This window comes from Hetaerina americana, unplaced genomic scaffold (assembly GCF_022747635.1).
Source record: "Hetaerina americana unplaced genomic scaffold, ioHetAmer1.1.p SCAF_2, whole genome shotgun sequence".
Lineage (NCBI taxonomy): Eukaryota > Metazoa > Arthropoda > Insecta > Odonata > Calopterygidae > Hetaerina > Hetaerina americana.
The window spans coordinates 97,362,368-97,799,788 of record NW_027286763.1 but is presented as its reverse complement, the minus strand read 5'-3'; the positions used below and the strand labels follow the sequence as shown (position 1 = coordinate 97,799,788).

The 437,421-nt window shown below is 39.4% G+C and overlaps 4 protein-coding genes and 2 non-coding genes across 12 annotated transcripts; 5 read left to right on the top strand and 1 right to left on the bottom strand.

Moving 5' to 3' along the window:
- Positions 1-216: 216 nt before the first annotated feature.
- On the top strand, positions 217-338,111 carry plx (PTB_TBC1D1_like and TBC domain-containing protein plx). Of its 4 annotated transcripts, XM_071585845.1 has the most exons (21): positions 217-486; positions 10,077-10,403; positions 306,191-306,340; positions 308,393-309,130; positions 310,036-310,277; positions 313,803-313,911; positions 314,605-314,730; positions 314,997-315,111; positions 315,837-315,980; positions 316,239-316,488; positions 317,512-317,680; positions 321,835-322,172; positions 322,292-322,443; positions 324,803-324,955; positions 325,122-325,283; positions 325,987-326,151; positions 326,335-326,486; positions 331,416-331,668; positions 333,218-333,387; positions 334,944-335,090; positions 336,323-338,111. In XM_071585845.1, the coding sequence occupies exons 1-21, from the start codon at positions 274-276 to the stop codon at positions 337,106-337,108; spliced, it is 5,061 nt and encodes a 1,686-aa protein (XP_071441946.1). In that variant the 5' UTR covers positions 217-273; the 3' UTR covers positions 337,109-338,111. The 4 variants fall into 4 exon arrangements, with proteins under 4 accessions (XP_071441946.1, XP_071441949.1, XP_071441947.1 ...); XM_071585848.1 differs by lacking the exons at positions 217-486; positions 10,077-10,403 and adding an exon at positions 184,111-185,140; XM_071585846.1 differs by lacking the exons at positions 217-486; positions 10,077-10,403 and adding an exon at positions 184,111-186,418.
- Positions 82,249-82,320, bottom strand: TRNAD-GUC (transfer RNA aspartic acid (anticodon GUC)). Its single transcript has one exon. It is a non-coding gene; the product is annotated as a tRNA-Asp (tRNA).
- On the top strand, positions 115,640-115,711 carry TRNAE-UUC (transfer RNA glutamic acid (anticodon UUC)). The gene has a single exon. It is a non-coding gene; the product is annotated as a tRNA-Glu (tRNA).
- Positions 338,112-356,863: 18,752 nt separating the features above from the next.
- On the top strand, positions 356,864-382,237 carry LOC139688338 (uncharacterized). Its single transcript, XM_071585844.1, has 8 exons — positions 356,864-357,520; positions 357,677-357,765; positions 364,076-364,169; positions 364,316-364,450; positions 369,517-369,620; positions 373,492-373,663; positions 374,382-375,006; positions 381,335-382,237. The coding sequence occupies exons 1-8, from the start codon at positions 357,343-357,345 to the stop codon at positions 382,086-382,088; spliced, it is 2,151 nt and encodes a 716-aa protein (XP_071441945.1). The 5' UTR covers positions 356,864-357,342; the 3' UTR covers positions 382,089-382,237.
- A 7,428-nt stretch (positions 382,238-389,665) lies between these two features.
- Positions 389,666-395,895, top strand: LOC139688337 (heterogeneous nuclear ribonucleoprotein A1, A2/B1 homolog). 3 transcript variants are annotated; one of them, XM_071585843.1, is made up of 9 exons: positions 389,666-389,773; positions 389,883-390,118; positions 390,199-390,319; positions 390,481-390,691; positions 393,745-393,987; positions 394,738-394,860; positions 394,946-395,056; positions 395,179-395,262; positions 395,355-395,895. In XM_071585843.1, exons 1-8 carry the CDS (start codon positions 389,759-389,761, stop codon positions 395,235-395,237), a joined length of 1,119 nt encoding a protein of 372 aa, XP_071441944.1. In that variant the 5' UTR covers positions 389,666-389,758; the 3' UTR covers positions 395,238-395,262; positions 395,355-395,895. The 3 variants fall into 3 exon arrangements, with proteins under 3 accessions (XP_071441944.1, XP_071441943.1, XP_071441942.1); XM_071585842.1 differs by having other exon boundaries at positions 394,732-394,860; XM_071585841.1 differs by having other exon boundaries at positions 394,723-394,860.
- Positions 395,896-396,851: 956 nt separating this feature from the next.
- Positions 396,852-433,546, top strand: LOC139688336 (anoctamin-1-like). Of its 2 annotated transcripts, none has more exons than XM_071585839.1 (16): positions 396,852-397,182; positions 399,874-400,006; positions 401,039-401,163; positions 404,156-404,316; positions 404,474-404,642; positions 404,852-405,084; positions 406,859-407,019; positions 407,582-407,814; positions 408,363-408,515; positions 411,341-411,544; positions 413,237-413,334; positions 415,761-415,933; positions 417,235-417,440; positions 418,825-419,003; positions 424,247-424,352; positions 426,610-433,546. In XM_071585839.1, exons 1-16 carry the CDS (start codon positions 396,979-396,981, stop codon positions 426,895-426,897), a joined length of 2,826 nt encoding a protein of 941 aa, XP_071441940.1. In that variant the 5' UTR covers positions 396,852-396,978; the 3' UTR covers positions 426,898-433,546. The 2 variants fall into 2 exon arrangements, with proteins under 2 accessions (XP_071441940.1, XP_071441941.1); XM_071585840.1 differs by lacking the exon at positions 396,852-397,182 and adding an exon at positions 397,227-397,355.
- The last annotated feature ends 3,875 nt before the right edge of the window (positions 433,547-437,421 follow it).

The window sequence follows — 437,421 nt, the reverse complement described above, 5'->3', positions numbered from 1 at the left end:
TTACTTTTCTTCCCTCATCTATCGTACCTAAAGCACTAATGTTATGTTTACATTTATGTTTCAGGGACATCTGTTTGAAATCAGTTGGATTATGAAAAAAATATCGTGAAGATTAATGAAAATGGTCCCTAGTGCTGATGAGAGGTGACAGTGATTCGGTTTTAACTGTATAATCTTTTTATTTCCTGGAGCACTCACGTTAACCTTTGAATTTGTGTCAGCTGTCATCTATTGCACCTAGTACATTTATATTTCGCCACACCTGTTATTAAAATGCATTCCAACGAGTCAACTGGTAAACACTATAGTGGAGTGTCTGTGTTACCTTTTGGTAGCAGTCGGGAAAGAAGACATACTCATGCTCATTCGAGGACCAAGTGGTATCAAGCCGAATACATGGGATTCACCGCAATGGATCGCCGATTCTCTAGTCCCATGTTGCCTTGGGTCATAGCCGAGATTCGCCGACGGGGTATGAAAGAAAAGGTTAGTCCATCAAAAATATTCCATGTTTTAGGACTTTTGGTATTCGTTCAACCGGAAAATTCTGCCATAATTCGTGAATGTACAATTTCACTTTCGGACTTAGTAATTTAAGTATACCCCCCCCCAAACCGATCTTGTATGTGTTCACTAAGTTCTCTGCTTCCCGGTGGCATCATTAAGAAATTCATTTGGTATTTCTGTTTTGCCCGAAATTTAGTTAAATATATACGGACATAATTGTTTTACACTCCGAACGCTAAAGTATTGCATTCATGATAATACGAGGGTCATCCGGAAAGTAGTACCCGTTCGTGAAATAAAGACACAAAAGTAAATATTAACAAACATAAAAAATTTTATTTGAAAGAGGATACTTTAAACTACTTCTCAACATAATCTCCAAGCAAATTAAGGCATTTGTCATAACGTGTGACAAGTTTCTGTATTCCTGCTGCATAGTCCTTCGCCGCCAGCTCATTGAGATACGCGAGGGACCCATCTTGCACAAATTTTTGCATAATGCAGATGGTGTTTAACAATTTCATGAACAATTGTTCGAGAAACATTGGGAAAATGCTCACAGATGTCATCAATTGTGACGCGCCGATCGTTCCTCACGAATTCGTCAACTGAGCTCACCAGTTGGTCTGTAATGACAGACGGTCTCTCCGAACGCTCATCGTCGTGTGTGTTCCCCCTCCCCATGTTGAAGTTGCGACACCACCGCCGAACAGACGACTCGTCCATTACATTGTCTCCATACACCTCCTTTAATTGGCGATGAATATCACATGGGCGAACGTTTCTTGCATTGAGGAATTTAATCACTGCCCTCACTTCACAACTGGCGGCGTTCTCAATTTTTTTAAACATTGTAAACAATCACAGAAACAACACAGGCAATGCTAGCGTCACGCAACTTGGCTCAGAGAAGGCAGACGAGCCACTGAAGCTATCTGACCTCGTCCAGCGGCTACTCGCGTCGTCAGCACTTCATGCGGCACGAACGGGTACTACTTTCCGGATGACCCTCGTAGTTCGGAAGCAATTCTTCATTTATTTATCTTTACTCTAATATGAAACTCACCAACGGTTATCTAGCCTCGGATATGTAGCCTCTATTGTCATATTCTATATCAGTAATATTAATCGGAAGATTTTCTTTTATGTCAACTTTCCACTATTTCAGTGAAAGACGTGTTAAAATGACGCGAATAAAAAAATATTTTGAGCTAGTCATTATGTTAAAATACGCCCAAATTTAAAAAAGTAGGATTTTGGTATATTTCATGTTTTTTCAGAAAAAGCCATATTTATTACTTTTTTCATTTGTTTGTTCATTTGTTGTTTCTTTTCTGCATCCAATGCTCACGGTTAATATCGGCGACTTGAGTAGTGTGATTTCACTTGTGACAGGTGGTTCGTCGGACAGGTCTTACCTGGCTAAGCTAATACTTCTCTGAAATATCAATGTTTTTACACTTTCCTGTTTATTTCTAACAGGCTGGTAGTTTACTCTAATTCTTTGCTAAATTGGGAACGGAATCCAGTTGCGAGGCACTTTTTAACGAGAAAGTTATTTTTCTATCATCTTCACACTTTTGATAATCCTTTTTACCCGGCGCCAAGACAATGTCATTTCGCAATTCCCGAGTCTTAACCACACTAATTCCAGCACAATCATCACCCAGGGCTCTCCCGACGGCTTGAAGCTTAATGTTTGTTGAAACTATTGACCGGCAAAGTTTTCGTTATCTACCAAGAGTTCATTCGTGTTTACATGTGCTTCTCCAACGTATTGCTATCGGGACATTTGTTCCATCATTTCGAACTACGAGCCTTTCTTGAACGTCCATTGCGTGCGCAGTTGGGGAATTGATGCCCGACAGTTTTTTCTTTTTGTTCCGGTTGTTTGTTTGATCCCATACCTATGAGAAGAACTCTGTTCTTACGGAAGTGATTGAAACCGCTGCAAAGATAACGAATAAAATGTCCTGCCTCCCAAATCCTGGTAAAAAAATTGTGTTGGATAATTAAGATTACTTAATGTCGTATTCCGTTCTACATTCGCAGCCTGGCGGAAATCTCCGCCGCCAGCATAATATACTTGCTTGCCTTGGCAATGTGGTGTATTACTTATGTTTTTCACTTGAGAATTTAATATGAATTTCTTGTGGCTCATAGGTGAAGGGCATACTATTGAGGATAACAGTTGTGCACTAGTGCCTCTCAATGCCCAATCATGTAATTGCTGTCATTATTCTTGATTGATAGTATCCACATCAATTAGTGGAAAATTTATGATAGTCCATAAAATACATACCCTTCGCTAGTTCGTCCTCACGACCTAAACTTTTTTCTGTGAATTATTTTCTTTTTCTGATACCATCTCCATTTTCCTCCTTATTGTCCGAAAGGTCTTCCTTTCCGCTTACCTAATATTCCCCTTCTATCATAGCATTCATATGAATGGCACTGAGGTTTCGATGGCGGTAATAGAATGCTGGGTAATGATAAGGAAAAACGTATATATGTTGCATAGTGCTTTGGAAATTCAAATTTCTTGGGGCATCCAATGATTTTGGAATAATTTGTGGTAGATTATCCTTGTTCCGTGCATTTTTATTTGGTTTTTTAAAATTTCACAAATTAACTCTTTCCTCTAGCGCATTTGCCTTCACCTAGGGTATTGTGTTCTCTCTTTATCCACATCCCAAAAGCTTACGCTCATTCATTCCTCAAAGATCAGTTGTAGCAACCGTCACCGCTCCTCTTCGTATTTCAAATTTTAAAAAATATTTTCTCTGCATTGGGTTTCAGTCATTTTCCTACCTCGGCAGTTAACTAGTTAAGACAAGTGGGCTGGAAGTGCTAATTCTTTAGATTTTTGGTTTGAGAAGAAATCCCGAGTACACTGTTCACATTCAGGTGCATTCTTTGACTGTTTTTCATCTTTGTGAAATGACGCTCGTATTGTGCATCATTGTGTCTGTTCTTTTTGTCATCTCTCCGTTGTTTTCATTCATTCATTGTGTGCTGTAATTGAAGAATCTCTTCTAGTGCTCGGGAAGTCAATATCGCCGTAGAGGTGGTTTGATCTGGCAATCAAAATCCTGAATATATGTGATAGATTTATTACAAATGTCATTGTGTGTGCGGTATTTCGTCATAACATCTTGTTCCTTAAAAGTAACCAAAATTTTTAAGTGTAAGAGGACGCCTCGGTCGCTTAACTGGCTGAAGCAAACAAGGGATCCAGGTTCGAATCTCAGGTCAAGGCGAGTGATTTTTGCATTTCAAAATTGTTGAATTGAAATACTGGCTTTATTTCATGATCAATCGCATTTAATTTTTGATTCATAAATTTAGGAAAAGTGATTCACTACTTGCATTTAAAATATGCATGAGTGAATTAATTCTTTGCTTCTAAAAAAACTTCCCAACTTCCACTTTCCGCCAGTGGTCGTGTGCTTATTGAAACCTGTTCATTTTGCTACCTCATTGAGTTCAGCGTTCTGTTCTGGCGAGATTGCATTGTTACAACGACGCAAGGGAAGCGGAATGAAAGTACAAATAATTCTGGGAACAGGGATCATGATTCTTTTGCTTGACTTCTTTGTGAACCTTAAAATTTTCTGCCAAACTTTCGTTGCTCCTACATCGCTTTATCTGCAATCATCTATTCTCATTGATTTTTTTATCAGTTGTAGTTATAGCAGTCTCTAGTATTCAATTATCCTTGCTTTTATGTTTGTTCTATAGATTCTAATATAACAGTTTTATCTATATATGTTATTACGACAATGCTTTCATGTCCTAAATTATTTGAATCACATACAATGACCCAGTAATAGTTTCGCGTCAAAATAATTCTATTTCCTATTTCATAAGTGATATTTGCGAGTATGCATCTTGGCGAGACATTTTCATTGGCAGCAGTGATCATGCAGCTGGATTTTTTAGATCAAAATTTTTTCTAAATTTTATTGGGTATAATGAATTATTATTGTATTACTATAGGTAATATGCTGGTTAAGATGCAAATTGATGGACAACTACAAAAACTCGTAAATGGACACAAGCTACAAAATTTCCCTTCTCTCTCTTAAAAAAACAACCTAATGTACTAATCTATAATAAACTCCTCTGCAACACCGGTATCCATAATCCCCTCACCCTTCATGCCGTCAAACATCCCTTTTTTATTCCTGCCGATACCTCGCTGGCCTAATATTCTCCCCTCTATCCCAGTCTTCAACATCCCATCGCCGAGCAATATGCTTTGCATTCACTTTTTCTGCCTCCTTATGATTTCTCCCAACAATCACATCTCCTTTCCAATCATACCTATAACTTCCTCATTTGTTTTTCTTTCTGTTCACTTCACCTTCTCCATCCTTCTCCACATCCACATTTCAAAAGACTCCAATCTATGCCTATCATCTTGCTTCATTGACCATGTTTCTGCGCAATACATAACTACACTCCATATCAAAGTTTCAACGAGCCATTTCTTAACATCGTTCCTCAATGTCCCCGTCATCAACTCCCTCTTCCTTGTGGAAGCTTCTTTTCCCAACGGAATTCTTCTCCTTGCCAGTTTGTCCCAACTACAGTGACCATTTTGGTCCAAAACATTCCCGAGATACGTTAACGGTTCCACCGGCTCACGTTTTGGGCATAATCCTTAATTATACGGCTAAAACATTTAAACCCTCGCCAATTCCGGTTTATACGGCCGAGTTTTAGATTAAAATTAATATTATCACACTTGAATAGACATGAAATCGGTCGTTAATTTTGTGAGCAGAATTTAAACTATTTTCTAATCGGATATTTGTCAACATCGAGCAGACTTGTGCCTATAAAAATTTGGACCAGTGACGAATAATCCATTCGCAGTAACTTGGGGATCGAACATAATAATCACCTTTGTCATGGGGTTTGCATTTTCTTAACCCGAAGTTCCTTCACTTGTTACATATAGGTTCCCAGTCCCAACCCCAGTGGCGAAAGAAGACCTGTCAGTGTATAAATCATGGTAGGGGACATCTCCTGGCTGAGTCGCCCCGGGGATTGAAATATGGAAAGAATCACACTCTTGTTCTCAGCTCATCCTCATTAGCAATGTTAAGCGTACCTATTTGGTCTCATTGGAGTCATTGCTATAATTATTTCTCGATTTAAATATTAGTTTGACGAATAACCTTGCAATTTGCATTAATTATTCAATTAGGTTTTGCAAATGATGGTGCTAATGTTTTTATAAATGTTAAGCCCCAAAGGCCAAAGTTGAATGTTATGCACACCGTCGTAAGTGAGACCCCTTCTCGATTCCAGCCTAATTATTTCACTGGGTAGGCAATTTCTCGCTCGTGCGTATCCAATAATTATATTTGCAAGAGAAGCTATGTGTATTTCGTATAAAAAGTATCGGGAAAATTTTCGGAAAAATAGATTTATTCCAGATATTGCCACAGTATCTCGAAGTTCTTCAAATTACATCACTTGAGCGTCGACAATCTTTTGCCAGTGGCTTTTCCCCGACTCGAAGGTTCCCTGGAAAGCGGGTCCCGGAAGGTCCTGAAGGTTACGCGGGCAAGCTTCTTAGGCGGCACTAAGGTCCCATGGTGGTGTCCTTTGAGGGAGGAAAACTGTTACCGATACTTTTTATACAAACCTTTTATAGCACTAAGTAATCAAAGACCGATGCAGCTCATTTTCATGAGTGAAAGTCTTTTGGAAGCTCTTAGTAGTCCCCCTAGTCAAATATCACGAGTAAATTTTTGACATAGACGACTCAAATGAGTATCCCAGAACTGTGAGGCGACTAACTAATAAGAGACTTTAGTTAAGCGCGTGTAGAGGATGATAAACCGAGCAGGTCCGGAGATATAATCGTGTTAATAGCCTTTCTTCGTGAAGAAAATGGCATTAGACTGCAGTTGCTTGAATACAACATTAGCCCTTACCCCAGGGCCGGTTCTTAGGCCAATGGCGCATTAGAAACTCAATTGTTCCTGTGTGAGGTTATCATATTCGGGGGCGTGGAAGTTATAGGCTAGGAAATTTTTTCTGGACTTACGGGAGAGCAATCTAGTCCCAGGTCTGAAAGCATGGGTGTAATCTCCTGCTCTTCTATGCATGTCTGGCTTCCCTAAATGGATCTGGGATCACGATTCGTTTTAAAATATTCATTTACTACTTACTGTTAACCTATTCACTTTGCTCGCTTCAAACTATATCGCTCACTATGCAATGTACTTCACCACGTAAAGTTGCCTTTCCGACGGCCCGCGATACTATTTCACATCCAGGTGCGTTTCCGAAATGCAGCATAAGCATCTTCTATCCTCGGTTACTCCTTTCTTCACATACTCAAAGTTTCCGTGAGGCCGCGTGCTGTGACGAAACGTATTATTTTCTCACATCTTCCCCTCTAACCTAATGTTCGCCCTTCTATCATAGCCCTCAAGGCCCTTCTGCCACAATTCCGCCTAACCCCTCTATGTTTCCTCTAAACGATACTCTCCTTCGTCTCGTCTTGTATGGACTTGCTTCTCCCTTTGCAGGGTACACTCCATTTTGCCATTTTTTAGTTGGTTTTCCCTTTTAATTTCATTTTATTTTCATCTTTATCCAACCTAAAATTTAAAAATTATTGTAAGCTCTATCCATCCTCTCCACTTGAAGAAAGGATTCTTTTGCACCAAACGACAAATTAGCTTTACCGAACGTTACATATTAAAAGACTTAGTATCAAAGACATTACTAACCTCCTGAAAGTCTTCGCCAATTTTCTATCGATTTCCACTGGAAAATGTAACTGCTTCCTTTGGTTGCCATAGATATGGCGACATTTTTCTATGGAATATTTGCGTAGATATCCAATAGGGATAACTGTGTATATTAAATTCCTAATTCACTGCATATTCATCGCTAAGCCCTTAAAATTGCCAAGCAGGGGAAGATATTTTTTTTTTCTGTTAAACGCATAAATTACAAGATTGGAATTTTGACACTATGCGGGATTACAGTTTAGCCGCGATATCCGTTCGGAATCCTCCCACTTCTCTACCTTTGAGCGCTACCCTCACGCATCAGAATTGATCGCCGGCTTTAATTTGACAAGTAGAGATTGGGAGGAGGGAGATTTGATTTTTAATAGGTTTCTTTAATAGTGTGAAGCAAAATATATCGGCAGTACCGAACTTAAGACATAATTAACTCAGTAGTAGATGCCCTAGTGTGCATCCCAGTTTTTAAGGGCTACAAGACGTAAATAAGTTGATATTAAAAATTAGGATCATGGAGCAAGTCATCACCATCACAGTAATTAACTCGAAAGTTGGTGGTGATTGGTGAGGGTAGTGCCTTATGGCGTGTGTGAAATTCACACTTCATCGTTAACGGGATCAGTTTTATTTGTCTCCCAGAAGTTTCAGTTGATAGATCGTCTCAGATTTTGGATGTGGATGTTCTGAGGCTTCGGGCAGGACACTCGACGGAAATTGAAGCCGGGACCTTATGGCCTTTAGCCTAACACTTGCCGACTGAGCTCCTCACGCCCTCGTGCATTGCAAGTTTCCGACGTTATTTCATATTTTTCATGTCTTTCTCTTAGAACATAGGAATCGGCACCTAGCATCCTCAAAGGGTAGAAACTAGAACCGATATGCGTTGAAACCTGACCGCCATTGCTTTCTCCGATGTATTTTTATTTTATTAAAAAAAATATCGGATACTTTTAACTTTTATTTACACCTCCTCCGAATCCACTAATTTAGAACTAAACGAATACATTTTCCACCTCCGGGATTAGTTTAGTGTATTTAATCATCAATAGTTAACAATCCTAAGATTTTTTTGCAGATATTCGCACTCACTTTCTTTCAAGGCAGTCTATTCATTTCGGCACTACTTATTATATGTTGCGTCATTTTCTGTTGAGAATCGTATTTTTATTTTGGTATTAGTTTTAAAAGTCTTGAATGTTCATTGAAATTCTCCGTTTACCACAAATGAAATATTATCATGTGATCCATGGAGAATGTGACCAGTTGAAATGTAGAGTAGTTTTCCTGTTCAAATTGCTTTTTAGTTTTTTTTCTGCTTTCCCTGTCATTGGTAAAATTAGTGCATGGTCGCTTTCGGAACACCTTCCCATCACCGTCTATGAAATTATATTTCACACTACATGTAAAAGAAGTGTGTTCGTAAATGTCATGGGGCATAGCCGTGCCTTTGGGGTCACGTCCCCATGCTGAATTCCACCTCCCTCTCCCCATTCATCTTGCGAATGGAATTCTGAGCGGTGGGGGTCTTAGTTATGGCGAGATGTGTGTGAGTGGTGTTGGACTTACCTGCTAAGGAAACCGGCTCGAACTCGACTGGCAGAAATAGGAACGGTGAGATGGGGAGGATTGTCTCTCTGCATTTATCCAGAATGGTCCACTCTTACTTTTTCCCCTCCCTTACTTGCCTTTCTCTTATGTTATAGAGTCCCTTACGGAAGAAAGGCTGTATTTCTTAAAACTTGGCTCTTTTTTTAGTATGGCATGCAGTCTCTACCCTCTTGTGCCTTTTGGATACAAGGAGTACCCATTCCGACAGGGCGTGTAAAGTTGCACACACTTGCAATTTCATTTTGACCAACCCGGGATTCCAAAACAAGGAAATTGCCACGGATTCATATCTCACGGTCGGTTAGCCATCCAGTCCAATCAGTTTAGCCAGTTGGCTTAATAATCAGTATTCACTTATCTCCCTTTGATTTTCATCCACTTGCGTTTTCTTGAGGATGGTCCCGTTGTCTCAGGTGCATAAAGTATCTGGATAAACTTTCGCTTACCACCATTTTCTCCCGGAACCGAACAGGCGACATACAAACAACATCAAAATGCACGAGGTGTGATCTTAGAATCAGATGCATGGCACGTTTCCAGATTAAACAGGTCGACACTGCAGGTGTAATGCATTACAAGATTACCGCCAGCAATCGGATTATAGTACGACTGTAACATACACCTATCCCAACCGCAGCCCTGATCTTGGAAGCATTATAAGGAAACAACACGCTATTGGAATTCTTGTGAATGTGATATGCCGCTTAATTTGGCAATGATGATGCGCCAAATATTTGGAGTTTGAGCCTTTGAAGCTCCTTATTAAATTAAATCACTAAGGGATTGGCAGGAATAAGAGAATCACTGAATAAGGATCTGATGAGATAAAATAAAAATCTCGTAATTTTTCTACCCTTCAATTAATCAGGGTCGACAACATAATTTATTACGACATATTGTGTATTATATCCTAGCTCTGATAATAATAATTCACCTTTCGGTAGCATATGCTCTTCCACAACCTACCTTAACCGTTAGAACGCCGATAATAATAACAATGTTAGCGTTGATAATATTAAATGCAATAAACATAGGCTGTTATCATGGTGCGTATTTTAGTGGAAATGATTTTTTGTCATGTTTGGAATTTTTAGTCTACGACTAATTTGCATGAATCAAGTGGCAGCAATTACGTTCAGTCGGTGATGGGCGATAATCTCATCCGCAATCCTTTCTCCCCCGCAGGTGTGGCTGTCCGTGCAGGAGGGTTGCGTCCGCGTGGTGGACGAGGGGACCCTCCGCCCTGTTTTCCGCCACCCCCTTGTGGCCATCACGAGGATCGCCTTCGTCCCTGACCCCCGTCGTCCCTCACAGCCCTGCCACCCGGCCTCCGCCCCTTCCACGCCAACCACACCCCTCCTCCACGCCCCCACGCTTACCACCTCGCCCTCCTTCTCCGGGGGCGGCGCGTCGCTGGACTCGGGGGGACGCCGGTGCTTCTTCTACCTCGTCAGGGACCCCATGGAGAACCTGCTCTCGTGCTACCTCTACAAGGCAGCAGATTCGGCCACGGTGAGTGCGCCCACGCCCTACTCCTCTCCAGTCAGTCCCCTTTCTTCGCTTCACCTACGCCCCAAGTCGAAGGCTGGTCAGCTGAGCGGGGCTTGTATGTTGGCCGTAGAGTGGGCGCAGTTGTACGACTTGTGAAACGCGGAGAGGTGCGCTTTCTCTGCGGTGCAGTACCAAAATATCTCTCCCTTCTAATGGTAGTTCTCCATAATCCTGCCTCTAATTCTTGGAGAATACTTTCTTAAAGCCTCATGGCAATTTAATTGGCACCTGCATAATCGGTGGTGGGTCCGCATGATAGCTTACGGGGCTTCGGCATGGTCGGTAAGAGTTTTCCGGAAAATTGATTCACGATGCAGAGGCATAATGATGTTGTTTTTGGGGGAATTGAAGCGGGAGTGTGGCGGGAAAAGGCGTGCGATAATGTGAAATGATTGGTGTTTTGATTTTTGATGGTCGGGGGACTTTTGGAGAGTTGAAATGGCTAGTATTTTAGGAGAGACAGGTATTGATCTCTCGGTTGCAAGGTTTGTTCGGTGATTTGTAAAAAAATATTTGTAAATGATAATAAAACGCTTAAAACATTCGATCCGTGAGCATTATTTTAGGTAGACTACGATTGATAATTAAGGCCATCAAAAATATTTGATTTGCTATCCTCTACATGCCTGGCAATATTTTTCTCAAAGTTGGGTTCTTTGACCGAGGCATGTGGCGTCGTTTATCCGCCTTATCAGAAAAGCGTTGCGGGCATGGGTTGCGTGTATCCCTGTGTATTGGGATTCGAAACAGCTTTCAAATGGCGAGTGTTTGCCAATTTTTCCTAAGCATCTGATGTTGATGTTTATTTCCAGGGAAATAGGGATAGTGCTGGAAGACACACATCATTTTCCTAATATATCCATGAATCTTTTGCTAGGAATTTTATACAGAGTTATTCGTTAAGCAGTGGCTTCGGACCAGGATTTGAAAAACCCCCGAGTATTATTATTATGTAAATATCGTTGCAATTTGGTAAGATCCTGATGGCAACGGTCAAGCCTGATCAACGGTCAGTCTTGCAAAAAATATACATTCATACGCAAGTATATGATTGTAGTTGTATTTTCTATTGTTTTCTAAGAAGTATCATTTTCGAAATATTTTTTGTTGGTAATTTTCGATTTCCCGGTTGTTTTATTGAAAAACCACTTCACTGTTGTCAAGCGAAATAGCTTGTCGAGGGTGCTATGTAATAGCTTTCGGTGCCAGTGCACTGTGTGGTCATCGCGGCAGCAATGGTGTGCGCACGTTCTTCGCATGGGAGCGTTCCGAAGACTTGTCCTTCCACTTTTCCTTCGGCCGTAATGGAGGCAATAGGAGAAAGTTCTTAACTACGGGCATTACCGTTTCCCCACGCAAGAAAGAATGCAGCGAGCGGAACAGCCAATGAACGAAGAGTACACTGGCGGGGAACATTTATGAAAACGCTTGCAGGTTTTTCAACGTGGACATTGCAAGTTAGCCAGTTTGTTATTAAAAACTAATTCTACTTTAATTTCTAATTGTCACGTGAAATATCCTTCTCCATTCAGTAATCCATCAATCAAGTTGTCACCAGCATTGCCAACCGGTGGGAATGCCGAGAACTCTTCCTCCAAAATCCGAGATACTTCAAATTGCCATCAATTTCCTACTGTTGCCCTGCACCTAATTGAGGAAACCGAATCCACACATTTGCCGTTTAATGTAGGAATGTTAAAAGTTTTCCTAGTGTTTTGCGAAATGGATCAAGTTTGTCACGGGGGGGGGGGTGAAAATTGGACGCTGATGGTTATTCTCTGGCAAAATTTGATGTCTCGAAACGGTTTTGCTCATCAAGATTGAGCAAACTGAAGTCATTTCGCGAATGTAATTTATTTATAAGTTCTCTGAATTTGATTTTGCCTAATTATGGCAAAATAATTGCGTGTATGTAACTTGAATTACTGGAGACGATCAAACGATGGGTTAACCAATCGTTATTTTTTTTAAATGAATGTTTTTGTGGGTTGGTATTGATATTTTTCTCCAAAATCGATTATGCATAATGGTTTCTACAGACAAAAAAGTTGGGCTTGTAGCAGCATGACGTGAATCGGGAATATTTATATACGAAACTGTTTTCTAGGAAATGAATAGGTTTATACGAGTAGTAGTACTAAAAATATACCCACCGCCGTGTTACATAATTCACGGCTGTGAAATTTGAAATATATAAATTGAGATAAAAATATTAAAAAATATTTGGTGAATATAGACGTTGAGAGTATTTGGCAGACGATAGATAAAAATTACGCTATTAGAGCGCAATTGCAAGTGATGTTGGCTCGATGCGGTGAAGTGTACGAATAGCAAACTCAAGGAAGTACATCAAGAACGCTTGAATGTGAGGTTGAGGATATTTGGAAGGCCTGAGAATAGTTTAATAGGGCAAATGAATGACCAGATGAGTAGGAAAGGATCGATTTGATGATTTCTCATGGATGATGCCCTCCTCTATGTCACAAGCTTTATCAATGTTCATCTTCTGTTGCGACATTAATGCAATTCACGACCTTCGTTAAATTCACGCCGGTTCGCGATGTCTCCTTGCTTTTTAATTTTTCACTTTGGTCTCTCCCCATCTTTCTTCCTCGACGGATTTCCGCTCGTGTTTGGTGATTGTTTTGACGCGCCAGATCCGACACATTTCGCATTTCGGGCCTGGGTGTTTGGGAGGGAAAAGGCAATCTTTTCACAGGCGGAGTGTTATCGCGGAGGGTGGTGGAGATGTAGGAGCGGGGTGGGGGGGAGGGTTACTTCCTCTATGTGCGAATGCAGTCGTTGGTGAGCTGCGTCGTCCCGGATTCCAAGGTTGAATACGAAATGGCCGATGTCTCATCATCATCTCACCGCTTCTCCCTCTCCCGTTGATGTCCCCGGTTAGAAACTATACTCGACGATTGGGGGGGGGGGGGAGAGGAATGGTTTGAATGGAGATTTGGCAACGCCGCTGCGGCCCACCGTTTCGAAGTTGACGCATTTTTCGTGGCGATGGCCGTGACCGAACGTAAATGTTTTGGAATGCCTCTTCCTCTGGATTGCGCGTACCTTCAGCGTTCGGCCTCTTATCGGGTTCGCGGTTTTATTTACTTGTATTAATGGGGGGAGCAATTATACCGTTAACCTATAGGGTTAACCGGTCTAGCCTGTCGTTCTTGCAGCATGTGCAAGCAAATGCTGTCTTTCGTTCAGCCGCTCTTGTTTACATTTCATCGTTGTTTTCTTTGCCCTGGATTTGTAAAATGAATAATTACATAAATATTGCGCTCATGCTATTATCCTCGTTTGCTTTTGCAGATTTTAATGATTGTGTTAGAGTTTCAAGGTAAATGTGTAATATTTATTTTATTTGCCTTTTTCCTAGTGTTGATTTTAATCTCAACTGAGTAGGTATTGTGTGGACCTTAAGGGTCATTTGGTGTCTTCTTAGGTTCTCCAACGCCTGAGATCATATCGCACCTTGAATTCCTCGAGAGGAAGTTCTTTATATGGCAACTCATCATCCATATCCGGACTGGGATTCGTGATCTCATTTATTTATTTTGTGTGTGTTTGTGTATTTATCTGTGGAAGCCAGACGACGCCGAAGATAGGCATGATTGTATGACATCTGTTACCTGTTGTTCTTTATTACCAGATAATTTCTTTTTCTCTGTCTGAATGTTTTGCCCGCAAAAAATATTCGCATTCAAGTTAATGTGGATTCATGAAGTAATCAATGATACTGTACAGCTTCTAGCATAAACAATAAGATTAAAGAAAAATAAGATAAGTTAAAAAGGTTTTTGCATGAATGTATACGCCACTACGGTTGTAGGTTTGCATACATATTTTAATTTTGCATGTGGTTTTGTTCTCTTTTACGGGTGGTGACCTAACACTCCCCGTCACACGCCCTTGCAGCGGCTTGCGGGTTATTATGTAAATGTAGATAGGAAGCATCATCGGGTAAATGTTAAAAATGCAATAATTGTGGACAACGGAATCGTGAAGGAGTCTTTAGGTATGGCCAAGTTGTACTTAATTACTTCATCTTAAAAAAAGTTGCATTGTGAGCATATCATTGGTTAAGTTATTGTCGTATTTCAAAATATGCTGGCATCTAAATTTTACTTTTCTTATAAATAAGAGTCAGGTAATAAATGGTTGAAAATTTTAGAGAATTATTTTATTTTTGATGGATGAAATCATTCTCTTAACCACTATGACATGCACGGGGCATAGTGTTTTCTGCGTGATCTCTTTCTCCGTTATATGGAATCTCCCGAGGCTTAAGAGTAACGTCAGGAAAGCTTTATGTAGATGTACCTCATTTTGCTTGTAATAAAAGAACGATTACCTCCTTTTGAGAATGAAAGTTTAAGAGAATGTCAGCGATTATTTAATTTTATATACACCCGTGTTAAAATGTCTGTGAAAATTTTGAATTGAATTTAAGAACTTCTTTAATCATTTTCCTTGTGAGATATCGCTGCTTGAGTTTATAGTAAAGTATACAGGTATGCGCCTGTATGAGCGCGATTGCGTACCTGTACTTGTTATGCTCTTATATGGGCTTAAGGTGCACAAATTTTTTTGCCACATTGCGCCGTCCTTGGTTGTTCACGATCTTGCAAAATCTTTGATAGTTGTTGCGTCTCAATGATATTGGGTCACTATGTTTCTTAACTATGAATCTTAGTTCTGATAACTTCTATTTTTCTAATTACCTTGTTTAAAATCCTACCTGAAGATATTTAGCATACCTTCCCGGCCAATCTCGATGTCGTTATCTCGTTTGCTACCTATCCGGATGAGGAGTTAGTAAAATTTTACATTCCTTATTTTTCTTCCATGCTCCCCAAGTTCTGTCGGTTGATTAACTAATCTATGAAGGTGGTTCATGACAATCTGATTATCACCAATGCGACTACGAGAAATTAAGCATCCCTCGTAGATTCGAAAGTGAACCTGAACCAATGCGGCGACTTGGAACTTGGAAGGGCGTATTCGGATCGGACCACACAGGCCCAATTAGCAGTACTCACTCTCGGTAACATAACTTCATTTCGTCTGCACTTGGACGCTCCCCGCTTATTTCGAAACGGATAGCGTCAGCAAATATCATTTTCTCCTTTTTCGCCGGCCTTCTCCGCCGATGGAAGGTGTTCACGGAGGAAATATGGGATGTTATGATGTCGGAGAGGGGGAATCGCTGTGTTAGCTCACTCGAAGAGGCTCTGTTGGGTTGGTAATGAGTAGCGTGGAGGAGTGTGGTAAAAGGGAGATGAGGAATGAGGCACCGGAACAGGGAAAGTGATGCGTGGTTCGAGTTAGCACCACCTTGATTTCGCGTCGTTCATTTTAGTGCCCACTCTTTCACTGATTCACTGCTTATCGCGAGTCATCCGCACCTCACTCTGAGAGCTCCGTATTCTTTTTAAACGATAATAATGCGATCCGGGAGAGGAATACCTGATGTCAATGTATTGAAGTATTTAGTTTTTAGCTTATAATCTATTATTTATTTTTGTTCAGAAGAAAGTTCCCATTAAAATGGCTAGGATTGGCGTATCTGTGTCACAGGGAAAACCGGTGCCATATCATTTCTCAAATAATCTATATTTTCACGAGACTGGCGGGGAAAGTACCATTGAGTTACATGGTAATGACAACCCTTCTTTGACAACCTGAAATAAGCATTGGAGTCTTTTGAAGCCAAAAAAGTTTTATTTCAAATTTCCAATTGTTACTGATCTAGTGGAGATAAATTTAAATTAGTCGAATTTTCCGCTTCCTCTTACAACTGCTGTTTATATGCTGATTAAACGGTAAAGTTTAAACTTAGAGGCATCGTATGTATAACTGTTAATTGCAGTTATCCTCTGGATGAATGTCCAGCCACAACGAAAAATATTGGAATTTCATATGATGTAGCATAATATACCAAAATAGTATATGTCAATTTTTACGGCTTTTAGGATTTGTGATTTCGAATCTTGTCCTTTGGGACATTAAATTTCCTTATGATAAAAGGAGAAATCTAATTTAAATACGGTGCAGTACGTTCTTTAGTTGCTCTATGCGACCTTGGACGATCACATTAGCTTTTATCGGATGGAATTAGCTTTACGAACGGTTACCATTCTGAACGACATACTAATGACTGTTAAATAGATTGGCCAAGTATTATATGAGGAAGTATTCCTAAAATCTGATAAGAGGACAAATGTAAAACACATTATTACTCGGTACATGGTAGTGCTTGCACGTTGATGTTAGTTAAATATTTTGCTACTGATTTTGTTTTCGGTAGCTTACGTTTTTTGTAAAAGAGATTGTTGTTTCGTCACTTTCAACCGTCCAAGTTGAGCAACTCTGAACGTATCATTTTTTCTACATTATGGTTCTGACGATTTATAGTTCAGAAGCAAGCGATGGAGACGATCAACCAATATTTACTTTGAATTTTCAGATGTTAGAATATATGTATTTCTCTGATGGAATATTTCCACTCTGAGCTTCTCATTACTCGTATTACTGCTGATCGGAAGCTATGTTCAGTTTTAGTCGTCCTTGGGAAGCTCGTAATCGCCTGTGCTCCCCAAATTAATGGACATTTATTGCTTCACTCATTTCTTGCAGAATTAAAACTCAATAAAATAATTTCCTTTCCATAGAGTGGATAAAATCCAGAAGTTAGGAGCGCCCTCAGGAACGCCCTTTGTCGTCAAACACGGGTACTTATTGAACCGCCCTCGTATCTCTTCAATTTACTTTGCTCAACATAGCTATTCAAACTGCTATTGCTTTTATTGCGTTGAAGGCATTGCCAGTAATTTTGAACGAAGTTCTCCCCTTTGAGTACATTTCAAATGTACTCATGCCATCACAAATTTTTACAAAAGCATATTCTGGTTTAAACGGTTATTATAGAATTGAAATGGCGGAAAAATAGTCGTGATGCTTTTTGGCGTATTGGTGGTGGCATTTGTTTATGTTTAAAATTCCCTCCAATTCTGTGGAAAGAAAACCATTTTTATAAGTTTGCTACTAACAAAGTAAGGGACATAGAGCAACAAAATTCACTTAATTCAGCCAGTGTTTTTTTAATTTTTTGCACAAATTTTTAATCTAGTTTTACGAATGTGTTACCTGTAATGTAAGGTTACCTTCAAAGTGCAATTAATTCACCCGCATGCAAAGAAACGTCTCGTGCCTGGGATGTGAGAGGCGGGCACCTGCTCGTTAGAATTTTTAATGTTGGGGGGGGGGTATCCAATATGTTTACCTTCGATTAGGGCCACAGGTTTAGGAAACTGGCTCCCGGAAGCCCGAAGCGTTTCCAGATAGCTCCCCAAAGAACGATATTTCCCCAGCATTTTCCGTCAAAGCGCGAATCTCGGCTTGGGATCGCAATTTTGAAGGAAAATGGTCTCTCCTGGGATTGAGACGAACTCCATTCCCTTTTACTTACTTCATTCACACTTTCCCCGCCGTTCCCTGGCGCACTGTAACGCAAAGAGCTATCACAATGCCAACCTACATGTACTTTTATATCGTTTGCGTCTGCCGCTGCACCTCACCCGATACAACAGATTCTGGTGAGATTTTTATTTATTTTATTTTTATTTATTCAGTATTAGTCCGAAAACAGCACATTTTGGCCTTTACATCGAACTATTAACAACGATAACAATGGTCACATTTACAAACACCCAAGCCCTAGATGGAGGGAAACTCACCCAGGCGGGAATCGAACCCGCGACCCTTGGAATGGCAGACGAGGACGTTACCCCGCCGCCACCGGGGTCGGCAAAAAAAAGATGTAATGGAAGTTCGTCAATATGAGAAAAATAAAATCTGCCCTTTTCCACAGATTTATTTGTGACGTACAACGCGTTTTAGTTCATCGAACCAACCTCAACCGGCCTCTGTCCCTTCCATGTCTCCTTCCCGCTTAACCCTTCTGTATTCTTCCCTCCTTCCTACCGCCAGGACACCAGCTACCTGCCACCGTCCTCTTAAATGCTGACCACAAGTGCTTATCCCCCCCCTCTTTTAACCTCTCCATTTCTTTAGTTTCTCTGTTTCTTTGGGTTTTCCATATTTCCCCTCTTTGTCTTCGCATACCTTACTCCTCACTCTTCCCCCCCCTTCCTCAGACAGGTATAAATATGATGTATCACATGTTGAATCTTGTCTTGTACCTGAAAATGGTTCGATGAACTGAAGCGCGTTGTACGTTACAAATAAATCTATGGAAAAGTGCAAATTTTGTTTTTCTCCTAATATTCTTTGTTGTTAGTTGTGAGTGGATGGTACTGGCGTAATATTAGGGAAGTGTGTGCCCATTTTAAAATTTAGAGTAATTGTGACTTTTTATTTGGAAATTAATTCCACTTAACAAATATATTCCTCATTACTGAGCGTGCGTTGCGTCTTGCCAGGGGCTGTGCATACATTGGAACAATTTTCGAAGCCATAGTCGCATAGCATAAAGTCGTCGAAATGAAACAACTGCCATTATTTTCACCCTACTATATCAAGTGGATTGATTGGAACCATAAGTGGTAAAGAAGCCCACTTCTAATCGGAAGTGTTTATGACTGTTTTGACAATACAGAATGGGTAATAAATCTAATGCTGGACTAATGAGTCAGCGTGGTCTCTCGTCGTTCAAGCGATCCTTCAAAATATTCAAGCAGAGTTACCCTGAAGATGATTCTCTCTACTTAGGACCATTAAGCTACCCTGGATGATACAACTCCTTTGTAACTCGTAACTTTTTGTTTATTCTCAAGGTGTAAAATTCGGGTTTATTTTCAAATTTCCTCATAAAGTGATTTGTTTTCCTTTCCCTTTTCTTCTAAAAACTGCTGCTGTTCATTTTTGTCAATATGATATTTTAACCCTCAGTTCTTGTTATATAGAATTTTAGGAATACTTTTTCGTTGATCTTCATGTGTAATGTTTAACTTTGAATTTATTCTTTTGCCACTGCTGTATGTTTAATAATCATTATCCTACTTTTTATTCGATTACACTTGCGATTTTTCTCGTGCTAGATAGATTGATTAAACAATGGTCTTGTGTTTTAAAAAAATTAGTTTTCATGTGAAACTGTTCACTCCGTCGAGCATATCTCCTAGTCAGTTTTAAATTTTAATGACATGTAGTTGTCGACCATGGTCCGTTTCATATTTTTTCATGTCTTCTTTTAAGTTTCCATTTTCGTTCGAGATTGGCCATTTACGTGAAATGTTCGATGTAGATTGGCGCGTTTTTAACGCCTCGGAGTTCCGCGATTTTCGCCTCATTTTCATCTTGAGCTTTTTTTAACGTCAGCTGGAACTTAATGTTCTCTCCCCTCACCTCGTGATAACACATCCATCTGCGTCCAAATGTTACCGCGACTCCTTTGCACCTCCACGTAAGGCTTGCGTGTCGTCACATCAAGCCTTTCCATTTCATCTTACTCTTCCGACACGAGTCGGAAGCCTCGTAGAGGCGATACGACCTGCCCACTACTCCTCCCCCACGTGGAGGCCGCATTTTCGTTCTCGCTGAAAACCGTCATCATCTCGTTAACGGCCGCCCTCCCCCGCCGCCCCTGGTACTCGTTGATGCGCGAGCTTTAGGGCAGCCTTGGTGTGTCGCTCTCCCCTCCTCTATGCGTGTTGATACATTTTTCTTTCAAGGCCTCCTCGCTAATCATCCCTGCGAGCGTTTTCGTTTTGTCACTATCGGGTGTAACTACTAGTACAACAGGTAACTACAGCTTGTACATCCGTGGTGGTCATCGTACACCTTCGAATCCAGTTGATACTTGCTATTATTTTTTTCCGTCTTGAATCATCCGCTATTCTTGATTTGATTTCCTTAGCACAGGACATGCCTTTACTGATGACGCTTCCCAAATACCTGAAGTGTTCTGCTTGTTCGATTACTTCACCCTCCAATGTGATGATATTCCTTTCACCATTACCTCCTATAATGATTGTTGAAGTGACAATATTGACTTTTTAATGCCACACACTTTATTTAAAAAAATACGACTCAGGTTTCGACCTTGCGCGTCATAATCCCCTGATAGTGATGTTCAGCGTCGAAACCTGGGTCGTGTTTTTTTAAATAAAGTGTGTTGAATTATAAAGTCAATAATTTCATCTCAATATGTTATGCAAATGCCATAAATTTACGCCGGAGATAGCAAATACTATTATGACGCTCCTAATCTTTTTCAAGTGTACTAACATTCCATGTTCTTGGCCTATGTTGTTAAGTTTTAATAGCGTCTCTATGACTTTCCGGTTACTATCTGCTACCACAGCAATTAAATCAGCGAACCTGATGCGTGCGTCTATTTTACTTTCCATTCTCACTCCTCCTTCAAAGAAGTTGTTGGTTATTATTTTAAGCAGGTCTGTTATTATCTCTTCCATATATATATTAGTAGAAAAGAAGCTCACTAGTATATTTATACTAGTGAGTTTTCTTTTTTGTGTATTTCTGTGTTTTTGTCTGTGTGCACTTGTGCTAACTTTTGCACATGATATATATATATATATATATATATATATATATATATATATATATATATATATATATTAAATGGAGGCAGCATCCTTGTCTAACACCCCTTCCTATTCTATCTCGTCTGCCAATGGCATTTTATCCTTACTTTGACTTTCTGACTGAGATACAGGTCTTTTATCAGTCTTCTTTTCCTCCGATCGATCCCATAATTTTTCAGGATCACCATTGATTTGTCCCATCTAACTCTATGAAAATCTCTCTCTAAGTCAATTTATCCAACATACTTTTCTTGTTTTTTTCTCCGTTAATTCGCTAATTATTCTCAACAGACCTTTATTGCATCTCTTGTGCCTACACTTCGTCTGAATCTATATTGTTCTTCTCCCATCACGCGTTTCCCGTACAATCTTCTATTGATTGTTTTATAAACTGTTTTAGCCACATGTGATATCAGGGTTATTGTTCTTTGTTCCTCACACTTTGGCTAAACGAAGTTTTGCCATTGTACGAATGTTCACATAAGGGAATGCCTCTAGTGGGACAGTGACATGCACGTCTGAATAGGTGGATATTATTCTCATGTAAACGATTTCGGACACTACCAAACTGTGGGATATTATCTGCTTATTGTGTCACGTAAAACTCAAAGGCGAGCCGTAGCCACGAAAGTGGAATTATTTTATTACTGACTCTATAAAACATGATTGGGGTTTCCTCGCGGTTTTCGTTGATACAACAATCGTGTTCGTTACATTTATTTCGTATGTGAACGGATAAAGCTTCTATGATAAACACATTTTTTCTTTCGCCAAACGGCTAATTGAAATATGATAACTGCAGACCGCCAAAATTGCGAAATTTTCACTTGTCCCGAGAGAAAAGTAAAGTTCGAAGTGTTATCCCATCATTCATGCACGATCTTTTAAAAATGATATTGAATCACTCTGTACTTAATTGAGCGTCTAATAATGCGTTGGACAAAGCATAATTTTCACCTCTAAATAGTTATTACAATTTAACAAATATGCCATCAATTACTGGGGAAACCTGAAATGTGCACCTTTACGACTCGCTTATGCGAGAAAGTCAGTAGTATAAATACTGGTTTCACAGTCGGTTTTGTCGGAAGCGGGTGTCTGTGATGGTTGCAGCTGGGCATTGATCGCGTTCATATTTAGCAGATCTGCTCAGTGTATGTGTCCGTTGCCTGTGGACGTTTCTATGTTCGTGGAACTCCCGTTGCCTCAGTCGCACGGTTGAGGTCCCCCCTCCTTGCATTCTCGGTCTGGGGAATGCACGGGTGTATGACGCGATTTCCAAATTGGGTTCGAACGGGTCAGTAGCATATAACGTAATGTGCGCTTCCATTCCAGTGTGGCACTGCTGAGCAGTTTGCCCTTTTTTATTTTTTTTAAATCATCCTCTTAAAATATTCCATTTTGGCACGTGTGCCCTAAGTGGCACGCAGACCTGGGATGGCACTGCGGGCAATTCCATGGTCATCACTCGATGTTTGGTCGGCGAATCAGGAATTTATTACGAACATGATAGACGATTGACCCGTTTGGATTTTTGAGACCGCCACTTTCTTTTCGCCTATTCATTGATTCAAAACATTGATGTATTCAATCTTGATACCTAAATATTTCTTTTCAGCATCTTAAAAATAGCATGAAGATATTCAAATAATATTTTTATATATATGAAACTATTGTTTCAAAAAGAAAAGTTTCCAAAATTTCCCTGCCAAAATACAATGCTCAGGAACAATCAGGATGTTTTCTTGGTTGTATTTGTATTTTGTTAGAAACTCTAAATATCCTGGTTCCTTCCGTGGACCCCTGTACATCGGTGTGCGACTTTTGCATTTAATTAATTATATTTTTTAAAGTAAGATTAATTTTTTATTAATACATAGCAAAAACTCGTACTTGCGGTGATTATAATACCGTGCAATGGCTTTTTTGTTCGAGACCTAGGTCTAGGAATTAGACACATTCTAAGACATTTATTAATATATTTAAGTATAAAATCGTCATGATGCGGTGTTATAATTATATTGATAGGATAAGCAAAGCATCTCAGAGATATTTTCAAGGGTCTGGATATGATGCACTTGGTAGATTTCAGCTAGTTTTTCCGTATCGATTTATCTTGCGTCCTGATTACCCAAACTAGTCACTTTTGGGTCGAAACTATTTACAGTTAGTGTCTGTAGTTGTTGCGAATTACTTCAAAGCTTAAGTGGAAGTGGCATTGTATCTACACGAAATTGGCTCTACGTACACTCTTGGGTCCTGCGAATGCTTACTAGCTATTCCAAACAAATTGAGAATGAACCTCACTCTTAATTGTAGCATTTTGAATTTTCGTTACCTCTTCGCTGACCTTCGAGCACTCAAGACAAAGGGTAGGTTGGTCAGCATCCACGACCGTCGGAACGGAGGTAGGATGATGGGACGAGAACGTTCCCTTATTGTGGGTTAGGGTAAATTCGAGGGTCCTGGGGTTGATTAAGACGCCAACTCGGTCTTTAAATCATTCCTCATTTGACTGATGCGGGGAACGAACATCTTGTAGCCATTGCAACCAATTTCAAAGGGTGATTTTATCATTATGTATTAGTTAATAATAAATTATTAAGTCACCCACGCTTATAATGAATGTTACATGTAAATATATGTATTTTCTCATTGCAAATAGATTTTCCATGAACAATATGGCTACAGTTTCCTATTCCATCAAACAAGACGGATTGTTTTGTAGTGAAATATGATAATCTTGACTCGAAAAAGTATAAATTAATGGTTAAATGTTTCTCCCGTATATGTTTATCAGAGAAGTTATATGTTCTGTGTCCGTTTGAAAGCTTTAACATTTTCATAACTTCCTCGTTTTCCGTATCTTTTTGAAATTGATTTCCACGCACTCTGAATTAAAATGTTACGTACCTCTACCTATTAAATTTTCATCTGTTAATCATTCTCTCTTTCCCTGAATTTTGTAACTTGCCCAGGGATTTTTATATTTTTCAACTCTTTCTCATTATTTCACATGCTCTACATTTACTTTGCTCCCCATACTCTTCGTTGTTTGAGAAAGATTCTTTTGATGCTTGGTGAGCTCTTTCGTCATATTCTCGGGGAAAATATACCTTATTTGACGGATAAGGTGTTTAACCAGTGGTCACGAGGGCTTAGGACTACCGCATGTAATCTCGTAGAAGTTTCAAGATTTCCATTTCATTGCGCTTTCATGTCGCTGGATTTTTATCCAAATATTTTCAATGTCAATAGTTTTATGAATATTTGCCAGGGTTCGTCCGCGAGAAATCGATTCGCTCGCTCGCCAACGACTCGTAATCTAAATGGTCAGTATTTGTGTTGTTTTACCAGTGTATGTTGACTCAAACAAAACTTTCATGCCCCCCCCTCCCACCCCAGGGAGATCCGGCTGTTTTCCCACCATCCCCTCGTACTTCGTCCCCTGCTCCTGCCACAGCTTTGCATTGAGATGAATTCGCAAGCTTGGCACCTCCCCACGTGAAGCTCGACGACATTAGTTTAGTTTTTCAGGCTCTCTGGGGCTATGCATATTGGGTGCCCAGAGGAGCTGAACTCCTGTCCATCTCCGGTATAAAAATGTTCACATAATATTTCGATTAGGCCGTACGTATCCACTTCTCGTAAACTAGATACCACCTCAATGTTGTGTGGAACGTAATTTTCGGTCGCAAGCCAGTTAATAAAATAAGGCATAATATGAGTTCTGCTTCTATTTAGAGGGAGCTGAGTACTGTTTGTATGGTCGGCTGTCAAAAGGTCACATCTTCCTATTAGTTTCCCAGAATAGGTGGCAAAATTTAGCTAGGGCATATAGCTAGGACATACGGCGCAGTATGTTTGTATAACGGTATTTTTGTAAAACATAATATAAAATATAAAACTATAAACAGTAATCAACCCGAAGGTCGGTTTGGTAGGTGATGGCAGAGTTCACCCAGTACTAAGCCCGACGGCGTGTGAAATTCACACATTAGGGTAGGGGGGCCAGTTCCTTTCCCTGTGCCGGTTATGGTTTCCCAGGAAGATCTGGTACCCGAAAAATCAAATAGTTTGGGTAGAGCTGCAGGTGCCCAGAGACTTGCCTGGGAGTCGAACCCGGGACCATCCAGTCAGTAGTCCAACGCTCTACCCCCTGGACTACCGCGACCCATGATATAATATATGTGTTTATATATGCATTAAATGTTTATATTATTTACCCTATATGTGTGTGTGTAACAGTATTTATATATTGCGTGTCATGCATTTTTTCAACGGATATATTTATCACCTCAAACCTTCTAGATTCGTTCTTAACATTCTTTGCAGCCATGTTGATTACAAAGATGCATTGCAACAAACCCTCCCCATATACTACAACCTTGACATGGTGTGAGATGGGGTGGTGCAATGATGTAGTCACTGGTAGATCTATGCCAGATAGGTCAAAGGGTGGGAATCATATTATAAGTTGTCCTCGCAGCGTCCAGTGCGGCAGGCTTTTGAGTGATTGTGTCACCGTAAAAACTAGGAGGAAGGCAACGGAAAACACTTCTAACACGAAAACATCCCACGAAACAATGATGGGCATGAAGTATGAGCCCTGAAACTACTGCACTCAGTCCACTGGATAGTGTGTCGGTACACTTAGCCGTGTCGTATCCGGTTGCGGGAAGGCAGGATTTCCACGGTTATAATCACACGAAATCCTTGTAAAGCGAATCGATAGCAGCAGCGTAGGTGACGCAGAAAACGGGTAAACGAGTTAGAGTGGAGATTTGGATTATTAGGAATATGTGTAGAACAGGGAAATTAGAAAATACAAAGAGAGAAAAGGAGAGGGGCAATATAGAATTTCAGAGCTCTGAAAGATGAGATGAAAGGAAGACGAGAATCACTAGGGCAATAGTAATAGAATATCATACAGTGTATGGGAAGAGAGTCATCAAAGGGGTGGAAGTTGTGTTGAAATAAAAGGTAGGAAGAAACTTAGTAAACAATGATCAAACGACTGATAGAACGCCGATTAGGCGCCGGCCCCGGTGGTGGAGGGGTAGCGTCCGCGCCTGCCAACCCCAGGGTCGTGGGTTCGATTCCCGCTTAGGTGGATTTTCTATGTCGTGGATTTTCTATGTCTTGGGTATATATAATTGTCTTAAATGTCATGTCTCCGGGTTAGGTGGAAGAAGGGACTATTAGTCTCACTCTCGCCCAATTAAGTTGATGAATAAAATAAATAGAATATGAATAGTAGAAGTAAAAGCGAAACCAACGAAGTTGATCATTGCTCAGCTCCACATTTCAGCAAGCAAATATTGAGAGGAATGAATCCACATGGTATGCGATCAATTAGAGGAAATAAAGGCGGGTGTTTCTGATACAAAATATTTGATGGCGATGGGGTATTGGAAAGTGACGGTAGGCATAGGAAAAGATGGCAATGAGGCATGGCAGTACGGTTTAGGAACACGAAATGACCGAGGGGAGAGAGCGATAGAATTCTGTAGGGGACAGAGTTCAATCTTAACCAGCATTATGCCTTTCTCATCTTTTTCTCTCTCTGGAAAACAGTCCTGGGGAATTTTATTTTCACTCCAACTTCGAGCGTAAATGAAAGCTAATATAAAACAGGTAAAGTCAGTTTTAGTGGTAGTAACTTTGGCGCAAGGTAGCGTCATGTGATATTCAAGATTATTCCCTTAACTTTGTTACCAATGTGTGGTCCTCAGGACTACCAAAAGTATTATGTTTAATTTTCGGCAAATATAACGTTTTTTCACTCCCTTTTCATGCACCCTGCACGAAGACTTTCTTGTTTTAAAATATTATAAGTAGTATATAGTAGTATTATAGTAGTAGTATTATAGTGGAAAGCATTCATTGAGAAGAGGAAACTACTAGTACTACTACTACTTTTCAAAGAACATAAGATTGCAAACAAGGAAGCAGTTCGTCAAAATGTACGAGATGAGCATGTCACTCTACGGATCGGAGACATAGAATATTGGAAAAGTGGACCAACGAAGAATAGAAGCATCTGAAACATGGTGCTGGAGGAGAACGCTGAAGATTAAATGGACAGACAAAGTGAGGAACGATGAAGTATACAGAAGAGGAGAAGAGGTAAGGGCCATATGGAGAGCTCTATGGCAAAAAAGAACTAGATAGATTGGGTATACCTTGACGCACAATGTATTAGTTGTAAACATAATAGAAGGAAACATTGAAGTAAAGATCCCGCGAGGAAGGCCAAGGGACAAGTACATAGTGCAAATTAAAAAGGATGTAAAACAGGGTACCTATCAGTGGGTGAGGGAATTAACACTAAAAAGGGAAGAATGGAGGGCTGCAGTAAACTAATCTTAGGATTGATGATGATGATGTAGTCGTATGACGCACGCTGTCTGTTAGATCAGATTTCATCATTGGTCGGATCGTGTATATAAATGCATGTGTATCGTGAATCGTGTGCTAATTGGATGTGTGCATGGTATGTTACTGTAGTAAAGAAGTATTGAATTACGCCTGAACTACTGAAGAATTAGTTGTTAGACAGTCAAGTTATCCACAGGCTACGTAAAGTCGCCGTTCTATGATTGAAAATACTTCAGAAATGAGGATTAATGGAGCAATAAAAAAATCTAATTGGGATATGACAGACGGGAGCATTTGCCTTTAATATTTTCAAGGGGTTACTCAAAACGTGATATCTTTTGCAAGATGAGTTAGTTACAAATATTGTCCTATGGTTTTCTCTAAGAAATAACACCCCTTTCGTGGATTTCACCTTTGAGTCTCGGCTAATGAACTACATTAATTAACATTCCGTTTTCTTAGGGAAAAACCTCATTAGTAATTAGGGATATTTTTCCAAGCTCGGTTTTCTTGTAATGCACCAAGCCTCTTTCTATTGGTCAGTGAAGCTTTAGGTTGTAAGAAGTGTGTTGGAGATCTACAGTATGTATGTATATGGCTTTATTCGTGAGCGGAGGGACAGGAGTTCAGATCACGGGGACCTCGTTTCGCGAGTAAAGCGGGTAAAAGAATGTCCTTGTCCTCTTTGGAAGTCGAAGGCTTGACCTCGCCTACTTGACGGCCTATAAAACTCCTACCGCTCTCTATTCCTTCCAACTTACATTACTCGTTACTCTTTTCTAATCGTCCGAAAATCGGATTTGATGTGACACATTCATTATACATCGGTTGGTGTGCCCAAGGCTCTGTCGAGCTCTCTCCCCGTCTGATAGCGCTATATCCGAAGGTGTGCATGTGTTAGGCGTCGGGACAGAGTTGCGCTGTTTCGTCACAGTGTTATCGTCGTGTGACGTCGCCTTACGTCAGAGGTCGGCAACCTATTTCCCGTGGCGTGTCACAGGCAACTTCGAAGCTTAAGTCATAATATCCTTCGTTCTCGTCACCGTTTCTCGTTGGCATCCGATTTATTTCTCGAGATATTGTCCTAAATCTATTAAAGGAAATGTCTAAAAAAACTACGACGTTTCCAAGAGTCGAAATACCCATTGACCTTACCCGATACTTGATTGGTCAGTGTTCTTACACGATGTTAGTTATTGTGCATGAAACCGGGATACTTTCTGGCCTTGCATTTGTGAACATTTATGTTTTGATACATTTTACTTACACGCGGCTTAAATTGGTGTCATATAATGTTTTCTTTTTTCAGAAAATGGGTTTTAACTGGACTCGGAATGAGGAGTCGCAAATGCTTTTCTCATAATTAATTTTACATCATGAACTCGCTAGGATTGTGCGAATTCACATTTTTCCGGGTAGATTAGGTAACATCGTCTCGTCAGAATTTTTTGTCGCTGTCATTATTAATACTTTGCGAAAGGTACCTACAACTGCTGAAAATTCGCTTAAAATATTTCATCCGAATCCTTAACTGGACTTGGTTTACTTTTGTCCATTTAATGGAATGCATTAACTCTGATTCCGTCAGTACTAAAGATTAAAAGAGTGCAGGAAAATGAAGACGCTTGCCTTACTAGACGTATATTACCTAGAATATGGAAATAGGTCAAATTTTGTGGTGACATGGATCATTCGCGAAGGAAATGCAGCCTCGCCAAATTCTTCGTATTTCGTTATTTCATAGCGACTGTTAAAAGGATTAATATAATAAGTTTAGGGCCTTATTTGGCGTATAGTCATTTTAAAGATTCTAGTTTCCGTTAATCGATAACTTGGTCAAGAGTAGTCGTGTTCCCATTTGAGCTGCTAGCTGACTTAATGATATAAATGGATTTTTTCATGGCAATAAAATGTCACAATAATGGTTGACGAGAGTTCAGTTCTGGTTATCCTTGTACGATATGGATCGGTAATTTTTTCAACTATCTAGGGTGTCCCTTGATTTACTTCTGTCCATAAAAGTATTGATGTTTATGTTGTTATTCAAGTGTATTAATATGCAAACGTTTTTCAATATAAAAGTCATTGGCTTTGACTGGGATTCGAACCCGGATCCTTCGATATTCGGCCGCACGTTTTAGTCGATTCAACAACCGAGACGTCCTGTTATAATTAGGAACTTTATGTGATAATTTTTTTTTACGATATACCGTGCATGTAACCTAGACGCCTCGGTAGCTTAATTGGCTAAAGCTTTCGGCTTGGCTCGGCATGGTTTTTACACTTTGAAATTGCTGCATTGAAATGCATATTAGCGGATGACTCCGTTGAAGTTACTGTCGCGGCGTCCCCAGCAGTTCTTTGAATTTGGCATAAGAAGTGTATGTAATGGCTGTTGCGCCAAGATTGAAATGGTGGTAATTTAGGGTTTTTTTGATCGATTTATTTTTATTGATATCAGGTATCAATTGAATCTTCTGGAGTTACACCCAGAGTTCCAAGTTACCTCGCTTTATAATGTTCGACTTTGTAAGAATATCATTATAAAGTCAGAGTGCCGAAAATAAACATACAATCAATTCCAAAGAAACTGCGGGAGATGAGAGAGCTCCTTTTAACGGAGTCATCCGCTAATTTGCAAAAATTTCAGTGTAAAAATCATTTAAGGCGAATGATTTTTACACTCTGAAATTGTTGCATATAATCAATTAGTGGTACTTATGCATTAATTGCTCTCTAGGTACTATCTAGCATTCATTCACGCTTTGAGAATGCCTAATTACCTCTTGAATTATTCAGTCAACTGAGGCAGTTCTAAATTCGAGTTTCCAGTCGCTGTCTGGCGATCACATTGAAAGAAAAATCCATGACATTAAATTATGCCCAAATTCATTTTAGATATTTACCTAAATTATATAACTTTTTGTCAATTAATATATCAAGTTGATGTATAGATCTTGGTAATAAACGGAGCATTTTGATTTAGATTTCCAGTCACGATGGGAAATTCTACTGACGTTGCGTGGACCTCCAGTTCGTTTTATAATTTGATTAAACCGTTTCAAGGAAGTCCAAGTGCATCTGGCATTGCCTCACTTCCGAGGTGGTGGGGTTCGTTATTTGCCAATGCCAGGCCAACCTTGAATGCAAGCAGCCAAGTAATTTCCCCCCGGCAGCGTTTTATTTGTGAGTCTGGCTGCGTTTTCGCTCCCTACTCTTACCCTCAGGTGTGGTGGGGTTGGCGTCATGGAAGCTGAGAGAGAGGATGGCCTAGGGAATCGAGGCGTAGGTGAGGGATCGTTGGGAAAAAATTACGTGAGTTTGTTGGATTCGCGGGAGTGGGCATGCTCGGGTCCGTGCGCGGAAATTGGCTCCTGGTCAAGGTGCTTTCGGTGAAAATTTACTATCGCGAACGCCATAAAGCTCTCTCACCGCGTTATAAAGAGATATCTTTCATTCCGCGGGCGTCAAGCACTCGCGAGGCCGTCGCTGTTGTTCATCGTCTCTTTTCTATCAACCCCGGCCAAGTAGCGCTCCTGGCGGGATCTGCCGAAAATTGACAGCTGTTTTCCATTGGTAGAACGAACACCTTCGTACGTTTTTTTTCTTTAAAAAACGATGATCTTTACTTGTTCCTTACGTTTATGTGAAGGTTATCCGTTTGTGATAATTATTTACGCAAAAATTGCGTTAGTTATTATATTCTTAAGTGGACGCGCATTAGCTGAATTAGATTTAAGATGGTGAGTTAACTGATGGCAATTGAAGTCAGTAATTATTATTATGTTACGGAGGCTATGGCTGTCATAACGAAGTGTCCACAAGAAGGACAAATAAGTTGCTCAAAAATAAATTCCGGAGTATTTTAATTAATTTACCCCTGTTAAATCTAGCATTTTGTTTCCAATGTCTCGACCTCAAAGAATGATTGGGATTCGTTTTTCAAGGGAAAATCAATGATTCTGATACCATCATCTATAATTTGCCCAAGCCGCTTTACAAAATATTTTGGAAGCTTTATTTTTTCTGTGACGTTGGTTATTAGCGTGCGGGGTGCCTGAATTCTGAAGAAATGTATGACGTTCAGGTTGCGCCAGCGCGTAGTGGCTGGAAAGGGGTAACAGAGGGGGAAATGGAGAAATACTTGTCTTTGGCAAAAGTTCCGAGAAGCCTACACCTGATTTATGGTTCCAAAGCGTCCAACAGTTTTCAAATCGAGCGTAGAAAGTCGGACGTCACTCATCAATGAAGTATGAAGTGCTCCCGCAGCAACCACGTGGAGGTCGAAGTGCTGTGGAGAAATCATACGCGTAGCTTCGCCGGAATCGGTACCCGTTACCTCGGTGTGTGGAGTATTTACATTAGCCATGGCCCAGTTTAGATTACTGTTTTATCGCCTTTGGAGAAATTTCATGGCCGAGGTAATAATTTGGATGCTACATCGGGAATCCGTGAATTATTCGGTCATAGATCGCGGTCATTGGGATAGGAAGAGGACGGAAACGTCTGGGATTGGGCTCCGGCATTGCATACCGTCGATGGCAGACGGATGGTGTGGCGTCCCTTTCCCGCATAGTTAATGGTGCTGAGCCTTCATTGATTCTTCAATTAGGAATTCATTTTACGACGGCGGAGTGAATATGCGTCATACTCAATCGCATGCATGTTTTTATTCCGAGCGCGAGGGATGATCCGAGGAAAACGGAGGTGCGAGGAAACGGATGGCTTTGGGATTCGGCCAGAAGGGAGAGGGGTGAAAAATTATTCATAGTTAGCTTTTGTCACGCATAATTAACTATTCTGACTCATAGCAGATCGGCTTTGCTGTCCCAGGTTGAGCATTACTACTCTAGGCAGAGTACGCTGTAAACGTGGCAACTTGGTTCTTAAAGCATTATTTGCCTGAACCTGTGAATGAAAAAGGGGTGAGATTAAGATATGATTACTAGGAATAATTTAAAGGTTGCTAAAAACTGGTTTTATTAATTCAAAATGAAGACCTGAGATCGCAGCATAATTATTATTCTGGGAACTACAAGCGAAGATCTTTCCTATTCAGATGAGTACACATAGTACAAAGTATTTTATTTCCTGCCCACAATGAAGTTATTTTGTTTGAATTAATCAAAGTATGTAAAAATCACTCGGATTTTCCAAAAAGTTATAAAATTCATTTACGGTTATCTCCCTACAGGACGGCAAACAATGTCTTTTTCTAAACGGTCCTGTTATTTATCGAACTTGCCAAATATTTAAAAATTATGCGGCTAAGTTGTTTTCAAGAAATAAATATTTATTGATATTCTATGCAAAAATATTTAATTCGGATGACTACTTCCAAGTGGAAGGTATAGCCTTATATAGCCTTGTACAGAACCTTATACAAAGCGTTATTCTGAGAAATATGAAGTTAGTTGAAATTAAACAGAAACTGCATAACTTTTACATTAATGCTAGCATTTACATAAGTATGAAGTATCGTATAGCTAGCAAGTATATGCAGTAAGGTGTACAAGCTAACCTTCGTTATCTTCATATTCAAATTTTTGGCCTTGATTTTCCTGTTGTATTCGAGATTTTATTATCCTCCGAGTTTATCCTCTTTGAATCAAATCGTCCTCGGTCAAAATCTGGCTAGAGTAAAGGCGTGGAAAATTCAAATTAATGCCTCCACATTATCAAGTAATACCCGCAATGGAATAGTTATTTCTGCTTGCGCCCCACACCTTTGATTCCCAAGTACTACTCCTAATTTATATTGTCGTATCCAAAATGTTCTAATTAAATTGTTGCTATTTTGATGGTTTTTGATCGTATGTTTTAGTATTTTGCCCAGTTATTAGTTTTATATCCGGCTGCAAATAATAAACGTCAGTATTTATAAATTTTTCGGTTTCCTTGTTTTTTATTTCAACTCTCATTGTTAAGAACTCAGTTGGTACAATAAACCGCGATAGAACGATATTAGTATGTCGTAAAGACATGGGAAGGACGACCCGACTTTGGGTAAGAGTGAAGCCAGCAAGACACTCTGCGATCCTCAGCCGTTTATTAGAGGGGTCAGATTGGTAATGTTGACTCGATCAAGCACCGGAACGGGTAAGGCAGGGAACTTACAGGGGAAAGGAAGTATTCGGGCGGGAATCATCCGCAGACGTGCTGGCAGCCGACTGATGAACGCGGGGCTTCGTCGATGGTGGTGGCCTAGCGGGGAGTCCGATGTCGGTGGTCTAGCGGGGAGTCCCTCGGATACTCCGATGCGGCGGCGACCAACGGGCGAACACAGGGTCTCGGCAGCAGGTTATATCAGTAGACTGACCCTCTATCGCGTCGGTCCGGATCGCCTCCCTGGTCCTCTCTTTCTCCGCCCCCGCACCACACTCCCCCCCAAGCTGGTCCGCGCGCGGCGGCACCCCTCCCTAGGGCCTTCCCCGTGACGTTGGTCACTGGCCCGGTAGCCCCTCCTCCCACCTGGGATTCCCTCCCTGGAGGCGTAGGAAGGATCATTGCCCCCGAGGCCCTTTGGCGGTGCCCAAGAAACCGCTAGGGTTATAGAAACCCTTCCTACGACCTCGCCGAGGCTTTCCCGCTTTAGGTCTTCCGGGCCTTTCCCGTGACGTCAAAGAGTCCGTCGCCTATCACAGGCATTGTCTGGTCATGCCCCAAAAGCTTACAACGGCGAGAACAGAGCCCTCACCACATCACCCTCGCGGAAAAATAAACCCCCAGGTATTAGGGGTTGGCGCCAGCCCCTCTCTTTGCGGTCTGGGCACGACCCTGCTGTTTATAGGTGTCCAGGTGCCCGAAACCACACAACACGTGGCGGAGTAATAGGGAAGGGGGAAGGGAAGAGAGGGAGTTTGGTGCACTGACCTACCAACATTTCCAAAGGTTACAATACAATACAACTTACAAACAAATAAATAAGTACACTTGGTGAATTCAAGGCAGGTAGTTCACATAGCAAGATACGAAATTCTCATGGTTCATGAATGTTTAACACGAATGTCTGAAATCTATATACAATTCTAAATATTGTCTTAATAACTAAAAGAGGAAATTTTACATTTTCTTACATATAGGGATGCTTGTCGACTCTGAAAAATATCTTACACACTAAAACAGAATTTTTACATTTTCAGATATTTGACCAACCTTAAAAATGTCTTAATTATTGTAAACAGAATTTTTCACATCCCGACACTCAAATACTATTTCACGCCTTGAAAATGGACACCCTTATTAAATACAGAAATATCACCTTCGTTCACCCGTATTTCAATTCACAATCACAAAAAGGAAGAGGTCACCTTTTCGTTCACACGTTTTAAGTTCACATCACAGATCACTAAAACAGAAGTCACTTCATCGTTCCCGCAGTCTTGTCCTGCGCGGGGTCTTCCCTGAGATGCCCCGGGCGCGGTCGTAGGTTGTACCGGTGTCGGGGAAGGGAATGCTTCTCTAATTGGGCGGTCGACGTAGGCGTCTTCGGATCGTTAGGGTTTGGCGAAAGGGATGAGGGACAAGGTTCTTGCAGATCTGGGGTATGATGTGATATGTGGGTATCGTTCGCAGGTGTTCCCTCGAGGAACCTTGGTGGAGTACTGGGTACGGGATCTGGGGGTAAGGGAAGAATATTGCGCAGATGTGCAATGAATCTACGACCACTCTGGAGATTTTCGATGTCTAGCGTCACCGGGCTTCTCACTCTAGTGACTTTGTACGGCCCGATCCACCTGGATTCCAACTTCCTAGATTTTCCGGGGGATGGAGCCATATTCCGTAACAGGACTAACTGGCCTACAGAAATTGCTGGCAAGGACAAGCCTTCATTATGGCGAGTATATTCTTTGTTCTTATTTTGTCTATTAAACTCAGTTGCTTGTCCGTGCGCCACGCGTAAGCGTTGGATTAATTCACTAGGGTAATCGGACTCCGATTCGGCATGTGCTAGCGTCGGCGAGAGGACGTCATCCCAGGGCATCATTAACTCACGGCCGTATAGTAAGTATGCTGGAGAATAGCCAGTCATCCTATTTTTCGTGTTCCGGTAAACAAACAAAGCAAAATTTAGGTGTTCATCCCAGTCGCTGTGGTCTTGCTCCACGTAATGCGAAATTATGTTTGAAAATGACTGATGAGCTCGTTCTAGCCTCCCGTTAGCCGACGGGTTATAGGGGGAAGTGAATATAGCGGTTATCTTTAAAACCTGGCACACGTTTTTCATTAAATTGGATGTGAAATTCGCCCCTCTGTCCGTGAGAAGATACTGAGGAACGCCATGGCGACAAATGATATTTTCCGCAAACGCGCGGGCTATGGTTTTGGCTGATTGATCCGGTATCGCAACTGCTTCGGCGTATCGAGTGAAATGGTCCTGACAAGTTAAAATGTACCTATTTCCTCGATGAGATTTAGGAAGTGGGCCCACTATGTCAATCGCTACTTTTTCCCAAGGGCGAGTGGCTTCCGAAACCGGTTGCAATGGAATATGCTGGATCGGAGCCTTACGCTTTTTACATTCCAAGCAATTGTTTACATAGGTGCGTACGTCGGAGTAACAACCCTCCCAGAAGAAGTGTCTTCGTACGAGGTCTAGTGTTTTGTCAACGCCGCAGTGGCCGGCTAGCGGCGACTCATGGCACCGCTCTAAAATATGTTTCCTCATTGACTGTGGAGCGCATAAAACTAGAGATGGACCCAGGAGTTCAACAGTCACCTTATACAGAAGGCCACGCTCGTCGTAGAAATAATTTAAATCGTTCCGACGAGCAAGAACATGGAGGGCAACGAGCGATGGACAATCGGCTTGCTCTCTAAGTATTTTTTCTTTGTCCCAATTTATATTACAGTCACGGGCATCGAGAGAATTTACGTTGGTCGGTACCCTAGACAAGGCGTCGCTGTGAGATATTTCTTTCCCTCGGCGATACTTAACGTCGAAGGAATACTCGCTCAATTCCATTACCCATCTGGCGAGGCGCGGCTTCGGCTCCTTAAGTGACAATAACCATTTCAGAGGCTTGTGGTCAGTGCAGAGAGTAAAGCGTCGACCCAACAAGTACACACGAAATTTTTTTACCATCTCGACCACCGCCAAGCATTCTAATTCGGTGGCTGAATACGATTTTTGGGCTTTGTGTAATTGGCGGCTGGCGTACGCAACGGGATGTTCTCCATCCTCCAACTCCTGTGACAATATACCCCCTAGGGCGTAGCTGGACGCATCCGTGGTGAGAATAAACTGTTTGGAAAAGTCGGGGAATTTTAGAACAGGATGAGTTGCTAGGCAATTCCTTAAATGTTCGAAAGCACTTTGTTGCTCCTCTCCCCAAATAAAATGCACCTCCTTACGGATTAACTTCGTGAGAGCACTAGATATTTTGGCAAAATTAGGGATGAACTTTCTATAATATCCCGCGAGTCCAAGAAAAGATTGGACGGTTTTCACATTCGTCGGTGTCGGAAATGTTTGTAGACATTCAATCTTTTCGTCGTCCGGCTGTATTCCTTCTGCCGAAATGAAGTGTCCAACGAATTTGACTTTCTGTCGGAAAAAGTGGCATTTTTTTGGTTTGAGTTTTAAATTTGCGTTACGAAGCCTGCTAAATATTGCACTTAAGCCGGCGATGTGACCTTCCCACGCCTGATCATATCGCAAAATATCGTCTAAATAACAAATGCATCCTTTCAGGAGAAGCCCTTCCAGTACCTTCGTCATAAGGCGAGAAAACGTGGAGGGAGCGTTCGCCAGGCCAAAACTCATTCGATTACATTGGAAATGCCCGTCAGGTGTGCTGAAGGCTGTATATTCTTTACTCTGCTCGTGCATTTCTACTTGCCAATAACCACTGCACAAATCCATCGTGGAAAAATAGCGTGCGCCTCCTAAGTGATCAAATATTTCCTCTAGGTTAGGCAACGGGAATACTTCTTTTTTAGTAACGCTATTTAGCGCACGATAGTCTATGCAAGGACGGTACTGGATGGGCTCTCCGAGCGGCGATTTTTTCTTTACCAAAATAATTGGAGAGGACCAAGGGCTCGTTGATGGTGAAATTATGCCCTGTTCAAGCATCTCTGAAATGCAATTATTCAGAGTAGTCCGCTGTGAATGAGGAACGCGGTACGGTGGTTTCTTTACAGGTATTGCATTTCCCACATCGATCACGTGCTTGACCATATTTGTACAGCCTAAAGCATTTCTGCTGTGAACAAAAATATCAGAATAACTCGATATGAGTATCCTCAATGAATCTAAGGCTTCCGGTGGGACGTGACTGAAATCAAATAGTGTTAAAAATGGTTCTTCCGACTGTTCTTCAGGCCAAAATTCGTTCCCTTCACAAGAGAGTTCGTTTACGGTGGATGTTATTTCCTCTTCCACAAACGGTTCTGCTGGAATATTCGCCCCTTTATGGAAGATTAGATCATTAGCTTCGGGATTAACAAGTAATATGGGAGCGAGACCTTCATTCGAAACTTTAGCAACTACTGATAGCACGCTAGCATTCTCATTGCTCCCTCCAAGGAGAACATTTTTTCCGACCAACTTTTCGTTTCTAGCCCAAAATAACACGACTGACCTGGGGGGTACTCTAACGCTTTCCTCAATACAAAAATCCTCAAAGCCATTTTCAGCGCCCGGAAAATCTCTCTCTATTAATGACCGTGCGATATGCCCAGTGGCCGCATCCGAGACCAAACACACAGACTTAGGGGTCTCAAATGGCCTAGCGTATTCATCGCCTGTCTCCTCACTCTCTATTTCACCTTCCGTTGCAATGGTGGCTTTCCTTTCTGAATGCGTTTGGGTTCCCTTCCACTCGCGTGGGTTATCTTGCACCTCCACGTGCTTGGGAGAAAAATCGATCTTCTCGGATCTCTCAATGTTCCTTAAAATTCCCAAATCCAAGCAAGAAGCTGAATGCGGTTTGTAAATATCCTCTTGAGCCGTCAGCGACGGATTGTCGGAACTCAAAGGACACTGAAAATTGTCTTCTTTGATGGGCCCAGTACCTTTCGGGGAACCAACCTCCGAGTCAATCTCGAAATCTCCTGAAGGTGGGTCATCATCAAATGAAATTAAGTCAATGTCAACTCGTTTGGTGATGCTGGATGTCAATGGTATTTGGTGCTCCCTATTAACCGTTAATATTGAGAGGTCTAAATTTATGGTGCAGCTGTAAGTTACCATGAAATCTAACCCAAGAATTCCATCATAGGGCGTATTTCCTAGATCTATTATCAGGACATCATGAGGATATGCCTTACTGTCAATCACAAATGGGACGAAGCACTGACCGCTAACCGTTAAAGTATGTCCAGAAGCACTTTTAATGGGAGTGTAATACGGAACAAGTTCTAATTTTGTTGAGGCTAAATTCCGTCTATGAAAAATAGTGATTGCTGCACCGGTGTCCACGAGGAATTTATACCTTCGCCCAAGGATATTTATTTGTATTGTCATACCAGCCTCCGGTATCACGGACAAGATTAATGGGTCCCCGACCTCGTGGTCGGGGTTGGCCAGTTTCCCTGATTCTTTATGCTTTGGCAATCAATCGGGCGGTGCCCAGACTTGTGACACAGTCCACAAAGTAGTAGTGGGCATTCTCTTGAAATGTGCGTAGTTTCACCGCACTGAAAGCAACTTCGTGAATTAGCGAGGCATTGCCGGGAAATGTGTCCTAAGCGGCCGCACCTGTAGCACTTGCGTGGAGGTGGTGGGGAAAAGGGACGGCTGTTTGAATGCGTAGAGCGGTGATTCTCACGGGAAGAATATTTTGTGCCTGTGACAATAGAGTGGATATTCTCTGCTTGCTGGGCGAAAAGAGGATCAACTGATGAGCGACAGGCAGGGGAGAATGGGATTGGAAGGGTATGTGGGGGTGAGAGGTAATTAATTCGGGATTGAGGCAAGTAATGACTGGGAACGTCTGCCACTCTAACTGCATAATACCTGACATGCGCTTCCTCAATCCGTGCCAGTTCTTCAGCCTCTAAAATGGTCTTTGGGTTCCGTACGACAACAAATCTACCCAATTCTTCTCTTAGTCCCAGTAAAAACTGTGTCAAAAGCCTATGACTAAGAATGGAATTTGTGGAGTCTGATTTCGGATCAGGAAATGTTTCCTTTAACTGTCGCGAGAGTGTGCGTAGCCGGGTGGAAAAGTCGTTAACAGACTCGAGGGGGCGTTGTATACACGAGTTAAACATCCGTTCAATTGCAATTGGTGAAGTCCTTAAGGAGAATCTGCGCTTAAGATTTAATGAAAAATTTTGGAAACTGTCTAAGATGTGAGGGTTCGCCTCAACATATTCGGCTGCGGAGCCACTCAGCCTTAACCGTGCAATACATAGGGTTTGTACTTCCGTCCAGGCACTGATATGACTGACTATCTCCAAGCATTCTAAGAATTTACTAATGGAGGTATCATCGTCTCCATTAAAGTTTGGGACAAGATACGCCTGACTACCTATCGCGGCAGGCGGCTGGGGGAGGGTTGTACTAGCAGTTGGAATCCTCGGGTCAACGGACGGCACATCAGCTGATAATGTATTTACAAAGGGGTTGAAATTTGAACTCGGATCAGCTGAGTAGGAATATGGGATTTCGGGAGATACAGAAATAAAAGGATTGGTAGAATAAGAGAGGAAAGGATTGTACGAATACATGACTGTAGATAAATTATGTAACATTCAAAATGTAAGAAATAAATCAAATGAAAATGCACTAAGCCTTAAATATGGATACCGGCACAATGATCTGTTTAGGGGAACAGGGAGCGGATTCTTCCTCTTATACACCTGACACCAAATTATGTCGTAAAGACATGGGAAGGACGACCCGACTTTGGGTAAGAGTGAAGCCAGCAAGACACTCTGCGATCCTCAGCCGTTTATTAGAGGGGTCAGATTGGTAATGTTGACTCGATCAAGCACCGGAACGGGTAAGGCAGGGAACTTACAGGGGAAAGGAAGTATTCGGGCGGGAATCATCCGCAGACGTGCTGGCAGCCGACTGATGAACGCGGGGCTTCGTCGATGGTGGTGGCCTAGCGGGGAGTCCGATGTCGGTGGTCTAGCGGGGAGTCCCTCGGATACTCCGATGCGGCGGCGACCAACGGGCGAACACAGGGTCTCGGCAGCAGGTTATATCAGTAGACTGACCCTCTATCGCGTCGGTCCGGATCGCCTCCCTGGTCCTCTCTTTCTCCGCCCCCGCACCACACTCCCCCCCAAGCTGGTCCGCGCGCGGCGGCACCCCTCCCTAGGGCCTTCCCCGTGACGTTGGTCACTGGCCCGGTAGCCCCTCCTCCCACCTGGGATTCCCTCCCTGGAGGCGTAGGAAGGATCATTGCCCCCGAGGCCCTTTGGCGGTGCCCAAGAAACCGCTAGGGTTATAGAAACCCTTCCTACGACCTCGCCGAGGCTTTCCCGCTTTAGGTCTTCCGGGCCTTTCCCGTGACGTCAAAGAGTCCGTCGCCTATCACAGGCATTGTCTGGTCATGCCCCAAAAGCTTACAACGGCGAGAACAGAGCCCTCACCACAAGTAAATATGCTTGCGGAAACTCTTGGTCATTACTTAATCCTTTCATGATGTGTTTTATGGCATACCTATTTCTTCGTCTGTTCAGATATGAAAGTAACCTTTTTACGATCAAGAGTATTCCTAGTCTGTTCCAATACTTTTTTGCTAAGTTTTACCATAGTTAATCTTTGATTTTCTTATCGTTGAAATTATTTAGCATGAAATATTGCCACGATAAAGAAGCTCAGATGTAGGCAACCGCAGACCACGATGGCATCCAAGGTTTTCATTGAACCCGTGGACCAATTACATCCTTTCTTTATTGAACGCCACTCCGCTCCCCCGGACGTCCCTCCCCTGAACCCCGAGCCTGTGGTTCCCGGTCTCTGGATCGAAGGGTGTGGTGGAAGGGTAGATCAAGGATAATATTACCGACTCCAAAGATCCAGCAGCCGCGCCTTCTCTTCCACGGTCATTTTCCTCGAATAAAACTTGGTCTGCGATAATTTTTCGGTGTTTCATAATTAAATTAGTTGTTAGAATAACTCTGCGAAACAACGGGAGGATATTTATTCGACCCGGGTTTCGGTGATGATACTTAAGCAATGAAAACCCAATCGCACGAATCTCCTCCTGTGGTTCTGTAAAAGTTATTCCGGCAATAATTTCAGTCATTTACCCCGTCCCAAAGTTTCCAACTTCATTGCTTTCCTTTCTGTCCCCGTGGCGGATTCACCCGAACGAGGGATATTAGCATTTGTGTGTCAGGCTGTTAATTGAGAGGGTGTGAAGCCGTGATTCAGTTATCTCTATTGTGTTTGCGCACTCTGCATTTGTTGAACAAAAGATTGGCAATTTGAACGGCCTTTATAATTTTCTACCGCAACTGGGCAGCTGGGAGTGCTTAGACTTACATGATGTGGTTCATTGAATGACGGTATGTAATTAACATGTGCTATGTTAAGACGCATCTGTCATTTAGCGGCATTGAAGTCATGTATTCAAGTCATGGAAGTCATTTGGCGGTGTTACGCTTTAAATCCTCTTCGGTAAGAAAAAAATATGGTTTCCGTGATAAATATTTATCAGAGCACTGTAGGCGAAATCATTATGATTAAAAAGGGTAGAAGGTACGCCATCGGCCCATTTACAGCATTAATTCAATTGTGTATGGGATTAATATTACGGTGCGTGGTCCCCCTGGTAGATTGCGTATGGATCGCTTTTTTCCCTAACCTATTGCTCATAAAAATAGCACTGGATACAGCCGCACATCAAAATGGATATTAGGGCCAAGAAGAAATCGCCGAGAGTTACGCAGATTTGTAAAGTGGGCATGCTAATGTAGAGTATATATTTCTTTCGTAAAATACAAATGAAACAAAATAATCACGGCCAATGACGACCAAAGTATTCACCATAGTTAATTGTCGTCAGTTGTGTCTTGTCGCTTGTATTATTTTAGATTCGTATTGCCCGCCGCTTTAGTGATTTCGAGGAGCCGACTTAAGCTGGTCCAAGCGCATGGCGGTAATCTCAAGGTGATCAAATTAGACGCAAAGGCAAATACGTATTAATCAGTTATCTGAATACATCAGGTTTTCTGTGTGAGAGACTCAAGACCTCTCCGAACGCGCATGCTTTGAAGGACACTGATTGTATTATGACGGCGGAGAAAAATGCACAGCCTATACAAAAGCCAAGCGGTTGTGATTAAATGTGTATATTAAGTGAGGAAACTAAGAAGTGACGAAATGAAGGTAAACTTGCCCCTTTCGTTTTCCCTTTTACGACCGAGATTTACTTCAGAAAATCTAGCTACTCAGTAAAAATCATTCAGACTGACTGGTGGTAAGTAAATTCAGTTAGATTATTTCGGTGACTTTCTAACAAAATATTGTTTTTAAATATTACTGCTATCACTATAGCCTTACACAATATCGTCTCATTTTATCAAATTGCAAAATCGAATTCAGAAACGATTGGTGAAAAGATTTCTTAGGTACGCCTTCTGAATGAACGGTGCCAAGATGTTCTTCCTCCAACGCTCGAGAACGTCCCTGGCTTGAGACACATTTCACACCTCTTTTATGGCGCAACTACGAAAATCGCTTGCGACTCATTAACCTTGACTTCAAACTTTCATATTCGAGGCTTATAAATAAATTTGAAGGTTTTAATTCGTCGTCATTATTTTTTGTCATATATATTGCCTTACCCGAAGTCGGCTGTTCTATCTGCTAATCACTCCATGTATTCCTATTTCTATTTCAATTTTTCCATTACGTCTTTCATGTATCACATCCCAAGTGTTCTTATATATTTTCTCTCTCTCTCCCTCGCCTCTCATTCAGGAACTGTCTTCAGCGGGCAATCATGTCGCAAAAGATGTCATTTATCCATTATTATTTATGAAGTTCATCCCTTTGCCAAATCCGAAGTCTTCATAAACGTGTTTATTCATCCAATCTTCATAGAAATTCTTCATTAGTTGGCAGCATTTCCATTTTATCTCACAATTCCTGAGTACCACCACGTTTCTGTGGATTTCAATCCCCTCTTTCTGTTCTGTTACAAATGTCCATATGTCGTATTTTTTTTAACTCATCGTGTGTGTCTTGGTGAAATATTTTCTTACGGAGGGACATATTTTTCACTGTGAGAGGATTCTACTCCTTGTTGAAGAGTGCCTTGGCTTGTTCTATTTTACCACCACATCCTCTTTGTGCATTCAGTCGGTTTAGATAGTCCTTAAAAAATAGTAGAGATATCGTTAGAATCTGTTATCTATGATTTCATTTACTTCGTACTCGTTGTAAACGTTTCGAGGATAGGTGGAAGTGCTCATTCTCGCCTCATTTCTTCATTGTTGGTACTTTCCTTGTCACTCTCGTCTCCTTATTCATTCTAAGCCCCTTGAAGCGAACTGTGTATCTTCCACTATCAGTATAAGACAACTTCGAACCTCAATTGCTTCTAACTGATAAGTATTCTCTTCCAGTCGACAGTTTCTCCATGTCCACGAATTCTGCTTGTGTTTGAGGTTTTTTCCCCATCCTCTCCTTTTTAAGAAGTCAAAGCAAAAATTCCTTCTACTTCAGGGCTTTTGTGCCCCTACCTTTCGTAAATCCGACTTGGTCTTCGAGTAACAATTGCCCCGCTCTGCGTCCCGTACATGCGTATTGTTGTATGCAATTGTTTTCAAGATTTTCTACGCATTTGTCCTCAGACTGATGTTCCGGACTGTTCAGATTTATCTATTCCCTCCTTTTTGGAATAGGAAATGTTTCGTTTTCCTTAAAAATTTGTTTTAATGTCATTTATGTCTATAAATAACTGATAGCTTAGTGATTGAAGGCTTGAATAATTGGTCTGGGGTTTTCGCGTTCAAATACGTGTGATCCCAAAAGACATGTTTACATTTTAGTTATGTGATTATTTGGATAACAGAAGTTTGGCACTTTGAAGGTAACTGGTTCCCATAACATGAATATGAGGGTTTCACTCGCCTTAACTTTTAATTTGTTGTACCCGTACCTATCATATTGACCTCCTGGTTAAAGAATGTAGCTTGATGTTATCTGTATTAAAATTATAATTTATTTTTGATGCTCAACGGCTCGCGAAAGGTTTCATGAGTGAGTTGAGTGATGGGTGACAGTGGCAATTTGGTGTTATCTCAAGGCAATTGTCTTGACAAAGGAAGGGGTATGCATACAGTTAAAAGCTGAAAATATCTTACGTACATTGCATGAGGATATAGGTTTGCATCTTAAACGGTGTTTTACCCTATTGTTGCTATCCAGAATATCAGTGATTGCAAAGTAAAATTCATTCCGGAGAATTTAAAACGGTTGATTTATATATTCAGAAGGATTAGTTGTAAACAATATTGGCGACCATAAACATTCCATTAAATGGAGTTTCTTTGAAACGAAATCTGATTTTGTATTTTGGCAGTGAAATGGTATCGTTATGAGTTTTTCATATGAAAACTATTAAGGTAATAGATAACAAAATGTGATTTCGGTGTTCACTTAAATTATAGTCCAGATGATTTTTATCTCGTTTTTATATTTGCCATGCATTAAAATCCATGCAAAATATCCGGCAATTCAGTCGGGATGATTACATTCTCCATTTATCACTTCTGCGAATTCATCATCAGACAAGTGAACGTGAAACGATGTGTTCGTCCACACAGATAGGAAATTACTCGTTACTGAAAAAAAACTTCGTTGAGTGATTGATAAATTTAGTCACGCAAAGCTTTTTAACTCTTGAGTCGGAAATTCCTTCCTAGCATTATTTTAGCAGCTTAAAGTGTAAACCACCGTAATTTTGTGCATAAAAACTGGAAATTTAATGTAGATGATTACATATATTCATTCTCATTTACGCGTTAGTGTCATGAAATATATCCTTGGTGACCGGAAGTAATGTTTCCTTGGCCTCTCACGCAGGTATTGTTCTAATCTTGGGAAAACCTGTTAACTCCCTCGGTTTCTGTTTAGAGAGCTAAGACTACATCTCGAAATATAATGGAATTGGCCATTTGTTTGAGTGGATAATGATATTAGTATAAGGAAATTCGAAAACTCTAAAATATATTAGAAATTGAGTCACCGTTTAGAATAGCATTTTGAATTTGCTCCACGGGGAACTTCTTCATTTTATCCGCATTGACCTCATTTAATTATATTTTCCATCCCTTTGCCTCTTCGGCTCTATGATGTTCGGCCGGTTAAATTTCTGACCCTCAACTTCATTCATTTTCATAATTTGGATGTGTACGAATAAGAAATGTTCCCAAGTCATCTAAATCCTTGGGCCGAGGGTGAAATGCTAAAATATAAAGTTATCATTTACGTATGTTGTTTCAATAGTTAACACCTCATGGCTTCGGTCGACATCATTCGGTTGATGGGCAATAATGATAAGAGGGAAGCGAAAAGATTAACATTAAATAGTTGATAAAATTCTTCCTGTGAGATCTGAAAATAATTCGTAAATTCTTATCATCCTTGTCGAAGAAAAAATTGGATTCCCCCAATTCGATTAAAGATAAAGAGAATATTCTCTGTGAAATTCTTTGATACCTCCGAAGGGGACATATCTGCCACGAGGGTCGTGCAATGCACTTTAATATGTTATCTCGTACTATCTGGTCATTCTAACTCTGTGCCTTTCCTTCGACGCTCTTGGAGTAATTTTATAATATAGTATGACCCGCGCCTATTTCGCCTTTTCGTCTTCATACACTTCTACCTTACGGATTATCTCTTTTGCCGGACGCGAGATGCAGCAGACGCGGTTGGGCTGCTCCTCTTTGAGTCCAAGGCTCAACTCTTGGAGGAATGTCGCTATCGATTTTAACCTAATACTTTCTCATAACTAGGCGAACTATTTAATGTGTGATTGTGGCTCCATATCTTTTGGAGGCAGACTTAGAAACCACATGTGTGTGCATTTGATAACCCCTTGACATCCCAATGTTTAAATATTATACCCCATGCTCGACAATATCTCCCTAAGTTTATCCGGTTATTTCTGGTATATCTTTATTTGCAAAGTAAAAGGAAAATTTTCGAAGTATATTTGATTCTCTTCCTTTATAGAACATTGCTGAAGGTTGTACAAAATATGTATCGAGTGTTATAGCATTTAGTGGGTGTACAATTTAACCGACGATGCGACAACTCCAGCCTCTTCCTACAACCAGGGAATATATGCATCTGCGTGGCTACTTTGCTTTGTCAACTTACCTCTTTTATCTTTACTTTAAACCCTTGATAATCTTCTTAATTGATTCGCAGTGCTGCCATTCTTATTCCCACTGCGCCATCCTTCCTTCTTCTCCATATATATACATATATATATGGAGAAGAAGACACCCCCCCCCATACACACACATATATATACATATATAATATTTATATACTCGTGTATTTCCTCATCGTAAAAGTAATGCTCTCCAGCTTCCTTTAATACCAAGGCTTGTTTCTCCTATTGAACTCGTTCCGTACCGCATACTTTTATTGACTTTTCGCATGCCGACACGCTCCCTTCCGGGCCGTCACGCTTGGAAAAAATAAACACGTCCCGCCTTTTTTTTACATGCTTCCACTCCTCCCTTTCTTCATTTCCGAATGGGTTTCTAAGAATTACTCTTTAAGATTTAATTCATTTCTTCGCGTTTCTCTCCCGTAATCCGATCCCCAGTGTACTCTTCTCCCTCCGTCACGTCCCATTGAGTCATCCGTTTCCCTTTAAGTGTGCTCTTCCCTTTTTTCCCCTATCTTATGTTTCAAGGCGCTGGAAATATTTTATGAATTTTCGTCAGAGGTTTGGGGCACATTTATGTGAAGATGCCATGGGAAAGGATAATTTAATTTATCAAATAATACGTATTTTGAAAATACCCACCATGGATTGTGTGCCTCATTCCGAAAATGGAACACACGGATCGAGTTTATGAGAGTGGTGTCATTTCGGGTCTAAGGTTTCGGAACCCATGTCTTATTTTTTCAAATGTTTTTATGTAGTAGCGTAAAGCCTCTTGGTGGAATAAGGAATGGAAGTCAGAATTAAATATCAGCAAATGTATGGCATTGAAGTATTGGAAAAACAAGACCTAAATGATGAAATAAATGGAATCTATTTAAGCATATGATAACTAGCCAAATACTTGGGTGTTACACTTACATCTGGACTTTCATGGGATACCAACATTAGAAGAATATACGGGTCTTCCTTAAAGAGGCCAGGTTTCATTAAACGGGCTGAAGGAAAATGTAATTGGCAATTGATATAGAGGTGTTACTACGCTTTAGTTGGACACGTTTTGAATACGAGCAAGTATGTGAGATCCATGGGAGAAAACGTTAATTAAGGAATTGGAGAATGTTCAAATGAAATACGCTAGATTTGTTAAAATTGCTTCGAGCAGAGTGTAAGAATGGCGGGTGTGGAGGAACTAGGTTGGAAGCCTCTTTGATTCTCGATGGTAGCAGGTGAGACTTACATTAAACAAATTCCAAAGAAACTGCGGGAGATGCCGCAACAGTAACTTTTAACGGAGTCATCCGCTAATGTGCATTTTAATGCAACAATTTCAGAGCGTAAAAATCATTCGCCTTGACTGGGACTCGAACCCAGATCCCTCAATATCCGGTCGAGTGCTTTAGCCACTTAAGCTACCTAGGCGTCCTCTTAAACTCTGAAATTTTGGGGCTTTTAAAGGAACTAGATGTTATGACGAAATACCGTACATACAATGTCACATGCATTCGTAGTCGTGCGCGAGGCGCCACTGTCCACGAGGTTAAAAGCCAACTTTAAACACGTATGGTGTTTTCCCTTTGACAAATTCCAAAGAAACTGCGGGAGATGCCGCAACAGTAACTTTTAACGGAGTCATCCGCTAATGTGCATTTTAATGCAACAATTTCAGAGCGTAAAAATCATTCGCCTTGACTGGGACTCGAACCCAGATCCCTCAATATCCGGTCGAGTGCTTTAGCCACTTAAGCTACCTAGGCGTCCTCTTAAACTCTGAAATTTTGGGGCTTTTAAAGGAACTAGATGTTATGACGAAATACCGTACATACAATGTCACATGCATTCGTAGTCGTGCGCGAGGCGCCACTGTCCACGAGGTTAAAAGCCAACTTTAAACACGTATGGTGTTTTCCCTTTGACAAATTCCAAAGAAACTGCGGGAGATGCCGCAACAGTAACTTTTAACGGAGTCATCCGCTAATGTGCATTTTAATGCAACAATTTCAGAGCGTAAAAATCATTCGCCTTGACTGGGACTCGAACCCAGATCCCTCAATATCCGGTCGAGTGCTTTAGCCACTTAAGCTACCTAGGCGTCCTCTTAAACTCTGAAATTTTGGGGCTTTTAAAGGAACTAGATGTTATGACGAAATACCGTACATACAATGTCACATGCATTCGTAGTCGTGCGCGAGGCGCCACTGTCCACGAGGTTAAAAGCCAACTTTAAACACGTATGGTGTTTTCCCTTTGACAAATTCCAAAGAAACTGCGGGAGATGCCGCAACAGTAACTTTTAACGGAGTCATCCGCTAATGTGCATTTTAATGCAACAATTTCAGAGCGTAAAAATCATTCGCCTTGACTGGGACTCGAACCCAGATATTGAGGGATCTGGGTTCGAGTCCCAGTCAAGGCGAATGATTTTTACGCTCTGAAATTGTTGCATTAAAATGCACATTAGCGGATGACTCCGTTAAAAGTTACTGTTGCGGCATCTCCCGCAGTTTCTTTGGAATTTGTCAAAGGGAAAACACCATACGTGTTTAAAGTTGGCTTTTAACCTCGTGGACAGTGGCGCCTCGCGCACGACTACGAATGCATGTGACATTGTATGTACGGTATTTCGTCATAACATCTAGTTCCTTTAAAAGCCCCAAAATTTCAGAGTTTAAGAGGACGCCTAGGTAGCTTAAGTGGCTAAAGCACTCGACCGGATATTGAGGGATCTGGGTTCGAGTCCCAGTCAAGGCGAATGATTTTTACGCTCTGAAATTGTTGCATTAAAATGCACATTAGCGGATGACTCCGTTAAAAGTTACTGTTGCGGCATCTCCCGCAGTTTCTTTGGAATTTGTCAAAGGGAAAACACCATACGTGTTTAAAGTTGGCTTTTAACCTCGTGGACAGTGGCGCCTCGCGCACGACTACGAATGCATGTGACATTGTATGTACGGTATTTCGTCATAACATCTAGTTCCTTTAAAAGCCCCAAAATTTCAGAGTTTAAGAGGACGCCTAGGTAGCTTAAGTGGCTAAAGCACTCGACCGGATATTGAGGGATCTGGGTTCGAGTCCCAGTCAAGGCGAATGATTTTTACGCTCTGAAATTGTTGCATTAAAATGCACATTAGCGGATGACTCCGTTAAAAGTTACTGTTGCGGCATCTCCCGCAGTTTCTTTGGAATTTGTCAAAGGGAAAACACCATACGTGTTTAAAGTTGGCTTTTAACCTCGTGGACAGTGGCGCCTCGCGCACGACTACGAATGCATGTGACATTGTATGTACGGTATTTCGTCATAACATCTAGTTCCTTTAAAAGCCCCAAAATTTCAGAGTTTAAGAGGACGCCTAGGTAGCTTAAGTGGCTAAAGCACTCGACCGGATATTGAGGGATCTGGGTTCGAGTCCCAGTCAAGGCGAATGATTTTTACGCTCTGAAATTGTTGCATTAAAATGCACATTAGCGGATGACTCCGTTAAAAGTTACTGTTGCGGCATCTCCCGCAGTTTCTTTGGAATTTGTCAAAGGGAAAACACCATACGTGTTTAAAGTTGGCTTTTAACCTCGTGGACAGTGGCGCCTCGCGCACGACTACGAATGCATGTGACATTGTATGTACGGTATTTCGTCATAACATCTAGTTCCTTTAAAAGCCCCAAAATTTCAGAGTTTAAGAGGACGCCTAGGTAGCTTAAGTGGCTAAAGCACTCGACCGGATATTGAGGGATCTGGGTTCGAGTCCCAGTCAAGGCGAATGATTTTTACGCTCTGAAATTGTTACATTAAACTTTTATCAAGGCACAAGACACGTGGTCTTCTCGCGACACAGAGGGAAATATTGTGACTCCGAATTATATTATAAGATTCGACCGCCGGGATAAAATAAGAGATATAGATCCATTACAGACATATTCAAGTACTCGTTCTTCCCACGCACGATATGCAGTCATAACAAAATGGAACCCATGCACCAGAATATATTAGCTTTAAGACAAATTCAATGATTTATTGAAACACGCCAGTTATTGCATGCTTAATATAGGCATTGTGTGGGTGTATGTGCGCGATTATTTTGTATATTAAATAACATACTGTAATGCATGTTTTGCCGGGGCCTTAACACTCTCACCACACGCCCTTTCTGCGGCTTGCGAGCAATTGTATGGGTGTAGTGTTTCAAACTTTTTATTATTTTACGCAATGAGATACCAGGAGAACACGCGTGAAAGTATTTCATTCATCCATTTCCCTTGCCTAGGGCTTATCAATGGCTAATATTTTTGAATAACTATGGTAATGCGGGTATTACATTATTTCTCCAAACATTCTCTTTTGGTATAATTTGGTTCCAGGGAAACTATCCTAGAAATATGTATCCTATTCTTCTTTGAAAAGTTTCCTTGGTTAATTCAGTATTATCGGAAATACGGGTTCGATAACTGAAGTCACCTGATGCCCCACGCTACAGTTTTGTAAATTTGCATATTGCGAGCAAGGTGCCTTATGTTCTTTTCCTTGTGCCCTTTTTGTGGTTCCCCAGGAAGGAAGTGCCCGATTTCCAGAAGGTCACTGGGTTTCGGTAAATATCTATATCTACGCCTTACCATGCCAGCTGCTCCAAGGTCGTCGTGGCTGAGGGCATAATGAAGGTTTCCAGAAGTATTACTAGAATCTGTACTCGTGACCCTCTGGTCAATAGCCGAGTACTAACCACTAGGCTTTTCCGCCGCTTAATTTATTAATGTTGCTACTTTTACTGGTTTCTGCCGTGATCGGTGTGAGCATTTCTGGTATTATCGTGTCGACTTATCACTTTCTGCAACCCCAACCTCTCCCCCCACAAATCACGGACACCGTTCGGGTGTGACGTGGCCTACCCTTACCGAGTGACTGGCCTTCTCTTGAGTCCCTTTCCTTCATCCGTGCCTTTCTTTTATGGATGCCACTCACTCCATCCCTGTTGATCGATAACACTTAAAACTCGGCGTCACGAGGTCTCCTTAAATTATCCCCCTCTCTGCGCCTTTGAGCATCGGAATCATTTATATTCTTGTTCAAAAGTGGCTATTTCGGAAATCATTCGATTATTAGTTCACCGATGACATTCCGCAGTGGTAGGACAGAGTATTTATTTTGGGAATATGTTTATTGTATGGCAATGTAAAATTTCCTTCCGTGCAAGTTTTTGCCCGCGAAGCTTGCTCTGGTGTTGCCTTGGGAGTTTATATCACTCCTTTGTTTAGGAGTCCACTCCAGGGCTGACTAAAATTGATGAAAATGAGAAATGGGTAAAAATATGAGAGCGTTTCCTTGCACCGGGTCCTCCTGTTTTGTGTATATTTTTATGTATGGGGTATACTTTTCTTTATATTCTCCTTTTAATTGAACGACCTCAGTATCCAAGAAACGTTTTAACAGTGTGATTTTTTTCCAATTTTAACAAAATATATTTTAAATATGGTGAAGTACGATTTTTCATTTGACCACAATCAAATCAATGAGTTCTACTTAAGCCAAACCAGGAACCGTTTCATCTTCTTTAAAAATATGTGACCAACAACTGTACGAATCTCATTTCTGTCCATCATTTTATGCTGAGTTTTAGATTCAACGATTATTATGTTCATGACAGTAAGAAAGGAATTAGATGGATCAAGTTTTTGCAACGAAACATTTTTCCAATTAACGATTGAAACTACCCGATTACGCTCCTTTCTTGACTCGCAATCATTGCTTAAATAGTAGGGTACATCTACAACACTCATTATCTTTGATGATGATGTGACAAAATGGCCGAATGAATAAAAAGAAAGGTTTTTTGTCAGTCAAAATTATAGAGAAACAGCGAGATAAATTTTCTCGTGATAGCTTTGCCCATTAAAAAGACGGCCAAGCCTCATTATTTTTAAATCCCTGTGTTACAAAAACATTTATTATTTTCGGTTTGCCGAATGGTGTATCTATAAGCCTATAGTAAATATTAGAAGCCAATATGGTATTGAGGCATAGGATATGTCTACATCAGTCTGATTTTCTCACAGACATGTAGCATCCCTGTTGAAATTTGGGAGAAGACGTGATAAAGGAGGAGAATCTCTCTGTAAAAGGGAGAATGTGCTAATTTTTCTCTCTGACCTGTGTTGTGGCCGCGAACTATAAAAGGGAAAAACGAATCCTTGAATATGTATGTTTAATCTATCCTTATCTTATTTTGTTACTATTGTGTGGCAATTTCGTGCGAGGCTTGTATTATTCATTGGATGCCGTCAGGAAACTCACCATTGATTCCCCTGCATTCAGTTGGATATAGTATCGAGTCTTAGTATATCATGGGACGCCCATGGGTACAATTTTAGTAATTGCGTGCTTTGTGCTCTTCCATATCAGCTTTTCCATAAAATGGGAGGGTTTTCATTGTACTTTTTCCGCTCCTCGAATCATCTTTTCTGATATGGCATCTAAATGCTAGCCGCACGTTGTATTGTGAATATTGTGTGAATAACGATAGAATATAATAAATTAAACTGGGTGAAGCTGGAGTTAAAAATGCCTTTTATATATGTTCCTTCCATGCTTATCCAACTGAGGGTTTCACAAATGTCTCTTTGGGGTAGTGTGTGTCTTGGATCACAATTACAAAAGAACAGTACGTAAGAGAAAATAAGTAAGAGAGTCTTACGCGTCGCATCTATTCAATGTGTCCCGTGCTATGTCCTCCTTTGCCATGCGTGCCGCGGTCCTATTTCCCTGAAGACGAATGATTTTTTTCAGCAGCATTTCGATCCATGTTTCGGGGTTGGGTTGAGAGTCCTTGGAAAGAAAGTAAAACCCAAAGCCGTACACTTAATTTTTTTTTTTTTTTTGACACCAGGTGTTTCGCCTGCTAAGCAGGCCTCTTCAGAGAAGAATTAAGTGTACGGCTTTGGGTTTTACTTTCTTTCCATGCACTCGGCCGTAGTACGTTCTTTATCTATTTATTGAGAGTCCTTACTCAAGTACGGCAAATCCTTCGTCTGATTGGACGATTACTGTAGGCACCCCATAACCACCTTATTCGAGTTGGTACCTCGACTGACTACGCCGCGTCTTATACGCGCATATACCCATAACCGCAATACATGCATGGCTCTAATTGGCCAAATGTAGTAAGATTGGCAGTGATGCTACCTCTCAATCTTTAACATCTATACTTACTACGTCACCCATTTACGATAAGATCGCCTTAACTTAAAAAAAGGGCAGTGTTTGAATTATAAGATAAAACTGAAATCTGGATCTTCATTTAGAATTTTCGAAACCCTTTCTTGTAGCTTTACGTTTTTTCAGTTATTGTCATTCCTTTCGCGTGAGCGACATCGCTACACATCGGACAGCGCATTTCAAAAGAAACCGTCACAGTGTGTGACGACTTGCAAGCAATTTAATGAAATCGCGTCGCTGTTGAAAATGGCTCATCTCTTTTTGGGAAATTAAACTGCTCGCAGATTCTCGCCGTTTATGTAAATGAGTACTGTTTTTACGTTTCAGTCGCTTCAATTTCCTCTTTTATTTATTACTGTAGTGGGAAGCCTCGGCGCATTATTTTATGCCCCAGTTTTTCATACTCTTGGCTACAAGTACCCCTTACCAAGTTGAAAGAAGGGAGGGCCTTCGATCCGTCGTCGCGGAGCATTCAGCAGCGTTAGTCTCTCCTCTCGGATAGTCTGGATCTCCATGGATTTTATTTCAGCTTAACCTTCCGCCTCCCTGAAACTCTCGGTTGGATTGTGCACGTTTTTATCCAGATTAGTGGCGCGTGGGCGGTCTTTATTCCTCGCTGTCGATCCCTAGTGCTTGGTTTGTTGTCGCTGGTTTTATTTGCATCTTTGTGGTAGAACTTTTCTCTTTACGTATTTTATGGGAACACCAAAAACAACTAAATTACTTTTTACATGTTTTTAAATGATAAAAAATGAGATCGTGCCCCATAATCGCTTCATATAATTTCTGTTTCATGTTGTTTCTTGTTATTTATCGCGGCTCGAATTCATCTTGCTAGTCCACGTACTGATACGTGTGATCTTCCAAACCGGTTAGTCTCTCTCGCCTCTGGTGAGGCACTCAAAGGATGCGACACGGAATTCCCTAAATTCTGGGAAGTACACTCAGTTTGTAAATGGTACCTCCGCGATCCGTCTACTTCCATGCCAATCCTTTCGCTGAAATGAATGCCGGTGAAGCAGTGATTAGTAATACGTTTTCGTTGTCGAAATGAGGGAATATTTGTATTTGCGCGATGGAATATATCACTGTCCGGTCTTGGTGCATTTTCGTGTGTCAGAGACATGAAAGAAATTTTTTCATCCGGGTTCTGTTTCCGCGGTAAAAATTCATCCCTCCATCTATTTGCCTCCGCAGTAACTTATTTAAATCCACTGGACCAAAAATAAACATCCCGTGAGGATAGTTTCTAAAGCGTGCTGCTCTCAAGCGGCTGCCAGTCGAAATGCTTCTAGGAGCCTTTAGTTGGCATTCGCTTTATAACTGAGTCAGAAATGTGTTAACACGGAATCAGTGGTACCATTCCGATGAATTTGTTGCCAGTGTCATTAAGATTTGAAAGTATCTCGTCGTCACGGCGCATTTCCTTATTCAGATATACCAGTGCACATAGCAGGACGAAAATTAGTCTATTTTTCAAATGCATTTATGATTGAATGTCATTTAAATTGTATTATCTTTCCAAATGCTTTCTATTGTGTAATCGATTCCGTTATCCATGGCAGTAGAAACCGTTTCCGCTGCGGTCTCGTGAACGTGGAACGTTTTGGTCGTACTTACTCGTTCTTTTATCGTAAAATGTGTATCAAAGACGTTTTTTTTATCAAAATAGAATTTTTGTCTCTTGCGGTTTTCTCGTTATGAGATATTCAGGTGAAGATTAAGATCAAATTTTCATTTGAACAATGCCTCCCTTCAAATTTATCCCCGAATTTACATCGGAGAAGTGATTTGAAAAATTCTTAAATGATGGAAAGCAACGTAATCAAAAAGACTCGTCTTGGAGGGTGACACATAATTTCGTCATTGACACGAGTTTTGGTCGGTGTTCTTGAGAGATATCGTCCACCATTATTAATTTGGGAAGACGTGGTCATTGAAATCATCTGTTTGGAGTATCTACTCGTATCTGGAAACTGCTCTACATGACAAAATATAACAAAAAATTCACTGTAGCACGGAAAATTTTGGAAATTTTTGCTTTCGAGTAGAATGTTTTCGTTATTTTGGTAAAGCAATGGTTTTTTCAACTTGAAGCTATTTTGTAATTTTTTGTGGGATTTGTGACTACTTTGAGTAAACAGTACGGAGAATAGCCTTCACATTCTCTGTCCACCTGCAAGTCTACCTCCTTGATATGAATATAAATCTGCAGCACACGCTATGCACTCATGCCAGCAGGTTTTCTTTGTCTCGGACGAGACATTCGGTACAACGCCTAATGTCGTAACATTCTTCTCCAGTGACGATTGGCAAGGTGTTATTGAAGGGGTACACAATATCTGCAGGCAACACAGCCATGCGTCATAAAGCCAGCATGCAGTCATAGCGCGTAGTTTCCGACGTTAGTGGAAAATTCTTATGCGCAAGGGAAAATATTCCTTTTGTACTATTCTACACCTTATGAATCCGATCCAGGTTTCATCTTACTGAAGACCTTAATGATAGTTTCTGGCGTAATTTTATGGAATCAATTGATATTAGAAATGAAAAAATAGTAACCTTGTGATTCCACAGAAAATATATTTCGATGCCATACTATTTTATGGCCATGTACTTGCTCTGAATATGTTTATTTTTCAATTTTTCACGATCTCCCATGCCACTGATAGAACCCTACCGCTTGAAAAAGATTCCTTCATTTTTATTCCTTTCTGAAATTCTGATTAGTTTTATATTAGGATAATATTTTTATAATAATTGTATAATTTTTTTCTGTTCAAATCAGAATTTATGAGTACCTTGAAAAGGAAAAAAAGCTATGGTGGTTAAGCTATTTCCGTTTGGGATCATAATTAATAGTGAATTTAAGTGGTACAAGATTCAAAGAACTTCGATACCGATAAATGTTCTGCTGAGATGAGGATAGCAGTGAGTGCCTGTTTCCAATAGCGCGATATCTGCAACCCTTGCCGCTCTTCCATTTGCATAATTTATTTTTATTTGGTAGTCTTCTGTTAAAGGTGGATTTTGAATGGACATAAACTTCTCACCTTTAAATTTCTTATCCTCAACTAACAATTTACCGTCTGACAAACACCATCACATCACATACAAAATGTCACTCAAAATTCTCCGCATTCACCTTTCCTACCACGTATGAATTTTTCCCAGTATTCCTATGCACCCCCCCACCGTTTTCTTTTGGTTTCATTTCCGTCCATTTTACCTTTTCCCTCCTTCTCCACACCAAAATCTCGAAAGCAGTGTTGTGTGTATATATATATATAATCAAAAACGCGTCGAGCCTTTTTCAGTCATGTTGAACTTAACCGGCCCACTCTGTATAAGGTTTTGTTCTTCAGACTGATAACGAAAAGAGAGGAGAATGGTAATGACTTCAGCGAAATGGGTTGATTTTCCCCATGAACTATTTTATCGGCTTGAACTGATTTCGAAATACTTTGTGTGACGATAAATTGTGCTATCAAACGTTTTCCTACCCACCTATGTGAGCGCCCGGGAATATTGAAACTTACATTTTCCCCTTCTTTTTAAATCATAATTAATATTCTAAAAACAATAGAAATTCGTATTCTTAAATTGTCATATAAATCTTTTTTAATCTTTTTGAAGCTAAAAATTTATGCGAAAACTTATTTTAGAATTGTTTTCGGTGAATTAAAACCGCAAAAGAAACAACTAAAAGGTTTGTCAATCCTACCTTTGTCTCACTTACACTCCAAGTCACCTAGTGGAAAGGCCCCTGGTACCAGATCCGCCACATCTGTAAAAGAAGATATGGTTTTGATGTGTCAGATAATTAAGCCCAAATTCATCCTTAACTCTACTCCTAATCTAGGCCTAGAGATTTCCCGGGTGAATTTTGTGCGGAGTAAATCATGCACTTAGCGAATAGCTGACGGTGGTTGAGTAAATCTCCCAGATGTGAACACACGTCTGAGCTCACAAGTTCCCTACCCTCTCCTGCCCGCCACGGGAAGTTGCCGTGATGAAATTCGAGAATGCGTGGTTTGCGATTCCCGAGCTCTCCGACATGAGTGATCCCTCCTCCACCGTCGGGGGCTTGAGCTCACGCCCCCAGCTCATTATTGATGCGGCACAGGTGCCCGCTGACAGTTGGTGTTGGAACGTGGAGGCAATGGCGGGGGTGGAATCGGTGATGGGTGGAAATATCCGCGCGTCTGGTCTCTCGGCTTGACCACCCCCGTGAACGACCGCCCGACCGGTGGAGGCAGTCACCCTGCTGAATGCCCGGGGGAATGTGTTTGCATTTGATGTCGGATGGCCCTTCCTTCTTTGCCTTCCAGAATGTAAATTTGATTCTGGAGGGCTCAGGTTTGTTTTGATATTCTTTTTTTTTCATTCTGGCAACGCATCAATACCTACCAACTTGGGACCAAGATGTCATTCAGGCATCGGACCAGAAAACACATTGTGCGGAGCCACAATGAAGAAAACTTTAAAGAAATTTGTTTTCGATGAAACAACAGTGGAGATATATTCAAATGAAAAGATAAAATAGAAGTAATTTGTGAACACCCCTAGTTAGTTAGTTATTCCTAGTTAGTTAACACTCCTCTAGCATTTAGGGTCCATCGTGGAAAGATTTGCCTCCTGAATTAAAAGAATTTGAAATGAAAGGCTTTCAATCATGTTTCGTATGAGAATAATGCGTGACATAAGTATTGGAAAACCATTGAAGGGAAGCCTCTCGATAAAAGAAGCTTTAAACGCGTAACATTCAGAAGATTGCGAAGAATACATTTTAAATGCTCGTGCCGAGAGAATGATTAACGACATATTATCTTGGTGAAAGAGACTGCAATGAGAAGTTGAAGTAAAGAGTCGAGATAAATAGAAAAAAGTAATTCTCACGTCTCAATAACAATAATGCTAGGAATAAGAATGTCTTGTACTCGTAAGAAGCACTTGGGTGCTCTGAAGTATGCGATGTTGTGTTGTGGCAACGGCCTAACTCAACCGCCAGCAACGCGCGGGTAGCCCCCACATAATCACAAAATAGGGTTTTAACAAAAGCACAAAATAGTCTTCGAATTCGTCACCGTCCAACTCAAGTAGAAGGTCTATAGAGGGTAATTTGTATATTTCTGCGAGCATGGCCGTCGGAAGTATGTGTGAAAAAAATTAATGAGAGAAATGCATACAAGTAGTTTTAAATACCATTCAACGGATATATAACTCATTTGCGTACTTAATACCAGCAAGCACGGCTGTAATTAGGCAGTCAATGAAAATATAGAAGTTTTACTCTGCATTTTGTAATATAAAATATTGGTGTAATAAATAAGTATTTAACCTTTTGCCTTTTGCAATTATTAAAATATATGAGAACAACTTTTTCGGTCCCTCCTCGTAGAATATAGAGCTTTGATGTGCCTGATATTTTAGAATGAGTAGTATTTCGAAGGATTTTTTTTAACTTTTTGAGATGTTTTTACAGCTTAAACTATAAAATCAGCTCCTAATATCACAACACCATATTTACTGAGTAAACATCGAACCCCGGATTTATGGCTTGATTTATAAGTACCCTCCATGCTAGCCAGTCAGCTTTTCGTTGGCGAGCATTGTGATTTTAATTGATATTGTCGAATTCTTTGACGCACGTGGTGTTAATTTTTCTCATACCAATTATAAGTAACTTTTGTCGAGCCGAAGTTTTACGTTTAAGTTTTCGACGTACGACGCCATTCGAATTTTTCTCTCGTCTATCTTGCTTTAATTTGGAATTTTTTGAGCCATTGATTGCGTCGTAGTCAACCCGGGTCAATTTTGAAGCATTTTTCTGATAAAGCAATTTGAAGTGTTGTTAATTGAAGCCAATCTGACCATAAGGTCAGGGCATATTTATCCGATACTAATTTCTCTTAGGTCGACTGAGTGAACCTCTTAGTGAATTATTTTTTATTTTTTTTTGCTCGTCCTGTACTCACATTTACAAGTCTCGATTTTGAAGCATATGCAAGGGACGTGAGAGCGTCCCTCACTAATTGTAGTATTTTTCGTTAGACAAGTTAATCGTCCGTTTCATTTTCGTGGGAATGCGATCTCTATGAATTTCAATGAATACGAAGAGAGTGCGTTTTACACGCCCTTTAGCTTTCGTACATGCGTACGCTGCGAACCATGGCATACAACCTTGACTTTAGTGTTATATTTTGTACAATATTTGCATTTAGTCCTCATAAATTGAACTTTATGGATGTGCTGTGTAAAAAAAGTTATCTTTTTGTTGATCGACGTGTAGAAGATAGATTCCCGACTGCTTTGTCTCTTATGTTCGTTAGAAATGGACTAACCGAATTGACTTTCGGTCCTTGTCTCATTAGTGTGTCTACAGCATTGCACTGAAATAAAATGCCTGTCTTGAAAAAGTTGAAAAGTAGCAATGTGGAGATGGCGCTGTTAGATTTGGATTCCTAGAAAAAGTAAAACAGGAGCCCAATAATCGAATCTAAAATATCGTATTATTAGTTTTATATGACAGTCTACAGTTTAACATAGGTTTTAGATGGAATGAACACTCCATTCCTTAGCCACTCCTAACAGGATAAACAACAAGAATGACGTTGATGAGCCGGAAATTTAGGATAAAAACAAGACCAAGACGTGAAATTTGTAAAGACGGGGTTATCATTATTAGGTATTATACCGTTTAAGATAGGTGGACACAGACTAAACAACGATTCATTCCTTTGCCTCTCCTAACAAAACGAAACGTCACCCCTGACACTGCAATATTCCGTTTTTCAATTCCGTATACTTCCCTTCTTCCTTTTATCCGTTCAGAGTGGTTATCCTATTCCAGAATAAAATAAGAACAAAATCACCCTCCATACCAAAGGGTACACTAGTTTTTTCATAATCTCCTTTCTTAACTTAACGCTTTTCTCATTAATTTAAAACTTTGTGGGAAAGCTCCTTTGCGTAATGCAATTCTTCTTCTTATATCCATACTATTGTGACCATCTTGGTTCAAGACACTTCCAAGATACGTATATTGTACCACCTGCTATATTTTATTGCGATATCGGATGTTACAGGGATGGATTGATTGCTTAATTGGATCGCGGGCAGCGTGGAGAAACTAGATTTGTAAAACGTTTTTGTGATTAACTTAGTAGCCTATCCAAAATATTAGAGCAGCTAGGCTGGCTATCATTCTTTAAGTGAAGATTAAATTAAATATTAAATCTCTTGAATAAATTGGAAGTAAGTCTCTTAAGCTGTGATATTGTCCGTAAAATTAGAGAGATTCCGTGTGGAACAGATAGATTTAACTCGTCATTTTTATCCACGAACGATAAGGGATCATAATAACATTGTTCGATCGCGGTAGGGTCATAATCAGGTCAAAATTAGTCTGGTATATATTCACCCCCTGCCACACACCCTAGCGGTGGCTTGCAGGGTACTAAAATAACAATTAATAACTACAATTTTAACTCAATAGGCCGAATCTTTTTACTGTGCGAACTTTGAGGCTGGATGTGGACAATCTGTTTTACATTGTAGTCATTGTTGTGGTGAAACTGACGAAAAGCATGACCTCATCAGTATTGTACGGTGCGCACCGGCCACCAGAAGCCTCTGGTAATAAAATAAAGAACATCTGGCTGATATTTAGGCATTATTCCTGGGGGTTTGGACTTCGGTGTGCTGCCTTCCTCCGAGAAAGCATTTATGTTCAATCGAATGTGAACAGTCAACATTTTCTTTCAAAACGTTCGAGTCCGTTTTCGAAGATTTTATTCATAATGCATGGCCTCCACTTATCAGAAGAGGGCGTGGTAACCCAGGCGGTAGACCTCCAGCCTGGTGACCGGTAGGTCTGGGTTTGATTCTGGGTGACGCCTCTGGGCACCCTCAGCTGAGTGAGCACTAAGATGTGCGCATGATTCTTCGAGAACGAGGTCTTTCTGGGAATATATAGAAATATAATATTTATTTATATATATATATATATATATATATATATATATATATATATATATATATATATATATATATATATATATATATATATATAGGCGTCATATGGAACTGGCAGCCCTACCCTGATTTGTGAATTTTCACATGCCGTTGGGCTTAAAAACTGTTGGTATTTATTATGTGTGCTCTACCCTCACATATCAATCCAACTTTTGGATTGAATAATAAATTGGTGGCTGGGCATGACAAATTCTCGGAACCAAACGGGAATAAACGGAGATGCTATACACCCGCATTCATGTGACCTCTCTCGTACAATTCCTCTATTCCCGTGACTTGTCTATCAACTGTGAGTCTGCTAAATACGAGCCAGGAATATCGCACCTGGAATATAGATTCGTTTACGACGATATATTGAGTCGTAAGTTGTCTTCAATGTCTATGTACCAAGTTATGAGGAACTTTATGCATATTAAAAAACCATAAACATTGCAATCAATCCGAAGGACGGTTTGGTAGGTGATGGTAGAGTTCACTCAGTACTAAGCCCGACGGCGTGTGAAATTCACTCATCAGGGTTGAGGGGGGGTAGTTCCTTTCCCTGTTTCCCTGTGCCGGTTATGGTTTCCCAGGAAGATTTGGTACCCAAAAAATCACATAGCTTGGGTGGGGCTGCAGGTGCTCAGAGAGGCTTGCCCGGGAATCGAACCCTCTCATTAATACATATATATATATAATTATATATATATATGTATATATATATATATATATATATATATATATATATATATATATATATATATATATATGAGATTAATTCTGCTTATATTCACGGAAATAATTTTCAAGAACCATCGAATGCGCTTAATGCTCCCGTTGGCATGCTGCCAAGTCTCCGTGGGAAGTCATTGACGCCCTTAATTCGGAGGACATTAAAACGTGGGTATTCGGGTTAAAAGAAGCCAGCTGCTGTGAGGGCTCCTTCCACGTTCATTAGTGATAATTTGAACGTGCAAGGTCACTCGGTGAACGTAGGTTTCTCGTTAGTAGGAGGCACGAAAAGAAAGTTATCTTCACACACCACCGTACCTCAATGGATGAAAGTAGTCGTTTACAACATCGGTCGCGAGATGTTCTTAAAAAAATACCGAAATACGTAAATAGGAATTTTTCATTCGTGAATACATTTAGTGTCGTGCCACGTCGTGATCTTTGTGTACGTGTGCCAAATGATGTCACTTCACCAAATCGGCTAAATGCATTGTGCATCGAATGAAAAATCTTTCAGGTCGGAGGTATGATAAAATTGAATCATGGATTTCGTTTTGAAAATTTTTTCTTGGGCTGTTATTTGAAAGGAAAATCTTTCCTTTGAAACAGTTTAATTTCCATACTTATGATTCGTAGAATCTCAAATGATTAAATTTGTACCATCTGGTGCATTAATAGAAGTGCCTACATTAGGTAACAACACAAAAATGACACACTGAAGATGTCGTGAACGTGAAACGCGAAAACGTATCGAACAAAGCGAAGGGAAAGAACACGTTTTTATACTCTATGGAAGAGTATAGGAATCATAAAAGGCAGTGATAATAGTGGATATACAACACTTCAATTGCAAAGAGATGATTATATAATTTTTAATGATGGAAAATAAAAGTCTTTATTTAGCAATAATCTTAATGTAATTGAATTGTGAGTCATATTCCACGGATCAAGAAGCTATTTCAACCACGTGTCCAAGGGGCTCGTTCTTTCTCATGTCTTTAGCAGTTACTAGCAGGTCTTAATCTTTGGGTTAATTTAATTTTTTGTGGAACTATGATTATGAAAATTTGTGTAATTGTTGGTTACGCAGTCAGTTAATTATTATTTTTAGTTTGAGCAAAATATGACTTTAATCCGACAAAAAATCCTTATTTAGAAATGAATGATCGAATTAGAACGATATAATTAATCAGCTTTGAGGGTAATTAATTGATTTTGTAATTTTAATCCATCTTGTAATGCTATCCTTAGATTGATCCAACTCATTAATGTGGTCCTTAGATAATCCCCCCTTCTTGAGTGTTTGCGCGAATATAAACACATGGCGATAATTCACTCCTGAGGTTGGGATGAGACGTTAAGGAAAGGGTGTGTATCGCAGTTACAGCAGCAATACATTTCATCGTTCCTTCCTCCGAGAGATAAAAGGGTGAGAGGGCCCAAAGGGGGACGAGGTCGGAGAAAGATTTATTTGGCGCGCAGTAATTCTTCGAAAACTAAAGTCGTCCGCCTTAAAGGGTCTTTCATCAAAAAACCCCTTTTCCTTCCGCTAGCGTTTTTCTTCCTTTTCCGCCTCTTTCGCGTGCAACAAACTTTCTTCGCGATCCCTTACTGCCATATTCCGATGGGATCCTCCCTCTTTCCCGCTCATAATTTGGTTTACGAGCAGAAGAGTTTAATACCGATTCCATTCTCGTCGCCGCAAATGCTGGCAGAGTAAGTAGCGAGACGATTTCATCGTTTGGGGTCAAGGGTGACTTCGCGAAAAATCGCTCTTTTGAGCCGTGATTGGTATTTGAAAAAAAAGAGCATCTCTTTCATAATTGACGGTCCTCTTAGAAGATCGAATTAAAATAATGCCGACAGACATAGTAGGACGAGGAATCAGTCTCGTTTCGTGTTAGGGACTCTACCGTAAATTGAAACAAATTTGTGTGAATGAAATGCGGAAACTCATTCGTTTAATGAATGTTTAGCAAACAAGACCATGCACTCCGCTCATGAGAAAATTCACCCGTATGCAAACAAAATGTAAAATGTAAACATTACGGGAGTTCGCACCCGTAAAGGCAAATACTAAGCTCATTCACAGCATACAGGCAAACTTATGATGATCAACTTTTCGTTTACCTAAACATTGGTGTGCTGAACTTTTGTCTAATGGGATCGTTTGTTGTCGTAATGGTTTTTACTTCAATCCTGCTTCAAACATGAATTTTCTGTAAACTTATGAATAATTTTTGAGACTTAGATTTGATTTGTTAATGCACATATCATCGATCATTGAACCAGCTCAAACGAATCACCACAGATCTCGTACTTAATAAGTTTGAATCTGAAATTGAGAAATCTCAGCAGGTGTCCCAAGTGTCTTTACCGTTAACCGATCTTCTGCGTGTCATCCTTTCTTCCTCGAAAATTTATGCACGTGCAATCGGTGCATTTTTGATTTCTTGATATTTCTCGATGTTATGTTTTTCATGTATCGTCCTTAATGTTTCTTCCTCTATTCCTCCGATGCTTTTCTAGACTGATTTATCCAAGGCATTTAGTTTTTGTCGCGTTCACTTCCGAAGTTTACATTCACCCTATTTAGAAATAATGATTGTAAAAAAATCCTTTTTTTCATTTCGCCTCTTAACAGTTGCATTTTGTAATATGAAATTGGTATGGAGTCGTCGAATGTAACAAAAGGAAGCTAAAGTAGGTATTTTAATTCCAAAATAAATGCAGGGATAGTATTATGGTTTTTCAATATCAAATATAGATACTGTGAACAGGTAGCTAAAAAATGGAAAAAAAATATCGCCTTCCTGAGTTAAGTGACTTGAACACGTGATATGAAATTGAAATTTTGTTCATCATCCCACACCCAACGGAAATCCCAAGTGGTAAAGACTTGTGTCTGAGAATAAATATCTGTTCGTTCGCCCACTAGCGCTTCTCCAAATCCATCCTCCTCCAACCTTTCTGTAGCCGTCGCCCACTTCGCGCGGTATGCGCTCAGCCAACGCCCTCCGCCTGTATGTACTGAGAGACCACGCTACATTGACTAAGGCCGTCAACCTTCGCTTCGCTCTTTCACAATCACTTGAGCATATGGGTGGGTCTACGTGAGCCAGACATCAGCGAAACAATCTGTCTCTCTCGCCATGGATCTTGAAAACGTCGGATGAAACCAAAAAATGTTTTTATTCACTTTAATTTTGTGGACAAATTCACACTTTAATTGTACAAAGCAAACGTCTTCAGCGTCGAGAGTCGCCGGTTTCTACGAATTCCCCGTTTGTATCCTTTTTAAGGGAGCTGATACGCTTGTCAGAATTAAAAGTAAACTTATCGAAAGTTTAAAAAAAACCATAAACACAGTAATCAACCCGAAGGTCGGTTTGGTAGGTGATGGTAGAGTTCACCCAGTACTAAGCCCTACGGCGTGTGAAATTCACACATCACAGTTCACACACACAGGGTAGGCGGGCCAGTTCCTTTCCCTGTGCCGGTTATGGTTTCCCAGGAAGAATCTTCATCGTATATGATGAACAAAATATTAAGACAATCACTACAACGTACAATTACAGACAATCTTTATCATGTACCATAGTGATATGATCTTCATAATATACCATAATAGTATACATTAAAAATGTATATGTACATGAAATACTCGGCCTGGCCCTGCTAAGCCAGTCAGTTCTAGCTTGATAGCAGGTGCCACGTAAACAAAAATGAGAGCTTAAAGTTTTTGCATTTATAAGCTACATATATTGTGTCACGTTTCGTTCCAAGCATTTATCCATTCTGTATAATAGCCAGTCTTTTATTCTCCCTTTCCTAGCGTGTACTGACTGTAATATTCTTAACTCTTTAGGTATTTCATTAAAGATTAGAGGTACAGTAATCTCCAATTTTCTTCTACCTTGATTTGCATGAAGTTTTTATGTTATATACTTACGTAATGTTTTCCCTTAATGGTAATTCCTTTTTATTGAAATCAGGTGTTTTATATTTGTCATAAAAATAGTTTCCTATCGTGATGGGATATCTATACAGCATGTCTAGAGGCAGATTCCCAATTTTTGAAAGATAGTTCTTCCATCTAGAATATTTTTATTTTTTAATCTAGCCTCGGACATTTTCTCGAGGATTTTTTGCTGTTTATTTTTTAGTATAAAAATATTTGTAGATTTTTGTAATTTTAATTTAATTAATTATGGTAAATTATTGAAGTTCTACTGATTGTACTTAAGGTGATGTTGAGGCGGTAGTTGGAGACATCACGTTTGCAATTTAATTTATAAATAGTGACGTCATAAGTAGCTTTTAGGATATCCGGGACAGAGGTACCACTGAAAGACATATTAAGTAGAATGAAAAGAGATAAGATAGGGCAAAAAGACATTTTTTTAAATACGAGTAGAAGTAGAAAGGGAAATCAGGACCACAACCCAACATCAAGACTAATTTACAGACAATTTAATAGACCGTGGTATTACCGTTAATTTCAAAAGGAAAATTACAAGATAATAGGGCTCGAGGATAGCATTATTGAAATTAACATTGTCTTTCAAACATTTGTTTACATCTTATCTAGCAGGGAATTCCCATTCACCATTGAATAACTGGGGCTAGAAAAACCGTATATTTGTTGGCTATTATCAATCAGGGTCTACATCATCAAGGGAAATGCCATGGAATTCGATGAGTCAATCATGATCTCAGCTGACATATGATGTGAATAAATTACACTATTCAATACAAAATCTATGATCACTTTAAAATATTTTGCCCTTGTAATTGTAAAGCAAGCAAACTTGTGTATTTCTTCGATAAGGACCTGTTCGTATGTGTTATCATTTTTGTCCTCCGTTGTTGCCCAAAGATTTGAATCTTGACTTGGAAAAAAATTGAGTCACCATGTTACCACGTTGCCGGCCCCGGTAGCGGTGGGGTAACGTTCTCGCCAGTCAACTCAGAGGTCTCAGGTTCGATTCCTTCCTTGGTGGGTGTCCTTCACCTAGGGCTTATTTATTTGTATCTATTGTTACATATATATCATTGCTAAAAGACCAAAAAGTGCTGTATTCGGATTGACGTTAAATAAATAATGGAATGTCTTGAAGTGTACCTGTTATATCCGGCCATAGCTGTAGCTATCCGCGGTCCACCACTCATCCGTCCCGTTTTCCTTCCTGACTGATCTTCGCCAACACCCCTGACATGCAGGCAGGCCATTCCCTCTTTGCGCCGCCCCCTTCGCACTCCCCATGGAGAGTCGTCTCGATTGGAAGTTAAGAAAGGCGACCGGGGCGAAGTGGACGAGGAGGGGGAGCGGGGGTGTGGTGTGGGACGAATCGTCGTGTGTGCGCTTTTGCCAGTTAGCTTTGATAAAAAGCCCTCGGGGGTTTGACGTATAACACGCGGTCACGCTCCTCCCCCTGTCACCCCCGTCTCCTTGAATGGGACCTTGTGGGAAGTCGGTCGGAATTGGCACGAAATCGATTTCCTCGTCGAGTTTATGTTTTATTATATGTCCGTGGGTGGCATTGTGGAGTGGGGGACGAAAGAACTTCTATCCTTTTTGTGTGTGTGTTTCGTGTCCGACGCGCGTTTTCCGTTACCCTTCCTAGTAGAGAGGAAAGCATTTTCCTCGAGTGTTGTGTCGTGCCCTGGGAATGGGTCCCTCGCAAAGCCCCCTGGGGTGGGTGGGGGGGTTTGAAGTTCCTTGCACGTCGTCGTCGGCGGCACCATCACGGCGCCGCCGGGGATATCCTCGACATGAGTCTCTCTTTTATCTCTGATGGAGGGTGATGTCATGGGCAGTAATGCAGTAATTATAATCCAATATAATGGTCCTGAGTTATTTCATGGGACTTGTCTGTCACTTCGCCGCTTAACTTTAACGTTCCATGTCCACTTTCTAAAGGCATTCACCGGAGGAACGCGTCAAATTCAGTGCTTTAATTAGCTCCGTCGATAAAGGTTTAGAGCGGAGTGGATATTTATAAAAAAATGTCAGGGTTGATTTTTTTGTGCCGATGGAGAGTTAAAAATATCATATCTGCCCGGTTGCTTTTGTATATTCTTTTACTTTGGCCGACGATATTGACGTGTTTTTATCCCTAATTTTACTCGACTGTGAGAAAATTCTACGCCCACGTAATACACCGAAGCCATGGGGAAGATTGGCAGGGGATGTTATGAACACCAGCAATAAAAGGGAAATTGGATAAACATTGACCAGCAGTTCGAAAGACGAGATAGTCTTTTACTGCAAGAGCAGTAAAAACTTTCCTCTCAGTATCGGTACGATTACAATAACGATTTAACCTATAATTGACAACGGCAGCGACGTAAAGGATTCCGTTTTACCTGACCGTCATTTTTTTCCTATTATTTCCCAGTTTTACCTTTTATAACTTGATGTGTATTCGCAATCAATGTAAATGACTGTTAGATATTACCAAACTATATTTTACTGCCCATATCAGAAAGAAAATTAGTATTTAGGGCTTTGAACGGAAGGCATTTACAATGAAAATGCTTTAAATTAGAATCAAAGTAGTACATGAACGGTCTGTACGATTCATTTCATAAAGGTTTAAGGTTGTTATGATTGTCTGCGTGCGCATCCTTTGGCTTCAATTTTGTTGAGAATACTAGTTTCTTTTTGCTATATTTTGTCTATTGATCATAAGCTCCTAGATAACGTCAAGCTTTGAATATTCCAAGGTTAAGAGATAGAAACCTTGGTTTTCCGAGGAAAGGCTTCGTTATTTGAGCCTCTTAGAGATTACCAGACTCCCGACTGACGTAAAAGATAATTTTTCTAGCCAATACCACCTCTTTTGAGGGCAGTAATCTTCCTGATAGTGTTGTCAATGTAGTTTTAACCTTGCGAATGAGTGCATATTAGCTTGATCCCAAAATAAATCGTCAATCGAGTAGTTCCTACGAAATTTTCTTTCGCCTATACAAACGGATCGAATTTAGACTCTTTTAAATCGAATTTAGCGTGGTGCGCACGCCTCCCAGTGGTTATCGCCTCAATTTATGCGAATTGTGCGTTTATTTTTTCTTTCGTCCTCCGAACACCCCAATAGGTGACGACTTAGGCGAGAAAGGAGATCGAAGGTGCAGGCACACACTCCACCTTTGTGTGTTTGTTGTCTCTGCAACCAATGGTACGGGGTGCGGGAACATAACTTCCTTTTTTCAAAAGCAAAACCCCTTTAAAAAAGGAAGTCATGTTTCCGCATGCTGTTCTATTGCACCACTACCGCGGCAAATACGCATCGGTCAACTAAATATATAAATTCAATCTGCATTAATAATTTTCAAAATTATGTACTCTGAGAGGAATGATTAATAATCTGAGTGCATAAATATGAACATAGTAATACCGCAGTGACATACGGAATGACGAACTTGTGAAGTTTTCGAAAGCAGATATTTTTTCATCAGGCATGCTATCCTATGAAGCGTATTGAAGAATAACTAGGGCGGAGATTTTTCTTTCATTAATACGTTATTGGCAATTAGAAAAAGCACGCATTAAATATGTAAGGGTTTTTTCCGACTTCTGCACTAGTACGTAAGCTTCTCGAGAAAAAAATATTAATTGGCGAGCATTCGAGTAGGACAAACATAATCGGAGCGGAATGAGAATCATCGAGAATCACGTGATAAAGCGGCATCAAGTAAATTAATGAACGTACTGTTGGTGCGGAGGAGTATAAAATGACGCAAGCACGCACCAATGAGTGTTTTCTAAATATTTTTTCATTGAATAGAGCCATTTTGTAATGGCGCGTGTGGAAATAGTTCTTTCAATACGTCGACCGCAGAAATGTGGAAGGGGCATACGCATCAACCTAGTTCTTTTGACACGAAAACATGCGCTAGTCTACCAAATTGAGAAGGACGCTTTAATTCGCACCGCAGAAAACGTGATGAAAGATTCGTATTGTTCTCCCCCTCCTTGTGCATTATTCTTTGTGTACACTTTTACTTTTGTATCCATGATGTTTGTGACCCGGAAAAGGAAGATTCCGTTTCTGCGCAAAGTAACCTTGATACCCGGTTGCATTTTTCATATCGAATTCTGCTCGTTTCTCTTCGTTCGATTCAAAGAAGCTCTGCATTCAGTTCGGAATTCCGATGCCCCGCTGTTTTCTTTATTTAACTTGGCCGGGATCCAGAAATTGAGGAGTCAAGGAAAGACACTGTTACAGGAGGTTTAGTTATTGGCTATCCCACCCTTCATGCATTTTTTGCTTGTGGCTGACATTGCAGCGCCACCTTTCGTGTGACCTATTTTAATCAATTCATGTTTAGTATTAGCTGACGTCTTATTATATGAGCTCTTATCTTATAGCAACGTCCTATTAACAAGGTGATGATATTTTCATTGAATTGTTTCTTCTTAGGTTAGTGCATTCATTTTTAAAAGTTGCCGGGGAAAGACGAAAGCGTTACGCAAGTATTGCGTGAGATGCTATCTACTCCAAATAGAGCATCGCAAGTGAGACCCGAATGTTAAACAGTGGCGATAAAATTAATTCACTTTAGGGTCTGGATGGTTAATATCAAAAACCAAATGAAGCGTTCCTCTGCTCGATCTCTGAGACTGATAATCGGTTATTTCTTTCCGAATACAACCCAAGAGGTACTTTTTTCTATCGCAAGTCACGTCTACAACTTAAGAATGATACAGTAACAATCTTAGAAATTCATCTCAGTGATCATGTCTTATTTTCTTAAATGTAAATGAACGGTGATTACCTTTGCATGAAAAAAACTATATTTTTCCGTAATGCAAGTTACTTTTCTCATTATTTCGTGCAGAATCCTCAACATATGAATCTTTCATTGTAATGCGTAAATATCTATACATACCCCGGCCAGTTTTAAGTGATTATAATGCACTGCAAAATCTTTTCCGTGCTGAGAGTCGGGATGTCGCTCAGCATCGCTTCCTCCATTTTACGTGTCATTTACGGTCAGATTGTAAATGAAAAAAATAGGAGAGGAACTTAGGGCGTGTGTTGGTGCCTTACCTCGTGGGACAGTTCCTGTACAACTTGGACGGTAACGCACGAGTCGGGTGGCTCGTTTCCTTTCTCTGAGGAAATTCTCTTACTGCTAGAGGGGATTGTTTAGTCCCGGTGGGGGGAGAGGGAGGGAGATAGGAATCTGTGCCTTGCCCCTCTTCGAATCGAGTCGTCCTGTTCGGGGGAGAGGGTCCGCCGGGCAGGAGGGGATGGATAGTTGGTGGTGTTTTGCCACGGCACGAGCCGGCCGGTTCGGGGCGAGGTTTCTGGCAGTGCTCGCGTGTGTTTGCCCCGAGTGGGAGCGGAGGGCGGAAGGGATCCGGTCGCCGAATCTCTCCTCCGGAGGCGGCCAGGTTGCCCGTTAGAGGAGATAGAGAGAGCCCGGCGAGAGGAGGCGGTGCATGCGCTGTTCACGTGGCTTCAAAGGAGTGAGACGCTCGCGCGGCTATTTCTGGGCACCCTGATTCCATCCCTTTTGGCTCTTCTCGACCCTCACACTGTTGGGCCTCTTATGTCCCTTTTTGCCTTCCTTTCTCCTCTCCTTCATTCCTTCCTCCTCGGATCGCTCACTATCTCTTCCCCACCCCCTCGCCATTAGAATTTGTCCGAACGGTGGATGTAGGGGGGAAACAGAGGGAATTCATGAATGAAAAATGAAGTGTGTGAAATCTTCTCCTGCCTAATTAAATTCTTTAATTAGACAAAGGAAATGGAGACGATAGCAAACAACAAAATGGCTTTCTATGGTGAAAATCAAGCGTAACCTCCTAGTGACGGGAGGAAGAGAATAGATTTTTAAAAAATTGAATGCGAGCCCTGCGGTATCACCGCAAGCGGTGATGTTCTAGTTTCCGCAATGGTGGCAAAATGCTTTTTCTCTGTCTTGCATATTTTACAAAATGATGCAATTTTTGATTGCATGAAACTTTAATGACATAGTATGTATCCCTATGAAGCTTCAGCGGAATAGTCCATTGCATTATCGAATAACTGATGACATACCACAAAATGCAAGCATACACGAAGCGGAAAATTTATTTTATATTTTGTTTGGATTTGTTGTATAGAGTGGGGTAGAATCGAATCCCTAGTTTTAAAAAATCACTGAAGAGCGCGCAAGTGAATAAGCGGCGTGGGAGTAGTGGCGTTAGTTGGGGGAAACGATGCCATTTTCTGTAGTCACCATGCAGTGGTCTGGTGAGCATCGAGGCTTTGTCGTTGAAACATTCTTTAAGAAATATGATAGTGTGGTAGCGACGGGCACTGTGGTCCAGCGATGAAGCGCATTTTCACCTCTCTGGCTCAGTAAATAAGCAAAATTTTCGTCACTGGGCGACTGACAACCCAAGGAGCTCTTCATAGCCCCAACGTGACAGTTTGGTGCGCTGTATCCTCCATAGACATTATTGGGTCTTGATTTTTTTGAATCTCATGGTCCAACTGCTACAGTGAATGCTGTGCGCTATTGTGTGATGCTGGAGAACTTTTTACTCCCCAAAATGGAAGAGTATCGTGAGGAATATGACGCAGAGGCCTTTTGGTTTCAACAGGATGGTGCCACGGATCATACCGCTCATCGTTCGCGCCAAATCCTGCAAGAACAATGTACCGGCCGCCTGATCTCCTTTCGAGGGAATGCCCCATGGCCCCCTCGCTCCCCGGATTTGAGCCCATGTGATTTGGGGATAACTCAAAGCTGAGATTTTCAAAGTTTGGCTAAGGATCTCGGAAGCTCTTAAGGAGGCAATAACAGATGTCATCGCTGGAATAACGCAATATATGCTCAGAAGAGTTTTCTAAAACTTTTTTGAACGAATCAACATATGCTATATACATAAAAAAGCATGTATTCGCGTATATGCTTTTTAAACAGTCAAATCGAACTCACAGAACAAGTCCCTCGTTTTGACCTTGTCGGCAGAAAAGTGTGTGTCAAAACGCTGTGGCCGCACAGAAGCATGTTTATATTTTCTGGGAAATTATCATGCTTAAATCAATCGGATTTGTCATGAGCAAGCTCTTCATGAATTCATTAGTGTCAATATGAGGAATAGCGAGCACCAAAGGAACGATATCTGATATTTTTACTCTTCAACAATACCTGGCGGATAATTACCCCTTTTACCACCGTACCTCGACCCTTTCGGCTCGTTAGCATAAATACCCGCGCACCAATGTAGAGGAATGTCTCACCTGAAGGGGGAGGGAGGCGGGTGGCTCGCGAGTGGCTTTCTCTTAAGTCCCGCCGCGAAAATAACAGCAGTGGTGCTTGGGGCGCGTGTTGATTCCTCCGGACGAAAACGAACCATGCCAAGCCCCCTCGTCGCCTTCGACGTTTTGCGACGTCTTGAAAAGGTTTTTCTCTCAATTTGAATTCTCTCCGTTGTGTAATTGCATTTGGTCGGCGATTGTCTGTTAGTAATAGCTCATTAGCTCATGCGCCCTATTGTTATGAGACTTACCTTTTTTGTCATCCTCAGATGACTATCTAACCAAAAGAATCTTAATATTTAAGATTTTGTGAATTTCCGTTTTTCTCTGATGAGCCCGAAATTTGCACAACTACAGCCGATATATTTCAGTTCAATTGACCACCTCAATTCAGAGGAAGATTATACTGGAACATATTTTCCACTCTAAAAAGTATATTAACTCTATATAATGCGCTGTTTATGTACGGAATAAAAAATTACACTTAGTAATGGATATTGGAGGAGCGAGAGACAGTGAAGGTCATAATATTTCCATTGAGGGATAGGTGGGTAATTTGCTGGTGGTAAGATTTTCAGCCAAATCTTAACAAAGTACATTAATGTGTCCCATTGTTAAAGTATCTTTGCGACGGGCGGCGTACTTTTATTTAAGTGCTCTCCTCATGACACTCAAGTAGGGATGCGGGATACCTCTAATCTGCAACCGCCGAGATTAAAACCCGCGGTTTCGTGGTAGGAAGCTAGTACGCCAGCCGCCAAATCAATCGGATCTCTGGAGTTGAATAAAGTCTTCTGCTTTCACGGTCTTTCTCATGGCTTTTCATCGTATATATTGAGCGCATAAAGTGACTTGCATCTCGCTTTTGAGTATTCAAGAGCAGTACAATGGTTTAAATGTGAGGCCTTCAGGCTCACTTTAAAGTTGATCCGTGTAAATAAGACCCACTCTCAGAGAAAAATATTGGCCTCCAGGAATGTTATGATAACGTGCAACCAAATGCTTTCTGGAAGTAATATTTCAATAAAAAAAGTCAAATCAATACTTACTGGTGGTGGTGAAAGAGTGCATGCACTCTATGCAGGAGTTGAGCCGCAGTTCTTGGCTGTTCAGGTGAGTACCATGCCTACAAGACCTAAACAATAAGATTAATAATCTCACTTCATCGTTGACAAAAATCTTTGAGGCCCTTCGTTTTTTTCTTTCAAATACCGAAAAGAACTTCTTGACTTTCTGTCATATCGTTGCCCGATATACTAGTAATGATGGGAGTTTATTAGGGCGGACGGCAAGTCTTCTCGCAAAACGCATCGTCATTTCGGGGAAATAAATATTTACCATTAAGACCCTCGAGCAACTCACCCCGGATGCCTTTATTGTCCTTTGCGCTCGGAGGCTCGTTATTCCCTTAAAAATACTCGTCTGCGCTGAGCTCACAATGCCTGAATCAACCAATTTACTTGGAATAAGCCCTTAATACACCTCCCACAGAGTTCACTATATCTCACGATATTGTCTTACATTTGAAATCATTGCACATGGAGAATGAACGTTTTGCTTTGTGTTTTCATTGTTGTCCCATGCTCTGAGCCTGCTTAATTAAAAATAATGTGTCGTTTGTCGTCTTTTGTTTGTTTCCTTGCTTCGTTTAATTTTTTTAATTTCCATTCCGCTGGCGTCGTCATTATTAATTCTTCGGTGATTTACGTTGATGCAGTCAAGCATTTGAACGTGCTTTAAGCTCCGAACGTTATCTTTTGAACTTTGTCTGGGAATTTTTTCCAGGGTCCATTTATTTCATTTTAGGGAGGAAAGAATAAAATTTTTTTTAAATATTAATTTATTGATGAACATTCGTCGCGGTCAGTTGATATTTCATGTCCAAATTTATTTTGTCTTCATTGTAAACTAAGTTACTTTTCTATTGGGTACAATTGTCCCTGTGTTTGCTCTGAGAATGGATTAAGTAAGTTGCTAGTGTTTTTTAGAGGCAATGCATCCTGGGAGTACGTTTTTTTTTCAAATATACCATGTCATCATGCTTATTTGGTGTCTATTAACACATACCTGCTGTATATGTTTCTATAAGCCTTCTATATATTCCGGTAAAATATTGTAAACACTATAACACACAAAAGTGTAGAAGTTGGTATGTTATTTTTCTTGCTTTTATATAAAACGATTAAAATGCCAATATTTTGAATTTCGCTGAAATCTTAATTATGGTTTTTACTGTATTTTCAATTTTGTTGTTCGTACATTTAGCCTTGCGTATTAGAATTTGCATCGTGGAAAATGTTTCCCGGTGAGCAAAATACGTATTTTGTTCTCCGTGCAAAATTTCCTTGCAATGGAACGAATTTCTTCACGAATTATTTTGCTAATTTTTTTCCGAATCTTCAATTTGCAGAATGTCCGCTGAACATTGCGCGCAAAATGGGCTCAAAATTCAATTTCATTTCATTTTTTCCGTATCACGTTTTGCTGCATCAGAATCGTTTAAAAAGCTCCCCCCCCCTCCTCTACCCCATCTTTTCCTTGCTTTTGTTTATTACAATGGATCGCAATTCAAGCGAGTCGGACCCATATCCCTTCAGACATTTACGGCTAGTGGAGGAGGGCGGGCGGGCTTATTCCCCCGAAATGAAGTTTTCGGCGAACGAGGCCGTGAGTGTGCCTGACTGGCCATTGCCGTCCCACTGGTTTCGCCCTCCGCCGACGCAATAACATCACCCCAGCAGCCTTAATCCTCCCAGATCCTTCCCATCTCCCCTTCGTCTCCGTTGCCATTCATTTATGCGGGCTCTTCCGCACAGAGACACAAGCCGTATAGCGGGCCCTCACCTTATCTTTTTCCCCATCATCTCCCACCCGTCAGAATTACCGCCACCACTCCGCATCCTCCTCCTGACGTAATCCCGCCCGTGTTCCTTCCCGCGGCCATCCTCCGTCTTGAGAGATCACGCGGGCTAGGGGCGGTCAGTAGGCGCTCCTCGGGGACAACCCTCGTGCCTGATTAACCTCGCCTGTATGCGAGCAACTCCCCCTCCTCAACATGCCGCCAGCTCCGGAGCCAATCTGATTTCGGCGCGCATTATTTAAGCCCGTGAAATTCACCGCGGTGCGATTTTTTTCCTCGTTTCCTTCGGGCCGCGTCGTGGATGAGTGAAAAAAGTTTCACGGTGTGCTCGTCGTCGGCGATTTGACGGTTAATTGTGCATGTGCGAAACCTTGTCGCGTTCTTTCACAGCACTCTCGTTCTACAAGTTTTGAATTCACGTTCGCCAGAATCCGTGCATAGGGGAGAAATTCCCTGGATTCCGGTTTTCGTGTTGAATTAACCTTGTCTGCGAGATTGCTTTCGTTCCTTCAATTATTTGGGTGAATGGTAATTTAATTAAATGAATCAGTAAACCTTACAGGTTAAGGCTTCGCTTTGTGGAAGTTTTGTGTATCCCTACTTCAAATGAAAGAGAGACGTACTTTTCCGCAGAATACATGTATATTGCGCACGACGCGTTTCGTTTCACCGTGACACAGCATCATCAGGTACAGATTTGTAATGGGATACGTGTGGGGTGTAAATATAATGGATAAATTGAATTACGTTGGGACTCAAACGGAATTGTTTATTTCTTAGGAACCAGTAACTAATAGAAGGCAAAAATGTGGTTATTCTGAAAGAGGGGTGATCCAAGGGCACGCCGTACCCAATGAATTCTATGGAAAACTACGCCTCGTTTTCAATTGAAATATGGATTAAATAATAAAGAGAAGTAATTTTTTTCGCAGATAATTGTTTATTCCTAATTCATTAATGACTTAACAAGTGGTACATATGATAATCCGTAAGAAATATGGAATATGTTAATTGTCGTTTAATGTATTGCTTTTGTGGGAATTGAGGGGGATCGAGATGGTGCGGGGGCTAACGTACTGGCTTCCCACCCTGAGGGCGCGGGTTCAAATCCCGGCGGTGTTGAATATTTTTCAGAGGTATCTCGATTCCTACTTGAGGTGCTTTGTGGAGGGCACTTTGAGTGAGTACGCCGTCCGTCGGATGGGACGTTAAACTGCGGACCCCTTGGCGCCTTTCGTAAAGAGTAGGCTAATGCCGACGCCGGGTTTCTCTCCACCCTTCATCATTTCCTGTCCATCCCCTATGGCGCAAATGACCTTAGCTGTCGGTCGCCTCCCCTAAAAAACTACTACTTTTGTGGGAATTGAAAGGTATTGCTTGACCTAATGCGATGTAGCAGCAATACCTTTAGTGGTCTTGTTTTCATAAGAGTGAAGCAAGCGCCCGTAATTGGGAGGAGCACAGCGAGATAAGCTATCTAAAAGCGGAATGACATATATTCACGGTGGTGCTACATAGTGATCGCCAGGTTTTAGACTTAAAATATATATTCTGAAAAATACGTATCTCATTGAAATGAATTTTGAGGCTAGGCATTATAAAAATAAATAATGTTTATTATTTCTTCGTTATGGGTGGCGGTAGTCAACGGGTTGGACCACGGGCCCAGGAGGGCCCGGGTTCGATTCCTGGTAAAGCATCTTTGGGCTCCCTCAGCTTCACCCAAGCTGTGTGATTTCCTGCTGCCAGATCTTCCTGGGAAGCCATAGCCGGGAAACAGGGACCATAACAGGGAAAGGAACTGGCCCCCTGACCTGATGTATGAATTTCACCCGCCTTTGGGCTTAGTACTGGGTGAACTCTACCAATCACCTACCAAACCGTTATTTGGGTTGGTTACTTAGTTCATGGTTTTTATGCAGCAGCATAAATAAATAGTCTCAAGCGTAAATAATCTCAAGCACAATAAATAATCTCGTTACAGCATTTAAAAATAATCTCAAGAAATTATCTTCCAGCACATCTACAACAAGCATTCCTGAAAATATTCTTACTAGTTCTGAAAAGAAAATCAGCTGAGTTTAGTCCTCATGTAATTCAGAGACTTGACAGAGAAAAGGTCATAGTGCTGGTGATGCCCTTTCTTTTTCCTCTCGATCTCTCTAATTTTTATTTAATTCCCTAGATTAATATCTTCAAATACATGTTTTCGTAATTCCGCAGAATTTTTATTTTTCCTTCAATTATATGCAGTCTATATCAATTTGTTCGGGAAATTTTAATCTCTTTAGTGTAAGTAACCCTCGCCCAACATCGAAATTTGAGCTGTAGGTTTGTAGATATGAGTTAGTTTTCCATTTTTGAATTATGATGCATTTTGCAATAGTGATCCAGTCCACCTTTATCGAAACATTTATCGAGTTTCAGGGATGATACCTCGTAATTTGGATACCTTAAATTGATATGGAATAGCGTGCATGCGGTGTAGATCAGTCTTGAAAAGGGGGAGAGAGTTATTCCAGTGCCTCCCAAGAGTTGTGAGCGTTACATTCGTTGACTACTGTGCCGTAACGTAGTCGCTAACTGAGGTCCTCGGTACCTTGCCAACGAGCCTTATTTTCTCAAACACGTTTTTTTCCGATAACAATTTTGTTATGTGCCGTGAATGCTTGTGGTGCGCTCCAGGAGGGATCGGCACGTGACCCACTTCACAACGGTGGGATTTATCTGATGGGGGATCTCTCTTTGCTCTTTACTTTACAGGTCGTATATATTTCCTTTCATTGCGGGCCTCTTGTCTGCGTCGGAATGCTCCGAATCCGGTGTTTGAGGTAAAATATCATATATAATTCTCAAGCTGTCGCAGCAGAAAGAACTGGTTACCGTCTGTGCGCCTACTTTTTCGATGGCTATGTTCTAATTATTCTTATGTCATCGCAAATTTGCACATTCGGTGCACCATTTTTTTCAGGTATTTTTTGTTATTTCATTGATATTCTAAATACTTAGCTTTGCATTTTGACATTGAGAATTTTATTTTGACGATAATTCTATGAAATAATGGCTTGATTGTATTTGGCTTCATTCGTGAATATTTATGACATGTTGTACAGACTTCCCCGGCATCGCACTCGTTCCCTGACGGGGAAAAGCGTGAATGGGTTAAGGCCAATGTAACCATTTTTTGATGTGCGCGTTTTACTTTTTTTCAATTGTAGGCTGGATGGAGCACCTCGGAATTTGGAATATAGCTCTCCTCCATGTTCATATCTCCGATACGATCTCTAGGCTATACCTAATAGTTTGAAGAGTCTTTAATAAGCGGTATTGAGTTGAATGCTAAGAGCATTAATTGATTCGTAATTTTAAAATAAAAGGCCATGGAAACCTACACATATACTATATTACTCACTCTTATCTTTGAGACTGGCAGAGAGTACCTATAGAGTGCGATTTTGGCAGGAGAAAATGGATATTATTGGCAATCCACTTCCGTACCAAGTTATTTTTAGTGTTTCCTACGGCGATTGGAGTTTTTATTTAAATTTTCGTAATTTTTATCTTCCTATCAACGAGGCAAGTACATCCTGATTTAGGAGCCTACAGCAGCAGCTTCCTCTTATGTATCAAGTTTAATACTTGCGCTTACCGCTATTATGTTCCCATTAATTTGCAAATTTCCGCTGCAAATAAGTGACAATAAAACAAAATAAAAGAAAAATTGAAATGTTCGCTTTAAGTCTGCGTTTCTTTGAGCAGGAAAGACAGAAATATTGTAATCAAACTAATGGGCACCTAAGACGTTCATCGTTCTTTGTCGTGAATGTGCTCATGTCAAAATGTCATTATTTCGGAAGAATAATTACTATATTATTAAATGCCTGTAATTTTACATAGGTCATTATCTCGCAAACGGATAATAGTTTTTGTTTGAAATAACGAGACTTTAGCTCATCGCATTGTGTAAAAGGTTCTCGTTATCCCTCCTCTTTGCACGCCTAGAATTGCCAATTATGCGCTCGGAAGGTAGTAACCTAAAAAAAAGTTTAATAATGAGAACGCTGTAAATTTTCCGCGGCCATGAATAACCATTTCTCTTAAATCTTGTCGTCGCTTTGTTTATCCCCGTAATTAAAACCTCCCCGTAACATTTCTGGGCGACCGGGCGGAGGTCTTATCGTAAATTTCGTCCGGCGGCGATGTTTGCTGATGAGTCGTCGCCGTCTCCCCGTTTCCCTCTCGCATCCACTCGAGAATTTTCATTCCCCGGAATGAGATTAAAAAGACGCGCAATCTTCGGAGTACTCAAAGCGCCCCTGCCACCTCCGCCGCCTTCGGTTCTCTCCCGCGAAGAAACCCCTTTCTCAAAAGTTTCTCGGGCTCGCCTCAAGCATCTGCGGTATGCGCGCTTCCAGTTTCTTCTTCTCGAGCTTTCACCCTACCTACACCCTCCATTTTTTCTTCGTACTCCTCCGCGGTCTCACCCTTAAGGCTGCGTTCACCCGTTCGGGAATTTTCTTCATATTTTTCCTCCATCTAACGATCTCCTTGTGTGCGGAACGAACCAAGGCGGTTGATTTCTTTTTCCTTCTTTTTTTATCGTACGGAAGCTTTTGTTGCCCACCTTTTCCTCTTTGAATTAGCACTAGCGGGTCCTAGTCTCTTGAACATTAGAACTGGCATCCGCGTTACTCGCTCTTTTGACTTACCTAGTACGAGATCCCTCGATATGTATTGGCTTGTGAAGTTTAGTTCTACTCGTCATAAAAAAATATGATCCAACTACTTCACTGTTGTCGTACTTGATGTTTCAAGCATGAGGCCTCATTTATGTTGCTAGATTATCTCCGACTTAATGCAATAGATTATTTCATGGATACCTCAGCTTCCACTTATTGTCTCCCTGCCATAGAGTTTTCTAATATTCGTCTGCCGTTCGTTTTGTCCAGTTAAGAATCTTCTAATGATTTGGTTTCTACCTCGTTTGTGGTTGTACGGAACCCCGCCTTCGTATGTCTCCTTTGCCATTACAAGATTGTTTTCCCTTAAGTGTCTTCCTATTGCCTAACGAATTTCTCCCTTCTTTTGCAATATTTGTATCCATATATCAACTTTATTCTTCACAGACACGACATTTATTATGTTTCCGGTGTTTTCTCCTTACCCGTTGTACGTACAAATGCCGTTTGTTCGTATTTAAATTTCTATGTTTTTTGATTGTCTTCATAGTGTTTTGAGATTAATTGATAGTTTTGGCCTTGTCTCCTCTCAAACCTAATGTCAATTCTCTTATACCTTGGAAGGTCTGTATCACATCCTCTCTTTTTACGAGACAGTTCTTTGTTCTGGTAAATCTTATCCTTTTCTTAGCAATCATGCCTTCGTGAAAGTATAAATTTTAAAGTTACTGCAGTCGGAAAAACACTGAAAAATCTGGAATTAATTAGAAAAAAAATTCTCCCCGGCGGGGAATCGAACCCCGGTCTCCCGCGTGACAGGCGGGGATACTGACCACTATACTACCGAGGACTGCGAGGATGGGGGATTCTTCCATTCGTTTTCTTGGAACTAGGTGGAGTTATCACATCCTGATGTTCGTTTTTCCGTGCCCGTTATCGATCGTGCTGTTATCTTATCTAAGGGTCGTGGTCTTATTTTTAAACTGCGCTTGTGAGAAATATTTGTTTCGCTTCGTAGCATAAGTATTTTTGGATGTTGCATGTCGCCCTAAAATAAATATTAATTCCGCGCGAGAACCTCTCTTTCATTTTTTTTAGGGATTCATGGATAACGTAAAAGGAAAGCTTTTACCATATGCGTCAATAGTGGGAGTATTTGCTTCAGCCATTGATTCGTGTGGGTAGACAATTCCTGGTAATGAGAAGCCTTAAGCCGAAGCTTGAGAGAAAGAATTGTATCATTGTAATAAAACACATACTATATATCGCTAGTGGATTTGTGAGACTGATCCAGGTGGTCTTCAGTTATTCTCTTGTCGAAGTGCCCTACCGGTGCGCAGTCTTTCTTGTAATGGCACGATGTTTTTCTTCTAGGTCCATAGAAAGTCGTCCAAATCTCTATGGAAATCCTCGAGCCATTCCAGGAAAAGAACTTTACCCCTTGTATTTCTTCTGGTAAATGTCTCTGAAGACGCCAGTGATATGCAGTGATTGGGAACCATAATAATTATCATTTTAAAATTCCGTGATGAGAAGTGGGTGCCATAAACGATGTAGGTAACGAAAGGGACTTAAAAATTATTTTAATTTACTTGAACCTAATTATTACTGATTGGAGTTGAGTCAAAAACATTGATCACATTTAAATATCTGCAAGGATGAAAAACTGCCCGGTTATCACCGCGTAAGCAGTTTCTTCAATCAGTATTTTAGTGTATGATAGTTTTTTTACGAGGGAAAACACAAACTATCGGCGGCAAATTCCTTGTATACTTGCGGAACAGAATAAGTGCTGAGCACCTTGGGTTTACTGGAAAAAGCCGCATCCTAAGGGGTTGCAAAGGCGTCCGCTTCCCTCCCTTTATCCAAACCACTGTGCCTTCTGCAACGATCGTAGGCTTGCATCTAATTGTGTGGGACGGAATATGAAGGTAACCTGTATCGTGTGGAGCCAAGGGCATCGATGCATGTATTCAGTGACGGTAGGGGGGGAGGGAGAAATATCCTTCAATGTTATTGCATGTTACTGATTATGGATGGTGAATTACATAATGCATACATGTAATTTCTTGCCGTGATGTGGAGGAAATCGGATATGAGAGTGATTTTTCGGTCTCCGTTTGCGCGGTACCAACAGCACGGTATCATTTATTTACTTGCTGGCGAGTGATATTTTGTTTTAAATCAATATTCACTTTATTTATGATTACTGAACCTTAAATAGTCGCCAAAATAAGATTCGGCCGTTGCATGGATTGAATTGTTACAATAGATTTTTTCGGCTATTTTCGCTTAAATTACCCTGAAACCCTAATGGGCTACCTATTATGTGCTTGAGTAGACCACCAAAACTTTATGAATGAAGAAATAGTGATTATAATGCATCTAATATTTTCGTATTAATAAATTTGGTTCGAATTCATCGATAAAGTGAAATTCAAATTTAAAAACGCATTCATGAGATTAAAACTAATCCAGAAACTAATAATCATCCAAAGCAACGATTGACCATTATTGTATTATTAATTAATATTTTAATCTATTCAATCCAAATATGGATGAATTATCTTTTGAATGAGGGTTTTTCTAGAGGTGCGTGAATATTCACAGAAACTTCGACGGTTCAATGAATTTGCGATTGGCCATGGCTAATTATGGTTTCCCTATTATTTTATTCATTCATTTCATGCTCGCATTCCTGCCCGATCTCCATTTTCTGTAATTTTAACTGTCGGTAAACACGAATGCTCGGCTATATTAATTTTCAAAATGTTGTTTAACAATTTTTGTGGATAAACTAGCACACCAATGTGTAAGTTTGATGGGTTGCGTATCCACGAGGAAGAAGTTTTGAATCCTGGAATTTATTAAAAATTTTGCTCGTTACTCCGTTTTAGGGATTTCGGGCCTTCCTTCCCCTGATTCCTCAAGCCTGAAAATAAAATTAGGACGCACGCCCGTCAGAGGTCTCCAGTTAAGATATCGGCAGTAGAATGCACGGAATGGCGTCGTTATTTTAGGCTTGTCTCCTCAGCGACAAACTCGAGACAGTTTAAGACCTGTATCGCTTGTTTTCGAAAGCCTTTTATGAAATCCCTGTTGTCTCACCCTCTCGTCTTTAAAATATAGACGACCAACTTTTCGACCAAAACTTTTCCCACCTTGGAAACTCGGGCGAGGGAGACAGGGGGAGGAGGAGGCATCGGGACGGAAAGGCGGCAGTTTCCCTTTCAAATGGGGAGCCCTTGACAGCGTGTCCCATCCGTGAAGAAGAATAAAAGAGATGGGTTTCTTTCCATCCTGGAGGAGGGGGGCTCTTGTTTGAGACGTTCGGGAAGGAGGAGATAATAAAGGAGTGCAAGACCTTGCTAAGGCAGGTCGTGGAGTGGAAATGAAAGGTATTTGTGTATCTAGTCATTTGATTGTCAAGCATTCTCTTAATGTCTAACGGTGGAGACCACTTCAAATTTTTAATTTAAATCTATGCGCATAATATTCTTGCCGCAGTCTACAGTTCTGAGTTTATGCCTTACCAATTGCTGCCATTATAAATTCGCTTTGAACAGCTACATAACATCTGCTAACTTTTTAAAATTCGGTCATTCCCCAATTTTACTGCGCTCATTCAAAATCCAATACGAATCAAATACCATTCTCATCATGCGTATTTGTTTATTCATTCGACATTTAGCCAAAAACAGCTAGTGTTTGCCTTTTCCGTTGGACTACTTTATCGAGGTCAGTGAAAAACGCCCGAGAAGGAATGCTTTGCTGAGGTTGAAAACGAACTCCCGCCCTCCAGATTTGCAAGTGAGAACGTTGTCCCACCGAAGCCGACAAAATAGAGTGAAAAAAAAGCTTGCAGCGTGTTTTTTATATCGTATTACGGAAGGCGATAATATTGATGTATTTTTATGAACCATTCGCAAACTTAACTGCGATCCAAAGCGAGATTTTGCTTTTCTTTCACGACCTTCGCATCAAGTTTAGTACGTGAAAGATTCTGTTAATTCATCATTTTTCGGAGGATATATAACCCAATATCGAGTTCCAAGTCATACTCTTTATCAAAAATTTGATACGGGACCTTCGCACCCTTTCTTTTACCCACTCTATCAAGTCATTGTTAATGTGTAGTTAGGTTTTACAGCATACTGGCGGTTTCGGATGCAGAGCGTGCTAGATTGAAGTTTTCTCGTATACGCATGTAGTGCATTTCACATATTCTTCCGCTACCTAAGGTAGGGATTGAATCATATATTTATTATTTTATTAAACATGCATAAATGAAAATCGAAGGGACGGTAAGGAATTTTTGAGTGATTTGAGCGCTGAGATACCGACCATAGGGCCCGGGTTCATTTCCGGGTGACGCTTCTCAGTACCCTCACTTCCACCCAAGAACTCCCCCCCCCATCCCAGAGTTTTAATGTAACACGCTGTTGGGCTTAGTACTAGGTGATCTCCACCCTCACTTATCTAACCAAACTTCGGATTTAATGTAGCATCTCGACGATACTTTTGCAGATGGAATTACGTAACTCACGAATAAATATGACTATCACGACAGACTAAAAAGTGAATTGCACCCTAAATGAGCCTTTCATGAAATATTTTTTAGATAAAGAAAAATACTTCTAATTGATTTCCGTCTTAATTGACTGGCCGATCAAAACTTAGCGATGTCTCAGGTTGTAATCACATGGGTTGAGAAAATATTAGCTGTAGCATATTCTTAAATCTGTAAATTTAGGAATCCTCAAAGGAAGATATCAGGGTAGTTCTGAGGATTTTTTTACTGTAGCTGATTTTGCATATCGTTAAGGAAGCCCTTCAAACTAAAATGATTCAATGCTTCTATCCTTTATGGAGAACTTTCTGAATTTGATCTCTCCCTCTTTCCTTTAGAATTCAACTCATACATCATTTTTTCAAGTTTCGTTAGAATATTATATTTCAGTGGCAGAAAAAATGTTTTCCATTAATACGCCCAAGTTCCAGCGATACATCAGATCCTCAGTCAGTGTTGCTTTTCATTCCTTCATTATTGTTAACGTCTAAAATAAAGAATTGCCTTACAAAGAGGATCAGATGACCAATGGTAAATATCTACTTTAATTTACGCATGAAGTTTAAAAAATCAAAATATTTTAAATTTTGATTGTTGAAATAATTTTTTGGCCTAATACGTATTGAGGTTCCAACAACTTAAGTCTAGTTAAGAGGTTGGTTCGGTCATGTTACTAGTACTTATATTCAAGAGGTTGAAAGAAACAACTGTCCATACGGACGTAAAATATAAAAAGATTTTACGTGTCATCTGCAATGTAAGAATGACGCCATATTTTAATAGCAATTTGGAACAGCAATTCTGCTTGGGTCTTCCTTTATTAATCGTGAAATTTTTAGTGCTCAATTTTATTAGCTAAGTATAATATAAGCCCAAGTAATTATGATAAATTAACTCGTTAATTATGATATTTCTTTATTTGTGTATTGTTATGCTTATCGTTTTTGCGGTTGAATCTAGTTTTTCATTTTCTCCCGGTAAAATGTAAATATCCTATAATGCAAAATTCTCGGTTGATTTTTTTTTCATCCATAATAAAAGATGACTTGTGTGTGTGTGTATATATTCTTTGGACGGGTTACTTAGAATCGGTAGTGCCAGAAATTTATGATCTTGGAATAAGATGATTATCTGTCCGAATCTATTCCGTGGTTAACCATTTAAGGTAAGTGTTGCTCGCCGAATATTGACTTTGCGACTTGGCAACTTAACAGTTTTTCTTAAGCTTATGAATCATTCCTTTTAAATGATGTTAGTGGGAGATAAGCCAAGTGATTACAAATCGTTTCATGTGAAGGATATTTCGCCAGCACAGTTTGAAAGTGTGAAGATATTAAGCACGTGGCGTATTGAATTGGGCAAACATTTTTTTGATGAGGATATTAAACGAAGCGGCGATCGTTGTGATTATACATATGTATAGGATTTTGCTTAATATATACACGCCCACACATATTTGTGTGTTCGTCTTTCATATGTGTTCCTATCCCTTTAACTTATATCTTTATTCATATGTATGAATATATATAAACATAAATAATTAAAGCGAAGGAGCAGGATGGCGCTAGCCCACAAAAAACAGAGAAACACATACAAAGGGACAATCCTACTTATTCCAAATTTTCGGTGGCAAAACTACCTTCCTCTGGGGAGAGAAGGAAGTTTATACATATATATGTATACATACGTATGTATGTATATACTTCCGTATTAGATATACATATGTATACATGCATATGTATATCTAATACGGCCTTCTCCTAGGGTTATTCGTAGTAGTAGTAGTTTTGAGGGGAGGCGACCGACAGCTAAGGTCATTTGCGCCATAGGGGATGGATAGGAAAGGATGAAGGGTGGAGAGAAACCCGGCGTCGGCATTAGCCTACTCTTTACGAAAGGCGCCAAGGGGTCCACAGTTTAACGTCCCATCCGACGGACGGCGTACTCACTCAAAGTGCCCTCCACAAAGCACCTCAAGTAGGGATCGAGATACCTCTGAAAAATATTCAACACCGCCGGGATTTGAACCCGGGTTATTCGTTTATTCATGTGTATCCATATGTGTGTTTGTAGTATATATATATATATATATATATATATATATATATATATATATATATATATATATGTGTGTGTGTGTGTGTGTGTGTGTGTGTGTGTGTGTGTGTGTGTGTATATATATAATATTCATATAAAAAGTCAACCCTAAGGCCGGTTTGGTAGGTGATGGTGGAGTTCACTCAGTACTAAGCCCGACGGCGTGTGAAATTCACTCATCAGGGTAGGGGGGCCAGTTCCTTTCCCTGTGCCGGTTATGGTTTCCCAGGAAGATCTGGTACCCGAAAAATCACATAGCTTGGATGGTACCTTGAGATCGCTAGAGAGACTTGCCCGGAAATGGAACCCGGGCCCTCCGGTCGGTAATCCATCGTTCTTAAATGTGTGTGTATATATATATATATATATATATATATATATATATATATATATATATATAATGGGATGGCGCAATAGAACACAAAGAGAATAGCAACATTTAAAAGGACACTTACACGGTAAATTGTTCGAGCTTTCGGCTCTCTCAGAGACCTTCTTCAAGGCTCACTTGAAGAAGGCCTCTGAGAGGGCCGAAAGCTCGAACAATTTACCGTGTGAGTGTCCTTTTAAATGTTGCTATTCTATTTGTGTTCTATTGTGCCGCTCGTGTGAGTTTTTCCGTATAATCGTATACATATATTTTATATATATATATATATATATATATATATATATATATATATATATGTGTGTGTGTGTGTGTGTGTGTGATGTATAAAATTTAGCACTAGTGGACACAGACAAACACGCAGAAACACAAAAAAAGAAAAGAAACTCACCAAGTTTCGAATTTTCGGTGGTCGCAGCCACCTTCCTCAAGAAAGAGGGAGATAGAACTGAGTGGAATACGATGGCTGGAACTATGGATGAAAGGGGAAGGTGGGGAGAGGTTTCCGAAGGGAAGAGTTTGGAGGAGAAGCGTTAGGAGGGGGATATAAATGAACAAATATTGCCTTTTGCACCATTACAACGCCCCTGCTCACACATCGTTACTTGTGCGGGAATTTTTGGCCAAAAACAACACACTAATGATGCCTCAAACACCAGACCTGGCCCCCAGTGACTTTTTCTTGTTCCCGAAACTGAAGTGGGCCATGGAAGGAAGACTACGCTACCATTGACGAGATAAAGACTGCATCGAAGGAGGAGCTGAACAAGATCGCAAAAAAATGATTTTTTGAAGTCCTTCGAGGAAGGAAAAAACGTTGGAACAGGTGTATAATATCTAATGGGGATTGCTTTGAAGGGGACAAAATAGGTACTCATGGATAAATAAAGAAATTTTTGAAAATACACAAAATTCCTGATACTTTTTGAACATACCTCGTATACATAACACTTTTGTGAAAGTCTTACGGACGTGAATAATAATGTATAAAAGTTAGCTCTATTGGACACAGGAAAAAACACAGAAACGCACAAAATAGAAAAGAAACTCACAAGGTTAGAAACCTTGTGAGTTTTTTTTTCTATTTTATGTTTCTGTGTTTTTGTCTGTGTCCACTAGTCCTAACTTTTATACATTATATATATATATATATATATATATATATATATATATAACACATTAATTATGGAATATACTTTAAGGGAATTTTTTTGATAAATTAAGAGAGATTTAGTGGTTTTTAGGGCATAGAAGCCCTCGATTTATAAAGAAAGAAAACAAATGCCTTTGAGTTTTTACGAATTTATATTTAAAACTTTTACCGTTGCCATTTAAAAATAGTACTCCCCGTTTTTTGTAATGATACGAGACGAATAAATATATGAGGCGGATTATGCTTTGATTATTTTTTCTGAGTTAAATCTTCATGTAAACACATAATGTTCTGAAAAATAACTCTGCGGAGCATCTGTTGCTCGCGCCTGTGTGCGTCATCGAATTATATTTCCTCTTTCATGGATTTAAAAAAATTGATGAATTTGGATTTAAAAATATTTGTTCATAAAAAGATATATTGCTAGCCCCCCTCGAAAATGAACAGATGTAGAAGATGGCGCCAAGAACTGCAGTGGTCCACTTCTCCAAGAACTTGTCTCCAAGAACCGTTATTGCTTGTATTCAAGCGTTGATGTTCTATCGAAGTATTTTCAGTCCCTACAAAATGTATTACTGCCGATCGGAAGCTATCATCAGTTTTAATGTTCCTTGGGAGGCTCGTAATCGCCTGTGCACCCCAAATTAATGGACATTTATTGCTTCACTCATTTCTTGCAGAATTAAAACCCAATAAAATAATTTCCTTTACATAGAGTTGATAAAATCCAGAAGTTAGGAGGGTCCTTCCCATTCACCCGAGGTTTCCTGGTTGTTAAAAGCTGATTCCAAATTCGGATGTTGTGAACATGTATATTTCGGTATTCCTTAGAAGTTCTAAATAAAATATGCCTATTTTTTCTCCACTTAATAACGTAATGTAGACCGCGGCTTCTACGATTAAACGTCATTCTCAAGACTATGGAATAACATAAAGTTATGCAATAGACTGTATTTATAAGTTCGACGAAACGGGCTCTAAGCTTCATTAGTGCGAAAATGTTTCGCCATTATGTTATTTTTGTGAGGAATGTGGAAGAAGATCGCCAGGGAGACACTTGGTGAGGCGTGTTTTTTTGACCGACAGCCAATGTCATCATTCAGAAAATCTTGTGGGGCTGCGAAGGAAATTAGTGGGAATACATTTTTCATAGCTAAAAATGCAATATTACAATGCCTAGCAAGAAGTTTTTAAACCAGCTAGCTAATATGTTTAAGAGATGGTGATGAATAGTGTTCTGTTTTGTAAGTAGTAGGTATTTTCCAAAAATTATTTTGTTTATATAATCGCCTTTTTCGACTCGAAAGGCCCTATCCACCAAGAGCTAGTTCCTCCGGGACAGAAAGTTAACGGTAAGTTATTCGTGGAACTCCTCGGAAGGCTGCGGAAAAGAGTGAAATGCGTCAGGATTTCTTTGCCAACTGTAGGCTGCACTACGACAACGCGCCGACCAAAACTCCCAGAGTATACCTGGCCAAGCATGTGATGGCAACGCTGCCCGAACCTTCCTACAACTGCGATGTGGCACCGTCGAACTTCTTTTTGTTCCCAAGAATAAAAAGGAGATTAAAAGGCAACCATTTTGGAACGCTGGACGTCAAAGGTCGTTACGAAATGCCTGAATGAGGTTCCCGTCGACACCTATCAGGAAGGTTACCGAAACTGCCAGAGGTACTACTGGTGTTATTTTGAAAAATGTCAGTAATTTATGCTTTGATATGCAATGAATTTTTTTCCGGAAGTATTATATTTATTTTTGGGAATGACCCTGTATTATTATGTATCATTTATTATCGAATTTATTTCAAGTGACTTGAGGGTAGATGTGATATCACACATCTCAAATTTAGTTTGAAGAGTACATGACGGAAATGATGTTTCTCGAAGAATTGGTTAAGAAAATAGCTGTTGAAAGTTAATTTTCATGGATGGATGAGCTCTCTGATTGGTCACACCTTAAATTAAAATAGCGTACTTAGTGCGAAGAAATAGAAAAGCTAAAATTATTGGCATTAATGCCAGAATTATTCGTTCATATGTAATGTTTAGTTTTCCCTATTCACACTAGAAGGTATCTGTTTATGAAAGTGAAATAATCTGACATGATCTCTATCATTTTCCTTTATCGATCTTGTCTCAGATTCCAAATGCAAACTGGAAATAAGATGCAGTTTTCGCTTAATATTTCACCTTCTCATGTAAAAGTCAAATTTTTTAACCTTGGATTTTTCCACTTTACACGCTCACGCGTGTTCTCAACTGGTATTCATAGCATCTTCTGTATTAGTCTCAGCGCGAGTGCGTTTTGTTTTGGCAAAGGATTTCCGAACGGACGACTTTTTGCAAAGAAGTTTGGATATTTGTCTATTAACGGATTTACGAGTATCCATAATCACAGGTAAGAACTTCCCAGGGAGTGGTAGTCAATGTGCTGGTTACTGAAGAAGACGCAGCGAGTTGGGAGTGGGCGAGAGGCGTTGGGAGATGTAGCGAAGGACGGATGAATGGAAGTGGTGGATCGACGAGATTGATCGACGACGCGTCGGGAGGTGGAGGCGAACCCAAGGGTGAGCGGGGTGGGTTTTTTTAGAAAGGTTAAGGGCTAGGTCTGGGGAAAGTGTTGAGGGGTAGGAGGAAGCGTTTCGGCAGTTGGGAAATCGGATGAGGAGAGCGATGGAAGATGGTAGAATGGGAGAGGGATGTGTTCTTTGTATGAGACCGAAGCATAGGGGTGGCACGCAGGTTTTGAGGTGGGAACAGAGGGGAAGGCCTGAAAAATATATAAACGGAATTCTCCCCTTTGGCGAACCGGGTGGGGCGTGACATTCACGTGAATGGGGCGTGCTGCGGGGGGAGGGAGGTGGGTTGGAGGGGTTCCTCGTTCGTTTCCCTCCACCTCACCTTTTCGTCTCTCCTCCCCTCCCCCCCAGTTACCCTCCCTGTTCCTTATCCCTCTTTTTGGCCAGCTGCGGGCTCCGTCTTTAAGACCAGTCCCCTTTCCTACTCCTCCCCTTCCCGACTCTCCCGCCCCGTTCATTCCTCCCTATTTCGCTTCTCCATTTCCCCGTCTCCTCATCACTGTTTTTTTGTTCCCACCCTCCTTCGCGCTTTCTCTCCTTATCGCAAAGATCACTTTGATTCCCCTCCCCCCCTTCACTTCAATCTTCCGTCCCCGTACGTCACTTGAAATCTTCCGAGCATGTTCGGAAATGGGTTTAAGGGATAAGAGCGGGGAGTATAAGTTTCACAGTGATACTCTCCGTTGTTAATTTATTGCATTTTGCGGAGAATGCGAGAAAAAAATAATGATAGAGTCTATGGAAAATCCGACGCTCCGAAGAGTTTTGAAATCCACCAATGTGTCGATATATGTATATTTCTCTGGTTGGAAGCCATGAATGAAAGAATTTGCTCAGTCGTTGAGAATATCGAGTAATTTTACCAGTTAAAGTGATGGAAGGGATTTTGTGGAGAATTGCCTGTAAAATATGCGAAAAGTCATTAGGCGAGAGAGCGACGGGGGGAAACAATAAATCGTTAAAAGCGTCTCGTTCAAATTTCAAAATATAATCCCGAAGTAATTGTACCTACACTTCTCAGAGGCAAATGAGCTTTGCTATAAACTAATAGAGTTATTTTGATTTATTTTTTCTTCACAGCGGATCGAGACCTGATTTTTTTTCATCAGTTTTGAGGTAATTTAATCGTTGGTTCATTATGAATTCTTGCCCTTTTCCCGTCCCTGATTTGCTTTCCGTCTACCTTTATCGTAATAATTCCTAAGTATCGAGCTTGGAGATGTAACTGAATGAAGTGTAGCTGTAGCTCGACAGAAAGGTATGAGAAACTATGAAGTTCAGGGCTAGTCATCGGCTTTTACTATTACCTATCGTCTCATGAAGTGGTAATCTAGCACCCAAGATACTTTTTCTTTGTAATATGTACGCCTGCGTGAGAATTTACTGGCTACCGATTATTTTGTGTGGTGGTAATAATTTTGTGCCTAAAACTCATGCGAAGATATTATTATATATGTTCCAAGTCGAATAAATGTTTCAATTGATTTATTGTGCTTATTCCAAACGGCCAGTGTGGTATTATCGAAGTGTTGAACATACAGAGTAGGCCTAGCGGGCCATATAGAAAGGGCTCGATCTCGAAACGTAACTGCGAGTTTCTAAATCGAAGAATGGAAACTGTGTTTTAAGAGTTTACTCCTATTGTCCACCCTTTATACTTCTCCTGTACGATATTGCTTTAAATTTGATTGGAGTATGTGTAACTTTGTACTGTTTGGTGTAGTTTTACTCCGACCGTCGGTGCTCTTCAGGAATATTTCTCTAAAATTGTCAGTCATGCTTTTGATAATCTGTAATAATGTTCCGCATGTTGTTTAATAAGTCCTCCAAATCCACTCCCATGATCCCTCATAGCATTCTATTTTTTCTTACTCTCTCCCTCTCTCTACCCGTTCCATTTCTGTACTGGTTCGCCCACAGTCTCGTTTCTCTTCGAGTGTTATGTTTAAATACTATGCTGATGGCGCAGTTAACGTTGAAGTTGTTTTGAGGAAACGAATCGAGTGAATTTCTGACTGATTTGATACAGAAAACAAGTGTACAAGTCGTATACTTGGAAGACTTCTCGCTGTGTTACGCCGTACTCGACTCTATTAGGTGGGAAAAGAATCTCCAAACTGGTTAAACTGGAAGCAAAGTCCTCGCTTGATGTTCGGTAGATCTCGGTTTCATTTCCCGCTCACTGCAAGGTGCTGTTCGGTTATGGATTTTCCCGAGTTGAGTTTTACGGGTCGATATGACCTCAACCGTCCGAGTGCCTTAAAAATTTACTATACTAAGAAAGTTTTGACCCTGAAGGAATGTTATAAACTATTTACACCAGCCAATAGAGGTGAAATTTTCCGTATTTCACTACCCTCCACATTTATTTTACTTCATGAGGCATTTCGTGGAGAGTGCATGCATGCTGCATAACCTTTTTGATTGACACGTCGCATTTGAATAATGGAATTCGATGTTTTGCCAAAATATCTTTTTTCGCATTTCCTCGATAGCGCTTGGAGAAATACCAGAGTCTCTTTAGTCATGGCTAGAAATGGCTAATTAATACACTTCATTAAAAAAACCATTTTTTTTGTTCTGAAAATCTTATTCCTATTCTTAAAAATTCTTCATGAATATTTTTAATTACATGAATTTTTGTTCCGAATTAAGAAATCCATAGCAGGGATGATAATGTGATAGTCTGTCATTTTAAATACTTCTAAGATGCCTATTCGAGTGAAAAGGTCTCGGAATTAGTATTTTATGGAATGCCATAAGATGTTAATCAGACGAAGTTTTTAGGAGCCTGGAGGATTATGCCCAACTCCTGGGAAATTCAAGAGAGTTAGCAATCATCCACCCATCACTAATGGTACTGATGTCATCTGCACTCGGCTGTCTCCCGGTAAAAGCTCAAATCTAACGAGTTGTCAGTTGCGACAGTCACTGTTATCTTCTCTTAAATTTGTTGTCTCGTCCAGGAAACAATCCCACAATGCTAGTATTAATGAGATGTTTTTTTTATAAATCAGTAAATTCAGCGTTTGAAGATTCAACTTTGTGAAATCTCATTTCATATCGAACAAAACCTTGCGGGCTCAACGAAAATAATATTTTGCGGTGCTATCGGCTTCATTACCTAGGTGAAATTTTCAGATACGTGCAGATATCTTCAGAGGAGGAAGTATCTTTAGAATAGAATGCGTCTTCAAGTACAGTACGTAAGGTGTTCACTGATGTGCTGAAACCGGTCGTGCGTTGATAAATTATTTTCACGAAATCCAAAAAGTTTTATTCAAAATGAATAAAACCTGTGCACCTGATTTAATATCGAGTAACTTCGGTTTAAAGGCGTTTATCCTAATCTTGAATTGGTGCAGTTGAATACAGACGACATTTGAGGATATATTCGCATAATTCAAAAAGATTTGAAAATTTCGGCGAATTCATTTTAATTTTAAATGTTCATGCTGTGATGCTGGCACCGAAATAGTGCAAGTACACATGTAAATGATTGTATGTATGTGTATTATGAAAGTTGCGAGATTGAATTCGTTCACAGTATGAGATTCAACTTTTGGAGTTAAGAATTGCGATGGCCGCGTGTTTATTCATAACCCCGCGGCAAATACGTTCTTCTTCTTCAGGGGGGGCGCATTTTCTCATTGCCCTGCCTTTTCGGGGAATTTCCTGCCGTCGCATTTCCCCCTTCAGGAGTTCGCTCTCCTCCCACTGCCTCCCAGGATTTTCGCGTATGCATGCATCGTAGGTGCGGTACTCCTCACCGCGCGAATTCTCGATGTCAGCCTTTTGTTCCTCTCGTTGCTTGCTTGCTCTCTGCCGGAAAAAAAATCTTCGGAGATTTTTTTCTCTTGTTCGGACCTGCCGAGCTCGCTGTCTGGCCTCCACTCCTCCCGACTCTCCCCTCCCCCCTTCGCCTCCCGGGTTTCGCGAACCCTTTTCACGACTGCCAACTTTCTCTCTATGCTTTCGTGAAATATTCAATGTGTTCAATTGTTAACTTTTTCCTTCCCAAAAACCTTGGAAGATTCGAAAAGAGTGAGGGAACAATCAATTTATTAACTCCTCGCTAAAATTTCTCATAGTTCAAAGATTAACTAGGCTACCGCCTATGTGTCTTTCTGAGAAGCAGTTTCTCCTTTCCATTTAGCCAAGCTTAATTGTGATTGAACACGTATTTTCGTATTAATTTATGCATTTTATGCTTCTGATTGCAATGCCAGTCAAGCAAAAAATATCAAGTAAGCAAGCATTTAATTTATTATCAATCAATTGCCTCTCTTACCCTACGTAAAATGAACTTGGCCCTCTCTAGGATGACTTGCCAAATCGGCGGCCCGTCGCGGGGGAATTCGGACTTCCTCAGTCAAGTACCTTTCGTCAAGTGAGCATAAAAGTGAGTTAGCGGTTGGTCGAAAAAAGAGTTTAAAGGCGTTATCTGTTTATGGCCGTATTTTATTCCTTGCAATGCTTCATTCCAAAGTGAAATCAACAATAGTTTTCAAAAAGTAACCGTCGATGCTTGAACGTATTTACTATAAGCCGGTATTTACCGGTGGGTTGATCGTTGTAAAATGTAATTTTTCGAGGGTTTCACCAACATTATTGGTTGATTATAATCGTTCGAATAATTGCAACATATTGCCAGCTATAAAGTTAAAGCAATTTGGCTGTGACTGCGAAAACTGAATAGAAAAGTCTATTCACAGTTCAATATTAAATGAAATATATCATCATTATCAGTTCCAGTGTTTAACAACCATTAAAAAATCTGGTAGTAAGTGGTGTGTAGCTGCCCCACAAGCTATCTTGCCATACTCTTCATTCCCCAATACAGGGGAATGTATGTATGTATGCCCTGTATGTTCGTGGATGGAGTGTTTTATAGCCAGATGCCCTTAAAAAGCTCGCTTTTCCCTGGACTCCCTTTCTTCTGTTGCATATGAAAGACAGTTATTACCCCTGAATCTCTCGGAGCCCTGGTCTGAATGATTGCAATTGTGTGGTTAAACGTTTAGTGACAAAACGGGAGGAAGAAAATTAAGCAAATTCGTTAAGTGACAATAGGTGTAGAAAACATATACCTTTGGACGGAGTACGAAAGTGGTTCACCCCTCTTCCACAGCGGACGCAAAATGCTCGAGGGACCGAGAAAGCGTGGAAAATGTCCGGTGTTTTGACGTGCTGAAGTTGGCAGGGTTGATTGTGTGCCTTCTTTCCCTCTGGATCCGCGTGGATACTCCAAACTCGTCCTTGTCCATTTATTTTTTTTCCCCTTTTGTTTTTCACTTAGAGTGTTCGAGATGTGTTTTAATTACACGTCACGCAGTAGTGCCTCATTCATTTCCCATGTTGTTTAGTCGAGGACGTAGTTCCTGGATCCCCAGTTGAGTTCTTTTTTTAATCCACAAGCTGCTTAAGCGCGTATTTATCTCTAAAAAAAAGAAAGTGTGTTTCTTGCGTCGCGAATAATGGAAGGGAAAACTCAGGGAATTTCACTAACTCACGATGTTATGGTTGAAAAAAGAAAATGAGGGAACAGGTAAAGGGTCCTTTATCTATTTAATTTGCGAAAGGTTTTCGATGAATTGAGCTGAACCCTGCAGGAAAACTTGCGCCTATAATAAGCGACGCGTACGAACTTTTAACTAGCTAATAAATAAATAAAAGTGGCTAAATATGGGTCGCATAAGTTTCCACGTCGTGATTAGGGACGTAAAGTATTTCTATATTTCATTAATTTTTTATCAGTGGATGGGAGATATTCTCGGAATGCCGATCCCTTTTAACTTTCTAGTAAAGGACGTCACAAGCCATAATATGTGCTATTCTAAAGCTCTGGGTGGTTATTTTTTTATTGCTTTGGTCACCCAAGGCACATCATTAAGTTACAGGAAGGTGATAAATTGAAGGAAAGGGCCGACAAGCCGATTGCATCACCTCACCCTTCGATTTAAACGTGATAGTTGATTTGTGCGGGCGAGGCTCACCACGTACTAGCAATGATTCACACAACGGCTATGTGGTGCTCGAAATCAGGGTAGATAAGGGAGGAGAGTGTCTTTCCTTGAGTCGCCGGTAATATCTTCAAAGGTCCTGGGGATAATCCAGGTATTAGACATTGCGAGAAGGGCTGTGCAGCATCGGCTTTTCGATGCCGCGAAACGACATCAGTGCAATGTCTACCCCTCATAGGTATGTCGATATCGACGGTATGAGAGATCATGCCGTTGTTGCAGATGCCGAGGTTGACGTCAGTGGCGACGTCGATATTCATATTCTGTCGAAAAACAATGTTAAGACGGCATTCAGTGTCATGTCGACACTGTTAAATTTGTCGATCGTGTCGTCTGTTGAATCGGCCTGTTAAACCATCACAAAAGAAGAATCAATTAAAAAACTTGGAATGGTGTGTTACGTGCCGGAATTCAACCTGAAATGATTCCCACGGGTGAGATCGGGTGAGGAATAGTTATTTTTGAAACATATCAAATACCATAGTTTTTTTAAGCTTTCCTTTACACTTACCCTGGTTAGTGGACATTGTACATGATTATTGACGCTCGTGGAATATCTCGGTCCTTAGGCGTAATTCTCAAATGTGTCGTATTACTCCAAAAAATGCGGAGCCGTTTTGTTTCTTTCTCTTATTTGTGAAATGTTTCGTAATAGAAGATCTGCTCGTGTCCTCGTCGATGACCACATCAAATTCAACCTGATATCGATATCAAAAGTCGACATCAATAGCGCCCACGATATGACGAGGACACCTTAAGCCAGTGTCGACAGCAAAGTTAAAATATCGACACCCACTCGGCATATCGAAGCGTCGCTCAGCTCTAACTCGGAGTGAAACCTGGGCTTACCTGGGATTGTCCAAAATCATCACTCAGATTTGAACCCGACAGGATTCGGTCATTAGTCGAACCGTCTACTTCGTATGTCATCACCCAGCTTACGCCGCGTAAATAATGGTTTTCCTCTACCACAATTACGATCGCTGTTGAAGACTAAAGCACACTCAGGATAAATTAATCTTTTTAAGGAATAGGCTCGCATATTTTAAATTTTATATTATTTTTTTGAATCATCATTCCTGCGATCTAAGCATTGATCTCAATGTTGATTATTACTCTGTTGTAATTTATTCTTTCAATGTACACATTTTCGTTGACTTTATAGTTCTTCTCTTTATAACCAGTGTTTGAACTTTTGTCATACCATATTTCACACACTAATGAATCAGGTGTCAATGCATGATAACTTGGAGATACCCTTGCATAGTATTCTTATTGCCCAAAAATTTACACTAAATAAGGTTTGGCCCCTTTTGGTTTGCATTCATGAAAAAGGAATCTTTTTTCTCGACCTTTCTGCTAAAACATGATATTAGTGTAAAGAGTATTTTTCCGAAACCATATCATGTGTTTCGGTTCAGAGGAGGCATTAAATTTCCCATCGTGAAACAGTTATCTTGGCCCGTACAAATCAAAATCCACTTTTTTCAGTGAAATCAAAGCCCTCATCCCTTTTACCAAAATTTCAATGTTCAACTGTTGGGCATTAGATTGTGGTGAAAATTCCGAAAAAATCTAGTAAATATCTAAAATCAGGTTTTGATGATCGTCAAGGTGGAATTATCAACTTGATTAAATGTTCCAAGTTACCGCGTGTTAGATAACATGTTTTCCGTCGATGTGGCAATGTATACGCATGATCCATACTTGCATTACTTAATCTCAACTTCTCTGGTGTGTTAAATGGTGCTCGAATTGTTTGTATTGAGTATTGTTGGAAACAGTAGATTCATAAAGTGTCTATAGTGTTCGATGTTCGCGTGATTTTTTTTCCTTGTTGGTAGAAGCATTCGTTCCCACTGTTATGAGACCGTTGAACTTCAGCTGAATGGCACCACAGTTTTCTTCAACTTGAGCCAACCACGATTACACATATTGATTCCAAAAAAGTTACTTTATTCGTTCTTTTTTCTTTAAAAAAATTGTTGATTGTAGCGTTAGTTGATTACTATATCGACGAGTTTGGTTAAATCTCACCGATTCCTACGATACTTAAATGAAGACAGCCAAATTTAGGCAATTTTTGAGGGAATTTCTCTTCATTTACTCTTTGCCTTGTTTGCTTCATCCGTATATAATGTTATAAAGAAACTTTATGAGCGAATTACCGTTAGATTTAAAACTCGTAAACCAAGAGAAATATCTTTAGGGATTTTTAATGGCCCTGTATCTTCCAGCATTCACCAATGGATCCACCCTCCCCAAAAACATGATATACCCTCGCTCATCCCCGTTCAACTTTTTTGCCGTTACGATCGTGAATCTCCTCGAGCATTTATCTCTTCCCTACCCGAGTCTTTTCTTCCCTACCCGAGTCTTTCTCTTAATTTCCCATCCCATCACTAATGCAGGAGCCTTCTCGCTCCTATTGCTCACCTGCTGGCGTCACAACCTGATCCTCTATGTGGCCGACCCTTTATTCAAGAGCGCGATTCATTTCCGCCTCCCTCCCTAAACATCCGATTTTTACGCCCTCGTATATTTCATATTTCACTGCCGCCCTGCTTCTGTTCGGGAACGGAAATATCAAGAGTATCCCCTCCGGTTCTTTCCTCCGCTCGTGAAATTACGTACTTGTGGTTGTACTTGAAAACTCGACGTTCGAGATCGGGCGTCCTACGACGTTCGCGTCGCTTCTTTGCTCAACCTACTTTGCCCTGCGAATGCCCCCCAAGTCTGGATTTTAGGTTCTCGTCTACGATATGCTATTTGGTTCAAATTCAGGAGGATTCTGCAGCATTTGGCATTGCTGCCAAGTCAAAAATCGCAAGTTGTACAGGATATTAATCGATTTCGAATCATTTGCTGAGATTGCCGTCTCGTCGGCAAGTATTCCCGCGAACGTACCTGCACTCATTCTGCCGTCACCTGCTGCCAGATATCCTCTCCCTCTGCCTACTATGCGGTGACATTTTGTTTGATTTGCATATCCGGAGTCACTTGAGTTAACGATCATCGTAAAATTTCATGCCAATGGATTATACGTGCATAGTATATAGATCTGGAATCACACTCCGGTCATCATTCATTTTAATTATGCGCATAACGGCAAAGCGGTCATGGTAGCCTAGTGGTTAGAGCGTTCGTCTTCCGGGCGTGGTGCCCAGGTTCGCATCCGGGCGAATTGGACCATCCTGAGCATCATGGAAAACGATAGCGATGAACGAATTAGTACTTACTCGTAACATATCAAATCAGCCTTGGGAATGATTTCTATGTTTTGGGGTAAGGTGCAAGGAATAGTTTTACCATTTACAGTAATGAATAAGCTCGATAGCATGCAATGTCCCTTTCATTTCTTATGTGCCCTCGGTCCTCCTCATAGTCTGATCTGATAGCCGCTGGAGATAGTGGCAGTATTATCCCTCCATTTTAAACACAATTAAGTCCCATTGCAACAGTTACAGAGTGTAAAAATCATTCGCCTTGCCTGGGATTCGAACCCAGATCCCTCAATATCTGGTCGAGTGCTTTAGCCAGTTAAACTATCGAGGCGCCGCAGTTTCTTTGGAATTTCACAATTAAGTCCCCCAAAACGCAGCATTTCTGCCAAATTTGGAAATCGTGGAATTTTCATGAAATATACAGGTACATCTACATTACCCCGCAAGCAACGAACCGTGCATTGTTAGGGCAGCCGCCATTAATGAATAAATGTGCTCCCGGGCAGGGATCTCATGAAGCTGGGATTGAATAATTGAATTCCATCGTTAAACCGGGAAATGTGATAAATGAAAATTATTCGTACTTTCTCCGCTTCAATTCTTATTTTAATACTTACCGCAAATGCATGCATGCGCAAACGCAAATTTATATGTTCACTTAATCATCACATTTCATTTTTTGTTTGACAATCATAAACTCACGATTGCATTTTCCCAAGGCTTAAAGGCAAAATGTTTTGCACCTACCTACATTTTTTTACCAGACCAATGAATGTGTAAAATACAATTCAAAACTATGGCTGCAGGTGGTGAAACAATCCCGTGATACATTATTTTTTTCTGAAATACCATTTGAAGGGAAAAACATTTTCTTTCTTCATTGAGTCAAGAATGAAATTCGGACGTGTTAGATTTGATTAATATCATTAGTACATTTGGAATAAAATCGGGTTTGGAACAGAATTGTTTAGTTCGTTAATAATGTGGCAATTGTTATCACCCATTTTGAATGACTATTTTTCATTCCCGTTGCTCCGAGCGGAATGCAGCGTCTGTTTTCTTACCTTTGTTTTTGTGGTCGAATTTTGGGAACGTTGATGCATCGGCAACGTTTTTTCTCTTTAGAAGTAAGAGACTAGTGTCGATCGACAAGATGTTTTTTACTCCTCCTCTTGTTGCTGCCGTAAAACTCCCTTGAGCGTCTCATCTCCCGTATAATAAGACTGCTTTTTATTTGATAACCCCTCCATCATCTACATCGATATATCTTAGTCACATGGACGTTGACAAGCAACCAAACTTCCTGTTTCCTTGCTCCCTGGTGTATCCTCCCGCGTTTTTTGTCGCTTTCGTTCATCTTATCTTTCTTGCCTACGTGCCCATTCGGGGTTTTTATTTTTATCCTCGCCCTGTTTTTCGTTACGCGTGTGCATTTCCTTTAATTGTGTCCGTTAATAATGAAAATTAGCCACTCTTCTCATTACTTGGATTTCACAGTAAAGAATAAATTTCACGTTCTTATTGTTTCATTAAGTTCTCATCAGTTTCTGAATATATTTAATGAATTGGCTAGTTTTTTTTTGTTTTTCACATTACAAGTGAATAAGCTTTAGTTTTGACTCACGTTTGCGTAATAAAATTAGTTAACTGGATGTATCAGCCAGTAATGTATCCATAAAAAAGCTGCTCGAGTCGAAGTCTGTGCTGATAAAGATTCAAACCTGTCTTTAAGTGCGGGATGTTCCTCATTATGAGGTATTTTCACGGAGAAGAGAGATGAAGTGGTGATATGTATTCCAAAGATGGAATGCTGTCTTTGACCGGGACGGAAGAGGTCGCGAATTTTACAATACCAGACCATTTATTCAGCATTCGAAAAAAATATTAATCTCTTAATCATGGAAGGGCCTCTGGAACTTAGCCGTTGGAGTCCCATGCTGAGTAATTATTTTTAGATGACTGGTCGATCGAATGTGAGTGAGGAAAAACGGGGTGCGGAAGGGTGTTCGGGGGTCGTAAGGATAAAGCACGAAGGGTTCACTTCATTTATTCTGGTTAGCAAGAATGCAGTAGTGGGATTGTCTCGAAGACTTTTGACAGATATTCTTCAAGGAAGTTAAATTGCAGTCGAGGTTTGGCGTAAATGTCATTGGATAATTAAAATATAGTCATCGTTTCGCCTAATGTCCCTATAGAGACTACTTTATTCAGCAGACAAAGAATTTTCATTTCCAAAATCCGGAATCTGTCAAATCTGAAGATTTCAGAGATACATAGAAAGATAAGCGGTAGAGTTGCACATAATTTATGTCAACCTATTTTCGCCAAAAGTAGTTTTTTAACTTTAAAGTTGCTTAACTTAGTTGAATGTAAATAAAGCTTACTAAAATTCAAGTCTCCAGTATTAAAAAGTTGAACTCTTTTGAACGCAGTTCGATCACTTTTGGGTGATTTCCCTTCATATGGTTTTGGAGTAATTTAATAATTAGGTGCCCTGACGGTGGAAAGCCCTCCACAATAATCTCATAAGAAAATGCTCTTTCATTACTTTGTAATGTTTATCACCTAAGAATAAGCAGAAAATATGGTCTTAATTTATTTTGGTATCGAGCATTTACCATTTTTTCCCCGGTTAAAACCCAGTCATATCACAAGATTTATACTTCACTGAGAGGATTGCTGATGCTGCTCGGCAATGTCTTGTTTGGTAATTTTACGGCGCATATTTGCCGTAAATCATGATATATCCCGATCATTCGAATCCTTGTATATGGGGTTTTACTTCCTTAACTCAAAACCATTCAGTCCTTTACTTTTTTGCCAAATCATTTTCTGATCGCAATTTTTCACATTGGAGATTACTCCCCATTTGTCTTCTCCTCTCGGTATGATTTAGTTAAAATATATCTGCAGAAAAATTAACTACTGTTCCAGATTAGGCGAACATCTTGTTTCTATCCATGTGTGACCTATATACAAACTCATCCCCCTGCCGACTCTCTGCGTTTCTCGCATTTTTTCTGTTTGCCGTAAGTCTCGAAGCTCACGGTGATACTCCTTGCGGCATTCATAATTTTCCTCATCCCCGTAAAGGCCGTACCTTACGTTGAGAAGTCATCCTCACTCTGATGGTCCACCGGAATGGAAAGCATCTAAATATATTTTGGTCTAAAGTTGCGTACAAGTATATTCGTCCTCAGTACACATATAATATATTGTAGCGAGTGAGAATACAATACTTGTATTTAAATTATATTGTTTTGCTATTCATATTAGTATAAAATTATGTTGTGGTTTCCTTCTTTGAGTTGAAGTTAGTTTTCATTCATTGTTCTTATTGTCACAACAATTAGAAATCATTAATCGAGTCCTATCTCTCGACCATCTTAATGATTTAGTGTCTTCGATCCTGATATTTGGGCACGAGACGAGGAGAAAATAGAAGATAACCAACGGAAACATGCCTCATGCAAAACTCAGATAATGCCAGCAGAGCAGGCAGGCTCTGGGGACCCATTAAAATAAAAAAGGGCCACGGGTCTGGTAGATCTCCGACCCCGACCCTCTCAAACTGCCTCACTCCGTGTCTTCCACACCCCCCCCCCCCGCCTGTTCCTCCTCCCAGCCCTCCAATCCCCTCTACCCTTTTGACGCCCCCCCTCCTACTCTCGTCATCCTATCTGCACCGCCTCATCCATCCTTCAATGCCCTGGATCGTCTCACGGATACCCGTCCTCACATAAGCCCATCCTACGTGTGCGACGCTCCATATTATTTTTTTCTTGTGTGCCCTTCCCTTGCCATCCTCCGAGATCTTTCCTCACTCACTCCATCCCTTGCTCGGCACCGGAAACCCCTTCCCACACTCCTCCCTCGATCGGGTTATTTTTCTCTATCTTTCTTTCTTTTTCCTCTCGCAGACTCCTCTTGTATTATCCTCGCCTTCTTTTTCAACCCTTTCAGACACTCCCTACACATCTCTCAACCAGGGCTACCACCTTAAGCAATAGTTTAAAACAGGAGTCGCGGACTAAAATACCAGCATGTATTCGAGTTCGTGAGCGGTTGGGTTATTCACAATCATTTCCAAAGGTTTGCGGCCAGTTACCAACGCGCAATTGGGAAATTGTGAAATCTTTTAATTTGTTGGCATTCAATGGCCGGCAGGTACTTGTGCCACGATGGCTTAACCCGGCCTTGCGAGGCCTGAGTGCCTGGCAGCCATCGAATGCCAACATAGCGGACGCTTTTATTCGGAGTGCTGGATAAAAATGGATTTCCAATAGTTGAAAATGGTGATGGTAGGTGTATGTACTTATGTTACCAGTCGGATAAAGTACGCGCATATGTACATATTTATCCTTTACTTCGGTCTTTTTCGCTAACTTCTTCCATACTTCCATAACTTCTTGCCATAAACTTGCCTACTTCTTTCACCTCTTTCTCCTGTGTGCATTGTTCCATACAGTCGATTCTGTTCCTGAAACTTCTGGCATTCCTCGTGTTTAGAGCGACAACATCCACCCTTGATTTTATCAGGTTCCCTCTTTCTCTATGGCAGTTGTGGTCATGTCTTTTTTCCTCCATTTCCCCCTTCGGCATAATTCAGAATATCATTCCCTCCTTTCTAAGATGTGCAGTCTAACTCAAAACGCGAGTTCCAAGTAATACGCATATTCATAAAATGTTTTGGTGTCATTTATTTAACTTCACTGAATGTCGCAGAATAGATTAAAAACAAACTATAATTTTACGAATTGTATATTGTCTAAAAGACTTCGCACTTTGATAAATGGTGGTCCTAATTCCACCACCCAGAAATGCTATATAGTCCCCACAAAAGGGTGCATTTCCCCTTGTTGAGAACACCTGCTCTTAAGAGGAAGGGGCAGGCCTCACTTAACTCTTGTATTTGTTTAGCGACACCACTCTCGTGAATTCTCTCAACGTGATCGAACCGTAGTATAGCACGCGTTTCATGTATATCTATTACAGATTCATCCTATCTGCGCTCTTTTACGATCCACCCATTCCGAACCTTATCTCTCCTGTTTTTACGGCAAACACTCCTTCGCTTCCATACCCACCGCATTTACTCGGCATTGGTGCTCTTCCTGGCACATGGGTGAAGGATTTGTGAGATTATTTCATTTTCGACGTCAGCCCGTGGTAAAAATATTGCCAATAACCAATGCCCTTATGGCGAAGAGTATAAAACTGATGGGAGATACAAATCTTTGGAAACTCAGATCGTGAACCGATATTGGCTTGTCTCGTTTATATTGCATGCAGACGATAGATATAACGTATGGCCTCAAGTTTTTCAAATACGTTTCTCAACGGGATTCTTCGTAGGGATAAGTAACTCCATAGCGTGAACATAAGTTCAAAAATCAACTGAATCGGAGAGTTTTCGTTCGGAAGCATAAATTTCGAGGTAAGTTGGGGAAATTATAAAAGTTGGCGTGAAATCGGGAAATTCCGTTTAGTAATGACTCAAACCACAACTTATTAATGGTTAAAATAAATACTGGAAGAGCAGTGGCTCTATTTTACCCTTTCTCTCTCTTTATTCCGTTCTTATTTTCTATTTGGCCGGAGAAATACCTCGCTTTTTGGATTACCGAGCAGTTACATCAGGAAATGAGGAACTGTGGAAGATTCTGGCAAAAATGGAGAGGGTATTCACAGTATATGTGTAGCATGAAAGTATAGATGAAATCTAGTTGATGGTGATCAGAAGATACGGAAACTGGGGGAGAAGAGTGGGAAGAGGAGATGGAGAAATAGGGAATGTTAGGGAACATATAGATAAGTAGTGAAATTACAAGGGATCGGAATACAAAGGAGACTTGAAGTGGAATCCAACAATAAGGGAGCATTATGTATGAAGCAATGCGTATGGAGAAACGCTTTCTCTCCTCAAGAAGCATGAATCTAAGAATAAGGAAGTAATTATTGATAACTTACGTATGAAGTCTAGCGCTCTACGGATATGAAGCATGGAACATCCTAACGGAAGACCGGAAGAAAATCGAAGAATCCCAAACATGGTGCTACAGACGAAAGCCAAAAGCGAGATGGAATGAGCGAATGACAGATGAGGAGGTACTCAGGAGATTGGGAGAAAAGAGGGAAATATGGAAACATATAGTGTAGAGGAGGGCATCATCTATTGAACACTTACTAAAACACGAAGGGCTTCTCAACACGATAATATATCAGTACAGTGGTGGGAAAGAACAATAACGGAAGTCCTCGACAACAATGCATGGAGCAAATAATGGAAGATACTAAATAGAACTCGTACAGAAAACTAAAGGAAGGACTAAGAAATAGTCGGGAGTGGAGAGCTGTGACCAATTGCGGCAAACCAACCTTAAGGTTGAATACTTGGGAGAGATTTGGGCATTTTTTATGCATCATTTTGCATTCCACAAAGTAGCGCGAGTTAAAATGATTCTCATCCATTGCAGTGATTCAGAAATGGTAGCCGAAACCTGATTGGCTGGAAGTTAAATTGAGCGTGGACATATATTTTTTCGATGGGCTTACTTACTTGTGCCATCAAACTCGAGCAAATTTAGACTTACGAACTCTGCAAATATGAGTTATTTTTTCTCGCAGGTTTCTGTCGGCGCCATGACGTTTTCACCCGCGAAATGGTGGCGAATCTTGGTCTCCCCTATTTCCCTCATTTTCTCTTACCTCTCTCTCCCCACATCCACCCATCGGTCCATGGCGCTCGGTTCCGTGCTCAATCTTTGCGACATCCGCTCGAATCTTTCAGCTCTTCACGGGGTAGAAAATCACGTGCCCCCCACGGCTCTAGCCCCGATTCCTTTCTCTTCGCCCCCCTTGACCGCCACGACGATACCTTTTGTGTGGCGGCGGCTAAAAATGCCATTCAACCTGCGACTTCCTCCTCCTAAGCGCCCATCCTTATCCCTTATAAGGTGGGTTTCCCCCTGCCTCCGGCCGGACTCCTCCTTCTGCGGCCATATCTCCTGAATATCGGCGTAAGTATGTGCGTCTTCGCCGGAGTCATGGGGTCTCAATGGATTCGGGTGGGGCTGTATTGTCTGAGTTTTTATTTTTCGGGCTCCACTGCCATGGGAAGGAAGGATTTCCACCATCGCCGCCCTGATTTTTTCTGGAAATATTCGCCGAATGCATTCGTATTGACTGCCTATTATGTTGAAACACACGAGTTCTTGAATGAAATTTTTGTTAATTTTGCTCTCTGAGTCTGATTTATTTCAGAACTCCATTATTGTCTTAGTTCATTAATATTTATGTTATTCCTTGAGTAGATCCTTGCCCTATATTAGACGCCACTATAAACAGGAAATGTTGGAGTGGGTTCTTTTACTGTATATTTCGTTAGCTATGCTGGTTTTTATGATGCTTCCTTAAGAATCGGGCCTTCATATAGTATTCGAACATCATATAGCATTAAATTCTCGCGGTCACTTTTTAATTTTATGGTTCTGTCTTGAATTCAAGTGCTAATTGAGTTTAATGTCGTGATGTCTGATTGAATATATGATATGATAACTCTAAAAGTCCTCTTAACGGCATCTGTGTCCCTGTTAAGTGCCAAACGGAAACTTCAATTATTCGTACGGGAGGCAATAATTTTCATGTTTAATGTGATCATATATTCTTACATGGGAACCGTAATACGTACTAGATGATTAAGGCTTTATAAATTACTAAATTCTCTTTGCATCCAGGATTTGAAGTCGTTGGAAACAGAACAATTACGAATTATAAACCAAGGAGTAAAAACGCAAAGAGTTCAAAAGTTCAGGAATCGATTTCTGAAAGGTCCTGTGAAACATGGTCTACGATCCCATTCTATTATTCAAGAGATTTCAAGACAAAGCCTTCTCATTAAAACCGTTTCCGCGCCGATCCGATAACGTAGGAGGTAGCTTTCGAAGTGACGTTTTTATGTGAGGTGGGAGAGGATCATCGATGTATGAGGGAGCGTTTTAGTGTACCACAGACCGACTCCGAAGTCGTTGTGACTTTGAGGATGGCACAATAAAAATGGCAAGGACGTTCTTCTAGTCGGGAGCCTTTTAGATGAAAGATAATCATGCTCCCGTGCTCGTTTTAAAAGACCACGGCTTCTTACCTCACTGGTCGTCAACTTCCTCTTATCTTCACCGTAATCACTACAGCTCCAATATGACGATGCTTTGTAATCTGCGGGTTCTGTCGTTGGCTCTGCACTGTTTGTATGCACTTGATTTTTGGGCATTGAATTCATTGTCAATGTATTACTACTCTCTCCACTCGAATTTCGCAATCTCAACTTTCAGCTTTCGTGAGCATTTGCCAAGTCTTGAGTAGTAAATAGTCTTAATGTATGTTTAGCCTTTCGTTTCATTCTGACATTCATTTCTACCTTTATTCCTTGATAAAAATACTGCACGCGTCGTTCGCGTAATTCCCTCAACTTCTTCTGAAGTTTATTGCGTTCCACGCATCGATTTAATGACAGTTATGCCTCAGTATATGTCCAGTAGTTTTCGTCTTCTTTTCCTACGCGGGGACACCTCAGAACACACTGCTCGAAGGGGACCTACCTTTCCTCAAGAGTTTCGCACTCACATACCTTTCATGTCATTCCGTTCGGGGTAGAGAAGAGAAATCGTATTTTTGATATAGACTTAGAAAGCTAACCCTCTTATACTAATGTCTTCCATGCTGCGTTACACTTTAAAATTCATAAATTTCTTTCGTGCATGGTCCTCCTCTGTTGAGACTTCTACTATTCCCTGTCTTGAATGTCTTCAATCACATTCTCTAATGGTTTCCTTGGTTGACTCCTTTCTTTATGACGATTTTAGTCGTCTCTCATTTGTTTGTTATTTCGATTCCCATTTACTTCCTCAAAATGACCAAACAGCTGGGCATATTTATTTCATCCTCGTGTATTTTCAATGCATTCAAACAACGCGGCACCGTCCCAATTGATGAATGATCTTTATCTGTGAAATTGCAAAATAACTAAATAAGGAGAATTTTTATGTTGCGTCTTCCCCCCCCCCTCCAATTCCTCACAATCACGCCGAAATAAGCTGAAATCTATATTTTAACTATATTATTCTCTTTGAAATTACATTATATTTGCGTTCTAAAATTGTAGGGCATAATTCACTCTCGATTGACGCTGGGTTTTGTTTCATCCTTGAACGTAATGATTATTGTGTGGAGACGAGTATGGCAAGCCAGCAAGATTTTTACTACAAAAATTCTCCTTTTTATACAATTATAAATCGAACTTGGTTTAAGTTGCCCTTTCCATCCCATAGTTCAAGTATTTGCGGAATCAGGACCCTGCGGTGTCGTTATTTCGTAGACTCCTCTCACTCCTCGATTTGACTGCGACCAAGTAGGTTGTTGAATGGGCTATCGTAATAAATTTCCGTGAATGAGGTTTGCCCGTAATTTTGAAAAGCAAGCCAAAAATGCATCGTTTTCTCATCTGAAATCTCTCTCACTTAGATGAGTAAGCTCTTCCTTCTCGCATCCGTCATAAATCAGCGCTATTCAGCTTACTCCGGCAGTTCGGGATCAATGAACTTTGCTCGAAGTTTAGTAATTGACTCAAGATTTATATTTAGATTTTCGCTCAACAAAGAACATCCCTTTCATCATTGTTTGGGATTTATTAATTTCAAATTGATGAAAATACTTTCGCAACTTTTATTTTTGAATTATGAGTGTTGGCGTGAAAAAAAAGTTACTCGGGCCATTTTTAAACTCGAAATACGTACACCCTTTGATTTGAAATTTATACGTCATTTTTTTAAAGTTACAAAATTGAAATTAAAAAGATGTAATATTAAATTCAATTCCTATTCACAAACAATTGCCGTCCATGGCTGCTTGGAATGAAGGCAGGAGAAAAACAGCAGCATCCGTGGTGAATTCGGAAAATTCAACGTAAAACACAGTCTCACAATCTTTGGCGCAGAATACCATGTACTCGTTTTTTCTCTTTCTCCTTTAATCGAGGGTAGCCGCTGACAATTAATCTCCTATCCTCCCCAATATTACTGTCGACCAAATTTGGATGCTGCAAAGTAGGAGGTTTTTTATGGGATTTTTGCGATGCTTTCTTTGTCTTTGGGTCTTTGCAAATGCACACAGTCCACTCAAAATGAAAACGCGACGTGAGCGAATTGGAAGAATCTATATGTTTTGAATGATTATCGATCAGCGCTCTCTTCTAAAAGCAGATTTTCATACTCGAATTTTGCATTCCTTGCAATCGGAAGTAAACGCTTCGAGTGAAATTTTGAATGAACCTGTACAGTCTTCTTCGAAATTGCGCCAATATTCATTCTCAGTTGATTATTTTTAACCATTTTTTATCTGAAAATCAGATCTCAGAGGCAATTCGTTGAATATCCTTCTTTTTGGGAAAAATATGGCAATTCAAATTTCCGTCACCATAGGATAAATGAAGCCAATTAAAATTCATACACGTAGCATTCATGAAAACATACGGTGAAATCTGATATCTGTGCACCCGAAAGACATCATGTAGTGCATAATCTTAATGAGTCAAATATTTTGTTTCAGCAGACTGGGAGAGATGTTGTCAGTTGTTTATTGAAAGTAACGTTGTGGAACATACAGAATTTGTCCCAAAAATAAAGTGGAATAAAGCTGGGAAAAAATTTGGTTCAGTTCAAAGGCAAACTACTAAAATTCTTCAAAATAGCAGCCTTGTGCATCGACACGAGTCTGCCATTAGTGGTACGCTTCCTGGAAGGTGTCGACGGGAACCTCGTTCAGGCCTTTTAGACGTTGTCTAGCGTTCCAAAATGGTGCTAATCTCCTTTTTATTCTTGGAAACGAAAATAATTCTCCGACGGTGCCACATCGGGGTTGCAGGAAGTTTGGGACAGCGTGGCCACCTTGCGCTTGGCCAGGTACACGCTCACGAGGAAGGGGGTGTGGGAAACAAAAGGGGCAAGAGGATTTGTGGCAATCTTGATTCACCCAAAAGAATTCCGATGGATGTGATGATAATTGATATCAGCTTTCGATTAAATGGAAATGAGAACCTTGCCTATCCTTTAGTTAGAGGTTGTTTTAGTATTCCTCTGTCAGTTGTCTTAAAAATGTTCCCATTAATCCAGCATGATCGGTTCTGAATACTTTTGAACAACTCATGTTATGGATTTAAAAAGATCGATGGGACATAAAGTCGGACGGAAAACTTATGCCTATAAAAACTCTCGTGATATAATGTATTACATTTCTTCATTGAACATCCATTTTAATAAAGAACTTGGAGATTTCATGCAAGAATGAGGACACATTTTAACTTTCAATGACGTATGCATGGGGTTTCAAGTGATGTTGTCATTCAGGGGTCCTCTGGCACGCAAACGGTCATTTGTGAACAGTCTCTTTTGAATTTTCGAAGTGTTTTTTATGTATCTCTGAGGTTTCATTTCACTTAACACGGTCGATATTTTTATGCTTGACTTGATGTATGTCCTTGAATCTATGATAAAATTTACAGGTATGAATTATCGAGGAAAACCTTTTTTTTAACATCCTACGTCCAGCAATGCGACCTAAAGAGAAACAACTTGCTCTTCACCTACTTACGTTACAATGGAAATTGCAACGACGATGGGTTATGGTCCTGAATTTTGGAATTGAGTCTGTATTTGTTTAAGGAAAGAGGACGAACGGAAGGATATCAAAAACTAAATTGAGAAATCACTCGATGTCTGGCCTTATGGCATTTCACTCACTTTCGTTCAGTTCAAACGTTATCGTTTATACATTATTATTTTAATCAATAGTCAAAACTGTGTCTTATGTCATATTATTTTGCATAATCTTATTTTCTGCAATTGTCGACAGTATACGACATGGATTGTCGTATAGGTCTGGTTTCGCCTCATATTTTCAATAATTCCTATTAAACCTGACTGCATCCTTACCTTCATCCTTTGTCTTCACTCCTGGTAATGAGACGAGCCTCATGAAAGCGCATCACGGAGCTACAGCGGGCTCTCTCCCCAAATAGACGCGGCGGAAATACCCGATGGCGGCAGGCAACAGCTCATGGAAAAATTATTCGGAGAAGTGCACCGTTGCCATCGTACTCGGAGTAATATCTTCATTGCGCTGAAAATAGACTAGATGGAAAAAGGCACATGGCGGATACTCTATTAGAGGATCGTCAGTCGAGTGAGTCGGCCTCCATGGCCATTGGGCTACGTAAATGATGAACCACCGAAATTGTTTCGTATTTTTCGACTGCTTAACTTCTCGTCACTTGGGCGTAATGCTTTATTCGAATTTTATCTTGACCGAAGGGAAATCTCTAGGGTATGTTTTTTGCTCACCTGAATTTTCTTATGGGTTAATAATCAAACATCGTCACCCGAAATCTCATTATATGTACTTGTATCTTGTGAGAAGTATTGTGGTTTATGTCAGAATTTTTGTGTTTAATTTGAAATGATTTCGATTGTCTTGAAAATTCCTTTATTCCATGTTTAATCCCAAGTAGGTTTTTTTAATTTCCATGCTCTAATTTATCGTTTGTGGTCCATAGTGGAAGTAGTCGATTAGTGTCAATTAGAGGATAGCCAGTGGCGGATTTCATTCCTCCCTTCATCCTCCCACTAATGTAAGGATGAAGGTAGGGGAGAAACAGATGAATTCCACGGATTACCTACATACAGGTATACTAAGTGTCCGTTGCCACTGACGACGTAATCTCACGGCATCCATGATTCGTTGTGTTGGCTGGAGCAGTAATTGTGAGTCGTTGAGTGATTTCTGATTTTTCGTATTTTTGTATTAAACAGAAAATGTAAGAAATTCATTTCTCTCCAGTACTGAATAATTCAGAATGCGTACATTTAATATCCCAGTTAATTTAAGTAGAGTATTGGTTGTGTTTTGAACTGTTTCGTTCATTAGAGTGGTGCTGACTCCTTCGAATCCGTGCGAATTTCTTAAACGTCGTAGAAATTTGTTTGTAGCGGATTAATATAAAAAGTATGATATGTGATGGGTAGCGCTTTGGTAGATTGCGAGACCCTTGTGATTTGAAGTGTCATGTGTCACATTTTAGGGGAAATGTGGATGCAAAGATAAGGATTAATTCGGAGCTATCGCTTCCACCAATAGTTTGTATTGGATAGGCTTTTTAAAACGTAACATAATTGACACAATAATAATAAAAATAAAACTAACTTGACAGCATGACTGTGTTATCACGTATGCATATTTCAGGAACATATTTGCCATGTAGCATCGAAACACTTGTAGAAATCATTCTAGCGACCTGAAAAGGGATATAAATCCGAATGTTAGCAGCGCAATCTTAACTACGTAAACGAAATCATTTTTGGGACTGATTCCAACTGGGAGTGGCTTGATCCATTGTGACGGAGAATCCAGCCATGAAGGGAGGTAAGGGCGGAAGTTAATTTGGCTGATTTTGTCCTTCCGAAAAGAGCGATTCCGCGCAGAAGGGGACGTCACGGACAAGAATACGTTATTGTGAAAATGAAGATGCCACTACAGAGCCACGATTTTACTAACTGCTTCTCTCGATGGAATTGCCACTAAAATCGGACTTAAAAAATATCACAAATACCGGTGATAAAGGCAGAGAGAACTTGCCCTGGAAAATGAATTCTGCCGTGCTTTTCAGACTTAATTGTGAACAGCATTCGCAAGTCATTCCATTCCCTCAAATTTTCTTGATTATAATGGAGGAAATCGAAAGTTATCAGGTCAGTTTGAATGCCTGGTGCACTTAGCTCCCTCAGACACTTGCGCATTGTTTTAATGCGAGTGCTGAACTGGACATCCTTCAACAGCGTGCAATTTCGTCCCCGTAACTATCCCCAAAGGGCTTGGCAAATGACTGCTTTGGAACGCTCTCTCAAGCGAAGGAGATCGTGCGAGCCGAAAGCTGATGCAAAGGAATAAGCGCCCAGTAGATGCGACGCGGTTATGTTTTGTATTCACAAGACCTTAGCGGATTCAATATTCATGGAAATGCTCATAGTATCATCGTACGTACAAGCCGTTCGATTTAAGTTACATGGAAACTCAGCCTTTTGCATGTATCCCATGTGGTCTAGTGGCTAGGATATCTGGCTTTCACCCAGAAGGCCCGGGTTCGATTCCCGGCATGGGAACTTTTTTTTTCTTTTTTGGATGACTGCATAAGAGTGGGCAACCTTACATGTTACCATTTTAATTAATATTATATCGCATTTCTGTTTTTATTGCTCACATTTGGTGGATAAATATTTTCCGTGAATTGATTAAAGCTCTCTGGAGTGAAGTTAGGTGTGGCACAAGAGCAAATTTGAATATGTAAACGGGAAAATAGACATTTAGGAACAAAAGACGCCCGGAGTCTCGTTGTAGTTCCAATGAATTAAATCTGAATAAATTGCAAATATTACGAAAACATCGAATTTTTGGGATACACTAATTTATTCATCGCCATCCATCAGCATGATTAACATTAATTATCGTCTCCACGGCTTATGGAGATGCGAGCACTTTAGTTCATTCTTAAACATTTAAATGAAAGTTTTGCGTATTTCTAGAAAATGATCTACTCTTAGGGCCTAAAACATTTTTGTTTTTTCCTGATGATTGAACGCTTCCGAGTGCGACGTTGCTGCAATAAATATCCAAATAGTGTCAAGGTTCCAGAAATTCGAAAATTATATACTCAGAGATATATATGATATGACGTCTAATGATAGACATCATGCTTATTCTTGTTTTTGAAATGCGCTACGAACAGATAAGCCTGGAAAACCAAAATGAACGCTGGAGAATGCCTTTCTTTTCTTGCTAATGACTACTTCATCATTCGATTCACAACCCTCCATCTTTAACCACAACCACAAAATAATTGCTTTAAGCTCTGGTGTGCTTCGTTGCTTCTTTTGATAAAAAATAAAAAAAGGTTTCGTGTGGTATAATGTAATGCGGTGCCTCTTAAACATGAAAGTCCCTCCGCCTTGTTGCTTACTGTTTGTGTTTACATTTGAGGACTCCGAAATCCAGATTCTGTACGTATAGCTCCAAAATGCGTCGGCAGAATTTCGTTCAGTAAAGTGCATCTGATGGTATTTTCTCATCTGCGTTTCTTTTCGCCCGCAAAATATTTTTCCCTCTTAAATATGTTGCTACATTTTATTTGAAAAAATGCTACGAACAAAATTTAAGTACTTGCCATTGCGTTAAGTTTCGATTTCGAAGTAAGCCAAGGATGTTTTTAGCAGTTTATAAAAAGCGGTGCCTAATTATACCAAATTTACGGAAAGCAATTGAACAGAAGCAAAAGTAGGCGCCATCCAAGAGTATTTCACTCAAGTGGATTGATTGTCCGCAACCCGCCGTTCTACATTCATACATTTCGTATTTTACTCCGACTGCATCCTGTCCCTGTGGTTCTTACTTTTCCGTATGATGAGCCTTGCGGTTTTTTTCATTTTGCACCCACGTGTAAACTTTTTCGTCCATAATTTATCATTAATTAAAATAGAATTAGATCTTAATAAATTACATAGGATATAGTATTACCATTTCCAAAACAACATGTTATTCATATTAAAATGTAGTTTACCATATGACGCCTACACTTTAGTACATATGTACGCCTGCCATCATATGAAAATTTTTTCATTACCTGGTTGAAGAATTTTCTTTTAATGTATTTTTTTCGCATTTTATCATCTAATAACTCTTTTGTATAAACAAATTTTCCATGTATTTCGATGCTGAGATTTTTGTGTGATTGAGGTAATTGACCCTTTCTCAGTCCAGTTATTGTTACTTTTCTCTCGATTGTACTACTTTTAATCATGGGACACTAACCAAGTAGGAGCACTTGGTAGCTGTGATTAAGTCCGATAGCCATAATTGAGCCATTAGCATCGAACTATCTGAAGGAATCACAGTATCAGGGTTCCGGCGAAGTACTCCTAGTATATTAAAATATTTGTTTTGAACTCCTGGAGAATTCGGCTGATTTTCAATTCGCATTTGTTGAACACTGTCATAGAAATACACTTGAATCTCCATCTATCGGCCCGTATGATTCGTTAAGGAAACGACTTTAAATCTATATTACTGATGGATTTTCTGAGATACTACCTTGATCAAAAAGTTCCCGGAATAACCACCGTGTGGCGCTCCCATCGTTCCGATTTGAGTTCTGTTTTTTTGTTAAATTGGTACATCTGTTGTTGATATTCCCTTTAAATCTTAGTGTCATAACTTGACATTTGCAAAAGTTACGGTCGGTTTTCGGTATGTCCATCAGTGCTTCCTGCGATTTTTCCATTACTTCCTCTCAGCTGCTAAAACGCGTTCCCCGTAATGGTTTTTTAACTCGATTGAACAGAAAGAAGTCACAGGGAGCCAAATCAGGTGAATTCGGTGGCTGTTGGATGGTATTTGTTGCATTTTTCGACAAAAAATTACGAATAATGATAGCACTGTGCGACGGTGCGTTATCATGGTGCAAAATCCACGAGTTTTCTGCCCACATTTCTGGTCTCTTTCGGCGAATTGCTTCACGCAAACGTCTCATAACGCCCAAATAATACTCTTTGTTTACTGTCTGGCCTTCTGGCAAAAATTCATGATGCACTACACCGTTGTAATCCATAGTAGTAGTTTTAGGGGTTTGTAGGGTGCGTCGACAGCTATGGTCATTTTGCACCACTGTCATAACGTAAAACTTATGTTCCTTTTAAACTAGGAATAAGTAAACAAATAAATACGAATAAATATATAAATAAATAGAATAAACAAAAAAAAAGGAAAATGCTAAAATCAAAAGCATTACAATTATGAGCTCCAAAGCTAAAGCTGCCCCATTAAACCGGTTGACCTTAAAAAACTTAAGACTCGGTTAATAGACCCAGAGTCATCCCCTAAAATATTTTTTAAGTCTCCCCTTATCTTCAACATGTCTCTGGCCCTTTGGTATGTTGTGCATTCCGTCAGGATATGTTTTATCGTCAGGGGTTGGAAACACTCATTGCAGCGGGGCTGTTCTTTTACCTCCGCAAAGAGGTACGAATGAGTGAGGGCAGAGTGTCCTATTCTCAGGCGCGTAATCATGACCTCTTCCCTCCGAATTTTCCGGATGGAAGAGGACCATGGTGAAACGACCGGTTTTATTGCCCTGAGTTTATTATTTTGTAGAGACTGCCAAGTCTCCTTCCACTGATGCAGGACCGAGTTCCGCAAGGCAGCCTTTACGTCCTCCATTGGAACCAAGGTGGAGTCGGTCTCGGGTTTTCGAAGGGCATCCTTCGCTGCCTGGTCAGCTTTTTCGTTACCTCTTATGCCGACGTGACCAGGAGTCCATATAAAGGAGACCCTGTTCCCCTTTCTCTGAAGGGACAACAAGGTATAATGGATCTCCTGGACTATCGGGTGCACAGGTGCAAAGACCGATATAGATTTTAGGGCGCTCAACGAGTCTGTGCAGATGAGGAAAGAGCCATTGCTTTCTTTTATTTCTCCTAGGGCCGTCCTTATGGCTGACAGCTCGGCTGTGAAAATGCTGCAAGAAGTGTGCAGTTTTTTCCTCACGACTCCATGGTAGTGGGACACGACCGCATAGGCACATGCAGATTCTGACTTTGACCCGTCGGTGTAGACTGGGACAAAGTCAGAAAGTGAGCCGAGGACGGCACTGAAGAGCTGCTGGTATTCGGAATCGGTCGTCTTGGCTTTGCGGCGTGCACAGGCAATGAGTTTAATATCCGGCATTGGCGTTAACCAAGGCGGGTACTTAGCATAGGAGACGGGGCATACTTGAGGAAATATAAAATTTACCGCGTTAATAAAATCATTAAAACGAACGGCAAAGGGCCTAGTTGCCCTTCTCCGCCTGTTAAATAAGTCTAAAAACCGTTGGTTAAAAACTATGTTAAAACAAGGGTGGATTGTCTCTGATAAAATTTTACAGGCATAGTTGCCCATTAAAATCATCCTGCGGGTTTCCAACGGAGGCTCCCCTGCGTCTGCAAGTAAGCTTGGGACTGGGCTTGTTCTAAATGCCCCGGTGGCCAACCGTATCCCAGCATTGTGGACACATGTAAGTGGTCTCAAGTAAGACTCTCGTCCTGAGGAATACACTATGGAACCATAGTCCAGTTTGGATCGCACCAAGCCTCTGTACAATAAAAGCATGCTGGTGCGGTCTGCTCCCCAAGTGGAGTGAGTTAAAAACTTTAAAACGTTGAGGGTTTGGCGACACCTCTCACGTAACACGCGGATATGCTCCCGCCAGTTCAGCTTTTGGTCCAGGATCATGCCGAGAAAGCGGACGGACTCCACAAATGGAAGAATCCTACCCAACAGGGTTAGGGTCGGGGTAACGTGGTAACCGCGAAGACGGTGAAAGTGCACGCATTTCGTTTTCTCCATGGAGAAACGAAATCCGTTCTTTCGCGACCACTCTCCCAGTTTGTTTAGAGTCACCTGGGCTTGCCTGGAAGCGTTTGGCAGTCGTGTCGACCGGCAAAATATGGCTAGGTCGTCCACATAGAGCGATGCCATCACCGGGGCATTGATGCATTCCACCACGTCGTTGATGGCGATGGCAAATAACGTCACGCTCAGTACTGAACCCTGGGGTACTCCGTTCTCCTGTGTAAAAGATCGGGAAAAGTGCTTCCCAGTCCTTACTTTAAAAAGGCGGTTGGTTAAAAAATTTCTGATAAATAGGGCCATGTTGCCTCTAAATCCCCACTTGTGGAGCGTGTTGAGGATTCTCCATCGCCACACACTATCATAGGCCTTCTCCAGGTCGAAGAAGACTGCTATGACGTGTTGACGTTGGAGAAAGGCTTCCAAATACCCAAACATCGTCGTACTTGGCCAGTAGGCCAACTCGACGTCTGTACGCTTAGTACTCTTGTAATCCATGAAAACCGTCAGCATTGCCTTCTTTTTTGACTGAAAACGACGTGGTTTTTTTGGTCTCGGCTCATTTGGTGAACGCCATTCACTTGCCTGATGTCTGGATTGCGTGTCGTACTCATAAACCCACGTCTCGTCTCCAGTAATGATCCTTTTGATGAATGTGGGATCGGATTCAGCCTCGCAAATCATGTCTTTTGCGACGTCAACACGGTCTCTTTTTTGCATGAAATTGAGGTCTTTTGGCACCAACTTTGCTGCTACACGACGGAAACCCAAATCATTAACCACAATGTCTTGGGCGGATCCATAGGCAATGTTCAAGTCCTCCGCTATTTCTCTGATGGTTAATTTGCGGTTATTGACCAACATTTCTTTTACTTTATCAATTTTTTCACCGACTTTCGATGTCGATGGTCTGCCACTGCGTTCATCATCTTCGATTGACTCACGACCACTTCTGAACCGCTCGTGCCACTGGTAAACGACCGTTTTTTTTTAGAGAATCGTTGCCGAAACACTTTTCCAACATTTCCAACGTCCGTGCGCCACTAAATCCGTTTTTTACGCAAAATTTAATACAAGTTCGTTGTTGCAAATTTAAATCCATTTCTGAAATTGTAAAAAATCGCCAACACACACAGAGATAGATGTACTCTTGGCTACGTAACTTTTGCAAATGTCAAGTTATGACACTAAGATTTAAAGGGAATATCAACAACAGATGTACCAATTTAACAAAAAAAACAGAACTCAAATCGGAACGATTGGAGCGCCACACGGTGGTTATTCCGGGAACTTTTTGTTCAAGGTAGTATTTTGCCCATACGATGTAACCGGTTGGGCCACAACAGGTTTGTGAAATCTACGGAGCTTTTTCAACATTTGAATGTGCGATTTCATAAGGTTGACCCTGGAATCATTGAATTCATGCTGAACTATCTGTTCATGTGTCGCTTTTCGCTTGTTTTTTTACCCACTTCCGTTGCTTCGAAAGAATCACAACGCCGCATGTTCCTTGGCCCCAGGATGTGATGAAGTCTGTGAATGCTTACCGTTGTTCCATCCCTTTCAACATTCACGTGGTCCGCTCTTAAGTATCTCTCAGTTCATCCCTACGAGCGAGGGAAGGAAGAGATTTGTCCCTCTTGGGTGGGTGGAAAAGAGGTCGGCCGTCGTGAAAAGCTAAGAAAAAAATATTTAGGAACACTTAAAGTGTTCTGTCTCACTCCCCAGATGGACCGCCGCCTGCAGTCGTTTCTCCTTTCTGCGGGAGAGGCGAGTTTCCTTTGATCGCTTCCCTCCCACGGACATCGAAAAATCATTTCGTGCAGATCCCAGTCGTGACATACATAGATTCATGAAGTGCCGAACATTCATTCGTGACCGAGTTCCTCGTCCCATGGCCTCCTCATTCCACCGCGCAACTTCCGATGTACAAACCCTGTCCCATGATGCCGGGAGTAATATTCCGTCTAATTCGACCGCAGAGAGGCATTGGACTGCATTTAGGTCTGCGCAGTTTAACTGAAGATCGAAAAAGTTCGGTGGCAACGACTAGCAGAGTGACTTGAAATTGTTATGGTGTTTTCGTTCTACACATCTCCTTCGACTCGTTATAATCGATATCAACAATAAGTAAATTGCCCCATATTCAAGTTATATTTTAGTATTTCAATCCTAGGATTGGTTTACTGCAGCACATATATTTCCATTCTACTGTATGAGTGCAAGACAAGGCTGCATATTCTAGGGAGAATAATGTGATGGTTTCCCGTTGCTTTCCACATCGCAGTACTGCGGCCGATACCGTGCACTTCACTCTCGCCCTACCTCTGGTCTACCCCCGCCCCTATATATATATATATATATATATATATATATATATATATATATATATATATATATATATACAACGTAGATATATATATATATATATATACAACGTAGATATATATATATATATATATATATATATATATATATATATATATATATACACACGTAGATATATAAGACAGACAAAAATACAGAACACACAGACAAATAATACAGACAAAAACACAGAAACACACAAAAAAGAGACTCACTAAGTTTCGAATTTTCGGTAGTCGCAGCCACCTTCCTCAAGGAAGAGAGGGGACAGAACGCAGTCGTAATTACAATTGGCTGATCTATTCTTCGAATAAATAAGGGTTCTAATAATGCCCTCGGTGCCAGTGGTAAAGTCCAGTTCCTATCAATACTTTCCTAAAAACATTTGCCTCGTTGCTTTCTACATGTATGAAGGGACCACCGTCTTAGTTTTTCCGGCAAAACTGTTTCCCTTACTCGTTACTCTTTTTCTCGAGTGTGGCAGATCCTCTTTATTCTTAAACTTTGCCCTACCCATTATCAAGAAACTTTATTCCATACCTTTATTATCGATCCATCCGATAGATCGCAATTATTTTCCGCATATTTCACATTAGTGCTAACCACCGGTTAACACTTCTACATTCTTTTTCATTAGATCTTCCCGCAGTTATTCTAATCTAAGTTTCTCTGAGGCTGAGCCAAGCGAATTATTCTAAATCGTACATTTCATTTGAAGTTATGTATAACGAGTCATACATAAATATACAGGAGTACGGAAATTCCTTCAGATTCACTAGTGCTATAAAGGCTATATGTTGAATACAATTGCTTACATCGCCATCGCCTGGATTTTAAATGTCGAAGTTCGCTGTTAGAACTTGACGAGCTCAAAATTTGAAAGTTATTAACTTTTCAAGGTAAAAGTCGGACCCAAATTTAGATCGGTTTCCTCCTCGCAAAATTTCCGCAACCATGAAAACAAAATATGTATCACCTCCGAGAGATACTTGAGAAACGCGTGTTTCCTTCGGCAAGACTTGAAATATGATTACCGACCAGAAGAGAATAGCTTGGGAGGCTGCCTTCGGGGAACGCATTTATTCTGAGTGCCTGGCAGTAGCTGATCATTTAATGTTTTGGGTAATATTCCCATTAGGAAAATACGTATACCACTACTGTTTGATATCATCAAGTAATCTGTATACATAACCTGAAATCTGTTATTATAATTTGAATTAATTAGAATATCCGATTAATGTTAGAAAAATAAGTTCCGAGCTATCAACATAAAATATAAATTAGGTGGATTCGAAATTCAAAGGGTGCCAATCACTGATTTTACGGTATTTTCGACTTATTTCGACTTACCGATGGAGAAATATAATAAAACATTTAACACTCTTTGGACGGGTGTCAATACGAGAAATAAACTCATTTAGAGTAAAATTTTAATGATAATTGGGGCACCTGAGATTTCTTGAACATTAATATTTCTGAATTTTGTTGCAACACCGAGGGCATTATGATGGTATCAAATTATATTGGTGGATTTTACATGGTGTCTACAGATATGAACGTGTATGCGTACGTGTTCGAATGTTTTTTATCATAACAACCATATAATGAACAATCCTATTCCCCCCATATATATCGTTATCAAAGTACTGGGTGTAATAGTAATCGCTAGCGCAGGAAAAAGAACACACGGGTGTTTGGCGTTTTCCATCAGTTCCTTCACAAAAAGATTCTTTTTCCATTTCGAAACAAACATAACGAATTCCACGGCTTTAACGCCAACACGCTGTAACATAACTTGGAAGCGACAGCTCTCAGGAATGGTGAAGTAAAATGAAATACCGATAATTACCAATCGAGTCGACTGGCTCTCTTCATTTTATCAAAACTCTTTTTCATTCGTTCCTAAAACATGTGGCGTAGGATGAAAACATCTTTTAAGTTGCTATTTATATTTTATCTTGAACCTTCTTACCGAATTGGGACTGAAATGAAGTCAGTATGCTTTGTATATCTGTCGCAAAACTGTCCGCTCCACCCCGCTTCCGCATTCAAAATTAGCGTATTGTCACTGATATAAACCCTAAGAGGCACAAGTATTACCTCACAGAATATATTTCGCGCTTGTATCCCAACAAAGGATTTCATGGAATGAAGAATGATTCGATGAAAAATACGTTTTGATTGTTCTCTTCTAAACAACTTTTAAAGCCCTTTTTACTAGAATGTAGGTTCACCTATGGCTGTGTCACAGAAAAGTGACTGGAACGAAACAGAGTCTTTTAAAATGAAACCTTTTATTCGAAATGAATGTTTGGGATTAAAAGTAAGCTTGCGTTTGTGCTACTTACCGTATTCGTAACCCTAAAAATTACGATTAGTCAATGGAAAAATGGGACCACAGAGAAGTCCCGTGTTGATTAAGCTCATGATTTTATTGCGATACGGAGCTAATGTGAATTTATCGGAAGGTAACCGTTGGATGGAACCCAAATGCTTATTGCTGACACCTTTCCTTGGGCCTATTGTGATTCATTAGGCGATAGTCGTGAATGGCAAAGGTATTTTCCTAGTCACTTTCACCTCCCTTTCACTTCGTAAGCGATCAGTGGCGATCGCGCCGTAAGGAAATGGTGAAAGTCATTTTAATCGTCTTTGTCAACCTTAAATATGTTCCCAGCTGCTTTTATCGTTATTGCTTTCACTTATTAATCTCAAGAACCTAAGGAATTAGTACGAGTTTTCTTGTCAAAAATATTTTATGAGACAGTGGCAGCATCAGAATGATACCCCACTAGCCAGCAATGCTGACGAATTGTCTCTCAACTTAATCGAATGGAGAGAAGTCGTGCGATCTCGAGCTAGATGGTTAATTTTTCGTTATCTCATAGTATGGGTTAACCCCTAGGCAATTGACGGTATGATTCTGTGGTTCTTGACTGGATAGGAGGGAAGAAGAACCTTCTTCAAATAAATTTTGATTGGAAAAGAACATTAAGAAAATACTTCCATGTGCTGGCTTCGTTGGTGATTTGATGTTGGGACGGTGATGTCAGGTGTTTATTCTTATTCTTCTGATTGGTGAGTTTTAAAATATGGGTCATCATGAAATCAGAGAGAAATTTGAGTATTCTCCCCAACTTATGGGTTACTCGACGGGTAATTGTCACAGAAAGTCTCGCAGTTTTGGAACTCAAAAGGTATAATTAAGTCAAAGGTGCTCGAAGTGCTTACGATTGGTGAGAATCATAACTGCCGTGTAACTGTAATTAACCCGAACTCTTGCATAAGGGTTTAGTCAGTCATTCAACCTTAGCCATTTAGTACGGCTCGGTTCACATGGAGCTCGAGGTGGAGGCGTGAGATGGAATTTTGCCAAAGAAATAATATGTTTACTTATAGTAACCAGGTCAACCGTTCCTTGAAATGGCGTTAGGTTATCAATCTTTGTATTTGGACAGTTAGTTGTACTAATTAGCGAAAAAAACATTTTTCCCCTAATGAAGGATCTTAAACTGAACGAAAAGGAATTAAAGAGTTCAATAACACTAGGTGCCTAGGCGAAGTATTTTTACTGTGGACATTGAACCGAAGGCATACTTTCTAGCAATAATGGTTTATGTTAGTTATTTTTACGTTCTATTTTACGGAATCACCTCTAATATTTTCCTTTCTTTCAGCAGAGCATTATGACCTTTAATGCAAAATAGAAGGTCCATTCAATTCATATTATATTTGTATTGCCTATGTGTACAAAATATGGTATGCATATGGTGCATTTTTTATTCATGAAAATAATCCAATAAAACTCAACCATACAAGCTTGTCCGCATGTTTGATAATTCCTTATTTCGACCTTGCCAGAGAATGGGCGTCCATTTGGAATCCAACGCCTTTCTCTCATGCGCTCAGCAATGCTGTAACTACTTGGCTTGCTGGTAAACTAAAGGACGATCATCTGCAAGTATAACTGGTCTTACTTATTTTACACTGTCCATCATTCTTATCTCGCGTTCTTCCCATACTGCTTTTCTCGTTTTCTCCTCGTGTGCATTAAAACTCATGGGTGGCAATGGGCACCACCGTTGTAACCACTTTCATTACACTGCCCATCCCGAATTATCTAGCCGTCAAACGCACCTGCGCTGTCTAAGAAGTGTTCAGTTTGCGGATAAGTCACCTATCTGTCCAATTTTCTCCTATATAGTAATTTGAAGTATTCAGTAATTCTACCAATCGAATTCCTTCTCGAAATCTACAAAAAACCAATGAATTCTGGTTGTGCTCTTTGTTCCTTTATATTGGTGATCTCATTACTGCTACGACATCATTAGTGCCTTCTAAACTGAATTCTTTCCTGAAAACAAATTAATTATATCCTAAGCAATTATTTCCCCTCCTCTCCATCCCTTTATTGGTGATCTTATGCAATACCTTAGTACCATGCTAAATCAAACATTTTGTTCTCTGCTCAATAATCATTGCCTTATGCCATTGATGCCTTGTACTTTGTCGGGATAGGAACTAACAGTAATCTGACGAAATCTTCCGGCCTTGAATGCATGTTTTGCAGTTTTTATTATTGCTACTCCGTATATATAATCAAATTAAATTAGGTAATTATAGCGGCGATGCCAATTAGTGGATAATTATCCAAGCTTAGATGCCCTTCCACATTTTCAAGCTGCCCTGGGAAGGTAAAATACGATGTTTTCCATTTAAGAGTGAGTGTCGATCCTTATGGCGTAACATTTTTATCAAGTAAGCAAGTAATGAAAACTTCGTTGCAATTTTCCACAGTTAAAACTTTATTGCCGACCATGGTTTCGATACACTGTATCATCTTCAGGTGACCTGGAGATGATACAGTGTATCGAAACCATGGTCGGCAATAAAGTTTTAACTGTGGAAAATTGCAACGAAGTTTTCATTATGTCTCGATTCCACAATATCACGCCTGACTCTTCACTTTTCGTAAGTAAGCAAGTTTTGTTTAGAATGACTGCAGTTGCCATCCGTGGAGCATGAGCCGCATCGGGGAAGGAGGATGGCAGGAATACGTGTGCAACAGTCTTGGAGTCAAGAAATCTGCAGTATTTTGAATAAAAAAATTGTTCACGGCGTTTTGCGGCTAATCAGGTTTGATTACCACAAATGTCAAAGCAGCTATACAGTAAAAGCGGAAGGAGATTTTTCTAAGTTGCATTGGGGAAAAGCGGTACTTTTTTATTTCCCTAGTTTTTTTGTTTGAGAATATCCGTAACTTCCCTTTCTATTTGTTCATAATCCATGAGCAATTTAAAAGTCTCGGTGCTTAGTTAAAATCCCGAAGTCGTCCCCTTAATGGACGGAGCCGAATGAGGTTACCTCTTCCTGGCATTCGTTTCGCCGGAAAACGGCAGTTAGAAATCGCTTAACACAGGGAAAGTAAATTATCGTTTCCAACGTCTTCGGGACCAGTATGTCGGACGCTTAACACGAAAAGCTCTGTTATTCTCGAGGCAGTGAGCATAAGTTTTGTATTTTTTTATACTTCGTCCCCTCTTTCAATCGAGCTCAGAAATTATTGTTAGGTCGCCTTGTTTATCTGTTTCCGTTATCACGTTTTGTTCATTTCTTGATTTTAATACCACAGGTGTCTTTACGGGAGGTAGTTTTGGTTTATTGTTAAACAATGCCGCGTGCCTTATTGTGCATATCGCTTAAGCGGCATTGATTCTCCGAGTCGGAAGTTTCAAACGGCAGGGCGCGCTCACTTCCATTGGCCGGCGTCGGAGGAGTGTTAAGAGTCGTGGGGAAGCGGGGGGAGGAGGGCGACGCCCGAGAGACGCCCACCGCCCCCGCCCTCTCCCGACGCCCCTCATCCTCCCGCTTTTGTTTCCGAATCGATCGGCGACTCGCCGCGCGTAGCTCCGCTGATACCTCCTGCGTTGACATGAGCGCCTGATACAACGGATTCATTTGCGTTAACCACTGTGTCCTCTGGGTCAGAACGAGGAATACCTAAGGTTTTTATCGTGGGATAGGGAGAGGGATCTCCACCTGCTCGCCTGCCGGAAACGATCCCCGAGCCTCCCCGCTTTATGCGCAAAAAAATGCCCGACATTTTTTTCCCAAAATTAAAAAAAAAATCGTTGCCGCTCGAAATTCTCGCTCCCGTCTTCCATTTCCGAGTGTACCTCGCGCGCGGGAAAAATTTTCCGCCGTCTAAAATTCGGATGTAATATAGCCATTTGGAAGATTTTTTTTAATGTTTCAACGATAATTTCGTTTATTTAGACCTGAAAGTTTCTTGACGTCTCACCGCTAATGGAAGGTAGCAAGATATTTCTCTTGGTATTTTCGGGGGAAGTTCTTGTTTCTCAGGTCTTTAGGTCTTCGTTTTCGTCGTACTGAAAGTGTGTAACAATGTCCCACTGAATTTCCTTTGCTCTTCACGGTTCCTTCGTGAGGGAGATAAAATATTTCTTGGCTTCAAATCTGACTTTATGTTGAATCGACTCTGATGTTATTATAGAGAGTACTTTGATTGAACAAGTGACTTGTTACTCTTTAAAGTTAACCATGTTGGTAAAGCTGAGGAACGTATTTTTTGCACAATGAAAATCGGCCGTTGAGCACAATATTTTATTGAATTTTTATTCTACTATTGCACCAGTTACCCCGTCGTACATCATCGCATTAATACCTATGCGAGTCCATACGTATTTTATTATCATCAACTTTCAGTTTTGTAAAAAAAACGCTTTTTTTGTGTGTCCATTACTATTAAAAGCAGTTTGTCATTTTATTTTTGGGGACAAGACCCGAAGCAGTTGCTTTTAACTTTTATACGCATTATGTTACGTAGTTGACGCTGACAAGGCCACTCGTACATTTGTGTGGAGGACGAAATATTTTTCCAAATCCCCTTTCGATGGTCGACCGATTTTTAATGGTGGGACTGCCATTCCTTGCTTCATCCAATGTTTACGCGCAGTGCACACACGGGACGTCAACTTTCCGCAAGAGCGACTTCATATTCTTCTCCTTTCTACCGTCGACAAAAACGAACGTCAACTGCTGGGGATGTGAGGGAGACTCACTCACGATATCACTGAGCTTTCCTTTCCGCGATAAAACTCGCTTTTTGATCCCATTCTCTGAGCACGAAACGTGTATAGTGAAGAACTTGACTCTCGTTAATGCTATTGGTATTTCTCAGCTATTCATAGCCTCTTTGCGTCTTTCGCTCAGCTATTCAGTACAATCTGCCAAAGGGAGAACGAACGGGACCACATCATTTTTCCGGGAAGTGCAGGTGCATCCTGGAAAGGTTGAAGCAATGGGTACGGATATCCTTGCGAGAATTAAAAAATTGTATTTCATCGAATTATATCTTGTACCCGTGTTTTTATTGCATTTTTTACATCTACACAATGGCCCACCAGCCTAAGTAGATAGATTTAAGATGTCTTATTTTCCTCGAACGATAAGGGATCAGAATTACATCGTCTGACTGTAGGGGATAAACATTTTCGGGTCAAAATTAGTCTGGCGTGTATTTACCCCCTGCCACACACCCTTATAGTGGCTTGCAGGGTTACTAAAAAATACCAAAAATATAAGATAAGCCGCCATAGTGGGGTTTAACAGGGTCGTTAGGGCAGTCTTTTAAGTATAAATGAGCACTTATCCATAATTATAAACATATAATGTCGCAGACGCATAAACACACACGGTAGTGCACTTGAATACAGACATGTTATATTGGGCATGCTCGAATGAAGCTTCAATTGATTAAAAATGTAGCTGTGGTGACTTTTCATTTTGTTATCACTATGTACCATGCGAGACAAAAAGGAATACTTGAATCTGTCGGTGGTTGTTTTTTTTAAGTTGTGTTGAGAAGAATAATTTTTGGTCATATTTGAGGATTTTGATGAGCATCCAAGAGTATATTCTACTTTTAATCCTGGATTAGCTATTGCTCAAGATTGTACTAGAGTTAAGAACTCTGTAACCAGTCCTCATACTTAAGCTTGAATTGGAAGAGCTGCGCGATCGCATACTTTTCAAGATCAACCCGTTTCGTCTGTTAAAAGATTGCAGCCATCCTCATAATACCCCACCGGCGGCATATGTGTTTAATGCTTTTTACTTTGCATAAAGTCACATGTATAATCTTTATTCGTCTTTGCTTCTTCCCCGGTTGAAAAGCGGCACCTTGGGAATTAGCGATGCACATATTTCTCCCGCGTGCTAACAGGCTGTCTGAAGAATGTTATCTCGTATTGTTTGGTTCTAGCTTTTGACGAAGAACAATTCGTACTGTACAATTGTCGAGTAAATATGTGAAGGTACGCCACGAGCAAAACTTAACATTGTTCAGTTTACCCTTCAGTAAAATTATCCCTGGGCATAAGGATATTTCGAATCAGTGCTTCGATTGAATACCTAAGAGATGTCTTTCCTTATGTAATTTGAGCATGAGCATGTCCGATATCCTTATTTATATCACAATTCCGGGGGTTAGGTGGCAAATGAACTAAGAAGCTTCAATGTCACCCAGAAAATCAATACAGAAGGTATGTAACTTACTGGATGTATCTTATTTACATTGTATCTTCTAGGATTTCACGTATTGTTATCATAAATATTTGAACTGCCATTCTATGCTTTGGATAACTTTTATATTAGAAGCCATTTGTTTGATTTTAGCATTAATATTTTATGACGTATCTTCAGATTAGCCTGTATTTCATTATGCAACAAAATAAATAGTTCATTATTAAGCGATCGTCGCTTATTTACCGAAATTTTCATGGATTAACCAATGCATAGGTTGAAACCAAGCTCTTTGTGAAAAGTTCAAGATTAATATTGCAAATTGGTTATTTCATTTTTTTTAGGGTAATCTACCGGTTAAGGTAGGTTTTTGGATGGACACAACTACCAAACAAACATTTTATTACTCCGAACAAAACACAAAATCCATCATCCTACTTTATATCAGGTCCCTCTTCATCTCTGAGTACTTTCTTCCTCCCTTCATCCCGTCCAACATCCCTATCCTGTTCCTTCCCTTTCCTCTTTTGCCCAACATTCTCCCCTCTATCACCGTCTTCAACATCCTACTGCCGGTCAACACCCCGATTATTAATCGAGAGAAATATAGAACACAACCAGGAGGTATTTGCCTTTTTCGTAGATTTCGAAAAAGCTTTTGATAGAGTGAACTGGGAAAAACTAATGAGTATATTGCAGAAAATAGGAATAGATTGGAGGGAAATGAGGCTAATCCGCAACCTGTACATGTCTCAGACTGCTCAGGTGCGAGTGGGGAACGGGGAGTCCGGTTGGGCAGTGTTAGTAAGAGGTGTAAGGCAGGGTTGCCCATTATCCACGTTGCTGTTCAACCTGTATGCAGAGGAAATGATTAAAGAGGCATGGGGAGAACTCGAGGTAGGAATGAAAGTGGGCGGGGAATTCGTAAAATCAGTTAGGTTTGCTGATGACCAAGCTTTAGTTTGTCAGTCAGCCAAGGGGCTGCAAGCATTGCTGAGTGAATTGGAAATTCAGTGCGACAGGTATGACATGAGAATCAATATTAATAAAACAAAGGTTAATGCGATTTTCTAGAAAGAAAAAGGCCAAGCTTAACATTAAAATAGGAGGGAAAAAACTAGATCAGGTAGAACAGTTTACGTATCTCGGTAGTGTTTTGGACCAACACGGTCAAAGTAGTAGGGACGTAAGGAGAAGAATTGCGCTAGGCAAAGAGGCTTTCACAAGGAGGAGGGAGTGGATGACAGCGACGTTGAGTAAGGATATTAAGAAAAGACTCGTAAAAACTTTGATATTTCATATATATATATACAGGGTCGCACCCAAACGTGGTAGGACTGATTTTTTTTACAAGAATTTTATTGACGATATACTTACATCGACTTAATAATCTTCAAAGTATGCGGGGATTGAGATGGTGCGGGGGCTAACGTACTGGCTTCCCACCCTGAGGGCGCGGGTTCAAATCCCGGCGGTGTTGAATATTTTTCAGAGGTATCTCGATCCCTACTTGAGGTGCTTTGTGGAGGGCACTTTGAGTGAGTACGCCGTCCGTCGGATGGGACGTTAAACTGCGGACCCCTTGGCACCTTTCGTAAAGAGTAGGCTAATGCCGATGCCGGGTTTCTCTCCACCCTTCATCCTTTCCTGTCCATCCCCTATGGCGCCAATGACCTCAGCTGTCGGTCGCCTCCCCTCAAAACTACTACTACTTCAAAGTATGCTCCTTTAGCTGCTATACACTTAGTATAACGTTGCTCCCATTCCCCGTACGCCCGCTGGAAATTTTCTTTGGGGATGCCGTTGATGACCTTCGTCGAAGCCTCTTGAACGGCCTTTATCGAGTCAAAACGTCGTCCCTTGAGCTGTCTTTTCATCATGGGGAAGAAGAAAAAGTCCGGTGGTGCCAGATCGGGAGAATAGGGCGGGTGCGGCAACGTGGCAACGCCGTATTTGGCCAAGAGCTGTCTGACGACGAGCGCGCCATGGCAGAATTTTCGGCACCATCTTGGCGCACACCTTGCGCATGGCCAAATCCTGTGAAATAATGCGTTGGACGTTGGATGCAGACATGGTCTGGTCATGGACCCAACTGGTCTGCAATTTCTTCACTGGTTAAGCGTCGGTATGTGTTCGGCAGTGTCCTCACTCTGTCCACATTCGTGTCGGTTCTTGCCGTCGACGGCCGTCCGGAGCGATGGTCGTCTTCAACGAGCTTCCTACCCTCTTTAAACAACTTGTGCCACTCAAATACTGTGTAAAGGCTTAAGGCAGTGTCCCAATAAGCCTGCTTGATCATATCGAGGGTCTCAGTTGCCGTCTTCCCGAGTTTCGCACAAAACTTCACGGAATAGCATTGCTCTAAATTCAGATTCATTTTGTTTTTCGACGCGGACAAAAAACTTGCTTCACTAAAAACAGTGTCCTCACTCAACGACAGCCCGCAGGCGACTGAGGTTGGTGTCGGTCTCTTGCTAAGAGCCCCCTCCACCTTACCCTGCCAGGCAGACCCCCCTCCACCGCTCCGTTCGCGCCAGAGAAAATCAGTCCTACCACTTTTGGGTGCGGATCTGTATATATATATATATATATATAAAATTAGCCCAGGATCTCGAATATCATTGATGGCACAGAACATACTAATTGGGAAATTGCAGGTAGTCATCCAATAATCCAATAAAATGTTATCGGAATTATCGGGAGCAATGCAACAAAAAATACATCTACATCTACTTAATACCCCGCAAGCCGCCGCAAGGGCGTGTGGCGGGGGGTGCTAGGACACCACCCGTAATTTAGAAAAGAAAAGAAAACCGCATGCAATAACCAGTTAATCACATATCCACAAAAAAAAAACATGGCATACATTCATGCATGAACACTTACACCCCACACACATGCAAACACAATAAAACTACCAACTAACATACACATGCTCCTGAAAGTATACCTAAAAGCTTTGCAGTGTTTAACTTTGCTCCGACTTGTAAATTCAACGTTTTTAATATTTCTAAAGTGACTTCGGTTTCTTGCTATTATGATTTCTGATTGTTCGGGGAAAGAATGAGTATTTGTACCTATCTGTCTTGGAATCTATCTCCCTTAGTTTATCTTTGTGGTCTGATCTACCTAAGTAGTGTGGGGCCATTATAATTCCTTCAGTGTCATAGTTAAACTCGTTTGTTCTGAACCTTTCTAAAAGTCTAAGCCTCGCTTGTTCTCTCCGCGCTTCAAGTGGTTCCCAGCCTAAATCCCCTGAGAGACCTGTCACACTTGTGTTTTTATCATAACAATTTTTAACGAATCTAGCGGATTTTCTCTGGACTTTATCTAATTCTTTTTGCCAAATTTTCTCCCAAGGATCCCAAATACTTGCGGCATATTCCAAATGAGGTCTAACTAGAGCAAAATAACACCTCTCTTTAACTTTTTCATTACATTTCCCCACCACACGTTTTATGAAGCCAAGTTTCTTTAAAGCTGATCCGCATATTGTCCTGATATGTGCTCCCCATGAAAGGCGTGGTGTTAGAACAACCCCCAAATATTTAACTTGATTTGCCGTAGTCAATACTGAACCCTCTATTTTGCAGTTTTAGTATATTAATTATTAAATTATTATATTTATTAGTATTGTTCCTCGCTTCCTTTATTCCAAAATTTCAAATATTGTTGGATGTATTTGCTCTTGCTATCTAAGTCAATATTATCCTGTTGTAATGACTCTTCAAAACCTGTTTTATATTTCTTGTGGCTACGGATCGCTGTTGGGAGAAAAAGTTTACTTTCGAGTTGGCGGACTTAAAACGAGAGGGGGGAAGAGGGGTAACTTAGCATCTTTAAGTGGCTTAGATATTGCCATAGGCTACCGACCAATTGACGAATAACTTGCATGCATTGCTCAACGTTAGGGTAGATGATGGATGCTCGCCGCTGTGATCTCTTCAACTTCCGAAGACTTTTATTGCTTCAGTTACGAATCTCCTCGCGAGCTCTCGCTGACGCAGTTTAAGAGGAAGCAATATTTAAAAACCGCATGGAAGCGGACAAGTGCCGGATGCTAAAAATAAATCCCGCGGGAAGCTTCGTCGTTGATACGTTTAAAATGTGCGCAAGTCTTGGAAGGGTAAAAAAATATCCTCGCGTCTTGGTTTCAAGTTCTCATTCTGCCAACCCCTTTCCCTGTTGCCGTGGGATCTGCCACCGCCTTCTCTCCTTCTTCCCTTCCCTCCAATCATACCCATTCCACAGTCTCATTTCACTTTCCCCAATTCGTTGTTCATTTTTCCATTTCCTTAATAAAATACAAGACCGTACCGGCAATTTCGTTTCCGTAAAGCGGTAGTCCTTTTCTGGGTCTCGGGAAAATTTCTTCGAAACGAGTCCCTTTAAAGTGCACACTTCTCGTTTTACACCTAATCCTCGTGCTAAAATCTACTTACTCATGTGCAAAAAAAACATTCCCACCCCTTCCTTTGAGCTAGTGCCATGGCTCATTTAAATATAAGTATACGTACCGTTACTTACTCGCCTTCATAAGTTTCTCTATTGTCAAACCTTCAATAAATTTAATCAGGAAAACGTGACTTTTTTAGTTCCCCATTGTTTCCATAATTCGTTCTCTGGCGTGGAGTGGAAAGGCTTGAATGCGTAATGTGTTCTCTCGCGGTTTTTTACCCTTTTTTGCATTAAGTAATCGAAATTCCGTTAAAATCATGACGTTTAAAAACTGCTAATTTGTTGTTTCGCATATTAAACAAAATGCTAGTAAAATTAGCCCATTGCATAAGATGGGAACATGTTTAAGATAAAGTTAAATAACCCATTTTTTGTATATTTTTTCTTTTTAGTTTTGTGATATTACTGTTTTGAGCGAGATGCTAAATTACTCCAGCTTTGACCCAACGCCATCAGAACTGGAAAGATTGGATATATTTCTGGATTTGTTTTTGTCGCGATCATTTGGGATCCGGTTTGTAAATTTTAAAGTCACAGAAATAAGGAAGGATCTGTGAAGTGTCACATGTTCCAAAGAGATACCTAAATACATCGGCGTTAAATAGATAATTGTGGAGAAATGAATATATAAGTCGATATGCTTTGAAGCTGGCTACTTCGGCAGGCAAATCTCGCTTTAGTAAAAGGTAAATCAGTCACCGAAACAAAACTCAGGAACTCTTAAAACGATTTATATTTTTTCGTTAAGGCAAACTGCTTACCATATTCAACGATGACCTCGGTTAGCTGTGGTGAAAGAAATGACACCACTTAATTCCTTGATGGTTGACAGCATTCATATTAAACGCACGAAACTCCCCTTCTCTCCAATGTCCTTCCCTGATGTTTTTTCTTCTCATCTCCTCCTTTCGAAAAATCACCCTTAGTAACTCTTAAAACTTAAAACAGTACCTTATTTTTTTACTCTCCCCTGCTTTATCAGAAGTGACATTGTTACTAAATGAGTTACTTGTGACATCGAGTAACCAGCTTGCTTCTCTATTAGTGTGTATTTTTACGAGCATTGATTTTTCCTCTCGGTATTTTAATATAATGATGGGTTAGTTTAGTGAAATTCGAAGCAATTTATTGTTTAATCGTAAGCAATTTTTCGTTAGTTTTTTCACTTCATTTCTTCATATCTAAGCGCCGCGTTGATTGTAAAAGTGCCTCATTGCCTTGTGTCCCCTCCGTGTGTCCCCTCCGTGTGTCCCCTCCGTGTGTCCCCTCCGTGTGTCCCCTCCGTGTGTCCCCTCCGTGTGTCCCCTCCGTGTGTTCCATTCCGGGTGACACCGCCGAGAACCCTTCAGATCGACTTAACCTGTATGTATGTGTGGTTTTTCGGGTACATACTCTTCATGGAAAACTACAGGTGGAACAGGGAAAGGAACTGACTTATCTACCGCGATGTTTATATAGCTATATTTTTTAAATGATATTATAATATTAGTGTCGCGGTAGTCCAGCGGGTAGAGCGTTGGACTGCTGACCGGAGGGTCCCGGGTTCGATTCCCGGGCGAGGCACCCTCGCTCACTCTGGGTACTTGCAGCTCCACCCAAGCTAAAGTGATTTTTCGGGTACCAGATCTTACTGGGAAACCATAACCGGCACAGGGAAAGGAACTGGCCCCCCTACCCTGATGTGTGAATTTCACACGCCGTCGAGCTTAGTACAGGGTGAACTCTACCATCGCCTACCGAACTGACCTTCGGGTTGATTACTATGTTTATGGTTTATGGTTATTATAATATTGTTGCTGTATGTTTATTGACGTTGGGTTTCATTAAAGGGGGTTTCAAATGTCTTCAGAAATAAAGACGCTCATCGCTCATTCTAAATTCTCACCTCATCTCTGCTTTCATGGGTGTACCAGAGGAATTGTGCTTCCCAGATATGTGTTATACATGTGAAAAAAAAAATTCCGTGTAAAAACTATCAGCATGGTTTATCGAATCTCAGGATACTTTGTATTAACTCTCCAAACTGTCCTGTTCGCCGCCGAACTCTCGATTACCTTATAGTTTTTTGCGCTGACGTCTTACATCACCTGGTTCTCATCCTTCGCCTTCCTCTGTTAATTTTGTATGTTCTGTTTCCAATTATGGTTTTGAGTGAACTGTTACGTTTCAGGATGTGTCCAATGAAGTTACCCTCTTCTTCTTCTAAGAGTTTTCATAAACATCACTCTCTTGGAGGTACTTCTTCGTTTGTTAATAAGGAAACTCATTTTATTCCCATTATTCTTTCCCAGTCCTAAATTTAAAACGAAAGAGAAAGTATGAAATTACTATAGACACGGCACATCGACAATTATTTTAACGAGGGAGTACGATTTACTGGAATGGCCATAATAGGTGATTCGTTTGAAAGGAAAAATGATAGTATGATAACTTGGAACCTATCTGCTTAGGCCCGTAGCCTGTCCGTGGTTTTTTTCGAGATTGATAGAAAATGACTTCATGTAGCCTATTAGTAGTTGTAAATTTTGGGCTCAGTAAATATCGCTTCTCTTCATCAAAGGCATTTAAAACATAAATTTGTTTATTGGAGTGGCGTACGCGAAGGTTTCCGATGGATGAGATATAGTATTATGGATTGAACGAAAGGAAGGAGGTTAAGACCAAGAAGAGGGCATTACCTAGGTTTCCCCCGACAGCCATATTTTTAGTCCCGCTAGATGCTTGGTTTATTTACCTTTGGCTAGCTGGCCATAGTCGAGGGGCTAACCGTGTCAGATATGCAGTCTGCGAAGCCTTGTAAAGGATGACTTTTTGTTTAATCTCGGTTTGGCCCCACTTTCAGTGAAGTGAGAAGCAGTTTCACCCTAACCAGAGCAATAATTTATGATTGTCTCTTATCCGTGTTAAACGGAGTGGGTGCGTCTATTTGTAAGTGAACGTTTGATATAATGCGGTGCGTTTTCTTCGTACATGGCTCTATTTTCGTTGAGCACCAAGCCCCTTGTTTTAAACTGAGTTGCCATTTCAACAGTTAACTTTCATTCGTTAAAAAGTACAGGTTTATCATTGCATTAATTGCAGTCAGTATTAATTGTCATGGCGATTATTATTTTTAGTGGGCTGTGGTTTATTTTTGTCGAGTGAAAGTTTACTTTTTTTGCTTCAGATCTCTTCTCAGAACTTGGAAATCAGAATTGATTTTAGCTTTCTTAAGTTGTAAATATTTTAAATAAGGGCTATTCAGGTTATTTTTATGTGAAAATTCCTTGAATGGCTATTTAAGCCTTTAGTCTCAATTTTAGCAATGTAATTTTTTTGTGTAATAAATCTTTTTTGCAATAGTTATTTTATGTATGCATTCGTTTGAATTAGGTACTTATCGCTCTAGTTTTTTTTATTAATTGCAGTCGTATGTGTGTTAATGACAGGCGTGAATGGCATTCGTGCAACTGCATCCTGAAAAGCCGTCCTTAAACTGCGGTTCAAATGTTTCCCGGGCAAAAAAGGGTCGTTGAAACCGAAAATTTTGAAATTCTTCCCCGGGCGCACTTTGTAAAGTCATAAAACATATGTGAATAAATAACGACCGGTATGATAAAGACAAAAGAAAGGTTTGTCTATGCATTGCATCGGACGTATTTTTGGCCTGGCTCTTTCCCCACTTCATACTTGTCACAAATTTCCGACCTTCCCCTGAAATGTTGCGTGAGACTAACTCTATGAAATCTTACATTCTGAGTCAGCGTTGCCAAACAGAACAATGGGCCATGGTCCCCATTCCACCTCCCATTGGAATTATTTTTTACTGCAATAAACTTCGGAATGAATATGACGTATATGCCCAGTATTAACCTACGAATACCTGCCCTACCCCGACCATAAAAGTATCTACTGCAGGGTGCGTTGCGATGTAATTTAGTGTAACTATTTTCATGCTTGACATGGTTTTCAACGTTCCTTGCCTGAAGAAAAAATATGTAGGATTGTTTTTATCATATTTAAAATTTGCGCTCCCTCTCCCCTTTTAAGAGGTTTGTAATCCTGAGGATAAAGCATCTTTAGCAGATGACCTAAATACTCGTACCTAGGAGTTACCCTCAGCACCTCTCCGGGATGAAGAGCAATTTGCAGACTGGCTAACAAAAAATTGGGATTTATTAGAAGAATATTGGGGATATGTGATGAAAAGGTCAAAGAGAAATGTTATCTTTCATTCATTAGGCCTCATTTAGAATATACTGCTGGTATATGGGATCCTCATGAAGTTGGATTGATTTCCGAATTATATCGCGTGCAGCGTAGAGGAGCTAGTTGTGTAAATCCTTGTTATGATAAACTTAGTCACGTATTCAAAATATTAGAGGACCTAGGCAGGGAATCACTCGCGGAGCCAAGGTTAAATTATAGATAAAGATTAAAGGCTAAATGATAAATTAGATAATTGAAGGGGTTGGGAGATAGCGAAGCGGTTCTTTGGGAAAAGAGGAATTAGTAGGGAGGAAGGGTCGCGGGGGTGGGAAGGGGGTTTCCTCATGGGGCTGCGGGTAGGGAATGGAGGAAGGCTGTTGGGTGGGCGTGGGTGGAAGTGAGAGGCGCAGGGTTTGCTTTTTGGGCGGAGCGCCATCGTACTACAGTAGGAGAGATCGTGTCAGTAAAATTAGAGAGATTAAGAGTAGAAAGTGGGTCGCGGTAGTCCAGTGGGTAGAGTGTTGGACTGCTGACCGGAGGGTCCCGGGTTCGATTCCCGGGCAAGGCACTCTGGGCACCTGCAGCTCCACCCAAGCTAAAGTGATTTTTCGGGTACCAGGTCTTCCTGGGAAACCATAACCGTCACAGGGATAGGAACTGGCCCCCCTACCCTGATGTGTGAATTTCACACGCCGTATAGGGCTTAGTACTGGGTGAACTCTACCATCACCTACTAAACCGACCTTCGGGTTGATTACTGTGTTTATGGTTTTAAGAGTAGAAAATATAGGTTTAAGATGTAATTTTTCCCACGAACGATAAGGGATAATGTTCTCTGACCGTACTAGGAGGGACAAGTATTTTGGGCCAAATGTAATCTTTAGTTTAATCACCCCCTGCCACACACCCTAGCGGTGGCTTGCAGAGTACTATGTAAATATGTACAAAAAAGAGGTACCGCCTCACAACCGCTTGATTTTACGCCCGCATTTCGCGTTTCACGGCCCCGCATTCGGTTTCCCTGGCGATTTCACGTGGCTCCCCGACATTTATTTGAGGACGAAGACTAGTACTTTTCGCCGCGGTCCCTCGCGCTCGCCCGCTTGTGTAAACCTAAACCACGACATCTGGCACGTCGACCGATTCGGCGGCGTCTCTCCCCGCCTCGTCGCGCTTCCTCTTCCGCGGGAGGGTTCTCTCCTTTCGCCTCTCTTTTCCCTCCCCCAACCTGGTCCTCGCGCCTAGACAACCAGATGCCCAAGAGCGTTGGATTAAATGAAATGTAGCAGGGATGGTATTTCGGCGTTGGGTGAGTCATGATCTCCATCCCGAGACCCGGCGGTCTACCGTTTCATATCGCTTCTAACTAAAAACCCTTACTGTTAATGTGCGACCCACTGGTCGCGCTCAGTGAATGACCGAGGGCTTTTGGCTAGGGATTGGTGAGTATGTGCTTATCTCGCCTTGGGAATATTGTTAAATTATGCCTTCTTGGAGTTCTCGCGATGGTGTGAGGGAATTGGTTTAGAGAGGAGAGGTGTGAAGGGGATGTATTGATGATGGTGGGGATGCTATAGGGGCTATTGATTATTATTGCGTTTGGTTTAGACCGGGCCTATCAAAAGACCTTCGTTGCCAAATATTTGTCAACCCCGGGCTCTCAACTCAGTAGTGACCGGTGAATCTGGCAGGATTTCCATTACTGTTCCGTTGAAACAGTCTGTTGAAAGTTGATTTACATGCGTAAAACAGTCCACTAAAGTAATATGTATATATGATACTTCGTGGCCGACAAATGTGTAAAAATGCCCACTAAAATAGTACGATACCTCGTGGCCGACCGTACTCAGGAGAAGACGCACGTTGATTAGGTACAAACAATCATTTGGAGTTCCATGGACTCTGGAGGAAGGGGACTGTGAACGGCACATGTCTTCCCCGAATCCCCAAAGTCTTATCCGGCAGCCATGGAGAAGTAACATCTATACTTTACCGTGGTATTTCCATCACCATTCGTCAGGTTATCAGCACAAGTTAGAACTTAACTTAACTTAACACAAGTTAGAACTTAACTTAACGAAGTTAGCACATTGGAACTCAACTCTAAATATGAGGGATTAGATTTTGATTTCGGATGGCACACGTTGTTAACTTATCCTCAAGAAGTCGATAATGCAAGAAGTGAACAAACAATGAATATTTATAAATTCCCATGTCTATGTCATCATGTATTTTGTCACCAAATCCAAATTCGCCACTTTGCTGTAGAAAAGTGAAACAGGATTTAATTTAATCAATTGCAGCATAAGATTAACCATGTCAGATAGAGAAACGCAGCGAAATTGTTTCATTTTAGTGACGAATTCGGAACAAATTTTTAGAATATCCGCTTTAAAATTATTGATTTATTCACGATGCCTTTTTGGAAAGCGAAAAATCACGGAATTGTACTGCATTTCATTATTGACTATGGTTTATTTTGAATTATGGGATTCGTTTTTAGAGCTGAAAAATTCACTTATTCGTGGGCAACGGGGTAATTTCTGAGTTTCAGTAGTCCATTTTTTAATGACTGGCAAAACGTAAATTTTTCTCCCTCCACGACGTACGCTTCCATCAGCCGCCTTGGAGCGACTGTCGTTTTTGTGTGACATCGCAATCTAACTTTTGCTGAAGTGATAACTAAACCAAAAAGTTTGGTCTTTGAAAATTATTTTGAGGATGAATTCACGGAGTGGAAATCTTGCTCGAATGTTCGCCTAAATGAAATAATTTCGGAATAACAATCAAACGAGAGATTAATAATCTCGAAATCAGCGCGACATGTCTCTTGTGGACCATGTGAACAAAATGAGTCTGAGCTGAACAAGGTTTATGAGGCAACGGAAAGCAGATGCCTGCCAGAAATGCATTTGAAACATTTTTGCAGAGAACTTGAAACGAAATAACGCTGTTAATTGCGTAGCAGCGGCAATCTGGATATTCCTGCACCAGTCTTCCCCGCTGCTATCACAACACGAGGACTATAACGGGTGTTTGTGTCTCTGTCGTTCTGCTAGTATTTCGACAGGAAGTGACTCGATTTCTTTCTCTCCGCTGATTTTTTTTATTTTCGAGGAAGAATCACAGTTTTGTGTGATTGCATTCAGGTCCGTAACGAGGAACAGTATGACGGGGTCAAAGGTTCTATGGAAGATCGGATATATTTGTAGTTTTTTTTTACATATATACCCATGCCTTGTGTCCGCACGAGCTATTTTCATTTTATTCATTTTCTAAAATCGAGCTATGGCGGACAAAATTATTTTAGAATGACACCCTTCCTGATTATAAGCCTGAACGTAATGCCCTCTTGAATCGAAATGTTCGGCAACAATTTTAAATGATTTTTAAAGCTACAAATCATAAAACGACGGTAATCAGCTCCGTTTTTTAAGCTGCCACAAACATTTCCATTTAAAATACCATATGCTCGGTCTCCCTTTCAAAGAGACAGGAACTGGTTCTCTCCCGATTTGTGCATTACACTAGCTGCATAGGGCTTAGCAAGAGGTAAGCTCAACCCCCTCTTATCCTTACTTTTGGTTTCATTATTCTTGATTGATTTGTTACTTTCTGAACGATTTGTCTTTTTTTCAGTCTTGAATTAGGTGAGTGTCAGTGCTCCGCTGTTTATTCCTTCCGCTGTACATTAAAAAAATAAATTTCGAATTCATACTGGCCTGAAGTCACCGAATGAGAACGCCTGAACCATATTTCCGTAGCAAAATTCCTCGCATATAGAGTTTATTGCTTTTCAATCCAGGTATTGGTTTATTAGCAATAGGGCGGTAGGATTTCACCCTTTTTCTATATCGAAGAGTTAATTCACTTATAGAGACAGCCTTGTTGACCTTGTTATCATTAGTCCTTAACCTCTTGCAAAAGCGTTTGCACCCCGTTAACATTCAAACGTGAAAAGTGATTAATATTATGAATTTCACTTGTTTTTTTTCGTCCAAAACGTGATATAACGCCCTTCAGAAAAAATATATTTACTACACTCACAATAATCCCCCGTTTCCCATTTGATGAATATATGTACTATAGTGTGTTTAATGTATAATTTGCGCCATTGAACGCAGAGTGTTCCAGTATACTTGTTAAAAAATCCTCTTCTGGGTTCCTGAATTTTACTTTAATTTAGAAATTGTGGGGGAAAGCATACTGTTCGTCTTTTCCTTCTTAGATATGGTAAATTTATCTCCAATCGGTATTAATCTTTTGCATCGTGTCCTGAAGAATTTCTAGAAATTTGCATTATCTAGAAAGAAATCCAAAAATGTATTCGGACCTCGACTCGAAGTAGGTTCAATGCCCTGATGAACCTGATGATTTATCCGGATGTATTAATTGACATTTATGAAGCCATTAATCGAGTGTTGTAATGGCGTAATGGAAAAAAATATTTCGCAAGGAAATTCGAAGCGGGTTTTTTAATCACTGATTCCTTTTACTCTGCAGTTAAGTATGTTGTATAGCAGCGAGCGTTTCAGGTATTTTGGTTAAATAGCACGTTCCCCAGAATTATGTGGCATTCTTTTAATATGTACGTGTATTTGCACAAATTGTGTTCAGGAGTACCAAGTCCGGATTATGTCGTATTTGTGGGGTGATTAAGAGGTGCGACTACAATGAAATGATATCGCCTTTTTTTCTCTTTTGAAAAAATTCGTTTGATTTCTCGAGTAAGGAAAACAATTGCTAGTACATACTTTTATAAATGAAGAACCAGGATTTTACCCTTGCTTTCACGTCCTGTGCGCTGTAAATTTTGGAGCTAGCATGAGCTTTTGGACATGTCTGTTGTAATTTACCGGGATTTTCGACAGACTTCTTGAGGGGATTATTGATAAGAGATGCTCTTTCATTAAATCTGAGACAACGAGTTTCTTATTTCAATTACTCATCCAAAATCTCGAGTGACGAACGTATCATGTGTGCTGACTTAATGCAAAAACTAGGAACGCCCAAGAAGTTCTGTACATTTCATTTATTCAGCTGAAAACTTGTGTGCACTATAAAATAATTATTTTTTCTATTATTTTAGTCGTGATATTAGATTCCTTGCTTATAAGAAACCTCGCGGTATTCGAATTTGTGAGGGGCAGTGTATTAGTTTAAATGGATAGACCCCGTTTTACATACGACGAGTACTACCACCTTGAGCGTCCTTCATCACGGCCAGCATGCCGTTACTAATGAAATCGTCTGTTTCCTCTTCTCCTAAGAAATATTTCCTCTTTACACTTGTATCACATCACGGCCGAGACTTCACACCCAGGAGGCCATCACTCTGTGTGCGGTCAAACGATTCGATTAGGCGGAGACAGCCTCCAGGGTGGATGATTGAGGGACTCGGCCAGATGAATGCGTTCGGAATTATGAAAGGAGGTCTTTGATCTCTCGACGTCCCTTCTGATTGGGCGGCGGAAGGGTCGACGAGGAAGAAGTGCCATCGCGGACCACGGGTCGGGAGCATTACCGAGAGCGTGGCGACCATGCACTGCGTGCTGTCTCATGGTCAATGTGATCTCACGATTGTCACCGATACATAAGACTTTGCGTCTAATAAAAAACACTGGATGCTCATAAGGTTGTCTTTCTTTAGTTTTAAGCAGTTTATTGATATCATCTTAGTTCATAAAACACAATGAACAAAATATTTCTTGGCATACAGTTATTTTACATACTTTTTTGTAGGGAATAAGCATCGAAGTGATGATACTTAACCCATGGAAGTGAAATCATTTTATTTCCTCTCAAGCTTTAAGCTTATCGAGGGGTACCTCGACAACATAATATTCATTCATAATTTATTGTCGTCATGTATACTCCTTAATTTTTAAGGCTCTGAAATGAAATTGCATCACCAGTTTTTGAGGTTGATTTTGAATTTACTTTAATGGACGATACATCTTGTTTAAATTGGCAGTAAGTTAAGCATCTTTGGCATTGCAACATTTATTAGCCTTTCCCCATTAGATGTACTAGTTAAAGGTGGGTAAAATCTTTATATCAAAGCTGTTGTACAGCATCGTTGGTTACTTGACTTATCCTAAAACTACCGCTTGTGTTCGGAAGGTGTCAATGCGAAATTATAGCTCCGATCATGCCAAGTTAATAATAGCAAATCGATGTTATACTTATTTAACGGTGTTGAATATTTTTCAGACGTATCTCGATCCCTACTTGAGGTGCTACGTGGACGGCACTTTGAGTGAGTACGCCGTCCGTCGGATGGGACGTTAAGCCGCGGACCCCTTGGCGCCTTTCGTAAAGAGTAGGCTAATGCCGACGCCGGGTTTCTCTCCACCCTTCATCCTTTCCTGTCCTTCCCCTATGGCGCAAATGACCTTAGCTGTCGGTCGCCTCCCCTCAAAACTACTACTACTGCAAATCGATACGAATTTTGAACGAAGATATTTGTCTCCGTGTCGATGCCTGTTAATCGTAGGAGATTTTCAGTAGTCGATTTTCCTCTCTTTTATTCAAACTGGAATTCTCTCCACCCTTCATCCTTTCCTGGTCTTCCCCTATGGCGCAAATGACCTTAGCTGTCGGTCGCCTCCCCTCAAAACTACTACTACTGCAAATCGATACGAATTTTGAAAGAAGATATTTGTCTCCGTATCGATGCCTGTTAATCTTAGGAGATTTTCAGTAGTCGATTTTCCTCTCTTTTATTCAAACTGGAATAGAGAAAAATAGAACAAACAAAATAGAGAAAAAACAAATTATTAACAAAATGGAATATAACGTTTACTGGAAAGAATTAAGCCTAATAAATCCTCCGGGCCCCATGAAATAACCGCTCGAATATTTAAGAATCTAGCTTCAGAAATTTCGCCGTGTCCAGAAATAATATTTAAGAAGTCGCTGGTAGATCACAAGGTTCCCAGAGATTGGAAAACGGCTAACGTAACACCAATATTAAAAAACGGGGACGAGGAGGAACCGAGCAATTACAGATCTATTTCCCTCACATCCATTTCGTGCAAAGTTATAGAACTTATAGTCGCTAGTTTGATCGTGAGACACCATGATAATCAGAAGTTATTCATGAAAAATCAGCGCAGTTTCCGAAAGGTAGATCCCGCGATTCACATCTTGCGCTTTTGGTTCATGATATTCTTAATTCGGGAGAGAGCAATGTTCCAGTGGACCCGATTTGTTTAGATTTTAAGAAAACTTTCGACGGAGTACCTCAGAGTAAATTACTAGCAAAGCTAGAAGCATATGGCATAGATAAAAATATCCTGGGTTGGATTAAAGACTTTTTGAATGTTCGGATACAAAGAGTAGTGGTAGGTGGAGTTAGCTCCAATGCAGTAGAAGTTACTTCAGGTGTTCCTCAGAGATGTGTTATCGGACCACTTTTATTCCTACTTTACGTTAACGACATTGACTCCGTATTCACTCGTAAGATACGTGTATTTGCCGACGAAGCAGGGGTTTACCGTGATATCCTGAGGACACAGCAGCTTTATCTGATGATTTGAATGCTATACAACGCTTTGCGACTTTTGGCAATTAGAATCAAACTTAAAAAAAAGTGCGTAGTGATAAATTTTTGGAAGAAGATCAATTCCCTCCCGAACGCCTACTGCATTGGGAACACCGAAATGGAATGTGTAAACTCAATTAAATACCTAGGCGTTAACCTGAAATTAAATACCTCACTCTCGATCTCTCCTGGGTGAAACAGATGCGAGGAATATGTGGGCAAGCTAACGAAAAATTTGGATTTGTTAGAAGAGTACCAGGTAAATCTGAAGAAAAAGTCAAAGAGAAATGTTATATTTCGCTGGTTAGGCATCATTTAGAATATGCTGCTAGTATGGGATCTTCACAAAGTTGGATCAATTACTGAGTTGGATCGCGTGCAGCGTAGAGCTAGATTTGTAAAGCGTTGTTATGATAAACTTACTAAGCATCAAAGCTATCCAAGCAGCTAGGTTGGGAATCACTAACTGAGCGAAGGTCAAATTACAGATTGAAGCGCTTACGTAAATTGGAAGGGAGTCTCGTTAGTAGTGATGTTGGAAATGTATTATGATCCTGATCATACGGTAGGAGAGATCGTGTTATTAAAATTGTAGAGATTAAGTTTAGAACAGATAGATTTAAGATGCCATTTTTTCCACGAACGATAGTGGATCATAATACAGGCAACCTTGTCCGACCGCGGTGGTGTCATGTTCGGGTAAAAATTAGTATGGTGTGTATTCACCCCCTGCCACACACCCTAGCGGTGGCTTGCAGGGTACATATATGTATAACAATTTAAAAAACTCGAAATTCTGTTCGGGAACTTCCGTCTCGCGCTCCAGCAACAAAATACATATAGGGTTCGTCCGGAAAATAAGTGTACTGAGCTCAGGAAAAAAAATTTATTACACTTTTACATATCTTAAGCTAATATTCCTCAAAATAGGACCCTTGTGAGTCGATACACTTGTTCCAGCGGCGTTCCCATTCCTGGAACGCTCCCGCGAAGGCATCATCGGGAACCTCTCGAAGACACGTCGTCACGGCCTCTTTGACGTCGTCCAAAGTCCCGTATCGCGTTCCTTTCAAACTCCTCTTTATCTTCGGGAACAGAAAGAAGTCCTCTAAAAAATGTGGATCATTTTTGCAGTGATCCGCAAGTTGTGTCGCGATTTCCAAACGATTGAGTCTTTGATCATCACTGAGCACTTTCGGCACCAACTTTGCACAAATTTTTCGCATCTGTAATTGGTGCCTAATAATCTCGTGCACTATTGTTTTTGGCACATTACACTGCTCTGCTATCATCCGAACACTAAGACGACGATCAGAGTTCAGTACATCGCGAACTTTTCGCACATTTTCGTCGGTGAGTGTCGTTGATGGTCGTCCAGGCCGTGGTTCGTCGTCGACCTCTTCTCTGCCCTCCACGAACATCTTGTGCCACCGAAAGATCATGTTTCTGGACATGGCTGACTCCCCGTAAGCCTGGTTAATCATACCGACAGTTTCGGTAGACGATTTCCCAAGCTTTACCGCAAATTTGATGGAATAACGCTGCTCCAAAAACTTCGGCATCGCGTTCCGTGACGTGGGTCGAGCGTGGAGGTTCGCGTTAACAGAGCTCCTCACTACACCACAGCTCAGAGCCGACTGCCTTTTTCAGCGTCGCTTGCCAACATACCCCCCTCCAATCGCAGCCCGTCAGAGCGGTGCTGGGCGCGCCTGGAGCGGCGAGAAAAAATCAGTACACTTATTTTCCGGACGAACCCTGTATGTCGCTCGGACCGAGGCTCCAACGAGCTACCAATTCAGCGAGCCAAGTCTTGGTCAGTATTGCTCATCAATTCTAACATTGGTTTTGTGCGTCTCTATCTGCACAATAACCCGTAAGCAGTCGCATTGGCGCTTGGCGAGGGGAATTAGGGTACCAGCCATTCGCATGGAAATAAATCTTGTTTTGAAGAATCTCTCCACTCAATTCCTCTATCGAGTTCATCTTAGCGTGGTAATGGGGGCAACATTTGCTTAATGATAGTACGAAAATGAAACGAATGTAAAACTAATGGATTTGGGGGACAAATCTTAGGTAATCAAAGGGTTTAAAAATCTATCGCGTAATAATTTATTGATTTACAACACAATAGGAACGCAGTCTTTCGGTGTGGGTGATGGGGATAGCTTTCTACGTATTGTCGTGAATCATGAAAAACAAAAGATTCTCCCCGTGTATCCAAACATGCCGGGATTGGTGCCTTTTTTGGAGAAATCGTTGGTTAATAATTCCTTTGGGCGTATTACTCCTTTATTCACAAGATGGTGTACTTAGATGCATACTTAATAAAGATGTAATTTACGCATCATAAATCTAAATTAATCCACTGAATATCTTTTTGTTCATTCTTCGAGCCCGGCGATGAAAAGATGTCCCTTTTCCCTCCTGGTATCTTCTCTTGAATTTCCAAACCAGTGAGTGCACTTCTAGTGACTTAACTTATTCCCGGAATTTGGCCAACTTATTTCCAAGTTCGGGCGCGAAGTATATTTTTTTATTATGGATCACCTTCGATCTTATCTCTCCGCCTCCGTACTCCATTATCAATTCGGGGAACTCTGTGGGCGAAAGGACCCGAACACTACTTTCGCATTAGTCTCCACCGTTTTGTTAGGTTTTGCGTGGATATGCCATTTATACTTGCTATATGTGGCCTATATACTATCTATATATGCCTCCTCTGGTCTTCTCGACATTTCATTGATTTATGAGAAGTATTGTAAACCTCTTTAAAAAATCCAGTTTTCGGGCTACTCGATTTCATAATTTTTCATATTTGTGCATAAATTATAATGTTCATTTTGAATAAATCTCTTTATTTTGTTTCAGATCTCTCTCGAGCACTCGAAAAATTAAGTTTTTAAAATATTGTAGAACTTAAAAACAGATTTGGTTACACCGTTCTCAAGTGGTGCTGCGGAGGCTAGTCGAATGGGACGCGAGGAGGATTGAACGAGTGAATTGATGGCAGGGACGTTGAGTGAGGATATTAGTAAAACGGCAATCGAAACTTTGATTTGGAGTGTAGTGTTTTCCGGGTCGGAAACTTGCATGTTTAAGCAAGTTATTAGAATCGTAAAAAATAGTTTGTGATTTCTCCAGTTGACAATGTCTGATATCCATTATTGCCATATTAATTGTGTGTCTAGGATAATAAGTAATATTTATCGGGAGAAATGCGGCGAATCGCATTTATATACTTAACACTAGTGTTTCGTTGGTTCTGAATAGTAAGGTAATTCTCCTCAGTGTATCATTAATACAGAAATACTGGATTAAATACTCTAATAATGCTGTAGGTTTTTGTTCTCCTATCCGTAACTATTAATACTCTTATTTGTGGCAGCAAGGACTCATTTTTTCCGCTCCTATTCTCAATATTTTCGTGCAACCTTTGTTTGCTGTCGTTTAAGCACATCCCTAAAGAATCCCTTGTTCATATGTGTATACTTTGGTCAGGTCAGCTGAGCACATGACCCTTTGAACAAGGGTTCTCTCTGATGTTATAAAGACAGCATCGTATACTGTACCGACCTACTTAATGGCTTGACACTGTGAGGCTTTTCATAATTGTCCACAGAGTCTGGAAAGGGAACACGAGACTAATTTAGCGAGAAGATCCCCTTTCCGCTAAAAAGTGAATGACGGCTTTGTAGCTGGCAAGCAAAACTTATTTCTCCTCAAAGAGTTACAACTATTTTTTCCCATGTTCGCATAGAGCTAACGAACTTCGGAGAAGTTTCTCGCGAGAGTTTCAGCGAACATTTCATCCTAGGGTGTAGGAGATTCATTTCGCGTGGGATACATTTAATTAAGGGCGAGAGAAAAATCTTCGTTGCCAAAATCTTAGGCGGAAGCCGCTCCGCTTCGAGACTTATTTTCATTTTATATTGGAAGTGATGTCAGGGGCACCCATAGATTTTTATAGGCAGTCAACTTCCAGATAGGGTGGATGTTATCTTTTAACGACTCTTCGCTCTTTATATTTGGGTCATTTTGATTATTTTAATCGATGAAAATCCTGCGTCTTTCTTGACGCATTTCGCGCTGAACTACCGTTTAAGGCCATCTACATCGATGCTGGTAGTATTAGCGATGATCGTGCGGTACACAATTGGACTTCTTTGAATGGCTTCGTTATCCTGGGTAAGTCAGAAGAATATCGCAGCAAACCGAATCTAGTATTGAAACTCCGGAGCAGAGAATAGTTAAGCTGAACGATAAAATTAATAGAATACATGTTTTTTTCAGTGGAGACCGTCAAAGAATAGTGACGTGTTATCCCAAGTTTCTTGTCGTTGGGCCAATGCCGAGTCCGAATAAGTGATTTCGCGTGCTAAGAGTTTGGTCAGACATGAGCTCCTGTCTACCACGCATCAGGTGCTCTTTAATTTACCGGCCATGGGTTTGCGTTGATTTTGAGTGGGAGGTAGTGAGGAAATTGCGACTTGCTTTGGAAGCGAGTGCACAATTTTAGCCAGTCGGTATTGTCGTGGCGAGGGCCATTAGGTGTCATCCAAGCGGAAGAAAGTAATGTATGAATTTGAAATGAAGTATTTGGTGCTCCCTTATTTGAATCATACCGCATTCAGAAGATTAAATTTTAGAAGCTATTAACGTGAGTAAACCGTATGTGAGTAATATGTAGGGTAACCGAGTTCCGAATTGAAAAGGACGGCTTTTCAGTTGGTAAAAAGGGGAAAAATCCAGGAGTTACATAAAGAAATCAATCGGTTAAAATGTCTACATTTTTTTAATTCGATAATGTGACATGCTATGAAAACATTTCCGATGAGCATGGTGTTCGTTTTAGAGGTGAGTTTGTAGAATTTGTGTTTGGCGTAGGCCGTCGCGAGTGCAAGCCTGGCGAAAATGTATACTGTAGAAAATAAAACCATTCAGGAGCAGACGGTGTTGATTTGCAGCACGTTTGGCGATCATGGATGATTCGCAACTGGTACCTAATCAGATTCCAAACTCTTAGCAGAAATATCAATGGAAAGATGGAATGATCGCCGTAGGGAATTTGGAATATAGAAATTGAATTGCCACCCTGGATAAAGAAAACCCGTTTCTAGAAATAGGTATATTGGGGTAGCCTCACCATACGATATTACGTCAAAGTCCAGCGCAAAATCTTCAGGTTTCACAATATTGACAATGCTAGATGGACATTGGTTTTGTTCATCGCACTGTACTCGATAGCAGCATGACATGCTCATTGGAATGGCTCGGACGGTATCTTTGCAAATAAATTAAATGGGGTAATTTTATATACTGTTCAGCATATATACAACCCTTTATATGTAATTAATGCATTTTTGTCTTAATTATCAAATTAATTCCATTGACTGGAAATAATGCCCGCTTCTGCACATGAAAATGCTTGGTTGCCCATAGTTGTAGTAAGTCCTCTGTTGTTGTATGATGCAACTCCCTCAACTCATGGGGTGACAATAGTAGGGTGATTGTTTGAATTTTCGGAAGTTATAGAGAAGAGGGCGGTGATTATCCTTTCCCTTCGAATACGGTATCGGTGTTTTCCGCCTTTCCACTTCAGGGCCCGCGTCAGAAGGGAATCCACTATATCGCAATATGCTACCCCATTGCTGAGTTATGAGATTCTATGACTGATATTGGTACCAAGAACCAAATGGTATCATATACGAAAATCAAAGATATATTTTTTATTAATGCTTAAATCCTGAGGCACACGAGGAAAATAAATTTATTATATCACATAAAATATAATTCCAATGAAGGGTTCAATACTCTTGGTATCAACCATTCCATAGCATATTGTTCGATGCCTGCGCAAAGTACCGGTATCAATATCGAAATGACATTCATAATATCGATCAATGCAATAAATAATATTTTAAGAATCATTAAGCCCCCACGAAATTCTGCTATCTTTCTATTTTAACGGTGATTTTTTGGTTATTTTTCCATGTTTGACTTCAGGGTTTCATTCTATGGCGTTTCCTGCTTCGACGTATTTCGCAGTTACGCCTTGAAAACGAAATGAATCCATGTCAGTAAGTTGGGAGATAACTGTAGAGGACACAGCGAAATCGTTGGTGCTTAAAAACGTTTCACCATTGATTTTTAATTACCTCTTAAAATCCTTAAGTGGGCAAATTTTAAGCAATATGCAATAAAGCGTCCTACGTCAGTTTTAATTTAGTTTGTAATGCTTGTCCGTGATCCAATTTCTTGTGTGCGTTTTCCGAACGCATACGCGAGTATGCATCCAAAAATCAGCCATGAACTCTCCTAAGCCCAGAAGAATCTTCAAATTTTTATTCTTATCAATCTTCATATTAATTTTGACTGTATACTCGCGTTCAATGTACTTCAATTATCCCAGAACTGCGTGAAATAACTTTTCGGTACTTCCATTTCAACTAGGATGAGATTTTGTTTTTAAGTATTGCAGGCAAGAAATACGCTTTATATGATATCTGGAATAGTTAAATTGCAGAGGGATAGCGTTTTGCATTTTACATTAGCGTAATTTGGTGTTCTGTCTTAATGACCTTAACGCATCTTACTCGTTTAAAATTGATTCCAATTCAATCCCAACTTGCTAACGTGGTTTCGTTTAGCTCCGTTCTTTGTAATATATTAACAGTTTAACTCTTGGTCTCCCGAGGGAAAAGATTTCGTCAGACAATTTTCGCTCTTTTATTTCTCCACTTCACGCAGTTTATGCATGAAAGTAATGCAACGCTGGCTGGGTCATTTTGAAAGACACTACATTCACCTGCTATTCTAAAAGGTCGCTAGTTCAAGACCCACCTTCTCTCGCAGGTGTTTTGCAAACTCATGTGTTTGGTCTTGGGGGTATCTGATATTTATTAACCGCGAAAGTAGCTTATCGTGGCCTCAAGTGAATACTTGAGCTCCACAAGCGTCCACAAAGCTAAAAGGTGGATGTGATCAGCATTATAATTAAAAAATTCTTTTAGCCAGTAGATAGGTTGTCCACAGTCCTTCATCCTTTCCTATCCAATTCTAAATCTCTTGAGCCTGTCGGCTCTTTTTTCTTACATACCTCTTCATTTATTGTGCCCATTTTATTCCTTATATCCTCTTTGAAACCTTTTTAAGAGTTCCCTTTAATTTTAGTGATCTATTATATTCCCGGAAGCTCCATCACCCCTAGTTCACTTCAATCAATCATGTTCTTTTTCTGATAATACCCTTTCCTTTTCTATTCTTCAGTCTTATTGTACTGTTTTCCTCTTAATTTTGCTCATTTGATTTTCAGCATCCGCCAGCTACGCCATGTGTAGAATATTTCCATCCTTCCCTAGTCAGCTTTTTCAATCACCCCATGATATGCAGTATGTCTCGCTTCATATGAATATTTCCATGTATCGGTTCCCCGTGTGCTCTTAGCGGTCCTCCCTTAGAACCTGGTTGCCTCTTCACCCTAATGTCTTCTTCGCTTACGGTCTACTCGTGTGTCTGAATTCCGCGTATCACGTCCCTAGCCCTTTATTTACATGGCCACCTTTGTTCAAGGCAGTTGATGACTATGGCTTAATTTATAGCGTAGGCTAATATGTTTATATAAAATGTCTTACTTTTTTATTTTGATATTTAATTCGCGTTTTAACCAGAATAATGTTATGTAGTAATCAAAATCCAAAGGCGAGCGTAGTTGATAGGCAATGCATGCGATGGAGTGATTGCAAAACGGATTTGGAGTTCTTTTGATATAATAAGCATTGGTGACCGGACAAGCAAAGTGGCATTTATTGTCTGGTTGCCATCTTGTATCTCAGAAAACTTGTTTGCATTCATGCACTGTAATTTTATTTTGCGTCGAGAATAACTAATCAATACGTGCATTCCCTACCATTGTTTTTTCTTGGTCGGCTAAGCCAAAAAGCTCGATTCGAAGTGATTTGTCTCGAATGTAATCAGCATTTATGTTTATCGTGCTATAAACTCTTAAAATAATTTTCTATTAGTTTGAAATGTTATATTTATTTTAAATTTAATGCACCTGGGATGAGGGCTGAAATGTGAAGGATAATGTTTATGAGTGCTCTACTATTCTTGGTAGCTAATCCCCACCTTGGTCATCGCCTCCATCACGGGCTCGTCCTCCAGGGAGAATATTTTACCTTCCCTTCCCAAAATTTCACGCTCCACTCTCACCCCTACCGACCCCTCCCACCCCCACTTCTATCCTCCTCCACCTTCCTCGGAACGTCTCTCCTTCTCTCTCGCTCAATGGTGTTTCCCAAACATTATTCTGGGATGCGGTGGAGGCGTATTTGGGATGGCGTTCGGTCTAAAGGAAGCGACCACGGCCTGAGCACGTGGACTCCTGGCACTGCCGAGTGTTTGGAGGCCCGAACCCTTCCCATTCCCCCCCCCCGGTCACCCCCATTCTCCCCTTCCCCCTCGCGGCCGAATTCCCCCCCTATTTTGGCGCGTGTCCACCCGTGTTCTCATCGGAGAGAGATGACGACCCCACTCGCTCTATTATCCGCGGGGCAGCGTGAGAAATTGAAGTCGGTCGCGGTTCACCCCACCAGTCCCTCGTCGAGCCCTCAATCCTCAATCTTTTCCCCTCTCACCCTCTCCCCTTTCCTTATCTCTCTCTCTTTCTCTCCTCACCGTTCTCACTCGAGAGAGATTTCGTTGAAAGTCCGGCATTTTAAGTCGTTCGAGCCCATGACGACCCTAATTACTTTTCCCTCACTTCGTCACCTCAAGTCGTCTTTTAGTTTCTTCCCCATCGTAAAATTTACCATGAGTGACCTCTCTTCTTCCTAATTTCTCATTTTCTTTTTAGAAAATCGTGTAGGAATGGGGAAGGGGACCGAATTAACTTGCCAGTAATTTGATATTTGAATCGGAAATATGATATGAGAATCGGGAAAACCCGATGAAATTATGATGAGAAACATTTTGGTTTTGCGATCGTTTCGTGATTGCATCGCGAGTGGAAGCCCCGGTGAAAATAGAATCCATGAAGCAGGGCCGACTTAGGTGATACCGGTGGCACGTACAGCGATAGGGAATGTTCTCCATCAAAAATAACGGGCTAGCTTTCAAGCATTCGGGAGAAGTACAGCTTATTTGATGAGAAAAGTGGGAAATGGTAATATAGAGTATGAGTGATCACCTCGCTACCTTTCCTCCCAGAATACCGCTGCCTAGGTTCAAGTGTTTATTCATATGCATAGGTAATCTCACTCACGGAAACACGGTACTGAAGGGTGTGATCATTGAACCACCTTCAAATCCAAAGTTAAGAAGAATGCGTCCCAGCGAAAGCTTCATAGTAGTAGTAGTATTTAGGGGAGGCGACCGACAGCTGAGGTCATTTGCGCCATTAGGAATGGACAGGAAAGGATGAAGGGTGGAGAGAAACCCGGCGTCGGCATTAGCCTACTCTTTACGAAAGGCGCCAAGGGGTCCGAAGCTTAACGTCCCATCCGACGGACGACGTACTCACTCAAAGTGCCGTCCACATAGCACCTCAAGTAGGGATCGAGATACCACTGATAAATATTCAACACCGCCGGGATATGAACCCGGGCCCTCTGGGTGAAACCAGTACGATAGCCACCGCACTATCTTGATCCCGGCGAACGCTTCATTTACCAGTATTTAGATTTGGTTTTGATTTCATAATTAACCTGTTATTAATAATCTTATCCTAAAGAAGACGTATTATTCTAGATAAAGTTTAAATGTAGGGCCTTTTTACGGGAAATTTCAGAAGTAAAATTGGATAATATTGTTTAAAATGTCCTGTAAACAATACACTGATATCAACTGTTTAAATTTGCAATGGGACGAACAGAGAGGTCGTTGTAACCTACAACTAATTTACATGAAGTTATGGTACGGCCAAGAGTAGATACTGTATCTAAAAATCCAGCTTTGTTACTCTTCTGTTGGACCCATTTGTATTTTATACTTTTAAGGGGCTTTTCTCCAGTTAATACATATCACACAGAATAAAAACTTGAATAAATCCAGGTTATCATTTTCGGAATAACTTTTCAAATATCCACACGGGAGCTTATTCCCTCCGTAAATTTTATCGACCGTTTTGGAAATATCGCTGTTAAAAGGGTCGTGTAATTTATTAAGTGAATTTCATACGAATAAACACAATTGAATAAATGTCATACTGCCAGTTACCTGGATCAATCGGAATCTATTAGTCGGCACTAGGTTGGTTACACCTCAACCTTCGTACCCATAGTTTCTATTCGCTAAATTACTATTTTTTCGCATTTTTGATAGTTGCTAAACTAGAAAATGTGTAAGGAACACAGGTGTCATTATATGAGATTTTCTGTGATCCCAAGTGTGATTTCATTTGGTCAAAAACCGTGCAGTATTTTTCATTTAAACATGTTCAAATTTTTCGATTCAATTCGAAGCGATAGAGCGGGTATTTTCATTCATGTTGAGGAGTAGCTGCGGTGACTTATGGAAGGTACCCGGAACTGTAGGATCGATACCTGGGTAGCTTGCGTTAAACTGATAAACCTGTTGCTTGAAATAGGATTAAATAAATCTGAGGCTTTTGCACTTTTTTCATGCAAACCAAGTTACTTCGTTCTTCAAATAGATCGACGTTTGCCTGGCTGGTAAGTTTAGAACAAAAACGTGAAATAAAATGCTGATTTTTGCGATGCAGTTTACATTCAATGATTTTGTTCTACTCAAGGTATCTCCGATGAGGGTATGTTGACTAGATTTAAAGAGATTTATCTGAAATGTCAAAGACGAGGGATGTTAATTAAAGCTTGATCATAAACGTTTTATTCCAATAGTATATTATGAAAAAATTTAATTTTATGTTTGATGGTTAGCTTAATGTGTAATGTATATGTGACACAAGTTTAACCGTTTTGATTCAAGTATTATGTTAGTAATATCTGTTGCAAATTGAAACTCAATCAATCAATTCATGTTCAGTTCGCCTACAGCGCAGACGGAAAAATCACGCGAAGATGCGTTGAAGTTTTTCTCTCACCTGGACTATTCTTTTTATGATAGAAGGCTAACGGAGAGCCTATTTTTCTCTATAAAATAGTTAGGACACGGTTTAAAATTTTGAAGCAGGGGAGACAATTTCAAAGGAAAGTGGATGCGAAGTTCCAGTTCACTTACGGAGGTAAAAAATAACACTGCTGCTGTTATTGTGTGAGCATATTTTGAGGTGGTTTCCACGAAACACAACGCTAAACCGCAATTATCTCGCAAAAATCAACTTGAAGTATGTTCCTCATTCTTTCTATTTCATATTCCCTCCAAATCCAGCTCGTGATTTTTCCTGTTCCTCAATTTGAAGAAACAACTTTGTGGGAAGCGTTTTTCATGTACATAAGCAGGCGTAAGCGAACTGAACATGTTTCAACTTTCAAAGGCCATTGTTGGCGGAGCGATGGAATCCAACCAATGAAACTTGTGCCACGTATATTTTCCACGTTAATTTAAAAATATAATATCAAATAATTTTTTTCGCATAGTATGCTAAAATATTTATGCTCCCTCGTTATTGAACAGCCCTCGTATTTTCGCCCCTGAAGTTTAATACTTCTCAGGCTGCATTCGATTTAGCAGATTGTGCACAGCAGGTATCATGGACGTGCTGAAGTAATTTACGCTAATTACATAGGTGGATGAGGAAATAATTCTGAATTCCGGAATAAGTTAAATATATCATCCATCAGAAGTTGCGTTGAACGCAACTTCGATCCAGCAATACCGGCAGCGCTGCTAAGTACTCCACCTACATTTACCACCTACCTCCCTTCTAACCCAAGTCACCACATAACTGTGTGAAGTGGAGAATGAGGGCACTAGCGGTATTTTATACAAATGAATGGATTAGTGGATTTGTATGGAGTGTGTTCGCGCATTCTGATGGTGAAGGAACACGGAATACTCTAATTCATCCCCTCAGGAGTCTTCTTCCCTTGGAGTATTCGTGTAGTATAAGCTCTCTGCAGCCCTTGTCTAGCCTGTTCCCCTTTTAATGGAGGCCATCATATTAATTAGTAATTAATTATTTCCATAGTTAAAATTTTCTTCAATAAGTAGCATTACTTTCCGGATATTATCAATTAATTTACCCCTTTACTTTATTATTTCATCTTTTTTACCTGCTGCCTGTCTCTTGAAGTTCCTTTACGGCAGGCTAAAGTATGAGTTTAATGTGTGTCCACCTAATATTTTGGATACCAGATTGATTTCTGCGTATTAAGCATGTTTCTAGTGTCTTAATTCAACTCAGTATAAATTGTACATGCGAAGTCCTGGTTCCCATTTGTTTGACTCTAATATGGACTTGGAATTTATTCCCGTATATAGATCATTCGGGACATCATTGGGTCTTTTTATATGCTATATCCTGAAATTGTGGGAAGTTGGCACACAAGTGGATGCTGTAATTTTAGATTGTAGTATTGTCTTCGAAAAGGCCCTAGTCAGCAAGCTGATGCACAAATTAAAATTTTATATTCTTGATGAGAAATTGACCACCTTAATTAGGAAATTATTATCACGCCGTAAACAAAAATTAATCGTCGATGATTTAAGTTCATTGGAGAGAGATATAGAAATTTAGGTGTATCACAGGGATGTGCAATAGGGCCCCGACTTTAATATACTTTTAAGGTCGAAGTTTCCGCATATGCAATAAACTTAGAATATTTTGTAGACGATGCGGCCATTTACAGAAAAATAACGGCCTCTGCAGATAGCGACCTACTTTCTAACGATTTGGATCCAACATCGGGTGCAAGGAGTGGGGGTTAGGAATAAACTTAAGAAAATGTACATTATTGGAGTTGTGGAATATAAGAAAACAAGAAGAATACTTTAAGAATAAAATGGAGGAGCTCAAATTAAGGAACTCAGAACATTTCAGATAAAATGAAACAGCAAATCCACAATTAAGTTACTTTTAGTCCGCCTAAATGAAAATTCCCGCCAATCAGCGGTTAATACATGATTTGTATAAAAAGTATCTGGAAAAGCTTCTGAAAAATAGATTCATTCCAGTCATTGCAACAATGGCACAAAATTCTTCAAAGTACTTCCCTTGAGCGTCGATACACTTTTGCTAGCGGCTTTTCCACAACTTGAAGGCTCCCTGTTACGCGGCTTCCGGAAGGTGCTTAAGGGTACGCGTGCAAGCTTCTTTGACTGCACTTAGGGTTCCATGATGGTGTTCTTTTAGGGTGAATTTCACCTTTGGGAATAGGAAATAGTCTGCTAGTGCATAGTCGGGACTGTGAGGGGGTTGGGGAATCGTCGGCATACCAACGATTTCCCAACCTCTCCACTCCACTCTGCTCTTGGTCGTCTGTCAAGACCTTCGGGGCGAGTTTAGCGCAGATCTTTCCATCGCCAAATGCTCAGTGATAATGGTGTGCACTGTCATCCTATCAATGCCAATACGATCGGCGATCATGCGCACACTTAACCGACGGTCTGAATTCAGCATTTCACACACGTCTGTAAAATAGTGTTACCGATACTTTTTATACAAACCTTGTATGGTTTCGTTAACTCAGAAAAGTTAATATCTACATTTGGATGTTGCACTTGCATCCAACCTTTCATCAGGCCCACACATCTCAGTAATGTGTGTGTCATCTTTAACGAAGCTAGGTTACTTTTTACTCATTGCACGAAAAATTATTGAAAAGGAAAAATAGCTGCTGCTTGGCTTTAGTTAAGGCGCATTTAGAAACGAGGCAGGTGTGTGGAAACTAAGGGAGAAGAAGTGAATTAAGTAATCGGAAAATGTTCTGAGAAAATCCGCTAGATTAGTTCAAAATTGCTAGTGAGTGTGATGCGTATGCTGGAGGAATTAGGTTGGAAGTCCTTTGATTCACGAAGAGAAAAGGCAATGCGAAAACTTTTAGAATAACATAGAACACCCTAGTTTGCTTATGACCCCGAGGGAATCATTACTATCCCAAATTAAACTTGGTAGATTCGACCACCGAGACAAAATAAGAAGGATAGACTTAGTCTTTCACATACTCAAGTAATCCTTGCCTCGGACGATACACAGTGATTACAAAATAAAATCCTGGCACCCGCCAAGTGGAATTTGCATTTATTCAATTAAAAATCCAAATTGAACGATTAAATCAAGCACACTCATTATTGCATGATTATGCAGGCATACGTGTGTTTGTGTAAATGAGCCTGAACTTATAGACACACTGGCATAGACTTATATGTCTATGTTAGTGTGAACTCTGTGCCTGAACGGCTAGTCCCTAATACCCCGAAAGCCACACGCCCTGGCAGTGGCTTTCGGGCTATTTTGTAGATGTAAACGAACAATTTACGTGGTGGACGGTGTATTGCCTTGTAGGTGTCCATCGAGCGCCGCTCTCCCAGTGCGAACCGAAATTCAATACTACTGAAAAATGTCGTGCATGTGATGATGGAAAGGGGATTCTCAACGTTATTCTAAGGCGGAGGGCGTTATATTTGATAGAGTGAATTAAATAGGATTTTGGGAAAAAACCCGGCTGTTCCCGCTTCAACTGCGATCCTCTTCGTTTGGATGGCGGCAGCATGAAAAGAGCCGTCACGGCTGCCATCATGAAATTAGGAAAAAAATTCTAGAGCTAATCAGGGTCGCTGGGCAAGAGGAAATATTCTCCAATTGGCTGGAATCTCTCGTTCGCTTGCTTGTCCCGTTCGTTTATTTTTTTCTGCACGGAGGGCGTAGGAGGCTCGCTAACGACTTCCGTAGAGGTCTCTATCCAGATTTTTTTCATCCTATGTCTCCAGATTTCCGCCAGTCAAAAACTCCATTTAATTGTAATTTCTTACGCTAGATCGCGGGAAAGCTTTAAAAATAACTAGTAGATTGAGGAGTAACTTCGTAATAGTTGAGGATATCATTTGAAGTTGTGGTTTTCGTGCTTTTCCAGAAGTTTTATCAGAGCACACTGCGAGCGGTTTCGCCTTAATAAGGCATCATCTGGCGATTCTTTTTGCTCCTGACATTCTAATGTATGGGAAGGCGAGGATTTGGGGTGAAGGGGTTTTTCTAGAGGGAGCAAAAGAAGGGGGAGGGGGGTATTTAATGTTGGGTGGTTCGCGAGGGGCTTCCGCCAAGTGATGCATGTGGACGAGAGATTATTACGGAGTGGGCATAAGGGAGGGGGGAGGCTGAAGTGGGAGACTGTCGGAACAAGTGAAGCGGTCGGTGGGGGAAGGGGGAAACGGTGGCTACAGGAGAGGGAGGTCTCGTGCGTCATATAATAGATGTGGATGAAGTTAAAAGAGGGGTGTTGGGGGTAAGGGTCAACTCGGCGACCCATACCTCCCGCGCCCACGTCTCCCATTTGCTCTCCCATCCCTTTTAATCCTCTCTTCTTTCCCCATCATACCAAATGCGCCCCTGACCTTAACTCTCTTCCCCTCAAAAACCGCTTCTACCCCAGTACTTCCCCTCCCGGTTGGGATGTTGGGTGTAAGCTCCAAAATATTGCCATGTACGTATTGCCGTAGTGTTGCGGTGAAACCGGTCGGTGTATGTGCTAATGCATAAACACTTGCGTTCACTTTTATATCTGCGTACACTTTCGTAGCTAGCACCCCCACTGTCATGCGTGCCCTTCCCGACGTTCCCTTTCTGGGTAGGTATTGTGAAGACAATTTTGGTATTAGTATACAAATGTCCTCCATGCTGCTCGATTATTACATACTTCTTTCGCCTCTGGTACATTTATACATTGCTTCATACGTCCTCTTCTGTTCTTGAAGCGTTAAGTATTCCCTATCTTGAAACTAATCTTTGACCGTATTCCCCCGTGATTTTCTCGATCTACGTACATCTTCTCTCAAATCATCCAGTCCTCTCTAATGCATCTACCTTTTTGGTGTTTCAACTCCCGTTAATTCTTTCAACATGACCAAAATAGCGCAGCACACTTTCGTACTTGTCAGTAATCGGTGCATCCAATTAGCGACAAATCATTTTATCGACATTTATTTTAATGCCGGTCCATCCAATTTTACTTTCCTCACACTATTTTCGGAAGGTGTACACTTTTGTGCATTTTTTTGCTGTCTTTGCCTCACATTCATTTTTAGATAGTTCGATACCATTTTTAATAATCGATTTGCACGGTCCGAAGCCTCCTCTGTGTCCACGCGTGAATGCACTCCTGGCGTCTGACAATGGGACGCCCGCACTAAAGCTTTTGTTAATAAACCATGGACAATTTTTGCTTGAATGAGGCTCTCGACCTTTTCTGAAAATAAAATATTTTCCTAAAATTTGCTTGTGTTGAAGAGACTTTGTGATAATTTGCGCCAGTTGAAGGCATTATGTATAGTACCTGTATATAACAGTTGCTGAAAGTTAAGTACCTCGATGATAATTTGCGAAGAACCTGCTTACAACCTTAAGCCAATTCGCGTTTGTGAGGTTTCAAGGGTGTTGTATTTTATTGTGCGTTATGGAATTTATTTATGTCACAATATTGATAGATGTAAGACAATACATTTTCATGTGAGAAAAAATGCGAGAAAATGTAGCAGTCATTTGAAAAATTGCACTTGGTGACAACAGCTATATTTCCTGGTCCAATTGTTATTCATTAACCTTTGACCTAACATCTAATGTTTTAAGTTATTAATTTCTTTCTTTATTACTTTTTGCTGCTTTATTGCAGTAATATTCTCTTTAAGGTAATAATATTTATCGGGGAAGGCGGTGGGATGCTATCTTATCTCAAATGGCCATTTGTGCTATTTGAGATAAGAGCCCCCCCTCTCGGAGTAGAAAGTGGTACAATCGTTACCAAACCCACATTCATATGCAAGAATAGACCCGGGCTCCATGGCGGGGTAAACTAGTGCAAATTTACTTCAGGAGCCATGTGATCTCGTATAGTATATATCCCGTGGCTTGGCAGGTGATGTAATGAAAGATAAAATCGACGGAAGAGTATGTGCAAAAGACTTACTTATCCTTAAAGCTAACAAGCGCACATTACAGAAATTAAAAGTTGTTCTGTTACTAAATCACCAAAATTTGTAATCTCTGCGGTATCATTGTTGCGGAAGTGTTGTCTGTGGTTCTCCAGAAAATCTTCTTTAAGTTTTATCTTTCATTTGTAATTATGGTTTTTTTTATTAATCCTTTCATGCATTGCAGTTCGGTATTCGCCGAAGGATAATAGTAATCAGTATTTGAACTATGCAATTATTTAATATTGTCATTTTAAGAGTTCACCTGTTTTCTTTTGCTAACGTTCTCTATCTTCTTCTTTTGCAGGTGAGTCTTGCGGAGTAACATTTCCTTTGTGGAGGAGACGGGAGGAAGACACACGACTCGTGTGAGTTAGCTTCCATGAGTAAATTCAACAGGTATTGTGCCGCTCGGATGAACTTATGTTTTAATTTCCATCCATTCGTTATTAAAGTTGATGCCATGACAACGTGCCGTTCTTCCTAGTCCTCCTTTTGAAGGACGACTTACTGATGAAGGAAACCGTCTCGGGTGATATTCGATGTGACGGCAGTTTCATTGCCATCATTTCTCCCGACCCTTCGTCTCCGCTCCCTCCTCGGAAATTCGCTCCCGAGAAATTGCCCTTCTTTGGTCTTTCGCCTCATGTCACTCTTAAAGCGTGGGATCTCGCGATGATCGAGCCATAAATCCACTTCTGCGAAAGGCGTCGTCCCGCTGTTAAAAGATAAAGAGAGTAAATCCGTCTGTTGTAACGTGAGCGTCACATCCGGCCAAGTGGGAAATGAGAGTGCTAAATGAGTGGTGGCTCACGAACTTCTGTTGAGTCGAGGAGCATTTATTCGGAGCCGCATGAGATGATCCCTCTTGGCAGCTACACAGTCACGCAAAGGCATCATATAAGATTTCATCCACTGGTATGCTTGAGCCCCAAATTTACGCCTTCGTATTACGGTTCGCGAGACAGTGGAATGGCAGCTTTTCCAAGTTATTAATAAAGATTAATAAAGTTAAAGTAATGAGTTAGGAAATTGGAAAGTGAGTATTTAAAGAAGATCGAGGAGAACGAGCGCGAGAAGAAGAAACGTATTTTTTTTTTAATTTTTCCGGTCGCTGACGGTAGTACGTCTTTCAACACAAATATTCATTTACGTGTGCGCAATGCCACGCAAGTTGTCGCTAGGGCGTATGGTGGGGTTGTTGGTTTTTTGTATCCCACCACTCTTTACTTTCCAGTTTCGGCTCCCCTACTCCCTCCCTCTAAAATCCTGCCAGACGCTAATGTCTAAAAACATTTTATTAACGTAAAACATTATTTTTTTCCCAGAAGATGGAAACGGTGCCCGTTTCCCATGCAGATCCCTTGGAATCTGATTTCCATGAGGCGGAACGATCAAAGCAATGAGTTTTCCTTATGCTTTCTCGTGTATGGAGCAGTCATAATTTCGGGCTCGCTGATCAAAGATTGGCAAAATGATTTAGGCAGTTATGATCCCCAATGTGGTCATTTCTTCATACGAAAGTCCATCTTCCGACCCAAGCGATAGCCACAAGAATATCGCACTAGATGATGGGAGTAGATATGCACGTTTCTTGGAAAAACGTTTTGACAAAGCACCTTGAAACACCCAGAGTAAATGCTGTTAATGTGATCCCTATGATCCAAAGGCAATTTACATACACTTCTATCATTGCTAAGAGTCCCTCTCCTTTCGTTGTCCAAAGTGATTAAAATATTTATTATAATTAATTGAATTCAATCGGGATGAAATCCGTTACATTGAGTCGAAATATCCGTTCCTTTGTCGATATTTTCAGAGATGAGTTAAGATAGCAGTGAGAAGAATCTGAACAAATCGAGTAACCAATGTATGTATGCCGATGCTATTCATTTAAAAGAAAGTATTGTGAATCTTTGGGAAATGAAAATCAGAATTTTCCCCACCTGGGAAAAATTCCGCTGCACCGCTTTTCGGGATTGTCACAGAAATCTGTGCGTAATCAATATCCGTACAAGTAATACGAATAGCAGTGAATGGACAATATGCTGATATGAAATAAAAATTCTTGACCGAAAGCAATCCCAGCTATTTGAACGGAATTCCGTCAGCTGTCAATTAAACGAAATTCGAGTGCTTTTGTGGTTATGGTCAGTGCTTCTATTATATTATATATAGGTCCATCCTTGCAAAAAGCGGAGATTCAGTCCAAAGATTTTGAGGTATCCCAAAATATTTTGCGGATTTTCAACCACCGTCTGGAATACCAAATAGCAATACCATTCGGTATTGCTATTTGGTATTCTTTAGTTATCTCCTAGGATGGAGTCATGGAGTTATGCACTGAACTCATGTGCGAAATTTACTCACGAACCCTAGATCTTTGGGTTACAATTCGGAAACACCATCCACCAGGCACGCGTGGCCAGAAATGGAATCGAAAATAAATTCGAGATCCCTAGGGAGTATTCGTAAAAAAATAAAAAATGAGGTTGACTTAATTTTGATTTATGATCAAACTCATTTCCCTAATTGAATTCAAGCATGCACCACGATTTCAAGTGTTCGTACTTTCTTTGCTTGTTAGCACTCAAGCCGTGAGTTAGGAGCGGAGTTAATCGTCTTGAGAAAATTTCTCCCCATTGTTGAGACCGTCGTCGTCCCATTCGGTGCTTTCCGTAAGTGGCCGTAGTCGTAAGAAATCCTTAAGGGTCCTTCTTTCGCATAAGAACCCGACTAAATGGGTGCCGTAATGTTTTTCTTACCTCGTGCGTAACGGCGAAACGGAAAGTATAGGAGCACTGCGACGACTATCCAATTCCGAAGTTCCTCGACTCGGATCCGCGCTGGGTGTACGGTGGAAGTGGGGCAGGAGGGCCGATTACGGGCGGGCGAGGTGAGCGCTATGGGAGGCTCGCTCGCTTGCTTCGTTCGCCTGCAGTGTTGCTCCGGGAAAAGGCCGGTGGCATAATTTCCCTAAGGCCTCTCGTCCGCTTTCCGGTTCTGGTCACATTTTTGCACCGAGGAACGTCCAATGGTTCGTGGGAACATCTCGACCCGTCACTCGCTGCAAGGGCGCGTATTTCTCGTTAAGGTCTTGGATTGCGAATTACTGCTGTGATAATTATTCCTTCGCGTTCAGTTTTTGTTGCCATCGGAATAGCACTGCACCTTACTTGATTTTCATGTGGGATCCTTGAAACCATACATAGTTTCACCTTTCAGTAGAATCTTGCGTCTATTATTTCTATGTTTCTGGGGAACCGTTTTTTTCATAGGGCCACTTTTAAATAATAAAAAGAAGTATTAGGTGAATAATTCTCGTAAAAAAATTGGAAACCTTAATTCAAGATGCAAACCGTTCCTCTGCAAATTTGTATATTTTTTCTTTTAATGAATCTGACCTGACGCAAGTCAAAAGTAATTTTAATTTGAAATATGTGCTTGTGAAGAGGAGAGATAATGGAAAGTGCTTGGCTTGGGTAAATCTATCCGTTTGCTTTAATTACCGCAATAGCCGCTAGTAATAGCGATAGTTGCTGAGTATTTTTTTTCCTTTTTTTAATTCCAGTAGAAAGACTACATGAATTATACGATATATTTAGTTAATTACAGAACCGAATGACTCTCCCGTAGAAATATTACCTATGAATCCTTCCTTTTCAACACTACTTCGTCATTCAGATACTGAAGTAAGATTGAATGTTGCCGAATGCACTTCAGTGATCGGCCCCATATATGATAACCTTATTTACCGAGGCTAAATATCAAATGATAATTAGCAATACTACAATAATTGATTTTTTTGATACAACCGATCTAACTGCATTCAAGTAGCAAGCCTACTGTATTATGCAATTTCACTTAGTCCCGGTCTTTTGTATCAGCTGCAGCTCTTCAATTTGATCCGCTCACTGGAATAGTTCTCTCTATATACTATATGTACACGTCCAATGTTTACTTTGTCGCTCTTCGACTTACCTTGACTCCCTTTTAAGCCCACATGCGCTTTGAAATATCACTCCATGAAATTTATAGCCGTTATTAGACGAAATGAGATGAACCATCAATTCCTCGTGGTGAGTTCCTCACCCGTAAACCAATTAATGTATCAGTTATTAATGCATTCAGGTATTGAATTTTAAATTCTTTTCTATTTTTTTACGTTCCTATTAATCCTAAAAATGAGGTGACTTACATATAATGGCGGTTCTACAGTAAGGACGTCGAGGGTGATTGAATCTCCCCCTCCACCCATGAAATAAAAGAAAATGATGACACGACCCCTTTTAAAAGGTAACATCAGGGAACCTCTTATCGGTAAATTTGCGGAAATTAGGCGAATATTATTTTAAAATGTCAACCACCTCACTTAGGAAAGTATAGTACCTCTGCGTTTACTTCTTTTCTTAATGGAATGATCGCCAAATGAGGCCGCGAAAGTAGTCGTAACGAAGCCAAAAGCACTCCGACTTCTTATGAGGTTTTCGCGCCTTGAGAAAATCCGACAAGATTGCGAGTGGGTACTTATTAAAAATTCCACTCGCTCTTTTTGTAAGTGTTACCATTAATGTGATAACAATTTGAGCATTATGAAGGACCAGGTTGTGAAAGCTGTCCGGTCTCTCTGCTCTCACTTTGGAATCCTAAATCTGCCCTCGCTAACAAATCTAAAATATCTGATTCGGGAGTCGATGCTGTTAATCGTCGACTATATATTAACTGACACTGTCGGCGATATTATGGGATCAGGTGCGTTAAAATACTAAATAACTTCGGTTTAGATTTATCCACATTTCTTTTGTTGCAGTATACGTTTTATGCGACACCACGTCATCTAGAGGCACATACAGGTTGTATAATCATGAACGATGCTTTCATGTGCCTGATTATGGCATAGTAACACCGAAACGCATGGCATATTGTAATAGAAGACTTAAGAAAACTATAATCAATCATAGTTAGTTTCCACGAATTAGAACCTGCAACGGTAGCCGATCTGCGTTAGAATGATTCCTCATTGTCCGAAAATACGTTTTTGTTTATTTAATATGCATTCTTTAATTACGTTTTTTTTTAGTTCTGTGTTATGATGTTTGTGAAATAAATATTAAATGTTGAACCAGGAACCGTAATTCAAATTTTACGCACTGGGAGGCTATGTATTTATTTATTTATTTATTTAGCCTTAGTCCGAAAACAGCACTCTGGCCTTTACATCGGACTATTAACAAAGAATAACAATAGAGACGATTACAAACACCCAAGCCCTAGGTGGATGAAACCCACCCAGGCGGGAATCGAACCCGCGACCCATGGATTGGCAGACGAGGACGTTACCCCGCCGCCACCGAGGCCGGCAAATGTACGAATGGTTTTCCATACAGCTTCACCGGTCTTCCTCGTCTGGAATCACACCGAGCCTGCCACGTTGTTGGTGTGCGGTCGTGTAGGAACGTGCCAAACTGGGCCCGTGTTTAAACGTACGTCCCTAGCAAGCTGCGCAGAACCGCTCTCTCCCCTTCCCCTCCGTCGTCGCCGGTGCAATTCTCTTGAAGGGGGCCCTTGTGCATGCGAGAGGGGGAGAGGAATGGGGGGGGGGTGAAAAGAAACGAAAGCGAGAAACAAAACCGGTTGCACTCGACCGTCCTTGTGTGTCACTCGAGGGCTTTTAAGTATATCTATCGTCTCGTAGTCGCTTCTTCTCGGGATTCTCGCCCCAACTAAGAATGTCTTACTTGGGGCGAGATTGGTGGATGCGTGATATATATTATTATTAAGTAATCTACCGATTCTCCACATTTACGTTGAACAGCACCGGTGGCGATGGAGAACCATGCCTTACACCTCTTCCTAAAATTGCCCATCCGGACTCTCCGTTCCCCACTCGCAACTGAGCAATCTGAGACATGTACAGGTTGCGGATTAGACTCCTGTCCCTCCAATCCATTCCCAGTTTTTTCAATATACTCTATCAAACGCCTTTCCGAAATCTACGAAACATGCAAATACGTCCTGATATACATGTACGTGCGTGCGTGTGTATATAAGTGTATATATATATATATATATATGTATATATATATATATATATATACACACATTATATATATATATATATATATATATATATATATATATATATATATATATATAAAATCTGTTTCTTCCGAGGAAGACGGAGCTAAATTCCGTCGAAATTATTAAGAAATAGCGTGTGTGTTATTTTTATGTGTTCTTATATTGTTTGTTGCTGTCCAAGTTATATATATATATATATATATATATATATATATATATATATATATATATATATATATATATATATAATATATCCCTTCAAAGCCCCCCAGAGTGGGCCGGTACTTGGCGCCTAAAAAATAAATAGTTCTCGTTGCTAAATAGATTCACATACATCAGTCAGTTGCAAGGAATGTTGCAGGAAGCCTGTAGCGGCTCCTGGCGTTAACCGAATTCGTCTTATTACAGCTAACGAACGCATTGGCGCCCAGGAATATCTGGGTAATGGATTTGATAGCGACAACGTTGAAGGGAAGTTTGGAATGAAACAGGCAAGGACCAAGAACTGCGGGAGATGCCGCGACGGTAACCTAAGTGGAGTCATCCGCTAACATGCATTGAAACGCACCAATTTCAAAGTGTAAATAAATCATTCGAATGATTTTTATGGTTTGAAACTGGCGCATTTTAAGGACCAAGATTTTGGGAACACCGGACAGGGGTGCATGGATGTCTTAGAGGAGTCTTTCGCATACAAAATCCACCCGTGCACGTCCTAATTGGTCCAAGCGAGGGATCCAAATGCATCCGCGGATCGCTAAAGATTGATTGTCCATTTCTGTCATCCGCGCGTCGACACAGTCGATCTTTTAGCGTAAAATCAGGCCCTTCCACTCTCGTACATCGCTCCCCATCCATCCCATTCTTTTTAAATCCGACTCTATCACTTCTCGAAGTTCCTCATTCCACCCCCCATTTCCACCCGAATAGTGGGTAACGTGCGAACGTCTTCGTCTTCCCGCTACCACTACTGCCACCCCTGGGGACGCCGCTCTTTGGAGTGACGGCACGAAAACGATCGGATAGCCCTCCCCCTTACCCTCCATTCTCCCATCCCCGTCTTCTATTTCAGCCGACCGGCCTCCCGAAGCACGCAGTGCCACTCAGTCCGTCAGCTTTGCTTCTCTTGAATCCGCAATCAGGTCTCCCCCCCACCCTCAAGGGTTCCTCGCTCTCCCCTAGGATTGAACGCATCGATCAAGGGATGCTCATGCCCTCTCTCTCCGTCCCTCCTTCCCTGTCTGCCTCTCTCTATCTCCGCCACCGACCTTCCGTTTGCCTCCCAGATCCGCCCATCTTCCTCCCAATTATTCCTCCTCCCCTTCTCCCCCCCTTCTGACCTCTAGCAACACCCTCGCCGTCTGTGTTGTTTGAGTGGAATTCGTGGCCCAAAGCCCTGGAATGACCCATGGTAAAGTATAACTTTAGGGGATTGCAATTAACATATTCTGCGATAGGAACAAATATACCGTAAATTACTAATTGCCATATTTTTTATAAATGAATTAAAACTTACCAGTGTGGTTTTTAGAAGCCAAGCTGTCATTTTTTTAGACAAGTGCAATTATTACATTGAATCCGGTTTGATTTCAAATTAATGTAATATCTGGTGGCGTCTAATTGAATTAAGGGTTAACATTCCTGCAGTTTTCGCTATGGATGTTTCAATTATCTTCTGTTTTTGTTATTTTTGTTAATTTCGTCGTTTTTTCGAATTGATGCATTTTAATTATTTTATTTCTCTTTTGGTTTTTAGTCATGTATTACCTTTTATTGAATCGTATCTTGTTACTTTCCCCATGTTTCTTATCATCATCGCCAATGAGTTTCTATCCTCCCCATCTCCGTGAAGAACGTTGTCATTAGCCATTTAATGTGTTCATGATGCCTAACTTCAATCTGCGCCGTAGAGGATCAGTTGAATAGAAATTCATATTTGCACATTTTTTCAATTTGGAACATGAAATAGTTTTTCTTAGTAATTTGTAGTCTGTGTAAATTTTAAAATATTGGCACCAGTATTTTTCCTTGAACTCAAAAATAAATCATTTTCTTTGGCTCCTTCAGTCGCCACGAGCGCGGCAGGTTTCCCTGTTCTTATTGCTAGATTTGCTCCCTTGTAACGCAACCCCATTTCGCGTTTCTGGGTGGAATTTTTAAAATCTCTTGGCAAAATCGGTGCACTGTAACTTTAACTTTAATTAAATAACCATTATTTTGCTGTCAGTACTATTAATTAATTGTTATGTTCTGGACAAAATGTTCTTCATTCTCCGATATTGCCGTATGTAGGCACGCCATGAAAGGCATTTTGTTTTGCTCTCGCCGCTCCAGTTATAATATCTGCAAATGGACCATTAATCGCTGAATCGTTACTTATTTGGAGCGTAGGCACCAAGTATTCATTATTTCCATCAAATGTAGTTCCTTTATTTCATAATAAAGTCATTCATGCCTCTTCTCCTCGATGTTAGTATTGCCGTGATAGTTAATTAACTGCCATAAAATACAAATTAACCCTGATTAACCATGCAGTTTCTTGCATTATGCAGGTAAGCACTTTCAGCGCAAGAAGTATGCTGCTCCATTACCGGTGCATAAGATAGTAATTGTGGCATTTTGAAAAGTACGGAACACCCGAGTTTACTTGTGACACCAAGGGAATTACTGCCCCGCCTTCGCTACACGGTCGTTCGGTGGCTTGCTGAGACGTGTGTAGGTGTAACGCTTTTAAATATCACCGGGCTCTATGAGATAAATAATATCATTCCGATAAAAACTCTAGCCGCGAGGAATTTATTTTGGAATGGTGTACGTAACACCCTGCTCTCGTTTTCACATTTATTATTAAAATGTTCATTTTTATTTGGCTTTCTGCAAAGCTAATGGCAATTGGTGATAGTGGCTTAAATAAGGCTTGATTAAAGTAGTTTTATTTCCTCTTAACGTTATTTAATGCCATATGGTAATTGGGTTTGCGATACCACTAAAACGTTGGTATTTAACCCTTAAGCGGGTATGTCAATGACCTCTATTACATCCAGAATGGGAATAATAATTTTTGGAGTCGTTCTGGTGCTTAGAAAATTGCTCGAGTCCCAAGTAGAAGTTTTTTTCCAACTCCACAAGCCTGGTTTTATTCACGGTTCTTTCAGTCAGAATTCCCAGCCGTCATCTCGAGTCTCATCTGGGGACTTCCGCGTTGCCTCGACTGGCCCTCTCTCAAAGGAGTTCTCCTAATGCGCCTCCCCCTGGTACCTTTCCACTACATAAATACTCCTCTCCTTCCTTGTCCCCCTCCCACCCCGTCCATTGAGTCCCCTCCCCTTTTCGTGCACCCTTGGCGAGCGAAAGCGTGGTGACTCGATTTCCACGAGTCAAACGATCGCGTCATCAGGATTTCTATTCCCAGAGGAATGGTGGGCAAGAAGAAGTGTTCTGAATCTATGTCGTCATAAAATCATTTGGCCGCGATGTTACTCTCAAGTCGGGCACGCTTCTCTATTCTCTGTGGGTTGGGCTCTTGTCACTGACGTAGGAATGATACTGTTGATGGAGAAGGAAAAGAATTCCAAGTGCTAGTTTATTCGAAGGCGAGCGAAACATTTTTCATGCAGTGATGTTAGACTAGAGATAGGAGCGGGGAGAGAATTTTGTCGTTAGTTTTGGATAACTTTATAATGAGGCGAAATACTGAAAGTTCAATGTAATGAAATTGACCTAGGGGGTTATTTCTGAGAGGTAGCGTCAGATTCCAAGTACTTGTAATTTACGTCTTCGGAGCCTGTTGACAATCATAAATGGTACAGAAATCGTCACTTGCTCACACTACGCTGCGCGCGAATTAGAAAGTTTTTTATCACATAAAAATCTTGTTATATAGGACTTGTAAATCGACTTACAGATTTGAGAAACGGTTCCCAAGTGATGAGGTTGTAGCCATGTTTCCCGAGTGCCTGTTCGGTGGTTCGACTGATATGCATTCATTTTAACCCTCAAAGAAGTATTTGTGTGCGTCGTTGGCAATGGCGAACAAAACTCAAGCTTTTCGTTTGGCGTCCATTTAATTTTTCGATCTCCGGGCTCGTGGGAACGCTCAAAAAAGGTAACCGGTCAAATCTCGGGATATGTGTTGCTATGCGGGACCTGGCATATTGTCTTAGGGCGTTGTGCATTTTGGCTCCGTCTCTTCCTTAAGCCGTTCGTTCCCTCCTCCCAATCCCTCATCCTTTTCCCGGAGAACGATGAGGCGTTTATGACGGAAATTGATGGCGTGCCTCTAATCTCGTCGGGTGGAACCTAAGTGGTGGAGCGTTTCGCGTTATTAATCGCGAGCATCTGGGGAAACGGGAGAGTGAATGGAACATATTTTAGGGAGCGTGTATTAATTTGCACTGGACACGGTTACTTTTCTTTTATCGGCTGAAGTACTATTGCGTAAAAATGTAGAATGATTCTAGCAATCTAGCGCAGATTCCTCTTCCACCCTTTTCTTACGAATACAAGATTGATCTATCGGGAGGATTTATATGTATTGCCTTCTTCTTTGCCTGTTCTCTTTCAGTTTTAAGACGGTGCTGTAAACTGGCAATAACCATTATCTCATTAAATATCATAAAATTTGGTTATCTGAACACCTAACGGAATTGCAGTTAGCGTTTTAAAATACAATTTCTGAATAAAATGTATTAATTGAACTTAAAATTAAACCACTTAGCTTTTCCACATAAAAACTTTTATTTGCGACCAAGGTTTCGTTATGGTATAACATCATCAAGTGGTTTAATTTTAAGTTCAATATGAAGAATTTCCACCAAGTGACGCCAGAAACTGTTTTATTTAAAATGTATTAAATTTAAAATATTTTTTTGCAGTTGGTTTGTGTATGAGATTGTGAATAAGCTGAAGTCATTGAATTTTTTGCGTCGCAGGAAAAACTTAACCGTGTCTGGTAACTTGCGTCAAAAGTAAGTGGTAAATACGTACACCTTAAGTTCCTTCATGGGGAACATCAGAGGTAGATTCCCAGAGAGACTATTTAGGTTCGTAGAACGTTGCTTCTCCCGTCAGTTATCTCATGAATATTGAAGAGTTCGTCCGCCACATAAGGGCTTAACCTGCGCGATGGAATAAATCTTAATAATCCATGATAAGCTACGATTTTAAAAGAAGTATTCCTGCGGGTAGGTAATCTAACGTCGTCAAGGTTGCGAGATTTAATCCCTCGCTCCTCCGTTGCAGTCTATGGGTAGATTATGGAAGAAAAGGAAAATTCGGATGCTTGCTCTAATTGTAAAATGTCCTTCTTTTCCGTAGATTCCTAAGAGCGGAAGTGGGGAAGCCGAAACTTTTCTTCGTCTTCTATTATTTCGAGGTGCCGCGGCTTCGATCGATAAGGCACGGCCTGTCCCGGATTCAAAGCGTCTCTAAATGACCCCTGGGACTAATTTTGGCTTTAAACAGTCCCTGTCCTAAACAACGATCCCCAATGCACAGGCGCGGCCACCAAGCCGTCGCCCACACCCGCCCCGCCCCCCGCTCCCCCTTTTCTTCCCACCCCGATCCATTTCTAAGTTCACTGCCCCCCCACCCCCCACCTGTGGGGCCCCAAGGGAGCGGTGAGGGGCTAAGGGAAACCCTTCCGCTCTCCATCCCTATCGAATCCACCTCTCTCCCCTTTACTTTCAACCCCGACCCACCCCATCTCCCGCACACCTATAAATATCCCGCCGAATCTCTTTTCCCGCTGCCGAGAGATAAAGCTCCTTGGCTCCAAACGCCCGTATTCGTTCCCCTCTCCCTGTCATTCCTTTTTCTCTCCTCTCCCGTCCGCCTTCACTTTCATCCTGCCAACCCCCTCCATCTTTCTTCCCCCCCCCTCCGACCCATCTCCGAGCCAACCACTCACGGTACGCGAACGCTATCGGTCGCTTCTGGAGAGATGCGGAATGTATGAGGTTAATTAGGGTGGAAAATGGCGGTGTCTTCCGCCGGACTCTTGAGGATGGGGGTTGGGAGAGGCGTCCCTTCCTTGAAAGTGCAATAGCGAATGTACGGCGATCAAGGCAAAAGGGTTCGACGGCCAAGTAGTGAAGTTGATATGTTTAGTACGTGGTTCACGGAATGAATGGCCTTTCGTCGGACCCTTCAACTCACACCTTCTACCCCCCCCCCCAAAGGTGAAGGGTAACACTTACATAAATCTTTTGGATGTAACTTTAACTTCCCAATGTGAGAAAGGATAATTTTGCTTTCTTCCGCCGGGGTATGCTAAGGTTCTTCCAAGGTTGTGACAGGAGGGCCCAGCTCTCAAAAGCCAAAACACGAGGGCAGACCTCGAACCTCTGAGCCTCCAAATGCCGATTCAATTCTGCCTGATAAATTATATGCCATCCCTCCTCGTGAGAAGTCTCTTATATTTTTCCAATGTCCAAATCGTAATGGAGGAGAGGACACAACGCTGGGAAGATCGAATGTGATCTTTGATAGATTCTGAAATCGAATCGATCGGACTCACTCCATTGCCAGAGGTCTACCGATTTTGAATACGTAAGGGACAATACTCCTGGTATTCTAAGACCTTAGTCAGAACGTACCCAAAAATCAAGGTTAAAATGGAATACCATTTAATAAAATGCTTATAGTCACAGAAATATATAGCAAAATTTAAAACGTTCTCGTTCATAATTGTTTGCGATCGAATAAATACATAAATACCAAAAAAATATATTGATTTCAAACAAAATGCGTTTTACTCTGATTTTTCTTAACATATTCATAGTTCAATGCAACAATTTCAGAGTGTAAAAATCATTCGCCTTGACTGGGATTCGAACCCAGATCCCTCAATTTCCGGTCGAGTGCTTTAGCCACTTAAGCTACCGAGGCGTCCACTTAAGCTACCGAGGCGTAGGACGCCTCGGTAGCTTAAGTGGCTAAAGCACTCGACCGGAAATTGAGGGATCTGGGTTCGAATCCCAGTCAAGGCGAATGATTTTTACACTCTGAAATTGTTGCATTGAAATGCACATTAGCGGATGACTCCGTTAAAAGTTACTGTTGCGGCATCTCCCGCAGTTTCTTTGGAATATTCATAGTTTATATGGAGCCAATCTAAGATTGTTTTATGCTGAATCTAGGAAAAATTGTCCATTTGAAATAAAGTTTCCGTGTTGTTTTATCGAGCTGTAAGGTGACATCGTTTTTATCAGCACTATCTAACTCAACCATGCCCTAGTAATGATGTTTGCAAAGGATGTTTAACACATCCGTGTAGTTTGTTCGGATGTATTTAAATTAAAAAAGCTCCTTCAAGTTTGTTGAATGTTGGGTGGAAATTGAGTCGGGAGTATTCATATCAATTTTTTCTCGTTGCGACGATGTCAGCATTTGGATAGTAGCTGGAGCCATCACTTTGACAGATAATAATGAGCTCACCTGCCTCAGCACCTGTGACTTCCTTCTTAATCCCAAACAAACCGACTAATGTATGTAACTTGAGATACGTTAGGAAATTTAGATGTAGTCTGAAAATTAGCAAATCGAAAGACGAAGAAGGAGGCCCGAACTATTTTGGAATTCTAGAGTTTCGCCAAAGAAACAGCTGGAGCGAAGGTTTCTGATCCGTATCCTATTCCTCAGACCCTTTTATATTTTGTCGCTGATAATTTACATCTACATGGCACTCTGCAAGTCACCGCTAAGTTTTGTGAAAGGGTGATTGAGTTATTCCATACCAGGCTTGCAGTGTTGAATTTAAGCATTGCTTACTACATATTATTTACCAATAAATATGTTAAAAAACTCAAATAATGGAAATAATTTTTGCAACGCCTGCTTGTACTACGGTACCTAAGGGTAACGTATATCTCTGCGGATGCGAGACCATCTACTACTAGAGGAACAATAAAATGACTTTTAGCTAAACTATTAACCTCACAGTAGGCTTATTGTAGATCAGAATAGTTACAAATTACACATTGTATGCAATTACTCTTATCCCTTATCGTTCACAGGAAAAATGACATGTTGAATCTGCCGGACCTACAGTTGCTACCTAATCTTATTGTCACCATCTCTACTACCGTAGTGCGAAGGAGCTAATAAGCCATTTAAAATATCATCGCAGAAGAGACCTAATTCCAGGTTTTAGTTATGTTTTAATAGGTAAGATTCGCTTGAATTCATAAAATTCCATAAAAACACATGCTTGAATCTTTCAGTGAGCAACGTGCAATGTTGTGTAGTTTTAATATCTGTTTATGCCGAAACACGCGGTGGGAATATGCATTTCTCTTCGCTAAATAAGTAAATCAGTCTCTTGTATGTTAATAGGCATGTATTTTAATTCGGGGCACTGAGGCGATTTTACATTCCCACCACATGTCTCATTTCCCATTCGTTCCCACGGAGGGCTTTCTGCTATTGTTTGGAGAGAGAGAGAGACAACACATGGATCAAGGGTTTGAATGCCTATGGGGTTAATCCAATTAAATTTCTCCTGATCAATTAGAGCGCAAGCATTCGCCATATTTTGAATGCTATCAGGCTTGTCTCTTTTTTATTTCTATCCCCACCTCCATCCATTTTTTATAGCATTGTTAACTGGATGTTTACTGATTTCTCTCTCTCTTTCTCTGTCTTCCCTAAATAAATTCTGCCCGCTTATTTCCGGGTACTCTCTTGGAATTCGAATCATCGTTCTTTAGTTATTTACAATCCGGCTTCAATTAAATGAGGAAAATCCGAGCGATTAATTTTTTATTGCTGTAATTCTAGGGGGATCGGTTTGGTGCAGTGCCTCGAGTGCAATGGCTTCCCATCCAAAGGCGCCCGGGTTCGAATCCTGGCCTTGGTAGAATTATCTAGAGATACCCTGCTCCCAGAACCTAGGGAAGAGCATTGGTAGTGGAGTACTATGCCCGTCAGATAGAACCCCTTTGCCGCCTGTCGTCAACAGAAGGCTGAATTCGACACCGAGTTTCTCTCCACCCCCACCCCCCCCATCCCTTGAATATCTTAATTATATCAACTTGCCCAATTGTGGCGCAAATGACCTCAACTGTCTTTCGCCTCCCGTAATCGTAACTCCTACGCGTAGATGTAACTAGTTTTGGACAGAGCATAGAGTCTGGTATGTCGCTCCGTGACGGGAGCCCGTCCCAGTCATTGTATGAAATTCATGCCCGGTGCTGGATTTTAGCGCTCGGCGTGTTTTTTTTCTGACCGATACGGGGTCGATCTTAATACCATATTTTAGTGAACTAAATTTCGGCTGATTAAGTTTCTCGCTTCCGGTCTCCCCAGGGCCAGGACGTGGTTTATTTTATTCAACCGGAAACCCACGCGTTTCGAGCCTTGAAATTTCTTTTTTCATAACTCTTCAGATCGGCGACTAATTCTCGTTAATCTTTTGGAAGCGGCGGTGACCGGTGGCGCTCTTGAGTTTAGGTGCCCACAGGGCAGGCACGCCCTTGCCCGAGGGCGCGCCCACATCCACTCCCTCGCGATCCAGTCCGTGTACTCCTGTACAAACAAAAACAAAGCAGCGGGCGTCGCGCTCGTCTTATCCCTCTCCTCTCCCCTCCGCCCTTTCTTCCCCTCTCCCCCGTGAGAATTCGCTCGATCACATCTCCCCCCCCCCACGTCCAGTCGTGCGAGGTCGACAAGATTCCGCAGAGTTCAATGCCGAAACTTTTTAAACGTTTTACTTCTCATTCCAGCCCGGTGGATTAGCCTTCACGAACCGAGTTTCATACACACACACGTAAGTTCGAGAAAGAAGCCTTTCACAAGAATCCGTGCGGAGAAATCCCGTTTTCATCCGGATCAAGCCGGTTCAGCTGGAAGACAAGAGGGCGCGCGCGCACTGTTTTCACACCGAGACCATCGTTTTCTTTTATGTCTCTCGGGTATTTTTTGCGCCTTATTTATTCCCCACGTCATCTTTTTTGTATTCTGAATTTATGGTTTACTTAGTGCTATGCGGAACGCCGAGTTTCGATTCCCTCGGTAAGAGCTTTCCGTTTTTAAATGCGCAGGCTTCTTCCGCGTCCCTTGTGTTTTGTTCGACGGTCGGTTTCGGCAAACGTGGTCTCAGAACGAAAGAGGAGTCCACCGTTTGCTCGGCCCTCGTTTTAAGTGAAATCCTCTTTCTTCCTCTCTCTCGCGTGCAGCGCAACGGTTTGCAGGGAGGCAGAAATTTCCTGTTTTGTCTACGCGAGCGGTAATGGAACACAGATTCTAATCCCATAGGCACCTGTCTACCTTTCTGTTTTAATCAAATTGACGAATATTTTGTAATGAAGCGCTCCATTTCTGCATATTAAAAAGCCGTTCCCGCACGGGCCTGCATCAATAACACGTTCCTCTTAATGCCGTATTCTTTCACGCGTTGCGCCGATTCCCGTGCGCTCGAAAGAGTTACCCGCTTCCTTCCTGTGCCCGTGGAAGAGATGTAGCCCAAATGACATTGCTTCATTTTTTCCGTACACACTGCCAGGCATTTTAGTTTCAATTTTTCGTTACACTCCTCAATCGGGTTTCGTCGGTCGCGGTTTTAAATTTTGCAGTCACGAAAAGTTGATCTTTAGCCATAATTGTTCTTCCTCTTCGTTTCTCGCATTCACTCCACCCCGCCGCCGAAAAAGAACCCACGATCCAATTTGCCAACGCCGATTGCAATTCACCTCCTGCAAGTACTTGCCTACCTCATCGACGTTGCAGGATTCTCCGTACTATTTTTGTGCCCAGCAACGCGCGTATTTATTTATTCGGACGATTTCAGTTGTTTGCTCCCTACGAAGACGAACATTCGTATTTAGGCATTGGTAAATTCATTTCGATGAATCCAATCTCCAGAGTGATTGCAACACCCATCTCTAAATGCTCCAATTCAACCTTGCCATGTATCAATCCTGGATACATCCTTTTAGACCCTCACAGATGCCTATTTTGTTAGATGTTGTGGCAGGCTCCAATGGACGAAAATTAATACCAATTGAAAAAAACACCTTTAAACGGTAGACTACCACGTAATAATACCAAATTAAAATACGAGGTATTGTATTTTACCACCATTCTTTTCATTGAGGACACACAACCCGTTTTGACGTTCAGAACTTTGCCTTCTCATTGGATCTGAAGATCAGGTTTTTAGTGTCGAAACTAGTTGTGCGAATTTCTGTTTTCATTTATCGTGTGTCTATTTTAGTGTATTATGTGCCGTCCAGCCGCAGTAATCAAGTTGAATGTTCCTGTGGAAAAGCGAGGGTAGTTATCACTTCAAAATAAACCCGCATACGTACGGTCTGTGAACTTCACATATTCGGGATTGTAGGAATTCAGCTCCATTCTCTCTGCCACTTTCCAGTTTTAATTGAAATAGTTTCATTATTAGTAAATTTTACCCCCCTGGATTTTGGGTGGGTTTTCCAGTCGTGTCGTCCGGATTTTGGACTTGAGAACCTCGCGTCGGTAGCCCGAAAGCTCTGTCCACTAGGCTATCACGCCGTCTCTTGCATCAATAAGGCTTCCCTAACATTAATATCCCGGTCTTAGATTGCGCTCCGAGGCACAATAGCATAGCATGATGCGTTGGGTGACTCCGTCCCCCCTCCCCTTTTTAACTTAACTCCGGCGAGGACGCAATTCAATTAGGACCTTCGATCGACTCATTTCTTTCGGTCTTCCCTATCTCCTAACGCGGGGGAGGAACTGCGTCGATTCGCCTCCGTCGCAATCTTGATTGCTGCCCGTTGACGACACTAAGAAAAACACAGGTCGACCGCCCCCTTCCTCTCTCACCCTCTTCCCTCCCCCTTACCGTCTCTCTCTCATCTCTCATTCTCCCCCAACCTCCGCGTACTCGAACTGCGTCTGGCTCCCCTTCATCCCACTCTTCAACCCTTTCAATATTCACCAACCTTCTCTCTCTTTCACTCTCTTGTCTTCTCTTTTGCTCACTCAAGTCCATCCTCACATCTTAGTTGACTCTCCTATCCTCCATCCTTTCCGTGGAGTATCGGTTGGAGCTCTCCAACTCGTAGCATTAGTAGCCATGAATCGATATTCGTATCGTGACAGTTACCATTTCTCCGTCGCCGATGTTTCAATGGACGAAAGCATGAATCGCATTGACAATGGCTCTTAACAGTGTCTGTTAACGGCTAACTGATGGAGGATTGTGGAGGATGGAGGAGGATGGATATTCGCATTAGCTCTTTGAATTCATGGGAGTTTCCTCTTCATGGAAGCCCGCGTAACAGCAAACTAAATCGTGTACTGAATACGACGGAGCACTGAAAGTCTACGAAGATGTTTAGTCGGCAATAAATTTGTAAACATGAAGGGCCGTGCTACCATTCCGGTATTGGCTGGAGCAATTATGTTAGGAATACACTATTAATGAGCAGGTACGATGTGGAAAAAAGTGGATTTACCATTCGTTATTTTATCAGGTCGTGCAATGATTTGTTAGTGTGCTGCTCCATAACGATATTCCTAGGTGATATATCGTCTGTCTTTTGCCTTCGATTTACACGATAGCGTATCAACGATCAACCCTGGCAAGGATCGACTTTCGATGTGACCACGTTGCGTCATTACTTTCATACAGCTGGCAAGTAACACAACATTTTTAGAATCTTATCCTGCTTTGGATTGCAGTGCTTCGTTCATTTGTTTCGGTATTCTATCTGCTGACAGTTAATTCATTACCTTTGGTCTGCCTGTAATTACTTATAATTTATTACAAAAATCATCATCATGCAATCAACTTTTTGGGTATAAAAATATTACATTAACGTAATAATAATAGTATTTTTTCGGAAATATTTACATTTTACGAGAAAGTAATGGTTAGTACGATGGGTTTTTTTTTCTTTATCCGTTGATTATCATAAGAATTACAGTATTCGAAGTTTTCCTGTGGAAGGAAATTATCCTTGTATTTTAGTTCGCCTCTGATATTAGTGCCCGGAATTAACTGAGTTAATAACTATCATTATTTTCCGATGTGAGTTGGACAGGAAATACTAGCGCAGCGTTCTCACGATTCAGTCCGTATTATTAAACTCTTGTTTGTGCTGTAGACAGTTATATGCTCCACAAAACGGATTTCTCTGCTGAAATTTAGCTCAAATTTTTGACAAAGTCATCCGAGGAAATTTATTTTTTTGAGCGACGAGGAGATCTGCTTAAATAGTGAGCATTTAACCAAGTTCTCCGATATTTATTATTTCCATGCCTTTCATTGACATGTCGTCAGTAGCAATATCCCAAGAATCTCCGACTTGTGAGGAAGCGTCGCTTCTAAATCACGAGCCAAGTTAACGCAACCGCAGGACGTGACCGCACAGTATCCATCCCTGGGTCTGGATTCGAACTCGCGGCCATCGTGCCATCCCGTGATCCTGTTAACCGGGTCATCACTGAAAATGCATTCGCGATCAGCAGTGTTAAGTTAGGCAATAACTGCTTCACCTATTGCCATTACTAATTAACCGATGTGCATTGTTGTGAGTGCGTCCCGTAGAATCGATTCAAGGACTCCCTCTCGATACTCCACCAAGAAAATAGAGCATCGAGAGTACCTCCCTCATCCAACTCCACTCCCTGGTTTCCTGGCTCTCGCCCACATCCCGTCCCCGCCCTCCATTCCTCTCTCTCTCCCTCCCTTCCTATCCCTCCATCTTCCTCCTCTTCTACTTCTTATTTTTGCACCCCTCCTCATCACTTTCCCTCCCGCCTCCTCTCCCCTTCTCCCTCCTTTACTCCCCCCTTACCTCCCCCCCCCCGCCTGCCCTCACCCTCGTGTATCTCCTCGCGGGACCAAATGTGCCTCAGCCGCTCTTAACCCCATTTCGCGCCCATACGTCAAGGCGTGCGGTCGTAAGGAACCCGCGCACGCTCGTGCCCTTCACGCGAAGACGAGGTAGGCAAACCTCTGAAGGAACACCTCAACGTTTTCCAGTGGATTAATTAAAAGGAATAAGGGCGCGTCCCGAGGAGTTCTTAGTGTGACCTTCGCAGGAGAGTAGAATCTGTTGGAGAGGTTCTCCAATCTCAATTTCGCCAGTCGGATCGCAACATTCCACGAGTCTTGTCTGGTCCAGCGCCAGCCCGTGTTGTCCCTTGGCTACGCTTCCTTCCGTCGATCGGGATACATTGTTCAATTAAAATTTTCCGTCCTGCCGCGAGATTTCCCCTTCCGTGCTGAAGTGGTGCTGTGTGTCCAGTTCCCCATTCCCAAACAAGTCCCTCCGCCAGGGGGCCCGGACGCGCAGTTCTTGGCAACCTTGAGCTATCCGGGGCCTTCCCATTAGAGAGGAGTTTCTGGAGAGAGACGGAACGTCGAGCTGAGGTGTCTCCCGTTGCGAGTGGTTCCCCGCGCGTTCCCAGAGAACCCAGAGTAGAGAGAGGACTGAGTGTGAGTCGACTTGGCCTCCTTGGTTTCGGCGATAGAGAGTGTTTTCCGGTGTGTCCCCATCCCCGCCCCCTCTGCGTGTTTTGTGCTCCCACTCCCAAACGCCGTGTGAGCGCCGTAACGCTAATGTGCTCTCCATTATATCTCGAGTGAGCCAAGGTGATTGTCGGAGAGGGTTTCAGCCCTCGGAAAAGTATAAGAAAAAAAAGGGACTCACTTTTCTGTGTTTTCTTTCTCTCTTCTCCCTTCTATCTCGGCTTTGCCGGAAGGGACTCAAGAGTACTGTGGAAGAGGATTGTCTGGAGGTGTTAGGGTGCGCCATGGTGCACGCCAAGGAGCGGTGCTGACCTGCCCGAGAGAATTCCTTTCGACCTTAACCACCCGCTCACCCAAGATCAACCACCGTCTTTCTCTGCCCCATTAAAAAAAATCCTCGCAAGGTCCTTCGGCCCGAAGATCGACTGATTATAACGGCTGCTGCCGTCGTCTCACTGTCTGCACGAGGTAACGAAAAGAAAGTTTTGGGCGCATGGTTGAGTTTTCACCCCTTCTAGTTAACTGCTTCCTTTGCCTACCCAGTCCCTCTTGTTGGGACAGGTTCGTGAATGCCCTTCGCTCACACAAACACCAACCCCTGGATTCGCGGCTGGATCTTCGGTGCCATTCCGCTTGCATCCTCCGGTGGTGTTCATATTTGCTATAAAACGCCTAGGAGTGCGTCAGCACTGCTCAGACGACCCGCTGTTGCATGAAGCCTCCTACCACCTCCGCAAGAATTGGGTCCCCGTGTATTCTGCACGTGTAACATCGAGCCGATTCGTGGAGGAACCTCTCACCCTACTCCGCCGCTAACTCCTCCCTCGCTCTCTCTCTCTCGCCCCGTCCGTTAACAAAAACTGGCCGGTTAACCCCCCTGGGGTGGAGAACCATCCTCCTGACCCACAGCCCGAGGGAGTTCACGCCCGACCTGGACCGGAATGTGCTCCTCTTTCCGCCCAACATCTCTCCCCTGTTGTGAATGAGAGAAAAAAATTGGTGCACGGACCCTTGTGTGAATCCCCCTCCCTTTTTTTCTTCCGGGCCTTCGCCTCATTTTTCCTTTCGCGTGGCTCGCAGGTCGCTGGAGTTGCGGAGTTTTCGAGGACGAAAAAGACAGACATCTCGCGCAAGGTCGAACATCTTCTCTCCCGCGGAGCATCTGTTCTGAGCTCTAGTCACGTCGTGTTATGCAATAAACTTTTTTCCCTCCCTCCATCTACCGCGCCTCTCGGGAGACGACCCTCCTCCGACCCGTCAAAGGAAGAGGGAGGAAGAAATCTTTTACCGTGTGAGGAATTGAAGTCTCCCATCGTCATTTTCTTCCTCTCTGAAAGATTCAAGTGGATAAATTCAATTTGCCTTCAGGGAATTCGGGAGATTATTAAAAAAAAATATATATATACCCACATTAAAAGGAAGAATGTGTCTCCGGGCGGTGATATACCGAAGACGTTGAGCTGAGGTGGTGAAACATTGAAAAGGGAGGCGAAGGAGTTTAAGGGAGGAAAAGACCCGTGTTTGAAGGAGAGACACAAAGAGAGCTGACGGAGACAAGTGGGTGGGAGTTTAAGAGAGAGGATTCGCAGAAAACTCTCTATCGAAGACTCTGGGCGTGATCGAAGGAGAGTGGTTTCCAGAAATCCGTAAACGAAGAACAATATTTCGCCCGCCATGATCACCCTGCCTTTCACAGCCGTCAGCCCTTATCAGGCGAGGGATTCGGTGATGAGGAAGAGCCCATCCGTAAGTTGACGAGACCCTCCAAAACGAGGTCCTTTTTCAGAATGCTTCTGTAAATGGCGTGGTTTTAAATGAGTGTTTTCGCGGTTATCTCCTTCAGCCCGTTCCGAGGGCTTTTTTCATGCGCTTCTATTCTCGTGGTTTTTGGGGTTTGGTCGCGTATAATAGCTCCCAGAATGTACTCTAATGTCTCCGAACATCACATCGCAATCTTGAGGGATAAGTCCCGTATGGAAGATATTTTGGAATGTGTTTAATTATTTTTCGCCATCGCCATTTCTGACATCGTGTGATACAGATGAAAAATTATTTTGAGCGATGTATGACCAAAATGTGTGAAGCTCCAGCCATTTGCATTGGGATTCCTTTTTGATTCATTTAGAAAAACTTCACTTTTTTGTTCATGGAAATGCATTTTTGAGAATGGTAAGAAGTTCTACGTGCTCCGCGACACCGCGTGGTGTTCAGAGGTGTATGGGTAAGCGTATTTATTTACACGCCAAGCAATCATCGAAAGTCAAGATTTTTCCAATTATATTAATTATTTGAGTTTGACTGTTCATTTCGTTGAAACACGGGGAACATTTAATTATGATTAAATGCTTAATGGTATGTGTATAATTGCATTTAAAGTAGGTGAAAAGTGCCCATTTTCCTTTCCCCAATTGTAAACACTCGAATGGTAGACAATGATTTGAGATAATTATTTCTTCCCTATGTGAATAATTTCTTAGAAGAGACATAAGTTATTAATGTGTATGCTGATGGCATAGTTGTTTTGTGGGGTGTCTAATGATGTGTTAAGTCCTCAAGCATGTTCTGAGCTTTCCTCTGGCTGTGGTTTCCTGAAGTTTATACTCACATTATTTATAACTAAGTTATTTCTTTCCCGTAATGTTTCCAAGGAATATGGTTTTATTTCTTAAAATTTTAGAAGTTAAGTTTTTAAATAGTATTTTTTCTATTTCATACTTCGACGGGTTTATGCATGTATTCTCTTAGTGCTTCTTGCTACTGAGGTCTTAGTGGCAATATATACACGTATATATAATTATGTCTTCTGTGGACGAATCGCTGTAATTGTACCAAGATGTAAATTAGTCTTGAAGCTTATTTCGTGCAGTGTAATGCGAAATCGGATGTTTTCCAAAACCAAAATATTTTACTGATTAATATTCTGTATCAGATAAATCCAGTGGTTGTGTTCCCCGATTGTATTTATTCGGAAAATTGGCCATGAAGTAATTTAAAATATCTCTGTTTATATTTTTCTATGTTTCTTGGGCACTATTTCTACTGCTGGGCAGTTTAGTTCAAAGTTGGCCTTTTCTTACGGAAAAATTTCCTCAATTCATAAAGTTCCATATTTTGAGTGAACCCTTAAAAGCGCCATGGGGTATTACGGGGTACTAACCCGAACACCCACCGAGCCTGCCGCAGGAAAATTGGCATTGCCGAAGAAGGCTTTATCGCCCTTGGTAGGAACTTTTCTTTTTTCACTCTTTGTCTGAAAGACTGTAAAAATGTCATGTTCTGTCTAAAATTGATGGAAAGATATGAATTTGGATGTGAATGAATTTCTATATATATTTTTACAATATTCAATTCAAGGGTGTACCAAATGCTCTAATTAGAGGAACATCTGGAGGACTCATTGTTATTTCATGAATTTTTAAAATGGGTGTGTGTGTTTTCATTTTGATACTCTTTTTAATTGGCGGTTCAAGGAAGGAAGGAAGGAACTTGGAGAAAGTTCAGGCTAATTGGATATAATTTCGCATCTTCCAGCGATTTTCATTCAATTCAATGATACTAGTGAGAATTGATGTTTCCTCGCTCCCCCCAGATATCCCCGTCAACCTGATTAATGCGTCGTCTGCGGTTTGCGTTTGGGAAAGTAATCCCATTGGTGACCCAGTAGACCATTCGAGGAAAGCCCAAACCTCGGCATGCATAATTGACTCTCAATTCCAAGAGAGTTTGGCTGATGATAGCCTATTTGTCGATATCCTTCAAATCCTGCGGGCTGCCGTGAACATCAAAACTCATCAAATTGATGTAGGCTGAAAACACACAGAGAGGAAACATTTTTTTCGATCCCCGCCGGCTTTGATAAATCCCATAAGTATGAATAAATCGGGGATTAAAAAAGGAATAAGTGACGTTGAATACTGATCCTTTTTCTGCAGTGTTTCAAATATAGTTTGATGAATTTCGTATCCAACACAGATGATTCCTATCAATAAAACATCTACTATCGGCCAGGTATCAATATCAAATAAAATATCGAAATTTTTCTGGCATGGAAACAAAAAAAATCTTAGATATACGTAAAGCTGGTTAGGCCTCATTTAAAATATGCTTATAGTATATGGGATCCTCACGAAGTTGGATTGATTGCCGAATTGGATTGCATGGAGTGTAAAGGAGCCTATCCAAAATATTAGAGCAGCTAGGCTGGGAATCACTTAAAGGAACGAAGGTTAAATTACAGATTGAAGCTCTTGCATTAATGGAAATGATATCTCTTTAGCAGGGAATTTGAAAATGTGTTATTACCCCCATCGTACTACGGTAGGAGAGATCATGCGTGGGAAATTAGAGAGATTAAGTGTAGAAAAGAAAAAATAAGATGTCATTTTTTCTGCGAACGAAAAGGGATCAGAATAACATTATCCGACCGTGGTAGGGTCATATTTAGGTCAAAATTAGTCCGGTTTGTATTCACCCCCTGCCACACACCCTAATGGTTGGCTACAGGGTACAAAAAATATCAAATAAAATAAAAATATAAGTATAATGACAGCAGAAGTATATAAGAAATAATATTCCGTAAAATTCTTCAGTGACGATTGATATTTGGTGCTAATGAGTAGGCATATTTATTTTTACGTCACCTAAAGGGCGCATACCTCCCCTGAGTGGGGTAGCGGCAGGGAATCAGGAGCTACAAGGGATGCAGAAGGAAAGAGGATTTATATAGGAAAGCTGTCTTAAAACTATACTCGTAAAATTAATTTGTGCTCTCTGACGGCTGCACATGGATGTGCTAAAAATATGTGCATAGAAATCTTAGCAAAATCTGGAATCGGCGTGAAAGCTGAAATGGGAGACTGTGAGGCGTTCAAAGTTCAAAGGGGCGAAGAGAATACGATCGTACACCGAAGGTGATGGGGGTGGTGGATGGCGGGCATTACTTGCAGCGGGGTTTTCTTGCCTGAGCTACCTTTGCCAATTCAATTATTGCCGAGCCTATTTATGCCTCCATTGTATGTATAAGGATATGGGAATGGTTGACAACAAAGTTCTTGATTTATCTGCAATTGTTCATGTGTGCTCATTTTACTCCTCGTAGTAAATTCCCCTCGGAGATATTTATTTTCGAATCCAGGAAACCTTCTTGTCCTATTCCGTGGAAAAAGTATTAGACCTGTAATTCCATTTATCTTCCGTCCTCATTCCTTTCTTATGCAACTATATATCCTTCAACAAAGTGTTCTTTTTTTCATGGAATCACTGTCGAGAAGCATCCTGCAATAATTCTCCAGGTCGTATAACCTTTTATCGTCTATCATACCTTCCACTTTTCTTTCACCACAAACGAAATGCCAAGAAGGATCGGTAATTTCTGGAGATCACTGTATTATTTAGGAAGTGTTTCCTGAAATTGATATTTTGGGTCGTCTTAATTGAGGTTATGGTTTTTATTTCAGCCTGAGGCGATAATATGAATAATATGATAATATGAATATTCACGATGAATAAAGTGAAGATTTAATTCATATCCTGGAGATTTGTACCATATACGAAACATTATGCATGTGATTGATTGTCTTGCCGTCCGAAATATTTTTTGAAAGTGGCATGGAAAGTATTCAACTGTGAATTATTGTAGAAGCAGTAGGTACCTCTCTTAAAGCTTTCGTAAATGATGTCATGCAGCCAGTTCCATCAACCTTATTTACGAGACAGATTTGAGTAGATCTTTTACTTAAAAAAAGTTACACATGACCTAAAAGAACATGTATTCTGTATATTCCAATTGTCCACTCATCGCCAGTTAAGTCTGACATGATCTGCTGTCGGTTAATGCCGGATATTGCCTGTTTTTTCGCGATTTCCGATTGTTTATCCATTCTAGTTCATCACCGATGATGCTCTGTTGCTGTTGGTTTGCAATTTTAATTACATGCACTTACATGTAAGACTTTTGAATCCCTTTGGTTTTTGACCGTGAAAGTTTTACCCGTGAAGATCCAATGAGGATAAAAGTAGACTTTTACGATAAAAATAGCGCCCGATAATTACAGCAAATAGCAGTCGAAAATTATGTTTAAAAACAGAAATTCATCAGCAAGTGAAACCAAATATCAACCATTGACAAAAATGGACGGACGGTAGCAACCTTAAATAATCGAAAAACCCTCCGTTCACAGATTCCAGATACTGGCATTCGATATTCGATTGCTAAAAATGCATTTCAATTGAGGATATCTGCTCCAAATCCAGAATTCTTGCAATTAGAATGAAAATCACTTTATTCGATTCATCTCATCGTACGTGACCGACGACATTGTGGTTGTTACGTACAATAAGCAGCGTTAATTTCGCACGGCACACGTATTTCCTTGAAAGTGCGCACGTGAGCGCTCGATTCTTCACTTAAAGGCGTTTCGTCACGTGCCACGGATTCGTCCTTATCGTCCGCATTTCTATTCCTTTGGAGAATTGGAATTTTATAAACCGACGCTCTGGACGTACTTGAAACGTCAGTCGCCAGCCAACCTTTCGTTTTTTTCTCCCCTTCGCGTCGCCACTCCCCTTCGATGACAGACCCTGGCCCTTTTTTTCCGACGTGGATCGCCAAGACCCGAATGTCACAGCGCCGAGCGACGCCGCAATCCCAAGCATATAATCGGAGGTGGTTTCTACTGTCACGCCGTCTCACCTCGTTGTCGCTCGAAAAAAATCAACGTCAATGCATATTTATATATCATCCATAAATCACTTTTTTCTCTACAGTACCAACCCCCGACCGAGTGTATTGCGTGCACCTCAGGAAATTTCCAATCGTGGGAGCTCTTGCCAAGTGGAATGAACGTGCGGTTTTATTTGCGTCCCGCTCCCACTTTGTTTCATCAGCTTCCGTCACTCTTTGACGGCCGATAATGTCAGATATGATCCCCGACGCGTAACCCTCGAATTCTCTCATCGAGGCCCCGCGTGATAATGGGCGTTTTGATGTCGAATTAAATGTTGTATTTTTTTGCCGTGAGGGAATTAACCCGTGGATGTTGTTCCTCAAACGCTGTGGCGGACGCCGCCACAAAATCGAGTTCGGTTATGTCGTCCAATTCATCGAGCTTCAAAGGAAAGGGATTTGGATTATCACTCACTCTCAATTGTGTCAATCGCGCCCTTTGTTAGTGCCAACGTTTATATATAGACGCCATAAATAGAGTCAGTTAGTGCCTGGGGCCGAGACCAGGTGATAATTAATTATGATTGGAAAATTCTTTAAACAAATTGAAATGTTAACCGTTCGCAGATTAAATGAATCCTTCTGTGCTATATTGAATTCTTGAGAGGATGACTTCAACTATTGACTCGAAGATACTATGTTGTGAAGGAAGTGGTCTAAATGAATTCCTAATGTCGAAGTCACTATTGTTTTCGTAAATTTTCCAGTCTTTAATAGAGCTCTCGTAATAGCCGTTGAATTAAAAATAAATATCTCTCGAAAATGTGTTCCCCGGCCATTATAGAGGTTACAGGCTGTAGCATTAGTAAAAATAATTATTTTTACTTTATTTACGTCGAAATAAGGACCATGAAATCCTCTCTTATATTTAGGCGCTTACAGCAGCGGTACTTTAGACAAGACTGGAACCCGCGATCTTTGGGTTAAGAGGTGATCACGCTACCTACCAGACTAGTCCGTACCCCTAAGGGATTTATATATGCTTCTGATTGGCGTTGTTATAAATATCCGTGTCTGAGGTAATTATCAGTGCTTTGATTAAATCAATGTTTCTTACCTTCATCATCATCGACCATAGGATGTTTTATGTTGGCTTACATTTGATTCCTTCTAAAGTTTGTTGTCTCTGGCGTAACGAAATGAAATGAAGTAATTTACTCTGTAATTCCACACACTTTATTTAAAAAACACGACCCAGGTTTCGACGTTGAACGTAATCATCAGGTCTGATGATGACGTTCAACGTCGAAACCTGGGTCGTGTTTTTTTAAATAAAGTGTGTGGAATAACGAAGCAAATTATTTCATTTCATTTCAATATACTATATATCCATCTAAAGTAATCACATATCTTCGTTTTCACGTTTCACATAACTTGTTTTATACATTTGGTTCATTTTTTGTGTCAAGTTTTCCTTGTTCTTCATTCCCTTCATTCTTGCGGTAAGCTAGACTAAATAGCACGGAATAAATCTGTCATATCTTAATTTTTAGATCCATAATGCATTCTATATAGGTACTTTACAGTTTTCACCAAGTGTTTTATAGAGACGAGGTTTTTTTTATGCCCTATGTTTTTGTTTATCAAGATTTCTACGTAGCTGCTCCTGGATATTTATTCTGGTGCAATGCCGTCCTCTTTTACCATTTCTTAAATAAATCTTTTGAACTTTCCTCATAATCTATACCCTTTTTTTGCTGGACAGGTAGTTTTTTAGTTAATTTGCGGAAAATATTTTTCCTGGAATAATGTTCCGCCGAAATAATAAATACCGACCTCCCACATCTCCTGGGTTTTGTACGATCTGGATCATTACTTCTCATTCACGTAATTAAACGTTCCAACGTGTGCATTGATTCTTCATTTCTATTCACAAAAATGTATAGATTTCCGATACGGCACGGCTTTTTATTTCATTAATGGCAATATATTGCCTCACTTAATAACGGATAGAGATATTTTAATGGGTTGTGACGCCGACCATTGACGTTTTCAAGAGCACGTCCTGCATTTAATGACATCGATTAATGATATTTTCAATTTCATGCTTCTTACAGTGACCTAATTTCCATAGTTCCAGTGATATTCCACGCAAGTTCAAGTCAAGCATTAATATCCCCAAAGTCAACCCCAAAGCGTAGCTATATTATGCTTCGTAAAACCCATCGTAAAATACGATAACAAAATTTATGCTTGGAATAGTGGAATCATTAAATTGAACGTGTAAGCACCTCTGATGGTATTGAAGTAAACGGGAGAAATATGAAGAAAATATCCTACGGATATGTCTATATTGAAGTGGCCTTACATTAATTTTAAGTTTAGCGACAATTTAATGTTTTTATTTTGGCAAAAGTTACTTTTGATCGAGTCAAGGTTAAGTGGAAATATTTTTAATATACTTTCACTTTTAAAGCAACGCAGCGGCGTTGTTGTTAATGTTTTGCGAAGATTGAAACACTAGCATGTTTTCAACATTCGGTTCGATAGTGAAATGAATTCCTACCGTTGGCTGAGTTTTCAATCCCCTTACTATTCAAAGGAAGTCCATTGGGTGTACCTATTTCGCGCTAATCCTTAAACCTCTTGGAACTGAACAGGCTTGTCTTTGGCTGAGGCACTGGTCCTAAAATATTCATACCTTTCTCAGGCATGATTCTCGTATTCCTTTCATTTAGGTACTCCGTTGTATTTGCTATTTGCTCCGTTGTATTTTGCCACCGAGGGAAATAATTACGATTGTTTTGGCTTCATTTGCAGGTAAAAACGACGAAAAGTTCAACTGTTGTTTCAAGGAGACTGTGAGCGAAAAACTCGTCGTCAATAAGCGGGTTGTGTTCTGATATATATATATATATATATATGTATATATATAAAATACATATACACACACACATCATGGCAATAATTCGTTTCCTTACCGCTGACTCTGCCCGCTCTTCTGCAGCCTTTATGGTTCATTAGTTGGGCTGGCATTCTTCCTGTTTAATCTTGAATTATACGTAATAATATGATCCATGAATTCAAGGTTTATTTTGGCCTCAGTTTACCGTTAATTATTTTCTGAACCAAACTCTACCACCTAGGTACCCTTGATTTTTTTTTCAGCATTACTACTCCTGATTTGTGAAACTTTTCGATATTTCGATGTATGTATAACGTTGCACCCATGAATACACCGCATTACCCCGTCGAGTCCTGAAAGAATGCCATGTTAATTTGGTATGTAAGATATACTATTCCAATAAGGCAGGGCGATCGATATTCGATGTTGCGAAATGAAACCAATATCACCTGTTCGCATGGTAATACCGATGCGTTGACTCTTTGGAAACGTTGAATGTATTTTGATCTACGACGGTCAGAATTGAATGTCGGGCGGTCTTATTTATTTCCCAGCACTTTCTGCCTTAACATTGTAAAGGAATGGTCCATATTGAATCCGAGATACGCATATTTCAATATTTCTCTCTGCCCTCTTCTCAATCTGAAGCAGTTGGTCCTTGAAAAATGGTATCCCCGGCCTGTGCTGAAGTTCACGGCTCCGAATCCCGCCTCGGATTTAGGAAGTGGCCGTCGCCGTGCAATTAAGTTAAAGATGAGATGTGACTTTCGTCAGACTCACTCTTATTTATGTGTTTGTAATATATATATATATATATATATACCTTTATGCATAACACTGGTATAGGTTTTTGAAACTTAGAAACACAAAGAAAGGGCACTCACATATGTAGTATTGATGTTTCGACGGCACGTTCGTCAATTTATATACATATATATATTTCTATATATTTATTTATTTATAACTCATAAGTCGATTCCTGTTGCTTTATTAAGAAATAGCAGTAATGCCATGTGCTGCTGCTGATTTTCGTGCTCCATGACGTTATCAAGGGCATCGGCATGACAAATATTTCAGTGACAGCTGGAATGAATATAACAAGACGATATATGGTTAGTTTGGACCTCCTCTTCAGCTATCGACTTTTATCGTCAATAGGTGTATTCCTCTTTCAGTAAGAGTTCTGTGGAGAAACTGTTGGTCGGTTGCCTGAGGACCACATCCCCAGACTGGTTTCTGTTATCGGCCTGCTTTAATCTCTTTTTTGTTGGTGAGCGAAATCCCTGTGTATACCTCCAAGGAATCGGAACCGATAATCCAATGACGCCTTAAATTTGTTTGGATTCCGAAAGACCTGTGTGTGCCACGCGTGGGTTAACCTTGTGCACGCGCTGGGCGGCTGCTCTGAAGGTCAAGGGTTCGAATTCGTCGTTCGTTGATATTTTCGGCACAATACGGTCGACGAAGAAATTCGATCGCGTCGACGACGCGAAGAGACACTGTTGCCGGCTTATTCAGTCAATTTCGAGCCAATTTCGAAAGCAGATAACGTGGGATTTCTCTCGTCTGCAGTTCCTTGTCTACCTTTCGCTTTGGTCGAACGCTTCCGTACCCGCCGCCGCTGCGATTTTTGTTAATGAACAAAGTTAAATCCTATCCCCTTTCGCTTAATCGAATCGCCGTACCGAATTCTTCGCCCGTGCGCCGTGGGGTGGTGGGTGGGGATTCGGCGGAGGTGGAGCCTTTCACCGCGGAGGCCGATTATCCCGATTTAATTTCAACGCAAGCAACTCACACAAACGACCTCGCTGCGAACGGAACGGGACTGACCGCCGTGGAGAGACTTTTTATTTGGGGTGAGGTGCACTTTTAAATCTCGTGCGAAATGTCTGTTGGTTTTTTCCCAGTCTCCTCGTCTGCCGACCCGCCAGCAGTAAATCTTTTGAAGAGGAAGAGGTAGAATGGTGGGATAAAATTTATCTTCAAGGTTGAACCCCTCAAGTAAGCCCCCCTTGCAAATAATGTTGCCGGAACATTTCGGGTATCGAAAGTTCTGGGGGTCTGAAGTGGAATAACTACCTTGAAAGCATACGCATTCAGAGGCGTTGTCGAGGCCAACGGAAAATTTTTCACGGCCCCGTAATTCCGATCATTTTATGGTAAATTCATGTTTTAGATCAATCGTATACCGCAAATATCATAAATCAAGTGATTTTCAAGACACGTTGAAAGAATGAGATGATTTTTCGTAGAATAAAGGACGCTGGCAGGGGTGCGTCTCCCGGTGATACTAGTCAATGTTATGTATTTCACATACTTATACATCTAATGACAATACTTGTTACTGGTCTCTAATTCCGCGAATGTGATTTAGAAAGTAATGTTGTAAATTTACGCATGTTTCAGGTGACTTGTGATGGAAGAGAGACCCCAAGTGGTTATTAATCAAAGTTTCATATCAATTTAAAGGTCATTGCAGTTTGCTCATACAGAGCTCTATAATGACAATAATGATTCTAGTCCTGTCTCTTACTCACATTGCACAATATTTTGATTAGAATTATTTAAAATTTTTTTGCAAGTAACCTTCAAGACTTTCCTAATAGGACTTGCACATTGTCATGTATCTTTGAGAAATATTTCTCATGGGAACGATCACGGCTCTTATAACGCAATAGATGACGAAAACGTCACCAGTCTTCTTATTTCGCGATGCCTAACGTGCCAAAACACGACTCTTTCTGCTTGTGCAATTCTTTGGACCTGGGTCACCGGTTACGTGACCACAAGCACTGCACTACTCAGGTAAATCGCGAGTGCGCGCAGGAAATATCCCTGATTTGCCCTTCAGGGCCGCGATCACGATTCTCTTAATGCGGACACACGATCAAGATCTTCGGATATAGCTCTACACCGCCCATTGTGAAGCGGGTCACGGGATCCTCGATCGCAAACAATGAGCCACGGGGAAATTCGCACTCTCGATACCCCTCCCTTGCTCTAGGGTAATTTCCGGTCACGGTACTTACGCCCTAGCTAGAAGAGTCCTGGCATCGCCAGGAATCGTAAGTTACGTCGAGTTCCTTGGAGCGAAATTTGAACGACTTCCGAAACGCTTTTGTCATATATCGTATAGTTAACGAGAAGCTGGGCGCGCTACTGAGATTAGCGGTCGTGTTGCAGATTTGATCCCACCTTAGTTCGGGATTCGGGACATTAATAGATTTTAACGAAGTGTTAATTAGTGTTATTTTTTAAAAGTTTATTTCTCCGCAAAAATGGTGCAAAGCGTTTCAACCATACTCAGGTGCATCGTGATATCCGTGAGGAGGGGACTTTAGTTGAAATTTTCTTCATTGCGAATTTCTACGTGTACCGTTAGCACAAAAGTTCCTGTCAAGGAAATGGTTTCCCCATTGAACGTACCTCAAACTTTTTATTTCATTCTCAACTCCCGCGAGAGCGTGGGCGTTGTTGTTGTCAACACCTCCCGATCCACCCCCTCCCTCCTTTTCGCCTCAGCGATTCACTCTTACGTAAAAGGATATCGATCTGGTCGCGTCAAAGGCAGTTGCGTGAGGACGGTCCTCGCTGCCCCTTCGTCCACTCCCACCCTCCCTCCCTCTCCTCACGACCCCAAACGTTTCATTGCGGCCAAATCACATTCAAGTTTCTCCCGTGAGTGTTGGTGAATGAACTCGGATCCGTGAGATCGGTCGGAGATTTTCCGTGGGGAGGGGGTGAGGTGTGTGTGACTTGTCGCAACCGTGCCCGAGGGATTTGCTCTTCAGTCGCGTCAGCTCAACTCGCGGGTCTCATGTGGGATGGGTCTTTTCAAATCTGAGTGTCCCACTCCTGCCTTCACGAGTCCCATGGCGCGTCACTTGGACGGAAGCCTCTCTCTCATCACGCTCCGGCTTATCTCCACATTTCTGCGAGGCGAGATCAAAGAGTCACTGGAGTTTTTGAATTTTTCCATCAAATTTTTTTCAATCGAGTTGTCTCTTTTCGTCCAAACGCCAGGCTGCACTTTCAGTAAGGAGTGTAAACCTTCAGTTTTTACGTCGTTTCCACGAGTCAATCCGACAACAATGGCCAGAACTTTGAAAAAACAATTCGTGAATTTTTCACCGCGTTGAAGCTCCGGCTTCACTGAATACGTGAATTCGTAGCAAAAACAAACGCCGTCGTGATGCCGTGGCAACCCTGGAAATCCGATAAGGGGTCCGCTCGTGTCTGGTTTTTGTTCCCAAAGATGAAAAAGACATTGAAAGTCGAGTGTTTTTCGTCCATAGAGGGGATAAAACAAAATTGCGTAGTAGGCTTAAAGTTGTATCTAAAGGCGCGTTCCACAGATGTTTTTTAGATTGGAAAAAAAAACTTTGGCGTAATTGTATTTTATCTAATGGGGATTACTTAAGAGGGGAAGATGCAAAGAAGGATGAATAAATAAACGCTATTTGATGAAAATTAAAATTCCCGCTATTTATTGATCGCACTTAGTGTGTCAGTACACGCAAATTAAATATGCAGTGAGATACATTTTGATCGGTGTTGTCCCGACATATTTACGTGAAACGTTTTAGAGCTGAAAAATTTTGATAAGAATGCGATGGTAATCCCTCATTCATATCGAGAATATTTTAAATTCCAGGGTGTTTTACAATTATCAGAAACAGATTCCATGACTAACGTGTCATGGAATCAATCATGTAAAATTTCTCCAGTACTCGAAAAAGAACACTTTTATTGAAATTATTATTGGCTGATCTGTTTAATTCTTATGTACCGTGGGCATGCAATGGTCGTGACTTGGTACATTTTTTGTTGCAGCCCCGTGAAGGGCTTGCGGAAAGTAAAAACATGGAAGAAATGTGGTGGAAAATAGATGATACAGGCGTTTAAGACATTTTTTTCGGAAAATCGGAAAAACAAAAGCTCTCAAAGGGAAACGCTTTCGTCGGCCCAATTTTTTAGCCTCCAAGTTTTAAGAATTTACGTCGAGGATGAATGGTGGCATCAAAATATTCTCGTCATGGCCCGTTCACCACCTCGTGTGGTGACGTGATCGATGTTTTTCTCGTTGTTTAGAACTTAAACAGCGCTCTGATTACAAGCATTTCTCTATGCTGCATTCGAGCGAACAGAGATGAGGTTAACGACACATCGCCTCCTTGTTTTTTGCCTTTTGTGCCGACAAAAATAAAGGAATCCTCACCGTTACTAAACTAGGAACTGAAGTAGACACTCGTCGAGGTGTTTCAGTCCGGGTGGGGAAAAAAAGGGTGAATTTTTACGAGCGCATCGCACACGATTTCGCCCGGCTTTGCAAAGTTCTCTCTCTCTCTTTTTTTTCCCTCATTAATTCCTCGCCCCTCTGGGTTGGTTCTCCGTGAGTAAGCCGGGTACCTTCTCCCTGATCCCTGGCCCCTCCTCCCGCCGTGCAGATGAATTCCCGCCTCCCTCCCACTTGCCCTCGCCCCGAAATAAAACCTTTATACGGTTCTCGCGTCTCCCCCCCCGACCAAACCCTCTCGGTTCCCCTCTCTTTAACCCTTCCCAACTCGTCCTCCCCCCTCTCTCCTCCCCGCGCCGAAACCCCGTGATGCAAACGGCAGACCCTCGCGGTGTGAGAGGGATAGCCTTGTAGCCAGCCCCACCAGCCACGTTCCCTCCCACACCCCACCCCCATGTCCCCCTTAACTGTACTACTCCCATGGAAGCAGCTTTCCGTGACGCAACATCGTCCTCGCCGCGTGGAGTTGAGAGAGAAAGAGCGGGGAGGTGGGGTGGGGTAGAGAGAGATGGAGATGCTCTTCTGCCCTTATCCCCTTCCTCATTCAACCATTCTCGAACTTCATCACCTTTACTCTTTTGCACGATCGGATAGTTAACTTGAAAGTTTTCTAGTTGCAGGTTCAAGTTAATAAGTTGATATAAAAACCATATAGCCGCATGTAAGAGTTGCGTTTAAGATTTTTTGAGTGATATGGTATTCCCACTTAGGATTGCGGTACAACAATTACTTTGTAGCTCCAGGTAATTTAAGGGAGGGATGACCAATGTTGATGCGGAGCATTCAGTGCATCGCTTGCGACTGCATTTGCTCATAGATTGTCCTTGATTTGACATTGCCGTTGCTTAGGGAATGAAAATTGTTCTAGTGTTGAAGCAATGAGAGTAGAAGTGACGCCGCTGAAGGAAAAAGGGCCAGCTCCCAGAGATTAAGTAGTCGTGCGTGTTGGCATAGGGAAATGATTATTACTCCGAAAAATTGGTAAAATACTAGTGACGCAGAGAGTATACATTCCCGCGTGGTACCCTGAACGATAGGGTAACATGAATGGGAATCATGTTATTGCCATCGTCCTTAAAATAATGAGGCAAACACGATACATGAGCTTAGAACATGTGCAAATATTCGCTTGGAAGACTCCAGATTTGAAGGAAAATGAGAGACAGTGGAGCGGTGAAGTACACGGGGTCAGAGGGGGGATGATTACTTACAGGGGCCATAACCTGACACCGGCCCCCAACTGCCAAATGAATTCACTATACTTTTGGCCTGTTAACAGATTCAAATTGACAACAACAGTATTAGAAAATAGGTTTTGAAAACGTGCTAGAGGAGAATTATGAAGATGAAATGAACGGAACGAATAACTAACGAAGAATTTCTAAAAATTACCAAATGAAAATTGCTAGTAGAAGAAGAACAACTGAAATGACACGGAGAACTTTAGAAGACGGTGTTGAGACGAGAAGTGAATGGGGAGAACCACGGAGAAACTGGATGAAATACTTTTGATGTGAAACGTGTAGTGAATAAGGAAATACGTCACTATTCGAGATGCGAAAATAAATATATGAGCATGAAGGGGTGAGCCAGCTGGAGAAGTGGTGGGTTTCGCGTTTTATTGGTACAAATATAAAGTTTTGGGTTAATAAACACCTACGCGATACACCGAGAGCCGCAGCAAGGGCATGTAGCGGGGGGTGTGGTATGGTGCCATCCATAAATTCAAGAGTATTAGTTCACGAGGTGACGAGATTCAAGAACAGGATGTAAACAAAAGAGGGACTTCAAAAAGTATCGAAGAATGTTAAGCTGCAAAGCGAGTGTCCAGGTACGGAATTCAAAGCACTTGTTTACCGTGATGTGATCGGATCTATCCGCCCTCCTCCAACCGCTCCTTCCAGGCTCCCAACCCGTCGCTCTCCTTCCCCCGTCCCGCTTGAATTCCTGCCCCGGCCATTGACCACGGGGCTCCCTCCTTCCTCTCCGACTACGCCACGGCCCGAAACCGGAAGATAACTCTTTTCCCAAACCCTCCTCTTCCCCTCCCTTCCGTCTCCTATCTGCTGCCTTCCAGGGACAGGTGAAAGGAGCGATACCTCCACTTCGATACCGGCCAGACGACGGATCCCGCCCCGCATGTCCCGTTGCTTTCCCCTCCCAGCGCCCCATAACCACGAAGACGCAACATACGGCGAAATTTAATTCATTCGGCGGGTAGTGGAGTTGAGGAGTGCGCATGGTCATACACTTTTCCGCGATGGAGTGCGCTACATGATTACGTGGTGCGTCCCCATGGGTTAGCGCAGTGTCCGCAGTTTAGTTCTGTTTTCTAGAGTCATCCGATTTCACATGATACCTCGCCAGCCGCCGCAAGAGCGTGTAAATGCGCAATACCAAACATGTCACCTCTACACAAATATTAGTTTGCTCATGCACTCAAAAAAAGTTAATCGCATGAAAGAAGGTACTTACCAGCAACAATATTCAATAACAGGTTATGCATACGTAGTATATTCAAATCAATCGTAGAACTGTTAAACTGTTAAAGATGCGCCTGTAAAGTAAAAAAAATAACTCACAGCAGTATATATGACTGTCAATTCTAATTGTCTCCTACGCGATTTCTGTCATATCTATTTTGATCTCTGATTGTACGAGGAAAGAACGACATTTTAAATCTATCCGTTCTACCACCTATCTCCCTAATTTCACGTTGGTGACCTGGTCTACCATAGTGAGTCGGGGTCTCTAATAGTATGTCCTCAACATCCTCAGATAAGTGACCTGCATTAAATGTACACAGTAAATTTAACCTCTATCCCAATTTAACCTACGGTCAACTAGTGGCTCCCATCCTAATTCTTCCAATAGTGTCGTGACACTGCTACCATGTTCAGAATTTATCACAAACCTAACTGCTCAACGTTGCATTCGATCTAGTTCCAAAATTAAGCCTACCTTTTCAATACAATTCCCAAGTATCCCTTTTGTGAATCCTTACTTTTTATTTGCTATTCCGCAAATTTCACGAATGTGATTTCCCCAGGACATATCACTATTCTAAGCGCTGCTGTTGGTGTAATTTTCCGTGTTGTTTTTTTGCATGTAGTATTTTTCCTTTTTACGGTTGGTAACCTAACACCCCCCGCCACACGCCCTTGCGGCGGCTTGCGGGGTATTATGTAGATGTAGATGTAAGTGTATTATGTTGGTTCCTTCGATTCCAAATCGCTATGGGCTCTATTTTTCCACACACCACGCCAGTGACCACGACAGAGATTGATGTAATTATACTGCATTGAGCCTCTGAATTTCCTTCCCTCACCTTGGTGGAAAGTCCCAATATTTCCCTTGTTTATGTTCTCACTGGTCGGTCGTTGGCATGCGAGAGTAACGGGGGGTGGGTTTTTAGGGCATCTGTGACTCTACGCGGTTTTCCTAAGGTCGTCATAAATTTTAACGGTCCCCGTGTCGATGAGATACTACGTAATATGCTGGCACCAGATGCAGCATCGACGGGGAAACAGGTGCTGATGTTATTAAGTGCTCAATCTGATCCCAATTAGCAATTTTTCACCTTCGTCTTATTCATTTAAGCCTTAATAATAATCAATATTGATGTTAAGCTTCCATTTTTTTGCAGAAAAACAGAAGAAAATGGATAAAATAATTAAGGTACAAATTCAAGCATTGAAATTTGACTTATTTTTATATTATTAAATATTTCTTTATGAATGCACTGATAATGATACCCCATTATTGTTGATAATGGGCTTTGAAAAAACGTAGATACTACCTAATATCTCTGGATCCCGTACGCTTATTCTGTGAATAATAGTTTTCTGTGTTAAACTATGACTCCTGTCAAAATTGAAATTGAAAAAAATGTTTATGCGATTTGTATTTAGAGTCATCAAAGCTTTTCATGTTACAGAAAATGTATGTGGTCGCTTGCGAAAACGAAGGCTTGACTGTTGGTTCGTGGTAATAAACGCGTGCAACTTTTTGAAATCAATGATGATGTAGGCGCATCGTTTTTTCCATCGAAAAGTGGCGTTTCCGGCTCATTCATTCTCGGACGAGGATGTGCTCCAGAAGTCTCGGAATACATTGAACGAACTTGTGCACGTCCGAGAGAAGGTCCAAGAAATAGGAATACGTTAACCGCCGACCTCCTCTGTATCCTTCGCGAAAGCCTGTCACGAAAAAATATTCATCTCGGGTAAGTTTTCTTTGTATACTACATTCACCATAAATAGCTTTATTCCAATGTGCGTTTTGCGAAAATAATTTTTCTTGTGTGATATCTATAAATCAGTATCACTTCATACTGATGTAATAATGCCCTTCAGCTATAAAACTCATTTTTAAAAATGCGGAGTAACAATAAAGGCAATATTTTAGTATCTTATAAATTTTGTCGGCATAGTTGTAATTTATTGCTACACTGTTTGTGCTGTGAAAATGATTTTTCTGTGCAACAACTTCAGAGCTTAAAAATCATTCGTCTTGACCGGGATTTGAACCCGGATCCCTCGATCTGGGTTCGAATCCCGGTCGAGGTGAATTATTTTTACTCTCTGAAATTGTTGCATTGAAATGCATATTAGCGGATGGCTTCGTTTAAAGTTATTGTTACGGCATCTCCCGCACTTTCTTGGAATGATTTTAATGTGTGATTTTAATGAATTTATATCACTTCACATTAACAAAGTAATGTATTTTAACATTGAAAATCTTTTTTTTTAATGTAACAAGTATACAGGTATCAATGGCCATTTTATTAGTTATCAATAACTTTTATGAGCATTGTTGTATTTATTTCCTATCATTATAGGCGGAACAGTATGCATCTCAGAAGCATTGAAATGGGTCATTTTGAGTTTCATTTTTAGCATTTTTTAAATGTTGCTTGGGTAGGTGGTGCGTAGGTAAATGGTGCGGTAGCTAGCGCGCTGGTTTTCCTCCCTTGGAAGCCCGGAAACGAATTCCGGTGGAAGCAGGATTTTTCAATTATGAGATGGTTTGTGGAGAGCACTTTAAGTGAGTACGCCGTCCGTCAGATAGGACGTAAAATTGTGGACACCTATGGCGCCTTTCTTTAACAGAGTAGGATTATGCTGACGTCGGGTTTCTCTCCATTTCCCGAATATCCTACTCCTAAAAAAAAGGACCCACATATCCCTAGTGGCGAAAATGACCTTAGCTGTTGGTCTGCTCTCCTATTTACTGCTACTAATAAGTTTCGGTTAAATACAGATATTTGTGCCGATCCATATAATTTCCGCGTACTTACGTTTGATAACTTCTTGATGTTGCTAACACGAAGCGTTTGCGCTGTAACTGCTTGCCCTAAAGTTTGTTTCCGGGTTGATAATGTATCAAAAAATGAAATCATCCCCAAGATAGCATCTGGGAATTATCTGAAAGAGGTGAATTTTTACTGAAAACGGATTTCTCTCCGTACGATCCGATGGGAATGTTCCTGCGTGTTCATTATCTCCTTACGAACCATAGGCATCTCCCGCAAGGTTGTTCATCCCCGTCAAGTATCTTGGGAGCACATCAACCCAATATGTACTTCAATTTAGCCCTTATATTTGTCTTTGAAATTTTTTTTAGATGTTGACATGATGTCGTTCATCTAAATTGTAGATCTGAGTTCGAAACTTTGCCAGGAATAGCGTCGTCATTGTTATCTATAATCCGCAAATTTTTTTTCGATTCTCATTTGTTCCCTCATTCTCAAAAAATTCTCGTTGGTTCAGTGGTTCTTTCCTTTGCTCTCGGAACCATGTGTATTATGTGATGTATTGTGTTATTTTCTAGGCTTACTTTCCCTGTTTGTAGTCAATCATCACTTAAAGTTTACCATAACAAGCACCTAATGATTGAATAATATCTACGGACGTTCACTCAGTATAATTTAACTTTAAGTGAAAGATTGTATTGCAGCAGCTATGGTAATGGTACCTTTTTCCCTGCCAACGTGTTAAATAAGGTTTGGAAATTATTTTTGAATTAGTTACTGCTTCGATGAAAAAATATCTATCTTGGGGATGTGTGCTTACATTCTGGAACGTGGATAATATCTCAGTTTTATAAAGAAGTCGGCACACTCACCTGTTCTTATCCTTCCGAGAATCATTTTATTTCACCGCGTGAAACACTGATCGCTCTTGGTGTGATTTTTTCATTTCATGTGTGTTCATTCAGTGTGTTTAGAGTCAATTTCGAAGGGATGAATAATTCTCGATCCAGTTTTCTCTTTGACTCTAAACGCTTAATGACTGTCAAGGTAGAAAAAAAATGCACCACCGATGTAGATATCTTCTGAAGGTGGACAGGTTTCTGAAATATTAGTATTGCGCTGGGAAAGTTAATGGAGCATTTTCCCAAGCGCACTCGATCGAAAAGAACTTGCGATAGCAGTTGTGCTAGGCAGCTCTCGCTTTGGAATGACCGGCCTTCCTAGTTGAAATTAAAAGATATTGATTAAGCATTCGGATCATGATTTATAAGCAGCCAGGTGAAAAGACGTGGAGCTTAAATAAATTTCAAGAAATTCGATTACGTGTTTTGTTTAAGCCATGCGATAACGCGCAAAAGTGTATGCAATGGACGAATTACGAGGGCAAGTGGAATAAATATTGACTCTCCTTCTATCTGATTACTTTGATACTGAGTACTTTCGTTCTCTGTGTCTTTTCTGTCGATAATTCCGTGAAATGAGAACTGACTGGCTCCTACCACCTGGCTTACCTACTCCTGACACCTTTTAACCCTCCTAACAAATTCAATGGCGTGTGGATAAATGTAAGTAAGATTTGAAAATTTACGGAATTGCAGTAATTTATGTTTACATGGTATGTTATTCATCACTTTTTTTTGTTTAATACTTACCTTTATCGGCATACTTATATGAATGCATTATTATAATGTTGCTAAATTTTCTAGTATTTTACCAGTGAAATAGAATCATAATTGCCCGAAATATGCCGTTCTCTATCATTTAAATTTAGTTAAACCTAAATCAAAGTATTTTTTCGAGTGGGTAAATTTATAAGTTACGAGATCCTCTAGCAAGTATAAACAGTTCTTTGAAGTTGGTAAAGTGAGTCGTGCGAATTAAATTCCATCTGCCGTAGGAATTCCTTGTGGTGAATTAAATTTGTCTTATAAAATGTCTTCGACAAAACATTGTACAAACTGTTATTGGACACTAAGAATATTGTATTTTCAAGAAGAGTGTCCATTGTCATTATTATTCACTCTTTTGAAACAGCGATATATGAGTGGTGAGCACTGATTTCCAGAGAACTCATTTCTCCTTCTCGACTGGACAATTTACGCCGTAATTTTGTCATCATGATTACCTCTGTTGAAGTGACTAACTCTGAAATGTGATTGTGCATCCACGGCTGGTGGTTGTAACACCCCCCGCCACACGCACTTACCGCGGCTTGCGGGGTATTGTGTAGATGTAGATCACAAATTCCACTTTAAAATCAAGAGAGTGTGGAGGGTACGGTTTGCCTCGCCAGACTTTGAAGAGCCCTCGTTGTGAAAGCGCCCTTGTTCTGGTCTCCCCCGCGCCACCCTTACGTTTTTCCTTGACCCCCTGGGGGATCAGATGTATAAGTTTTAATTGAGTTATCGGGAGAGTTATCCGGAAAGGCGCGTCTTTCGCTCTCCCCGCGCTGCCTGCGTTCTGGATCGTTCGGTTGTCCGGCATTAGATCCTCTTTTTCCCGACCGCCCGTGATCCTAAGGTGTTCCTCGCACGCCGTCCCGCCGCCCCACTCTCACTTCGTTCAGTTTCCAAGCGAGTGAATAGAGGATGGCTTCAGCATTTGGTTTTAAGGCCTTAGAAAAAAAAATATATCGGATAGGTAATATGTTAAGGAACACTCCGTGATTCCACGCGGAGTCACGATCGTATTCGATTGTGCTTCCTGCCGACTTTTACAAAAAAAGTTTACAAACGGTTAATTTCATTCTCGTCGATTCAAAGTAAAAGCTTTTCCCTTTGCGTGGCTGGAAGAGCGTCCCGGTCCGATTCCGTGCCACGATTTCCTGGTTTTGCAATTAATAAATGCTCTCTCTCCGCATTTTTCTCTTTTGCAGGAAGCCCCGACTGGAACGAAATGGCAGCCTTGTGTAGAGAGTTTTGCAGGCGAGGAAACTCTCGATCACTTTGTGTATGGCGTAATTTCAGCCATGCATTTTGCGCAGCGTACGTGAGCTAACCAACACAAAAAGATCTCTATGGGTACGACTTGAGGTTATCATTTTGCGTATCACTTTATATAAACGCTTGCGCTGAATCACCCAGTTCGCGTAACCTAAGAATAACTCATCGTTTTTGCCTTTGAGCGCACTCCCGATTTGGAAACATGAATGCTTATGTGATGTTTCCCGGGTAACAGTTGGGAATATGATAGCGGGTTTGAATCATTCCGAACCTGTTAAGGACTAAGACTGCAATGTTTTTCTGTAAGTATATTGTGTATCATATTCATATAAGTTGCCACGTGTGGCTGAGTTGTAAGGACACAGGTGAATAGTATATGTAATTCTGGAGACAGTTTTAGAAACAAAAAACAGTTGATAACATTTTTATGTCAAAACGACTGAGGTGTAAATTTTTTAAAGGTTGTGATCACTCTTGGTTGGCGCGTCAAAATATCGAAAATATGTCATTGAGGAACTCCTTCATGGTGGTTATAAGTATAATTTAACCGGTATATAATGGTTGTTATAATCCATTAGTGTGCGTCTTTCTGAGGTAGTGCTGCCGTTTTTTCCCGTTATTTTCACTTCAACCCATACACCAAATATAAAGGAGGTGTAGTTTTTATTCCTTAGGATATTCAGCAGGCATCGAAGATTTATTTTCCGCGTTTATTGCGTGCGGTTACTGGGCCGCTGCATCAATATGGGACCCTCTGCATTAGTTGCTTATTTTATGGTGCATTCATTAAATATATACGTAGTGGTTCAAGCTTTAGAGAATTGTCAGCCATTGTTTACTCTGCTATCGAAGAAAACACGATTAACACACTCGTAAAGCTGTTGAAAGAATGAATCAAAGTTCAAGCTCACGTGTTTGTCCTTGGAGGAAACCACAGTAATCCTGATAAGAAAAGCATTGGTTTATGAAAACCCATGCGTGAAATCCGAGGATTCATTTTTGTAAGCGGAAGTTTTGTTCTCGTGAGAAACTCACCCCTGATTCATTCGAGTGTAGGAGCAGTATTATGCGAGTATACGCCCCCGTCAAATTAAGGCGATTCATAGTATCCCCATTCAAAGTTTTAACGTGTATTTAGATTCGATGATTTATCTCTTAAAGTTTTTCTTCAAAGAATTCAACCCTCGTCGTTGACCTTGAGGCATGTTACCGTACCATTCAGCATAAAAAAGTATTGTGCGGGAGAGCGTGTGAATTGCCGCGACTGGTGCGAATGCAATGTTATTTTTTCCCACTCAAACTAATTCCATTGAGATGGTGTACGCGTTATTCGGGGATTATATGGATTCAGACGATCATTTCATGGATTCCAATTTATCAAGAGCATACTCGTAAATGTGGATTTTGCTCGTCTCCAAGTAAATGTGTACACGCTGCCGATTAATGAAACTTAAGGAACAATGGTACTCAATTCGAGATACCCGCTGCAATCAGACGTCTTAGGACCAATTGTCGCCAAACACTACGTCAAGGACGTTTCTCGGTTACTGCTGATAACTATAGCCTTCCTTCGAGTTTCAAGCAATTCGGAATCGGGAAGTAGGACGATCATACGGAAGTAATCATCCCCAAGGCAATCCGTCACAGGAAACAGTCCCGAGAATCACCGCCCGGCTCTCGCTAAACCTCAGGATATTCCTAGCTTTTTTCCCCCAACATTTCACTCCCCCGTCTCGCACCCCTTTTCTCCTAATGGATACACGACGTCTTATCTTACACTGCTTTCCTCTTGACCCACTTTGCTTCCCCTCTTTGCCTACCGTTAGGAAGTGGTTCAGGGTCTCTCGCACTCGGGAATACACATACTCCCCCTATAACTCCCCCGCGTGGAACGGATAATTTAATCCTTGTCGGTTTTTATCAAGAGAGAGAATTATTTGTGAAATTTTTATTAATCGGGAAGCCCATGTAATCACGTCGTGAAGCATCGTTTGTTTTTTTTTATTTAAGAAATATCAGACGGAACGAATGTATCCGTTCTATTTAACGGGGATATTTATATTTCTTGTAATTAGGGATGCGCGAGTCTCTGGTTCCTCCCCACTTTTGTACTAGAACACTATTATGCTAAGTTTGTATTTGTTTTGAAGTGCGTTTCATTGCTCATCTAATGATGTGTCAATTTAATTTTTGGAATTGTGTTCCCATCAACGGTTGAAGTTAAAATGTAAAGGATGCAATTTCAGAAAACGTAAGCTTATACTACAGGTCAGCGCTTTTCTTGCAAAGTCGTCATCCGCTCTTCGTTCTATGCAGAGAAATTAAGGAGGACTGAAAACAATAGTGGTAAATCTCCGATTTTCACCTCTTTCCATTTGAAACTCAATTCTAGTTTGGTTTGGATCTCATATTATTTTGTAAGTCTATCCATGTGACATTTTGTCTTCGCGGTAAATGTTTACCGTGTTGTAATAAAAATGTTTTTATCGCCAACTTCAGATCAGATTTTCTCAGTTTTTAACGATGAAAAAATGACCTTTGACAGCCCCTCGAACAGTGTGGAAGTAGCCACCGAATAGAAATGTATAAAGTATGTATATTCCTGATTAAATTTGTTCAAGGATTCTGTGCTTCTTGTTTAACGCATTCTTGGAGAACAAACAGTTTGTATAGTCATCGCGGTATATTTTCGATTTCTTCGATATCTTACGCTTTACTGCTCGACTCTAAGTATCACTCCAATTATTACTAACATCAATTTTGTTTGTCGACGACTACTCTCATTTTTTTGTCATCAGTAGGACCCTCCAGAGAAATCATAAGGCAGGTTATTCGTGGAGCACCGTGCCATAAATCATCCACAAGTGCCATGGCCTGAGTTTCCCCAGCCCCCGTGACCGTTCTATTCGTGTCGCTACTTAAACCATCACGTTTTCTTGAAACCCGATCGAAGTGGTCGACTCACTGCGTCATCCAAAGCATGAAGGGATCTTCTTACGTCAAACTGTTTAAATGGCTGGCTCGCCCCTGTATGGGTTGGTAGCAATTTACCGATGCGGGTCCGCCTGTGGTTTCCATTCCTCTGTTGCAAATACCCCCAGATTGTCTTCGTTGCCCTTATAATCATCCCTCAAACCTTTTATCCTACTTTCAAAGGCAGTGCCAGTCTTGTTAATAGCCTATCAATGCGGAAATTACTTCCAAATTGTTTCCATCGAGTTTGAATGAGTAGCCAAATCAAATACCATTTTTTTGCTAATTTTCCTTTAATTTCATCTTCTATTTACGTGGTCTTAATAAAGTAAAATTATCGCTTCCTGTGATGTTATGGTAATGAAATCACGAAGTGGAAAAGGGAAAGGTACAAAGATGGGGAAGAGTTCTCTCTAGAGGCGATGAGAAATATTTATCTTTATCTGCGAAATAATGTTGGTGAAACTTTTAGCGAGCGTGTCTAATCTTCATCAGTCTTTGGCCTTTCACGAACAGCTTGGATAAGCGAAATGGACTACAGTAAGAAAATTCTTTTTATTTTTCATCGGTTTTAACGGTATTTTTAATCAGTTTGTGCCCAAAATACTGAATCTACGTTTGCACTCCTCCGCTGCATTTGCGACCTTCCTTTGAGTCTGTATTTTGAAGACTGTCCACGTCTCCTATCCGAAGAGAAGGAGCAACATCTGTGGTTTGATGAAGTATTTTTAATGGCGAGCATCCGTGCTTTATGTTGTGGTTTATGTGTTCATCGTCGCCCTTGTTTACCTCTACATTTTACGCTAATTAATTGTGAATTTACACATACGAGTATTGGTATAACACGTACTCGTAAGTATTTTGAAATAGCCGTAAGAATAAAATGTTCCATTGAATTGATGAAATTCCTTCTTTCTTTCTTTGTGCTTGTTTCAACTTGGTGTAATTATTCTATCCTGTCAATTTTCGGGAATGTTTTGTAATGTTCACAATTTTCATCATTGCGCACACGTTATCAGGCGTGAAGCATAAGGTGATGATAGAACAAACAATCAGACTTGTAGACCCTCACTATGATTTTTTTTCCAATTTCTGTATTCTTAATTTCTTTCACGTGTCTTCCGTCTCATTCTCAGTCTGACTTCAATGATCAAAGCCTGTATTCCTAAGTGAGCAACCGGTTGTGTCACCCATGTATTTAGCATCAGCACAATATTTCTAAAAATGGTTCTTTCATAACTCATCTCTTCTCTTGCGATTTTACGACATTTCTCCCGTTTTATCTGATGCATATATTATGCATGTTGTTATCAAATTTACTTTTTACGCAAGCAACCATCCAGCTCACGTTTGCGTGCCATGTTTAGATGTTGACGTATTCCCATTCAGATTAGATGTGTTGCGGAAGCATAAAGCCGCCGTTCTTCTGTGGTTTAAAATTCCCGTGCAGAGGAATTGAATTGAAATCCCGTTTTCAATTATGCTTTCACCTCTTTGACTTCCGCATCGGCATTGGGGTCCTCCTAAGTGAATCCGCTTTGTGGCCATCGTCATCATTGGTCGTCATCCTGGGATTTAGTTGGGAACAATTCCCATAACGTTCCTCATATTCACTAGCGTCTTCGTTTAATCGTTTTGCGTCTGCCATTGCCCCCGTTTTAGTGTATGCCATCTCAAATTTTATTTTTAGTCTGAGGCAGTATTTTCTCTGGAGTTCATTCCTGACAGAACTTCTTCTTTAATTGTTCGTTCAGTCCGTTTCGGCTTGATTCTCATATAGCGTCACTTCTTCATGGTTCCCACTCTCCTCATTCAGCGCTGCCGTCACTGGACATGTCTCGCATCCGAATGTAAGTTAACTCCACCTGAATGTACCATCCAAATTGATGTACATGTTGATGATTTATCGCCAGATCCTGGATTGATTTGAGCCCCTTTCAATTAGTCTTCTGGCTAATCGTAGATCGTTTCCGCATGTTTCTTCCTTTTGACGTCCTTCATTATTTATCCCATCTGGTGTTTTGCTCTTCGAGCATCCGGTTTATATCTCCTCTTCAGACTTTCTTAATCGAGTTATCCCTTCTCAAAATATTTCTAATAAGTTACTATCCTATTCTTTTCGGTTTTTATTAGATTCCTTAGTTGACCTATCTTGTAAGTGTTTTGGACCGATGGTCAACGTAGTTGAGACATGAGAAGAAGAATTGCGTTTGGCAAAGAAACTTTTGCAAGGAAGAGGAAATTAATGACAGGGACGTTGAGTAAGGCTGCTAAGAAAAGGTTAGTGAAATCTTTGACATGGAGCGTGGTTTTCTATGGCGCGGAGATATGGTCGTTGAAACAAGATGATAAGCGTAGATTAAAGGCTTTTGAAATCTTGGTGTGGAGAAGGATGGAAAAGGCGAAGTGGACAGAAAGGAAAACAAATGAGGAATGCTATAGTCATTGTGGGGGAAGGGAGTGGATTGTTGGAGGAAATCCATGGAGGCAGGGAAGATGGTCGCAGAGTATTTTGATTGGTCATGGGATGTTGAGGACTGGGATAGAGGGGAGAACGTTGAGCAAACAAGGAAAGGGTTTGAAAAGGATAGGCATGTTGGACAGAATGAAGGGAATTAGAATGTTAGCGGAATTGCAAAGGGTCTATTGAAGTGTCGGGTGCCACGTTGTGTTTTGTTAGGAGAAGGAGAGAAATTTCGTTCAGTGTGTGTCCAACGTAAACCCAACTTAAATGGTAGACTAATGATAATCCGATACCTGCTTTCCCCTCTCTACTCAGTCTGATCTCCTCATTACTCATTAAATCGCCCCATTTTGGTTTACACCAATCTCCGACAGTATCCGCATTTCCTTTGCTTCTAGTATTCTGCTTTCTGATGCCGTTATTTGTCCATGAGTCACTATGATAAAGTAGCGAGATTTATGTTCTTATCTGTCATTTCCATCATTCCAGACCATGTCGTTTTTAGAATTGTAATGGGCCCTTGGCAACTTCGGTTCTAAATGCAGCCACCGATATTCAAGCTAGGGTGCATTAGTTGGGTGCTGAGGCAGGGCTCAAACCTCGGGAAAAGAGGCAAAAATACCTAGCTTTATGGATCATGGTGACACTGTGATGGCTTTATCATGGGGACCTGTGTGCCTCCGTGTGTAATTAGGCCACCATTCTTGCATTCGGAAGAAACGTCGGGAGGGCAGCGCCGTCATTCCGCAGTCATCTGACGTGCTTAATCCGACCTGATTTTTATGCCCGCTGATTCCGTGGAAATGCCCCGTGTGCTTATCGAGTGTTGAATTTGTCATTGTTCCTATAATGTAAATTTAAAAATAAGTGTGCGTCACAAACGTTTGCCTCGTGTGTGTCATTTTTGGGTCTCCCTTTTTATCAAATGATTGAATTAGTGGGGATCGAGATGGTGCGGGGGCTAACGTACTGGCTTCCCACCCTGAGGGCGCGGGTTCAAATCCCGGCGGTGTTGAATATTTTTCAGAGGTATCTCGATCCCTACTTGAGGTGCTTTGTGGAGGGCACTTTGAGTGAGTACGCCGTCCGTCGGATGGGACGTTAAACTGCGGACCCCTTGGCGCCTTTCGTAAAGAGCAGGCTAATGCCGACGCCGGGTTTCTCTCCACCCTTCATCCTTTCCTGTCCATCCCCTATGGCGCAAATGACCTTAGCTGTTGGTCGCCTCCCCTTAAAACTACTACTACTACTTGAATTAGTGAAAACTCGTCGAGTTTCAACTCGTGCTGCGACGGACCGTTGTGTTTTACGCGAGCATTTGATAAAATGATACGGATAGCTTTAAGTTGATATGACGAGATATAAATTGTGGAATGAAAAATTTTTATTTCTTTTTTATTTTTATTTTAATTCTTCATGAATGTGGTGATTGATTTTGTGCTCATCTTGTACCTCCCACCGTGAGGAATTAGGTGTTACGATGTCGGGGATCGTTTCGAAATATTCACTGGCCACCCTACCTCTATTAGGTTTCATTGTGTGCCTTAATTACCATAAATTGCATTTGCAGTGGATCTCATGGGACCCTCTTTTACGAGCCTCGCGTGCCCACAATTGCGTTAAATCACGCCGTCGGTTGCTTTACCTGGGACACATTTTCGTGAAGTTGGCCTTAATTTTTCATTGATGAATTGTACTGAAAACATTATGTAGGTGGTTAAAGTGTGCACATCCCTGGTCGAGGGTCTTAAGGAATTCACGTTTCAGAGTTTTGTGTGCCACCGACTGTCTTTCTTTCCCGACATACCTCAAGGCCCGACTGGAATAAGCACGATCCTTGATCCAATATTCCCATCCCGCTCCCATCCTCGGCTTTTTACGTTTTTCTCGAGGGGGAAAAAAAGACTTCCGACTGGTGGCGGGAAGTGTTTCCATGCCAGAGTATTTCTGGAGCAGCCGGAGCGAAAATTTTTTCGGTATTCAAGGTTCGTGGCGCGTTACGTTTAATTATAAGCACCCGCTCCGTCAGAGGATTATTATTTCAAGAGACAATTTGAAGGCCACCGTCACGTGTCAAGGAAAAATGTTTTAGAAGTTATTTGTCGTCTCATGTACTTTTTAATTTATTCCCGTTTGTGTATTTCGACGTAGATGCGGAGTCGTCCCAACTTCTGTCTTAATTTATATGATTTGGTTTACTTCCAAATATTTTGGATGCGAGCTATATATTTGCTACCTCATAATCATGGGCATCAGTTTTTTTATTGCCTCGTCTGGCAGTGCCCTAAAATTTTTAAACACCCTTCAGGGTATCAGCAGTGATTGTCATAGTGTGGCGTTGGCGCCTTGTGCGAAGCCAATCGCTCTTATTGGCTAAAATCATATTACTTATTAGGAATCTCGCGAACTTTAAGTTTGTTACGGTTTTTGATGTATTTATTTGCATTCATTGTAAATTATTCCTTCTTCATTTTATGACTTCTAGAAAGAGACAGGAAACCCTGTCTACTTGAAAACCACAACAACCAATTTCAAATTGGCTGTCCCTCCCAAACCTTTATCGGAATTTTGAGAAAAACAAAATTTGAATTTTTACCCGGATTTAATTTGTTTTTGTTTTGTTTGCTGGTGTTAATTTTGTTTTTCTCACAATGACGAACTTTCACTACATCTCGCCTAAATCTGCCGAATATATTTTATCGGAATCTTTATTTCTCTCGTCTTCGTCTACACAATGCCCAGGGGGCTATCGGAAGAGCTTATGATGGGGGTGGTAATGCACCACCCAGACACCCACAACAATTAGTTCATACGTTCAGAAGTATATATACGAGGGTCATCCGGAAAGTAGTACCCGTTCGTGAAATAAAGACACAAAAGTAAATATTAACAAACATAAAAAATTTTATTTGAAAGAGGATACTTTAAACTACTTCTCAACATAATCTCCAAGCAAATTAAGGCATTTGTCATAACGTGTGACAAGTTTCTGTATTCCTGCTGCATAGTCCTTCGCCGCCAGCTCATTGAGATACGCGAGGGACCCATCTTGCACAAATTTTTGCATAATGCAGATGGTGTTTAACAATTTCATGAACAATTGTTCGAGAAACATTGGGAAAATGCTCACAGATGTCATCAATTGTGACGCGCCGATCGTTCCTCACGAATTCGTCAACTGAGCTCACCAGTTGGTCTGTAATGACAGACGGTCTCCCCGAACGCTCATCGTCGTGTGTGTTCCCCCTCCCCATGTTGAAGTTGCGACACCACCGCCGAACAGACGACTCGTCCATTACATTGTCTCCATACACCTCCTTTAATTGGCGATGAATATCACATGGGCGAACGTTTCTTGCATTGAGGAATTTAATCACTGCCCTCACTTCACAACTGGCGGCGTTCTCAATTTTTTTAAACATTGTAAACAATCACAGAAACAACACAGGCAATGCTAGCGTCACGCAACTTGGCTCAGAGAAGGCAGACAAGCCACTGAAGCTATCTGACCTCGTCCAGCGGCTACTCGCGTCGTCAGCACTTCATGCGGCACGAACGGGTACTACTTTCCGGATGACCCTCGTACATATATGGACTCCCATGGACTACAACCTTGACGTAGTGGAAGGGCTTGTGCGTTCCGATGACCCCTAGAGCTCTGATGGCGAGGGCAATGGTAATTTATATTGTGAGAATGCGTTAATTCGGCTGTTTGACCAAATCATTAAATGTTTGTCTTTCAAGTAATATATTCGGGTGCTTGGGTTCGATTTTTTTATGATTGCTTGTCGTGCGAGGGAAAAAGGAATATTTGAATCTTACGGTGATGGTGTCCATCTCTCTTCTTTTATCTTAGTGGTCAATACAGTATTTGGCCTTTTATCATTCCCTCGGCGGAGCAGGAAGACTCGGGTTTCCTGTCTCTTTCTAGAAGTCAAAGTCTTGCTCTCTTCGCGAGTTATGGGCTCCCAATCTAATACTTTCAGCACACTCGTCTTCAGTTTCCATACCACCTTGCACAATATTCGTCCGATCGTTCTTCGGCCTGCATCCAATATCTCCAATTATACTTAACCATTTATTCAGTAACCTTCATGTTACAATCTCAAGGTTATTTTCGTCAAGATCTGTCCACCTAAATTTTATGACATTATCCATGTCGACGCATTAATAAGCCCACTTGATGTGTGCAGCGATAAATTAGAATAACGCACAAGGCAAGTTAGGAATGGAAGGGAGGCTGCTGCAGAGACCCGTACTTGAGCAGTCAAAGCAGTTCACTTAACCATCCGAATCGAATTCGGTATCACGTAAACGTATCCAGTTGTGCTTTTCGTTTTAAATGTGAAGATTACTTGGTGCAACACGTTTACAAACAAAGGAAGGATGAAGATTAATCCAAAGGCCGCTTTGTTTGTTGGCACTACTCACAAATGGTGAAATTTTACGAAAATATATAGATACCTTTTTCTACACCATTTTTTGGGTACATAGAGTACGATTAATCTCTATCTTTCCTATTCTGTTGACGACCGTAGACGCTTTCGTCGATTAATTGTTAATAAATGCCAATCCATTCTCCCGATTAATCCCGTTACTTTGGGCGGCGTTTTTACCGAATGGGTAAGGTGGATGTTTTGTCTCTTAACTGGCGGATCCCAAGATTAAATCTATGTGCCCATTTAAACCCTAGGATTGCGATTTTCTGAACATAAACCTTTCAGGGAATCCGATGTCAACTCGAGTTGGAACCAAGGTCCATACGATCGAATTTCGTGCTCTATTTTGGAACGGGGTTGGAATGAGGGCGTGGTAGTCCAGTGGTTATAACGCTGGTTTACTGACCGGAGGGTCCGGGTTCGGATCTGGGTGACGGCTTTGGACACTCTCTTCTATGCCCAAGCTATGTGCTTTTTCGGGTACCAGATATTCCTGGGAAACCATCGACGGCACAGGGAAAGGAAGCGAACCAAAGTTGTGAAGTTCACCCGTCGTTGGGCTTAGTACTAGATGATCCTAACCCGTAAAACCAACCTTCGGGTTGATTGCTGCAGTGGGGTTTGGACTTAATATGATTCGAGGTCCGCTCTACCCCCTCAAGCCAACTTAAATATTGAACACTCAATTCACCCCTTTCATTTATGTCCAAGAATGGAGCTCACAGTTCACTTATCAAACTTTTCCTTGACGTTCAAAAACTCATAGAAATAGTTCCCAATTATTCGGTTCCGAAATAGTTTTGCTCTTGGAAGTCTTAAAATATATTTGCAAATGAGAATATGGTTTCGCAAGGAAACGTTCGCCCTGAGTTCCGTATGTGCGTGGAAGGACAAACAAAACTTACATCCGCGACCACTTAACCTCACGACCGAAGGTCCGAACTTAGCACAACATTGTGGGTGTCTATAAGGTCATCACCTTGGCACTCCCGTTAGTTTGGTGGTTGCAAAATACCTCCCCCGCACTTGGATCAGTGAGGTAAACGATCAAGACACAAACGACGCCGGATTTGTACACTTAAATCATTTAGTTTTTCCTGTAATCTAAAGCAAAACTTCGGGATGAGTTTCCATCAGTCATTTTTACGTTCAGTAGAACATTTGGATTGGATTGCATTTATTGAAATGACCTCCGGAATGTAAGAAAAATATATGGTGAACATTATTAAAAACACCACGTTAATATTTCCTGCCGGAACATTATTTTTATCTGCCTTTAGTTAGCTTATCATGCAATTATCAGTTCCAGGAAATAGCTTCCTGAGGACACCAACCGAAAATCCGAAATTGGCTTAATATTTCATTGTAGATAGTGTCCCGTGATCCCCCCGGCGTTTCTAAATGATTTAAATGGGTGGAACTAAAATTCGTACAATTGGCATTGACCACTTTTCAAATGGTGAGATGACGCTACTAGTCATGAAACAATGGTTTTTTTAAGGCATACAATTTTTGTACCGACTGGATGAGTTAGACCTCAATTTTGTGTTGTTGATTGATTCACGGACTACTTCGTAGATATGAGAATAATTTTTTTCAAACGTTTGTTTTTTTAAAATGTTTTTGTTGTTTATTTAAATATGGACGCATTTGCCTTCTGGTAGACTTAAATCAATATCTCTTCAAGGTAGAAAAATCTTCCGAATGAACATGGAGAACTATTTATATTCGTTCCACTTGCAAAGATGGCAATTGAAAACCACTTTATCGATTTTTCCATCATTATCCAGCTTTTACATTTGCGACTAATATATGTTACGGATCGATAAACAATATCAAACTTGTTGTGTGTTGTAAACGTCAAAGGCCAAAAAAAATAATCCAAACATTCGAGCATTAAATATAATAAATATTGAAACAAAAAATATACCCACCGCCGAAAATCTAGTTTTTAAAAACTTGAAAAACAGGCCACCGAAAATAAACTTTGAAGAACTCTTGGTCACCGACATTTTAAGAGCATAATTCATTGGTGTACCATGCACGGTTGCATTTGCGCCAATGCAAGTACGAGGAAACTGGACGCAAGGCTGTATTTTAGAGTGGAATAAAGGATAAGCATTTGCCTTTTAATAGGCAAGGGTATCTGAAGCGAAGTGCTAGAGCGTCACATATTGAGTCCTCGCCCTCGGATGAAGAGAGTTTGATTCTCTCCTTGATCTGCGCTCGGAGTTGGAGGGATCGTACCCCGCATGAACGTAGCGACGATGTCTAACATTAAAAAAAAAAGAGAATAATATGAAGAGAGCAGGCGCCATTTCGTTGACAGGAATATTCATACACTCAGAGTATTGGAGTTCACACTGGAGAATATTAAATCAGTGCCATAGCCCCACGTGCAAATTTAATTCACAACGAGAAATTTAAACGTACAACCAAGCTAACGGAGCTCGGTCTATTTGGGTTGCATCCAATATGAGGTGCGTGTAATTATTACCGTGTCACCTTTTGGGGGAGTTTTGTCCCATGCCCTTCTTACTTTGAGATATAGTATGTTCTAGCTCCACCCTTCCTTTTATCACGTGAATTATTTTACTAAATATTTCAGTATTGTTCAGATGAATATGCATCAGCGCTGTACAGAGTTAACTGTTTTATATTTTCCAGCATGTTGTTTATCCCAGTGAGGGTGTTTTCAGGGCATCAAGTGCATCTACGTACTGTGATATTCCCAGATGTTGGGGAATCGTGTTATTTCAATGCAACCTCTCTCAATGCCTAGATTCGTGATCAGAGCATTTCGAAAATTGTTGCATGTTATGTGCTCTGGTATCCACCACCTCCCACCTTCAACAAATCGTTTGACCCAAGCTCCCCTCTCAATCATGGCTGTCCCGTGAACAATACTCGTAAAGCAAAACTAGGACTAGATAAAATATTTCGACCTAATTTTGTCCAATGTTTCTCTGCCTTCCCGATGTCTCTGTATTGCTGTTCAAAGGCAGATAGATTGAGGAAACAAAGTTATTAGTAATTTGGCAAGAAGTATTAAAATTTCTTTAAAAACGACTTCACTAAATCACTGGAGCTTAGAGAAATTTTAGAATGAAGAAATAGGATTGATAGTCGAATTTCATCCGCAGATGCACCGCGAATGAGGTTCTAGTAATCGAGCTTATTAGTAAAAATTAGGAATCTCGGGTGTTGGGGATTTTGGGACAAAATCTCTCATCCCTAATGATTGCATTTCTTGCCCCGTCTCTCTTTCGCTCTTCCATTCCGCCCATCTTCCTTTTTCATATTCTTATGCCATAATTTCACTTCAATTAAGGAAAAAAAAGCGAAACTTACCCTAATTGGGCGCCGATGCAGCAGGCATCCACTTTAGTTTTAAAGCCATCTCCTCTTTTGGTCTCGCAAATATTTGCAATGCTCTATTGTCGTTTCGTTGTCTCAGGAGTTAAGTATTTGTTAATTTTCAAATTAACGCAAAAACTAATATTTGAAAATGAAGTTTTTTTTTCATTTGAAGTCATCAAGCATAGTTCCCTCGTGGCCACATGTATAGCATCCATCTTGAATTAATAATTCTGTCGTCGGATGTGAATTATAATTTGGTTGGAAAATATGAGATATGGGTGGGAAGTTAGGATAGATGTTAGAAGTTAATTTCCTGGGAAATAATACCGGGGATTTGGGTTGCTATCCTGCCGTCAGACGTATGAGAACGCCGGTATCAAAGGCGTCTATTTCGGGCGGCTTGTTTCGAGGAAATAACTGCGCCGTTGACTCCTTGAAATGCGATGTATGAAATGACTGAGAGGCAAGCGACCTCCTCTGGGATTGGGATACAAAACTTGGAGCAGGAAGGGGTGTGGGATTTGTTTAAAATAGTTCGTTCTAGGATATGTCGACCAACTTCACAACTCCCCAGTTCTATGCTTGGTCTATTCAGAATTCCAAACTGCTGATTTACGATGGTTGTATTTCATGATTCAATAATTTACGTGTATACCTGCAGTTTTCAGCGTTTTCTTTCTTTTATTTGCCCTAAGGCGCTATCTTTCCAAGTTTCCTTATTCTCGGATCACGATAGATCATATTGCTGGTCCTAGGTTTTTTGCCTGTGTTTTTATGGCGCTCTTCGCCCTTTTATTTCAAAATGTTCCGCACTTTGTTCTTGGCAACGTCATTACTTTCCAAATATCCAGTATTTTTTGGTAGTCCTTTTAATGTGCTACACGGGCATTACGGAAGTGATTTTAGATTTTCAGATGAAATATATTGTCAGCATTTCTTTCATCAGTTACACAGATATATTATAGCGCTGTTAAAATGTCATCGATGAGATATCCCTTTCCGTAATGGTTTATCAATATTTTTTATGTCATCATGGAATTGGTATCGAAAGTGCTCGAAAAAGTTTCGGCTTTTAATTAATTCCTGAATATAAATAAGTCATTACTGGCCTTCGATTAATTCTGTTTGCGTTCTCTCGTTCCATCCCGTCCCATAAAATTTCGTGTCAAAAAAATACGGAACCGAAAAGCCATTCCGAAGCTGTTGTAGTTTCAAAGCCAAAATCCTCAAACTCAACGGCCATTTATTTACGGTGCTCTTATTTTCCTCTCACTTTTAATGTTTGGACCATCCTTGTGCTCGATATTAGTGTCAGTGGAATTTAACCTTCACCTAGAGGAAAAAACCTGCGTCCTTCCACACTCTTCATCCAACTCCGTAAAAGAAATTCACTTCCCCGAGGTCCAGTGTTCTATTTGGAGAGAATCTATTCCAGCACAGCTCACCCTAGTATTCAAGAACTGAAAAAAATTGACGAAAGCGACGTGTTTTTTTATGTAGTTGGCGGCCTTGGTCTCGCGGACTTTTTCCGCAAGTTTGAGGCGTGGGGAGCCTAAGGCTCGACGTCTTCATTTTGGCTTTCGTGAGTCGGAACATCTGCACCGCATATCTTCTGAGTTTGTTTTTAACTTAAGTCAGGCATGCGGCGTGCCGCGTTTGCGTTTGTTTCGCAGATCTGGGCCTTGTCCCAAGGTCGCAGCAACCATGGGAACTTATTGCCACCGGGGTTGAAATCCGTGCCCTCCGATGAAACTGGTCCTTCGGGCGGATGCTGTCCGGTGGATGGGGCGATGCTATTCCTTCCTCCACCTCGTCCTTCCCTCCAACTTGATTAACCTCACCGCCAACCTCGCGATGTGGAATATCCTGAGTAGTTCGGGGTTGTTAACCCATTTCAATAGCCTTGGCTTCTTGGCGGAGTACAAAGTATTGCTACTCGTGGTCCTTTACCCCTCTGTCATCCCTTGCAGAGGGTCAGTGCGGAAGACTCCGGTGGTCAAATAAATTGTTGTCTTAGATTCTTGGTGGAAATGTCCGTGGTGGTTCAAGTGGACCAAAAACGGCCTATTTTTCATTTCTTTTATTTTTTTATATATCCATAAAGAACATTTTTATAGTCTTAAATATTTTTCGAGTCTCTTTTGAGCCAAAGTTCAAGTGTGGAAGGGGAAATGGACGGATAAAAATTGGTTCCAAATGCTTAAATTGAAACCCTTTCGTCTCCAGTTAATTCTTCGATGCCATTTTAGTTCCTGTATCTAATCAAACTGGCGCTCATTTTCTCCGGCCAAAATATCTGTGGGCGTTTACGACGACGTTTTTCTTGCCAAATTTTCTCATCAGATCCGATTATAAGGCTATCAATCGGATAATTACGGAAATCATTCTAAATGCTATTTTCCTGCTGTGATATCCTCCGATGCGTCATACACAATAATGCTTAAGTATTTTATTCCTATAGGAAATTCAAGATGATTAATGGAATTAATATTATGTAATGAAGAGCGCTGAGAACCCTAAATTTAAAAATGTTTCGAGTTTGAATTGCATCCTTTTATTAATTTTGTGTCCTTAGAGATGATACATGGTGTTATTATTTACGGGAAAATTGTGGCCTCAGGGCACTTGCATTTATCACCTATCAAACATCATGAATGACAAGGAAAACCACAGATACCATAGTCATATTCGAGTCAAAGTTCGGGTTATATTCGGGTCAAAATTAGTCTTGTGTGCAATCACGCCCTGCAGCACACCCTAGCGGTGGCTCGCAGGGTGCTAAAAGATAAACACCCGAACCCTGGGCCAAAGAGGTAATTCCACCTAGCCGGGAATCGATCCCGCGATATCTGAATAGCAGGCGAGGGCGTTACCCCGCCGCCACCACGGAATGGTATAGAAAGAAATGTCGACAACTTTGTGTCGAAACAGCTCATGAATCGGGGAGGAGTAGACGAAACCATAACTTCATAAAACGTGGTGCTTCCTCACAAGCCTGAATTAATTGAGATGTTCGAAGTGAGAGCGACGTCGTCAGCGGACGTCGCATTCCGGCATCGCCGAGCTAGCCGTCGGGAAGCGAGGCCAACCTCATGCCCTCGGTTCACGTCCGGGCTAAGTCTATTATAGCACGGGTTCGGTTCCGTCCCAGAAATAAGGCTCCGCTGCCTGCCCTCCTAATGTCTTTGATCGAGGGAGACATGTAAAGAGAGCCGGGAGGGTGAGGATAGGAAGTCGCCGAGTGTTTTCATCGCCGAGGAGTACCGGCCAAGGCTACCCAGAAATCGCGTCCACTGCCCCTCGCGAAGTCTTGCAGACACGGCTCTTTTTTCTCTTCCTCCACCCCTCCTCCGCCGCCTTCCGGGTGGCGCGGAGTGAGTACTTTTAGCCTGGCCTCCCCCCCCCCCCCGTTCCCCTTTCGCTATTCCCCCCCACCCCCGCCTTACCTCCTCGAATGTTTTTCCCCCCTTCGCCCTTCCTTTTTCATCCCCCAACCCCTGCGCTGTAAATCGGGATGTTTACTCCCAACGTCCCCGACGCCTCCTCTCGTATCCCAAAACACTCTTTCCTTCCTTCTCACTCGCATCCGCCATGACGTTTCCTGGGGTTGTGGGGCGGGGAGGCGGGTCGTGGCGGACCACAGTCTCGTTGTGCTCCTTCCCTCTCCCCAAGTCTCCCATGCGAGAATTTTAGTAAGCCCTCCTTTTGGGTCTTGTCGCGTGCCGGCGGGTGGGACGAAGTGCGTTGCCGAGCAGTCTCGCGAAGGTGTCAGAGGGACACACGACCAGGCGCCTTGGATTCTGTCGAACGTGGGACTTACTTTCGCGTTGAAGTTACAGTTTCTTTCGTTAAAGACTTTTTCGGGTATGTTTGTTGCTAACCAATCAAGAATTTTATCGTCCCTAGTCGGTGAAGTGACAAGTTGATGCAAGGAGTTCAACGTAAAATAATCCAATAGCGACTCGCAGATATCTTTAAACCCCGTTTTAAAACGTACTATATGTGCTCCAATTAATAGATGTCTAATTGAAATCCCCACCGATTATAAGTTTAAGATGAGTTTGAAAACAAAGGAAAACGCCTTACCAAGTGTCCGTCTTTGTTTCGCTCACAACCGGTCGTATTAGCAGTGTAAACGACAATTTCTAATTTTTAACGGCGATAGTTGATTATTTGTGATGTTTTTTACTTTAAATTGAATGACTATCGTGATCAACAACATCGTGGATGCGTGGAACGCGTAATTTTTATTGCAAGTCACCCCCCCGATTTTCTTTTCTTTTTTTCTCGTTTCTTTCTTGCGAGATCAGCGATGCTGAAATTTCCCCCGAGCGAGAAAGTTATACATTGTTGCCATATGGATAATTTCTGTTTTTCATAGAAAAAAAGTCGAAGCAAAGTTATTGTTACAATCTCTTAAATGATTTAATGCGGAACTGCGTTTCATTTTAAAGAGATAATTTTATGATATTTCTTTGTCGTACCTCATACCGCTGATATATTATGGTTTATTCTCTACATTCATCTCGGAATATCTTTACGCATGGTAAGGAGAAAATATTTTTTGTATCCTTTTCCTTTGTACGAAAATTCACATGATTGGCATTAACTTTTTTGTTTCCCGGCTATTCTTTTTTATCTTTATATCTTACGTTATGATAATTAGGTTTTCGGCTCAATTTATTTATTGTCAACATTTCCGTGATATCACATATGTGTCATATTGCACGAAGAAAGATTAATCCTGTGGAATTATTCCTAAGAATTTATTTTGTATTTACGAAAAATTTAGGGGATGTTAGTACTATCTATAATGATATGATTTTAGGCAGCACTCTCTTGTTTCAATTAATCTAAAAACAAACTTTTAGTGAGCGCGCTGATGTTTTCAATATACATTTACGCAGTTACCCGCAAGCCGCTGTGAAGGCGTGTGGCGGGAGGTCTTAGGCTACCAGCCTTTTGTGAATAAATATGTATATAAGTATAAACAGAGCCACACAATCTTGTAGGCTGTTATTAGCAGCGTGTTTAATGGGCTCAATCCGTCGCGCATATAGCGTTCATTTGTTCAACATCCCAGTTTCTTACTGTAATCCATCAACTTTATTTTATCTTCAATTCCTTTTACAATAACTTCATATTTAGTCACGGAAGAAACTTTATAACAACGAATGCCACTCGCCCTCGGATTTTCTCGTAGCCTATGACGTATATACGGATAAGAATTTTGCTCCTAGGATAGCTTTTGACCGAATAGATGTAGTGTAATTCCATTCATTCCGTCCAATATGCCTATGTCCCTCCTCGCCTCGCTTACCCAGTATTCACCCCTCAAATTGTAGCCTTCAACATTTAGTGTCACTCAATATCTCCTGTCATATATTAACGTCATTGGTCGTTCAATCCTAAGATTGGATGACCTGCAGCCCTCCATCCTACCCTACCTGATGCTAATTGGCTTACTTCATGGTATTTTTTTTAATGTAATTTCTGCTTTATTTGTCCCATTTATTTATCCCTTGACCTTCCTCTTGGGACGTTTCCATCTATTTTTCCGTCTATTATACGATTATTCTTCACGAATCCATTGCGCCTCAGAGTATGGTCGATCCATCTGGTTCTTCTTTTCTCTACGATGTTCCATAAGGTCCGATCTTTGTCTATTCTTTTGTATACTTCTTCATTTATTATTTTATCCGTCTATCTGATCTTAAGCGTCCTCCTCCAGCACCAGGTTTCGAAGGCTTCTAGTATTTTCTGGTCTACTTTTCCGATGGTCCATGCTGCTGATCCATAGAGTGCCACGCTCCATACGAATTTTTTCAAGTGTTGTTTCCTCCTCTGTAGTTCTATTTTCTTTGGACACAGCAGTTGTATTTTCATTGTGAATGCTCTCTTAGTTTGAGCTATTATACGCTTAATGTCTGTAGTACTTATGCATTCCCATGAAATGGTACTTCCGAGATAAGTGAAGGAATCCACTTGCTCAAATTTTTTTTTTTGTCCTTTCAGTGTGACTACTGTATTCCGCTTCTCTCTTCCACATACTAGGATATTAGTCTTCGTCTTGTTTATGATCATGTTTTATTTTTTGTAGAACTTGATCAAATACATTTAGTGACCTTTGAAGATCCTTCTGGTTTTCTGCTATCATTGCAATATCATTGGCGAAGCGTAGCATGTTTGTCCCTTCTCCATTGATCCTAATTCCGTTTAATCAGATGCCTTGTGCTTCTCTTATTGCCTCCTCCAGGTACATGCATATATTAGCATCATCATTTAATAGTTGAGGTCCTCCTGCCACACACCGTAGTGATGACTTGAAGCATACGATGTAGATAAATAGATATTGCAACAAGAATGATTTCCTTATGCTCGTAAAAGTTTAATGGGCAATTTGTCGGTAGTGAAACATAAGGGACGTCAAAGTGATAGTAATTGCCCTTCCCAGCTGAAGAAAATTGTCACGTCTCTTGCAAGAAACAGATATGATTCTTTCTGGTAATAATGAAGCCTCGCCAATATGTTAATCCCGACATACGGAACATCTTTAGTCGTAAACCACAGTATATTAGGGTTTGTGTGTTTGGTTTTTTTCCCCCCTCCGGCGAAAGATGTTGACGGTCTATTTTCCCTCGGAATTGGTGGAGGTCCAGGGGATTATACGTGTAAAAATCCCAAGATGCTATAATGGGCGTGTCCTCGCACTGGCTGAAAAAACTCACGCCACGGTCGGCTCCGGAAACAGAGTCTTGCTTGACTTCATACGTATTTTGTCGTGCCTCCTCTTTTCCACCATTCGTTCTTCATTTAGAGCGAGCGCTCAGTGATCCTTTCCAGGGTTTATTTCGAGAGCAGTTCATCGCATTCCGTGGAGCGTAGCCCAACACCCCTAGCACTCCCTACTTAAATATTATTTTGCACGCATATCAGTTATGTTTATTGAGAATTACGCCAGTCGGAAGGCTTAGCGAATGTCGTAATTTTTTTCTTGACACTCTAATTGAGGAAGCTAGTTCGCATCCAATTTCGTTCTATCTCTTTACTTCCCGGTACTTATTTGACTTGTTCTCTCGGATAACTGGACGCTCTAATACCTAAAATTGAAATTAACATGTTTGCCATATCGTAAGATATTTTAAATACTGATCGGAGAATGTAAATAATGTAGTCAATATATGTAGAGCTCATTACATGTTGAACCGGAATACCGTAGTCGAATAGGTAGAGTGCTTAGATTTCCGCGAATAAACTCTCTACTTGCGCTCCTGAGCACTTCAACTCTCCATAATGTTTTCTTTGGCGTTTGTTATTATTAGTTTAAGTTTTGTCTCATCCTTGTACTCCTGGAATACTAGGTACTCTAGAGTAGTTACTTCCCATTCAATTTTTCTCCAACAGCTCTCTCGTTCAAACTATCGTGGTGCAAAATGTGATCCATACAATACTCCGTAAGTCACCGCAAGAGCGAGTGGCGGGGGATGTTGCGGAACCCCCCGTTAAACAAAATAATGCCACTTGCAAAACAAACAAAATCATGCCAATTCACACCGCACAGACGAATATATTCATGTAAAACCCATTTTTACGTACGCAAATGCAAATACATATACTAGCAAACACATGCACCTACGAATGCACCAGATGTCTACAGTGTTTAATCTTGTCCTCGCTTGTAATTCGATTGTATTTACGATTTCTATTATGACTTCGATTGCTTACTATTATGATTCGTAATTGTCCGGGAAAAGAATAAATATTTGTATCTATCAGTACTGGAGTCTATATCCCTTATCTTTTCTTTATGGTTTAACCTACTGAAATAGTGTGGGGCCATAATAGTTCCCTTTGTATCAGAGTTAAAGTCTTGTGATCTGAACCGTGCTAAAAAGCATAAGTCTCACTTGTTCTTGTGATTTTTGTTCGCTGATGTTTAGATGATTGCTCGCAAACTAAGCTGCTCCCAGCCTAATTCCCCCTAAAAGACCTGTGGCATTCGTCTTTTTATCGTAACAATTTCTGACGAATCTGCCGAATTTTCTCTGAACTTTATCTAATTCTTTTATCAACGCTTTTTCCCAAAGATCCGAAATACTTGCGGTGTATTCCAAATGTGGCCCAAATAAAGTGAAAAAAACACTTCTCTTTAACTATCGCGTTGAAATTCCCCACCACCCGTTTAATGAAGCGGAGTTTCTTTAAGGCGGATCCGCATATTCTCCTGATACTCCCATGAGAGGGGTGATTGTTAATGACATCCGTTCTTCTTTCCAATATTTTACTTGTATCTCTCTTATCCAGCTCTTCGTAGAACTTTTAATTTAACTCAAAGTTTTAAAGAAATCTGTACAAGGCTCTGATTGATATTTTGCCATGACAATTTTCTAAATCATGAAAATTGCGCAAATTATTTGATTCCCATATTATTGCTCTTCGTCCTGGAGTATGAATTAGAGTTTCATACATTCTAAGCCTTCCCGTCAATTAATTACTCTATTGAGTGTCGGATGGTATTTTTTGACTGATTTCCGCGAATATTTTGTTCGGGATCCCAATGCTGTCTATCCCTTCGATATAGCTATCCTCGTGCCATTGATTTTTGTGAACGTTCTATATTTTTCGTTCGAGGAAAATCATCCGTGACTACCCCAATGGGAGCACCGGGGGTGGTAATTTATTTTGAGAAGGGTAAAATTTATGAGTCTGTGCCCTGCAAGAAAGTCCTAAATTAGGGAAGAGTGTCATGTCCTTCCCCAAGGTTGGCGGTTCTATTTATAGGTAGCTAAATTATGGCCGCATGGCTGCAGTAATTACTTGTATCCTCATGAAATTTTGGATTTTAGATATTTAAAATACTCAGTGGGTTTCGGGGCTTATATCCATAATGCTGAATGATAGCCTAGGGTTAACAGGTCAGCTTAAGGGTCAACCTAGGGTTAATAGTTCAGCTTGAATATGAGTTGGTCATTTAACTGAAATTGGAAAAGTCGTCGATTCTTAGTTTTGTTGTTCCGTTTACTAGTTTAAATTATTATTGTATATTCTCTAAATATGTTGATAATCAATTGAATTTTTCTCTTCACTCGTATTGGAATTATTACTTGAGAAATTAATGTCCCTTAGAAAAGAAAACGCAGATATTTCAAGATGTCGTGAAGTATTTGTGTTATGAGGGTTTCTATCTTATACTTCAACTGTTGCATTATGTCTCACTGTAAATACGCTCTCCTTTTAAAGAGGGATACTATAGTGCCTCATACCTTCGTTTTAGCAAGGAAAATGCTTTCCTCTAACCTTGAATTCAAGATCCTTCAAGAAAATCCGTGCCTAACTGCCAGAACCGGTTTTCACCATTTCGACGTCGTCAACAGGAGCATGTTTAATTACTGCGGGTAATCAATATAATACAGCTCTTGTTTATTGTAATTTAGAGGAATGCCAATCGTTATTTCTCTCTATAGGTATATTCTCGGTATGTACGACTTTATATCTCATCGTGTAAAATAGTGCATTAGTTAATGTTCACCTAAGTCTTTGGGCGCTTTTTCTTTCCGACTTCCATTTTGAAGCAGTCCGATCAAATTGAGCGTAACGTTTTCAGAGATAACTTTCACCTTATACTGCTCACAAATCTAGATGAATACTTTTTGTTTACTTTTCTCGCCAGGTTACCTTTTTGCATCCCTCCTTCTGAACTTCTCATGGAGGAGTTCAGATCGCTTCTTCAAGTCCTCGGCATTGTTCGGGTAAACTTTTCGTCTCGTCCCTTTCTTTCTTTTGGGGAAAACTTTGCCCAGAGTGGTGATGACGATTTATGTGCCCGCAGTAAATTTTCCCCATCGCGATCTCGGAAGGCAGCGGAAAATCGCGCCGCAGTTCATGTTAACGAAATTCATAATTCGTGTTCGGTATATTCTGACAGTGTAACTCTTCATCCTTTTGAAAACTCGACTAACGATTTCCAATCATTGAATATTCCGACTTTGTTCTTCGCGTGCGTTTTTACTCGTTTGATTTCACGAACCGTCAATTGAAGTTACTTCAGTGTGTCATAAAACCTCTTCCTTTTTGAACTGTAAATAACTCTTCGCTGTTCATGTCGTGACTTCATTTTCACTCACCTTTACTTTTCCGTGTTGCAATGGAGAAGTTGTGGACTGTATGTTTTGTTTGTTTAATTTTATCAAAAAATACTCAAAGGAGCTGTTGGCGTTTTTTTCAAATTCAACGGGTAGATATTCAAGATGAGAGGAAAGGGAATTAGATCAAGATCTTTCCATCTCATCCTTGGCCTTCTCAGCGAAGAATGAGATGGAAAGATATGTGAAGAGGGATGTCGAAGAGCGAGAGGGGAGGATGGCATCAAGATTGAGGATGGAGAAATTTATGGACCTTAAGTGGTTGAGAGGCTTTTCGTAGCGACGATCCGTCGGATAGATGGAGCGAGTTGGAATATGTATGTATTTTTTTAAAGTTTTTTTTTCATTTTTCATGAAAATGAAAACTTCTCCATTCTTTGTTATCCGAAAATGTCAACTTTTTCTCAATACATCTTCTGAATGCTCTTTCGAACAGCAGTTATAAGCTTTTTTCCAAACAGCATAGATTCATTTTAGCCCATTTTATATCACCTTAGATTCCTCTCAGGTTTCGGAATCGTGGTGTGATGGAGGTGTTCACACCATGCCGTCCGCGTGAACTATGGTTGTTTGGCTATGCGTCTGTAATATTCTTCAATCCGTAAGTTCCCTGGTCTTCTTTTTCGGTGCGATCTTCCACCCCTCGCTCTTGTTCTTCGGAATCTTCCCGACCCCCATTTCGGAACCTCGCCCCCTCCACAATTTCGCACAAGATATAATTGCCCCGAGCGAACGGATCGTATTTCAAGACTCTCTGTTCACCGGGCCGACCTAAATACGTGGACGCCACCCTGCTGTTAACAATGACTCGGGGAGCTTCTCCGCCTTACCTCTTCCCCCCCCTCCCCCCCCACGTTCAAAATGATTGGATTTGTGAGCTCCATTATTTATTCTTTTTTTAGTTTGTCCGGAATCATTTCATTTCGTTCGTTTTTCCTCTCGTGTTTTGTGAACGGTTGAACACCTGAATGTTTTGTCTCCGCCTCCCCTCTCCCGCCCATCCTCTACCTCCCCTCCGTCCCATCCCCCATCTCGAGTGGCTTACGCTCCTGGTCCATTGTGACCCAATTGCGACGGTGCTGCCCCTTCTCGGCGTAGCGGCGGACGTCGGAGATGAGGGCAGGAGGTTAGCGTGTTTGTGCACGCGAGAGTGAGAGGGAAGGGTTGGAGTCGGATGAAATGGGGTGTCTCGCGTCTGTTTGAATAGATCTATTTGTTTTCTTTCGTCGTTCGTTATTTTTTTTCCTACTTATTATCCTGCTCGGGCTTCCCGTGGCCCCAATATCACTAGCCTAGCTCTTCCTCCCCCCCCCCACATCTTGGAGGTCAGGATAAATGGGTAAATTACCTTGTTTACCTCGATTTTCAGATCTGTCCACAGTGCAGTATCTTTTTTCTGTAGAGCATCTACAACAGGGAGGTGATAATGTGGTCTATGTTACTGGGGTCTCAGCCTCGGCTCGTGTTTATGTACCCGGGAAATAGCCGAATTCGCCCGGGCCATCCGGGGGTCCCATAAAGTAGTGTTTGTTTCAGATGGTATGCTTTCGATCGCCAAATATTCAAATTAAACTCTTTGAGGCATCCTCCGTGAAAATGTACAGTTTAATTCTCGTGTGTGCCACGTATGTTGTCTTATGTGGACCCGCTTTAAAGACACGTCGATAAATTAGGCTTTTTGTGGAAGAAATAAATGAGAGGTGCCGTTTCGCCCTGCTGAATCTATTTGGAATGCGCGGCAAGCGTTTGGGATCTATCGGAGTTAGTGTAATTATTGAGTAATTGGAAAAAAATCCTATCCGCGAGATTTGTAAAAATTTGCTCATAGCCTTCAACAGCACGGTTTAGATTTCCTGGGGATGTTCAGGGTCAAGTATTCATCTCTTTCTTGGACGTCCTACATCCCTTCTATTTTTCCCTCGGGTTTATGTGCTGTAGCTAATCCTGGCAGTCTTTCTTCATCCATTCCTTCAACGTGTTGTTCCCATTTGAGTTTATATTTATTTTGCAGCTATCGAAAAGATGGCCAACTCCTATCTAATAGGTTTATTTGTCAACCTGTCTAATCTAGTGTGTGCAATATATTCAACGGATTGGAGGAATCTCATTTACTCTGCTGGAATTTTTGAGGTTTCGTTTTTTTTGTTACCGTCCAAGCCTCGCAGATCGGCAATCGCCATTTCTTAGTAAAATTTCAATGGCGTTTCTTTTATTGTTTTGTTTTCAAGATTTAGTCTAGTTGTGCCACACATTCGCTGATACACTTCTAGTTTATTTCCGATGATGGCGATTGACTTGAACTGCGATAGAAATTGAAAGTTTTTACTAGAATGCGAGTCCATCTAGCCAGATTAAGTGTTTGAGAAAGACATTCGAGTATACAAGTGCCTCAAAAGGGAGTTAAATGTTAAACGCCCTCCCATACTATTTCGACAGATTCGACGAACTGACAGCAATAAGAGAAACAGTTATGGGGTTTAAAAATATTTTAGGCTAGAGTAGTGGAAGATGAATGTATAATAATTCTTTCCCGTTGAAAATTTCAGGGTCGCAGCAAAACCAAGGTTAAATACCTCAAAAACTATGATCGAAAAACTCGATTGTGAACCCAACTGAAAACCCATTCAGAAATTCATTTGGCAAGAACACCTCGGCCCGCAACGGCATATGACTTGACTCATTCCAGGATTAAGTAACGCGCCAAACGCTTTATTCATAGATGAATGTTGTTTTCTTTTAATGATATTTTTAATTTTTCCACGGGGCTCTGAAATCTCTGGTAGAAACATATACATAGTTAAACGATTTACGCATGTATCACATGAGGGTTGAGCATACAGCAATAATATGTTATTATCGGTAATGAGGAATCGTAACTCGGGAGTATCATAACCTACTGTGAATAGATGGCTTTAAAAATACTTGATTATAGCACTTCTTCTATTATTCTCGTATTATGATTGCTTCGTAAATCCCAACCATGGACGTCCACATGAAGGATTTCATTGTTGCATTAAAATTGTCGTAATTAAAGGTATTCTATCCATGTAATTCCATGAGAGGTGTATTATCATTGTACATACGTGCGCTAATTATGCAATTTATAATTAGAGCTACTTTTCACGTCAACCCTTTTTATACCATCTCTTGCGCACGTCCGTGATCTACATGATTTTCGGAGTGAATCTTTCAGTTCCTAAGATGAAAAGAAAGAGTAAAAATTTATTCTTTGGTTTATCGCAGAAATAAGGGGTTGAGTCGTGTTTATTTCTAATTGCAAAAGGTTATGGAATTGAAGTTTTAATGATAGGCACCAACACGTTTAACAATACGACTCGGATACATGATACAACGTAGGATATGTATTTGTTCAAACCTCACGGGAATTATTCAGCTTTTTCCATGCTTGAGAGTTCTGTTTCCGTCAAGGGCGAATGTGGATGCTTACCACATGGATGCAGGGGGAAAATACGAAGAGAAAAAAATTGTTTTTTCGAGAGGCTGTTAATTTTCAAAGGAGGAAATATCGAGGTGTCTTGTTGATCGAAAGCGTCACCAGTCGTTTTTCATCCGTGAAAATTGTTGTTTGGGACGAAGGATCCTTGACCGTCTTTTGTGTATCCTAAAGGTAAGAGAGAAGAGCTATTTGATTAAATTCGGCCTTCGGTTTCGAATATCTCTTAAGTTCAATATGTTTTCGGTTTCATATATGCATTGAAAAGCGTAAGTCTGTGGTAGTTTGAATACCGATTGTAGTATTTTTTGTTATTATACCAGATTGTTGTGAAGCTGGTGGGGAAAAAATTCTGGGGCATTATTTTTAGACCTTCAGGCCATGTTGAAATATGAGCGTAGAAATAAATAAAATATACATTTCTTTAATCGTGAGATTCTTTTATTGATATAGAGCTAATGCAAAGTTCAACCGACCCTCTTTTCCACCGATGATCTTAATAACAATTAAGAAAAAATGGTTTTAAGAGGAGGAAAATACGTAATTAGACTTGCACAACAAATTATGAAAGATTGAATGTGGTTAATTGAGATGAAATGGTATATGTAATCCATATTTTGCAATACTGATTCCAAATGCTATGTCGTCTGCGATGCCGTGGCTTGAGATCTCATCCAACATTTAGTAAAAGATGATGATCGGAACTTTACTAGTACCGATTAATGCTTGCGTGAAATTGAAATAATATTCTGCCTTCATCGTTGGACTTGCAGCAAAGGCTTGGATAATACAAGCGAGTGAGGAGTGAAATTTCAATGGAAACATCTGTAGCCGCGATCCATCGAGGTAGGTATGTTATTTAGTGCGCGCCCCGACAGCCATGGTATTTTCGCACGGGGAGCAATCGAGATTATCGGCCATATATTTCGTAAGGTAGTCGAGTTGTTTGATAACACATCCTTTTATGGGAAACCACCGGTCCGGACCCCCTGGTCGTCAATGAATGTATTCTGTCCGTTGTTCAATCCAGAGTATGATTTCGCAGCCTTTTAAAAACTCATTTTTTCCTTGATGAATTCCCAACTTGACCGTATTATATTCACCAATCTATTTGACAATAATCTTCGTTAAAGAAGATCAAAGCTGAAGGCATACACAGGCGGTAATTTCATTTTCGGATATATTTTCGGCACACGTTCTTCGAGGGGTTGTTTCGTGAAGAAGTATTGGGAGCTGTAGAGTGGAGGCCGATGTGACCTCAGTCGGATTGGCGATGGGGATCCGGGCGTTGTTCCCGTGTGGGCGAGGGCGTGCCGTTTTTAAATGTTCACCCGAACGGGTCCCTCAGCGGTAATGGCGGCCCGTGCCCTCTTGTCCGTCCCTCCCGAGGAGTCGCCACGCCCGCCGGGAACGGACGGAGGCATCCCGGCAATGTTGGCCATTTTTGTGTTGGACGCGCTTTGTTTACATGCGTTTGTTTCGCGTCCGGTTCTTTCAGGACGCGGGATGCGTGCGCTGAAACACGAGTTTGTTGACAGCAGCTTGTACCGTTGGGGCATTGGCCCCAACATTGGGGTATTTTACGCTTAGATTATGAAGTGCGTACGTATGTAGTTATCCTTCTAATGCATTTCTATTAAGTGAATTATTCTACATACCTATTGGTAATTCACAACTGAGCAACTCTTAAATTGATGTTGCATCCTTGGTGGGGGGGGACTCACCCCCTGCCACACACCCTAGTAGCGGCTTGCAGGGTACCATCTAGAGCATTAGAGAGAGAGAGAGTGAGCGGTTGCTGACTCAAGTTTCTTGAAGAAATTCGTGCTTGGTGGACGTTTGTAATTGTAACGATGTATTTTCTACAGGTAGAAACGTGAGTAAATTACTAAAGATCTCCATTCACCAACATGCCTCATGAGAAAGTAATGGTACTAATCTGCTGAGAAACATGCGGTTTGTTTTTCCCTGTTATTTAGACGGCCGACAAAAGGTTAGTTGGAAAGCGCCCGTTTGATCGCATGAATTTGCAGGAAGGAAGTTGTGGGTGCCATTCCCGTAGTTAAGTGTTTCTTGCGATGTCATATTTTTTTGTGCCGCCAAGTTTTTTTGTGACGTCAAATTTTTGCTATGTTGCCAAAATTCTTTATCCCTCGGTGCTCGAAATCCTTTTTAACTTGAGATCGCGGGAAAACTGTCCAATTATGATATCCTCGAGCTCTCTCCTGTTGGAGCCAAAGCGTGATAAAACCCCTGAGGATCCTCGAATAGTGACGAGCATACTGTGTACAAACATTCATTACCCTGTAGGACTATTCTATCCGCTCTCCTCTGGACGCTACCTCCCTTACCTAACTTCCGTTCTTCCATTCCCTCATACCCAACATCGCTACTTTGCATTGTTTTCACTCGAAGGGGATAACTACGGCAATGACCCGGGTCCCGATAAGTCTACCCCGTAGACTTTTCCATGTAGGTTTTCCCACTCAAGAAGCTGGAATGAATGATACTTAGTTGGCCTGGGGACGGTTGCATTGTTGTAAGTTACGATAGTGGTCTCGGACCGTGGTGCATATTTTAGGAATGCTAATTAAACTCAGAGAGAGAAAATAATTTTCACCTCCAATAGCACCTAAGAGAATTAAAGAACAGAAAGGAAAAAATTAAGCTTTTTTTATTCCACTTAATGCTTTTAACTTACCAATGAGATTAAAACGTTAAGTGGAAATGACAAAACTGTATTTTTTGTTTCCTTAATGGATAAGTTCGACTAAGTCGAGCATGGAATTTTGAAGAATTAAAGAAATATCATTTGCGTAAATTATAGAGTCTGACGTGAATGCAAGTGGATTGATTTATCGGATTTTTTTCTTAACTTAGTATTTTTAAATTCATGAATTATTTTTTTCCGGAATTGCTACATTTTCCGTATTAACTGATTTTTATCTGTCTCTTTTTCTTTTCCCAACATCACTTCATAAACAAATAATTATTCAATATTTTTCCGGAGTATGCGCGGGATATTGAAAATTCTAGTCAGGAAATGTCAGTTTATGACAAATTCTAAGAAACTGCGGGAGGTGCCGCAGCAATAACTTTTAACGGAGTCATCCGCTATTATGCATTTCATTTCAACAATTTCAGAATGTAAAAATCATTCGCCTTGACTCGCCTTATGTTCGGAACTCATTTGGGTGACTACCACGAGTCGCGCATCTCCCTGTAGCTTAGCTCCGAAAATATTCCCTGAAAATTTTTCACTTTTCTACATCCGCACAATACTATATTAAAATCCGTGTATGAAGTAATAATTGTGCAGGCAATGCTGGTGCCCTAAAACAGCCGCCATGCACCCTTGCAAGGTATTGTGCAGATGTAGAAAGGTGAAAATTTGTAGGGAATGTTTCGGAGCTAAGCTACAGGACTACTCTTTCAAGGGCGTGCGGCGGGTGTTTTAGGGCAACAGCATTTCCTAAACAAGTATTACTAAATTCATGGATTTTAATATAGAGTAGTAGTAGTAGTAGATTTATGAGGGGCGACTGACGGTTGAGGTCATTTACGCCATTAGGGATGGATGGGAAAGGAGGAAGGATGGAAAGAAACCCGGCGTCGGCATTAGCCTACTCTTAACGAAAGGCACCAAGGGGTCCTCCCGAAGAACGGCGAACAAATTTAAAGTACTCCCTTGAAAGCACCTCAGGTAGAGATTGAGATACCAGTGAGTACCAATGAGAAAATATGCCTGCTCCAGGATTCGAACCCGTGCCCGCTGCGTGCGAAGCCACAACACCATCGCCATTCTGCATTTCAATGTATATTTGTACATATCCACAAATACCCGTACACATGAATACTTCTATACACCATGTAAAATTGTCTAAATTATTGAATCTTTGTCTTTAATAAGTCTTACCCGTTCTCTTAGTGAACCAAGGGGCTCCCAACCTAATTCTTCTAATATTCCCGTCAAACTTACTCTCTTCTCGTAGCAACAATGAACAAATCAAATATATCCATGCAATGAACCGTGCAGTAATTTCAATAATTAGAGAATTAATTAATATTAATGACTAGAGATGCTTCTACAGCCTCTTCGAGCAACTTCGCATTGGACCTCGATAGAACTTGTTTTCATTTGAAATACTTCTTGGTCGTCTTCAAAAGCAGTTGGGTTGAAGAACTGATTTCAATAACAGACATAGGGAACGGTACCTGAGGCCGGTATCCTTCGTTTGTTTCCCTCTGTTGATTCATGGAAGAACGTGAAATTTTTTTAGATTTTTCTTTTGTTATTGCTTAAAAGACAGGGGTGATGGCTGTCAAGCCTTCAACGTGCTGAAGACATTTTTCCTGCTTTCGCGGCGTAGTATGGTATTGGTGAAATCTCGGGTTTTACACCGGATTAGGTCCTCCATCTCCGCCGAAGTTTCGATGAACGACTCGCTCTTCGACTCGTCGGCTAGAATGGAGGGCATAACCCGGTGGAAAATCCGAGAAGATTTCACCAAAACGTCGTCTTAGTTTTCAAAATTGGCTTTTTTAATTGGATTTTCTAATTTATGTTAGGCAAACGTTGAAATTACCTCATATCATAAATATGTGAGGAAAAAGCTAACTTAAATTTGTTCATGTTGAGAGAACGGTTTTGAGTCGAATCACCTAACGGAGAGAAGTGTGAAGAGAAATGTTTTGACCGAGGAAGGAATTGGCAAATGTGGTCGAATGCTCTCAAGATTAGGAATGGCAGTTGTCTCAGGGATAGAGGAGCATGCATGCATGAAGCAATGCGTGCATGTGGTCGAAGCGAAAGGAGTAGGTATGAAAGATTAGGCCAGGATGGAAGAAATTAGTAAGAGAGAGTAATTTTCCTTTCGTTAGCTAATGCCGTGCATACTTTTACATCCATTCTTGACAGCGCCTGCTTAGTAAGTGGGAACGGTGGGAAAGATACGCCAAAGCTCATCTGTTTCAATCAAGCTTTTAATCAATGCGAGCAACAGGGAGGGCATAAGGAGAGGATACCACACACGGCACCCTCCTTTCGGTCTCGGTGAGGAATTAGGAGCGCGCCGAGAATATCGAATCGCAACCGGGAATCCTCAGCTCACGAAGCTACGTAGCAATGGCAAGACAGAAATGAAAACTGTTTTATTAAGAAAGATATTAGCAGAAACTTGAAAGGGTTTCGCTGGTGCCGGATGCAACTCAACCCTCGGGTAAGTCTTCAGTTTTTCGACGGGGGTGCGCGCCTTTCCCACCGAGATCGCCCCCTCCCTCTTTCCAACCTAACCCCTTACCCTTGCGTGACTTCTCGAGAGAGAGCGCATCCCTGGTCGTGCACGTTCCTCGTGCGAGAGGGACCCAGGCTTATCTTCATCTCATCCCGCCCTCTCTCTATATATATGTGTATATATATATATATATATATATACTATATATCCCCTCCCACAACCTAGCATTCTTCCATTTCCCTTTCAACTCACGGGCCTCTTTCATGCACGACAGTAATTTGTTTCAACGATTCCGTCCTATCAAGTTCTCAAGTGTTATAGCGGGCGCCGCGGGGCGCGGCGGCCCTTGTCGTGTGTCCTCGCGTGACTCCGGAATCCCCTTTTCGTTACCCCTTTCTGAATTCCCCTCATGGGGGACATCCATCACTCTTGCGCTTATTTTGATCGAGTTTTTGTTTTCATTTACGTTTTTTTTGTAGGTTTGGGTTTTTTGTGTCCTTTTTGTCACGTGAATGTTGTGACATGAATTCGTGATCAGAGAGACTAAATGGCGATGGGAAGTACCCAACTGCGTTGTTTGAGGTTTGAGGCATGGGCGTAGGACACTGCTGTGCGTAAATGTTTGTTTTTTACTTACGCTGCCGCATGATATTGGAATTGAGAGTAATGTGCGAGGCAACATTTGGACGTCTTAATACACTATTGGCATTTATCTTGCACTGAAAAACTTATCAGAGTCATTTTATATATTTTGCGTTTATTTTATGGTACATATTGCATCCAATGATGTTGGACAAGTGTAACTGTGTGTACAGTCTTCACAAAAGGTAAATTAATTCCGTATTCATATATTGCTAAATCGAGAGGCATATCAAAATTATTGGCTGCACCAATTATTTATCTTTGTAAAATGGTACTGGTAATAATTATGTTTCGTGTTCCTGGAGCGAAGGTTAGATCTTACACTTGTAGCAGTTGGATAAAAACGTTAAATTTTGTCATCACCTACGATTGATCCGCATCAGGGTATTTGATTGTGGCGGCGGACATCTGACCCTGCAGCCCAGAAAGCCCATTTTCTCGACGGAGTATGTAGGCTGTCTGACTATCCTTGAAATCGTGCAATTTGAGTATGACACTGATTTAATCTGAAGGCATGATAGGCATTAAAACTAGAAATGGGATCGCTTTGTTAAAAGAGTACCACATGATAAATAAAGCAAAAATAAACTAGGCAGAAGGCGGTTTCTCCTTTTCGCTTTTTTCGTATGGATGATATTGGACATACTGATTGGTGTCATAGCACTGCTAACAAATTTATATACTTTCAATGCTCATTTTTCTCCCGAAATATTTTTCCAGCGTTTCCATGTCATGTAAACAATACATTGTACTAGTTCGAATGGCCGTTAGATCACGTAATTCAATTTCGCTTCCAAATTACTTATCATCATTATCATGGGATATATCATCTTAGGATTTCTGTGTATCAGCCCTCCAAACTGTCCTTTAATCTCCATTTAATCTTTTATACGTAGTTCCTTTCGCTGACATCTTCCGTTGCTTGCTTCTTGCTCCTTTGTCAAGCCCTGGTTTTGGCTTTGGAAACATCGCATGTTTGTATCTTCATTCAAAAAACTATCATGGATGCCAATGAAAAAAATCTTATGTGGCAATTAGTTAAGTCTTATAAATTATGAAAGAGCTAACGTACTCTTAGACACACCTGCAGCTTCGGAGCACCAGCATAATTGCCCCTATACGTTTAGCGCGAAGTGATTGAAGAAATTGGTGATGTTGGAAACCGATATTAACCTTCCTCCAACTTACTACGTACACCCTTCCCACCGGATACGAACGGTATGGTGGAGAGTTTCCATTTTTTAGATGAAAATGAAATGAGCTCGAAGACTGCTATAATATGTTATTTGCCTCTTCTATGAAGGCTTAGTCTCGCCTGTCATTTCGTATTTGTTTGTTTATGAATTCAGCAGAATATGCTCCGCCAATTACTTCTAATCAGGAGATGTACAAACATGAAGTACTGAACCAGGTTGGAATCTTGTTGGAATGTTTAAATAAAATCAGTAATTCGTGATACTTCGTTATTATTACAGAAGTCCGCTCCTAATTTGCACTTACTAATTACTAAAACACTGAGAAGAAACTTACTATCCGCTTTATTGAATGAATAAAGATTTTGCGAAACCTTGATATTCCCTGATATTGTATTAATTGTTCTTGTAAGTAGGTCTTTTACGGCTTTAAAACCTTATTGTGTATAATGAAAATGACCCATAAAAACCTTCCTGTGTCCATGTAATGGACCATAACTTCTCGGGTTAAAATTATACATGTCACTGTTTTGCAAAATAAATAACTTGAAGGATTTCTTTTTGTTATTTATTGTCTCACAGATTCGGTTATAATCCTGTCGCATTCGTGAATGCCCCCGACTAGACGAGCCAAACGGAATAATGAACCCTTTTCGTCGGTGTTTCTAAAAATAAATGTGAAAAGAAATCCTTAGACATTCAAACTATGAATGCTCTGCTTGTGTTTGTTGCCAACAAACAACTTATTTTATACAAGAAGCACCTCCATAGGTATATAAATGACCCTATTCGCAAAACAGTCCAAATGATGCACCTGAAGGTTGTGCATAGTATTCCTTAATACGAATGTTGTACATTACTCATGAGTAGTAAATATTCAGTCTGAAGATTAGAAAATAACTCGTACAGTGTTGCCTTCGTTTACATCTACACAATAGCCCGCCAGCCACCGTAAGGGCGTGCGGCGGGGGGCCGGAAGACACCAACCATGCATTCACAAATAATTATTCGTAGTATTTCATGCATGAATTCGAATGTACTCGTATAATAGATTATGTGCAAACACACCCGTACAATGCACTCATTCATGCGTATACACACCATGAAAAAATGAATGAATGTTTAACTGTTTGTCTTTAAGTGAATATATTCGGGTGCTTGGGTTCGATTAACATATATATATATAGAAATATATATATATATATATATATATATAATAAAGATATATATATATATATATATATATATATATAGTTATATATTTATATATAGTGCTGATATAGCACCTTTATGGTGTTCTCTTATTCTTTATGCACATTAGCGATATTTTTAAAACAAAAAGATTAACATAAACGTAAACATATTGCGATTTCGTACGTAAAAAGTTTCGTAAACAAAATTCGATATTTCGGTGGTCCCTACCAACTCCTTCAGGTATGAGAAGTCACTGACGGGAAAGTAAGGTAGCGAAGGAATGCTGGGAGGGGGATGGTTAAATAGAAGGTCATATGTAATCAGTGATTGGTTGTTGTGAGGAAGGTGTCAGCTAATTGGAACAATTTAGTCGGGGAAGGGGGGTGAGGCAGGATTTAAAAATGTACAAGATATAAGCTAAGTATAGTTTCTGGCTTTACTTTGTGGATATTTCACTTATTGGAAAGAAATTATGATTAAAAATTGTGATTTTCGCTATGCTATTTTTATTCACACTATACTATTCCACAGTATATTAACCCACCACACTGTTTTTATCCCATTTTCAATCAAAATACTCTGCATCCATTTTTACGGCCTCCTTTGTATTTCTCCCAGCAATCCCTCTTCTCCCCCGCCATTTCTGCATTTCCTCATTTGTTTTCCTTTCAGTCCACTTCACCTTTTCTATCCTTTTCCACACCCACATTTCGAAAGCCTCCAATTTATGCCTATCATCCTGCTTCAATGACATGTTTGCGCCTTGTATAAAACTACGCATGCATATGCATAATGTATATGCGTAATGTGTGTATGTCGTATTATATACAAGTATGTGTTTGTATAAATATGCATATGTGTAATTATGTATGCGTGTGTATATATATATATATATATATATATATATATATATATATATATATATATATATATATATATATATATATATATATATATAATATATATATTACATACATACATAAAAATATATACATAAAATAAATAAAAGTACTGACCTTGCAACACGACTCCATTTTGTTTATTGTTACGTGGATAAGTTACAGTTAACGTCTGATTAAATGATTGATTTTTTGCTACTTTCCGTGGGGAAAACTTTCTTTTTTTCCTGAAAGCGGTCCTTATATTACTGATTAGTTTGATTTCAGTTGATGAGGACGTAATGGCGAAAAAAATGGTCCTAATTTTCAATTGTGCGTCCCGGAGCAAACGTTGCTTCACCCGTGGAACACACCAAACTGCTGCGTGGTGGATATCTATTTCATGTCCGCATTCCTTGGAGACAGTGGCCAATCTTTATTTACCCCATTGCCCAGTCTCTCTTTATGGCCCGCCGCCGCCACTGATGCATTTTAAAATACGGCTCAATATTTGAAACCGGTGGTTCACGAGATCAAAACATTTCCGTGACGCAACCGCGGACCAAAATTATATTTTTATCTTTTGGCCACGCGCTGCCAGGTATGTGGTTGTAAGCACTCGAAGAAGTGATTGCGAAACTTAAAGTTTATCTATTGACGCAAGTGAGCGCGAGGAAGTTAGTTGAAAATCGGCGGCGTGCCTCCGAAGGCTCCACTCGCTCGTGTGCCTCGCACAAGATCACATCGGCAGGAGTGGGTGACCCGGCCGTCTCAACTGGTTTTCCCTACGTGTTTTTAGATGAGTTCTCGGGTCTTTGGCCCGTAACGGCGGCTCTGGTGGGAGTGTTGATATGTTTCTTTTCGGTGGGAAGTTTCTTTCGGCTCGAGCGACGTAGCTGGGTTGCTACGTCGTCCGTGTAAACACGAGGGAAAGTGTTACCCGTGACCTCCTCATCCGCTTCGAATGGTTTTCGACGCGGTGTCGCCCCCACGGCATTTGGATATTCCGAGAGCAGAATGACCACGCCGCCACGCCGAACGAGGTCGTCATGAATATAAAGGCTGTCGGGTTTTATGCTCACTTGGAAGTTCACGTGGAAGGGATGGCACTGAAAGTAAGTTTCATGCGAGCCCGCGGCGGTGATAAAGTTTTCTTAAAATTCCAGGAAACTTTAGTAAATACGATTTTTTTGCTTAGATTTGATCACAATGTATTATCATCCTATGCGTGTTTATATTCTTATCTCTCCTTCTGCGGCGACCTTTTCGAGTCTTATCTTGATTAAATACTCGGGAGTTGTTTACAGTAGTAAGATCGACCTGGTTTAGAATTGAGCACATGAATTGATTTTAAAATAAAATTTGAGTTATCATAAAGGATTTTCAAGAATGTGTGCTTAAAGAATATGTTACGGAAATTTGAGAGTTTATTTCATCGGTTTTTATTATTTTTATGACATTGGTACATTGAAGTTAATTTCACTCAGTCGTTTCTCTAAACACAGTGCTTAATGAGTCTCTAAACTTCTATAGGTTGAGGATTAATGTACCCGTCTTGTTTCTTGCGCGATAAAAATTTGAAATAATTTTAATTTGTCGCAATCCTTCTTAGAATCCACCATTAAAGTGAGAAAACGTCTCAATTTCAGACCAAGACGCATCATTTAGTGATTAGTCTCCATTATTTCATAGTGAAACTGACTTTCTTGGTCTTCAATGCGAAGGCGTTGGAATTAAACGGTGACGGCAGTTACTAAAAGTTTACTTACTGATTCGGCTGGGCAATTGCCAGCCGAATAAATAAGCAAACTTTGAGTTGCAACTATACACAGACGACAACTCTACGGAGTCAGGTGAGATTCGTGAAACAGTACGGCTCTTTCTCGGTTTGCTGAAATTTAAATAAATGAGCCTCAGAATTTATTTTTCTGAATGATAAATTGCATGGGTTTGTTTGAAAAGGCGTTCTTCACTTTCACTTTTACTATATGTCTTTATCTTCCGAAGCTACCACTTCTACGAAACTTGAAATAATTTTTACAGCTCGGAGTGTTATGTACAATTTCCAACTACTAACTTCATGTGGATCAAATTTTATTCAATTGGGAGAGACATGTCTGGATCCGAAGTAGTCGTGGAAATGTTTGGATTACGACTTATCGTAGTTTCCGAGGACTAACGATGAAAATGTAGTACCATAATAACCCATTTTCATGTCATGTTCCAAAACAGTAAAATGTTCTAGATTAAATTAAAAGACTTAATCATTTATTTCAATAAAAGACTCAATAAGACGGTCATTTATCATTGATCGTAATGCGTTTCATTATTTTCCGCAGTCCTTATCTCGTATCAGCATAATGGCTTGGCGACTTGTTTTTTTTCTCTTCAGATGGGGGAGCACGAAATTGACATTTAATTTTAGTTTTCAATTGATATGCTGTGATGACTACCGAGCCAACATTCGATGTGTTGAAAACGTCGGAAAAATTAAATTGCAATAATTGTCCTATTTTTACTTAATTTTAGTTAATCTTCCCGTCTATTTCTGTCCAGTACCTGTGCATAGTATGTGCTGCATTGAAGGTTAATGCTTTACTTTTTGTCGGTATACCCCTTGCCACTCTCTGTGTTGGTGGCTTACATGGTATCGTGTAGATGTAGATGAATTCTTCGTGAAAATTAAATTTCCCATTTGTTTATCTGCCCATAAGATTTGTATTACCAAAGAGATGGATTTCAAATGGGTAAGACACCCTTGAAGTAGAGGGTTCCAAGTATGCTATCGTTTCTCACACCGTAAGAATGTCGGCTTTAAATGATCGAGAATGTTATCAGTATGTAATCTCGTTTACTGATGACTTTGACCTTAATTTTGTATTGACTGATAATTTAAAAAAAATGTCATCAACCTTCACGTTGTTCCTTTTCGGGATGGACGCAGTTGTAAAATGGACCGCTTTTAGGTTATATTGTCGTTAAGAAGATGGTAAACATGCCCAGGTTTTGATCTAGTTGCTCAAAATACCATTCCACATGGCGTTTCTGGAACATGTGAGCTTTTATTGTTTCATAACCGTATTGGCTTCTTCGTCATCTCTCAATTGCAACCTGATAATTCGCACTCTAGGGTCTATAAATTACGTCGTTAGCAAATAATTCCTTCCCACGAGTCTGCGTTTTAATTTGCGGCAATATATCTCTCTGGGCATGTTTGGGTGGGCTTTAAGGAGAGATCGGTGTACCCGTTTCACATCTGAGCCCAAAGATTGGTTTATTGCGGTAATTAGAGATGTATATGCCTTATTCGTAAGTTCTTCTTGTCAGGACTCATTTTTGACATTTTTCAATGTAAAAATGTAGGGTAGGCTATGATATTGATCACAGTGTGTTGTTTCAATACATATTTTGTCTAAACCTTGCGACACCCCGATCCGGTATTGGTACTTCATGCACTTAGATATTTAAATGGATTGGAAAGGCCCGTGCGAGTAATATTTTTTGGGCCATCGAGAGGATCCCATCAAGAATTATTTCGTAAAACTCAATAAAAGGTTAAATGTATTATGCATTCTGATTAAATATCTTTTCTAAACTTTCCCATAGTGTTTCCACGTAGATCCATGGTGGTACATGCCAATGTGTACATCTGCACATTTTAAATTTCCGAACACCGTTTTCACAAAATTCCACTTGAAGTCAGCTGGGCGAATTTTAAGCGAGGGCTAAAATATTTACCGTTCGTAAATATTTCATTTAAAGATCTAGCAGTGTTTAGTCTATGACGCGAAACTTGAATTTTGTTTAGTAGAAATAATATTTTTCATTTTGCGGAATACCATGAAAGCATACATGTGAAGAGTTTAGCGTTTATAATGTTCGCGTCTGTGGAAAACAATTTAATCTGTCAAATATCTCATCTTGGTGTGAAAATGATTAAGGACTGATGACAAACTTTCACGAACTATACTATGAACCGATGATAAATTAATGGAAAATATCTTGCCTAAACATTCTGTTTTGTTTTCATCGATTACTGATGTGAGAGAATCGTTCGTGGGTGGAATACCTCCATCGTCCCTTAAAATCTTTTTGAAGCTGAAATTTACTCTATCTCTTCCCACGGGCGGCCGCCCCTCTGTCCGTTCGTAGTCAGACGGCGATTCGCCGCATGTGACAGGGTTTTGAATTTTGGCGACGTAATTGTCCTTCCATCCCCCACCCCAACGTCCCTTGGCGACCCATTCATGTGCTTTCGGTCGGTCCACGAGGCAAAGAAGAAAAAAAATGAAAGAACCTTTTTTCTGCGTTCGTGTACACCCGCGCGCGCTCCCGAACCCCAGCCAATCCCCGATGCGCTCCGGCGACTTCCATTGACCCGCGATGCGCACTCCCGGCCCTCCGCTTCGCTCCTCGAAACCCCCACCTCCACCTTCCCCGTCCACACATACACACACACACACCCCCTTCATGACCCCACCCTGGGCCTTTCGCCGTACTCCCCCGCCGAAAAACACCGCGGAATTCACGTTGATTCATTCGAGGAGCACGTTGGATCGCCCGATTCAGCAACTTGGAACGTCCAATGTGGAATTTTTTTATCCCCTCGCCAAGAGTGAAAGTACGCGTGTGTAACCTCCAGTTTGGTCAGAAATTGCTCCTCGTCTACTGCAGCTCTAAGAGAAGAGGAATAAATGCGACAGCACCAAATTTTAAAATGTCAATCCGGGTAATTGGTATGCGTTCGTTATCTCGATGACAGATGCTAATTGGGTTTTCGATTTTGAATTTTTGGGGCGTTTAATTTTGTTTTTATTGTAGGCTCCATTCTCGCTTCTTTTACCTTTGTTATTATTTCTTGGAATTCAAAAGCACGCTTGGGTGCCTGAACCTAAATGTAATAGTCTTACTTGCCACACTCGTGTTTGGAATAGACTACCATCAAAGATTATCCATTACCCCCGTCAGCCATTCTTCTTTATCAAAATTTCACAAATTTATCGAGTTTTATTGAAGCTTCATCCAATTATTTAGTTTTAATGTTTCTATACTTACCCTAAGCATTTTCTCCATATTCCAAATGTGACGTCATCGGAGCAAAATAAACTATCAAAATCAGCACCTCTCCTTTAAGTGTTATAACCCCCCCCCTTTCCCATCCTTTGGTCTTGCAATACGTGAGGACCTATTGTCTTATCAGAGCAAGTCGGGTCGTATGTCGCCGTTGCGCCAAGTCTGTCATTGAGAATTGGCAGCGTTTATTTGCGACTTGCAACTAAGCTAGTGTTAGATTACGTGAAGGCCCAGAATCACCGCTCTTTCCTTTGTACATGCTTCATATCTGGCGCTTTCTCGTATCCCTGATGTTTCTCTTCTGCTTTTGTTTACTTTGATCATAAGGTCACTTGATCAAAGCGTGTTCGGCGTGATGTAATGGATCAGCTTGTGTCACTTCAATAGTCCGTTTTCTCATTTGCTTAATAAATGAAAAGGTGTGACATTTTCAAAAATTCACTACGAGAGCTATAGTTATCCATGAAAATGGATTATTCATTATGTAATCCAATCTTATTTAATTTTCCCTCTCGTTATGAACAACTCGTCTACACATTAATTGAAGCTAATAATTAAGAAAAACTTGACTTTTGATGTTGTAGGTCTGGTGTTCAATCAGCCCCTGCCCCACACACTGGTCGTGGCTTGCAAAGGCACTATATAGATGTTGAATCAGTAATTGCGGGGAATAGAGTGATATTTGTTGCAATGAAAGTTTTAATCGTTTTTCTCTCCCACAGAATAAGATACATGCATAAAAAATATAATAATAGTCATATTCCCAATGTCTTGCGGAGGAGAACGCTGGAATCCGCTATCTAATTTCCGGAATATTAGTATGTATATTTGTGAAGAGGAACTCGCATGATGATCTAATTATAATTTTATTTACACCGTAATAGGTTACGCAATGATATAATTTGTCATCCCAAAATAGCCGGCTCTGGATTCCGAATGGCTTCATTCCTTTGCGTGCGATGCTGAAATATGGCTCCAGAAAAATATGCGGGCGTTATCTGTGCCTTTAGCTAGCCCCTTGTGCCGGCCGTTTCCTTCAGAACAATGCGCTCATTAGAAATCCCCCACGCTCATGACACGCAATCAATCACCCTGCCATTTTCAGCGCGATCTTTCCTGTGATTCTGCCTCCACTTCTGCCAGCATTTTTCTCTCCGCTATTTTCATTATTCACTCCGTTAGTCGATGGATTTTCCATTTATTTTTCAAATTATCCAACTCCTATTAATGTAATTATTTTTCCCTCGAAAAGCTCGAGACCAAAAGAGTAGGATATATAATTTACGTAAATTTGAACTTCCTGAGTGCGACTAATCACCATTTACTCTAGTGGCTGGCAATCTTATGCTCCCCGTCACACTCCCCCATAGCGGCTTGCGGGTCAGATGTAGATACGCGTATTGTTATTCCTTTCATCAAAGTAAGATGGAGCACCAAATATGTGTGTACTAGTGATGTAAATAATAATGGATTGAGGTTCAAGTACTATTGCATTAAGTCCCTCTAAATGGACTACGACTTCGACAAAGGAACAATAGCGTGAGTGCATCAGTGACGACTTTTATATACACAGGGTGCGACGTCCGGTTAAATCCAGACAAATTTCAATTTGAATTTCCCGCCATATCGTAGTTCCACTGGAGGTCGCGATTGGAGTTCTTGAAAGCTATAAGCATCTAGTAAACAGTCATAACCTCAAAATGGCCGAGATGTTACGTACATGTGCGGAGTACAATCGAAGAGTCACTATTTTCGAAAGTGTTCACGCTGGGCGTTCGCCCAGTGAAATAGGTCAATTCTTCTGGTACCCCCGATCAACTGTTTAGGATATTGTGGCTAAGTATAATGCTTCGAAGAAGTCTGGGGAGGGTTTCGCTAACCCGGCGAAGAAATCTCATCCGGATTTAAGCGCCGCACCCTGTACATAATAAACCATTGCTGGCACAGGGAAAGGATCTGGCCCTCCTACCCTGATGTGTGAATTTCACGCGCCGTCGGGCTTAGTACTGGGTGAAATCTACCATCACCTACCAAACCTACCTTCGGGTTGATTACTGTGTTTATGGTTTATATATATATTTTTATATATATTCCAAAGAAACTGCGGGAGATGCCGCAACAGTAACTTTTAACGGAGTCATCCGCTAATGTGCATTTCATTGCAACAATTTCAGAGTGTAAAAATCATTCGCCTTGACTGGGATTCGAACCCAGATCCCTCAATATCCGGTCGAGTGCTTTAGCCACTTAAGCTACCGAGTTTAAGAGGACGCCTCGGTAGCTTAAGTGGCTACAGCACTCGACCGGATATTGAGGGATCTGGGTAAGAATCCCAGTCAAGGCGAATGATTTTTACACTCTGAAATTGTTGCATTGATATATATATATATATATATATATGTATATATATATATACATATATATATACATATATATATATATATATACATACATATATACACACATATATACACACATATATACACACAAACGTGTATAAAACTTATGTGAAAGTCTCACGGATGTGAATAATAATGTATATCAAGTTAGCACTAGCGAACAAAAACACAGAAACACACAAAAAAAGAACAGAAACTTACACGTTTTTGAATTTTCGGTGGTCAAGCCACCTTCTCAAGGAAGAGAAGGAAGGAACACACACAGATAATTATATATATATATATATATATATATATATATATATATATATATACATACATACATACATATAGTATATGATTTCGTAGACGTAACACGGAAGTGCGGCGGAGGTGTCCTCCGCCTCCCCTTCTCCCCTTCCCCTGGCCCCCTTCCCTTTCTCTCGCACCCCTCACCTCTACTATTCCAGTAGTCATTACTTCTCTATCTTCCGATGATGACGGAGTAGAATTCCGTCGAAATTATCAAGAAATAACGTGTGAATGATATCTTTTTTTGTGTTTCAATATTATTTGTTACTGTGTAATTTACTATATATATATATATATATGAGTAGGATGATGGATTTTTTGTTTTGTTAGGAATAATAAAATGTTTGTTGGGTAGTTGTGTCCATCCAAAAACCTACCTTAACCAGTAGATAACCTTTAAATATATATATATATATATATATATATATATATATATATATATATATATATATATATATATATGATGAGGTTAGGATTCATTCGCAACAGCTTCTCCTGCGGTAGCACATGATGGTTAAATTTACTGTAATGCAGTACACAAGTAGCCATCAGAGGTAAGCCTCTGCGACCGGTCTTTACGGGTTGTCAAGCAAAATATCGATGGATTTCGGTCAACAGGGCGCTCGTCCGCAACGGTTATGTATGCCGACCGAGACAAACCGCCGATCTCCACCTTTCTTTTTTTTTAGCTTCTTCAACCCCTGGGTGGTGGCGCGTGTCTACGACCCCACTCCCTCCCTCCTCGTGTGTGCAGGTTTGGAAAGAGAGAGAAAGATATACGTATACGTGGGTGCAATCAAAAAACCACGTTGGCTGCGGTTATGGATTTTTCTCGTCCCCTCTCTCTTCTTTAACCCTCGCTCGGTTTCTGTGGGGATGGGTTAATTCTGGGATGTTGGCGGCGCCGATCTGAAGTTGTGTGTGGTGGGGTGTGTGAGGGTTTTTAGAGTGGTAGGAGGGTGCACTTCTGCCAAGTGGATGGTGTTTTCGGCCGGGATGGGGAGAGGTTGCGGGAGTGGAGTGCTTGCTTGCTTGCTCCCTCCCTCGCCCCCTCTCAGCTCTCGAGACCCTCTCGGCTCGTGTCTCCGGGGGATTCATTTTTTATTCAAACGACCTGGGTGCGGTGCGAAGGGGTCAACGATCAACATTAAGAAATTCAACGCCCCGCTAATCAACAATAAGTAAACAAGCCTGAGCATGTGGCATTTTGTGGATCAGATACTTGGAAGAGTCAGGATAGGAGGCTGAGTAAAACCAATAGGCTTAGGAAAGGTGTTCCACGGTGGACCGTTGGCGATCGATTTAACGAACAGTATACGAAGGCACCTTGAGGAATATTAAATCCGCGAAGAGTTGGTGCAATGGAATGCAAAACAATAAGAAGAAGGAATACTGCAATAGGAAGGCCGATTGACGTATTTCGTCAAATATCCTGAAGAACGCTGTCCTCTTTTATTGCGGAAAATATTGTGTATCGCAAAAATTTATTGTGTAATGAAATAAATGGATTCATTAGTTCTATTGAACTTGTACATCATAAAAATAATTTTATACACCGAGTTTACTTTGGAGATCATAAAGAATTTTGTTGAATTATGTGCGGACTAATGCATTTAACCCTTATTAGCAATTGTGGAAGGGTACCGGATTGGGTTAGATTTTCGATAGACCCTGGGAGTACACGCCACTATACTCCTAAGTCCTAATTAGCATCCTTGTTAGCGCTGGTAATTAATTATCCTAATGATAAAGCAATACTTGTATCGATATTGAAAATGCAATACGATACTATTAGACAGTTGTCTGATTATTTTACAAATCGTAATGCATACATTATATTTGGTGATCATCTTATTTTTTCATATTATTAAAGGAGTCAAAGATAAAACCGGCACTTTGTGAATTAATCAAGCGAGTTAAAGCGGGGGTCGGTTGGGGAAAGAAGCAAGTCATAATCCATAACCACTTGCATGAGAGAAATGGCTCTGGGAAGGTTCAGCGCAGCGAGAAAGGGAGTGGAAGATGGATGAAAATGTAGAATATCCAGGAAGAGATATCCCATATCCTCATCATTCACAAGTCAGGACCATGGCCAAGTATGGGCCATGAGACCCTTATCACCATTCCATTGGCATTCTCATGCACCTTGCACTATACTCGCTGCTAAAATATCAATTACTAGCCAAGGAGTTAAGCAATCCAAATAATGGAAATGTCTTGCTAGCATGTGTAAATATGCAAGATAATAAAAATTTCAATTTTTATTTGCTCAGGGCATGTAAGATAACCTGGTAACAATGAAGATAATACAACATGAGTTAAATACTTGCTAAAATCGAAGATATCTAATAAAAACGTTTTTTATGATCGACTTCCATGTCAAATATTCATATTCCTATTCGTTCATGGAAACAAATGTCATTCTGTCGATTCTAAAGTTCACTCTCTGATTTTATTTCGCTATCTCTCCTATTATTCCACGAGCGGATTAGTGGTACTTCTTTGAAATCAATACAGAAAAGGCCTGCTCCTAATTTACGTCAGAGATTTATTCTCTAGTATAACCTTTGGTCTGTGAGTGCGTCTCAACCCATTGCTCCAATTTGGCAAGTGCTCGTAAGGCAAAACGACCGGAAAAAGTACATAGTGGTGAGGTATATTTTTCGTGCCGGAAATATCAACGAAATGTGGAGGTGGTAAGAAAAAAATCAAATTGCTTCCCTGGGTGGATGAGGATCTCCGACTTCGGGGATGTTTCTGTCGTGTGTGTGACGAAATGGGAAGTTGGTGCCTGAGGGAGGTGAGGCGAGGGAGGGAGGGGTGGGTTGGGCGGTGGGTGTCGAGGGCGAAGAAACCCCTCGCTCGCAAGTCACTCTTCCCCTCGACTGTGCGAGACACGAGATCCGAAGGCGGCTTCCTTCCACCGTCGCCACTCGTTCCCTTCACTTACAAGTGTTTGTGTGTGTAATATGCAGGTTTTGTCGCCATTCCTCTTCCCCCTCTCCCGACCGTTCTCCCCATAGCACACCCACCCCGACCCATGGAATCTTCTGAGGGAGGATTTGGCGAGGAGGAAAACGGCATTCAGGTCCTCTCGAGGGGGAAACGGGCGAATTTTTCCCTTCCTCGAACCCATTCACGGTCTAGGAGTGCCCAGGAGAATATGAAGGAAATGTTGCGCGCGTCAGACCGTCTTGGCTCTCTTCATGGATCGCTGCTTGAGACGCCTCCCGGGGAAAAAAATAAACGGAGGAGAGGTTCACCGAGGGGCAGTGATTTCTGTCCCGCGTGGTCTGTTATGGAAATTTTCGTATCGCGCCAGGATTTGCGGATGAGGTGTGAGTTTATTAGTCGTGTCCAAAGGTAAGAATTCCGCGAAGGCACGAAACCCGCACAGTTTGGCTAAAGCGAGTGATTATTTATTTGGAGTAGTCGATAAATTTCTTATTTTTATTTTATCGAGGATTGATGAGGGAGAGTGAATTTCTGTCGTGCGTGTTCGTGGGTCTATATTATTGTATAGGCTGTTATAAGGGTGTGTGTTTTTTTAAAATGAAATCGTTTAAAATGGATTTAAATACACTTAATTACTCATTTTAGCATTCCACAAAATCCCTAGACTTCGCTTCATTTTAGGGTGGCTTAAGGGAGTTTCGTGTAATTTAAAGGCGCAATCAAAAGTTGTCGCAATTTGCAAAGCACGTTCACGTGCTAACGAGAGTTTATTTCGTTTGTTTAGGGTCGCTCTTTTTGTGGTTCTATCCAAGTGGACGGGGAAACGAGAGAAATTACCGACTGTGCCTAACGAAGCAGCAATTTTTGGTATTGTTATCTGATACTTTCGTGCCATTGATTTGCGACATTCATTTGCGATTAATCGCGACGGAAAAATAGCGCGCGAGCACAATTGACGAAGTTGATTCGCGGCCGCGTGAAGATCGTTCGAACGTAAAACGAGTATAATTCATGGAGCTATTCCCGGAGCGATTACATTCCCTAACCGGAGGTGTGTCACTCATTGCCGACAATGAACTCCCGTCGACACTAACGCGCTGAGACCTGCGAGCGAGGGGGGCACACACGCTGCGGACTGACGAGGAATAGCAGCTGGGGTTCGTTCACGAAATTATTACGGTCGTGGCTAAAATTCTTCACCGTTTTGAAAACCGTCCACCCCGTCAAGCCTCTCCGGTTCCGCCCCTTCGTGGATCCGCCCATCCTCGTGTCCACACCCTTTTTGTCCTTTGCTCACACGCGGTGACTCATGCGATTGTGTGTTCCCCTCGTACCCCCTCACCCGCGGCATGTTTCCGAACTTAATGGGAGAGGGAGGAGGGGCATTCGGGCGTTCTGACGTCACTCCGAAGGGGAACGCCTCCTCTCCCCCCCTTACACTTACAATCATCCAGCGAGGACCCATCTGAAACGAAGAATGAGTAGGGTTTTAAGGGGAGGTGACGGGGGGGAGAAGTACGGTGGGGAGAGGGGATTTTTCCAGAAATAGCGCGCGGCTTAATTTGCGAATGCTTCCGTCGTCAGTTGTTTCGCTTTTTTTTCGCTCTTTCGACCTGAGGTGCACCGATCGAGGGCCGGAGTTTCTCGTTCATAGCAAGGGCCGGCGGTTAAAGCGGCTGGGTGAGTGTCTTGCGTGTTTTTGTGTGTGTGAGGTCGACTCGATTATTCTCTTGGAGTGCGGGTGGACGCGGGAATATAAATGCCTCACTGTAATTAACGAGCACGCAAACAAATTGCCCTTTAAATATTATCCCTTTATGTAGTGGTAGTTTCATTTAAAATATCAGACATTAATAATTTCTCGCAGACGATAATAAATATAATTCCGTGATTTGACGTGATATAATCCGCGATTGCAACGAAACCAAGGCGACCACCAAATATACCAAAGATTATTGAAAGATTTTGTATATATCTTCCATTCTTTCTCTCCACCCTATGTGCTCACTGCACACTTGCCCAAGATTATATGATGCTGGTGCTCCTTTCCAATCGAGACAGAATGAGAGCCATATGGCATTGAACGCAGCTCTATGCTTAACCGGGATGTCGCCAAGTAACGTAGGATCCAATACCTGGTTGCACTCCACTTCAAAAGAATTTTGTCCCTTGCTTGTGCAATATTTATATTTTTATTTTGAAATGCACCATACACACTTTTTTATCTTTAATAATCCAAAAACCGTTTCTGACATCCTTTCGTTTGTTACGGAACACTTGACTGACAGTCATTTCCTGCATGGTGGTGGTGTGCTTTTTTTATTTCTTCCGATTTTTGATTTTGTAGCAAGGCTTAATTTTCCAGCCGGTTGTACTCCTTCAGGATATTACGGCAGGGGAAGGTAGTGACATTGGTAAAAGAAAGTTTGCCATTCGCATTTTCCTCATAAATTAAAAAAAATGACTTCTGAAAATGTGTAATGCAGAACAAAGGTGACAGAAAGACGAAATTTTGCCTTACTTTGTTGTGGCCTGGCAAATTTTGAATTGAAAGATATTCCATTTTATTGTGGAAAGATTGACAGAAGGAGCTTGAATACGATGAAGTAAATGTTCAAAAAAAACCATCATTTACATGCTGCCCGCTGTGAGCCCCCGCTAGGGTGTGCAACAGAGTGATTATACACCATGCATGCATTATACATATTACGCAATACTGAGAGATTTTTTATATATATATATATACGCACACATATATATTATTGAAACGATGAGGTTAGTGTAACAAACAATGGTAGAATTTGTTTTGAAAGTAAACTATCACTCTCATTTAGTTTCTCATTTTCATATGGCTGTACTTGAATGCTGTAAAATGAATACAGCAAAATTTATTTTTTCATAAGGTGCCGGTCGGTTTTCTCTCCTGCGCTATGGAAACTCTTTAAACACATGTCATCGAGTTTGATGCGTCTGACGGGTGTCCTATTATGTTATTAATTTTTCGCGCAAATGGAAATATATTATTGTTAGGTACATAGTACGGTAAAAGATTGTGTAGAGGATGGCGTAGCTAACACGTAGGTATATACCTACGTATGATAGGCATGCAGAAAAGGAGTAAACGTTTGTGACACTATTAAGAAAAGGTTACAGTTATTAGAATATGATTTGCATTAGTAAGGTATTAATGATATATTCTGGATATGACCGAAATATGCGGTTAAATTTGTGTGATCGTGGTAATTACGAAATTCTGGCGATGATTTTTAGGCTCACCCGTCTATTTGTCATGGAATCAGTCAGTACTCATATGAATAAATGCTGCCGTTTGAGCTTTGATTGCTATTGTTGGAACTTGGCCTGAATATGTTTACAATTAGCTAGCGAAGTGCCCTGTAATCATCTCCATGCTCGTTGCGATTGCCATCTCCAACACTGCTTTCCTGACAGTAATTGGCACTAGTTTGCAGACATTACAGAATGAATACCTCGCGTTTTCCTTCAAGTTCGAACCCGTATTCACAGCTCGGATTATCACCTCAACAATCCTTTGGCCTCGTTAGTGAACATTCCTTGCAGAATTTCACCGGGATATTGGTGATTCGACCGGCCATCATCTCAGCGACTGGATTTCCTTTCCAAATCTTTCTCCTGCTTCCATGTTAGAAATGGCCCAACTATATGGCTGTACTGCGTGAGAACGGTATTTTTACGACGCATCTAAAGTTACCTGAGCCCCTGATATATTTATATATGTATCTTTATATATATATATATATATATATATATATATATATATATATATATATATATATATATATATATATATATATATATATATATATATATAAATATCTTCGAAATGGAACGCTCTTCGGTGACGCACAAATATATGTAAACTATTTTATATATTTATGCGTCGCCGAAGACGACGATGAAGAAATATCTTCAAAATTGGTAACAACTAGAATTCATCGTTTTCCAGTGGTCATTTTTTGTACATTTCCAACTCATGTGGTTGGTTCGCCGAAATTTATCTAACAAGAATTTTCTCGATAAAAGTATTTTTAATTTTTTCGCGACATTCCCAAGGGGCAGAGTGATGGTTTTTTTAAATATATCGATAATCAATTTATCGTTATTTTTTCGTTATGCCATTCCTCAATCCTCCGCGAATCCGTCCCCCATCTGGCCTTACAACCTCCCTTTATGCCTCCCTCCCTCGCTCCGTGGTGGCGGGCTACGTTCCCAAGGTCTCGGGATATTTGCGGGTCAGTGTATGGAGGGAGAGGGAGGAAGGGATGCGACTGATTGGCGGTGGCGTGCTTGCGTGCGAGGCGAAGGTCCCCTCGTCCTTAGGCCTGGCCCGCCGCCGTGCATCATCTTCGCCCCTGCGTCATTTGGCGCAGGTAAATCAACGCACGCGAAGCTTTTAAGAAGACATCTGTGTTGTCCAAATGGAGGGGAGTAGTTCCTTATGTTTTAAAGGTTCGCTATGATATTTACTGCAATAGTTTCAATAGCCAATTATCGGAAGACGGCTCGTTCTGGTGTACGAGTATGATTTATTGTCTTGCATTCACCCAAACTGCTCATTGCAACAAGTACTCATTCTTCCTTCCCACATTACACAACCATAACAAAATCGCACACATACACTACCCGAAATTATTTTTGGAAAAGTAAAATTTAATGATTTGGTCAAAAGTTCCGATTGTAGTAGCATGATATGGATTAAAATGTGTGTGTTTTTTATAAGACCAACTATGTGTGTTTGTGCGCGCACGTGTGTGTGTGGGTGGGTGGCGGTAGTTCGGAGGTAGAGCGTTGGACTGCTGACCGTAGGGCGCGTGTTCAATTCCCGGACAAGCCCTCTAGGCACCATCGACTCCACACAAGCTGTGTGATTTTTCGGGAATCAGATCTTCCTGGGAAACCATAAGTGGCACAGGGAAAGGCACTGCCCCCCCTACCATGATATATATATATATATATATATAATATATATATATATAATATATATATATTATATATATATATATATAATATATATATATATATATATAATATATATAATATATATATATACATGTGCGGTGTACGTGTATTGTGTAGATGTAATCCTTGTCGAGCTAGATATTAAAGTATATACATCTCCTGGATAAGAAAATGTTTTCTTTCATTCACCAAAATTCACTAATTGGATACACACCGGACATTTCTTACATAATTTTCGCCCGAGACGAAACATTGATCCCTAAAAATATTTTAAACACGTATAGCAGAGGCAACTCCGAAGATGTGAAATGTACATTTCCTCGGATTTCAATACAACTGATTTGGAGTGAAAGGAAAATGAACCTATCGCTGCTCTCTCTTTCTACAGGAGCCTGTATCCTGTATCTATCCAGGATCCTGTCCAGGAGCCTATTCCTGTATCTATCTGAAAAATGAAGGGGGTCATGCACAAAATGTGATCTCGTACACTCAACTCTCGAGTCCCGCCTTTTAAGAGTTGTCGATAGCGCCAGGCGAGTCTGTTTTATTTCTTTTGCTGGAGACGATAAATATTTTCCCCTCTTTCGGACGGTGTATGTGTATTTTTTGATTTCTCTCTCCCTGTTCCATCTCAATATTAGTTTAGGTATGTTTTCCTCATCCAATCTTAGATGCGGTTACTTTCTCAGAAATGTTTTCATTCTGAGCCACTTCGGTACGGACGAAAAAAAGATGCTAAACAAGAGAAATTGGCGGAGTTCGTCTCAAATAAAATGAGGGTATTGTGCCTAGGATGTTGAAAGTAGATATTTCCCTGAGTTGCTGTGCCGCGAAACTACGTAGCATTCTAACCAAAAGGTCGCGGGATCGAATAGTCTCGGTCTCGTCATCAAACCGAACGAAGTATCTGCTACCATTTTATGATAATTTCTGAAAATGTTAGCTCTCTTTACTTTCCCACGTGTGGAAGGGTTTAATATTGTGCTTGTAATTGCGATGGCATTAATTTTCGGGAAGATGGTAAAATGAGTCACGAAAGCGATCCGCGTTAATTTTCGCACCAAATAATTTATTATTCGCACACCATATTGTATGGAGCACATATGGCTGAAAAATGTATTTTGTTAATCTCTAAAACCTCGCTTTTTTAATTTGCTAATGAAGCTGTGCTCGGGTGAGACTTAACATTTTCATTCCGGATTTTCCACTTCAAGGGAGGTCATTTGACGCGGAAACGAAAGATTTCACATAATCCGGATCTGGTGCGTTGAGGCTTATTTGAATTATGTGTGTGATGCCATTAATTCCCTGCGTAGGCTATCATGAAATCGGAATAGGCGAGGCCTTTATGGTTACACCTAGAGGATTTGGATATGCGCGATATAATCATCAACGCTTATAACGATTAAATGCGATTAATAACTAATATGTACACGGAGCCACGTGAATATAATGTGGATTATTTATATAAATTGCGTTACTCTAATAGCATTACTTTTCATACGCTTTTCACCCATTTAAATCAAATTTCACTCATAAGTTACTGGATTACATTTGCATGTGGGAAACTAAATGGTTTTGTGGGGGTATTGATACGCAATATCATGGTAAATTTGCTACGCGAGAAACGTTTGTGTAGATAAAGGATTAGATTTGGGCAAGTATGCTGACTGTGAACTTGTGAATGCCCTTCATTAGTAATTCGCATAAAGTTTTAAATATAGCGATGTGCTAATTTTTGCGCAATATTAATTTATCTTCTCCTCTAACGAGTTGTTTGATCGTGATCATTGGGTTCTCCATAAATATTCCCTTGCTGATGCAAATGATCTGGAGCTTGATAGTCACTTCACGAGTGACGTGATGTTGTGGCCTCTTGTTTACTTGTGCTGTTAAGGTCACACGGCGTTGTGCTCACAAGTGAAAAGCTCTCCATTTGTGGATGGATGGGTCATGGCTCGAATCCTGGTTGTGCTGTTGGTCGTCGTAATCACCGCGAGACTGAGGTTTTCCCTAACCGACGTGGAAAAGCGTAAGCAGCACTGGGAAAGGAAGGGCGTCCCCTCATAGAATAAACCTCCGTCCACAACCCTTGTACAATTTGTGATAGCAACATAACCCTGGTTACGTACTCCAAATATTAGATATGAAAACTTAGTTTCAACAAAAAAAAATAATAATCCTATATATATATTCTGATATTTCGTCTATTGAGAACAGATTAACCCGAATGTACGTAATAAATGCTGACGCCCTCGCACCCCGTGCCAACGTCCGCATTGTTTCAGAACTCGAGTGGAGCTGTGATCTTTCTTGAAAACCAGCCAGCATACGGACGTGCCATGGTAATTCGCAGAAAAATACCCGTGATCAGCACCAACTGTGACTATAGTTTATTTCATATTATATTTCCTTAATACCGATCTAATATTTAAAATCCCCCCTGCCGAAGTTCAAACAATACAGGTATGTCTTAAGGAGTCTTGGAAATCTTAAATTTTAATATCAACTGTCCAAGGAAAAATTTGACGAATGTTGGTTCATACTCTGTTCTTAGATACTATGAAATTATGTAAAATTCTCAAATTACTTACTTTTTATTCAATAATTATTTAAAGCTACTTTAAAATATAACAGTTTTCACATTTGACTATATTTCCCGAAAATACTCGTAAATCTATCCAGAAATTGTGACACGAAATCAATTTGAAGTAAAACGTTAACGTGCATGAAATGTATGAAACAGGGCAATTGTTGGCATTTCGAGAAAAATTTGTTATATTTTTTTCTCATGACCAATATCCTGTTACGAGTCCTGTCGTAATCATCGGGTATTAAAAAAATGTACCTTAATGTTAAATATATTTTTTTGAAAAAATTCGCCAGGTAAAGGCGTTTCCCCTAACTATTTTCCGGCGAATGCCTCGTTATTTGCTTTCATATTACCTCTCGGCGTGTTTCGGCCGTTCCTCACTTCGGAATCGTTTTATTGTCTCGTGGATGAGCAGGAGGTGGGAAAAAATTGAGAAGTGGTCGGTCCGCCCTCAAATATCAGGCTCAGCGCTGCGGGAAGTAATGCAGAAAAATCCATTAAAGGGAACCTTCCCGAAAGTCGGTTGATTCTCCGTGAGGCCGCTTAAGGTATTCGGATTCGGATGGCCGAGGCTCGTGTGAGTAGTACCACAAAGTGAGTGGGCACTCGAATGAGTGGAGTGGATGATTCTTTCGTTCGAAATGAAAACGTTTTCGTAATTCGCCGTTTTGAGTATCATTTACGATCCAGAACTGTAGCAGCCCGACACCTAAAGAACTAGAGTTTGTCCAGTAAAAGCAGGTCACTGTTTCTCACAGTGTTTTCAGTAAATTTCCTACCCTTTGTGCGACTCTTGCATTTAGATTCCTAATATCCATTTGAATCGTTCCTCCATAGTGGCATGAGCTCCCAGTCTTCTTTTCTTTGCTGCCATTAATGCTCACGCCTCATAACTACAGTAAAATATGGTCCAAATGTATCATTTATTTCCTTACTCCCAGTTGTAAGCTGTTGTTGTTGGCTGATAGTTCGTTTTTTTTCACGAGCTCAGTTTCCTCGCCAGACCCTACTCTAAGCCAAATGCTTCATTATTGGCAAAATGTGGTTTACTGATCTCTTCTCCCTTGAAAATTAATCCGTGAATTTAATTTTTCCTTTATTTCATTTTTTTTTGCATGTAATCTTTGAAAGATACCGAGAGGCAATGGGAGGCCGAAAGTGGTAATAGAGGGGAGAATATTGGGAAAGCGAAATAAAGTGTGGAAATGAATCGACTAGATTCTGGATAAAACGAAGGGAGGTAGAATGTAGCTAAATCTAAAGAACGAGTTGTAATAAGTAGAATGGGGGTTTAAGGGTAGTTTGTGTTGTGTTATTCAGGGCTTAGGAGCACCGTAGTTTGTAGTGGTAAGGTCCATCAAAAACGTACCCTAACCCGGTTGACCACGGTTAATTATAATATTTTTTTTAGTGATAGGCGAAAGAGAGCTTTCATCAACCGCTATCTTTACTCTTGCGTCTTTAGTACAAGCGCCAAATTTCCTTTGGAATAGGTAGCGGTATCAAAGTCAAATCTAGGAATAAGAGTGACTTGTCTCATTGGTTTCCCTTTTGTATATACTTATCAGGGGTGGAATTTATTCTCTTTTGCCAATGTTGATGTTAAAGCCGAATTAGTATTCGAGGAATAATTCTCTCTTCCGCTCCATTCTTTTGTAAGTGTATAGGTCGTTTAAAAATAGTCTCTTGCGTAGCCACTGAAGTCAATTGTTTTTAAACTCACGCAAACGAGTATTTCGTGTACGTAAGTTTAAAAACAATCGTATTTCTGCCCTTGCCTTCTTTTCCTTGGAGTAGAGCTCTTTTGGAAGTCCATTGGTTTTCACGGAGTGGTTCAATGCGGTTTTCAGACGGAATAAACAAATAAAAAATAAGTTGAATGCAGGACTGAGCAATATCACGTGATACGCCAATGAATCAGTTGCATATCAAGTGTAGCCATATTCTCTCCAAGAGCATTTGTGTACATCTAAATAATACTCCGCAAACCGCCGCAAGGCCGTGTGTTGAGGTATGTAAGGACTCCTTTCTTTTATGTTTAAATAGTCACCGGTATGTACACGTAAATACATATTTTCGCATACTTGAACGCAGCTCCAAACCATCACATTCCGTTAAATCTCTTCGGGCAACGAAACCGCGAACGATATACCAAAAGCGCAGGCGCGAGAAATAGGATTCCACCCTGTCGAAGGACGAAGGCCATACAGAATCAACGTTTTTTTTCTCTTAAAGTACACTAAGTCACGACAGTTGTAGAGCATAGAGGTAGTGTAGAGGTACAAGAAGGTTTTAATTCCTCGAAAACTATCTGAGAATAGGTAAAAATACATTAAAAGATACGTCTCAAGTGGAAATCGGATCGAGTCCAGTTGGAACTTAGGAAATCTTCCCGCCGTGTCGGGCGTGCTCGCCGTCGATCCAAATCGGATTGAGGCCAACGAGTGAATCGCCAGCAAGCAGGCATCGTCGGTCGCACCTCACGGGCCGCCATCGGAGCCCTTCGCCACCGTACCCCCATTATCCTGGGCGTTAGACCTCCCTCGCCTGCACGCCCTCCCCTTAGAACGGCCGGCTTCCTTTCCCTTTCGACACGTGGGCGTTGGCGCGGGCGGCGGGGACGGGAGATCTCACGCCGGCGACCCCGTCCTCAAAAATTCCCTTCTGAAGCGTAGAGGGGCAGCCTTTCTCCCGCGCCAGTATCTTCCCGCACCACTCCGTGAGCCCACCTTTTCGAGAGACTCATTCTTTTTCAATATTATCCTCGAACTAACGTCAGCAAACTCTCGCGAGCGTTCTTGTTGTGCTTTCAACCCGGAGAACGTTTCTCGTTTCATTTGGTTGCATTTCGACTGATTATGGAACGTCGAACTTCTCTTGGCTGGTGATTCTTTTTCTTTGTTTGCCTGAAGCACCCACGGCATAAATTGCTTCGTGCTCATTTTCCTTCTTCAATTTATTCCAGGCCGTTAGTCAAACCTAAGATGGTGGAAGATTCTCTTAGCCTTTGCGGGTTGAGATGAAATGAAAGTTTGTAGAACAAGCTGCGATTTCTGTCGTTGCTCAAAAGTTTTCCTCGATTAATATTTCCCTCCACTCGTAATTTCATCCCAGATGCTCGTAACTGCTAAATCTCTGTTGTGTGCCTTAACTGGTCTCTTTGATATAAGTCAATCTACATTTTCTTCTACTTCTCCGCATTCCACTTGACGCAATAATGGTGAATAAATTATCTCATCGAGTCGATCTCATCAAGTTTTGATGATATTATTCTGCGTTCTGCACACGTGGAAGACAGGACTGAAAGGGCAAGGAGTAATCATAATCTCAATTCCGCAAATTTAAAATTAGGTATTAAACCTAAACTTTAGTGATGGAAATGTGGTTAATTCATTAATTGAGAGCGATTGTATGGCTGCTCTCGACCCTTGAATCTACATGCGTACTGTACTCGATATTTATTCATTATTTAACTGGTGGATCCAAAACCCACTTACGAAAATGTGTGTTTATTTCAAATGATAAATCCAGCAAAAAGGAGAGCTATCTTTTAAAGATTGCTTTTACAAAGTTCACATTGAAATTATTGCTGTAAGGCTTTCATGTTGAGGATTATTAGGACTGTTTTGAGATCGTAGATTATCTGTTCCATTATCTGATAACACCATTATACGTAGAATCGATTTTGTGTAGCGTTGGAAATATGAAGGACGGAATTCTTTGAAGTATAAATTCATTTCATCTTCTTTGGCATTTTGAAAAATCAATTTTAAAAGTAGAATTTGTTAAACGACGAAATTGAATCAAGACATACATAAGTTTCTGTTTACAAAATTTTATTGTAATTTGTGTACATCGATTGGTGATCTTTTTGTATTAGGGCGGGGGTGAGAACACGGCCTTCCGTACTCTCTTTGTGAGGATTTCGGACGGACTGTTCACAAATGCTTTAGATCTATGACTTATGGTGATATGTGGAGATGATTGTGAGCATGAATCATCTAATTAATTTTCTAGAATACACATTTTATATTCAATTTTCCCCTACGCATATCTAAATTCATTATTACGAATATTTAAGTGTTTTCCCTTGTAGATTTGTTCGTTGAATACCGTCTTACTTTTGCCTCCAATATATTTACATTTATAAGTTACCTCGCGAGCCGTCGCGAGGATATGTGGCAGGGTGTGTTAGGTCAACAGCCATTTTACTACTACTCTAATGCATAACTCCCCGCGATCCACCGAAAGGGAACGCGGAAGGGAGGCGTCCAGGCATCATTCATTCAACTGTTCTTCTGTTAGTTACTATTCGATTGACTACACTAAGGAGACAAATGAGGAGACCCATTGAAAAGTGCGGGCTCACATGAGACGCTGTCACTAATAACCAGATAGCATTATGTTTATGCGGGACGGACGGTTCACAAATGCATTAGATCCATTACTTTAAATACACGACACCCCACTACCTGGTCCAAAGGCGCGTGACAGGGGGTGTTGGAATGCCAGATATGAAGTGAGTTAAGGGGAATATAGATTGTGTGTTCCGAACTATTTTCGCCTGTGCCTACCAATTTGTCTTGGGGTTTCCCTCTCGTATTATTGTCGCGAATATCACTGGTCTAATGAACATCTAAGGAACTTATATGATTACAAAGGTAATTCGAAGTTCAAACTTCAAGATGATTTGTAAAGATAAAAAAAAATATTTAATGTCGTGTAATTTGAAGTAAGATGAAAAATATCCATTATATCTACATCAGCAGCCAAGCGAGGAGTGGCTCGACAAAGAAAAGATTATTATTGGCTCGACGAAGAAAATCTGGAAACAAATGGTATTTCCTATCTCACCACTCCCCAATTCAAATCGCATTGTTTACAAAGCCTGTTTTTAAATTGTATGCCTTTGATAACGTACGTCCAATTTTTTTGTTGGCTCATTTCCTCTCGTTACTAATACTCCAATTTCGATTCATTTTCATTGGAAAATGGGGCTTTCCTTATTTCTTGAAGCCTTGCGATGTATTTAGGAATGGTTTCTGTGGAGGAACTGCGAAAAGCAGGGAGAACGATACTTTTTGGGTATTTTGTCCCGTAACTTGAGGAAGATCGTGACCTTGGATTCGATATTTAGTGTCATTTTGTACTGGTCTTTCATAATTATTTATACTTACTGAAACTGATAACATATATATGTGACAAAGTCAACCGTAAATTCTATTCCATGATATTGATGTCCATATATACAGACCTGTTTTTTATCATCTTCAGGAAATAACAAGGCTGTACCAATAATGTAAGGTTTACATGCTGTTACGCCATTTACTGTTTTAATTGTGAATTGGAATGCGTATGGAGTTTATTTTCAGATTTGACGAAACGTTTGTCTTGACCACCAATACAAGCAATTTTATTTCCTACAAAAATGCTGCCCGCAAACGGAAAGGGTCCAAATATTTCTTAGAAGATTGTGTTAAGAGAAAATGTGAAATAGAGGAGTTTGAGGAAAAACTGTATTTACAATTTTAACTATTTTGTCTTTATAAACTTTTCATCAATGAAGTGGATGAGATAGTGTGAGTCTTCAAGTGTTCACTTCCGGTGGGCATCTTTGAGACCAAATCTAATCATTTTTGTAATAATTCAAATGGTAGTTTTTAATTTTGTCTTGTTCATACTGACAGCGTTGAGTAAAAATCGGGGATCGAGATGGTGCGGGGGCTAGCGTACTGGCTTCCCACCCAGAGGGCCCGGGTTCAAATCCCGGCGGTGTTGAATATTTTTCAGAGGTATCTCGATCCCTGCTTGAGGTGCTTTGTGGAGGGCACTTTGAGTGAGTACGCCGTCCGTCGGATGGGACGTTAAGCCGCGGACCCCTTGGCGCCTTTCGTAAAGAGTAGGCTAATGCCGACGCCGGGTTTCTCTCCACCCTTCATCCTTTCCTATCCATCCCCTATGGCGCAAATGACCTCAGCTGTCGGTCGCCTCCCCTCAAAACTACTACTACTACTTGAGTAAAAATCCCTATTCCAATACACTCAGATCTACATCATCTATGCATCAGTCATAGCTGTTTTTAATTACTCTTAAAAATTCTTATTTACATTGAAATCTTATATTAAATTGTTTTCACCATTACGGCACTTTTCAGTTAATTTAATGGAGAAAGTAAGAGTAATACTTTATAGATCAGTGAATTTAGGGGATTTTTCGCCGCATTGTGATATGTATCCTTCCTTAAACCCTCCAGTACTCAATTTTCCCTGTTTAATTTTACGCATAGGCTATGAGTTTGGGAAACAGTCTTATTTTTTGGGTCACGGCACGAACACACGAACAAAAGCACCATGGTTCGCGATCGAAATAGAGACTAAACGAGCAACTGTGTGGCTTCAATTCCTATATGGCTCGCTCATAAGTTCTCAGATGGGTCAACTTTCTAGTTTGACTGCAATTGGAGGCATTACCGTGTGGTGTATTTTAATTTTCTCTCCAAAATTATGCATGATACTATTGGCGTCATTGTATGACGGCATTGGTTTTATTCGTTTTTACCGAACGTCACTGTTGGCCCAACTGATTCGGGATGGTCACACTGCACAGCAGTCATGCCGCGGTTGTGACTTGACAGCGACCTTGGTTTTATCATACAGGGGGTTGACCACCAGACGAACGCGGACGGAATTAATGGAAGGAGCGTCGCTCCCTGCAATTGATTGGGAAGAAAGGATTGTAGTTAAGCTCTCATTAGTCAGTACTGCTTGAAATTAGTTGTCATGAAACTGAAATACGACTTCGCCTGATGTTCCCTCTTCACTTCAGGCGCTGCAGGATTCTTTTAAGTCCCGTGGCTTTATTTTCTGGCACTTAACTGTGTGAAAATGTAAGTCATAAAACTTATGCGGGACTCAAAAGTAGTTGAATCCTCTTTTGAGGTCAATCAATACTTTTTCCACAGCTGTGCGTTGTACCGTCTTCTTTAAGTACAGCGTAATGTCCATAGCATTCAAAACCACTCGAAATCGAGACATCGAAATCTTCCGCCAGATTCCGATGTCTCAAATGAGGCGAGCCAAGGCGGGGTAAAGGTGAGATGTGAGAGTGAAACATTCGTCCTCGCTTGCGGATCATAGATTGTTTTCCGGAATACAACTGCTAAGCATGGCACTTGTAATGCACGGAAGGCACTGCAATGAGATTCGCTCTCACGACTCACCCCTGGCTAGGCCCACGACGCCTGAATGCTTGTTCGTAACGGAATCATTGTCGTTAGAATTTCAAAACTAAAAGAACAGTTAAATTGACTGATGGTGTTGAAAAACGGTGTCGGTTCTTATGCCGTCTCCGAGCCGTATGCCATTCTTGGGGATCGTGAAGGAAGACTTCTGCCGATCCCCCTCTCTGAATTCACTCCGGAGCCGAGAAGGAGATTAGATCAGCCGTAATGGTTGAGGATCAGGAGGCATGTCTGGAGTCCGGATGAATAATTCAACCCGATTCATAATTGACTCCAGGTTCTTTGCCGAGTTTTAGCAGCCTGCCTCCCTCCCACCAATTCCATCCCTCCTAAATATTTTATTTTATGTGCAAGAATTCGCATTCCCGGCACCCAATCTCCCTGGGGAGCGGCGGCTGCAACGCTTTCAGGGTGGCGGGTGATATTTCTCATGTATGTATGTTAAAGTGGACCGCGTAATTTTTCATCTCACTTGGTCTCTTGCATGATTGGCCTCCTGGAGGCACACGTTAGTGACCGGGCGATTGAGGGATTGAATCAGGGGATCGCGAGATTGGTTGGGAGGGCAGTTATGGGCGCTTGTGTGGGGTGTCCATGGGTCCAAAGGGACTGTCCATGCATCACGCCGTACTCTACAGAGGGGTGTGGGCACGTGTGTTGCGTGGCTTGGAGAAGGGAGGGTTTATAGGGATTGTGACGCAATAAGGAAGGGACGGGACTTTAACCCAGTAATACGCCTTGGCATCCAAATTGTTATTTTCGAATTCTAATTCGCGGAGCGACTATTAGCCAAATTCGTAGTGGACAATATGCATTGTAATGTGAAGTGGTGAGGATGGTGGATGGGTTGGAGCCGAAAAACCTTTGACGCAATGTCTCACTGTCCGTAAGGGAAAGTGATGCATGAGCACGGTCTTATAATGGGATTAAGAACTAAACCATTTTTATTAGAACCTATACTCTATGAAAGGTAGGTGCAAAGGCGATATTAAGCGAAAATTAAGGCAAGATGTCTAGAATACGCAGTATAGATGTCGTGCGTCCTTTGTTGGGAACGAAATAATAATAATATTGTTGGAAAAATATTGTAATCTTGAAGAGGAATAATAACATAACAATTACTCTCACTTAGCGCACAAAAATTGCAAAAGTACGTGTATAAAAACGAGTGAACCTAGCTTTTCTTTTGAGTTTTGAGTCTTGGGGTTGTTGGTCGGCCAGGTATTGAAGTAACCCACGAACATCACTCCTCGCCTTCCACCATCATTGAATAAAATCTCTGACGCACGCTATAATTCCTTGGATTCCTTTTTAATAATAAATTTTCGACCCTTTAAAGTACAGTAAAATGACTATGCGGCCAATATGCCATAATAGTGGTATAACCTTAACGTCAGCTGGAGACGGTTATTAAACACCTATGAAATTTAGTTGTAGAGAAAGTTATAGAAGTATTTCTAATATATATATATGGGCAGAATGTTGCAACGGTTTGTTGAATTTGATGGAAATGAGATACGGAAGCCTGTACTCCGTGATTTAAAGAGCTATATTTGATGTATTGATGTTTTTGTACGATTTTATGGTGACCTAAAATGTAGATTTGAATAAAATAAATTTTTGAATAAATTTAATTTCACTTTGCGTATTTAAAATACCTTTCACGTACACACATTTATTGCGTGGGAAAATTAGGAATTCGCTCATTTACGATACTCTCATAGTACGCCGCACATTAGTCCGGTTGCTGACGACCTTGTCGGTCAGTCTTATGACCGCGAGGTTAAATCCTGTCGAGGGCATACATGTCTCTTGTGTCGATTGTTTCCTGAATCGTGTCAGTGGCTCGAAATGATGCCATCCCTCTGGAGCACCTTGACCAATAACCAATCGAAATTGAAATTAAGCCACTTGGCTTTTCCACATGGAAAATTTATATGTGGATAAGCCAAATGGTTTAATTTGAATATGAAGATTTTCCACCAAGTGTTGCCAGAAACTGTTTTATTTTTCAATAACCAATCGATTTTAAATAGTTTCCATCGCAGCCTCAGGGATCATCGCCGCTACTGACGTTACTTACCACCCTGAGATTTTTGTTTTCTGTTAACCATTGAATAAGTGGCCATCTAAGATAGTCGTGTCCCTCTAAACGCGCGTAAAGTCAAAACTCGAGGGTTTGGTTGACCAAAAGCTATGAAACTCTGTGGAAAACGGCTATAAAACATAAGTACCAATGCCAATCCACTTTATATTAATCACGCATTAATTTCGATAACTGGCTCCGAATGAGTTCAGTCACTTCACGTCCTAAAATATGATCGAAATCGCTTCCCCAGATTAAGAAACAGGGCGACCAGACCTCGACGTTTCGTGTTTATTCGGTGGTTTGTCGGCGTGCGGGATTAAAAGCGTGTCTGTGGCGTCGGCGCAGGGTATTCATCTCTTCCACTTACCCCAATTCGAGAGCTCGGAATCCCAATAAATAAATCCCCATCCTCTCTTTTTCTATCCTCTCTCGCTCTCTCCTTCTCTCCCTCCCAACCATTCTTCCCGCACATCCACCTCTTGAATTTATGTGGAGGAAAAGAAGATGGAAGAAGCATTGCCTTCCCGGGTGCGGAAATAAAATATCATCCTCGCTATTACTCTCACGGACCACGTGTCACTCAGGGCCGTTGGAAGTAAATTGAATATCGAAAAAAATGTCGATGCATCAGCGCTACATTTCATTTCCCACTCCGAAACATCGCACTCATTTCGCATTTATTTAATGGGCCGCTCATGTTTCACACGAATGTTGATAATATTTTTTTCGGATCTCTCCTCTTCACACGTGTCATATTTCAAATTTCGGAGTTCTCCTTAGCATTAAGCCAGATCCGTCTTTTTGCATAAACTCTCCCCCACGGACTTGGTAAGTTCTTTTAAAAACTATCTTAAAATTACAACTATTACTTTGTTTTATTTGTTTACTGTAGATGGAATCGGCAGTCGAAATTTCCACGCACTGAATGATAAAGTATCCGTAGACATTCTGCAAGTGTAAATTTGCTCCCTTTCCGTTCAGTCACACTCTTCAAGACTTGCTTCAGGTTGACGTAGTATATGGTTAATCTCTTAAATCTGTGCGATTAGACGGCATTGATATGTTAATTAGCATCCCTTACATTCACTCCTTGTTGAAGACGTCGGCGAAAGATATTGGCAATAATGCCGTTCGTCCAGCACGAACGAAGAAGCAGAACGTCGCTGTAATCTCACACCCCTGACAGAGCAAGATGATTGAATGCATCCAAACATCGATATTTTTCGAGACTTGGGTGTGAAAGTTACGCCATTGTCGACACATAAGACAAATTGTTGCTTAATACGCTTGCCGGGACACGATGACCAATATTTGTAATGAATGCGATGTAAATTTACACCATTGTCGTAATTTCTAAGATTGATAAAGAGTATTCCGTCAACGTTGTTCGAATTTCCTAGTACGAAACCAAGTACATCGTAAATCCTGACGCTGCCACGAATGATCGGAGCTATGTCGAAGAATCCACGATTGCAAATTGTTCCAAGATGGAAAATATGTGGCGAACGCGATAAAACATAAGAAACGACCTGACGTGCCCCTGATCTGTATCCTCAAGATTCCCATATTGTTTATATCGAGGGGCACGGCTTGGAATGGAATCTCGCACATCCTAATTTTAAACCGCCTCGTGAATTTGCTTGGCGGCCCTAGATCACGATGCAATATCGCGTGTTCATCGCAGTCGATAAATCTTCAGTTCACCACTGAATTGTTCGCCGGCCGAGCCGTCCATTTCGCGGCCTCCGATCGGCGGACACGGAAAGATTTGTTCCTGTCCTCCTTAAAAGCTTCGGGGGCGTGAAAGCGGAAGAGGGAGAGTGAGAGTTTTTATTTCCTATCGTTTTCGTCCCGATCTCATTGCTTCTCCGATTGCGTGCAGCAGGGGGGACGGGCGGGTGAGAGTTCGGTAGTGTGGAGATGGGCTCCCATTTCGCCTCGCCTCGGATTACGGCGTGGGAAAACACTTTTTGGGAGAGGAAGAGGCTTCCCATATCCCGAGTTCTTTCTCTCTCTCCCTCCCTCTCTCTTTCTGTCATCTTCTCCATTCAGAGCCCTCTCTATCCGTCTCATCTTTATATCTACTTCTCATTTTGCGTTCGTGCTATCGCTTACCTACTATCCTTCTTCTTGTGTCTCGTTTCTCCTTTGGTGGGTGAAACTGCCCCCCGACGCCATCTTTTGGCAAAAGAATCGGGGCATTTGGTTAATATATAAGACCCGCAAATCTCAGTACATGTACGTTTCCTCCATAGCTCAAGTGCATCCGCCCGGCAAATGGAAAGATCCAGTATTCAAGTCCCGGTCAAGGAAATATTTTTGCGCTTGTGATTTACTCGATTCCGCCTTCCCCTTCTCTCAAGTGTTCGTCCTTTGTATGTGTTCCTATCCCTTTTCCTTATATCTATATCCATGTGAATAAATATGGTTGCCAGGAATTGAGTTCTAGGTGGCTATCTCGTGGTGGTGGTTACTAGTTTTTAGTGTCTTTGGTTTAGACCGGGTGGTTATAAAGCCTTTTAAAACCAAATATGGGCCAACTCCCGGGTTCTCACAGAATTGCTACCGACTGATTCTGGGAGTGGTTCCTTGTTGCTACTGTGAAGCAGTTATCAAAGGAATGACTGTGGGAAGCGCTGTATTTAGAAATGGTGTGATTAAGGAATGCGGGAGATATTTGTGGTAACGGTGATTGTTGAACAGGATGGAAATGGTGTTAGTGCATCCGCTTGTGTAAAACGAGGGGTAGAAGTTACAATAAAGGCGGTATGCTATGTCTTTGATGCACAAGCGGTCTTTGAGGTTTTTCGGAAGAAAAAACTGTGGAGCCTAAAAAGGGTAGTATTTACTCCTTGGGCGGTTGCAGGGTGAAGAATACGGAGGAGGAAGTGGGGCAGCAGGGAGAAGTGAGGGCCTCGTGGGTTGTTATACTATATGCCGCGTAAGTTTGCTGGATGTTTGACAAAGACAGAGGGGGTCATGTTGGAAGGATATGAAGTTACTATTTTATATCATGCGGCAAAGTTCCTTTAGAATCCGTCGGATTTTGATACTTTTTTTCTCGCGTAGTTCGAAAGTCAGCTTGATCGTTTACACGATTTGCTTGATTTACGCGAATAGTTTGCGGATTTATGCTCGCGCTTTTGTTGTGGGTGCTGAGGTATCTCCACCATCAGCATTAGCATTAGCTCCGATAGCAACGGGTGCTGCAACGGTTATTATCTATTCAGTTTCGAACCCCAAGCGCGTGTATCAAGTTTTAGTGTAGTGAATTTTTATCGCTCACTAAATTTATATTTCGTGTAAATTTGGAGTAATATGAGTTCGAGTTCATATGAAATTTCACATGAGAATCCAATTAGGAATGTCTCTCAATATCCAGCCCGGCTACACCTAATTTACCAAATTAATAGTTCATAAACGCATATGACTAGAAATTTATGATCGAATGTCTCAAATCAGGCCACTTCGTGCGTGCAATGTGCTCTTGTTGCATTTCTATGTGATTGTTAGATTAAGAATGTTCCGGCTTTATAATGTAACAAAATAGAAAACATGGTATCGAATTTTCAATAACCCTCAGATAACGGTAATCACGATTGGGTCAAAAACATATCTCGCGAAATTTCAATTAAAAATTGAACTAGAACGCGGGTCCCATCTTAATTCCCTTGTTAAAATAGTATGGGTCGAAGCTCTTACGTTGGAAGAGTGGGAAATTCGTAATTGGGACTTTTATTTGTAGTCCACTCGACTCTAATATAAGCTGTCATGCTCTTCAAATGTTTGTATTGAGGAAATTATGTGACGTCAATCTGCGGGGCCGCATGGGACTTGATGACTTAATATTTTATTTTATATTAATGCTATATTTTGGGATTACAATATAAAATAAAAATTTAATGAATGTGTTCGTTGCATTATTTGCCGTATGTTGATGACCTGGACAGTATTTCAAGGTTGTAAGTTTATTTGTAGCAGTGTTATTACTAGGAGTAAAATAATTTAGGAAAATTCGTGACATGAAACTTAATTATTTAGAATGTTACTCAATAATATGGTAGAATAAGTTTTGTAAATCAGTGTAAAAATTTTATGTGAATTAAAGCGTGTTATGTTTTATCGAAAGTTCAGACGTTGGGGAAGCGCCAGTATGTTGAATGAGAAATGGAAACAAATTACGTACACGTATGTAAATTTATAGCATTCAGCTCAGCCCTGGGTTATGGAAAGGAAAACATCATGTGAAAGATTATTATGCACCAATAATACATGTAAAATAGGCCATCTTATGTACCATTCGAAGTATGGGACTTGAATCGGTTCAGTCAGTTGCCTATTCAGATCAAGCAGTTTTTAAAATGTCTTATTTTTGCGGGGGCTGCGCGTGTTATTGTTCAGTTTTGGCGAAACAAGGTTTAAGATTCCTTTTACGTTAATCGATTTCCCCCAAATAAATTTCTCCGGTGCTGTAAGTCGACTGTATGTAAAATATTACGTTAATTCAAAATACCCTTTTGAAGCTTAGTGGTATACGTTGCAGAAACTAAATTAAATTGGCATCGCGACGAGAAAGCTATTCTGACGATTGCGACGGATATTCTTCGCTCTCTGTTTCGCCGCTCCGAGACTTGGGTCGTCTCAGTCCGTTGCCGCTTACAGTTTTCCGTATTCTGCCGTCCAAAGCGGATATCATTTATGCTCATGACTTACTGAAACACTATTGTGGCAACACGCATGAGTAAGATCAATTTTTTTCAGATACTTTTAGTAGATTATCGTAAATGCACGGTCAATTCTAAAATATTCTGTCATCTCGACTGTGAGTATCGTAGTAATCCCTTTTTCCTGGACAAATGATTGATTTACTTTGATTTTAATGTGAAAGATTAAATAAAGGAAACGGCATTGACTCTTCTGCCAGAATATTAGTTACATTCAGTCAGATGCACGGCCGTATGGAATCGCAGTGTTGCTGCACTTTCAGAAGAATACCTCTTCTAACTAGTGCGTTTAAATGTGGTGTATGAATGGCGTAATTTTTGACCTTTAACTTTCCGATATATAGGGGGAGTGGCTAGTTTACCATTTCAGCGTAGCCAATATCCAAGTTCTATTTTGGAAGCATCGCAGCACATCAAATGCTTGCCGGGTTGCTCGTCGTCCTTTCGCGCCCTGGTTTCCTTTCGTCGGTCCGTAATAGTTTGCGAGGTTCAGATTCGCTAGTCACATTAATTTCTTTCACCCGGTTAGATACCATCCAACGCCGGAATTATAAGGGCGCCGCGTAATCTAGAAAACTTTTAAGGCGACTTCAACCAGATTTATATCATTTTGATAAAATGTTCTGTGCTTTTAGTCATAAGTGAACTCTATCAAATTACGGTAATGAATTTGGATCTTCTCGTGTTAGTTTTCATAAATATTGATTTCGAAAATCCAAGATTTAATGCGTGATCTTATGGCATTGGAGGTCTGCCACTAGATGTAGTGTAGATTAGTGATGCAGAAATACATGCCGTTCTCACGAAAAACTGATATCACGTGCGAAGTTACGTAAGATTTGTAATATTGTTAACATTGAAGTACTTACCCATCTTTTATCAAATGTAATCAATTGACTTGTTATAAAATAGGCTGTCGAAATCGTGTAATTTCGCAAATGGGCGCCTCATGACCAGTTCAAAGTAAGAATTTAGAGCGCTTTTCAAAGATCATCTAGTGCTTCGAGTGTTTAAAAAATGTATATTCCCATCAGATCTATTCACGAAATATGTATTGCCAGGTTTTTCTTTATTTTTCATCTCTAGTCATTAATAAATTAACTAAGGTGACACTTGACTCTTACAGTCACGATCCAACCTCCGCTCACGATTAGCTCAGCTGTTACGTCACGGTTACACCGCAGCTTACTCAAACTTTCTGTCAATTTACTACATTGAAAGCTGATTTAATATCAAATCTCCATTTTCAAGCGAAGTTAATCATTAGCTGCAAGTAGCACAAAGGCTTTTGGTTCGTGAATTCGTCGTACGTGCGTCCTTGCAAATATGTGCAGTATAGGAAGTCAGGATTTCATTTTTTTAATGACGCCCGACGGCTCTATTACGCGTCCATTTTTCCTTCGTCCGTATAAGAAGCATGGGACTTCTCTGCCCATGTTAAAACCATGGGGAATATGCATTCACACGCGTGCATACTGCGTATAAAGAGTGTGTGCAAGTAAAAGAAAAGCAGTGCGGATACAGAAGGAAACAAATGGTGGTAATTGATTTATGAAATATCGTAGAGTATGTGATGCATGAAAAATAGCCGTGTGAACGTATCTCTCCTCATTAAAAGTAAGTGAAGCTAACAGTAATGTCTGAACTTTTAAGTTTTCCCGGAGAATATCCTGGATCTGCCAAATGTAAATATATCATTTTTTTAAATAAAATGATTCAAATCTTTTAATTTAATATTCATACTTATTTCATATTTTCTGTGTATATCCTTCGGGTATGTCTAAAGTTGACAGCTTGCTTCGTGAACAGCGCCTTAACCGTCTGTTAAAGGTTCTTAGATGGGGCAGTTTAGTTCTGGTTAGTAATGGCATCGATTTTAAAGTCCTTCCGAACATTACCCTATCTGATTAACTATCGCCAATGGTATTTACCCTCTTATTGTCTCATGCCCAGTGATATTCGTGTAATTCAGAGAAAAATCATCTCTGTAATGCAGCCAAAGAATTTCGCCAAAGAACAAGCGTCAGATCCGTCCACGCGTTGAAAATTAGATGGTTAGAGCTTACATTTTCTCCGGCCTCGCGCGAATGACTTTTAATTTAATGCGATATGACAAGAGGTTTTCGGCACTACTTGCTGTCGCAGAGACATCATGAGTGGGGAGCATCGATGCGTGCAGGTAGCGAAGAGGAACGAATATTTTTCGGTCCCTCCCTCGGGGTGTCTCAGGGAGGGAGGGAGAAAGACGGGAAGGCGCGCGCGGGAGGAAATACTATGCGGATGATTCCGATCCGAGCGCGTCCGCGGTCGTGCGAGTCTCTTTGCCGTTTGCCGATGACGACTCGGTGGTGGTCGACGAAGGGAGGATTTCGACAATTGAGCGCATGTGTGCGTTGGTATGAGGGGAAGGGGGTGAGTGGGATGCCCGGAGTGCGCCCTCAGGGACGGGAGGGGGGGGGGATGAGGGTCGGCAGTGGGCGTCATCCCGACGGGGTTTGTGCGTGTTCGTGGATGCGTGTTATGGCCGCTAATGCATATCATCCTCCTGGGTTATCTCTCGGAGGGAGAGAACGTGACTCCCGCACGGCAGCCATTAGACCGTACGTATTCGACTAGGCTCCCTCCGTCGGCTCTCATCCATACTCCGTGCGACGGCCGTCATTTGAAGTGCCGCCGCATGTCACCGAAAGCGTGCGTGATTATCTCGCCCGATGGCGCGGACCCCTATGGGGCAGGTAGGAGGTCAGGGTCATGTGTCCCACCTCCTCGAATCCACGGGTTTCCTGATCGGGAGGCTATGACCTTTTTTTCAATCAATTTCACGCCACGGGGAATCCCGTTTGCTGGGAAATGGGTATGTGCATCTACGTCAAAACCTGCTCGTACGTGGGATCGCCACCATCGGATATTCCACCGAAAATTGCTCCTCGAGGCATTTTATGTTGCCGCTGAACGTTGACTGCATTAAGGTTGCGGGAAGCTTAGAGAGTGGTTGAATGGAATTTACGTCGGCGTGGTATCCTATTGGTCAGTGTTCAAGGCCCCGAGTTCAAACCAAAGTAATACCTCGGAACATACCGATTAAGTCAAGCCAAGTTAATCTCTCCGGTTAACCGCAAAATATATGAATTGTAATTAGTATCACAGCAACTCCAAGAGCCTTATTGTAAACTGGCATTCCTATAAGAAACATATCTCACCCAGCCGGGTTTAAATAATTAAAGCTGGTGTGCTGACACTCACTGGGACCTCATATTCCCCCCTGGTGGCTCCATCTACTCGTATATTTATGTATTATCGTTGGACGAATTTCGCGCGGCGTGTTATGTACGAGTCGAACTACGCGTTCAAGTATCATGCTAACCTTCGGGAGTACGCCATCATAAGTCATTTCTCAACTGGATCGAATGAGATTAATGGACTCCGGCACGGAGAGGTTGCCTTTATTTCCTTGCATAAATCGAGATCACCCCAGAAACAAGATCAAGCACCCCTGCACCTACACTCAGAAATTTTTTTATGTACCCTGAAGTCTGTATTTGAAACACGTCACTTTCGATTGTTTTTTCACGATCAAGGATAGTGACATAACACCATCAACCTCACGCCTGCTCACAGGATGTCACATACAGGTAGTCCAGTGGTAAAGGAGTGCAGAAGTTCCTGTATAGACAGTTGTTATTTCTGTGCATTTTTGAATTATTGCTCGATTCGAATTCCATATTTGCGATTCAGACATACGACAAATGGTTTTCAAGTGAAGGTTCAAGGGAGCCGCCATAAATATCTCGGCGCTCTTACATCGGTAAAATAAAGCACACGTCTCCGAAAACATTAGCATGATAATGCAGGTTTTCCAGCTTACAACCTGTTCGGGAAGCCTGCCTTCTATCATCTCGAGTTCTGTCTCTATTGATTCGAAATCGATAAAAGTCGAGCGTGGAACAGAGTGAAATATCGAAGGGTGATGGGTCCATGGAGTGTATGGACCCATCACCCTTCTATGTTCGTCGCCAATGCCCATAAATGAAGAAAATTGCAGTGTCAGTATTTGACTCTCAATGATCTCGCGAAATAATGCGAACGGATTGTAAATTAATGGATTCGGACGAATTGGAATTCTCGAACCTTTGATGACTCCTTCAGGGTGTGTCTATGCTGTTTGGATTCGAAGTACAAGATTCGTGCGAGCTCTAAGTTGTCAATAATTTTTTTCCAATTTTCATCACGAAAGGAATTATCGTTTCCCACATTTTGAGTATTCCATATTTGATGTATTTATCTTTCCATCATTTGAATTATTTAACGTATTTGTTGGTTAAAACTGGTGGGATCGGGTCGTTGCAGTTGCAAGTATACTGATTTTCCACCCCGAGAGTCCGGGTTCGAATACCGGCTGGATTTTGTTTCCACTGATATCCCTATCCCTACTTGGGTGCCATGGGGAGAACGCAACGCGGATGGAATGGTTAAACTGTAGATCTCTTGGCCTCCTTTCCTTTCGAGTAGGCTGATGCTGACGCTGGGTTTCCCTGCCACACACCCTAGCGATAGCTTGCAGGATGCCATGTATACTAGTATGTACATGAAGTCAGACCCCAACTCTGGGACGAGTTACTGTCAAATGCGTCTCTTTATTCAACCGTTTACGCCGCCACTTTCTTTCGGTAAGTGAAGACTCCTTCCTTTCCGTTATCTCGGGAATATCCTAACGAGGAACCCCATGATTTTTCACTCTCGGGCTACGTGGAAGATTCACTGTTATGGATTCCGTAAGATTATAAATAAAATGGGTTCTTCGGGACGTAATATTTCTCTTTCGCAGTGCGTGTGTATTTGTTTATTCATTTTTACGAGTGCCGACGACTCCGCGGTCGCCGGAGACCCCTGCTCCCTCGGCGCGACCCCAAATACTGGTATACACACGCGGCTATCTTTTTATCGAGCGCTCGATTCTATCCGTAAGGCGTGCAAAGCTCTTGTGGCGCTCTTCCTCTCGTGCGTCATCCTTTAAAAATGGCCCTGGTTGATCGAAGGTACCAGGGAGGTTGGAAAATACGATCTGCAGGCAAGAGATGGGTTATCTACCCCAGAGAATACCTGGCATCTCCCAAAAATAAATATCCTTTCTTAAAATCACCGCGAGGTCGAAAAAGCTATAGCGTGGGCGTCGTAGCGTAACCTGTGAAAACCGCTTTCTCGGGTTTTTACTCTCCAGGATGATTTTCATTTTTGAATTTAATTTGTTAGTGCTTATTTTAAATCTAAATTCGTAGTGACATGAATTATGTCATGGTATAAGCAATGATTGTTTAATGCTGAATTCTGATCATAGCGTCACAATGTTTGCAGTAAATTTATGGACTGTGTGCTCAGGGAATATTTCCTGCTAATGCCAAATGGGGTAATATTTTTCTTCCATCCAATCATCCATCTTTCCATGATTCCTAAGAATGATTTGTTCCCAGAAATAAATGTTTGCAATGGATTAATAATTTACTACGCAATTATATTTGCCTTTTTAAATTCTTATTATTGATGGTGTAAATTTATCACGCTTAGTTTTAGATCGAGAGTTTGTTTATCTAGCCTAGCAGTTTATCTATTATAATTATTCTATTGGTCTTTCTAGTAATTGTTCGCGGAATATTTGAATTGGTAGGTGCCTGAAGATACCTCTGCGGAACCGGTTGTTTCATAAAAGTTATCTGTGGAGTTGCATTGCTTTTTTAAATGCAATGTGAAATTTCCGCAAAAAACGCATGTTATTTTATTATAATTTTCTTTAGTTTACGTGTGCTCTTAATTTGTTTTGACACATTGTTCTTTTCGTGAGCGCAGAAATTTAATTTGGTAAATCTCTAATTTGGTGAACATTAAGTGCGGATTGTTTATTTTATACTATTAAAAATGCCAAATTTTGATCGATTTCAGGTCGGTGAAAGAGATTTACCCTAAGAAGTATCGGAATAAAAATGGCTCGGCGTTTACTTGCCTTCGTCATTGGAATGAGAATAGTTTCTCAATATTTATGCATTTAAGAGACATTCTTAAATTAATTCAAATTGCAGACAAAGGCGCATTTTTTTCACAGAAGGGTCCAGTGATCAGCCTTCTTTAATTTGCAAATCGCTGCATACAGAAGCGATGCCGTTGTTATCTTACTCATTATTTCAAAGTCAAATTTTGAGTGCCGTCTAACTGTGAGCCCTTGGCTATATATTTTCATTTCGATCGCACGCCTAGAAATTCATATCCAAAAGTCCTGACTGTTTTCATTATAAACATTTTCTCTTTTCAAGCAAAATGACTCTTACAAAAGTGGCCGAGAGATTCCTTACTTAACCAAGGCAAACCGGCAGTCGATTGGTGTGGGCAGAGTTCACCTCATTCTCAAGACTAAAGGCATGTGAAATTCATACATCAGGTGGTTAGAGCGGGGTCAGTTCTTTACCATGCGTCTTTGCTGTTTACCCAAAGCATTCCGGTCCTTGGAAAATCAAACAATGTGAGGAGACCTGGGGTCCTTCGGTCAGTATCTGAGATGCCCAATGGGATGCCAAGTCACCCACGAAAGAATTGAGAATGATTTGAAAAATCATTCATCTGTTGTCCTTCAGAAAAAATTGTGTTTGTGTTGTTTGTGTCTCCTACATTTGAAAATTAAATAATTCCCACGTTTATATCTCTCATTTTTGTGCATGTCAGCATTTGACATAGATTAAATTATTGTTGTGGCATATTCCCCAGTTTCTGTGAATTTTTCCAAGAGAAACCGACTTCTAGATATGCAATACGTTTCAAGAAGGCTCCAACCCCGTGGGCTTTGGCGCATCGCGGCACAACTACGAATAATCCGTGGCATTGCATGTGCCGTAATTCGTCGGAAGTACTCGTCCCTTCAAATTCCAGATAAGTTCACCGCGGAAAACGGACTCCACGGTAGTTTTACTCGGACTAAATCCGCAAAATCGAGGGATCCGCGTTTGACACCGGGGCCAGGCGCACATTTTTTCCGCCGTGATATTTCTCACATTTTCATCTCATTGACGTTTTAAGCGTTATTTTCAATGGTTGCTGTGTGTGATCACGTTTTAAATTCGTATGCGCTGTCGAATGCGCGTTGTTAAAGATGGCACTTTCTGTTGGGAGCGGTGAGAGCCCGCCAGGAAGGAAATGCGACCACTTCCGGCCTCTTCTCATGTGTTATGTGTTCAGATTAACCTGTTTCTCTCCTTCACATCACAGTTTGCGCAATGTCAAGGTCACGCAGACAAGCGGTTGTTAAGAGTGCGAACTGTATTTAATTGTCTAATTCGTGTTTAAAGAAAAATAGTAAGTTGCCTGGCCGAAGCCGGCTGAAAGTAATTTTCGGGATTTTAATCTCTTATTTTAGATTCATCTAAGGAATATTTGCCGAGTGGATGGAATTCATATGGAAAGAGAGCAGTTGTACCATGCTAAGATCCACTTTACGGTTTCTATTGCATTTTCGACGATGCTCAAAGAATTAGATAATTATATATGTGTGTGTGTGTGTACACACATGTACCCACACGCAAATGTACTATATATATTCACACTGAGGCATGCATGCGCGCACCATTTGTTTACAATGGGCAATGGCTAATTATTTGAGCTCCTACAGCATTGAAAAATGCTTCAAATTTTAAGCTTAACTTGTTCAAAGTACAACAACGATTGTGATCCGTAATAAAATTATAAATCTTGTGTGGGCGACCAAATAAAATTACTACTACTCTTGGCTAAAATTATGTTTGATCGTGTTCTAAGGTAGCGGTTCATAGCACATTTAAAAATTGAAATTCGCGCTGATTTTTATTCCATGAAATACTCTTTGAGACACCAGTTATTCATTTCATTCAATATTGGCTATATTTTAAATTCGGAAAACGGCTTGTACACCACCAAGTGCGCAGCAGCGAATTTCAAGCGAGGATGAAATTTCAGGTTAGCCGGAGCACTTGTCAGAACCTTGGCTATCCAAGGGTAATTTAGCCGCGAGAAAATTGGCCCTTGGCTATCCCACCCCGTATTTCACTCTGACTCCGGTCATGCAGGAGGGGGGGGGGAGGTACCCCTCCTCCGGAGCGAGCCTATTTCAACGAATTTTTTTTGACTAAAATAAGAAAGAAAAAGTTCCTCACGGGTAATATCGCGCTTAATTTGAGCCGGATCGTCTTCTTCCTATCCTCAGGTGCGATCTCCTCTCCTACCCCATCGCCCACGCCCCCCCAACTCCCTCAGACCCCTCTCCGATCGACGCTCCCGTCCCCATACCCCTGCCACCCAATTGCTCCTGCTCCGGAAGAAAGGAAGGCCAAATGGCTCGACGGAGCGCGGGCCTTCATTTAAAAAAATTCAGGAAATGGCGTCTTGTCGCCCTGATTTGGTTAAAAACTCATTTCCGATTCTTTCCGATTTGGGAATTCAGTCCGCTCTCTTTTGCTCGGATGGGATGCTCGAAGCCTGCTTGGAGTCGGTGGTGAAAGAGATGAGGCGAGGGAGTGTGTCTGTGGGATGTGGAGGTTGTGGCGATTTGATTGGTGAAGGAGACTGGAGTTAGTTTTGCGAAAGAACGGGAGATATTTTGCGAGCGAAGGAGTATTGTGGAATCTTGACGCATGGTTGGCGATCAAATACTGCATGTAACGATCCTAATGCACGATAAATGAATCTTTTGCCTCTCTGCGATGAGAATAATTGTGCATATTAACTCAGTTCTTACCTTCATTGGAATCAGCATGCAAATCTTTTAGGCGAAAAATAAAAGGTGTATTTGAACGAGGAAAATGAATTCGGTGTTTAATGTGGACTGTATTTCGCATGTTAAGTCGGTTAAAAAATGTGGCCATTGAATTAAAGGCATTTATGTACTGTAGAATAAATTACCAAATGCAGTACCACCAATAATAGTATTATAAATGCTTATCATTCACACTTTTTTAATTTTATATGTGGCACAGCCACTTAATTCTGCGGAAGAAGAGGAATATTTTTTCCTATTAGCTGAAAGTAAGCAGAATGAATCATGGATTTCCGCTGAAGAGGATGATTAAGTCACCGAATTTTTTTTATGTGTTCATTAGCAAATATTATTCTTTGCTTTGTTCCTCCCAAAAACAACCTTTTCCAACTATTTTTTCACATATTTTTCCATACTTTTCACATTTAATTTTCTCTAGACTTCAGACAGCAAAATTCATATCGCATGTAACCCTCGCAGTACGCTGGGGATGCTGAAAGAGAAAACCAACTGTTCTTTACATAGTGCATACCGTCCACTTCTCTCCGTCTGGGCATGTAAACATCTTTTCCTTAACTTTGATAGGGGAGGGGAGAGTTCTTCGGTCCAAGGCCGCACGAGAGCATGCATCTCAAAATCTGGCTCTGCTCTAGAAGCACGTACAGTGGTACGTGCTCTTGAGGTAAAAGTATTTTTCAGCAGTCGGACAATTCCGTGACACCTTAGGGGGGCGGTGTGACGCGATCAGTTCCTCTGCATGCGCCACAGCCCGCAATACTCCCCACCTTCCACCAATATGACCGTTTCGCGTGTTAACAAAAGAACATGGTTTCCGTCTCCTTTAACGAGCTGGAGAGAAAAGGGGAGGGGGATAGTATTGGGAATGGGAGACGCTCCAAGAGATGGGGAAAACCTATTTCTTTTCCTTCCTCTCCATTTTCTCCGAGTTTCCACCTTTCTCCAAATATTTTCATTCGCCGCACGCCGGAAGAAGAGTTCGTGGGCGGAAGCCCATTCCATACATCCCCCACCTCCCAAGCTCTTCAACCCTCATCCCCCTATAATAAGCGGGCAATAAATCCAGTCCGGTCGAGGACGGCGTTCGTTTTGGTCGCGCGGCTGCTGCTCAGCGACTTGGTCGCCCGTGACGAGAGGGTCCTCTCCGCTGGGAGCCCCTGGCATCGCCGCCACTCAGCGCCGGTGTTTCCTCGAAGCCTTGTCCCCGGAAACAGGACTATCGTCGAGTGTGTGTGCCCCATTGTTGTATTCCCCCGCTCTCTCTCGCATGCACACGCTCCCTCCATTATTTTCTCCAGCCCGCTCCCTCGTGCACTGCGCTTACGACTGTTGGGTCATCGGAAGCGGGAGGAGGCGGTGGGAGAGAGGTGGGGAGGAGGACGCCGTGTGCTCTTTGCTGCAGTGTTGACGGCGCTCTTTCGCAAGCCTTTTGTGTCATAAGCCAGCCTTGACCTTCAGTGGGGCGGGTGGAGGGAGTGGAAACGAAAGGACTCTGCGATTGGTTGTTTGTTGTTGCTGTCGTCGGACGCGTCGCATCACTTCCTCCGGGCGGTTTCTTTTCTTTCGCCTTTTCCCAGGGTAATACTCGGTCGCGCTCTCTCTATCTCCACGCCCTCCTACTCCCCCACCCTCCTCCCCCACCCTCATCTCCCCCTTCCCAACCTTAAGTTTTTGCGGTCGCACATCGGAACGGGCATAAAAATGCGCACCCACGTTTGTTCGATATTACCATGCGCTACTTAATGCTTTACGCTAGTACCGCCGGCCATTATTTGAAATCGGTACTGCTGCCGAATGTAACGGTAATAAGACCAATGATACCGAAGAGCTCGGCCGTTGTTGTGTAAATGGGAGTATTTATCGAAAGTTGTTTTTCGAATCCTCGATATTCGAATAAATTTCCACATAACGGCATCGTTTTGTAAATTGAGATAAATAACTTAGCAAAATTACGTTTCATGCTTGCATGTCATTTTTTTCTGGTGTTATACAGGTATGTGTACATTTATTTAATTGTAGTAAGAAATACCTTTGCAGATGAACGTTGGGCGTTGCATTCTCCTTATTATTGAGAATAATTGAACACTTGGACTGTCACTTCTCTGGAAACGAAACAAATATTATTAATAATTTTAAAAATGCACTACATACTATGAACTGGTCTTATTATTCCTATATAAGCAATATTACAGTAACATTATTGCAAAGCATTTTAGTATTTCATAGCGTAAACACCAAGTGGCAGAACATGGTTCACAAGATCCGTTGATTATACGTTATGTACAGCAGTTAAAAACTGTGCGCATTTTCCCCACTTTCAGACTAAAGTTGTCCCTATGCAAACGAGTTCTCCCCCACCTGTTCTATCAGTAATACTGTCAATATATTTATAGATTTGTTTTATATATTTGGTTCTCATTTCTTAAATAACTATAGGGTTGTACGCGTATTTGTGTGAAAATGTACAAAATAAAATGCACTGTTCCTCACCACCTGAACATACTGGTATTCCCGTACATACGAGGTATGTCCGGAAACTATCCTACCATGCAATGTTTTTATAAAAAATAACCTATCCAGAACAATGAGACCTTAGTCGCCTTCGGAGTGCCTCCCCTGGGACCTCACACACTTTTCAAGTACTACAGCTATGACCGTGAAACAAAAACTCACAGACGGTTGACGAGATTAAGGAGATTGCGACGAGGCAGTTGATGACCATTCGAAAAAAGGAATGTTCGTTTTGAATTGTTAAATGAATTGTTTTGAAAAGTTGAAGAGACGCTGGGATAAAGACTGTGAAGTCCCAAGGGGAGTACTTCGAAGGGGACCAAGGCCTTATTGTTCTAGGCAGGCTATTTTTTCAAAATATTCCATGGCTGGGGATCCTTTCTGGATACACCTCGTACTGTTTTGCGGTCATATCCGTCATCGGTACTTTTTTTTATTTGCTTCACATGATCATTAAAAAAATTCAACCTTTTTATGTAAGTACGTGTATTTCAAGTCGCTTCAGCGTCAATCCGAAGTCGATTTCACGGATAGAATGAGGGGAATCTTGTTTTCCGCCGCTTGAATGCTTGAAGTTCGCCCAGGCCCACCTCTTCCGAAGTACGAATTTGTCGTCTTCCTCGTCATCAGGTATCGATTGGGAAATTAGGAACTACTCCGATTAATAAACACCCATTAAACGTTGCTTTCTTTCTCTGAAGGCTGAGGCTCGGATATCATTAAAAACAGTCGAATCAACCGTATCTGCATAGTCCTTTAAAATTTGGATCAGGAATTGAATTATTTTCGCGCATTCGATAACATTTCGAATATAATATATACGTATACTGACTTCTCGACAAACTTCTCTCAGTTGCCTTGGTTGCTGATATCCTCATCTTTCCCGGAATAACTTCGGACGCGCGCGCAGTAAACCTTCATCGCCTTGTTGTGTGCTCGTGATATTTGTTTACGCTTGTCCGATTTATCTCTCGGTATGGCCCAGCAGTCTTCGCGGACATTAAGATGGACATGCGGCGAACGAATATAGGCGTCATTTCGAGGCAATTGAGTGTATTGGCATTGATTAGAATTAGTAGGCTATTTTGATGGATAGTTTCTAATCAGAACATATCCCAAATCCAATACAAGTAGAGCGCTGTCATATGGTCAGTTTTCATCGTGACTGAATTGAGAATTCATTTTTCGAAAATGCGTCTTTTTGCCCTTACGAAATTATTATATCGGGATAATTATATTTCAGTGCCTTTTTCGTGCAGGGGTATTTGGAGGGCTAAGACACCTGATTGTCACGGTGATCGATTTAACCTCGCACCACAGCTCTGAGTACTTAGAAAATGTAACCCGATTACGTAACGTCCCTCCTCTGTGAGGATTTCCGAGCCGCTGAACCGTGGGATTGCTGACGAATACTGTACTCACCATGATAGTCGTCGGTTCATATTCAAGTCCAGAGAGAAAAACAAAGCAAGCTCTACAATTGTGCTTTATAGAGGTTAATCCGCTAACATCTAATAGCCAGCAGCAATACGATGTACATGTGGCTATTTAATATTCCATTTACTACGTGAACTCTCAATATTAAAACTAAATCGGGACGTTGAGGGTGTGGCGCGGGCATATGGGGAAATGTCTACAGCTGCGTGGTGCCTTTCAAGCTACTGCTACTTTGTGTAGCAGGGGGTAATTCGTCAACAGGCCCACGAAATCCCCATTACAAGTTACTATAATGTTGGAGGCTAATTAAAAAAGAAGAAAAGTCAAGCTGTTGAAATTATTTTTCAAACAGCTTTAAATAAACACTAGTATCAACGTAAGTAAATACTATGCCACGTTCGTGAAGCAAATTCTTAGTAAAGGTTACAAATAACATAAGATATAAATATAATAATGGCTGCAAACTGGACTATCTAGCATAAAAAATTATTCCCTCAGCGACTTCGTTGATAATTTTTCTGATCCCTTATCTTCGGTATGAAATATGACACTTGAAATCCGTCGTTTCTGCAGCTTATCCCTCCTATCTTATGTTCATGATCTCTTCCCCTGTTGTGTGACGGAATTAGTAATATATTTTATGCCTCCTCAAAAAAGAAAATCATTTTAATATGCACAAGAGATTTTTTTTAGCCTTCGGTTAAATATAAAATGTCGTCCATATTGGCATATTCAAAGTCATACAGCCCATGAGTAATCGCGATGTGAGATGTGAATGTGATACCATATCCACTAGCATCGTTATGTCGATACATTCATTCTTGACTGTACCCAGGAAACGCCGGTATTTTCTGATTTTTCGATTCGTCAATCGAACTAAATTTCTCCTCTCGCCGGACCCCTCCCTTCCGTGGAATAACAACGCTACGTTAGCAACTGTTTCTTGGTTCGTTATCGGTTTTTTCCTAGTCTTCACGGGGCATGAGTTGATTGAACGCAGATTGCTGGGGAAGGGTTTCATCCGCCTAACTCCTGCTTCCCAATCAAGGGTTGGCTCTTGGATTCCAACACATTTAGCCGTAGGGTTCATGTCTTCCCGGCCTTTGCTTCCGCGAACCCCGATCTCGTTTGGCCTCTGAGCAAACATTCCCCCTTGTCATCAATCAATCGTCCTTGGGGGTTTTTCCTTCTCATCCTCCGCATGGTATCGGCCCCCGCATCCTCTTTTCTCTCTCTCTCTGCAGCCCGCCGCGTTGTTTTTAACACATTGATTTCGGAAAGCAACTAATTCGTCCATGGTTAATGCATATCTTTGATTACTTACCGACTGCCAGCCAGAAATCCTATGTCATCTCTAAAAGCTTTTAGGATGATTCCGATGTGGTTCTCCAAAGTGGTTTTCAAAGGCTGACGATGAATTAACAAGATAAGGCTTCATTTGATGGAAATAGAAATTAGTGTTGCTGCCTACTTAATGAGCGATCAAAATATCTACCTATTTTACCATTTCCTTTTTTGTTCTTCGGACAACTCCATTAACTCTTATTCCCTTGGTATGCCGAGTAACCACCCCTGGATTGTCATCAGTTTTCCCCGGGGGCGGAAACTACCAGAATATTGCCTTGCGCCGCCACTCATGAGGTGTCAGGGCAGTTTATTGATAGGTTTCCTAGAATTACTTAAGTAAATTCTTAATCTTCATCCTTCAGCCCATTATTTTAGTTACTAAATTAACTAGTGACAGAACGCTTGCATACCTGCAAGTAGCTTGCATATGTCGTAATCTGTTTCCTAATGCATGTATTCGTGGTAGGTATGAAGATAGGGAAAATTATTTTGAGCTAATTCTGTTTTGCGACCCGCATTTGCTACCATGAAATTATTTTTATCTGAAAATCCCCCCACGAAAAGTAAATCTAACTCACGTATCCGAGTAACGAGGAGGAATGAGTTCTTTCAATAAAATTACGTAGTAGTTCACGCCGGTTATAAATTGTGGTGTGTATATGATGTCGATTTTTTATTTTAGGTACGAGTATATTACAAAATAGGGATGGAATCGAAATCCTGTCCCTATTTTGGGAAGGAGTAAACGCTATGGTCATTTTCACGGAAATTCAGCCTCACCCCCTTCAGCGAACAGAGTAAAGAAGAAAGAGAAAGCATAGCGCGATCCGCTTTCTGCTTATTCTCTTCTCTAAATTTGAAAGATTATTATCTTATCTATATACCTATGATTTATTGTTATCTGGCCCAACACCGGTGGTAAATCTCTGCTTTCTTAATACCATTTCCAATCTATTCGACTCGATTCGGGTTTCCATGTCTTGCATCCATCTCTCCTGAATTACTGCCATCCAGTTCCCAATCTTTGGTGTTGACTTCTCCTGTACGGTAAAATTTTACGCTCCAGCTCGTTATTCTAATTCAAAAAATGGTGGCAGGTGTACCTACTACAATCACGTAGTTCACTCTTTCATTGAAAATATAATCCCATTTCTCAATTACTCACCTAATTTCGAAGACCGTCACTCCTTTGTCAATTTGGCCATGAACGAATAGCTATCTCTCGAGCTTCATGTAGAGGAAGCTGAATCAATCTGTGTTCCCATTAGCTGACTCTTTTAGTATTCGAAAAATTAGAAAAAATATCTTCTCTTGATTACTAATCTCTCTAAACACCTCTGTGCGTCACTCACTCTGGTTTACCAACATTTTTTGCTGCGAACGAGCTGATCCAAGATCCAGTTCGACTCTCAGTCCACCCGTTTTTTTGTGTTTCATTAAATTTCGATAATATTACGTTTTTCGCTTTGGAAAAGTTGAGTTAAAAAATTAAATCTCCAATAGAGAAAACTTAAAATTTGGTAATCTTCTTAATTTTAATGAGTTATCTAAAATCATAAGTTAGATCTAATATCGATATATATATATATATATATATAATATCTTCGAAATGGAACGCTCTTCGTCGACACACAAATATATAAAAACACAGATGTAGATTTTTAGAATATAGAGACACAAAGAAAGGACACTCACAATTTGTTATTTTACGTTTCGACAGCACGGCTGTTCGGCTGCACGGCTGTCGAAACGTAAAATAACAAATTGTGAGTGTCCTTTCTTTGTGTCTATATTCTAAAAATCTACATCTGTGTTTTTATATATTTGTATTTATATATATATATATATATATATATATATATATATTCATATATATATATATATATTTATATATTTATATATATATTCATATATATATATATATTTATATATATATATATATATATATATATATATATATAATGTATAACACTTAGCACTAGTGGACACAGACAAAAACACAGAAACACACAAAAAAGAGACTCATTATTTTTCGAATTTTCGGTGGTCGTGACCACCTTTATCAAGGAAGAGAGGGACAGAACTGACAGACTGACTGTTCAGTTCTGTCCCCCTCTTCCTTGATAAAGGTGGTCACGACCACCGATAATTCGAAAAATAGTGAGTCTCTTTTTTGTGTGTTTCTGTGTTTTTGTCTGTGTCCACTAGTGCTAAGTGTTATACATTATTATTCACGTCCGTGAGACTTTCAAAAAGTATTATATATATATATGTATGTATATTGATTATTTACCTGTCGTTGGCCTCTAAGGGAGTTAGGTGCGAGGTGTTCCTCGCATAAATTCGGAGTTATTTTACATAACGGAAGAGATGTCCTTCCCTCTCATTCCAAATATTGGATATCTTATTGGGAAGTATTTTTTCTACACTACTGGTTGCCTTGTTTTTTATTATTTCTCTCGGTATAGAATAAATGTAAATAAGACAGCATAAATATATTCCAAAAAACTCTTCACTCGTTGATGTGGAGAACTACGCAAAACCGTAAACTTGAGTGATATATGCCCTGCTCCATCCCATAATAATTCGGCGTAGGACATTATATTGGCCTTTGTTCTTCCTGAGTGGATGATTTCTGCCGGCTAATTCCGGTGGGTGGTATGGTTGCGTGAGAATCCAAAATGGAACAAATGAACAGTATAACCATTCAGTTCACATTGTTTTGTTACTGAGTTTGGCCCGTGGCAATTTTTTTGACAAGAATTTTGTCTACCGAAGCGCGAGTAACAGTTAAGCATTTCACTTGTTCCGGTTGTCGCGGCTTAGTTAATATTCCCACATGTCTGAAACAATACTCTTCTACCATTTTATTGCGTCCCTTGAAAATGGTAGTTTTTCGGATTTGAATCCGGGTTGCAATTGCCTTTGCCAACGACAGAAGTAATATTTATCCGTTCCCGCTATCGTGAATCATCCTCTTATTCGATGGATGGGCGTTCGTTCAAACGGGCTTTCACGCGTTCGTTCGCGGGTTCTCATCAGTTATTTTGAGTCAGTTTATAGTGGTTCTCCCAGTTTTTCCCCGTTTTCAACTCTTTTTAAGTCGCATCACGTTCACCATTTGTGAACCGTTTTTGAGTTCAGGTCTGGGGTGTTCCTGAGGATCAGCGGTCCTTGCGCAAAGCTGCTTCCCTCGACTGTCCGTCTCTCACGCTCGTGTTATCGCAAGTACCCTTTGATCGCTTTTACTTCGAGGGGAGCGTTGGAGAGCGTTGTTGGCAGAGCGTTGGTGGATAAAATATAGCTCTTCCATTGCGAGGAACACGTGCGCTGAGCGTTGGGTGTCCCCGAGTGTCCGGTGGAAGGGTGCGAGGCGGATCCTGGAATCAACGAATCGTATAAATCGAGCACGACCTGAACGAATACATCCAACCAAAGGATTGTACCACTATTTGATCAATTAACGCCGTGTGCGTCTTGTAACGGCTCCTTAGGCAGAGCCTTACTCCCCGCTGTTTTTTTCCATTTCTTCATTACTTCTATTTCTTTGATTCGCCTTCAGCGCAGGTCATTTACCAACTTTTTTGTGGAATTTATGATTTAAATTTATGTTTTTTTTAATTTGTCTCTATACTTTTCAATTGTTAGTACGCATCTAAGCATCCTCTTATGTCTTTTGAATTTCTGAAAAGATTTTGTTGTGGTTTTATCAGTAATGTAACCGAAATTTTGCTCTCTTCCTGAATTTTATGTCGGACTAAGTCGATTTTTAATTAAATTCATTGACTTATTGGAGAGAGGGAGATGGACGAAAGATAAGTCTGAGTCGACTCCGAAGAAAAAGTCGATATTCATTGATCAAAAATAGATTTGATTCCTCATAATGAATTGCATTCCACCTTCTTATATGTGTGTGTGTATATATATATATATATATATATATATATACATATATATATACATATATATATACATACTTTATATTCTTTATATATATTGTGTATATATATATATATATATATATATATATACATATATATACATACTTTATATTCTTTAGTAGCACAATACTTGCTTTAAGTCATAAGAATTAAATTCTACGTGCCGAAAGGTGCCCACGTAATTCTCTCAATTTGAGTGGCTGAGATTTTGTATCAAAGGGGCTCAGATGACTGAACACCGTAAATTTGTTCCCATTAAACCCTTCGCGTGAAAAAAAGTAATCCATTCGAACCCGCGACCTTCAGATCAGCCAAAAACTGCATCTTTTAAGTACAGATTAACTTGGACGGCTGCGTCCGATAGACATGTATCTTACCCAGAAGTAATGTCGTCGTTATTTACTTCGGCGCGCTAAGCAATAATCTTTCCTTCGTTCGCATTTGAACAAATCACTGGAATGCATGGGATTCAGATCCGTGTGTGCTGGTGATTTCTACGTGATCGGATCGCGAGGGGAGTGTGGGGAGGACGTACGGGAGTTCGCGTATGACGCGCGAATATTTCAAGCGTCGAGGTTGGCTCGAGTATCAATTGAAGGAGGAAGGGGGGTTAGGGAGGGGGTTCGGAAGGATGTCGATGGTTGCGTAAAAAACGTTGGCCGCTTGTCGTTGGCGGCATCCGTTTTCGAGGCACGTGGACGTTACACGGTGTGGAGACCCTTTCGTTTGTCCCGTTCGCGTGGGATCTCCGTGCTCCCGCTCTTTGCGCTCCTCCGCGCGTCTTCCCCCCGCTCGAAAGACCGCCCCCGCGCCTGGCAATACGTCTATATCATCGACTGGATTGTCATCGGCGGAGAAATATTTCGGAACGGTGCTAGTCTAATGATAATTCGGCTGACCTTTTCCTTGTGCTCCGAAGGTAGAATTAGATCGGTCATTCCTCTTTCCATTCCACTATGATGAACTTCCGCGTCGTTTCAATGTCCGCCGGTTTTTTTTCAGTTTGATCTGGTATTTACGTGCCCCATTGGGTGAGTTAGACGTTCGTCGGATGGGACGGTGACTCCCGTGCAGCGGAGCTTCGCTTGTCGAAATCCCCAAGACGTCGTAAACGTCACAATCCTTCTTCCAAACGCCTCGCTTCAGGCAGGCGTTAACTGCTACAGTTGGAATCGCCAAGGGGAGCTATTAATCGGTGACGATCTTCTCAGTCATTATGGGGCTCTCCAGTGTCACGTTAAGACTTCTATCCGCCTCACCCCAAATATCACATCATACCCTCCCCTTGACCCATTTCAGTTCCTCAAATGTAAATGATTTCAGCTGTTCTGCTATTGGTCCAGCCATCTTTCGAGTGTGCACCTAACTTATTTGATTGCTTGATGTCGTCTTTATTACGCAAAACTCAAGAGCGATTTCCTTGCACCATTACACTTCCTGTTAATCATTCCCCTCTCCCATGTCACACTTTTCGGAACCATCTCCCCCAGTGAAATAATAATCGGTATATTTCTCGTATATATGTAAATAGACCTTATGACCTCATCTACGTGGTTACCCACAGTTCGTTTAGGTTCTATGACCACTTAATAATGCTACAATAATGCCCAGAAATATTAAGTTCCCCCATGAGTTACTTTAGGTAAATGAACTATTCTAACAATCCCTGGGGTACCTTGTACATTTTTCTTAGATTCCTTGTTATTCAGATGTTCGTGATTAAAAATGTATCATCTTCATTGTCTCATTGTATATTATTTTCGTGGGGCAGGTAGATGACATCCAAGCATGCACTTTAAACTTTCTCTCATTGTTATCCTAAAAGTTTTGATGCTAGGAAATAACACAGTTTTATTTTAGTTGGAAGTGTCCAGAAACATCGCTCAGATTTGAACTCGGGACTCACCGGACTCTAGTAGGATCCTCTACTCATTAGATATGGGTTGAAACGACTGTTGATTGAATTGATTTTCAAAATATTCAACAGCTCTGGTTAAATCTTAACATGTGCGCATTATGTAAGGAATTCAAACGGCAAGGAAGTATCAGCATTCTCGACACGACCCATGAACTGCGATATTTTCCCCCAACACACTAACCATAATGACAGTTTGAATTAATATGTATTGTCATCTTGCTGTAATTAAGAAACAATCTTAAATTTATTTCTACCTGGCAGCCAAAAAATTGCCGCTGTGACCTCATTGTGTTCTCGCCAAGAGAAGAAAGCCTTAGGCGTAAAGATCCTCACCAACTAGGATAAAACTGCACGTTATCCATTGAAAAGCTTTAACTGATCTTTTTATTTTGGCATAAGTTCATTCCATTCTTTACTCATATGTTTGTTCTTAATTTGATGCCTATTTATGCCCCTTCTTTTGCTCCATTAGCTCTCGTTAATTTTGAAGTTCAGAGCATAAATACAATTGAAATGCGTTATCATGCAGGGCGCATCCATTATCGTCCCCCGTGGACACTTTAATCTTTAAATGTTGATGGGACTTGTGTTACGTGATCCATGCCCTCTTGCTCCTGCTTACGCTAACTCATTTACTGCGTGCCTCTTTTAATTTCATCTCCAACGTCACGCACGTCCTCGTCGTCCTTCTCTAATCAATGCCGCCATCATCGTCTTTGCATTTTTTCGAGACCCTTACGACGAGTTACGTCGAGTGGAGGAGGCGATGCAGCCCTTAAATCCCACGGCACCGTCTCGCATCACTGCCCACGAGAAATGTACAGTAGCTAACAGAAGCGCAACTCCGCCGCATCGTTGACATTTTCATGGACGTGGGCAGCGTGATCCGCATACTTTTCTAGGTCGATGGATGCACCTAGAATCCTCCCCCGATTCGAAACGAACATGAACATGGAGAGGTTACTGACCTTACATCATCTCCTCGCGCATCCGTTTGGTGGGTGCCGTGGTCTCGAGACTATGGGGAAATACGAAGCCGGGTATCTGATTGGTTTTCACCCCGGATGACGGGGGTGGAATACGGGTCCGTTCGCGAAAAAGCAAAACCCTCGCTGTTGCAGGTGAATCCATAGCCACATAATGATGAAGGTGTAAAATGAAATAGCGAGTTGGCCCACACTGTATGCTGTTTCTCTGCAGGGAAAAATGAACTTCATCACCATCACTTATAATGACAACATATTACCTATCACGCTGACGTTTAAAATTATGTTTAGCACAACATTTACTTCGCTTTTTAGGAGAATTGTGAATTTGTTTGAAAGTTTTGGACATGTATAGATCTATGATTTCTTCTTTTCCTCGCATAGCTTACGGCGGTTATGTCATCTTGGTAAGTTTTTTGGAGTTGTTCGAGGAAGTGGTCCATGCTAAATCCTACCCCATTCCTCAGATGATGGTTGCTGCACTTTGGTTAATAGAGGCGAATTGAGCTCTCCCATCGCATATCTCTGCTTTCATTGTCTATAAATGCCCATGCTTCCTTCTCCGGAATGTGAATATTATTTCTATTAGGCGCACGAAGACAGCAGTCTGCGGGACAGCACCGCCTTGCTCATGCGTATAATATCAACATCAACGAAGATGAAAATAAAGTGAAGAGTGTAATTAGTGCACACGGTTACCCTTTTCTCTGTCCGTCTTCCCGGAATTTCCTTTGCCTTCTCTATCTAAGTTAGAGGACTGATTTTCCTTGTTTGAAGACTCTGGGAATATGTGTGCGTGCCGAATGTAGACGATATTTCTGCGTTTTTATTGAGATGTGTTGATGATTAATCTGTAGGAAAACTAGGTGCTGAAAATTTTATTATAGAAAACAGTGGTGGTACCACGGCCAAGCCCTTAATGAATAGCGGAGAAATGTTTTATATCGGCCTCGGTGGTAAAGATACTGTAATTAGGTTGTAAAAATATCCGAATGTGTTTATTTTTGCTTTCATTGACATGAGGTCTTTTTTTTGTTGAAACCTTCTGACTCATGGATCCTAGACCTGAAGGATTTTCCGTGGAAGCAACAATGGGGTTTGCAACCCCAATGTACGAATACATATAATATATGTATTCTCGTTAACACTTGCATTTTGATTTCCATAGAAATGTTATTTCTTCTCCCGAGAAAGTATTTTGATGAGTTGAAAATTGCTCATATTCTAATATTTAAAAATGCTGCGTTTTTGTTTTTTCAGTTGTTTTATGTAGGGTTTTAAAATTAGTTGCCTCTTCGCATTTCTTCTCCAGTTACGTAAGCTGTGGATATTTTAAATTTCGAAATTGGAAGTCCATCTTTTTACCTCTTGCACCGGTGCACAGAGTTTTCGCGGTGGTGCTGTCCCATGCAGGTAGCGGTTTCCTCGATTTCCGCGACCTGAATTATCATGGCGTTCCTTACATAGCCCACATTGGCGTATATGAACGGGAGGTTCAAGGCGGTTAGCCATTGTATGCCTTTCATTATTGATTACATAATGCAAGGGTCACTTCAGATTTTGTGTAAAATGTTGATTTTAAGCTCTATCAATCTATATGGTTTGGAAGCTATTATATTTTTCTATATTTGTCATCACAAATGTTACCACGGTGAAGCTTTGTTTTTCTGCGATATTTGGTTCCCCTTATTTCGCATCTGTGATTACATGGAATTCGGCCATACAGAAGATTGAATGCTGGCATGCCTCCATGCGATAAATTTAATCATCAGTCTTACTTCTACATCATAAAACTCCATTGAGATTTAATTGCTTTATTTTTGTCCGACGCGGACAACAAAGAATTACTCTCGCATCAGTGGTGAACCCCCATTTTCCCTGAAGAGAGGTAATGCGTGGCATAAATCTAGATTGGGTCGGAATAAAAACCTTTTGTCGCAAGAAATGTGTCGTTTTGCTAGAGCCCGTGTTGCGTGTCTCCCTTCTGTGTCAATGTGCCTTCGTGAGGGTTTCAATCGAGTCTCCATTCTCAGCGCGGTGATTCTGAGATTCAAGTGACGCAGCAGTTTGCCATTCTGGTCAGTCGCCCCAAAGATTTTAGTGCCAAGCTTCCTAGGGTTAAATTGAATGATTCATCTTTCATCCAGCTGACTAATCCATAAAAGTGACCCTCGAAATAAAAGGGCTGAGCTCAATCACAAAGTTTTGTTAATCGATGAATTCTCAATTCCCAGTGGCAGTCTGTGTGCAATGTTGGCTGTAAGTACATGAATGGGTCTTTTTTTACCGGCAGTCCTCATATCGAGCAGCGCTCGGCCAGCAATTATCCCAGTTTCCGCAGTGTCGTTCGGCCCCGCTGTTCAATGCCTCTCGAAAGCGATTTTTGACCATCTCATGACATTTCGAATCCAAATCGTTTTATTTCCATTCGTTTGACCGATCACCCCTGAGGATATTTTAATGACCACACGGTATGGCGAGCGTTTTGCACATTTAACAGTTAATTAACGCATTCGTATTGGTCAGCGGAACTAAATTATCGTGGATTACCTCGGAATGCAAACAGATAGTCAAGTGGTTCGGGCGCTCGAGCCCTAGACGGAAAGGTCCCGAGTTCCAATTCGGGTGAAATTTTTTGACACTGCCAGCTAAACCCGGGCCTTGTGAAGTTTCTTGTTTCCAGTACTGTGAAACTCGTATAGTATAAAGAAAGTAACTGCCCCCTATCCTATAATTTTATGAATATCACGCGCGGTATGGTTACAGGTAGTCCCAGATAAGTTCCACTCAAACCCGCCAAAACCGACATGCAGGTTGAAGAGTTCAGTTTGGTTATGATATAGAATCGATGTCAGATTAAGTCCTGTGATTCAAATCCGTTGTAGTAATGAGATGGATTACGATGTGATTTGTATTATTTTAAGTGAACAGTTGGGTTTGAAAAATAACAATTTTATTGGAAATTTAATGACAGCGGAATGTGTGGCAATCCAAAATTTTCTTGGTCGTTTAAATTTACTGAATTTTCAATCATAATTTGGTACTGATCATGGTATAACTTAGTCCATTCCCGACATATTGTCGAGTCGAATTTACACTCTCGTGTGTAATCCTTCCCTTCGTGCTGGCTGGCTCGAATTAAAAGGGATGATCGTTAATATTTCTCTCATCAACCCCCTCCACCCCCCAGGCCAACAGTTCCTCGTCCATTTTCCTATCTTAGCCTTTCCATTTCGGGCTCCTTTGGTATTCAACCCCAGCTGCTCATGTCCGTCGTCATTGAAGATCAAGTTGGTGTGTTAATTGCTCACCCCACCCCCCTTAGTGCCACAGCCTGGCGGAAATTCAACTCGAGCGATGAATATTCATCTCTCTCTCGTCTCCCGCCGCCGTCGCATGGGTTCACGTCTGCCTGGACCGATTTCAAGTCCCATTATGAATATTATTGGCCACAATTTGTGATCTTATCCCGGAGCGTGTACGCGTAAGTGATATATCGCGAGTAATTTCTCACTAGCTATGCGACCGTAGCAAGCGAGCATCGAAGGTTCCAGTGTATGAAATATTTTTTTAATATTCATATGCAAATACTTTCAATAATGATTGGCTGAAGCAACCTTACCCTCACGAATCCAGACAAAAGTTGTTCCTAATGAGTTATGGGTCACAATCATCAATCCTAAGGATTGATCGGGGGAGATTGATCTGGCAACCTTTCCGGTCTGCGTTTTACTTCGCTTCCACGTCTACCATTCTTGTTTTCATTGATGTCGTCCCGAGTCTCCCTCTGCGGTCGTTTCAGTTTTCTTTCCCTTCCAAATCTGTCCTCTGTTAAGCTATCTGTCTCAAAATGTGTCCAATGAGTTTATCCCTTCATCCCCTCTGTATTCTCCTTAGGGATCCTCTCTCGCTCTTCATAAAACTTTTTCATTTATTTATTGATCTGTCCTCTTGATCTTCATCTATCTCCTATGACATCATATTTTCGTTTCTTTCAACTTTTTTTCGTAGTGCATGCTGGCCGAGTTGTGGTAAGCGTGGTTGGTCTTCGGGGTTAGGCAGTTCCATATTCTGCGGGAAAGATTGTATGCGTTTTAATGTTAATGCGTCTCCATGGTATCCGAGACTGCCTTAATATGGTAATAGCCGGTTGCTCGGTATAGGCTAACTTAATGAGGGTGGAGTATTATTTCCATCGTATTACGTTAATGTCCATTTTCTTATGGTAACATATTTTTTGGTATCTAAAAGAGATCTTCCAAGCGTGTAATTGGAGTAGATGCAAAGTGTGAAATCAGATAGTGTTATCCGTATGCTCTCCATGTAGTCAAATATGTTTTATTCATCCGAAGCGAATCCATGGTATCACAAAAAAAATCCGCTTTGTGACATCATTAATCAGTCGTGTCGTGTATTGGTTATAAAAAAGAGTCGCAAGCGCAGCTGAATTTAAATCTTACTGGATTTTCACCGACAAGATTCGCTAGCATAGGCGTGAGATTTGATTGAGCAATGAATGAGCTGTCAAATTTTCGGCTCTGTCCTCTGCGCACGCACACTGCTACTCAACGCTCTAGGGTCGCACGGATGGAAACTAATCCGTCAGGGCCAATTCTTTTTCAATGGAGTTACGAAAAAAATCATTGGTTTCGAATATAAGTGGAAACGAAGTTATCGCCACATTTTTGCAACGTTGGAGATTCGTCATCGAGATTTTTGTTACAAACCTTGAATATACTCTCCAATGATGTAGTTGGGCAAAACTTCGACGGGACTTGGGTACGGATTAAAGGGAATGTCGAAGATGATGCTGGGAAGTTGGATGGATCTCTTTAAAGGCTCCCAAATGCCACAGTGGTTTCAAGAGGATGCGCATGTGTGCTTTTCGAATTCCATCGTCGGCTCTAAGCTTGTGCATGGAACCTTTTATCGATATTCGTGGTGCTGAGTGGGAGAACGCATTAGCGTCATTAAATTAATGGAAGAGAATAATGGTTTAGTCATCAGGAGAGTGCCGACTCCAAAATGAAATCGCATTTCTCGTTATTATAATTCAACGGGAAGGGACTCTTTTGTCATGATTCTTATGGCAACTCGTTTAAATCAACGAAGTATGGTGTGCGGTCTCCAGACACGCAGAAATAAGCTCCAACGCTTCCTAGCGACATATCTCGCGTGACTTCGACGGAACTGCGGCGGCTTTGTATACATAATGTATTCCTTTGTATATTTTAACTGTGATTTGGTTTCAACGGTGTGCGAATCTCCGCGAATTGGGGAATAGGTACCGAGGTATTTTCTGCAGTCGTGAGGATATTCATTCGGCATATCACATAATTAAGACGTAGTTTATGGTCTCCTGACTGACGAGAACTTCCGATAAATTCATTCAAAATTTTAAACGGGTTATTTATTATTTTCTGTGGTTCAGCAGCGAACGTTCCGTTGTTTTAGTCGCGATGGACATTTAAAAATTCCTTCACCCGCACATTTCACTACCAAACCAAGGTTAAGTACCTCAGGTAATGTAATCTGAAAGAAGTGACTCTAATCTGACGCTCCTATTACAAATGTATTACCTCGACTACCGTTTAGGTAATTGAGGCTGATGATCTAACCTCCTCTGCCACACGAGTGTGTGAGATCGTGAGAGCCTTGCAGGGAACATTGTATTAAACTTAACATATGCCATGGGGCATTTGCTTTTGTAACTTGAACAGTTACAAAGGCACATGCCCCAATTTTGGTTATTTTATTAATGTGGTAAATTAATGGTGAACCAAAATTAAACAAAATTATATTCTATTGTAAACCGTATAAAAAATGTATAATTCTGTATGCTTTTTTCGTATTTAGTGGATCACTCGTAGACTTCCGACTTTTTAAATCCTGATGTAAATTCCCTTCCCATTTGCAAGGCAACGAATTGCATCCTAAGTTACATTATGGTTTAATATGCATATACCTTATTATATTCAGAATGACAAGCTAAATTTTGTCTGGAATCAGTGGTTCATCCCTCAATTTGGGATGTAAAATTGAAGGACCCGGAGGTATAGGCAATGCTGAAATTGATATAATATTGAAATGGTTAACCCTGTATGAATCTCAAGGTGAGATGTGATCAAATTCGCTTAAATGAGGACCCGAAATTAGGCTAAAAATGATATAAATTGGTGGTAATTAAGATTAAATGCTCGACCAGAGTACGCAAGGCTGCGTACTCTGGTCGAGCATTGCCGGGGGTAACTTCTCCTAATTGGCCACATGTAATAGCTAAGGATGGTAGGATTAAGTATTCTTTCGAAAAATATTAAAGTCTACGACGTCATACATAAGTCTCCTGTTTAGCGATCCGAGTATGTGGCAGTATTGTCACAACTCCTGAGCGTATTGAGATATACCGTGGTATATTCAAGCCTCGGCAGTGATTTAATTCAGTATGATAATTAGCATTTTTTTCACTGCTTGAAATAATTTGTACTTTAAGGGAATTAAAGCGTACGGTTTCATCAATCACAAACTAAATACCCGTATTATGTTTTCAATTGAAATTATTGTTGCGATAATTTTTGACAAAGTTCTCCATTTAAGTTTGAGTTGATTTCATGAGATTTTCTCTAAAATTTAAACTTGGGTAACTATTAGTGAAATGGGATGATCGGGACGAAAGTGAACCTTTTTCTACATGTATTAACCAGAACGCCGATGCAGGTTATTAAGTCACGATTGGAGCTATCATCTGTGAGATTGATTAATGCCTTTGATTGGGGTCAATAAAAATAAAACACTTGGGAGGCATCGCTTCTGAAATGATGAGAAGATTGCGTGTTCAGGTGACATCCCAATGCTGTGCTCGTAAAAAAAGGTGAATTTGATGGATATACAAATTTTTATCTTTATGGTTTAAGTCTATGTGTAAGGTCGAATACAGAAACCGGGAGTCGGTGACCTTTTGGCCTTGATTCGTGGGTGTGTGTTATCTCACCCTCCTTTGCGCATTATTTTGTGAGGTTCGTTCCAACGATCAGATGAAGGAATTTCAGTGTATTCGCGCGATGCGGCGCGAATTTCTTCCTCTCATTGAGGAGCGCCGTTCGCACTGCTCGCATAGGTAAGCGGACTATTCCTCCGAGTTGCGGTGCTTGAAATTATTTGGTAAGTTGCATTAGTTTCGCGTTGATGTCTCTTCTCGGATCTCTTTCGTGCATGTAAATTTTCCTTGCGACTTCTTCATTGCTATTGCTATACCTCACACCATTGCGTCATGGAATTGAAACAACCATTTTTGCTGCTCAACGATGACGGTTCATTAATTTTTCAAACGTTGGTGTTTGAATATACATGTACGTAGACGCAATAGTCTTTGATTCTTCTTGTGCATTAATCATTGTCGCGGCTTCGTGTATTCCCATTGATCAAAAGTTTTTAATATTCATAGGTGTGATGAGGAATGCCTCAAAATTTTAATGGATTTTGATAACAACGTTTTGGACGAATTATTATGTTTTTATCTTTGTTTTCGACTATTCATTTGCATTTTTAAAACCGCAGTGACCTTTTATCGAGTGTACAAGTTCCTAAAAGCGTTTTCCGCATTGCGTAAAGAACGTCTATTCCATTGTTTTCCTGCCTCCGTTTTCATTTCATTGAATAATTAATGACGCACAGCTTCACCACGGCAGGGAGTAGTGGTAACAAATGAGTTTCGATCCCTTTTTCTTTCCCTCTCTTCGGTTCCGCTGATAAGCTAGTCATTCTCGTGAAATTTTCCAAGTCGGGATAAGACGACTTGGACGAACGACCCTCGTGGACGAACCCAGGTTTTTATGCCACTCCAAAAACGTCGTAATTTAGTGTGAGACTTATTGTAAACAGTGTCAAGAATTTTAAAAACTCGACACATTGGAAAGTCATTCCCTTCATCCTCCGAAGACTATTAGATTAAAAGTGCGTGACGAACTTGAACTCTTTTTCGGTCGTTAACGGTAATGGGTTCCATTAAGTGTGACCGAAGGACGCGAATGAAATCACGATTTATTTGGCACGAGGCAGTCTTGCGACAAATCTATGTTCGTAGCGAAGAAAGCAATTGGCTCTGTCCTGAGTATTGCATTCTTATTACTCGAATTCAGACGTGCCTAGCTAATAAGTTTCGATGCCCATGGTTTGTTTTGATCATATGCCATCGTTCTCCAGTGATTTTTTTTAAGATCATGGTTCCATTTTCTCCCTGTTCACTCACTTTCCAGTGGTGAATCGTTTAATTACCCCACCTCTGGTGGAACAGAAGCAGTCTCTATAGTTTAGCGATTATGGCAAGGCAGCTACAAATCGACCAATCGGCTTCTGCCAGCTACCCGCTGCCGCCAAGGTATTTTAAAGGTGCTTCAAGACTATGAATAACTGATCGAAGCACTTTTCCACTTGATAATTATCAACTGGAAAAGTGCTTCGATCAGTTATTCATTATGTTCGACTTCCACCACATCACGCCTGAACCTACTCAATTTGTGCTTCACGACTGTTTTCCAGCTGGGGTTGAAAGAAGCATTGGACATAACTGAAACATTTCTCCTTTACAGTGCATTATAGATGCTACTCCGATGTGTGTATTGTTATTGTGTATCCTGTTAGGACAGGGATCTCCAATGAGGAACTAAGCCGTCTTAAAAAGTTTAGAACGAATTGGAAAGCAATGACAATAATCATCATTCATTCGTGGAACAATGTTAATCATAATGGATTTTGTCGAAGGTAAAATACGTACATAGGAGGATTATGAGACAATTATAGATAAAATCTTAGAGTTAATCTTAAAGAAGTATGACTTTAAATGGCCATCCAGCGTATCCATTGTTTTTGGGATGAACCACTTTTCCAGAACTATTCCAAATTACTGTGAACCTAAGAGAACAAGCGTAGTGGTTCGAACCTCACCCCTCCTATCCTTCATAACTTTTAATTTGATTCACGGAAATAGCCGTCTTAAAATGGCTAGAATTTGCAAGACTTCTCCCCCCACCAACTCGTCACAAAAGACAGGTTTCGTATACCCTCGTCGCTTCGATATTCCCACGAGCGCTCGCGAGAAACCGTATTGGATTCTCTCCCGCTCTCACTCCATCCTCTCCAGTTTGAGAAACAATGCGCTGTTCCCTGCATTAAACTCCTTTTCTTTTTTCTCTCGCCCACAGGTGGTGGAACTGTTTACCTCGATGAGGGAGCAATCCGCCCGGGAGGCTGCCGGAAACGGAAATGGGCCTCAGGCGCGCTCCCTGAGCAGTGCCGCGGCACTCACGTCGCTCTGCGCCGACATCTCGCCCAGTTCCTCCCACTTTTTCGAGGTAGGTAATTCCCGCTCAAAGAAAAGAGGCCTTTTCCTCATCCTTTCCCCACGGCACATACCTTAAAAGTGGAATTTCCTTCCGCCCTCCATCGAGCATGGCGGCACTTATCGGTGACACTGACCTCGATAGTTCTGTAAACTCCGCCTGTTAATTCCGAGCTCTTCCAACAATAAAACTTGGATGCAAATTCTTGACTCTTGAGGAAAAGAAAGGATAATAATGGAGTGTTTCAATAAGAGTACGTTTGGTGTTTTCCTGTCATTAAGTTTTTTTACTTAAATTTAGCAATAATTTTTTTTGGCAGTGGATTATTTCATTCTCATGAATGGATGAGCAGAAAAATTAAATACACGTAGCTTTGACATTTCTTAAAAGAAAATGTGTTATTTCTTCTATCTGTTACATTATGTGCCCAGATTACACTCCGCGAATTCATGCCGCAGTTACCTATTACTACTATTTATCTATTTTCATTGAACGTACTCGGTGCATTGTGTGATAACTTTTATTTTGCTATTGGTCCAAAAATTCTAATTCTACAATAAAGGTAATACGAATTGAAACTATTAGTTTTATTTTATTTTTTCATTGTTTGTCATATACCTCTTTCAAGGACTATAGCACTGCATCAGAGAGTTCAAGGATTTGTAACCGTTGGATTTGTTATGTGCCAATATTTAAATATATATGTTTAAAAATCAAAATCTATCTTGAAAATTGTTAATTATTTGAAATGCCCATTTTTTGTAATTCTGTAATATATTCCTGTTATCTCCTCAAATGTAAACTATGGTAAATTACTAATGTCTTTGCTCTTTTATTTTTCCCTTGGTTTTGTGTCTATTGGTATTACGTTCTTATTGTGCATTGACATTTGATTCAGTCATTGCACTCGAATCAGTTTTATTCTACTGAATATTAGTCGCTAAATGTTGAATATTGAAGTCTCCCAAATACGAGTGTATGGTGAGTCGTGTGTCGCCAACTTAAAAAATCCAATCTCCAAGCTTAAATAGAATTTCAATCAACAAAATTATCAAATAAAAAGACCAATATAGAAGAATACTACATACTGCCTTTATCTGTTAACTAAATATCAGAATCTCGTCGAACTCGTCAGGTGACCTCCAACCCTACTCCATTAAGAAAAAGTAATATAGAAGTCCAGTACTCATAGTTGTAAAGTATAGTATTTCTAAATTAATGTTTTAGTTTGCCTCATTCCTAAAAATATCCGAAACTAACCTCTTGTTTTCCCTCAGGTCGAAATCAAGAAATGGTTGACTTTGTGACCATTGACTTGAATAATCGAAATGAGTCAAGGATGAAAGTCCTAGACTCATTCTTCACCTGGAATTTTGTAGTCGTAATGATAGCGGTATTTTTTTTAAATCCGACGATATATGCCATTTTCGCGCCTACATGAGACAAACACGATCAATCAACCGTAAAATATTACATAAACCGCTCTAGTACTACAAGGGTGTAATTCCAAGCCTAAAGCGGGCCACTGACAGTCAGCACTAGTTACCTTGGATTGTATTGTAACTTTTCCGGCTTCTTTTCGGAATGGAAAACGGTTATCAGTAACAAGTTCATTTCTCCAAACGGTAAGGTCCACTATTACCTAGGTTTTCAATGTTTTGATGTGATTTTAATTATTTTATCTTGTAAAGTTATCTATTCGATCAACATAAAAAGGGGAAATGGTGTAAAATATGACTTTCGGCGTCCAGAACTAACAGCTAGATTATTGTGGAATTATTGTCAGGAAATTTGACGGATACCCTGCATATGTAAAACCTTATCAATCATTTAGGAAGGTCATGTTAGGGTTATTATTACTTTTCCTGAGTTTTGAATTTTTTATACAAAAATTTGCCCCATGTCATATCAACAGCGCCAGCAAATAACGATAGGAAGCAAAAATATGCGCGTAAACTGGAAAGATATGGAACATCGTTCATTCCCAAATCAAACCTTTTGCAGTAACCCGCAGCGTTCAGGAAATACGGACCAGGCCGAATTGACATTTCTACTCCGTTGCAGGTCCTCTACATCGGGAAAATCAAGGTGTCCCATCGCAAAGTCCCGGAGACGTTCATCGACGAAGCACTCGAGAGGTTCCGCGTCCATGAAAAGGAGAAGGCCCAGCGGAGGGCCCGGATCGGTTTCTCCAACTCGTCCTCTGCTATCTGCAGCGGTGGTCAACCGCCGCACGCCTCCACACCGCCCCCGCACCTCCCACCCCCGCACTCGTCCACCCCGCCGCCAAACGGTGGACCCCACTCGTCTCCACCGCCGCCGCCGGCTGCCGATGATGAGCCGGCCAGGAGGTTGGGCCACGCGCCGCCGTCCTCTTCCGCCGCCCTTTCCCAAGCGGAACGCGAGCGGAAGAACGGGAGCGCGTGCCTCAACCCCCTCAAGGCGGAAGCGCTGTTGACTCACATATCGTCCAACGGCAGCATCGCCGGGCCAGGCTTCCGGTCCTTGTCGAGCGGGTCGAGGATCTCGACGGAGACGATCCACGAGGCGGCCGTCAGTTCTGCTAAGTCCGCGTCGCCCTATCCCGGCGCTTCCTCCCTCATGCCGCCGGGCGCAAAATCCGTTTCGGAGTCCGCGGCCGTTGATGGTGCTTCCAAGACTGCATCGAGCGGTGACTCATCGCTCCGCTCAAAATCCACGCAGGGCGTCGATCTTCCAAAGAATGGCGGTCAGACCTCAGGGAAAGATGCGGTGGCTAGCGGACGGACGGTCCTGTTGGGGGTCAGTCGGACGGACTCGCAGGTAAATTGTTTCTACCAGAGGTCACTCCCGCACAGTTGTGAATACGTCAACGCATTATTAAATACCTCTACCAGGGAAAATTGTTGTGATGAATCTTGGGGATAGCTCCTGATGAAGTGCTCATATTCCCTGTAAATCTACAACAGGTTAGACATCTCAGGAAACCTACTCTTAGAATACATCCCAATGAATGATCCCAATCATCTAAGCCGGGTAAATTTTCTTATTTGTATTGATTGGCTTTTAAATAATTCTCTGCTAAAATCCATACAGCTTCTCTTCTTTTAGTAATTATGGTCTTTATTTTACATTTTATCAATTATTTTGCTTTTAGAAAATGATTGTTTTCGTTTGTGAATAGAGCTCCCTTTTGTTATTCTTTTCCTCCATTCCTGGACAATACTAGCTAATTGATTGTAGATGTTCTCAAGCCATGTTTGTAATGCTCACATGCACATATTAATATTTTTTCCTATTTCTTCCATGTCAGTAACTTCTCCGAAATTTAGTACTATGCAAACCACAGAAGCAGGTTAATTTGTGACTGCCAAAGTTATTACTATGAACAAAAAAGCAAGGTTTGTGTCATGGAACAAAAGCTTGTAGCAGTCCTGAGCATATTTTTGTAGTCACTGTTTGAAGCATCCGATCTTTTACATAGAGGGTGTGCATACAAATATGTTATTACTACAAAGTTAATCTATGTTTCCTCTTGAAATGAATGAAAACTAACATATTTTGTGATTATCTCAAATGGAATTAGGCAAAATTGTTCATGGAAATGAATAATAAATTATTTATTAACTTTATACGACACGAGCCTGCAAATAATGTCATGTGTACATGAATCTCAGTTAATCCAATAGTTATGAGAAATAAGGATAAATCAAGAATTCCATTTTCAGGATTCTGGCTGTACCAGTCCTATGGAAATGGGCTCAAGTGAAAACATTGCAGAAACAAAAGAGCAGCCCCAAGAATCATCTAATTTGACTAGTCAACTCCAGAGCAAACTTCAGGAGAGTGTTGGTGCTAAAGGAAGCAATGCAAATAATGGTTCTGGTGACAACAGCAATGATGAACAGAGCCTTGATAAGAACTTAAGGACTCGTGCATCCAGTGGAGATACATTCTTAACAAAGCAACAGTGAGTATGATATGAAATTCACATATTTCCATTGTATAATGGCAAAATAGTGTTTTTGCATGGTAGCTATAATGCCGTTATATGTGTGTATATATATATACGATATATATATATATATATATATATATATATATATATATATATATATATATATATATATATATATATATATATATATATATGCTCTACCCCCTGGACTGCCCCTATATTATATATGTGGGTCGGGGCAGTCCAGGGGGTAGAGCATTGGACTGCTGACCGGAGGGTCCCGGGTTCAATACCCGGGCAAGGCACTCTGGGCACCTGCTGCTCCACCCAAGCTATGTGATTTTTCGGGTACCAGATCTTCCTGGGAAACCATAACCGGCACAGGGAAAGGAACTGGCCCCCATACCCTGATGTGTGAACTTCACACCCCATCGGGCTAAGTACTGGGTGAACTCTGCCATCACCTACCAAACCGACCTTCGGGTTGATTACTGTGTTTATGGTTATCATTTATATATATATATAAATATATATATACATATATATACATATATATATATATATATATATATATATATATATATATATATATATATATATATATATATATATATATATATATATATAGAAATATATATATATATATATATATATATATATATTAATATGACAAACACATGTGTGCCTATCCCTTTTCCTTATATCTATTTCCATGTGAATGAGTATATGTTTGCCATATGGAGGTTTTTCATGTTTGACTGTGTATTTGGCATTGGTAGCTCGACTCCTTCTGGCTATGTGTACCACGAAACGCACTATTCATATCCTCTATGACATTATATGGTTGCTTTACCTACCATCCTTTCCTCTTGAGTCATCCATTCTCCTTTGGTGGGTGAAACAGCTCCCTAACGCCATCTCCTGGTCAAAGAATCAAGGTACTTGGTTGCATTAATCCCCCACAGATTTCACTGTGAATTACTTTTCCTCAATATCTCAAGTGGCATCTCCTTCAGATTTGGCCCTCCTTTCCCCTCCCCACGTACTCACTCCTCATTTCTATATCCTTCCGAAGATTCATAAGTCTGGGAATCCCGGTCGGCTGATTTTATCCTCCTGTAACTCCCCAACGGAAAGAATATCTGCATTTGTAAACCACTATCTCAGCCGATAGTCCACTCCCTACTGTCATTCACCAAATATTCATGCCATTTCCTGGAAAGGCTAAAATCAACCTCCCTCCCTCCAGATACCGAGATTACTATAGCCACTGTAGATGCCACATCCCTTTATACATCCATTCCCCACTCAGAGGGTTCTCTGCTCTCTAACACTACCTCTCCCAACGCATTGAGCCACACATACCCAGCACAGATTTTCTCCTTAGCCTTTTTGAGCTCATCCTTAACTGTAATTCCTTCTCCTTTAATGATAAATTCTTCTTACAAATCCAGGGTTGGGCCATGGGCAATAGGTTCAGCTCTTCCTATGCAAACCTCTTTCTTGGTCTCGCAAAGAAAAAATTCCTTTTAAAATAACCCCTTAAACCTCTATTGTGGCTCAGATATATTGAAGATATTTTCCTTCTCTGGCCACATGGTACTGATTCCCTGAAAACTTTCATTTCCGACCTCAATGCTTCATCCTCTGTCTCCTTCAATTCCACGGTTCCTCCTCCAAAATCACCTTCCTAGATGTAAACATATCATTAATAGACCAAAAATTTCACACTTCTGTGCATATGAAACCCACCAACAAACCACAATACTTTCATTATATCAGTTGCCACCATATCATACCAAAAGCTCCATTCCTTATTCCTTATCCATAAGAGGACACAGAATCTGCAATGACCCTAACTCCCTTGTAAATTTCCTCTCAAATCTACACTATTCCCTCCTCAAGCGAGGATATCCTGAATCCCTCCATATGAAAAGGATCCACAGACATGCTTACACTCCTAAACCTTCCTCTACTGCGGAAAGCCACCCTCTTTCAATTTGCACCACATACTTTTCTGGCCTAAAATCTCTGCGGTTAATCTTAAAAGATCTCTACCCATCCTCAGAAACCATAATTCCACCGCCAACCTTTTTCCCAAATGCCCCCGTTACCTTCAAACATCCCGCCAACTTATCAGATCTTCTCAAATCAACCAATCCACTCCTTAAATCCCTGCCCCGTCCCAAAACCACTCCCATGCCCTGCAATAAACCTAGATGTAAAACATGTCCTATTTTCAAAACCAGAATTCCATCCCTCTCTCACCTGCTTTTTAACTCCCTCCCACCAATTCCCTACTCCTGATGTACCTCTAGCAATGTAGTTTACCTTCTGAAGTGCCAACTTTGCCCTGCCTTTTATATTGCACAGTGTACCACATCCCTCAACATTAGAATCAATAACCACCGGGCCTCATACTAGAATGCTTCCCTGATTGGTATGCTCCCAATCCCCAAACAGGCCTCCAAACACAACACTCCCTTAGATAAATGCTATAGTGTATCCATCATAGCATCCCTTTCACCATCTGATCCTCCAATGAAACTCAAAACAATAGAGCAAGCAATCATCTGGCTCATGGATTCCTGGAATTGCCCAGGTATTAATATTAGGCATTAATTACCCTGATCTTCACATATTTTCATCCCCCCTCTGCCCCCAGCACCTTTCATATTATCCCCACCCTTCTAAAAATCCCCTTTCTAACTCTTCCCCTCCCAAACCTTCCCCCACCTCCCCCTTCCATCCAGTATTTCCAGCCCCTTCTCTTCCTCATTTTTGTCCTTCTCTTCCTTGAGAAAGGCGGCTTGGACCACTGAAAATTCGAAACCTTGTGAGTTTCTTTTCTTTTTTTTGTGTTTTTGTCGTTGTCCACTAGCGCTAACTTCATATGCATCATATATATACATACATATATAGTCCTATTTGCAGCAATCTGTCCTCTACTCCTAATGGCTCGCTTACTCCATTCTTATAACTTAGCTTGGAAACATAAGCTATATTGGACTTCATGTTATTCAATGCAACAATTTCAGAGCGTAAAAATCATTCGCCTTGACTGGGACTCGAACCCAGATCCCTCAATATCCGGTCGAGTGCTTTAGCCACTTAAGCTACCGAGGCGTCCTCTTAAACTCTGAAATTTTCTCATTTCTCCCATTTTCTCCTACCATCAGTGGCTGATATTCTACTTCTGCTTTCACATTGTTACTTGCTCTATTGACATGATATCCACAGATTAACAGCACCCAAATCATCTACAGCTAGCATCCCAAGTACTGTTTTCTTGTGTGTTTCCCTGCATCAATCCAGTTTCTCTGGACACTCCTTTTCTCTAATAAGTCTATCAATATCCCTAGAAATCCCTAGCATCTGTGTAATCTACAGCCATTGTCCTCATAGTCACCTTATAACATTCACTAGCTCCGCCCAAGGCAGCCTTGTAAACACACTTTTTTAAAGTGCTAAATTCATCCACCAACATTTTATATTGATTACTAATATCACTGTAACATTTTTAATTGTATCGTGCAGGTCGCTTTCGTTAGAGCCAATGAGACTGAGGGCAGGTTCAACGGGTAGCTCTGGTCAACCCCTAAGGGTTGACTCTCATTCAGCTGAATTTAAACAGTCAGATGCCTCTGTAAGTAGAGCAACTTGAAGTAATAATTTATGGATAGAAATATTGTCAATATCGGTGTGTATTTTAACTCTAAATGAATTTCTCTATACTCTCTTGCTTGTAAATACATTTTTAACGATTCATCAAATTTATAATTGATGGTTTCTGGCGTAACTTTATGGAACCGATTCATTATAAATAAATGAAAGGACTAACTTTGTAGTTCCACACGAACCTGATGATGAAGTTTTACTTCGAAACCCGGGTCGTGTGAATAATCGTTCGTGTGGAACTACAAAGTTAGTCCTTTCATTTATTTATCATCAAATTTATGTGTATGGTCTTGTTAATTGCAATATAGTAGAAGATTATTTCATAGGTAAATAATATCATGAGTAGAGATCTGATGTAAAAATATATGATATTATATAATCTAAGAAAACAATCAACCTCCTTCGGTGCATTGCCGGACTGAGCAGTTCTTTGTTCATTACATGTCAGCCTTTTACATTCTTACTGCTTTGTTCAAATTTACATGACATATGCCATAATTGGCCTCCTCTTGAATTAAAAGTTTGGGATATTGCTAGCAAAATAATGTTTATATTTGTGATTCGTCAGATGCGTATTACCAGCTTTTAGTATGTTCTTTGACAGTGTGCTAATTAAATATTTTATTCTCACTTCATCTCATTAATTGTTGATCTTCTTTAGACTCACACAGAGCACAACAGGACAATGCTCTTTCAAGTTGGACGCACTGATTTACGTCTCATCAGCCCAGATAGAAAGCAAATTCTAATGCACAAATACTTGAGGGATGTTGTAAATTGCATTCAGGTTTGTCTGTTATTCTTTCTCTTTGTATTAATTAGATGATATGCTTTCAGTCTCTTTGAAAAAAATCATTGTTTACCTTATTAACTGGCTATTCACCTTTACTAAAGTTACTAATATGACCTAAGGAATAAATTATTGATGCTAGAAATGTTTTATACCAGTTCCTTGAAGGGATACATGTATACATTATTTGTGTTATCCATTATAAATAAATTTTTACAAATTTATGAAAAGATTTTCGGATTATATTTTTCTCCTCTTTCCAGGGATCCAAGAATCCTGAATACTTTGGATTCATTTGTAAGGAGCCAAATGTAGATTGTTTTGTTGGTTATGTTTTCCGATGTCAATCTGGATCTGTTGCTGATGACGTGGCTGGAGGTAATTCCATTTAAAAATTTTTATAACTTCAGGTAAATGATTGTAATGAATATGCATAAAGGCTTTACAACCCAATTGATGGTGTCATTGTAATTATGCAAGACTGGATAATTACAATCTGTGCTGGCATTGTAGAACTTCTTAGCATTCTCCTGCAGAAATTGTGGTATCTTGGATGGTAAGAGTAGTGCACATGGCAGGGTTGGCAGAGGAGAGTACAGGGAAGGCAGAGGTACCAAAGTACTCACCCTTGAATTTTGTGAAAAATTAGCCAAGGTGAATAAGATGGCATGGACTTGAAAGTTTTCAATGAAGGAATCCAACTACAGATATCCTGGAGGGGACACATTGTGACTGCCTTTCTTCACCATGTAGAGCAAGTTTTTAGAGAAAGAGCCATTTTACTGAGAATACTTTTGTGAAAGTACCACCAATTTACTTGATTACTGAACTTTATCTATAGTGCCATGTAAATTCAGACTTTTTAGTTAGCAGATAAACTATTTAAATGTACACTCAAAGTGATAACGTCTGAATTATTTATTGCAGCAAACTTATAAATTTAAAAGAACTGAATTTTTTTAAACATTATATTTTTTGGCTTATTGGTTGTTGAATATATCAAATAACTTAAATTATTTTATTTTTTATGTATCTCTTATTAGACTTTTGTATCTTCTCAAAATTTTGTAATAATATTCTGCAATCTTTATTCATTTTTTCAGCCATCACTCAGGCCTTCTCTGCTACGAATGACAGTCACCGTAAAGATAAGCAGAAGAGTCAAGCGATTCAGCAGCCACCCCCTGTAATCTCCTGTGAGCACTGTCCCATGGTTTGGTACCATAAGCTTTGCTCAGAAATTGAAGGTACTATTCTCTTTGTTCTTTCCACAATAGTTATAATGCTCTGTAATTTTGTATCATGACTTTTTATCTGAATTTTTAAAAAATGATGCAGATCATCCATTGTATGTATCCCTTAAAATCTGCATTCAATATTCTAATTACTAAAAAAAATATGTTGTTGTAGTTTTGTCTAAAATCATTCTCTTTTGGGCTGTATTTTTTTATGCATTCATCATTTTTTTACATTTCTATATCGGTTTCCCATTCTTCTTTTTCAAGGCCTCAATGACAGGAGGACTCAGGCAACTATATTTAGAAGGCTAGAGATGCTGCCTGAAGATGAACAAGAAAGTGTGTTAATTAAATTTCGTGGAGCAGAGACTGTTAGTGGGAGTGGAAGTTCCCCAAGCCGAGAAGGGTCTAACAATAGTAGTGGGCTGAGGGAACAGAACGAATTCCTCATGATGCTCCTCAGGGCACACTGTGAAGCAAAGCAGCCACGTCACGTCCATGACACTGCAGAGAATAGGTTTGACATTGCATTGTTTATCTTTATTTTTATAATCTTTTTAATGCATGTAATTTGAACTCTCAAGAAGAAATACTGTAGTCATACCTCATTTGGTGGAATTTTGCTGTTTTGCAAAATGCTAATCCTTGAGCTAAAACTTAATTTTTTCCACAAATTATATGGTTACTTAATTTGGTTACTCGAATCTGGGTATAACACCCTTAAGGTATCACTTTATATCTGCAGTATTTAAAGTAAGTGTAGGCACTTGCTGTTGCTGATTTTTATTTTTCTTATATCTACATTTGCATCAGATGCAAAAGGAGTCATTGAACGGAAAGTTTCTGCATCGCCTAAAATAATATTGCACAGCATATTATCTAGTCCTAATTTTTTGGGACACATTTTTAAGTGTGTGAAGTTGAGTAAAAATGCTTAAAAAAGGAAGATGTGTACTGTTAATGAAACAGATCCTTCAAAATATGGGAGGGATCTCTAGCCTAAACTGAAAGCGATTTGAGTGTTTTGAAAATTGACAGCATCAGAGTGTGCATTGCATATAAATTTATGTTTCCAACTTTAGCAATATTCATACCATCATTATGAACTAATAAAATTATAAGTTTGATTGCATCTGCCATGACTACCATGGAAAAACTCACTTTTCTCTAGAAAAAAGATGGAATACTTTGTATTTCATAGATTTATTGAAAGTGAGATGATGATATGCCTCTTACACAGGCACTCATTTGTGCCAAAGCTTTACTCTCACTGCAATAATACATTCCCTCTGAACTTTTAAGAAGGAATATTAATAAACTGATGATTGTTGTGGTACATGGAATGTATTCCTGACTCCCATGCAATCCCTGAATTTTGGAGCACATTCCTTATACTAAATGGGACATGGCTAGCTGGAAAAGAAGATAGTATAGCTCCTTTAGCCAAGGCTATTTGTTCATGGAATAATTAAATATTACTATTGCTGTTTAGTTTTTTAATTTTGACCTTTTAATCATTTCAATGACTCTTTTTTTCAAGGCATGAATTCCTCAATCATTATTTGGGTGGCAGCACTATTTTCATGAAGGCTAAGAGATCTTTGACCAGTTCGTTTGACCATCTTCTGAAAAGGAGAGGATCTAAAGATGACTTTGTCCATCCAATGTCAAAAGAGTTGAGTTTGCCCATCAGTGCCTCCTTGTGCAAGGTAATTATTCTTAGAAGTGTTTCGGAAAGCATCTTTTTTCAATCAAAAAATGTTACTGTCTAGAATTTTTATGATGCTGGAAAAACAAAATCTTATACAGTATTGGGCAAGATGAAAAATGTATCAAAAGAAATTAATTGGTAAAATCAGGACTCTTCCTGAAATGTTTTCCACGAGGAGTGTTCGGCCATTGAGTTAGGCGCCCCCCTTGCTGAAGAAAGTAAATAAATAAAAAGTCTTAAGCTTGTGCCTTGGTCTCACAAATAAATTTTTCAGTATTTCTTATCTTAGCTCACCTAGTACTTGTATGTACATATTTAAAGTCATGTTGGCTCTGTGACTTTAGGGGCAGAGACCTTTAGTTGCATGTCCATGAAATAGTGTAATTTTCCCATCTTGGTTTTTTATTCTGCATGACCTGTCTTGTTATGGTGGAGGTCTGTCATATGGCTGTAATTCATTTTTATTCCCTTTTTTCACATAGTAAATAACTAATTTATTAAGTGAATTAACTCTTGTTTTGAATTAAGTCTTCCTGCAGCATGTACACAAAGTTGCATGTTATTTGATAGTTTTTTACTGACTATTTTTCCCTTTTCCCTTCCTCTCCCATATCCTCCCGTATCCTTTACCCTTCCCACCTGGGTGCTTGTGCTTGCACCCCCTGCCACCCTTTTTGGTGGATCACAGGGTATTTATGTTGATTTTGATGTGAAACTAAGTGCAAAATTACATTACTTTTGAACTCTGATTCTTTTCTTCATGAGTGAAGTATGTTTTCTAATTTTTTTACGGGGGAAATGGCTACTCTTCAGAAAAGTGTTTCATATTTTTATTTATTTATTTATTTTCTTTTTTCGTTGCAATTAGGCGATTTTCCTGGTGGTAATAGTCAAGTTTGATCAAAGATAACTCTTACAACGAAAATTACGTACATACATGCACTATAAAAACAGATAATAGAAAAAATATTCTTACATACAATGACACTTCCACATCACAAGCAAACAAACTTCCACATCACGTACAAAATGCTGTCCACATCACATACAAACAATATTTTAATAACTACAATGGAGTTTATTACCCAGTGGCTGCGTTACATTTATACTTAAAACTTCTAAAATTTGATGGAGAGGGCTCAAACAAACCTCCAGGCAGCTGGTTTCAATCAATAATAGTTCTATTTAAAAAGAGTATTTTTTCTTCCATTATTGAAATAGAAAGAAAGACTCGTACTTTTCCACAGATTTTATTATACGGCACGACGCGTTTCACCGACTTGCGGCATCATCAGGTACAAATTTGCAAAACAGACAGAGCAAGCATATATACCCTCAGGACAGAGTGGGGGCGGGGAGGATTTGAGGGGGGTGGGGGCTCGCAGGTGCGTTGATGGATTGTTTTGACCATTTCCAGGCTAATTTCTCGGAGAGGAGTGGGGAGGGGTATGGGAATAATTGCTCATTACAAAGTGTCGTGTTGGGGTTCACCATGTGCCTTCTAATCTCTAATTGCTCGAGAGCGTCCATTTTTAATCCTTTTGGGAGTGTGTGTAATATCTCTGGGACAAAGTCACTGCTGTGGTTGAATTCTAGTAAATGCTTGGCGAAGAGAGAGTTGTTATTCTGATTTTTGTGACACCTAGCGTGTTCCTTGACTCGTAACTTGATATTCCTGCCGGTCTGACCGACATAAACGCTGTTGCAATCCTCGCATTTCAGTTTATAAATGCCTGATTTGAGAAGGCTATCCTGGGTGTCTTTTCCATTGGCTAGAAGTTTGGAGAGGGTTATGGGTGAGTAGAAGGCTGCTTTGAGTGAGGTGGGTAGGCAGTTGGAAATCCTATATGAAAGATCTCCCAGAAACGGGATCGAGCACCACTTAAAATCTTTAGATCACTCCCAAAAGGATTAAAAATGGATGCTCTGGAGCAATTAGAGATTAGAAGGCACATGGTGAACCCCAACACGACACTTTGTAATGAGCAATTATTCCCATACCCCTCCCCACTCCTCTCCGAGAAATTAGCCTGGAAATGGTCAAAACAATCCATCAACGCACCTGCGAGCCCCCACCCCCCTCAAATCCTTCCAACCCTCCCCGCCCCCACTCTGTCCTGAGGGTATATATGCTTGCTCTGTCTGTTTTGCAAATTTGTACCTGATGATGCCGCAAGTCGGTGAAACGCGTCGTGCCGTATAATAAAATCTGTGGAAAAGTACGAGTCTTTCTTTCTATTTCAATAATGGATATCAATTACTTCCACGAAGTGAAGCCTGAAACAATAGAATGTATTTTTTCTTATTTGTTTTTTGCGTTCTTGTTTTTGTTTTGAAACTATGGTCGTTTTTTCCCATAAAGTTAGGCTTTTCTATCCCTTGCCATAAATCTTCCCATGCTTCATCCTTTTTAACAATTCTATTCATCGCGCCTAACCTCCTTTTTCTTCTAGTTTTTAAACTCTCCCATTTCAGTATATCTAACATTTCTGTGACAATATCTGTTCTTTTGTACCTTCCGAGTACATATCTTGCTGCCTTTCTTTGAACTTTTTCTATCTTTTTAATATGTTCCACCTCATATGGATCCCAATCTATGGAGGAGTATTCTAGGATAGGGATTACCAGTACCTTATATGCTTTTTCTTTTGTGGCTACACTACTTCCTTTTAAACTTCTCATTACCCAATGCAATACTTTAATACCTTCCGTGTCAAATTATCTACTTGGACCCCCCACCCAAGATCCCTAATTAAGTATATGCCTAAATATTTGCATTGACTGGTACATGGGATTCTTTTTCCAAAGAGGGTGTAAATTTCCTTTTCTGCAATCTTTTTATTTGAAAAATGTATATGCTTACTCTTACTTATATTAATGCCCATATTATTATTATTTGTAACCCAGTCACCAAGGCGATCGACGTCATTTTGTAGTATTACGCGGTCATTTACATGCTCTATCCAACTGTATATAATGCAGTCATCAGCAAAGAGTCTTATTTGGGAATGTAAATTGTTTGGTAGATCGTTTACATAAATTAGGAAGAGTAATGGCCCTAGAACACTGCCTTGTGGAACTCCTGCTAAAATGCTCGCCTCATTTGAAAATATAACCCCTAATTTTACTATTTGAGATTGTGATTCCTACATAGGATAACAATGTTGTTTTGTTGAATTTTTAAATCTAAATGAACGCTTTACATGACTATTTACTTTCATTAATAATGGAATAGGAAGAGGAATGGAAGGAACTGAGGCCCAGTGTTTTTATTTAAATTCTGTTGTAGATGAATATAGTTCCTTGTTGTGGCTTACAAAATCTGCTACTATTGATTAATCTCAAAGAGAAGTTAATTGAAATGCAAAAATTGGTTGATACAAATTCAACTGAAATATATAATGGAAACAAAGCTCGTTAATTTTTCAAATCTTGTGCATGTATGTTATTAAATCATCAATTTCTCATTTGTTACTTCTTCATTTCCTTAATATGCTTTCAGCATTTTTGTCCAGGTTAGTTCTGTAGGTAACAAACTCACTTGCCAATGTAAATATCACTGATTCAATTCCCACCTCAGGTATGGGTGTTTTGCTATCTCTGGTTGTTTGATCCCTGGTAAACCAGTTGACAAGTCAAGAGAGGCTTATCAAGATCCCAAGGGCTTCATGACTACCCATCGCATGCGGATAGCAAATAAATAGGCTAAACAATCCTGAAAGATCAGTCATTTGGGGTGCAAAAACGAATTTTAATTTTTGTTTACCATTTAAAAAAAACTTATTGCTCATTAATGTGCACTAATATCACTAAAGTTATGTGTTGACATTAATTAAAGGCCAAGTTTATACTATGAATATAGCCTTTATTTATAACTAAGTAAATTTCAAATTCATGTGCCAATGAAACTGATTTTGAACTTAGAGAATTTTAGTTCAATAGTTTCAGCCTCAACTTTGTGGAAGTTCATTTTAATAAATGAAAAAGAAACACTTTGTTCCAATCCACCACTTTATTACAAGTACCTGTAATAAAGTGGTGGATTGGAACAAAGTGTTTCTTTTTCATTTATTAGAGAATTTTAATAGTGTCCTGAGTATTTCGTTTAACTTTTATCCTGGAAAAGAGATTCATTACTATTTTGTGTCACAGGAAAACATCGCTCCGGTAACAACACCAGCTGGGTCATCAGGCAACCGTCATGATTCTGAAAGCCAGAAAGAATCCCCCACTAATACTCCTACAAGGGAATTACAATCTCCAAGCCCAGTTGTCTCTGCATCAGACAAGAAAGAGATACCAAACTTGCCAAGTCCTGGTACCCCTGATGTTTTCAGACCACGATCATCAACTGTAGGGTCATCTGGTGGTGAAACGATGAAACGTGAGGTCTTGGCCAGACAGAATTCCAACAGTATACCCATCGCTATTCCCCTGAGTCCTCAGCAGCAACAAGGCCAGACAACACAGAAAAGCCCAATGATGAACATGTAAGTTGTACATAACTGTAGGCTATCTGAGCTGGTTGTAAATTTAAAAATACAAATGAGAAATTTCGCTCTGCCATTTTGGTTCTTATTTGATAATAAGGGATTTTCTGTTATGACAGATTCTTCAAAGTAGGAAATCAGCCAAAGAATATCATCAGCACTTCACCAAATCAAGAAAAATCTCCCAACACTAGGAACAAGCAACAGGGTTCATGGAGGCAAGCCATTTTCAACCGAGTAGTGACCCCAGGAAAATCATTGGCTTTGAATGGTAGGTTCATATACAATATTACTACACTTATTGAAATGAAATGAAAGTATTGACTCTGTAAGTCCATACACTTTATTTAAAAAAAAAACTCTGGTAAATAAAAATATTGTTTTTTTTAAATGAAGTGTGTGGAATGACAAAGTCAATGATTTCATTTCAATATATTATGCAAATTCCATAAGCCAGAGACAACAAATACTACTAACTTACCATGCAAACCCATTACTATGGATTTTTTTAAATTTTGAACCCTAAAAGTGGAATAAACAGGTGGTCATTGAGTTGCAAAAAATTGATTCATTCCTTAGTTTACCATTAAGCTAAATTACATTAAAAATGATATTTATATTATATTGTATAGTTGAATTAAATTAAGCAAAGTTAAGTTGAATTGATTTTTATGTAACTCTGATCCATAATAAACAGCATATACAGCAGTAATCTTTGAGCATTTAAGGTGTTAATATTAGTTATTTGGGGAGGCAAGGGACAGCTAAGGTCATTTGGACTGTTAGGGAAGATTGGTTATTCAAGAGGGGGTAGGATGTTCTGGGAATAGAGGAAGGATGGATAGAAATACGGCATTGGCATTAGCACTCTTAATGATAGGCACCAAGGGGTCTACAGCAGCATCGCCCCTCTGGTTTTTATAATATTGAAAGTCAAAAGAACTAATTAAGAAAAAAACAATTTTCAAGCAGTTGTTAGAAATCTAAAGTAACAATCTCTACTGAGGCATGCTCAGAAAATGTGTTCTTTTGTCTTTGGTCAAGGGCAGTTCTTTCAAAATTAGATCATCTCTAATCCTAATAACAGATTTTTAATTATATCTAAAGGCATTGCTATGTTTGAAAAGCTAGTATTATCAGTAAAATTTGGAATTATTACCGGTGTAGGCTGCCATTGCATCTTGAAGTAACATCTTCCAATTCAGATGTGGCAATGTTAGTCAGATTAGGCTGTCCATAGTTTCTTCTCTGTTCCATAGGGCATCAGGTTAGAGCTCACTTTGACAAGAAAACACCTGGAATTGGGGAGAAATAGTTGCCCGCCTAAGGTGGCCAGTAACACAGCCATACTTGAAATGAAAGTTTTCATAGAGCTGCATGCACTTATCAGATCATACTGTACAAAAAATTAATTCAATTGTGAAGTACAAAATAGGATTTAATAAGTATTTTAATTTGATAGAAGATCACCGTTTCTGACTTCACTGACACATTTTTTCTATAGGAATCGAGAAAATATTTCTAGTATTCTATCGCTGAAAACATAGCTTTAAAAAAAAATGAAAGCCAAAATCCTCTAAGCATCTTATACACTATTGATTTAATAAATATTTGAAGCAGAACATGCTTAAATTTCATTAGATCAAATTACTTGAGGCTGATATTATTTGGTGAATTTCAAGAGCAATCACTTAGGCTGTAAAAATTTAACTCTCTAGAGTTTCCTAAAAAAGTTTTCAGTATTTATTGTAAAGTTTCGGTCATTAAGTAAAAGTTTCAGATTGTGTTTTTTTATTATCAGACTCAATCTTTAAAGAATATGGTTTCTCAAGATAAACTGACTACAGATGGCTACATACCTGTGTAGCCTCTTAAATATCCTGTTTATTCCCTTACACAGCATATACTAACAAATGGTAAGCATGTTGACAATGGCAGCCAGACCATTTAGTAAACCTCATTTTATGTAATTTCAGAAAACTTAGTATCTTCAACTGATTTCTTACTACCGTGTTTATTTGAGTGATAAGTATTCTTGGGTGTCATGTGGTTCACAAACACAGTTGAAGAAGTGATTACCTTGTTATAATCCATTTTTATTTTAATTTCACTGAACATTAACTAAGAATCGTGGATCATTTCTGAGGGAAAAAATCCCCCCTAGTGTGTGTTTATTTTACTGGATCTCAAATGTTAGTAAGGGATGATGAAATATTCATTATAATTGTTACATTTTGTATTTTTCATTAATTTTATTTTGAGCTGATTCTTTTATTCCCTTCTTCCCTCATTCTTTCCTGTGTCCCCTAATAGTCTGGTATTGTGGATTTTTCTTTGTTTGATTTTAGTTTAACTAAAAATAAATCTAATAATGGCTTGCTGTACATTAAGATATGTTCTGTTTGCTATACACTAAGAAGGCAATAGTTCCAATTGCTGTATTTTAATCCTAAAATTCCTAATCTACCATTCAAGGAATTTTTCAGGAACCCTCTTGGCTGCTAGCACACTATACATATATTGTTGTACATGTTATTTCATGGTATTTTACATCATGTTATGAACACTGGATTGTGACAAGAATGTCATAGGGTATTGTTGCTAATGGATATTTTATTTATCAATTTTAGGAAATGGGCATGGGATTAATATAAGCCCGATAAGACGGGGTAGTGCTCCTCAATCAAAAAAGGAGAGCTCAGAACTAAGAGCCCTTTGGAGGAAAGCAATAATGCAGCAAATCCTTCTGATACGAATGGACAAGGAAAATGCTAGATTGACAGGTTAGCAGTTTATTTAATAGGTATATAATAATTGTTGACATCAATAGAAATTAGTACTTCTTATAAAAACTGCAATTTGAACTCCTTCCAATTTTAAAATAATAATAATAATTTGTGATGATTAAAAATTTCACTGTGTGTAATTCACATATTATCTTATCCATAGCCCGTCAAGAGGAAGCTACGGTAAAGAGGATAAAATTAGACTATGATGAAATAAGTCCATGCTTGAAACAAGTAAATGAAGTGTGGGATTTGCTTGTAAGCAAGGAAAGTCGAATTTCAACCAAATGTGATTCGCACATGCTTCTTCAAGCTCTAAAACAAGGTAGGTAGATTTTTATGGATGGTAATGGGAACCATGTTCAATTCTGTTTTATAGTAACTTTTTGAGTGTAATTTCTTGTAATTTATATCATATTTAGATATTTATCAATTGAATTACAAAATACGTGGCAAAATATATGAGCAGAGAAAAAAGAGAGGATATAAAGAAAAGTACCTAATTAAAATTATGATCATACTCAACATTTGAATATGAATAATTTTTCTTTTTCCTCCTTCAATATAAAATATATCCATCAACTGGATGTCATTGGGAAAATTCTTTCCATTTTACTATCATGAATGAGATTCCTCATTGTACCATTATTTAATTACAAGGATTTATTGTAATCCAAATTTATGGTCAAAGCCCGGCATCTACCAATAATTTTTAATGTATAGTTAGTCATTTTGTGAAAATTTTGTCAACTGTTTATACTTTAACTAATCACTCTAAATATGACATCCATGGAATGCAATTATTGTAAATGTAAAATTAAATGAAAATTATGCGGTAATTTTATTTTTCCACGAATGTATTGTCTGTTTTGTTTTGGTCAAACCCATCCCATTGGAAGGATTGCATTTTATTTTTAGTTCGTTTGTGCTGGAAGTGTTTTCAAATTTAAAGGGATATGCTAATTTTTTAAGTAATGCATTAATAAATTACCATGCTCTCTTTGCTAATATCTGCATGCTTAAAATAGGTGTTCCGCGGTCAAAGAGAGGTGAAGTGTGGCAGTTTCTAGCAGAGCAATTTTGTTTGCGCACAGCACCAGTGGACATAAAAAAATTTCCTAACTATAATGTATCGTATCGAGGACTTCTTAAGCAACTCACATCACATCAGCATGGCATTCTGGTTGACCTTGGTATGTTAATACTATATTTTCAGTTTTCTGAGGATATGTTGTAGTTATTTTTATAAATGATATCATGCACATCTTATGGTATAGAATTCTTTACTTCATATTTATATCTTTTAAGCTGCCATTCATGTCTTATGACATAAATTTTATATGTATTTTGATCCATTGAAACTTTTCTCCATATAGGACGTACATTCCCCAGTCATCCATACTTTTCATCACCATTGGGGCCAGGACAACTTGAGCTATTTAATCTTTTGAAGGCGTACTCACTACTTGATCCTGAAGTAGGCTATTGCCAAGGTCTAAGCTTTGTTGCTGGTGTTCTCCTTCTTCATGTGAGTTGTTCCGTTTTGCTGTATGTGCTAAAACTTGTATCATACAGTTGGTAGCTGATTCAGAATCTGATATCAATTACGGGATGAAGGTAACATCTCACCGTACTGAATTGGTTTTTATTTTTAGAATGGGTTTTCATTAAATGTAATTGTTTGTTAAAACAAATGAGTGTATCGACTGTTTTACTGACATGGTGATCGCAAAATTCATATGATTAATGGAGCTTGATGTCATTTGGAAGTTGGTAAATAATGAACCAGGAGTAATTCATCCTTAACTACATAACATGTTATCAGAGATGTCATGTAGACTGTGACATGTAAGTCATTTCATTAATGCAACTTTGACCTCTTGAGTGAGTGAAAGATTCATGACATCATCAGATGCTGGTCAGTTCACCATTTTTTTTAAATCTTCCAAATGTCATAGGCCAAAAAAATATCTCTAACATAATTGAGCATCTAAATCTATAGCATTATAACAGCAAAGTTATTCATTGACATTTTATTGAACTCCCCTTCAATATGGATTACTCTTGTTGCACAACATAAAGTATAATAGTGGATTCTTTTTATGGATATTTTTAATCACACATGGAAAATATTTTGTAATCATTTCTTAGAGTTCAACTCAGTTTCATGAAATATAGGTTAATATACTTGAGATATAGCAATTCACTTTTATTTAGTTTTGCTATTTTTTTGATTAATCATTAGTTTGATTTGTTGTCTCAGGCGTAACTTTGTGGAATTTGCATAACATATTGAAATGTAATGAAATAATTGACTTTGTAATTCCACACACTTTATTTAAAAACACACGACCCAGGTTTCGACGTTGAACGTCATCATCAGGTGGTCCTCATAGAAGCACGCTGGCTATATATACCTTCTGATCATAGGAGGGGGGGGTTGGTCAGAGAGGGAGGTCGGAGGGGTAAAAAAGGTTACAATGTAGCTGGGAAGAAAAGAGAATTACATTTTTGATTTAGAAGAGTGGTAGGTCTAGGAGTGGGGAGTGGGAGGGATACAAAATTTCGTTGGCAAGATCATCTTTCCAACGGACACATTTCAAAATTTCTAACTGCTCCAAAGCATCGAGCCTTTGACCTTTTTCTTCAAAATGAATAATTTTTGTCACAAAGTCACTTTTGTGATCACTTTCGATGAGGTGTTTTGCAAAGAGGGATGTTATGTTCTTATTTTTTACACATGTTTGGTGTTCTTTAATCCTTTCTTTAAATTTCCGTCCTGTTTGTCCAATATACTTTGTGCTACAATCCGAGCACTTTAACTCATACACTCCACTCCTCTCGTTTTCGGGGACTTTGTCTTTAGTGTGAGAGATCAGGTTCTTAAAGCATGAACGACTGTAAAAGGCACATTTAATTTTTTCTTTAGGTAAACTTTTAATTACTTTTTGAGAAATAGTCCCAAGATATAGTATTCTCCGCCATTTGGCAGTGGGATCTTTTACATGTTCGGGGTTGTAAATGTGGCTTAAGGCTATTTTTGTAAGTTTATTCCGGTAAAGTTTATTTATTAGATCTTCTGAATACCCATTGTTTACTGCTAACGTTTTAATTACATTAAGTTCCTTATTTACATTGAATTTTGACATAGGGATAGCGGTCAAACGGTGGATCATTGCATGAAATGCCGAAAGCTTTTGGGTGAAGCAATGCCTTGAAGAGGAATTAATTAATTGGTCTGTATACATTTCTTTCCTAAAAATGGAATACTGTAACCCATCTTTGTCTTTAGAAATGGATAGGTCGAGGAAATTCAGGGAACCTTTTTCCTCTTTTTCACACGTGAATTGTACATTAGAATTGATAGAATTTAGATGTGCTAGAAACTGATCTAGTTGCCTATCAGAACCTGTCCACACACAGAAGACATCGTCTACATATCTTAACCAACAAAATACATTATTAATGAGAGGGTAGGCTGAGGAGAACAAAACTTTTTCAAAATTGTCCATATACATATCGGCCAGGAGTGGGGACAAGGGCGAGCCCATGGCTAAACCATTGGGTTGTTGGAAATAGGTACCATTAAAAATGAAATAATTTTGGGAAACACACGTCTTAAGTAATGCACAAAGTTCACTTATAACTGGAACTGGGATGGATTTCCGGATGAGGATGTCTTCGGCAAGGTTCACCGCTTCCATGGGTGGCACGTTGGTGAAAAGGTTGCGTACATCAAAGGAAACAAGCATGCACTTTTTCGGGATGACCTTTTTCATAAGTTTGTTCACAAGGTCCAAGGAATTCACTACACCATATTCCGTGGAAAATTTGGAAACCTCCCTGAAGAGTACATTAAGCCTTTTCGCTAGTATGTGGTTGGGAGCTGACATATTTGATACTACAGGCCTGATCGGAATCCCATTTTTATGAACTTTAGGTAGCCCGAAAAACCGTGGTGCTGAGGGATTCATTTGCACTAGTTTCAACATTTCACAACTTTTGAATAACGTGTTACAAGATTTAATCACTTTCTTAATTTCTTGTTGAAACTTGGGGGTTGGGTCTGAACGAAGTACTTCAATGTTATTGTCCCTGATGAAGTCTTCGCATTTCGTGATGTAGGTATTTCGTTCTAATACAACCACTGAGAATTCTTGAAACTTTTGAGAATTCTCAAAACTTGGAGTAAAAAAGATGAAGTATTCTACCGAGTACGAGGCCTTAAAGTCCATTAAACATTCAGTGACAGAGAAAAATTTGATCATCCAGAAAGCAGACAAAGGCAGCGCAGTGGTTGTATTAGAACGAAATACCTACATCACGAAATGCGAAGACTTCATCAGGGACAATAACATTGAAGTACTTCGTTCAGACCCAACCCCCAAGTTTCAACAAGAAATTAAGAAAGTGATTAAATCTTGTAACACGTTATTCAAAAGTTGTGAAATGTTGAAACTAGTGCAAATGAATCCCTCAGCACCACGGTTTTTCGGGCTACCTAAAGTTCATAAAAATGGGATTCCGATCAGGCCTGTAGTATCAAATATGTCAGCTCCCAACCACATACTAGCGAAAAGGCTTAATGTACTCTTCAGGGAGGTTTCCAAATTTTCCACGGAATATGGTGTAGTGAATTCCTTGGACCTTGTGAACAAACTTATGAAAAAGGTCATCCCGAAAAAGTGCATGCTTGTTTCCTTTGATGTACGCAACCTTTTCACCAACGTGCCACCCATGGAAGCGGTGAACCTTGCCGAAGACATCCTCATCCGGAAATCCATCCCAGTTCCAGTTATAAGTGAACTTTGTGCATTACTTAAGACGTGTGTTTCCCAAAATTATTTCATTTTTAATGGTACCTATTTCCAACAACCCAATGGTTTAGCCATGGGCTCGCCCTTGTCCCCACTCCTGGCCGATATGTATATGGACAATTTTGAAAAAGTTTTGTTCTCCTCAGCCTACCCTCTCATTAATAATGTATTTTGTTGGTTAAGATATGTAGACGATGTCTTCTGTGTGTGGACAGGTTCTGATAGGCAACTAGATCAGTTTCTAGCACATCTAAATTCTATCAATTCTAATGTACAATTCACGTGTGAAAAAGAGGAAAAAGGTTCCCTGAATTTCCTCGACCTATCCATTTCTAAAGACAAAGATGGGTTACAGTATTCCATTTTTAGGAAAGAAATGTATACAGACCAATTAATTAATTCCTCTTCAAGGCATTGCTTCACCCAAAAGCTTTCGGCATTTCATGCAATGATCCACCGTTTGACCGCTATCCCTATGTCAAAATTCAATGTAAATAAGGAACTTAATGTAATTAAAACGTTAGCAGTAAACAATGGGTATTCAGAAGATCTAATAAATAAACTTTACCGGAATAAACTTACAAAAATAGCCTTAAGCCACATTTACAACCCCGAACATGTAAAAGATCCCACTGCCAAATGGCGGAGAATACTATATCTTGGGACTATTTCTCAAAAAGTAATTAAAAGTTTACCTAAAGAAAAAATTAAATGTGCCTTTTACAGTCGTTCATGCTTTAAGAACCTGATCTCTCACACTAAAGACAAAGTCCCCGAAAACGAGAGGAGTGGAGTGTATGAGTTAAAGTGCTCGGATTGTAGCACAAAGTATATTGGACAAACAGGACGGAAATTTAAAGAAAGGATTAAAGAACACCAAACATGTGTAAAAAATAAGAACATAACATCCCTCTTTGCAAAACACCTCATCGAAAGTGATCACAAAAGTGACTTTGTGACAAAAATTATTCATTTTGAAGAAAAAGGTCAAAGGCTCGATGCTTTGGAGCAGTTAGAAATTTTGAAATGTGTCCGTTGGAAAGATGATCTTGCCAACGAAATTTTGTATCCCTCCCACTCCCCACTCCTAGACCTACCACTCTTCTAAATCAAAAATGTAATTCTCTTTTCTTCCCAGCTACATTGTAACCTTTTTTACCCCTCCGACCTCCCTCTCTGACCAACCCCCCCCTCCTATGATCAGAAGGTATATATAGCCAGCGTGCTTCTATGAGGACCACCTGATGATGACGTTCAACGTCGAAACCTGGGTCGTGTGTTTTTAAATAAAGTGTGTGGAATTACAAAGTCAATTATTTCATTACATTTCAATACATTAGTTTGATGTTTCGATTACATTTTCTCTCAAATGTTTTGACTCTGTGCTTCTTTACTTGGGTAAAACTTAAGAGAAAATTGTTGTATATAATTGGAAGCAGCATCATTTATGAGTGTGTATGTATTGAAAGCAGGATAAAAGAAAGGAAACCGATAACCCAGAAATCAGTAGAGATTTTGGAAAATTTGAACCACCATTTAATGTAGTATTTTCCACATTTTGAATAATTTATTTTCTTTTCATTGAAATTTACAGCATCACTGAATGTTTGTGAAATAATGCATGATAATATACTTTTCAGATGTCTGAAGAAAGTGCCTTCATACTGTTACGGCATCTTCTGTTCAGAAGGGGTCTACGACGTCAGTATTTGCCTGACATGGCTGCACTTCAAGTTCAACTTTATCAATTGTCTCGCTTACTTCATGACACTTACCCTGATCTCTATGAGCATTTTGACCAAAATGAAGTTGCTCCTACATTATATGCTGCTCCATGGATCCTTACAATATTTGCCTCCCAATTCCCACTTGGCTTTGTCACGCGGGTCTATGGTAAGTTCATTTTGGTTAATAATTCATTTTTAATCATGATAATTATCATTTCCCTGTTTTAATTTACAATGAGCAGCAAAATGAAAGTAATCAACATTTTGAGTCCTCAGTCCAAAGTTAAAAAAAGTATGTAATGAGTTCTCTGGGTTTTCATTTTTAACCATTGAAAAAAAGTTTGAATGCTGTAATTACTTCGAAAATGTTGTTGATTTTTATTCAAAAATTAGATGCATGATTTGGTGGGTGTCTTTAGCTATGCCCTGAAATATGTCAGCCATTAGCGATTGATAATAATATGATGGAAATCATCCAAAAAACATTGCAGTCACTATGCCGTTAATTTTTGCCGACCCCGGTGGTGGCAGGGTAACGTCCTCGTCTGCCAACCCAGAGGTCAAGGTTTCGATTCCCACCTAGGTGGTTTTTTCTCCACCTAGGGCTTGGGTGTATGTAATTGTCAAATTGTTATGTCAATGTTCAAAGTCCAATGTAGAGGTTGAAGTGCTGTTTTCGGACTAATACAAAATAAATAAATAAGAAAGGCAAATTGTCAATCTTAAAGGACCAGATCCTCTAGACCTGTCTTTAAGATAGTACCACAAGAAAACATTTTAAACAAATGCAGAGATTAATGATTGCTTCTTCATGAGGAAAGGTTAAAATGTAGAGAATATTTTAAGTGAACTGATGAGTGCTCTCGGCTAGGGTTTATAATGGCTCAAAACTATTTTATTAATCAAGGAAATTTGTAAAGAGAAATTACAAATTTGTCCTTATATGAAATAGATTTTTTTATTTTCTAAAAAGAGCACATGCTAAGATTCAGTAAATATATTAGTCTAGTATGAGTGTGTATTAGTATTTCAAATGTTTAGGGTAACCTCCAAAAAAGGTCTACCCTGAAATATTTTTGCATCCAAACAAATATTGTGGCAACCCAGTGTATTACAAAATTGTCAGTCCAGGGGAACACATCATCCAGGGACTGCAAAATTCATGTCCAAAAAAAGACCTTTGGGCAATTCATCAAGCAGTTTATCAGAATCCAGAAACCCTTGCCCATGCAAAGTAATTTGTGCATTGCATTTACACCTGGAAATATGAGCCTTGATGGTAGTGCATTTGATGCTGAAGTTGTTGTGGGTTTAAATCCAGTTGATTCCCCTTGACAATCACAAGAGTGATTTTCTGGTTTTCAGATCTTCCAGAAAATCAGTAAGGAGCACAGCAAAGGAAAAGGGACCCCTCAATCTGATGTTTAAACTATATGTATTTATGTAGTATTGAACTTGGAATGAAGTGGCTTATAGCCTTACCTATAAAAGAGTTGTTGATAATTCTGATTAACATCAAATTTTAATGATTCATGGAAGTATTTCGGAGTTTGATTCCTTACAGCACTAAAGTAAACAGTTTGTAACATCATTTATATGGAAAGCACAAAATTTCTAGAAGTCTATATAAAATTAGTACAAAATGTTAAGTATTTATTTCTTGATGAATCTTTCATCTTAATTTTCCTAATTTTCATTTTTTCTCTTCTCTCTAGATTTATTGTTTCTTGAGGGGCCAGATATTATTTTTCGTTTTGCCATGGCTTTGCTGGGTGAAAGAAGAATCGAGCTCCTTGCATGTTCAAACTTTGAAGAAACAATGGAATGCCTCAAAACAACAGTTCCAAATATGGACAAGGCTATGCTGGATCGGGTTGTAAAACAAGTGAGTATGCGACTAAAATATCTGATAGCTCCCAATAGCTGATACCTTGCAATTCAATGACATCAATTTTTTTACTAAAACAATGGCAGTTTTACTACTTAGCTAATTGATGTCACATGTTACTATTTGATGATGCTGTGTTAATTTTTAATGATAGACATGGTCCATCTTTTCTGAGTGTTTCCAGGGAATTGTGTTATGAAGTGTTTATTTCAGGTTAAATGTGCTTTAGAACCAAAATCATTATTATTATTGAGTTTATACTGGTTAAGGTAGGTTTTGGCTGGTTACAGACTATACAACAGTACAATGATATATTTCCTTGCCCCTCCTAACAAAACTCAGCCTGACATCCTGCACTACAATGAGCCCCACTTCAATTCTGCATACTTCCTTGCTTGCCTAACATTCTCCCTTTTATCACAGTCTTCAACATCCTTGTCAATCAAAATTCTTGATGTCCATCTTTCTTGCCTCCTTTGGATTTCTCTGAGCAATTTCCTCTCCTCCCTCCATCTTCCTCTTTTTTTCTTTCTGTCCATTTAACCTTTTCCACTCCCACCTCTCGAAAGCCTTCTTCCGTAATATCCTTACTCCAGTCCTTGCCATCAATTCCCTCCTTGTGAAAGCTTCTTTGCCTTATGTAATTCTTCATCTTATGTCTCTAATACTTGAACCATCTTGGTCCAAAACACTGCCAACATAGGTGACTTGTTCCACCTTCTCCAGTTTTTGCCTTGCTATTTTTATATTTCACTTAGCCATCCATTTTTCTCAAAAACTGCATTACCTTTGTTTTGTTTACATTTATTCTCACCCCATATCTATCGCATTGGCTTTCCAACCTACTCAGGAATGTTTGGCTGATTGGCCAACTGAATGACTGATCACCTGCTAATGTAACTAATTTTACAAATCCTCCACCAACTTTCATTCCTACCTTTGGTCTTCCCCATGCCTTTTTAACCCTTCCTTCGCATGTATATTGAAAACCTTGGGTAATAATGGACACCTCTGTTTTAATCCCCTTCCTGACACTAAATCTACCACTCACACCTGTATGCCTTATGAAATATTATGGCCAAATTCCTCCTTCATGAGTACTATGAATTATTCCACAAAAACTCTTTCTCCAAATTTTTTCCCAAGCCTTGAAGTAGTTCCATCAGAATGTATTCCACCCTCACAGCCTTATTTTATCTTAATTCCCACTATGGCATATTCTCTATGTTTAACCTTTTTCGCTAGATGTCTTTCCCAGATAGTTCCTCTAAATATTCTTTTCAGTCCTCTGGAATGTTCCCTGGTTCAATTAATTGTCAACCTGCCTTATCTTTGGTCATTTTCACAGATTTTCCTAATTATATACTGACAGTGATTTCACCTTCCTGTACAGTGCACCGATGTCATCCTTCCTATATAGAACTTTCCATATTCTCACACTGCCTTACACCACTCTTCTTTCACCATGTTGGTCTCTTACCTCAGTTTATTATTCAAAGAGTATGAATAGTTGCTGTTTTTTTAAAATTTCCATGTATTTGTTTATTGTATAGGTGTTTACGACAGATGTGTCACGACTTCTCCATGAGTATGAAGTGGAATACCATGTACTTCAAGAGGAAATGGCTTCATCAATAACGGAACCAGACACTTGCCGTAACTTGAGGCAGCAGAATCAGGAACTTGCAGATCAGCTTAAAGTAAGTTATATTGTCAGGCAAATTCAAGCTCCAGAAGTTCACTCTGCTGGAGTTACTGTTGTGGCTCTGATTTGGTCAGTGCACATTAAGAGTTTTTTCATGCATCATGGATTATCATTCTGAGTGAAAATCTATGATGACAATATGGAAGTATAATTTATAATAGTTTAACCATGCAGCAAACATCAATGCTATACAGTGGATGAACTCATGTCTCTCTCTGTTGATTAATAATGTTCTTCTCATTTACGCTGTTACTGCTCCTGTTTACTGTACTTTTATTTGTGACTTTACATTTGTATCCAAACTCTAATTGCAATGTATAGTGTGTCTGCAATAATTGCATTTAATGTGACTGACATGTTCCATACATGACCCAAACATGTCTTTTCCAGTGAGGAACCAATTAACATTATTATCATTATGTGTACAACAGCTAGTAGCTGCATTCATTTTGTTTACACAGTTGGTTATCTCTGGAGAAATAATTTATTATTTGAACATCTTTATTGGGGCAAGATTGAGACTAATATAGTTCCTTCTTCCACCTAATCCTTCAACATATCAGTGAAGACAATGACAAATGATGGAAAACTGACTTAAGTATTTCGGGCCCATTTCTATTGGAAACTTGCTATCCTATATTAAAATACCCATTAGGTCAGTGTAAACATTGGTGAGCAAAAACAGCCAGTCAGCTGTGTATTGCCAACCAATTGTTAGTTATAAGTTGAGCATCACAGAAACGTAGGTTTGGATATACTTTCCATTGAAAAGTGGTGGAATCCCATTATGTTGAATTTTATTGTTTTTTTGAGTGATTCTACTATAATTCAGTAAAAGAGTGATTTTTGGTGCATTCTTGAGTTCCTGTATTTGTCAGTTTACACTTTTTATGCCCTTTTTTCTTATATGCAGGCATTAAAGATTGTGTTCTATGTGTATATGTCCATACTCATAGAGTGATAAACTCTTCCATTAGTTTTCATGTGTTTATATTTTCTTTCACAAATGAAATTTATAGAGCTTTTGAAAATCAAACGACTATACTAAACTATTAACTGCACTCCTATTAAACGATACTTATAATTTATGTTGCTTTGAAATAGTCATGGTCAACTCCACATAAGTCATGATAATAATGTTTGTACAAATGCCCTTTTGTTATTATTGTAATTAGAGCTGATATATATACAATTTATTGAATATTTGTATCCTATTTATTACTCCAGGAGGCGCAGGCAACTATTGAGCGCGTTGAGTTGTTGAATTCTAGTCAAAAGGCTGCTATCACCTGCCTTGAGTCCCAGGTTCGGTCCTTGGAGAACACTCTTGGGACAATGGCTCGATATGTGGCCTCAATACATGAGAAGTCAACATCCAGGTCATCCAAACAACTGGTGAACAATCTCCCTCAGATATCAGAAATGCCAGCTGACATCTGGAGGTACGTGGCAACCTTCTCCAAAAGTGGAATATCTAATCACAACAGTAATGGTGTACCACCAGGAATGGAGTCACAATTCAAGCAAGGCCTGCCTGCTTCCACAGCTATCTTTAGTGCTTCCTCACCAGGTGTTCTGAAGACATCCCTTAGCACCTCAGATTTATACAGTGTTAGGGGGCGGAATGGCACAACGCCCCTGAATATTATGCCCTTTCAAGACATATCTCCACTAGTTTTATCATCAAATCGAGTCAGTCCTTTGCAATGTGAAACTTCATCTGAGGGAGAGGTTAGCAAAATGCCATCACAACCATCCTCAACTGGTCAGCAAATGCACCCATTAGATTTTGTGGCAGGTGATGTCAATTTCACATTTGGAACTTCATCCTTGAGGAGCCTTAAACCGGCACGTGGTGGAGGGAATGGTAATGGTGGTGCCAAATCGATACATAATTCCAGTGAGGATGGACTTATGATAGTTGGAGATGAGAGGCCTATTTCCAGTAGTATAGCGACAGTTCCTCGTGGTCCAGTAAGTGAAAGTGGGCTAATTACAACATCTGGTAGGTAGCAGTGATTTCCTGGATTCCTGTGCCCAAGTGATTATTAGCTGTGTTAGTAAGGTACTTAACTGAGGCAGCTGTTTAATTTGTTATGTGGTCTGTGCCACAATGTAATAGTATTCATTTTTCCGTCCCAGTTTTATTTTGCTTATTTTTATCCTCTCTGATACCATCAGTGTACACACAAAGTCTCACCATGAGGCTGCATATTACATTTTAATCCACCGAAATGGGGACAAGGAACAGATAAATCGTTGTTTTAATCTACTATTGAGCAGGGAGAGCCGTATTTTCAGCTGTAAAAATGCAAATTGTACTTTTATGAGTGGCATGTTTGATAATGTCACCTATCAATTTGAGGCAGTAATTATAGTTTTGATACAGAAATGTTTTGTAGTTTATCTAAATATATGTGCTAAGAAGATGATTTTCACTGTTATCCACCTGGAAATTGATTATTGTGCATATAACATGATACTTTTATGCATGTTAAACAGTGATATGGGTGTGAAAGTAGGTCTATCATTTGTTTGATCAATGAAACTATTAATTTTGTTGTACATTCTGTTTATGATTTTCATTCAGAAGGAATTTAATTGTAAATATTTGTTGTTATTTGTACATATGTTCTTAACAAAATGAAATGGTGCACCTGTAAATCCAGTGAGCAAAATCCTCATTAAAGCTGTATATAAGTCATAGATAGAGAATCCAATTTTATAGAAGAAAATTGCATATGCATTATTTTCAAGGGTAACTTCCCTTAGTGAGCAGTTGAAATGATCAAAGTTTTAACCAGCTTTTTAAAAATAAATTTGTTCTGGAGTTAAGAACTTTGAAATTTTAATTGAATTTAGAAAATATTTTTCATTTGCAACCAATTTTTATAAAAATATGGAGTTTATTTTATTTCATGGTGACTTATTGGTGCAGTGAATGGCATGGATGAAGTTTTGTGAAAGGATTTGTATTTGACTTGACATAGAGTAAAATTTGTCCTTTATAAATTAATTTAGTACTTACCATTTTGATTCTCCTTTACCCAAATTCGGCTCTTAGTATGTTCCTGGCCATTATAATTTACTTTTGAAAATTGATGCTCATGTTACCATCCTTAAAATGTCATAGAAATATTCTGAAATTTCTTAGGGAAAAATGGAGGGCTGCAGTAAGCCCACCTTAGGATTGAAACACTGATAATACGCATGTACACACACACACGCACACACACATACATATATCTATATATATATATATATATATATATATATATATATATATATATATATATATATATATATATATATATATATATATATATATATATATATATATATATATATTTTTTTTTTTTTTTTTAAGGTAATCTACCGGTTAAGGTAGGTTTTTCGATGGACACAACTACCAAACAAATATTTTATTACTCCTAACAAAACACAAAATCCATCATCCTACTCTATATCAGGTCCCTCTTCATCTCTGAGTACTTTCTTCCCCCCTTCATCCCGTCCAACATCCCTATCCTGTTCCTTCCCTTTCCTCTTTTGCCCAACATTCTACCCTCTATCAAAGTCTTCAACATCCCACTGCCGGTCAACACCCCCTTCATCCACTTTTCCTGCCTCCATAGGATTGCTCCCAACAAACCCCTCTCTTCGCCCACCATACCAAGTACTTCCTCATTTGTTTTCTTCTCTGTCCATTTCACCTTCTCCATTCTTCTCCACACCCACATTTCAAAAGCCTCCAGTCTACGTCTATCCTCCTGCTTCAATGACCACGTTTCCGCGCCGTACATAGCTACGCTCCATATCAAAGTTTTTACGAGTCTTTTCTTAACATCCTTACTCAAAGTCCCCGTCATCAACTCCCTCCTCCTCGTGAAAGCCTCTTTGCCTAGCGCAATTCTTCTCCTTACGTCCCTACTACTTTGACCGTGTTGGTCCAAAACACTACCGAGATACGTAAACTGTTCTACCTGCTCTAGTTTTTGCCCTCTTACTTTAATGTTAAGATTAGCCTTTTTCTTTCTAGAAAATCGCATAACCTTTGTTTTATTAATGTTGATTCTCATCCCATACCTGTCGCACTGAATTTCCAATTCACTAAGCAATGCTTGCAGCCCCTTGGCTGACTGACAAACTAAGGCTTGGTCATCAGCAAACCTAACTGATTTTACGAATTCCCCGCCCACTTTCATTCCTACCTCGAGTTTTTCCCATGCCTCTTTGATCATTTCCTCTGCAAACAGGTTGAACAGCAACGGTGATAATGGGCAACCCTGCCTTACACCCCTTCCTAACACTGCCCATCCTGACTCCCCGTTTCCCACCCGCACCTGAGCAGTCTGAGACATGTACAGGTTGCGGATTAGCCTCCTTTCCCTCCAATCTATTCCTATTTTCTGCAATATACTCATTTTTCGAAATCTATATATATATATATATATATATATATATATATATATATATATATATATATATATATATATATATATCGGGCTTAGTACTGGGTGAACTCAACCATCACCTAGCAAACCGACCTTCGGGTTGCACATACGCATACACACACATATATATATATATATATATATATATATATATATATATATATATATAAACAATAAACACAGTAATCAACCCAAAGGTCGGTTTGGTAGGTGATTGTAGAGTTCACCCAGTACTAAGCCCGATGGCGTGTGAAATTCACACATCAGGGTAGGGGGGCCAGTTCCTTTCCCTGTGCTGGTTATGGTTTCCCAGGAAGATTTGGTACCCGATAAATCACATAGCTTGGGTGGAGCTGCAGGTGCCCATAGTGCCTTACCCGGGAATCGAACCCGGGACCCTCCGGTCAGCAGTCCAACGCTCTACCCACTGGACTACCGCCCACATAATTTTTTTTTAATGTGGTATATGACTCTCTAAATGGAAATTACCATGATGTGTTATTGCTAGTCTATATTAAGTTTCATTGAATCAAAAAGCTTGGTATTTTTCACACAAAATATGGTATAATACTGTCAATTTCTATGCATAGGTGACATCATCAGGTATAAAATCATTTGTGGCTAGGACATATATCTCAATATACATATATATATATGTATCTCAATGCCTATACTTTGGAACCAATAGCATTATAAAGTTTTTTGTGTGAAAAAAAATACCAAGTTTATTTATTCAGTGATCATGAAATTTCAGAAAATAGAGCATCAAACCATCAAGTTTAATAGAAACCGAGGCAGTGTGCATGAAACGTGAATTGGGTAAGTAAAATATGACCATAATTTTGGTATTAAAGGAAATATGTTACCTCATTTTTATAATATTTGATTCTTCTATTTTTTCTGTTGGAGATTTCTTTCGCATCATCAAAGAATGATGGCTCCCAAAGTAGCCTGTCAAGTAATGTCATTACATAACTTCAAAGAATGGGGGATGATGTCCTGTCTTGGCCTAGGGTGTTTTGCAGGCATTTCTTGATCACAGAGAAGGACCCTTGGCAGATGAACTGGGATGGTAATTATCATCTGAGCAAGTTTTTAGACAATTGGAAAAACTTTCACTAAAGTATCTATGGCCAAGTTATCTTTTAAGCTTGCAAAAATGTCCTGGTGCATATCTGAAATTTTGGAAAACTTAAAATCTTGCTTTCCCACAAAAAAAAATGCAGTGCTAATAATGTGGCAAACTATTCTTTGTATTCTTGTTTTTCTATTATTACTATTATGGTATTCTAATATTTAAGGTAGGTATTTTGCACAACTGGTCCAGTGGGCTGAGTCCCGCAATTGCCAGGACTCATACTCAGATCTAAGTTTATCATGTTTCGTGGGGTATTAATTTAGTTGGTTTCCTATTGCCTTCCTCACTATTGTTTTTAATGCAGAACCATCACTTAAATGGCCGCCCCACTTGGTCAGACATCTCTGCAGCTGCCTCTTTGAGGAACAGATGATGTGCAGACTACCAAGTAAAGTAAACCTACTAAGTAAAGTTAATCCAAAATTGCTCTCCTCGGTATGTATGTAGTTTATATTTCTTAAAGAATTATTATCCCTCAATATTTTGCATTCCTTTTACTACAGTCACTTTCATGGTATAGCAACTATTGGTATAAAATTAGGAGGTAATGCACCTTCATTGTTAAACAAGGTGCCCCCTTTCCAAAAACATATGGTAGGTAGCATACCCAGATATAAGTAAATAAAAATGCATGATGAGCCAATAAGTCAGAACTATTTCCTCCTTGCATAATTGAAAAAAGCAGCACTAAGCCAAAATGATAACACTATCATACTCTGAATCCAACTAGACCTATAATTCTTTCCTTCTCATTCCCACAGATCCAAGTTTCTTAAGGTGAAGCATATTTTTGCTGCACTAGTTTAATTTTAATTTAGTTAGCACAATTTCTGTTGCTGAAGTATGACTCCTGACTGAAAAAGGGGATTATTGCCAGCATAGTAAGAAGTTATTCTAGATCTTCAAAAAAGTTACATGGATACCTTACAAAACCATGACAATATTGTATTTGAAGGAACATTCCCACTAAAATGTAGAACAGAACCCATATCATGTGCATATTTTATGAGATAAAGCACATGCAACCATTCGCCTACACATAGTTAGACAAAAGCAGATCATACAAAACACAACTTGGTCTTTATATTCATGTTATCCTGAAATCAAGGAAAGAAATATACTAGTTGATGCAGTATTATTTTTCAAGAAAGCCTTTGACAAGGTCCCCTATGAGAAGTTTTTCACAAACTAAGATATTATGATATTAATGAGAAAGAAACCAAATAGATATGGGACTTCTTACCTAACCATGCACAATAAGTAGTTATAATAGTAATAGTAGATTTAGGGGAGGCGACTGACAGCTATGGTCATGTGTGTCATGAGGGATTGACAGGAAAGGAGGAAGGGTGGAGAGAAACCCACTGATGGCATTAGCCTAGTCTTAGCGAAAGGGGTCCACAGTGAAATGTCCCATCCGTCTGACCTCGTACTCCCTCAAAGTGCTCAGCACAAAGTAAGGAGGGATTGGGTTACCACTGAAAGATATCTTTTGTCGCCAGGATTTGAAACCCAACCCTCTCAGTGGGAAGCCAGTATGTTAACCACAGCACATTCTCAATCCCCACAAGTAGTTGTCAATGGGTTGAATTCATTTGAGACATGTAACCACAAGAATGATGCAGGTAAGTGTTAGGGGCCCTACTTTTCTTGATATATATTAATGACCTAAGCTTACATATTAGCAGGAATCTTAAATTATTTTCAGGCAACAAAGTGATTTACATAAGAGAAATTAGAACAATGGCAGTTTGCATGATAGTATAATTATTTAGGTAAAATATTGGTGTGATGTTAGAAATCAGGCTTTGAATTAAAGATCAGATAATGCACAACACTGAAGTTTTAGAATAAAAGAAAAGATAAACAAGGTAATTTATTAAAAAAAAAGGCCTCTGTTACCCCTTTGATCCGCGCTGAAGCAAGCTCTACGTCCCCAAGTGTTTTTCCATCCGGAAAAGTTATTCTAATAGGTGATTCCATTGTGAAACATGTCCATATCACAGGAGTGGAAAAAAAAGTGTTCTGTGGAATCAAAGCTGAGCAAATGAGTCGAAAGGTGGAAGAAATCGCTCAAAATGTGAAAACCAACGAGATAGATACGATTTTTCTTCATGTGGGAACAAACAATCTTCGAAACTCAAGATCGCCTGATGAAGTAATGGGAGAAATGTACGAGCTCATTAGGTGCACAAAGAAACATTTCTCCAAATCAGTTATTCTGGTAAATAGTATTTTACGTCGACGAGATTTCGACCTTAGTTATATCCAAAACGTAAATGATAATCTTAGATGGGCTTGTGGTGCTCTTAAGGTTGTATTCTGTGACATAAACAAACGTATAAATGATCACTGCTTAGCTCACGATGGCTTGCATTTAAATCGCAAAGGGGCATATCTGTTAGGTAAGGCAATTGAAAATGTAGCAAATATTTGTGCATACAAGGGAAACGGAAAACGGAGGTAGCCCGTGTCAATATAATCAGTATCCCAAATCAAAATACAAAAAATATAGTTGATTGCACAAAAAATTGCTCTGTAAAGCTTCTACATCAAAACATTCAATACATAGCAAATAAAAAGCTGGAAATTGAGATCCTATTGCAGGAAGAGAGGCCGGATTTTCTTTGTATAACGGAGCACGGCCTAAAAGATAATGAAATGAAAAGTCTAAAGCTTAGGGATTATTTTCTTGTCGATCATTTCTGTAGGGAAAGAAACAAAGGTGGCGGTGTTGCATTTTTCGCCAAAACTTGTCTTGAATCAGTAACCAGAGCCTATAAAAACTTAAAAAATAGAATCGGCGAAGAAAAGGGATTTGAAATAACCTTGTGCAAATGGCCCAAGACAAATGAAACTTATTTTTTTATTGGTCTGTACAGATCTCCAAGTTCACCAGTCGATGAATTCCTCAAATAAATGGATAAAATACTTGAGAAAGTTGTCAAGAAAAACAATAAAATTATCATTGCTGGGGACCTGAATATAGATGTCTCAAAAGATAACAGCTCTACTCAAAAGCTAAAAGAAATTGTTCAGCTAACTATTTTTACCCCAACCAGAGAGTCATCTCACTCAGAAACTGTTATTGACAACATAGCTACAAATCTACCAGAGCATAACTTCAAATCTCTAGTTTTGGAAACTACTATCTCAGACCATCATGCACAAATTATTGAATTTAACGCACACACTCTAACAGATAGAAGTGACAGAAACACAGATACAGTGTACACACGTATATACTCACAGGAAAATATGAATCTATTTAAATGGGAGTTGAAGAGTGTTGACTGGGCAGCAGTACTAAATGCAACTCTAGTTACAAACAAGTTCAAAGAATTTCAATCAATTATTGAGTACTACTGGGATATTTGTTTCCCATTGAAAAAGCTAGCCATAAAAAATAAATTGCAAATAAAGGATATAACTGGATAACAAATGAGGTTCTGACTGCTAGAAATAGGCTTAACTACTTAACTAAGGCTAGTAAAGTGGATGCCAGTCTGGTACCCTTAAGAAATAAAATGAAGTCCGAGTACAGGATGCTGCTTAGGAAAGCAAAAAATGACCATGTCCAACAAATTATTTCGAATTCTACCAATCAAACAAAAGCGTTGTGGTCTGTAGTAAATAATGAAAATTCCAGTAAAATATCAGAGCCCGCGAAAAATAAATGCTTCTCAATAACAATTGATGGAAAAGAAATTAGAGATCCTCAAAATGTGGCAAATGAATTCAATAATTTCTTCGTAGATATCATTGGCGAAGCAACAGCGCAGAAAAACATTCTAAATGATAGCATAGAAAAATTAATGTACATTAGACATTAGTGAATCAATTTACTTAAATCCCACCACAGAAAATGAAGTCAGAAATGTAATCAAGAAACTAAAAAACAAAAAATCCAGTGGGCATGATGGCATATCAAATTATCTAATAAAACTTTGTCAAGAATCCTTCACTTTACCTATTACCAATATAGCCAATGAATCGTTTCTAACTGGGCAATTTCCTGAAGAATTAAAAATAACCAAAGTTATTCCACTACACAAAAAGGGAGCCAAAGACCAACTGAATAATTACAGGCCAATCTCACTAATTTCATGTATTTCAAAAATACTTGAAAAATTGATGGAAGAAAGACTATTAAAATTCCTCATAAAAAATAAAGTTCTTTCTCAGTCACAGCATGGCTTCACAAAAAATAAAAGTGTAGAAACTGCATGCAGTGATTATGTCACCAAAATTGCCTAAGCTTTAAGTGAAAAAAAGCATGTTATAGGGGTTAACATGGATCTATCAAAAGCCTTTGATTCTGTAAAATCTAGCATTCTTTTAACTAAACTAGAACATTATGGTATCAGGGGAGTAGCTCATCATTGGCTTACATCTTTTTTGGAAAATAGGAAACAGTATGTAGAAATTGTTGGAAAAAATGGTGCTAACTACAAATCAAAAATGAAAACTATTAAATATGGTGTTCCACAAGGTTCTGTATTAGGGCCTTTACTTTTCCTGGTGTATGTGAACGACATTGAAAAAGCTATAATCTCTCCAGAGAATAATAACGTGGTGCTTTATGCAGATGACATAAGTCTAATAGCAGGTCATACTAAATCATCTCAATTAGAAATAGACATGTATGCTATGGCGAATTCAGTCGCTCAATGGCTGCATGTAAATAATTTACAACTAAATGCAAGAAAAACAGTTTACTTGGTATTTAGTAATAGAGACCTTCAGTCAAATATTTCTGTAGAAATAGAAAACCAATTGATCTCTGAGTTAGAACATATCACTTTATTGGGTTTAGAAATAGACAACAAGTTAAGCTGGAGGTTTCAAATGGAAAAATGTAGTAAAAAATTATGTTCAGCCCTATTCCTTTTAAAAAATCTTGCCAACTATTGTAATACAGAAGTATTAATCCCAGTATATCATGGTATATTTGAGTCCATAGCTCGATATGGCATTGTCTGCTGGGGGAGTTCAGCACATGGAAACATCAATAGAATACTCACACTTCAAAAACGTGCGTTAAGGGTTATATTTAAACTAAATGCAAGAAAATCCTGCAGGGAGTATTTCAAATGTCACAAAATCATGACCATTCCCAGTATATATATGTATAATGTGATATTGTATGCCTGCACGAAAACACCTTCACTGATCAGAAATAGGGACGTTCACAAGTACGACACCAGGGGAAAGGAAAATCTTCATAATGGCCATTGCAGAGTAGCAGTACTAAAAAAAACCCCAGAAGTTTCAGGAAGACTACTGTTTAATCGGCTTCCTGAAGAGTTAAAACGAATACTCCCCCAAGAAAATAAATTCAAAAAAATGTTAAAACATTTCTTTTTAGATAATGTTTTTTATAGCGTCCAAGAGTACACAGAAAGAGCCAATGTAGGAAATTCAACTTTTTTAAATCCTTAATACTCATATATGTCATGTACATTATTATTCCTAAGAACCTGTATACAATTGATGTAATTGAATTTTTGACGAAGCCCATACAATTATGTATTGTTCTATGGCGAATAAACTATCTATCTATCTAAATAGATGAGAATGAGTTAAGCTACTTGAGTGTTAATATGACATCAAATCTTTCATTGGGAACACTCTTGCAGAATTTTCAGGATAGCCCTAGAGAAGTTAGGGTTCATTATGCGGATTTCAAGTAAAAGAAATGAAAAGGTAAGAGATAAGGTTTTTTGATTATCCTGCATTATTTAAGTCACATTAGAATTATGCAGCAAGTATTTGGGTTTCATGGCAGAAAACATTAATTCAAGGATTGGAAAAGGACAAGAGAAAACCTTTGCTCTGTGAGTGATTCCCAACTAAGATCCTCTAATATTTGAGATGTACTGCACCTATCTATCTTGAGTGACCATTATAATCTGACTCTGTTGGTATTATGCAGGTTTTTGTCATGCAAAATCTAATTTGAAATCTAGTATCCCTTTGAAATCCAATCATAAAAGCAGTAATTGGGTAGATAAACTTCATCTACATCTGCACAAATACCCACGATTCATCAAAAAGGAGTGTGGCTGGGGGTGCAAACACCAGGTGGAATTGGTAAGGGATGAAGTGGAGAGATGGTGTTTAAGTGATAAAGAAAAGGGAAAAAACATACAATTAAAATTTTGAAAAGGACATTCATAGTGTTGCACATATATTAGTTAGGAGAAAAAATAGTTTTAAACAACTGTTAATTGTACCCATGTCAGAAGTTCTCAGGTATGATTATACTTTATTCATTTTGATAAATGGTACAACCATATTAAATGTCTTCAATATAAATATCACTTAATATATAATCATAAGTTCTTAAATGTGATGAAGATTGTCACAAAAGAATACATCAGATGAGTAAAGTGGGTTAGCAAGTAACCAGGTATATACCCAATTCTTGTAATTCAGGATATAGTCCGATTGACTGATTAGGCAGACGGTTATGCAGTCAAATGTTCGCATTATGAAATGTGTTGTGAGTTGATGATTATCTACAATAAATAGTATTTAGATTTGCTTTACCCCTTGTGGAATAGTTATGGATATGAGATCTTAATTGGTAAGTTTCTAGATTAGCTTTCACATCAACCAGAGCCTTAAATATATATATACTAAATACAGTTATGATTCCATTCCTAATAAAAAAAAAAGGCTTGCAGTTATCACATGGTGGTAATTGGCAAGAGAGTGAATAGCTCTCTTTCTAAGTAACAAGAGTTTTTAACAAGTAGGGAATGACCTCGTAACTCGACAGCGTAATTGAAATGGCTTTGAAAGAAGGCATGGTTAAGTGTTGAACGATATTCATTTGAAATGAGAAAGTTGAGCTTTCTTAACATATAGACAGCTCTACTCAGTTTATTACAGACCTGACTGATATGGGTCTCCCAGTTAAGTTTTGTGTCAATATAAATTCCTACTATTTTACCAGTTTCAATTTCAGATATTTTTGATTGGAGGAGATAGTAATATGAATGAATGTAACCACTTATACTCTAGACCACCACCATACCAAGACAGATGATGCAGAACTGACAAGAAATAAGGGGAAAAATTTATCAAGGTACAACCATGCAACTTGAGCTCACCGCCTTTCAGCCACAGGTAGAAAATGTGGTACCCTACTGTTGGCAGCAGACCGAGTGAGTGGAGAGGGATGTGGTGTGAAATGGGGAGGTTGAAAGTACAAGGAAAGACAGTTAGAGATCGTTTTAACATGCTCTACATTATATGCATTTCAGCCCTACTCAGTCATGCAGGAAGGGAGTTGCCAGTCAAAAGTATGAGATCAGTGAAAATGTATGCAAAGTTAAACTATTTATACCCAAGAAATTGCGAGTGGCATCCTGTGAAGTTTCTGATCAAGTATATAAGTTGCAATGCTTCGTTTGGTAATGATTAAATTATAGTATCAATCTTAGTCTGAATGAGCGCTTCTCAGTTTATCTGCTTATACACTGAAAGATTTGGGGACGTCAAGTTTACTACCCTGTCTTTTTATCCTATTTTATGCCTCCACAGAGAATGTGGTTCGAAGCTCCCAACACGATGCCTTCAGGAAGGACGGTGCGAGGGGGGAATACTAAGGAAGAATAAAAAATGATGTCAGGGAAAAGATAAAGGAGGTACTAGGCCCCTAGGGAGGTAGTTATTTTGGGAGGAAGAAGCATTTTAGGTGAAGCCACTCGTCCTTGCGGTTGTTCGCGGGACATTTTGTAGATGTAGAAAGTGCATTCATCAAAGTTATTCTCCGCCAAAAAAAGGCGCCCGTAACTTCAGGTTGGCGCACTTCACCCACAATCTTCAATTTTACAACCTGAAACCCGGGGTACAACAAAAAAGTCGGTATTTCCTATATTTAATTCCTAATATGGTAAAATTAAAGGAATTTGTTCAATCCATCTGACGTTACCCACTTGCGCTTGTGATTTTATCCCCGGAGGACATTGGGAAATGATTGAGTTAATATTTTGGATGTGAATAGCACGGGGTCACATGTCACATTTTCGTAAACAATTTGTAGAGAGTATAGTTGTTCCCAGGCGTGCGCAGAGAAGTAAAATACTTCAGCCACACCTAGCCCAGAAATGAGACACGGGAACGTGAAAATCGAAAAACATCCTTTTTATGTTCTCCTACTAGCATGTTAATCATGAAATATCGAAGCAAAGTTTGCTTGGATATAGAAATACACGTACTTTTACACAATACCCGGCAAACCACCACAAGAGCATGTGGCGGGAAGTGTTAGGGCATCAGCCATGCGTGCAGAATTATAAGTTTATTTCTTTTTTTATTTATTCGTTTATACATACCCTGCAAGCCACCGCTAAGGTGTGTGGCAGGGGGTGAATACGCACCAGAATAATTTTACCCGAACATGACCCTACCGCGGTCGAACAATGTTATTATGATCCCCTATCGTTCGTGGAAAAAATAACATCTTAAATCTATCTGTTCTACTATTAATTTTTCTAATTCTATTATATTAAGGGGTGTATGGTCACCAGTCATTAGGAATTAGTTTATTTGGCTCTCCGTACAGTTTTTCGGTACATCGAATTGCCGAACGTGACAAATCTTAATGTTGTTGGCACAAATTTTCCTGACAAAAAACGATTCCTTTAATTGCTATGCTCGATGTTAAATTTCCCTTAATTTTTCGTTGTAATCCCGACTACCAATATAGCACGAGGCTAAAATTACTCCCTCTGTGTAGACCGTAAAACTCGAACGATTTGTATGTTATCATACTTCGGGCATCCAAACTCCCCAATATTATCGTGACGCATTCTGCTCGCTTATAGCGATTCTTCGCGATACGGAAAACTTTTCTCGGTATCAACTTTCCTCAAGTTGCACTTAATGAAAGGTGGTCATCTTCTGGAACCGCCATTGATATTCGTTAATAATAAGCCTAGAAGTTTGTTTTCATTCGCGAGCAAACAGAATTTTGAGTCATTTTCGTGTATTTTGGCATTTTAGATAGTTAATGACAACAAAAAATGTTTCTTTCGCCGATATACGTCAAGTCAGGCACTCGCCCCGGTTATCCATCCGTCTCTGAGCAACCAGAAATCGCTCGTCAGCACTAATGACTTCTGACCGCCATCCACGATTCTCTCCCTAGGCAGAAAGGCCAATAATCGTCCGTCTCTTAGTACGGGTTTGGGTCGGTAAATAATGACGTCTGACTCATAACATTTGAGAAGTGGTCAGGACGAAGCTATGCAAACAAATTTTCCACTCTCCTCCTCTCAACCACGGGTAGCACGTAGAATTGTGTTCCGTATCTGCTCCGTGAGCATATGAATACGCCTAGAATGAAACACCATTGGAACGGCACTGAAAATCTAATGGCCATATCCATGTAGTCAACTCGTTAACTTTCTCTTTCCTTTGTATCGTATCTCGGCCTCCCCCTTCATGGTTTCCCGTCTCACAAAGCCTTGTAAGAGGCTCCGTTGCCCCTGTGCTAGTCTCGTTTGTGTAATTAGTAGTTTGATCACTTGCGTGGTCACAAAATGATGAAATGCTCAGCCGATTGTGATTTACTTCAGTTATATAATTTTGGCACAACATAATGTGGTATTGAATTAAGTTTTTAATTTCGATTACGCTTACATACTTCATGGCCAATACATTAATTTTTGCTAACATATTTTATTTCCTTGCCTCAAATTTTATGCACTTACATATATGACTCAGAAAAATTAAGTTTAAGTCCAGAAATAAAATAAAATAGAAGAATGCCCTCATTTATCAGGAAATTATATTTTTTCCAAGGTTTTCATCTCAGCTAGTCAATAAATAGAGTAATATAATTCCAATTTTACTATCTCTTTCCCTTTTTAACTTTATAGAATTTTAAGTTTTAGGTATCATTTACAAAGAAACTATAATCTGAATCTGCATCCCACTTGGGATCGTGGGAAAATGTATGTAACATAATTAAAGCTATGTCCCACTATAGTACATTTTAATAAGTATTGTATTGTTGGTTTCTTGTAGCCAATTCTATGTGCAACTCTAACTCTGATGCTATTGGAACAAATTGTCAGCATTAAGCCCTTTGTATGGCAAAAGTATCTGCTTAGTTTTTATGGTCATCTCTTTTTGCGAAATAATACTCCCCTAACTCAGTCCCATCTCTCTCTTTGATTTGCTATAGCATTCCAACCGCCACTCATTAAAAGGTGTTTCCTTCAAGGTGAAATTATAATAACTACCATCTCTACCAGTTAAATTATATTATAAACATACTCTCTATTGAGTCTACACAATGTCCCACAGGTCACCACAATGGCATGTGTTGTCAAGGTGCTGCCATGCTTGCATATATATAGACTTGTGCATAATTTTGGAGATATACTGCACATATACTTAATGCGTGTACATTTAAATTTATACATTCCTATCTACATCATGCAGAAATGAGTTTGACTAAATCATTAAATATAGCTTTTCACATAAAGCTTTGGGTATCTTTGGGTACAATTTTGTTAAGATTGTTTATTATAAAAAGGGCAAGAGAGTACTTAAACCTATTATTGATGGCATCTGTCTCTCTTGCTTTATCTTGGAGATTCAATCTGTCAATGTAATATTGAGCTATAATTATTGACTCCACATTGGCCATCATGGTGCCACTTATAAACACAGGTGCTCTGTACTTTTCTAAAAGTCATTCTAACCTGTTCTCTTTGTAGGTCTAGGGGCTCTCAATCTAATTCTTACAGCATACCCACCAATTACTTAACAATTTCTTTCAGATCATTTACAGTATAAACGTTAGTGTATGAAGCAAAGTCCCCCATGTATTTGAAGATTTGTGAGCGAGGTATTATAATTTCTCCAGGAAGGAGGAGAAAAACATCACAGAAATATAAAAGCAAACAAAGCTTTTATTCTGAAAGAAATCCCTACCAGAATTCTCGAGGAACTTACTGAAGATATCATATGATATTTAAACAGTTTTTATAAATCGATAGCAGAATGTTTAGCATATCATGACTGGAAGCTGGCTTATATCACTGCACTCTTCAAATGTGTTGACATGGGGGACCCCAGTGATTACAGACCAATTTCTTTGACATTGATATCCTGAAAAATCCAATAACTTATTATTTTCAGCGCTATAATGGGCTGGGGCTTTCTTGATGGTAGAAACATACTCCACGGTAACCGGCACAGGTTTAGGAAAATCAGATAATATGATACATGATTGGGCCTTTTAATTGATGACATCTTGAAATCGGCAGAAGGGGATTCACTAGTTGATACTTCGTTTTTAGACTGCTAGAAAGCCTTCACCAAGGTCCCTCATGAGAAAGTTTTATACAAACTAAGATGCTATGAGAAAGCAACCAACTGAATGTAGGACTTCTTATCCAACCATAAACAAAAAGTAATCATCAATAGGATGTAGTTGTAGATGTCACAGAAGTAAATTCAAACCTTTCATGGGTCATACACATAAGAAAAATATGGGAGTCAGCCTTAAAGAAGCTAGGGTTCATTAGACAGACTGTGCGTGAATGGAAGGTGGCCTACCATCCCACATGCCGTTGTGGATGCTTGTTGGGTATAGTGTGGATTTTAGTTTAGAATCTCATTTCCATTGTTTTTTATAATAAATTCTCATTCTACACTTATCAGACTGACTCTGAATTGCACTTTTTAATGGCTCTAACCCTTTGGCTGAATGGCTAACTAACATTTGAAAACCAGCAACTCTTTTGATTTGAAAAGTTTCCCAATTACTTTCACTACTACCTCCAGCTCTTCCCATGTCTCCCATTTCCTCCACAGAGACGAGAGTATCCAAAAGAACGGACGGTAAAAGATATTCCTGTCTTACTACCCTACCCAGCACTTTCCATTTCAATTCTATTAGTTAAAACCAGTTAATTACTGGATGCAGCAAAATCCAGCAAAGTTGCTGGTCACAGAAGATGGACCTGACTGCCATTTTTGTTCATAAAGCTTTCCCTATATCGTCAAGGTGACAGATAAAATAATTGTATTTAGAAATAGTACACCCCAACCCAACGCATGCAGTAGGCTACATACTGAGGGAGACCTAGTTCCTACACTAGGCAATAATTAAGATTTCATTTGATGAAGAGTGGCAATTTTGAAGGAATCTGGCCTCTTAGACCTCCTGTAACTTGGTACTTTATGCGAATCGCCTGCTGCCTTTTACTTAAATTTAATAGTGATAGTATGCTTACTTGCCTCCCGTTCCATTCCTTTAATTAAAAGTACCTATATTAGGTTGCGACAGGTGCTTAATGAACTTGGCAGTTGGTGAACCTAGTCATCAGCCGAGGGAGAGGGAGGTTGTTTGGTACTTGAAATTAGTGCGCACTTTTATTGGGATACACAAATGAGGATACATTAAGTGGCATGAATACTCTATACATTAAAAACTAACAGGTAGGACATTGGAAATATTAACCTAATTAAATAATAATGCTCATGCTATATTCGAGTGCTTTTCAATTAGGGATATTGGGTGCTGAAAATATGCCATGCAATTCTGGGCAAATTATTCAATTGTCGAAATTAATTTAATTATAAAGCAACCTTGAGTTGGGTTCAATGCTATCGCATTGAGTGCATATAAACATAATATTTCTGAAGTTTTTAGATCAGGTTGCTCACCGTTCATTATGTGCGCGCTGCATTATTACACTTCGTTAGAGATTGATTGATTCAAAGAAGACACGTCAATCGAAGCAGTTAAAAAGTATGTATCAAGTAAAATACCTGGCAAGTGCTTTGAGATCGAGCAGTTAAAGGTATCTAGAGGCACCTATACCTCTTTTCGTGTATCGGTCGGTGAAGACTTAAAAGATGTCGTGGAAAGTCCCGACTTTTGGCCGAAACATGTTTGTGTCAGTAGGTTTTTTTTTCTGAAGGCCCGCCTGACCTCCGCAAAGGGTTAGTCAAAGTTAGACAGCCATTAACAATCGCGCAAGTAAATATTCAGTGCCTTAGGAACAAAGTAAACCTGCTTGAAGTGGCTATGAACGAGTGTGAACCAGACTTTTTGTGTATTACAGAGCATTGGTTAAAATACGAAGAACTTAAGGTTATTTCACTCTCAAATTACTCCCTAGTGTCGTCATTCTGCCGGGCCACGTATAAAAATGGAGGTGTGGCCATTTTCGTGCATAGCAGAATAAAGGGGACTATTAACTCAGTTCACGTGCCTGTGAAGGAAGAAAAAACCTTTGAATGTGCAATGTGTTTCCATGAAACTCCAGTGGGATTGCTTGTGCTCATCTCCATCTATAGATCACCAACTGGTGATTTTCATTCATTCATTAAAAAACTGGACCAACTCATTTGCTCCTTATATGCAAGCAACAGGATACTCGTGCTGAACGGCGATCTCAACTGTAATCTCTTAGTTGACTCCCCTCACAGATCAGAATTGTTGAATCTGTTCAAAACTTATGGCATGGAATGTTTTAACAATAATCCTACCAGAGTCACTCCCACATCTGCCACCCTAATTGATTACGCTGTGACCAACTTTAACCATGAAAAAGTAGTCACAACTGTTTGCGACCTAGGTATAACAGACCATTGCATGGTGAAAATAAGTATCGATACTAACCAACCAATGGATAGTCCAAATGATAAAACTTACCCAAGGCGGTCTCTCACTCATGGAAATATGCAGCATTTTCTGCTCCTTCTTCAGTCCCAAAACTGGGACAATGTCTATGACCTTAAGTCAGTAGACGAAGGTTTCAATTACTTTTATTCAATTTTCAAACACAATTTTGAAATGTGTTTCCCAGTAACACATCATAAAATATTTCATAGAACTAAATGTAAGCCATGGCTAACTGATGAGATCCGTTATTACTCAACTATCCTTAAAAAACTTGCTATCTCCAGTAAAAGTTCAAACAATCATGAACAAAGGTTACTCTATAAGGAATTTCAAAAGTATTACCGTAAACTGATTTCTACCACGAAAAGAACCTATAATGATAATAAGTTACTTAATTCCAATAACAAGTCCAAAACTGCATGGGAAATAATTAATGACTGTAGAGGTAAGAAAAATCCACAACTCACTCTCCCAAAACTTTGTAACCCTGAAAATAACACTGCCATTAGCTATTCATCTCTAGCTAATAAATTTAACAAATACTACGTATCAGCTCCTTGCCTAACTACTTCTCCAGCCAATGTGCTTTTAGCAAATGCACCATCGTCAATGTTTGCCAAGCCCTGTTCTGAAACCAATCTAAAAACTATTGTCTCCTCACTCAGAAACAAATCCAGTACTGGCCCAGATGAAATTCCTGGTAAAGTTGTTCATCATTGTTTTGAAGCCATAAAAGCACCCCTTTTATTTTTAATTAATGAATCTTTGATACAAGGGATTTTCCCATCCCAATTAAAAGAATCAAAAGTAGTGCCTATTTATAAAAACCATGGCTGTGTAAATGATTTGAATAACTACAGACCAATAGCCGTCCAAAATACATTTGCTAAAATATTCGAAAAAGCCATGTATATGCAAATAGCATCTTATCTCGAAAAAAACTTCCTACTTTCTAATTCTCAGCATGGATTTAGATCGGAAAGGTCTACCACAACTGCCATATGTCAGGCAATCGACAGCATACTTAATTCATTAGATGCTAAACGCAAAACTCTTGGAATGTTTTTTGACTTGTCAAAGGCTTTTGATAATGTAAACCACAATAGACTACTAATTAAACTCAATAGAATAGGAATTAGAGGAAGTCCTTTAAACTGGTTGAAGTCCTTTATTCATAATCGCACTCAAAAAGTAGTGTTATCAGTTGATGGGTCAAAATATTCATCCGAAGCATACCAAGTTAACAAAGGTGTTCCACAAGGCTCAACCCTTGGGCCACTCCTCTTTCTGATTTACATCAATGACCTACCTAACTGCTTACCAAATAATGATGGAATAATACCAGTGTTGTACGCTGACGACACTAATATAATAATATCAACACAAACATATCCCAGCCTTGTGGAAAAAGCTAAGTCTGTCACACTTGCTATAAACAAGTGGTGTACAGACAACCTTCTAGACTTAAATGTAAATAAAAGTAAAATAGTAAACTTTACACACAATAAGAACATATCAGATGATCTGCTGGTAAAAATCAATGACCTATCAATTGAGCGTGTGACAGAATGCAAATTTCTAGGTATTTCTCTATGTGCAAATATTTCTTGGGATACTCATGTAAAAGCCCTCCAACACAAGCTCAGTTCAACTTGCTACTTATTAAGACACCTGTATGAAACTACAAGTAAAACTGTACTACTCAATTTGTACTATGGGGAAATTTACTCAAATATAACCTACAGTATAATATTATGGGGATCAGCTGCTATTTCTCAAACCATCTTTAAAATGCAAAAGAAAGCTATTAGAATCATCGCCAGGAAACCTTACAATGCTCCATCAAGGCCTATTTTCCATGAATTAAATTTGCTACCACTCCCATGCATCTACATTATGTTTTTAATTCTATATATAAAAAATAACATCGGCAACTATTCTCTTAACTCTGCCTATCATCATCATTACACCAGAGGCAGGAATGACTTCCATTATGGGAATATAAGAACTAAAGCATTGAAATTAGGACCCAATGAAATGGGCATCAGATTATTTAACAAACTACCCAAAAGTATCAAGGATACACAGGGAACTGCCGTATTCAGGCATAAACTAAAAAGATATCTACAACGCAATATGTTTTACTCGGTTGATGAATATCTCAACAATATTCCCGACCAGTAAGTTCATACTTTTAGTTTCTAGCAATGGTAATGGTCTGATTCATGTTTGTGATCAATGATTTTTCTGAATTTGATATTGTATGTGCATGTTACAGCCGATGTTCATGGGTTTGTACCAAACACTTATGTAACTATGAGCATCTATTCTTTTATGTATCTTAACTGAGCCTGTGTCTTTGCTCCTCATTGACGTGCCTTATATCATGTACATACTTCACCCACCTGGTATTTTTGTATTGTGATCTCTGGGCAAATAAAAGGTAATAATAATAATAATAATTGTATTCAAAAAGTTGAAATTAAGTGTCTAACTTAAAGTGAAAACAAATCACTGGCGACTTCCGATATTCCCGAATGGGTTAGGTCAGCTGATTAAGCGACGCTCGAAGCCACATTTGGGAACCAAGTTTAATGTTGAGGGTTAATTATATAATATGGTGTTCACTTAACACCAATAATTACTTATTCACCTAACTAATGTATCGACTGTCAGTGGTAGTACCTTACTGTTAATGTATCAGTCCCTTACTGCAGTTGTGTAATCTCCATCTTGTTTTGTAAACCCATGAGCCACTGTATTGTTTGCGTATTATACAAATGTGCAATGTTGTTTTCCTGAAGTCTAGGTGTATCTTTTCGGTGCATTTTTTATGTGTAGTATTGAGGGACTTTAACTATCCTAAGCACTTACCGTTGAGCTTTAAACGTTATCAAGAATTCTTGCTACGAGACTTAGCCCCTAATTACTGCAATGAAATGAGCTCTTTTGTTTAAAGATTTACGAATCTTCAAAAATTGTCAAACGCTTAATTATGGGGGGTGCAGTTAGTTCTGGCGTTGATAATGATGATTTAGTTGATCGTCTAGCTAACGCAGGATACATTCGTAGTAGATTAGTTGAAAGAATTTTTCGTGCTGTGGACCGTGGTCATTACTACACGGAAACCCCTCCAATCGTCGCGGAAGATCGTGATGGAGGGACATACGAAGGTAAAAGTCAGTCATCTCCCCAGTAAATTCATTCGTGCTCTATGGTTAGGACATCTTGTTTGATGATTATTTTCTCAACAAATATGAGAAACGATCGCCAAGTCTTGTTACTTTTTTGGTGAAACCTTTAACTTATGAATATATTTCGTCATTTAGCTGATGCTGAAAGGAGAAAAGCCGCCTACCGGGACATGGCATGGAAATTTGGTCTACTGCACTTGTCAGCACCCTGTGTCTACTGTGAGGTGAATTATTTACTGCATTTAGAACAGCTTCGTTATTTTCATGGAACTTTTAGTTTGTAGATTTCTTCATCATCTATGACTTATTGCGAGTAAAGTGACGTAGTCAGTTGCATGAAACCATTAAAGTTGTAAATTAAAAGATGGTGTGCAGTTTAATCATCAACAGCATCCATCCCGCAGGTCTTTTGGCATATTGTTAGGATATAAACATGGTGTTTGAACATAAGCATACATCAAGCAGTTGCTCAGTAGTTAAGTTCATTATGCGTATCAAATTTGTTGTTGCTCGTTAAAATATACCCTAATACCTTTTGTTGCCTGTATTTCATTAAATTGGTAAGCTTAGTCTATCCGTCCTTCCATATTTCATGGTGCCTTGCATTATATTACCTAAAATTGTCTCATTTCATGTCAAATCCATCTGATTCTTTTTTATAAAAAAGATTTTTCCTGTCTACTCCTATGCATTCTTTTGATCTTCTAATATATTCAATACCTTCTCATATATTCCTTTACCTTCTACACTTGTTTAGGTCTTAAGTGAAACTTCAAGTATGAATTTCGCCAAGTACACAAAGTTTAGATGATAGCAAGTGAACACAATTGCACCCTGCATATATATCTATGTTGCAGGGCAGTTAACTAATACCTTTATAGAGGTGTCATGGAGTTGTATCTACTTACGTTTACTTACAACCGGAAGTGCCGATCCCAATTCATAATGATTTGCATGTTATAGTTGGAATTGATGATTAAGTTTTAAATATATTTTAATAGTTGAAGTAGGAATGAACTTATCACCACACCCCGTACACAAAGGTTTGTGCTGCCCACTCTGACTGACACCACCTGCAGATCCGTCTAATTATAATGACAATATAAAAGCAAGTTTTTTCCAGAGATAAAGCCCACATTAGACTGCATGTTCTCATTTTCTGCAGGGACTCCTTGTCAATGGACTAAAATGAAAGAGCCTACTCAGTGGGAGAAAAAACATCATATGTAACTGACTAGCTATTGTTTATGTATGTATTTAAAATATTTTGGATATAAATATTAAAGGTGGAGGTCACATACTGGAGTGGGTAGAAAACTTCACCTATTTAATGAGCCAAGTAGTGAGAGCATTAAGATAATGACGTTAGGTGAAGATTTTTTCACATAAAGTGGGGAGTAGATGAAAAGGAAATAAATATGTAAATGGCAGATTATTAAACACTTAAATATGGAGGGCATTATGGCCCTGGAACATTGCAATTGAAGCAAGAGGATTGTTGCAGATTAGTAGCTTTTGAGTTGTAGGTGTTGAGAAGAATGGAAAAAATAAAATAGATGGAAGGAATGCAAATGAATGTACTACTAGGCATGGTAGGGTAGGAGAGTTGGTGGTTGTGAGAAATTCAATAAGACAAGAAAAGTATTTCCTGAGGTATTGAGAGGCAATGATGTGTTGAAGAATAAAGGAGGGAAAAGATTTGATGAGTTGGCTAGATGGAGTAGAGGATATAATGAAAATATGGAGGGTGGATGTTGAGTGAAATGAAGGGAGGTAGACAGTAAGTGGAACTAATGATCACATATTACCTCCCCTAGTAATAACCTTTAGTGTAGAAACCCTGTTAGTGTCTAAATAACATTCTGTGGAATTAAAAAGATAAACTCTCTCATTATAAGTGGAGCTAAACAATGGTTTATTATATCATGTGGTATTTAATGTCTTGTTAGACAGGACTAATAGCAGCACATAACCACCAGATCTCCCAAAAACCTACCCTACCAGTAGAATTCTGTAAATAAGGGTGTTTACAGTGACAGTAGCTTAGGGGAAATGGAGCTATGCATGCATGCATGGAAAATTGGAGAATAACTTCCTGTGTTTTGCTTATGCTGTAATTTGATTGCAAATGACATTGTCAGAACCATCAAGAAAGTCATATATCAAAGTGAAAACTTATCAAAGTGATTAATTTCCTCTCATATTTAAAAAAATTAATAAAATTACTTTGTATTAATACACACACTTTGATAAAATGTTTCATTATTTAAGTGGACCTTATTATACTAGAGGGATAGTAGGGAATCCTGATGAATTCTGCTCTATATTGTTACATCTGTCTTGAGCACAGTGTTTCAAAGTAACAAAAATGTTGGAAATAAGATAATACTCTCATGCATAAGCTCCTAATTAATTGAGTTGCATGGTGAATGTGTTAAGTCTGTACAATACCATCACAATTCTGTGATCATATTATGATTGTATCAGAGGGGGATTATTATTGTTGTTAGTCTATCGTTTAACTTAGTTTTTGGATGAACACAGGCTGATCATGAGGAAGCTTCCCAGCTTCATCCATATAGACTCCTGAAATTCTAATTAGCATAATATTTGTCATGGAGTATTACACATCAAAGCCCCAAAAACTATAGTTAATTTACCTGTTAGGTTAAATCTGTAATCATGTGAAAATTCTGCAGACATGTAATTTCCTGAGTTTTGCTACTATATATTTTTGATTATTGGATAGTATGAGTTTAATTCTGATTCTTATCTCAAAATATCCTACATAAGGTTTTTGGCGTGAGTATAAGTTGAAGTAAAGAAAACAAGCAAAAGTAAATCTTGAAATATATAATGAAATGAATCATTGTGATATAAAATAAAAATATTAAATGCTATAATATCGGGTAGTAGGCTCTTGTAAGGTGTCAATCTTTAGCCAATGTTGATTTTTTTGTGTAATTCTGCATCGATATTTCAGTCAACTAGGTGACCATCAACAGAAGTTAGAGCTTGGCAATAAGAAGACAACAGTAGCAAAGTACTACCCATGGTCCAGTGGCCACTTGACCTCGGACAGTACTAGTTAACCAAAATATCAGTTTTGAGTTCCACAAAAATAAATATTTTCTATAGAATTGGCACCTTACAAACTCACAGCCAGTAGCTCACACCCTCTTAGCTATTAAGAGAGCCAAGCAACAGCCAGGGTCATTTGCACCATTAAGGGTAGGTATTTACTTGTTTAGAGGCAGGATTCTCAAGGAATGGGGAACGGTGGAGAAAATTCTGGCCTTTGGCCTACTCTCTAAAGAAGATGTGTCCAATGTGGCTGTGGAGGCTAACTTCTAGTATTAATTTGAGTCCAGGTTTAGTAAATTGTGCTTTTAATAATGAATTATTATTAAATTTTTGTGGAGGCTTCTATCAATAATTTAGTGCCATGGGTAATGTTTTCAGCTCGGTGGCCCCCAATCTTGCTTACGAGGGTGATCCCAGAAATACTTGACCCTACAAAGAAAACACTTAAATTTTGGGAAAAAAATATATTTATTTTTCAACATCATCTCTATGAACGTTTCCCAGTGATGTCCAAGAAGTTCAATACCCTTTTTATAATAAGAACTGTCTTGCTCCTCAAAATAGCCATGAACTGCCGACATCACTTCTTCACTGTTGGAAAATCATTCACCACTGAGCCATTTTTTCAAGTTTGGGGACAGAAAACAATTCAAAGGGGATAAATCTGGTGAATAAGGTTCATGAGGTGGCAATTCAAACTTGAATTCATGAATTTTAGCCATTGCAATAACGGATTTGTGAGCTGGTGCATTGCCTTGATGAAACAACACTTTCTTCTTAGCCAAATGAAGCCGCTTTTGCTGGATTGCTTTTTTCAAACTTAGCAATAAGTTCGCATAATACTCGCCGTTAATAGTTTTTCCTTTTTCAAGATGGTCAATGAAAATTGTCCCATGCGCATCCCAAAAAACCGATGCCATGACTTTGCCTACAGATGAAACGGTCTTTGCCTTCTTTGGAGGCGGTTCTCCCTTTGCAATCCATTGTTTTGATTGTTCTTTTGTCTAGGGTGTGAAGAAATGGACCCTTAATTCATCCATGGTTATGAAGCAGCACAAAAATTCTGCTTTGTTGCTGTGAAACTTGGCTAAACACTCGATTAAAACATCTTCCCAACAATCTTAAAGATTATTAATTACTGTGGTTATTTGACTGCTTAACATTGGAATTAACTGAAATTACCTGGAACATGCTGATTTACATATTCTTCATGAAGTTCAACAAAGTTAAACTGAACTCCATGGAATTACTCTGTGATACGAGGGTAATTTGAAAAGTTCTCGGACCAACCTCAGTGAACCTTGCCTTTTTTATTTTTCAATGTAGTCTCCCTGTACACTGATTCACTTAGTACAGCGATGTTCCAATGTCTTGATCCCACCTTGAAAATTAGATTCCTTCTGACCTGCAAAATACCCGTTTACTTTGGCTGTTAGCTCTTTGTTTGAAGAGAATCTCTCTTCACTGAGGAAAATTTTGAACCTGGGGAAGAGATGGAAATCTGATGGAGCCAAATCAGGCGAGTAACATGGGTGTGGAAACAATTTGTATCTTAGTTGACATATTTTTGCCGTGGCAACGACACTTGTGTGTGGGCATGCATTGTCTTGATGAAAGATGGCTTTCTTCCTTGCCAAACATGGCCTTTTTTCATATATCTTTTATTTTTAGTTGGTCTAAGAGTATGAGAGTGTAGTATTGTCCAGTAATTGTTTGACCTGTGGGAAGATAATTAATCTGCAGAATCCCTTTCCCATCCCAGAAAACTGAAGCCATCACCTTTACAGACGACTGTATTGCCTTTATTGGTGGTGAATCAACATGTTTCCACTGCTTTGGCTGCTGTTTTGTCCTTGTGGTATAATAGTGGACTCAAGTTTCCTCGGTGGTCGCAAACTGGTGCAGAAAATCTTGTGGGTTGCTCTTAAAACAGGTGAAACATTGTTTGAATATTTCTGATACATTTGTGGTCCTGCATCAAGAGTCATGGCATCCATCTTGCAGATGATTTTCTCACACTTTTAATGTGATATGCCCTTTCAGATGACATCCCTACAGCTTCAGCAATTTCTCGCACTTTCAGTCTGGGATCCTCCATGATCATTTTATGTTTTTTGCAATCATTTCTGGGGTAGGGGCACATTTTGGCTGACCAGTATGCGGCTCATTATCTTAGCTGTCCCGACCAAATAAACTCATTTGTCCACTTGGCAACAGTTAAATATGAAGAAGCAGGGTCCCCCAAAGTATTCTGATAGTCGGCATGAATTTCTTTTTCATTCATACCTTTCTTTAAGTAATAATCAAAGTATTTAATCACTGCTGGATCTCAACTTTTTCCATCTTCACAAATCACTATACAGGAACAACAACAGAGAGGCATCAGCAACACAGATCTCTTCCCAGAGCACTGACGTATTAGGTGTTTACTCATTAAGGATTACATTTTACTCTCTGGGAAACTCGTGCTAGTGTTGACATATGGTGGTGATTCCGATAACCTCTCTAACTGCCCTCATTTATGGGTCGATCTCTCTTGAGATTCAAAAATGATCACAGAATGACTTCTAGTTTTATTAAATGGAAAATATAAAAATATTCCCACAGACTGTTATCAAATGCAACTACAATACCATGGTAAATTGAACACTATCAGTATTATTTGTGTGTACTCTGTATATGTGGATAAGTACCTAATTGTTTGGCATTACCAATGAAATTGGTCAATTACACTAGGGCATGCTGGCAATAATAATAAATTTTTGATGATGATAGTAATAAACATTTTCATTTGAGTAATGGAATTTTCATTCAAGTTTTTCTCTCGACTAGTGCATTATTAATTGATGAATGTTATAATGAACTGGACCACTGGAACCCTTAAAACTCAGGAAATTGAAATAAATATTATTACTGTCACTGTTAGCCATTGATATATCATGAAATTTTCAATCAAGTTTCTCTCAACTTCCTGAATTAATACATTTTTATGATCTTTTGACTGAGAGTTTTAGCATTAATGCCTCAACTTGGAAAAAAAATCTTGCGTCCCACATGTTGATGCATAGAAATGAATTTGAACTTCAAAATGTATGGTAGGCAACCGGCATATTGCTCCCTGGATTAATAATTGACTGTAATATTTTCAATAGCCAGAATTTTGATGAGTTTCTTTCTGGTCTACTAGTAATGGCTGAAAAAAGTTTCAGCTTTTTATATTACTAAAAGTTACTAATGTTTTTATGTCATAACATTTTAAATAATATGTTCAAAAGGGATGGCATTCCATAATTTTAACGGATTTTTAAAGTGTAATGTTAGTTATTGACTATGTAATAAATCTCGAACAAAGTTCTTGGTATTATTCATATTTAAATATATAGTGAGTTTTTCTTGTGGATGCTGTTGCTGAAATATTTTTATCTGAAAGTGTATCCTTATTTGATTCAGGTGGTGGAATACCTGAAACTTCGTCCTGGACAGTCCTTTTTAAATCTGGGATCTGGTACTGGTTATTTGAGCACAATCGTTGGTCTTATTTTAGGTAAGATTTAGTAGCAGAGAGAGGAAATATGTACTCATATTCTAATTTCGCAATTGAATGTATGTATTCATTACTTAATTAGTATTTCGCACAATAATGGCATTGATTTATTATTGGTAAAATTAACTAAGTATTTCACATTACAGGGCCTAATGGCATCAACCATGGTGTAGAGATACATGAAGAGGTTGTTAGATATGCCAACTGGAAACTTAGTGAGTTTAAAGTTAGTTCGGATGCACTTTATGAGTTTGAGCTTTGTGAGCCAAAATTTACTATAGGTAAGTAAAAGGGAAAATTTTAATACTGTTGTCCCTCATATTATACCTTCCATGTATTTAATTTTTGCTCTTCATATTTTTGTATGCAATTTGATGTTATATTCATCACTCCCAGGAGTAAAATAATTCTTAGAATTTAACAGTAAGTAGACAATCAACCACAAAATCCTAACAGAGTAGGTAATCACAAGACCCCTGTGTATATATTACCTATTTTTTTCCATGCTTAATTTACAGAAGACCTATCACGTATGTATGCAGCTTGCACCCAAAATGCCTAAATTTAAGGCTGTATAAACCATTCCCAAGTACAGAAATACATACAGAGTCCCTTAGGGGAAACATCCTTGCATGCCTTACTTTAATTTGCTTAATCGAGCTAGAAATCTATGTACAAGGCTTCCACTTTTTCCCTAGTTGAGGACTTGTCCCCCTAGTTTTGACCACTTCACTCAAAAGCCCCACTTTTAAAAGAAGCCCCTAAAATGACTAAGGCTGTTGTAAATGTGTAGATATCTTTTTCTGCTGTCAGCTACTTGACTTTAAAACTTCTTGCTCCCCATTCTCTACACTTTCCATATTGCTAGCCATGATTTGGACGATTAGAAGTACCTATATATTGGATCATGGTACTGAGGAATCAGTTGACCTTGCACTCATCAAATGCTAGTATCTTTCACCAGCTTAATGCCCTGCAATGGTCGTCTCTTTAGTGTTAGTGTATCAACCTAACCTACCAAGCAAATTAGGTGTATTCCCCTCCTTTTTAACTTTGATATTTGATTCATCTCAAAATCACATGCTGTTGACTTAGACATGTTTACAGTTCTATTGAGCAGTGGCAATGCCACTATCATCACAGTTGAGGTATGTGGTCCTGAAGATGCCTAATTTTGCTCAAGAAATCTTTGTAATTAATTTATCCTTATATGAAGTTTAAATTAAAAATTGACCGTTAGCTACAATATTTTGGCTACTTTTTTTTTACTTCAAATAGGCTCTCATTGCATGATCTGTGGAAGGAAGAAAGTTGGCCTCACCAGATGGTTTTTTAGGATTAATTAACCCATTTTAATAAAAATTTTTGTAACCAGCCATAATTTGAAATTTAGGCAGAGCTAAACCATGTCTAGTCACTATAGCCTAGATAACGAAGTTCCACAGGGGTCTGTGTGACATTGTTTGCCTTTGCCATTGATGGAGACATGACATTTGTTGATGGCCTAGCCATATCTGTGTGTCACATATGTTCAATAAAGGACTCTGCCAGCCTCAGCTAACTATCAACTAATTGCAAAAGTGGATGTTCAATAATAGATTTTGGTTCTCTCAATTTGAGCATTGTCCTTCTGTTGTTAAAGGAATACTTTCATAATTTTAGTCTGACACTAGATAAATGCTTAAATTGGTGAGCCCATATCAGGATTTTAAGAGGTATATGTTTTAAGAATTTAATTTTTTTAGTGTTTATAGCAGGGCCACTCCTGGAATAGAGGCAACACCTCAATGCTCACTCTTTGTAGTGTGGGCAGTGATGTACATGGTTCCACTGATAACAATTTACAATGCTCGGGTTTTAGGACACGCTTTAGATCTAGCTCATGCTGTATGCAGATATATCAGAATGTCTAGATTTTTGGTACATAATGTTACATTTATTTCCTCGACCATTAAGTTCTCAGGAAGTGATTATCTTTTGCTTGTGATTCTTAGACTTCCTATTGATTAATGATAGAATGATAAACTTTTAACATGACTGAAATGATACTGTTCTTGCTTGAATCTATTTTCTTTCTGAGGTATATTACATTATTGAAGCAGTACATGCATCAATATTTTTCAGAATGTTGGTTTCATTTTATGGTAAAATAATGTTTCTACAAATGATGCTCCAAGATACAATACTGGCATTGATCAGAGAATTTCGGACTAGGATGGTGTACTTAGTCAATATTTTTCACATGCGCACCTTGAAGTACATCTTTCAAATGTATTTCAAGGTTTAACCTTCTTAGTACCGCAGGCCAATATTAGCATAAGCTCCTTGGGCATGAAGTGCCACAAGTCAGTATATCGGCTGTAGACCATATATAAAATCAAAGCAATTAAATACATTTTTAATGGATGGTTATTAATTTTGGTATTTGATAAACTAGATAATACACTCTTTCAAAGTGTACCCTCAATTTTATCGTAAATGCATTTTTTATTTTTTTTAAATATTATAAATGATTTTATAAGGCATGGAACTTGTTCTTTTTTAATGCTTTTATGCATATTGCTGCAAAGAAAGCTGTAATATGATGATAGGTAGTCACTTCAATATGATAATAGATAAAGAGACTAGCACAATGATAATGTGACAAAAAATTTCTTGAGGATTACTTAATTGATAAAGTTTGGTTGAGAAGGCAATGTTGAGATTTATTACAAAGATAATGTCCTCTATTGAAATGAAATAATTGACTTTGTAATTCCACACACTTAATTTAAAAAACACGACCCAGGTTTCAACATTGAACGTCATCATAAGGTGATGACGTTCAACGTCGAAACCTGGGTTGTGTTTTTTAAATAAAGTGTGTGGAATTACAAAGTCCATTATTTCATTTCAATATGTTATGCAAATTCCATAAAGTTACGCCTGAGACAACAAAAAATAATGTCCTCTGTTTTGTTCAAGGGGAATAAGTCATGCTTTTCCTTTGTGAGCAAAAGGATTCCTTATTTTCTGACTTGAAAATATTATGGTTATGTACAAAATCACTCTTTGTTTCTCCTAAAATGGCAGCCAAAAATATTTTTAAAAAAACATATGTGAAGATTTGATAAATTATCTGTTACCGCAAAGCAATGATAATGAGTTTTTCAGAGAAAAAGATGGCAAAGAGAATGTGTGTGGGAGAGACCAAGTTATTTTCTGTTCCAGTGAGAGAAGCATTGTGATTAAGGGGAAAAACCTAGATTAATAGATGGCATTAGTGGCGATAATGTTTGTAGTGATGACACTGATTTAATGCTGTCTGTGGAGTTCAGCTTAACCTATGAAAAAAGCGACAATTGTTGCCATATCAACTTCAGTTTGTTTTGACTTTGCCTTGGCAAATTTTTGGAAGAAAGCTGTTGTTGTGTAATTGCTCATATGGTTCTCAATTCAAACATTCTACATAAGGAATAGTCTAGCTAAACAAATTATTAGGCTTAAATAAACTTAATGAATCATACAGACCCTGGAGTGTAAATGCCTTAGGAAAACAGAGAATGATGTAATTATACCTGCAGGTCAAATGATTTTTGGGTCAAAAGCTGAACCAACACAATGTCGAGGCATGAGAGGGAAAAATTGCATTTTTGCAGAGGAATACATGATTAAAAGTTTAGGTCTGGAACTGTATGCACAAAATGAGAGAAAAGTGTGCATGGCATTTGCCTGGCCCAAAATGAGTATTAAGCAAGCAGTCCAATGTTCGGAGTTTGAAAGAAAATGGGAAAGTAGAAAATGACTGTACAGGAGCCAATTAAAAGTTTTGCAATTCATTAAATATTCATTATTTCTAAATGATTTTTTTGCTAATTTCCCAGTGAACTTATTTATATAATGATGGTAGTTTTTTGTGTATATAATCGATATTGTATAACTTGACTGCCACAAAAAAAATGATTTATTTTATTTTTTCCAATTGTTATTCCAATTGTTTTTGTTGCAATAATTATATTTAACCTTAATGCGATGTCTGAATTTTAAAATTAGCAATTAACCTCTATAGCTAAATTTAAAAAAAACATTAATTGGTCAAAAAAACTTCCTGTTTTTTCTAGATGTTTCAAAACTTTAAAATTCATGCTGGCAATTTTCGCTGTTATATCAGCCCATGGTACTTAGAGGGTTAAAAATCATTTACCTTGACTGGAGTCATCCTGGTCCAAGTGAATAATTTTTATGCTGAAAGTTCTTGCATTTGAATGAACAGTTGGTGACCCTGATGACAAAACTGTTGCAGCAGTGCTCACAGTTCTTTGTAATTCTTCAATAATATTTATGGCACACATCAGTATGTTATATTATGTGTTCAATGTCACAGAGACTACCAATTATTCTTTTTCATTTCTTACACTTATCAATATTTATTTGGTACCACATAACTAATATTTGCTGAAACATGAACTTGTTTGGAGATGTGGGATACCCTGGAAAACTGAAATATTCCCTGTAAAATTTGAAAAACTTTGAGGATTTCTCTAAAGTTGTGTAGTTATGTGCCATTCCATTGGCAGTAATATCAATCAATTTAATGAATAAACATATTTGAGATGGAAATTACTTTTATAATTACTGGTTTTAGGGTTGTGCCAAATGATCATAGTTGTTTAAGCACCCATTCAACGCACTACTGCCTGGTGAAAAAGGCCCACTTTCATTAATGGACCAAGGAAATCGGACCACTTTTCAAATCTGAAAGTCCCTAAAATTGACATTGACAGTTATTGGAAGTCCTGCTGATCTGGAATTTTTGGATGTGCTTACCCTAGTATAAATCCCTGACCCCCATTGAAGCCACCATCAAGTTCAAAGGAGGAACTATTCAATTGAAGCTTGACCCAAGTGAAGTGATTTCAACAAATAATATCGCCTTAGGGAAGTGGCCAAAGAGTAAAGTTGTTTGGATAGTAGAAAAAAATTTCAATGGGCATCCTCAAATGACTGTTTTGTGCATCAAATATTAAGAATACCTTCATGAATACAGGTTTTTTGTTTTCTTTGTTTTTTCTTCAGGCTGTCACTCAAAACTAGCCCCTACAGCATGAGCCAGAGTGAATTATCAAGTCTTTTGGTAATTCTAGATACATAAAAGAATGGCTCTTTGTCACCAGCGTCTTCATTTTTGATGACAGCAGATTCCTCTGGTTTTGTTAGCAACATTATAATTCTATTTTTTTTTTCAAAATATACACTTGGTTTTGTGTAATTCTTTGAAATTCCAAAAATTAATCAATTTTTAGAAAAAAATCTATCAGATAACCCTTATTCCCTTAAAATTTACACTTACATAATAATGTATTTTCAGGTAATTGCCTATGTCTTGATTCTGGAGTTATGCAATATGACCGGGTATATTGTGGTGCAGCTTGTCCTGAGTCATATGAAAATTACATGAAAAATCTGCTGAAGGTAAATGATGTAGTCCAGTCTTTATTTTTTTTAAGTTATGGTGAAACTGTTTGAAATGTGAACTATTTTGGCACTTCAGCTATTGCTTCGATGGAGGAACTTTCCTAATCACAAAAGAGGTTGGATCTCCATATTTTTCCACCACATTCCCATTTAATTTATGTAGTAAAGCCTATCACCAATGGAAATGCTGGAATTGTCATTTATGATAGTTGCCTTTTTTCTCGCATAAGTAATTGAACTATAGATCTGTGAGATTCTGTAGGCAGCCATTCTCACTGTAATATTATCCTTAGATGCATTTTATCTCTGCCATGTCTTCAAAATGTTACTTACGTAATTGATTTCATAAATTTAAAACAAAATTTAGCAATGCACCAGAAGCAGCTGAATGCAATAAAACTTTTTTAGGTGCATAAAAGGTATGTTCCAAAAGTATCGTGAATTTTTGCCGGTTATGTTTATTTGATTTATTTGTGGCATTATGTTGGTACTTATGTCCCTCCCTTATGCCAAAAAGTTCGGCCATTTAGAATGTTCAGTTAATTGTTGACAGCTGTTTTGCTTGTGCCTGTTTTGACTTGTCTTTGATTTTTGCCTGTTCCAAAAAATGGATCATAGAATCTGTATCAAATTTTGTGTAAAAAATTAAATTAAGTGTGTGGACTCATTCCAAATGTTTACTGTGGCATAAGGAGAAGCTACCTTGGACCAAAGCAACATTTATTGGTGGTAAAAAATGTTCCCTGACAGCCGAACGATGAAAAGTGTGCCAGATGCCCGAGCACTTCAACAACAGACGAAAACATTGATGAAGAGAAAATAGTATTGGTCAATCGTCGAATCACTGCTAGAGAAGTTGCTGAGGACCTAAGCATATCAATTGGCTCGTGCCATTTAATTTTTACCAATTATTTTGGCATGACATGGTTCGCCATGGAATTCGTACCAAAATTGCTCAATTTCGACAAAAAACAGCAATGCATTAACATTGCTAATGACTGTCCGCGACTACCGGAATTTGCTCCAGAGGGTCATAACTGGGGACGAATCATGGGTTTATGGTTATAACATGGAAAGTAAAGGTCAGTCATCCCAATGGAAGCTGCAGCATGAGCCCAGACCGAAAAAAGTGCGCCAAGTTAAGTCGAATGTGAAAGTTTTGGTTACAATTTTCTTCAATTCTTGGGGCGTGGTGCAACATGAGTTCTTGCCACAGGGTAGAACGGTAAATAAGGAATATTACCTGAAAGTAATGCACAATTTGTGCGAATCAACCTGCCACAAATGTCCGGATTTGTGGAAGAATAAAAATTGTCTTTTGCACCATGACAGCACCCCTGCTCACACATCATTACTTGTGCATGAAATTTGGGCCTAAAACAACACACTAATGATGCCACAGCCACTGTATTCCCCAGATCTGGCCCCCAGTGACTTTTTCTTGTTCCCGAAACTGAAGAGGCCCATTAAAGGATGACCCTACACTACGATTGACGAGATAAAGACTGCATTGAAAGAGGAGCTGAACAAGATCACAAAAATGATTTTTGAAGTGCTTCAAGGATTGGATAAAAAGTTGGCACAAGTGTATTATATCTAATGGGGATAGCTTTGAAGGGGACAAAGTAGATATTCATGAATAAATAAATATTTTTTGAAAAAACACAAAAGTCATGATACTTTTTGAATAGACCTTGTACATCAGGGGAGGAGGTCATATTTGATGCACTGAAAAGGATGGTTATGTATTGTATGTTTGCAAAATATATAGTATTACTGTTAATATGCATTTTATTTTCAGTTTATATGTTTTATATGTAAATGATTTTCATCAGGATGGATTCATACAGTTAACTAAGGACCTTGAGGGCATAAGGTATAAATGTGTTCATCAATAGCAGTGACCAGTTACATCTCTCATTATTCCATAATTGTGGCTTGGCCGTGTTTACTAGCTGTTTTACTCTTTCTCCACTGTGTAACTGCTCCCTACTGCTCGTATGTTATATTTATTCATTGAAAGAAAATTGCAAGTAGGCAGTAGTCCAGGATGACACAAAAAATTGAGCCCATTTTGTTGTGAATTTTCTTGACCATTCTCGACAATGCAGTGTCTACAGGATATATGTAGTTTATTTGTTTCAATCCCAATCATAGTATTCATTGAATTTTAATAGGGGTGCGAGTAGGGACACATTTTACATCACAAATTGGAGTAAATTGGGTAAATTTTCATATCAATTTGTTGCATTTCAGGTAGATAAGGCTTTTAACTGGAGTTAAAACTGAATATCAATTGAAATTATGTCAGTATTAACTATGAGGCATTTTTGTTGTATATTGACTCTGTGGTAAGGTTAGCACATTCAAAATAATACCAATTTTTCTTTCCTTCACACTTATGCTTTGACAGTTCAGTTTGTCAGTTCATCAACAGATTCAGGAAATTACCTTAAGTCAAGTCTTGAGTAAACTAGGAGTGCCAATAGAGTTACTCCAAATTGCAAAATATTGCTTCATTCAAGAAAAAAAGATTGCCAAGAAAATCAGGCGTAATGTGAGAAATTTATTTCATCCCCGTAACGTTGGTCTCCCCAGAAGTGATGAATCTTAAATAACTATGGTTTTTGGGATCGTAGATTTTCACGGCGTTCAGGTGAAAGATTCTCTATTCTCAAACAGATAAAACAAACAGATACCCTTCTTAGACGTCTTGATAAAGAGGAAGGGAGACGGTAGCCGAGGCCACGCAGTGTACAGGAAAGCGACTCATACCGATCGCTATTTAAATTCATTATCGCACCACCATCCAGCGCAAAAGGCTTCTCTTGTAGCAACTCTAGTACACCGTGCCTACAAACTTTCTGATGCTGAGTCGTTATCTGCGGAGAAGAAACATATAATGACAGCCTTGCAGAAAAACAGGTATAAGAGGTCCGTGGTCCTAAAAAGGACCGCCAAGGAAGAGAAACGCCGCCTCAACCATAGTGAAATACGGAGCGACGGGGAAACGACCAAGATCTACGCCACGATACCCTACATCGCCGGCACAAGTGAGAAGATATCTCGGGTACTGAGAAAGCACAATATTGCCACGAGATACAACTGCCTCACCAAGGTATCCCATCTACTTCCACAGCCTAAAGATAGAATTCCCAAGGAATTGCACGAGGGAGTCTATCAGATACCGTGCTCATGCGGAAGTTCATACATAGGCGAGACATGCCGAGCAGTGAAAACATGCCTAAAAGAGCACGAAAGGGCTACTAGAAACAAGCAGTTCAGTTTATCAGCCATTGCTGAACACGCGTGGAGCGGACCTGGCCATACAATCAAATTTGACGAGACCAGGATAATATCCAAAGAAAGAAGATATTATCCTAGGCTTATCAGAGAATCGATCGAGATACTAAAAGAAAAAGATAACTTTAACAGAGAAGATGGCTACCGCCAATCAGGAGCCTGGAAAAGGATTTGGCGGCCCGGCACTTCGTCCTGAAGACGCTCGTTGAAACACGGGCGAAACTGTTGTCAGAAAAACAACCTACGCGGTGACATCCCGAGAATGGAGAATCTTTCAACTATGTTTTTTGTCATGGTAATGAGCCACTTTTGGTCTAATATCTCTGCATAACCTCATTCAAAATTAGTTACATGTTCTCTCATGTTTTGCATCCCATAACTGAGCACAAACTAATGCATTCCCTATTTGATAATTACTGTTACCTTTTGAAATCCAAAAAAATGCATTGATATTATTTCCAAGGGTAATACTCTATTTAATAATTTGTAATGGCTATCAAGTATGTTATTTTTCATGTGGTTATTGAATATCTCTATGTAGATATTAAATTTATAAATTTTGCAGGTTGGAGGAATACTGGTTATGCCTCTGAATCATCAGTTGATGCAAATAACTCGTCTCTCTGAAACCAGTTGGGAAACTGTGTCAGTGTTACCAGTTTCATTTGCTTCTTTAATCTTACCAGTTCAAAGCAATTCACAAAATTCTAAGGATACCAATCAAACAATCAAATTGCGTAAGTATTTTTGGCTGGTAATATTGTTACCAATTCTGATGACATTGACAATATAACATATTGACGCAAGGTTGTTAATGCCTGTTACTCCTATCTCGGTTTCACACAATTTATTCATATATCCTTATTCTAGAGTGATCCAACTCTGCCTCACAATCTAAACATTCCCGATGTATGTACATATGTTTTGATGTAATATGTGTAACATTGCAGTTGATTTGGAAGGGTACCTTTCTATAATTTGGGTTTTGTAAGAAGCATGAATTAATCACGGCTCTTCAAAAATAAATGTGAATCTTTCAAGAATTTTCCTTAGAAAAGTCGATCAAGCAGTGCTTTTGCTTCATGAATATAAGAAAGCCCCTTCATCTGTGTGTGTGCATTATCTGCCATTGAAGTGCAACAATATGTTACTAATATAACCCTTGTTATACATCTTAAAATGGATTTAACTTTTATCACTCAATACATCTTCTGATTCTGCATGAGAGGCGTTTGTAATAAGCATTGCAAAGAGGGCACTATAAAATGATTTGTAATTATATTTTCCTTTCATACTCTGTTTTCTATGTATTTACTGAAAATTCAAATATCTTTTGATTATGCGCAAATCTTTGTCACATTTAAGTTGAATGTCTCACTCTTTGGTTGATTTTTACCCAATATATTTTAGTCACTTGGTTTTCCATAATTACCCTATTATATTGCTTTCTTTCAGCTCCTCTTGAGCCTCTTGGTCTTCAGGACAGTTGTCGGCACTTGATTAGGACTCTGATTCGCAAAAAAATGGAATGTGAACATCCAATCCTCTGTAAGAGGAGCTTTGTGCGTCGAATGAAGCAGAAAATTCAAAGGAATAACGAGGAATTGAAAGGTAACCGGAGGCATGTAAACCTATCAAGGAGATCTGAGGAAAGTGGCGGGAGTAGACAATCCTCAGTCAGTGAGGGCAGCAGCGATAGCTGTCTCCGCAGTTTGGGTCTTGTGGTCTTTCAAGAGTTGGAGGACATTCGGAATATGGATCAAGTTTTGACCCTTATTCAGGTGAATAGGCGTTTACTTGGGAGGGAGTCACCAAGGAGTGAACAGGGAATCTTGAGGAGGTCTTTCTTGAGGACTGCATTTCGTATGGAAGAAGAAAGGACGACAGTTGGAGAGGGAGAGAACTTGTGGGTGAATGAATTGGAAGATTTCAGGGACTCGTCATCATCTTCTACATCATCACTGACATCTACCTCCACTGCATCTTCCTCTTCATCTGATAGCGATGATAATGATGATGGGTTGGAGCTCTTTTTGGCGGGAGATGTTATCCCAGAAGAGGATGATGAATATCCTTCAAGGTAAGGGTACATTTCATAGCATTCAGTATTCCATCTCCTGATGCAATGCAATCTCCCATTAAAAAGGTTCCCTATACAAATTTAAAACAATACAATTCATGAATTTGTCCCAATCAAACTTAAAAGGGAGTAATATTTAATAATAATGTGCAAGGAATCAGATTTCAGTGCATATAACCTTTTAAATGCTCCTTTTTGGGGTAAACACTTTCGAAAAAGTCTGATAATTGGCTATGAAATGAAGCTAATTTACTCTAGTTTAAATAAAAATTTTTCTGCAAAATTCAAATTCTAATAACAATTAATAGTGCTAGTTCTCAGCATGTCTCATGTTGCCAATTGCCTACTAATGTGCAAAAATTAAATGTTCCATTTGACCTGATCCAAATTGCAAAATCCTTCCTGCATGGCAGCTGTTTGCTATTCATATTTCCTACTCATGTTTTTTTCTTTGACCAGCTAATCTGACTGGCTTTCTCTTGGCAAGCACTACCACTCAGTGATTGCTAAATGAAGAGACCTGTTGTAAAGAAGTTCTTATGTGGCAGATTTATTAAGAGACATCACTATTTTTACATTGAGATCCTCCTTTTTATGTTGTACTGTGGTAATTTTGTCTCATACAATGAGTCTTTATAATAGGAGATGGCATTGCTTGATACTTCCCAGAAGGAAAATTCAAATATCCACAGACCTACTTTTAATGTTCATTCAACTGTAGCAGAATGCCTAATTCCATATCCATTTATTTTATAATGATTAGATGGCCTAGTATTTGTGTCATCCTTACTAAAAAGTTCCTTTTTTTGACTCTGTATGCTCTGAATTACTTTTCCAGCATTTACACTACTTTAAAGATAGTCCCAACCTCTAAAAAATGTGGACTTTCACCGGTTTTTCTCTAGGTAAACTGAAAGTGGTATTTTTGACACTATTAGCCCTTAAAGTATTGTCTCCCATGAAATGTAAATTCCATAAAATTATTTAGTTTCTCAATTTTTATTTTGAACTAACGATGATCATGAATAAAATTGCCCTAGGGAAAATGAAATAACCTTCGGAACACCTCCAATCTGTTTGATATTCCATCTGTCGTGCCATTATAAAATTGCCATAGGAAAAATAAAATAACCTTTGGAACACCTCCAATCTGTTGGATATTCCATCTGTTGTTCCAATATTTTCCTTAAGATTTCAGATATCTTCTTCACATCATTACTTAAACATATTATTATTATTCAACTTCAACAGAACTCTTGTATCCATGATTTTGTTTAGCTTGATTAAAGGCAAGTGTAGTTAAAAATGAATGTATGTACTTGAAATCTATCAACTTCATTCCATTAATTCTTGAAATTCAACAGATGAGACTGTTGCATGTATCAATACAACAGTCCATGAGATCAAAGTAAAAACCGTGAAAAAATGTAAGGATTTAAAAACTAGTGGTAGCTATGGTCAATAGCCAATACAACAAATAAAGCTTGATCTGTTGGCTCTCCCTTTTTAAAGCCGTGATGGTGCACTAACAGAAGATGGAAGTAGGTGAATAATTTTTAAATTGTTTCTCTCACCTTTTTCTCGCAAGTTAGTATAACCATCACATGTATATAGTTTCGAATTACGTATACACCTTAAGTTAGAGATTGAGTCACTAATGATTTTAAGAGGGTTTTGGATAAATTCCCCTGTCATTAATTATTTTTCTCACTGAAACGTATATCTATACTGATATTTTTTATTATTACCTTTATAATATAAGAACGTGAGACAAGGACTTGGATACAGTCTGGTGTGTAAATTAGTATCACGTATCACATTCTACTTATTTTTTGGGGCATGCCCTGTGCGAGGAGTAGAAAAATAAAACAAAAGTATAATTTTGGTAAATATACAAAAATAGTGGTGGTGTCAGGCACATTTTGTATGACTCAAATACTACCAAGCTCTACATGAACATGGAAATTTTTCAAGCATGAAATAATTAAATAGTTCTTATATGTCCTTATACTCTTGAACAACTCTTCATAGCCTTTAAACATTTCCACTGTTCACTTCTTCAAGACTGCTCTGTACCAGGCTCTATGCAGATTTGGGATATTCTTTATCCTAAAGCTGGCCTTTACATAACCTATTTTCTCCAGGATATGGAGTGGACTAAAAAGAAAAAAAGACTTCCTAAGTGTCAAATTGAAGAAATATGGAAACTATGAACTTTATTTTATAAAAATTATTAGCTTTAATGAGCAAAAAAACAGAATAAGGCTTTACTCAAAATTAGAAAGTCCAAAATGTTATTTAATCATGAAGATGTTATTTGTACAATGAACTTGATAATAGGCAAACTATCTGAAAAACAGCAGATATTAGGCATTAATGGAACAGAACAAATGTTTTTTTGTTGCATTGAAGTTCATCTTGTCATGGGATGAGAATGTTCACAAAGTCAATTCAAGCCATAATTAGCGTGAAATCTGAACAGTCCCTTGCCATTTATTAAACCAATATAAACATTTTATTGTTGGAAAGTGTAATCATTTCAAGCAATAAAAACAAATTGTATTCTAAAGTATCCAGTCCAGCACTGGTGAAACGAACAAAGTTACCCAATACTTGACACTGGTTGAGAATTTTGCCACAGCTAATTTTATTATCAGATGCATGATATATTCATGCATGCTTATTACCAGGTGTATGCATAGTCGGGAAGAAAGAAAGAAGTAACAGAATAAGCAATTACATATATTTTTTGAGATAACGGTGACAATTTATTCTAGTGATTAAGCTAGTAGGGGTAACCCTCGCAATGAAGTGCAGTCTGATTGCCCTTGATGTAAGCAATTTATTTGTCAGTGTTCCTTATAAAGAAGTATTAGGGCTAGTAGAAGAGAGACTAGTGATTTAGGCCTAGCAGTCCCAATGATTTCAGAAGTGTTGTTGTGTCTAAAAATTATTTCAAATTCAACAATCAAATTTACCAACAACTGAGTGGACTTGCCATGGCTCTCCTTTTTCTCCATTGCTGAATGATGTTTTTATGGATAATTTTGAACAGGTACCCTTTTCCTGTGAGTTGAATGAGCTAAACTGTGCTTAGGTGGCTCTGCTACGTGAATGACATTTTTTGTGCGTGGAGTTGATAAGACATTTGGCTTTGTTCATCAAAGCCTTAAACCAATGAAACCAAGCCATCCTTCAGATGGAAATGAGGAAAGAAGGATCCTTAACTTTCTGGATTTAAAGACTTTGCGTGCTGAGAGAATTCACCATCTTCGGAAAGGACACAACGACTGACCGAACCATTCATGCTTCCTCTAGACATCATGTGTCTCAGAAGTACGCAGCATTTCATTATTTTCTTACACGGACTGATATCCATACCATTGTTGGTAGAAAATCAGGAAAGGGAGCTCTTCATAATCAAGCAAATTGGCATCAGTAATGGCTATCCAGATGTTCTGATAAATACATTTTATTGTAAAAAATTGAATGGAAGCCACAAGACCAAGACCGAAAAAAGTGCACCAAGTTAAGTCAAATGTGAAAGTTTTGCTTACAGTTTTCTTCGATTGCAGGTGCGTGGTGCAACATGAGTTCTTGCCACAGGGTAGAACGGTAAATAAGGAATATTACCTGCAAGTTATGTGCAATATGTGCGAAGCAATCCGCCACAAACGCCTGGATTTGTGGAAGAACAAAAATTGGCTTTTGCACCATGACAACACCCCTACTCACACATCATTATTTGTGCACGAATATTTCGCCTAAAACAACACACTAATGATGCCGCAGCCACTGTGTTCCCCAAATCTGGCCCCCAGTGACTTTTCCTTGTTCCCGAAATTGAAGAGGCCCATGAAAGGATGATGCTACGCTACAATAGACGAGATAAAAACTGCATCGAAGGAGGAGCTGAACAAGATCACAAAAAATGATTTTTTGAAGTGCTCCGAGGATAGGAAAAAATGTTGGCTTAAGTGTATAATATCTAATGGGGATTACTTTGAAGGGGACAAAATAGATATTCATGGATAGATAAATAATTTTTGAAAAAACACGAGAGGTGATACTTTTTGAACAGACCTTGTATAGCCAAAGTCAAGGTTCAGTGTGATTGAGGTGTCTCTAAAGACAGAGCAAGAGGACTCAGGAATGGAAGAGGATTTATGAATGTGACAGAGGGGAAAGAAGTATCCAAGGATGGGTGAATATGGAATAAATTAGTACGAGGTCTGTAAATTAAGTAATGAGACTGGCAACGTAATGATCGATCTGGCTACACTGGAGGTGCTGAGCTTGGAGGGGTGGCAGGGGAACATGTGATCCCCCTTCAGTAAGGGTTTGAACTCGCTCGAGTCATTTGGTTGTCCGTAGCTATTTTTTTTGTGAAACAGTTTTTTCTATTGTGTTCTAAAAATGGGTGACATCAATTACGAGTTAAGGTGTGCTATCAGGTTTTGCTTCAGACTTGGGCACAGTGCTATGAAAACTCTTGCTAAACTTCAGTAGGCCTACAGAGATAGTATTTTGTTAAGAGCCCAGGTTTTTTGTTGGATTAAGGCATGTTCAGAAGGAAAAGAGCCGATTGAAGATGTACCACGAAGCAGAAGACCTTCATCTTCAAGACCGATGAAAATGTCGATAGAATCTGGCATCTTGTGTGTTCAGTTTGTCGGTTGACTGTCAGAATGATAGGGGAAGAGTTGAATTTGACTCAAACTACCGTTCATCAGATTTGACCATTGAATTGGGGATGAGAAAAATTGTGCAAAAATGGTTCCAAAAAACCTCAAACAGCAATTTCAACAAACGAGTTTTAGGCCAGTAAAAACATTCCTGCGGTTCCTCAGCCTCCTTATTCACTTGACTTGAGCCCTTGTGTCTTTATTCCCTTCCTGTAGTTGAAAAATCACCTCAAGGGAACTCATTTAATAGTTTGGCTTCAGAAGGAAGTTATTTTGAGGGTGGCAATATAAAATTGTAATTCTATTTTAATGAAAAAATTAATAAAAATCATTCTCGTTACTTAATTTACAGACCTCGTATAGTGTAAATTTCCTTATGTAACCTGTAAGCAGAATTTTCATTGACAGTACTTACCCATATAGGGAACAGTGTGCAGGTTATGTGTAATTTAAAGGGTAAGAAACCATCACTAGAGCTCTTTGTAGGCATATGTACCATATTTTTCAGTGAATAAGATGCACATTGTTTATTCCATTATGTGCTTTAAAATTGGTCTGCATGTTACAGGCAGAGGATGTGACTTCATCCTAGAAGTCACAAGCTGATTTGCTGGAAAATATACAGGCTATTAAGTATATCCCCCCCTTAGGCATAGAAAACAGTTGTCTGCAATTCAAATGTTAATGATAACAGTGTTTTGAGCCATTGGTAAGCAATAAAGCTTTAATACTTCCTTGACAGTTCTTCCTAAAGAAATCGTATATAAATTGCAAATATGTACAATTTAGCTTTTTTCGTTTCATCTCACACATGGCGCTGCTGCGAAAATTATACACATTGGGCTCATTGGGCTAACGGGGATGTCACCCCTCTCCTCTCGTGGTAAACTTGGAGTCTACAGGAACTAAAGTGTAGGTGGTGTGGTAGTGTCATCCAGTGTGTAATACGTTCCTTACTATTTAGTGTGTGTATGTGCTTTTACTCGCTGAAACTAAGTGTTGCATAAAAAATTTAAATTGGAGTAACTTCATGGGATCTAAGGAGTCATAAAAGAGATTCCTGTATATGATTGCATATAAACTTGAAGTTATCAATTATGTAATTAATGGTTTCTGGCGTAACTTTATGGAACCGATTCATTATAAATAAATGAAAGGACTAACTTTGTAGTTCCACACGAAAACGATTTATTCACACGACCCAGGTTTCGAAGTAAAACTTCATCAATTTATTTATTATCAATTATGCTTCAGAACATAGTAACAGGTCAGCTGAAAAGCATTTTGCCTACCAACTGAGAAGATTATATGAAGATGAATTCCCCCACCCCACTCAGGTGCCCTGGTAGCTAATTTCTCTATTGTAGTCATCCTCATAATGGTTTGCACCATAGACATTTGCCTGCTTTAGGTGGTGACACTTGGCACAACTGCTCACTTGGTCACCCATCTGCCCAATGGTGGAGTTGGCTCGGAGTATGTCAATGATTTTGCTTGACCATCGATGAATTATTGAAAGATAACAAGGCTATCATTATTTGTATATGAAGTGCATTGTTACTTATTACTGTGTATTCCTTTCAAAATGATAGCATCTGTATCACCACCATCACCTTCCTGCTAATGTAACTTTAATATTTCAGGGATACAGCCACAGCTGAATCTTCAGCAGAACCCAGCACCGGTTCTCGGGATGAAGATGAAATATGTGAAAGCAAAGTTAAAAGGTTGAGATTGCAAAACAATGAGAACAATTCCAATAGTTTTAGTGTAGATGCTAGTGTCCCCAGTAGCAGCAATTCGTCAAACAAGAAGGTACGTTTCAAATTGCCCCGAAATGCTAAAAGCACCAGGGGAATTAAATTATTCCAATCAAAAGATGAACCAAGATTAAGTCCATCCAGTGCATCCAATCCATGCCCACCTGTGTCACTTATGAATGATGAAGAACTAAACGTCCCCATATCAAAGGAACCCAATGTTAAGGAGTGTAAGTCTCATTCTGAAGCTAGTTGCAGTGACAGACAAGAATCTATGAGTATTGGTAGTGATTCCCATCCTACAGTTCACACAAATGAAAATGTCATTGATGAAGATTCCGTGAAAGATTCTCATTCTTCTGATTCTGAGGAAAACTCCTGTTCCAACTGTGAAAATAAACCCTGCAGCTGTAGAGAAAATGAAAACAAGAAAGAGGATGAAGAAGTTCCTTTCTCATCTGAAAATGTCTGTGATGAAAATGGTGATGTAGAGAAAGAGGATATTCTTGATGATAGCGATGATGACAAAGGCTCCAAGGATGGAATAACTTATCCTAAATTAATGTGTGCCCGCATTCAAAGTCTTCCACTCCCACCAATGCTGAAGTTGTATTTAAATTACCAGAGACCCCTTTGAATCTATCACTTACCCTCCTTCCCTGTGTAGGGTCATTTAAGAGAATATTTTATGTTGGTACTAGCTGGGCAGATTGAGTAACAGGTGTAGTTGGATTTATTTTGTCCAGTAATAATATGTGATATAAAACTGTATGGAGGTCAAGCTATTATTTTTTATTGCTGATGAGAAATATTGTCTGATTGAATGCCTATATGTATGTATTACTTGCTGTGTTCTGCACATCAGTTGTGTGGTAACATGCAATGGATTTCACTGTTTAAATGTTTAACTGTGTGTATTCATTTTTATGCTGTTGCGATGCTTACTCACCTTGATGTTCTCAGTTATTGAAACTTACTTCATTTTTGTGTTAGCATAATTGAACGTTATATATTTTTAGGCTTTCTGTACAAAATAATAAAGTTAATGTATAAAGTACAGCACTCATTATTGTGTGCATCTTATTAAACAAATCCTCTATCAAACGAAATAAGATGCAGAGAAAAAAGAAAAGTGAGAAGTAGATAAGCGTAATTTTAACATAGGAACATTTATTCTTTGTCATTCAAACATTACAAATCCCATTACTCATCAAATCACATGGAAAGCATTCATGAATCGACAGACGTTAAAAGTATCTCTTCTTGTAGTTGTTCATATATTAAATTATGGTGGTAATAGATGTGATGGTTAGAAGAGTTACTTAATTCATATTAATAATCTGCTTCACATGATGCATAATAAGTACTCTTTGTATTGTCACTTCCGTTAATTTAGAGTTGTCAATGCTGGAGTTTGCATGAATATTGTAAGATTTTGTAATTTGTTCTAGGACTCACAAATACATGGCATAAATTCAATTTTCAAAGTGTTGTAGTAATTTAAAGTAGTTGGTGTAATTAATGGCTGTTATTTCATCTTCTTACCCACTGAAGTACCAAGCTAAAATGGATAGCAATAGCCTTAGTCACATGCTGTGTTGGTGTGGATGCCATAAAAAAATATTTTTCAAAACTTAAGTGTATTGAATAATTTCATGTCACAGTGTTAAAGATAATACAAATTAATAGCAGTATTAGGAAGATGCAAGTTCTTTATAAAACAGCTCTTGCCTGTTACCATGGGAATCAACAAAACAAATCGAAGGAAGGAGTGAGGAGTGGCATTAATTCTTTGGCGTGTGCAGTTCATTTGAACATTCTCGTTAGTCATTCTGAAATGGTAATTCAAGTACCAAATCAACTATCAGCCATTTTTAATGTAAAAATGTGCCGTAGGTCAAAGACTATTGTGATGCGGATCCTTGATTATTGAATTTTTGATATGAATTTACACCTTTCTTAACTTGGGAACATCTTATACGATTTATCCAGTTTATCATGCATTCTTGACAAATTCCAGCGTAGTGTTCATAAATTTCCCATTTCCTTGGTGATGTTTTAACCAGCCCTAAAATGAAATTTTTCAGAAGTTTGAAAACTAAAGAGGCAACATTAGCAGGTTGTCTGTTAATGACTGTGTTTAGAAAGTGACTCCTATTGTATGGATCTCAGCTTGGAGTGCTACCAACGTGAAATGGTTGAGACATACGCTGTACTCGAGTATTTTTTGGAATGCATTCATGCAGCTTGCATAGAATAAGAGATAAACATCATAAAGGCAGTTGGGAGATTTGCCAAGTAAGGAAGAAGAATGGCAGTTCAAAAACTTCCATTGAAAGACTTGACAAAGACAGATAAGGAGTGAATGGAGATTGTAAGACATCTAATAAAGGAATTAAAGTGCAGGTGAGTGATGAGGGAAATCATTTATATGAGGTTATGAGAAATAGTTTGTAGTGTATTTTCATTGTATTTAAAAACTCTGCCGCGCCTAATAAATGATTTTAGGTTTTCTTCAAAAGATTTAGATCCTTGATTCTATTTTTTGCTCTTTTTCTCCCTCCTTCCCTTTGTCCAATTTACCATTATAGCTTTTTTCCTCTTTTGCGTGTAATTTTGCTTCTTTTAACCTTTGTATAATTTCTCTCTGTAATGCCTCTCAATTATCCCCATTGATCCTTTTTTCTGATCATGGTTTCCATACAGAATTCATATTGCATATGTTGTTTCGCTACTTAGAATAGTATGCCTCTCTCAAAAGGGGATATGTGGAGGTTTCTAAAATATCCAATTATTACAGGTATATTTTAGTTAGTCCCTAAAAAAGTATTTCAGATGCTAGTAGATTTATGACACCCCTGCACAACATTTGAAACCCTTCTCTTTTCGTTCAATGTAGACTCAATTCCACTTACAGGTACACAATTCCCATTTAATTTCCCTTCTCCTTTACGTCAAACGAAATGTCTTTCAAAAATCTTTTCTTCTCTCTCCTCCAATGATCTGCCAATGTAAAACAGATTTCAAACCCGTTTTCTCTCACAATCTTCTTCATTCTTTTGTTCTACCTTCTTCAAAGTTCATCAATTTTCACTATCCAGCCTGTTTTTATTCTTTCTTCTCTGTGCAACTAATTTGTTCCCTTCTCCAGACCCACATTTCTAACATCTTCTATCTATAGACATTCTGATACTTGAATAATCATTTTTGAAGCTTATAGCACTACATTTTCTAGTCATCATTATCAAAAAATTTAAATAATTCAAACTTTGCCTCCGTTAAAATCTATCTTGGGCTTGAAAGGTCTGGCATTTATATCCATCCTTTTTATAAATGCTTTTAGTAGAAACTCAGGTTAAAAAAAAATATATTTATGTATATGTTGATTTTAATCCAGAATGCTGCCCTGTACAATATGTAATCCAACTTTTCTCTAACTTGAATTATTATTTCATTTAATACGCAAGTGACTTATTAAGAAACTGTTTTCTTAGAATGTGTTCATCCCATAAAGTTTTATCATGCCAAGATTTAGTGAAAATCGTGCCTTATTCTCCCAGCCCTTTTCATGCATCTCTTATGACTATCCTCATCCTAAATCTGGGTTAAAATGAATGAAAAATTTATTTTTCTCCAGGATTAATATTTCCATTGGGCAAATTCAAAAGTTTTTCGAGATGAAATGTATGCATTAAACAAATCAATAACTAGGTAATCTTATTAACTGAATACATTACTTCTACGCACATATAGAAGAAATATACACTATTCAAAAAATTTTATAGGACTTGAAATTGTTTACAGAGGACAGGAGGGTGAACAGTTTATTTTTTTAAATTGTCAAAGGAAAGTTATTTTTAATTGAGGGAGGAATGAGTTCCCAAGTTTTGGAAAAATACTTCTGGAAATAGGTTGCTTCCAATAGAAAGTTTTTTCAGTCTGCTAAAGGTCTTCTACCCATAGAATGAGAGTGGGGTGTGGTTGGTAACAATTATAGTAGCTAAAAACATGTGTTTAACTACTATTTGTTAGTTAACTTAAGTCTATACACAGGAAGTTTTCTAACTTGCTCCTTAAAGGTGTCTTGGCATTTGGAATCATTCAACCATATCATTTCGAAATAAAGGAGCCAAACATCTTTCCTTGGGTAAAAAATTATTCAAATAGAAGAATGAACGAGATGCTGTAACTTATTATGAAGTATTTTGTTGCATCACTGTACACAATACAGTGATATACACATCAACAGTAGAGGTTTAGAAATAGCAAAGTTAGAATGAATTTACTTAAGTACAAAGGTAATAATTTTTTACCCTAAGTTGACCTGAGATGTTTATTTTGTTTAAAATTTTGTTAATGCCCTTGTCCTTGTGACTCCCTAGTTCTTCACAGAAATGGCATAAAGTAGGGTGATGACCAAATCGGAATAAAGGAGCCAAACATCTTTCCTTGGGTAAAAAATTATTCAAATAGAAGAATGAACGAGATGCTGTAACTTATTATGAAGTATTTTGTTGCATCACTGTACACAATACAGTGATATACACATCAACAGTAGAGGTTTAGAAATAGCAAAGTTAGAATGAATTTACTTAAGTACAAAGGTAATAATTTTTTACCCTAAGTTGACCTGAGATGTTTATTTTGTTTAAAATTTTGTTAATGCCCTTGTCCTTGTGACTCCCTAGTTCTTCACAGAAATGGCATAAAGTAGGGTGATGACCAAAATCATTGAGATTACTTAGTAATAAGGCTTGTATTTAGACTTAGCTTAATACTAACTTTTAAGTATAAAACGAAAAGAGAAGAAAATAACGGCAATAAGTTGAAACTCATATATGCAAAATAAGCGCTTACAATTTTAAGTGTATTTCAGGTTAAGGTTGTGTACAGAATGGTAACATGCCAAGGACGACCTGGCAAAATGCTTCAGTCAACTGATTCCCACTGGGGCAAATTTTCATTCGAATATTTCATCACTTCACTTTGATTATTGAGATAAGAATGAAACTAATTTCAAACTGAAGAGAAGTCATTTCTTTAGTTAAAACAATACTGGACAAGTAAGCCCCCAGCAGCACCTAGTCTATCATAGTCCATTCTAATTGTTTATCTACTCCGTATTGGGAATTTTAAGCCTGTAAGTATAGTTTTAATTTCGTATTCACATGAGGATGCCATGATATGATGCCTGATGAAAATATGAAAGCTGGGAATCAATATTTACATAAAATTAACTGGGAGAGCCACATCCGTTATGAACCGAGTAGAGCTGTTCATATACTAAGTAAGATAAAAATTTCTCATTCCAGTTGAGGTTTGTCAACACTTTACCATGCTTTCTTTTATATTCATTTGAGTTATGGGATCATTCCGCACATGTTGAACAAATGTTCTGCTACCATAAAAGGGTACATCCTGCTTTCATAAAAGAGAAATCTCCATTCTCTTGCCAATATTCCACCATGTGAGTCTGGCAAGCCTCTTCTATTAGGAATGGAATTGCTTCTGTGTTTAGTTTATGCCTGTACGGCTCTAGTTTATATGAAAGTTAATCTATGAATGTATCCATTGAAATGTGATAAACATAACATCACCATCAGGGGTAATGAAAACTTGGATACTAAATATTGTTGACTGACTTCTACTGGAAGCTCATTTTACAATGTGAACATTTGTTTGTATAACTATTTCCCAACTCAGTTGAAATTGAATTATATTTCAAGGATTGAGGGCATATACCTTCAAACCTGCTTAGTTTGTCGGAAAAGAAAGAAATACTTGGTTGTTCCACATATATATATATATATATATATTTTTTTTTTTTTTAATTAACACGACCTAGGTTTCGACTTACAAAGTCATCATCAGGTAAAGAACAGAAGACACAGGGCTTTATATAGTGGATAGAGAACTGGAGAGGGGAGGTGTTTGAGAAGAGGGAGGAGGGGAAAGAGAAAGGGAAATGGTGTGTGAGTTTGGGGGGAGGGGGAGAAGACGGTTGTGTATGGCGTCGGGGTGGGAGATTACGGTTGGGTACTGCTTCAGGGGGGGAGAGGGGCTGAGGAACAGAGGGAGGTCCAGGAGGGGGGAACGGGAGGAATAAGTTAGGTCATTAACTAGAATACCCTTAAGGTGACTATTCTTTGAAATTTCCAACCGTTCCAAGGCATCTAATCTTAAGCCTTTTTTCTCTACATGCAGAATTTTGGGGACAAAGTCACTGGAGTGGTTGTTTTCTATAAGGTGCTGGGCAAAATTGGATGACATATTTCCGTTTTTAAAACAAGCGTAATGTTCCTTGACACGATCACTGAATTTCCTTCCGGTTTGTCCAATGTAGAAGGCAGAGCACTCACAACACAATTGATAAACTCCACTCCTTTCCAATGCGGGAATTTTGTCCTTGCAATTTGATAAAAGGTTCCCTAAGTTGGCTCTATTATAGAAGGCAGGTTTAATATTGTTTCCTGCAAGGGATCTGGTGACTTTACGGGAAATATTCCCCAGGAAGAGAATTCTTCTCCACTTCGAAACGTCTTCCTTGGGGATGGATCCGAATATTGATTTGACGGCTATTTTCTCTAGTTTTTTCCGATACAAGTTATCGACTAATTGGGAGCAGAAACCGTTGTTTTCAGCTATTGTTTTAATGAATTTAGTTTGATTGATGATTACTTCATTTAAGAATTCATGTTGTGTTAGTTTATATACTGTACTTATGTCTACTGCCACTATGACATTACAACACAAATGACAAGTCATTCCACATTTTTGATGGAACCATGTAATTTAAAAATGAATTAATTGCCGCTCCTGACATTGAAGCTTTAAATACTACCCCCCCCCCCAGACCAACCTGCCCACTTGCATACCTATGTTGAATATAATCTTTTATTTATATTATAATTTATTTACATTAAATAAATCATTTATATTTTAAGTTAGATACGATAAACCTCATTATGTTTTGGCACGGTTAACGAGGCACATTAATGCTTTAGATCTGTTATTTACAGAATTCCCCCCAGCACAATACTACTATGTACAAACACATTTGTCAAAAGTAAACTACTACAATGGCCAACCATGAACTGAAATTGAAATACGGGGCCAACTATAAAATTAAAACGCATACTCTGCCGAAAATAAATTTATTTATCGTACTTGTACAAATGCTTAAAATTTTTCAAAATACTCTCCCCTTGCATCAATACACTTGCGGAGACGAGTCTGCCACGCTTGGAAGGCATTCTGAAACTCCTCGACGGGGATATCTCTCAGTAACTTCGTAACGTGCTTTTGGATGTTTTCCACGGTCTTCCAATGCTTTCCTTTCAGCTTTCTCTTCAGTCGGGGGAACATAAACGAAAGTCGCACGGAGCCAAATCGGGACTGTCTGGGGTACCACCAGGATGGTGCTCCGGGCCAAGAAGTTGGTAACGATGAAGGATGTGTGGCTGCGGGCATCGTCATGGTGGAGCTTGACCGTGTCTTTGATGTCAGACCTCACGTCAATACTTGCGGCACAAGCTTCTGGCAGCCCTTGTGCAATTCCAGAACCTCGGTCACTGTGCCATGAACCGAAAATGTGGACATGTGTAGTGTCGGCAATTTGCTGGATACTTAATCGACGGTGGGAACCCAAAACTTCGCGAACGCGATTCACATTTTCGTCGGTCCTGGCCGTCCAGAACGGTGATCGTCGGCGACCTCCTCCCGGCCGTCCTTAAACGCCTTGTGCCACCTCTCGGACTGTGACCTTGAAATGCAGTCGTCCTTGAAGGCCTCTTGAAGCATCTGGTATGTTTCGGTTGCATTCTTTCCAAGATGCACACAGAACTTAATGGCGTATCGCTGCTCCAGCAAATTCTCCATTGCGCCGATTACCAAGTCTGTTGATACCCCTGCCTTGTAACAACTGCCTTAGAAGCGCAGACCCCCCACCACCTTTCTCGATCGGTTTTACCGCGCTGCCATGCATAGTCACGTCACAATAAAATCGTGCGCATTATATTCATAATGGGTCATGTATGCATCAAAAGCGAAACTAAAATTAATGTGGAAAATTTTTGTCTATATGAGCCCGGTAATTTTACTATTCATATTAGAGAGGTCGATGAATTATGTGCACCATCGCCGAACATTGCCGAACGTTCAGGCGAAGCCCGCGCGAAATTTCCGTAGATCCCCGAAGTGATACGAACGCCAGGCCGCCATTGCATTTCTAAAAAGTAGTTCCTGACGCTTCCGGCCTCTCTCAACGCTGTACGCATCGAGCTTGGTCCTTCGTTGCACGTTGTCAGAATGAATCAAATTGAAGTAAGTACTAAATTATTAGTTATATAGTGTATTTAAATGTTTTAAGTAATGCATTTAATGAGTTTTAGGGAATATGCATGAGAAAATAACGTAAAATTTTGATTTTTAGAGTGATGGTGACTCACGCGAGGTCGGCGACTCTCGTCGAAATGGAAACGCTGAAAGAAATTCCAACTACAGGGATTCTAAGATACACAGTGATAAACCAAGTGAGCCGGAACAATATCGCAAGCTCTTTATTGGAGGATTGGATTATAGAACTACCGATGAAACTCTAAAAAGCCATTTTGCGAAATGGGGTGAAATCGTAGATGTCGTGGTCATGAAGGATCCCAAGACCAAGAGGTAATTAAAAATAATAATTCATATTTTTTGTTTATTTGTTTTTTGAGATGGATTTCATTCTAAAATGCATTTAAACACAGATCTAGAGGTTTTGGCTTCATCACATATTCTTGTGGTCAAATGGTCGATGACGCTCAGGCTGCTAGGCCTCATCGCGTGGATGGGCGTGAAGTTGAATCCAAACGGGCCGTGCCTAGAGAGGTAGGTTTTCTGTAATTTTTGGCATTGAGAGTATACTTACATTGGCCAGCTAATGTTTAGGCAGCCATTCTTTTTGGAATTATGAGAATATTTATGATGCCGCTAGATTATTTTATGGATGTGAACATTTACAATGGTTTGAAAAATTATGACTTCTTTAGGATATTGGAAAGCCAGAGGCAGGTGTGACCGTGAAGAAACTATTTGTGGGTGGTTTGAAGGATGGAATAGATGAAGGAGAGCTGCAGAAATATTTCAATAAGTATGGAAAGGTGTTATCCGTTAATATAGTCACCAATAAGGAGACGGGTCAAAAGCGCGGATTTGCCTTTGTGGAATTCGAAGACCATGATGCAGTGGATAAAGTTGTTCGTAAGTGTAGAGAAATATTAAGTTCTCAGTTAAATTATTATTGAGTGGAACTATTTGCGTAAGGATCGACTCGGGGCCTAAAACTAATTCTAGAAATTTGAAATTATTGGCGACATGAGTTTGGTTGAATCATTTCAAATTTCAGAAACATTTGAAGTAGGCATAACATAGGCAAAGATCAAACATTCGAATAAGTTAGTACCGAGGTGATTCAGTCAGCGGATCATTGGATTTAATTTGGGATTATGAATTGCGAAAATTCGTAAATTTTGCCTATGTTGTCATTATTTGCCATATATCACTGCACCATTAGTGATTTAACCATATCGTTCCGGTGATATTTTTTTACCAGGCAATATGGATATGTAGTGATATAGTCAGTTTTAGGCCTAATGTATTTGAAGGATGTGTTCTATCTTATGAAAAGTGGACACTGGGAGTATCTCTGAAATTTCCATCCTAATGTGCTTTAGTGTGATTGAGTTCGTTCGGAAGAATGAGGCGTAGACTTATAAAGTCGACGAACATCAAGTAGTCAGTATTTTGATATAATTCCGTGGGATGCTGTAATTTAAGGGACTAGTTAGACTTTTTTTGGCGCTAAAGCACTTATTTCAACTACTCAGGTGATATTTCCATGTGATCTACTGCTCATATAATTGAATGTGTGTGTATGATAATAGCAATTGTAATTAGTGAATCGTAATATGCATAATGTTGTACAAGGCTTTTACGGCTTTCCTGGTAAATTATTTCAAGTGGTATTCTAGGGTATGCACTTGATGCATGGCCACATTTTCTTAATATTTGTTGTAATTTCTTCTTGTAGGTCTGGTAAGTACACCCATTTCTTTGTGAGACTACTGTCTTGGTGTTTTTAATTTTCTCCATTTGATTTTTTGGGGAGTTCTTTCCCATTTCCATTCCCACCACTATTTATCAGATTGGATCTTAACGCACCTCAGCTTGGAAAAGGGTGCAGTGGAGTGATCACGATCACTTTCGTAGGGGTCTCTGGGCATAATCTTTGGATCTTCGGCCCGATTTTACAGTCGTCCGACCCTTCTTGGGTCTTCAGCTTAAACATTCAAGTATTGGTTTCATTTCGTGATGAAATATTCACAATTTATTGGTCAGGCTGTGGTTCAGAAAAAATGCTATTTAGCTTTATTTGTAAACATCCAACCATTTAAAAGTTTAAATAATTTGCCGTGGAAAGGTAAATGCAATCCCGGAGGCGATGAATGTAACTGTAGAGGAATCCTGATGGATTTTTTGTGAAAGCATTCTTGGATTTCAACAATTCCTTCATTAGAGGCCCCCCTATTTCTTTGCCTTCACGTCAAGTTTTACAAAATGGCCACCTGCTCATGTTAGCTGTAAACCAATTATTTGAGGGTCAGAGGTATTTTGAGCCTTCTAAAATGGAAAATATTAATATTGCCCTGCGTCTGGACTAATGAGAATTTGAGACTTTTAAAACTTGAAAATATAGCTGATTAGAATTTTGGGTGGGAGAGGATAGTTTGGTAATGTTTTCAATATGCCTTTAGTTTTCTCTTAAAGTGTAGTTATTTCTATAATGTATAGCTTTTATATGCATGAGCATAATTTTACACTTGATAGTTTTTCCAAACTGATTATTCATTATACTGGATTGGCATAATGATATAAGGTTAACAAATATAGAAACTCCCAGTTAATAACATCCTCCCGCTAACTTTTCATTTGTTGCAAAAGAATTATAAGACTGAATAATGGCATTGGCATAAGTTTTTAGCGTTATTAGTCATTCTAAGTACCTTAGTAGATACGCTGAAGACCTAGTTTTATAAAGTATGGAAGTGAAAGTATTGGCATTGGTCACATCTATGTTGGATGTAAGTTTTTAGACCATTTGTTGAATTGATTTGACTCGTTCTATATTTTCCTATTCTGGAATGATGACCATAAGCATGAAGTGGCCCATTGTTATTTTGAATAATGAAGAGTTGCATTTATCTTGGAGCATATGCCGCCACTTCTATCATGTCGAACAGCTTAATTCTTTTTAATGTCAAATTTTGTTATTGAATTTCACGTAAATGAATTTCACTTACGCTTTAAAATATTAAATTTAATGTTACTCATTTTCACACTTCTACTATTGAGGGTTTTTAATTATGGTAGTTGCTAATATTACGTGTAAATATCACATGCACTGATTTCCAGTTTTTAAGTGTTGTAGGTGTCTTCTTTAAAAGGAGGGCTGCACAATTTTGTGGTGTGACAGGGAAGTTTTCTATGGTTGGCTTTGTAGGTAGGTGATTCATTTTCTCAATTAGTTTTGAGTAAAGCAGATCCAGGTAAGACTTATAGAAGGTTGATCTGTTATAACTAATTTCTTAAATTTCTCAGGTAAAATTATTAATTTAAAATTTTCCAATTGACTTTGCTATTTTTCAATCCTCACTACGTATTCCTTGTTAATTTAACTTGTCAAGCAGTCATAGCTGTAATTCTGTTCTAAAAACCTAATTTTTCTTTTGGTTACATATCTTTACGTTGACTTGTCAAAAGTTTGATTCTTTAAATTTTATTTTAGATAAAAATGCACTACCCCACATGGAACTTCATTGTTAAGAACTTTTCATTTGATGTATAATTTTGGATGGAAAACATGCTAATGTTGATAAAACCAGAAAAATTAACAAAATAATTTGCTGTGACTTAAATAGGAATTATATTCCTCTCCTAGCACAGGGGTCTTAGCGGCATCACCTAAAGTAGTAATTTCGAGGTCTCACACTTTTTAATATACTTCCCAAGGACCTAATTGTTAATTACTTGTTGTCAGTGACTACAAAAATGGGTTCCCATTAGGGTAAAAACTCTGTTAAGGCTTACATTGTCTGCGGCTTATTAAAGTAAATTTCTGTAAGTTTTCCTGTTCGTAGGTAGTGGTAGGCCTTCATTCTATTGCACCTCCACCCTTTTTCTGCCAGAGTGGTGTGATGTTCCATTTGAGAAGTTTAACATTTGAAGAAAATAAATTTTATCTATTTTTTGTTTAGTTTGCAAGACTCACAACATTAATGGCCGAAGAATTGATGTGAAAAAGGCCCTGAACAAAAATGAAATGGCTTCCCTGCAAACTGGTGGAAGCTTTGGTAGCCGTGAGAGAAGCTATTCTGCTAGTGCTGGACGAACTGGAAGGGGATATGGTGGGGGTGGTGGTCGTGGGTCATGGGGAGGAGAAGCTGGGGGTGGTGAATGGGGGGGTCGCCGGGGAGTTGGAGGAAGTGGCTGGGGAGAAGGTAATTAAATTTCCTCTTGTCAGCTTATGTTAATTTACTTTCTTTCAAGCTATTTTTGGCCTTATTTGCTCACGAACCAGGAAAACCTTACCTGAATTTTGCATTTTTAACGACAACCTGAAACATTAATGCACATGCATTCACAGGAAGGTTCTTGGTTTGTCATTTGCACATTGGCTTCTTACTTAGTGGATGGTTAGTCCATGAGATGATTATGATATTCTATCGGGTGTTACGTCAAAATCATTGTTTCATCATATGTCCTTTGGTATTCTGCCTCTGATAGTATTTGTTTCCGAGCAATCAAGAATTCTTGATATCTGAAGTTATAAGTACGAAATATCCTGGTGTTTTTCATTTTTAAAGTGAAATAGCCATGATTTGAAGAATATATTTTGAAGTAATATTTGGGAGTAAGTAAGTTTTTGTATTTATCACTCAGTATAATAGATGACAATATTGGGCCTCTGCTATTGCTTTATCATCATATATCATTTGTAATATTTTGCCGTTACGCACATATTAGAATAATAAATGCAGCAATGAATATAGCATTATCACACATGTAGGAATGGTTACAAATAATGAAATTGATGCCATCCTAAGTTATTCTTTTGCTTTATGGATTTTCTCTTTATTCGTATTACTTAATATCCATCCCAATGCACAAGAACATGAATTTTGCACTAAAGTTTGGTTTTATCTTAATGAGTCTGTTATTTTTCTCCACTACTGACTCTCCTGATCAAGGCTATGGCCGTGGTCCCTGGGATGGAGGCAATGAAGGTGCCGGAGGTTGGAACCAAGATGACCGTAAGGCTGGCGGTTGGGGTGCTGCCAGCCATGGAGGCGGTGGTGGTGGTGGTTATGGAGGTAATAGGTTTTGGCAATTTCATTCAATAAATTTTTGTTTTCGTATTATTCGTTTATTCATTTGCATTTTTTCATTATTACTTAGGTACAAGATGGGAAGAGGATGGAATCAGAGGTGGTGGATACCAGCAAAGTTATAACGGAGGACCAGTAAGAAGCAGTTACAGTGGTGCAGGACGTAGTACACCATATGGAGGTGGGTTGCAGCAATTGCCCAATTTGTTTTGATTGTAATGTCATTTCTGGGCAGTATTCATTAACTTCAGCATGAATGGTGTTAAGCTTCGTTTCATCATATAATGATTTTGATTGTTTCAGGTGGTGGTTCAGGAGGATATGGCCCTAGTGGTGGCTATGGCAGTGGACGACAGTATTGAGCATTGGTTCTCCATCTTTTCAAAGGTATTTGTTGTAATGATGGAAATAATTCAAATTGGTCCAATATGTATTGCCTAATTGTGGCTGTGTATTTATATACTTTTTTTTACCGTTAGGTCATGGTGATGGTCGAACAGGAGCAGAAAGCAGCTGTATCGCTGAATTTTCTGACACATACCTTGACTAAATCCGACTATTTGGATAATGAAATCTCAGATCTGATGATTACTATCAGCACTTTAGTCGGTTATAGCAGGGTTTATAATTTTAATATACTGGGGTGAAATTTGGGATTTACTGATGTACCCACATTTCCACATTATCAATTTAATTTTTATTCTATGTTTTAGATATATGTGTATTATGATTGGTTAAATTTATTATATGTGTATCATATTGATTTCCTCGCATTATATTTGTTTTCCATTTGAGAAAACTGAATATTTTTTCAAATATTATCTTGGTCAAAATCAAATTGGTCGATGTTCATTTTTCAAAATTTCAATGCAAGCTTGAAGTAAGATTGCAAGTGGCTCTGTTTTCTCTTGTCCGTGAATGTCTTGTGCCCATAACTATTTGGTATGCTGTTTGACACTTTTCTAGTTGTAAAACTATGGTTTTAATGACTGCCTCTGACTTAATAAAGTTTTGAGTGAATTTCTGTTGTTTATTTCTGCTCTTGTATTTGCATGAAAGCCTACATTTCAAACAGATTAGCTCAAATGCATTTCCTGAACTACAACCGTAGCATGTGAAAATTAAAACTGACGACTTATCTCTTAAATTCACTGGGCCAGGAAATTGGAATTTTATGAAGACTTTCCATTAGGCTACCTGTCGAGGTTGAATTCCCTATAATTGGAATGCCCCCGTTTGATTAGACAAGGGAATCAAACTCGAGTATTGCCGTTCGGAATACGGATCTTTTCGATTAAAACTGGTAATGGTTGGTCTTAATGTAAGAGAAGGCTCTTACAATTATTGCTTTCCTCCATACTTAACTTAGAGAAGGGTCTGGGTGGAAACGAGCTATATATAGCTTTTCTTAATCGGCGAGTTCAATGTAACTAAGTCTCAACGGCGGAATCCAAATTTTCCTACCATACTCGGGGGCGCTTTCTCGGACTATCGATTGATACGTGATGGCCGCCTTCTCGGTTTAAAAATTGTAACAGGTCAAGGCTGTCTTAGATATGAAATAATTGACCTCTCTTTTAAAACGTTCGCAACGAACGTTTGTGGGAGGCTGTCTCGATATTCATGGTTTAATAATGACGTCCAAGTATTCTAGGCGTTAGTTGTTTAAAAAGGCGTTTTCGAAAGATAATTTAAGGTGTGATGAGACGCTTCTGAAAGATTTCCATGAGAGCCATATATTCCTTTATAACGTGATTAATAAATATTTCATGAAAATTATCAAGGCTGTACCTAAACTGCTGTGCATGAGAAAAGATGAGATCATTGTATTATTCATGGCATTGCGATGGCCAACTGCTTGTAGCGCTTCCGGGTAGGCAGGTGTTTCAATGACTTTTAAAGCAATTAGAGATCTTATAAGAAAGTAATGGATTTTATAATTAGTGCATTGGGCGTTGAAAATTATGAATACTTAAAAATTGAGGCTCACTGCACTTAATTGGGATACAAGGAAACCAATGAGGCATACATTAGCATTCTCAATTTGATACGTGAGCTTTAAGTTAGTCTATAATGTTTTGAAGCGAACATTTGTGAGTGAACATGGATGAAGAAAATTTTGAAGATACGGTTTCTTTTAACTCGAATCCAAATCAGAAGAGCCCTAAAGAAAGCATCAATCTGTCCAAGTTTAGCGTCTACCATAGTGCACAGGACCTGAGAGATGAGATGCCCTCTGACACGGTGGATATTCCATTGACTGAAACAAAAATAGAAGAGTGTGAGGCTAATATTAGGCATGAAGAGGTATTTATGATTTTGTTTAGCCGCTCTCAAAGTCCAATTTTGTCACACGCTTCTTCAAAATACGTTCCGTTGATAATGAGCGAGAGCCGGTGTTCACACAAGAGTAACCTTGCTGTATAATGCAATCATTGGATAGAGAACAACGACGACGTTTAATTTTGGAAACTTTAAAGGTAATGAGAGTAAAGTAGCTTTGTCTCTTGCCCTGCGATAACGAGGAGTGCTCAAGCTGTGCAGTAAGTGCCGCTGTGATTATCTTGGAAGTGTATTATAATTCTTATCTTGTTCTCCCCATGATAAAGTTTTTCTTATCGATACTTCGTATTGATGTGGCGAGTGCGTACGTTAAAGCTTTTGGTATCTTGAAAATGCTATTATCTTTTTGGGTACTTATGTAGCTTATTGCCGGGACTAAAAATCTACGATATCTCTGCAGCTGATTTATTTTGGACATCGGTTCTTCATTTTTCCTTAAGTAATTCATGACTATTTTTAGTTCCATTACAAAGTCTTTGGTGCAAACTTAATAGTCTAACGTATGGACTGTCATAATTTATTATTTTTCTCCTGGTGATGTCATTGTTCTCATGAGTCTTATAAGTGAAGAAGGAAGCTTACTCTAATTTTTGGTAAATTAATATTTGAGCGCTGTTGTTTTCATCTTGGACACGTCATAAGCGTTTTATTACAATTATTAGCATATTACTCTTATCAATCCCTCAAAAAAGCATTTATTATTTCCTATGGAGTTTTGGGAATAATGCCAGAACATAACCTTTTTACAGAAATAAGTTTTTAGTGTTCGTATATTTCTGGCGTTTTGACTGTGCAACATTATTGCGGAGGCATTGAATTTCATTCTATGCAAAAAAGAATCGGTATAACTTCCTTATCAGGTATGAAATGCTTGGTAAATAGCAGTTAATTCTCTCATCCTTCTGATTCTATTGTCCAGCAACTTGAGTATGTACCTGAATATTACCAATCAGCCTGTGAGAGTCATATTGAAAGCACCATTTTTTATTCAGAAATGGGCAACCACAAGCCATTATCATACACCATTTAATTACAAATGTACTCTTTCAACAAAATAAAACCCTCTGCTGTGTCCTCATGTTGGCACCAGTAATAAAAATCAAAAATTCATGTTGACATCTGCCCTCATTATCATCCTAAGGAAAGTGATTTTGTGCTTGTAATTTCAAATGTAGGCCATTGGTAATGAGCTGAATTCTACTAGGAATTGCCTCGGCCTTGATAATAAATTCTTATTTTTGAGGAAGTCAAAAGCAATGTTATCAATGGGTATAATGGAAATAGCCCATGAATCATGACATATTCTTTCAGTTAAGGGACATTTCTAGAAGCTATTGAAAGAACATAATGACATTTACTCAAACCCTTAGTTAGCTGTATCAGTCTTATTTTGTTTAAATTCACTTGTAATACCTACTATGTGGGTAATCTATACAACACCTATGTGATTATACAGAATATATGTGTGTAAGTTGTGTATTATTTTATTGGCCTGCCTCAATCTCGAAGCATTTTTGCATGAATAGACCTTTTGGGGATGACATGAGTATTACTGAGAAAATAAGACTTTCATTCTGTAAATATGATTTAAATTGAAAGTCCCAATTCTAAACTTGGATGAAAGTTGTCTCTTTATTTATTTAATTTATTATTTAGTAATGCATTGGATACATAAAGTTTTGATGATATGCGTAAAGAAGCCTTAGTTGTTCTTCAGTTATAAGTGCTTTAAGTATTTCATTTAACTGTTGGTTATCAATTAGGCATAAGTAGTTAGCCTCTCTTTTTTAACTAAACAACTATTAGTTCAGTGTCACTAAGGTCTTATGCTCCCAACAAAGAAGTGTATTTTTTAATAAATCCATTATATTGTTTCCAATTTAATTTGGTGATGCATAAAAAAGCCCTTACCTTTATTTTTTACCATGAGCATTTCTATTTTTTTATGGAGGGTGTTAGCACACTAATATTAAATATTGCCTATATTAGGATTCTGGGTTAGTTTAAGGTTTATTGGTGGAAGATAGGGTAAACATGCTAATTCATATAATTATTTATTAAAAGAAAAAAGGTTATTTTGTCAATCTGTCAGTGTCTTATTTCAGTCTTATTTATTATATTTTTATAGTGGTTAAATATGCTAAAATATCATGAGGTCTCAATAATTCCTTTTAAAGGTTCTTGGCAAACTTGAATGCCTTTTGCTTCTCCTGTGAGTTTTAGTGGTTTTAGGAGGAGATCATGTATCATATTTTTGCCGAAATAGTTTCTATTCCAGTTTCTCAGAACATGGTGGAACCTTAACCTCCTTTTCTTTTAATTTTCTCTGATCAGGTGGATCCCCTTTCAACTTATATATTTGCTAAGTAAAAATTTTAAGGCATGCTCAGAATACTTGCATCATGTTTTCCTATTAAGTTGAAGTAGTACAAATAAATATGTATCCTAAAATTGATAACTTCTCCCATCATTCATGTGATTAAGCCAAAGAAAACACGGAAAGCATTAAGTATGTGTATCTTTTAATAATTTGGTCAAATCAGTAGTGGTTTATAATTTTCAGGAAAGAAGTAATTTGTTATAAGTTTACTTCTGTGGTGATATAGTATGAACGCATTATTACTGTTTAAATATAATTTTTTACGCTCTTTGCAGAAATCGCTTTACTTCAGAGATGGGATTACAAAAGTTGATTTTATTATTGCCTGTGATGGCCGCTCCCCTGAATCAAGGACTAAAGAAGCTAGGGAGAAAAGAAGAATATTTGAAAACAACTTGATTGATGAAGGTAAAAAATTCAGTAGGGGAATGTGAGCAACTTAATTAGATACAATTCTGTTCAGGGCAATGCAGTATATGCCTTTTGACTATCAACTTTGGTTTGCAAGAGGAGCCAAGTGGTCTCCTGTGCACAATGCACAATTGGTGTGACATGTACTCGGGCAATTGGCATGCATTTTAAAATGGTGAAACAGTAGTTTAGTGAATGAGAGGCTTGAATAGATTTGACTCATTAGTAACATGCGACTTGATTTCATAAAAATAGATTGGGTTCCACTTTGGTTCTCAGCCATATCATACCTGAGAATAAGGGTTCTTATTTTTCTGCGACATTATAAGTTTGGTGGGTACTTTGTAATACTTTAATTGACACAATCCTTCCCGTGCTATTGTCATGTCATAGCAACAGTGTGTGAAACAGTTAACGTTATGACAAAGTAACTAGAACTGTAGTGAGATATGAAAGGAGCAAAGCATAATGTAAGATTAACTCTTAATGTTTTTCCTTTAAGTTTCATGGTTCAAATATAATCCCATTATTTGAGTTTTAATTAAAGAAAAGGCCTTTGCAAATTCAATTTCACTATGAAGATTTTCCACCAAGTGACACCCGAAACTGTTTTATTTAATGTTTCATTTTACATTAATGACACTTAAAGCAAATTGCTGAGTGGATCTTAAAAAAAATTTAATGTTATGCTAGGTTAAATAAATACATATTGTGTACATTTTTTGGCCAGAATAGTGTACTGACAGACTTAAATGCTATGTGGGAACATGTAATCGAAGTATATTGCACAAATTGACCATTCTATCTGCACCCATGTTCTTAGAAAAAATTGCTCCTCCAAGGGATACGTACATCTTTTCAAAGCTTACTAAATTTGTAATTAAACAGTGTCAATTTAGTGAGTTCATCCTTACTGTGCTCTATGTACAGTGTAATTTTGTCAATATTCGAGCCTTAATATATACCTATCATGTTTTTTTTTATTATTTAAGTTGCTGTGTAAATTTAATGGGCTTCTTCTTTTTGCAGGACTTATTTTGGAGAAAGAACAGAATGAGGATGGTAGTGGTTTCATTTTTGTTAAAATACACGCCCCGAGAGAAGTTTTGTGTCGCTATTGTGAAATAATGAAGTTAAGGATGCCTATGAGAGAAGTAAGTTGGCCCTGCCATTCATTCATTGAGTCATTATTATATTTTAAAAGTGAAATTAAAAGCATAGCTTAGTTTTTCTTGAAAAAGGTTTTGCACATCCTAAGTTTCAATGTAGAATAACATCATCAGTTAAATTTTGACCAGAGTAAATGTGAGGTCTGTCCGGAAACTATCCAGCCATGCGATATTTTGAGAAAAATAGCCTACCTAGATAAGGCCTTAGTTCCCTTGAAGTATTACCCTTGGCACCCAACACACTTATCACAGCATCTCCTCTACTTTTCAAAACTTCTACTTGGCAAAGTCCTTTTTTGAAATTGCCATCAGTTGCCTTGTCGAAATCTCCATTATCGCATTCACCGATTGTTGGGAAGATTGGGTTTTTGTGTCAGGATTACAACTGTAGATCTGTGAAAAGTGGATGTGATACTGGGATATGAGTGTGAGGTCCCAAGGGGAGTACTTCGAAAAGGACTAAGGACAGCCTAACTAGAAACAATGGCCTCATTGTTTCTAGATAGGCTGGATCCTTTCCGGACAGACTTGTATTGTGTCTCTTGGAAGAAGAAAAGGGGTTTAGCCATAATGGGGAGAGTCTAATGTGATGGGAAGGGAGGTATAGGGTTAGTAACTCTTGCTTGGGAGTGAATGGAAGGGGAGGGGGTGCCACAGGTGAAGTGGGCTTGTTGTCTGTGACCTGAATTTCCCTATGTTGAGTAGCACCAAAACATGTTGTCTGTGCAGCATTCTTCTCTGCCAATTTTCTAAGTCCTGAATACAGTTGAGCTTAGGAACTTTGTTTTTTAAGTGTAGTTTTTGGTCAGGAATAAGTGTCATTTTTATTTTCAAGTTGACCTTTGAACGATATGGGTAGTGTTCTCCATTGTTGAAATAGAAAGAAAGACTCGTACTTTTCCACAGATTTTATTATACGGACGTCGTGCCGTATGATAAAATCTGTGGAAAAGTATGAGTCTTTCTTTCTATTTCAACAATGGATATCAATTACTTCCATGAAGTGAAGCCTGAAACAATAGAATATATGGGTAGTGTCCATTTGCCCCTACTGCTTCAGTGCACTGTGTAATTCATTCCGATTTATTCCTGTGTAGGTATTGCGTGCTTTATGATTTCCTTCTTTTCTCTTTACTTATTGTCTTGACTGCAGTTTTCCCCAAGCAGTTCTTTATGTAAGTGTATCTTCATCTGTCGAGGTTCTACCCGATTTAAAAAGACTGTACCACTCAAAACACTGGCTTCGACTCATAGCTTCATTAACAAAGGCTTGCTGAATCATTCCAAATGTATCCGTAGCACTCTTGCCAAGTTTGAAACAAAATTTAACACACACATGCTGTTCCTCTAGCTCCTTCATTGCTGTCGTTGAATGCAGCAATGAACAGGTTAAGACACGTACCGCCGCTGCTGCTTAACGGCTCGAAGTAAACAAACGCAACACCTCTCGTTTTAGTCGTTAGATGTGTTGCTAGATGGTGCACTGTCTCTCGTGTCGATCTGTTGAATAGTTTGCGCAGAATAAAATCGGTCCGGTCTTCTTTTGTTCACACCTTGTATTTAATCTCTGCTCGAATCTCAATTTTTTCCATCTTCACAAATTACTATATGGGAACAACAACAAGGAGGTGTCCGCCCCACAGATTTTTTCCCAGAGCACTGACACATTACATGTTTATTCATAAAGGATTACCTATTACTGCACGGACAACTAATTACACCAAGGGCTGACCTTAAATGGTGATTCCGAGAACCTTTCAAACTACCATCGTACTTTATGGAGGGGAGAGTTTCAGTATCGATGACACCTGTGGATGTCCATGCCATGGTTAAATGATCATTGTAATGAGTTAATCTCAAATGTACAGATAAAATCCACCAATTAACGGCTAAAAAAGTTTCATTATCTGAAACTATTGTAAAATATGTTTTCTCGAACTTGTTTTATTTTTAAAATTCTTGTTTCATTGGTTTTTCAGCCACTTAAAAACCTTTCCCTGTCCTTTCATCACTCTAATGTTTGCCAAATATTCTATAACTTTTATATCTGCTCATGTGGCACATATTTCATGAGTTAATATTTGTTTGCATTGTATTTTTTCAGGCCTCAAAGGTCTAATGAGAAATGTATAGCCTGATAGAAATATGACCATTGAGTTCAAGTAATTAAAGCCCTCATTATTGCTGGTGGCAAATGGAGAATCATGCCAGTGTTGACACTTTTATCTGGTGCTAAAGGAATTTTTGGGTATTTCAAAAAGCATTAGAAATTTAGGAAGCATAACAAAAATATCACCTGAAGCCTAAAGCACAGTGTTAAAGTGTGTCAGGTTACATTTTAATACAATAGACTAGTGTTCAGAGACTAATGGAGTAGTTGTGTCAATCTCAGAATGTCTTCAGGTTATTCAGCATAACATCAAATAAAAATTAAACCAGCATATTTTCGTAACAAGCTCATCCATGCGCTGATTTATATTTAGTAAATCTGAATTATGGCATCTCATTTTATGCTATAGACCCTTAACCAGTACATTGCAGTCAAAATCTCCAATAATAATGTAGACACTTTGTTAGCTTGAGTAAATATCAAATAACACAACCAATCTACTTAATATGATGTGAAAGGAACAAGATGGTGAACAGTAAACAACAAGGGATTAAATTAAAATTACTCCCAAGATTACATCTGAACATGCACTCAAAGGTTGTTTGAAGGTTTTTCTAATGCCACAACACAAGTACAAAATTTTGATCATCTGTGTTATGTCCCTTTCAGCAAGTGGTTGTTTTCTTTTGCATATTTACCTAATACGGTATACTAGTTGAATCCCTGACAATGGTTTTCATTTTGAATGTTTACATTTGATATTGGTGCATTTGCATTTCTTAAGAATTATGTAATTAGCTATAATGTTTAAATTAATTGTTATAGTCATCTCATATTGTTTTGATTTTGTGATTTTTTTATTTTCAGCTGCATGAAAATGATGACCTGAAGGATTCAGAATTTGATTTGATAGAAGAAGTGAAATCTCTATTTCGATCAGTAGTTGAGTGCATATTCTTTGATTCCAACATATTTCGCAGGGAAGATGCAAAGCTCATGGCTATGTACAGTAGAGATAAAGACTACCTGTACGTATCTCCATATTCCTGTGTAACTCTGTTATAATTATATTTTATTAACTTTTGAAATCCACATTTTATGCGTGAGATTCTCATTTCTGTAATCTTTATTGTGCTGTGTATAGCAGTTTTTTCACCTTGTATATCACGTGTTTATTTTGAACAGGTTTGATTGTGACTGTGCAGATTTTTTCACCGCAGCTGTCCGTTCTACTGTAGTGGACTTCATTTTAGAACGCAAGCAATTTAGTAATGATGAGAGAGATGTATTTTCTTTTGGCATTCAGAGGCTCATAAATGAAAAAATTTATAGTGCAGCTTATCCTTTGCATGATGTAAGTTGTTGAGGTAGAAATGTAAAAATAAAAAGGCTTCTTAATACCTTAGATCATAGTTGTGTTTCAGTATTATGAGTTTCTTAAATAAACTGTGTGTGTTGTTTGATTGATTTGTTGGTAATCATGGAAAGCCTGTAAGCATTCTTGAAAAGTTACCTCATTTTATTCTGGCATTGTTTCCAATGTTAAATTCTCTTATACCACAGGGAAGTCTGAAAACCCTGGACTCAGTAAGACATGTACTTGCACGAGATTGGGCTTCAGTGAAGCGTTGGGCTCACTATCAGCCCCTTGATGAAATTCGAGACTACTTTGGAGAAAAATTTGGAATTTATTTTGCATGGCTTGGATTTTATACAAACATGTTAATCCTTCCATCAATTGTTGGGATTCTCTGCTTCATATATGGATGTGCCACTGTGATGTCAAACCAGTTAAGGTTAGTGCTCTAGTTACTCTTTAGACACTGGATTTGAAATATGGACAGGGCTGAATACTGGGAATTATATATAATTGGGTTTTGCTGCTTATGAGATCAATTTATGGATGCTCTCAGATTTATGAATTAATGAATTCACGTGTATTATATATTCACGTTTGTATCTCTCTTCAAAAGTAATTTGTTCAATTTCATTATTATACAGTTTTAACTTCTTTGAATATCCAGTATTGTAAATTTGGGTGACTTCAGACTAGAACCATGACTGATTTGAAAAGAAATATCATGGCTACTAATTATTATGTCCATTCCTAAAAAAAATAATTCTCCTTCACTTGTGGTGCTGCATTTAATACAACAGTCTTAGTGCGTACTACTCTCAACTATATTTATTTTTCTCCTAGAAATCCCAAAATTGTATGGTGACATGAGCGCTAAAGCTTGCATCAAAATTTAAATCATAATCCTTCAAAAATATCATTGTCCATTTACAAACTGCCGGGATGTTGGAGACTAATTTTTTCATTGTCAAAAAAGTGGTTTGGTGGGAAGGGTAGTCTGCGTATTCTTGCTGTCCTCATTGATAATAATGCGGCGAATGGACCTCCTCAATTGGATAATGATCATCACTCATGATGTCTATGATCTGTTTTGTGAACTCAAGATATTCTGATATTTAAGATTAATAGTCCCCATGCATATTATTAATTGTCTGTGTGTGTAGCATTTGCAGTTAATTTATTACTGTGATTCTTGATTATGCTCACCATATGAAAAATAATATCCAAATCACATTAAATGTGCTAGTCTTATTGAACATGGAGGTATATCTCTGATAGCATTACAGTTCATCTTGTCCAATAGTATTATCACAGTTATCAAATGTATCACTATAACTCCCATTCCTGGTGGATAGGTTTATTTAGTTCTGTTCAGTTTGTGTAAAATAAATACTGAATTTTCACAATATTGGTATTTTCATCATACTGTATTTGCTTTATATTTATTATTTTTACTTTCCAGGATGATCAATGTTTACCTTTGACTAATTGAATTGAATGTAAAATATATCAATGTCTTGTATAAGAGTTTTAAAAACTTACTATGGATAAAATTGGTATTGTTCTATGAATGACAGCGCACACCTGTTTGAATGGGCTTGACAGTTTGATTTTGAATCAAAAATGTACAATGTTTTATTCCTCCCCCTGCTCTCAAAGTTCTACAATTTGGGCATTTTCATAGTTTGCTATTTCTTCAATGAATATTAAAAACAAAATGTCTTATTGTATAGAACATGACATAATTTCTGGAAGAATTTAAATGAATTTTGTATGCTGGTGCAAGCTTTGCCAGTCAGATATTGTGATGTGAGATGAAGAGGTAATATGAAATAAGTTGTGGGAAGAAGGGGGTTTGCTTGAGAGTGACAGCTTGTGATGGTGGGCAAGGAAAGTTTGAAAACTGCCTAAAATGGTAGCAAAGGCTCATGGATACGGTAACAGAGCCAGTAATTACTGTTTAATACAATCGGTATTTACAAATTGGGAGCCATTGGTTGTGAAACATTTTCTTTAACAGGATTTGTGTCAAGATTGCATGAATTGTCATCTGTTCAACCCCTAGTGAAACCATATTTATTAGTGTATGACTTGTGATGTCTCAATAAAACTTCTTAATTGCATGAAAACTAACATTAAGAACCTACTGTTAAGTAATATTGAAGCTTACATTTATTAGACATTAATGAAGTCATTGTCTTTTGATATTTTAGCAATGAAATCTGTGATGCGAATAACAATATTACCATGTGCCCTTTGTGTGATCGCAAATGTGACTACTGGAAACTAAATGATACATGTCTTTATTCAAGAATCACATATTTATTTGATAATCCAACAACAGTTTTTTTTGCAATCTTCATGTCATTTTGGGGTGAGTTAAATATTTAAACTTAATTATGTGCCCTAGTAAGTAAAGCTTGAAATGTTTACTCCATTCATCTTATTGATGTGTGTGAAAAAATTGAAATATGATATAAATTTGTGTCATTTTATTACAAAGTTTTCCCCTATTGTTAATTTTGTTAATAATGTACTACCAACATGGTTGTTTTGTTGAGTTTAATTATCCTGATTGATAACTGATGTGTAGAGCAAACTTAAATTTATTGCATAAAAACAAAAAGTGGAAATTTTACATTTTTAAATGCTTTTCCTATTATGGTATGTCTTACGTAAGCCAGTAATTTTATTTTAAATAAGTCAGTCTAAGTCTGGTATGTTTCTATTGAGCTTTTTCTCAGTAATCAATAAGTTTCATATTATTTGCTGGCATTGGTTTCAGTTTTCCTTTTTGTACCTTGAATCATGTGCTCAAACTTATTAATCTTAAGTACGTATTTGATACTTCAATATTCACAAAATAGCAGAAAGTAATTTATTTTAGAGGTTAGCAAATGAATTTAACCTTAATCGGCTTCTGTTTTTTTTTGCAGCTGCTCTCTTTCTTGAAATGTGGAAACGTTATTCAGCTGGTATTGTGCATCGCTGGGGACTGACTGGTTTCAGCGCCCAGGCTGAACATCCTAGACCAGAATATCTTGCACGCCTGACCAATGCAAAACGCCATAAAATGAACGTTGTTACCCATGCCGTGGAGCCATATGTGCCATTTTGGAAAATTAGAGTTCCTGCAACTATTTTAAGCTATTCTGTTGTTTTGCTTCTTGTAAGTTGATATTTAAGTAGCATTATTTGGTTAATGAACTTATTATAACCTCGTGATAAATAACATTTTTGTATCAAGAAATGATACAGGGTGCAGCAACATAACTTCCTTTTTTCGAAAGCAATACCCTTTTAAAAAGGAAGTTATGTTGCCGCTCCCTGTAGTATATTGTAAGACTTTCCCTTCATAAAACTCTGTGAAAAGCTCCTTCATAAAAACTGCTATGAAACAGTAATATTTAAAAAAATACATTCCACATCTAGGGATGTGGTAGTCCAAGGGTAGAGTGTTGAACTTCTGACCAAAGGGCTCGGGTTCAATTCCCAGGCATGCCTCTGGACACCCTCAGCTTTACCCAAGCTGTTTGATTTTTCGGGTACCACATCTTCCTGAGAAACCATAGGTGGCACAGGGCTGGGAACTGGGCCCCCTACCCTAATGGGTGGATTTAACATGCCGTTGGGCTTAGTATTGGGTGAATTCTACCATCACTTATTGAATTGACCTTTTGGTTGATTAATGTGTGTATTCCATGTCCCCTAAAACAGATTACTGTAGCTGTTGGAGCTGTTTTTGCTGTTGTCTTGTATAGAATGTGTGTAGTGTCATCATTGCACCTGTTTGGAGACACAAATGATGCTTTGTTCATACCTGCAACTGCTGGCTTACTCAATCTTGTTTGTATCATGCTACTAAATTGGGTAAGTATTTTAAATTAGTTTCTTTAAACCCTTATTTTAGATGAGTTTTCATGAGTGTTGTATTAAATATTGTCTGGTCTCATTTTAACCCCAACTGTTTTGTGGCTTCTCCATTTCTTCAGATCATGTATATATGGTATTTGTGTGTTCAATATGCTTCCTAATCCAGGTGGCATTCTGTAAATGAAAATTATGCTGGCATTAGAAAATGATGTGTCTTGCCATATTTCAAATTGGGAAGCAAGCCAGTCTTAAAACAGGAAATACTTCATTTGCCAGTTTAGAGGACACAATTTTTCTCTCTCAAAATATAGCTAAAATAAAGGGTGTGGATGTGGCTTTCCATCCCAATGTAAAATTTAGTAGGGAAATGCTTAAGTGGCTTTAACTCTTGCTGCATATAAAGCATTGTGTAACCCATTTTTGCAAAGATATATGGCCAGAATAACTCAAAAGCCACATCAGAAACATCAGATCACTAAAATAATATGATCAACAATAAGAATTTGGAAAATAATGGTGTCTGAATAATATTGGGACTCACTCTTTGATTCTTGACTGAGGAAAATACTCGGATATTGGAAGGAGATGAGAAGTACTAATGCTAAGGAGAGCATTATTTTTTAATTATAATAGTAGTTTGTGCTGGAAGGAAAATTACTGAAAATGTAGTAATATTTTTCAAGATGAGAACATTAATTTTTCAAATTATATCGTTGTGTATTGTGTAGACTTTTTTCTATTAATATTGGTGTAATTTCTAATAGGCTCTGAAAACTCTGTGCTGAAAAAATTTTTGCACCCAATATTTTGTCATAAGAAAAGGGTATATAGGGCACTATAACTGAGTGGACTAGCATTTTACCGAAAGTCATAAATGACAAAAATTATTTAGTTCTTATCAAAGTTATGTATTGTTCTACATGCTTCCTACTGAGATGTCTGCACTTATCATATGGTCACTCTATGGCCTTTTTAATTCTATCATAGGGATCGAGATGGTGCGGGGGCTAACGTACTGGCTTCCCACCGTGAGGGCGCGGGTTCAAATCCCGGCGGTGTTGAATATTTTTCAGAGGTATCTCGATCCCTACTTGAGGTACTTTGTGGAGGGCACTTTGAGTGAGTACGCCGTCCGTCGGATGGGACGTTAAACTGCGGACCCCTTGGCGCCTTTCGTAAAGAGTAGGCTAATGCCGACGCCGGGTTTCTCTCCACCCTTCATCCTTTCCTGTCCATCTCCTATGGCGCAAATGACCTTAGCTGTCGGTCGCCTCCCCTCAAAACTACTACTTAATTCTATCATCTTAGATGTGTGCCCCAAAACTGTTTCAACACCTGAGGCTGAAATACCGATAACACTGTTGACCTCCTCATCACTTTCAAAATGACTACCACCAAGTTAATCTTACATTTATTTGGGGGTTTGATTAAAATGGTATGATGGGTTCCCGAAATTATCCCAGTTGAATTGTTCAAACAGGGTTTGAGTCCAGGCAACTGATTGTGGGTTTGCATTATTGTGGAGGAGGACATAACTGGTTTGTAACAGATGACGCAATTTTTCCCCTCATGCATCAGAGCATTTACAACCTTTAGCTTTCACTTGCTGATTTATTGTTTTCCCCCCTGTTGTAATGATGAGAGAATACCTTCACCCTGGGACATTTTATCCTGTCTCTGTTTTTCCAGAAGGTAAATAGTATAAATTTTGTATCATTTGGGAAGTAAAGAAACAAAATTTTAGATAGTCTTCAATTCTCAGTCAATAATCAATTGTCTTTTCTGTTATAAGAAAAATATTACTGAACAAATATTTTTAATTCAATATAACCAACCATTTGTTTATCTGAATAGTATGGCTACATTTATCCAACTTCATTAATGGTGCTTGCTTTGTATTGGATTTGCTAGGGAGATCCATTTCTAAACTCAAACTGTGATAATGTGATTCGAAAACTTGTTTCTCAAATAGCAATTGAGAAATGTCAAGGTTGCTCCCATTCAATTCCATTTGTGCTCACCTGACAGTTGTCAAGGGGGCTGCCTGTAATTAAACTTCCTGTAATTCAAGCTATATGATAAGAAGTTAAGTAAATGTGTATTTTGAAGTTTGAGGGAGTAATTAACGCATTTTGTCAAGAGTGAAGTGCCTATCATTACAAATTTAATCAAATGTGTAGTTTCAGTTCATGTCAGAAGAGAGTAGCATCCAATATGGGCTTCAGAATAGGAAGATCTGATCTTCCCTCTTTTTAAACATTAAACACTATTTTTTTGTACTTTCTTTCCTCTTAAAGTTACCATAGTACATTCATGTTATTTGCCTATACATTTATGTAGGACTTTTTGCATTTAGAAATCGAATCATACTAAGAACTTAGCGCATGGAAAGAACATTTCAGTTTTTATATTCATGAAATGCCATGGAACTTTGCTAACAATGAGGTAACATGAGGAGAGAGTGGGTTGATCAATGAAAAAAAGATAGGTTTTCACTTAGCATGGTTGCTAAGAAAAAACATTCTTTGTAGGAAGACCCTCATAACCTTCATGTTAGGCAAAAAATTATTATTATGATAATTGTTTTCATGCTCAAATTTTTAAATTTAAATTAGTCAAACAGTGTGCCACTTTAAAATAACTTTTTTCTAGCATGTCCTTGTTGTAGTTGGAGTATTGCATGTACTCATATTTTGATAATGCATTTAGGAATCTTTGCTGTGTCAAAGAATGTTCAATTGATTTTTATGTGATTGTATTCCATATTATTTCTTTGCCTTTCCATAATTACTTATTCATTACTTAAGGTTATCTGATTTCAGGTATATGACAGATTAGCAGTGTACCTGACTGAATTAGAGCTTTTGCGTACCCAAACAGAGTTTGAAGACAGCTTAACCTTGAAGATTTACCTTTTCCAATTCGTAAACTACTATACATCAATATTTTACATTGCTTTCTTAAAAGGTCAATATGTTGGCTATCCTAAGAAGTACACCAGGATATTTAACTTGCGACAAGAAGAGGTAAGATATTTTTTCTTACATTATCCCAGTTTTGTAATAGTTTGTCATATTAGGAGCCAGCACTGGGAACTATTATTTCAATTACCCGTTTAATCATGTTTGAATAATATTTTGGTGTTATATTTGTTGTCATAAATTTCCTTCCATATTTTTCATGGTAATAGTCCAAGAGATAATTAACATTTCATTTGACAAGATGAATCAACATATTGTTGTAAAATTTCCTGAAATGGACACTTGAACTGAAAACCATTATGCAAGAATGATACACTGATAATACAATTCTGATACACTGATGATACATTTTTTTTTAAATATGCTAGCTTGATTAATTTAGAACCACATGCATTATATCTTCAATCTTTAGATTGGTTGATTAGCAGTCCTCATATTCATATTTACTACTATTTCACTTTCATACTGAAAGCTTTTTAATCTTTCATTCCTGTAAATACTGCCTATTTTGATCTATTCATTGAGACCTTCCAATTTTCCCTCTTTTATGTTCCTAACAAATCCATAGTGTCACTAGGTGTATATAGTCCATTTGTTTCTACTTTGCCATAAAGAGCAGCATAAGGCCTTTTCCTCTTCTGTTCTTCTGTGGACTTCCTTATTTTTGTTTCTCACTGAATGTATTTCATTTTCAGCATCTACCTCTTGAACCATGTTTTGAAGGTGTCTGTTCTTCTTGGTCTCCTTTTCCAATGGTTGATGCCTCTGATGCACAGATTTCTATTTCCCACATGTATGTTTTCACATACTGCTTCTTTCTTCCTTGTTGATAATTATAATTTTCTTATGCATAGTATGTAGTTACTTTGTCATGAGTGCTTTATTACTCCAAGCTATATACTATACTATGTATATGTCTGTTGACTTCCTTCCATCCCATGTAAAGCTACTGAGTTAGGTGTATAATTACACTAATAATTTTTCTCCTTATTGCACAATACTTTTCTTCATCATCTCACATATGTGTATTAGGATTATATACTGCTTCTTCCTGTGTTTTTTCATGTAATATCCTCAATGTATCCATTGCTTTTAAGGATCTGTGTAGATCTCCCTGATTCTTTGCTGTAGCTGCAATGTAATTTGAAAGTCAAAGCATGTGAATTTCGTTCTCCTTCACTGATGATGTTGATTCCTTGTATTTTCTTTATAGTCTCATGCTGATATATTTCGCATCATGTCAATTAGAAGTTGTATCTCAATCTAACTCCTTTATGTTTTCACCTCTGTTTTCTTTCATATATCTTTTGCATTGTAGTGACTTGATCTTAGTGCAGTGTGAAGAGTACCTCAGTTAAGTTTGCTTCTCTCAGATTTGAAATCAAATTGTGACAACTTCCATCAACAGTAGGCAAATTATGGAAATTGGTTTCTCATGAATTTTCTGTCACACTAAAATTGTACCCACCCGTTATCAACTTGTCTACTTTTCTATGACAACACACATTAAGTCATCTTTGCCTCCCACTATTTTGGTATAAAAATTTTCTTATTTACTTTTGTGAATCTTGTGCTTTAAGTCGATTTTGTGTCCCAATTTCAATGGCCTCTTTAAAGGTTTCTGTCTCTAAATTTTTGAGGGATTTGTCACTCAGTCTGGCTCACTTTTTGAGCTGTTCATCAGTCTTAATTATTAGATTAAAAACTTCAATTATATATTGTTGATATTTCTTGCAGTGCAATCCTGGTGGATGCCTAATGGAACTCTGCATGCAGCTAGCAATCATTATGGTTGGAAAGCAGGCTCTAAATACAGTATTGGAAATGTTTATGCCGTAAGTGGTATTGATTTTTGAGTCATTTTGTGAATCGATGAAATGATGTTTTAAATTTGAAATAATTATCTACTGGCATTTGCAAATATTTCTCAAATAATATTTTTCTTGTTCACTTAAAATAAAGTTCAGTCAGGATACAGTGCAGCAAACACATTGATAGTCGTGGTTTGAAGGGAGCTTTGTTATTTCCATCATTGTGTTTGTTCATGCTTATTCCACTCCACAACTATGCATCAAGTTTGAATTTTATCCTTGCCCACAAATAATTGGTCCTCATTTTTGCGCAGTTTGATCATTAGGTAAATAAAAAAATGCGGAAAAGCATACCTTAGCTGAAATTATGAGAGAAAGTGATGATACAGAGACTTGTTTTATTTCCCTGTAGACATCAATATAAGAATAGAGAATATGTGGTGGAAGCAGGGTCAAGTCTCATCGAAAATTCTGTCACTCCCAGATCTCTGTTGTGTTCACATTGTGGATGTGCATGCCATGTTGCCAAACCTCCATTGCCATCGTTTCCTTGAATTCCCCTAGTGTAATTTTTCTATGTTTATCCTTTTCCCATTTTAAGCTCTTCCTCCTTCTCATCTCCAGATTTCCTTCCTTCGTCCTTCCTTTTCTATCACATTTTTTATATTACCTTCTCTCTGCCATATCTCTCTGTCCCCTTCATCGTAATTATTTATTTCATCCTCTCCTTAGGTGGATATTTATTTGAGTGCTTATTAAGGATTTTTGGAAAATGTTATGAGACAAAGTGGCAAAGACAGTAGATTTGTATGCAGTTTATTGTCAAATCAACCTGTTTATCACAGGTAAAATGTGATATCTTTTTATAATCACCTTTTAACTGTGAAAAGTTTAAACTGTAGTTTTCAAATTTCCACTTAGAAAACCATTTAATTTCTAAGATAGGCCCCCACCATGAAAATTATGGCAACCAAAATTCTCCATATTGTTTAATTATTGTGACATTGGCCTGTAACTTGGAGTCACTCTTCATGGAAACCATGAAGAGTGACTCTTCATGCTACCCTTAAATCTTATAAGGTACACATTTAAGCTATAGGCTCCACCAGCACAAGCATCTGAAATACATTGCTCATGGCAATGTTGAGTATTATCAATTATTAATAGCAATGCACTGTTATCACCTAGTAGCAGATCTACCCATTGGTTCTGAACACAAAATAATAAAGAATAATAAATTGTGATAAGCAACAAAACCAGGTAATAAGGCAAAGTTAAGAAGAGAGAGACAGACTTGAATTAAGAAATAATGAAATAGGTATGCAAAAAATATAACGGTCTTATGGGGCATTAGTGGGTCGCGCTAGTCCAGGGGTAGAGTGTTGGATTACTGACTGGAGGGTCCTGGGTTCGATTCCCGGGCAAGTCTCTGGGCACCTACAGCTTCCACCCGAGCTATGTGATTTTTCGGGTACCAGATCTTTCTGGGAAAGGAACTGGCCCCCCTACCCTGATGTGTGAATTTCACACGCCGTCACGCTTAGTACTGGGTGAACTCTATCATCACCTACCAAACCGACCTTCGGGTTGATTACTCTGTTGATGGTTTTTTATGGGGCATTACTCTTAACATAGATTTTGAGGGCACTAAGAGATGCATAAAAACAGTCAATATCCCTGCAGATTACGTTAGTCTCCTGCATTACATGCTACATGGGTAAATAAAAGGGATAATTATTCTGGAAATAGGGGAAAGAAAACACTGTGTTGAGCCTAGTTTTCGCAGGAGGTACCTACTCTAAATGACACGAGTAAGAGAGTTAAACATTCCTCATGATTTTATATTCACAAAGGGCCAGTTACAAAGATAATTGAAAACTACTATACCTAGTGGGAAAACATTGTTCGTGGGTCAACAATCATTCTTCATCCTATGTAATTAGTTACTGTATCAATGCTGTATAATGTAAACAAATTTTTTGATTCAATACCCTTATTTTTAGAAAGGCAACAAGTTCATTTCAATGGGATAAGTATATCACACTTATGGAAAGCAATGTCCCATTATTCTTTTACTTTTTGAAAAATTTTGACTGTGCTTCATAGCTTATTCGAATTAAAATGAATAAAAAAGTTTAAACTGTTAAATTTGTGTTTGTATTAACATGCCTAGGAGTTGGGTTCTTATTTGAAATTAAATTCTGTTATTGGTTTTCTGTTGTGTCACTTGTAACAATTTATTGTTTGTATGATCGTGAATTCATTATTGGTGTAGACTATTTATTTCCAATTGTATTACTGCCTTTTTGAAAAAATGTGTGAAATATAAATGTGTTCACTGCAAAATATACAACTAGCATTCAAAATTTACAATATGAACATTTCCCAAAATATGTAATACTAGCAACTGTGAATATTATTATGAGCACTTTTTATTTCTTAAATTGCAGATTTGTATGGAAAACAATCAATGCCTTTACTGCCAAAACCGGTCTAGTTCAGCCCAAAGAAGAGAGTAGAGAGAATATTTATAGTTCAGAACTCTCATCAACTCAATGGGCACATGACTATAAATTGTTGGAATGGGGTCCAAGAGGGCTTTTTTATGAGTACTTGGAATTAGGTATGCCATAGTGTATTTTTTTTACTTTTTATTCATTGAACAACTGGATGAAAGTTGGTTGCTTCAATCGACTATGTAAACAAAACCACGTAATGGATATAGCTGAAACTTTAAGAGCAGTGCAGTGAGGTATGAGGCTTGCTAAAATTAAACCTTTTCCAAAACTGCATCTATTGGATTTTCTAAAAAGTTACTAAACAATCCACGAATGTTTATTGACGTTCATGTTAGTATGGGATGTGAACGTTCGTGGAGTCAATTTAAGCAATAATTAACACTTGAACAATCCCTTACCATCCATTTCACCTATTTGAAAATTTTAACGTTGGAGAGTGCAAACATTTCAAGCATTAAAAACAAATTTTAGGTTATTATATCCAGTCCAGCACTGGCAGTAGTTGTGTAAAAGCGGATGATACGTATTATGAGCAATGCTCCTTGCAATGCACCATGTAAACCTCTTGGCTTCAAGAGACTTGGTCCTTGCATATATATATTTAATGTCATCTTGCATGCAAAGGGTAATATTTCTCCTTACAAGTCCAACCACAATTACCATGGTCACTATACCTGCAATGACCTGCACCAGCCATTACATTACTGCTCATGGGCTTAAGGTTATTCAATAAATTTCCCCATGAAATCAAATATGAAACCAGAGTACCTATTTTCAAGAAAAAGCTGTTCAGCCTATTAAAAAATATATGTTCTATTCTGTAAATGAATACCTAAAATTGGTGCTACGCATCAATTGCGGCTTAAACAGTTAATATGTAATTATACTAGTGTATTGGTGTGTGTGTGTATACACACATGTATTGTATTACTTCTAAAATTGTGAAATTTATATCTGACGTGTCCTATAAATGTGTATGTATAAATATGCAACAAATCTCTGGGCAAGTAAATGTATTATTATTATATTATTATGGGTAACTGACAGCTAAGGTAATTTGTGCCCAGCAGTGGAGAAACTAGTTAGCAGTAGCAGAAGAAAGAGTAAGCTGGCAGTTCTGACAGTCATGACTTTTCAGGGATGTCTACCATTGATAAAATTTCCACAATAAACATTTCTGTTAACAATGTAATGAGTTTTTAAGTGATCATATTTTTTATAATAGAAATCAAAATGCCAGCATGCTGTGCTTCTTTAAACTCTCATTGTAATGAATATCTTAATGTAGGGTATAGTCATTAATGTTGGTACACTGTGGTATTAAGTGAGTGAGAATTCTGTCATGTTTTTGGAAGTGACATTTGTTCATACTTGTGTGTTTATTTTTACATTTTATATTTTTCAGTTCTTCAGTATGGATTTGTAACAATATTTGTGGCAGCATTTCCTCTGGCACCCTTTTTCGCATTGTTAAACAATGTTTTTGAAATGAGACTAGATGCTAAAAAGTTCCTTACGTTCTATCGTCGACCTGTTCCTAGGCGTGTTCGTGACATCGGGGTTTGGTTTCATATTTTGGAAATATTAGGAAAAGTTGCAGTAATCACTAATGTAAGATAATTTTGGTTTTAATTATACCTAAATTTCATTTTCATAAATAGATACTTTTTTATTTATTAAATGTGCAATATTCTTCACTCCTATTTAGTTTACTGTGTGTGTTTTAATATTCAACATTTTCTCTCTGAATCCTGAAATTGTGCTCATTTAAACCCTTTTCCCTATCCTCTGTTTTAACTGAAAAGCAAGAGAAAGTTATTCTGTACCTGGAATAAGAATTGGGATGATAGAGAAATTACTGCATCTGTGCATTAAGCTCTGGTCCAGTATTCTAATGGACATAGTATCATTGGTTTTTGATGGGTAATCCTGTCCTAATATATTATTGTTATATTTATCTCTGTTTTGCAGAATTCCATACAAGTCATAAATTCATTAAATATAAAGAAAGAGCATTGATTTAATCCGAATTGAAAAATATATTGAATTTCCTATGATATTGTTGAAAACTTGATTTGTGTCTGTGAAATTTTATAGGTTTTATGAAAATTGACTTTTGAAAGGAGAATAAACTACTATTTTCTGGGTGTCATGCAAATGGTAGGCAAAGGAGTTTAAATTATGTGTGTAACTTTATTTCCATTTAAATATGAAAGAGTTCCACAAAGTTACACCAAATTCAATTGACTTTAAAAAGAACCTCATTTCTGTCTGCATGCATTAATATTTAAAATATTATATCATAAAGGATGTGTGTTGCAACTAAGCACTTTTCTGGATGAAAGTGCTCGATGAAATGTTTGCATTGTCAATCCTAATTAGAAAGTATGAGAGAGAAATGGTAATTAAAACATGTAATTTCCACTGTACTATTTTTATTCAATGGTTTGGGTTTCAGTGCTTCATTTCATTTTCTGGTGTTTAAAGAAATGAGTGTTGAAACATGGATTATGTGAATAAAAATATTATAGTGGAAACCACAAGTGTTAGTTATCATTTCTCTCCAGTATGGGGAGTTTCCACAAATTTTGCCTGCAAATATACAGCTAATTAGAAAGTGTTTCCAAAGATGATGGTAAAAGTAGTTGTGATTCAAGTTAGGATTTCGAAGCATATGTTCTTAGAAGAAAAAATCCCATCCTGTCACCTTCAGAAGTGTTTCTTGTTGAGGTGTTTTTGTATATTCTGAGGAAGTTATAAGACATTTGAATAAATATTGCCTGTACAGAAATTAAACCATGCAGTATTAATGAGGGTTTCCATTGGCTTGTTTTTTAGCTTCAAGCTTCATCCATTTATTTATAAATGTCAGTTAGCATGAATTTTAGGAAATTTCATGATAAAGTCAATTAGCATTCTTTTTTACGTCATCATTTTTGTCTAACAATTTTTTTTATCAGTTATGAACAATGTAAACATTCATTTCCTCTTTCAGGGTTTAATCATTGCCTTCACCTCTAATTTTGTGCCAAAAATTGTGTATGCACTGACGGTCAGTGAGGAAAAAGGATCTCTTCACGGTTACCTGAATCATACTCTTTCTTATTTCAACACATCAGATTTTCCTCCTGAAGTGGGTCCACAGAATCCTTCCTTTGATGTTGACATTTGCAGGTATTCCCAAGCATTTTTTTTCTTTCAAATTGCAATGATCTTGTCAGTATTAAATGTAGAGAATACATATAGCAATGCAAGCTTATGCTATAAAACAAATCTCTTTAAATTGAGTTCGTAACTATTTTTGTTGATTTTCGAAATGTTCAATGTTATGAATGGTGACCTTAAAAGGATGAATAGAGGACAAAGTTAATGTAATGATAAGTTTTATTCTCTTTATTATTGATCATGATTTACAGCATCCACCTTTCCTACCTTCTTTTGATTCCTGCCCACAATCCTCCCTCTTTCCTAACTCTTTCTAGCACTTGTTTTGTTTTTATTTCTGTCCATTTCACCTTTTCCATCCTTCTCCACATCTACATATCAAACGCCTCCAATTCACACACCTTATCTTGCTTCAGCCACTAAGTGTCTGTGCTTTACAAAACCATGCTACACATTAAAGTTTGAGTGATTCTTTTCTTAAAATCTTAGTCATAAAATCCCTCCTGGTAAAAGATTCTTTGTCAAATTTAGTTTATCTTATATCCACACTGATGTGTTAGTGCAGTGGGTAGTTCACTGGGCTATTGACTAGAGGGCTGATGTCAGATTCTGGGAGATGCCTCTGAGCACCCTCAGCTTCACCCAAGCGGTGTGTTTTTTGGGTACCAGATCAAACCTAAGGTGGCACAGAGAAAGGGACTGCTCCCCCATCCCTGATGTGTGAATTTTAAAGACCATTGGGCTTAGTACTAGTTGAGCTGAAGCTTCACCTATAAAGCTGACTTTTGGGCTGATGACTGTGGTTACGTCAATATTGCACTGACTATCTGGGTCCAGATCACTTTCGAGATAGATAAATTGTTCCACCTGCTCTAGTTTTTCCTCTTTTATTTTGATGTTTAACTTTGCCTCTCTCCTTCTAGAAAAAATGATAACCTTGGTTTTGCTTGCATTGATTCACATCCCATGCATACCACCCTTTTTTTCTCATGTACTCAGCAATAGTTTTAACTCCTTGGCTGCCTGGCTGACTAAATCTTGATCATCCACGGACCTGATTTTATCAATTGTCCAATGGCTTTTAATTCCCATCTCCAGTTCTTCCCATGCCTCTTTTAATATTCTTCACATATAAGTTGAATAGCATAGGTGATGATGAACACCTCTTGTCTTACTCCTCTTCCCATCCCAGCTCTCCAGCCGTCACTTGCACCTGTGTAGTCTGAGGCGTGTATAGGTTGCAGATAAGTCACCTATCCCTCCAATCTACTCCTATTTTCTGTAATTCTAATTCTGCATTCAGTAATACTACCCAATTCACTCTATTGAATGCATTCTTGAAAACTATGAAATAAGCAATTCATCATGATTGTATACCATGTCCTTCTGCATTAGTTGCCTCATTACTACTGCGGCATCATGCATGCCTGCTTTTAAGAGAAAGCTCACGACTCTTGATCTTACGGTATTATATATTGCTTAGTCTCCATATCAAATAACAAGGGATGAGTTGGTTTGAGAATTTCCGTTGCAATTTCTCTGTTATGTGATATAGCTATTCATCACTAGAGGACTGCTTTACTCTTTACTGCACACAGTTTTAGCTGTTTGAATAATAGTGTTCCCTGTTATAAAATCAGCAATCCCTGTGTAAGTGTTCTGGTTTCTTGTAAGTAAACCACTCATGCCTCTCATACGTCCTATCAGTTGACATCCATTATAGTTTGTGTTTACCTTTAATGCTTATTTGTAATTCAAGTATTTGGAAATCTTAACTTCTGCTCAGACACAAAAGTAGACACTTCATTTTTATTATTATTAGCAATAGTCTACCATGTTAGGGTAGGATTTTGATGGAGCTGAACCCTACATACTGCTCTAGTACTAACCCCCAACTAACATGCCACAAAATATTATTCAACCCCTTACTGTATATTACAAAATCCGGCTGTTTAGTATAGTTCTAAATCACTTTCCAAGCATTCTCTCCTCTTTTACAGTCTTCTGTATCATCTCTTCATCACCTCTCAGTATCACCTGCATCAACTGCCTTTTTTCAATTTCTCCCAATAACCATTTGTCTTTCTCTACCATTCCTGTCAAATCTTTTCTATAATGGTTGATTAAAAATAATGGGATCTTGCAATTGTTGTTTGGATGCGATTGGTAAGGGAGTGCATTCATACTTCACTTGTATATTGTATGAGGCATAATTGAAAAGTATGGACCTCTTGGTCATAAAAAATATGTGTTAGGAAAATTTTTTATGTACAGTTTTACATGGGAAGGCCCAGAAGTACCTGGCATTACCTAGAGATGGCGGTAGTTATTTGAAAAATATCACTTAATTAGGAAGTATGCAATCTATAAAGCATATGTTTCAAGTTTGAAGATGCCATGTTGCTTAGTATTTGTTTGGCTGCCATCAACAGTGAACGTATTCAGTAAATTTGTGAAAATTGAGAAAATTGGTCATCATTATGTGGTACAATACTTTTATTTGAAAGGCCTCAGCCTAACCAATGTAAAAGCAGAACTGGATTCTACTCTAGGTGAGTCTGCTTCTTCGCTTAGAATAGTAAAATATTGGGTAGTAGAGTGTAAACAAGGCCGTACGAGCTGTCAAGATGAGCATCGCATTGGTCAACCAAATGAGGTGACGACTTATTGCGGTGAAGAAAATCCAAATAGTTATACTGGATGATCGTCAACTGAAAGTGTGCGAGCTAGGAGACATAGTAGGCGCTTCAATTTCAAAAAGTGCGGTACATGGCATATTAACTGAAAATTTGGACATGAGAAAGCTGTGTGCAAGATGGGTGCCGCATTTGCTCACGCTCGAGCAAAACCAGTGTAGTGAAGATGTTTCAGTTTAGTGTTCAGCAATGTTTCACTGCAACAAAGCAGAATTTTTGTGCCGTTTCCTAACCATGGATGAAACATGGGTCCATTACTTCACACCCGAGACAAAAGAGCAATGAAAACAATGGATACCAAAGAGAGAACCGGCTCCAAAGAAGGCAAAGACCATTTGATCTGCAGGCAAGGTCATGGTGTCGGTTTTTTGGGATGCGCATGGGATAATTTTCATTTACTATCTTGAAAAAGGAAAAACTATCAATGGCGATTATTATGTGAACTTATTACAAGTTTTGAGCAAAGAAATCCAGCAAAAGCAGCCTCCTTTGGTTAAGAAGAAAGTGTTGTTTCATCAAGACAATGCACCCACTCACAAATCCATTATTGCAATGGCCAAAATTCTTGAATTCAAGTTTGAATTGCTACCTCATGAACCCTATTCGGCAGATTTAGCCACCTCAGATTATTTTCTGTTCACAAACTTAAAAAAATGGATCGGTGGTCAAAGATTTTCTGTGAAGAAGTGATGTTGGCAGTTAATGGATATTTTGAGGAGCAAGACAGTTGTTATTATAGAAAGGGTATCGAACTTATTTAACATTGCTGGGAAAAGTGTACAGAGCTGAAAGGAGATGATGTTGAAAAATAAATACATTTTTTTCCAAAATTTTTGTGTTTTCTTTGTTGGGTCGGATACTTTTGAGATTACCCTCATAGTTTACAATGAACCTTCTTCACTTTTCTTCATTATCTCAATTCACTTCTAAGCACTTATCATAACACTGTATCAGTTTCTTTAATCTCTCAGCATAGAAGTTTACAATTCATCCGAGGGAAAGAAGAGGGAATATTTGTTAGTTGCAACGTCAGGACCAGGGATAGCAGTCCAAAAATGCTCGTCCACTCATTCTTTGCTCATTCATTTTGTATTGGTCGGTAAGCATTTTTGGTACTCACCTCGAGCATAATTTGTTATATTCAAGCTTTAGCATAACAACCATCTAAATAGTGATGCACCCAATGAAAGGAAATTTATCTGCCAGAGCGCTAACTGTCAATCATCAATTAGATCGCAGTTTTTGGTCTACTTCTTGGGCTATTTCATTGGTCTGGATTCTGGGCCTGCCACTCCACTCTTCATCATGTACATTCAAGAGGCCATTTTTGAGGTTTCAAAATTATTGTCTGACCTACCTTCACTCATTTATATAGGCCCATAAGCTAAGCGCAACTCCTAATAAATTTGGGTAGCTGATGATCCTTCTGCACACAAATATCAAATCGTAGCACTGAGTTCGCAGCTTCCATGAGTAGCGATTTTTGTGGAGACTGTTATCTGCATTCACCCTTCCGGCTAACGACTATTGAATCAAGTCTGTGGCTTAGGAAACAATCAATAGATGGAGCTGCATGCTTACAACTTTGTTCTGACCCGCCAGTATTTAAATGTAAGAGGGCAGCCCTTCCTTTTTGAGCATGCCTCATTTATTCATTCTTAACTGTTTAATGCTTAGCTTGTCACAATTCCTAATGGTACCTTTAGGTCAGAAAAATCTACCGAAGAGGATAAAATACCTAACTATCAGGAAACAATTAGCCATCCAGCATTTGGAAGATTTCAGGACAGTGTGCTTTTTTTTAAGTGATTTGTTAAAGTATTTTTTCCATCCTGTTCTTAACTGATATATGTTGTAGATAATCATGCATCAGAAAAGTAAATAGGTGTGCTGTGTGAGCCAGCAGGTTTTCTAACAGTTGGTGTTCTATATGTATGGGTGTGCTTTTAATGTGAGAGAATTTGGAAGGGTCATAACAGTATATCAGATTTGAGCATAAGATTCTATTATTATTTTATATAATTCCTCTCTATAAAACCGGTGGCGGCGGGGTAACGTCCTCGTCTGCCATTCCAAGGGTCGCGGGTTCGATTCCCGCCTGGGTGAGTTTCCCTCCATCTAGGGCTTGGGTGTTTGTAAATGTGACTATTGTTATCGTTGTTAACAGTTCGATGTAAAGGCCAAAATGCGCTGTTTTCGGACTAATACTGAATTTAAAAAAAAAAACCACATACATACTCTGAATTTACGGGACAATGGATTTTATTTAAAAATTGGTAATTTAAATAATTTACTATTTATTAGGTAATTGGAAATCTGGATGTAATCAGTAATATTCCATCTTATGAGGAAGTGATGAGAAATTATTCATAATACTTGACAGATGACTTGAATGAATTTTTTTTATTATTGCATAAGCTCTGAGGTATATACAAAATTCCTTAAATCCAGAAAAAACTTGTACTATGTGCATACAACGAATTTTTATCATCTATTACACTATCAATGTATATCAGTATAATATTATTATGCATCACTAAAATATTTATTTTGCAGGTACCCGTCATATCGTGAGCCCTATAATTCTGATCATAAATACAAAAGAACTGAAATGTACTGGCATGTACTAGCAGCTAGGCTGGCTTTTGTAGTTGTCTTTCAGGTAAGAAATGCATAATAAAATATAATGTCATAATTAAATAAGAATTTTTCTCACAATCTATGTAAAAAAATAAGAATTGAATTTCAGGTCATAGCTCTTCAATAATTTTTACTTCGTAAATGCAGATCTTTGGCATTATATTAAATTATGCTAAGTTTTTTGATAAACATTGCTGCGTTGTAGTGTATTTCAAAATGCCATGTTTGCTCCGTTTCTGAAATGATGAACTTAAAAGTCATATTAAAAATTAAGAATTTTGCACTTTTTGGCAGAAAAAATTTTTAATAGAGGTGAGCATTTTGACTTAGTCATCTTCAGGTAAAAGGTATATGAACCACGAGAGTTGCAGTGTATGTATATGTCTGTCGTGGTTATGTATTTTGCTTTCTTTACCAATGAAATGTTCTAACCTAAAAGATGTAGCAACTGTGATATTTAATTTCGAGAATCACACATTGCATTTAAGAGAATAGTTATTCCAAATCAGTTATTGTGGAGAGTGTAGGTATTGACAGAAAATAAATGCATGCAAATAATGATAAAAATCTAATTCTATATTTCTTTCTTTCTAAACATGATGGAACTGGCATTGTTTATATTCCCTTTCTCTTTACCAACCCTCACTAATAGGTCATCTGTTTTGTGATTAGGGGTTGGAATAACCTAAAAGTCATCATGGAATAAATAAGTTCATCGTTTTTTAGTGATTAATATTCCAAGTTTTGATTTGATAAAAAAATGCATACCAAAATATGATATGAATGAAGTTCAAAAATTTCATTGAAATTTCACCATTTATATTACTCAGGTGTGCATCTTTCTCAGAGAAATACAGTTATAAAAATTGGATTGGCCAAAGTAAAATTTCAGACTGTCCTTACATGTAATGAACATCATGTGAGAATATGTTCTCTTAGTGCTCTCTCTTAAAAATATACAATCCATTCAAGATATACTGGGGGCACGCACTAGCTACCATAGCAGATGGATCTAGTTCAATTTTCTCTTTTTTTATCCATTAAAATAGCAGTCATGCTGCACCCCTCTAAAGTTAAAGATTTTGGAGGTAAACTAGTTTCAATCCAAATGTCCAGGAGTAGTCTGCTTGAGATAGTGCATCAATCAATTGTGTCAGTCAACTTAGGATTGAAACTAGAATATCCAGTCGCTATGGGCATGTTGGAGGTTAAAGAATACATAGGTAATTCAAATACTGTGGAAGAGTGCTGCAATACGATTTGAGAACTCCCTACTATACAATGGAAGAATCATTATTATAAAGTTAACTATGACACCCACTGATACCATTGTGGTCCAAGTTTACATACTTACAAATTTCATAATGACAAAGCGGAGGAGTATGACAATATCGCCAAAGTAGAAAAAATTTAAATATAGAAAAAAATGTAATTATACTTGAAGACTGAAATGCAATCATTTTAGGAAGCCAAGAAGGAAAATAAGGAGTATAGAAACAAAATGAAAGAGAAGAATGCTTTCAACCCACATTAGTTGTGGCAAACACACAATTTCAGGGCCACCCATGAAGAAAATACACATATAAAATGACAGATGATCTAAGAAGATACCAAATTGACTGCATACTTGTGAAGCAAAGATTCTGGAATCAAAGGACGGCGAAAGCTATCCAGGGGCAGATATCTCGAGTGACCACAATTTAGTGCTAATGAGGGACTGAGGGTGATACAGAAGTTGAGAGGAATGAAATCAGTTGTAAAGGGAGTTTGTTTTTTTAATATTATATAGATATGTTAAACTATAAATATATTTTAATATAATATAAATAAATTGAAAATCGATTTTCTTTCGGCTTTGCCTACTCTGGGAGGGAAATGTCATGAAGGGTTCGTATGTATCTAGCTAATGTGCTGTGAAGCACAATAAAGTGCCAGAAAATATTTGCACACACGTGTGTCATAACAATATAGTATGTGTATGCATTAAGAAATTTTGAAATGGCTATTGTTTCTAATAATAGAGTCAAAATTGAAATTGCCATTTGGCAAAGGAAGTAAGTGAAAACATTGAAAGGTTATAAATGAATCAAGCCTAAATCTTACTACATTTACTTTCAATCATTCTCTCGAGCATCTAATTTTGAATTTTCATGTAATGCTCTGAGACAACCTCATGAGTAAGCCTGCTCTCGGATTGTGTGTGTTCTTCCCTTAATCATTTCTGTTGACGTAAAACACAAGCGTTTAATTTGAATTAACTGCTTCAATTGATTTTTCAGAATGTGGTGTCTCTAGTCACAATGGCAGTCCAGTGGATAATTCCAGATATGCCACGAAAGCTTCGTGATGAAATTCAGCGCGAAGCCTATCTCACCAACGAAATAATTATCCGGGAAGAGCGGAATAGGGTCAAAAGAGCAAGAGGAGGAACTGGTGACTTTTCAAGTAGTCCTAGAAGTCCATTGCCTCTTGGTAACCGATTGAACATGAATGATAATGCGACTTCCTTGTTGTATCCTTCTATTTCCAAGAGAGTAACTGATGGCCGATCTAACAATTCTTTGTAAGAGGAAATTAAGAAATCAATTTGAATGATATTAGCATTTGATATTAAAATTTTATACATACATTAAACTGATAGCATGTGCCATTATGTCACTTCAAAACTTTACTATATGTTTTTAATGTTACTTCATATTGTGTTTAAGTTCTTTTTTTTTCTCTTCGTGTGATTTGCATTTAAGAACTCATGGAAGCACTCTGCTTCTGTACAAATTCCAGAAAAGTGTGTTGCTCTGTAGCCTTTTGTGCGTTTTAGGGAAATTCATTTGCTGGAAAATTGATTTAGATGTATAGTTGAAGAAACTTCACTAAATTTGATTTGGCTCAATTCCATTAAAATGGCATGTAATAGATCTTTAATTATATCCATTGGCAACTCTTTATTTGTTAAATGGTAATTGATTATTATCAAGAAATCATTAATACTCAATTTTTATTTATAAATCAGGATTTATTATTGTTAGGTTTGTGACACAGGCAGTTGCATTTGTATATCAGGATTTATTATTGTTAGGTTTGTAGAAGGCAGGTGCATAGATGAAGTAGGTATTCATAAAATTTTCTGCTAATATCAATGAGTAATTATTTAATATTGGCTGCATTTATGAGCATACTTAAAACTGTGGCAATCGAAATACCATAAAATACAGATGTTATATTTGGAAATAGAAATGCTGAGCCAGGTTTGGAATGAGCTGGATTTTGGCCCATTGATAATATTTTAATACACATTGTAAATTTTGTATGTAGGATACTATGATATTACAGCATGTATTGTTTTATACATTACTTTAAATGGATTTTTCTGGACATCATTCAGGAGTATTAAAATGCTTTGAGTCATTGCCCAAAATTGCAATTTTTTGTCTGAATGGGAAAGAAGACTGCTGGAAATAGCAATCAGGTACATATTCATATTCTCAAATAATCTGAATGGTGAGCTGGAATTTTATTTGCATTTTAAGGGTAAAAGTTTCCCATTACAATGGATTTTTCTGTGACCCTAAAAGTTTAACTGAAATTCAAGTTTAGGTATTGAATAAGTGTACGTAATGCTGTGAAAGTTATTTATTCTACGCAGTAAATCTATAAACTGAATAAATGTACAAATTTTGATAATTAAACTTATAGGATGAGATGTTTGTAATAGAAAAGTTTTCTTCCATGCAGTTAAAGGAATTGCTATAGTTAATATTTGGGACCTCTGTGAGTATCAACATACAATGTTTGAAAGTATTCACTACCTGACCTCATGGCTTCCATGATTCCTTGATTTGAAGCATTTGAAGATATGAATAACATCCAGCCATTTGGGATATTATCATGTTTGATAGAACATTTACTGAAACATGTTTTTGGAAATGGCATACAATATTGTTCTCTTGATTAATCCCATTTGTTCTGCTGATGGTAATGATTATAATGACGTTATAAATCATAAAGCAATGTGTATGTCATAAGCTATCATGTCTTCACATTCATAGTATTTTACATTGATGTGTCAATATGTGGTGTAAAATAATTTACCAATTCTTTAACAGTCATTTCTTGCGTGTTGGCTGGAATCATCTCAATGTTAAAAAAATATGGTAATAATGAATTTGTTCTGGCAAAATTATGAATTAAGTGTCCAATATACCCAAATATCAATATTTCCTGGTCGTGAATACATGACCTAGTTTTTGTTATATTTTTGGAAATTATGAATATTATTTTTGTTGTGAGAGATATATTTATATATAAATGCAATCGCATGCGGATGAAACCACAGAGTGTATGGCCTAAATTCATATGCAGTGCAATACTCATCAATATCAATATAAGGTTTTGTTAAATTGTTAATTGCTTTTGTGTTGTCATTGTACACATGAATTTGGTACATATGTAATTTTCCTATGATAGATAACCCATTTATTATCTGTATCTTACATTTGTTTGGTAATTTCCTCGTGTTTATAATTTATCGAGGTGTACAGGCTTAATACCTTTGCAAAAAGATGTTTGCTTATTTGTGGGGTTACTCTTCAAGCTGTTATATGGCTCTTCGTTAAAATCCAATCATTAATGGTTGTCCAAATTCATTAAATATTGGTAATTTAAAATACTTGCATCATTTTTGAGTAATATTGAGGTTTCTCTGTTTCTAATAATGCATTGGAACATTCCGTTTTTAGCCTTATCGTGCCACCTTTATTATTTGAAATAATGAAATTTTAATGAATGGCTCTTTATAATCATGTGAAATTTCCTCTGACTGATATATGTGACTGATTTGTGAATCTCTTATAGAACTCATGATAGGTTTTGTATTTGGCCTAATTGTAAATTTATAAAGGTTCAAGCAAAGATATTTGTGCTGAAAATTATATTTTGCATGACAGTCAATTTACAGATTTATGCAGATTTGTCCATTGTATTTTATATAAAGATTCTTTCATCTGCTGTAAACTGTACCACATCTCAGGAAAAGCCTGCCATAGAAATATTCTTTTCTTTAATTGTATTGCATTATATTGTCTAATTCCCTCACATTATCGTGGTTAAGAATCATTTTTACTGTATAATCCTAACTACGGTTATTTTTTGAGGTTTATTTAATTTGAATAATGAGTGTAAGCTTGATGAAATTAATTGTACCCCATCATGTATTGGGAAATTATTTTGTCATATTCTCTAGTTATTGCATAGTTCTATTTATAATCCTTCCTTCCTATTCTTGTGTTATTAGTAAATGGACAATTATTGGTATGATATGATTTTTAATACATGAGAACTTCTTCAGAGATTGTTAATGAATAGCTTGCATAACAAAAAGTCTTTAAAAACTTAAGGGACACATTAGAATGAAATGTTTGGTACTTGTTGAATCTCAGTAACATTTTTTACAGTACACCTATTTTTACCTATCATTCTTAATTGTTGTGTGTCATTATTTGGAAAAAAAATGGCATCTTTGTAAAAGATATAATCCTAAAATCTTGATTAAATCTTTGTTTGGTTGAAGCTACTTCTAGAACATATTTTGAATCCGATACTTCTTTATTTTCTGTATTTAATTGACATTCCTTTACTTCAATTTTAATTTATGGGATTTGGTGATTCATCATTCAGTATGAAACTAAATATTCTCATACTTCTGTTTATTTTATAATCCTTCTATAATAATATCATGTTGATTCGACCATCTCCTTTGTATACTTCACATTATCATCATTTATCTTAAAATGTTTATTTAATGAAGTTAATCAGTCGTAAGTTTTTCTCTGTGGAAGGAAACATCTGTAAGGTCAAATCATTGTTGGAGATTTTTCTGAGGCTGAAGAATCTCCATTGGTTATTTACGTTGCATGCAGTTATTTTCAATTTCTGTGGTAATTTTACTCATGTATGTAGTGTTTGCACCTCTTCATTCAGTGTCCCTCAGAACTTCATATTCCATTCAACTTTCAATGGTGTTAGATAATTTTAAAGGTACCAACTCATTTATGATGTAGACATCTTTGTGAAGCATATTAGTTCTTGAGACATGTGATGTTAATTAGGGAACAACAATTTTGCAAGCTATTGTTTTGTTATTTCTAATGCAGCATAAAATTGTTAGAAGTCCTTCAACTAAATAGGCTTGACCGTAGAATAAGAGTGATGACTGAGGCAGCATAGAGTTAATTATGCCATTTTCAGACACAAATATTAGCTACTGGTCATCAGCACATAATGCCATCTATTACTTCTTTGATGGAATAGTCTCATGCTTATTTTCTTGACGCTTACGTGTTGTTTTGCATTTTCTCATATTCGAGTTCCTTTATCTTTCCTTTCTGTAAAGATTGCCCCTGTATTTGGCTTTTAGCTCTTATTTTTCTATTGTGTATTTCATCACCAGTAATATGTGATTTTTCTGAGGCAACATTGGAATTGAAAGTGCATTAAATGCCTATATTTTCTATTAAACTGCTATATTTTCTGGTTAATTCTTACCATCCCCTGATAAAATTTGGCTGCTATTTAAATGGTTCTCTTCTTGAAAATGGAAAAGTTATAGCATAGTTTGTATACTTTACCAAAGTCCATAAATATTTAACGAAACATAATTCCAGCTTTGTTTATCATCTTGCATGAATTCATTTACTCTGGAGCCAATTGAGTTGTAGTTACCCAATGGATAATGGATACAATTTTATTTTTCATTTTGCAATCATACCCATTAATTATATATAATGTGCATTGAAACTTGAAGATATTATATCTGTTGATAAGATTTTCCAGTTCAAGTCTGAAGTTTAAGAAGTAATATATTCCATGAATGAGATTGGCATTATTTGTATGCAATTACATTATTTATTAAATATTCTTCATATTTTTTATATTAAATGCCAATACAGACAATATTAGAGTGTATCTTTAAGGAATGAAGTAAATCTGTAATGTCAATCAGGTTATTTTGTGTATTGAGTCAGGAAAATGTAATTTATCCTATTACTTTTTTGAAAAATCTTCCATCAATTCATTTTGAGTAGTGTTAGCTTCTGATTGGAGTAGTGATAATGAGTCCTAGTCCCATCTGAAAGGTCGATGGTTCAGCCATTGGTAGGATCAATTTTTTATTCCTTTTGTTTGAGGCATTCATTTGCAAGCCATTACAATACGTCTCAGATTTTGAGTGATCACATATTATCAAAGTTCTTAGTGATATATGCTTTCCATTTTTCAATAAAATAAAACATGTTTGAAGTTTTATATTGTGGAATTGGAAAATAATAAATGACCAATAATTACAATTTTCACTTTTGAAGTAAATTTGTATTGACTTAGATATATCATTGATTTTATATGCCTGAATATGCAGAACCATAGAAACTTAGGTTGTGATAAATTTAGTTCAGATAGTGAAAAATTTTAAGTATTGGTCATTCTTCCATTAAATAGTTATATCACTGCAAATCTGTGGTAATTTGATGACCATATCTTCAAAAAGGAAACCCTGGAACATTATTTATGTACTCTCATAATATCTAATTTTTGCTCCATTTTCCCTTCTTAGTCAAGAATAAGGCTTTTTGTAGATATGAAATTATCAGGTTCACATTATTGCTTTCAATTTTGCCTTACCACATCAACCGTGAGCAGTGGTGCCTATTGTTTTTAAATTTGTTTATGCCCTTGCCATACCAAGTCATACTCTATATTAGTGAGAAGCAATCAATCCAGCCAGTATTCTTTGCTCTGGCCTATGGAGCCAAGATTACGGTAGCAAACCTTGCAAATGTATTCTTCATCAAGCATGCTAATCCTTGATTTACTTTCTTTCTCAACCTTGCTTCCCCTCTTTCATTCCTGAAGTGTGGTCATTTACCCACCACTGCCCTAGTCGCGTGACTGTTGAAGGAGGTTGCTGAAATGGGCTCAAATGTAAATTTCTGCCAGTGTCGTCCATGTCATATAGGAGTGTGGATTATAATAGAAGTTTTGAAGTGCCTGAATGAAGGCAAATGATGATCCGCACATTATAATAGAGAGCTTAGGGTATGGTCAACTTTGTGCTAAGCTACTTTCAATTCAAGCCTGAAAGTAACTTCAAAGTTTTTTACTTTTGTAGTTATTTATATACATTTTGAATACATTTTTAGGTATGTTGGGAAATTTTTTATTGAATACAAGAAAGGAATGCTGACTCATTGAATGGGTAGCTCTCTTAAAACTTAGATGTTTATATGTGACAGGTTTTTAACCAAGTTGTTACAAGTATATACAATATTTTATTTAGTTTTGTTGGCCTAATACTAGGTAGCTCTGGCAATACTTTATGATCTGCTTATGTTGCATACATGCATAATATTGTTTCTTGGTCGAGTTGATTGGCTTTTTTTGAAGTAATCTACCAGTTATGGTAGGGTTTGGTTGTGGTAGGTAAATTGATTGTACTAAAAATGTTCTAGTGTGGACAAATGAGGAAAGAACTCTAGTAATGTGCATTGTAACTGTTGTATTTTTTTATAATCAGCATTATTTGCAAGTCTAGATTATATTGGTGCTATTTCTTATAAGTTAGGGTGTGCTTTATGGAATGACTTGTGTACATATTTTGGTCTCTAATATTTTTCAGTTGATTGAGTCTTGATATGGGTGTCAGACAAGTGATTTTAAACTACTGAGTAAATTTAAGCTCTTTCAATGACTAAATGTGCAGGGTAATGATGTTTAATCATAACTGTGAGATCTCTAATGACTATTGACAAATGTGGCAGTTAATTCATTTTTCAAGGTTAAGAATAGCTTCATTCCGTTGGAACAAAAATGTAAGTTAACTTAAAGAAACCATATCATGATTACTGAAATGTGTTTTCAATATCTATGAGACATTTTGGTCATGTCTGTGACAGTTGTTTTAATAAAGGCGAATGCTCCTCCATACATCTTATGGGATGCAGTAAAAAGACATAAAAACCATATTTACATGCTGTTAAAAATTTTTCCTCCCATAGTGAAAAAAGGTCCAGCTGTCTTACTTCTTCTGATAACTTTCTGACACCCATATACAAAGCTTTTTCTCAGAGATAGAAATGTGAATCATCCTACCAAAAAGTGTTATTCTGACATGGTTTATGGAGTTTAAAATGTGTGATTCGTAAAAAATGTGTAACACAAGTATATCAATAAAATATCATCTGTTAACAGCATATTATTTTCAATTTCAAAATGGTAGAACCCTGTATGGTGGAATAGAAAATATATGCCATGACTGCATGCAGTGGACAATGCTGCTTTAAAACCTGACAAGTTCATATATTGAAATGTATGTATTCTTGATTCATCTATTTGTTGAATCTAAAAGTGCTTTTTTTCATGAATCCTTAAGTAAATTGTTTGAAGTGAGTACAGCATTAAAAATGCGACTTTTGCAAGAGCTGGCATCTTTCATAAAATGTAGTAGTATATCTTTGGCTACCATTAACCAATATTGTCAGATCAATCTCTAATGTGGTCATTTTTCAAATTGGTATCTTTAAGTCATTTAATTTTTGGTGAACATTTTCAGAAGAAGAGTGAAGCCATACCTCATCATAAATGTAGATTTCTGTAATTTGAAATGCTGTATGTGAACTAGCTTGAAGTTAAGTTATAATTATTTTTGTTGAAAAATAACTGGCTGCGTGATATGGCAGTAGTGTAAGAGAGGGAATGTGTTACTTCTTAAATTGTTGATTGCAGTATGCAACTTTAATGAACTTGCCAATGTTTTATAGGAACCCATGTAAAGAGCTTAATTTTATTTAATTGTCTGCCATGTGAAGCATTTTTCAGAAGTAAAATCGTTGCTATGTCATTTAGTAGGATTTTATAATTAATTTCATGCAATATTGCAAATAAAAATTACCGCCACGGACATTGCGACAGCCGCCGGTGCCTCTTTCAGTGGCGTTCCCGTCACTCTACATGTCTGCTCCTCTTTTTTTCTTTCCTCGCCGAGGGAGGCAAGATACGAGTGATGTACCGTGTACCTTAGAGGCAGCCCATGAGTAACGTTTGCTCCACTCGGGAATGAATGCTAAGGTTTTGAACAATTATCTTACCATCTTATACATTTATTATGCCACTAGGGATAGTTTCTCAAACTTATGCGAATAATTTACCCGATATTCCTGTATCGCTTTGTTATGGTTGAAGAAATCCTCGAATAGTTGAATTCGTCTGAAATAAAAAATCGTTGAGCCAATCCCGAAGTGTTAGGGATCGGCGCAGCTGTGCGCTGATCACACATGAGAAATACCTCCAATGGTTCGCCGAGTCAGCGTGTATAGTAGTTTCCCATGAATATATTTCTTCAGTCCCGAGTTGGACTAAAAATTACGCCAATGTCCACTAGCAATGGGAAGATAAAAACGCGAGAAACAAAATATTCTTCTGAGGTTTTAATTAGAAATGCGGTCGCTGAAACAAATAGGTACTTATCACCATAGACTCCCGGGTTCATGTATATTCGCCTCCAGTTAATACCAGTCATAATCTTCGTTCTAATCTAAGTACCCACAGTCAAAACAGATTGCTTATGAGAAGGTGATGATTTAATGACGATGTCGTCAGCAAGGAATAAAATCATATAGACCCAGCTAAATCCTTTATTTCTATCTAGATCCTTGTAGTGTTAGGGTTCTGTAGATCCCCAAGTCGGGAGATAAGCTGCTCTCATTTGGCGGGTCAAAGGTGAGGTAGTCTGACGTAAGGATTCACGTCAATGCGCCAGACCCCACTCTCTCCGCCCCCCCAAGCAAGAGGTATGACGTGGGGTGCCAAAATATCGAACGGTAGCAAGGGAGGAAGGCCGCTAAGGCGCCAGTGGCCCCTTGGAGAAAAAAGTGTTGCGAATACATAATCTATCAGAGAAAAATCCACCGTGGAAATTAGTTCTTTGCCTGGAGACGTGACGCTACTTTCTGACATTTCCCATGAATGTTTGCAACACCAATGCCGTCGTATTCCACTCGTCTGCCAATTATTTCTTTAGATTTTTTTGCATAAATACGTTTTTTTAACGTAACATTGCAGTTTTTGAGCGTTCACTTAAAACTACGGATTTACGGATTTTAAAATTTTTAATCCCCAAAAATTACCGAATAGGAAAGAATTATTTTTCTCAATTTGCCTTTAATGTTCACAAGTTGAATTAGCATCCCTGCGTAAATGAAATATACCCCCTTAATTCTACATAGAAAGCAGAAATGACCTGTGGTTTTTTTAGTTTTTGGTCTTAGTGTAATGTTTTTGCTCCATAGTTAGACTTACTTCGGGCTCCACGTATAAGTATATTGCAGTTATCGTTCGGAAAAGAGCACGCATTTATTTTTCCATAGTGTCGATATGATTTTAAAAGAGGTAAATATACTGTAGATAGATAGAGGTCCTAATTTGGGCGAAATTTAGACCTAATGGTCCCTTCTTCCATTTAACCCATCGTCGTATACATATTATATTAGGCATTAAACTTATAGTTACATTCATATGTACACATAAATACATAGAGACAGACATCAATTCATTTGGCACATATTTGCACATCGAAAAGAAAAAAGTATATATATATACATACACACAGAAATACATATACATACATAAATACATACATAATTACGCACATATACACCCATACATGCGGAAACTGAAAGCAAATAAGAAGCTGTAGAAAACTGAAAGAATTAGCTTCTCTTTTTACTTCGCTGTTAGTGAATTAGCAACTATTGGGCGTTCGAAAAAGCTGAAGAGGATGAAGGGAAATCCTTCAGATAGTGTATAATGATATTAGATATGTTTTGCTTCCTGAAGTAATTTAATTTTACAGGGAAAACCGAAGTGGTTTCTTATGTAAAATGTCCTAATGGAGGCGAACCGCTCCACGATATCCTTATAAGTTGTTATTTGAAGTACTGCGGCAAATTGTTTCCCGAGGTATTTGTATGATCGTGAGGTTCAAGGAAATCTGTTCCTACTCTGCGGGCGCGGGATTCCCTGAAGTACCCTCTTCGCCCCTTTTCAAATTCAACTAGATTCGCGCGTAGGTCACAAATGCTCTGCCCCTCCGTGCTCTAATACATTTCAGATGCACAAAATTTAGCCAATACAGAGTGTGTACTATAAGAAAGAGATAATCCTGGAAATGATTAATTACGATCCTTTGGTTGTTTTTCTCTCTCCCTTCTGCCTCAGACTTTAATCTGCCAATTGACATGATTTTATTCTAGAATTTCTTAACTCTGCAAAATAGTGTTTACATAGAAAGTACTTCTTTTTACTCAATTAAAAGGACTTAATATCACATTACTTTAATCGGTATAATTTTAAAATGTTTGGAGGTATTTGCACATTAGGAATTTTAGAGTAGAAAGTAGATTTTGACATAATATTAAGGTTTATAATTCCACATTCAATTTAATTGCCCATTAGCACGAAAATGCCGTGAGACCATTTTTAAGCGGGTTCTGTGGCATAATTTGCTGAATTGCATACACATATTGTTGAATTTCGTCAAATGAGATTAGAATTTCCACAGAATATCATCAGCCCAGAATCTGAGCTCGAGTTAAGTTTCATCTGTGCTCTCCATATTACCTATGGAGAGTATAGATAAAAATGATGAGTCCTATTTATGTTCCTATGCTGCTTTGTTTAATTGTTCTGAATTCCTCTTTATCATTAGGTCCACCACTTAGATATATCTTCCTCTACCTCAACCGTAATGCTCATTAATTTTTTTCGAATGCTTATAGCAATAGTTACTTTACCTGTAAGTTTCTCGTAGTTAAAAAAAAATAAATCCTTATATTACCACAGTATTCCGCTCAAAGCCATTTTGCTTTACAAATCAAATTTTATTCTTAAAGTTACTCTCTGAAAATGCATGACAAAAACATTGCATTCAATTGAATCCGGGGAGAATATTGAAGATCTTATATAAGTCATTATTAGATACGGAATAAATATTGTAATAAATCTCAATTGCTTGTGGAATAGTTTAAAACTACTGCTGTGATTTTACA

Bases quoted from the DNA above. Each gene is read 5' to 3' on its own strand.
- plx (XM_071585845.1), top strand. From the start codon at position 274: ATGCATTCCAACGAGTCAACTGGTAAACACTATAGTGGAGTGTCTGTG. The intron at 322,173-322,291 runs GTAAGTTGTACA...CTGTTATGACAG, and splicing joins AAAAGCCCAATGATGAACAT to ATTCTTCAAAGTAGGAAATC. The intron at 322,444-324,802 runs GTAGGTTCATAT...TATCAATTTTAG, and splicing joins AAAATCATTGGCTTTGAATG to GAAATGGGCATGGGATTAAT.
- LOC139688338 (XM_071585844.1), top strand. From the start codon at position 357,343: ATGGGGGGTGCAGTTAGTTCTGGCGTTGATAATGATGATTTAGTTGAT. The intron at 364,451-369,516 runs GTAAGTAAAAGG...ATGTATTTTCAG, and splicing joins TGAGCCAAAATTTACTATAG to GTAATTGCCTATGTCTTGAT. The intron at 369,621-373,491 runs GTAAATGATGTA...TAAATTTTGCAG, and splicing joins ACATGAAAAATCTGCTGAAG to GTTGGAGGAATACTGGTTAT.
- LOC139688337 (XM_071585841.1), top strand. The intron at 390,320-390,480 runs GTAGGTTTTCTG...TGACTTCTTTAG, and splicing joins AACGGGCCGTGCCTAGAGAG to GATATTGGAAAGCCAGAGGC. The intron at 394,861-394,945 runs GTAATAGGTTTT...ATTATTACTTAG, and splicing joins TGGTGGTGGTGGTTATGGAG to GTACAAGATGGGAAGAGGAT.
- LOC139688336 (XM_071585839.1), top strand. From the start codon at position 396,979: ATGGATGAAGAAAATTTTGAAGATACGGTTTCTTTTAACTCGAATCCA. The intron at 404,643-404,851 runs GTAAGTTGTTGA...CTTATACCACAG, and splicing joins CAGCTTATCCTTTGCATGAT to GGAAGTCTGAAAACCCTGGA. The intron at 411,545-413,236 runs GTAAGATATTTT...TATTTCTTGCAG, and splicing joins TTAACTTGCGACAAGAAGAG to TGCAATCCTGGTGGATGCCT.